Here is a 507,171-nt window from a genome sequence, read left to right on the forward strand (position 1 = left end):
CATTCAAATATATAACTTAGTGCTGTTAATTACATTCACAGTATTGTGCTAATGAAGCAGGCTAGTAAGATAGGGAATTAAAAGATGGATTTGGAACCTGGCAGAAATCCACGTGGACATCAGCAACCCTGAGATGGCTGCTGGAAGACCCTCCCCAAGATTCTGCCACTCAGAAGACTTCCTCTGGAAACAGGTTTAGCCCTGGATATTCCCCAAGGACTTTATCATTGGGCCCTCCTGGGAAATTGATGGGGGAAAGAAGCAATCAAAGTAGTGAACGCCTGGAACTCCTCCCCTGCCATTAGCAAAGGGGTGGAATAATTAGCAGTTTAAAAGGTGCAGCCGGGGCAGAGTTCTCTCCCTCATGCTCTCTTGCCTCTGGACCTGGGTTCCAGCTGCTTCTCCCCTGCTTGGTTCACCATCCAAGTAAAACCTGGGCATTTATAACCTATAATGGGGGAATTGTAGTTTGAAAATCAGCCCTCTTCATCCTTTTCACCCCCTTCCTCTCTACCTGGGCTATTATTTTCCCCCATTTCTCTTCCCTCCCTACCTGAATAAATTACTGGCCTAACTCACCTGGCATGTTCTCGAAATTCATTTCTGCAGCATAGCCAAGAACCTAGATAAAATCTTTTAACACTACCATCACCACCATCCATTACCAAAACTTTATAGTCAACCCAAATAGAAACTGTACAATTTAAGCATTTACTCCCATTCATTAACCTGATCCTGGCCTCTGGTAGCCTATATTCTAGTGTCTGTTATTTTAATTATTTCATATCAGTGATTTCATATTAGTTTTCTTTAGTTTTTGTCCAGGTTTTCCTTTAGTTCTTTGAGCATATGTAGGACCATTTTTTTAAAAAAGTCTTTGCTGGTATGTCCCAGGTTGGTCCTCATCACTTATGGTTTCTTTAATCACCTTATGGTATGCTTTAATCACCTTCCCTGGGCCACTGTTTCCTGGTTTTTTGTTTGTTTGTATGTTTTGTAATCTTTTGTTGAAACCTGATAAGCATTTTAAGCTGTCCAATCACAAGTTGTATTATACAATATAGTCTTTCAATTTAACAAATATTTACTGAGCCAGGCACAGATTGGAAAAACTGTTAAGGAAACAGAAGAATTCTGAGAATTCACTCAAAACCAAATCAAATCCCAGGCTTCGAATATGAATACTTATTTGTTGGCTAGACCTAAGACATTGCTCAGTTAGCAGCTTTTCTAATTTGAGGTACTCCCTGCCTGTACATCCCTTCACAGGTTCACAATGGACTCAGCTGATCAGTTAGAAGCATTCATGGTGTCCTTTTTAACTTACTGGCTGCTCGTTCTGCCCTAGCTAACCTAAATGGTGAAGGGTCTCAGGGCTAGATCATGGGCATTCTTCTCTCTTTAGCTACATTTTGTCTGGTGATCTCTTCTGTTCCTTCATTTTAAATACAGTGCATACATTGGTAACTCAGTAAGGTTTATCTCCAGTCCCACAGCCAGACTTCTATCTCTAAACACCTACTTAACATTTCTGTGTGGAAGTCAAATTACCAAGGCCCAAGTGAGAACTCTTGCTTTTCCAAATCTACTCTTTTCCATCAGTCTTTCTCAACTCAGCAAATTTCATTACCATTTGTATAGTTGCTAAAGTCTAAACTCCTGGAGTCATTCTTCATTCCTTTTTCCTTCATATCACCTCCACCCCAACAGCCAATCAATCCACAAGTCCCGTTGATTCTATCCACAAAATTTATCTTACTTTGTTCATTTCTTTTTGCTTCTTTTCTCTCTTTTTAGGAGGTACTAGGGATTGAATCCAGGGCCTGGTACATGCAAAGCAGACACTCAACCAGTGATCTATACCCACTCCCTTTCTTTTTGCCTCTTGTAACACTCTAGTTGCAAACCAACTCAACTCTTATCTAGGCAATTGCAGTAACTCCCTAACTGATCTTGTAATGTCCATTCATGTCCCTCTCTAATACATTCTCCCACAAGATATAAATCAAGGAATTTTACTTCTCCACTTAAAAATCCTCTAATGGCTTTCATTGAACTTAGAATGAAAATAGCCCTGTGATTACCATGGACTCCAAAGCCTCATGTATCTCACTGACTTCATCTCACACCATCTTCTTTTTGGCTTCTCTTATGCCACACTGGCCTTCTTTCTGCTCCTTTAACACCTCTTTTCTACCTCAAGCCTTTTTAATTTGCTGTTTCTTCTGTGTGAAGTTCTTCCCTCTGTTTTTTGAATGATGGTCCCTTTTCATCTGTTGAATGCCATCTCCATAAAACACCACCAAAGTAAGCAGTTGATGAAGCAAAACTGAATTTGCTCCTTATTGCATTAAGGGAGAATACTATCTTGGCAGATCTTTGCAGTATTTTGGAGAGTGGAAGGTGAGGGTGAGATATTTCAGAGATTGTTCCTGGATTTTGTGTAGGTTCTTGACTATGCTGCAGAAGTGAATTTCAAGAGCACATTGGGTTAATATAGCCTGTACGTGTATATGTGTGTACACAAACTTATCTAATTCTGTATCCAAGTTTGCCTAGTTTCTGGAGAACCAATTAAGTGATATAAACTCTATAGGCTTTACGTATTCAGGAAGGATGTAAACTGAGTGTGTATTCAAGCTTACATCCAGACGGAATGTGGGCGGTATGTTAATTCAAGCTTACGTGGTATCCAAACAAACCCCTAAACCCTATCTTTTTTGGCACCAAAATCTCTCCTGGCTCCACCCCGTGTGTCTCTTGTATGAAAATTACCTAACGGCCCTACTCTGGGCTTGGTTTTTTGGACAGAAGTCCACTGGGCCCAGCTGTTTATAATAAATTTTCCTTCTCAGAGAATTTCTGTGTTCTAGCCTTCAATACATGATAACCAACTTCTTTCTGCTGCCACTACAGGGTTAGTTAGGCCAGTAATTTATTCAGGTAGGGAGGGTCGAGAAATGGAAGAAAACAACAGATCAGGGGTTCCAGGTAGAGAGGAAGGGGCTGAAAAGTGATAAAGAGGGCTGATTTATAGGCTACAAATCCCCATAATAGGTTATAAATGCCAGGTTTTACTTGCGTGGCTACATGGCAGAGGAAAAATGGTGAAAGCGGTGTGCAGAGGGCAGGATGGGTCCAGAGGTGAAAGGAGAGAGAGAAAGAGAGAGAGAGAGAGAGAGAGCTCAGGCCTTGGCTATTTACCATTTTGATTGTAAATCAAATCTCTGTTAGGGCTTAGTGAGGCTTCCAGAAGAAGTCTTTTGAATGGCAGAATCTTGTGGGTGGGGGTCTTCCAGCATCCATCTTGGCAGTTATTAATGTCCATGTGAACTTCTTGCCAGGTTCCAGATCCATCCATTGATTCCCTATCTTACTAGCTGGCTTCAAGGTTTTGGGGTCTGGTGTAAGTTAGGTCTTTCAATGCAGGGACCTGATTGGTATTAGGCAAGTTCATTAGGATTATGGGGAGATCTTGAGTCAAAGATGACCATCAAAGAGTCTTCCTCTTCACAAAAATGGCCTACCTTAGTATTTATGCCATGCTCATCCACTAGCTGAGAACACGTTGTGGAAATCATAGTTTTGGAAATTGCTCTATAGAGTAATGTTGGTATGACCAAATCTTATTTCTTGAGAGGTCCGAACCCTTGGTTTGGGTGATACCATCCCAAAGCCACCAACAGCTGTTGGAGAGATTGCTGTGGGCAAGAGGAATTTAGAATGGCTAGTGGAAGAGGGAGAGGATAAGTACCAGTTGCAACCCTAAGATGAACTGCAGTGTCAGAAGTTCATTCTGAGTTTCCTTTCAGGAACAGAAGTCCACAGCAACCATAAAGGAGCTGCAACTTGAACTTCTTGGAAGAGGTAAATCTATTCAGGTCAAAGAGTACACTGTGGCAGCTATGAAAAAGAGCCACTCAGAGTTTTTGCTGCAGGTAGGGTAATTGTGCCAAGGTGTTTGTGCCAAACCTTTTGGTACTCCCTTGCCCCACTGTAAAAGAAAAGACAGGTTTAACAATATTGACAAAGGAGTACCAAAAGGTACCCTAATGGATTATCTGGGTTCCACATGTAGTTCTCCCTGCCCTACCTCCTCTTGCTGATCAGAGTCAGTTAGTCTTTCCAGAGCCTTTTTTTGACTGCTGGTCCCTGGACAAAAGGACTCCAAAGTGCACTGGTGGGAGCCATGGCTTGATGTTCAATAAAGACCTTGTGTTTCCTCTGGCAAGAGTAAATTCCCATTAGGATCCAGGTCCTCCAACTCTGCAAAGCCCAGAAACAAAATCTCCCAGTGTCTTTGGGAATGATAGTAAATGGGACCACTTCTGCTTCCAGCCCTTGGTTTCTAGACCCATGTATTTGTCCTGTTGAGAGTATAGCACAATAGAGAGATCTTTGATTTAATGCATATACCTCATCTTGAAGGATGGTACCCATCCTTTTGGAGTGTTGCCTCTGAGTTAATGCTTTGGTTGTACGTTTAGAAGGCCATTCCAGTATTCTGCAGATTATTATCTTAATAAAGTGGAACAATTTCTTTAAGAAACAAACCATATCAATTATCTTGCATAGATAGATATTCATTTCTTTCTGTACTTACACTGAATAGAGTCTTAATTGCTGTTTAAACAAAGTGACCAACTTTTTTTTTCCCAGAGAAAAGTAGAAGACAGAAAACTAGGAACTGTTCAGTTATTTTTCTCCATGAGCATGTCTTTCATACTACCTTTATATATTTTAAAGAGGCTATAGCAGTTTGATATGGTGAATTCCAAAAATAGATATTGGATTATGTTTGTAATCTGATCTGTATCTGGGCCTGATTGAGTTATGATTAGGGCTTTAATTGGGCCATGTTATTAGGGCATTGAGTCCCTGTCCCTTGGTGGGCAAATAAAAGGCATGGGAAAGGACAGAGTTGCTGGTTTTTGATGTTGGAGTTTGATGCTGAAGTTGGAGCCCCAGGGAGAGAAACAGAGCTGTTCGCCAGATAGTCTATAGCTGAACTTGTGGAGAGAGGCAAAGCCTAGAGAGCCTCATAGTCTACAGCTGAACTTGTGGACTAAACAGTTGCTGAGCCCAGAGGAACCCAGGAAGCCTGAACCCTCGCAGATGTCAGCGGCTTATCTTGCTCCAATATGTAAAAAAAGACTTTGGTGAGGGAAGTAACTTATGGCCTGGTATCTATAAGCTCCTACCCCAAATAAATACCCTTTATAAAAACTAACTCATTTCTGGTATTTTGCATCAGCACCCCTTTGGCTGACTAATACAGAGGCTATACATAAAAAATAAAGGCATTTTTACATCCTATAAATCTATATCTATCATCAAATATATAAAAATAATAGTAAAATAAAACTGTTTAGTGACCAACATTTTTTTTTTTTCTTTAGACTCTAAGTATTAAAGATTATTTATCAATTCAGTTTACTTTTTGCCTAAGGTCTTTAAGTTAGCTAAGGACACGGAAATTATAATTTTAATTAAAATATAAAGTTCTTAAGATATTTTTTAGTTAATTTTTAATTTTTAAAGAAGATTTAGATTACATAAATGTTATATAAAAATATATAGGGGATTCCCATATATCCCACACCCTCCCCCTCCCACACTTCCCCATTAACATCTTCCATTAGTATGGTACATATGTTACAATTGAACACATATTGAAGCATTGCTACTAACCATGGACTATAGTTTACACATTGCACTGCACAATTTTATAGGTTTTCACAAAATGTGTAATAGCCTGTATCCATCATTGCAATGTCACACAGGATAATTCCAGTGTCCTCAAAGTACCCCACGTTATACTTATTCTTCCCTCTCCCTCCCCTCAGAACCTCTGGTGGTCACTGCTTTTATATCAATGATACAAATTCTCCCATTGCTGGAATAATAAGTCTACTTAAGTCCATAGTTGCATTCCCCTTTATATTTCTTCATTCCTCAGTCTTGATGATTGGGGGATGGTGATGCCCATTCTGTTTCTGATTGAGAGGGGGCTTAGATACCATGGGGCAGATGGATAGAACTGTCTTGCTTGCAATTCTAGACACTGTTTTTTGGGATGGGCATTGTCCATCAACATCCTTTTGTTAGTTGTCCTGGGTGAGTCCAATGAACTGGAGAGTAGGTGTTACAACTCTTGCTGAGATTCAGGGCTCAACTGGCATATGAACAAACTGAAGATTTAAGTCTTTGGAACATATATTTAATGAGTCTAGTGCTGATTATAGGTTCAAATAAAAGGAACAGAAGAGTCATTGCAGAGTAATTGTAAATGAGTCTAACTATGACATTGGGGAGCATATATTCCAAAGTATGGCCCACTAACAGGGTGCCAAATTATACTGTGACATTGCAATGATGGATACAGGCCAGATTCCTGAGATTGTCTGACCTTCCTAGAATGTCACTTGAAGTCTCTAGAGCGCTCAGGCACCCTGCTGTTTGAAGCACTGTTTACTGTGGCAATGAGATTGTACTGAGATGTTGCATAAGAGTAACCTCTGGGATGACCTCCCAACTCACTTTGAAATCTCTTAGCCATAAAAACGTATTTGTATTTGATAGTTCTCCTTTTTGGTCAAGGTATTTCCCCAAATGCATCAGTAATTGGCACTTGGTGATAATCCCTCGGTGTCTGGGAGGCTCATCACCAGGAGTCAAGTCCCATGCCTGGGGGAAGGTAGTGCATTTATATGCTGAGTTTGGCTTATAGAGAGGCCACATTTGAGCAGCAAGGAGGCTTTCAGGAGGTAACTCTCAGGCAGTATATAATAATAGGCTAAGTTTCAAGGGTCTAGTGCTCCTTCACTAGGTACTGCACATATACTCAGGGGATTCTTGTTGTTCAATTAGAGAATTGTAGCAGGACTTCCCAGGATGGGAATTCAATATTTTTTTATTATTATGTGGGTTTCTGCTTACGGAGACAACACCCCATGACCACTTAAGCCTATTATATGCCATTGAGACATACCCCAGGCGCAGCCCTCCCCACACATCCTATCACACCCCACAGCAGTGATTATTCCCTGCCACATTTGTGACCTTTCTGTGATCTAAAACCTCCCCCAAAACAAAGCTAAAAAATAAAAATAATAAAATAATAAAATATAAAAATAAAAATAAAGTACAATGAAATTTTTTTGATGTTTCATCACTGTAAAATCTGTTATCATATTTGTATAGTGACAATTTCTTCCATATGTTCCTCCAGTGTCTTGTTTTTTTTGCTTTATCTTCAACGAATCTTTAGGTTATTAAGAATTTTAATATTATAGAAATATAGTATTTTTGAAGTAACTATATTACAATTTTATTTAGTTAAATATTAGCTATATTTGTAATCTTAAACAATTTGTGGAAATAATGGTAACTTTCTTGTACCATAAAGTCAGTGCAGGAAATAAAGTTTAAATTATGAGATGTTCAACCTTTTTTGTATAAACTAGAATATTGTACTGGCACTAATTTCATATATTAAAGCCAGGAAGAAGATAATCATTTTAAACCCTTTAAGCCAATACTATGAGCTTTTTCCAATTTGTCAAAAGAGTCATCTTTTCATCAGGAATATTTAATGATCACTTTCTATATAATATGTGAATTTTTAAATTCATAAACCAAATTATTGAAAAAATACCTTTTTAAATCCTGTTTAAAAAGTCTTTTATCTTGGAACCAAGGCTTTTCTTCTTTTTTGTTTTAACCACAAATATTTCTTAAAAGCTATTTAAAAAAACATACCACAAAGTAGTTTAATAGCATTTCTTTCCTTTTTAGAAATCCCTTAGGGAAGTGGATTTGGTCCAACATAGGGCATCTGCCTACTACATGGGAGGTCAAATGTTCAAACCCAGGGCCTACTGACCTGTGCAATGAGCTGGCCCACACGCAGAGCTGATGTGTGCAAGGAGTGTCCTGCCATGCAGGGGTGTCCCCCGCATAGGGGAGCCCAGAGCAAAAAAAAAAAAAAAAAAGTACAGCCTGCCCAGGAGCGGTGCCATACACACGGAGAGCTGATGCAGCAAGATGACGCAACAAAACGAGACACAGATTCTGGGTGCCGCTGACAAGAATACAAGAGGACACAGAAGAACACACAGCGAATGGACACAGAAAGCAGACAAGTTGCGGGGAGAGTGGGGAAGGGGAGAGAAATAAATAAATAAAAAGAAATTCCTCGGTAGACATTCTTAGAGGGAACATGTAATGACAGAACACCAGTTTTTATCAATTTATCTTTAAAGTTTCCCAAGAGAGGAAAAAGAGATAAAGGACAACAGAAAGAAAAATTGAGATGTAGTCAGCTTCAGTCAAATATTAATATAAAATTATCACTGTAAAATAATGGTGATCTATCTTTAATTAAGCAGAGGGAAAATTTCAGACACTGGAAAATGTGACACACACACAAGAGAGACAGAATAATTATAGTTGGTTTAAATGCTAATTCAGGCCCTTGACAATTTAATTGAGGTGCACAATTAAAAACTGGTACTTACTAATACTTGAAGTATATGTTAATGAGAGAAGAGGGTGTCTCTTTAATTAAGTAAAGTGATCTTTCTCTTTTAGACCAACAAAACAATCTCTTCATGAGGTGTTTCTGGCAGGCCAGAAGGGAAGGGAAAAAGTCAGGCGAGATGGAACAGAGGGAAATGGAAGAATAAAGAATGAGGAAGTGGATTAGAAGGATAAAGGACGTTATAGTCACATTGTGAGGGGAGCAGATGTAGCTTAAGTGGTTGAGAGCCTGCTTCTCATGTATGAGGTCCTGAGTTTGATCCCTGGAAACTTCTAAAAACAAATGAAAAAACCAACTCTCACTGGGAAGCAGATGTAGCTCAGTGGTTGAGTTTCTGCTTCCCATGTATGAGGTCCTGGGCTCCATCCTGGTACCTCCTTTAAAAAAAATTGTATACACACACACACACACATATACATGTTGTGATTTGGAAGGAAGGATCTAAAATAGATCATTTTAAATTTTAACATTTTTCTCTACCTTGGCCAAGGATCTTTTAAGGGGGCAATTTCATAACATCAATATATCTCAGAAGTTTCCTCTTGCCAAAAATGTAGATGATTAAATGTTTGGGATTTTGCTTCCTTTTTGCTCTCACATGGCTCCCAAAAGAAATGGTTTTGTTCCCCAAAGTAACTACTATTATTCTAAATCATTCTTTTTTTTAAATTAAGATTTATTTTTTATTTATTTCTCTCCCCTTCCTCCCCCAACCCCCCTGTTGTCTGTTCTCTGTGTCTATTTGCTGCATGTCCTTTTTTGTCTGCTTCTGTTGTTGTCAATGGCACGGGAATCTGCGTTTCTTTTTGTTGCATCATCTTGTGTGTCAGCTCTTCATGTGTGTGGCACCACTCCTGGGCAGGCTGAACCTTGTTTCATACTGGGCGGTTCTCCTTACGGGGCACACTCCCTGTGCATGGGGCTCCCCCATGCGGGGACACCCCTGCGTGGCAGGGCACTCCTTGCATGGATCAGCACTGCACATGGGCCAGCTCCACACAGGTTAAGGAGGCCCGGGGTTTGAACCGCGGACCTCCCATGTGGTAGACGGATGCCCCACCCACTGGACCAAGTCCGCTTCCCCCTAAATTGTTCTTATATCACTTAGAAGTTAAGAATACACATTTTGGTTCTAGTAGAAATACATATAAAATGCTCAGAGTGGGCACAGACCTAGACCAAGACAACTCCATGAATGTGGAAAAAGTCAACCAAATCTTGTGTACTTGTGTCTTGAACTCTTTTACCACCAACCAGAACCAGACTTTCATGAACACAGTAAAACAAGAATAAGAAAAGTTCTAATACGATTTTTTTACATATACAAATGCTTATGCTACATAAAAATTCTACAAAATGGGCAACTGGTTACACCAAGACTTTCGGTGAAGGGGCAGAAAAGGGGAGGGAAGTCACTGTTAAGGGCAACATGGTCGATGGTCATGGTCACTGGGCAGGAACAAAGCTGAGGGATCGTGAGCATAGACACGGCCCCCTCCCCTACTGCACACACTTGCATGCGCACTCACTGCCCGCCAAAGAGGAAGAGGGGTCTTGAGGTGGGGCACTCTTCTGGCTTGAGAAAGCAACCCCAGAACGGTGGGAAGGAGGGTGGTGCCCTTCCCTTGCTGGCTGCTGAATACTGTGTCAGATACACCTGACACCCACGAGGCACATCAATGGAATAGCAAGGGCAGGATGTGACAGCAGGCCTGAAGTGACATCTGACATATCACTGTCCCAAACTTGCCACATGTAATGGCTTGAGGACCCTGAGGCCAAGGAGTGGCCTGGCTACGGGTAGGGTAGAAGCCTGACTGGGACCTGTTCTACCTCCCTGACTCAGGAAGGTGGCTACAGCTGTACTAACCAGCCTCTTCCAGCCGGTCACCTGGGGTCAGACCTAGCCCAGATTTTCTCCTGGGGCTGCTGGAATGTGGGAAGGGAGGTTGAGGTGAGGGCCCAAGCCAAAGGAGCCAAAGATTATTGGGCTGTTTTCCTGGGCAGAGGAGGAAACTGTCTCAACACAGCCAGAAACTATGGTGCCTGAGCCACCCTGGGAGTGAGACCCAACCTTCCCCTTACCTGAAAAGCTGTGCCATGTGGCAAGCTGGTCTCCAAGCCTCATGGCTTAGGGGTAGAGCTGGAGAGGCCAGAGGACAGGGCAGTGGGCAGATCAGAAGGAATCAAGGTTGGGGTCTAGAGAGTGCCTTGATCTTGAGAGGGCAGCTCCAGGCCTGAGTGGAATTACTGACGGCAAGGGAAGGGTTGCATGTGCTCCTCTGGGCAGCCCTGCCTGGTAAGGCTGAAGTAGCCTGAGCCAGCGCCTGGGTCTGTCCCCTGCTGACTACATCCCCACCCTACCGGCTCTTTTCCAGGCTGGCTCCCCTCTGCCTCTTCTGTACAGACATACACTGTGACTAAAGATCATACACAAAGCATGGTTCAGGGCAGGGTGGGGATGGGGGGGGGGGCATATGGCAGAGACAGGAGCAGTGCCTGGTAGGAGGGAAGGTGCTCTGAGCCAGAGGCAGGCTGGGGAGAGCTGCCAGGCAGCAGCAGCCAAGGGCCTGGGGCACACCATCCATAGTGGAACTGTGGGTGGGCAGTTTCTAACCAAATAGGCCTTTCAAGGTAGAGGCAATGACAATGCCCAGGACTACATTGCAGTAAACACGATTTTCTTCTGGAGAGCCTTGCACTGGGACTTGGTGTCAGACGTGGCCCTCTCTGGGTAGTCTACCAACTGAAAAAGATTTTGATAAATAGCCTGAAACAAAGTTTGTCCAAAGGATGCCAGTCTGAAAAGAAACCTTCTGAATATCACAGCTTACACTCATTCTTATTGCTATGAACTTCCATTTTTAGATACACAATGAAAGAAATGACAAGGACAGAGACAAATAGCAGTATTGTCAGTAATAACGCAGATTTCAATCAAAAATAAAAGCTTTTGAAAGCTGATAATCATTGTATTTTTGAAAAATAAAATTTCATTGGTGTAATTCATACATGAATGTACATAAGCAATAAATGCATAGTAAAATTGTGAATTTACAAAACAAACATGTGTATCATCATAAAAGGCTTCTATACATCTCCCCAATACCAATAACTTGCATTGTTGTGAAACATTTGTTAAAAACTATGGAAGAGCATTGTCAAAATATTACTACTAACTATAGCCTGTATCTTACATTTGGTGTATTTTCCACCCAACCTGCCCAATTATTAACACCTATATTAGTATTACATATAGGTTTTTAGTATTACATATAGGTGTATTTTAATAAAATACAAAAAATTAAAATAAAAAAAATTTTTTTAAAAAGAAAATGTTCTCATTTGTCCTGTTAACCACAGTCCATCTTCTACCACTGAATTCCCTGTGTTATACAGCCCCATGCTTTGTACAATCCATTCAAAGTCTATGCTCCATGTCTCTCATTCTCATCACAGAGTTGTGCTGCTATCAACTCAGTCAATTTTAGAATGTTTTCATTACTCCAAAAGGAAAAATCCCATACTCTTTTATACCCCCCATTGTTATCCCTTAGTATTGAAATATCTTCATACCATTGCTGCAAAATATTCCATTACTGTTAGCCATCGTCCATAAGTTACATTAGTTGTAATTTTCCCATGCATGTATAATCATATTCTTAGCACATTAGTAAAAGAAGAGTATTTTTTTGTCTGTTGTAAAAGTGTTATGTTTATCTGGCATTTTAAATTTGCAAAGGATATCACCTTTTGTTCTGTTAAAAATGGCCTAGGGAAGTGGATTTGGCTCACCTGATAGGGCGTCTGTCTACCACATGGGAGGTCCGCGGTTCAAACCCTGGGCCTCCTTGACCCGTGTGCAGCTGGCCCATGCGCAGTGCTGATGCGAGCAAGGAGTGCCGTGCCACACAGGGGTGTCCCCCACGTAGGGAAGCCCCACGCACAAGGAGTGCACCCCGTAAGGAGAGCCGCCCAGTGCAAAAGAAAGTGCAGCCTGCCCAGGAGTAGCACCACACAGACGGAGAGCTGGTGTAGCAAGATGACGCAGCAAAAAAGAGATGCAGGGAAACGGACTTTGGCCCAGTGGTTAGGGCGTCCGTCTACCATATGGGAGGTCCGCGGTTCAGACCCCGGGCCTCCTTGACCCGTGTGGAGCTGGCCATGCGCAGCGCTGATGCGCGCAAGGAGTGCCCTGCCACGCAGGGGTGTCCCCCGCGTGGGGGAGTCCCCTGCGCAAGGAGTGCACCCGTAAGAAGAGCCGCCCAGCGTGAAAAGAAAGAGCAGCCTGCCCAGGAATGGCGCCGCCCACACTTCCCGTGCCGCTGACGACAACAGAAGCGGACAAAGAAACAAGACGCAGCAAATAGACACCAAGAACAGACAACCAGGGGAGGGGGGGGAATTAAATAAATAAATAAAATCTTAAAAAAAAAAAAAAAAAAAGAGATGCAGTTTCCCAGTGCCGCTGACAAGAATACAAACGGACACAGAAGAACACACAGCAAATGGATACAGAGAGCAGACAACTGGTGGGGGTGGGGAGAAGGGGAGAGAAATAAAGAAAATAAATCTTTAAAAATAAATAAATAAATAAATAAAATGGGCTAGCCTTTGCAGCATGGCTGAGGGGTTTTGGTTTTGATTTACATGCCTCAGAAGAAAGGCAAATGCTTTTTTGGGTGCTGTTGCAGGTTCCTAAGGTCCTCCATAGAGTTCTCTCCACTCAGAAAGCACCATGATACAGGACATGGAGGGGCCTCAATGATCCAGAGGATGCAGCGGGAAGTACTCAAACTGCATGTGAGCGACACCAGACCCAAACACCTATGAAACGGGTATCTACTGAGCCACTGAAGCTGCCCTACACAATACCACAATATAGACAGCCAGGGGTTCCCTGCAATACAAGAGTTTTAATTTGGAAAAGCTTACTGACAATACTAGCTAATCTTTAGTCAGTTTTTATTAGATGCCAGTTGTGTTATAAGCACAGTGAAGACGTTGTATTATAAGCACAGTGAACAGACGGAGTACCCTCATAAGTTTTTTTTTGTTTTTTAATGGCTCTTATGCGTATGGCACTTTCCTCCGTTTTTTTTTTTTTTTTAGCTATTATTTACACTCTTTAAAATTCACCTTTTTTACTGTACAGTTCTAGGAACTTTGATAAACATGTACAGTCATGTGACCACTATCACAATAAAAACATAAAACATTTCTATAACCCTCAAAATTTCCACTTTGCCTTTAGTAATCAACCCAGAAGAGTGTTCTTAAATTTATACTATAACCACAATCTTCACCACCACCGAAATCACTATGATACACATACCCTAGATTATTCTCTAGTTTCCTTTCAATTGACATTTACGTTCACAGACTACCCCTTTCAGCCACAATCACATTTATGAACCAGTAGTGTTATACTCACTATAATGTGTTACCATCAACTGTTTCCACACTTTTACAATTAGCCTTATTAATAATATTACACACACGAATCATTATTGATTCATACATTATCCTATGATTCTTCACTAATCCAGTAAGAATCCAGGGCTCTCAGGGCCCCACAGTGCCGTCCAACTTGTGCCTCAGCAAGAGACGGAAGGCTTTGAGTAAACTTCACCTGGTTAACACCGTGATGGACAGGCTTGCCACAGGTTGCTCCCTGAGAACTGGGCGTTTGCAGCCACCATGGTGCACTCGAATGCTTTAGATGACATAACCTTGCTTGGCCTTGTGTATCCCAGGCTGTGTGCTTTACCTGGCCTGGTGGGGTAGGGCGCCCTGTGAAGTGCAGAGAGTCAGTGGAACTGCCAGCAGCAGACCCTGAAAAGAAAGTGCATCCCATCGGACTGCTTTTTCCTTCATAGCTCCTGGATTTACTTGTAAGCACCCATCTTGGCTTAACCTGATGGCTGCCGGCAGACAAAGGTCTTGATCAGATTTTGATGGGACTCCCAAGATTGTCAAATGCTGGATCCTTTAAAACACCTCCAAAATAATTACTGATAAAGCAAAACTGAGTTTTTTGCTTAGGGAAGAATACTACTTTGATAGTCTTAGCAGTGTCTCAAAGGTTGGAGAAGAAACGGCACAATATGAAGTTTGGGGGATATGGTGTAAGGTGAATTTCAAAGCAGGAAATCTGATTGGGATTGGGCAAAATTTGGGACCTAATAAATTAGGATTAGACACAGGGAGGCAAGAGTTTTGGAGAGTGGGAAGTAAAGTTGTTTGATGGACCTTGTTGTGCTATTATTGTCCTGTGAAGGGGATATGAGGATTCATTAAGTAATCTGTTGTTCAGATAAATAAATTTTGGGGGTGCTTCAGAAACAAACGAAGTTAAGTGCAATTTCCTCAGGAAACCAGATTCTTACCCAAACCAGGTCTTAGAACAAATGTTACCTCGTCATAATGGATCTTCCTATCTAAAGTAGGTACCCTCATTCCATGTTCTTCCACCACCTATTCTGTTTCTTTTATAATGTATCACTATGTATAATTATGGTTTATTTGTTAGTTTATTCATTTATTTGTATATTATTTCAGCCTTCAGAATATAGGTCCCATTAGGGTATGGATCTTGCTTGTCTTGTTGAAAACTGTATGTCCAGTATCTTTTTTTTTTTTTAAGTTCTATTCATACACCATGAAATCCGTCCAAGGTATGCAATCAGTGGCTCTGAGTATGATCACTGAGTTGTGCATTCATCACCTTGCACCTCCAGTATCTATAGCAACATCTCCTACATATTGGAGCAAAGTAAGTGATGCTTAATGAATGCAAACAAGTTTCTAAAGACTGTGCTAGGTTTACTTTTTACGGTGGTTTTATTTTACAACAATTTTGTTTCTTTTGAGTATAAAAGTAACATATCTTGATGTTAGAAAATTTAGAAAATACAGAACATAAAGGAAATATTTAAGCCATTCAAAGCTTTTCCTATGCATACGTACATTTTGTCACTGAAGATGAATAATCTGTTTTCTTCACATAATATATTGTACTTTTCCACATCCTAAAAAATCATGGGACTATAATTTTTAATGTCTGCATTATATAACATCATATAGCTGCAGTATAATTTGTTTGACTAGTTTTCTATTGTCATTAATTTTCTTTCTCTTTGGTTTCTATAAATACATTTGGGACAAACAAACTTGAAAACATATAAATTTTAGGCCAAATCTTTGACTATTTTCTTAGGATAGAATTATAGGATTTACAAAAAGAATATTAGTTTTCAAGCTCTCTTTAAACATTATTTAATGTTTTTATCCAAAATGTTTGTCCTGATTATTCTCCTTCATACCCAATACATATTGAATTTACAAGCAATGGTTTGCTAAATCAACAAAGAGAAATAAGTTTCCGAGTATCTCTATCAAATATACTATTTTTAACCATTATTTTATTGTTTAAGGTCTTATAATATATTGCCTCAAATAGTTGTTAAATCAAGGATGGGATATAAATAAATGTTATAGGCTTAAATTGAATAGACATAAATCAGATGTGTGAAAAGGTGTAATTTTTTTTAATTACTGATCTTGCATCATTCTCAAACTCCCATTTCTCCTCACTGTGGAAAAATTAATGCTTTTATTAGTGAAAGGTGTCATAGTCTCTTCTGATTTAAAATACGGTTAATTTTGGCTGTTGTCTCCATTCTCCTTCCTAAGATGGCATCTAAGTATAGGAGAAAATGTTTCTGTTTTGTAAAGGTTTTAAAACATATCCACAGATTCTCTGATATTTTTCCCATCCAGAAGTGGAATCCATATCCCCTTCCCTTGAACCTGGGCCAGACTTTATGTCTGCCTGGATGAAGACAATGTGGTAAAAATGAAACTGTGGCTTCTGAAACTAGACTAGAAAAGGCAATAACAATTTCTGCCTAGTGCTCTTTCTTTCTTTCTCTCTCAGGATATGTACTTTTGGAGCTCTAAACTACCTTATAAGACATCAAAGACTGCTGATGCTGAGGAGGGCAAGTCCATGTGAAAAAGCTAAAGGGTAAAGGTTAAGTTCCTGTGTCAACCTGGCTAGGTTATGATGTACAACTGTTTCATCAAGGCAAGCACTGACTTGATTATTACTGTGAGGGTTTTGTGGATTTAAATCATTAGTTAGTTGACTACATCTATGGCTGATTACACCTACAGTCAACAAGGGAGATCAGCAATGACAGAAGTCTCATCCAATCACTTGAGGGCCTTATAGGCAGAAGTGATGATTTAGCAGTGAGAAAGAAAATTTTCTACTTCAGCCAGTCAGCTTCTCCTGGGGAATTCACCAAAAACTTCAGAGTTCCCTACTTTCAGCCTGCTCATGGAATTTGGACTTGCCAATCCCTATAGTCATGTGAGCCAATTCCTATAATGAAATTAATTATATATACATATATACACACACACACATATATATCCTGTCAATTCTGTTTCTCAGGAGAACCGTGCCTAATAAAACACCAGGAGAGAGATAGATGCCTTAACAGCCTACAATTGTTATAGTCCCCTTCTGTTCCAGCTCCGCCCATTGTATGACTACAACTGCATGCATAACACTAAGCAGAACTAGCCTGCCAAGGCCTTTCTGAATTTCTGCCCTCCAGAAAACAGAAGTGATGTTACATTTTATTTTAGGTCAACAACATTTGGGGTGATTTGATCCACAGCAACGGATAACTGAGAAACTGTCCTTGCTGGATTGCTGTGGCAAGTTTGGTCCACCTGGATTATCCTGTTGGTTATTTCCACTGAGGAGTGATAAGTGCTTTCTATTTATTTTTCTTTTAGTGCTATGTTACCACCAGCTCTTGCTCTTCTTCCAAAGTCTACTGTCAATAAATCCTGTAAATTCTACAATGTGTTCCTTCTTCCCTATCCTGCCCAGGGCACAAATTTAGTTCAGAACTTAGCTCTCTGGTATTTTCCTTACTTATTCTCTTTCCTTCAAAACATTTCCTCAATCCATCCTCCATACTTGCAATGATGTCATTATCCTAAAACAAAGTTGATCATGTTATGCCTCACTATCTACACAATGAAATATGAAGTCAAGAGGGCATAAAAGGTCTTTCATAATCTTCTGCCTTCCTAGACTAATTTTCTGCCATTCCTTCCACAATATTCTATGCTTGTAACAACCTACACTATTCATCAGCCTGTAACTTTCTCTTTGACTTAAAATGTTTTTCTTTGGTTGAATTGATAGTAGGTATCACAACATATCACATTTGGTTGACTGTATAACTGTGAGTTCCCCACAAGGCTAGGCTGGGCTAATATTTTATTAATCTTTTTATATCCAGCAGGTAACACAACATCTGGCTTTCAATAAATACTCAATCACTGTTGATCCTGACTGGAGAAAAACACATAATCATTATGACTAGTCTCATCTTCAACTTATTAAAATGAACCTCAAATGAACCCTTAATCCCATTATTACTACCCTTAATTATAGCATAGTAATAATGCTATACTTCCTTAGTCTTGTCAGTCTTTTACTCTTCTGTACTATTTCACACCTTCTCTTTTTCTCCTTAAATCCTGAACACCCTTGTTCCCCTGCCCACTATTTTTATTCTAACCTAAAGATCTTGCCTCTTATTTCACTGAGAAAATTGAAGGAATCAGAAGAGAACTTCCGTAGACTTTGACTTTTACCCACCTACTAGCATCTTTAACCACAAATCTGCCTTGTCATCTGTTACCATAGATTTTTTTTTTTCAATGCTCCTGTCTAAACCCAAGCCCTTTCCTTGGGCACTGGATCCCATCCCTTTTCTCCTACTCAAAGACATTTCTTCTGCATTCTCTCCCCTCAACAACTTTCCTCACTCTCTTTAGGTTGTTTTCTACTTATTTTTCTACAAAGATCTCTAAAATCCTAACTGGGGATGCTCAATAATGTATTAAAAATATATTCTAAGCATCTAACACTGTGATGCATCAATGAAAAAAGACAGAGGCCTCCGCCCTTTTGGAGTTTATAATTTAGAAGGGGGGGCATAGACAAACTATATTCTCAACACAATGGTTAAGACCCTACAGGATATGACTCCCTGTTTCCTCTCTGACCTCATCTCCCAGTACTCTTTCACTTGCTCCAGTCCAGCCACACTGGTCTTTTTGTTCTCAAGCATACAACCTTCCCATTCTTGCACTGTTGACTACACTGCTTTTCTCTAGGTATCTGCATGACTTATTCCTTTTAAAAATTTGCTTATTTGTACATTCTCAATAAGGCCCACTTTGATTGCTGTATTTAAAATTGGAAACCACACTCCTGTACTTCATATTTTTGTTCCACATCAGTTACCAACTGAACATACTACATAATAATTATGCTTATTGCCTGTCTCCTCCCATGGTGTTATATAATTGTCAATAGACAAGCCTTCATACCAATATGAGATTTTTCACTTAATGCTTGTATAATCTCAGACAAGTTAATTTCTGAATTTCAGTTTCTCATTTGTGGAGACATCATCAGTGGCCCACATAATATTCAATGAATTCCATCTTTCTTACTGAAAACCAATTTTGCTTGGGTGGCAATGTGCCCAGATTTTAGCAAGAATTAAATTTCCTACTATTCCTTGTAGCTATGGTAGTCATACAACAGTTATGACCAATGAGATGCAAGTGGAAGTTGCTGGTACATTTTCTGGGAAAGATCTTTAAAACGAAGGCAACTTACCTAGCACAGGCCTTTTGCCCACTCCATTCTTCCTGCCTAAATTCTGATGCCATGCTGGAAGTAGAGCAGCATCCATATGTGGATGAAAGTCACATGTTAGAGACAGTAGATGAAAGCACTAAAGGAGCGTGGGTTCCTGGCAACAACATGAAACCACTACACTAGCTCTGGTGAGAATGCCTTTGGACTTTGTTTCATAAAAAAATAAGACTTCTTGGGAATGGATGTGGCTTAAGTGGTTGAGTTCCTGCCTCCCAAGAAAAACAAAACAAAACAAGCAACAAGCAACAAGCAAAACAGATGGAAAAGCCAACTCAGGGAAGCCTATGGGGCTCTGTGGTGCTCATCAGTTGTTTTTTAGAAGTAATGTCTTCTTCTTCTGAATTCTTACATAATTTTGTCTATACACTTGCTATCAAACATATCATTTTCTATCATGTATATACTTATATATCTCATGTAATAAACATTAAGTTCCTTTAAGGTAATTTTCTATTTCATATTTATTTTGGTATCCTGTATGGTACCTAGCTCTGTCATAAGGCTGAATGCAGAGGACTAAGCCATTATGATTGGTAGATCCATAACAGGGGGAATTGGACACTATCCCATTAAATGAATTACTTAAAAAATCAGGCAGTTCTCAGGAATTACTGTGGACCAATCATATACTCTCCCTCACTGACATCATGCAACAGAGGTCAATGATCTCTTGGAGATGGAAAACAAATGAAGTTAGGTTATGATTTCCCCAGTATACTGCCTGAAGCAAGTTTCTAGACTGTGGTACAGGGAGAGGAAACCCAGCCTGACTCTAGTGGCCTCCTGGGGTAGAAGAGATGGACATAGGAATCCAGGGAGGCCAAAGCAGTCCCCAGAGTCCCAGAGAGGACAGAGCTGAACAGAAAACTCTAGAGATCTACAGAGGGAGGGACCCTCTCTGTATTTAGCAGAGTAGTTACTGATCAATGAATTAGTGTGAGATATTACAGGAGGCTGGGGAAAGAATAAAATGAAAGGAATAGAAAGAACAACCCCTGAGGCTCACATGGGGGTGGAAAGGGTACCTATTTCCACTAGCCAGAATAAAAAAATTCATAATTCAAAAGCATTGGGTACTCAGAAGACTTTTGCTTCAATAATAGTTCCACCTAACAGCATGAAAGCAAGACATGAAAGTATCAAACTGTTTCCAAGAAACCTTTGTCTTAGAAAAAAACTCAAGAATATTTATAAGAATATAAATAGATTCAGCACCAAACTAGGTAAAAGTAATAATATCTGGCATAAAATAAAAAGCTAACAGGAATGTAAAGAATCAGGAAAACAAAACCAATAATAATGAGAAGAAACAATCAATCAAAACTGCCTCAGAAAAAAGGAACAGATGACAGAATTAGTAGACAAGGATATTAAAACAGTTATTACAACTGCATTCCATGAATTTGAGAAGCTAGAGAAAATATTCAAGATGTTAAGTATATACCAGAAAGATACAAAAAAATACCTAAATTTAACTTTCAGAGATGAAAACTACAATGTCTGTGATGAGAAATACACTGAATGTATTAACAAAATCAAGTTCATCTGGGAATAACAACCAATTAGACACTGCAGAAGAAAAGATCAGTGAACTCGAAGGCAGAACAAGAGAAACAATAGTGAATGGAGATAGAAAAAAAGATGGAAAAAAATGAATAGAAGTAATAAAACTTTCCCTATTTGCAGATGACATGATTTTATATATAGAAAATCCTGAAAAATCCACAACAAAGCTCCTAGAGCTAATAAACAAATTCAGCAAAGTGGTATGGTACAAGACCAACATGCAAAAATCAGTGGTTTTGTGTATACTAGCAATAAACTATCTAAAGAGGAAATCAAGGAAAGATTCCGTTTATAATAGCAACTAAAAGAATCAAATGTCTAGGAATAAATTTAACCAAGGATGTAAAAGACTTGTACACAGAAAACTATAAACATTGCCAAAAGAAATCAAAGAAGACCTAAATAAATAAGAGGACAGTCCATATTCAAGGATTGGAAGACTTAATATTGTTAAGATGTCAATTCTACCCAAAGCTATATACAGATTCAAGGCAATCCCAATCAAATGTTCAACATCTGGGAAGCAGATGTGGCTCAAGTGATTGAGTTCCCACCTAACACAGGGAAGGTCCTGGGTTTGGTTCTGGTGCCTACTTGAGAAGAAAGACAGCAAGCTGGTGTGATGGGCAGGTGCAGCAAGCTGATGCAAAAAGATGATGCAACAAGGAAACACAAAGAGGAAAGACAATGAGAGACACAACAAGCAGAGAGCTGAGTTCACTCAAGTGATTGAGCACCTCTCTCCCACATGGGAGGTCCCAGATTTGGCTCCTGGTGCCCCCTAAGGAGAAGATGAGCAGACACAGAGAACACAACAGCGAATGGACACAGAGAAGCAGACAGTGAGCACAAACAACAAGGGCAGTAGAATAAATACATTTTTAAAATCTTTAAAAAAAGTCCAACAGCCTTTTTTCACAGAAATGGAAAAGCCAATCATCAAATTTATATGGAAGGGTGAGGGGCCCTCAATAGTTAAAAGCATCTTGAAAAGGAAGAACAAAGTTGGAGGACCGAAACTTCCTGATTTTAAAACTTATTATAGGGAGCAGGTATGGCTCAGGCAGTTGGGCACCTGCCTCCCACATGGGAAGTCCCAGGTTCAGTTCCTGGTGCCTCCTAAAAAAGACAAACAGTGAGCAGACAATGAGCAAGATAATGAGCAGACAATGAGCAAAAACATAATGAGCAGGGAATGGATGTGGCTCAAGCAGTTAGGTGCTCGCCTCCCATATGGGGGGGGGTCCCAGGTTCGGTTCTCAGTACCATCTGAAGAAGAAATGAGCAGACAACAATAAAAAACAATGAGCAAGCAGATGAGGGAGCCATCTTGGGGGAGTGGTGGTTAAAAAAGAAAACTTATAAACTACAGTAATCAAAACAGTGTGGTGCTGGCATAAGGACAGAAATATAGACCAATGGAATTGAATCGAGAGTTTAAAAAGAAACCCTTATGCCAATAGCCAATTGATTTTTTTGACAAGGTGGGTAAAGAATAGTCTCTTCAACTAATAGTGTTAGGAAAACTGGTTATCCATATGCAAAAGAATGAAGCTGGATGCCTACATCACACCATATACAAAAATTAACTCAAATGGATTGAAGACCTAAATATAAGAATAAAAACTATGAGTCCCCTAGAAGAACTCATTGGGAAGCATGTTCAGGAGCTTGTGTTAGGCAAGGTTTTATACCAAAATCATGAGCAGTTGCTACAACAAGAATAGATAAATGGGACTCCATCAAATTTAAAAAAATTTATCAAAGAACTTTAACAAGAAAGTAAAAAGATGAATGAGTGATGTTGTAAGTGTGCCTCTGACTCCTTGACCAGCAATCACCCTGGGGGTGCTGCTCGGTAGGAAGAGCACTTTTGCCTGAGTACCATGCCTTAGGGTGACACACACCCTGCCCATGAACCTCGGTTCCAGTTCAGGGGTGTAGGGCCTTTACTGGCCCAGACCCCCCTCCCTGGCCTGGGAGCCCAGGAAGGGGCTGGCCATGGGAGGAGCTGCAGAGGCACCACCTCCATCTGCTGCTTCCCCCTAGAGGGCCTGGGGGCTGCCCAGCCACCTTTGTGCCCTGCTGGGGGTTTCAGCCCATTGCTGACACTTCTCTAATCCAGAGAAACACTAAATAAAGCACAGAAAGGGAGAAAATATTTAGAAACTGTAATGCATCTGATAAGGGCTTAATATCGAGAATACATAAAAGAACTCTGACAACTCAACAACAAAGAGACAAAAATCCAATTAAAAAGTAGGAAAAGAGCTTGATTAGACATTTCTCCACCAAAGATATACAAATAGCCAATACACATGAAAAGATGCTCACATTATTAGCTATCAGAGAAACGTAAATAATCATAATGAGATCCCAATTCACACCACTAGAATGGCTGTTATTTAAAAAAAACATAAAATGACAAAGTGTTGAAGGGGATATGGAGAAATAGAAACCCTGTACATTGTTGGTAGGAAAGGAAAATGGTTTCATGCTATGGAAAACAGCTTGGCAATTCCTCAGCAAGTAAAGTAGAGAATTACAATACACCTCAGCAGTCTCACTTCTAGGTATATACCCAAAAGAAGTGAAGGCAGGGATTTGAAGACCTATTTGCATACCAATATTCATAGCAGCATTATTCACAAGTGCCAAAAGGTAGAAGGAACCCAAATGTGCATCAATTGATGAATGGGTAAAAAAAATGTGGTATATACATACCACTGAGTATTATTCAGCTATGAAAAGGAATGAAATTCTGATACATGCAACAACATGAACTTTGAAGACATCAGGTTGAGTGAAATAAGCTAGACATGAAAGGACAAATACTGTATGATCTCATTGATATAAAATAATTAGAATAAGCAAATTCAGAGTCAGAAACTAGAATACAAGTTACCAGGGGCCGGGTGGAGGTAGGGAATGGAGAGTTAATGTTTAATTGGTGCAGTTTCTGTTTGGGACGATGGAGAAATTTGGTAATGTATAGTGGTGGGGTGATCTTTCTGTAAACCTAGTTTTAAAAAATAGGTGAAAAATTCAAACAGATACTTCACCAAATAAGATAGAGATGGCAAATAAACATTTATACAGATGTACACAAGAAGAGAGGCACAGTGGCTGGCAATAGTTGTAGGAATCACACCCATATTGGTGATGGTTGGAGTAGATAAATTATCCTAGGAATAGATACGAAGTGGGGCGGGGGGGCAGAGAGAGAGACAGACAGAGAGAGAGAGACAGACAATACTTTGGACATCCCGAGTATTGAAAGATGATTATCATCACTTCTCTGTCTTCTTTCCTCCATCTTTAAGCTGTAAGCAATCTTTGTTACCTTTGTTACCAGTGTTTGGGGATGTCCTATCAAGAAGTAACACAGCTGTTGAAGTTTTGGTTTTCAGTCAGTGAAGATAATGTGATCCCATTCTACCTCCCACAGTGCTCCATAATATATAAACTACTTTCATACATGAAAACAAAAGTTTATAACACTGCTAGTCTTTAGAGAAATGGAAATTAGAACCATAATGAGAGGGAGGGTGGATGTGGCTGAAGTGGTTGAGCAACCCCTCCCACAAGGGAGGTCCTGGTTTGGTCCCAGGTGCCTCCTGAAAAAACAAACAAGTTATTATTGAATTTGGCAACATATTAGACTTCATTTTTGAAGAAGTTTTGGATCACAGAGGGGTTCAACTATGGCAGGGGAAGAGTATTGGTGTGGGGTATCATTGATGGGGGATGCATGGGTGGGAGGGAGTTTGCCAAGTCATGCAATATATACAGATATATTCGGATGTTCGTTGGGTATTGACATAGTGGGTAGAGTTTCACACAACAACTGAGGGAGTGCTGGGTTTCCATCCTGGGGAGTTCTGTTGCATTCCTCAATGGAAGAGCAACAATCCCCCAAGTGCAAGGGTAAAGACCAGTGAAGAAGGATGGTCCAATGATGGGCCCTTGATACTGATGACTATGCTTATGAGCCTGTGTGCTTGAAATTTCAGCTTGGCCTAGAGCTTCAGGTTGCCTCTTGGGAAACTCCATGTTGCTCAAATGTGGCTACTCTCTAAGCCAAATTCAGCATACAAAATGCGTTACCTTCCTCCCAGCATGGGACATGACTCCCTGGGATGAGCCTCTCTGGCACTGAGGGATTACTACCAAGCTCTGGCTGGTGATGCAACTAGAAAAAGACCTTGAATAAAAGGGGGGAGTGGTAAAGACAAATGAGTTTATATGGATTAGGGATACGAGACTTCAAAATAAGCCAGGAGGTCATTAGAGGGGTCATACTTTTGCATGTCTCAGTAGGATCTCAGAGATAGCCAAAGTAGATACAACCCCAGATAGTGGTGCTCCTGAGGGCTATGGAGACACCCAGGTCCTACAGTCATGGCAGATGGCTCTGGAGTTCAGTGCCTTGTCAATGGGCCCTACTTTGGAATTTGTGCTCCTAAGTGTGATGGAGTTGGACTCAGATGTGACTTCTCTATACATGCCTCTTCTCTCACTTTTACTGAACCTGTGGATGGTGCTGGGGTTGGGGTTTGCCCTGGAGACTTGAATCTCTGGACTGTCCATGTGCCAGCTGGGCCCTGAGCCTTAGCAGAGTTACAACACCAACACAATAGTTCATTGGACTTACCCAGGTCAGCTAACAAGGAGGTGAGGATGGTGAACCACCACACCAAGGAACCAAGAGTCTACAACTGCAAGCAGGAGAATCTCATCCATCAGCCATGTGGGATCTAAACCCCCACTTGATTTAGAGGTGGAGTGGGCATTGCCATCCTAAGGTCCCCAGGATGGAGGAATAAAGTATGGATTAGAGTGGATGTACTGGTATTCTACTATAGAATTATTGTGGAGACAGTGGGCACGGGTAAATAAAGGCAGGGAGAATGAAAAAGTGTGATATGGGGGCATTTTTTTGGATATTGCAGGGACAGGTGCAGGACACTGTCCCACTGAATGGAATGGATATATAAACTACAATCCATGTTGTGTAGCAGTGCTCCAAATATTTGTCAAATGCAATGAATATAACACACTAATGAAAAGAAGTTGTTGATGTGGGAGGAATGGGGGGTGTGGGGAGTGGGATATATGGGAACCACTTATATTTTTTAATATAACATTTCATGTGATCCATGTATCTAAAAAAAAAAAAGATAACAACAACAAACAAAAAACAAAACCACCCTGAAAAAATTGGCTCCCCACATATGAGGTCCCAGGTTCAATCCCAGTCCCCAGTACCTCAAAAAAAAAGAGAAAAAAACACAATGAGAGATACCATTACACATTTATTAGAATATCTAAAATTCAAGACTGCCCACACCAAGTATTGGCTAGGTTGTGGAGCACCTAGAACTTTCATGCACTGCTGGTGGGAATGTAAAATGGTACATTTTACTGGATGTACTGGATGTACTGGAAAAATAATTTAGCAGTTTCTTAACAAGTTAAACATATATCTATCATATGACCCAGCCATTCCACTCCTAAGTATCTACCCAAGAAAAACAAAAGCATATGTCTTACACATGAATCATCACAGCAGCTTTATTTATAATAATCAACATTTATAACAGTCCAATAACCCAAATATACATCAACAGGTAAACTGATAAATTGTGGTATATTCATACAATGGAATATATTATTCAGCCATTAAAAGGAATGAACTATTCATACAGACTATAACATAGATGAATCTCAAAGTAACTGTGCTGAGTGACCAAAGGCAGAAAAAATACTGATACTGTACGATTCTATTTATATCAAATTGTAGAAAAAGCAAACTGATCTCTAGTGACACAAAGCAGATTAGTGGTTGTCTAGAAGGAAGAAATTACAAAGGGGTACTAGGAAACTTTGTTCTTAGTATGTTCATTATCTTGTTTGTGGTATTTTTATAGTTGTATACATATATGTTAAAACATCACATTGTGTACTTTATAATTACATGCAGTTTACTGTATGTCAATTATACCTCAAAAAAAGATGTTTAAAAATAAAAAATCTCATTGTATGTAACTCCCATCCTGTCCTCCAGTTTTGGCATTCTTATACTCATGACATTCCCAAAGGTATCCCATGTTAACCATATAATTTATTCATTTATCCCACAAATCATTTCAGCATCCATTAAAAAAGTGAGGCTTTCAAAAAAAATTCTGATTTCATTCTTGAAGTTACCCATTCCTGAAGTTTTAAGAATTCAGTAGGCAATGAATGCATCTATTATTCAACAATAGGGTTCATACCTAACATATATGTGGCAAAGGTACACTAATGTTTTGTCATTACAACTAAATTAAGTAGAATTACAAATGTTTAGATATCAAAACAATATATCATTTGAAATGTTTTAAAGCCTAACCCAGTTGACAGGGAGAGCCAATGCATTCCCCATTCAGGAGAGACTTAAGATTTTTTTATGGTCCTGATAAACAGTCACAGAGTAGAAACGAAAAAAAAAAAAGAGGGTAAAAATTAATGATCCCTCCATGAAAAAAGGAAACTAAAAAGTTTAAGAAAGAAATAACACAGTATTTTTAAAATGAAAACAATGACATATTACATTATAACAAGAACACTATACATTGTTACTATATATATACACATATATATATTCATATACATATACACACACACTTTTTTTAAATCTCTTTTTAAACCTGGTACAAATTAAACATCTTTCTCATACCCACATGATTCAGTATGAATTTTGATAGCATATAAAAAAAGATAATACACAATTTGGTAGACCTCAAAATTTTGTGGCTTTTAGGAAACATTTACCTTTTATATCTTGCATAAGATATAAAAGCCTTTTCTTTTAGGTACATTAACTGATTACAAAGAAAACTGCTATTGAGGGAAAGGCCCACCATGGCTGTATTTATCTAATTCATTGTAGTATATATGTAGGTCACTTGAGGGTTGGCATATGAGAGCTATAATAAAGAAACAAGCTCAGCTCTAAATGTGAATTTCCAACTGCTTATTCTGAATGCCCAACTGACTACTACAACAGATTTTATAACTTGTCATATATGACACAAAAGAATGTATGTCAAACTTTGCTGTAGAGCTGTTAGGAGAATGCCAAATAAAGATACTGGGAATTTTATGCACTTGTATTTAATTCTGTTTAGTCAAAAAATAATTAAACATTAAAAATATGTAAACACAGTTTTTAAAAAGCAATGTTAAGCACCTTTAAACACAATACTGATACATTCTGACTGAACATGCATTTAGAGGACAAATGGATATTTTAAAACTCAGAAACCATTTTTAAAGAGCTACTTATTGAAATACTTACATGAAATATTGATAGTTCCATTTTCTACCTAAAAACCAAAAGAGTATACAATTAGGGATTTAAATCTTCCTTCATGCTCGTTTTATTCTCTTTTTTGTTTGTGGGAAGGATGTACTGTCACTTTGTCTTCATGATAAAAAAAAACAAACATTATCAGAAGAGACATTCACAAAGAACAAAGTGATAGAAATATTTTTAAAACTATATTTTGTTCTTGATCAAGTGCCAAAGTCTGAATCTTCTGATATCTTTCATAGGCATAATTGACTAGGACTTGTATCTTAAAAAGCATTTCTCCTTAGTAACATCAAAAAGAAAGGAATGTCTCCAAAAGAATGCGCTTCAACTGGTGAAAGATTTAATAGTAATCCATTACCAGTTTTGAAAGGTGTAGACCTATTATATAAAGTCTTGAAAAATGTTTCCATAAAAACTAGAAATAATACATGTAAAGAATTATTTGGACTTAATCCTTTTAAGTACACCCAGCCTAAGAGAAATTTGAGTTAGAGGTAACTAAGGTTTAATTTAGAATTACATAATCATATTTGTCAGCCTGCCTCTTTAAATGCCTACATCAAATATTTTCAATCCTTAGAAAAAGAAAACCCATTCTAATAAAAATCATTTTTGTAACTGAATATTAAATTTGTATTAAATAGGGCATAAATAATGAACTTTATAATAAATAATGTATAAATCTAAACAGCAAGGAATTTTAGAATTCTACCCACTTCTAGTATAAGAGTGCTTTATACTTAGATGTATTTCATATACCTGAAACCAAGTGAACTAAGAATTTGAAACTGGACTTACAAAAACCAAAAGTAACTTAGATTTATGTAAAGTATTAAGGTTAAATGCCATATTATGTTGTGCATGCATTGAATATTAAACACAATATTAATTTTAAATGACTTTTTTAAAAATAAAATTTTAAATACACCCAAGAATGATCTCTAGGGGAAAAAGCCTTAAGATTGTTAATTTCTTGTTTATCAACCTTCCAGAAAACAGAAGCTTATAATTAAAATAACTGACAAGTACTTATTTGGTATTTGCAGTAAATATACTCACTAACCAAACAAAACATATCAGTTTTTTAAAAAGTTTTAAATACGAGCTATTATGCTAAACTATAAATATTTTCTTGAAATATCATAAACCTAAAAATCATCAATTCAGTAAGAGCTCTGGCAAAGAAAAACAAAAATAAATATAACTCGAATTGTTTTCTAACCAGAGTTGAATCTTCAATGTAAAATAGGAAAAGAAACATCCCATGGTGTCATCAAAAAGTTCCCTAAATTATCTGTAAACACAAGGGAATTCTATTATTCTTTCTAAACTCTCTAAATTTCTACATCTTTCTGCCTTTATGTAGTGTTTTACCTACAAGATAGTGTAAATCCATGGTATATATTTTTTGTTGCTTATCTGCTTAAGCCAAGTTAAAACTGTCAAATTTAACGGTACTTTAAATTTCTTTTAGATGGCCATAAATATACTATTGATTTGTAGTTACAAGTATAAAAATTATAAGGGAAGAAGTTGAACTGTAACTACAGTAGCTACAGATATGGTTGCTGGGTTTCCTGTTATGAAGTAATCAATCACTTTATCTTTCCGAATGAGACAGACTATACATTTTCTCTCATTTATCTAATAAAAAATTGCCCCTTCCTTAAAGAAGGAATAAACTCTTTCAGAACTTAAAAAAAAAGCTCACAACAGACAGATACATACAAATATACACTCACACAGGTTTTTTTGTTGTTGCTATTGCTCTTTTTTGTGTTTGCACTGAAACTGGATATTTCCAGAGGATGAAGCAGATAACCATGTGCATTCAGACTATATCACTGTGGATAAATTCGGTCTACTTTCTGAAATACTGGCCTTATTAGACAGTTGAAATATTAAAAATATACAAAACAAGAAGAGTAAAATGTCTCTTAAGGAAGGTAAAAATATGGAATTGGCAACAAACTTATCAATTTTAAATCATAGCTGTTTATCAAACCAGTCTTCAGTTCAAGTATTACAATGCTGTGCTGAAGAATGGCAATACTTTGACAATATTCACCTTCTTTTCTAAGACATCAGAAGTTACCAGAGTTGTAAATTCTGGGAAGCTTCAAAATTTATGTAGCAGATAATTTCTTACAGTCCAAAATTTTCTTTGCTTCCACAGACAATGTTGGTTCTTTGGGTTCTTGCTTAACTTGGCTCACAGAAATGGTATCTTCTGGGTTGTCTTCAACTTGAAACCAAATATGAAAAAAAAACCCTAAAGATTAATATACTTTATAATACTATAATCTTTAGAATTATATGAATTTAGAAGCAAAATACAAAACAGTAGTTTGGAAAAAGAACCAAGTAATTTAGAAAAGCAGCTTGGTATATTTGAGAACTCAGTGCTTCTGGAATCTTAACAGTCATTCATATTAAATAACAGTCTAATTCTAGCAAAAAAAAGAAGACAAGACTGAGAAAGCTATAAAGTTATTCTGTTCTAAAGATACCAGGACAAAAGGCCACCAAGTAATTTGAAACAATTATGAGGATCATCTCATGTTTTAACTTAAACATGTTTTAAAATAGGTGTGAATAAAAATTAGGTAGCCTCCCATTATTTGAAAATGATTTGCTTTGCAAATGGCAGGCACATATACTACAAATTCATGGATGTGTTACCATACCCATATAGTACCCCTATGTGGTTATTTATCACACTTTTTAAAAAATATATTTAACATTTGTCACAAAGGGGTATTTGGTGTTTAGCCCCAACCATAGGGAACTAGTAAGTAGAGGTTAGATTTGAGAATGCATATTCAGTTGAAGTAGCCCCTCAGATTATGATCCAACTTGATAAATTATGGAAGTTTGGGTCTAAAGAGGATTATCTTTTAAAGCAATCTGGATCAGAACTCCCAGAAATACTCTGACACAACATAGAGGGAGGAAAACCTGTTAGAACAGAAAAAACCTTTTGAATCAGACAGATGTGGGCTTAAAACCCCTTCTGTTACTTATTCGACATGAGCTCTAAACAATTACTTAACCTTTCTGGTCCCTGGTTTCCTCATATGTAGAAGGGGCACACTACCAACTATCTCATGGAGTTTCTTAAGGATTAAGTCATGTACATCCCTTTTTCCTCCCTTTGACTAAATTTCCTTAGGGGCCCAAGCCTGGTAATACAACTTTCATAGCCCTTTGGATATATTTTCCTAAAAGTAATGCTTCCAATAAATTTAAAAGACACAACTCTTTTCTGGAAGGAGCTATCCCACACTTTCATTTAGTCAAAAGAACAATGACTAAGAATGAAAGGAAATATTTCCATGTTTAATGAAAATTTTCTGTAAATATTTTTGTTCTTCAAAAGCAAACTGTAAATCTTTTCCCATACAAATGCCCAATCCACAATAATTTGTATGAAAATAAGTGACATGGTTAGGTCAAGCAGGAGTTAACAGAATTTACTACTATGGTAACTGGGCTGGTTACAAAGTGAAAGTAGCAAGGTCTTAGATTAAATCAAAGTTCTCAAGCTTTACTAGTTCTCTTTTGACTTCCACGGAACTCAACACTGATGTCTCTAACTCAAAAATCTTCCTTTTAACCTTTATATCTGTCCACTTCATTCTATTTTTCTTTGTAGGTTTGTATGTATATGTGTGCATACACACACATATCAATTTTTCCATAACCTTTTTAATAAAATACTTTTCCTTTTTTAAATAATTGTTGCTATCTATTTTACATGCTATGTGCATACATTCTAAAATGACTTTCCTAATTTAACATCATCACAGATTTATAAGGGAAAACCAAGTAATTTGTGTAAAAATATTTTTGATGGGACCAAATAATTAGAAATAAAGAGAAAATAATAAAGTCTAAAAGTTATTAAACTCATGCTAATGAAAAATTTCCCCTTTCTCTTATAGTTTTACTTTATTTATGTAACATTATAAAGCTACTGGGTAGAAATGATAGGTCTTTCTCTGCTGTAATATAGTAATGATAGTCCATAAAGGTTAAAAAAAAAATAACATCATAAGTTGATTTTTAACTTACTAAGAGCTGAGTGGTTGTCTATAATCTGTATTGGAATGGTCTGCACATCTCCCAACAGAATCTGATGAATACTTCCTTCCAGATTTCCTGTATCCTCAATAGCTCCAACTTCTACCAATTGCTCCATTGCAACAAGATTTTGATCCGGTCCTGGAAGGTTACCCATGGCAGAGGCAGTACTCTTGTTTTGGGTTAGGCATGTATCTGTTTGAAGGCTATGACTTTGACCAAGCAGTAGAGAACTATTATTCATCACAGAATTTCCTACGGAATCCAGAAGTCTTGAAGGACTGGAGGAGGGGTGATTATTTACTGATATCAGAGCCAGTGATCCATCAGGAGAGGTGAATCTTGGTTGTAAGTGCAAACCCTTTAAAACAAAAAGAGTTATATTGAAATGACTGAATTTATTATATATGGTATTCTCATGATATACATACATACATACATACACACACACACACACACACACACACACACTTTTCTTTTTATTTTGGAAAGAAGAGATGTATTTACAAACCACAGAGTTCCAAACTCTGAGGAAAAGGACGGAAGGAGGTAGTGAGTACGAACAGGCCCCTTTTTTGCCCATTCTCCTCCTGGAGAGACCCTAAGTAGCAGCCCATGGGCTCATCCCCTAGAGTGGCCACTGTCTGCAGTCTTCTTGCCAGTCATCCTGTGCCCAGATAGGTAGGCATAGGTGAAAAGAACTGAAGCCTGGCCCTCATGATATTCTTTTGACACAAAATTGGAAAAAACAAAATATGAGTCTAGTTAACTATTAAATATTAAGTTAGAACATAAACAAAGAGAAAAGTAGTACAAATAAATTTTACTGCATTAATGGTCAAACTCAAAGTTTTTCAAAACGTTGTTTGAATTATAATTTTAAACGAAGACAAATCAAAACATGGAAAATAATGAAAATATCTCTGACCATTATTATAATTCTATAGCAAATCTCTGAAAATTCCTGAGAGATGAGGGGAGCATTAGGAAGTAAGAGCAGAGACTCAAATTTGGTGATATCACTGAAAACCTACCTGCAATTGTGCAAATATTTTTGGCTGAGATGAGGAAAGTGAAGAGAGTAAGTTTGTTGGCTCTGGAGACAAAGAACGCCCTGTTCGATTTGTTTCTACTTTTGTGGCCATTGATTCTCTTGGTGAATTTCCTAAGTTATATTAAAAAATAAGCTATTAAAACAATAAATTTTACTGGCTTTTGGATACTAAATTTCATTACACCCTTATTATTAGAATTAGAATACAAATTAAGGTCAAAAGTTTGCAAAGGATTTCAAGAAGTTGTTTAGTCTATTTCTAGAACAGGGTAGATCATCAGAATCCCTCAGGGAACTTTAAAAAATATATAGATTCCTAGGTTTAATGTGCATTGATTTTAATTTAGTGGATCTAGGATGGGAATATACAAAACTACACTTTTTCCTTTGAAAGACTCTTTATCTGTAACTCTGAACTAGTCCATTTCTCCATGCTCTGATGCTCAACTATATTACTCCAGATGTGTGCAACCTATTGAGATTATTAATTACAAAGACTAAACTCAGCTTTTGTAGCCCTTGTGCTTAAGACAATGCCTGGCACAGAGTAAGTTCTCAATAATAATAGTATTAAATTTCTTTCAATAACTTATTTTGGAGGAAAGTGGACTTGGACCAGTGGTTAGGGCGTCCGTCTATCACATGGGAGGGCCGCGGTTCAAACCCTGGGCCTCCTTGACCTGTGTGGAGTTGGCCCATGTGCAGTGCTGATGCGCACAAGGAGTGCCCTGCCACACACGGGTGTCCCCGCGTAGGGGAGCCCCACGCGCGAGGAGTGTGCCCTGTAAGGAGAGCCACCCAGCGTGAAAGAAAGTGCAGCCCAGGAATGGCGCCGCACACACGGAGAGCTGACATAACAAGATGATGCAACAAAAAGAAACACAGATTCCTGTGCCGCTGACAACAACAGAAGCGGACAAAGAAGAACACACAGCAAATAGACACAGAGAACAGACAACTGGGTTGGGGGCAAGGGGAGAGAAATAAATAAATAAATCTTTTAAAAAAATGTTATTATGGAATAAATGAAAAAAAGTGAAAGCTTGGGAAACGGACTTTGGCCCAGTGGTTAGGGCGTCCGTCTACCATATGGGAGGTCCGCGGTTCAAACCCCGGGCCTCCTTGACCCGTGTGGAGCGGCCATGCGCAGTGCTGATGTGCGCAAGGAGTGCCGTGCCACGCAAGGGTGTCCCCCGCGTGGGGGAGCCCCCACGCACAAGGAGTGCGCCTGTGAGGAAAGCCGCCCAGCGTGAAAAGAAAGTGCAGCCTGCCCAGGAATGGCGCCACCCACACTTCCTGTGCCGCTGACGACAACAGGAAGCGGACAAAGAAACAAAAGCAGACAAAGAAACAAGATGCAGCAAATAGACACCAAGAACAGACAACCAGGGGAGGGGGGGAAATTAAATAAATAAATAAATCTTAAAAAAAAAAAAAAGTGAAAGCTTCCATTTCTTAACATTTCAATTTTTAAAATAATTGTCCATCAGGGAATTTGAAATATTCTCATACAATTTTTATATTGTAACCTAAACATATTCATCTTGTTAAGTCAACCAAAACCAATTATTGACAAATATTTCTTGCTTTCTTACTGTGACTAAGTAACTAAAAGTGGCCCCAGGGTCAGGTAAGGATGGCTTAAGCGCTGGCCTTTCTGTGTGACCTTTAACAAGTTGTTTAATGTAGTTTCTAAATTTCAGTTTCCTCATCTATACAATCAGGATAAGAGCATCTTCCTTAAAGAACTGCTGAGTAGATTAAACAGAACTTTCAAATTTCTTGGCTTCTTCATTTTTTTTTCTTTTTAAAGATACATGCACACAAAATGTAACATTAAAAAATTTAAGAGGTTCTCATATATCCCACTCCCCACATCCCCCACTCCTTCCACATCGACAACTTCATTAGTGTGGTACATTCACTGCATTTGATGAGTACAGTTTGGAGCACTGCTACACAGCAGAGATTATAGTTTACGCTGTAGTTTACACTCTCTCTCCCAGTTCCTTCAGTGGGTTATGGCAGGATATCTGCATCTGTCCCTGCAATATCATTGAGTACAACTCCAAGTCCCGAAAATGCCCCATTTTCACACCTCTTTTTCCCTCTCCCTGCCTTCAGCAACTCCTGTGGCCACTGTCTCCACATTTCTAATGTCTTTCTACTTCACTCTGCTGCAGTTAATCCACTTCTTTGGTCATACTCTAGACCATACCTTTAACATCTCAAATTCAAACATCCCATTTTCTTATCACAATCTCTTTATTTTTCCAGGAATTTTGCTAAAGTACTCTGCTATAATTGTTCTTCAATCTCATATGAATTTACAATCCACCGATCCCTCAATTTTCTCATATCCATTGTGGTGGTGTAGAGCTGTGTATACCCCAGAAAAACATGTTCTTAAACATAATAAATTCCTATAAGAGTGAAATCATTATTAGTAGGAACTTTTGATAAGTTTACTTCAGTTAGGGTGTGGCCCACCTTAATCAGGATGGGTCTTATCTTATTACTGTAGTCCTCTGTAAGTGGAATGAAATCCTGAAAGAGAAAGCCACAGAGGGAGCACCCAGAAGCCACTATGAATCAGTTGCTTATGGTAGACAGTCAGGAGTCATCCTTGATCATTCTCATACCTATTCAATCAATACCCAAAGTTTTCAAGTCTTCTTTTTAATTAACTCTTAAGCCAGTCTAATTTTAGTATAAATGTTACCAACTATAATCTAAACCACTATGACATTTCATCTGGACAGGTAAAGAATATGCCTTCTAAACTTGTTTTGCTTATTCTGTTTTATCTCTAAGCATTTTCTTTGTTAAACCCTTCTAGCCTTCTTAAGTTTCTTGAACATGGCAAACCCTTACTTGCTTTAGAGTCTTTGTGGTTGCTATTTCTTCTCTGATCAGCAAATTCCTTTGTATTCTTCAGGTCTCAGTTTAAAAGTCACTTTCTAGAAAATGTGGCATTGGTGTGGAGAAAGTGGCCATGGTGGCTGCTGGGGGATAGGGAGTGGGAGGAAGAGTTGTGATGTGGGGGCATTTTCGGGGGTTGGAGTTGTCTTGGGTGGTGCTGCAGTGACAGTTACCGGACATTGTACGTCCTCCCATGGCCCACTGGGTGGACTGTGGGAGAGTGTGGGCTATGGTGTGGACGACTGACCATGAGGTGCAGCGGTGCTCAGAGATGTATTCACCAAGTGCAATGAATGTCTCATGATGATGGAGGAGGTTGTTGTTATGGGGGGAGGAGTGGGGTGAGGGGGGTGGGGGGTATATGGGGACCTCATATATTTTGAATGTAACATTAAAAAAATAAATAAAGACAAAAAAAAAAAGTCACTTTCTAAAGTTTACTTCCCTATTCCCTTGACTAAGTTAGAAGTCTATCACTATTCCCATACAATTTTGCACATCTCTCTCATGGTACTCTTCATAGTAGCAATCAACTGAAAATACTTGTTCAATGTCTTTTTCTCTTGCTAGACTTTAAGTTCCATGAAGCAGGAAACTTACCTATTCTTTTCTATGCCCAACATTTAGGACCGTAAGTGAAATAGGTGCGGAACAAATGAATGAATAATGCTAAAGAATTTGAAAGTTATTCTGTAGGTAAAGTGACTCTTGTAGTTAAACAAGTAGAAAAACAAAGAATTATACTATATTTTCAATATAGTCATTATTTCATTCTAAAGCATTTAAATAGGCATTATACTAAGAATATACTATGCTAATTTGAAAAAAAATACAGTCCCTGATCCTGATGAACTCAAATCATAATGAAAGATACAGATATGCAAGCAAAAGATTACCATGTTAACTGCAGAGGTAAATATAAAAGAGTGAATATCTAACTTTATACAGGGGATGAAATTAAGAAAGTAGTTTAAACCAAACAGATTACTCTTCGAGTACTAAGAGGAGTCTGAAAAGCATACTAGGAGAAAAGACATTTCTTGAAGAACACCTGCAAAAGGGTTGCAATAAGCCTGGAATATTGAGAGAACATAGGAGAAAAATACAAATCATACAAAATTGATAATTTCTGGGTAAAGGTATCTTAAAGCTGTCACTACTGGAATTAGCCTACCCTTCTAGTTCACTTTGCTAATTACCAGCCTTGACACAGCAAGATGACGCAACAAAAAGAAACACAGATTCCCATGCCCCTGACAACAACAGAAGCGGGCGAAAGGAGAACATGCAGCAAATGGACACACAGAACAGATAACTGGGGCGGGGGGTGGGGGACGGGGAGAGAAATAAATAAAATAAATCTTAAAGAAAAATTCATTCAAAAAGAAGCATAAAAGCTAATTACAGGAGGAAATTTAAATAACTGGAAATGTTTTGATAATATTTGATAACACTTCATCTCTCTGGGTCATGGTTTCCTCATCTATAAAACTGATGAGATGACACAGTAAGTTCCTTGCAGTCTTAACATTCTTTGACTTTATGTTTTAAATGTATTGCAAATAGCTTACCTTCTGCAAATGTAACTGTCACAGTCTCTCTGAGAATATTCCCACTATCTGTAGTCCACTGAAGCTGAAATGGGAACCTTTATTTCAGTAAAAATAATAAAATATTTATATTGAAAAAAAAAACACATTAAAACATATCAATGCAACTATAATTTTATTCAGTCATAGTATAATTGTGACTTATTCTGTGATTACTATCTTCAATTGTTCATATTCCCAAAGATAAATACATCTCACTAAAATACATTTGGTTTCTGAGTTCAGATAGCAAGAATATGGATAGCAGTCAAATGGTAAGGACTACTATTAATCAAAACTATTTTAGTTCCTGAATTTAGGATAGTGAATAATTAATTTGGATAGCAAGGAATAGTTGCTCTAGCAAAAAAAAAAAAAAAAAAAGCAATCTATTTAGTTACTGAGTTTGGATACTAAAATTATAGAGCAAAGGATATTGCTACTTAGATTTTAATGCCAAATCACTACCAGAATTTTAATTAGTACTTTCGGGGTAATTAGCGTTGTCTTCAATACAGGCAGAAATTTCAGAGAACTGACTAATATTCAGGAAGAAACTACAATATCTGAGTATGAGGTAAAACTGATATCCATAGGAAGCATATGGAACCAAAATTATCATTTTATATATTTGAGTCTTAACTATTCTATTTAATCGTGCCTGTTTATTTTAAAGGGGAGAGATATACATAGTATGTACTCATTAAATGCAAATGAACAATTTTTATAGAGATAAAACATGTTCACTTTAAAATGAAGATTAGTATTGTTTTAGACTCAGATTTGGAAATTAACTGATTTTTCTTATGAGAGTAATAAGATAATTTAGTCAAAGCATCATCAAGGTAAGAGATTTTACATTTCAAGAAAGACATTATCACTTTTTTCTCATATTAGAGTTACTAGATATGGGATAATATAAGCTATCACTGTTAGGACAAATATTAATAGAAGTCGAGAAAGATCCTGTAATAAAACAAACTACAGCTGTTAACATACCGTTGCTGGAATGATCTCTGAGTTATATACCATATCCCCATTTCTCAAGGACTTCTGTACCTCATGGATGTGATTTTTTATATCATTTACAGTTGGAAAAAAAGATAAATTATGTCTTTCAGGTACTTCATCAGGTTTGAACAGTTCCCTTTCCACAAATTTTCTGTAGAAAATAAAAAATAGAATAAAAATATAAATCATCTATCAATATGCTTTTATTAATATTTTTTATTGTGGTGACATATATGAGAAAATTTACCATTTTAAGTGTACAATTCAGTGGCATTAATTGCAGTTACACTGTTGTGCTACCATCACCACTTTCCATTACCAAAATTTGTTCAATACCCAAAACAGAAATTCTGTACCCATTAAACAAAAACTCCTGCCCTGGTAATATGTAATCCAGCTTCTGTCTCTAGCAATATACTTTTAGATTAAAAGAAAGATTCTCTTTTAGCATAAACCTTTGTAAACTATGGTTTACAATTCTATACGTAGTTCATATTTTTCTACTTATTAAACAATATTTTTATTTATTTAAAACCTGTATATCTTAAGAGTAAGCTCTGACATTTTTATGAATTTAATTGAAAGGAACTATTATTTTCAATTTAATTGTTTAATGCTTACTGTGTCAGGCACTGTACTGATTACTTTGCAACGATTATCTCCTCTAATCCTTACTATAATTCTGTGAGACAGGTACAATTATCATTCCCATTTTATAGATGAGGAAACTGCTGACTACAGAACCTAAATATTTGCCCAAAGTCATATAACTACCTAATAAGAGAACTTAGACGTATTAACAGATGATATGCATAAAAATCATGTTATACTGCTTCTAAAAAAGCACCAATTAATATTATATGAAATATGATATGCTTAAATTGTATAAGTAGAGAAAAGAGAAGGCAACATTGCTATGTAATTGTGTGAAAATAAAGGAAATGATAAAGTTGAACATAAATATGCTTTCTAAATTAAATCACAGGGCTTTATTATACCTCTGTTGTTAACCTTCAAGTTTTAGGGAACAGTGGATGGTTTTACTAAATTTTGGCTTAGTTCTAATAATACCCCAACAACAATAAATAAAAAATATTTAAGGAAGTTTGTAAATAGAAGAGTCATGTATTAATTAAGAAATAATTCTAGAATGTACTCATTTTGTTGTTCAGGTCAGACTACATAATAACCAGTAGGAACAAGGTCAGTTAAATACCAGAAATCATGCTGCGGAACATGGGCTATAGAGTTATAACTAGATTTCAGTTTTGCCTTTGCCTCTTAAGCCAGTTATTTAATCACTTTGAGTTTCCATATTCTCATCTGTAGAATGGGGATAAATTTACCAACTTCATAGAGCTCTTCTAGGATTAAATTAGATCATGTATATAAAGCACTTAGCACAATACCTGGTAGTAATAATTTATTACATACTGAGTAAATTAGACCAGAGCACTATAACTCAAATTTCATTAAATAAAAAACTTCCCAATTCTTTGTTGTAATAAAGTTTAATTGCATTTCAATACTTTGAAATAAGAAATCTTTCCTAGGTTCTAAAAATCTTTGATTCTACACAAAGATATTTTTCTATAAATGTATTTGTTATATAGTTCAATCATTATGTTGTTTAAATCTGCTCCAATTTACCAAACTTGAAAATGGAACATCTCAAAAGAGTAATTAAGATTACCATAAGCCATATTATACTATAGCTTGCCGAGTATCTGCTAGAAAATAGTTAACTCATAAATAGGATTATTTTTAAAAATTAATAAACTATATTCCTATCTACTTTCATAGCAGATATTCTGAAAATGTCTATAATGTTGTGTATTATTCAACCAACCAACAATTTGTTTCTACTCTACCTTAGCTGTTTCCTTACTGCATATACTTGTTCTATTCCCTGTGATACTAATTCTTGAATCTTATGCGCTACTTGAGGATGCAGACGTGAGGGTAATGCACAATTCTCATCTCTAACTTGATTCTCCTCTTCTTCAAGAGAAGACATAGGAAAAGGGGAAGGTGAAGACGGAAGGCAGGGAGTCTCCAGTTCATGATACTGATGAGCCTGCTGTGTAGGTAGCTGTACATACCACCTTATAAGAGAAAATAAAATTTTATTATTAGACAAAGGCAAGAATTGTAACTAGCTATGTTTAATCGTCATCAAGAGAAAAAAATAGTATTTTAATAAAAAATATATATGATTATATATATTTATATTCTGAAAGTTTTAAATGTTCTCTTTTTTTTAATTAAAAATTTTTTTCTTTTTTTTTGTTTTTTCTTTAACTCAGATTCTAAGATTGGTTTTATACCCAATTAAATAAAATTCTTTGTAAACCTTTACAGACTTTCATTATGGCCCTAAAATTGAAGAGGGCATGCAGGGATTTACATATATATGTATAAATGGTATTTTAAACTTATTAAGTAAATTTTACATCAAAATAAAGAGACAATATTGTAAATCTTTTGAATTGTGTATTTTCCCATTTATCTACCATTTTGTCCCAAATCACACTCCTGTGTTACCCTACCATCAATACAAACAGAGTGGAAATAATTCAGAGCCTGGCAAGACTAAGCTATGAGGGAGATTCTTTTCTCACAGCAGCTCAACAGAAAGCCACTGTGGCCACCCTGGTTGCTGTTGGCCCAATGTACAAGAGAAGTCAACTAAAAGATGAATACAGGTGCCTTGTGGATTAGTGTAAAAACAGATGCTAGAAAAATGAACTGATCTGACAGGAAACCATTTTAATTGATATTTTTGTACAAAATGTTTGCAATGATTGATACTGCATGAAATGGAGACTTACTTAAAAATTATCAAAATATTCTGCAAACTGAAGGATCCAATTATTGACTCCATTATTTTTTTAATTAGAGAAATTGTAGATTTACAGAGAAATCATGTGATAAATACAATGTTCCCATATACCTGCCTATTGTTGACAATTTACCTTAGTGTTGTATCTTTGTTACAGATGATGAAAGAATATTTAAATAATACCATTGACTATAGTCCATTAGGTGTATCTTTCCCATATACCATCTAATTAACACCTTGTTTTAGTGTCATACATTTGGTAAAATTCATGAAAGAAAATTCTTATACTATTAACCCCAGTCCACTGTCCACAACAGGGTTCACTGTATACAGTCTTATGTTTTATTTTCTAATATCATCTAGTAATATTTACAACCCAAAACTTCCCTTTTCAACCACATTCACATACATTATTCAGCACTATTAATTATACTCACAATAATGTGCAACCATCAACATCCATTTCCAAACCTTTACAATCAACTAATAGAAATTCTGTATAAATTATGGATCAGCTCCCCATTCTCTACCCCAATCTATCCCCTAGTTACCTTTATCCTAGATTCTAACTCTATGAGTTTGCTTATTATAATTAGTTCATATCAGTGAGATTATTTGTCCTTTTGTGCCTGGCTTATTTCACTTAGGACAATGTCCTCAAGGTTTATCCATGCTTTGCATGCATCAGGACTTCATTCCATTTTACAGGTGAGTATTATTCCATTGTATGTATAATATATACCACATTTTCTGTCTCCACTCATTAGCTGATGGACACTTGGGTTGCTTCCATCTACTGTCAATTGCGAATAATGCTGCTATGAACATGAGTATGCAATTACCTGTTTGAGTCCCTGCTTTCAGTTTTTCTGGGTAAATACCAAGTAGTGGGATTGCCAGTTCATATGGTAATTCTATATTTAGTTTCCTGAGAAACTGCCAAAGTGTCTTCCACAGTGGTGGCATCATTTTACTTTGCTACCAGCAATGAATGAGTGTTCCTATTTCTCCGCATCCTCTCTGACACTTGTAATTTTTTTTTTCAATAGTAGCCATTCCAGTGGATGTGAAATGCTATCTCATTGTAGTTTAGATTTGCATTTCCCTAATAGCTAGTGATGTGAGTATCTTTTCATGTGCTTTTTAGTCATTTGCATATCCCCTTTGGAGAAATGGCTATTCAAGTCTTTTGCCCATTTCTTACTTGGGTTGTTTATCATTTTGTGTTGAGTTGTAGGATTTCTTATATATTCTGGATATTAAACCCTTATCAGCTATGTGGTTTCCAAGTATTTTTCCCATTGAGTAGGTTGTCTTCTCATCTTTGTGACACGAAAGTTTTTAATTTTGAGGAAAGTTCCATTTATCTAATTTTTTTCTCACTGTTTTCGCTCAGGGTGTAAAGTTCAAGAACCACGGCCCAACACAAGATCCCAAAGAAGCTCCCCAACATGTTGTTGTAGTTTTATAGTCCCTGTATTAGTCAGCCAAAGGGGTGCTGATGCAAAATACCAGAAATCGGTTGGCTTTTATAAAGGGTATTTATTTGGGGTAGAAGCTTATGGTTACCAGGCCATAAAGTGTAAGTTACTTCCCTCACCAAAGTCTGTTGCCATATGTTAGAGCACGAGGGCTGCCAACATCTGCAAGGATTGAGGCTTCTTCTCCGTCTTAAGGCTCCGTGGTCCCAGCTTCTTTCAATATCAGCTGCAGGCTGGGATAAGTCTTGTCTCTCTCCTGGGGCTTGTTCCTCTCTGGGCTCAGCCGCTCTGTTCTCTCCACATGGTCAGCTGAGGACTATCAGGCTTGCTCTCTTCCCGGGGCCTCTGCCATGTCTATGGAGCTGTCTCTATTCTTCTGTGTTCTTCTCCTGCATGCTTACTTCCCACGGCTCCAACTCAAAACTCCAACTGTCCCCTCTGCCTTGTCATTTTCTCTTTGAGTCCCTGCCCACTGACGTCCTACTGATGTGGCCCAATCAAAGCCCTAGTCATAATTTAATCAAGAAAAAGTGAAACCTCTGAAGTCAATACAATCTAAGGGTATAACTAGCCCAAAGGAACTGACAAGTTTACAAACATAATCAGTGTAACTTTTTGGAATTCATCAATAATATAAAACTGCCATAGTCCTGGTTCTTATATTTAAGTATTTGATCCATTTTGAGTCAAAAACTTTTAGGAGGTACTGAGGATTGAACTCAATTCCTTATATATGTGAAGCAGGTACACAACCACTGAGCCACATTGCTCCCCTTTTTTTCATTTTTTTTTTTTAAGATCTATTTTTATTTCTCTCCCCTTCCCGCCCACCCCCCCAGTTGTCTGCTGTCTGTGTCCATTCGCTGTGTGTTCTTCTCTGACAGCGTCTATCCTTATCAGCGGCACCAGGAATCTGTTTCTTTTTGTTGCGTCATCTTGCTGTGTCAGCTCTCTGTGTGGGCGGCACCATTCTTGGGCAGGCTGCACTTTCTTTCACGCTGGGCGGCTCTCCTTATGGGGTGCACTCCCTGCGTGTGGGGCTCCCCTATGCGGGGACACCCCTGCGTGGCGTGGCACTCCTTGTGTGCATCAGTACTGCACGTGGGCCAGCTCCACACGGGTCAAGGAGGCCCAGGGTTTGAACCACAGACCTCCTATGTGGTAGGCGGACGCCCTATCCAATGGGCCAAGTCTGCTTTCCCCTGTTAAGTTTTAATACGGTGTGAAATAGGGGTCCTCTTTCATTCTTTTGTATATGGTATCCAATTCTACCAGCACTATTTGTTGAAGAGACTATTCACTATTCTTTCCTAATTAAGTAGACTTGGCAGCCTTGTCAAAATCAACTGGCAAAAATGTACATCAGTATTACAAGGTGGTAAAAATGTGGAGAAGCATGGGAAAAAATACAATTAATGTAACCTATGGACTATAATTAACAGCAATACTGTAATATTCTTGCATCAATGACAAAGACATACTGTGTTAAAAACAGGGGGGTATGGAAAAAATATACCAAAAGTATGCTATACACCATATTTAGAGGTACTAGTCTGATGATACTATCTCATGTAACAAATGTTCCACAACAATGTACTGTGTTGGTTGAGGGGTGTTGTAAGGGAATTCCACATGCGTGCATAACTGTTTTCTAAGTTCACAACCTAATAAAAACATATTTTTAAAAATCAATTGGCCATAGCTGTGAGGGTCTATTTCTGAATTCTTGATTCTATTTCATTGGTCAATGTCTATTCTTGTGCCAATGCCATGCTATTTTGACTACTATAGCTTTATAATATGCTTTCAATTCAGGATGAGCTCTCCAGCTTTGTTCTTCAAGATGTTTTTGGCTATTTGGGGACTCTTAACTTCTGAATAAATTTGATAATTGGCTTTTCTATTACTGTAAAGAAGGGTGTGGGAATTTTAATTGGGATTATGTTGAACATGTAAGTTGTTTTGAGTAGATTGACATCTTAATGATATTTAGTCTTCCAGTTCATGAATACAGAAGATCCTTCGATTTACTTAGGTCTTATTTGATTTCTTTTAGCAACGTTTTGAAGTTTTCTGTGTACAAGTCCTTTGTATCCCTGGTTAAATCTACTCCTAGATATTTGATTCTTTTTGTAGCTGTTGGAATTTTTTCCTTGATTTAGTCCTCAGATTGCTGATTACTAGGTATATAGAAACACTACTGATTTTTGAGTGCTGATTCTGTACCCTCCAACTTTGCTGAATTCAGTTACTAATTCTGATAGCTTTGTTGTAGATTTTTCAGGACTTTCTAAATATAGGATCATATAATCTGCAAATAGGGAAAGTTTTATTTCTGCCTTTCCAATCTGCATGTCTTTAATTTTTTTTTTTTTGCCTAAATGGTCTGGCTAGAATTTCCAGTACAATGTTGAACAGTGGTGTTGGTTGGCAAACTTGTACTGTTCCAGATCTTTGAGGGAAAGCTTTCAGTCTTTCATCAAGTGTGATGTTAGTTGTGGGTTTTTCATATATCGTGAAATGATATATTTTCCTTTACCATGTTGAGGAAGTTTCCTTCTTTTCCTATTTTTCTAATTGTTTCAAGAAAGGATGCTGAATTTTGTCAAATGCCTTTTCTGTGTCAATGGAGATGATCATGATGCCTTTCCCACATATACCGGAATGTCAATAATCATTGCAGGGACAGCAATGCCAGTGATGAAAACAATTCATACAGGAGCACTAACAAATGTTCTAAGCTGCCATATATTTTCTTTTTTTTTTTTTTTTTGAGGTACTAGGGACAGAGATTGAACCCAGGTCCTTTTATGAGGTAAGCCAGTGCTCAACCACTGAGCCGTATCAGCTCCCATGAGTTCGTTTTTTCATTTGTTTGCTTGTTGTTTGCTTTCTTTTTAGGAGGCATCAGAAACTGAACCCAGGACCTTCCATGTGGGAAGCAGGCACTCAACTGTTCGATCCACATCTGCTCCCTGCAATATTTTCTTTTCTCGGTTGCAGTATTTCTTCTCCAAAAATTACATTCTGGTGAACTTAAATAATGTAAATCAGAGATTCTTTCTTACACAATCAAAAGAACTCACAACCACAGAACTCACATGTCATGTGATTGCAGCTCCCACCATTCATGTTTATTCTATAAGCAGCACATCATGGACATGGCTTTATATCATCAATGCTACTCCAGACTCTCAATTATATATAATTGATTTAAAAAGTAGTTTTCAGGTATATACTCTGGCCTCTTGTTGGGTAGTATCATGGGTCTGGTTGGGGTGCCAAATGTATTTTTTTTTAAAGATTTATTTTATGTATTTCTCCCAACCCCCTTGTTGTTTCTCACTTGCTATGTCTGATCATCTTCCTTGTTTCTTTAGGAGGCAATGGAAGCTGAACCCGGGGACCTCTGTTGTGGGAGGGAGGTGCCCGGACACTTGAGCCATCTCCGCTTTGTTGTGTCTCTCATTCTGCTTCTCCTCCCCACATCTCTTGTTGTGTCATCTTGTTGCGTCAGCTTGCTGTCTTCTTTAGGAGGCACTGGGAACCTCCACTCCCCTCTTTAGTTGGGTCTCTCATTATGTCTTTTCTTCTTGTGCCTCTTGTGTCAGCTTGCCACACCTGCCCATTGCACCAGCTCACTATCTTCTTTAGGAGGTACCAGCAATCTCCCATATAGTAGGTAGGAGTCCAGGTGCCTGAGCCACATTTGCTTCCCCAAATGTACTTACAGTGGTAGAAAAACACTGTTCCACAGCCTTCTTGCACACAACTTAATTTTGGACAGTGGGCACATACAGATACTATCACAGCATATCCACAGTCTCGTGCTGGATACCACATACAACCAGGATCTGCAATAAGCCACCATCTAAGCGTAAATTCTCTTCATATTTTTCCATTAAGGCCTCAACACTTAATACCAAACAAATATATCATGAGGATAAAACCATTCAGGACCTTCTGGGTAACTGATATTAACTCTGCTTTCTTGAGATTTCTATCTTTAGATACTATACAAGCTCTATGATGATAAGCTATTATCTCAGGAAGTCTGTCTTTAGATTGCCACAAAAGGTATAAAGGGCAGTCTGTAAAGTCTCAATTTATCTGCTGATGGAAGCTAATCCATTGTAGAGGAGGTATTTTTAGAGAAAATGGAATTCTTATCAGTACACCTTTCACAATGCATATTTTTGATGTCACTATTGTAGGGCCATGGGAATGTGGAGAAACATGGGAGAAAAAAAAGAATATGTTTTCAATACTGGCAATTCCATCCACACCATTTAATTCCCTTGATTTACATTTGTTATCCTTTTTCCTCCAAACCAAGAGATCCTATTGAAATTTTTCTCTTTTTGAATGCTTTTTGAGTGTAGGCAAGCACTAAGATGAAGAAGATGGCTGAAAATCTCTATCTGAACCCATTTACTGATGAAAACTCATGTTTAAAATGCTCATTAGCATTGAGTCAGAATCAGTGTTTACACATAGCCCTTCATTATATTAGAGATAAAACTTATTTTTTGTACTTACATTTAGATTGTCATGATATATGAAAATTCTTGATTCCTTCAGAAAATTCTTGAAAAAGTTCAATTTACAGGAAACTGTTATCTTTATAGTGGTAGTGGGCATAGGGCTGTGGATGACCAGACCCATCTCCTACCATCTGTGGCTGTAGAAGCCTAAGTATGGAGTGGGGTGGGGTGGGGTGAGAGGAGGGCCCCAGGCAGCTGCTTTCTGGAATTTCTCCTCCACAATTTTGCCTTGATGGCTTCCTCAGGTAATTAGTGCTGCAACTACCATTTACCCTTCCCTCAGTTCCCACTCTCTCTGCCTCCTCTCTTCTGTTTTAATATAAGTGTTTAAGGCTATAAATTTTCCCCCCAACGAGCCTTTGCTGCATCCCACAAGTTTAGATATGTTGTGATCTCATTTTCGTTTGTCTCAAGTATTTACTGATTTTCCTTACAAATTTTTCTTTGACCAACTGATGGTTTGAGAGTGTTATTTAACTTCCAAATATCTGTGGACTTTCCAGGTCTCTGCCTGGTATTCATTTCCAGCTTCATTCCATTTTGGTCAGAGATGATGTTCAGTATGCTTTCAGTCTTTCTTAGTTACTTGAGACTTGTTTTGTGACCCACCATGTGGTCTGTTATGGAGAATGTTCCATATGCACATGAGGAGAGTATATATCCTACCATTTTGGATTACAATGTTCTGTACATGTCTGTTAGGTCTAGTTCACTTATTATACTATTCAAATTCTGTTTCCTTGCTGATCTTCCATCTAGACATTCTACCTATTGATGAGGGTGGTGTATTGAAATCTACAACTGTTATTGTAGAAGTGTCTATTTTCTCCTTCCATTTTGCCAGTGTTTGCCTCAGTTTTGGGCACCATGATTAGATTCATAAATATTTATGATTGTTATTTCTTCTTGGTGGATTGCCCTTATTAATATAGTATATAATGTCCTTCTATGTCTCTTATAAACAGCTTTTGACTTAAATTATATTTTGCCCAGAATGAGTACAGCTACCCCTGCTCTTTTTTTGGTTATTGTCGTGCATGGAATATCTTTTTCCAACCTTTCACTTTGAACCTTATTGCACCTTTGGGTCTAAGGTGAGTCTCTCGTAAACAACAAATAGTTGGATCAGCTTTTTTATCCATTCTGCCAATCTGTGTCTTTTGAGCGGGGGTTAAATCCATTAACATTTAGTGTTATTACTGTAAAGGTAGTAATTACATCAACCATTTTGTCCCTTGGTTTTTAAATGTCACATCCTTTTATTGTCTCTCTCTTCCTTTACTGCAAGCTCCTTTTCTGTAAAGTTAACCTTTCGTGATACGACTGAGCCTTCTCTCATTTCTGTTTCCATATATTTTTAAAATACTTTCTTTGTGGTTACTTTGGGATTTATATTACACAACCTAACATCTATAACCTACTAATTTGAAAAGATACCAACTTAGCCTCAGCAGCATACATGTTCTCTGCTGTCATATCCCTCTGTTCCCCTCTTTAGGTTCTTTTTGTCTCACTTTACCACTGTATATTTTACACATCTGTTATCATAAAATATGCCATTTCTTCTTCAACTGTATTCTGATTCTTATATGAATTAAAGAATAGAGTTGTATATTGAGGTTACAGTATTATTGGTTTTGAATTTACATGTTTAGTTACCCTTAATGATGATCTTCATTTTTTCATACTATTCCAAACCACACTCTCCTGTCTTTTCCTTTTAACCTGCAGGACTCCCTCTAGTAATTCTTGAAGGGCAGGTCTCTTGTTGACACACTCTCTCAGTTTCTGTTTATCTGTATTTTAAACTCTTCCTCATTTTTGAAGGACAGTTTTGCTGGATAAAGAATTTTTGGCTGGCAGTCTTTCTCTTTCAGTACCTTAAATATATCATAACATTGTATTCTTGTCTCCAAGGTTTCTAATGAGAAATTGGCACTTAGTCTTATTGAGGATCCCTGTATAATATGTGATGAAGTGCTTTTCACTTGCTACTTTCAGAATGCTCTCTTTATCTGTGGCATTTGTCATTCTGATTAGTTATGTGTCTCAAGGAGATCTATTAGGATTTACTCTGTTTGGAGTACAGTGAGCTTCATATATATATATTATATATACATACACACACATATATATACATATACATATGGATATGGATATATATATATGTATATGGATGTCTTTCCTAAGAATTGGGAAATTTATGGCCATTATTTCCTCATATACTTTTTCTGACCCTTTTCTTCTCTTTCTGGGACACCTATAACGTATATTTGTGCACTTGGTGCTGTCACTAAACTCCCTGAGACATTACTGATTTTTATCTATTCTTTTCTCTATTTGTTTTTTGACTGTATGATTTTGATTGTCCTGTCTTCTAGTTCGTTGATTCTTTCTTCTGCTTGTTCAAAACTGCTGTTATGTGCATCTAGGTGTTTTTAGTCTCTGTTATTGTACCTTTCATCCTCATAATTTCTGCTATGTATCTTTTTATCTTTCAAATTCTTCTTTATGCTCACATAGTATCTTCTTAATATCCGTTCTATCTTTATACATATTTTCCTGCATCTTCTTGAATTGATTTAGGAGATTTGAACATCTTTGATTAGTTGTTTCAACTTCTGAGTCTCATATGTAGTTTTGTCCCCTAAACTAAGCCATATCTTCCTATATCTTTGTATGGCTTGTAATTTTTTGCTGATGTTTAGGAATCTGATTATCTAGATAAATTAACTCTGAATGTCTGTTTACCCCCTTTTGTTTAACCTTAATGTTGACTTGCTTTGTGTTAAGGCTCTTTTTTGATGTTTAATCTAACTTATTCTAGACCTTTAGAGTAGCTTGTATTTAACTGTTTAGATTTTCTCAGCTCTTCATCTGATTGTCGTGGATGGGTGGTACAATTTTTAATTGTATTTTTTTAATTGTATTTTTTGTGGGAGCGAGCTTCCTTTCCTCTGTTCTTTCTCCAGGAATCTTGATCTATTTTGTTTGCTTTTGTGTAAAATTTTCTCCCAGCTCCTATGATTGGTTTAAATTTTTCTCTCACTCTGTGCACTGTTGTTTCCCTTAAAACTTTTCTGTTCTGGGACCTGTCCTAGCTAATAGCAGTTCTGTATAATCTCTCTCCTTTTTTTCTGTGAGACTTTTCTGCCTCTGATTTCTTCCCTCTTAGGGTATCCCACCCTTGGGAGTCAGATAGAGTCAATCCAAAAAGACAGCATTTCAGAAAAGTCTGTTTTGCTTGTAGGTGGTCCTACTGGATTGAATGAGGGCATGATATTTCTTACCAGCCTTTCTAGCTTTCTCTCTCTCTCGCTCTCTCTCCCTACCACCCTACCACCCTTCCGCCCTGCCTCCCTCCCCCTCTGCCCCTGGGGAACCTTTTGTATGCAGCACACCTCCAAGGCTTGTGATACACCCTGGGTCTCTCCGGAGTTAAGATGTCCGTGCCTAAACACGCATGGAGTTCTTGCTTATGGCTGTGAGTCTACAGTCTCCATGCATGGTGAGAGGAAGCTGGGCTGTGTCGCTCTTTGTGCATCCCTGGCTGTGCAGGACTGAGTTAGGCAGAGGGAAATAGGAGTGGACCAGTTTCAGACATGGAATTTTCCTACCTGAGATTTTTCTGATTCTTCAGTTCAGTGCTTGTCTTCTAGTCTCTACTGCCCTTCAGAGTTCTAAGCAAGTAGCATTTGTCTTTTACTTGCTAACTCTCTCGTGAGACTTTCAGAGGATGTCTTACTTTGCCATGTGAGAGGATGTCTTACATTGCCATGGTAGTGACCAACTCCGTTCACTTTTCATATACTAATAAGTGATTTTTAAAGTTCAGACAAAGCTATATTCCATACCCTTAATCCCATTATAAAGAGCAAATTCTTCTCCTGAATTGACACACAAAGGAAGTAACAAAGAAAGATAATATTCCTTCTTATTTAAAATCTGAAGCAGAAAATGTCTAAAGCAGAATGTTATTTAGGGTTTAGAATTAATTTCTGGCTGCCATAAGTAATCAATGGTGGTATAAAAATATCCATGTCAATATCTCAGTAGAGTTGCAACACTATAGCTTTCCAGTTCATTGGATTTACCCAGGACAATTAACAAAAGGATGATGATGGACATTGCCCATCCAAAAAACAAAGAGAATATCCACAACTGCAAGCATGTCAGTTCTACCATCTGCCTCTTGGGGTCTAAGCCCATCTCAATCAGAAACAGAGTGGGCATCCCATCCCCAAATCCTCAATATTGAGGAATAAACAAATATAAGGGGGAATGCAACCATGGATTACAATGGACTTATTATTATTCTTGAAATGGAATAACTTGCATAAATCATTGATACAAAGGCAGTGGCTACCAGAGGTTATGAGGGGAGTGAGAGAGAAGAATAGGTATAACATGGGGCATTTTGTGGACACTGGAATTGTCCTGCATGACACTGCAATGATGGATAAAGGCCATTATACATTTTGTCAAAATGTATAAAACTGTTCATGACAGGGTATAAACTATAATGTAAACTATAGACCATGATTAGTAGCAATGCTTCAATATGTTTTCACTGATTGTATCAAATGTACCACACTAATTTAAAGATGTTGTTAATGAGGGAAAGCGTGAGAGGCAGAAGGGATGGCGTATATGGGAATCCTTTATATTTTTGATGTACCATTTATGTAATCTAAAGCTTCTTTAAAAATTAAAATTAAAAAAAAAATCCAGGTGGCAGTAAATTCTGCTCCTAATAAGTATTGACTACAAAGTACTAAATACATATGAAATACATTGCAAATTATGTATGTCACTTTGAGGAAAAAACTTCCATATGAAATATAGAATTCTTTGGTCAGAATATCACACATTTGGCTGATAAATTCAATGGCTTATACAGTGGTAAATCATTTTAATACCTAGGAGACTAATAGTGAGCGACATCTACCCTATAACACCATTTCTTACTGAAATATTTGAAAAACATAACTGTAATTTCTCTCACAAAAAGTATTCTTGAAAATGGAGCTAATTATTTTGTAAAATTCAAGAGCTATATAAATGTCATACCTAAGAACACCACCAGCATCTACCAAGTTCTTCTTCAGCATGTTAAAGGCTTTTTCCTGCTCCATTCTGATTATTTTCTTGTCAATTTTGGGGTCTGTAGGAACACTATATTCAGGAAACTTCTGTACCTTTTTAATGTAAATCCTTTTATAAGATAAAGAAGAATTTGTTTCATTATATAATAAACTCATGAAAATCAAACTTATCAATCAAAATTATTATATTACTTTAAGCATTTAAATTTTTAAAAATTCCATCTATAATTTAGAAACTACTCAGGGAATTATGTGAAAGACATGTCATTTTCTCAGTCTACAATACTTAGGGCTGGTTTAGTGATGATGAAGTCCCTCAGCTTTTGTTTATCTTGGAATATCTTAATCCTTCCCTCATTTTTCAGAGACAATTTGGCTGGATATAGAATTCTTGATTGGCAATTTTTTGGTTTAAGTACTTTAAACATGTCATCCCACTGCCTTCTTACCTCCATGGTATCCTATGAGAAATCGATATTTAATCTCACTGAGGCTCCCTTGTACGTGACATGTTGCTTCTCTCTTGTTGATTTCAGAATTCTCTCTTTCATCTTTTGCATTCAGCAGTTTATGACATGGCATGATGCCAGTCTATTTGAGTTTATCCTGTTTGGAATTCGCTGAGCATCCTGAATGTATATATTCATATCTTTTGTTAGATTTGGGAAGTTTTCAGCCATTATTTCTATGAATATTCTCTCTGCTCCCTTACTTCTTTTCCTTCTGGGATTCCTGTAATGTGCATGTCAGTATGCTTGGTGAGGCCCCACGGGTCCTGAGTCTCTGGTCACATTTCTTCATTCTTTATTCCATATTTTCCTCAGGCTGGATGATTTTCATTGTCTGTTTTTTTTTTTTTAAATCTTTACCTCATTTCCCCCTCTGCCCCAAGATGGCGCCCTCATCTGTTTGCTTATTGTTTTTGCTTATTGTTTTCCTCATTGGCTTATTGTCTGCTCTTTGTCTGATTTTTCTTTAGGAGGCACCAGGAACAAAATCCGCGACCTCCCATATGGGAGGCGGGTGTTTAACTGCTTGAGCCACATCTGTTCCCAATTGTCTTATCGTCCATGTTCACTACTACTTTCTTCTGCCAGCTCCAATCTGTGTTGCACCCCTCTAAGGAATTTTAAATTTCCATTACTGTGGTCTTCAGCTCTGTTTGGTTTCTTTTCACAATTTCCATCTCACTATTGATATTCTCTTTGTGTTCATCTATCATTTTCCTAATTACCTTGACTTCTTTGTTCAAGTTTTCCTTTACCTCTTTGATCCTATTTAGTAACATTTTCAAAAAGTCTTTGCCTGGAATGTCCCCATTCTACTCCTCCTCAATGAAGTTTCTTAGTTTCTTTCTATTTTTTTTTTTTTGAAGGAGATACTGGGGAATGAATCTAGGACCTCATACATGGTATGCAGGTACTCAATCACTGAGCTATATCCACTCCCCAATGAGAGCTGGTTTTTTCATTTGTTTGTTTTTTAAGGGGATACCAGGGATCGAATCTGGGACCTTGTATATGGGAAGCAGGCACTCAACCATTGAGGTACATTTGCTCCTTTCAATGAGGTTTCTAATGCTTTCATCGTCTCCTCTGCCTAGGTTATTGCTTTGTGTTTCTTTGTATGTTCTGTAATTTTTGTTAAAACCTAGGCATTTTGATGTATTAATGTGTTATCACTAGAATTTAGACTCTGAGGTATCTGTTCCTTATGCCTGTATCCATCTTGTATCAAGCTTTGCTTGAAGGGGAGGGATTAACAAAATAAAAGAAGAAAGAAAAAAGAAATATACCATTTCCAGTCTTTGCAGACTGATGTGTTGTGAGTGCTCTCCTTCAGAGCTTCTCCATACAATGAATTTAGAGAATAGTTCCAGGTCGGAGCATAACAGCCATCCTGGTCCTTTCTGTACATGCATCTTGTCTTAGACATGTTCATGTGGCCCTGGGAATTCCCCTATTTACACAGTTCTGAATGTCCTCTCTTTCCCAGGAAACAACTGCTCAAGTTGAGGGCAATACAATGTATGTCCTACAGCAAGAAATCCTTGGACCAGGCAGCCACTTAATTGCTCTCTCACAGCACTGTGTAGGAGAGTTCTGTGAGCCACCCTCTATACACAGGATAATCTCTGGGATGATATATCTCTTAGATCACTATGAAACAGACTAGGCCGGACATACATGTTCTTAGTATGTGTATTAGAGTTACTATGTTCCCTCTGGTACTGGGACCAGGGATCAGCACTGGGTGCACAAATGGCTCCCTACTATGCCTGTGAGGTATGAGGGAGAGACCATCCAGAGGGCCATAAGATAATACTGCTTTTACATACTCTTTTCTTGATTTGGTACTTGCCCTCTTACCATCTTTTTTAAAAATTGTTTTCCATAGCTTGGAGAAAGATATTGCTGCCATTTCCTGCTGGTTATTCAAAGCTTCTGTTGGGGAACAGAGCCCTGAAGCTTCTCATGCTGCTATTGTGATTGGGGCAGAGCCTAGCACCTTTTCTTGATAAAAATACTAGACTACTAGGAATAGAAGGGAACATATTCAATATGATAAAGGGTATATATATGAGAAAAACACAGTTAACATCAAACTCGACAATAATATACTAACAGCTTATCCCTAAGATCAGTTATAAGACAAGCTACCTGCTTTCACCACTGCTATTCTATATTGTACTGTAAGTGCCAGCTAGAGCAATTAGCCAAGAAAAAGAAATAAAAGGCACCCAAATTGTAAAGTAGTAGTAAATCTATCTCTGTTCGCAGATATATGATCCTAAATATGCAAAATCCAGAGAAGGATAAAAGAAAGCTCCTAGATAAACTGAAGAACTTCTGGGAAGATGAAAGAATAGGGAACTTCAGGACTCAATCCTTTCACCAAGACAATTATTAAACAGGCAGGAACTGTTTGCAACAACTATTTGGAAACTCCAGAGGCCAGAAGAACACTGTAAAGCACCCAGGGATGAGTGGGAAGAAGAGGTTGATAACTACAGTAAAGAACTGTAACTTGCTCTCTCCATGATTTGTCTACAGTGCCCACCCCTCACTCTCATGGCAGTACACCATGGGATTCATTCTCTAGCTAGTTGCTGGTGACAGAAAAGGACATAAAAATCTTTCTTAAAAACAGAGGTGGGCATAGCCAGCCAATGATCATGGTTTTTGATTAGCAAATTTGGATCACCAGGTCTTGCTCTGAGGGCAGTTATTGTTTCAATCTACCTTGGACAAAGGCAGGGGCAGCCATTGTTTCAACCCTCCCTGGACAGGGATGGACTCAGTGGTGATTTAAGGGTGCAGTGCTTTCTGAAGACTGGGAGGGGGGGAGCTGTTAGCTGAAGGGCTGCAAATGCTGGGCAGGCAAGGAAAGCTAAGCCTGGGGAGACATTACAGAAGTTTTGGTGACATCACTGACCCATTCCACAGGACAGCTGGAAATGGTATGCACCCACGTCATGGGTCCCTAGCCCTGTGTTGGCTTGAAAAGACAGACACGGGAAAGTCCTCCCCAGGGTGACCCTCCTCCCAGAATTTGCCCTCTAACCAAAAGCAGTGTGAAATATGGGAAGGAATGTAAAAAACTATAGAGGACGACAGTCTGGGACAAAGGCCTGCCTTCTTCAAACATCCAGGTTTGACCCCTGGGAAACAGAGGGAACAAACAAACTCCTGTAAACAGGGAAACTCCAAAAAAACTAAACAAGCAAAAACCCAGCACAAGTCAGAGGCCCAGAAAAGACAGAGAAAACTGCATACTGCATTTGCTTTAGGAAGACCTTCCTGACAGGAGCGCTGAAACTCAAGAAAATCTGTCTTATCACCAGCTGGTTGCAAAATTAAGAAACTCACAACCCAGGGAATAAATGCCAGAGTTGACATTTTAAAATATTAAAATGGATAGCACGCAACAAAAGAGTACAATCAAAGAAACAGGAAATCATGGCCCATCAAAAGGAACAGGATAAAAATACAGTAAACAAGGACTGTTCCAAGCTGGTGGGGAGCCAGTCCACTCCAGGTGGCTTGGTGGTCACCGCCAGGGAGCAGACATGGACTTCAATGCTACCAGCACTATTTCCACAATGATGACTGCAGGTGGATTTCTACTACTCCACAGGGTCCAGCAAGGACATCTGGAAGAGATTTGAGCTGATACCATTGCTCTTCATGTCACCACCCTCTTGGGTCTCAGCACTAGGAACCTGACTCCTAGGATTGGTGCTCCAAAACTGTGGCCAGGAAGGGGCTCTTGGGACAAGGCAGAATCCTGGGGCCACTCAAAAGCCTGGGACAGAACTATACCTCCATATCATCTGCTGTGACTGCATGTGGAGTGGTTTCACTGCCCAGGAATGGCTAGAGAGAGTGGTGAGCAACTGACGCCACTGGTGCAGCACTGGCTTCCCTAGACTATGCCCCAGCCTCAAAGCTGGCAACCTGGTGCCCACCACTCCAATCCACTGGGCGAGCCCAAGACCCAAGCCTGCTTGGGGTACAAGAGACCTAATAGAGGTGCCCATCCTGGCCAGCTGCTCCAAAGCCTCCAAAGCAGGGATCCTAAGGAAAGCCCTGGAATATATGCAAGCCCTGGTGGGTACAGAGAAGAGGATGGCTATGGAGAAAAAGCAGCTCTGACGTCGGCAACAGCAACTGCAGACAAGAATCATGTACCTCAGTGGCTACTAACTGACCAAAAAGTCTAACGGCTGTGTCTTACCAAAAAACAACAAAAACACAAGTTATATTTTATCCCGTCCTCTCCCTTTAGTAATTTGCAGTTTGGTACCTGTGGGACTAGTCCGGACATTACATTGCAGAATGCACTGCAGCTGGTACTCACACAATAAAGCCTTGCATTCTTGGAAATCTTGAAACCCAGATGTCCCTCTTCCTTAATCCAGTGGATTCTCAGGCAGGCAACCTGAAGAAAAATCTAGCAGATGCTATACAACAGGTGTGGACGTTGTTGGGGAAGAAGGGAGACACCAGCCTACATGAAAGCTTACACTTTGGATGAACAATATGAGAATATGAAAGATAGAAAAAAATTTTAAAGGAAACCAAACAGAACTATTGGAGTTGAACAGCACAATAACTGAAATTAAAAATGCCCAGGAAGATTCCAAGACCAGATTGTTGCTGGCAGAAGAAAGAATCAAGTGAGCTTGAAGATGAGACACTTGAAATGAGTTAGGATGAGAAGAAGAAAGAAAAAAGAAATACTGAAAGTGAAAATAGCCCAAGACACTTCTGGAACACCACTAAGTGAACCAACGTATGTATTATAGGAGTCCTAGGAGAAGAAAGAAAGGGGCAGAAGGAATAGTCAAAGAAATAATGACAAAGAACTTCCAAACTTAGCAACATACTGAATATGCATATCTAAGAAGCTCAGAGAACACCAAACAGGATTAATATGAGAAAAATATACCTAATCATTTATTGATTACTATATCAAAAGCAAAGGACAAGGAGAGAGTTCTGAATGTTGGAAGAGAAAAGGAACGTGTTACATAACAGAGAGTCCCGATAAGATTGAGTGACAATTTCTCATCTGAAACCATGGGGGAAAGAAGGCTTTGGGTTGAAATTCTTAAAGTCCTGGAGGAAAACAAATGCCAGCCCAGAATTTTATGTCCGGTGAGACTCTCTTTCAAAAATGAGGGACAGCGTTTGATATAACATGTATAACATGATATAACATGTATAATTCTTCATCACAATTCAACAATGATTTGACCTGTTAACTCACCCTAAAGAGAGGCCCTATAAAAGTAATGAATGTGGAAAAAAAAAATTCAGAGTTCACACCTTTATAGACACCAGAGAACTCACTGGACAGAAAACTTAAGTCTGTAATCAAGTGGAAGAGCCTTCAATGAACATTCATCCTTCAAACAACATAAGCGATTTCATACCAGAGAGAAACCATATGGACATAATTGAAGCGGGAAAGCCTTTACTCATGGTTCTACTCTTAAGTGACATGAGTTAATTCACACTGTATAGAAACCCTGTGAATGGAATGAATGTGGAAGAGCCTTCAGTTTTGTTCTCCCTTAATATACATCAGAGAACTCACACTGGAAAGGAACCCAAGTCTGTAATCAATGTGTATAAACCTTCAGGGATAATTCATCCTTTAAAAGACACAAGAAATACATACTGGAGATAAACCATATGAATGCCATCAATGTGGAAAAGCCTTTACTTATTCTTCTGTCCTCAGGCAACATGAGGTATTTCATACTGGAAAGACATCTAATGAATGCACTGAATATGGAAGAGCTTTTAGCTTCAGGTCTCATCTTAATAGACACCAGCAAACTCATGATGAGGAAGATCCCTGTGTCTGCAACCAGTGTGGAAGCACCATGACAGATAATTCATCCTTTAAAAGACATGAGAAAATTCACACTAGAAACAAAGAATATAAATATCATCTATGTGGAAAAGCCTTTCTTAAAAGTTCTTACCTTAGACATACGAGATAATTCATACTGGCAAGAAACCCTATGAATACAATGAATGTGGAAGAGCCTTCAGCTTCAGCTCTCACCTTGGTGAGAAATCCTATGTCTATAATCAAAGTGGAAGTGCCTTTAGAGAGAATTCATCCTTTAAATGACATGAGAAAATTCGCACTGGAGAGAAACAATACAGATGCAATCTATGTAGGAAAGCTTTTATTCAATGTTGTAATCTTAGACAATATGAGAGGATTCCTATAAATGTAGTAAATGTGCTAGAGTTCTCAGTGAAAATTCTCATCTATAAACCCTCCAGAGAACGCACACATGGGAGAAATTCTATGTCTTCAACTAACTTTAATAGAACCTTCAGCAGAGGCTCTCAACTTTTAAAATACCAGAGAATACACAGTTTATAAATCTGGGGTCTGTAATCACTGTTAAAGAACATTCAGCCAGAACTCTCACCTTGGTGTGCTCAAGAAAACTTTGAGAGGGAAGCGGACTTGGCCCAGTGGTTAGGGCATCCATCCACCACATGGGAGGTCTGCGGTTCAAACCCAGGGCCTCCTTGACCCGTGTGGAGCTGGCCCATGCACAGTGCTGATGTGTGCAAGGAGTCCCCTGTCACGCAGGGGTGTCCCCTACGTAGGGAAGCCCCATGCGCAAGGAGTGCGCCCCATAAGGAGAGCTGCCCACCGCGAAAGCAAGTACAGCCTGCCTAAGAATGGTGCCAGCCACACAGAGAGTTGACATAACAAGATGACGCAACAAAAAGAAACAGAAATTCCCGTGCCGCTGACAACAATAGAAGCGGACAAAGAAGAAGACACAGCAAATAGATACAGAGAATAGACAACTGGGTCAGGGGGGAGGGAGGGGAGGGAGAGGGGGAGGGAGGGAGAGAGGGAGAGAGGGAGAGAGGGAGAGAGGGAGAGAGAGAGAGATCCTAAAAAAAAGAAAAAAGAAAACTTTGAGGAAAGATAAGCCCCAAGAATAGAAAGAAGGCAGAGCATGATTATAATGAGGATGAAGGCTCTTGATGAACACCAAATAAGTCCTGCTGAAGAAACAACTCAGTAAAATAAAATTGGTGAAAAGCATCTCTTACATTGTACCTAATACAGTGGAGGAATAGATACTGAAAAAATATACCAAGACCACTTTTACATACAACTGGGAAGAGAACTTAAACTTTTATATAATTGAAAAAATTTGGAATAGATATTGGTTTCTGAAGTGTTTTGTAAAATGTTGAATGCAGAATTGGGAGCAAATATTAAGAAAATAATTAAACCTTTGAAGTTGACTGGTGCCTTGAAATACATATGCAATAAAATTTGTTGCTGAAAATTCTACTACATTGCAATTTTTCTTAAAAAATATGAAAAATTATGAATCAAAGTGGACCTATTTTGCATTTAATATTCCATTTCTGTTGGTAAGTTAGAGTATTTCTGTTTTTAAACAGTTCTAAACATAATTACAAAATTGTATATTGAATGCAAAATAAATTTGAGAAATGAGGAAACACAATTATTTGTCTTTATTAATTAGTGTTAAAATAAGACTGTGTAGGAGAACAGATGTTGCTCAAATGACTAAGCGCCTGCTTCTCATGTAGGAGGTCCAGGGTTTGAGGTTATGGGTTCAATCCCTGGTACCTCCTTAAAACAAAACAAAACAAAAAACAAATGAAAAAAACAACTTCATTGGGAAGCGAATGTATCTCAGTGGTTGAGAGCCCGCTTCCCATGTTGAGGTCCTGGGCTCAATCCCCCACACCTCCTTAAAAAGCAAACAAACAAAATATATGACTGTGTAGAGAATAGATGAACAGAAAGAAATGAACAAACATATTCTAAATGAAAAATGAGGTAGAGATTAAGACATTGCCAGATAAACAAAAGCTGAGTGAGTTCATCATCACTAGACCTGTCCTATAAGCAATGCTAAAGAGAGTTCTATAGACTGAAAAGAAAGGACACTAGACAGTGGTTCAAAGTGGCATAAAGTAATAAAGATATCTGGTAAAGGTAAACATTTAGGTAAGTATAGATGTCAGTATAAAGAAGTATACTCTTTGGAATAGAACTCCACTACTACATACAGTTATTAAAATGCAAATGCATAAAAAATGGTAAGTCTAGGTTTCTGGAAATTTAACGTACAAAAATATAAGTGTAACAAGTACAAAAATGGGGAAACAGAGAGGTATAGGAAAAATATATATGCATGCTATTGAAGTAATTGGTAACAAACCATATACAATTGTTACATCTTTAGGATGTTAAATTTTAGTCCCCCCCCCCCTTCCTAGATCTGATATAAATAGACTCACACAGACAGAAAGACACAGGAAAAGAAGGCTCTGTCATTTTTGATCCTGCCAAGTGACAAGGAGGAGAAGGATCAAACAGCTGAGGTCCTAGGGAGAGATAAGCCATTTTGCTTCACAGCTTACAGCTCAAAGTGGGAAGAGCTGAGACTGATAATAGGAAGCCCGGAAAAAAACAAGCTCTATGCCAGGAGAGAGAGGACTACAGGATCACTTAAGTGTGATTCCTCAAGAGGCTGGACCCACAGAGCTCAAGAGGAAAGGATGAGCCCATAGGGAAAGGCAGAGACCAGCTAGAGATCGGCGGCCATCTTGCTTCAATATGAGGCAACTGATTTTGGTAAGAAAGGACCTCTTATGGTACCCTAAGTTGGACTTTTTACAGCCTTGGAACTGTAAGCTTTTACTCCAAATAAACTCTTTTTATAAAAGCCAACAGATTTCTGGGACTTTGCATTGGCATTCATTTGACAGACTAATACAGCACTCAGTACTGTACAATGCAAAAAGCAAATAAATTCTAAAGTAGGCTTTAATAGAGTGAGGGACAAAAAGAGATATAAAAATTACAAAGGCTAAGTAGCAAAATGGCAGAAGAAGGTCCAGTAGTAACTTTAAATGTCAATGGATTAAGTACTCCAGTCAAAAGGCAGAGATTGGCAGAATGGATAAAAAAGGATGACCCTGGGGAGCGCATATAACTCAGTCCTGAGCGCCTTTTCCCATGTTTGAGGTTCTGGGTTCTATCTCCGGTATCTCCTAGAAACAAAACAAATGAAAAAACCAACTTTCATGGGGGAGTGGATGTAGCTCAGTGGTTGAGTACCTGCTTCCCATTTATGAAGTCCTGGGTTCAATCCCTGGTACCAACTTGAAAACAAAAACAAAAACAAAACAACAGAAACATGACCCAACTATATGCTGCCTGCAAGAGACTCACCATATAGTCAGTGATACAAGTAGGTTGACAGTGAAAGGATGGAAAAAATTATATCATGCAAACAGCAACCAAGAGAGAGCTGTGGGGAACAGATGTGGCTCAAGCAATTGGGTGCCTGCCTCCTACATGGAAGGTCCTGGGTTCAGTTCCCAGAGCCTCCTAAAGAAGACAAGCAGACGATGCAACAAGCAGATGCTGAAACTGGCAAGATGCTGCAAGGAATAGATGACACAATGAGCAAACATTGCAGATGCTGCAACTAGCAGATACCGCAACCAAGCAGATGCCACAACCAAGCAGACACTGCCACAAGCAGACACTGCAACTAGCAGACCCCGCAACCAGCAGATTCCACAATTGCTGCAACAAGCAGATGCCACAATCAGAAGACAATGCAACCAGCAGACACTGCAACCAGCAGGGAGTGGAAGTGGCTCAAGCAGTTGGGCACTTGCTTCCCATATGGGAAGTCCCAGATTTGGTTCCTGATGCCTCCTAAAGAAGACAAGCAGACAAAGAGCAGAAAGACAAGGGAGCCAACTTGGTGGGATGGGGGGGGGGGGGCGATTAAAAAAAAAAAAAAGAGAGAGCTGCAGTGGCTACACTAATATTGACTATAAATAAACAATTATGAAGGAAAAAGATGGTCATTATACACTGATAGAAAGGACAATTCAACAAAAAGATGTAACAATTACAAATATATATGCACCTATAAGCAGAGCCACAAAATACATGAAGCAAATACTGAAAAAATTAAAGGGAGAAACTGGTGGTTCTATATTAACGGTAAAGAAACATTAACACTTATCTATTGGGGGGTGGGGAGTGGGTTATATGGGAACCTCTTATGTTTTTTAATGTAAAACATTCTGTGTGATCTATTAACTTTAATAAAAAAGTGTTAAAAAAAACAAAACACTTATCTAATAAAGGATAGAATATTTATTCAGAAGATTAATAAGGAAGTACAGAACTTGAAAGATCACTAAACTACCTAGACCTAACAGACATACAGAACACTGCACCCAATGAAAACAAATACATGTTCTGGAGTACACATGGAATATTCTCCAGGATATAGACCATGTGTTCAGGCACAAAACAAGTACCAATACACTAAAAAATATTGAATTATAATATGTATATTCTCTACCCATAACAGAATGAAGCTAGAAATCAATAACAGAGAGAGAAAGGAAAAATCCACAAATATGTTGAAGTTAAACAACATACCCTTAAATAACCAACTGGTTAAAGAAGAAATCACAAGCATAATTAGGAAATTTCTTGAGGCAAACAAAAAATGAAATACAACATACCAAAATTTATGGGATGCAGCAATAGTAGTGATGAGAAGGAATGTATAGCTCTAAATGATTACATAAGAAAAAAGAAGAAAAACTTCAAATCAGACACCTAAACTTAAAACCAAAAGAAATAGAAAAAGAAGAGCAAACTAAACCCAAAGCAAGCAGAAGGAAAGATATAATGATCAGAGTGAAGATAAATGAAATTAAAACAGAAAATAAAATCAACAAGCTTGAAAAACCCTTAGATATATTGATGAAAAAGAAGAGAAAGGACACAAATAATGAAATCAGAAATGAAGAGGGGGACATAACTACTGACCCTGCTGAAATAAAAAAAAGGGAGGGGGCAATACTATAAACAACTGTATGCCAACAAACTAGACAATGTAGATGAAATGGACAAATTCTTAGAAACATAAATTACCTACATTGTCTCAAGAAGTAGACTATCTCAACAAACAAAATACTAGTACAGAGATTGAATCAGTAATCAAAAACCTCCAAACAAAGAAAAGTCCAGGACCAGATGTTTCTGAAGGAAATTCTACCAAACATTCCAAGAAGACCTTACTCCAATTCTGCTCAAACACTTTAAAAAACTGAAAAGGAGGGAACACTTCCTAACTCATTCTACGAGGCCAGTATCACTCTTATACCAAAGCTGGATAAAGACACCACAAGAAAAGAAAACTACTGACCAATATCTCTTATGAATATAGATACTAAAGCCTTCAACAAAATACTAGGAAACTGAATCCAACAGCATATTAAAAGGATTATACACTATAATCAAGCAGGATTTATCCCTGGTGTGCAAGGTTGGTTCAAAATAAGAAAATTATTTAATGTAATGCAATACATTAACAGAATGAAGGAAAAAAACTACATGAGCATGTCAATTGATGCAGCAAAGGTATTTGACAAAATACAGCACCCTTTCTTTATAGTAACACTAAGAACAACAGGAATAGAAGGAAATTTCCTCAACATGATAATAGGCACATATGAAAAGCCCACAGCTAATATCCTGCTTCATTGGTAAAGACTGAAAGCTTTCCTTCCAAAATCAGAAATAAGACAAGGATGCCCACTGATACCACCGTTACTCAACACTGTACTGCAAGTTCTTGCCAAAGCAATTGAGTAAGACAAAGAAATAAAAGGTAACCAATCAGAAACGAAGGAGTAAAATTTTTTCTATTTGCAGATGATATGATCCATTAAACAGAAAATCCTGAAAAACTGACAACAATATTCCTGAAGCTAATAAATGGATTCATCAAAGCAGCAGGGCACAACATCAACACCCAAAAATCAGTAGTGTTTCTCTACACAAGCAATGAACCGTTGGACCAAGAAATCAAGGGAAAAAAATCTCATTCACAAGAGCAACTAAAGGAATATATGTATCTAGGATTAAATCCAACCAAGGATATAAAGGACTTGTAGACAGAAACCTACAAATGTTGCTAAAAGGAATTAAAGAAGACCTAAATAAATCAAAGCATGTTTCATGTTCATGGATTGGAAGACTAAATACCATTAAGATGTCCACACTATCCAAAGTAATTTATAGATTCAATGCAATCCCAATCAAAATCCTAACACCCTTATTTGCAGAAATGGAAATGCCAGCCGTCAAATTTAAATGAAAGGTTGAAGGACCCTGAATAGGTAGTTACCTTGAAAAAGAAGAATGCAGTTGTAGGACTTGCACTTCCTGATCCTAAAACCTATTTCAGAGCCACAGTAACCAAAAGAGCATGATTCTGGCTGGCACAAGAACAGACATATAGACCACTGGGACAGAACTGAGAGCTCAGAAATCAACCCTCACATTTATTGCTAGCTGATATTTGACACGGTCGCAGGGAACACTCAAATGGGAGGTAACAGTCTCTTCAACAAATAGGGCTGGTAAAACTGGCTATGGATTTGCAATGAAAGAAGGGAGGACCCTTACCTCAAACACCATATTAAAATATCAACTAAAAATGGATCAAAGATCTAAATAGAAGAGCTATAACTATAAAACTCCTAGAAGAAAATGTAGGGAAGCATCTTCAGGACCTTGTGTTAGGCCATGGCTTCTTAGACTTTATACCCAAAGCGAAAGCAACAAAAGAAAAAAATAGATAAATGGGACCTCATCTAAATAAAAAAACTTTTGTTCCTCAAAGGACTTTATCAAGGAAGTAAAAACACAACCTGAAAAATGGCAGAAAATATTTGGAAACACATATCCAGTAAAGTCTTAATATCTAATATATGTAAAGAAATCATTCAATTTAACAACAAAGAGACAAACAACCCAATTTAAAAAGTGAACAAAAGGCTTGAACAGATATTTCTCCAGAGAATATACACAAGAGCCAGAGAGCACATGTGAAGATGCTCAACATCATCAGCCATCAGGAATGCAAATCAAAACCACAAGGAGAGAGCGTTTCATACCCATTAGAATGGCTGCTATTTAAAAAATGGAAAATAATAGATGTTTGAGAAGATGTGGAGAAACAGGAACACTCATTCACTGATGCTGACAATGTAAAATGGTACAGCCACTGGAGACAACAGTTTGGTACTTCCTCAGAAAGCTAAGTACAGAATTACTATATGTCTTAGCAATCCCACAACTAGGTATATACCCAAAAGAATTAAAAGCAGGGGCTTGAACAGATATTTGCACACTGATGTTCATAGCAGCATTACTTACTATTGCCAAAGGTGGAAGCCTCACATGTGTCCATCAAATGATGATGATCCAGATAAGTAAAATGTGGTATATACATAAAATGAAATATTATTCAGCTGTAAAGATGAATGAAGTCCTATACCTGTGACAACATGGATGACCTTTTGAGGCAGGTTAGTATAGTGAAAGAGGGAAGGCAGCTGAGACCTAGCAGAGAACATGCCTGACAGACATCATGGCCAGCAGACAATATGGCCTGCAGACAGCATGGTTATGACACCCCGCACAGAGACCTCCTGAGGGGAAGGCTGCTACTAAAGAACAAAGCTGGAAAGATCCCGCTAGACACAGGCTTCCCCATTGACCCGCTTGACATTGATGACTGTACTTAGGAACCTTTCTTGTGTAATTGAAACAGTCTAGTATTACATACTGCCTAAGAGTTACCTCCTGAAAGCTTCTTTGTTGCTCAAATGTGGCCTCTTGCTACCTTCCCCTGGTGTGACTCCCAGGGATGACCCTCCCTGGCACTGAGAGATTATTACCAAGCACCAACTAGCAGTGCATCTGGAAAAAGACCTTGACCAAAAAGGGAAAATGGTAAATACAAATGAGTTTTATGGCTAAGAGATTTCAAAGTTGAGTCAGAAGGTCATTCCAGAAGTTACACTTGTGCACATCTAAGCAGGCTCTCACTGACTGCCACAGTAAACATGCCTCAAATAGAGGGGCTCCTGAGGGCTCTAGAGATATCCAGAAACTATACGCAGGGCAGACAGCTCAGGAATTTGGCACCCTGTCAGTGGACCTTACTTTGGAATTTACGCTCCTCAGTATAGAGTTAGACTCATTTATTGGTTCTCTACACCTGGCTCTTCTGCCCCTTTATTTATTTATTTATTTTTCTGCCTCTTTTATTTGAACCCATAATTAGCACTATACTTGATAAGCATATGTCCTAGAGTCTTAAATCTTTGGCCCGCCCATGTGCCAACTGAGCCCTGAATTTTAGCAGAGTTGCAATTCTTACACTCCAGTTCCCTGGATTCAACCAGGACAATTAAAAATGAGATGATAATGGACAACGCCTATCTCAAGGAATACAGAGTGTCTGCAACTGCAAGCAAGACAGCTCCATCCATCTGCCTCATGGGATCTCAGTGTTCTCTCAATTAGAAGTAGAGTGGGCATCACTATCCCAAAATCCTCAAGATTGGGAAATGAACAATAGACTAAAGTAGACTTATTATTACTCTACTATAGACTTATTATTATTCTAGAAATGGAAGAACTCTTATCATTGATGTAAAAGCAGTGGCCACCAGAGTTTCTGAGGGAATGGGAGAAGAATAGGTTTAATATGGGGGAATTTTCAGGACATTGGATTTATCCTGCATAACACTGTAGTGACTGATACAGGACACTGTATATTTTGTCATGACTTACAAAATTGTGTGGACAAAGTATAAATTATAATGTAAACTATAGTCCATGCTTAGTAGCAATGCTTCAATGTATTTATCAGTTGTAATAAATGTACCACACTAATGAAGGATGCTGTTAATGGGGGAAGTATGGAAGGGGGAGGGAGTGGGGCATATGGGAGTTCCTTATATTTTTTATGTAACATTTATATAATCTAAAGCTTCTTTAAAAATAAAAAAATTACTAAAAAAATTTTTTTTTGAAGTGGTCTATAACCATTATTGCAAGATCATGCTGAACAATTCTAACATCCTAAATATGCCCTACATTCTATCTGTGATGGTTAGCTTAATGTGTCAACTCTGCCAGGTGATTGTGCCCAACTGTTTGGTCAAGCAAACACTGGGCTAACTGTGATATAAGTGCATTTGTGGACTTTAGTCTCCAGTGATTTTACTGCACGGATAGCTGATTACATCTACATTAAGCAGGGAGACTGCCATCAGCAATGAGTGATGCTTTATCCAATTAGTTGAATGCCTTAAAAAAGGAAGTGATTTCAGCATTCAGACAATTTCCCAGCTTGTCTTTGGACAGGCAGCGTCTCCTGGAAACTCATCAAGGACCTTCATCGGACTTTCATCAGAGCCCCTGGTTTGTAGCCTGCCTGCAGAACCTGGACTTGTGCATCCCCACGGTCATGTGAGACTCTTATAAAATCACATACTATTGGGAAACGGACTTTGGCCCAGTGGTTAGGGCGTCCGTCTACCACATGGGAGGCCCGCGGTTCAAGCCCCGGGCCTCCTTGACCCATGTGGAGCTGGCCCATGCGCAGTGCTGATACGCGCAAGGAGTGCCCTGCCATGCAGGGGTGTCCCCTGCGTAGGGGAGCCCCACGCGCAAGGAGTGCACCCATAAGGAAAGCCGCCCAGCGCAAAGGAGGGAGCAGCCTGCCGAGGAATGGTGCTGCCCACACTTCCCGTGCCGCTGACGACAACAGAAGCAGACAAAGAAACAAGACGCAGCAAAAAGACACAGAAAACAGACAACCGGGGGAGGGGAGGGGAATTAAATAAATAAAAATAAAAAATAAAAAAAAAATAATAATAAAATCACATACTATTGACAAAAACCTCCTGTTGATTCTATTTCCCTAGAGAACCCTGACGAATACACCATCTAATCTATTCTTCCCTCCCCCTCTTCGGAACCTATAGTTATCACTAAGTTTCAATTTTTGAAGAATAAGATTTGAATCGATAGAAGGCAGAATTAGTGAAATAGAGGACAAAACATCTGAACTTTTAAAGCCAGAACAGAAAGTGAAGAGAATGGAAAAAAATGGAACCATGTCTTGGGGAAATGAACGACAATGCAAAATGCACAAACATGAAGTATCAGTGTCCCAGAAGGAGAAAAGAATGGAAAAGGGACAGAAAGAATATATGAGGAAATAACATCTGAAAATTTCCCAATCCTTATGAGAGACATAAATATCAATATCCAAGGAGGACAACATATCCCAAACACAATAAATCTGAAAGGCCTACTCTGAGACACCTATTATTCAGAATGACAAACATCAGCGAGATAGAGAGGATTCTGAGAGCAGCCAGAGAAAGCAATGCATCACATACAAGGGAACTTCAAGAAGACTAAGTGCTGCTCTCTCATGAGAAACCATGGAGGTGAGAAGAAAGTGGTATGATGCATTTAAGGTACTGAAAAGAGTAAAACTGCCGTCCGAGGATTCTGTATCTGGCAAAAATGTCCACCAAAAATGAGGGTGAGTTTAAAGTTTACACAGACAAACAAAAACTGAGAGAGTATGTTAATAGACCAGTTTTACAAGAGCTACTAAAGGGAGTGCTGCAGTCTGAAAGGCAAAAACCAGGGCAAAAGACGTGGAGAAGAGTGTAGAAATGAAGATTATTAGAAGGGTAAATTAAAGGGTAAAAAGACAAACAATGTTAAGATATGACACGTGAAAGCCAAAGGATAAAATAGATGAAGTAATTAATGCCTTTATAGTAATAACATTGAACATTAATAGACTGAATTCCCCAGTCAAAAGATATATACTAACAAAATGCAGAAAAAAAATATGAGGCATCTATATGCTGTCTACAAAGAGACTCACCTCAGTTGTAAGGACACAACTAGTTGAAAGTGAAAGGTTGGAAAACGTTTTTCCACACAAACAGTAATCAAAAAAGATCTGAAGTAGCGATACTATTGTAATATTGGACAAAGTAGATTTTATATGAAAAACTGTTATAAGAGATGAAGAAAGACATTATATATTAATATAGGGGCAATTCACCAAGAAGAAATAACTATAATAAATATTTATGCACCTAAAGTGGGTACCCCAAGATACATGAAGTACATACTGGCAAAACTGAAGAGAGAAATGGATGTCTCTATAATAATAGTTGGAGACTTCAATACACCATTCTCAGAATTGGATGACATCTGGACAGAGGATAAATTATAAAACAGAGAACTTGAATAATATGATAAATGAACTAGTCCTAATAGACGTTTATAGAGCATTAACCCCAAAACAGCAGGATATACATTTTTTTCAAGCACTCATGGATGCTTCTTTGGGATAGACCATATGCAATGCACAAGACAGGTCTCAATAAATTTAAAAAGTTTGAAATGATACAAAACACACTGTGATCATAACAGAAAGAGGTTGTTAATAACAGATGGAAAAAAGGAAAATTCATAAATACACGGAGATTAAATGACACACTCTTAAATAGTGGGTCAAAGAAGAAACTGAAAGAGAAATCAGTAAATATTTCAAGATAAATGAAAATGAGAACACAATATATCAATACTTATGGGATACAGGAAAGGCAGTGATGAGAGGGAAATTTATAGGCCTCAATGCTTATTTTTTTAAAAAAGAAAGAGTTAAAATGAAACTGCACATCTGGAGGAATTAGTAAAAGAACAGCAAACTAATCCCAAACCAAGTCAAAGGAAATAAAGAGTAGGGAAGGGAACTTGGCCCAATGGATAGGGCGTCTGCCTACCACACGGGAGGTCCGCAGTTCAAACTCCAGGCCTCCTTGACCCATGTGGAGCTGGCCTATGCGCAGTGCTGATGCGCGCTGGAGTGCCGTGCCACGCAGTGGTGTCCCCCGCATAGGGGAACCCTACACGCAAGGAGTGTGCCCCATAAGGAGAACTGCCCAGTGTGAGAACAAAGTGCAGCCTGCCCAGGAATGGCGCCGCACACATGGAGAGCTGACACAGCAAGATGATGCAACAAAAAGAAACAGATTCCTGGTGCCACTGATAAGGATAGAAGCAGTCACAGAAGAACACACAGTGAATGGACACAGAGAGTAGACAACTGGGTGGGGGGAAGGGGAGAGAAATTTTTTAAAAAAAGAAAGAATAAAGATCAGAGCAGAAATAAATGAAATTGAGAACAGCAACAAAAAACAGGATCAACAAAACCAAAAGTTGATTCTTTGAGAAGATCAACTAAATTGACAAGCCCTTAGCTAGACTGACAAAGAGAAAAAGAAAGAAGATGCAAATAAAATCAGAAACAAGAGCAGGGACATTAATACCGACACTGCAGAAATAAGGAAGCTCATAAGAGGATATTATCAACAACTGTATGCCAATAAACTAGACAATGTAGATAAAATGGAAAAATTCCTAGAAACACACGGACAACCTACACTGATCCTAGAAGAAACAGAAGACCTCAACAAACACTATCACAAGTAAAAGAAATTGAAACAGTTGCCAAAAACTTACCAAGGATGAAAAGCCCAGGATCAGATGGCGTCACAGGTAAATTCCACCAATCATTCAAAGATGATGTAATACCAATCTTGCTCAATCTCTTTTAAAAAACTGAACAGGAAAGAATGCTACCAACCTCATTCTATGAAGCCAACATCACCCTAACACCAAAACCAAATAAAAATACTATGAAAAAGAGAAAATTACAGACCAATATCTCTAATGAATACAGATACAAAAATCCCCAACAAAATACTTTCAAACTGAATCCAAAAGCACCTTCAAAGAATTATATACCAGAATTAAGTGGGTTTTATCCCAGGTATACAAGGGTGGCTCAGCACAAGAAAATCAATTAGTATAATACACTACATTAATAAACTGAAGAAAAATCACACGAGCCTCTTGATTGGTGCAGTAAAGACATTTGACAAAATACAACATCCTTTCTTGATAAAAAAAATTCCAAAAGATAGGAATAGAAGGAAGCTTTCTCAACATGGTAACGTGCACATATGAAAAATCCACAATTAGCATTGTACTTAAAGGTGAAAGACTGAAAGCTTTCCTACTGAGACTGGCAACGAGACAAGGATAACCATTGTCAACACTGTCATTAAATATTTGCTAGAAGTTCTAGCTAGAGCAATTGGGCAAATAAAGAAACAAAAGGTACCCAAGTAGGAAAGGAAGAAGTAATACTGTTGCAAAGTACATTATTACGGAAGTGAAAAGAAAACTAACAGAAGGAAGAAAATTTTAGAAATCATGTATCTGATCAGGGTTTAATATCTAGAATAAAAAAGTCCTACAACAACAAAGCAATAAACAACCTAATTAAAAAATGGGCTTAGGAATTAAATAGGTATTTTCCAAAGATGATACACAAACGACCAATAAGTACATAAAAAGATACTCAATATCATTTGCCATTAGGCAACTACAATTCAAAACCATACTGAGATACTACCTCATACTCACTAGAATGGAATTATTGGGAAACGGACTTTGGCCCAGTGGTTAGGGCGTCCGTCTACCATATGGGAGGTCCGCGGTTCAAACCCCGGGCCTCCTTGACCCGTGTGGAGCTGGCCATGCGCAGTGCTGATGCGCGCAAGGAGTGCCGCGCCACGCAAGGGTGTCCCCCGCGTGGGGGAGCCCCACGCGCAAGGAGTGCGCCCGTGAGGAGAGCCGCCCAGCGTGAAAAGAAAGAGCAGCCTGCCCAGGAATGGCGCCGCCCACACTTCCCGTGCCGCTGACGACAACAGAAGCGGGTGCCGCTGACGACAACAGAAGCGGACAAAGAAACAAGACGCAGCAAACAGACACCAAGAACAGACAACCAGGGGAGGGGGGGAAATTAAATAAAATAAATAAATCTTTAAAAAAAATAAAAAAGAATGGAATTATTTTTAAAAAACAAAACAGCAACAACAAAAATGGAAAATAATAAGTGCTGGGAAGGATGTGAAGAATCCGAACCTATTACAATGTTGGAGGGAATGTAAAATGGTGCAGCTGCTATGGAAAACAGTTTAGCAGTTAATAAAAAGTTAAACATATAATAACCTTTCACTTTTTAAGAATACCCCAAAGAATTGAAAGCAGATACTCACACAGAACACCTATACATCAATGTTCATAGAAGTATTATTCACAACTGCCAAAACTAGAAGTTAAGTGTCCAGCAACAGATGAATGGATAAAAAAAAGTAAGTGGCATATACATGTAATGGAATATTATTCAGCCATAGAAAGGAATGAAATTTTGATGCATGCTTCAACAAGGATGAACCTTGAAGACATGACATTGACTGAAATAAGTCAGACTCCAAGGATAGATATTGTATAAGTCTACTTCTATGAAATAGTCAAGTTACCTGGGGTGGGGGAGAGTTAATGGGTAGTTTATGTCTAATGGGCATAGGGTTTTTGTTTGGGGTGATGGAGAAGTTCTGGTAATGATGGTGGTGAGAGTAGCATAGGATTGTGAATGTGATTAATCCCACTAATTGGTATGGTTGGGATTGGTTGAGATAGAAAATCTTATGTTGTATATACGTTTATGCAATTTTAAAGAGAGAGAGAGAGAAAGAGAAGCTAAAGATACAATGACAATCCATGTGTCTACATTATTCAGGACTGAAGCTAATAATGGAGGAGAAAATGCTCAAAAGGACATTATTGGAACAATTAAAAACAATGGCATATAGACTGTATGATTTATATCACTTAAATTTCTTGAACTTAATAATCGTACATGAGATTACATAAGTGAAAATCCTTGTTCGTAGGATATACATATAAAAATATTAATTGCTCAAGAAGCATGATGTACAACTTACTCTCACATGTTTAGAAAATATAAATACATGCAAACATACAAACATCCACACAAGGAATGATGTACCAAATGTGGCAAAATGTTAAAAGTTGGTAAATGTGGATATCTGGGTAAGGAATATATTATAGTCCTCTTTATTGTTTTTGCAACTTTATTTGAAAATGAAATGTTTTTTAAAGTTACAGTAAAAGAATATAATGCTTACCGGGCCGGACAAGTGGCTTTGTAGAGCTGACAAGACTTGCTTTCCTGCTCAGTGATTTTTCTTAACTGGAAACCTTTTCTTCTTGGCCCATACTGACATTCCATTACCACGGCTCTGCTCCCTGTGGGCCAAGACCGACTATAGATATTAATTCAAATGTCTACCTGTTCTGAATACTAAACTATTTGGTGGTGGCACTGTCAAAATCTACACTTTCAATTAACTTTAAGGGGAAAAAACCATCAGTTAGCCTTACTGAGATGTTCAAAAACATAAATTTAAATGATTATCATAAGAGAAATGCAGACCACCTGACACCCACTAGAAAGACAATTATTAAAATAAATAAATAAATGGAAAATAACAAGTTGGGAAGGATGTGGAGAAATAGGAGCCCTTGTGTATGGTTAGTGGTAAATGTAAAAATGGTGCAGTCACTGTAGAAAACAGTTTGGTGGTTCCTCAAAAAGGTAAACATAAAATTGCCATATGACCCAGCTATCCTACTTTTAGGTATATCCCCAAAAGAACTGATGGCAGGAAGTCAAACAGATATCTGTACACCAATGTTCACAGCAGCATTATTCACAATAGCTAAAAGGTAGAAGCAACCCAAATGTCCATCAACAGATAAATGAAAAAAACAAAATGTGGTACAGACATACAATGGAATACTACTCAGCCAGAAAAAGGGATGAACTGACAAATGACACTATATCCATTGAACATGGAAGTTATCAGGTTGAGTGAAATAAGTCAGACACAAAGCTATAGATATTGTGTGATTCCACTTACATGTAGTAGCTTATATATGTAAACACTTAGAGACAAAGTAGACTACAGGTTACTAGGTACAGAGGGGAGAGGGAATGGGGAGTAAATACATGATACGTGCAGTGTTTTTGTTTGGGATGATAGGAAAGTTCTGGTGATGGATGGTGGTGAGGGTAGCACAATACTGTGAATGTAACTGATTGCAGTGAAAGGTAAGCTTGGGAAGTTGTGATGGGAAGGTTATAGCGTATATATGTTCGCATAATTTGAAAGAAAAAAAAAGTAACTGAAGAGATAATGACGATTAAATACAATACATGATTATGGACTGGATGTAATAACAAAGGAGAAAAGGCCCAAAAGAACATTATTAGGATTTATGAAAAAACTGAAATATAGACCGTAAACTTTATGTCAATCTTAAAGCTTCTGAACTTTATATCTGTACTTAAGGTGGTTACATAAGTGTTTACAACTGCAAACAGGACAGTTCCATCCATCTGCCCCACGGGATCTAAGGCCCTCTCAATTACAAAGAGTGGGCATCACTATCCCCAAACCCTCAGGGATGGGGAATGAACAATGGACTAAAGTAAACTTATTATTATTCTAGCAATGGAAGAACTCATCATTGATTTAAAGGCAGTAGTCATCAGAGGTTCTAAGGGGAGGAAGAGGGAAGAATAGGTGTAACATGTATTTCTGAGACATTGGAATTGTCCTGCATGATACTACAATGACAGATAAAGGCCATTATACATTTTATCAAAACCAATAAAATTGTTCAGGGCAGAGTGTAAACTATAATGTAAACTGTAGTCTATGGCTAGTAGCGATGCTTCAATAAGTATTCATCAATTGTAACAAATGTACCACATTAATGAAAGATGTTGTTAAAGTGGGAAAGTGTGAAGGGGAGAGGGTGGGGCATACATTTTTTTAATTTAAAAAATTTATTGAAGTATACCACTCATACATAAACATACATAAACAATAAGTGTATAGTAATAGTCGTGAACTTACAAAACGAACATACATAACATGGTACAGGGCTCTCATACCTCACCTCACCACCAATATCTTGCATTGTTGTGAAACATTTTTAATGAATGATGAAAGAGCATCCTCAAACTATTACTATTAATACTAACCAAAGTATCTCACATTTGGTATATTTTCCCCCCAACCCACTCTATGATGATGATGATTATTTTCATATCATTTATACATGAACATACATAAACAGTAAGTGTATAGTAACAGATGTGAACTTACAGAGCAAACATACATAACATCATACAGGTATGGCGGACTTGGCCCAGTAGTTAGGGCGTTCGTCTACCACACAGGAGGTCCGCGGTTCAAACCCAGGGCCTCCTTGTCCCATGTGGAGCTGGCCCATGCACAGTGCTGATGTGCACAAGGAGTGCCGGGTCACGCAGGGGTGTCCCCCGTGTAGGGAAGCCCCACGCACAAGGAATGCACCCCGTAAGAAGAGCCGCCCAACGCGAAAGAAAGTGCAGCCTGCCCAGGAATGGTGCCGCACACATGGAGAACTGACACAACAAGGTGACGCAACAAAGAGACCAGTTTCCCATGCTGCTGACAACAACAGAAGCAGACAAAGAAGAACACACAGCAAATGGACACAGAGAACAGACAACTAGGAGGTACGAAGGGAAGGGGAGAGAAATAAATAAAAATAAATCTTTAAAACAAAAACAAAACAACCACCAGGGTGCAGAAAATGCTTTCCAGGAGTTCGTCGAATCCCGAAGCACAGATTTTTATGCTATAGGAATAAGCAAACTTATTTCTCGTTGGCAAAAATGTGTATATTATAATGGTTCCTATTTTGATTAATAAAGATGTGTTTGAGCCTAATTTTAATGATTTAAAATACATGGTCTGAAACCGCAATTCTTTTTGCATCAACCTAATATTTCTGCTCTAGCTCACAGAGGACACTCTCGCATCTGCATCATCAACCACAATTCTCATCCACCTCTGGGTTTACTGTGTTATTCAGTCTCTAGATTATTCTCTGGCTTTCTTTCAATTGACATTTATATCCCTAGACTACCCTTTCCAGCCACTTTCCCATTTATAAACCAGCTCTTACTCACTATAATGTGTTACTTTCAACTCTATACATTTCCACACTTTTACAGTAGAGTTAATTAAAACTGCTACGTACACTAAGCATCACTAGTCAATCTCTGTCCTCCTCTTATCTCATTTAAGAATCCACCACCTACCACCAGATCTTGAAGATGTTTTCCTACATTTTCTTCTAGAAGCTTTGTGGTTCTTGCTTTTATATTTAGGTTTTGGATCCATTCGAGTTAATTTTTGTATAAAGTGTGAGATAGGGATCCTCTTTCTTTCTTTTGGCTATGGATACAGTTCTCCCAGCACCATTTGTTGAATGGACTGTTCTGCCTGTGCTGGTTGAGTCTGACAGGCTTGTTCAAAGTCACATGACCACAGATGTGAGGTTCTGTTCCTGAACCATCAATTCAGTTCCATTGGTCTATGTGTCTGTCTTTATGGCACTACTGTGCTGTTTTTTAACCACTGTAGCTATGTAATATGATTTAAAGTCCAGAAGTGAGAGTCCTCCAACTTCATTTTTCCATTTTAAGATGTTTCTGGCTATTCAGGGCCTCTTACTCCTCCAAATAAATTTGATAATTGTGTTTTCCATTTATTTTTAAAATGCTGGTGAATTTTTATCAGTGTTGCATTGAATCTGTATATCAATTACATCTTAATGATATTTAGTTTTCCAATCCATGAGCATGGAATATTTTTCCAATTATTTAAGTCTTTTTAAATTTCTTTTAACAATGCATTGCAGCCTTCTGAATATGTGTGCTTTACATCCTTAGTTAAGTTTATTCCTAAATATTTCATTCTTCTAGTCATTTTGTAAATGGAAATTTTTTCCTGACTTCATCCTCAGATTGCACATTACTTGTGTCTTTTGAAGTCTATTTCATATAAGTATACCTACTTCGGCTTTTATTTTTAATTTTTTTGTTACTGCATGCATGGAGTATCTTTTTCCAGCCTTTCACCTTCAGTCCATTGGTATCCTTGGGACTAAGGTGAGTCTCTTGCAGACAGTATATGGATGACTCATATTTTCTTATCCATTCTGCCAGTCTCTGTCTTTTGATTGGGGAATTTAATCCATTAACATTCAATGTAACTACTACAAAGGCAGTTCTTTTTTTTTTACCCATTTTGAGCTTTGCATTTTATCTGTTGTATTTCAGCACTTTTTTGAGACTTTTTGCTATTTTTACTGATACAATTTTCATTTCTAGACTCTCTTCCAAGCCTCTCTCTCCTGTCTTTACTTTTCAGACTGTAGCACACCCTTTAGTATTTCCAGGAAAGCCAGTCTCTTGGTTAAAAACTCTCTCAGTTTCTGTTTACCTGTGAATATTCTAAACTCGCCCTCATTTCTGAAAGTCAATTTTGCCAGATATAAGATTCTTGGCTCTAAGTTTTTCTCTTGCAGTATCTTAAATACATCCTAACACTGTCTTCTTGCCTCCATGGTTTCTAATGAGAAATTGGCACTTTATCTTATTGAGTATCCTTTCTACGTGATGCATTGCTTTTCTCTTGGTGCTCTCAGAATTATGCCTTTGGGATTTGACATTATGATTAGTATGTGTCTTGGAGTTGGTCTATTTGGATGGCAGTACGTTGCACTGCTTGGACACAGATATCCATGTGTTTCACTAGGGTTGGGAAATTTTCTAGCATTCTTTCTTCCAATATTCCTTCTGCCCCCTTTCCCTTGTCTTCTCCTTCTGGGACACACATGACACATATTTCCACATCTCTTGTGTTTAGTCCCTCAGACCTTGTTCAATTTTTTTCCATTCTTTTCTTCATCAGTTCTTTTGTATGTTCACTTTTGGAGGTCATTTCTTTAAGCTCACCAATCCTTTCTTCTGCCTCCTCAAATCTGCTGTTTTACGATTCCAGTGTATTTTTAATTTCACTTATTGTACCTTTCATTTCCATAAGATCTGCTATTTTTCTATGTATGCTTTCAAATTCTTCTTTCTGCTCATCCAATGTCTTCTTAATATTCTTAATCTCTTTAGCCATCTCATTGAATTTACTTAGGAGATTTTTTTTGAACATCTATGATTAGTTGTCTCAATTCCTTTATGGCATCTGGGGCCTATCTTGTCCCTTTAACTGGACTATATCTTTCTGTTTCTTGGTATGGGTAGCAGTTTGATATGATTCATGAATTCCAAAAATAGATACTGGATTATGTTCATAAACTGGTCTGTACCTGGGTGTGATTAAATTATGATTAGGTGTAAAACATTATCCATGTGATGCAGCAGTGTTCCAAAATGTATTCACCTAATGCAGTGAATGTGCCATGATGATGAAAGAGGTTGTTGATGTGGGAGAAGTGTGATGAGGGGGGTGGGGGGTATATGGGGACCTAAGTTTTTTTTAATGTAACATTTAAAAAATAATAATAGAGAAAAAATTATGATTAGGGCTTTGATTGGGCCACATCTGTAGGGTGCTGAGTCCCCAACTCTTGGTGGATGAGGACTCACAGACAAAAAGACATGGCAAAGGACAGAGCTGGAGTTTTGATGCTGGAGTCTTGGGCTGGAGCCCTGGGAAGTAAGAACACAGAGGAGCTTGGTCATAAGGAAAGAGAGAAGAACCCGGGAAGAGAAAGAAGCCATTTACCTAATAGTCTGCAGCTGGTCTTGTGGAGAAAACAGAGGAGCTGAGCCCAGCGAGAGAAATGAACCCTGAGAAAAGAGGAACCCAGGAAACCTGAACCCTGGCAGATGTCAGGAGCCATCCTGCTCCAACATGTGGCAAAAGACTTTGGTGAGAGAAGTAACTTACGCTTTATGGCCTGGTAACTGTTAACTCCTACCCCAAATAAATTTCCTTTACAAAAAACAACCAATTTCTAACATTTTGCATCAGCACCCCTTTGACTAATACAGTATGGATTGTAATTTTTTGTTGGCTTGGCATCTGGTTTATCAGATGTATTTATTCTGGGTGCAGTTCTCTCTTTAGTTTAGGGCTTTCTTGCCCTTTCTCCCTTGTTGGTTGTGTAGTAGGAGCTGAGGATGTAGTTGGTGCTATAAGCTGTGAGGCTCAAACTGCCTACATTGCCCTAGGGCCTGCTGAAGCTTCTCCTATGTTTCTGCTTTGCCAGGGGTAGGAACAGAAACACAGCCATGAATAATAATCCAAGTCATGTAAGCCTAGACTATAGTTGTCTAGAGAGATTGATGAAGCTTCAAGTCCCTTTCTCCCCTGTCTTGGGGGCGGGGGGTGCAGGTGTGGGCAGCAATCTATGCCATGCTTGTCCAAAATGACAGCAGTTGCCCTGCTAAACTTTCAACTATTCAACCTGTGCCAGCCAAATGTACCTGCAGTTACCCAGAAAGGCTGATGCAGGTCCAGCCACCTTCCTGCCTGCCAGATGTGGGGCTGAAGCCTAGGCTAGGGCTGCAGTCTGATTTGGGTGGAAAGAAACTGGTCCCTCCTGTCACTGTGATTTTCAGTCAGTCCTGCTTCCCCTCATGCTAGGGGCAGAGTCAAAATGCCCACTACCAGCCTTTTTCCCACTTGGACAGGTTCAATTTTTAGTTATCTTGGGGTTACACTTTAGCCAGCTGAATTTACTCATCAGTAGCTGAAGTCGGTAGCCAACCGTCTCTTTCTATGGTTTTTGGGAAACAGAGCTTCTAACTCTAGCCATGGAATAGCTCCTAAGGTGTCTTGCACTGCCAAAGTAGGATGATCACCAGTCTCTGCGGCATGGCCTGTATTTTCCCAGAGAGGCTGGTGCAGTTCCCCCCAGCTTCCTCCCTGCTGGAGGTAAGGCTGGGGCTTACGCTAGAGCTGCCATCTGATCTGGATGGAAAGAAGCCAGTCCCTACTAGCACTGTGATTTTCAGTCCACCCCACTTCCCCTCATGCTGGGGGCGGAGTTAAAATGGAAACTACCAGCCTCTTTCTGACTTGGACAGGTTCAAACTTAGCTGTTCTTAGGATTATACTGTAGCCCTCTGAATTTACTAATCAGTAGCTGAAGTCAGGCCCAACTCTTTCTCCCCCGTTTTTGGGAAATGGAGCTTCCAATTCCAGCCACAGAATAGCTCCCGAGGCAGCTTGCACTGTCAATGTAGGATAGGCACCAGGCTCTGCATCATGGAGTGCTCCACTTATGAATCTTCTTTGCAGATGGGCAGTGTCCTCCTTCCATCCTTTCAAAGTAGTTGCAGGATACTCTTCTGATCTCCTGGAGTCCCCAGACAGGTGCTTTAGATAGCTCTGGGTCATTACTAACTGCCCTGTAGCACGAGCTGATTCTTGGAGCTCCCTACTTTGCTGCCATATTGCTGGTTGTAGGGAATCCCCTATTATTTTTGATGTAACACATGTAATCTAAGGCTTCTTTTTTTAAAGAAAATTATTTATTTTTAAAGAAACTTTAGATTACATAAATGTTACATCAAAAATATGGGGGATTCCCATACACCCTGCCCCTCCCATACTTTCTCACATTAACAACATCCTTCATCAGTGTGGTGCAATTGTTACAATGATAAACACATATTGAAGCATTGTCACTAACCATGCATTATAGTTTACATTATAGTTTACTCTCTGTCCCACTCAATTTTGTAAGTTATGACAAAATATGTAATGGCCTGTTACCATCATTGCAGCATCATGCAGGACAATTCCAATGTCCTGAAAATGCCCCCATATTATACCTATTTTTTTCTCTCCCTCCCCTCAGAACCTCTGATGGCCACTGCCTACACATCCATTGATAAAGCTTCTTTAAAAATAAAAAACATATATTTAAAAAAGTGAATATCCTTGTTCTTAGGATATGTACACACAAGTACATCAAAAATTTTCAGAGAAGGGATTTTGAACCTGTATAATTACTGTAGAGGGCAATTTGACATTTTCTTGTTAAGTAGAAAGGGGTATACTTCACAAGCTAGCAATTACATTTTAAGATATAAACTCATAACACCTTTTCATCAGAAGTGGTCTTTGGAGATTTAACTAGAGCACAATTTATAATAGTGAAAAGCTAGAAACAACCTCAATAATCAACAATAGAATAAAAACAGTGATTTGGTCATATGCTGGAATATTAGATAATAGATAAATTGAAATATATAGATCTAAGTTTAAATATGGACAGATCTCAAAAAATAATAATGATTATAAAAATATCAGAACAATAAAATACAAATATATACATGTATGATAAATATATAAATATGTATGATAAAGTATGAAAACATAGACTGGAGAGATACATACCAAATTTATGTAGTGGTTGCCTGTGGAGAGGTAAGGAGGGGATTAGAAAAGGGAAGGGGAAAAGAGGACTTCAGGACTTCACGTTTGTTTATTCTGAGGTACTGGGACTGAGGATTGACCCAGGACCTCATATGTGGGAAGCTGGCGCTCAACCACTGAGCCACATTCGCTCCCCTGAGTTGTTTTTTTTTAATTTGTTTGCTTTTATTTTTTTTGGTTTTTCAGGAAGAACTGGGGACTGACCCGGAACCTCCTGTATGGGAAGCAGATATTCAACTCCTTGAGCCACATTTGCTCCCCTCAAGTTTATTTTTAATACTGCCTCTTTATGGAATACAGATTATATGAAATGAAATTGACAAAATGTGGTCATTTATTAATTCTAGGTAATTTCATTATGCGATATTATACACTCCTAATATTATACTTATTAGGAGTTCTTAAACTTCTCAAAAGAAGCAAATGAGACAATGTTTGTCTTCCTGGGATATTATGTTTGGGGAAAAATTGGATTAAAAATTTATCTTTTAAATATTTAAAATGTTTAAAACAAACCTTAGAATTAGGGAGTAAATTACAAAGGTAGTATAGTTTTTCTTCTGCAAGAAGAGAAATCTAAGAAGTTGCCTAATACCTGTTGGTTCCTTTTTTTTCTCCTGCCCTCTCTCTCTTTCTCTCACTCCACTTACAGTCTCATGTTCATAGTCATACTACTCTGTTTTCAGGGTATAACTCATAGTTTGAGAACCAGTGGGCTATATAATATACAAAATTCTTTCCAGCTTTAAAACTGTTTAGTTCTCATATGTTTCTTAGGAAAAAAAAAAATCTGTGTGACTGTAAGAGATAAAGGTTAAAAAAAAATTACTGTTTCCATAACGACTAGCTATTTTTTTCAAGTAGCCAAAAGCTGTTTTTTTACAACTACTTTTCCTAAAATGGAGACTTTTAAAAATAAACTTTTACTGAACTACATACAGCATTCATGCCGAGATGTATATAAGTCATACAGTAACTACAACCCAGATTAAAACAAAACAAAGTAAAAATCATATCACCAGAATCTCAGAATCTTACTTTTAATATCACCTTCCTAACCTCCTGCCCAAAGTGACTTCCTGATTTCTAATATCATTGATTAATTTTGCCTGATTTTGAATTTTAATTATTGCAGTGTGGATTCTTTTGTTACTGGCCTTACTCAGTATTGTTTGTGATACTCATCAAGACTGCTGACTGCGGGAAGTGGATGTGGCTCAAGTGATAGAGCTTCTACCTATCATATGGGAGAACCTAGGTTCAATCCCTGGGTGAAAAAGAAGAAGAGAAAGCATGCACGAGCAGCAAGCCAGTGCCTGTGTGAATGCCTGCACAAGTGCCTGTGCGAGGGCTCATGTGATGAGCCAGTGTCCAGCTCAAGTGAGTCATGCAGCAAGATGATGATGCATCAAAAGAAAGACAAGGGGAGAGTCAAGGTGAAGCTGCAGAAGAAACCTGGAACTGAGGTGGCGCAAATGACAGGGAACCGCTCTCCCCATCAGAGGTTTCCAGGATCGAATCCCGGTGAATCCTAGAGGAGAGAAAATGAGAAGAAAAGGCAACAGAGACAGCAAAAACAGCAGGGAAGAAGGAGGGGAAGGGAGGAAAATAAATAAATCAATCAATCTTAAAAAAAAAAAAGAAGATTGCTGACTGCAGTAGTTGTTAATTAATTTCCATTGCTATAGCATATCATTATCACCAACATTCACTTATCCATGAATGAGTAGAGGGAAGTTTCGGTTGTTTCCAGTAATTTATATTTTGAATAATGCTGCTGTGAACATACTGAATATTAATATTTATATGCATATATATACACATTCCTATTGCATAAGTAGGAGCAGAACTGCTGGATCATGGAGAAGGCACATGCTCACGTTTACCAGATACTGCCAAATACTTCCGCAAAATGGTTGTATCAATTTATATTCTAACCAGCAGTGTATGAGAGTAAATGGGATCTTACATTTTTTAAAAATTTTTATTTTGAATTAATTCAAAGACTTAACAAAATTTTGCAAAAGTAGTATGAAGAATTCCTTTATAACCCTCTCCCAGACTCTTCAAATGTTAACATCGTAAAACCTTAGTATTAGTTTAAAAATTAGGAATTTAACATTGATATAATGCTATTATCTAATCTATAGACTTTATTCAAATGTCACAAAATGTCCCTGTAATGCCCCTTTCATAGTCCAAGATCCAATCTAGGATAACATGTTGCACTTAAATTACCAAGTTTCTTTAGTCTACTTTAATCTGAAATAGTTCTCCAGTCATTCTTTATCTTTCTTTTCTTTATCTTTAATTACCTTGATACAGGCCTGCTATTGTATAGAATTGGGTTTGCCTGATGTTTCATCATGATAATATTCAGGTCATGCAAGTTTGGTAAGAATACCGTAGAAATGATACTATGTCTTTCTCAAATGGAGGAACAAGATGTAGATTTGTCCCATTACTGAGTCTGTTAGCTTGGATCAGTTGGTTTAGGTGGTAACTACCAGGTTTCTCTAGGGTAAGGTTGTTATTTTTCCCCTTCTGTAATTTATAATAATATTCTGTGAGGAGATATTTACTTTGAGACTACATAAATTTCTGTTTCTCATCATACTTTTGCTCACTAATTTTAGCACCCGCTGAATGATTCTTTACTGAAACAATTATAACTATAGTGTTTGCCACATTTTTAATTTCCAATATTTCTCCTACATTTATTAATTGGAATTCTACTATAAGAAAGAGCTTTCTCTTCTTCCCCAAAACATAAAACATTTGAAGGAACATGGAGGGGGTATTAAAAAATTCATTCAATTTTGTGTGATCTAAGTATCTTTAAATACTAATAATAATTTTAAAAATTAAGAATAAATAATTTATTCCTTTTGAGAAATATCTGCACATTTTAAAAATAAAACCTTAGCCCTCTGGGAGTTGTAATATATTGCAGGAGACCCTTAACTGCTTGGAGAAACAACTCATTAAATACTGGAAATATTTCTTCTCCCACCAAAGTCAAAATAACTATCATTCCTAAATGAACCCCATTTAAACAGCATTTACTAACAAATTTTCTCGCCATTTGTTAAAACAGGTAAGAATTCACAAATTATCCTACAAGGATATGAAATATGGATATGAAGTTCTTGCAGGTCTGGACTTTATTCTTACTTGGTATAAACAACAGGGTAATGTGATGTAGTTCCAATCCACAGGGAAACAGTGTAGGAATGAAGGACCCCCCCCCCCCTCAAAATACATGGTTAAGAATAGTAACAAGTATTTATTGATGCTAGAAAGCATCAACTGCCATGCTAAGTTTTTTCACTTATGTTATCTCACTTATTCTCATAACCAGATGATATTCTTTTACTTTTATAAATGAAGAGGTTAAAATAACATATACAGGGCCTCAAAGCCATTAAGTGACAAAGCCAAGTATTTGAACCTATGTTCACCTAAGATTTTACATTCACTAGCTCATACTACTAAATCATAATGACACATCAAAAGTTTATCATTTTATATCATAGTAGACGTTAGGATTTCTGAGACTGGTGAATCAATAAAATAGTATCTGGGAAATGATAAATTAATCAGTAGCTTGATCATAATGATACATAATAAATACATCATGTATTTCAATAGATCCTGAAAACTATGAATTTTAATTATAGCCCCAGCTCTCCAGGTGATACTTTCACAAAAGTATCCCATAGTCCTGAACTAAATCACTTATCTTTAGGTTCGTTGAATTCTGGCTAGTCCTAGAGTGAATCTCCAGAAATTTCTTGAAATTCTACTGCCTTAGTACTAGCCCAGTGTTTGAGAATACTACATATAACACACCTGATGCTTGAGAATTCTAACCGAAATATCAGAAATTTTTACAATAAGTACATATATAAATATAGTAACTATATAGAGTTATAAACTATTTAAATGGGCACAGATTTGTCTCAGATGGCAGATTAAGAGAGAAGGAGAGAATATCTGGATTAGAGGAAAAACACAAGAGAGCAAATATATCTATTTAAAAAATAAAATTGCTCTATTATTTATATTTTATTAAATAGGTCTTCCTGAAATGTCATTTTATTTTCTATTTATCAGAATAATATCTAAAGGAAGCATTATTCATTTATCCATTCTGATACATTAAAATATAATTTTAAAACATAAAATAATTGGTTATGTTTACTATAAAATTTTTCTTTAATTTGAATTTTCATTAACTGCCATTCAGTTGTCATCTACCAAAATGAAAAAGTATAATCTTAGTAAAACCACATTGTCACAATCAACTCTGGCTACAGCTGAATCATTGAAAATAATTCTTTAAAAAGTACCTGCATTAACAAATGGGATTCCATCATATGGGACATACTGAGATTTCCACATCAAGCGTGTAGCAGGCTTAGATGGGCTTGGAGATTGGCGGGTACCCCAAACACTCTGAGTTTGCTGCTTGTGAAATGTTAGGACACTTTCTAATTCAGTTTCACTTACACAGTATCCACGGTATGAATCTCCAATTCTCTGCATTTGGTATAAGTTAAATAACAAAATTATTAGCAAATATGACTGCTGTTGTATTGTACAATAAATTCAATAAGATACTTGTCTAAGAGGAAGACTCATCAGCTTTCACAAAAGATTATCATTCCTTTGCTCAGATCAATTGAGGCCTATTATAACCAGTGGGTCTGATCTAAATTCAATCTGCATCATCAAAAAGCACTTTTATGGTATTTGGTAGAGAATATAATGCCAAATTGACTGGGAGGATAGCTTGAAACATATATTTTCTATCCATTCTTCCTTATATTTAAAATTCTATCCCTGGATCAAATCAGATCAGCATAAAACCAGGCACAAAGTACTGTGATTCCCTGTGGTACTTCTTTTACTGAAAGTGATTTTGCTATAATGCCATGAATCTATTTGAAATTCTATGAAAATTATGATTGTATCTCCAATAAAAGTGTTGTCAGAGAAGTTGCTCATTGTATCAATATTCTCTTTTGAAAATTGTTCTCCAAGAGAAATTCCTGTCTAGCCTTAGTATCAAAAATAGTTATTGACTTGCTTTAATCTTACGTAAATTAGCACAATGTCTTTTACTTAATGGGTACAGAATTTAGTAACAAACTAGGTTTCCCCTTTTGATATGAAGCTTAATAGATTACAAACACGTATATTTATGTATACATTAAGATACGCATTTTCTTATATCTATTTAATGCTCCTATTCATGTTTTCCTTTTTTCTTTAGGCCCCATTTTTAATTTCCACCTTGCTAATGTGTTTTATGTATCTGTATAAGCTGCCTTAAATTCTTTCCAAAACAAGGCAAAGTATAAATTGATATTATCTACACACAACCATGAGTATTTGTATGCTAGAGGAGAAGCTTTTGCTATACCAAAAGAGAAAATTCCTTACCTGTGATTTCTTACAGTGAAATGCATAAAGACCTAGAATTGACTCGGTTTATTTTCCCCCTTTTGAAAGAATAAGAACAGAGATGTGGGAATAGAGACCTTGTTCATTAGACTAAATATTTCACTTTGGAACAAAAAGGATGGTATCAAAATAATGTTGTGGCTGTACTTTTGGCCATAATAAGAAGAGATAATCTGATGCCAAGCAATTCATTAGCTATAATTTCCTTTTCCCTAATAATAGTAATGGCAAAAAATAATGAAAATGTTTATATTTATAATTTTTTTTCTAGCCTATATATGTCTTAAGTAAAATATCCACTACAAATAAAAGCAGGAATATAAAGTCTAGTTGTACTACTTTTATATAAAAGAAATGACTAGGATATATGATGCTATAATAGAAAGGAAAAAAGGTATATTAAAATCAGGACTATTTCAGGAGACTGAAGTTTAACATGTATTAAAATTTTTCTAATACACTTTGGTCAAATGTGGATAATGTCTACAGAAAAATATTAAATGCAAATTCAAAAAAATAAAAAGGATTACTAAAGAATAATTTTTTTTTCCCTAAACAATATTTTAAAGCAAACAGCAGAAAAATTTTCTTCAGCCATTAACCAAAGATGTTTTCACTATTGATATAGCTTGGAAGAAGTAAGACTTCCACCGGAGGTTACTTGGTCTGTTGGATAGTTTAAACTAGTTTGTTATAAGATGTGTGACTTTAAGAAAGTCATACAATACACCATTATCTGTCAAATAAAGTGACATGGTCACATTACTGTTAATGCTTTAATGTCCACAGCATTGTTTGAAGTTTTTAATAATGATATTTAAAACCCTCATCAAATAATCATAACAGTAACTTTAGGAAGCCAATGAAAAACCATGACTATTGGAGAAAAATCTTAAAATACATACATACACACACATACATAACTTAGAAAAGTAACAAGAGTGATAGTGTCCTAATAAATGCAATACATCATACCATAAGACTCTTTATTATTATTAGAAATTTTCTCAAAATATCAAAACTGAATGTATTTCCTTCCCACATTTTAAGATTTGTTTACAAGAGTGAAACATTTTAATAACTACTCATTACTATCTATGGCTTATATACAGAGGTATGAGCCATGGTTCTCCCTTAAAAAGGGATAGTCTATTTGTTATATAATAATAAACAACTCAAGCTGGAAAGAAATTAAGAATGTTTGCTTTGTGATTTGAAGAATAGAAACAAAAGAAAAAATAACATTAGGAAATCGAAATAAAAATGAATGAAGGCAAAGCTGAAGGAAAATTCTAATGTGTCTGTAGAAAGTAGGAAGACTAGGCTAATAAGAAGGAAATATGAGTTGGAGAAAAGTAGGAAATAAAATAGGATAAGATAGGGTGGGAAGTGGACTTGGCCCAATGGATATGGCGTCTGCCTACCACATGGGAGGTCCACGGTTCAAACCCTGGACTTCCCTGACCCGTGTGGAGCTGGCCCATGTGCAGTGCTGATGTGCACAAGGAGTGCCATGCCATGCAGTGGTGTCCCCCATGTAGGGGAGCCCCATGCACAAGGAGTACGCCCTGTAAGGAGAGCTGCCCAGTGCGAAAGAAAGTGCAGCCTGCCCAAGAATGGTGCCACACACACGGAGAGCTGACACAACAAGATGATGCAACAAAAAGAAACACAGATTCCTGGTGCTGCTGATAAGGATAGAAGTGGTCACAGAAGAACACATAGCAAATGGACACAGGGAGCAAACAACTGGGGGGGTGGGTAGGCGAGAGAAATAAATAAAAAAATAAAAATAAATCTTAAAAAAAAAAAAAAAAAGATAGGGTAAGACCAGCTTATGGAAGATCTGGAAAGGTAGCTCACAGGACTAAATGACACGGTAAAAATAACAATGAACTTTCTGGGCAATGAGAAAAAACAATGAAAGTAAGGTTTAAAGGCAAAATGTTATAGAAAACTACACAGCAGAGACCAGAAATAGAAGAGTCAAAGAGATGAGGGGCAAGGCTATTACTGTAATCAAGATCAAGATAACAAGTCTGTGGAAGTAGGAGCAAAAAGAAACACTTCAAAGAAAAAACTACAAGAATCAGGTGATTACTTGAATATGAGAAAGGCAGAAATGAGCTTAAAAATTTGTGCCTGAGTGAGGTAGTTTGAGACTGTATGTACTCCAGAAAATTATGTTCTTAAAGCTAGTCCATTCCTGTGGACATAAACCTATTGTTAAGTAGGGCCTTTTGATTAGGTTACTTCAGTTAAGGACCCTTTGATTAGGTAACTTCAATTAAGGTGTGACACAGGGTGGGTCTTAATCTTCTTACTGGGTCTTTATTAACGGGATGAATACAGACAGAGAGACAGGAGAAAGCCATAGGAGAGAGAACCACAGAAGAAGGAAGCTGAAGGAAATCAAGCCAAGAGGAGGAGGGAGAGCCCAGCAGATGCTGCATGTACTCTACCATGCAGCAGAGGAGTCCAGGATTGCCAGCAGCCAGTCTTCAGGGAGAAATCATCACCTGATGATGCCCTGAATTTGGACATTTTTATAACCTCAGAACTGTAAGCTTGCAAGTAAATAAATCCCCACTGTAAAAGCCAACCCTTTTCTGATATATTGCATTTTGGAAGCCTAGCAAACTAAAACATGGGGTACCTAAGGCAGTGGTATTTGCCAACACAGAGGCAAGGAATTTAGGAAACATATAGGTAGTTGGGGTATGATAAATAATGATTTCTGTTTGGGACAGGGTGAAACTGAGGTGAAATCCAAGGACTTCTAATAAGTAACTAGAGATTTGGGATAAGACCAAGAATAGAATTAAAGAACTGGTACTATAGATTTGGGAATCATTTTTATAAAAGTTAATAGTTGAAAGCAAACAAAGTAAATAAGCTCTCTAAAGATTAAAATGTAGAGAAATAAGACAAGATCAAATAGTGAACCTTGAAGAATTTCTACTGAGAATATAAGAAGTAAATGCAAGCAAGGAAAGAGAAGGCATGGCCATGAAATAAAAAGTAGAGAAACATGATAGTGAAGATTCATGGAAGACGAGGGAAAGGGCTGAAAGGAAAGAAATGATATTGAAGTGTGTTTGTTGGGGATTTATATGATTTCTGTATTAATAGAGCAGCCTGCTATCTCTAAGGAAAAAAAAATAGAGATCAGATTTAGCATAAACACACAAAAATATTAAAGGTATAGCCAATGAAGAGTGTACTCAAAAGTGAACACTTTGGGATGAAATATGGTCATAACCAGTAAAGTGACTCTAAGTAAGGATTATTAACTCACCTCACAGCTTCTGAGACGGCAGGCCCATAAAGGTGTGTTAGAAGAAAGTGGCTGGAGAGGAGCCATAAAAGGTTCTTCAAGTATTCTGAGATAGGAGAGAAATACACATACATACACAGACATATATTACAAATACTACAAATACAGAGTAAAGCATTCAGTTGCCTTATACCTTTAGCTAGTGTCTAAGACAATATATTGTGGTAATCGTTAAGAAATTTTAACAATAAAATTACTACAGATAATTATCATTTGCTTTATCTTATCAGCAACTAAATTAAAGGCCTGACTTTGTTCTTCAAAGTATGTGCAGTTCCAACAAATTCGAGTATTTTATCTCTCTCTCAAAACTTATTCTGTATTCTTCTCATTATATGATAAAAAATGAGCTAATAATACATTTTCTGAAATAAAAGAATAAAAGGAAAAAAAGCAAAAGAAAAAACAAAAAAATTTTTAAATGAAAAAAAGAATAAAAAATAAAGAAAAGAAAAAACAAACAAACAAAAAACCATTTTCTGGTGACTGGTTAAAAGCAACATGGGGGAGCTGGTGTAGCTCAGTGGTTGAGTTCCGGCTTTCCATATATGAGGTCCTGAGTTCAATACTCAGCCCCAGTACCTAAAAAAATCAAAAACAAAAGAAAAGAAAACAAAACAAAACCTCTAATAATTAAAGTAACATGATATTATGTTCAAGTTCTGAGATCAAATGTTATGATTATCTTAATGCAAAAATATCTTCAAGGAATAATCAGAAGAAGAGAAATAGAATGTATATATTTTCCTAAATTATGATAGAGTTATTTTAAGGCAAAAATAAAAACTGAAATAAAAGTTAATAAAAACCATTTTAAGCACTTAACCACTAAAGAATTAAATGTGTAAAAATGTGATAAAATCATAAAAAATTTTAGGAAGTAGAATTGATATTTCTTTATTCTAAAAACTCAATGTCAGACATTTTTAGATTCCTTCAAAAGATAATAGGCAAGTGGCACTGAGAAAAGTAACATTTTGGACATTTATAGCTTCTAGATATAGAGCAGCCTCTTAATTGTCAGGATGCCATTAAAATAATTAAAGATATATTTGATGGAAGTTTATTCTATTTCCTGAATTTCTGGTCTTTTCTATAACCAGTCAGCTACAGATGTGATAATTTTTTAAAAAAATTGTCCAAGGTGATATCAAAAGATGAGTTCCTTTTTTCCAATGACTTACCTGGTCACTGTCTTTTTGGAAAATGTGAGGGATGCTTGTGGATGAAGGATGTAACCACTGTTATTATCTGCCAGAGCATCCATTCTTATAGCTGGTAAGTTTCCATCACTGGATTTTTCTTCTGAGACATCTTAACAACAATAACAGGAACAAAACACCACCAATATCTTGAATAACATGAGAATGTGCCTAACCAGAACTTATATATTTTTTAGTAGGAAAGGGAAGAATTGCTCTGAAGCTAAAGATAACAAAACTTATAATGCTTGTTGAAAATTTCTTAGATAAACTTCCTTACTTTTAATTATAATACGAACTAATTTTGTAATTAAGTTTTTGAAACCTAAATAAACTGCTGGGATATAAAAGTGGTAGAAGTAATTGTTAATATTAAGAGTATCAGAATAGAAGATGAAAACGTAAAATTAACTTCTTTTTATACCATGTTTATAATGTTTTCTGCAAACTAAGTTTTTGTCTTAAGTTTTAATGACTGGTAACATAGGCTAAGAATCATAATAGCACTAAGGTAAAAGTATCTACCCTAAACTACTAGTAGTCAGAGAGTAACAGTATAGAAAAGAGTTAGAAAAGAAGCTCAATTAGGTAGAAAAGGAAGGGAGGCAAAAGGAAAAGAAATATGTTATCAAAGAAGAAGAGAATATAATCAAAAGAAAGGAGGAGCACGATTCTCTTTTCTGAATCAAAAAGAGCAAAGTAAAGAGAATAAGAGTGAAAAGGAAAGAAAGGATAGTTTAAAAAAAGAGTAATGACTCACATGGCTAACAAAAATATTGCTAAAAATACAAATGTAAACTTATCCAATAGCTATTAGCTCTATATCCTTGTTATTGTTATGTTTACTGTTGTTATAATTGAGAAGAATTTATTTTATGCTCACTAGTTCTTTGGGAGGAAGCAGAAATCAACCAGCTTCACTGAATTCAAAACGAAATATCTACCTAAGGACAGGAGTTGAAAAATGAACTTGAAATTTATTTGGGTCAAGAAACTATTTCCAATTATTGAGGTTCACAATTTTACCTAAAGAGATCAATTTTAGCACTGACTTTCATGAGGTGATTTCTGAAATATATATTTCTGAAAAAAAATATATAAAGAAGAAATATATATTTCTTCTTTAAAACATTCTCAAATACCTATATCCCATTATTACTCACCCTGAGGACTATTCACATCCACAGGCCTCCCCTGAGGTATAATCACTTCAGCCATTCCTGTCTGGGTAGCTGGAATTACCTGTAGTACCTGTCCATTTTCTGATGGGCTGGTAACGATCATCTTGGAAGCATTAAAAAAAAAAAAAAATTGAACACCATCTGCCTACACTGACAACAGAATTAGTAAATAAATTATTAATCACATGCCTACCACTATAGCAGATACTATTGTTTCCCTCATTTTATAAATGGAAACATTTGAGGCACATAAAGATTTTTTCTAAAGTCTCAGAGCTAGTAAGTGTTGAAGCCAGGATTCAAACCAGGAAGTTTGACCCTACAATCTATGGCTTTAACCATCAAATACATCATTATTCATGCATGCTATCTAATTACTTAGCAATGTGAACAAAGCCTCTAACTGGACTTAATAAATTTACCTTTTGCTATTTATTGTATTATTGATACATGTTTGACCTACTGGTGTGGCAATCATTTGTCCCATTATTTTAAGTGGTTTCTGTTATTTTAAAAAACATTAGCTTGTTAGATGACTAAAAAGGATTTACTTCTGTATCTTGCATTTCTATATATCCTGTCTTGGTCCATAAGGAATACTACAGAGTGTCCAAAAAGGATGAAAACACAGGGAGAAGAGTATATTTATTATATATATATTTTTTTCAATTGAAGAACTTAACCACACTGACTTTAGAGAAATGTCAACTAAAAAGGTGACTTAAATTGAAGAAAAACAGGGAAGTGGCTGTGGCTCAACTAGGTGGGCTCTTGTCTACCATATGGGAGGCCCTGGATTTGCATCCCAGGATCTTCTTGTGAAGGCAAGCTGGCCCAAGCGCTGCAGAGAGCTGACGGCCCGTGTGCCACGGAGAGCTGATGGCCCGTGCTCTGAAGAGAGCTGGCACAGCAAGATGATGCAGCAAAGGGAGAAAAGCAGATATAGAAGAAAAACAAAAAACAAAAAAAAAACGTGCAGCAAACGGACACAGAGAAGAGACAGGAAAGAATGGAACAAGCTGCAAGGGGGGGGGGGGGAATAAATAAATCTATAAAAAAAAATTGAAGAAAAACATTTCGAATCTATCAGTTGAAAATATAACTAACATATTATTTGAAAATAAGTTTACCATATGTTTCCAGACTTTTTGGACACACTGCATAATTTATTACCTAACATAATACTCTCCAACGGATAGTTTACCCAAAGTCTGCTTTCATCAGTTCTCTTCTCACTCGTTCAAACCCACTTTTTCAAACTTCATTTGTTAGTTAAAACCTGGGAACATTACTGATGCATGATAAAAACTGCAATCCTAGTTTTAAGATCATTTATTTATTTTTATTTTATTATGTTTTGAAACAAATCGTTTTACTGATACATATTAATAAAGCACACAATTCGAAAAAAGTGTACAATCAGTGGTATGTGGCATAATCACATAGTTGTGCATCATCACTTAAATCATTATTAGCACATTTTTATTATTTCTTTTTTTTTTTTTAAAGATGTATTTATTTATTTAATTCCCCCCCCCTCCCCTGGTTGTCTGTTCTTGGTGTCTATTTTCTGCGTCTTGTTTCTTTGTCCGCTTCTGTTGTCAGCAGCACGGGAAGTGTGGGCGGCGCCATTCCTTGGCAGGCTGCTCTTTCTTTTCACGCTGGGCGGCTCTCCTCACGGGCGCACTCCTTGCACGTGGGGCTCCCCCACGCGGGGGACACCCTTGCGTGGCACGGCACTCCTTGCGCGCATGAGCGCTGCGCATGGCCAGCTCCACACGGATCAAGGAGGCCCGGGGTTTGAACCGCGGACCTCCCATATGGTAGACGGATGCCCTAACCACTGGGCCAAAGTCCGTTTCCCTATTATTTCAATAATAATAAAGAAAAACAGACAAACAAAGAAGAAAATTCTTCACCTTTCAACTCTCTATGCTTCCCTGATGGACACAGATGCTATTTCTAGTTATTCTAGCACAATTATTTATTTATTAAGCAGTTTTGTTGAGATATATTCATATACCATAGGATCTAACCAAAGTGTATAATCAATGGCTTTTAGTATGACAATTTTGTACATTCACCATAAAAAATTTTAGAACTATTTCATTATTCCAAAAACAAAAACTAAGCAGTCCTTCCCCTATCCTACATAACCACTAATTTAATTTCATCTTTATAAATTGATTTATATATTTACATTTTCTAAAAATGGAATCATACACTATGTAGTATTCTGTGTCTGGTTTATTTCATTCAGCATAATGTTTTTTTTCTCATATTAACATCTTGTACTATTAACATACACTTGTTTGGTTTCAAATAAAGAGAGTCTTATATATGCAATTTTATACATATTAATATTTCACATGCAGTTTTACTCTGCTACAGAGTCCCTATAATCGTTTTTTAGCATTCTTTTTAGTTAACATACATGACATTAGACTTTCCCTTTAAACTACTTTCATACCCACATAATGATACTGCTAGTTACAAACATTATATTGGGATAACAAAGAAAAAAACAGAGAAGAAATGAAAGGGGAGAAGTTACAACAGACCCCACAGAAATAAAAAGAATCATAAGAGGACATTATGAGAAACTGTATGCAAACAAACTAGACAACCTAGATGAAATGGACAAATTCCTAGAAATGCACAACCAACCTACACTGACACTACAAGAAATACCAGAACTTTAACAAACCAATCACATTTAAGGAGATTGAATATGTCATCAAAAATCTCCCAGCAAAGAAAAGTCCAGGAGTAGACTGGTTCACAGGTGAATTCTACCAAGCATTTAACACCAATCCTGTTTAAGCTCTACCAAAAAATAGAAGAGCAGGGAAAATTACCCAGCACATTTTATAAAGCCAACAACACCCTAATACCAAAGCCAGATAAAGACACTACAAGAAAAGAAAATTACAGACCAAACTAATGAACACAGATGCAAAAATTCTCAACAAAATACTTGCAAATTGAATCCAACAGCATATCAAAAGACTTATGCATCACTACTAAGTGGAATTTATTCCTGGTATACAAGGCTGGTTCAACATAAATCAATGAATATAACATACCACATTGACAAATTGACGGAAAAAAACCACATGATAATCTCAATTGATGTGGAAAAGACATTTGACAAAATCCAGCATCCTTTTTTGATACAAACACTTCAAAAGATAGGAATAGAAGGAAAATTTCTCAATATGATGAAAGGGATATATGAAAGACCACAGCCAACATCATACTCAATGGGGAAAGGTTGATAGCGTCCCCTCTAAGATCAGGAACAAGACAAGGATGCCCACTGTTACCACTGTTATTCAACATCGCAGTCCTAGCTAGAGCAATTAGACAAGAAAAAAAAATTAAAGGCATCCAAACAGGAAAAGAGGAAGTAAAACTTTCAGTTTGTGGATGACATGATCCCGTACTTAGAAAATCCTGAAGTATCCACAACAAAGCTACTTGAGCTAATCGTGAGTTCAATAAAGTGGTAGGATACAAGATCAACATGCAAAAATCAGTAATGTTTTTGTACACTAGTACTGTATAATCTGAGGAGGAAATCAGGGGGAAAATTCCATTTTCAATAGCAACAAAAGTCTCAAATACCTAGGAATTAATTTAACCAAAGAAATACAGGACCTATATGCAGAAAACTACAAAACAATGCTTAAAGAAATTTTAAAAGACCTAAACAAATGGAAAGACATTTTATGTTCATCAATTAGGAGAATAAATATCATGAAGATGTAAATCTTACCCAAACTGATTTACAGATTTAATGCAATACCAACCAAAATTCCAACAGCTTACTTTACAGAATTAGAAAAGGCAATTACCAAATTCGTTTGGAAGGAAAAGTGCACCCAAATAGACAAAACATTCTAAAAAAAAAAAAAGATCAACGTGGGAGGAATTTCACTGCCTGACGTTGAAACATATTACAAACCTACAGTGGTCAAAACAGCATGGTACTGGCATAAAGACAGACATACTGATCAGTGGAATAGAATTGAGAACCCAGAAATAAACCCTCACCTATACAGTCAACTGGTATTTGACAAACCTACCAAGTTACTGTTACTGGGACAAAATAATCTCTTTTCAACAAATGGTGCTGAGACAACTGTATATCTATAACCAAAACAATGAAAGAAGGCCCCTATCTCACTTCCTATACAAGAATCAACTCAAAATGGATCAAAGACCTAAATATAAAAGCCAGGACCATAAAACTACTAGAAGAAAATGTAGGGAAACATCTTCAAGACCTTGTAGTAGGTAGTGGTTTCTTGGACCTTACACTCAAAGCATGTGCGACAAAGAAAAAAATGGATAAATGTATCTCTGGGTCTAAGATGAATCTCTTGTAGGCAGCATATGTATGGCTCATTTTTATTTATCCATTCTGTCAGCATATATCTTTTGATTGGGAAGTTTAATCCATTCATATAAAATGATATTACTGTAAATGCATTATTTACTTCCATCATTTTATTCTTTGATTTTCATGTTATATCTTACTTTCTTCTTTTACTCTTTTTGTTATTCTTTCTGCTAGTCTTGTCTTCTATACTCTCTTCTAAGCCTCTCTCTCTCCTGCCTTTTTCTTTCATGCTGTTTTTCTTTATATTTTCTGCAAAGTTGGATTCTTTTTAATAAACTCTCTTCTTTTCTGTTTGTGAATATTTTATACTCACCTTCATATCTGAAGGACAATTTTGCTGGATAAAGAATTCTCAGCTGCAAGTTTTTCTCTTTCAGCATTCTAATTGTATCACACCACTGTCTTCTTGCCTCCATGGTTTCTGATGAGAAATCTGCACTAAGTCTTCCTGGGTGAAACTTGTATGTGATGGTTTGCTTCTCCCTTGCTGCTCTGAGAATTTTCTCTTAATCTTTGACATTCTGAGTAATATGTATCTTGGAGCAGGTCTATTTGCATTTATTCTGATCAGGGTACAACATACTTCTTGGATATTTAAGTTCATTTCTTTTGTGAGAGTTGGGGAATTTTCAGCTAATATTTCTTTAAATACTCTTTTCTGTACCTTTTCCTTTCTCTTCTCCTTCTGGACCTCCAATCACACATGTGTTGTTGTCCTTTGTATTATCATTTACCTATCTGAGCCCCTGCTCAAACTGTTCCATTCTTTTCTCTCTGTGTTCTTTTCTCTTTTCTATTTCAGTTGTAGTCTTCTGTACCACTTATTCCTTCTACATTTTTTGACTCTGCTGTTGTATGCCTCTAATGTGTTTTTTATTTCACCTATCATGTCTTTCATTCCCATGAGTTCTGTTACTTTTCTATTCAGGTTTCCAATTCTTCTTTGTGCTTACTCAGTGTCTTCTTGATGTCCTTTATCTCTTTAGCCACGTTATTAATACTTTCAACTCATGAATTCGATTTTGGAAATTTGTGTGCATCGCATTGATTCGTTGTCTCGAATCCTGTGTCTCATCTACAGCTGTGATATTCTTTTTTTTGGGCCATGTTTTCCATTTTCTTAGTATGATTTGTAATTTTTTTGCTGATGTCTTGGCACCTGATTAAGATAGTGAGTATGCTCAGATGCTCAATTTCTCTTTTTCATAGGGATTTAGTTTTGGGAGGCTGTGTGTTACTGCTGTTGATTATTTTTTCAACGTGCTCTGAGTCTTTAGGATTGTCCCTGTTACTCAAATCTGTTCCCTGGACCCAGTAGTGGGTTGCAGACCTGCTCTCTAGGGCCGTTGGGGAACAGGCTATAAAGGCCAAAAAAGCCTCTCTTACTTATTTACTTTAAATTTTCTCACATGCTGGTCAACCAGTAGATGGCGCTCTATGGCAGCCCTTTCAGTTCAATGCCTGGTCAGAGTATGTTGTGCAACATGGTGCAACAAAGACAAGATCAGCGTGACAGAGGATCCTGCCTGGAAGCTAAGAGCCTCACAATTCACTTTCTCAGCAGCAGTTCTCTAACCTTTGTTGGCAGCCCCCTCCCTTTTCCTGGGTAAGAAAAAATTCCACTCTCCTCTGCATCCTCAACAACTAATCCTGGGCAGTAGAGAGGAGATTGAGAGGGTCAGAACTCTTTAGTCCTGTGCCAGCTCCCAAGGCAAACAATGGTGCACCAACCCCCTCCTCAGCCTGGAAGGCTTATGGGAAACAGTAGACCAAATGTGTAGGCCAAAAGTTGAGTCAGCCTTAGGCTGTGTCCCTCTTTCTCCCCCTTCCTGGGGAGATGGTCCTAAGACATGAGAATTCAAGTGTCTAGGGAAGCGGACTTGGCCTGTGGTTAAGGCGTCCGTCTACCACATGGGAGGTCCCCGGTTCAAACCCCGGGCCTCCTTGACCCGTGTGCAGCTGGCCCACACGCAGTGCTGATGTGTGCAAGGAGTGCCCTGCCACGCAGGGGTGTCCCCGTGTAGGGGAGCCCCACGTGCAAGGAGTGCACCCCATAAAGAGAGCTGCCCAGCACGAAAGAAAGTGCAGCCTGGTCAGGAATGGCGCCGCACACACGGAGAGCTGACACAAGATGATGCAACAAAAAGAAATACAGATTCCTGTGCTGACAGAAGCGGACAAAGAAAGAACACACAGCAAACAGACACAGAGAACAGACAACTGGGGCGGGGGGGAAGGGAAGAGAAATAAATAAATCTTTAAAAACAAACAAACAAACAAAAACCAACCAAAAAAACCACAAAAGTGTCTAAACGGTGGGGGAGGATCCTGGCAGTTTTTAACTGCAGATTTTAACTCACAGTTTTGCCACCACAATGCATTTCCTTTGCCTCTCTCTCTTCTGGTTGGTGTCCAGCCTTCCCCTGGTGTCCTAAACCCTAGAAGATTTTTTTCCAGGCTGTTTCTGCCTGGCCTCTATTTTTCTGGGAGAGAAGAGAGTCCGATGCCTTTCTAGTCAGACATCTTCCCAGAAGTCTCAAGGTCATTTAAAATTTAAATTTGAAAAAACAAACAAACAAAAACAAACCCTAAACTCAACATAGAATGCTTTTAATATAGTCATAAACATTTCCCAGAAATTAATAGTGGAAATTGTTTCCTTTCCCAATATTTATTAAGTTTCTTGAGATAAAACTATCTTGCCACACCTACTCTCACTTCAGCATGACAACCATTGCAAACTCTGATTATAACAGCTACTTTTATTTGTTGAGTGCACGCTAAGTGGCAGGAATTTACTAGTGTTACCTCATTTAATCCTCATCATAATCTGAATCTTACGAAGTATGTACAGTTTAGAGACGAGGAAACTGTCACACAGTGGTTGAAAAACTCATGCAAGGTTACACAGAGCTATTTAGTGATGAGATGAAATTGAAATCCAAGTAGTCTGACTCCTTTAATCACTATTCTGCACCATCTCCCAATATTTGATCATGTTACTTAAACTAAAAAAAAAAAAAAAGGCAAAAGCAAAACAAAACAAAAAAACCCTTTGGACTTAAAGGCAACAGGAATAATACTATTTTAAGTTCTCTACCCATCATTATGAGATTAAATTCCTGTGAAAAACATTCTTTAAAAAAAGCAGTACCATGATTATTTTAAGAACTGAATTAAGGGTGTGGATGTAGCCCAGTGGTTGAGTGTCTGCCTCCAAAATACGAGGTCCCCGGTTCAATCCCCGGTACCTCCTAAAGAACAAACAAACCAAAAAAACTGAATTAAACATGTATAATACTTCTAAAATTTACTCAAGCATATAAATATTTTATAGTTAAGAATCATTTGTGTAATGCCCCCTTAATTTTGAAATAATGTTTCTCAAATATGGTAGAGAAGAGTATCCTTCATTTACTCCCTCCCTCCTTAGCTTATTCTATTTGGTACCTAAGAAACTATTTTCAGTTCATGTTATCTGGGAATGGTAATGATATTATTGTTTCCTACAATAAAGCAGTTAATTATCTTTAACCTTTGCTAGGAAAGAAAAACATAGTTTGAAAAGTCATTTTTTGTGATACTTTTTTTTGAGGCAGACCATAAAAATTAACACAAAACCTTGGCACATAAGCAATACAGTACTTAAACCTAAACTACCATCCCTATTTAATTGTGAGAACTCCTCATTAATTGCAGATTTACCCACTGCAGAATCTTTTCTAGTTTCCTGTTAGCTTCCATATAGAAAGTCATATTTCTTTCAAAGAGCAGTATTAAATTTCCCAGAATATCATCGTTTTCTGATCTTCAGTTTTTTGAAGAAAATACTTTCTTAACAATCCCTGTTTCCTAGTTATTTCCACACTTCATGCCACATGCTTCCCATTCATGACATCAAATAACCCTCTACATCATTTCCTGTCTTAAACAATGTAAAATTACTATTATAATCACTTTGTATAGAGTCTAATCCATTACAAAAAAGAGTTATTTCTAATTTTTCTGACTCCAACAAATAAACAATTTTAACATGCTTTTCAGTAATAGTACCATTTGTAAAATTCAAATCTTTTATAAACTTGTTCCTTCTATCAGAACATCTAGACCTTGTAAATCTTCCAAAAGAAACAAGAATAAATGTGAAATAACAGGGGAAATGAAAGTTTAGTTCTGGAAACAAAAAACTAAAATGTAGTTGGATCACACCTTGATTATTTATTGCCTATTAACCTGTGGTGGTAATGCAGTATGGTTATAGAATGGAACCTGTTTTAGTTTGCTAAGGCAATATATCAGAAATGTGTTGGCTTTTATACTTGGAATTTACCAGGTTGAAAGCTTATAGTTCTGAGGCTGTGAAAGTTTTCAAATCAAGACATCATGGAGGGAAGCAGTTGTGGCTCAACTGATAGAGCATCTGCCTACCATATGGAGGGTCCAGGGTCTGATACCCAGGACCTCCGGACCCATGTGGTGAGCTGGCCCATGCACAGTACTGTCACGTGCGAGGAGTGCTGTGCCACGCAAGGGTGTCCCCAGTGTAGGGGTGCCCCATGTGCAAGGAGTGTGCCCCTCAAGGAGAGCCGCCCTGCGCGAAAAAAAGCACAGCCCTGCCCAGGACTGGCGCTGTACACGCGAAAGCTGACGTAGCAAGATGACGCAACAACAACAACAAAAAAAGCAACACAATTTCCTGGTGCTACATGGCAAGAATGCAAGCGGACACAGAAGAACACACAGTGAATGGACACAGAGAGCAGACAACAAGGGTGGAAGGGGAGAAAAAGAAACAAAATAAATCTTAAAAAAAAAAAAGACATGGAGATAAACTATAATAGTAAATAATATAAAATGAAGAAAATATAAAAAATATGAAACAATAAAAGTAATAAATATTTACTTAGAAAATTTGGAAAATACTATTTACCAAAAGAGAAATATTATTTTTCTTATTATTCCTACTATAAATTCTTCTTAAATCAGAGAGCTTAGGGAATTCTTAAAAAGGTTCATCTGGCTCCCAAGTAAACTATACTCACATTGCCCCATATAGAGAACAGATTAATTTACTCTTAAAAATCTTCCCCTAGCAACTGGTGGAAAGTTTCAAATTTTCATTAGTAACATTTCTTAATATTTTATCTCTTCTATTGAAACTACAAACTTGGTAAAAAATACTTTTAGCTAACAGTTTAAAGCAGATTATTTTCATGTTTCCATCTTTATTCAGTTATTCACAACATACATATCTACCTATAAAGAGCAACAAAGATATCTTATTTCCAGTATACAAGTGGTGACTCCATTGCTTTCTTTTTTTTTTGAAGAAAGCATATCAGTACTAAGGTGGTGATGAATGCACAATTTTGTGATTATACCAAAATCCAATAAATGTACATTTTGGATGGATTGTATGGAATATTACTATATCGCAATACAATTGCTAAAAAATAAAAATAAAAAAGAAAGCATATCAGCATGTGGCAGACAAGTCAGTTAGTGAGATATTGACAAAGCAATAATCTTGAGTTCAGTCCAATGTATATATAAAAAATGTAAAGAAGAAATGTAAACTCTATGTAAACTGGCACTTTGACACTAGTTATACATTATATTTTCAACTAGTCTCAAAGTACTAATATTCTTGACATAGTAGCTAATAAGTACTGGTTGAAGTTCTGAAAAGAAACCTTTCAAAATCCTTATATAAATTAAAAAGGAAGGTCATGGCAACAGTATTCCCAATGTAATAAATTAGTAGTGTCAAAAAATAAAGATTATCTAATGAGAATAATATATTTTGCTAAAGAGCATAACATTATTATTATTAAAAATACTTACCATTTGTTCATTAGACTCCCCCAGTGACTGAAGTTGATATTGAACATGTTTCCCATTTTGTTCTACTATGTGGAAATGTTCTGCCGAAAGAGGTTGTGTCTGGGTCAGAGACCCTGGTATATTCTGTGATGAGAGTGCATTACCTGCTTCATGAATAGTGATGGGCCCAAATGTAGATAAATCATTTTGCCCAAATGAAGAATCCTTGGAGTCCATACAAGTTAAATGCTTTTGCAAAGGAAAAAAATCCTGTTAGTCTTTATAAAATACGCTGGTACAAATTTTTACAGAGAGAATTTAAAAAATAAAATTGGAAAGACATTCATTTTTCAGTTAATTGTCTATTTTACTTTTTACAAGAGTACAGTTAAATAATAGATAAAATGAGAAATTTTATGATATATAAGTTAACATAATAAAAAAGCTGTCAATTGGTAGACATAAAGTAGTCCTTAGTGAAATTATTTGGCTTTTATTACATTGTATTATCTCAATTTTATTGAGATAAAATTGTCCATTGAAATGCAATCTGAAATGATGAAATATAATTCAATGTTCAGAATTTTCTTTCTATATATAAATTTTTATGAATATATATAAGCATTACTTTAAGTAAAGCTCTCCATTATTATAAAATTAAATATATGAAAGAATGTGTGGATAATTTAATGTTAAAATTCTTGAACACATGTAAAAGAATAGCTATTCTTTAAGCATAACAAGTTGCTAAATGGAATGCTGTTTTTCCCTGGAATGGAAAAAAACTCCCTACCTCAAATACCTGAGCATCTGTTTTTGACTCTTTGGCATCTTCATGGTTGACTCTTAATGCATCACTAGACAGTTCCATCTTGATAACATATTCAATTCCATTTTCTCCTATTATTTAAAAGCTGAAAGAGTTTAAACATCTGATCAACTGAACACTTAACATTTTTACTGAATGTTGTATCTTAAATTTCTCATTTCCCCTACCCTTTACAATTTAAATCACTTCTATCTTATAGGTTAGAAAATTAACATTTTTATTAAATGACTTTCCAAAGCACCAAATACATTCAAGAAAGAGCAAAGATTAACATTATATAATTCCCTTATCCTATCCTTTTTTTTTTTTTAAGATTTTATTTATTTCTCTCCCCTTCCCCACCCCCCTCTGCCCCAGTTGTCTATTCTCTGTGTCCATTTGCTGTGTTCTTCTTTTGTCCGCTTCTGTTGTTATCAGTGGCATGGGAATCTGTGTCTCTTTTTTTTTTTAAAGTTGAGTCATCTTGCTGCATCAGCTCTCCGTGTGTGCCGTGCCATTCTTGGGCAGGCTGCACTTTCTTTCACCTGGGCAGCTCTCCTTACGAGGTGCACTCCTTGCCCGTGGGGCTCCCCTATGTGGGGGACACCCCTGAGTGGCAGGGCTCTCCTTGCACGCATCAACACTATGCATGGGCCAGCTCCACACGGGTCAAGGAGGCCCAGGGTTTGAACCGCAGACCTCCCAAGTGGTAGGTGGATGCCCTATCCACTGGGCCAACCGCTTCCCCCTTATCCTATCCTTAATTACAATAGTGTACTGACTTATTAAGTTTACTTTTAATTGGCAAGGTATAGTAATACCTCTAAAATTATTATTCTACACATATTTAATACAATAAAGGCTTTAACTTTATGGGTTGGGTATGCCCTATTGTAGCATTATATAGTTTTAGAAAAGACCTTGCTGTATATGGGGATCATTTATACACAAATCTTACCATTAATATACCATCATACCACTCAATATTAGTTTCAAAAGCTCTGAAAATGAGAAAATATTTATACCAAAATTTTTAGCCAATTAGGCCTCAGTTCTCAATTGGGGGTGATTTTGTCCCCACAGGGATATTTTATAATGTCTGGAGAAATTTTAGGTTGTCCCATCTGGAGATGAGGTGCTACTGGTCTCTAATGGTTTAGAGGTCAAGGATGCTGCTAAACATCTTACAATACACAGGACAACTCTTCACATCAAAGAATTATTCAGTCTAAAAACATCAATTTTGCCAACATTGAACAATGCTGGCCTAGTATATTATAGTGGCTACTGAAGTTCGTATTATCAAATGGACTGAAATTTTGCCACCAAAATTAAACTGGTAAATAATCACACTATTTAAACATTTAAAATAAGAAGTAAACTTTATAGAATATTTTAACAACTCACACATGCAATGGAAAGTAAATTCTTCTACAAATTCTTTAAATTCTTAAATTTAATTTTTAAAATTTACATTAAAGTAGACATTTCAGTATACTTCTATGGGTTTATACATGTAACTATCATCCCAGTGAGGATACCAAAAAATGCCATTACCTCAAATCCCAATATCGCCAACATTTAAACAAAAAGGAAAATAGTCATGGAGAAAGGAGGGGCAAAAAAAGGTAGAGACCTACAAAAAACAACTAGCAAAATGGCAGAAGAAAGTCTTGACTTATTAGTAATTACCTTATATGTAAATGGATTAAACTCTCTAATCAAAAGGAACAGACTGGTAGAATAGATAAAGAAGCAAAACCCAACTATATGCTGTTTACAAGAGATTCATGTTAGATCTAAAGACAGAAATATGTTGAATGTCAAAAAATTTAAAAAATATTCCGTGCAAATAGTAATCAAAAGAGATCTGAAATTGCTAGACTAATATGCAAAATACACTTAAATATAAAACTGTTAAAAGAGATTAAAAATGACATTATATATTGATAAAGGATCAATTCAACAAAAAGGTATAACAATTATAAACATATGTGCTTCTAAAAAACAGGGCCCCCCAAAATCTGAAGCAAACTGATAGAATTTAAGGAAGAAACAGTTCTAGAGTAATAGTTGGATAGAACATCTAAACAGAAGCTCAACAAGAAAAAAGAGGACCTGAACAACACTATAAATCAACAAGATTGAACGTATATATGGAACACTTCACCCAACAACAGCAGAATACACATTCAACTCTACTGCACATGGGTCACTCTCTAGGATAGACCATATGTTAGGTCACAAAACAGTTCTCAATACATTTTAATATACTGAAATCATACAATGTATTTTATCTGACCATAATGGAATAAAGTTAGGTATCACTAACAAAAGGAAAATCGGAAGAATCATGATTATATGGAAATTAAACAGCATACCCAAACAACAAATGAGTTAAATAAGAAATTTCAAGGGAAATCAGAAAATACATAGAAACCAATGAAATGAAGACACAATATATCAAAACTTACAGGATGCAGCACTGGCATTGCTCAGAGGGAAAAGTACAGCTACATAAACTATGCCTATAATAAAAAAGAGGAAGGAAACAGATGTGGTTCAATCAGTTGGGCTCCTCTCTACCATATAGGAGGTCCAGGGTTCGATGCCCAGGCCTCCTGGTGAGGGCAAGCAGGCCCGTGTGGCAAGTTGGCCCACGTGGAGTGCCAGCCCATGTGGGAATGCCACCCCATGTGGGAGTGCTGCCTGGCGCAGGAATGCCATCCCGTGCAGGAGTATCAGCCAATATTGAGAGCTGGTGCAACAAGATGATGTAACAAGAGACACAGAGGAGAGAAAATAAGATGACATAGTAGAACAGGGAGCTGAGGTGGCACAAGAGAGTAATCGCCTCTCTCTCACTCCAGAAGGTCCCAGGATTGGTTCCCGGAGCTGCCTAATGAGAATACAAGCAGACACAGAAGAACACACAGCAAATGGACAGAGAGCAGACAATGTGGGGGGAGGGGGGTGGGAATAAATAAATAAATAAAAAGAAGAAAGATCTCATATTAATAAATACCTTCACATCTTGAGGGATCAGAAAAATAAGAGTGAAGGAAACTTAGATTTAGCACAAAGAAAAAAAAGTGTAGATAAATGAAATAAGGAATAGAAAAACAATTGAGAGAATCAACAAAACAAAAAGTTGGTTCTTTAAAAAAATACAGTTGGCAAACATTTAGCCAGACTGATAAAGAAAAAAGATAAAAGGCTCAAACTAAAGACAGAACAAAAATGGTGATATCACAACTAACTTTACAGAAATAAAAAGGATCAGAGAATACTATGAACATGTGTATGCCAACAAATTAGTTAACCCAAATTGACTCAAGAAGAAATAAAACCTCAACACAACTATAACAAGTTACAGAGACTGAATCAATAATCAAAAAACTTTCCATCAAAGAAAAGTCCAGACCAGATTGCTTCACTGGTAAATTCTACCAAAGATTTAAAGAATTAACACCAATCATTCTCAAACTCTTCTGAAGAATTCAATGAGGGAAGCAGATTTGGCTCAATGGATAGAGCAAGCATCTGCCTACCACATGGGAGGTCCAAGGTTCAAACCCAGGGCCTCCTGACTCGTGTGGAGAAGCTGGCCCACACGCATTACTGATGCATGCAAGGAGTGCCGTGCCATACAGGGGTGTCCACGGCGTAGGGGAGTCCCACACGCAAGGAGTGTGCCCTGTAAGAAGAGCCGCCCTGCACGGAAAAACTGCAGCCTGCCAAGGAGTGGGGCTGCACACACGGATAGCTGATGCAGCAAGATGATGCAACAAAAAGAGACACAGATGCCTGGTGCTGCTGACAAGAACACAAGCAAACACAGAAGAAAACACAGCGATTGGACACAGAAAGCAGACAACTGGGGTGCGGGGGCAAGAGGAGAGAAATAAAAGGAAAAAAAAAAATTCAATGAGCCAGAATCACCTTAATATACCAAAGCTTGATGAAGACATTAAAAAAAGGGTATTACTGGGAAACGGACTTTGGCCCAGTGGTTAGGGCGTCCGTCTACCACATGGGAGGTCCGCGGTTCAAACCCTGGGCCTCCTTGACCCGTGTGGAGCTGGCCCATGCGCAGTGCTGATGCGCGCAAGGAGTGCCCTGCCACACAGGGGTGTCCCCGCGTGGGGGAGCCCCACGCGTAAGGAGTGCGCCCGTGAGGAAAGCCGCCCAGCGTGAAAAGAAAGAGCAGCCTGCCGAGGAATGGCGCTGCCCACACTTCCCGTGCCGCTGACGACAACAGAAGCGGACAAAGAAACAAGACGCAGCAAATAGACACCAAGAACAGACAATCAGGGGAGGGGGGGGAATTAAATAAATAAATAAATCTTTAAAAAAAAAAAAAAAGGGTATTACAAACCAATTTTCCTCACGAATGTAAGTGTAAAAATCCTTAACAAACTACCAGCAAACCAAATCAAACAACATATTAAAAAGATCAGGTGGGGGAGGGGAGGGGAAGTGGATGTAGCTCAAGTGATTGAGCCCCTGCTCCCCATGTATGAGGTCCTGGGTTCAATACCCCTCCCCTCAAAAAAAGATTAGGTGGGTATATGGGAACTCTGTATTTTCTTCATGATTTTTCTGAAAACCTACAACTTCTCTACTAAGAAGATATTAAAAATATTATTTACTAAGACTAAATAGGATTTATCCCAAAAATGTAGGGTGTCTCAACATATGAAAATCAATCCATGTATACACCACAGAATACAATGAAGGGAAAAAAACAACAACACAGTCTCACTAGACACAGACAGAAGATGCATTTGATGAAATCCAGCAACCTTTCTTGACTGAAAAAAAAAATGCAGAAAACTAAGAATATAAAGGAACTTTCCTAATATGATAAAGTCCATTTATGGAAAACCAACAACTAACATCATATTCAATGATGAATTCAAGGAAGAAGTAAAACTATCTCTATTGAAGATGACATGATCTTATATATAGAAAATCCAAACAAAATCAACTATAAACTTACTAGAGCTAATAAAGGAATTCAGCAAAGTGGCAGCATACAAGATCAACATGCAAAAACCAGCAGGGTTTCTATATTCTAGCAATAAGCAAACCAAAGAGGAAATTGAGAAAACAGTTACATATACAACAGCAACTAAAAGAATAAAATATTTAGGAATATATTTAATCAAGGATATAAAAGACAACGTACGCTGAAAACTACATTGACTGTTGAAATAAACTAAATAAATATCAAGACATCTCATGTTCATGGATTAGAAAACAATATTAAGATGTCAATATTACCCAAAGCAATCTACAAATTCAGTGGAATCTGTATCAGAATTCCAGCAGCCTTGTTTGCAGAAATGGAAATGTCAATCCTCAAATTCATATGGAATTGCAAGGGGCCCTAAAGAGCCAAAACAAATTTTGAAAAAGAATGAAGTTAGAGGACTCACATTTCCCAATTTCAAATTTACCACAAAACTACAATAATCAAACAGTGAAGTAATAGCATAAAGATTGACATATAAACCAATAGAACAAAACTGAAAGTCCAGAAATAGACCCACACATCTATGGCCAATTGATTTTCTACAATGAGGCTAAGTACATGCAATGGGGAAAGAATAGTCTCTTCAAAAAATGGTGTTTGCCAGGGAACTGAGAGAGTCTACAACTGCAAGCATGAGAATCCTACCCATCAGTCATGTGGGATCAAAGTCCCCTCTCGATTTAGAGGTGGAGTGGACATTGCCATCCCAAGGTCCTCAGGATGGAGATAAAATATGGATTAGAGCGGACTTACTAGTATTCCACTATAGAATTAGTGGAAGAAACTGTATCACTGATGTGGAGACAGTGGCCATGGGAGTCGCTGAGGCCAGGGAAAGGGAAGAAGAGATATGATATGGGGGCATTTTCGAGACTTGGAGTTGTCCTGAATGATATTGCAGGGACAGATGCAGGACATTATATCCATTGCCATAATCCACTGAATGGCCTGGGGGAGAGTGTAAATTACAATGTAAACTATAATCCATGCAGTTTAGCTGTGTTCCAAAATCTATTCATCAAATGCAATGAATGTGCCACACTGATGAAAGAGGCTGTTGATGTGGGAGGACTGTGGGAGAGTAAGGAGTGGGGTATATGGGAACCTCATATTTTTTAATATAACATTTTGTGTGATCTACGTATCTTTAAAAAAAAAAGACAATATAATAAAAAATATATTTTTAAAAAATGGTGTTGGGAAAACTGTATATCCACAAGCAGAAGAGGGAAGTTAGACTTCCTTACGCCATATACAAAAATTAACTTAAAATAGATCAAGGACCTCATACAAGAGCCCAAAATATAAAACTTGTAGAAAATAACACAGGGACAAATTTTAATGATCTGGGATTCAGTAATGAATTCTTAGATATGACACCAAAAGCACAAGGAACAAAAGAAACAGATAAATTCAACCTTGTCAAAATTTAAAACTTTTGTACATCAAAGGATATTTTCAAGAAAGTAGTAACAAACTGTAGAATAGAAGAAAATAGTAACAAACTGTATGTCGTATAAGGGCTTAATATTTAGAATATACAAAGAACTTTTACAATGTATCAAAAAGACAGCTCAATTAAAGGGGAAAAGATCTGAATAAACATTTTTCCAAAGAAGATATACAAATGGCCAACAAGCATATGAAAAGATGTTCAACATCATTAGCCATTAGGAAAATATAAATCAAAACCACAATGAGATATCACTTCAGACCTACAAGGATGGCCATTATTTTTAAAATGGAAAGTAAGTGTTGGAGAGGATACAGAGAAACTGGAATTGCAGTACATTTTTGATGGGAATGTAAAATAGTACAGTCACTGTGGAAAGCAATATGGTAGTTCCTCAAAAAGTTAAATATAAAATTACCATATGACCCAGCAATTCCACTTTTAGGTATATACCCAAAGAAAGTGAAAACAGGGTTTTTAAACAGATACTTCTACACCAACATTTATAGCACCATTATTCACAACACCCAAAAGGTGGAAGGAACTCATATATCCATCAACAGAAGAAAAGATAAACAAAATATGGTATAGACATACAATGGAATATAATTCAGCTGTAAAGTTAATTAAGTTCTGATACATGCTACAAAATGGATGAACCTTAAATATATCATGTCAAGTGAAATAACCCAGACACGAAGACAGATATTGTTTGATCTTACTTACATGAAATACCTAGAAAAAGCAAACTTCAGAGAGAGACAGATAAGGTTTATAGGTTACCAGAGGCCAGGGCAATGCGGATGGGTGAGAGGAGGGCAGGAATAGGTTGCTACAACTTAGGGGGTTAGTAGTTTAATTCTGAGGTGATGAAAAAATACGGGTTAATGGATATCAATGATGGTAGCACAATATTGTGAGGATAGTTAATACTGCTGAATTTTACACCTGAATGTAGTTAAAGTGGGAGAATTTGTGATGTTACTGAAACAAAATGTAAAAAAAGAATAATCCACAAAGAAAACTTACAGTTAATAAACAAAACTAGCAAAGTTTCAGTATACAAGATCAATATACTAATACTGACTGTATATCTGCATGCAAGTAATGAACATTTTGAAAAAATTCAGGAAACAATTTTATTTACAATAGCATCTAAAGGAATAAAATTTCTAGGAATAAATTTAACCAAGGAAGTACAACTGAAAACTACAAAACACTGCTGAAAGAAATTGAAGGAAACCTAAATAAATGGAAACATACTCCACGTTCATGAATTGAAAGACTTATTAATATGGTAATACTCCCCAAAGCAATGTACTGGCATTGCAATCCCTATCAAAACACCAATGGTATTTTCTGCAGAAATGAAAACACTGTTCATAAAATTCATACGGAAATGTAATCAACTCTGAATAGCCAGAACAATCCTGAAAAAGAAGAATAAAGGAGGACTAATACTTGCTTATTTAAAAACTTACTACAGGGAAGCGGACTTGGCCCAGTGGTTAAGGCGTCCGTCTTCCACATGGGAGGTCTGCGGTTCAAACCCCTGGCCTCCTTGACCCGTGTGGAGCTGGCCCATGTGCAGTGCTGATGCAAGCAAGGAGTGCCGTGCCATGCAGGGGTGTCCCCCGCGTAGGGGAGCCCCATGTGCAAGGAGTGCACCCCATAAGGAAAGCCGCCCAGTGTGAAAGAAAGTTCAGCCTGCCTAAGAATGGCGCCACCCACACGGAGAGCTGACACAAGATGATGCAACAAAAAGAAACAGAGATTCCCATGCGGCTGACAACAACAGAAGCAGACAAAGAAGATGACGCAGCAAATAGACACAGAGAACAGACAACCGGGGTGGGGGGGGAGGGAGAGAAATAAATCTTTTTTAAAAAACTTACTACAAAGCTACAGTAATCAAAACGGTGTGGTACTGACATAAGGACTGACATACTGACTAATGGGAAAGAACTTGAAAGTCTGGGAATTAATCCATATATCTTCCGGTCAACAGGTATATTTTATCTTTTTTTTTAGAATTTTATTTTGAAATACTTTCAAACTTACAGGACAATTACAAAAATAAAGTACACTGCATACATAGAATTGTAACATACTCCTTTTCCCTTCATATCCATCAATTTTAACACTTTATCACATTTGCTGTATCATTCCATCTATCTATCCATCAACGTATCAACCCATCTGTTTATCTATCATCTATCAATGTATTTTCTGAAATCTTGAGTGTAGGTGGAATACATCATATTCCTTGTATACTTAATACTGCCATGTACATTTCCTGGGAACAAGGATATTCACTTATGCATCCACCTTAAATGCAGTTATCAAGTTCAATAAATTTAACATTGATATGAGGCTTATAGTCTATATTGTTTTTCATATATCTCAATAATGTCCCTTAGAGCCTTCTCTCCTCCCTTGTTAGATCTCACCCAGGATCATGTACTGCATTTAATTGTCATTGTTTCTTTAGTTGCTATGCTTTTTTTTTTTAGTTAAAAATTTTAAAAGAAACTTTAGATTACATAAATGTTACATAAAAAATATAGGGGAAATTTAAAAAAATAAATAAAAGGCAAAATATATAGGGGATCCTTCATTAGTGTGGTACATTTGTTACAACTGATGAACATATACTGAAGCATTGCCACTAACTGTGGATTATAGTTTACATTATAGCTGTGTTTTTTAATTATGGGAACAGATATACAGCATAAACGTTCCCATCTCAATCACTCCCAAGTATATCATTCAGTGGGATCAATCACATTTACTAAGTTGCAGTGTCATTACCTTTACTAAACTTTCCCGTCTTACCATAAACCCTACACTCATTTTGTATAAGCACCCAATTGGCAACCTGTATTCTTATTTCTGTCTCTATGAGCTTGCATATTACCTGATATTTTATTTGTAGTTGGGCCTTAAATTTAACATTGTAAATCTATAAAAATTTCCTTTGCTTTGATACCAACTTTACTTCAATAGTGTAAACAATATTCTTACACCACTCTTCCCCCCCCACCTTCACGTGGTTCTTGTCACAACCCACTAATTTATCATTACATTTTTATGTATTTGCCTCTTAGATCCTGTAGGAAATAAAAAGTGGAGTTACAAACCAAAAAATACAAGAGTATTGGCATTTATAATTACCCCTGTCATTATCCTTACCAGAGATCTTTATTTCTTCAGGCAGCTTCAATCTATTGTCTATTGTCCTTTCCTTTCAACCTTCAGAACTCTCTTAAGCATCTCTTGTAGGGCTGGTTTAGTGTTGACAAACTTCCTCAACTTTTATTTATCTGGGAATGTTTTAAACTCACCCTCATTTTTGAAAGACAGTTTTGCCAGCTATAGAATTCTTGATTAGCAGTTTTTTGCTTTCAGTTCCTTAAATATGTCCTCCCACTACTTTATTGCCTCCATAGTTACTGATGGGAAATCAGCACTTATTCTCATTGAGGCTTTTTGTATGTAACATGTTGTTTCTCTCATGCAGCTTTCAAAATTCTCTATCTCTGGCATTTGACAGTTTGACTATAATATGCAGCTTGAGTCTATTTTGGTGTATCCTGTTGGAGTATACTGAATGTCTTCGATGTGTATATTCATGTCTTTCATTAAATTTGGGGAGTTTTCAGCCATTATTTCTTTGAATAGTCTCTCTGTCCCTTTTTCTTCTCTTTTGGGATTCTTAAAATGTGTATACTGGTATGCTGTAATTCTTAGGCTCTGTTTACTTTTCTTTATTCTTTGTTTCTTCTCCTCAAACTGAGAAGAAATGTCTTGTCTTCAAGTACACTGATTCTTTCAGCTCCAGTCTGTTGAATCCCTTTAGGGAATATATTACTTCTGTTATTATGGTCTTGGGCTCTGTTTGGTTCCTTTTCATAATCTCCATCTCTCTATTGATATTCTTTTTCAACTATTGTTTTCCTGATATCCTTTAGTTCTTTGTCCATGTTTTCCTTTCAGCCCTCTGAGCATATTTAAGACCATTTTTAAGAAGTCTGTCTGGTTGTTCCAGGTCTGGTCCTCCTCACTGCTGGTTCCTAATGCTTTAATTTTGTCTTGTCTGGGCCATCACTTCTTGCTTGTTCTGTAGTCTTTTTTTGAAACCTGGGTGTTTTATTAATTGAATGATATGTTGTTGCTGGACTTTAGACTATGAGGCTTCTGTTTTTTAAGTGTGTATCCTGCTAGTGTTATGAAAAAGAAAATACCTTTCCTAGACTTTGCAGATTGACCTGGGCAAGGGTTGTTCAGAACTTATCCATACAACCAGTTGAGAGACTAGTTTATAGGAGCCTTGCTGATCCTCTTTGAGCCTGCATTTTGTCTTTTTTTTTTTTTTAAGATTTACTTTATTTCTCTTCCCTTCCCCTGTTGTCTGCTCTGTGTCCATTTGCTGTGTGTTCTTCTGCGTCTCCTTGCATTGTCAGGTGGCACCGGGAAATTGCATCTCTTTTTTGTTGTATCATCTTGCTGCCTCAGCTCTCTGTATGTGTGGCGCCACTCCTGGGTGGGCTGAACTTTTTTCATGCGGGCAGCTCTTGCAGGGTGCACTCCTTGTGCATGGGGCTCCCCTATGTGGGGGTGCCCCTGCGTGGCATGGCACTCCCTGTGAGCAGCACTGTGTGTGGGCCAGCTTACCACATGGGTCAGGAGGCCCTGGGTATCGAACCCTGGACCCTCCTCCATATGGTAGGCAGACAGATGCTCTATCAGCTGAGCCACGTCTATTTTCCTGCATTTTGTCTTGGGCAGGATCATGGGGCCCTAGGATTCCCTTGTTTACATAGTTCCACATTGTCTCCTCTTTCCTAGGAAAGTTTCCTCACAGTCCCAGGCACCACTCTATGTTCTACAGTGAGCAATCCCTTGTCCCAGTTAGCATGACTTGACTGCTATCTCACAGTGTTCTGTAAGAGCACCCTGTGAACTACCTTCTATATGCAGAACAAGTTCCTCAAAGAGCACCCTGTGAACTGCCTTCTATATGCAGAACAAGTTCCTCAGGTCACCACCAGATAGGGTCAGACATACATGCTTCCAATATGTGCATGAGGTTTACTTTGCCCTTTCCAGAGGAGGACCATATATCTGCACTGGGAACATGGACCAGCTCCATGCTGAGCCAGTGAGCAGTGGGGGGAGGGGTCATCTAGGTCACCACAGCATCCTACCACTACTTTTTTTAGGGGGTACTGAGACTAGAACCCTGGACCTTATATATGGGAAGCAGGCACTCAGCCACTGCATTATTTCTGCTTCTCTTTCACCTTTTTTTTTTAAACGAGTGTATTTTATTGATACATATTAATAAAGCATACAATTCATCAAAAGTGTACAATCGATGGTATTTACTATAATCACATCATGCATTCAACACTTCAACCATTATTACTTCATGATTATTCAATCATTATCAATACTACTAATAAAAAACAGACAAGCAAACAAACAAGAAAATTCCTCACCTCTTAATCTCTTTCTGCTTCCCCCACTGTACATAGCTGCTGTTTCTGGCTATTCTATTCAAAGTGTATAATCAGTGGCTTTCAGTCTAATCAAAATGTTGTACATTGATCATCTCAAAAATTTTAGAACAATTTTATTACTCCAGAAAGAAAGACTCCACACTCCTTAGTATTCCTTCCTCAGACATACACAGCCACTAATCTCCTTTCATCTTTATAAAATGATTTATATTTACATTTTTATGTAAGTGGACTCACACAATACGTAGTACTCTGTGTCTGGTTTCCTTCACTTAGTATGTTTTTTTTGTCTGATATTAATGCTTTATACTATTAACTTATATTTGTTCAGCTTCAAAGAAAAATGGTCTTATATATGCAATCTACCCATACTCATATCTCACATAGCATATTTATATTTCATATAATATATTTTGTTCATAATAGGGCAATCATACAGTACTTGTCCTTTTGTGTCTCCCTTGCTTCATTCAACATAATGTCCTCCAGGTTCATCCACGATGTCATATGATTCATGATTTTATTTCTTCTTACCACTGCATAATATACTTCACAATTTGTTAATCCATTCATCAGCTGATGGACACATGAATTGTTTCCAACTTTCAGGTACCGTGAAGAATGCTTCTGTGAACATCGGTGTGCAGATATCTATTTTTTTTTAATTTTTTAAAAAAAGATTATTTATTTCTCTCCCCTTCCCCCACCCCCAGTTGTCTGCTCTGTGTCCATTCACTGTATGTTCTTCTGTGACCACTTCTATCCTTATCAGCAGCGCCGGGACTCTTTGTTTCTTTTTGTTGCATCATATTGATGTGTCAGTTCTCCGTGTGTGTGGTGCCATTCTTGGGCAGGCTGTACTTTCTTTAGAGCTGGGCAGCTCTCCTTACGGGGCGCACTACTTGTGCATGGGACTCCCCTACACGGGAGACACCCCTGTATGGCAGAGCACTCCTTGCGCGCATCAGCACTGCGCGTGGGCCAGCTCCACAAGAGTCAAGGAAGCCCGGGGTTTGAATCGTGGACCTCCCATGTGGTAGGCGGATGCCCTATCCGTTGGGCCAAGTCTGCTTCCCAATATCTATTTTTTAGTAGGCTTTTTCTTGATTTGAAACTCATCCCTTACTGCAGTCCTTTAATTGTTTTTTGGAATTTTGAGAAAGATATTCTGCCAGTTCTTGCAGGTTGTTCAAAGCTTCTGAAGGCAGGACAGGATCCAAAAACATCTCATTCTACCATCTTCATCAGGATAGGGCACATGGTTACAATTTGATGGTCATTATAGGTGGTAAATGGATACATGTGGTTCATTATACTATTTTCACTATTTTTATCAATGTCTGAAAGATTCCATAGTAGTAAGTAAAAAAAATTTAAGTTCTTACAGAAAAATATGCAGCAAAGAGGCTCATAAAATTATGATTTTAGGATGGTTCAAAAATTTCACAAGTAGTTCATGTTACCGTATAATATCACTGTAATGTATTAAAGAGAAAATACAGGGAAACGGACTTTGGCCCAGTGGTTAGGGCGTCCGTCTACCATATGGGAGGTCCGCGGTTCAAACCCCGGGCCTCCTTGACCCGTGTGGAGCTGGCCATGCGCAGTGCTGATGCGCGCAAGGAGTGCCGTGCCACGCAAGGGTGTCCCCCGCGTGGGGGAGTCCCACACGCAAGGAGTGTGCCCGTGAGGAAAAGCCGCCCAGCGTGAAAAGAAAGAGCAGCCTGCCCAGGAATGGCACCGCCCACACTTCCCGTGCCGCTGACGACAACAGAAGCGGACAAAGAAACAAGACGCAGCAAATAGACACCAAGAACAGACAACCAGGGGAAGGGGGGAAATTAAATAAATAAATAAATCTTTATTAAAAAAAAAAAAAAAAAAGAGAAAATACAAATAGGCGAATTCTAAATATTTATACACATCAACTAGTAGGTTCAACTTTTCAAATTCAATATATCGTTCCCAAGATAGGTTAAAAGGCAAACATTTTAAACTCATGATTTCTGAAGTATACATATATTACATTAAGGATCACCTGCAAATTTAAGAATTAACTGAAAGTAAAAGTAATCTTTTATAGTAAGTTTTCTCCTTTCTCGGAGCTTGTAATTCTTTGGATTAACTCCTTTCCCAGATATCTTTCTATGAGGTCATTATATATATACATAGAGAGAGAGAGAGAGTCAACAAATATTGAGAAATTATATTAAGTGTTAGGCTCTGTGTATATATTGATAGAAAAAAAAAAGACACAAACCTTGCCCTCAGGAAGTTTATACTTGTAAAAAGGCCATTACAATAAAATGTCCTAAGGTTCTCTCTAGGTATATGTGTAAAAACTTTCATTTTAAAGAAAACTTTGAGTTGGAGGTGGCGGCGGACTTGGCCCAGTGGTTAGGGCGTCCATCTACCACATGGGAGGTCTGCAGTTCAAACCCTGGGCCTCCTTGACCCGTGTGGAGCTGGCCCATGCACAGTGCTGATGCGTGCAAGGAGTGCCCTGCCACGCAGGGGTGTCCCCGTATAGGGGAGCCCCACGTGCAAGGAGTGCGCCCCATAAAGAGAGCTGCCCAGTGTGAAAGAAAGTGCAGCCTGCCCAGGAATGGTGCCGCACACACGGAGAACTGACACAAGATGACACAACAAAAAGAAACACAGATTCCCATGCCGCTGACATCAGAAGCGGAGAAAGAAGACGTAGCAAATAGACACAAAGAACAGACAACCGGGGTGGGAGGGTAAGGGGAGAGAAATAAATAAATCTTAAAAAAAAAAAAAAGAGTTGGAGGTCATCATGAGACAGCAGATTACATTTTATTTGAAGAAATTTCTTATGTCCTCTTTCTCAGTTCTGAATGCCTGAATTGTTATATATCAAGGAATCTGGTTCAAATGTTAAACTTCATGCTAAGAGGATAAAGAAATACTGGAACTGGTATCAGGAGCTATGGCTAAATTTCAAAGCTTGTATCCTTTAATATGAAATGTAAACCTGAGAGCGTCTTCCGATCCCAACCTAAAGTCACCTTTTTTAACATTAATAAACCACTTCTGAAACAGCCACAAAGTTCATTACCCTGCATGGTAGAAAATATCTTGTGGATAGTATCTTCATGCCCCTAAATGATTCTCTAAGTCTAGCCATTCCACATTGTATTTCTATTGGTTGGCTTCCTAAAGACCTTTCCACCAACTACAATACCTTCAGCACAGCATACATCTTCAGCACAGATTCATTCTTATTTAAAATGTTCAATTACAGTGCTCATGCTGTCATTTTTGTTAGGAAAAGAACAACAGGTATGAATGGTTCTCTCTCTGTAGTCTAAAATCAACCAAGAAGAAAGGAGACACAGATATACCAAAATATTTCATGCTTAAAAGCAAATGTATTCAATTCCTTTCCATGCAACCTATACAGTGCCTAGCCATCCAACCTTTAACAAGGTATCTCTATGCTTGTTATTTCTTTTTCCAAATCAACAGTTTGGGACAACCTTTGAGGATTCATTCATCCTCCATGGTGAGCCATCTTGTGATGTGTTCTGATACATAGTGTATGTAGGGAGGAAAGCAGCATTCTTGCTGACCTACAGTTTAGCCAAGTAGGGAATGTACGATAATGTCTATTTTCTTTTCTAACACCATCAAGCTTAATTAGGGCCGTAACAGTTAACCTGTACCAAAAGATGCCTACAGAGAACCATTCATATCTGCCACTGCAGGGAGGAAAGTATGAAAGAAGAGGAGGAGAGACTCAATGTCTTATAATGAAGTGTAGAGGCTGCTGGCTGGAAAAACACAACGGATATTTTCTAACCAGTGATGGAAGAAAAACAAAAAGACAGGAACAATGCAAATGAAATCGTCCTCCTTAGGATGGCATGCCAAGCAGAAAGCCTCCAAAAAATCCTTCAGTCACAAGAATATTCTTTTTCACAAATGATACCACCTCCTTAGCTTTGCTTTTGACTTCAGTAGGTATTTGGTTGCTCTTATGGAATTTCAGCTGCTCCCTGGCTTTTTTCCTATTCTTCTCTACTTGCTTCTAGTCAACTTTGATGTATCCAGTATGGTTTATATAAACTGAAGGAAAAATTTCCTCTCTCACAGCTGTTGCAGCCAACTTTCCAACCTTCTGGAATATGAAATCTGTTCACCATCCAGTGATACTTCCAATTAATAGCTGGGTCACCACGCTATATATTTCGGCAGAGGGTCCAGACTCCTGCCCAGCTTGTGCTACCATGGATGCAATTGGCTTTTTAGCCAATTCTGCAAGGTCCAGTGACTCAAAGTTTCCTTCTAAGTTTCCTTGACTGGATGTGGCCATTTCAGCAAGCTCATCTTGAGAGGACCAGGCTGGCCTATCTCTCTCTCCCTCTCTCTCTCAGTACTGGGGGCTGGGGATTGAACCTGAGACCTTGTATGTGGGAAGCCAGTGCTCAACCACTGAGCCATATTGGCTTCCCTGAGTTAGTTTTTTTCATTTGTCATACTTGTTTGTTTTTATTTTTTCAAAGGCACTGGGAATGGAACCCAGGACTTCCCATGTGGGAGGTAGGAGCTCAACCACTTGAGTCACATCCACTCTCCCAATATATTTTTCTTTTTTTTTTTTTAAGATTTTTTATTTACTTCTCTCCCTTTCCCCCACCCCCAGTTGTCTGCTCTCTGTGTCCATTCACTGTGTGTTCTTCTGTGTCCACTTCTATCCTTATCAGCGGCACCAAGAATCTGTGTTTCTTTTTGTTGCGTCATCTTGTTATGTCAGCTCTCTGTGTGTGCAGCACCATTCCTGGGCAGGCTGAACGTTCTTTCGCGCTGGGCAGCTCTCCTTATGGGGATTACTCCTTGTGCGTGGGGCTCCCCTACGCGGGGACACCCCTGCGTGGCACAGCACTCCTTGCGCACATCAGCACTGCGCATGGGCCAGCTCCACACGGGTCAAGGAGGCCCGGGGTTTGAACCAAAGACCTCCCATTTCCCATTTGGTAGGTGGACGCCCTATCCATTGGGCCAAGTCCGCTTCCCCCACCCCAATATATTTTTGACAAGGTTGCCAATACCATCCAATGAGGGAAAATGTCCTTTTTAACAAATGGTGCTGGGACAACTGGTAATAGCTACATGCAAAAAAAAAAAAAAGGAGTTGGATCCCTACCAAACAGCATAACAAAAATTTGCTCAAAGTGGATCAAAGACTTAAATATAGGAATTAAAACTTTAAAACTCTTAGAAGAAACTATGAAGGAAATCTTCATTATCTTGGATTTGGCAATAGTCTCTTAGATATGAAACCAAAAGCACAAGGAACAAAAGAAAAAGATAAACTCGACTTCACCAAACAAAAAAAAAAGCGAAACAAAACTTCTGTACATCAAGGAATGCTATCAAGAGAGTGAGAGGACAGTCTACAGAGTGGAAGAAATAAGTTGCACTTCAAATATCTGATGCCTACCATATATACTATATAAAGAATTCTTACAACTCAGCAATAAAAATACAATTAAAAATTTTTAAATGAGACATGGACTTGAATAGACATTTCTCTGAAGATATACAAATGGCAACAAACACATGAAAAGATGCTCAATACCATTAAACATTAGGGAAATGCAAATAAAAATCATAAGAAGATACTACTTCACTCCTAGAAAGATGGCTTTAATAAAAAAATTTTTAAAAAGGAAAATAAGTTTGACAAGGATGTGAAGAAGTTGGAACCTTCAGGCATTTCTTTTTCTTTTTAGGAGGTGCCAGGGATTGAATCCAGGCCCTCATACATAGAAACAGGCGCTTAATCATTCAGCTACATCTCCTTCCCTAGTGGGAATGTAAAATGGTTCAGCCACTGTGGGCAACAGTTTATTCCTTCCTCAACAAGTTAAACTTAGAAGTCCCATATTATTCAGCAAATCCACATCTAGAAACATATGTCCATACAAAAACTTGTATGTGAGTGTTCATAGTGGCATATTCACAATAACCAAAAGATGGAAACAACCCTAATGCCCATCAGTGGACGATGTATAAACAACATGTAATAGAGCTATACAATGGAATATTTAGTCATAAAAAGGTATATCTTCTACAATATAGATGAACATTATGCTTATGTAATGAAGAATGTCTGCCTTCTTTCACATATTCTGATTCTATTTATATAAAATATCTAAAACAGGTAAATCCATAGGAATAGAAAACAGATTGGTAGTTTCCAGGACAGGAGGAAGGAAGAATAGGAAGTAACCACTTAATCAGTACAAAGCAATTTCTTTTTAGGGTGATTAAAATATTTTGGAACTAGATAGAAGTAATGGTTGTTTAACATTGTGAATATACCAAATGCCCCTGAAATGTTTACTCTCCAATGGTTTATGTTATTTGAATTTCATCTCAATTTTAAAATATATACATGACAACCAAGAAAGTGTGAATATGGACTAGATGTTTGATAATATTAAGGAATTTTTTAGTTGTTTTTAGGTGTGTGAATGGTATTATGGTAATGTTAACATATAACTGAAATTATATAACGTTATCAGGGTCAGAGAAGCAGTATAATTAGGTAGAGATATAAAAAATTGAGATTAGTCAAATAGTGATTTGTAAAGTTGACAAATGGTAAATTGTGGTTGTTTAATTATTCAGTCCTTCTGTGTATTTTGAAATTTCCCTTAAAAGACTTTATTTATTTTTAACTAGGTCACTTTTTTTTTTTTTTACAAGGTACTGGGGATTAAACTCAGGACCTCATAAATGGGAAGCAGGCACTCAACCACTGAGTTACATCTCCTCTCCTTAAAAGACTTCTAAAAATTGATGGGGGATGGGGAATGGGGAGTTAAGGCACAATGTGTATCAGGTTTCTGTTTGGGGTAATGGGAAAGTTCTGGTAATAGATGGTGGTGAGGGTAGCAGCACAACATCGTGAATGCGCTTAATCCCACTGAATGGTATGCTTGGGAATGGTTAAGATGGGCAAGTTTATGGTGTATGTGTATGTGTGTGTGTGTGTGTATTTTCACACTTAAAAGAAAAGAGCAACTATAGACAATGACAATTAAATATAATATATGATTCTAGGTTGGATCTTAAAATGTAGGAGAAAAAGTCCATAGGACATTATTGGGATATATAAGAACACCACAGAATACAGACAAAGCCTTTATCAATGTTAAAGTTCTTGAACTTGATAACTGTGCCTAAGGTAGTTATGTATGTAAATATTCTTATTCTGGGAAATGTACATGTAAGTATTATGTGTTCAAGCAGCATGATATATAGAACCTACTCTCAAATATTTAGAAAACAGGCAGATGGACAGATGGACAGACATGGATGGAATAATAGAGCAAATACAGCAAAACTGTAAAATTGGCGCATTGCAGTATTGTGGGAGTATGCTGGACTTCTCTGTATAGGTTTTATATTATTTTTGCAACTGTCCAGTTAAGTTTGAAATTATGTCAAAATAAAAAGGTTAGGAAAAATGCAAGGTCTTCTATATATAAAGTCGTTTTTTTTTCCTCAAAATTTTCAAAAACATAGACCAACCCGATAAATACAGCTGAGCTGCTTCAGAGAAAAGCCATCAGAAGAAAATAAGAAAAATAAAAGGAGTGCTTTATTTGTATTTTCTGAACAGAAGTTTTTTCTGACAAGTAATAAATTATTTTAGTCAGTGAAAAAAGGCCAAAATGCATCTCAATGTGAAGAACAAGTTCAGACTAAAACTTTATTTGACTGAGTATGACATAATCTGCCTTAAAAGGACAATAGCTAAATATATGAAATTTGGGGGGAAAATTTTGATAAAAGATGTGTAATACCTATGCACTAAAAAGCATAAAACAATGCTAGAATAAAAGAATAACTAAAAATGTAAATATATACTCTATTTGTAGAATGGAAAACTTAATAGTTAACATGTCAAGTGCCTCCAAACTGATCTGTATATTCTGTACAATAAACCCCGTCGAAATCTAACTAGGCTTTTTTGAAATTAACAAGATGATTCTAAAATTCAATTGGAAATACAACCATCTTAGAATACCCCAAAAAAACAATAAAGTTGGGGAGCTTACACTATCTGATTTTAAGACTATTAAGCTATAATAATCAAGATAGTGTATTATTGATGTAAAGATATACAAATAGATCAATGGAACAGAATAGAGTCTAGAAATAGACCTACATATATATATTAATATTCTGTTCGCCTAAATGTCAAAACTATTGAAGGGAGTAAGGATACTCTTTCAACAAATGGTTCTAAAATAACTGAACAGACATATACAAAACAATAAACCTGACCCTGACTTCATACTATCTGCAAAAATTAATTTTAAATGGATCAAAGACTATAAAACTTTAAAACTTACATAAGAAAACTTAGGAAAAAATCTCTGTGACCTTGGGTGTGGCAATGATGCCTTAAACATGATGCAAAAAATATGAAATTAACAACATTTGATAAAGTGGACTTCATCAAAATTAAGTATTTTTGCTCATCACAGAAGGGGAGAAAATATTTACAAAACATATTCCTGACAAAGGTTCATTGACTGTACATGAAATAATTGTTATAAAAGAGAAAAGAAGTTTATTAAAGTTAAAAAAAAGAGGATAATAGTTTCATTTTTTGCCTTTTTCATTAGAAGAATCTGTTATGAAAATTTTTCAATAAATGTTTATTGTTCATGTTATTACAAAAGTAATATATGTTAATGTAGCAACATTGGAAAGTTAGTCACTTAAAATTTTATAAAAAACACATCTATCAACATTTTTGTAAACATTCTTCCAATTTTGCTTTAAGTATGTGTTTATATGTAGATATTCATTCATTGAATAAATTATTACAGATTACCTAATAGGCTCTATGTGCTAAGGCTATTATGGAAAAATAAGACACTCAAAGTCCCTGCTGCATAAAATTATATTCTACATATTTTATATCTGTATCTGAATTTTTCAAATCAGGTTTATCTCAAGATATCATTAAGGAAGTGATCAATACTTTGAAATGTACTCAGTCTTGCCAATTAGCTACCATCAATTTATGGCATGCAGAAGAAACTGACCTGAATATAGAGATTTAATTAAAGGAGATTGATGGTTGCTTAATAGAAGTTTCTTCAGACTTACTGAGGTTTTTCCATAGATCTAAGATTTTTGGAATTAAAGAACTTTAGAAAATTCAAAACAGTCTACTATCAGGTAATAAGATTGCACTTTTTTAACGATGGTATAAAACATTGGGATACAATAAACTTCAAAGCTGAATGGAATAAAACAGGAGCTTTATGGATTTGGTTCAAAGTAGACGTATTCAGACAAACTGAAAGCTGTTAGAAGGCAGCTTGGAACTGCATTATTTTAACTCATAAATCTGCTTACTATTCAAAAGAACTGCAGACATTTGAAGATTTCTGGAATGCTTTTGTAAAAATAAAGCTACACTTACAGGAGAGAGCTCTTTATTTTGATAATTGAGAATAAGTTTTTCTGACTACCTTTAGAGTATAAACTTGGTAGAATTTTCTGTATGATTAGGTGTCTGTCCTATCAGCATGAATCTTTTAAGTGTAAAAAGACAACTGAAATGACTGTAAACTGAAATCAATAAAAAACTCAAAGAGAAATACAAAATCTGAATAGGGTTACATGTGTATTAAAGAAAATAAATCAATTATTAATAATCTTCCAAAAAAGAAAGCACCAGGCCCAGATGATTTCACTATTGAACTTTACCAAACACTTATCTACAATATCCTCCAGAAAATAGAAAACGCGTTGTATGAGGCCAGCATTCCCTAATACCAAAACCAGATAAACCTATTAAAAGAAAGAAAAACTATAAACCAATATCTCTCATGAACATAGATGCAAATATCCTCAAGAAAATATTAGTAAATCGAATCCAATAATGTATAAAAAGAATTATATACCACAACCAAATGAGATTTATTATAGGTATGCAAGGCTAGTTCAACATCAGAAAATCAATTAATGTAATGCATCACATCAAGACGGTGATGAAGAAAAATCATTTGGGAAGCCGACTTGGCCTACTGGTTAGGGCGTCCGTCTACCACATGGGAGGTCCGTGGTTCAAACCCCGGGTCTCCCTGACCCATGTGGAGCTGGCCCAGGTACAGTGCTGATGCGCACAAGGAGTGCCCTGCCATGCAGGGGTATCCCCCGTGTAGGGGAGCCCCACACGCAAGGAGTGCGCCCTGTAAGGAGAGCCGCCCAGCACAAAAGAAAGTGCAGCCTGCCCAGGAATGGCGCCGCACACACGGCGAGCTGACCTAACAAGATGACGCAACAAAAAGAAACACAGATTCCCATGCCGCTGACAACAACAGAAGCGGACAAAGAACACGCAGCAATAGACACAGAGAACAGACAACTGGGATGGGGGGAAATGGAAATAAATAAATAAAATAAATAAATCTTTAAAAAAAGAAAGAGGATTTGACACAACCCAACATGATAAGAACTTTCAGCAAACTAGGAATAGTGAAGAATCCCTCAATTTGATAAAGAACATCTACAAAAAACCCTATAGTTAACAGCACACTTAATGGTGAAAAACCCGATGTTTTCCTCAAAGATTTGATACAAGGCAAGGATGTCCCCTCTCTCCACTCCTATTGAACACAGCACTGGAAGTCCTGGTTAATGCAACAAGATATGAAAAGGAAACAAAAGATATACATGTTCAATATCATGCCATAAGGGAACTTAAAATAACAATAAGATACCACTACACATCTATTATTACACCACGACTAAATCCAAAACACTGACAACACCAAATGCTTATTAGGATGTGGAACAACAGGGACGCTCATTCATTGCTGGTGGGAATGCAAAACGATATAGCCACTATGGAGGACAGTTTGGCAGTTTCTTGCGAAGCTAAACATTGTGTTATCATATGATCCAGCAATTACGCTAGTAGGTATTCACCTAACTGAGGTGAAAATTTATGTCCACAAAAAAACCTGCACATGAATGTTTACAGCAGATTTATTAAAAATTGCCCCAAACTGGAAGCACCTGCAAGAGGTGAATGGATAAACAAACTGTGATAAATCTGTACAATGGAATATTACTACAATGATAAAAAGAAATGAGCATCAAGCTACAAAAAGCCATGGAAGAATCTTAAACGCTTCTTGCTAAGTAAAAGAAATCAATCTGAAAAAGCTACACATTGCATGAATCCAATTATATAACATTCTGGATAAAGGAAAACTATAGAAACACAAAATTCAATGGTTGCCAGAGGTTGGGGGTACTGTGGGGAGGGATGTAGAGGTTAAATACAGGGGATTTTCACAATGATGAAACCATTTTTTATGATACTGTAATGGTAGATACATGACATTATACATTTATAAAAACCCATAGAACTGAACAACACAAAGAGTGAACCTTAATATATACTATCAACTTTGGCTAATAATAATGTATCAATAAAGCCCATTAATTGTAACAAATGTACTACACTAATGCAAGATGTTAAGAATAGGGGAATTGGAAGGTAGGGTAGGGAAGAAGGTACAGGGGGTCTCTGTACTCTCTGCCCAATTTTTTGGTAAATCTAAAATTGTTCTAACATATAAAGACTATGAATTCAAAAAAAGCAATTGGGTTGACTGTGAAGAAAAACAAGTAACAAATCACAATATATGAATTGCAAATTTTCTGGAAATTTTTGGTTATGTTACCACACTCTAGACAATGTTAGAGTTTGGAAGTACACAAAAGTATATATTTTTTTATTAAACTTTTTAAATAAAACCAGAAGGTTTTAACAGTAAACTATTCTAAATAGTTGAAGAGAGTATTCTGGAGTCATGTAGAATGGGTTTGAATTGCAAGCTAATGCTGCCATTGTCAAATAAGTTACTTGTCAAATTAGTTAACCAATCTGAGCTTTAGTTTTCTTATTTGCAAAATGGAAACAGTAATATATCTACCGGGATAAGATTGTTGTGAAGAGTAAATAAAACATGCAAAGGACTTGGCTCAGTTCACAATACATTGTCAGTGCTCAATAAACGTTTTTATTACTTATGATTTTGTAAAGTGAGGTAAAAATTTCTTCTATCTGGACTAAATAAACCCCTGAGTTCTTGAGGACAAGAGTTCATCTGTTAAATACGAGACATTTCATTGATGTAATCAAAACTTATCTTGCTTAGTAGCATTCTTCGAAATATACTTTTCTGTATACTGCCTTTAAATACTGAAAACAAATTTATACTTTTAGGTGAATAGGCTCTATTTCAATATTATTATTTAGTTTAAAAATATTTATACATCTCATAAACATATAAAGATGCTACAAAACATAAACGTCTTCTAAATATTCCATAAATGTAGTAACGAATATTAAGCCTGCTTAGATTTGATGAAAGATCCAAACTACCTTTTCTGAATTTCAATTTCTAGTTCTTCAAAATGAGAAGTTGCTATGCATGAGCTGTAAGATGCCATCCGATTTAAAGATTCTGTTTCTAATAGTTGAATTTCATGATGAAATTTTTTATCCATTGAACAATTATTTATCAACTTTTTTTTTTTTGGAGGCACCAGGGATTGAACCTAGAACCACATACATGGGAAACAGGTGCTCAACCACTGAGCTACACCCACTCTCCCTCTCCTTATCAACTAATTTTTAAGTCTACTTCACAGAAAACTAAAAGAACTGTATTTAAAGAGCAAACTTTTACAAAGTTGGATTTAATTGAAAATAAAGTCATACTGAGGCACTTGTTAAACTGAAAAATTTGCTGTCAAGAATACAATTTGGGAAACGCACTTGGCCCAGTGGTTAGGACATCTGTCTACCACATGGGAGGTCTGCAGTTCAAACCCCGGGCCTCCCTGACCCGTGTGCAGCTGGCCCATGCGCAGTGCTGATGCGCACAAGGAGTGCCCTGCCACGCAGGGGTGTCCCCCGCATAGGGGAGCCCCATGCGCAAGGAGTGCGCCCCGTAAGGAGAGCCGCCCAGGGCGAAAGAAAGTGCAGCATGCCCAGGAGTGGCACTACACACACAGAGAGCTGACACAAGATGACGCAACAAAAAGAGACAGAGATTCCCGCGCTGCTGACAACATAAGCGGACAAAGAAACAAGATGCAGCAAATAGACACAGAGAACAGACACGGGGGGAGTGGGATAAATAAATAAATAGATAATCTTAAAAAAAATACAATTTAACTTTTTAAAGTAAATTGAACGTATTTAAATAGTAACCGTCTAAACATGACATGTAGATTAAGAAATATTTCTGAGGGTCTTCTACTTTGATTTTTAATATAAATACTGTTATGGTAGAATAAATGAACTATGATTATGAATTGCCATAGCTATAAAATAACTTAGTGTTTACTGAATGTTGCCGCCTTTCTCCGCCCCTCCTCCCCTTCCAGCCCCTGCCTCCCTTCCCGCCAGTCCCGCCCATATTACCAACCTACAATCTGCCCTCTTCCCCAGTAACTGCTTACGGCGTATTACCAGAGGTCTGCCCCCCCAGCTTTAGCCAATCCGCAGCCACCCCTCCGCCCTGCTCTCCCCTTCATACTCCACCCCCTTCCCTGCCTATATAACCAAGTGTACTTCCGCAATAAAGCAGACCTGTTCTTGCGCTCAAGCGGTCTCCGTGGTTTTTCCTCAACCGCGCGTCCCCCACGCCTGGAGAACCAGTGTTCCCTCTTGGAGCACCCCCCGCCGGCGGTTCGGCAGGAGCAAGCCCCCCCGACTCTTGGGCCTGAGGGAGGACGAAACCCTCCCGCTCAGCCACAACTGGCGCCCAACGTGGCAGCTCCTCCCCCGGCCCCTCTCTGCTGCTGCTGCTGCTGTGATCGTCCTCCTCTCCAGGTAGGGACCCCTCGCCGTCGTCCCGTCCCTATCCCGTCATGGGCGCCTCTTTGTCATTGCGTCAAGCGCCACAAGTCAGGGCCCTTGCTGCCCTGCTAGATGCCAATGGAGTCTGTGTCTCTTTGCGGCAACTCCAAAAGTACTGGGACCTCTTACTCCCCTTTAATCCGTGGCTCGCCACCTGCCAACTCTGGAGCCCGGATACATACTTGCGACTCATAGATCGAGTCACTTCCGCCATGGAGCACGAGAAGCGCGCCTTCCCAACGGGCCTCTTACCCGTTCTCGTTGCCATTCGCGCTTGTCTCCTCGGCGACCCGACCGAGGCCGTTTATGAAGCTTCTCCCAAACGGCCTCTAGACTGGGATCCCGATGAGCCCGCCGACACTGACTCTCTGTCTGACCAACTTGCTGCTGCTCTTGAGCGCGAACCTCCCCGCCCGAGCTCCCCGCAGCAGACAGAAACCATTCCTGCCGCTCCCCAAGATGGCGGACTTCCGCCTTCTTCCCCCACTTCTGCCCAAGATGGCGCACATCCGGCTTCTTCTCCGCCGGTGTCCTCCTCCTCCCGCCTCTACCCGCCTCTTCCTGCCCAGTCAGCATCCGGTTCGGGCCCGGAAACTGCATGGTCGCCATCTTCCGCTAAACCGGAAACGCCCCTCGTGCCATTTTGTCCGCTGCCGGATGTGGCTGCTCCGCCATCTTGGCCGGCGCCCGGAAGGGTCCCGCCGCCATCTTGTTGTCGCCCGGAAGCCGCTAAGCCGCCATTTTCTCACCCGTGTTCCGCTTATCCCTTGCCGCCGCCGTACGGCAATAGTCCTTCACCTGCCTTGGCTGCTCCATCGGTCCCCGGTGCCACACCTTCTCAAACCCCTCAGCTGTATCCACTGAATCCGCAGCCTACGCCACAACGACCCCAAACTTGGCTACCCTTTACAGCGGAAGAGGTCAGAACCCTCCGCAAAGCTGTAAAGGAAGAGGGGATTGGCAGCCCTTATGTGCAGCAACTACTTGAGGAGTTGGGGACCCAACTCGTTCTCCCATATGACTGGATTGCACTAGCCCGTGCCATCTTAACGCCGGGTCAATTTATTGAATGGCGCGCCCATTACCAAGCGGCTGTTGACTGGCAAATCGTGGAGAATGCCCAAGCCGGCATCCTCGATCCCTCCGATGCATACACGGGCACCAACAATTATGCAAACCCTTGTTCTTATCTCGAAATTGACCCAGGGTTTTGGCACCGGGTAAAAGTCCTCGTCCAGCGGTCATTCTCTCTAGTTTCCACCAAGCAGCCCACCAAGCTCACGCAGCTGCTTCAGGACTCCAATGAGACCTTCCCAGCATTTGTCGCCCGCGTCCTGGAAGCTTGTCAACGGAAAATTTCCAGCGAGGATGCCCAATTTGCGTTAGCCAAAGAGTTAGTCATTGATGGGTGCCTTGCGCCATTCCGGGCCGTAGTCCTTCCCATACGCGCAAAGCTCTGCACGAATGGGTCCTTGCTTGCCGTGACGTCGACCCACAAGTCAAAACACTCACCGCTGCCTTTGCCTCTGCCATGGCTGTTTCATCCAGCCCCACTTCTGTCTGCTTTCGGTGCGGCCAGCCCGGCCACTTCATCCGCGAGTGCTCCCAACCAAACCCAGCGCCTCGCTCAGACCCGCTGTTGCAGCGGCCAAGGGGCCCTTCTACACCATGTCCGCGTTGTGGGAAAGGATATCACTGGGCCCGCGACTGCCGCTCCACCCAAAGTTCCCAGCAGCCTTTAAACTCCCAGCGGGGCAGGCCTCAGCCCCACCCCCAAGAGGCCCTCAGGAAAATTCCCAAGCCATAATGTGGACAATGCCCATCACACGCCGCCAGAAACCTTCACTGGAGCTCAAAATCAATGGGCAATGGATTGATGGACTTCTAGATTCTGGCGCTGAAGTCTCCTGTGTTCCCATCGAAGTCGCTGCGTTCAATCACTGGCCCCTAGAGACCGGCCCTCAAGTCATCGGCGCCACGGGAGCTGCTACCTCCTGGAAAACATCCCAACCTCTGCATTGGAGCGACCGAGAAGGCCACGAAGGCCAAATTCGCCCACTCGTCCTTTCGTCTGTCCAAACCATCTTATGGGGGAGAGATGTCCTCAGCCAGCTAAAGGCCCGAATCACCACAGAAGCCTTCTCAGCTGCGCTGCCCCCCCCCCTTCTAGGGGCCACTGCTCCCATCTCAAAACCTGACCCTATCCCTCTGGAATGGGACACAGAGGAGCCCATCTGGGTCGAGCAGTGGCCCTTGCCAGCTCACAAGCTGCAAGCTCTCTCTGCCCTCGTTGAAGAGCAGCTACAAGCAGGGCATATAGAGTCATCCACTAGTCCCTACAATTCACCAGTCTTTGTCGTTAACAAGAAAAACACCGGCAAGTTCCGCCTTCTCCATGACCTCCGTGAGATCAACAAGCATATTAAGCCAATGGGATCACCTCAGCCAGGATGCCCGCATCCCACCGCAGTCCCCCAACATTTTCATGCAGCAACCATCGACATCAAAGACTGCTTTTTCTCTATCCCTCTTCATCCCCGAGACTGTCCGAGGTTCGCGTTCACAGTTCCACGCATCAACAACCAGGGTGCAGCACAGCGATTTCAATGGAAAGTATTACCTCAAGGCATGCGCAACAGCCCTACTATATGCCAATTGTATGTCAACCATGCCGTTGAGCCGCTGCGCTCCAAGTTCAATCCGGAGCACACATACATCCTCCACTACATGGACGACCTCCTTTTGGCAGCGAGCTCCCACGCGCTCATCAATGACCTGCTCTCTGCAGTGATGACAAACCTTTCAAGCCTCGGACTTACCGTGCAATCAGACAAAATAAACCTCCAACCTCCTTTTCAATTTTTGGGCTTTCATTTTCATCACTTCATTCAGCCCACAAGCCCACAAATTCATGTCTCTCACAAGATGACGCTGACTGAACTCCAACAACTTTGCGGACAAATCAATTGGCTTCGCTCGGCGCTGCCCATCACAACGGCGCAGATGCAACCCCTCTTTGAGCTCTTGCAGACCAAAGACAGCCCACCAACTGCAGCCACCCGCAGCATCACCATCACTCCTGCTGCTCGAGAAGTCGTCCAGCAAGTTAGCGCCGCTCTGCAGCAATGCCGCCTGGAGCGGTTCTCCCCTAACCTTCCAGTTTTGGCTTTAGTTCTGCCAACGCCAATCACTCCCACAGGTCTCTTGTGGCAAGATGGCCCTCTCCTTTTTCTGCATACGTCAAAGAGCAAACTCCCAAAAATCTGCCCTTTTACAAAAGCCTGGATCGCATTGGCCACTGACTTAGCACTTCTCTCCATACAAACATACGGCGTCCCGCCGCACACCATTGTCTGGCCTTTAGATGCCAAAGAAGTTACCTCCCTCATCATGAACAATGCCCAAATGCAGAGCCTGGTAGAGCTCTTTCGCGGCTCCTTTGACAACCACTATCCTCATCACCGATTGCTGCAGGGAATGTCTCAATTGGCGTTTTCCAACCCGTTCCGTCCATTGCCCGCATGGAACCCGATCCCTTCAGCCATCACTGCCTTCACAGATGCCTCAAAAACGGCGTTTGCTGCCATCATATACACTCCTGGGAATCCTGAGCCACGGCAACTGCTGTTCGCAAATGACTTTTCTGTTCAAGTGGGCGAGCTTCTAGCTGTCGCTGCAGTCCTCAATCTCCACCCAGACCAGCCTCTCAACATCTTTAATGACAGCCTATACACTCTTCAGGTGTGTCGCAGCCTCCCGCTTGCTACTTTCCTACCAGGTGACTCAAACATCGATCGGATGCTCGCCTTCGTACAGTGACTGCTTGAGGCGAGGCAGCAGCCCTGGTTCATTGCTCATATCAGAAGCCATTCTGGCCTACCAGGACCACTGGCTCTAGGGAATGACCTCGCTGATGCTTCTGTGTCAAGCCGCCAGGTAAACCCAGTCCTCCTCCATGAAAGCCCTGCCGATGGGCTGCGGCTTGGGGACTTTGTCAATCAAGCTAAGCTCTTACATTCCCCATTTCATTTCTCTGCGCGGTCCATCCGAAAGCTCTTTCCAGACATACCCATTGAGACTTGCAAGCACCTTGTGCGCGCGTGCCGAACTTGCGTGCCCTTGCTGCCACTTGGACCTTTGCAGCCTCAAGGTGTTAACCCCCGCGGCCTCTGCCCGAACTCAAGGTGGCAATTAGATGTCACTCATGTCAGTGCATTCGGCCGCCTCAAATATCTTCATGTGGCAATTGACACCTTTTCGCATCTGTGCTATGCAGTCCCTCTTGCGGGAGAAAGTGCTAAACACTGCATCCAGGCGCTTCGCCAAGCTATTTTGTTCATGGGAATTCCATGGGATCTCAAAACAGACAACGGACCAGCGTATCGCAGTGCCTCTTTTGCCAGCTTCGTGCAAATGTATCACATCACGCATCATTTTGGCATTCCATACAATCCACAGGGGCAAGGAATCGTCGAGCGCACTCACCAACAGCTCAAGCTACTCATTCAAAAAGAAAGGGCCTCCTCTCCCCACAAGGCCCCCGCCGACGTCGTGACTGCCTGCCTCATTCATCACAATCTCCTAACCTTCGATAACCATGGACTCTCCCCCACCCATAAACACTGGGGACCCATGTGGCAGCCCTCGCAAGTTCCCCTCGTCCATTGGAAAGACCCTGCCACAAATCATTAGCAAGATCCAGCTCCCCTCCTAGCACAGGGGAGGGGCTTTGCTTGCGTCTTTCCAGATTCTGAGCCGCAGCCGCTCTGGGTTCCTGGGCATTGCATTCGGCCCGCCACTGACCCATTAGTTCCACCGAACGATCAGCACCCTATGCCTTCGGTGAGAGATAACATTGACAGTGGATACGGCCCAGATGTCGCCCCGTTCACCCAGATCCAGCACCAGCCATCATCAAGATGCCGCACCGTCAGATGATGCCTCTACACAGCCTCGCAGCCGTTCTCTTCGTCCTGGCTTCCCTCGCTCTCCCAGCCGCTGCCAACCCGAGTCACCAGCCCTTCAATTGGACCCTCTCCCTCTGGCAACAAAAAAGGCTCCTTGCCTCGAACGTAACCGCCTCCGCCCCCTCTTTCACTACTGATGTCGCCAACCTCACTGGACGCAAGAACCTTCCGTCTTATGAGTGGGGGGGACACAACCCCGCTGCCACAGGTTTCTACATGTGCCCATCCTCCGCCAGAGGATGCCATGACCCAACGCACTATTACTGTCCTTCCTGGGGGTGTGAAACCATCGCCCACGGATGGTCCAGCGCCCCTAACAAAGACCCATACCTCACCAAAAGCTGTTGGCTCTGCCTGTCCCCCTCTCTTCCTATATATGAACCCGTTGCCACAAACCTCACCTTCAGCGAATCCTCCGAAAATTCTCCTACCGGATGCAACTGGAACACTTCCTCTGTTCCCCTAACCTTCCAATCTGTTTCCTCCACAGGGCGCTGCGTTCATTCCCGCCAAGGTTCCCATCCCCTTATGCACGCCTGCTCTAACTACTCCTCTCCCAGCGCTTCCGCCAAATTCTTAATCCCCCATAACACCTCCCAGTGGCTTTGTACCTCCACGGGATTAACCCCCTGCCTCAACGTCGCCACCCTCAACGCCACTAATGAAACCTGTCTGCTTATTTTCCTCGCCCCACGAGTCCTTTTCCATGGAGATGATGAATTCTTTCTCTCTCTTCACACCCGCCACCTCTCTTCCCACTTTCAAAAAAGGGAGCCTGTTACTGCTGTCCTTACCATCGCCACCCTTTTAGGTCTCGCTGGAGCAGGCACAGGGATCGCCGCCCTTGCTACGCAATCCGCCTCTCTCTCCTCCCTCCAGCAGGCGGTCGATCAAGATATTACCTATCTCCAAGAAGCTGTTGAGCATCTAAAAAACTCCCTTAACTCTCTCTCTGAGGTCGTTCTCCAGAACCGTCGCGGCCTTGACTTCCTCCTGCTCAAAGAAGGGGGGCTCTGCGCCGCCCTTGGAGAAGAATGTTGTGTATAAGCCAATACCACCGGCCTCGCAGAAGATAGCCTACAAAAAGTCTGCGAAGGCCTGGAGCGACGCCAAAGAGAACGCGACAACGCGAGCTACTCCTCTACACTCTTTCACTCTCTTCTCCCGTACCTGCTCCCATTCCTAGGCCCCCTTATCATTATCCTTTTAGCCCTCACTGTGGGCCCCTGGGCCATCAGGAGAATAGTCCGCCTTGCCAAAGACCAAGCCAATGCAGTGTTCAGCTCCTTTGTACAAGTCCACTACCAATGCCTCGCCACCACTGAGTCCCCCCCCAGCCGTCCACCACGCCCCTTCCGTCCGCACCACCTACTCCAGACCGCATGCCTATAGCTTCTTGTCTTCCTCTCCTTACTTCTCCCCAACTACTCCTCCCCCTCGGGCGAGGGGTACAGGGGCATCACAGGCCCGTTTCGCTGGCAAGGCTCGGCGCGCGCCAGGCGCCGGCGTGCGCCGACCCTAATGGTGGGCACATGCATCCTGGCCAGATGCTATGTTGTCCGCTCACGACCGGCCGGTCCTCGTGGTCTCCCCCCACCCCTCGTCTTATCCCCGTGCCCGTCCCTATAACCTCCTTTTCCTCCTACTCTTCCTCCTAATCCTTGTCTTTTGTTGCTGCGCACGCCGAGCCATTCACACGCACCGTGTGCACCAAAACTTGTTGCTTCAATTTCTTTTTAAAACAAAAGGAACAATTGTTGCCGTCTTTCTCCGCCCCTCCTCCCCTTCCAGCCCCTGCCACCCTTCCCGCCAGTCCCGCCCATATTACCAACCTACAATCTGCCCTCTTCCCCAGTAACTGCTTACGGAGTATTACCAGAGGTCTGCCCCCCCAGCTTTAGCCAATCCGCAGCCACCCTGCCGCCCTGCTCTCCCCTTCATACTCCACCCCCTTCCCTGCCTATATAACCAAGTGTACTTCCGCAATAAAGCAGACCTGTTCTTGCGCTCAAGCGGTCTCCGTGGTTTTTCCTCAACCGCGCGTCCCCCATGCCTGGAGAACCGGTGTTCCCTCTTGGAGCACCTCCCGCCGGCTGTTCGGCAGGAGCAAGCCCCCCCGACTCTTGGGCCTGAGGGAGGACGAAACCCTCCCGCTCAGCCACAACTGAATGCTTACTGTGCTTAATAATTATGAGCTAGAATTAACAATCGTTCTACTATCCCATAAAGTAGAAACTACTATTAACACCATTTTACAGAAAAAGAAACTGAGGTTGATTGTCAAGATTATAAGGTTATCATCTGTTGAGTGCTTATTACGCACAAGGCACTGTGCTAAGTGTTTTATAGACCATGTGTCATTTTATTTAATCATTTCAACATCCTCATAATTTAGTTACTTGTTCTAATTACATATAAGGAAACAGAATCAGCAAGTTAAGTAATTTTCCCAAGATTACAAATATACTCAGTGGCTGAGCCAGGACCAATATGTTGATCCCAAAGCCCATATTCTTTTCTACTATCATGAACCCTTTCAAGGTTACAGTCAAAGCTCCCTTCCCCCATAGTTAAAAATCCATAACTTAGAAGAATTCTTTTTTGGGGGGAAGAATTGTAAAAAATACAAATAGTTTAGGGGAAAGAATTTTAAGAACTTTTTCCTGGTTTCCTAATAGGTACCCTGACCCTGCTGCAAGTTATCTCTATTGGCCTAAATATTTTCCCCCCATTTTATTCACTTATCGTATTGAAAATTTCTTCAATGAAATTTTCATAGGAGTTAATAAGCATTTTCTCTTAATGAGAAAAATCCTTGCGATAGTATCATTAATTTGTGTAAATGTATACAAGGAAAGCTTTCTTCCTTTAAGATGAATCAAAACAGAACTCTGAGGGAGTCAAAAGTTAAATTTGGAAGTGAGAAAGCAAGTACACTTTTGGCTCCTTATGAGTTAAAGGGATTCCGCAGGCTGCAGTGAAGAGTTCAGAGGGTACAAAGGCATATGGGAAGTACACAAACAAAGGGGCAAGTGTGAGGGTGTAGGTGGGGTTGTAATATTGAAAAAGGAAGATTGTCAAACATAAACCATCTGTCTCAGAATTTTACCGAGATTGAGATTTTGCCAAAGGAAGAAACATAACTTCTATTCCTACTGTCTTCTGGAGGCAAAAGTTTCCTTTTAGTACATAATACAGTATATCTATATTGTGGGCTAAACAAGGTTTCTGTAGTTACTTTGGGAAAAAGTAGTTAGTGGGCTTCAATACCAGACTATTGACCTAATCCACTTTTGAATTGGGGCTTAAAAGTATATTTTTAGGGAGCAGATGTGGCTCAAGAGGTTAAGTGCCTGCTTCCCACATGGGAAGTCCTGGGTGCCTCCTAAAAACAAAAAAAACAAAAAGCAAAAGAAATGAAAAAAAAAACCAAAAACAACTGAGGGAAGCCAATGTGGCTTAGTGGTTGAGTGCCAGCTTCCCACTTAAGAGGTCCTCGGTTCAATCCCTGACCCTGGTACCTATTTAAAAAAAAAAAAAAAGTCGTTTTTAAGCTGTAGATACTACTCTTTTTAAAAAATAATTTGAATGCAATGGAAAGTATTACTCCTTCTTCCCTCATTTCTTCCATCAATTTGCATTACTTGCTTCTGTCCTCTCAAATGCAGGGGGATTTAAAATACCCAATTTTGACATCTATCTTCAAAGGCAAGTATGTATTTTATATGTGCTATAAATTATCCTTATGTCAAAGCACAGATTTTAAGAATGAAGATATTAATATTAAATAACTAGGTATATGAAGTCTAACCAAAAACAGAACAAAGTATAATTAGACTTTTTCAATAACATATGATAGGACAATACTTAACTTTTATGGAGCTGATACTTTCATTAGTTAAAAAGAAAATGATTACCTTCAAGCAGGTGCTCAAGTTTAAATTCCAGGTCTCCAGCATTCTACTACCCCCAGAAATGCTCTTTTTTGTCCACTGGAGTTCTTCCTTTTGGGGGAACTAAGTCATGATAGTTGTAGCTTCGTTTATGTCAAAGCTATAATTATGTCTTCGAAGTAGCCATTTCTCTGTAATGAAAAGGTATTCAATGTAATACATTTTCCTACACATAAAGAAAATCACTAGATTTCACTATGCAGGTTTTATTGTAAAATAGCTATTACTAGCCTGGTACAGTAGAACCATCACAAGATTCAGTTGAAAAAATCTAAAGACTAGGACTGACTTTATAGATAATTCTGTGCCCTGGGTTAAATGACTTAACCTCTTTGTGCCTGTAGCCTAATCTAAAAGTAGGGATTTGGACTAGAGTTTTGTTTCAAAGCTTATATTCTCTAACGATCACTGAAACAAAGACCTCCACATCAAATTGTTTTCTCACTGTAAGTATTCACTATTAGAGCATCTTTTGGAACTAAAAGAAGCTTGAAAACAAAGACCTCCCCACCCCTCCTCCAACAAAAAACAGTCCTGGAATTGATTTGACAAGCTTATTTCTTAAGCAGGAAGTATTGGCACTGGAGAGAACAGAAAGTATTAAATCTGGAGTCTACACAGTTAATGATTTGACTGAAGAAGATACATTAAGGCATTAAATTTTGCTGGCAAATTGCTTTCTAGAATGTTTCGTATCACATCAAGAGAGTGGATTTTATCTTTTATCAAAAGCAAAGTTTCGGTAAAAACTGTAAAATTAAAACTCGGGGGAAACGGACTTTGGCCCAGTGGTTAGGGCGTCCGTCTACCATACGGTTTCAAACCCCGGGCCTCCTTGACCCGTGTGGAGCTGGCCATGCGCAGTGCTGATGCGCGCAAGGAGTGCCCTGCCACGCAGGGGTGTCCCCCGCGTGGGGGAGCCAAGCCGCCCAGCGTGAAAAGAAAGAGCAGCCTGCCCAGGAATGGCGCCGCCCACACTTCCCGTGCCGCTGACGACAACAGAAGCGGACAAAGAAACAAGACGCAGCAAATAGACACCAAGAACAGACAACCAGGGGAGGGGGGGAATTAAATAAATAAATAAAATCTTTAAAAAAAAAAACAAAAAAAAAAACTCGGTGTTATTTATATGGAGGAAGGGCTTTTTATTGTTTATATACAGTGAATATGTCAAAGAGCAAAGAGACTATTCAGGCTGACGTTACTCATATCCGTGTAAAGGATCATACTTGGACTACTGTTCTATGTTGATTTTGCTCCACAGCATTACTATTTTTTTATGCTTTAGAAAAAATATTTCAGCTGCAATTTCTAAAAAATCTATCATAATATCTGATTATGCTATTGAGTTTCCCTTATTAACTTTTGTTTTGGTTAAAATTTATCTATTGAAACAATCTGAGAATAAATCCCCAAACAGGATGTTAGCATGAAGCCCCTTTAAGTTTAGTTTTAGAATTTCTCTTAATTCCAGGTACCTTGGTTAGTGTCTCAAAATTTAAAGGATTTCTAAATCTTTTCAGTATCAGTAGCAGATCCTATTAACTAAAGTTAAAGATATTGCTTAAAAGCACTTCAGAAAATAAAAATTCCCCCATATTTTAGAGGTAGGTAAATGACATAATGTTCATATTGTTCCTGTTATGATTTGTACAAAATTATCATGAATCAGTAGAACAAAAATTTGACTAATTCACAAATATTTTGATAGGTTTTGAAAAGTTGTAGTGTGTTAAATCAATACCAAACTTTTAAAGATATATAAATATAAATAATCTATTTTAACTTTTCAGATAGCATGGAAAAATCCAAGGCTAGTGTTCACAATGTTTCTTTTCTCTCTTCTAAGGGTTGCCCTTCCTATAATCATCCCTGTAAGCTTGATTTTTACCATTTTTTAACCTGTTAAAATTATTTCATTTAATCCTCACATTGACTAAGGTAGATATCATCTCCATTTACAGATAAGAGAACTAAAGCTCTCAACTTGCTTAACATCACAGAGAGCATTTTAAAACCAAGTAGGGAAAAAAAATTAGGACTCCAAAGACCATGCATAGTACTTATACCATACCACACTATGCCATTATATATATAAAAAAATAAAGTATAATAAAGAGAAATATAGTTCATGAGCTAGACGTCTGTAGTTCTCCAGATGAAAATGTCTTCATGAGGACCACAGTAAATGAATTGTGAAGGAAATCATTAAGAACCAAAAGTTTTCAGTTACTACTCTAACTCAGCTTATAAACAAAACAAAACAATACTCAAAGTAAAAGCACTAACTATACGAAGTATTGCTTTGGAGGCAACCCTAAGTTACCTCCATTTTTTCACAAGTCACCATTGTGAAAAAATAAATAAATGACACTGGGTGTTCAGTTATTTTGGAACCCTTTTAAATATAACTTTTTCCTTTAAAAGTTTCACTCTAATGAAATACATATTTTAGTGAATTCAACATTTCTGCTTTGCAAATTAAATTTTATCATATTAAGCATATATTCAGGTTCTGTATCTTACTGATTATATTTTTCAGTTCAAATAAAGCTCAAACTCAGACTGAATGAAGTCTCACTTCAGATCCCAGTCATGTCTTAACCTTAAAAGTAAAAAGAAAAAAGGAAAAAAAAAAGATCAAATTGTATTACCTTTAAAGTATCAGATATCAGGTTTTCTTATTTTGATAAATTCCAAATTAACAAGTGAAAAACGTATTAACCGGCTAATTATACATTTTTTTCAAAATATTTTATCCAATTATATACTATTAATAATAAAAATCACCTAAAACAGTACCTAATTGAAGGTTATTTCAGGTTCTATGAATTTTAATCCAGCCAATTTTATTGCCGTTAACTAAAAAATCACCTATGATTAAAGGAGAATGATGTATAAAACTAGCAAATTTCATTCCACTTTTACCAAATTAAAAAAATAGGAACTCAATGACGGGATTTCAATAAATCAAGTGTTTCAAGCTCTGGTGCCCCAATTTATTTGACATTTAAAATCCTCACCCTTAACATAGGATTAAATGGCCACTTCTTCTATCAGCAAGCTCAGTCCTAACTAGTGATCTAGAACTTCAGCCCACAGGTTTCCTCATTTTATTCCTCCAACCGTGTTACTCTTCTTATTTAAGTTCACTTTGGCAAAGCTTCGAGTTAAACTGACATCTAAAAAATAATGGTGGTAATAATATTAACATTTACTGAGTGCTTCCTATATGGCACTTAATTCTCACAGTTGACAAAAACTGTGACACAGAGAGGACAAGTAAGTAGCTGAGGTAGAATTCGAATCCAAACATTCTGTTTCCAAGCGCCACATTCTAAAAATGTAAATTGAAAATACTCCTAGTTTCACTGTCACTGCTCTCTGACAAAGGATTATTTTTCTCTTAGAATTGTTTAAATCACTTGTCATTTTCTACAATTGATTCAAACATTAGGCGTTACTGAAGTGTGGTACATCTTTAAGAAATGTTTAAAAAAAAAAAAAAAAGGGAAGCTTTAGTTGCCTTCACCTGCACAAATACCGCTCTGCCCACAAATTTTGCAATCCAATTTCTGCCTGATACTAAACGGGCAATCTCTTGAAGCCACTCTCTTGAAACTTTTCTGGCGAACGCCTTATATAGTGACTTTGGGATCTGGACAGTATCTCTCCATCCATCCTACCTCCCTCAGAACCAACAAAATTCAATCAACAGTATTTCTCGGGACCATTGAGAACAAGGCAGAGTTAGCGTCAAATAAAAAAAATTTAAAAGCGGGGGAGAGAGTGTGAGAGGACGCCATTTCCCTTTCAAACGTAGGATATAAAGGGCTCAGAAAAAGAAAAAAAGAACCCGAGAGAGAGGCGGAATGAGGGATCTGGGTCCTTCTCCGCGGCTTCAGTTTTAGCAATCCTCTTCAAGACACCAAACATCCTTCTGCTTTAGCCTGTCTCCCAGGGGCCCTCGAGCCTCCTCACAGGCAGGGGTGAGTAAAGCCCGACTTGCAGAGTTCGGAAAAGACCCCGGGGGCAAGCGGGGAAGGTGCCGCCAGGGCCCAGCTACTGCAGCGGGGCGGGGGCAGGCGGTTGTTCAAAGCTCGGGCGAGTCGGGAGGTGACGGAAGGAGGCAGGAGGAAGAAAGGGGGGTTGGGAGGTGGCGTCAGGTCCGTAGACGCAGACAGCTCTGCCAAACCGCCCTCTCCCCCAGCCCATCAACCGCCGATAGGGCCTGCGGGGCGAAGAGGAAAGTCCACAAAGTTCAGGAGCAGAGGGGAGAAATTCAAAACGAGTTTACTCAACCTCGACTTGGCTCCGAGGCCGCGCCATGGAGACCAGAACAATGCGCAGGCGCACCCCTCCAGGAACGCGCAGCGTAGTCCCATGAGATAAGACCCCAATCGGCTACCATTGCCTGTTTTCATTCCGATTCGTTCTTTTTCCCGTATTCCCGCCCCTCACCTGGATCTAAAACCCGAAGCTAGAGGTACGAGCAACGGGAAAATTAGGAGAGAGTGAAGCTCTAATTGGGAGTATGAAGGAGAAAGGAAACCGGGCAAAGCTTTAACCAATCAAATCTGAAGGCTGTAGAATTTAATAACTATCTGGCTGGGAGTCGGGAGTAGTTAGCGCAAATAAGATAACCAGAGGCCTGCGTAGCAAAAAAGACTACAGTTCCCAGAGATCATAGTGTTTGAGAAACAGCTTTTGCGAGATTATAGTATCTAAGAGCTGTGTTTGAAGTGCCCAGAGGAGATTTTCTTGAAAATGTTAAAAACAAAACAAAAGCAGTTTTGATTGTGAGCTTTCGATATCTTCTTAATCGATCACGGGCCTACTTATATTGAAAACAATCCAAAAGCGTTGAAAAGGACACGCCGCCTTTAAGGCTAGGCTTTACTAATCAATTTCTAAATCTAGCGATAGGTAGTTGATGTTTGTGGACTGGGCTTCTGTGGAAGAGAGGCCTCATGGTGCTATTCTGTTGCGAAGACACGAGGAAAGAAAGCCGCATCCAGACTTTGATAGCAGCTTCTCTCTTACCTGTGCAGTCTAATTTTGAGCTTCCTGTTTCTCTAGTTCTCATTGACAATTACCTTCTTACGTTTCTGTGGGCAAGTCTTGTGAATACTCATCCCCGCCATGGCTCAGCTCCAGACACGCTTCTATACCGACAACAAGAAGTAAGTAAGCGTCCTCCTCTCTACTCCCCTTCCTGAGATCCTTTGAAAAGATCTTTTTGTCACGACTCCATGGCTCCCTGGTTATATTTGCTGTAAATTCGCTTTTTTTCCTGAACACCTTGCTTAAGCCCATTTTCCTCTTAAGTGGAATTGATGTCTGGTGAGGACTTCTCAGGGACAGGTCCGCAGACCCCCAGGTAATCTCCAAGCATCGCGGACTCCATAAAAAATCCGCTCCCGCCATGGCTCCCTCGTCTGTTTGCTCGCAGTTTTCTGCTTGTTCTTGCTCATTGTTGCTTTTTTTTTTTTTGCTGGTTCTTTGCTTGTTTCTTCTTAGGATTCATGGGCAGTCAAACCCGGGACCTCCCAAGTGGAAGGCTAGCGCCCAACTGCCTGAGCCACAGCTGCTCCCTTTATATAATTTAAATTGTGATTCTGGAGGAGCATAAAGGACTTCAAGTTTGTTTTCGAATCAGAGCACACTCCATAGGTAATTTAACAATGAAAAATGGCCTGAAAACTTAAAAAGTGACTGAGGGGCCATGTCCTTACAGGCTGTCTTGGAATGGTGTTTCACCGCTTCTGAAAACAATGTCATTTTCTCTTAAAGAACTAGGCTAAAAGTGGAGCTCTGAATAGATGTTGGAAGAACTCTTTTGATGAGAGTATGGAGTCAATCAGATAGACATTTGTGTATTTATATATAGTGCAAACATTTTTACCAAATTATTTGCCTTGCCCAGAATCCCCAATCCTATGAAAATTTTATGTTTTCTTTAAGATTTAGCTCAAATTCTCTCTTTACATTCTTTATCTACAGAGCCTGACAGTTTCTCAGATTTGAAGTCCTGTAGTACCTAATGTCTGTTGAGTGGCCCAAGCACCTACAACACACAGGGTGCATGTGATTCTTTTTTTTTTTTTTTAATTATCTTTTTTTTGAAGTTAATAGATCACACAAAATGTTACATTAAAAACGTAAGCATGTGATTCTTTTCATTGCAAACGTAGTTATTCAGCTAACTTCTCAGCTAATAATATTACTTATTAATGTAGTAATAAGCAGAGCTCTACAATGACTACCGAGTAAAATTCTTTTTATTATAGATGGCAATTTAAAAAATGAACCCTAGGTTTTTATAGCTGAAAGTTGCACTGGTCTGTAGCACTCATATGAAACTTAATTATATACTACCTTGTGATATATATTGCACTATTAATTAACTTTTTGAGGTCTCTTCAACTATATTGTAAATTGCTTGAGAGCAGAGACTATGTATTTAACTTCTTGGATTGACTCTGTCATTCATTCAACAAATGTTTGTCAAGTTCTTCTGATGCTAAAGATTATTAAACAGTAAATATTTGTTGTATTTTCAGGATAATGTCAGGCATAAGCAAGAAAACTCCCACCTGAATGAAGATATAGCTTTGATTTTGTGTTTGTAGCTTTATAAATTGATCTGGTAAATAATATTCACTCCTCTTGTTTTGTTGTTTACTGTGTTGTCTGGACTTCTATTGTGTTGTTAATGCACAGAAATATATATAAATATGTACCTAGTCTGCTTCTCAGAGAATGTTGATGTAATAGCCTGACCATTGTATTTTTTAGTTTAATTGGGGGAAAGGGGGGGAGAATGTAATTGGTCTTAAAGTCTGTTTATTAAGTTTCATAATCATTTTTTTTTTGTTTTCTTTTCCGTGTGCCTGATAGATCTTTTTCTTGCTTTTTACACTCATATTTACTCTGCCATTTTGTGTTTTTTTTAACAAATCAATTGTATTGATTTGTATTGATAAAGCATAAATCTATCCTAATTGTACAGTCACTGGTATTCAGGGTAATCACGTGTTTGTGCATTCATCACTTCAGTCATTATTAGAGCACTTTCATTATTCCAATAATCAAAATAATAAAGCAACAAACAAAACTCATCACTTCTCAGTCTCTATGATATACATAGCTGCTATTCTTTTTCCTTCTCTGTAGTATATTTGTATTATATTTTGTAAAAACAGTCTGTTATATGCAATATCACCCAAATTTGTGTTTTACAGGAGGCTTTACTATCTAACACATTCGTGCATTACAGTTTTTAGCTTTCCTTCTAGTAATATACATGACTGTATTAGTCAGCCAAAGGGGTGTGATGCAAAATACCAGAAATTGGTTTGTTTTTACAAAGGGTGTTTATTTGGAGTAGGAGCTTACAGATACCAGGCCATAAAGTGTAAGTTAATTCCCTCACCAAAGTCTATTTTCACATGTTGGAGCAAGATGGCTGCCAACATCTGTGAGGGTTCAGGCTTCCTGGGTTCCTTGCTCCCAGGGTCTTGCTTCTCTCTGGGTTCAGTGTTCCTCTCCTCCCAGGGCTTGCTTCTCTTTCCTCTGTGAGCTTACTTCCCAGGGACTCCAGCTTAAGGCTTCAGCATCAAACTCCAACATCAAACCCCCTCAATTCTGTCCTTTGCCATCCCTTTTATCTGTGAGTCCCCAAGGGGGTGGGGACTCAATACCCTAATGATGTGGCCCAATCAAAGCCCTAATCATAACTTAAACACCCATGTATGGACCAGATTACAAACATAATCAAATATCTCTTTTTGGAATTCAGAACCATATCAAACTGCTGCAATGACCTTAGACTTTCCCTTTCAACCACTGTCATACCATACTGCTAGTTACAAACACTGTCATGTTTTAATCATTTCTATTCATTTCCAGAGATTTACAAACAACATTTTTACAAGATCTACATAGATTAACCCTCAACTTTCTGTTCTCTACCTTCCTATTTTCTTGTGACCTTTATTCTAATATTAGCTCCATGAGTTTACATAGTATACTTAGTTCATAATAGCACAATCATACAGTATTTGTCCTTTTGTGTCTGGTTTGCTTCACTCAACATAATGTCCTCCAGGTTCATCCTGTGCTTCACAACTTGATTTCTTCTTAATGCTGCGTAATATTCCATCATGTGTATACACCACAATTTGTTTATCCGTTCAGCAGTTGATGCATACCTGATGGACATCTTTTGGCAATTGTGAATAACATAGCTATTAACATAGGTGTGCAAATGTCTGTTCATGTCACAGTTTTCAGTTCTTCTGGATATGTTCCTAGTATAGGAATTGCTGGGTCATATGGCAGTTTTGTAGCTTCCAGAGGAACCACTGCCTTTCACAGAGGCTGTACCATTTAACATTTCCATTAGCAGCAAAGGAATGTTCCTATTTCTCCACATGCTCTCCAGCACTTAATGTTTTACGTTTTTTTAGTAATGGCCCTTCTGTGCAGTGTGAAATGGTATATCTCATTGTCGTTTTGATTTGCATTTCCTTAATAGTTAGTGATTTTGAACTTTTTTTTTTCATGTGCTATTTGGCCATTTGTATTTCCTGTTTGGAAAAATGTTTGGAACAAAGGAAGGTATATCAAATGCCTCCGTATTCTTTTTACATTAATATATGTAATTTATTGAAGATTTTTTTGTCCTCTTTATTTTGCAGAATCCATGAAGGAAGAGACCATGGTTTTTGCTGGCACTTAAGTTTATTATATATGGTAGCACAGATCCTGTCAAGTATTGATGTCTAGTAGATAGTTTTTTTGCTTCCAGATCAATTTTTAAAGAAAAACAAGACACTTATGAAAAATGTGAAACATCCCAGCTTTTGACATACAAATGACTTTATCTCAGTATGGAATGAACTCCACACTGATCATCCCCCGCCATTACACACATTGTCTCTCTATGTGAAATGTCCCCACATCACGTGTGCCATCTCTCTACATGTCTCTCCACCTTTTAAAAATGTACTTAAAAACATTTTTTTATTACGGAAGTTGTGGACTTACAGAACAGTCATTCATAAAATACCAACTTCCCATATCCCACCCTGATTAATATCTTCCATTGGAGTGGTACATTTGTAACAATTGATGAAAGTATGTTTTAAAAATTGTACTATTAACTATAGCCCATGGTTTAACTTAGGGTTCACTGTGTAGTACAGTTCCATTGCTTTTTAAAATTCTAGTAACATATATCCAATCTAATATTTCCCCCCCACCACCTTTTTAAAAAAGATTTATTTTTATTTCTCTCAATTGTCTGCTCTCCGTGTCCATTTGCTGTGTGTTCTTCTGTGTCAGCCTGCATTCTTGTCACGTGGCACCAGAAATCTGTATCTCTTTTTGTTGTGTCATCTTGCTGCATCAGCTCTCTGTGTGTGTGGCACCACTCCTGGGCAGGCTGCGCTTTTTTCCCGCAGGGCAGCTCTTCTGCAGGGCGCACTCCTTGCACGTGGGGCACCCCTACACGGGGGGTACCCCTGTTTGGCACAGCTTTCCTTGTGCGCAGCAGCACTGTGCGGGGGCTAGCTCACCACATGGGCCAGGAGACCCTGGGTACCGAACCTTGGACTTCCTATATGGTAGGCAGTCGCTCTTATCAGTTGAGCCACATCCGCTTCCCCCATTCTCTCTTGAAAGAGTCTCCTAACCTGCTTCCTGTTATGTGTTCCTCTAATCCAACCTTCATGATACTGTCAGAAAATTTTAAGCAAAATTTAGGCAATGTTATTTGTTAAGTTAGACTGCTATCATGGTTCCTCATTGCCTAAGGAAAGAAATAAAATTTCTTTCATCTCTTTAGCCTTATATTTGGTCATTAACTGCAAAATCAAACTTTCTGGAATAGGTTACATGTGCAGCCTCCTTAGTTGTTGCTTGCTGCTTGAGGACATTCCCTCTTTCTCCCTCTCCTCCCACATGGCAAAAACTCACTTTATTAGATACAGCTTTGGAGTTGCCTTCTTTGTGTATCTTTTCAGATTCTGTTTTACCCAGCATCCTTTTCTCTAGTTAATATGGCCTATTGCTTCTTTGTGCCTCATTTTATATATAGCTTTTATGACATAGTTCTTACATAGCTGTAATTTCTGTAATTACCTGATGATCTCCTTCTGAAGATAAGAACTGTGTCTTAATTTTTGTTTGCCCCATGTTGCAAAATGTCTGGTATGGAGGTGGTACCCAGTAAATATTTGTTGAATGAAAAAACACATATTTGTTGAAATATCTGTATAACTGATCTTGACATCATTTCCTTTTTATAGATATGCCGTAGATGATGTTCCATTCTCAATTCCTGCAGCCTCTGAAATTGCTGACCTTAGTAACATCATCAATAAATTGCTCGAGGCCAAAAATGGTGGGTATATATGCTATTAGAAGTTAGGAGAGAGCATAATGTCACTAACTACATTGTAATGTAATATAATAAAATACATTAAGTTTTTATTTTCTGTAATAAAGTGTTTTTTAAAAACTAACGATATGGGGAGTGGGTGTAGCTCAGTGGTTGAGTGCCTGCTTCTCATGTACAAGGCCCTGGGTTCAGTCCCTGGAACTGCCTTAAAAAAAAAGAAACACCATGCTCATCCAAGAAGCTCAGAAAACACCAAACAGGATAAACATGAAGAAAAATATACCTGTGATATATTGATTCCACTATCAAATGTAAAAGACAATGGGAGAGTTCTGAAAGCTGCGAGAGAAAAGCAACATGTTACATACAAGGGAATCCCAAAAGGTTGAGCATGATTTCTTATCAGAAACCATGGAGGCAAGAAGACAGTAGGTTGAAACATTTAACATGCTGAAGTGAAAGACTGTCAGCCAAGATTTGCAGCTCTTTCAAAAATGAGGGAGATATTAAGACATTGTCAGATAAACAAGAGCTGAGGGGCAACTCAATCAACTCATACCAGCGTGCCCACACTCCTGTCTTAAGTGTGAACTTTCACTTTACTTTAAATTCTCCTGCTACTATTTAAAGAAAAGAAACATTATATAAAAGGAAATTTAACCATGAAAAATTAAGTATGAAATATTATAAAATGTGATTTTTTAAAAAAAAAGTATGGAACTGCCATTTAGAGGTAACCATACTTTTATGCAGATGTTTCCAAATGTTGAAAAGCTCTATTTACTCTATAGTGGTTGGAGGAATGGGGAGATGAGAGTTATACACTAATGCCTATTATTTCCTCCTCCAGAGTGAGTCAAATAATTCCATAATTTATTTGTTAAGTTTGAGATGATGTTTGTGAACACCTTTTTTGGGGGGAGGGCAGGGTTTGCAATTCTTTATTGCTAGCAAGCTGTAGTTCTTAATTCAGAGATACTCAGATATATTTCCTATCAATCTTTGTCTGATATATAGTGATTCTTATGTACAGGTCCTTTTATAAATTTCAGAATTCATATTTCACTTGTTGAAAAAGTTTTTTAACTGGAATAAGAATTATTCTTGCAGAAAACAGCTTTGTAATATCAGTATATAGTTGTCTATTGTTACCCAAGTAGATGAAGATTATTCTAAATTTGTAGATTGATCATTGATTTGTCTTGTACAAATTTAGTAACTCAGTCATTGCTGTGGCACTCAAGATGCAAATGATCCAGATGTCATATTTTAAAAAAAAACAACGAACAGTTGATGAGGGAACATGCTTTTGTAGAAGGATTATAGCTATTACAGGCAGAAAGAATGGTAGAATTTGACTATTACCATTTGCAATTCCAAGTGAAATAACATACATAGGCAGTAATTATCAGTAGCTTCTAAAATCACTAATTAGGTAAAAGGCTGAGAGAAATGTAATCATAGATTGAATAAGACTGACATCTGAGCCCAAAGGTGTATCTTAAGATATAAAGAGAGGGGAGCAGATGTAGCTCAAGTGGTTGAGTGCCTGCTTCCCATATATGACGTCCTGGGTTCAATCTCCAGTGCCTCCTAGAACAAACCAAGCAACAAACAAACAAATGAAAAGCTAACTCGGGGGAGCCAATATAGCTCAGTGGTTGAGCACTGCGTTCCCACATCCGAGGTCCCAGGTTCAGTTCTTTGCCCCTTAAAAGTAAAAAAATAATATGTATATATAAATAGAGACAACCAGATATTATGTGCTTCCTGATGTGATACAGTAGGAAATAGACAATACTGCCTGTGAAGTAAGTTGTTCTTACCAAGAAAGATCAAACCTGAAATCTAATCAAGCCTCTAAGTCCTATCACAAGTTTTCAGGATATATAGGTAATAGAGGAACATGTTAAAGGACACCTTGGAGATCCAGTCAACCAATCAGCCAAACCCAGAATACAGGAAATATTACAAGGTGGATGACCCAGTTTCTTCAACAAATAAATGACAAGAAAAATGGAGGGGGAAGTGTTAAATTAAAAAGAAACAAATGAATCAAATATAGTGTTTGGACTTTGTATACTGATTCTAAACACTCACTGTAAAAACATTTATGAGACAAGGAAATCTGAACATTGTCTATTTGATGTTAAAGGAAAAATTATTAAAACTTTTAACATTTTGGCCCTACTTTTTGAAGTCCTGTAATTTAGAAATACATACTTCTCTAAATATATAAATGTATTTACAGATGAAATATCACTTCTGAGATTTATTTTAAAATATACCAGCTGAAGATTGGAGAACAGAGAGTAGATAATTGTCCATGACTTGATATTTGTCAGAGTGGGTGATGGTGATGGATACATGGAGATTCATTATATTATTTCTACTTCTGTATATATTTGAAGCTTTCCATAGAATAAAAACCTTTAAAAACATCAAAATAATTACACCAACAAAAATACTACTATTTCTGTTCTTAAAAATCATGTAGTATACTGGAATACATAGTCTGATTGTTTCCATGGCAAAATTCCGGAGAAACTCAGAGGCCACTTTCAGATAATAGGTACCTATTTGTTTTGAGGTTTCTCATATACCTCTGCCAACACCACTTTAACCAGATCATAATGATCTTATCCAGATGATATCATTATGTTTTTTCTTTAGAGTTCCATAAATATGTGGAATTTGATTTCCTTATCAAGGGCCAGTTTCTACGAATGCCGTTGGTCAAACACATGGAACTTGAGAACATCTCATCAGTAAGTTCTTCTCTGTTTTATGTTAGGTGTTACCTGATAATGTAGATAAAGTCCTTTTAGAATCAATATGACTATCTTCAGCACCCAAGATTCTTTTAATTTTTCTCTAGAAATGTGAACTTCAGTTTCTGTACATTCTTTGACATCCCTCCCCCTTTTCTGAGAATGCAGATGAATAAACAGAAAGATACCTTCATATTTGTGGAAGAATTGGCAAGAAAGATGATAGCATATACATGGAAACTGCTAATTCAGGTGTACAAAGTGATTGTGCACATTTAACAAAACTTATGGGTTAGGTTTTTGTGATTTTTAGGTATTCTCTTTCTAATTTTCAGACTACTATAATGTTTTTATAATTTAAACTATAATTTATAATTTTATCATTTTATTTAACATTTTAAAAATATTCTTTTTCCCCCATTTTTAGCATAAGCTTTTTTAAGACCATTATTATTTTTTATTTTTTTAAAGATTTATTTTATTCATTTATTTATTTTTGCTCCTCCCTTGTTTTGCGCTCACTGTCTGCTCTCGGTGTGTTCTGTGTCAGCTTCTCTTCTCTTCAGGCAGCACTGGGAACTGATCCAGAGTGGGAGAGAGGCATTCAATCTCTTGCGCTACCTTAGCTCCTGGTCTGCTATGTCTCTTATTGTCTTTTCTTTGTGTCTCTTTTTGCTGCATCATCTTGCTGGGCCAGCACTCCATGTGGGCCAACTCTTTGCTCAGGCCAGTTCACCGCATGGGCCAGCTTGCCTTTCACCAGGAGGCCCCAGAAATTGAACCCTGGATCTCCTATATGGTAGACAGGAGCCCAATCGCTTGAGCCATATCCATTTCCCAAGACCATTATTCTTAATATTAGTTTTAGCATATTGTTAGATCAAATACAGTTTTTGAGAATGGTTCCAAATTTTCTGGGTTATGAAGAAGTCTAATATGAAGGAACTATATTAAACTGGGGATTCTTTGTCTTCATAATGTAGTGTCTTAAAACTGTACCACCTGATTGGCTTCTGGTTTCTCTGTGACTAGGAAGAGGTTGTGGAACTAGAATACGTGGAGAAGTACAGTGCACCTCAGCCAGAGCAATGCATATTCCACGATGACTGGATCAGTTCTGTTAAAGGAGCCGAGGAATGGTATTGCCAGCATAGCATTCTATCCGTTTTCTTATGCTCCCTCCAATTTTTTTAAGTCTACTATATGCATATTTTAGTCAGATTTTCTGTTGCTTTGTAAAAATAATTTTGTGATACAGGTGTGGGTGACCATGCCAAACAAAGATCTATGCATTCTGTGTATTTAAGAAGAAACAGTTATCTTTTTAATAAGTTTTCTGTCTTAAGATGTTTTAATAACTTCTGTCTTCTGAATTGGTAAGTGACTTGCGGCATTAATTTATTTGTTTGTGTATGAGGCTTTTAAGACTAAGAATCTAATTTGTTTCATAGAAGAGAAAAAAACATATGCACAGATCTCTTGGTCTGTTACCAGGAAGATGCAGATCATATTATTTTAAGGCTAAAAAAGGGAGACTAGAATCAAGTAAGCAGATGTGGATGGCTCAGAGCAAATCTCTACTTGCAGAAAACATCTCAAAAGTGTATTTTTCAATGAATGGCTCCTTGGGATTATTCTACAATGTAATGTTTTTACTGGTTTTACTTTAAATGGTTTTACTGTTTTGTCATGGGTTAAAACTATATAAGTAATTTATATGGCTTCTCTTAAAGTTGTGGTATTTACAAAATAATATACAATGAAATTTAGGATTTATCAGTTATATATTTATGAGGTTAGTAAAAGGCAATTGTGCTATCTTTTGATCTATTGTATTTTGAAATCTTCATAATAAAAGTATTGAAAGTATAATCCTTAGATATTTTGTCCTTGCCTTAGAAACACAGTTGATTTTCAGGGTTTGAAATGCTTATTTTTTTGTATTACATAGGACTTTTTTCTCCTTATAGGATCTTGACTGGTTCTTATGATAAGACTTCTCGAATCTGGTCCTTGGAAGGAAAGTCAATAATGACAATTGTGGGACATACAGACGTTGTAAAAGATGTGGCTTGGGTGAAAAAAGGTTAGGACTCTTTGCTTAAACTGAGAAGAATCCTGAACAGAGATTTGGAAATAAGCCATTTTCACTGCTGGGGCAGAGTGGAGAGTGGGCAGGAAATGTTTATGCCATAGTTATTGAGAGGTATTTAAAAAATACAGTGTTTTAGAAGAAAAGGCTTATATTAAATTGATAGAAATGAATCCTTCCCAAAATTACATCAGAATATAAAAGTTAATATTGACTTGGTTAAACCCATATCTTCCCTTTACACCTTTAGTTAGCTTTCTTCTTTAAAACCTGGCAGTATGAGCACTTTTATCTTTTAACATCTTTTAAAAATTCAGCTCTTTGATTTTTGAACACAACACATTTAAAACTTTTAAACTTCATTAATTTATTTCTTATGTTTATGTTCTCCTTTCTTTAGACAGTTTATCTTGCTTACTACTGAGTGCCTCCATGGATCAGACTATTCTCTTGTGGGAGTGGAATGTAGAGAGAAACAAAGTGAAAGCCCTACATTGCTGCAGAGGTCACGCTGGAAGTGTGGAATCTATAGCTGTTGATAGCACAGGAACTAAAGTAAGTAGCTGGTGTGTCAAATTAGAATTTGAGCTTCTTGAATAAAAATGTTTTTCACCCTGTTGTCATCAATTGAAAATGCCTAGTTGATCATCTAAGCCTTACATACTAGGTTAGTGTTAATAGAGTTTGTTTTATTATCAGTGCTGATCTACCCTTTATCATGACAAAATGATAAATGTTAGTTGAAACAAATCTCAGGGCAGTACTCTACTGATTTTTGAGTGGTTATGAAACTCTCTTAAAATCTGAAAGTTCCTTAAGCTACATTGAAATATGCTGGATTTAAGTGTGGTTCTTCAATATTTCTTTGCCAGTTAGGGTAACAGAGGACATTTGATGCTTTCAAAGGTAAAGATTTATGATTTTTATGATTTTTTTTTCATATTGAGCCAAAAGAAAGTTTACATGTTCAGTCAAAACTTACATGAATTAATGGCACCCTATCTTTTGACTGCAAGAGACTGAAACTCATCTTGAACTTGTTTCAGCTTAAAGGGAAATTTATTGGATTTTGAGATCCAAGTCAAGATTGAACAACTGCATTACAAGAATGGCAATGATGCAGTTGGGCATCAGGAACCAATGGAATGGAATGGTGTTATTCTCTGTCACTACAGAGTGACTTTTTCCACATGGCGATAAACCCGGCCTTTAATATTTCCTAGAGATTACATCCTGTATTTTCTGTCCCAAGAAAAAGACTATAATTTCAACTCTCTGGAGCACATGTTTTTTAAAAAGGTCCTGGATGAAGATGAGACCTTTGGTACACTGTAGGTCAGTTCTCTGCCCTAATCTAAACAAACATGGCAAGGGCACATGGCCATATAAGAATGATGGCTCCTTCAGTTGCCATGAGGATTGAGGGTTTAGCTTTCAGGAGATTAGGAAAATGGATAAATGATACTGTAGTAGGGAAGGATTTCAGAGTCCATGCCCCAGAGAGATTAGGTGAAGTAAAGTTTTAGGTTAAATAGAAACAATGAGGGAAGTAATATGATAAATTATATCACATACTCCTTTTCTTTTTATATATACTTAGTTTTGCAGTGGCTCCTGGGATAAGATGCTAAAGATCTGGTCTACAGGTAAGTTAAATATTTCTTTTGTTCTGTCTTACTAAAGATGTTTTAAGAATCTCTGTTTCCCACATTTAGCCATGAAAATTTATCAAAGCTTTTTAGGATATACATAAAAGAGCATTTCACTCTTAGAGTATGGACAAAAATTAGTGTACTTCTTTGTGTTTCAAATTTTTTTCTATCCAAACATCCCTTTAATTATTTGATAATGTCACTGAATTGCTGCAAATATCAACATATGTTTTATGATGGTACATATCTACCTTAGTTCTCAGAATTCTTTTATTCAGAACCATCCTAACAAAACAAAAATACCTTCTGAACCATTTTGATACACTTTATTTTTAGTGGAATCTCCCAGTTAAACTGGTTGACTTCCTTTTTTTTTTTTAATACAATTTTATCAAGCTTAATTCTTTTATTTCAAAAGTGTAGATTATAAGGAAAGAGACAAGGAAGTGGAGGGGACTCTTACAGGAAGGTGCCTTGATAATAGTGAGAAGACACTGATGGGAAGAAAAGAGAAAACATATACATTAAATTCTGATTTTCAATCTGAATGTGCTATCTCGTCAAATGACCTATAATAAAAAATAAAAAATCAAACAGAAAACAACTATCTGTGAAATGTTAACTGGTCAAAACGTTCCTGAAAATAATAGAAGCAATTTTGTATTGCTGTGGTAAAGTGAATATTTATAATGATGATCTTAAAGACATAAGAAAATTTCAAATTGGTTGCAGTTTAGTTTTTAACTGGCTTTCTTTTTTTTTTTGCTTTCTAAGTTTTGGAAGATTGGTAATCCAGGTATTGTTTTATATGTAATTCTCTATTAGCTAAAATAATGAGGTATATCCATTTCCTAAACAGTTGAGATAATATGAAGGAGCTATATGCCCAGAACTATAAAGAATTGAGACTGTTTACAATGAATATTAATTATAAATTAAGGAAAAAATATCTAATTCTGTCTAAAATACAGTTCCTACAAATGAAGAAGATGAAATGGAGGAATCTGCAAATCGACCAAGAAAGAAACAGAAAACAGAGCAATTGGGATTAACAAGGGTAAGTATGAGAATTGACTGTATTTGGTTTAGGTCAGTATTGACAAATATATGATAATTTAATATATTTTTTCTTATTTATGTTTCCTTTTGTCCTTCTGGCTATTTCAACCATAATTATGTTTTCCTTTGGTAGGTTTATAAAATGTTTATGTTATAAATAGTACTGTACTACATTTATTGAGTCTTTGAATATATCCAGGCAGTTTTCCAGATTGGTAGTTTGGTTATTTAGCTTTTATATTTGATAAGATGCATTCCTGAATTAGGATCTTTTGTTAAATATTACACTAAAGTTAAGTGAAGTATTTAATTACCTGTTTTGTTCCTGCATTCATTTAATATACTAAGGATACATTCCTTACTAGGAATGCTAGGTATATCTCATAGAGTCTTATCATTCAGCTATTAGATCTCATTAGATCAAACTCAGAAAGTTCATCCAGATCCTTTTTTTTTGGTTTGTTATGAACATTGTCATTTATATAGTTAAATGAGGATAATCTTGAGTGCGTTTAGGAAAACATTTTTCATTAGTTTTTTAAAAGCTGTAATTAATGTGTAGTGAATCAAATACAGATATTTACATTATTTCCTGTAGTCCTCAGGATACAAAATATCTTATATTATTGAAAATGAGGAGCAAAGCATGATCATAAAGTAGAATGCAATAAACAATAGTGCTAACTGATTCCAACTGGAAGTAGTGATTTATAACTTCTTACTACATATAAATATGAACTGCCAAATTGCAAAAGGAAAGAATCTGGCAGCTACTTAGCCTCCTTAGCAATTACTTAGAACAAATTAAAGCTGCAAATGCCTTGCCAGTTGGATATTGTGCCAATGGTAATTTATATTGATGAATATCCCTGATCCAATATCCAAAAGAATGTATCTGATTAGAATTTTTTGTTGTTGTTGTTGCATCACCTTGCTGAGTCTGCTCTCCGCAGTGTCTGCAGGCCGGGTGGTGCTCAGCAGCATGCAGGTGAGCCTGCCTTCACAAGTAAGCCCTGGGAAGCAAATCCAGGGCCTCCCATATGGTAGACGGGAGCCCAACTGATTGAGCCACAGCTGCTTCCCAAGAAATATTTTCCCGAGTTATAAAAATTCTTTACAAAGAGGGTAGTTTTTCCTCTTTCTTTTTAGTTGAAGTATGGTACACACATAGTAAAGTTCACACATCTTCAGTGAGCAGCTCGTTGAATTTTTACAAACTATACACTCAAGTAATCCCTTCCCAAATCAAGATAGAGAAAATTGCCAGCACACTCAAAGTCTTCCTTTAGCCTCCTCACCATAATAGTCCCCTCAAGATAATCACTGTTTTTAAATTTGGTATATCTGTAAGATTCATTCATGCTGGTGGGTGTAATGGTAGTTTGTTCTTTTTATTGATGTATAAGATTCTTTTGCATGGATAGACCACAATTTTTCCATTCTCATTTTTTATTTTTTTTTAGATTTTTTATTTCTCTCCCCTTCCCTGCTCACCCCCTCCCCAAGTTGTCTGCTCTCTGTGTCCATTCGCTGTGTGTTCTTCTGTGTCCGCTTGTATTCTTGTCAGTGGCACCGTGAATCTGTGTCTCTTTGTTCTATCATCTTGATGCAGTCAGCTCTCCGTGTGTGCAATGCCACTCATGAGCAGGCTGTACTTTTTACGCACAGGGTGGCTCTCCTTATGGGGCGCACTCCTCGCGCATGGGGCTGCCCTACGTGGGGGACACCTCTGCGTGGCAGGGCACTCTTGCGTGCATCAGTATTGCGTGTGGGCCAGCTCACCACACTGATCAGGAAGCCCTGGGTTTGAACCCTGGATCTCCCATGTGGTAGGCGGACACCCTTTCAGTTGAGCCAAGTCTGCTTCCCTATTTCATAAATTATTAACTGAAGTTATACTGGAAATCCTTGAAGTGTGAATTGCTACAATAGCAAATAATAGAAAAATCCAGATTTTTGAGACCAAAGGGATAAGACAGATATAAAAAACAGATGTTTATCTTCTCTCTGCATTTCCTTCCACTAACTGACTTGTATTAATTTTACTAATGCTATTGATAAGTTAATTTGCCTGTCATTACCTTTATGTATTAACATAAGGTAAGGTTTTTTTCCCTCCAGTACTATTTCAACTTTAGTAACTACTACCAAAGTCAAGATACAGAACAGTCCACCCTCCCCCAAACCATGCCCTACATGCTGCTCCTTTGCAGTCATCTCCCCAACCCATCCCCTGGCAAACACTGATCTGGTCTTTGTTCCTACAGTTTTTCTTTTTTCCAAAATGTCATATATTACCCAGTAGGTAGCCATCTGCACCTGGCTTTTCCAGTTAGTGTAATGCATTTGAAATTCATCCATGTTGTTGGGGATATCAATCGTTTGTTCCTTTATTGGATTGAATGTACTACAAGTAGTTTAATCATTCACCAGTTAATACTATTATAAATGTTTGTTTTCAGATTTTTGTGTGAACCTAAGTTTTCATTTCTCCTCAGTAAATACCTAGGAATGGGATTAGTGGTTCACATGATAAATTTATCTGTTATTTTTACCATGATGTTTTGTTGTAGAGCCTTCTGATTACATTTACACTACCTTTCCATCTGGTTTGGATCCATTTCTATTCCTCACTTCTCTATCAGTTTTCTTTAGTACTTTCAGGAAAATTTGGCCTTAGCCTGTTTTTGTACTGCAGAGAGCTAAGAATCAGGTTTAAATTTTCAGGGGGTTATAAAAAACAAAGAAGAATATAAAACAGAAACTATATGTGGCCAGCAAAGCCTAAAATATTTACTCCCTGACTTTTTACAGAAGAAATTCGTATTTTACATATTAGAGATGAGGTAATGTTATTTAAGGAGACTAAATGTAACAAAGTTACAAAGGTAGCTTGACTGTCTCCCATTTCCAGAATTCTCTCCCTCTTTCTTATAGTTAAGAGAAACATTATGCTTTATTTGGGACTTTTGAGAAAGACATTAGAGATTTTGGAGTATATATAAGCAAGCTATGGACATCATTTAAAAATTCAGTAATTGGACTTCACAAATCCTGAGGAAATGCATTGATGAGAATAAACCAAATTGGCAGCACCTTAACTTTGAATCGAAGCTTATCTGACCCCAAAACCTTTTCTACTAACTTCTGCATATAGCATATTTGTTAACTGGGAGAATTAAGTTGGTGTTACTGTTAATACTGCTCAAAATGAAAAGTAGACATAACCCTTAGTCAACAAACAGATTGGAAAGCAAAAGAATATAGCGGAAAGATTACAAACTTTAGAGTAATATTCAAACTCAGATCTGCCCCTTATAAGTTCCATGACCTTAGGTAAATTATCTTAGTTTCAGTTTATTTATCCATTAAAAAAAATATTATCTATCTTGGTGAGTTGTCATGAAGAAGAAATAAGGCAGCATATGAAAGATAAAGTATGTGGCAAAATATCTGGGTTATAGGCTTTGGAAGTAATAATTATTTTTATTACTGCAAAATGAAAATGCTTTCCTCTTTCATTTCTAGACTCCCATGCTAACCCTCTCTGGCCACAAGGAAGCAATTTCCTCGGTTTTGTGGTCAGACACTGAAGAAATCTGCACTGCATCTTGGGACCACACAATTAGAGTGTGGGATGTTGAGACTGGCAGTCTTAAGTCAACTTTGGTAAGACTTAAAAATTCATTGGTTTTCTGACTGACTTTTATATTTTCAGTGATGAACTTCTAGAGATGCTTATTCTTAGTTAACCATAATTAAATGTTTTTTTTCTACTTTTTTTCAGACAGGAAATAAAGTATTTAATTGTATCTCCTATTCTCCACTTTGTAAACGTTTAGCATCTGGGAGTACAGATAGGCATATCAGACTGTGGGATCCCCGAACTAAAGGTGAGTTGCAAAAACACTATTAGATGTGAATAACATCAATTTCTCTTTTTGCTGGAGGTATATACATAAATATAGTTATCTGGGAGTACTTTAGGTCTGCCTACTTTCCTAAAAGTCCAACAATATTTGTCTTTTTGCTTTTGTTCAGATGGTTCTTTGGTGTCAGTGTCCTTAACCTCACATACAGGATGGGTCACATCAGTAAAATGGTGTCCTACCCATGAACAGCAGCTGATCTCAGGTTCTTTAGATAACATTGTCAAGCTGTGGGATACAAGAAGGTAAATCCTATTTATGATATTCAAAAGAAATACACTACTTGTTTTATACAGAGAAAAGGGAATACTGAAATGATTATTGAAAAAACGAAAGGGTAGGATAAAGAAGTTCTCAATCATACTGATACAAATACTGATATCACAAAGAAAAACTAGAATCAAAGGAATTGTCTTCATGCTATTATGCTAGTTTTTGCATTCTGAAAGAATCTAATTCTGTGTTAGTTTCTTTTTACCATAAAAGGAAAAAAATCTGTAAGTTTAATAAAATCCATCGTTCTGTGTTAGTTTCTTTTTACCATAAAAGGAAAAAAATCTGTAAGTTTAATAAAATCCATCGTTCTGGCCTTGAAATTATTATTGCTTTAAGACAGAGAAAAACAGAGTTTAGAGAATTTATGATAAATATTCTAAAAGGAAGAAGGCCAGTGGTCACCACATAAATGGTTTTTGTGGTTATATTATAAATTATATGGCCGTTTGAAATTAAATAAAAGTACAGATTTTTAAAAGGTAACCAGATACTCAAGGTTTCTTTCTTACTTATGGACTAGTACAAGTATAACAGAATGGAAAGGCATTAACCAAATAACTGTCTGTTGTTGTTTTACCTTAAATCTGCCTCCTAACATTCTTATACTACCTTATGATACATGACAACTTTTAAAATCTACAATAGGAACTTGTATATAGTTTCAGATATGCTGTAAGTGCTATGAAGAATGTAAGGCAGGGTAAAGGGATACCTCTTTTGGGAAGGCCGTTCTGAGAAAATGGTATTTCACAGTGAACTATTTTATGTTAAGGAATGTGTCAGACAAAGGTCATGACAGAGAGAATAGCAAATAAGATGGGTAGAATCTTGGAACATTGGAAAAAGAGTAAGAAGGCCAGTGTTGATGAAATGGAATGAAGTGAGGGGGAGAGCGGGAGGACATGAAGCAGGTAGTGGTTATATATAGTAGGACTTTATAGGCCATAAGGAGTTTGGGGTTTATTATAAGTGTGTTAGGAAGGCTTTTGGAGGGTTTTGAGCAGGGGAGCAAGAATGGAAATAGGCTATTGTAATTCAGGAGAAAGATCATGGTGACTTGAACTATGATAATAGCACTTGAGGTGGTAAGTGGTTGGATTCTAGGTATATTTTGAAGATAGCTCTTTGGCATGTCTGGTTTATGGATTATATCAGAGATTATGCCTGTCCTGAGTATGTCAAAGAGCTGTGTAAAACAACAGCTTCCCGCTGAAGTGAGAATGAATGCATCAGACCAAAGAAGATTCAGACAAGTCCAGCTTGGCGAGTAATGAACATTTATTTAGGGGGCCTACATGAGGTCCTCATCCCCGGCAGTGAGAAAAGAGACAGCATTTTCCAAGCTTGATTGTCTGCGCTTACCACAAAACAAGAGGGGCCTTTTATAATGCATGTCTATGTGCATGTAAGGGACAGGAGGACTTCTAAAAATGCAGTGTTACAAGATTTACTGATCAATCACAGTTCACAACCAGTTCCCAAGGCTTGCCTTTTAACTATTTAGGAATGGAATGCTGCTGTGGTTGGAAAGAGAAAGAATTAGAAGGGTTGGGAAAGATATGCAAAGTCATTATGACACAATGACCATAATTTCTGCCTGAGCAATGGGGCTATTGGTGGTGCCATTTACTGTGATGAGGAGGAGTAGAAAAACTGGAGATTGGAAGGGAAAATCAAGACTTTCAAATTGGTTGCTTTAAATTTGTAGTGTTTATATTTGTCAGGCAAATTGTTACACGTATCAAGCTCAAGGGAGAAATTGGGTAAAGATAAAAATTTGAGTAACAGCATATAGACAAAAAAGTATATAAAGCCATGATTTGGGGGTAAAAGAAAGGTAGTCAGGGAAGTGTGAAATTAAAAAAAATAAATTTAATAAATAACATCTTTTCTGAATTTATTAAATTTGTTATAGTAACTTTTTTTAGTCTGCTAATGATATAGGAAAAACGGGTTGTATTCAAATAAATATTCAGAATTTTAATTCAGTGGTTATTAGGACAAGGATGATAAGTTTTCTGGAAAGTGTAATTATTCATATATGATTTTTGAAGTACTATGAAATACATATAACTTGTTAATTTGTATTCTTTCAGTTGTAAGGCTCCTCTTTATGATCTGGCTGCTCATGAAGACAAAGTTCTGAGTGTAGACTGGACAGACACAGGGGTAAGAATTTACTTACGTTATTTGGTAAAGAGGAAAATCTATTAGAATAAATCTCTTGTTTGTGTTTATAGTTATTAGTTTCAATATACCAGTTATTTATAACTCCTTTTTTCTATTTTCCATTACAATTATTCATAAAATCTATCATCTCATTCAAAGAAGAAATAAATTTGTCCTTTAATAATAGGAATAATAAAATTGTATTACCTGTTTACCTGCAAACAGTGAGCTATCCTTTAACTTTTAATTTTCTCAAATAGATAACTGTACCACTCCTCAAATTTGTTTACTACATTCATAGCAAATGCTTCATAGAAAGTAGTTATATCTTAACTAAAATCAAATTAAATTTTAATAGATTATATTATAATATTGTGGGAAAATTGATGTAGTGGTCCATTTAAAATACTAGCTCTTAATGCAAGTTAACTGCTTATCTATAATTCCTTCTGTAATCATTAGTATTTTGTTAGGTTTAGTTATCTCATGAAATATTTGTATTTACTTACGTATTTGTGTCTTTTTTCCCCTTTTATGCAGTTACTGCTGAGTGGAGGAGCAGACAACAAGTTGTACTCTTACAGATATTCACCTACTACCTCCCATGTAGGGGCATGAAAGTGAATGAAAATTTGACTATAGAGATTCTTTCTACAAATGAAATCAATAGATAATTCAGATTACATAGACCTACAGGTCAACTCTTTAGAAAGCTGCCTTTTAGATTAAAAGTTTATATGTTTTCAGCCTTGGAAATAGCTAACATATCAATGTATTTTTCTTTATTTTGTATTTATAATACAACATTTTGTGTTTATAAAATATAAAATGTGGCCTGCATTCTCCACTTTATGCTAATCTCTTAGCATAAGAGATTGTTGTGGGTTTTTTTTTGTTCAAAGGTGTTGGTCTGAATGAAGCTTGGCTTTTGAGATGCTGTACGAAAGATATACTAGAAATCCAGTAATTAATTGTACAAATTTTTATTTCTGATGGAAAAATTTAGGTTTTAAATTAACTCTTTTTTAAAAGTATATATTTAAAAATCTAATCAAATTTTTAAATAGTGAAAAAAATTAGAAATACAATTTACCTTTGAAAAATAAGTGATATCTAACTATAAGATAGTACGACTTTGTAGGTATTCAAAATATAGGTGTTACCAGTTCGCTAAGAATTTGTTGAAATATTTGTGAAGTACTTTTGTAAAAAGAAATATCAGTTCTTTAGAAAGTAGATACAAATTTCCTAGTAACCAGAAATCTCCTTTGTCCATAACCTGTTATCGTATGTAGATAGGAATAGATTCTTTAGATTGAGCCTTTTTGTCAGTATTAGATAATAAACATTGTACAGATTTTATGAATTACCATTAGCATTTATCTTTATGCATGTTAAATATAAAAATTTTAAAGTAAATGTCTTCTTAAAAAGTGACTTCCATCTTTAATAGATTGGTATTCCTCAAGCAGAGTATCTACAACCTTTTAGTACTATACAGGGAATTAGTTTTGCCTCCTTACTAACTAGACTCCATATTCCCATTGTGGTGGTCTAGGGAACGGCATCTATACTTTGTTACAGTGGAGAGCCAAATTAACAGTGGAGAGCTGAAGTGGCTCAAGGGATTAGGCGCCTCCCTCCCACATAAGAGGCCCCAGGTTCTGGTCCCAGTGTTTCCTAAAAAGAAGACAAGCAGCGCAAATAACGAGGGGGAGAGAAATAAAAATAAATAAATCCTGAAGACAAAAACAAAAAAACAGTGGATTAAACCAGTTAGTCATTTAGTTCTCTTGTACTGTATTAATAGAAGTTAAGAGACAGTCCAGGGTTGGCATAGTGTTTGTTCTGCATTTCTTTTAGGGGCCCGGACTCCCTTCTACCACTAAGATATACTCATTAAAATTTTTAATTTTTAAGTTATGACAATTTTGTCCAAAGTGCAAAGAAAGATGTAAATATAAGGTAGAAAGGTAGCATAGAGAACAGAGCAATTAACCTTTTGAGAAGGAGTTGGTTATCAAGAAAGGCATCATAGAAGAATGACATTTGAACCAGATTTGAACAGATGATTGGTTGGAGGATGTTGAGCAAAGTTATTCCTGGTAGAAGGAGCAGAATGGAAGTATCAGAAATGACACCTCAGAAATACTGTGAGGAAGGAAGTAGGCCTATTATTCTTATGCTAAGATTTTTTATTTTGTTTTTCTCTTTTACATAAAGCTGTCTTCCAGTCTTAGATCTAAGACATGATAAGCTTTTTATATTTGGAAAACACATAAAGAAAACCTTGCTGTGAGATTACTCAGAGATTATTAGGGTAGACACTTGAATTACTTAAAATTTGTATTCTACATACACTTTAAAAAAATCAAATATTACAATAATTTTTCTATGTGTAGATGACTGGTATTTATTATACCATATCCTTTTCCTTTGAATTTAGAATTAGCTATTGGAACTATTGTCAATAATACATAATAATATATTGGAATATTTCCTAGAGCATTTCATGGAAATAGAACAAATAAAAGTTTAAATTGATATAAAATACTCGTAATTGCATAATTGAACAAACAACCCAACATAACAAGTACAATCTGTGAATTTCTGACAATAATATTGAAATCTGTTCACATAGCCTAAATTTCTCTTAATGTGTTCTAGTTTTGAAAACTCACAGTTCCTTATATAAAGCACATATAAAAATAAATAATAATCTGTGATGGTTATTACCTTAGCTCCTATTCTTAAAGGGAAAAAATGACATTTTAAGGCTGTCCATATGTAAGGGGTATCCAATTAATATATTTTAAAAGCCAGTAATTGGATTCTGGTTTCATCAGGCAAGTGAAATCTGAACTTCACTAATGAAAAACTGCCAGGTATAAAACAACAGGAACTTTTGGTCACTTTAATTAATAACTGATATTTCTAACTGTTGAATTCAAAACATTGAATTATGTTATTCATGTCATTAAAGGAAGCTACAACCCAAAACCAGTGTGAAGGTATATGCACCTAGTTAATGATGGAGCTAGGAGACATATCTGCATAATAAAGCCTACAGAGAAATAATCTTGTTAGGTAAAATCTGATAAGAGTTTTAGAAACATATCAAACTATTCTATCTATAGATAGTAAAAGCATAAATAACATGCCTGGGACTAATTATTACCAAATTAAGTGTTTTTTTCAGGGACAGGAAATACTTTTTAAAAATGTCTATTTCACGTTAAAAAATCAACAAAGCATCTTAATACTGTCTAATTCTGACTTACCTGACCAAATGAAAATGTAGTAGGAGAAAGAAAATATTTTAGCTTGCAATATCTAAGTAATCGATGTGGTTACCTGAGAAGACACATCTCCATCTCCTCACTCACAGCTACCTGTTTCTCCTGACTTCCTTGGTAAACATCAGAAAGTGGAACAGCCTTTCTATGACCTCAGGTTCAATAGGACCCTAGTCTTTAAGAGTTAAATAATACAAAAGATAGAATTCTTAATATGTTTTATCAAGTGAGGTTTTATTTGGGAGATCAAAGCTTTGCCTGATAAGCAAATATAAAGGTAAAGATCAATTCTCTCTAAGGAAACTTAGGACTCCAGGTTTAGAACCCATATCTGGATCCCACATTCTAAGTCATCTAATGGTTGTCATTTGTTAGTGTATAGAATGGAAGTCTACAGGGGAGGAAAACACTGTTTATACTAGGATTAAGTCTGATATATGTTGATGGAAAATTAAATGTTTGTACTTCTAAATGAAATTAAATCCTCATATAAAAGTATTTTAATGGTGTTAAAATCCTTTCGTTTTCTAAAAACAACACTAAATTCTAATTGCTTCAACTGTATTATTTGTTGAGGGACCAGTACAAGCCATTTAAATCTCTTATCAATCCAACAACTAAAGAAAGATTTTTACTTCATTAACAAACATATTGTAGAATACCATGAGTAATATCTGATTCCTGCCCTGGAAGAGCATCAGTAGCTCTGCCATACTCACTGAAAACATTCCTTCACTTGCACAATTCTTAGTGACTTGTGAAGGAAACAAGATTATGTATAAATGCTACATTTTATGGTGGTTTGGACACATTTTCTCCAATTAAGTGAATTAAACCAACAGGCCTGGCCCACCGCTACTACTTTGATTTTCTGGCAAGTTCCTTGGGTGACTTTTCCCTGCTTCAGATTCAGATTTCCCTACTTCAGTTAAACTTTTTATTTTTTAAGATTTTACTTTATTCACACACAGACACACAAACATATCCCATTGTTTGCTGTCTCTGTCTGCTCTCTATTTGGTGTGAGCGTTCTGTGTCTGCTCGTCTTCTCATTTGGAGACTCAGGGACCTCCCATGTGGGAGAGAGGCAATCAATCACTTGAGCTATCACCTCTCCCTGCCTTGTTGTGTTTCATTGTATTTCCTCTTGTGTGTTTCCTTGTTGCGTCATCTTGTGTCAGCTCGCTGTCTTGCTTGTCCTCTCTAGGAGGTACTGGGAACCGAACCCAGGACCTCCCATGTGGTAAGCAGAAGGCCAATTGCTTGAGCCACATCCGCCTCCCTTCAGTTAAACTTAATCCTGTTGGAATGTCCTAAATGTCCCAGGAAACCTAATGTGGTGGATGGTGCATGCCAACATTTTGAAATTTTGCTTACTATATTATCTATTCTTGCTGGGGTGTGGTTGAGGGGGGTATTTAATTCTTTTTAGACATTTTATATTGTATCTTTCAATTGTCAGCCATCTTTGTTTCTTTTAATTCATTGATAAGAATAAATTATTTGAATAAACATTCTAGACCTAGTATGTATTATTAAGAAATGTGCTAGGAGTTAAGGCAATGGAAATGCATAGAGTCTTCACTTCGGAAGAGCTCAGCATGTAATAGGAGAGCAAGACAGGTAAATAAACATTTGTTGTGTGAGAGTAAGGTATGGCATGCCCCTTAGGAAGGATGCCAAACTATGCATGGGTCAGAAAGGGCATCCTCAAGTACATCAATCATCCACGTATGCCCAACATTAATTCTTAACCTTTTAAGGATGTTCTGGACTTGGAGAATCTGAGGAAAGCTGTGAACTCTTTCTTCAGAAAAATGACATCAAAATTTTGCATATAACTTAAAAGATTCATCTGTCACAGACTAAGAATCACTGCTCAACAGACATCTTAAAAATTTCTGTCCAGATTTACCCTCTTCGGTATAAATAGCCCATTCTTTTCGCTATTGTAGAACTACTTTGTTGAGTACATATTAGTAATATTCCAGAATCTCACCCCATCTCTGCCCATCATGCTTTCACAGATTTTAGTTACCTCAACTGTTCTTTACCTTGTTAACCTATTACAATTTTAACTAATTCATATTTTGCAAAGTTTTAGGGAAGATGGTATTTTTCAAGTCACCTTTAAAAAGAAAGCCAGCGCTTTAAAAATTAACTTCTACCGGTAATATCAGTTTTAATTTTGCCTTATTTCCAATTTTTATCTTAAGTTTTTAAGCTGAGGTTTTACCATTTATTCTTTTAAGACTCATTTATGCCAAAATTATGGTTATGTATGTGTGCATTTGAGGTCAGTTATTAACAGTTCCTAACTTAATCCGCTTTAAACTTTAAAAATGAGAGTTAACTATAGCGCGTGAACACCTACCACGTGCCAGGCACTGGTACCGAAAAGCGCCCGAGGACTCCGGAATGACCAAGATTCAGAAACTGGCCTCGTAGGGGCGGCCCCGGAGGATCTGGCAGGTGCAGTGGGGGCTCCAAGGAGGGAGGGAGGGACTCAGGCTAAGGGCGCGGGGCTCAGGAAAGAAAGCTAAGAATTCCTTCCGCTTAGCCATTCCTATCTCATAATCAATTCCTTCTATGATGCTCTGACAGGTTTAGGGTTTGTTATTTTACTTTATCAAGTACACAGGAATAAGGAAAAGGAGAAATAAAGGGTCCCTGAGTTCAGTCAAGAAGGGACCTAAAGAGACGCCTGTCCACAGCCTGACGCCCTGCCGGGTTAGTTAAAGCCAGAGAAAAACCGACACTCCAGAGCCGAGGTGAGGAGGGCGGCGCGCGCCGCCTGCCGGGTTTAAATCTCCCGCCTCCGGCGACCTCGGCCTGACACCCTCACGCACTGGTGCGGAGGGGCACAGGTTGCGTTAACTCCCCGGCGGCGTCGTGGCTTGGCGTCGACGGGGCCTGGCGCTCGGGCGGATTTCCCCGGGGCTGAGCGCGACCCGAGGCGGTGCAGACCAGGGGCGTCGGGATCCCGGCCCCGCGGTGAGCGTCTAGGCCCCCTAGCTGCCGGCCCTCTTCCTTCCAGGCGAGGCCAGGCGGAGTCTGGCTCGGAGACGGACTCGGAGGCCGAAACCTGAGTTCCCATGGCGACGCCGGGGCGGGGGTGCAGGGCGCGGCGCCCGCCACGGCGGCGCGCGGGCTCTCGCGCCCTCGAGTCCTCGCTAGCCATCCCATTCCCTCCCGGCCCGCCGGTCTCTGTCGCCTTCCTCCCAGGCGAGGCCCTGGTCCGAGTTCCTCTGGGCTGGCTCCGGACAGAAGGGGGCGAGAAGTGGCTTTAGGCGCGGTTGGGTCCTCTTGGCGGAAAGGAGCTTCCCCCGCGCTCGCTCCAGTCGCGAACGTGCGCCGGCCTGAGGCTTGTTTGGATGATTTCTCTCGAAGGGGGAGATAGGCTTCCATTAGTAGGCGAATGTGCACAGTCTTGAGGTGCTTTCCTGCTAACTTCGTTTTTACGTTGTGCTTATGCGGCAAACGCTTGATAAAAAGAAAACATAAGTAAATGTGCTGTTTGGATGAACGTGAGGGATGCACGAGCATAAATCCTGCCGCCCGAGGCTTGGAGCCCAGTGGCCCCAACGCATGCACCTGGCCTCGTGGGGGCAGGGAAAGCGGTTCATCTAGTCAGGTGCCTGCGTGATGTCAGTGGTCAGATGCTTGCTGCTCTGAGGAGAGAGGAGGAAAAAAGCCATCATGGCAGTTAGCCAAAACTGGTGATGCTGTGTGCTATGGGCTGCCAGTAGATAGTGTAGGATTATTTTTCATTATGATGTTCAGCGCTTAAGAGCTGTGAAATAGCGTATTGGGAAGATAACGTTGTTCCATGGTTTTGGGTTTTCACTGAGTATTTGTGTGTTGTTTATTTGGTTCTGACTCAGGCAATGTACTGTAAGGCGATATTACTTTAATCATCTTCACATCAGTATTTATCGAGTAGTCACAGGTGCCTCATCCTTTAGTAGCTGATTATATATTTATTGGCCAAATGAACATCTTATAGTGTGTGCTTGTTTTTATATGACAGGTTTATCGTTTTATATTAACTGTGCCAAACGTAACTAGTATTTTTGAAGTTGCTGTATTTATTTAATAGTGCAAAATGTACGTCTAACCATTGAAACACCAATTTGTGCAAAGTATTGTTCTAATTACCAGTAACTATAATTACCAGGCAAATCATTATAATTCTAGAATAGAAAGACCAGCTAGTTCCAAATGCAAAAACAACAAGCATGAGACTGGTGGAAAAAGGAGGAAGCCACTTTTTTATTATATCTATAAAAGTAAACACAATTTATACCAGTGACTTAACTAGGACCAAATATCAAAATATTGACAGGTCAGATCTAAAACAGATAGTTTATTGTTTGATGTACTCTGCTGCCAAACTTTGCAATTTCATTGTGATACATCTTTTATTTGTTTTTTCCCCTTTTATGGTTTTCCTTTTTCAGTTTGTCATTGTGCTTCCTTTAAGAATTGATTCTGTTTATATTCTTTAACAACAGATGGAGTGTGGGGAAAACTTTTAAATTTGTAACAGGAAAGGTTTCCTCATGTTAATTGGCTTTTTAAAAATAAAATTTTATTGAAGTATTTCAATTCCTACATGAACATACATAAATAATAAATGTATAATAAAATCTGTGAATTTACAAAACAAACATGCCTATCATCTCTACAAGGCTCCCATACACCTCCCCACCACCACCAACTTGCATTGTTGTGGAACATTTGTTATAAACTATGAAAGAGTGTGGTCAAAATATTACTACTAACTATAGCCTGTATCTTACATTTGATGTGTTTTTCCCCCAACCCACCCTATTATTGTTACCTATATTAGTATTTTACATTTGTTAATGTTCAGGAGAAAATGCCCTTGTGTTTGTCCTGTTAACCACAGTCCATCTATCCACCACTGGATTCTCTGTTATACAGACCCATGCTTTGTACAATCCATTCAAAGTGTACACTCAGTGGCTCTCATTGTCATCACAGAGTTGTGCTCTCATGACATCAGTCACTTTTAGAATGTTTTCATTACTCCAAAAGGAAGAATCTCATACCCTCTTATACCCCTGTATTTTTGTCCCTTAGTATTAAAAAAATTTCTTGCCTTTGCTGAAGATATTACAATATTACTGTTAACTATAGTCTATAAGTTACATTTGTTGTAATTTCCACCTGTATCACCATCTTCTTAACACTTTGTAAAAGAAGAACATTTCCCCCCCAGATGGCTCCCTTGGCTGTTTGATTGTTGTCTTTGCTCTTTGTTTGTACTCATCTGCTCGTTTGTTTTTTTTCTTTTAGGAGGGCACCAAGAACCGAACTCGGTACCTCTCGTGTGGGAGGTGGGCACTCAACTGCTTGAGCCACATCTACTTCCTGCTTTTTTGTTTTTGCTTGTTGTCTGCTTGCTGTGTTTGCTCGTTATCTGCCTGTTGTTTGTTTGTCTTTAGGAGGCACTGGGAACTGAACCTGGACTTCCTATGTGAGAAGTGGTTGCTCAACTGCTTGAGCCATATCCTCTCCTAGAACAGCATTCTTACATTTACAGTATTAACCACAGTCTTCGTCCATCACCAGAATCACTATGTTAAACATTCCCTAGATTATTCTCTAGTTTCCTTTCAATTGACATTCACTTCCACAGACTACACCTTTTCAGCATATATATACAGCATATAAATACAGCAGTGTTAGTTATACTAACTGGCTTTTGTTACTTAATAATATCCTTATTTTCTTTTTCCATTTTATCCTTTTCATTTACTTTTGAAATTTGGCCTTTTTCCTGAAGTCACACTTTCAAACTTCTGCTTGCATCCAGTATTCATCCTTAAAAGTTAGTCACCCTCTATGTATGTAATTATTATTTTGCCATTGTTGACTCATTTGCAGATAACACTTTAGGGTTTTTTTGTTGTTGTTAATTTAGTTGATATAGATAAAAAGTAAAAAAAAAAAAAAAAAGGAAATAACACAATATCTGTATTTACACAGCCAACATTAGCAAATAACATTTTGTCATTTTTCTCTCTAGTGTTTTTTAAATAAAGAAAACTTTTCCAATAAATCTAAAGTTCCTATTCTACTATACCCATTCCCTTCCTGCCCACCCTTCCTAATCAGGTAATAACCATTATGAATTAATGTCCATATATTTTTAAAGGCATACCTATGTTTATGTATTAGCATAGGTTTTTTTAAAAAAGATTTATTTATTTATTTCTCTCCCCTCCCCCCCACCCCGGTTGTCTGTTCTCTGTGTCTATTTGCTGCGTCTTCTATGTCCGCTTCTGTTGTCGTCAGCGGCACGGGAATCTGTGTTTCTTTTTGTTGCGTCATCTTGTTTTGTCAGCTCTCCATGTGTGCGGCGCCATTCCTGGGCAGGCTGCACTTTCTTTTGCGCTGGGCGGCTCTCCTTATGGGGCGCACTCCTTGTGGGTGGGGCTCCTCTACATGGGGGACACCCCTGCGTGGCAGGGCACTCCTTGCGCGCATCAGCACTGCGCATGGGCCAGCTCCACACGGGTCAAGGAGGGCCGGGGTTTGAACCACGGACCTCCCATGTGGCAGACGGACACCCTAACCACTGGGCCAAGTCTGCTGCCCTTTGGGAAGTTTTTGATGACTGATTCTATCTTGTTGCTTATGATTGGTCTGTTGAGTTAATCAATTTCTTTTTTTGTCAATGTAGGCTGCTTGTGTGTTTCTAGGAATTTGTCCATTTCCTCTAAACTATCCATCTTATTGACATATAAGTTTTCAAAGTATCCTCTTATGATACTCTTTATTTCTATGCCGTCAGTGATATCCCCTTTCTCATTTCTTATTTTGTGTATTTGCATCTTCTCTCTTTTTTTCTTTGTTAGTCAATTTTATTGATCTTGAAGAACCAGCTTTTGGTTTTGTTCATTTTTTCTAGTGTTTTCTGTATGTATCTAAAGGAGCTGACAGGAAGGAAGAAGTCTGTTCTCCTCTCAGTCAGATACAATTCTTCAGGAGTTTAACCCTCACTCAGTATCTCAGGGGTGGGGGATGGAAGCCCTTCCCGTGGCCCAGAGGATCATTAACTCAGTGCTTGCTGTTTCAGCCTCTTCCTCTCTGTCTTTGATTCTCCTGGGAGTTGTGGAGCAGTTTTGCTGTACCCAAAAGCAGGTCAATAAGGCAGCCCCTGGCTCCTTCTCAGTTGTTTTAGTGAGAGCCTTGCTTTATCTGTCTACCCCATCGGCCATGTTCCCACAATTCCCAATATGCATTTTAGACTAAATCTCTTATAATATGGAGATGTGTGTCCTTCAGTTACAGGAAAATTTCTTGAATCGTTTTTTCCCTTAGCAAACTTTAAGGTTTTTTACTCACTTAATGGACTTCCTGGACCGAGTCTCTAATTTTCTTATGTTTGTTCTAAGATATTTCTTCAATCCTTTTGTTTATTTTTTTAAAAATTTCATCCTATATTTTCCAGGCATTCTTTCTTATTCTTATGTTAATGATATTATGTTCTTTTTTCATGGAAGCACTTCATGTCTCTCAGAATATTAGTGGGTTGTGTTTTTCTTTTTTAAAATATTTTCTTTTGTTTTCTTCCCTATATACTTTATTTTCTATCAACAGTTTTCTGATATTTGTTGGTTTTATTCAGAGGTCTAAGTTCTTGTTGGAGACATTCCCAGATATCTAGTGATCATTGGCTTTCCATTTATACTTAAATGCTTCTAGCAAAGCTGATTGAGATTTTGTTTTCATGGATGAGCTTGTCAGAAGTGCATTTTGCTCTAGGGTGAATCTGCTGGAATCCACCCATTTGGAATGTCCAGATAACTTCCTCCTTTTCTCTGGATCTTTTCATTTTTTTGCAGAGAATATAATCTTCCATTTTTCTCTGAGGAATGGAGAGGGGTTGGGGTCAGGGGATTTGAGTGTGAATGCTTAACTAGTGAGCAAGGAAGGGGAAAAGAGTTTGATATTCAGTGCTTCAATATTTAGACTTTCACTTAAATTTTTGTTTTTAGGCCCAGTCCTTTCCTGTGTCTGCACACCCAAGTCCAGGGTTTTCCAAGTTGGATTTCTTCAACTTCCTTTGAGTGACACCAATTAGGGAGGGGTGTCAGGGTCCAACCACTTTGAATAAATCCTCCTTCCAACTCCAAATGGTGAGTCTCTCAGAAGTTTTGCTGGATAATTGGCTCACTCATTAGCATTCCTCCATTCATTACTTAGGTTACTACTTTCTTTGTCTTCCAAAATTTCACTGAAATCTCTCATCTGTTTTGTCTCCTCTCATACTTTCTCTGTATTTATGAGTTAATAGATTACTTTTTTGTCTGTTTCCTTTACTGTTATTTTAGTGGAATTTGGTAAGGGAAAGCAGATTAATGTATGTGGTCTATCTGAATTTTTAACTGGATGCCCTTCTAATTTATTTTAATATCTAGAAGGTCAAGTCCTCTCCCTTTTCTAGGTTATTCTCAATATGAGCTTTAAAATCACTTTGTCAGTTAAATAAAAAGAGTAATCCTACACATTTTTGTATATAGGCTGCAAATAATAATATAATAATAATGCCTTATACTTGTTTACAACTTTACATTTTTCAAAGCAATTTTGCATGTGTTTATATTTGATCCTTATTACATGAGTAGCTCTGCACCAGGCATAGCAGAGGGCTGGGGGAAGTGATGACCTGAAATTTGTGGTAAAGTTGGAAATACAATTCTAAAGCTTAATAGAGGATTACCTTTGATACTGTTTTGATGTAAGAATTTAGTGTTTGATACATTAAACTGTCAAGAACATTTGAAACATAAATTTTTTAAGCCATTCCTTCACTTTCTCTCCCATTCTAATATATTGTCTATATTTTGATTGATCATACATTGACATTTACATCAACATTTTCAAATCTTATTTTCTAATAATCAATTTTATATGCTATTCATATGTTCTTTATGAAATGATATTACTAAAGTGCTGTAAATAAGTTAATTATATTTCTGTAGTAAATTATTGATCTGTCAGAGAGTCTGAAAAATAGATTATAATCCTGAACCATATCCTTTGTGGAATAAAATAATTCCTGATTTGTTTCCTTATGTGCCCTTTTTCTTACAGATTAAAATTATGCTGAAGGAAGATTACTTCTATAGAAGTAATGTTATTGTAACCAGAAATTCAAATGTAGTTTGTGATATAGACTTGTGGATTTTGTTAATGACCTGTCTCTCTCCTTCTCTTTTTTTCATTCTTATAAGCAACGTCCCTTTTTCTGAACCTAACAAATCTTTTGGAAACTGTAGATTGTTAGAAGTGGATTACCTGAAAATTAGGCAACTAATATTATATATTGCAGTTAATTCACTATAATATTAGAAATAAAAAACTTAAATCACACTTTGCTACATTCAAAATGGAAAATAACACTGCTTTTGGAATCAAAATACCTGGATGTTTGTCAGATATCAAGATGTTTTTAATGCATATGTATACTTGAGAAAGTATCCTTTATTTCTCAGAGCCTCCTGTATAAAACTGGAATAATAAAGTATTCCATTTATAGTTTCCAAGGGGATGTTGGGATCAAAGGAGAGAAAATGTGTGGAAATGTCTTAAAAATCATCAAGGGTTCTACAAGTATGATTACTTTTAAAATATTTTTTAAAAAGAAGCTTTAGATTACATAAAAATGTTACATCAAAAATATAGAGGATTCCCATATGCCTTACCCCCCCCCCACTTTCCCACATTAACAGTATCTGTCAATAGTATGGTACGTTTGTTACAGTTAATGAACACATATTGAGGCATTACTATTAACCATGGAATATAGTTTACACTCTGCCCCCCAAAATTTTAAGTTTTGACAAAATGTATAATGGCCTGTATCCATCTTGCAGTGTCATGCAGGACAATTCTAATGTCCCAGAAATGCCCCCATGTTACACTTATTCTTATATCTCCCTTCCCTCAGAACCTCTGGTGGCTACTGCCTTTATATCAATGATATAAGTTCTTCCATTACTAGAATAATAATAAGTCTATAATAGAATAATAGTAAGTCTACTTTAGTCCATTGTTTATTCTCCAATCATGAGGGATTGGGGATGGTGATGTCCATTCTGTTTCTAAATGAGAGGGGGCTTAGATCATATGGGGCAGATGGATGGAACCGTCTAGTTTGCAGTTGGAGACATTCTCTGTGATGATTATGATTTGAATAGATAGTAGTACTGAGATTATCAAGACCTTTTAAATATCTTATGCACCCTCTAAGGAAAGTACCCCTTCTATAAATTTGAGTTGTTTTTGAAAGGAGAGTTAGCTTTAGTCCTTGTATAGGAATATTTGGTCAAGGTTAACTTCTCTGTGGGACTGGAGGAGTGTGATTGAATGTATTATTTGCGCTATGCTTTCCTCCCTAGATAAACACCAGCCTCCATTTAATTTATTTGGATTTTTTCCATATCAAAGACTTATTGGTGTTATGATTGCAGTTAAAGTATAGTACCCAGAACAGACCTAGCATGTAATGTGTGCGTGAACCTGACTTGCTTATTGGGACTATTTGGTAATTTCAATTACTTTAGTTCTATACTAATACTGCTATCTTAGTGTAATTAAGAATTTCAACTACTCTAGTTCTGTAATAGTTCCAGTATTTCAGTCATCAGTCCATGTTTGACTGAACCATAATTAAGGTCAGCTATCCAAAAGGATTCATGTTTATAACTTGTATGCAATTGTAATCTAATTTTAAAGCTGGTTACTTTATAAAATGTCATTAGTGGTGTTCTCAGTCTGTGACTTGATGGTTTGTCTTTCATATCAGTAACGCTTAGTAATTGTAATAGGCTTCAGTTTATCTTAATTTCTGAAGGGAGAGGAGCAAGAGTCTATAACCTAATCTACTTAATTTGCCAGTGCCAAAAACTATTGACTGATTTAATGGACATTCAGGCAGTGTCTTTAAAATACTGTGTGTGTGTACATATATATGTCTATGTCTATGTATGTATGTAATATACATAAATAAAAATATAGACATTGTCTTACTGCAAGCAGTAAAGTTTAAGAAGATTTATTGTTGAACGAGGGGCTCGTTGGGGTGAGGACAACAGAGATAGACTCACTCCGGAGATGGGTTCATGACACATGTCTGCTTTATTGAGGAAGTTGCAGCGTTTATATAGCGATTTGGCTTAAGGGGCATAGCTGATAGGTGGAGGGCTCACGGAAGGAGGGTGAGGTAGGGGCTGGAGACATTTGGCTCAGTGCCAGTGCGCCATCTTTTGGGTGTGCCCAAAAGCGTGTGGACTAGAGTGTGCTCATCTAGTCGCTCGCAACACAGCCAGGCTGAATGTCTCTGCCGCTGTACCTACAATTTATGACTCTTCAGACTATACTTTGGGAGCCATGGCCTGGATCAGGGGTCTGCATGCTTTTTCTGTAAAAGGCCAAATTGGGGTAGAAGCGAGGGGGAGGGGTGCGGAATATACAGGAACTAGGTACTTTCTGCACGATTTTTCTTCTGTAAACCTTCAACTGACCTTTTAGGGAAAAAAATCAACATCCTCCCCCACCCCCCAAAAAAGGCCAGATAGTAAATATTTTTTACTTTGTTGGTCACACAATATCTGTTGGAACTACTCAATTCTGTCATTGAAGTGAGAAAGCAGGAATAGGCTATATAGAGGAATGAACCTAGATCCCAGAATTGACAATCATCTGACTTGGTATGTGTTCTTGGTTAAGCAAATCATTTGTCTATGAGTCACTGTATCCTGAGGTGAGTTAGATCACATTAGTAAACTTGTTGAAGTTCTTTCTATTAGGTTGAACCATATGAAATTGCTGTTTTTATTGGTCAAAAATGATGTAATATTGGCAGTTTCATATGGTTCAGTCAAAAATTTTTTAAAAAGATGTTTGACTTATGAAAACTATTTTGTACACATAATCCATATGCCAATGCCTGTGAATGAATGATTTTGTGAAAAATTTATACTCTAAAAATTTTGTGACAAATGATACTCAAGTCCCTTGAGCATAATTGTTGAAATTAATATAACCTTTTCAGGCTAACTTTCCAAATAGGTTTTCTCTTTGTAATGTTCCATATCCTGTCAGTCATGATCTTTCAAGATTTAAGATTTTTAAAAATCTTTGATTGACCTGTCATTTTATGGAAATCTCCATCCCTTTGGACCCAAATAGAAAGTTGAACTCCAAATTTCATTTTAATTTCTATCAATTATGTGATCCAGTATTTATCTACTATATAGAGAACATATTTACTTTTAACCTATCATTCATTTCAGTCCATAGCACAGTAATACCAAGAACCTAGTCCAAATTTGGTCCACCTTCCTCAAACCTCCTCTTAATTTTACTACCCTTTCTGTTTTCTTCCTCAGAGGTCTCTTCTGGTTTCACTTCTTTAACTGTCTTTGTGTAGCCTACTCCCAAATCACCATTTTCAGGAGCTCTGATAAAAATAAAAAGGAAAAAATATAAAATAGTAATATACCAATAATATTATTATTGGCATATTATTGGCATAACCAATTTCTGTTTTAAACTCTTGCTTTATTATTCTTATTTTATTGATGAGGAAATGAAAGTTCAGGGAGATTATGTAATTTGCACTAGGTCCCAAAGCTAGTAAGTGGCAGTTAAGTTTCATAGCTAGGAAGTCTGACTACAGAACTCAAGCTTGAAATAATGTTAAGTGCTACAAGTTAAACTGCCTGTTAGATATTCTGTAATCTTAGCTATCCCTTATCATCTCAGACTCAAATTGCCACAAATCAAATGCATAATTTTCCTACTTAGGTAGCTTTTCCTCCTTATTGCCCTTATTTTTCAGGGACAAAACCACTATGTCCTTTTTTACCAAGTTCTGTAGAGTTTTCCTTCATATCCTTTCTTATGCTGATGCCTTTGATCCAGGCTTTTGTTTGATTATGTATGGAACATGGAAGAGTGTTCTGAACTCTCTGTATTTTGACTCTGCTGTTAAAAATCCTTCACTGAGACTCCTAATTACAATCTGCATCAACACCCTACTTTTTTCTTCGTTTGGAACAACATTTTCTAGCATCGTTCTGTTATAATCTATTTTTCTTCAATATACAGTTTAAAGAAAATTTCATGCATAGTACCCAGCATACCTGAATTTGAATCCTGATAATTACGTGTGAGAGTGAATGTGGGAGAGGGGCAATGAGGGATGGGAGTTCACTTACAAATAACTAACATATCATTTAATACATATTCTTTGCAATAGCTATTTTAAATTCTCAGATATTTTTGTATGTACTTCCTGATTCTTAGTCATATTTTAAACAGGTAAAATTGCTACATTACAGTATAGACACTTAGTTTGTATATTTAACAGTGACTGAATGAATGACTCACCTTTGAATAAGGGTTTGCTAGTGTTGTATAGTAATAGTAAATAAAATATACTATATAGGTGGGCTTTATAATGAGATGAACATTTTTGACAATAATAAAAACCATACAGAAACTAGTATACATGCTGTAATAAATTTGGAAACTACAGAAAACTGTCACCCATGGTTCCTGTGATGGTTAATTTCAGGTATCAACTTGGCTAGGTTATTACATCCAGTTATTTGGTCAAGCAAGCTCTGGCCTGATTGTTATTGTGAGGGTATTTCAATTAATTCGGTCACATTGCAAAGAAAACTTATGTTGGTATTTTGGAGTTTCCTACCAAGTTGAATCATTTATAAGCTATCATTTATAAACTCTGAGCAGATGCTGACTGTATTTGTAAGAAATACAGAATATGTAGGATCCAGGGTCATCAGGAATATTATAGCAATAATAAAGAGCAAACTTGTCTAGTGTATTTTCTTAATCATATCAAGCAGTAATTCTATATTTATTCAAAGCCTTCACAGATTAGTTTTCTCAAGGAAATTCCAGTACTTCAGTTTTCACATTAACATTAGTCTGTTTTGATTTTGAGTAATGTTACAATAATGAGATGTTATAAGTAAAGTGAGTATAAACTGCCTTTAAAGAGAAGAGTGTTTTGTTTTGCTTTAAGATTTATACTCCAGGGAGTAGATGTGGCTCAAACAGTTGAGCACCTTCTTCTCACATGGGAGGTCCTGGGTTCAGTTCCCAGTGCATCCTGAAAGAAAAAAACAAACAAGGAAAACAAATGAAAAAAACCAACTCAGGAAAGTTAATGTGTCTCAATGGTTGAGTGCTGGCCTCTCCCATACGAGGCCCCAGGTTCAATCACCGGCCCCAGTATCTCAAAAAAAAGAAAAAAAGTGTTCTATTTAATATGCATCTGAGGTGATTGTACTAAAAAAAAATTTTTTTTGTATTCTTACTAGAAATAAATGAAGGAGACTTCTATTTAAGATAGCACTGTAAGCTTTGCTCTGTACTCCTAGTAATTGTAAAAAAAAAAAAAAACAAAGAAACAAACCCAAAAAGATATAGCTGGACTAGATAGTAAGGTAAACATGAGCCAGAAACAATATGGAAACACAAAGTGGTGAGTGGGGCTAACATATGGATGTGCTGAGCTCTCAATATAGGAACAGGCTCTGGCCTCAGGGAGATCTGTTTTTTCAGTTTAACAGAAATTAAAGTGTCTCCCTGCAATGACCCTTCAACTCACTGATTAGATCAACAATATTTTATCACTAAATCAGGAGCCTGAAATATTATTTTAAGTGGAAATGAAGTGGAAACAACTTTATGATGACTAGACAGGGAGGAATAATGTAAACATAGAAGGAAAGAGGGAAGAATTAAAGATTCTCCCATTCACAATAAGCCTACAAAATTTAACCAGAAATTTAGCATTTGGAAAATGAATTCACTCTACATGAAAATAATTTTATGGAAAAATCGAACAAAGTATTACAAATGTTTAAGGATGCCAGAATGAGAGACATTATGGAATGGCATCCATTAAAAAAGACATGATATTTTGAAATAAAAATAGGAAGATATGAAGAAGAACCAATTATTAATAGAAATCTTGGAAATTAGAAAGTCACTGGAGGGAGTGGATGTGACTCAAGCAGTTGAGTGCCTACCTCCCATGTGGGAGGTCCTGGGTTTGGTTCTTGGTGCCACCTGAAAAAACAAACAACAAGCAAATCAAACGGGGAAAAAACCCAGCTGAGAGAAGCAGATGTGGCTCAGTGGTTGAGTGCCAGCTTCCCATATACAATGTTCCGGGTTCAATACCCATCCCCCGGTAGCTAAAAAACAAAACAAAAAAACCTCAATAGCCGGGATGAATTCTAGAATGGGCACAGTTAAAAAGAGAATTCATAAATCACAAGATTATATTGAGGAATTGAGTCAAAACACACAGCACAGAAAGATGAAAATGAGCTGTTAGGGCATACTAAGAATAATGCCCAAGAGGATAATTAGACAAAAAGAAGAAATTATGGGTGAAGAGAAATATTGTAAGGGATAGTGGCTTAGAGTTTTCTACTAATGGAGGAAGACATGAATCTCCAGAAAGAAAATGCGCTCCACCTAAACACATCTTAGAGAACTTGAGGACATCAAGGATAAAGAGAAAAATCTTTAAAAGATTTCAGAGAAGAAAGAGGAAATTTACTGATAAAGGAGTGACAATTTAATCCCAAACTTCTCATGGGCAACAATAAGTACCATAAGATATGAGGATTCTACCTTCAAAGAGTCACAGAACACTAAGGAATGCAATGTAACAGAATGAACAAAACATATACATACAGAAGAATGTATAGATTAAAAAAAAAGGGCCAGATGAATAAAGCAAATATCAGACTAAATCTAGCACAGTATCATTTATGTAGATTAAAATATATATAAGGCTATACATTTCACAAGAACATATTTATAAACAAATAAAAAGATACACATCAAACATGAGAATGATTGCTTCTGGGGAATGATGAGAATGGGGAATGGTGTTAAAAGGGAATGAATGAACAAGTGAATGAACAAAGAAGATGAGTCTTGGATGAGCTGATAACAATTGTTAAAAAAATCAGTCAATATGGAATTTTATATTTAATTAGGCCATCATTTATTAAAGATGGCAAGATAAGGAAAGTTCAATATATACGAAGACTAAGAGAATTTACTACCACAGATCATCAAAAGAACTATTAAAGAATGGACTTTCTATGTAACATTTATGTAATCTAAATATCTTTTTTAAAAATATAAAAAATAATAAAAAAAGAATGGACTTTAACAAGCCCAAGTAAGGAAAGTATATAATACAAGAAATATTGGGTCTTAAGGGAAGATGGCAGACTAGAAAAACAAAAGAATTTCTTCTCCTCCAGAAAAATAGCTTTAGGATAGGCTGAAACAGCCTGGAAAAAGATCTTCTATGATTTAGGACACCAGGCAAAGGCTGGACACTGCCTAGAGGAAAAAGGGGAAAAGAAGGGGAATCATGACGATAGAACTGTGGATTGAAACAAGTGGCTGCCGCTGCCAGCACCCTCCTACACACTAAGACACTTTAGAACTCTTAAACCTCTGGGCCTGCCTCTACAGACAAAGAGGACTCCCAGGAACCACCACCACAGGAAAGGCTGACTCAGATTTTGACTCACAAATTTGGTCTGCTGTGTACCAGGAGCCCTTTCAGGCTGGTTCAGGCCTAGCCTTTTTTTGCCTTGGAAGCCAGTGAGGGACTAAAGATACACAACCCTCCCAGTCTCCTCCTCTACTAACCTGGACTGGGGAAGCGGACTTGGATAGGGCGTCTGTCTACCACATAGGAGGTCCACGGTTCAAACCCTGGGCCTCCTTGACCCATGTGGAGCTGGCCCATGCGCAGTGCTGATGCGTGCAGGGAGTGCCGTGCCACACAGGGGTGTCCCCTGTGTAGGGAAGCCCCACGCGCAAGGAGTGAGCCCCATAAGGAAAGCTGCCCAGAGTGAAAGAAAGTTCAGTCTGCCCAGGAATGGTGCCGCACACACGGAGAGCTGATGCAGCAAGATGACGCAACAACAATGAAAGAAACACAAATCCCCATGCTACTGACAACAATAGAAGCAGACAAAAAGAAGAACATGCAGCAAATGGACACAGAGAACAGACAACTGGGGCGGGGGCAGGGGGGAAGGGTAGAGAAATAAATAAATCTTAAAAAAAAAAAAATACTAACCTGGACTGATTGTTGAGGACTCAGAGGGGAGTGGAAATATTTCCTAGCCAGGAAAAGGGAGGGGCTGCCAGAGAAGGCTGGAGAACTGTCTCAGAGAGTTTGAATTATAAGGCTCTTAGCCTCCAGACAGGAAGCTCTATCACTTTGATTCAGTCTGTGTTGCAACAAAATACACTCCGACTAGGTATTGAACTGAGAGCTCCATCTGCAGGCAGACAAAGGAAGTGCAAGTGAACAAATTAAAAATTAGGAGAGGCTTTTTCCTGCCTCTGTAGCCTCCCTCCACAAGGCCCTATGAAGTGAATCTACAACCAATTACTGGGTCCAGTGCCCAGTTTTGAGCAACAAGCAGGGACAATCCTAACAATCCAGGTTGAACTAAGAATCAAAGAGCAGCAGTAACATACAGACTTTTGCCACTAAATCCCTACAAAAGAGAAAGAAATTGAGTATCTGAGTAAACTACATCTGGATCAGATGGACAGACATGAACAAAAAATTATAAGCCATACTAAGAAAATAGAAGACATGACCCAAGGAAAGGAAAATATCAAAGCCCCAAAGGAGACACAGGATTTGAGAGAACTATTTTGTGAGATGTGTACAAATTTCCAAAATCAAATTGAGTTGAAAGACAGTATGGTTAAAGAGATAATGACATTACGAAGACATTGAGGGAGCGGACTTGGCCCAGTGGTTAGGGCGTCTGTCTACCACATGGGAGGTCCTCTGTTCAAACCCCGGGCCTCCTTGACCCATGTGGAGCTGGCCCATGCACAGTGCTGATGCGTGCAAAGGAGTGCCGTGCCACACAGGTGTCCCCTGTGTAGGGGAGCCCCATGCGCAAGTAGTGTGCCCCATAAGGAGAGCCACCCAGTGCAAAAGAAAGTGCAGCCTGCCCAGGAATGGTGCAACCCACACGGAGAGCTGACACAACAAGAAGACGCAACAAAAAGAAACACAGACTCCCGTGCCGCTGACAACAACAGAAGCAGACAAAGAAGATACAGCAAATAGCACAGAGAACAGACAACCAGGGCAGGGCAGGGGGAGGAGAAATAAATAAATAAATCTTTAAAAAAAAAAAAAAGAAAGCATTGAGTGAGCGCAAAGAAAAAATTGAAATCCTGAACAGAAAAGTAACAGAGTTCATGGGAATGAAAGACACAGTAGGTGAGATAAAAAACACATTAGAGGGAAGTGGATATGGCTCAACTGATAGAGCATCTGCCTACCATACAGGAGGTCCAGAGTTCGAACCCAGGGCCTACTGGCCCATGTGATGAACTGGCCCATGCGCAGTGCTGCCATGTGCAAGGTGTGCCATGCCACACAGGGGTGCCCCCTGCATAGGAGAGCCCCACATGCAAGGAGTGTGCCCTGCAAGGAGAGCCACCCCATGCAAAAAAAGTGTCGCCTGCCCAGGAATGGCGCTGCACACACGGAGAGCTGATGCAGCAAGATGATGCAACAAAAAGAGACAGATTCCCAGTGTTGCCAAGAATGCAAGCAGACACAGAAGAACACACAGCGAATGGACACAGGAGAGCAGACAACAGGGGTGGGAGGGGGAGGGAAGAGATAAATAACATAAATCTTTTTAAAAAGTGGTTAAGCTCTTATTAAAAAAAAACAACACATTAGAGACAGGAAGTGGATGTGGCTCAAGAGAAAAGGCCCCCGCCTACCATATGGAAGGACCCAGGCTCAATCCCTGGGACCTCCTGTTGAAAAAAAAGAAGAAAAAGCATGCCTGTGTGATAAGCTGAGTGCCTACATGGTGAGCCAAGTGCCCACATGAGTGCCCATGTGGTGAGCCAGTACCCATGCGGTGAGCCATTGCCTATGCAAGTGAGTCACACAAGATGATGATGCAACAAAAGAGAGATGAATGGGAGAGTCAAAGCAAAGTGCAGTAAAGACCAGAAACTAAGGTGGTGCAGTTGGCAGGGAACCTCTCTCCACATCAGAGGTCCCCAGGATGGAATCTCTCTGAATCCTAGAAGAGAAAGATGAGAAGACAAAAGGAAATAGATACAGAGGATCACAGAGTGAATGGACACAGCGAAAGCAGCAGGGCAGAGGTAGGAGAGGGGGTGGGGAAGGGGGAAATCTTTTAAAGAAACACATTAGGGGCATGCAACTGCAGACTCGAAATGATAGAAGAAAGAATAAGTGATACAGAAGACAGAACAGCTGAAATAGAAAACAATGGAAAAAATAGACCAGGGGCTCAGAGAGTTGAATGAGAACATGAAACACAATGACATATGTGTCATGGGAGTTCCAGAAAGATAAGGGAAAAGGGGCAGAAAGAGTATTTGAGGAAATAATAGTGGAAAATTTCCCAAATGTCAAGAAAGAAATGATCTTACATGTTCAAGAAGCACACCTTACCCCAATCAGAGTAAATTTAAATAGACCTACTTCAAGACACATACTACTCAGAATGTCAAATGTCAAAGATAAAGAGAAAATTCTCAGAGCAGCAAGGGAGAAGCAAACCATCACTTACAAGGGACCATTAAGACTTAGTGCACATTTCTCTTCAGAAACCATGGTGACAAGAAGACAGTAGTATGATACAATTAGGATACTGAAAGAGGAAAAACTGCTAGCCAATAATTCTTTATCTAGCAAAACTGTCATTCAAATATGAAAGTGAGTATAAAATATCCACAAACAAACAAAGAGCATTCATAAGAAACAATTCACCTTTGCATGAAATATTAAAGGAAGCCTTAAAACCTGAAATAAAAAGACAGGAGAGAGAGGCTTGGAGGAGAGTACAGAAGAAAGAACAGAGAAAGGATAACTAAAAGAGTAAGAAGACAAAAATATGATATGACATATGAAAACCAAAGAATATAATGGTGGAAGTAAATACTGCATTTGCTGTACTATCATTGAATGTGAATGGATTAAACTCCTCAATCAAAAGATATAGGCTGACAGAATGGATTAAAAAAACATGAGCCATCTATATACTGCTTACCAGAAACTCACCTTAGACCCAGGGATGCAAACTGGCTGAAAGTGAAAGGTGGGAAAAGATATTCCATGCAAACGGTAACCAAAAAAGAGCAGAGTAGCTATAGAAATATTAGACAAAACAAACTTAAAATGCAAAAAAATTATGAGATACAGAATGTTATTATATATTAATAGAAGGGACAGTCCACCAGAAAGTTATAACAGTCATAAATACCTATGCACTTAACCAGGATGCCCCAAAATATATGAGAGAAACTCTGGGAAACTGAAGGGAGAAATAGACACCTTTAAAATAATCATTGGAGACTTCAACACCTCACTCACATCATAAGATAAGGCAACTAGACAGAATATCAACAAGGAAACAGAGAATTTGAACAATATGATAAACAAGTTAGACCTAACAGACATAGAACACTGCATCCAAATTCAACAGATTCTACATTCTTCTCAAGTGCCTGGGTGTCTTTCTCCAGGATAGACCACGTGTTAGGACACAGTGTAGCTCTCAATAAAATAAAAAGACTGAAAGTATACAAAGCACCTTCTGAGATCATAATGGAATGAAATTGGAAATCAATAATAGAAAGGAAAAAAAGTAAACTCATAAATGTGTGGAGGCTGAACATCACACATAAATAATCAGTAGGTCAAAGAAGAAATTGTAAGAGAAGTCAATAAAAATATGAGACAATTAAAAACACAACTTTTCAAAATTTTTGGGATACAGAGAAGGCATTCTTGAGAGGGAAATTTTTAGTCCTAAATGTCCATTTTTAAAAAGAAAAAAGACCTAAGCTCAAAGATTTGACTGAAAACTAGAGAAACTAGGAAAAGAACAGCAAACCAATCCCAAAGGAGACAGAAGGAAAGAAATAATAAAGATTAGAGCAGAAATAAATGTAATTGAGAAAAACAAACAAACAAAAAAACCCCAAAAAAACAGAAAATGAACAAAACCAAAAGCTGGTTCTTTGAGAAGATCAATAAAATTGACAAACCCCTAGCTAAACTAACAGATAAAAAGAGAGATGTAAATAAATACAATCAGAAATGAAAGGGGGGAAGTTACAACTGACCCCATAGAAATAAAAAGGATCATAAGATGATATGTGAAATTGTATGCCAACAAACTAGACAACTTAGGTGAAATGGACAAATTCTTAGAAACACACAAACGACTGATATTGATGCCACAAGAAATAAAAGACTTAACTAACTAATCACATTTAAAGAGATGGATTCCGTCATCAAAATTCTCCTAGCAAAGAAAATCCAGGACCAGGTGGCCTCACAGGTCAATTCTACCAAGCATTTCAAAAAGAATTAACACCAGTCCTTTATAAGCTCTTCCAAAAAAATTGAAGAGGAGGGAAGATTACCCAACACATTTTATAAAACCAAAATCACCCTATTACCAAAACCAGATAAAAATACTACAAGAAAAAAAATCACAGATGAATCTCTCTAATGAATATAGATGCAAAAATTCTCAACAAAATGTTTGTAAGTTGAATCCGACAGCATATCAAAAGACTTATACATCATGACCAAGTGGGATTTATTCCTGGTATGCAAGACTGGTTCAACATAAGAAAATCAATCAACGTAATATACCACAGTAACAAATTGAAGGGAAAAAAACACGTGATGTTCCCAATCAACACAGAAAAGGCATTCAACAAAATCCAGCATCCTTTTTTGATAAAAACACTTCAAAAGATAGGAACAGAAGGAAAATTCCCCAATCTGATAAAAGATGTATACAAAAACCCACAGCCAACATCGTACTCAGTGGGGAAAGGGTGAAGGCATTCTCTCTAAAAACCAGAACAAGGCAAGGATGCCTACTGTCACCATTGTTACGCAATATTTTACTAGAGGTTCTAGCTAGGGCATTTAGACAAGAAAAATAATTTAAAGGCATCCAAATAGGAAAAGAGGAAGTAGAACTCTCAATGTTTGTGGATGACATAATCTTGAACTTAGAAAATTCTAAAGCATCTTCAGTAAAGCTACTGGAGCTAATAAATGAGTTCAGCAAAATGACAGGATACATGATCAACATGCAAAAATATAGTAATGTTTTTGAACACTAGTACTGAACAATCTGAGGAGGAAATCAGGGAAGATTTGACTTACAATAGCAACGAAATGACTCAGATACCTAGGAATTAGTTTAACCAATGAAGTACAGGACCTATCTGCAAAAAACTACAAAACAATGCTAAAAGAAATTTTAAAAGACCTAAACAAATGGAAAGACATTCCATGTTCATGGATTGGAAGAATATGTGTCATGAAGATGTGAGTCTTACCCAAACTGATTTATAGATTCAATGCAATACCAATAAAAATTCCAACAGTCTACTTTACAGAAACAGAAAAGGCAATTGCCAAATTCCTTTGGAAGCGAAAGTGCACCTGAATTGCCAAAAGCATTCTGAAAAAGAAAAGAAAAGCGACATGGGACAAATTTCACTGCCTGACCATGAAACATATTACAAAGCTACAGTGGTCAAAGCAGCATGGGTACTGGTATAAAGATAGACACATTAATCACTGGAATAGAATTGAGAATCCAGAAATAAACCCTCACCTATGTGGTCAACTGGTTTTTTAATAACATACCAAGTTCATGTTAATAGGACAAAAGAGTCTCTTCAACAAATGGTGCTGGGACAATTGAATATCTATAACCAAAAGGATGGAAGACGGCCCTATCTCACTTGCTATACAAGGATCAACTCAAAATGGATCAAAGACCTAAATATAAAAGCCAGGAACATAAAACTACTAAAAGACAATGTAAGGAAACATCTAAAGACCTTGTAGTAAATGGTTGTTTCTTGGACCTTTAACCTAAAGTACACGCAAGAAAAGAAAAATTAGATAAATGGAACCTCCACAAAATTAAACACTTTTGCACCTCACAGGACTTTGTCAAAGGGTGAAAAGGCAGTTGACTCAATGGGAGAAAATATTTGGAAATCATATGTCAGATCAGGGTTTAATATCCAGAATCTATTAAGATATGTTACAACTCAACAATAAAAAGACAAACATCCCAAATAAAAAATGGGCAAAAGACTTGAATAGACATTTCTCCAAAGAAGAAATACAAATGGCAAAAGAACACATGAAAAAATACTCAGCATCACTAATTATTATGGAAGTGCCAATCAAAACTACAGTGAGATATCATTTCACACCTATCAGAATGGCTAGGATTAAAAAGACATAGAACTGCAAGTGTTGGAGAGGATGTAGAGAGATAGGAACACTTATTCACTGTTGGTGGGAATGCAGAATGGTATAGACACTCTGGAGGACTGTTTGACAGTTCCTAAAGAAGTTGAATATAGACTTGCTATGAGACCCTGCAATACCACTCCTGGATATATACACAGAAAAACTGAGAGCAGTGACACAAACAGACATCTGCACACCTATGTTCACAGCAGCATTATTCACAACTGCCAAAAGTTGGAAACAACCCAGGTGTCCATCAACTGATGAATGAATAAACAAACTGGTGTGTCCACATAATGGAATATTATGCAGCTGTAAGAAGAAATGAAGTTGTAAAGCGTATGACAACATGTATGTACCTGGAGGACATTATGTGGGAGGCTCTTCCCTCCCAGGTTGGGGGTTCTGGAGTTAGTTCCTGGTGCCTCCTAAAGAAACAAGGGGACAGACACAGCAAGTGTAAACAATGAGGGGTTGGGGAGAAATAAATAAATCTTTTTAAAAATAATCATTCTCATTTCAGATTTCTCCTAGCCTTCCAGTGTAATCTAGGTCCTCCTGTAAATCTAGTGGCTTGAAAGAGGACATGTAGAGGACACTGTCTTACACAGGTCTTCCTAACTCTTTCCTGTACTTTCCCCAGTGTTGTGGTTAAGTAGAAGGGTTAGAATGTATGGTAACCAGCCAACAAGGTGACCCCCAATGATCCCCACCTGTTAGTATTCACACCCTTTTGTAATCCCTTCTCCTTGAATCTGGGTTGAATTTAGTGACTTCTAATGAATAGAAGAAGTTGAAACTGATGGTATATAGCTCAGAGACTAGACAGTGTGCCATCTTTCTTGGATCTCTCAGTTCAGGAGAAGCCACATGCCATATTGTGAGCAGCCCTATGAAAAGACCACATGACAAGTTACTGAAGCCTTTTGCCAACCACATGAAGGAAAACAGAAGAGGCTAGATCAAGGATTTCTAATACATGAACAATATTAATTCCAGAAAGCGAAAAGAGAGCAGAGAAAGGAGAAGCAATCACCAAAGCAGGGGAAAAAATCTTGTTTTAAAGATGGCAGAATGAACACACACATTTTTCTTCTTCTTGAGAGCCCATTGAAATCATACTAAAACAAACAAATAAAACAACAGAAAAGCAACATATAAACTTTGATTGTTGTATGAAACAAAGAAAAACAAAATTCAGATTATGAACAAAATGCCAGAAGGAACTTTTGAGTATATAAGAGATTTCAGCATTTTTGGAAGATAGAAAGTGGGCAGAAGAGTTTTGACTGAGGGAGCAGAATAGAGAACAGTCCAGCATATGCATATAGAAGATGCTATAGGTGAAGTAGCCATTCTCTCTTGCAAGTCCAAGGACTGAGAACAGAGCCAATTAAATAGGTATCCATTGAACAGCCCCTCTAACCGAGACCCGGGCCAGAAGAATCTAGATTTTTCCCCTCAGCAACCCCCTCACCCCCACTATCATTCTCTAAATAAATTGAATGAAGCATCTGAAGAGAAATGGGCAACTGGTTTAGAGAGTGGAGGTTCAGAGTAAAGCCTTCCTGAATTCTCGCATTTGGGAATGGCTGTGTTTCTACTATTCATTCACCCAAATGCAAAGCCTTCCTGTCAACAAGTCAATTCACATACATAGAACTCCCACTTAGTCTTCATCATTTGAGATGGTTTGTTACAGAGCAATATATAACCAAAACAACTAGGCAAATCTCTGAAATTCCCAGCCTCCAAGAATAAAGAGCAGATCCTAAAAGGTCCAGAATATCTTCAAGGAAATAAGAATCAGGCTAGCATAGAATTTCTAATCATTAAAACAATGGCAAAAGATACTGCTAGCAGACAATCTTTCTCCTATTCTCAATTGTGAGGTAAGAATAAAGGTATTTTTCAGACATGCAAGGACTTGGAAAGTTTACCTTTCAGATATCCTTTCTGAGGATATTACTTGAGCATATCCTCTTGTCAAACAAGGGTGAAAACTGATAGAGAATTTAATAGACAGAATAATAGCCTTCCAAAGATGTCTGTCGTAATCACCAAAACCTGCGAGTGTGTTATCTTACCTGGCAAACATTCAGATATGATTGAGTTAAGGATCTTGAGATGAGGAGATTATGCTGGGCTATCTGGGTGGGCCCACAGTAATCACAAGGATCCTTACAGGAAGATGAAAGGGTCAGAGGAAGAGAAGGTAATGTGACAATGGAAGCAGAGTCAGAGATTGCAAGACTTTGTGCTGTTGGGATAAGATGAAAGATGGGGTTATAAATCAAGGAATGCAGGCAGTCTCTAGAAGCTAGAAAAGGTAAGGAAACAGATTCCCCCTGAACATCCAGAAGAACATCCCTGCATATACCTTGCTTTTAGGACTTCTGACCCCTAGAACTAGAAAATAAAATTTATGTTGTTTTAAGCTGCTAAAATTTTGATAATTTGTTATAGCAGAATAGGATGTTAATACAGAAGGGAACACATCTTCCTCATTCTTAAATTTCCTTCCATGTTAAAGAGTCCCAATTAGTATAACTAATTAGTATAACTAAGTGAGCTCTACTCCTAGTCTTTTTCCACCCCCTCATTTACTTCTTTCTAGAAAAGTAATGGCTTGTTTCATAGGTAAATTTGGGAATTATAAATTATCTCAATGACATCCTTCCTCTTCTATTGAGAAGCCTACCCAGATCCAGCTATCTCTGACTCAGTTGGTGCATTTGGTTTAATCCTGATGTACAGTTAGGAGGTCTATTTGGCTCTCACACTGAGCTACACCTATAAACTTTGCTATTATCATTAACAAAAGTGGTATTTTTGTCTTTGACTCCTACACCTTATATTACTTATTTCTTTGTTTGTTTAGACCTATGCAGGGAGAAGTGGTGCCGTTTATTGGGCTCCTCAGAGACTTCAACATTTGGGAATATTAAGAAATTAAGCCAAAGTGAGGAATTTGATGTACTGAAATATACAGTTGGAGAGGTTTTTGGTGAGAACAGAAAGTATGCTATTTATGGAAGTGTATTAGTCAGCCAAAGGGGTGCTGATACAAAATACCAATAACTGTTTTTTTTTAATAAAGGGTATTTATTTGGATAGGAGCTTACAGATACCAGGCCATAAATCATAAGTTACTTCCCTTACCAAAGTCTATTTTCATGTGTTGGATCAAGATGGCTGCCGACATCTGCAAGGATTCAGGCTTCCTAGGTTCCTCCCTTCCAGGATCTTGCTTCTCTCTGGGTTCAGGGTTCCTCTCCTCCCAGGGCTTGCTTCTTCCTGGGCTCAAAGGTCTTCTCTTCCTGGGGCTTGCTTCTCTCTCTTCTGTGAGCTTCCCGGGGCTCCAGCTTAAGGCTTCAGCATCAAACTCCAACATCAAAAACCCTCAACTCTGTCCTTTGCCATGTCTTTTATCTGTGAGTCCCCTCCCACCAAGTTGTGGGGACTCAATGCCCTAATGACATGGCCCAATCAACGCCCCAATCATAACTCAATTATGCCCAGGTACAGACAAGATTACAAACATAATCCAGTATCTATTTTTGGAATTCATAACCATATCAAACTGCTACAGGTAGTGTTACCATAAGGATGGCTATTTCTTTTTATATATATACATATATTTTTTTATTTTTAAAAGCTACATAGATCACACAAAATGTTACATTAAAAAATATAGGAGGTCCCCATATGCCCCACTTCCCACACCTCCCACTTTTCCACATCAACAACTTCTTTCATTAGTGAGGTACATTCATTGCAATTGATGAATACATTTTGGAGCACTGCTACATAGCCTGGATTATAGTTTACACTCTCTCCCAGTCCATTCAGTAGGTTATGGCAGGATATATCATCCAGGACAACTCTGAGTCCTGAAAATTCCCCAATATCACACCATTTTCCTCTTCCTGCCTTCAGCAACTCCCGTGGCCACTATCTTCACATCAATGATATAATTTCTTCCATTGCTAGAGTCACAATAATTCTATATAGACTACTAGTATGTCTACTCTAATCCATATTTTATTCCTCCATCCTGAGGACCCTGGGGTGGTGATGCTAACTTGACCTCCTAATTGAGAGGGGGCTTTGATCCCACATGGCTGGTGGATGGGACTCTCATGCCCGCTGCTGTAGACTCTCTTGGTTCCTTGGTATGGTGGTTGTCCATCCTCACCTCCCTGTCATCTGACCTGGGTAAGTCCAACAAACTGGAGAGTAGGTGCTGCAACTATGCTGAGTCTCAGGGCCCACCTGACACATGGATAGCCCAGAGATTCAAAGTCCCCTGGGCATACACAAACCCCAGCATCAACCACAGTTTCAATAAAAGGGACAGAAGAGTCATGTGTAGAGAAGTTTACACCTGAGTCCAACTCCATCACATTCAGGAGCACGAATTCCAAAGTAGGGCCCCCTGCCAAGGCACTGAACTCTCGAGCCATCTGCCATGACTGTAGGACCTGTGTGTCTCCTTAGCCCTCATTAACATCACTACCTGGAGTTGTATCTACTTTGGTGTCTCTGAGATCCTGCTGAGATGTGCATAATTGTGGGCCCTCTGATGACCTCCTGACTCATTTTGAAGCCTCTTGGCCATATAAACTCATTTGTCTTTACCATTTCCCCCTTTTATTCAAGGTCTTTTTCTAGTTGCATCACCAGCTGGTGCTTGGTAATCCCTCTGCACCAGGGAGGCTCATCTCCAGGAATCATGTTCAATGCTGGGGGAAATGTAATGCATTTGTATGCTGAGTTTGGCTTAGAGAGTGGCCACCTTTGATCAACATGGAGGCTCGCAGGAGGTAACTCTTAGGCACCCTGCAACAGTAGGCCAAGTTGAAATTTCAGGTGCAACAGTCTTAAAAGCATAGTCATCGTTATCAAGGGCCCATCATTGGACCATCCTTCTTCACTGGTCATTGCCCTTGCGCTTGGGGGATTGTTGCTATTCCATTGCGGAATGTGGCAGAGCTCCTCAGGATGGGAACTCAGCATTCTCTCAGTTGTCATGTGAATGTCTACCCAAGGACAGCTATTTCTAACAGACTGGCCTGTCTGATCCCGCACTACAAAGAACTAAAGCGTCTCTTAGTGAGAAGGTGATTTATTGTGATTGCATAAGGAAGGAACTGGGGGAATCTTCCCAAAACTAGTTTAAAGTGAAAATGGGAGCCAAGGTTTTTGTTGGGAGAATAAGAAAGGAGGGGGTAGTTGAGAAGAAAAACAAGTTTAAAAAAAAGTGATGTGAGAGGAGGGTATGTGCAATTTCTCAGTCCTGTGTTTCTTAAGCACATCCAACTTGTCCTTGATTTCAGCGACTATTAAACCATAGTTTAGACATAATTGTGCAGGTGCGAGGTCTGCATGGCTCCTTTCTCAGATAACTGCTCAAGGTTATCAAACTTTTTGTCTCTGGGAAAAGTTACAGATTTATACTCTTCTGCACAGTTTTGCTTTGAGGCATTATCTTATTTCTGTAAGCAAAACTGAGAAGATCTGGTTAATATTCTTCAGGGGGCTAAGTGCAAAGAATAAACTTCTAAAATCAAGTCAAAAGAAAACGAGTTCAATTAGTTTTAGTATTTTTAAAGTTGCTGAAGTGGAGAAATTTTTATAAGCACATTTTCTAGCTATCAGTGAAATTTTTAAAACCCATAAAATACCTAGAAATACATTTAACAAAAGATGTTATCTCCAGAACACTGCTGAGAGATTTTAAAGGAGACCTCAATTAATGGATAAATATACTTTGTTCATGGATTGAAAAACTAAGTATGTTAAAATGCCAATCCTCCTCTAATTGATCCACATATTTAATATTACGCCAATCAAAATCCCAGAACCCTACAACCCAATAATAAAAAAGCAAGCAACTCGTTTTAAAAATAGACAAAGGACTAACAGACACTTTGCAGTAGAGGATATACAAATGGACAATCAGCACATGAAAGAGTGTTCATCATCATCAGCCATCCGGGAAATTAAAACCACACAGAGATACCACTACAGAACCACTAGAATTGATAAAATTAAAAAGACTGCCAACAATTAAATATTGGTAAAAAGGTGGAACAATTGGAACTCATACTTTGCTAAAGGGGACATAAAATGGCAGTTTTTTTCTACAGTTTACCAAAAACTAATCCTTTGTCCTAGCAACTCCATTAGGTATTTATCCAAAAGAAATGAAAACAAAAAGTTTTATATAGGAAAATTCATAAGCTTTATTATAACAGCCCAAAGCTATAAACATTCTTTGTAATCATACAATGGAATGGTACTCAGCAATAAAAAGTAATAAACTAACTAGAGCTGGAAAAATTAAGGGAGAAAAATAAAAAGAATAATTACTTCTGGTGGGGTTAGGATAGTATCTTCTGGGAAGCAATACAATGAAATTTTCTGGGAAGTTGGAAATGTTCTATACCATAGTATCAGTTTGTTTAAAGTGTATAGTTAAGAGCTATACTTTTTTGGGTGTATGTAAATTTTACTCAGAATAACATAGTGATGCTTGTATTGATGGTAATGCTGATGCTGATGCTGATGGAGTAGAGTGGTAGGGAATGGGTGAAGGTATAAATGATACAAAAATGGCAGAATATTGATAATTGTGCTATTGTTTTATTTTTGTCATATATATCTACATATGCTAATCAGTCATATCACTTTTGAAGAAATTAAGAAACAATAGTCTTTTATATTTACCCAGGCATTTAGGATCTCCATTCCTTCTGATAGATTCAAATTACTATGTAGTGTCATTTCCTTTCAGCCTGAAGAATTCCTGCTAGCATTTCTGAAAGTCTCTCTTCTTTACCTGAAAATGTCATTTTGCTTTCAAATTTTAAAGGACATTTTCAATAGATATAGTATTATGAGTTTACAGATTTTTTTTCAACACCTTAAATAACCTCCCATTGTAGTCTGGCTTTTGTTGTTTTTGATAAGAACTCAACTGTCGTTTGTATTTTTGTTCCCTTGTTTGTAATGTGTCATTTTTCTCTACTTTCAAGATTTTCTCTTTATCTTTGGATTTAAGCATTTTTCTGTCTTAATGCCTATCTATGATTTCTTTGTGTTTAAACCTGCTTGGAGTTTGTTGAGCTTATTGAACCTGTAAGAAGTTAGTGTCATGCACAAAACTTGGGGTGTTTTATTTTTTCAAGTATTTGCTCTGCCCCATTCTACCTCTCCACTCCTCTGGGTCTCTTTTGTCTCTCTGTGCTTCAGACTGGGTAATTTTTATGGATTCATCTTTAGCTTCACTTTTTACTTCTACCATCTTCATTCTGCTTTTAAGCCAATCCAGACAATTTTTAAGTGCAGTTATTGAACTTTGCAACTGAAGACTTCCATTTGTTTTCTCTTAATATTTAGTATCTGTTCAGTTATTATGCACATAGCCTACTTTAAGTCTTTGTATGTGCTGGTAATACTTACTTTAAAGTACGTTTTCCATGATAATTGTAATATCTAGGAAATCTTTGGGGTTTGTTTTTATTGATTGCTTTTTTCCAGGTATATGGGTCACAATTTTCCTATTTCTTAATATGCCTGGTAGTTTTTCATTGGATACTTGGCAGTTTAAATGATGCATTTGGAAGACTGTAGATTCTGTTTTGCTTCTCTTAAGAATAACTTCTGGAGGAGCAGATGTAGCTCAGTGGTTGAGTGCCTGCTTTTCATGTACAAGGTCCCAGGTTCAATCCCAGGTATTCCTTAAGAAAAACAAATCCCTAATGTCTGGAAAAACTGTACAGCATACTATAATAAAACCTTTTGAGTTAAAGCTAAAATCTTAAAAAAAAAAAAAAAAGAGAAGAGAAAAAACAACAGTTAACTTGCCTGGACTCAAACTCCAAACTGTTTCCTCTGCAGGGGTAGCAGCTGAAACCTTCATTTAATTATTTCAGCTACTGCTTTTCTGCCAGCATCCTTGGAATCCCCTCCCTCACCTCATAATTAGTTTAGTTATCAGCCCAGGACTTGGGAGGACTTTATGTTTTCTTGGCAAATTGACCCCTTTAACATTATCCAACTGCTCTTTATCCTGATAGTTTTCCTCTACTTTTTTGAAATTAATATAGCTATTCCAATTTTCTTGCAATTAATGTTAGCATGGTGTATCTTTCTCGATCCCTTACTTTTAATCTGTGTCTATATTTTAAGTGAGATTCTTGAAGACAACAAATAATTGTGCCTTGCTTTTTATCCACTTTGACAGTCTCTGTCTTTTAAGACAGAGTCTTTTAAGACATTCATTTAACTCCTTCACATGTAAGGTGATTGTTGACATAGTTGGGTTAATATCTAACAAGTTTGTAAATGTTTTGTATTCATTGCACTAGTTCTTTTTAAAAATCATCCCCTTTTTTTCTGCCTTTAGTTTTTTTTTATTGTAGTAAGACATATATAAAATTTGCCATTTCATCCATTTTTCAGTGTACAATTCAGTGGCATTAATTACATTCACAGTGTTGTGATCTGTATTACTATTCCCAAAACTTTTTCCATCACCCCAAACAGAAATCCTATATCCATTAAGTAAGAACTCCCCATTCACACACATCCCCATCCCTGCCCCAGCCCTGGTAAACTCTAATCTACTCCCCTGTCTCTGTGAATTTGCCTATTCTAGATATTTCATACCACAAGATGCATACAATATTTGTCTTTTTGTGTCTGGCTTAGCATAATGTTTTCAAGGTTCATTCATTTTGTAGAATGTATCAGAACTTCATTGTTTTTGTTTTGTTTTGTTTTTGAGTGAGGTATTTTCATCTACTTTTTAAATTAGAGCTTTTTTCAGTCCTATTCATGGATGAATAATATTCCATTGTATGACTATATAGACTACATTTTATTTGTTCATTCATCACAGGACACTTGGGTAATTTCCACCTTTTAGCTATCTTCTTTTTTTTTTTTTTTTTTTTTTTTGCTTAAAACAGATTTTATTGTTTCACAGTTTTGGAGGTTAGAAGTAAAAAATCAGTGTTTCATTAGGGCCATGCTTCCTCTGATGTCTATAGGGTTCTGGCAGTGGTTTGCTGACAGGCCTTGGAATTCTTTGGTTGATAACTAACCTAATCTCTGCCTCCATTAATTGGTTCTCTTCTCTCATTGTGTCCAAATTTCTTCTCCTTATAAGGATGCCAGTCAGACTGGAATAGGGTTTACCCCAATCTAGCCTGGCTTTCATTTCAACTAATAATATCTTCAAAGATCCTATTTCAAAATAGGATCACATTCATAAGCTTGAGGCTTAGGACTATATCTATTTAGGAGACACGAATCCAATACCTAAAAGTGGAATTTCTGGGCTATGTGGTAGTTGTATATTTAATTTCATAGCAGTCTTTTTTGTAATTGCAAAAAAATTCGGAAACAGTATAAAATGTCCATCAGTTATACCTTTAAATGGAATGTTTCCTTCATAAAAAATGAGTGCATGAAGATAGATTCATGAAGGTGGATGGGTCTAGAATATTTTGCATGAAGTCATAAAAGAATATGTATACTTTGGTTCTGTTTATACAAAATTTGAAAGATGGAGAAGCTACTTTGTTTAGGGATAAATACATAGATGGTAAACTATATAGAAAAGCAAGAAAAAGAATAACAGAAAATTCGAAAAAATGGTTGTGGCTTGGTTGGTGAAAGAGGAATGGTTGAGCAGGGGTACAAAGACTTTCTAACACACTGTTAATATACTTTTTCTTATCCTGGGTAATGTGCACATGTGTATACAGTTTGATATCATTGTTAAATATTTTATAATAACTTTTTAAAAATAATTTTATTTATACATATCAATAAAGCGTACAGTTCATTCAAAGTGTACAGTCAGTGGTATTTGATATAATCACATAGTTGTACATTTATCACTTCAATCGTTATTAGAGCATTTTCATTATTTCAATAATAATAAACAAAAAACAGACAAAAAAGAAAAAAAAATTCTTCCCCTTTCAGTCTCTCTATACTTCCTCTGCTGTACATAGCTGCTATTTCTGGCTATTCTTGCACAATTATTTATTTATTTATTAAGCTGTTTTGTTGAGATATATTTATATACCATACAATCTATTCAAAATGTATAATCAGTGGCTTTAGTAAAATCTCAATGTTGTGTATTTATCACCACAAAATATTTTTAGAACAGTTTCATTACTCCAAAAAGAGAAAATACACACCCCTTAGCAGTCCTTTCCCGGCCCTACATAACCACTAATCTAATTTCATCTTTATAAATTATTTACATTTACATTTTATATAAATGGAGTCATACACTATGTGCTACTTTGTGTCTGGTTGCTTTCACTTAGCATGGCTTTTTGTGTCTGATATGAACATCTTGGCAGTATTAACGTCCTTTGTTTAGTTTCAAAGAAAGATGGTTTTACCCATATTCATGTTTCACACACACTTTTGCTATGTTATACAGTCCCATATTACATCTTTTAGCAACACACATGACTTCAGACTTTCCCTTTAAACCAATTTCATACCCACATAATAGTACTGCTATTTATAAACATAACGTTGGGCTTTCATTTTTTCTATTCATTTCCAAAGATTAACACACATCTTTTTACCAATTCTGCACAAGTTAACCCCCAGCTTCCCATTTTCTAACCTCACACTCTTATTCTGGTGACACATATTCAAGTTAGTAACTCCATGAGTTTACACAATATATTTAGTTCATAGTAGCACAATCACAGAGTGATTGTCCTTTTGTGTCTGGCTTGCTTCACTCAATATAACATCCTCCAGGTTCATCCATGTTGTTGTATGCTTTACAACTTCATTTCTTCTTATAGCTGCATAAAATTCCATTGTGTGTATACACCATAATTTGTTTATCCATTCATGGGTTGATGGACACCTGCATTGTTTCCAATTTTTGGCAATCATGAATAACACTGCTATGAACATTGGCATGCAGATGTCTGTTCGTGTCACTGCTCTTAGTTCTTCTGGGTATATACCTAGTAGTGGTATTGCCGGGTCACATGGCAAGTCTATATTCAACTTCTTTAGGAACTGCCAGTCTTCCACAGTTCCCACCAACAGTGAATAAGTGTTCCTATCTCTCCACATCCTCTCTAACACTTGTAGTTCACTATCTTGTTAATGGTGGCTATTCTAATAGGTGTGAAATGATAACTCATTGTAGCTTTGATTTGCATTTCCCTAATCACTAGTGAAGTTGAACATTTTTTCATGTTTTGTTTTTTCATTTGTATTTCTTTTTTGGACAAATGTCTGTTCATCTATTTTGCCCATTTTTAATTGGGTTGTTGGTCTTTTTATTGTTGAGTCACACATCTCTTTATATATCATGGGTATTAAACCCTTATCGGATACATGATTTCCAAATATTTTCTTCCATTGAGACAGCTGCCTTGTCACCCTTTTGACAAAGTTCTTTGAGTTGCAAAAGTGTTTAACTTTGAAGAATTCCCATTTTCTGTTTTTTTTTCCTTTTGTTTTGTGTGCTTTGGATGTAAAGTCCAAGAAAACACCACCTACCACAAGGTCTTTAAGATGTTTCCTTACATTTTCTTTTAGTAGTTTTATGATCCTAGCTTTTATATTTAGGCCTTTGATCTATTTTGAGTTGATTCTTGTATAGATAGTGAGATGGGGTCCTCTTTCATTCTTTTAGTTATGCATGTCAGTTCTCCTCACATCATTTGTTGAAGAGACTCTTTTTTGTTCCATTAGTGTCGCTTTGGTAGGTTTGTTGAAAACCAGTTGTCTGTAGAGGTGAAAGTTGACTTCTAATTCTCAATTCTGTTATATTGATCGAAGTGTCTATCTTTATGCCAATACCATGCTGTTTAGACCACTGTAGCTTTGTAATATGTTTCAAGGTCAGACTGTAAAATTCCTCCTACATCACTCTTCCTTTAGAAAGCTTTTGGCTATTTGGGTGTACTTTCCCTTCCAAATGAATTTGGTAATTGCCTTTTCTACTACTGTAAAATAGGCTGTTGGAATTTTGATAGGTATTGCATTGAATCTATAAATCAGTTTGGATAGGATTGACATCTTCCCATCTGTGACCATGAATGTCTTTCCATTAGTTTAGGTCTTCATTGATTTCTTTTAGCAGTGTTTTGTAGTTTTCTGCATATAGGTCCTGTATTTCTTTGGTTAAATTGAATTCTAGTATTTGATTCTTTTTGTTGCAATCATAAGTGGAATTTCCTCCCCTAAATTCATCTTCAGATTGTTCAATACTAGTGTAGAGAAACATTATTGATTTTTGCATGTTGATATTGTATCCTGCCACTTTGCTGAACTAGTTTATTAGTTAAAATAGCTTTGTCATAAACATTCCAGAATTTTCTAAATATAGGATCATGTCAACTGCAAATAGTGAATTTTACTTCTCTTTTCCTATTTGGATGCCTTTTTTTCCCCTTTTCTAATTGCTTTAGGTAGAACAAAACATTGAATAACAATGGTGACACTGGGCGTCCTTGTCTTGTTCCTGATCTTAGAGGGAAAGCTTTCAACCTCTCCCAATTGAGTATGATGTTGACTGTGGGGTTTTTCATATATGCTTTTATCATATTGAGGAATTTCCTTCTATTCCTATCTTTTGAAGTGTTTTTATCAAGAAAGGATGCTTGATTTTGTCAAATGCCTTTCTGCATCAATTGAGATCATCAACATCATGTGTTTTTTTTTCCCCTTCAATTTGTTAATGTGGTGTTTTACTTTAATGAACTTTCTTATTTTGAACCACCCTTGCATACCAAGAATAAATCCCATGTGATTGTGATGTATAAATCTTTTGATATGCTATTGGATTTGATTTGCAAGTATTTTGTTGTGAGTTTTTGCATCTATATTCATTAAGAGATTGGTCTATGATTTTCTTTTCTTGTAGTGTCTTTATATGTATTGGGTGAAACTGGCTTCATAAAGTGTGGTAATTTTCCCTCTGCTTCTATTTTTTTGGAAGAGTTTAAACATGATTGGTATTAATTCATCTTGAAATGCTTGGTAGAAATCACTTGTGAAGGCATCTGGTCCCAGATTTTATTGGGAAATTTTTGATGACTGATTCAGTCTCTTTAAATGTGATTAGTTTATTAAATTCCCATATTTCTTGAAGTATCAGTGTAGGTTGTACATTTCTAGGAATTTATCCATTTCATCTAGGTTGTCTAATTTGTGGGCTCATAGTTTCTCATAATATCCTCTTATGATTCCTTTTCATTTCTGTGTTGTCAGTCGTAACTCCGCCTCTTTCATTTCTGATTTTATTTATTTGCATCTTCTCTCTTTTTTCCTTTATTATACTAGCTAGGGTCTTGTCAACTTTATTGGTCTTCTCAAAGAACCAGGTTTTGGTTTTGTTAATTTTCTCTATTTTTTTGTTCTCAATTTCATTTATTTTTGCTCTAGTCTTTTAAAAATTTTTTATTTTTTTTAAAGATTTATTTCTCATTCCCCCTTCATTGTTTTTGCACTCACTGTCTACTCTGTTAGTCTTTTTTTTTTTTTTTTCATTAGGACGCACCGAGAACTGAACCCAAGACCTCCCACATGGGAGGGAGGCACCCAATCACTTGATCCACCTCTGCTCCCTGCTTGTTGGTGTCTCTCATGTTTCCTCACTGTATATCTTCATTGCATCATCTCGCCGTGTCATCTTGTTGCATCAGCTTGCCATGCAAGCTTGCTGTCTGCTCTTTATTAATCCTTCTTTTAGGAGGCACAGGATCCAAAACTGGTACCTCCCATTTGGTAGGTGGGCACCCAACTACTTGAGCCACATCCGCTTCCCTCTACTCTTTATTGTTTCTTTCCTTCTGCTTGCTTTGGGAATGGTTTGATATTCCTTTTCCAGTTTCTCCACTTGTTCAGTTAAATCTTTGATTTTAATTCTTTCTTCTTTTTTAATATATAAGCATTTAGCACTATAAATTTCCCACTCCAGACTGCCTTTGCTGTATCCCATACATTTTGTCATTTGTTTATTTGTTTGTTTCTTTCTAGGAGGTACCGGGGATTGAACCTGGGACCTTGTACATGGGAAGTAAGCACTCAACCGCTTAAGCTGCATCTGCTCCTCTGTATCCCATATGTTTTGATAAGTGGTGTTCTCATTTTTATTCATCTCAATATAATTTCTAATTTCTCTTACACTTTCTTCTTTGACCCACTCATTTAGGAGTATATTAGTCAAGCTCCACAAATTTGCAAATTTACCTCTTTCCCATCTAGTACTGATTTCCAGTTTCATTCTATTGTGATCTAGAAGGTGCTTTGTATAATTTCAATCTTTTTATATTTTTTGAGACCTGCATTGTGACCTAACGTGGTCTATCCTGGAGACAGATCCATGAGCACTTGAGAAGACTGTATAACCCACAGAGTTTGGGTACAACATTCTGTATCTTGTCTGTTAGGTGTAATTTGTTTATCTTATTTTTCAAGTTCTCTACTTCCTTGTTGATCTTCTGTCTAGTTCTTTCTAATGATGTGAGTGATGTGCTAATATCTCCAACTATTATTGTAGACATGTCTGTTTTTCCTTCAGTTTTGCCAGAGTTTGCCTTATGTATTTTGGGGCATTCTGGTTAGGTGCATAGATATTTATGACTTATTTCTTCCTGGTGGATTGTCCCTTTTATTAATATATAATGGTCTTCTGTATCTCTTATAGCTTTTTTGAATTTAAAGTCCATTTTGTCCAGTGTTGGTATACTATCCCTGCTCCTATTTGGTTACTTTTTGCATGGAGTATCTTCTTCCACCCTTTTGCTTTCAGCTGGTTTGTATCCCTGGTTCTAAGGTGAGTCTCTTGTAGGCAGCATTTAGATGGCTCATTTTTTTAATCCATTCTGTCAGACTATATCTTTTGATTGAGGAGTTTAATTCATTCACATTCAATGATATTATAAATGCATTATTTACTCCATCGTTTTATTCTTTGTTTTTCATATGTCATATCTAATTTTCATCTGTCTTTTTACTCTTTTGGTTATCCTTACAGCTATTCTTTCTCTTTACTCTCCTTCAAGCCTCTCTTTCCTGAGTTTTCTTTCAGTCTCTAAGGCATCCTTTAATATTTCCTGCAAATGAGGATTATTTTTTTTATGACCTCGCTTGATTTCTGTTTGTTTTTGAATATTTTAAACTCGCTTTCATATTTGAAGGACAATTTTGCTGGATAAAGAATTCTCGGCTAGCACATTTTCTCTTTCAGTATCCTAATTATATCATTCCAATCTCTTGCCTCCATGATTTGTGATAGAAATCTGTACTAAGTCTTACTAGGTGTCCCTTGTATGTGATGGTTTGCTTCTCCCTTGCTGCTCTCAGAATTTTCTCTTTTCTCTTTGACATTTGACATTCTGAGTAGTATGAGTCTTGGAATAGGTCTGTTTGCATTTATTCTGGTTAGGGTGTGCTGAGCTTCTTGGAAAGATAAGTTTATTTTTTTTGTGAGAGTTGGGAATTTTTCAGCTATTATTTCTTCAAATACTCTTTCTGCCTCTTTTCCCTTTTCTTTTCCTTCTGGACCTCCATGACACATATGTTGTTGTGTTTCATGCTATCATTCAACTTCCTGAGCCCCTGCTCAATTTTTTTCCCTCTTCAATTTCAGATCTTCTGTCTTCTGTATCACTTATTCTTTCTTTTGTTATTTTGAGTCTTTTGTTCTGTGTGTCTCTAATGTGTGTTTTTAAAATCTCACCTATTATGTCTTTCATTCCCATGAACTCTGTTATTTTTCTTTTCAAATTCTTCTTTGTGCTTGCTCAGATTCTTATTGATATCTTTTATTTCTTTAGCCATATTGTCTCTCAACTAATTAGTTTGATTTTGGAAATTTGTGTGCATCTCATTGATTAGTTGTCCCAAACCTTTCTTCTGGGGCTTTGATATATTCCTTTTCTTGGGCCTCATCTTCCATTTTCTTAGTATGACTTGTAGGTTTTTGCTGATATCTAGGCATTTGTTTAGGATTATGAGATCACTCAGATGCTCAGTTTCTCTCTCTTTCATAGGTATTTAGGGCATAAGACTGTGTATTACTGCTGTTCCTTGATTCTTAGTTCAACCTGTTCTGGATCTTTAGGATTATCCCTGTCAGTTGCTCAAATCTGTGCCTTAGACCCAGTAATGGGTTGCACACCTGCTTTCTAAGGCCTTGGGGAGGGAGGCTGTAAAGACTGGAAAAAGCATCTATTTACTTTTAATTTCCTCATGTGTACTTCCTTGTTCCACCAGATGGTGCTCTTTGGAAACCCTCTCAGCTCAATGCCTGGTGGGAGTATGTGTGCTGCAACATGGACAAGATCAGTGTGATAGCGGATCCTGCCTGGAGGCTAAGACGCTTGCAATTCAAACTTTCTCAGAGGCTATTCTCCAACCTTGCTAGTATCCCTGCTAGTATCCAGGTCTGTAGAGAGGGATTGAGGGGTCACATATCTTTAGTCCCTTGCTAGCTCTCAAGGTAAACAAAGGCTTGGCCCCACCCAGCCTGGAAGGGCTCTGGGACATAGCAGATTAAATTTGTGGGTCAAAAGCTGAGTCACCCTTAGGCTGTGTCCCTCTTTCTCTCCTTTCCTTGGGAAGTGGATCCCTGGGGCCCCTTTGTCTGTAGCCATTGGCCCTGAGACCTGAGAATTCAAAAGTGTCTATAGGGTGGGGAGAATGCCGGCAATTACAGCTGTAGCTTTTAACTCACAGTTTTACCTTTTTGAGTCTTTTCCTTTGCCCCTTCTATTTCTGCTAGTCCTTTAGCTATTTTTCTGAGAGAAATGAGATTCCCGTGTCTTTCTAGTCTGTCATCTTCCTGGAAGTCCCTTCTCTGGTTTTAATTGAACATTTTATAAGATTCTATTTTCTCTCTTCTCTTACTATATCAATTATACTTCTTTAAAAAATTAGTGATTACCCTAGAGTTTCCAGTATACATTTAAAACTAATCTGAACCCACTTTCATATAACACTATACTACTTCATGGGTAGTGAAGGTACTGTTACCGGATTTTATTTAGGTTCTTTGACTATGCTGCAGAAATCAATTTCAAGAGCACATTGGGTAAGTTAGGCCAGTAATTTATTCAGGTATGAAGGGAAGACAAATGGGAGAAAATAACAGATCAGGGGTCCCAGGTAGAGAGGAAGGAGGTGAAAAGTGATTAAGAGGGCTGATTTACAGGCTACAATGTCTCATTATAGGTTATAAATCCCCAGGTTTACTTGTATGGTGATCCAAGTGGGGGAGAGGGCAACCAGAGTCAGGGTCCAGAGGCAAGAGAGCATGAGAGAGAGCTCTCGTTCAGGCCTCCCAGTGGCTTTTTGAACTGTTAATTATTCCACTCCTTTGCTAATGGCAGGGGAGGAGTTCCAGCTGTGTGTGTTTGGATTGATTACCCCACCCATCAACCCCTTGTGAAGGCCCAATGATAAAGTCCTTGGGGAATATCTGGGGCTTCTCCTGGCTTCCAGAGGAAGTCTTGTTCTGGATAATGGACCCTTGGAGAGGGTCCTCCAGCAGCTGTCTTGGAGTTATTGATGTCCACGTGGGCTTCTTGCCAGGTTCCAGATCCATCTATTGATTCCCTATCTTACTAGCCAGCTTCAGTACCTTGCAACAGAGTATTCCAAATTCCTTCCTCCTATCCTTTATAACATTGCACCATGCATTTCTCTTATCCACATTCTATAATCAACCAATATACTATTGCTTATTTCTTTGAACAAGCAGTTATCCCATACTATAGGAATAAGAAAAAGTAAAGCTTTTATTTTACCTTCATTTATTCCTTTTATGGCCCTCTCCTTTTTTATATAGATCTGAGTTTCCTTATCTCTGAAGAAATTCTTTTAACATTTCTTGCTAGGCAGAATCACTCTTTCTGTGGCTCCAGGATATGTCTCCGAAATTTGTGTTAGTTCTGCCAGCCTTGGCCACTGTCATCTGACAACCTCAAGCAAGTAAGACTTGACTTTCTGTCCCCCGCCCCCAGAGGCAAGTACATTTAACAGTGCCTTCAGTCAAAAACCACAAACTTGTAAATCTCACCTTTTGCAGATTTACCTGTCTATCCATTCCTATCCCCTTGGGAGGGAATGTGTGCTTACTGCAGGCAGAATGCCTTCCAGGGAGAAAAGTGAGAGCGTAGGTTTAAGAATGCCAGATTTATTGCTCTCAAATTTTCAGTCACGTAAATTGTCTTTCTCCCCCATGAAGAAGAAAGTGGGAGAGTAGAGAGGGGCCAAGATTATACTCTTTTTCCTGTGTCAACTTGGAAGTCAATGTAGGAAAGAGTTGTTCCTTCCTGGTACTCCTAAGTATTTTATTCTCTTAACTGATTAGGCCTATGCCTAAGGTCACCTTTATTGGAAGAGATCAACAGTTTTCACACAATTGAACTGACCTTTATGCCAATAACAATTAGAAAATCAGGCGGGGTGGGGGCGGAGAAACTAATTGAAAGCAGTGGAGAGAACCCCAAAGCAGATAAAAACCGGAGGAGATAGACAAAATACAAGTTTTCCCTCAAAGCTCTTTATGTGTCATAATGGTAAATACTTAAAACCAAGATTAAATTCTTTTCTATTTTATATATCAAATTATATCCAATCTAGTTATCAGACTAGTGTATGAGAGGTTCTGCAATTATTTGGTGACTTAATCTGTATTGCTCAGGAATCCAGGAAGATTTCCCAAAGAGATTATCCAGAGGATATCTGGAGGAGTGACCACCTTGTGGACTTTACATTTTATCTTTGTTATATTTCATGCTTTTTGTTTAAACCTACTTTGATACTTTTTAAACAAATTCATTTTAATGTTACATATTAATAAAACATACAAGCTACCTACTTTGATATTAATGCAGCTATCTATGCTTTCATTTCATTTGTATTGACTTGGTATACCTTAACCCATCCCTTTATTTTTATTCATTCTGTCTCTTTTTGTTTTAGGTGGATCTCAAATAGCATATAGTTGGATTTAGTTATTTGCTATGTTGTTGTTTTATTATTTGAGATTCTTTGCATTTAAGAGGGAGTTTTCATTTAACATACTAAATATATATGTTCCTGTTTCATCATCCTATATTATACTGTTATGTTGCTTTACTCTTTATGTTTTTCCCACCCTGTCTTTTGCTATTTTGTTCAAATATTTCTTGCTTTCTTGTTTTGTCACTAGTAATTTGGAGATTAAATATCCATTTTTTAAAAATTAGTAGTTACTTTTAATTAAAAAGAAAGCAGTAAACCTCTATTTCTTTACCACCCTTAAGAATGCAATAGTATCTGTTGATTCCCCTGGAAATGATGAATGAGTCACATCTTTAGTACTTCCCTTTTGTTCCTACCTCCCACATTTTGGGGGGATAATTTGGGCTTTGCAAGTCAAGCTATTTTTTTTTAATCTTCTTAAGAAATGCTTTTCACAACTGCATTTCCTTTTATAGCTGTGTTAAAGCATCTTGAACAATTATTTAGACATTAATTTTTAAGTTTACCAAGTTACAGTATTCATCTCTATTTCTTTTATAACATGTCCCCTTTAATTTTAGTCATTTTCTGGGTCCTAAAGCATTTCTTAGAGTAATTCTTTTGAGGGTCAAAAAAACAATTGCAGGGGAAGCAGATGGATAGGCCCAATGGATAGGGTGTCCGCCTTCCACATGGGAGGTCCACAGTTCAAACCCCGTGCCTCCTTGACCTGTGTGGAGCTGGCCCACGCGCAGTGCTGATGCGCTCAAGGAGTGCCCTGCCACACAGGGGTGTCCCCCGCGTAGGGGAACCCCACGTGCAAGGAGTGCGCCCCGTAAGGAGAGCCACCCAGTGCGAAAGAAAGTGCAGCCTGGCTAGGAATGGTGCCGCGCACACGGAGAGCTGACATAAGATGACGCAACAAAGAGTAACACAGATTTCCGGTTCCGTTGATAGATAGAAGTGGTCACAGAAAAACACACAGCGAATGGACACAGAGAGCAGACAACTGGGGGTGGGGGGAAGGGGAGAGAAATAAATAAATAATAAATCTTAAAAAAAAAAAAGGTAAAAATGCAGTTGTTTTTGGTTCTTAGAATCATTTAGAAATGTAATATTATGAACCTAGCAGGCGAATTTGCCTATAGCCAATCCAGCCACAATAGCTGAACATTAAAAACAAAATCCCTTACAACAGACACTTTATATATTTATAAATAATAAATAACATAACATGGCAATGGAGTACATCATGTTTCCAAAACAGCTCAGTCATGATTTTGCTGTCTTTAAAATAAAATAACTTATGGTTCCTCAAACTTACTACCATGTACACTGTTCAGAGCTCAGACTGCCTTTTGAAAGCAAAATGCACAGTCGTGTTGAATTGTTCATCTCTGAAGAGATGCATCATAGATATTAAGCCTTTCTCACTATATGGTGCACTGTATCAGTTTTCTAGGGCAGTAGTAACAAAATACTATAAATTAGGTGGCTTAAAAAAACAAAAAAATTATCTTTCATAGTTCTGGAAGCCAGAAATCCGAAATAAAGATCTCTTCATGGCCCTGCTCCCTCTGCAACTTGAGAGGCAGGATCTTTTCTTGTCTCTTCCTGCTCCTGGTGTTTGCCAGCAATCCTTGGCATTCTTTGACTTGTAGATGCATCATTCCAGTCTCTGCCTCTGCCTTCCCGTGGCCTTCTCCATTTTGTGTATGTGTCTCTTCTTATAAGGATACCAGTCGTATTGTATTAAGGGCTCACTCTACTTCACCATGACCTCACCTTAACTAATTACATCTGCAGGGACCATATTTCCAAATATGGTCACATTCTGAAGTCCTGGGGGTTAGGATTTCAGCATATCTTTTTGGGGGACACAGTTCAACATATTGCAGGTATGTATCTGAATCTCTGCATATCTATCTAAGAGTAATTACTAAATATGTTTTATTCTGACATAAAAATTATAACTATAGGAAAATTTTCTAAGGAAATGGTAGTAGTATGCGAAGATCTGTGTACCAGTTTTTCATTTTGCAGTATTATTAGAACAGCAAAAATTATAAACTAACAAATGTCTACAAATAAAGAGTGATCAAATAGAATTATTCTGGCCGTTATTTGCAAAATTATAAGTTTTATTTGTCACTTCCTAACCAAAATTAATATATTTATCTTTTTGCTTGTTTCTTGTACAATTTGTAATTATAACATAATTAGACCACAGAAAGCAAGTATTAACATGTTTGGCTATTGACATGAATATTCTATTTAATATCCTTTTCTGTTTTTCAATTAGATTAAATTTTGGCTACCTAGGTATTTATTATTGAAAATATTTTTTAAGAAGTATAATTTTAGTCTGTTCCTTATAGTCACTCCATGGATTCCTTTGCGCAGTCCAGACCAGAAGATAACCAGTCAGTAGTGAGCAGAATGCAAAAGAAATACTGGAAAACTAAACAGGTCTTTATCAAAGCAACAGGGAAAAAAGAGGATGAGCATGTGGTGGCATCTGATGCGGAACTTGATGCTAAACTTGAGGTAAATTTGTGAATTCTGCCTATTATATAAAACTGGTTATCTACATGGGGGACTATGACAAGGGGAACTTGTGAAAGTTTTCACAATGGAGAACTTATGAGAATAAATGCAAGTTTGTTAATAGAAGGTTAGTCGTATCCAACTTTTATTAATCACGTCTTCTGGATAGATTGTTCCCAGAACTGGTATTCACTAATTAGATAAATCATGAACTAAGTAATTTGCCACATCTATTATAGTTGATGAATTCATTGTATTCCCAATTGGGATCATACATTCATTTTTATTATGGCCTAATACTTTGTATTGCTTTATGTAAAGTTTTATGGGACCATGTATTCACTATATATCATGTCATAACATTTTTTAAACTTTAATAATAATAATAAGCCTACTTTGGTCCATAGTTGCATTCCCCCTTTATGTTTGTTCATTCCTCAGTCTTGAGGATGTGGGCATGGTGGTGCCCACTTTGCCTCCATTTGAGAGAGGGCATAGATCTCATGGGGCTGATGGGTGGAACTGCTTGCGGTTGTAGATCCTCTGTTTTTTGGAATGAGTGTTGTCCATCCTCATCCTTTTGTTAGTTGTCCTGAGTGAGTCTGATGAACTGAAGGGTAGGTGTTGGCTGCAACTCTCCTGAGATTCAGGGTTCAACCAGCATATGAACAGATCGAAGATTTAGGTCTCTGGGACATATATTTAAGAGGTATGTAGTGCTAATTATAGGATTAAATAAAAGGGGCAGAAGAACCATGTGTAGAAAAATTATAAATGAGTGTAACTGTTACAATGGGGAGATAGGTTATCATATAATCCAAGGTAAGGCCCACCAACAGGGTGCTGATTTTCTGGGGTTTTGTGCCCTGGCTGTAGTGTCCAAATGTCACTAGAATCCTCAGGAGCCCCCCTGCTTGAGGCATTGTTTACTGTGGCAGTCAGGGAGATCCTCCTGAAATGTGCATTATGGTGACCTCTCCAATGACCTTCTGACTCACTTTGAAATCTCTTAGCCATAAAAACTCATCTGTATTTTATACTTCCTCCTTTTGTTCAAGGCCTTTTTCCAAATGCATCGCTAGTTGGTACTTGGTAACAGTCTAATCCCTTGGTGCTAGGGAGATCCATCCCTGGGAGTCATGTACCATATGTAGGGGTTGGGGGAGGCAGTGAGTTTATATGCTGAGTTTGGCTTAGAGAGAGGCCATACTTGAGTAACAAGGAGGTTTTCAGGAGCTAACTCTTATGCAATATATATTACTAGGCTAAGTTTCAATTTTACAAGAATGAGGTTCATAAGTACAAGTATTAATATCAGGGGCCTGACATATTGGTCTATCCTCTTTCGCTAAGCACTACTTATGTACTTGAGAGATTCTTGCCACTGTACTAGAGAATGTAGCAGGACTCCCCAGAATAGGAATTTAATATTTTGTTGGTTATTGTGTAAGTCTCCACCCAGTGAGATAATACCCCATGAACATGTGAACATTTTCATATTCCATAAAGGCATGCCCCAGGTATGTCCTTCCCTACACATCCCACCACCACTGACACCCTGCACCAGTGATCCTCCTCTGCCATAGTTGTAACTTTTCTGTATTCCAAACCCTTCCCAAAAACAAAGCCAATTTTTTTTTCCTATTGTGCCTTTCATTGCCATAAGATCTTTTATCTTTTATGTATGTTGATGATTTCTTCTGTATATTCCCCCAGTGTCGTCTTTTTGTGTGTTTTTTCTTCCCAATTTATTTTCAAAGAAGCTTTAGGTTACAGAAAGTCACATTGAAAATATAGGGGATTCCCACATATACCACTTTCTCCCCCTCTGACATTTTCCCCTATTAATAACATCTTACATGAGTATACTACATTCATTACAATTGATAAACCTGTATTGAAGCATGACTGCTAACCATGGTCAGTGGTTTACACTTTGCACTATACACTTTTATAGGATTTGACAAAATGTATAATGGCCTGCATCTGACATTGCAAAATCATGCAGAACAATTCCAATGCCCTAAGAATGTTCAGTTTTCCACCTATTCTTCCCTGCCCCTTGCCTCAGAACCTAGGATAACGACTAAGTTTCAATTTTTCAAGAATAAGGTTCATAATTACATGCAATAATATGGAGGGCTTGGCATATTGGTCTGCTTTCTTTTATTAGGCACTGCCTATATACTCAAGAGATTCTTGCCCCTCTATTTGAGAACGTAGCAGAACTCCCCAGGAAGGGAGTTTAATGTTTTCTTGTTTTTTGTGTGGATCACCACCCACTGAGATAATACCCTATGACAAGATCATGTCATAATATTTTGTATTGCTTTAATGTGAAATCTTAAAGCTCTTTGAAACCAATGAATTGAAATCAAATAGAACATGAGGATTTTGTTTGTTATTGAGAGTTATTGAAGTGTTTCATGCCTCTTTTTGGCTCTGTTTTTCATTTTGAATAAAAGCAGTAGTGACCATGAAACAACTTTAAACGTATAAATGTTTCATACTTTTAAGTAATGAAACTAATTAGATGGATATCTTATGTAAAATAATGAAAATCTAGATTTTTTTAAATGCAATTTTACTAATTTTATATACATACACTAATTTCAGTTAACTGTTAGAAATATTTCCAGATAGGGGTTCTGTTATGTTTGGAATGTAACCATTATATTGTGATTCTTAAAAATATAAGTCTAATTCAATAGGTCTTGATCTACTATGATTTTTCTTCACTTGGCAAAAAGCAAACTCAGTTAAGGCCATAACAGATATGGAAATAGATGACAAATTAACAAGTTTTACTATTTGTGTTTAAAAGTATTCCTCTTAGGATACAGCGACAAATGTGGAAAACTGAAGGTACTTTATTATAAGTAGTTAATATCTATTATCAATTCTCTTGAAGTCTGATCATACTCCAAAATAACAGCAAAATCGCTCAAGAGATAAAAGATTTGGGCTTCATAATGATAAATTAGGAATTTATTTAATAGTTATAAAGGGTCAGGGCCTAATATTACTCCACAGTGTCAAGATCTTTTTGAACAAAGTCTCATAAAAATTCGGCAGCATAAGACTTTGTGAGAAGGAGGTTGCACCTTAAAACCTATGCTGGCTTCTTTAGCCAGAAAAACCTAATATTTATAGAACTATGTGAACAGTTACATCATGTGTATAATTATCATAATCTCAAACTTTCAAATGCTTAATTTGAAAGGAGAGTCTATTGGATATTTTATTTCCTTTCTGTTAGATGTTAGCAATAGTGGTAAAGAAGGGATTAATACCGTAGAAAATTCCAAAGAAAAACAACCCAAAACTAATTTATATTTGATGTTGTAATACATTACATAGTTTTATAGTACATTCATTGATCTGTACTGTTCAGATAAATGTTTGAGAAAAGCCAGACTCAGATATAGCTATTTAGGTACTTTGGAGTTGAGGGGTGGACATACTCCACAGTTATAATTTTTTATTAGCTCCCATGTATTTATCACCTTTTTTGTCTATCCCTCAGGGAGAGAATCTAAATGTACTATCTGCATCAGAAGTAAAAACAGAACTGAAGTACTTTGTAGCCAAAAAAAAAAGATATGCTGTTTTAAAAATAGATACAATACTTAGAAGAAAATATTTTGCTTTTGAAGCTCTTATAACATATTTTATACTTGTTTAAGGTTCTTTAAATTGTCCTAATAAATTTTATATTTCAAGGTTTTCCACTCCATTCAAGAGACATGCTCTGGCCTTCTGAAGATAATTGAGAAATATCAGCAAAGACTCAATGGTATGGAATCATAGATATCTATCTGATGATATCCTTTGAAATAAATATTAAGTTGTATTTTTTTAAACTGGAGATTTAATGTAAAAGTAATAGTTTATTGAATTATTTTATAAGTAGTTTCTTGTGGCATAATATGAATATTTAGAGTAATCTGTTTTCAAAGCCCCCAGCATCCATCTCTTCCGTCCTTAGTTCATCCAGTCTAGTGACTCAGGCTCATTTTGTTGTTGAAGTTCAGTTCTCCTTCCAGAGTCTTAAGTGGACTAGCTTCCATCATCTAAAGAATCTCTCTCTTGAACCCCATTTGCACTTACAGTCACTATTCCATTCTTCTGCTCCTCTTCACAGATAATTTTGAAATAATTATCTGTACACAAGGTCTCCATTCCTCTCCTTCCACTTTCTCTTATGCTTATTCCAATAAGGTTTTCACTCCCAGCACTCCAAGAAGAGCCAAGAAGAACTAAATCCTTTTCTCATTTGACTTATCACATTATTTAACACAGTTGATTATTCCCTCCTCCTTGATATACTTTCTTCTTTGGCTTCCAGAGCAACAAGCTTGGTTTTCTTCCTACTGGTCATTCCTTTTCAGTTTTCTGCGTTTACTGAATCCTGCTCTATCCTAGACCTCTTAAGGATGGAACTAGATCTTTAGATCTCTTCTCCTACTTTAATTACAGAAGCTGCCTGGTCCTACTGGGCCTGGCCACTTCTCTGATCCTAGTAAAGCTCTAGGATCTCATCTCCTTAAACTTTCGCCACTTCAGCCACATTGTTCTCCTTCAAGCAGGCAAGCTTCCACCTCCAGATATCTGCATACTGAGTCCCTAATTGCTTTTGGTTTTTTGTGTTTTTTTGGTCAAATGTCATCTTTTTAATGAAGTCTTCCCTCACTTTCATATCTAAAATGCCTCATAAAGCCCTGTCTACTTAATAATAGCACTTAACAGTTTTTAACATTTTATGTATTTTATTTATTCTCTTCCCTCCACTAGAATATGCTCTCTTTAAGGACAGGAATTTGCCTGTTTTATTTTTGTGTCCCTAAAACCTAGAAACAATGTCTAGCACATACTTGGTATTCAATAATATTTGTTCAATGAATTAATGAATGAATATCTTGTGTGGATATATAAATTAATCTCATTACTTTATCATCAGAGCTCCCATTATTGTCCCATTATTAAAGCAAGAAATCCTGCCATGTGCAAGGCTCTGCTTTTCCTGAGGAAGTAGTTGAGAAAATAACTTTTTATAACAATATAGGAGATGATAGAAAATAGTATGTAATTGAGTTTAGAATAGTGATACAGACATAACTTTGAATTCCCTAGGGGTGAAAATAACTATGGATTGTAATAATTGGTAAAGGCAACTCCAAAGATGAGAATTGAGTTTTTAAAAAAATTAAAGGATTTATAGAAATTGTATATGTAGAGAAAGGAAGACATCTGGGGTCAAGGGAATAAGCTTAAGGAATAATAACAGATTGTGTGGGCAGAAAAGTGGTTTTTTGTTTATTTGTTTTTTTGGCAGGGCCGGGAGTTGAACCTAGGACCTTGTATGTGGGAGGCCAGTGCTCAACAACTGAGCTGCACTGGCTCCCATAAAAGTTTTTGATTGGGAATAGGTTTAAGGGGGAAAGAAAGGTTGGGAACAGATTATTAAGGACCTTAAATAATACCAAGGGGGGGAAGCGGACTTGGCCCAGTGGTTAGGGCGTCTGTCTACCACATAGGAGGTCCGCGGTTCAAACCCCCGGCCTCCTTGATCCATGTGGAGCTGGCCCATGTGCAGTGCTGATGCATGAAAGGAGTGCCCTGCCACGCAGGGGTGTCCCTGCATAGGGGAGCCCCACGTGCAAGGAGTGCGCCCCATAAGGAGAGCCACCCAATACAAAAGTGCAGCCTGCCCAGGAATGGCGCCACACACACGGAGAGCTGACAACAACAAGATGATGCAACAAAAAGAAACAGATTCCCGTGCCGCTGACAACAACAGAAGCAGACTAAGAAAAACACTCAGCAAATAGACACAGAGAACAGACAACTGGGGCGGGTGGGGGGCGGGGAAGAGAAATAAATAAATAAATAAATAAATCTTTAAAAAAAAAATACCAAGCAGGAAAAAGCCATCACAATCATTGAGCCAACAGTCCTATAATAGAAATAGAAGTGTGAAGAAAAATTGAAAAATTGGCAAGTTTGTGTGTCTTCTATTTTGTCCTGAAATCACTAGATCTTTTAGCGCTCTGGTTTCATTTCATTTCATTTCAGAACAAGTAAGCAATACACATATATAGATTTCATTGTGTATATTCTCTTTGAAATTCTGTATATGATTCTTTGAAGCTTATTTTGTTAATACCTCTTCTGTTGGGAATAACATCAGACAAATGACATTAGTTAGTCCACCGGTATACACCCTTCTGGGAATCACCTTGTGGGGTGAAAAACATGTGGAAATGAGATCACTATAGTTTTTGAAAGGTAGATCTTAACAGATCATCAGTGTGGATTCAGCTTATCTCCTACCCTATCCACATTGCTTGGGATAAAGTTCAGTGATGATTCCTGTTCAGGTTATTTTGTCATCATAAAGTATCCCAAAATTTTAGAATGCTTTCTGAGTCATCATATACACATTAAAAATTTTCCAGTAATTTTCACTGAGGTATATTTTATGAAGACCTAATTAAAATGAAATGTGTAATCTGTGCTTCTCTCCAATAACCAGAATATTAAATTAGTGAGACTCTGAAATCCCATCCACTTTGGATCCAGTTAGTTCATAATACGGTATATGGTTTTATTAAAGAAGATACCACAGAATGTATGAACACCCTCCCCCATGATGCTGCCCTGCTCTCCTAGGGCACCCTTGTAGCCAGGATAGGGAGAGCAACAGGAGTGGAGAGCCATGAGGACACCTGAGTTCTGTTGCAGCCCAGAGATACCTAGGGACTTTTCTTTCTGTTTTTAACTTCAAAGTTTCTACCAGTAAGTAAGCAAAAGAAGGCTATTTGTTGTAATTTTTTTTTCATTTTAAGTTTACATTTTTAAAAAGATTTATTTATTTATTCTTTCCCTCCAGCCCCCCACCCCCCCACCCCCATTTTCTGTGCTCACTGTCTGCTCTCTGTGACTATTCATTGTATGCTGTGTGTGCTTTTAGTAGTCACCAGTAACCGAACCTGGGACCTGCCATGTGAAGAGAGGTGCTCAATCACTTGAGCCACCTCTGCTCCCTGATTTGTTGTGTCTCTTATTGGGCTTCCTCTTTGTGTCTCCTTGTTGCATCATCTTGTTGCATCAGCCCATTGTGCCTTGCTCGTCTTTTCTACAGGGCACCAGGAACTGAACCTGGGACCTTCCATGTGGTAGGCAGAAGCCCAATTGCTTGAGCCACATTTGCTTCCCTAAGCTTACATTTTGAACACTTATGTACCCTGCTCCCTTTGTTACTTCTATTGTGATTAGTGCTCTTTAAACTATCTGTAGTGAAGGAACCATTTTTTTTTGTTTGATTTTTATTTTCAATCCATTGTAAACTGACACTTTAGAATATAAAAATGAACTGCTAGAAAAATGAAATAAAGACATGCAAAATATAAGCTCACTTTTTTTTTTTTTTTTTAAAGATTTATTTATTTTATTTAATTTCCCCCCCTTCCCGGTTGTCTGTTCTTGGTGTCTATTTGCTGCGTCTTGTTTCTTTGTCCGCTTCTGTTGTCGTCAGCGGCACCGGAAGTGTGGGCGGCGCCATTCCTGGGCAGGCTGCACTTTCTTTTCACGCTGGGCGGCTTTCCTCACGGGCGCACTCCTTACGCGTGGGGCTCCCCCACGCGGGGGACACCCTTGCGTGGCAAGGCACTCCTTGCGCGCATCAGCACTGCGCATGGCCAGCTCCACACGGGTCAAGGAGGCCCGGGGTTTGAACCGCGGACCTCCCATATGGTAGACGGACGCCCTAACCACTGGGCCAAAGTCCGTTTCCCGTCACTTTTTAATTATTAGTTTCAAAAGATATAAAATAGTCAAATTGGTAAAAGTTTCTAAACAATTCTCTTTTTCTGTACTTAATCTCATTGCAGGTAGTTAGAAAACAACTCTGGAATGGCACTGGTCTGTGGGCCAGTGAGAAGCAGTGTACTAGATGGTACCTTTGAGAAGCAGTACACTAGATGGTACCTTTTAGGGTTTTAGTAGCAGAATTTTGAACATCTATGGGTCTGGGATACTGAACATAGGAAACTGAAGCCAAGATGGGAATCAAGAATAAGTTAACAAGTTTAAATAAGAAATGAATACTTTGTAAGAGGCAATGATCCTAAAATGCATCTTTATATATTTGAAAGTGCATCATTTGTAGTTTCATTTTGTCATTTTGAGGCCTTTTTTGTTGTTGTTGTTGTTCACTAAAGATCAGTTTTTCCCAAAATGAGGTCCATGGATTCACTGCATCAAAATCATCTGGAATCCTTGTGAAAAAGCAGATCCCCTCACTCCATCCCAGACCATAATCTCTAGAATCTCTGAAAACTCTGGAAATCAGAATCTTTGGAGATGAAGCCCAGGAATTTACTTTTTATTTTTTTAAGATTTATTTATTTTTATTTATTACTCTCCCTCCCCCCCAGTTGTCTGCCGTCTGTATCCATTCACTGTGTGTTCTTCTGTGACTGCTTCTGCCCTTATCCTAGTGGCACTGGGAATCTGTGTTTCTTTTTTGTTGCGTCATCTTGTTGTGTCAGCTCTCTGTGTGCGGCGCCATTCTTGGGCAGGCTGCACTTTCTTTCGCGCTGGGTGACTCTCCTTACAGGGCGCAATCCTTGCGCGTGGGGCTCCCCTATGCAGAGGACACTCCTGCATGGCACGGCACTCCCTGCGCACATCAGCACTGCACATAGGCCAGATCCACATGAGTCACAGAGGCCCGGGGTTTGAACCGCAGGCCTCCCATGTGGTAGGCAGACGCCCTATCCATTGGGCCAAGACCGCTTCCCAGGAATTTACATTTTTAATATAAGCTTCTCCTTCTCTCCCCTCAAGTAATTCTTACATATACAGAATTACTTCTGGGAGAATTTTAGTTGTGTGTGTATGTGTGTATTTTAAACAAATGATGAAATTTAAAAATTAACTATGCTGTAATTTTTTTCCTAGTTATATCAGAGGAAGAAAATGAGCTAGGACTCTTTTTAAAGTTTCAAGCAGAACAGGATGTAACTCAAGCAGGCAAAATGATGGATGCCACTGGCAAGGCACTGTGTTCTTCAGCCAAGCAAAGGTTTAACATGATTTTGCGTCATCCTTAAAGCTGTAGTCAATATGACAGTTTTGCATATTTGTAAAGGTCACTGTCACTCCAGTAGAGGGTTAAAGAAGACAAAAATATATTACATTGTTTTGATGCCTAACTGCTAATTACTAATCTTGTATTTTAAATAATTGTTTTTAAAAATTAAAGTTCTTGGTTGCTTCTGCCTAGAAATAGACTTTAGGCTTGTAATTAAATTTCTAGTGGTTTTATATAATAATCACAGAGCTGCTAATGTTTTAAATATGTGTATTTTCATTTTTTTCTTTTTTCCTTGTTACTATACTACCATGGGTAGTACAGGACTTTCCTTCCTTTTAAAGGGAAGAAAATTTATTTTTTCTTAGTTTCATACTTTCCATTTATTACTTCACAATATTTATAATAAAGATAGCTGCTGCAAATAAACTCTGGTAATTTCTAAATTACCAAATTATTTGCATTTCCAGACAAAAGGATTTCTCTTCATGGGATTATGTTTTATGAATGCAGGCACTTGATAACCTATGAAATTCTATTCTAAATGGCATATTTATTTAACAGGTTATTTATGTATGGATTGACATACAAAGTGTTGCAAAAACAATGTACTTCTTAAAATAAGAAAAAGTGTAGGTATAGGCAAATCTTATATTAATAGTTCAAAGTTGGCCATATGATCCTTATTTACTTATTAAATCTCCTTAGGTATCTTAATAATTTCGTATTTGTAGGCTTATCTTGATAGTAAATATACTTTATGGTTGGTTTACACCTTTGTTTTTGTTTTGCTTATGGGATGTATATCCCTTTTTTACCTCCCTTCTGTTAGATTAGCCTTGTGTACTCCCCTATCTCGTCTTAAGCAAGAAGTAGGAACATTCAGTCAAAGAGCAGTATCTGATACCTTGATGACAATTAATCGGATGGAACAGGCACGCACAGAATATAGAGGAGCTCTGCTGTGGATGAAAGATGTATCCCAAGAACTGGACCCAGACACCTTAAAACAAATGGAAAAGTTCAGAAAAGTATGAAAACCTACCTTTTTACTTTACTTAATACATTAAAATACTGGAGCTGCTATAGAATAACTGAGATCATAAAATACAGACTGTTTTTGAAAATATTTATTGTAGATTTTTGGTTGCTTTGAGATGTTTGGTTGAAGGACAAAAATGTCAAACTCTGTTTACATCCCCATTCCATCAATGCATTTTTGCATCCCCATTCCATCAATCTTTTTTACACATCTTTTTTTTTACTTAAACAATGGGAATTTATTGGCTCATAGTTTTGAAGTCCAAAACTGAGGCATCAGCAAGGCAATGATTTCTCCCCAAAGACCAGGGCATTCTGAGACTGATTGCAGTCAATCCTTGGTCCTTGGCTTTTCTATCACATGGAGTGCACATGGCAATGTCTTCTCCTTTCTTCTCTAGGTTTTGGTTTCTTGCTCTTCCCATGGCTACTTTTTCTGTACCAAATTTCTTTCGTTAAAAGGAGTTCAGCTATATTGGATAAATGCCCAACCCTCCTTTAGTTTGTGCACACCTTAATAACATCTTTTAAGTCCTAGTTACAAATGGGGTTCACACTTGTAGGACCAGGGGTTGATACTTGTCCATGCCTTTTGTGGGAAATATGATTTTAATCCTCAACAATATCCATTTTGCCACTGGATACTGGGGGCAGCAGAGCTGGCTATTTTTCCTCCTCATTTTTGCTTCCAGACAATTCTCCCTACTTACCAAAAATGCCCACTCTTAAGACATCAAATACCAGTACCTAATTCTGCTTCTTACTGCATTTCCCAGATTCCTTGAAGATTTTAGCTTCTGGATCACTGTTACTCTCTTTAAGACTAATTGTCTTTTTTTTTTAAAGAGATATTTTTTTCCTTCCCCTCTCTCGCCCCCACCCCTGCTGTTTTTGCTGTCTGTGTCAATTTGCTGCATGGTCTTCTCTATCTGTTTCTCTTTTTGTCTTCTCTTCTTGTCTTTCTCCTCTAGGATTCACTGGGATTCGATCCTGGGGACCTCTGATATGGAGAAAGTTTCCCTGTTAATTGTGCCACTTCAGTTCCTGGTCTCTGCTGTGCTTCACCTTATGACAGAAGTTGTAAACTTATAAAACAATCATGCACATGTACAGAATTCCCAAACAACATCCTTCTATCAACACACCACAGTGTAGTGGAATATTTGTTACAGATAAGATAATATCATCTGATTATTACCATGTCCATAGTGTATATTTGGCACACATTTTCCATACTGCCCCATTATCAACACAGTATACATATTTAGCATAGATGCAGGAATATTATATTATTATTACTAACCACAGACCATAGGTCACTCCAGTTTTATTTTTCCCATGCTTCTCCAGATTCTCACCACCCTGCAGGAGTGATGTACATTTGTTCTAGCTCACAAAGGACATGCTTGCATCTGTACCATCAACCACAATTCTCACCCACCTCTTGGTTTACTGTGCTATTTAGTTCCTACATTATTCTCTAGCATTCTGTCAATGGGCATTTACATACCTAGACTACCATTTTCAGCCACATCCCCATTTATAAACTAGCTTTTACTATTCGTTACCATCCACTCTATACATTTCTTCACTTTTACTTTTTACGATTCTTGCTTTTATTTTTAGGTTTTTGATCCATTTTGAGCTAATTTTTGGATAAGGTGTGAGATAGGGGTCTTCTTTCCTTTTCATTATGGACATCCAGTTCTTTCAGCACCATTTGTTGTATGGACTGTTCTGCCCTAGCTGTGTGGGTTTGACAGGCTAGTCAAAAATCACTTGACCACACATGGGAGGGTCTGTTTCTGAACCATCAGTTTGGTTTCATTGGTCTATGTGTCTGTCTTTATGCCAGCTGTTTTTACCACTATGTCTAGGTAATATGATTTAAAATCTGGAGATGAGGGTTCTTTTAAAAAGTTTCTGGCTATTCAGGACCCCTTATCCTTCCAAATAAATTTGATAATTGTGTTTTCTAATTTTTTTTTTAATGATGATGGAAATTTTATCGGGATTGCATTGCATCTGTATACCAACTTGAGTAGAACTGATATCTTAATGATACTTAGTCTTCCAATCTCAGAGCATAGAATATTCATCCAGTTATTTAGGCCTTTTTTGATTTCTTTTAACATTGAGTTGCAGTTTTCTGAATACAAATGCTTGACATCATTGGTTAAGTTTATTCCTATTTGAATTTTATCTGTCATATTTTAATTTTACCACTCGTTTGACACTTTTAGTTACTTTTATTGATATAGTCTTCATTTCTATGCTGTCTTCTAGGCCTCTCTCTCCTGTCTTTTCTTTTCATGCTCTAGCACACCGTTTCCTGAAAATCTGGCCTCTTGCTTAGAAATTCTCTCAGTTTCTGTTTATCTGTGAATATTCTAATCTCGTCCTCATTTTTGAAAGACAGTTTTGCTGGATATAAGATTCTTGGCTGGAAGTTTTTCTCTTGTAGTATCTTAAATATAGCAGATAACTCTCTTTTTTTTTTATAGTTTTATTTTATTTTATTTTTAAGATTTATTTATTTATTTCTCTCCCCTTCTCCCTCTACCCCCACCCCGGTTGTCTGTTTTCTGTGTCTATTTGCTGTGTCTTCTTTGCCGCTTCTGTTGTTGTCAGCGGCACAGGAATCTGTGTTTCTTTTTTTTTGTTGTGTCAGCTCTCTGTGTTTGTGGCGTCATTCCTGGGTAGGCTGTACTTTCTTTCGCACTGGGCGGCTCTCTTTACAGGGCGCACTCCTTGCGCATGGGGCTCCTCTGTGCGGGGACACCCCTGCGTGGCACAGCACTCCTTGTGCACATCAGCACTGCACATGGGGCAGTTGCACATGGGTCAAGGAGGCTGGGGGTTTGAACTGCGGACCTCCCATGTGGTAGATGGAGGCCCTAACTACTGGGCCAAGTCTGTCACCAGACGACTGTCTTCTTGCCTCCATGGTTTCTGATGAGAAATCAGCACTCAATCTTATTGGGTATCCCTTATATGTTATGCATTGCTTTTCTCTTGTTGTTCTCAGAATTCTCTCTTTGTCTTCAGCATTGGACATTCTGATGAGTATGTGTCTCAGAGTTGGTCTATTTGGATTTTTTCAGATGAGAGTACGTTGTGTTTCTTGGACAAGGATATCTATATCCTTCAATAGGGTTGGGAAATTTCCTACCATTATTTCTTCATATGTTCGTTATGCCCCTTTTCTCTTCCCTTCTCCTTCTGGGACACCCATGACATGTATGTTTGTATGCCTTTTGGTGCCATTTAGTTCCCTGAGACTTTGTTCAATTTTTTCCATTCTTCATCTGTTCTTTTGTATGTTTACTTTCAGAGGCCATTTCTTCCAGCTCAGCAGTCCTTTCTTCTGCCTCCTCAAATCTGCTTTTATATGATTCCAATGTTTTTAAAATTTCATTTATTGTGCCTTTCATTCCCATAAAATGTGCTATTTTTCTATGTATGCTTTCAGATTCTTCTTTGTGCTCATCCAATGTCTTCTTAATATCCTTAATCTCTTTAGCTATCTCATTGAGTTTATTAAGGAGATTTGTTCGAGCATGTATGATTAGTTGTCTCAACTCCTTTATGTCATCTGGAGGCTTATCTTGTTCCTTTAACTGGGCAATATCTTCCTGTTTCCTGGTGTGGATTGTAATTTTTTATTGGTGTCTTGGCATCTGGCTTACTAGAATATTTATTCTGGGTGCAGTTTTTCTCTTTAGTTTAGCTTCCTGCCCTTTCTGCCTTGCTGGTTGTGCAGTAGGAGCCAAGGATGTAGTTGGTACTGTAAGTTGTGGAGGCTTAAGTTACCCACATTGCCCCAGGGACCAATGAAGCTTCTCACAACTTTCTCCTTTGCCAGGGGTAGAGACAGAGTCACAGCTCTGTGGGATAATCTAAGTCCTGCAGACCTAGACTGTAGTTGCCCAGAGAGACTGATGAAGCTTCACACTCCTTTCTCCCCTCCTGGGGTTAGGATAGGGCAGCAGGTGGGGGCAGCAATCTATGCAGTGCAGGTCCAAGATGACCACAGTTGCCCTAGTAGACTTCTGACTATTCAGTCTGTGTCAGTCAAAGGTACCTGCAGTTACCTGGATAGGCTGGTGTCAGGATCTCCAGCTTTCTCTCTGCCAGAGGTGGAGCTAAGTCTATCCTAGGGCTGCAGGCCAATCTGGGTCAAAGAAACCAGTTCCTACCATCACTATGATTTTCCGTCAATTGCGCTTCTCCTCATGCTGGAATCAGAGTCAAAATGGCAGCCACCAGCCTCTTTATGACTTGGACAGGTTCAAACTTTAGCTGTTTCTAGGGTTATACCTTAGCCATCCAAGTCTACTAACCAGTAGCTGAAATCGGTGGCCAATCTTCTCCTCCTCCCCTGTTTTTGGGAAATGGAGCTTCCAGTCTTAGCCACAGCATAGCTCCTGGGACAGTTTGCACTGCCAAAGCAGGATAATCACTGGCCTCCATGGCTTGGCCGGTAATTTCCCGGAGAGGTTGGTGCAGGTCCTCCCCAGCTTCCTCCCTGCCGGAGGTGGGGCTGGGGCTAAGGCTAAAGCTGCAATCTGACCTGGATGGAAAGAAGGTGGTCCCTACCAGCACTGTGGTTAACAGTCCGCCCACTTCCCCTTGTGCCAGGTGTGGAGTTAAGATGGTGGCTTCTGGCCTCTTTCTGACTTGAACAGGTTCAAATTTTAGCTGTTCTTAGGATTATACTTTAGCCTGCTGAATAACTCATCAGTAGCTGAAGTTGCTCCCCAACTGTCCCTTCCTCCCCTTTTTTTTGGGAGGTGGAGCTTTCAATTCCAGCCATGGAACAGCTCCTGAGGTGGCTCCAGTGGAGGATGGGCACTGACCTCCATGGCGTGGAGTGCTTTGCTTATGAATCTTCTCTGCAAATGGGCAGTCTCCTCCTTCCATTCCTTCAAGGATGTCACAGGATGATCTTCTGGTCTCCTGGAGCCCCCAAACAGGTGCTTCAGCTAGCTCTAGATAGCTCTGGGTGTTTACTAACTACCCTGAAGCAGGAGCTGACTCTACTTAACTGCCATCTTGCTGGTTGTCCAGAACTGATTTATTTTTTAAAGCATTTCCCACATTGCTTACATGCAAAAGGTTTTTCTGCAGTATGAGTTCTTTGATATCTGATAAGCCTTGACATCTGAATTAAAGCCTTTCCACAATCATTACATTCCTGTGGTTTTTCACCTATATGATTTCTCGTATGGAAAATAAATGCTGTGTACCGAGAGAATGCTTTTTCACATGTATTCTAGGGTTTTCCCTGTATGCCTTCTTATGTACATAGTAAGACTTGAAATTTGAGAGGAGGCTTTATCACATTTATTACAGTTCATGTGGTTTCTTCCTGTATGAATTTTCAGATGCACGTTGAGGCTTTTCTCATATCTGAATACATTTTCACAATTAGGGTACACGTAAGATTTCTCTCTAGGATGAATGTTCTCATGCTCAATGAGATTTGGTTTGCTGTGGAAGGCTTTCCCAAATTCCTTACATGCACAGAGTTTTTCCCCGCTGTGAGTTCCGTGGTGTCTAATGAGGTTTTTCTTTTGAACAAAAACTCTTCCACATTCATTACATCATAAAGCTTCTTTCCTGTATGAATTTCCTGATGTGAATTACTTCTGGATAAAGGCTTTTCACCATTCATAATATTCATAAGGTTTCTTTGAAGTATGAAATCTCAAATGTCTGATGAGGTCCAACTCCTGAATGAAGTCTTTTCTACACTTAAAGGGGACTACTACAATAGAGGACTAGGGTAACATTTCCCAAACTTTTTTGGGGGAGGAGGTACCGGGGATTGAACCCAGGATCTTGTGCATGGGAATAGGCACTCAACCACTGAGTTACATCCACTCCACTCCCAGACTTATTATATTCATGATCTTTCTTCACCTGCTCCCTGTCATGATTAAGTAGGTCTAAATTATGTTTCATACTTTTTCCAAAAGAGTCACATTAATAGAGGCCTTTCCTTGTAAGATTAGTGTCTGAGTTCAGGAAAGATTTTTTTTCTAATGTTTTAAAATTCACTGATTTTTTTCCTCAGTCAAGGTTTTCTTAAGAATGGTTGTAATTCTTTCCTCAAATCCTTGCTGTTCTCTCTCCATCAGTTAACCAACTTCCCAGTCTTTTTCTGAATGTCATATAAGTATTTCTTCTTTGGAAATGCATGGCTCTTCTTCCTGCTCCCACTTGAAAATGACACCTGAATTGATGAGTATATAGCCCATTGTTAATATGTTGTTATAATTCTCCAGCATCACATCCCTGTACAGATTCCTCTGAACGGGTTTCAGTTGTTGCCATTCCTCCTCAGTGAAGTCAGTAGCTACATCCTTACATGCTATTGTTTCCTCTAAATTTTGTGCTCTTGACCTCTACACCAACAGAAATAGGTGCGACTTGGTCATTTCATTTCTTCTTCCTGATAGAGTCCTGATATTGCAGCAAAGCCAGGAGTTCTGAATGGCAGAGAAACCCAGATGGCATTCGGAGAGGCGGAAGAACAGATTTATTATGCGTGGGCCCAGAGGAGAGTCAGTCTCCAAATTCTGAACCCTGTTTTTCAGTTTCATAGGCTTATATAGGATTTTATATGGGACCAGCATGACTTTTGCTCATTGGTTAACGTATTGCTAGGCAAAATTTTGCAAGTGGGGTTACAGAAGCAGAAGGCAGGTACAAGGTTGTGCTTTTGTAGGCTGATTTACAGAAGCAGGGAGCAGGAATGGTTTGTTAGATTACAGAAGTGGGAGGTGGGAGTCAATTGTTTGATATTGTCCTGCAAGGCCATATTCTCATAGGCCGATTTACAGAAGTAGGGGCAGGAGTGGCTTTGTTAGATATTTTTGCAAGATTATGCCTTTTATTTGTCAACACTGAGATGGTCAACCTCTTGCTACCTCAGGGTCCAACCATCGGCACAGTGCACGCGTGACATTTCTATTCATCTCTTTTTATACTCCTCATAACAGAATGAACTCCTTTTTATTTTATTTTATTTTTTTAAAGATTTATTTAATTTCTCTCTGCTTCCCCCCTCCCCTGCCCCGCCCCACCCCAGTTGTCTGTTCTCTGTGTCTATCTGCTGTGTGTTCTTCTTTGTCTGCTTCTGTTGTTGTCAGCAGCACGGGAATCTGTGTTTCTTTTTTGTTGCATCATCTTGTTGTGTCAACTCTCTTTGTGTGCGGCACCATTTCTGGGCAGGCTGCACTTTCTTTCGCGCTGGGTGGCTCTCCTTACGGGGCGCACTTCTTGCGCATGGGGCTCCCCTACGCGGGGGACACCCCTGTGTGGGGGCACTCCTTGCGCGCATCAGCACTGTGCATGGGCCAGCTGCACACTGGTCAAGGAGGCCCCGGGGTTTGAACCACGGACCTCCCATGTGGTAGACGGACGCCCTAACCACTGGGCCAAGTCCGTTTCCCCATTTCACACTTTTGTAGCATAAAGATATCTGCTGGAGAAAGAAATAAAACAAAAGAAAAAAAATTTTTTAAAGATATTTACTGGAATGTCTTTATGCTTTACAATTACTAAAAATGGCCAAAAACTACCATTAATCCTGAAATATTAATCAAACAGGGAAAAGGAATCTGTCTCCTTTATTACAGTTTTATACATCTGAAAATATTCTATGAACCTAAATCTATATCTGTATTATTGATAATAATAATTAACATTTTTGTGGTTACAGGTACAGATCCAAGTGAAAAATAGCAAAGCTTCTTTTGACAAGTTAAAGATGGATGTTTGTCAGAAAGTGGATTTACTTGGAGCTAGTCGCTGCAATATGTTATCTCATTCACTCACTATCTACCAGGTACCCAACTCCATGGTCAGCATGTCCTTGCAGTAAAAGATGAGTGGTGAGATTCCTTTTTAAAAGTTGTCTAAAGGGTGCAAAAATTATATAATTGATCAGGTTCAGATTCCTTTGACTGCTGTAATTGACTTATTGAGCTTATGACAGTCAGAGATACATAGAGTTCTAGACAGAAAAATACTAAAGATAGCCTGCTCCTGTAGCTTTACAGTGTACTCCTTGGTGTCCCAGGACTTCATTGAAGGAGGCTCAGGGACAAAATGGGTTTAAGGAGGAGAATGTCAAAGATGTAGAATTCAAGGCCCATTAGCCCTTGTTCACCCAGAGCTGCTCCACTTCTCTTTTTGAATTTATACATACAATTCCATATGAAGCAAAGATGCAGTAGCCCAAAAAAGTTTGAGAACTTTTCTTTTTCTCCACCAACATTTTATGGAGAAGGAAAGTGAAACAAACCTAAGAGAATTAATATAAATGGCAATGTTGAACTTAAAAACAGTTTTTTAATTCTAGGTCATGTGTTCTTTTCATTCTGCCAAATTGCCATTCTCATACCACTTTAACCTCAGAAATCTTGCTTGTCCTTATACAGCCAGATTACACAAAAGAAGCAGACAATAAATTAGATATTAATAAGTGGCAATTTAAAAATTTTAACATATGTTTGCAAGCAGCAAAATAGAACAAGTTGTATTTATATAATAGAATAATAAAAAAGAAAAAGGACATTCAGTGCTGCTTTTAGAAATCTAATAATTCAGTTCAGTACTGTGGAATTCAGGAATCAAGAAAGAATACACTCTTTAAAAAAATGATGCTATAGTCCATAGCATGTCTGAAACACAACAGCTGTTTGAAACACAATAGCTGTTTGTTCCATTCTTTGTTTTATCCACTAGCTCCCCTCACTTTGAATGGGAACCTTGAAGCAACGAGGAAAAGGTCTAATGACTTGAGTTAGCTTGAGAACACATTTTTGGCATGCGTTTCTTGAACACTTGATGAAAGACCAAATTTAAGTATAAATATTATTTTTCTTGAATTAATGTTTATACTTACCAACATAAAAATTACACATATGATCCTCCTTTTATAGAAATTGCTATTTTCCATGCTTTTAACAATTCTCTTTTGGATTTCTCAGGCGTTTTAATCCATCAGCTTTCATTGTCTTGGCTACAGTCACTCTCCGGGTGGCTCAGGTATACATTCCAGTGCTTTACACAGATAGGCACACATACATGCAGACATAGATGCCACTTCATATTCAGAATTGCCATTTATAGCACTTTCTGGTTCCCTAGACTTTGAAAATTGAATTTAGTTTCTACTTCTTAGTTTGGCAACTATTGGTCTACTATACCATAAGTGAAAACAGCACTGAAAATGTCATGGAGGGGAAGCAGAAATGTAATCACCTTTTCTTTTTCCACAGAGAACACTGCTTGAGTTCTGGGAAAAAACAGCTCGAATGATGTCCCAAATCCATGGGGGAGGTATTAGCTTCAGTTCATATGATTTTGTATCTCTCAAGGTACATTTCTTTCCATTTACTTTTGTTGAATGATTTGGGTGGTGACATTAAAACTGTTTTTCTTACATGCTAATTTTCTTTTTAACTGATGTATTTTCTTATTTATATCCATGCTACAACATGGATGAACTTTGAAAACATCATGTTGAGTGAAACAACCTTGACACAAAAGGACAAACACCTTTTATTTCTTACAACCATATATTCCTGGAGTTTGGTCTGGATTTCTAAGTCAAATATTGTATGACCTCACTTATATGAAATAATTGGAATAAGCAATTTCATAGATTTAATAACTAGAATCCAGGTTATCAGGGGTCAGGGTCGGGTAGGGAGTAGAGGGTTACTACTTAATTGGTACAGAATTTCTGACTGGGGTGTTGGAAAAGTTTTGGTAATGGGTGGTGGTGAATTGTATAAATGAAAGTGGTCAAAATGGAAAATTCGGGTTTGTATATATATTATCAGAATATAACAAGGGAAGTGGATTTGGATCAACTGATAGAGCTTCTACCTACCATATGGGAGGTCCAGGGTTCAAATCCAGGGGCTCCTGACCTGTGTGGTGAGGTGGCCCATGCGCAGTGCTGATGTGTGCAAGGAGTGCCGTGCCACACAGGGGTGTCCATCATGTAGGGGAACCCTATGTGCAAGGAGTGTGCCCTGCATAGAGAGCTGCCTTGTGTGAAAATTAGTGCAGCCTGCCCAGGAGTGGCACCACACACATGGAGAGCTGACACAGCAAGATGACGCAACAAAAAGCAACACAGATTCCCGGGGCCGCTGACAAAAATGCATACGGACACAGAATAACACAGAAAACAGACAACAGGGGCAGGGGGGTGGAGAGAAATTTAAAAAAAGAATATAACAAAACCCATAGAACTGTACAACAAAAATCATGAAACTTAATGTAAACTATGGGCTATATAGGTAATAATATTATAATTTTTTTAATCAGTTTTAGTAAAGATACTATGCAAATGCAAAGTGTTCATAGGGAAAACTGTGTTGCAGAGGGGGATATACAGGAATTCTGTACTTTTTGCATGATTTTTCTGTAAACCTGCAACTTCTCAAGTTAAAAAAAGTACCAAAAAACCCCCACTATTTTTCTGTTATATGTAATTTCAAATTTACAAAATGTTGGGAAGCATTTTTCATTTCAGCCAATGATCAGCACTTCCCTGATTCCAAATTCCTTCAGCAGCACTAAGTAAATATCTATGAATACTGTCGACAGGTTCCAGGAGGAATGGAAGAAAAGAGGATAAAGGAAAAAAGAAAATTAAAATGCAAAAAAGATAGGAAATGGTTATAGAAAGGAAAGTTGGGAGAACAAGAGATGGAAAGTGGTCATGTGTTCCCAAAGTGACCAGATTACCTACTTGACAATTTTAGAAGTTAAAAAAAAAAGTCTTATTTTCACACTGATGTCACAAATGTGTTTCACAATACAAAATTTTTGTCATTTGTGGTCATTATATATGTGTGATGGAAGCTGAAGAGACTTTAACATATTAGCAGTTCTTTCTGTAATACATACGTAAAAGCTGCTCACTGGCTATGATTATAACTTTTTTAACATTTGCATGTCTTTCTGTCATCCTTCTTTGTATATGATATATCCAGCAGAGATGCATTTCTTCAGTTCTGAGAGGCTAGGTTTTGGTAGCTTGTAATAAGTTTTGCCGTATTTTCAAAATAAACCCTGAGAGTGTTGCTTATGGGTTTGCTCAAGCTGGGTGCGGTGCCTGTGATGGGACTGTATCTTATCACAATCCTGTATATATTCCTGGAGTTTGGTCTGGATTTTTAAGTCATTTTTTGACTTGGCATTTTCTTGTCCAAAATTTTCCCTTGAATTAAGTTTTGTTTTGTTGTCTTACTTCTATAATACATGCTTCACTGGAGAGCATACTCTTTTTCTAGGCAAAATTGATACCCGGTTTCTGCTTAGAATTGAAGTTGAAAATCTTTAGCTGTATTTGGAGCATTACAACACAGGCTAGCAATACAGCATTGTCTTCTTTAGGCATGTAGTCAAGGTCTTCACCCTCTGGCTGGCCCACATCACTGTGTGTGTAGTTGCCACAGACAGCTAGGATAAACAAGTATGTGGGCTCATTTCCAATCACATTAGCATGCATAACCATGTCTATCACTCTAGTTCCATAACTGTTCCTCTTTCATATTGTTCTTTAGAATTTTTATTCTCCTTTTGTTTCCAGAGAACCAGATTCTTTCCATCTATTTAACATTGAATTTCTCATCCTTAGCAACTAAAAGATACTCCAAGCAAGCTTACTGAAGATCGTAAAGAGGAACAAACAGAAAATACCTCTGTTACTGAAAATCTCAATAAGTAAGCAGGCAAAAGTTATATATAGTGTTATATAGTGTTATATATAGTGTTATGAAAGTCTTGGATACCATTGTATGATATATTTAGAAAGAGTTGTTTCTTTTCTGACTTACTGAATACTCAATTCTATGTCATTTTCCCAGTCAACACTAAACATTTGTTTTAAAGCCCTTATTTTTTTCTAGTTTTAATGCAGCAGGTAGAACAAATTGGGGCGGTAACTCCAGACTCTAGTTTGGGAGACTAAGTCTTGTAAGAGCAACGAGTACCTCTACCTAGTGACTCCCAAAAGGGGCACTGGAGAGAAAAAAAGGATCGGTGCTGGCAACTGTGACAGCAGCCCAGAAGACTCTATTAAAAATCTGTCTTGGGAAGCAGATGTGGCTAAAGTGATAAGTCCTCCTCCTATCATATGGGATGACCCAGGTTTGATCCCTGGGACCTCCTGGTGAAAAAGCAGAAGAGAAAGCATGCCTGTGCGGTGACCCAGTGCCCACCCAGTGAGCTGAGTGCCCACGAGAGTGCAGTGCGAGCCAGTGCCTGCACAGTGAGCCAGTGCCCACCCAAGAGTCACGCAGCAAGATGATAACACAACAAAAAGAGAGATGAAGGGGGGAGTCAAAGTGAAACACAGCAGAGACCAGGAACTAAGGTGGCACAATTGTCAGGGAACCAATCTCTACATCAGAGGTCCCCAGGATCGAATCCCTCTGAATCTGAGAGGAGAAAGGTGAGAGGAGAAGACGAAGAAGAGAATTAAATATAGAAGATCACAGCAAATGGACACAGACATCAAAAACAGCAGGATTTGGGGGGGGGGAGGAGGGGAGAGGAAAAAAATCTTAAAAAATAAAAACCTATCTCCAAAATAATACAGATGGAACTGAGACAGGTTACCTGAAAATGGGCTCATTACATGTACATCTTTCATGTTGCCTGTTTGCCTTTTATTATATTTTCCCTTTGTTTTATTTGAGAGCTGCCTCTTAATACTGCTTTTTATACCCAGGCTGCACTGGGTATAAAAATGTGTCTAGAAATAAAGCCTAGACAGTGACAAACCATGTATTTTCCTGAGTTAAAGGGATCCTAAATGTAAGGCATTTCCCTATTTTCTCTATGGGAAAGTCTAGAACAATATTGTGGTTAACTTGAATATATGAAAGTTTTAGGATATAGATTAAATAAGCGACTATCTAGTTAGAAACTAAACTTATTAATTTAGTTAAACATTGATATTAAAAATCATATGGGGAAGCGGACTTGGCCCAATGGATAGGGCGTCCACCTGCCACATGGGAGGTCCACGGTTCAAACCCTGGGCCTCCTTGACCAGTGTGGAGCTGGCCCATGTGCAGTGCTGATGCACGCAAGGAGTGCCGTGCCATGCAGGGGTGTCCTCTGCGTAGGGGAGCCCCACGTGCAAGGAGTGTGCTCTGTAAGGAGAGCCACCCAGCGCGAAAGAAAGTGCAGCCTGCCCAAGAATGGCACCGCACACACGGAGAGCTGACACAAAATGATGCAACAAAAAGAAACACAGATTCCAGGTGCTGCTGATACAGATAGAAGTGGTCACAGAACACCCAGTGAATGGACACAGAGAGCAGACAACTGGGGGGGGAGGGGAAGGGGAGAGAAATAAATAAAAAATAAATCTTTAAAAAACAAACAAACATATGTTAATGAAATATATTAAAATACTACATTGTATCCACTCTCACATTCCCAAAAGTTTTATTCAAAATCTTTTCATGCATCAAAAAATATCATGGAGAGCTACTTTCTGAGTTAACTAACAAATTCCTAAGCACGTTACATTTTTATCCAACTTGTTTAAAACCATATATGCTTATCATCCTTGGAAATTCCATTCCAAGTCACAGTGCGGATTTGCTCTGTATATTTAGTTTCATGACATTTGCCAGATAAATAACTTTTTTGAGTGTCTTTAAAAGCTCTTTAAAAACAAGCTCTAATAATAGCTATTGTGAGGTCATGCCCCGGAATAATGGCTAAATGTGTTAAATTTGTCTTAATTTGCGGCGGCTTGCTCAGTCGGTGGCGGTGGGGGTGCTCTGCCCCACGTTGGGCGCCAGCTGCGGCGGCTTGCTCAGTCGGTGGCGGTGGGGGTGCTCTGCCCCACGTTGGGCGCCAGCTGCGGCGGCTTGCTCAGTCGGTGGCGGTGGGGGTGCTCTGCCCCACGTTGGGCGCCAGCTGCGGCGGCTTGCTCGGTCGGTGGCGGTGGGGGTGCTCTGCCCCACGTTGGGCGCCAGCTGCGGCGGCTTGCTCGGTCGGTAGAGGTGGGGTCTGGCTGCGGACGAGGGGTCGGTCCAGCTCTGGACGAGGGGTCGGTCCCGCTTGGGACGAGGGGTCGGTCCCACTTGGGACGAGGGGTCGGTCCGGCAGCAGACGAGGGATCGGTCTCACAAGGGGTTGCGCGGTTCGGCTGACGGGGTCGCCCGGACAAGCAGGCGATGAACTGGGGACAAGGGAGGCCAGGCCCTTGTCGGGGGCTCTCAGGACTGGAGGGCGCACGGCAGAAGAACTACCGCGGAGACAAGGTAAACACGCAAGTCCACTTTACTGAGGGAGAGGCAACAGTTTTATAGGGGCTGGGGAAGGCTGATTGGTCGAAGCCACGCCCTGTTCTGATTGGTTGCTGGCGAAAGGTCAGTGGGCGGTACTGGACGGGGGAGGGGTGGTGGTTAGGGATTGGCTGTCGCTGTTGCTGGGGGAAGGGGCAGGGTTTAGGGATTGGTGGCTGCTGTTGCTGGGGTGGAGGGCAGACTTGAGTTTCCCGCCCATGCCTGGCTGTTGCTGCTGTCGGGGGAAGGGAAAAGGGCGGGCTGGATTTTTCCGCCCACACCTGGCTGTTGCTGCTGTTGGGGGAGGGGAAAAGGGCGGGCTGGATTTTTCCACCCACATCTGGCTGTTGCTGCTGTCGGGGGAGGGGAAAAGGGCAGACTGGAATTTTCCGCCCTGCGCCTGCGCAGGGAGAAAGAAGAAGAAGGGTGCTGCCCCACAGGCATCGGGTGGCGCCATCCGGGAGGAGGGGCGGCCGCGGAAGCATGGCTGCCGAGAAGGGGAGACCCGAGGGCACTCTGCGCCCATGCCGAGCTCCCTTCAGGGGTGGCGGTGAGTCCGACCAGCCACCCTATTATGGGGGCAGCGGCTTGGCCTACCGCGGCTGCTCCTCCGCCAGGCCAGCAAACCACACTTCAGCCCGACTGGTGACCGCATTAATTCTTGATTATTCCATCAATTGGATGCTGTAAATATCCAAAATTGGCATTATTGAGAATATTTTAAGCTAATGTATCTTCTTTTGCAAACATCACTTTGCTGTTCAAAATGGAGTAGTGCATTTTTTTCCTCGAGTTGTTCATTCTGTTTCTTTAATTTTTGAGTGTTCTTGAGCAAAACTCTTCAGTGCTTGAAAAGTAAACCTCAAACTCTATGGCTTCCTATTAAGCCTGTCAAACTGATGAATGTCCTCTGTGATATAGTACTTAGCACAGTGGCTACAGTGCTGAACATGATGCCTGGTGCTTTTTTGGTACTCAGTAAATGTTTATTGAAAGGATGAGGGGGTGAAAGGTTAATTTCATAGTCTGTATAGATAAATAGAAAATCTAGGAAATTCTCAGAGAGAGAGATTTTAGAAAATCTACTGGACAACTATTTTAGCTGTCATTTTTCAATTAAAAAAGAAACAAAGTTGTAGGGAAACAGATGTGGCTCATGTGATTGAGCTTCTGCCTACCATATGGGAGGTCTGTGATTCAGATCCTGGTGCCTCCTAAAGAAGACAGCGAGCTGGCAGGACAGGCAGGCATGGCAAGCTGACACAAGATGATGCAACAAGAGACACAAGAAGAAAAACATGATGAGATACAACAAAGCAGGGAGTAGAGGTTCCCTACTAAAGAAGACAAGCAGTATGGCGAGCTGGCATGACAGGGAGGCGTGGCAAGCTAACACAACAAGATGATGCAACAAGAGACATGAGTAAAAACATAATGAAAGACACAACAAAGTAGGGAACAGAGGTGGCTTAAGTGATTAGGTGCCTCCCTCCCACATTGGATGTCCTGGGTTCAGTTCCTAGTGCCTCCTAAAGAAACAAAGAAAAACAGACACAGCAAGTGCAAAACAATGAGGGGATGGGGAGAGATAAATAAAATAAAGCTTAAAAAAAAAAGCCGTTTGTAACATGAGTCTCAAATGTGTTTTAACCATATCTTTGTACTTTTGTTTTTGTTTTTTACTTCAGGTTAATTCTGGTAGGTGAGAAAGCAAGTTTGGGGATTGATTCAGGTAAGATGGTGAATTCATTATTTTAAAAGGATCACATTTTAAATATCAAAGTGGTTTCTTAAAATCTTTTAAAAGAAATTGTCTTAAAATTTATTCAGTTATAAAAGGCATGTTAAGTAACATGCCTTCTGTCTATGATCCCTTCTGTATAAACACTTTTGAGTTACCCTTCTAAAGGTGCTCAGTTAAGGACCTAATGGGTTTCTTTAGGGAATTCTGGTCTCTCACAGATAGACGCTTCTAAATGTAGAAAATCCAATGTACAGATTATAGGGTAGAATGATTAAGTTTTGAGTTTTTCCTCATACTTTAATTCATGTTCTTTTATATATATGTGTATATATATATATATATATATATATATATATATATATATATATATATATATATATATATAGTCAACATATATTTGAATCACTGTAGTAGAAAAGACTACAGACTTCGGAGCCAGAAAAACCTGGGTTAGAAGGCTAACTTTAAATCAAGTTATTTATACCTCTATCAGTTTTCTGACCTAACGTATGTCATATATACCTACCTTTCAGAGACATGGGTGGTAAAGATAATATTTATAAATACATAGCACATAATAGGTGCCCAATAAGGATGAGAGCTATTTTTAAGTATATACACATAAAGATCATACTGATAAAAGAAACAATTTAAGAATCCATAATAATGACTTATATATGTAACACAGCTTCAAAATATATGTACAAAAGGTGAGTTACTTGTGTGTGTAATGCTGCATCTCACAGAGAACATATTTTTAAAGTCACAAAGGAAATACAATGGAAAATTATTGTAAGTTCCACTATAAAGTCATACTACTATTTTAGCTTTTAAATCCTCCTGTGTTAGTAGTTATTTCTCTTTACATTCCAGATATTTATATGTACCTTCTCTGCTTTTTTGTGGTTAATCTTGCTAATGACTTATTTTATTATTCTTTCAACAAAGTAACTTTTGGCTTATTAATCCTCTCTATTGTATGGTTGTTTTTTAAATTTATTTCAGTTCCTATCTTTATTATTGTCTTCCTCCTTCATTGTTTTTTTGTTTTTTTGTTTTCTGTGTTTAAGGCTCTAATTTCCCTTAAAATTTTACTTTCTTGTATCCCTTGGTTTTTTTTAACAGCTGTGTTGAGGAATATTTTAAATCTCAAATATTTCACTTATTTCAACTGTACATTTCATTGATTTCAGTAAATCATTACCATAAATCAGTTTTAGAACATTTTTTATCCCCTTAAAAGATCTCTCATGCCCTTTTACAGAAATCCCTATTCCAACTCTCATCCCCAGGCAAACACTAATCTACTTTCAATCTCTATAAATTTACTTTTTATGGGTATTTCATAGAAGTGGAATTGTATAATATGTGGTCTTCTTGTGTCTGACTTCTCCCATTTTGTGTTATTGTGTTTTGTTGTTGTTTCTCTTTGAGGGACTGGGAATTGAACCTGGGATCTTGTATGTGGGAAGCTGGCACTCAACCCCTGAACCATCTCCCCTGAGTTTTTTCCATTTGTTTTACTTATTGTGGTGTTTGTTTGTTTGTTTGTTTTTTAGGAGGTACTGGGAAATGAACCCGGGACCTCCCATGTGGGAAGCAGATGCTCAACTGCTTGAGCCACATCCGCTCTCCATGTATTACTGTTTTTGAGCATCATCCATGATATAGCATATATCAATAGTTCCTTTCTTTTTCTTGCTGAATCCATTGGATGGATATCCACAAATGTATTTTTTTTGTTTTTGTTTTTTAAAGGTTGCTCCAGGGCATACTCACCTTTTCCACATACATGGGTGGGTCTTCTCTCTTGGCCTGAGAAGATGTCTACAGTCCATTCCTCAGCTTCCACGCTTGTACCTTTGAGGTCATTTTTCCTTCAGTCTGACCCTTTTCTTTCCTTTTGTCCAGGCTGGCAGTGGGCCTGTTCATCCAGATATCGCAAAAACTTGTCAGTTTCACATGTAGCACACAGGGGTCCAAACCATCAGAGAGTAGGCCTTTAGACAGATCCTTCCTGGATAATTGTACCTCCAATCCTGACTTGCATTTAAATGACTGACTGATTCCATGTTCAGTTAAATCCTCATATGGAGCACTATTCTCTGGGAACTCACTTTCCAGAATCTCAGAATTTCTGTACCATCAATTTCTGGTTTCTTTGTGCCCAGAAATTTAGTTCTCAGCTTATCCCTTTTTTGCATTTTACTGTAAACTGCAAGGAGAAGCCAGGCTACCCTTTCTTCATTTCGTTTGGACATCTCCTCAGCTAAATATCCAAGCTCATCACTTTCAAATTCTATTTTCCATCCAACATCAGTTCTAGATTTTGACATACTTAGTTAATAAGCCTTTTCCACATTTTTGGTGTTTGCAGCGCTCCACTCATACCAAAATCTGTTCTAGTTTGCTAGGCTGCGAAAAACAATATGCCAGAAATGTGTTGACTTTTAACAGTGGGATGTATTAGTTTACAAACTTAACAGTTCTGAGGTCATGAAAATGTCCAAACCAAGGCATCATCAAGATGATACATTCTTCCTGAAGACTGGCTGCCAGTGGTCCTGGACTCCATCACATGGCAAAGCACATGGTGATATCTACTGGTCTCTCTCTTCTCTACAGTGTTTGTTGCTTCCAGCTTCTTGTTTCTGTGGCTTTCTCCCTCTTTGTCTGAATTTCATTCTCTTATAAAGGACTCCATTAAGAGGATTAAGATACACCCTGAATGAGGTGGGTCACATCTTAAGAACCTGCTCACCAAAAGATCTTCCTTACAAATGGGTACAGACTCACAGAAATGTATTAACTTTAAAAACATACCATTCTGGGGTAGATACAGCTTCAAACCACTACATATCTTAACAATACTTAGCTTTCCAACCCATGAACAAGAACGTCCTTCCATTTATTTAGGTCTTCTTTGATTTCTTTGATTTCTTTTAGCAATGTTTTGTAGTTTTCTGTGTTTAAGTCCTTTATGTCCCTTGGTTAGATTTATTCCTAGATATTTGATTATTTTAGTTTCTATTGTGAGTAGACTTCTTCTCTTGATTTCTTGTTCCAGTTGTTCATTGCTTATGTATAGAAACACCATTGATTTTTGGGTGTTACTTTTGTATCCTGCCACTTTGCTGAATTCATTTATCAGTTTTAGGAGCTTAGTTGTGAATTTTTCAAGATTTTCTGTATCTAGGATGATATCATCTGCAAATAGGGCAAGTTTTACTTGTTCCTTTCCAGTTTGAATGACTTTTATTTCTTTTTTTCCTTAATTGCTTTTGCAATAATTTCCAGTAAAATGTTGCATAAGAATGGTGACAGTGGGCATCTTAGTCTTGTTCTGATTTAGAGAGAAAGGGTTCAGTCTTTCACCATTAAGTAGGATGTTAGCAGTGGGTTTTCACATATATTCTTTTTTTTTTTTTAAGATTTATTTCTTTCTCTCCCCTCCCCGCCCCCCCCCCCCCCCGTTGTCTGTTCTCTGTGTCTATTTTGCTATGTGTTCTTCTTTGTCCGCTTCTGTTGTTGTCAGCGGCACGGGAATCTGTGTTTCTTTTTGTTGTGTCATCTTGCTGCGTCAGCTCTCCGTGTGTGCGGCGCCATTCCTGGGCAGGCTGTACTGTCTTTCGCGCTGGGCGGCTTTCCTTACAGGGTGCACTCCTTGTGCATGGGGCTCCCCTACACGGGGGACACCCCTGTGTGGCACCGCACTCCTTGCGCGCATCAGCACTGCGCATGGGCCAGCTCCACACGGGTCAAGGAGGCCCGGGATTTGAACTGCGGACCTCCCATGTGATAGGCGGATGCCTATCATGGTGAGGATGTTTCTTTATTCTTTATCATGGTGAGGATGTTTCCTTCAGTTCCTAGTTTTTTAAGTGTTTTTATCAAAAAGAGGTAGTGGCCTTTGTCAAATGGCCTTTCTGCATCAATTGAGATGATCATGTGGTTTTTTTCCCTCCATTCTGTTAATATGGAATATTGAATTAATTGATATGCTTATGCTGAACCACTGTTGCATACCAGGGATAAATGCCACTTGATCATGGTGTGTAAATCTTTTAATATGCTGCTGTTGTATTCCGTTTGCTAGTATTTTGTTGAGAATTTTTGCATCTATATCCATAGGAGAATATTGGTCTATAGTTTTCTTGTGGTATCTTTATCTTGCTTTTGTATGAGGGTGATGTTGGTTTTGTTGAATGAATTAGAGAATTTTCCCTCCTCTTCAATGGTTTGGAAGAGTTTGAGTGGGATTGGTGTTAATTCCTTGGAATGTTAGGTAAATTTTCCTGTGAAACCATCTGGTCCTGGGCTTTTCTTTGGGGAGGTTTATTTATTTTAAATATGTTTTTATTATAGAAGTTGTGAACTTAGAAAACAATCGTGCAAATGTGCAGAATTCCCATGCAACACATCTCCACCAACACATTACATTGTTGTAGAACATTTGTTACGGATTATGAGATAATATCATCAGACTATTACCACTAATTATGGTCTATAGTGTACATTGGTATATTTTTTCCATACTGTTGGGATTTTTTAAATTACTGATTCAATCTCTTTACTAGTTAAGAGATCTTCTTGAGTCAGTGTAGGTAGTTTTTGTGTAGGAATTTGTCCAATTTATTTAGGTCACCTCAATTTTTATACATGTGTTCATAGTATCGTCCTATAGTCCCCTTTTTATGGGGCTGGTAATAATGTCTCCGTTTTCATTTCTGATTTCTTTTTTTCTTCACCAGTATAGCTAATGTGTTATCAATTTTATTTATCTTTTCAAAGAACCAGCTTTTGGTTTTGTTGATTTTCTCAATTTTTAAAAATTCTCTATTTCATTTATCTCCACCCTAATCTTTGTTATTTCCTTCCTTCTGCTTGTTTGGGTTTAGTTGGCTCTTTTTATTTTAGATTTTCTAATTTTGATGTTATATCTGTGATTTGAAATCCTTCTTCTTTTTTGATGTAAACATTTAGAGCTATAAATTTACCCTTTCAACACTACCTTTTCTCCTTCTAATTCCACTTATTATTTCCTCATTAACCCTCTGTTATTGATTTTGAGCTTTATTCCATTGTGGTTAGAGAAGTTATATTTATGATTTCAGTATTTTTGAATGTAGTGAGGCTTGTTTCGTGACCTAACATATGGTCTATTCTGGAGAATGATCTATGTACACTCAAGAAGAAAGTTGCTGGGTGATGTATTGTACATTTGTGTTAGTTCATGAAAGAACATTCTCATTTTTGTACTGGTAAGCACAGTCGGTCATCCACCACAGGGTTCTCTGTTATACAGTCCTATGCCTTGCACAATCCATCCAAAGTGTACACACAGTGATTCTCAGTATCATCAGAGTTGTGCTGTCATCACCACAATCAATTTTAAAACATTTTCATTACTCTAAAAAGAAAAATTCCATGCTCCCTTATATGTTATATTGTAACAGTGCAAAAATGTTACATTATTGCTGTTAACCATAGTCTGCAAGTTACATTAGTTGTATTTTTCCCATATATCACCATATTCTTAATGCCTCATAATAGTGGCATACATTTGTTCTATTTCATATAAAAACATTCTTGTATTTGTACTATTAACCACAATTCTCATCCATCACCAAAATCACTATATTATATAGTCCCAAGATTATCCTCTAGCTTTCTATTGACATTTATGATCCTAGTTTACCCCCTTCATGCCCAATCACATTTGTATATCATTAATGTTAGGTATGCTCATTATATTGTTACCATTAGCTTTATCCATTTCCAAACATTTCATATCAACTTAATTAAAAATTATACAGACATTAATATTGGCTTCCCCTTCTCAACCCTCATTCTATCTCCTAGTAACCTATACTCTAAATTTTAATTCTGTGACTTGACTTATTTTATTTAGTTCATATTAATGAGACTATGCAGTATTTGTCCTTTTGTGTCTGGCTTATTTCACTTAACATAATGTCTTCAAGGTTCATCATTTTGTCATATGCATTTACCACATTTCATATATTCGGTCATTTGGGTCATGCTTTTTCTTTATCTGCCAATATCTGCCTTTAATTCATTTATATTAAAAGTCACAACTGATAATGCAGGACTTTATTCTGCCATTCTACTAGTTAGTCTTTTTAATTCTTATACCTTTTTTGCCCCTTGATTCTTCTAGTAATGCCTACTCTCATATTTATTTGATTTTTTTGTGCTTACTATATTGAGTCCATTCTCATTTCTATCTGGATGTATTTTTAATATATTTTCCTTGCGGTTACCTTGGGATAAAAAGTTAATATCCTAAATGTCTAACAATCATATTTCATTTGATACTAACTTTACTCCAAAAGCATACACATACACTATACCCCTTCATGCACCAACCTTTTCTTGTCCCTGTTACAAGTTATTTCTTCATACATTGTGTGCCCCAAACCATAGATTTATTGTAACTTTTTATGCATTTCCATTGTATGAATGCAAATCTGTATGAAGTAGTGGAGCTACATACTAAAAAATACAATACAATAGAACTGGGATTTATATTTACCCAAATGGTTATTTTTGCTAGAGATCTTTATTCCTTTATGCTGCTTCGAACCACTGTCTAGCATCCTTACTTTTCAGTTTAAGAACTTCCTTTAGCATTGCTTGTTGGGTCTAGTGGTGATGAACTCCCTCAACTTTTATTTATTTGGAAATTTCTTCATCTCTCCCTCATATTTTTTTTAAAAAGATTTATTTATTTATTTCTCTCCCCTCCCCCCCCACCCCAGTTGTCTGTTCTCTGTGTCTATTTGCTGCGTGTTCTTTGTCCGCTTCTGTTGTTGTCAGCGGCATGGGAATCTGTGTTTCTTTTTGTTGCATCATCTTGTGTCAGCTCTCCGTGTGGGTGGCGCCATTCCTGGGTAGGCTGAACTTTCTTTTGCACTGGGCGGCTCTCCTTATGGGGCGCACTCCTTGCGCGTGGGGCTCCCCTGCACAGGGACACCCCTGCGTGGCACGGCACTCCTTGCGTGCATTAGCACTGCATGTGGGCCAGCTGCACACGGGTCAAGGAGACCTGGGGTTTGAACTGCGGACCTCCCATGTGGTAGACGGACGCCCTGACCACTGGGCCAAGTCTGCTTCCCTCTCCTTCATTTTAGAAAGAAATCTCACTGGATATAAGATTCTTGGTTGGCATTTATTTTCTCACTGGATATAAGATTCTTGATTAGCAATTATTTCAGCACTTTATGTATTTCATATGAATTTATGTATTTCAGCACTTTATGTATTTCAACCTACTGCCTTCTTGACTCCATGATTCTGATGATAAATTGGCACTCAGTCTAACTGGGACCGCCTTGTATATAATACATTGCTTTTTCTCTTGCAGGTTTCAGAACTCACTCCTTGTCCTTTGCATTTGACAGTTTGATCAGTATGTAATGGGATATTTTTCTTATCGTGTTTGGTGTCCTTTGGCTTTACTGGTTGTGCATATTCACATCTTTTACTAAGTTTGGAAGTTCTCTGTCATTATTTCTTTGACTATTCCTTCTGCCCTGTTCTTTCTTCTTCTGGGACTTCCCATAATGTGTATATGGTTATGCCTGATGGCATCCCAGAATTCGCTAGGCAATTTTCACTTTTTATAACTTTTTTTACTTTCTGGTCCTGAGCCTGACTCATTTCAATTGTTTTGGCTTCTGGGAAGCAGACATGGCTCAACTGATAGAGCATCCTTCTACCATATGGAAGGCTCAGGGTTCAATCCCCAGGACCTCCTGACCCATGGGGTAAGCTGGCCCATGCTCAGTGCTCCCGTGCGCAAGGAGTGCCATACCATGCAGGGGCGCCTCCACATAGGGATGTCCCATGTGCAAGGAGTGCACCCCACAAGAAGAGCCGCCCCGTGTGAAAAAAAGCACAGCCCACCCAGGAGTGGTGCTGTACACACAGAGAACTGATGCAGCAAGATGACACAACATAAAAAAGGGGCACTGTTTCCCAGTGCCGCTGGATAATGCAAGCAGACAAAAAACACACAGTGAATGGACACAGAGAGCAGACAATGGGGGGGAAGGGGAGAGAAATAAATTTTTTAAAAAAATTGTTTTGGCTTCAAAGTCACTGATTCTTTCTTCTGCCAGATCCATCTTGCTTGTGAAATACTCTTGGGGACTTTTCATTTAAATTATTGTGGTCTTCAACACCAACAGTTCTGTTTGATTCATTTTATTTTATTTTATTTTATTTTTTAAGAATTTATTTATTTAATTCCCCCCCCCCTCCCCTGGTTGTCTGTTCTCTGTGTCTATTTGCTGCGTCTTGTTTCTTTGTCCGCTTCTGTTGTCGTCAGCAGCACGGGAAGTGTGGGCGGTGCCATTCCTGGGCAGGCTGCACTTTCCTTCACACTGGGCAGCTCTCCCTACGGGTGCACTCCTTGCGCGTGGGGCTCCCCTACACGGGGGACACCCCTGCGCAGCACGGCACTCCCTGCGCACATCAGCACTGCGCATGGGCCAGCCCCACACGGGTCAAGGAGGCCCGGGGTTTGAACCGCAGACCCCCCATGTGGTAGACGGACGCCCTAACCACTGGGCCAAGTCCGTTTCCCTGTTTGGTTCATTTTAAAAATTTCTTTTTATTGACTTTCTCATATTGGTCATTCATTGTTTTTCTAATATTCTTTAGTTCTCTTCTGTATTTTCCTTCATTTCTTAGAGTAAATTGAAGATTTTTTATTTTTTAAGTCTTTGTTCGATATGTTCAGAGTCTGGTCTTTTTTTCTTTTTTTAACTTTATTTTGTACATTTCATAATTGAAAATATAAACCATTAAAAACTAAAAAGAAAACACAGTTGAATAAAAACTTAAACATTTCTCAATTAAGTGTACTAGATACCTCTAAATTTTTTTTGAATCATACAATATGCTGCACAATATATTTGGTTCATAGTAATGCAGTCCTACAATATTTGTCCTTTTGTGTCTGGCTTGCTTCACTCAACATAATGTCCTCCAGGTTCATCCATATTGTCACATGCTTTACAACTTCACTTCTTACAGCTGTATAATATTCCATCATGTGACTAGACCACCATTTGTTCATCCATTCATCTTTTGATGGATACCTGGGTTGTTTCCAACTTTTGGCAATTGTGAGTAATGTCTCTGTGAACATTGGTGTGCAGATGTCTGTTCATATCACTCCTCTCAGTTCTTCTGGGTATATACCCAGTAGTGGTATTACAGGGTCATGTGGCAATTCTATTTTCAACTTCTTTAAGAACTGCCAAACAGTCCTCCACAGTGGCTGTACCATTCTGCATTCCCACTTGTTGGAATAAGTGTTTCTATCTCCACATCCTCTCTGTCTGTAGTTCTCTGTCTTCTTAATTGCGGCCATTCTGAGAGGTGTGAAATGGTATCTCATTATAGTTTTGATTTGCATTTCCCTAATCATTAATGATGTTGAACATTTCTTCATGTGTTTTTTTGCCATTTGTATTTCTTCTTTGGAGAAATGTCTATTCAAGTCTTTTACCCAATTTTTAATTGGGTCATTTGTCTTTTTATTGTTGAGTTGTAACATTTCTTTATGTATCCTGGATATTAATCACATTATCAGACATGTGATTTCCAAATATTTGCTCCCATTGAGCTGGCTGCCTTTTCACCCTTTTGACAAAGTCCTGTGAGGTGCAAAAATGTTTAATTTTGAGGGGGTCCCATTTATCTATTCTTTCTTTTGTTCTACATGCTTTGGGTGTTAGGTCCAAGAAACCACCACCTACTACAAGGTCTTGAAGATGTTTCCCTACATTTTCTTCTAGTGGCTTTATGGTCCTGGCTTTTATATTTAGGTCTTTGATTTATTTTGAGTTGATTCTTTTATAGGGAGTGAGATAGGGGTCCTCTTTCATTCTTTTGGTTATAGATATCCAGTTGTCCCAGTACCATTTGTTGAAGAGACTTTTTTCCCATTAACATTGACTTGGTAGGTTTGTCAAAAACCAGTTCACTGTATACGTGAGGGTTTATTTCTGGATTATCAATTCTATTCCACTGATCAATGTGTCTATCTTTATGCCAGTACCATGCTGTTTTGACCACTGTAGCTTTGTAATATGTTTCAAGGTCAGGCAGTGAAATTTCTCCCACGTCACTCTTCTTTTTAGAATGCTTTTAGCTATTCAGATGTACTTTCCCTTAGTCTGGTCTTTTTCTTTGATGTTTTCTGGACTTTTCTCTTGTTCCTTTGGATGGGCCATTATTTCCTGTTTGTTTGTCTTGTAATTTTTTGTTGCACACTGTACATTTTAATATTTTAAAATGTTAACTCTGGGATTTATTCCCTCAGATGTCAGTTTCTTGAGTTTGTAACCAGCTGGTGACATGATATTTTCTTGAGTGTCAGTCCTCCTATCAGGAAGGGCCACCCAAGGCAAATTCAAAGTGCAGGGTCTTTCTTGTCCTGGGCTTGTGCTTGATAGTGGCCTTAAGAGTTTTGTTTGCAGGAGTTTGAATGCCCTCTTTACTTCCCACAATACAGACTGCAGTCTCACTATCCCACGTGTTCCACTTATGGAGTTAAAGCAGGTGAGCCTTAGCCCCAGGCTGTCAGCGTCAATCATTTCTTACAATGCTTTCATTATCTCAAGCTGCTTTTGCTTGGGGGGCATAATCTGGGAGAGGGGAACACATCAGAAATGAGGGAGGGACTAGGAAGGGTACCAGGAGCTCCTGCCACAGCTTCCCAAAGACCTACCCAGTAAATGGCAGCCCTTCAGCTGTCCTCTCCAGTTCTGAGGTAGCCTACCATTTTAATATCTCTTCCACAATCTTTTTTTAGGGCAAGTTGGAACAAAGGCCACCCTAAGAACTGGCCCCAGGAATCTGAATTAAAGACTGTTTTCAGCCATTTGACCCATGCCCACCCCAGATTTTGGGGAAGTGGACTTTTATGTCCCTTCTTGCCATCTGCAAGCAATGCCAGAGACCTTACGTTAGTGCTGTGTGCTGCTAGAGTGGGGGCTGGGCAATGGCAACCTCTTTTCAGGAAGAGAAATTTACTGATATTTACCATAATTTACCAACCTCTTCCTTATTCTTCTCTGGATGCTGTACAGTGTTCTCCCGGACTATGGAGTTTTCCAGGTAGTTGATTCAGACTGTTCCTGCCTTTTTACTAGTTTTGTGAAAGTAGCGATTCCTAGAGCTTGCTATTCTGCCATCTTCCCACCTATTTCTCCCTCATTTTTGAAAGTGTTTTGCTAAGTAAACAATTTTAGATTAGTGGGTGTTTTCTTTCTGCACTTCCATGGTTGTTGTTGAAAAATCTTCTGGTTGTGTAATTATTGTTCCTTTATTGTAAATTTGTCTTTTCTTTCTGGCTGCTTTTAGCTGTACTCTTGTTTTTAGCATCCTGCTGTTTTGGTAGACAGTGTGTCTGGATGTGGAATTTGTTATTGTTTTTTAATCTTTCATGTTATATGTTGCATTTCCTTTATCTTTAGTTGGTATCTTTTACCAGTTCTGGAAAATGCTCAAGCATTATCTTTTAAAATGTTGCCTCTTCTTCATTTTCTTTATTCCAACAAGCATATATTAGACCTTTCATTCATCCGTCATATTTTTAACCTTCCATATTTTCTTTCTCCTTTTCCCTTTATGCTCCATTTTGAGTAAGCTTTTCAGATCTTTCTTTCATAATTTTCTGTTCTTGCACCCAATCTACTCTTTAATCTTTGTACTGAATTTAAAGATTTTCAACAGCTATTCCTTTTATTTCTAAAAGTTCTATTTGGTTCTTTCAAACCTGCCTAGTCAGTTTTTTGTTTTGTTTTGTTTTAATACAAAGAAAATATTTTTATTTGTATATCAAAGACTCTAAGAAAAGAGGACGTAAGATTTAAGAGACTTGATGCCACGACAAGTAAGTTGTCTTATTTAGGATTGAAAGCTACAGATGATCCTGACTGAATCTTAAGCATGATGTGTTCAGTTTAGTTTGAATTATGGTTTCCTTCCATAGTCTTCAGTATCTTTCTTTTTTGTCGTTTTTTTTTTTTCTGGGCTAAAAACTGCTGTGCTGGTGCATGGTTCTTCCTCAGAAAGTGGTTCTTCCTTAATGTGTTTCTTTTTATCTTTTTTCTCCTTCTTCATGGTAGTCTCTTCCACCACCAGTATTTCTTCTTCCTCTTCTACTTACTCTTCAACTTTGATTTTAATCTTGGCTTTTTTGGCTTTCTTTTCAGTAGTTTCCTCCTCTTTATCTACCTGGTCTATCTTGCGTTTTTAGAAATTGTTGGCAGTGTAGAGTCACCAGAAAGGTCATAAGTCTTCACTTCACTTGTATGTTCATATTTTTCTGTTTTTTGCTAATGCCTTTCTTGTTCCACTTATTTTTCTTATCCCTCTGTCTTCCAAGGTCCTCAGCCTGGCCTCTAATTTGGATCACTTCTCAACTCCCACTGCAGAACTAGAATCCTCATCAAAAGCATCATAATGGTTGACCAAAACAGTTTTGGCTGCCAGCATTCGAGAAATCTTTCCTTTGTGTTTGGGACTTGTCTGTCCTACAAGTGAAATATGATAAATGAGACCATCCTTACAGGTATCCCGTCTTGACTTGAGGGCTCTGAAGAGTGCCTTTTCTGCTCCAAGAATCTGAACTGTAGACACGGCATGCTTGGCCAAATTAAAAAGAGAACTTGCATGAGCAATAAGCCATGCTCCAACTAATTCCCCAACCATGACTGTAACATTAGGTGCAATGGCCATCATTCAATTTTGTAGATATTCATAGAGCTGGGTTCTATATTCTGAGATTTCAGTCACCTGGGTACAGAGATGTAGAATATTGCAAATATCTTCTTCTGAAACTTCTGTTCCCATAGATATCTCTGCAGCTGCTTTCACTTCTGCTTCAATATCTTCTGGCAGTAATTCAGAAAGTTTGGCAGAGGCATAGTTCTTCCTGTCGCCAACTTTCTGTAAACACTTGCAGTATGTCAAATTATCTGAAATAATTTTTCCTAGTTCAGGGAAATGCCAGCCATACCATTCTCTACACTACATAATGTATGTTATTTAGTTCTTTATCAAAGTTGTCTAACAAGGAAATTGCTTGAACAATTATTGTGTCTACTTTATTAGCGCTAAATTTCAACCCATATTGAGAAAGATAGATGTTAGTAGCATGCTGAGTTGTGACAACCAAAAATGTCCCTAGTCAATTTTGATAGTATCATGTTATTTTCACTTTCTAATTGCTATTGTATCTAAAAATGCAAATATCTGAAGTTCTCAGGGTCTAATACTATTGTTTGTTGATTTCTTCTGACTTTCTTGTCATTGCTTGTTTATGGTTTCTGGTTGAGATATTTGTTTGCTCTTAATTTGTGTGAGCTCTAGAGGCCTTAAGAATTTTTCTCTAGAGAAAAACTGAATTTTCCTTTTTAGAGTCAGGTAACACTACCAGCCTGAGGATCACTTTAACCCCTTAAGGGCCTTCAACTTAATGTAGGAATATTGGGTTTTGTCTCTAGAGAGCAGTGTTGATATGGGCATTTGCCCTAGGGTGTCTGCCTTTCCCCTTTGCTCTTTGCTCATCTCCCAGTACTATTTTCAGCTTACCATTTTTATTTCTAACAAGTCCAGCAATGCATTAAAAGCATATTTTTAAACTTCTAGGCAGATTTTTAAAATTTTTATTTTTTTGCTGGAGGGAAAGGGAGCTTCTGAGTATCTGGTCTACTGTATTTCCAGAAGCTGAAGTTACAAAGTAACATTTTCCATTGGTCATAGTAATAAGGACATTTGGAAAAATAGTCAGTATTCCTGGGACCAACATAACACCAGCACTCCTAATAGGAGTGTAAATTGGAATGCCTTTCTGAAAAACAGATTTTAGTTGAGTAATTTTACTTCTAGAACTATCTTTGGGAAGTGATTTGAAATGCCTTCAAGCATTTGTACTCTGAGATATTCATTCTAGTGATATTTCACATAATAGAATAAAACCAGACTTTTTGCTCTATCCTTTGTTCTCATATATGCCTATCTCGATCCCAATTTCATGTATCTGTAGCTTTAAAATAAAATAAAAGAACATAAAATAAAATCTGTTCTGCTACATTCTACAACATAGATGAACCTTAAAGACATGTTGAACAAAATAAGCCAGGCACAAAAAGATATTGTATGATCTCACTTATATGAAATAGCTAGAACAAGCAAATTCTTAGAGACAGATAGCAGGTCACAGATTACCAGGATCCAGGTCATTAGGGAAAGGGACAGTTATTGCTTAATGGGTGCAGAGTTTCTGTTTGAGGTGATGAAAAGTTGGGGTAATGGATGTTGGTGATGATAGCTCAATATTGTGGATATAGTCAATACCACTGAACTGTACACTTGAAAGTGGTTAAAATGGGAAATTTTGAAGTGTATATATGTTACTGCAACAAAAAGACTTGAACACACATACTCACGAATCATACCAAATGCACTCTATTTGGTGGATCATCAGTGAAGATTTCCTTAACACAGAAAACTTCCTTAAACACATTTCTTCATCTGCCATACTCCATTTCTTTTTTTTTTTTAATTTTATGGTACATATTAATAAAGCATACAGTTCATCCAAAGTATATAATCAGTGGTATTTGGCATAATCACATAGTTGTGCATTCAACTCTTCAATCATTATCAGAGCATTTTCATTATTTCAATAGTAATAAACAAAAAACAACAAGATTCTTCATCTCTTAGTCTCTCTATGTACAGCAGGGGAAACACACTCCATTTCTGTAGCTTCCCAAAACTCTCCCTGGTAGGACTGTCCTGCTCTCTACCATCCATTCCTACTTTCCCTTTCCCCAGCCCTCACTCTCCTCTTACTTCCTTCTGCAATCATCTCTGGAATGTCTTTCTTGTTCCCTAATTTTTTTCCCCTGCACATCACTCTTCCATCTTTTTTTCTCAAAGTAATCTTGTTCCTTTTTGCTTTCTATTTCCTCATTTCTACCTATTAGCTCCTCCCATCAATTATGTTTTTAGGGAAAAAACTAAAACTCAGAAGTGGAGGTAAGGGTTCTGTTCTTTTTACACAGTGCTTCATGATGAGAATATTCCACATCTTATCTCCCTTATTGTGAAGGTTTTTCTGTGTTCAACTAAAAACTTTATTCATTAAATCCATTTTTTTATCTTCTATATTTTTCCAGCACATTTTTACTAACTCTTTTCGAACTTAGGACCTAATTCCTACTTCAGCTTTTTTATGATCCTTTTGAATGGTTTCCTTTTGATCACTTTTATTATTTCAATCTTTACTATTTTCTCTGTATTCTTTTATATCCCAAACAGCACAGAATTTTAGTAATTGTGTAGTAGGGCTATTACTTCCTTGTCCTTAGATGTATTGCGCCTTCTAAACTCTCCATATACAATAAGTCTATCCATTTTTGTATTATGAAGAAATTTTCATTTCATTTATCTTTTTTAAAAATGGCCATAATAATAGCTGATGTCAAAATCTTGGAGCTTTTTTGTCTGGATGCGTGCCTATATTGGGTAAGCAATGACGTTAAAAACATTGAAAAGGGAAACGGACTTGGCCAGTGGTTAGGGCGTCCGTCTACCACATGGGAGGTCCGCGGTTCAAACCCCTCCTTGACTCGTGTCGAGCTGGCCCATGCGCAGTGCTGATGTGTGCAAGGAGTGCTGAGCCACGCAGGGGTGTCCCCCGCGTAGGGGAGCCCCATGTGCAAGGAGTGCCCCGTAAGGAGAGCCGCCCAGTGCAAAAGAAAGTGCAGCCTGCCCAGGAATGGTGCCGCACACACAGAGAGCTGACACAGCAAGATGATGCAACAAAAAGAAACACAGATTCCCATGCTGCTGACAACAACAGAAGCGGACAAAGAAACAAGGCGCAGCAAATAGACACTGAGAACAGACAACCGGGGTGGGGGGGGGAGAGAAATAAATAAATACATCTTTTTAAAAAAAACATTGAAAAACACATGAGAATACGGTTTCTATTTGATCAGAAGACAGTGTGCTGTTCTTGAGCATATGTGTTTGATCTTTCCCTTCACTATTGCTCTAGCTCTGGTTTGTGTGAAATGCTGAGATCCTGCTTATTCCTATGCACTGCTTTTATAAGAATAAAGTGGCCTTTGAATTAAAAGTAGACTATATCCATTCACACAACATTAAATTGAAAATCCATGGAGATCAGGCAGAGTAATATAAAATGGCCTTTCTGAGAATATAGATTAAGAACATGTCCATCAGGATAGGTATAGGCTTTGGAATGTGAAAACTTTTAACTTTCAAAGAGACATAGATATAACAAGACCTGAATTGGGTATTCCATAGTATTATAATGTTTATATAAAATGTGATTTTTATGGATAAGATTCTTCAAAATTTTACATCTTTTTATATATATTATAATCTGATTTATTAACTAAACTTTGCCTAATTATTATAGATTATTATAGTAAATAAGCATAATAAATTTTTTTCCCTCATCTTATCTTCTATCTGCTTTTGTTTCAGCAACCAAAGATCACAAGGAGAAACATTTTCAAATGAGAGAATTTGGAGCACATCAGTTTTCTAGCTCTGAAAATGGTAAGAAATTTTTATTTCAATATATATGGATAATTAGTTATTTAAAATTCTTCTATTTTTATTACATCCATTTCTTTATCATCAGAAACTGTATTGGTCCGTAGAGAACAATGCAATGCAAATCTGTTCTTGGATTTTGTAATATATCATGATGGTAATTAAATAATTCTTGTTTTTGTTTGTTCGGGTCCTGTTATTCTGTAGCTATACAACTTTGAGGATAGCAAGGACTGTGTCTATCTTACTCTGCCATGTACCACCATCATCTAGCAGTGTAGTCACTCATTGTTGAACAAATGGATACAATTTATACATCCAATGTCTTCAAATGCTAGCAAAATACTAAATGTTCCACATTAAAGAAATCGTTATTTAATAAATAAAAGAATTCCCAACATTCTGGTTTCCTTGTCTGTAAAATGAGGTAACAAATAATTAATCAACTTTAGGATATTTTCTGGTATTAAAAAATTACCTTGAATTTATTATTCTTAGCAATTATGTTGTAAACATTTTCTTTCAACTTATCATTTTTTCTTTGTGCATATAGTTGTTTCTTGCCATGTAAAGTTTTTTTTTAAATTTATCTAATTAATTAATGTAAATTTTTCATTGGATCTGAATTTTTATCATAGAAAGCTTTTCCTAAACTGTCATTTCAGAGAAATTTACCCATGTTTTCTTCTGGTACTTGTTTAGTTTTCTTTTTTATATATAGATCTCCAATTGGTTTGGAGTTTATCCACGTGTAATGATGTTAGGAATGGATTAAATATCATGTTTGTGCAAATGGCTATTCATTATATGATTTAAATGCCATCTTTGCCTCATTTAGGTATTATCATGTATTAGATTTCAGTATGTTACTCAGGCCTATTACTGGATTTTCCTTATATTCCAGTAGTGTGCTCTTGCACCAGTACCACACAGTTTTAATTATAGAAACTTTCTAGTGTGTTTTAGTATCTTGTATGGGTAGTCACTCTCCCTCCTTTTCATTGTTTTCTTAGCTATTCTCATTCATTTTTCCATGTAAACTTTCTATCAAGTTGTATAGCTCCATAAAAAAGATCAATACTTTTATTGTAATCACACTAAATGTTAAAACTGACGGCTTGATATTGAGACATCCTAACCAAAAACAAAGCACAGCTTTCCATTTTTAAAATATTGCTTATTTATCTCTCTGGAATGTTTTATAGTTTCCTTCATATAGGATTTGAACATTTCTTGTTAAGTTTATTTCTAAGTATTTGATCTTCTTTGTTGCCATTGTGAACAAGGTTTTCTTTTCCACATATCTTTTAAATGGTTATTTTGTGTATATAAATGCTGTTGGTATTTGCATGTTACTTTTTTTTAAGATTTATTTTATTTATTTATATCTTCCCACCCTCTCATTATCTGCACTTACCATCTGTTCGACTTTCTTTCAAGAGGCACTGGGAACCAAACCTGGGAACCTCTCATGTGGTAGGCAGGAGCCCAGTCACTTGAGCCATATCCATTTTCCTGCATGTTACTTTTATATTCTGATACCTTGCTGAATTCTTTAATCATTTGATTTAATCATTGGTTCATTAGGGTTTTCCAGGTATATTATCATGTCATCTGCAAAATAGAGATAGTCCTGTTTTATGTTTTTTGTTTTTACTAATTCTTCTGCCTATAATCAATTTTTCTTGTTTAATTGCATTGACTGCTACCTTCAGGTGATTTTCATGCTTCTCCTATGATTTCTAAATATTTCCTTTATATAAGAGGTTGGCAAACTACTTTTGTAAATAAAGGTTAGTGGAACATAGCCACACCTATTCATTTATGTATCATCTGTGGCTGCTTTAATGCTAAAATGGCCTAGCTGAGTAGTTGTAACAGGGACTGCATGGCACTCAAAGTCTAAAATATTTAGTATCTGGTTCTTTACAGAAAGAGTTGGCTGACCTCTGTACTATATCAACAGCTTGTCATTTATTTGATATGTTTATGCACTCTCCCTTTTCCTTGATGAAATTAGGTAATAATTTATCTATTGTATTGATTTTTTAGTTTTTAAAAATTTTAGCAAATTAATTTTATTGATATATATTAATAAAGTATAAATCTATCCAAAGTGTATAATCAGTGGTATCTGGTATAATCACATAGTTGTGCATTCATCACTTCAATTATTAGAGCATTTTCATTATTCCACTAGTAATAATAAAACAAAAAACTCAATCACCTCTTACTCTCTGCTTTTTCTGCCATACCCAGCTGCTACTCTGTTTCTGTCTCTCTAGTCTATTTGTATATATTGTAAAAAGTCTTATATATGCAATATTACCCATATTAGTATTTCACATGAGGTTTCACTCTGTTGATTTTTAATCTAAAGAATGACCAGTTATTTATTTTTAATTTGGATACTGTTTTTCTGATCGCTACCTCATAATTTTTCCTTTTCATTTTATTTTATTCCTTATACTTTTTTTACAGCTTTATTGAGGTATAATTTACATAAAACCCACCCATTGTAAACATACAGCTCATGATTTTAATAAATGTAGAATTGTACAACCATCATTGTGACCCAATTTTACAGTATTTCCAACTTTCCACACCCCCAATCCCTTGAGCTCATTTGCTGTCAGTCCTCATGTGCTTGGTTTATTTGTTGTACTTTCTCTGGCTTTTTGTTGTTAAAAAAAATTTAACGGACATAGAACATAACATTTCCTATTTAACCACTTTCAGTTATACAGTTCTCTGCCTTTTTGAGTTGGGTTTTATTTTTATTCTTCCATTTTTGTTTTTTTTTTAACAGCTTCATTGAGATATAACAACATACCATACAATTCACCTATTTAAAGAGTACAATTTGCTGGTGTGCAAACATTGCCACAGTCAATTTTAGAATATTTTTATCATCTCAAAAAGAAACTGTTACCCTTTAACTATCACCTTCTTAACTATTCTCACTCCCACCCCCACCCCTATGCAACCAATAATCAACCTTCTGTCTCTTAGATTTGCTTGTTCTAGACCTTCCATATGTATGGACTTTATATGGAATATATGGAATATATATATGTGTTATGTTTTGTTCCTGAACTCTCAAAGCCAGACACAACATAATTCTGTTGTGTCTGGCCACTTTCGTTCAATATATTATTTTTATAATTCATCCATGTGGTTGTGTGTATCAGTAATGGATTCCTTTTTATTGTTAAGTAACATTCTATGAATGTACTGCAATTTGCCCACAATTAACCTCAGCAGCAGTAGTCTGGGGCAGGAGATAAAATGCTGGGTAGATGGCCCTCCACTTGGAAGCTGGGGGAGGGAGTTCTCACTATTGTTAGCTGCACCAGTCTGGGGAAGTTTCTTCTAGCTGAGTTGGTAGAGGGAAGGGAAAGAAGTGGGTCTCGTTTCAAATACCACAGATTTTGCGGTTCTTACTGAATTTAAGTAGATTTTCTTGAGTAAATGTTTCGTTTGCTCTTACAACCATTTCTAAATACTCTTTAAAAATACTCTAAATGGTTGCTTTTACATAATTTTTACCAGTTCCACTGGGGTACAGAGTTCTTTACATGTCATGTCTGAAGTTGTTCTCTTTAATTTTTGTTGATAAGGGTGTTTAGGGCTATCATTTCTGTTCTCTTCATTGTTATTTAAGTATCCCATGGATGTATCCTTATTTTTCAGAAATTTTATTCCTTTTTTACCCAAGAGGTGTTTAATAGAAGGTTTTAACATTTCCAGGTGGAAAAAGCTTTTTTGTTTCATTTTTATATAGCAGTTTTATTGCATGGTAGTCAGAATATTGTTTGTCATATTTTTGCTTTAAGATATTTTTGAGTCTTAGTATAATCAATACTTATGAATTTTCAATGTACGCTTGAGAAGATTTTTCTATTATGGTTTGATATTCAAAATAACTATTATTGATTATGCTGCTTAGGTGTTTTATATCTTTACTTACCTTTTGCCATCTTGGCATGTGTTTTACTAAGTGGCGTATTAGTCTTCTTTTATTAGTTTCTATCTATTTTTCCTTGCAGCTCCTATAGTTTTACGTCAGTGGTTGGTTGTTTCACACATAGATATTCATAACTGGTATAGCTTCATTGTGAAATGTGGCCATTTCAATAGTTGTCCTACTCAATTAGAAATAATTTTCACATAAGACCCCAGTTTAGTGCATTAAAAATTGTTAATAAAGTATGAGAACAATAAAACAAATTGTATTTGCCCTACCTGCATTTCCCACAAAAAGGAAAAACCCTTTTTGCTTTATTTTCACTTAATAGCTGCCAAAGATCTACTTGTGGATTCAATGGAAGGAGAGGATTTTGAGAAAGAATTCTCATTTCTCAACAACCTCCTAAGTCCTGGTTCTTCAAGTACTAGTGAGTTTACCCAAGAATGCCAGACTGCATTTGGGAGCTCCAGTGGCAGTCTCACATCCCAGGAACCTTTTGTGGGGTCCAAGCCTCTTGCTCATTCTGGATTCCTTCCTTCCCAACTCTTTGACCTTGGCTTTCATGCTGCTGGACCTTTCAACAGTTAAGTGTCTACTAATCACTTGGACATGTGTGCCTTATTTTATCTTTGTGAAACAAAAGTATTTGCTGACTGATCCTAGAATCAATGAGATAAATTTTAACTTCAGTCAAATTGGGTAAAATTTGCAATCATAGCAATCATCTGGGAAAATAAATATAATCGCCACAAGAATCTCAACAAGAGTGAAAGAAAGGCCGCTTTCCTCCATTGACTTTCTCTGGCATCTTTCCTATCTAGAAAATTAACATCTTGTTTAAAATACCTGACCTGCTAAATTACTCCTGCTTCATCAGGTGATACTCTTTCATCCACCAATGGGAGCCATTATGGAAAACAAAGGAAGTGCAAAACTTGGTATGCTCTGGTTCCTATGGGTTCAGAGATCACAGGAGAAAAAGGAACCACTCTGGAGGCTGCTTCCAAAGCCTGGGAGTTGAGAACTGTGGTAGAAAGCTTGGGGCAGGGTGTTTTCCTGAGGAAAGGGTCTCCTACCTCTACTCATCTGTTGGTCCACCATCATCTGCACCTTGGGAGTCATTTTGTACTGCTCACTCCCCACATCCATATTAGTTACCAAGTCTAGTCAATTGTATTTCTAAAACATTTGCAGTTGTTTGGGGAAATAAAAAACAACTTGGATATTTATTTCAAACCCAGTTTGAAAAATATGTCTAATCTAACCCCAGCTGGGAAAAAACTTGGATGATTTGGTTAAAATATATAATTTTATGTAGATAAATTTTAAGTGTTTTATACCTCTTGTATTATAGACTCTTACCCTGGTAGCCAAAACTGGGGTACATTAAATATTTTTGCCCTTTCTTGTTTTTTTGATACTACTACTACTTCTTTAACAATAGATAATTCACTGCTTTCCTCCCCCTAGGCTGGGTCTCCCAGGGGGGATCTGAACTTCCTCATTCACACATTGATAACCAGCCAGTGCCTTCACCAAGTCCAAAGAAATTAACAAAATGTAAGTTATTATTTTAATAATTTTGCCACATTAGGAATCAGATGAATTCAGATAAATTTATTTTTAAAGATTTATTATTTATTTCTCTCCCTTCTCCCCACCCCCATCTGCTCTGTGTGTCCATTCGCTGCATATTCTTCTGTGTCTGCTTGCATTCTTGTCAGTGGAGCTGGGAACCTGTGTCTCTTTTTTTGTTGCATCATCTGGCTGCGTTAGCTCTCTGTGTGTGCCACTCCTGGGCAGGCTGCACTTTTTTTTTTTCTGCACGGGGTGGCTCTCCTTGTGGAACACACTCCTTGCATGGGGCTCCCCTGTGTGGCACCGCCTCCTTGCGCACGTCAGCACTGCACATGGGCCAGCTTACCACATGGGTTAGGAGGCCCTCGGTATTGAACCCTGGACCTCCCATATGTTAGGCAGATGCTCTACCAGTTGAGCCCAAATCTGCTTCTCCAGATAAATTTAGAAAGGATCACTTTATAGTCTTCACTTCATATTGTCCAGAAAAATATTTTACTAATAATGAGCTATTTTTAAAATGAAAGCTATTCCTGGCTACCTTTTACTGTGGAAAGCATTCAATAGAAATTATGAGCTTGTCATAGTATACTAAATTCCGTTCTGTAATCTTTTATATTTTGTGTTAAGGTTTATTGATAATGAATGCCATTAGAGAAAGAAAATGCTTTTTGATTACAGGATGCCTGTTGACAAAGAATTCAGTTCAGAACTTAGCACAGGTCCTGGCATATAGTAATTGCTACAATTATATTGAGTACTTTCCATTACTGTCTGCAGAACTGTGGTCCATGTAGTAAAAGGTAAACATAGAAAATAGATATGCTCTCTGGCTTGCAGCATTTTAGATTTATATTAATCTTATGCACTGATGTTGATTTTAAAAAATATTTTATTCGGAAAGAATTTCAAATGTACAGTAAGCATAAGTAAAAGTAGCGCAAAGAATACCTGTATACCCTTTACTGAGATCCACCTGTTATTAATATTTTACTCCACTTGTTTTGAGCAGGTTCCTCTCTTTCTTTCTCTTTCACACACACACAAAATATTTTCAAGAATATCTGTGGGAGAAAACTTTTTTTTCAAAGGTTTCCAGTCATTACTGTATGTAATAATTTTGGTGCTCAAATTGCCTTATGTTGGCCAGTGGGAGCCCTTTCAGGGCCTGCCCTTGTGTGATATTTCAATACTTTTAAATTTTAAATAATTTCAGACTTAGAGCAAAGTTGCAAAAATAAGTATTCCCATATATTCTTCACCCAGATTCCCCAAATGTTAACATTTTTACCATGTTTGCCTTACTTTCTCTCTTCATGTATATATTTGTTTTTTCTTCTGAATCTTTTGAAACTAAGTAGCAAACATAATGAATCTGAAACAGTTCTGCATTCTTGGTCTTTCCTGATCTTGACATTTTTGAAGTGTACAGTTAATTTACTTTGTAGAATATCATTTGAGTTGGTTTTATCTGATGTTTCCTGATAATCAGATTCAGATTATGCATTTTGGCAGGACTAGCAGCAGGTGAGTGCTGTTGTGCCTTATCAGTGAATTTTATCAAGAGGGACATGGTATCCATTTTATCCCATTGTTGATGATGTTAATTTTGATCACTTAGTTAAGGTGATATCTGCCAGGTTTCTCCACTATAAAATTAATACTGAATTTTTCCCTTTGTAATTAAAAAGGTATCTTGTAGGAAAATATTTGAGACTGTTTCTCATAATAGCATGTTTCTATCAAAGTTTTACCCACTGATTTGACATTCATTGATAATTTTTGCCTGAAATATTTATTATAGTGAATATTGCCAAGTGGTGATTTTTTAATTTCTTATTCCCTCATTTATTAATTGGCATACTATTTTGTGGAAAAGCTTTCCCTTATTCCCCTTATTTACTTATGTATCAGCGTAGACTCTTGGAATCCTGTTTTATGCTTTTCAATACTTTGGGGTAAGTCAGTTGGGGAATCCACAACCCCAAGCAGATCATGGATACACAGCCATGCCTCAGGGATTCAGATTATTTATGGTTATATATATATATATTTTAAATATATATATTTTTATTCCTCATTCCTCCCCCTTCATTGTTTGTGGTCACTGTGTGCTGTCTATGTCTGCTTGTTCTCTCTTTAGGAGTCACTGGAAACTGAACCCGGAACCTCCTATGTGGAAGAGAGGAGCTCAATCACCTGAGCCACCTCAGCTTCCTGGTTTGTTGTGTCTCTCATTGTCTTTCCTTTGTGTGTCTCTTTTATTGCGTCAGCTTGTTCCATCAGCTCTCTGTGCCTTCCCCGCCGTACCAGCTCATGTTCTCTAGCAGGCCTCGGGAACTGAACCTGGGACATCCTGAGTGGTAGGCAGAAGCCCAAATGCTTAAGCCATATCCACTTCCCTATGGTTATATTTAAACCAACTATAAAACTGAGTTTGTACTTTTTCATTTAAATTAGAAGAATATAAAGTAGTATATTTTAGAAATGAACATGAAAAGCAGTCTATTAGATAAGGTGCTATTTGCTTATAATTCTTGATGCTTATTTTGGGGAAAAAATCAGGATGAAAAGAAAGCTCTCTACAAAAAGATACAATAAAACTAAGCTGGCAAATTTTAATAGGAATTGACATTCTTAACATCTTTAAAATTCATTCATAGGTGCTCCCACTCAGCCATTAAGGAAATGAAAATTAAAACCAAAATATGATAATACTTACATACCAGAATAGCTAAATGAAAAAAATTCCATGTATTGTCAAGGAAGTAGAAACTGAAATTATCATACACTGCCTATGGAAGGTAAATTGGTACTACCATTTGGAAACTGTTTGGCAGTTTCTACTATACCTCGTGTTATGTACCAGACCTGTTTGGTCACAATAGAAATGCATCCATATCTTGACCAAGAATGTTTATTACCACAGCACTGTTGCAAATAGCCCCAGTGTTCCCTGAGTGGGGCACATGAACAGTAACTGGAGGGATATCACAAGGGGAACTTCTAGGGAGTTAAGTTCTGTTTCTTGGCATTTACCTTATGAAAATTAAAGTAACTTGGGCTCTTATCTCTATATGTATAATTCCACAAAATTAATTCCCTTTCTATTTGCTGTGGAGACAAGAACAGTGTACACAAGGAGACCCCCATAAAAAATGTCACTAAAACCTTAATTTCCCATTGTGACTAATGAATATAAAAACATTTCACATTTGTATTAAGCAGTACCATTTTCTGGTACTCATCAGAAACCAACAACTGCACAAGGGAGGTCAGGTATACTATGGAATGACCACATGTACTGGTTGACACCTTTTCTTCCAGCATCATTATTAATCGTCCCCCTGATGACTCTCAAGTGTCCTATCTAATGCTAAATTATATGGTTATTACTTTACAGATGAGGAAACAAGAGCCCCTGTCCAGCCACCCCCCAACATTAAGTGATTTGCCCAGTATTTCTCATTAGTAGGTAGTGTACCCAGTACTCAAAGTCAGAACATGTTTGGGTGTCACTGACACAACTTTGGGGTACCCAGAAACAGAACTGAACGCAGAGTGGTCTTCACTCTGTTCTGATCCTCGAGGCTTCAGCAGCCCAAACCCTAGCCCTCGTCTGTGCGAAGTGCTAACCGTGATTATATCAATAAATGGGGCTGCGAGAAACTGCCTTCCACCCTCTGCCCACAGTGACTGTGGTCTCATAATCCAGTTCTTTAGGTGGTCTCCTGGGTCTCACTTTCTCATGAAGCTAGCCTTCTAAGGAAGCTGATCTGACCCAGTCTCTGTGCCACTGTGCAGTCCCAGTCCTTAGCCAAAACATGCTTCCTTGAATTGATGCCACAGTGCAAATTGAAGACTATTAATAATAAGAAAAAGAGATTTTCCAGTCTCCACAGGGAGAGAAGAGGGAGCTGGTTACCAAGAAGTTGTATCGGAGATACAGTCCTCTCTATAGAATTTTTTCCCTCTCTCTCACACGGCAGGATAAAAAAGCAGCAGGATCTATAGAATATTGTACATATCAAATTTTTAAAAGATGCACATGAAAAAAAAAAAAAACCTGTAAACTGAACGACAGGTTTTGGTTGTGTTAATGTGGTGGGAATAGGGACACTTATGGCTAATTTTTTTGGTAATATTTCTTTTATAATATAGATTTTAAGGACAGAATTTATAAATGTAAAGCTTCTACTTAATAGGAACAAAGGTTACTTTTAAACTTTATCTGAGAGCCTTCTCTAAGTTACCTTAGGGTTTCTAAGAAGACTATACTACTACTTACCTTTTCACTTCTTTTTTCCAGTTTTTTTAAATTATTTTTTAAATTTATTTCTCTCCCCTCCCCCCAGTTGTCTGCTCTGTGTGTCCATTCGCTGTGTGTTCTTCTGTGACAACTTCTATCCTGATCAGTGGCACCGGGAATCTGTGTTTATTTTTGTTACGTCAGCTCTCCGTGTGTGTGGCGCCATTCTTCAGCAGGCTGCGTTTTCTTTCACGCTGGGTGGCTCTCCTTATGGGACACACTCCTTGCACGTGGGGCTCCCCTACACGGGGACACCCCTGCGTGGCAGAGCACTCCTTGTGCGCATCAGCACTGCGCATGGGCGAGCTCCACACGGGTCAAGGAGGCCCGGGGTTTGAACCACAGACCTCCCATGTGGTAAGCAGACGCCTTACCCATTGGGCCAAGTCTGCTTCCCTACCTTTCCACTTTTAACTCAAGTTCTCAAAGCACCTTGCAATTACTTAAATATCATGACCCTGGGCAAAGCTCAGGTATCTGCATTAGCTTTTCAAAATTATCAAGAAAGGATATAATAGTTTATTCTTGTCAGTTGTCTTCAATTTCCTTGATTCAAAAGAATCATCCACTTTAAAATCATAAAAGTAATTTTTAAAAAGTTATTTCAAAAAGCTACAACTCTTTAATGTGTTTCTTTTTTTCTAGCCCCCAACAATGCTACCCAAGACATGTCAGCCTGGTTCAATCTATTTGCAGACTTGGATCCACTTTCAAACCCAGATGCCATTGGACACTCAGATGATGAACTTCTTAATGCTTGACTGAAGTTACAATGTCATTTCAGTGGCTGTGAGATATCATTTTTGCAACATATTTCTTTTGTGGAATTTTCTATTGTAATCCACACACAATGCATGGTGTTTACAAGTGTTAACATGTCAGCCAACTTTAGACAGATGGTAAGGATCACATTTGCATCTATTGAGTACACCTTTAATATCCTGAATTTGTGACTTTGATATGTGGAAAACATTAGAAATTACAAAAGAGTTAAGATACCAAAATTAATTTTTTAAAAATAACTAGAAATAATTGTTAGTGAGGAGTTGGACTTATTTCTTTGGAAAGCCTTTAATGTATAAGTTGCCCCGCTGGCTATGAGAATTCTACCTGTAGATAAAAGACATGTGGTTTGGGGTTAGTTTTTAAATAAAATAGTGGCAGGGGATGCTATCTGTTATGGAAATAAGTGCTAGAACCAGATCAGCTTTGTCATTAATTAGAAAAGTCAAGTAAGATATAAGAACTCAATTTTTAAAATGAAATCAAAGAGAAACTTGGTGCTTGTTTTTATCTATTTGGAGGCTAAAATTTAATGTTACCTAGTTTTTTATTCATAAAAAATCACAGACACCCCCTCCCCCAATTCCATTATTCAGTTTTCATGGGGAGTGTACCAGGATGTTTAATTTACTAAACCCATCCTCATGGAAATGAAAACTCTCTCTTCCCAGCTCATAAACCACAAGCATGTTCAGTAATATTCAAAACATTATACAGGTGTCAGGCCTGGTTTTGTACACACTGATGTAAAGTACGTAGTATTCATGTTCTTCCAGAAAAGAAAACAAGGGTAGGATACTCCCTAAGTGACTGCCAATAGCCCTCCTGAAAATACCCAGGAACTTCTACCTGAGAGAGAGAAAATTTTAAACACCCTATCCTTAAAAATATTTGTCTACTCATCCCATATTTCTTGACATGATTTAACCTGGAATGCTTGCTGGCAGAAATATAGAAAGCTCTGCACAATCAGTAAAGGAATGACTCATTTTTCCACTTCTTTCTGTGGTTAACATCACTCCTATCCACAGCAGTCTGGCCTAACTTGGCTCGTAATAGCCCACAAGCTCTCTAAAAATCACTACTGGTCAAGTACTGCATAGGCTGGAAAGACAACATCTGAGAGTCAGAAACAAGGACTTGGGAAAAGAACATTAAGAGTCTTTCTTCAAGATCTTTTCACATGCTTATTTCTGTTTCTTTATTTGATAGTAACAAGCTGTTATTTATCCCTTCAGAAGTATTTTTTCTCTATTTGTGAAATTTCCCAGAATGCAATATTGTCTTTGTTCTGCCAAGGTGCAATTACTAAGGATTATGACTACAAATCACAATCTAAATTCTATAACCATGGTAACTGTGGTGCTTTGTTTAGATTGAGGGCCCCAAACTAATGCTAACCGTTTATCTTCAGTTTGTGTCATTTTTCTTTGCAATGGTAGCTTTACTTATGTCTTAGTTCAAAGATCTCTATATAGCTCCCTCACATGGATGCAGAGCAGTTCTTACTATCTGGGATAAATGAAGACACCTCAATGTGAAAGAAAACCAGTAGCCTCTCCAAGCCAGAAGCCTGAATCCCAGATATGAATGTGAAGAGATAGTGTCCTAAGTTTTCTAAGTGTAAAGGTTCTTAAAAAGTAGAAACATACAAGAGATTTTTGTTATTCAGTTCTTAGTTTCTCTAACTTCTCTTTCAGCAAAGAATATATATGTAGTAGTTACCCATTTAACACAGAAGCCACATTACTGCTTTAGCAAGTACTTAAAATTTCAACAAGGTCTAACTACTCCTTTTTAATACCACACTGAAAACATTATTAAAATGGAGGTAACCATAATTTCTCAGAATTAGCTATTTCAATTCAACCATTAATTTCAGGATTATAAAGAATGAATTTTGCTGTATTAAACCTTGATTGCTAATATAGGAAATCAACTACATATCCAGTAAGGATAGGAAGGTCAAGCTAAGTATAACAGATGGTATTTGTTTCAATCTAGATCATCTAATAAGTAAATTAACCTTAACCAAGGGTAGGTTGATAGCTCTGTTTTTAAAATTAATACTTTTTATATTAAATGGGGGGAAAACACCTGTATTTTTATTCTTTTAATACCAGATTAGAATGCATTTAACCGTAGAAAAGTCCCAGAAAAATTAAAATTTGCCTACTCTTTTTACACAACCACTTTACAGGACAGCCAGGAATACCAGGGCATTTTAAGACAAGAACAGTGTTTATTTTTTTTGGAAATCTTTAATTGTAGAACATAGCTCTGATATGATCAGAAACAAACTATCTCACAAAATAGGTTTTTGTACTTGCACAATGAAAAAAAGTATTTGTATTTTAACTATGGATATTTCCTATAACTTACCTTTATAGATCCATCTAGAACTGTAGGCCTTACAGCATTAGAACAGAAAGTTTTGAGTGTGCTCTATTTTTCTGATTCTCTTTTAATAAACACTACAAACGGCATAAAACAAAAAAAGTTTGTTTCTTAAAGTGTTCAATACAAATCCAATTATTGGTTTGTTTCCCCTATTCACAAACTGGGTTTTACTTTCCTACCCAAGTAGATTAAATTGATAAAGATACCTCAGAATGAAAATAAAACAAGTAATTTATATCCTTGTGAGGCTGTTTCTAATTTACTTCATACAGAAGGGGAATACAGAAGATATGAGAACTAACAGACTGTTTTTTGTGTAAATACTCTCAGTAACAAAATACAAATGATCAATATTCAAATTTTGACTCTAAAAACACTAACTAATGAAATATAAGCCATAGTATTTAACCTGATTTACTGAAGGCAGGAATAAAAAAAGAAAGCCAACATTGATCCCATTTATTTCTATATTCCATAGAGTTAGCGGGCCCAGGATTTCTTTACTTGAGCAATGAAGCACCAGAATCTAAGATGTAGAAATTAAACAAGGAAGGAAACACAAACTTTAAAATATTAACTAATTCAGCAGTACTCCATTTGAAACATACAAGTAAGGCATTTAAAATCTACCACAGTAAAGTGTTTAAATACTGCAAAGGAAACCTGAGGAACAGGATGGGTAGAAAAATGTTGGTTTGTTAGGATGGGTTACATCCATAAGCCCAATATAAAATATCTTCTATCTTTTGTGTATAATGTAAAAGAAGATTAGAGTTCAGTAAAAAATAGTTCTTGCCATTCAAAGTCAAGACATGGTTCTTCACTCAGCAGTGCAAATAAACCAATGCAACTGCCAGCAAGTTGTAAATACAAAAATGGTAAAGATCTGGTTGGTGTTAACAGGTAAGACAGAAGCATGCATTTCAAAGTAATACCCTCTCACTTTAAAGTCTGGAACAGCAAAAACTAGAAATCACCCACAGCCCTACCAGCCAGAGATAACTCACTTTATACTGTGTATTTGTTTACTTTTTGTAGTGCCTTTAGGCACACATATGAATTAAATTGTGATCCAGGTGATTTCATTTCCTTGTCCTCACTCTGAAATGGGCATGCCAAGTTATTGAGATGAAGAAATGAACTTTATAAATCTTTTCTTCAAAAAGTCAGGTTTAGGGAAGCAGATGTGGCTCAAGCAATTGAGCTCCTGCCTACCACATAGGAGGTCCCGGGTTCAGTTCCCAATGCCTCCTGGAGAAGACAAGCAAGACAGCAAGCTGGTGCAATGGGCTGGCATGGTGAGCTGATGCAACAAGGAGACACAAAAAGGAAACAATGAGATATACAACAAAGCAGGGAGCAGAGGTGGCTCTAGCAACTGAGCACCTCTCTCCCACATGGGAAGTCCCAAGATTCCACTCCCAGTGACTCCTAAAGAGAAGACAAGCAGGCATAGAGAGCACACAGGAAATGAACACAGAGACAGTGCAAATAAGGCAGGGGGAAAGGGAAATAATTATTTTTAGAAAAGGTTTAAAGAGTACACCAAAAATATGACTTAAGTTGATTTCTACCTCTCTAAAAGAAGTGTTCCCAAATTAAAGATTTCTCTGAATTTCTGCAGCTACAGCAACATTTAAAACCAGAGAGCAGGAGGATTTGTATTACTAACTTCCTTGGCAGTATGACCATGGATAAGTTACTTAACCTAATTCCAATTTTTTCATCTATTAGACAGTAAAAATAGTATCTACTTTAACAGGGTTATTGTAAAGATAATTATTGGCAGTAACAGAGCCTGGCATTTGGCAAGCTATAAGTAAATGTTAACCTGTTTTTATTGTGATTTCAACTCAACATCCTAAGATAAAAGGAATTTTACAGTACCACTCTCCATGATCAAACACCCTTGAAATAAACTTAACCTAGCAAAATATAAAGGAGATAATATTTGTTTTAGAAGTTATGCTATTTTATATTCACTAGCCAATTTAATTGACAGCATTGTCAGCATTTCCTTAATCTCATAAGCAAACATTAAAAAAGGCGACTTCCTTGCCCAAGATTGCATGACCATTAAGCAGCTGAGTCACAATATCCAAACTGTACCCCTACATCTACCACTCTCTGGTTTTCCTCTCAGTCATCCTAATGATCTCAAACATTATTGCTAAAGACATGCGGCTGAGACAAATAATAATATTTATGGTTTTTAACCATTAGAGTTTCAATGATAGTCTTCTATAAAACACAATGATTTGCTAATGACTCAGCAGGACTAATAATCCATGCTCGTATATAAAGCCAAGCAAAGTTATAATATATGGGGATAAATTTGCAGTTTGAAGAGGATGCAAGTGTTTGAAAGTTATTAAATAAAAAGTGAATAAAAGGGAAGCAGAACCAATGTCTTAAAGATTCCAGTCTCATCTGTGCATTAAGATGCTGGACCAACCCAAAGACATGCATCGACATCAAAAGTAATGTTTTCAAATTGCTTTGATTATAACTCACGGAAATACATTTTACAATACCACCTATTATGTATCTATCCATGTGTATATCTTTTTTTTTTTTTAAAGATTTATTTATTCTCTCCCCTTCCCCCCCACCCTGGTTGTCCGTTCTCTGTGTCTATTTGCTGCGTTGTTGTCAGCGGCACACGAATCTGTGTTTCTTTTTGTTGCATCATCTTGTTGTGTCAGCTCTCCGTGTGTGTGGCACCACTCCTGGGCAGGCTGTACTTTCTTTTGCACTGGGCAGCTCTCCTTACGGGGCAAACTCCTTGTGCGTGGGGCTCCCCTACATGGGGGACACCCCTGCGTGGCACAGCACTCCTTACGCGCATCAGCACTGCGCATGGGCCAGCTCCACACAGTTCAAGGAGGCCGGGGGTTTGAACTGCAGACCTCCCATGTGGTAGACAGACGCCCTAACCACTGGGCAAAGTCCACTGCTGATGTGTGTATCTTTAACAAACGTTGTACCCACAAAAAATATTCTCATTGTCAATATATTCTTATGTTTTTCATTCTCTTTCTCTTGAACATTGAACCAGAGATATGAAAGCTATCTGTATTATCTTACTATGTTTTAGTAGAGGCTTAACAAGTATTTATAAAGTAGGTCTAATCTTAGAAAAGAAGAACTGCTATTTGATAAGACACTGGCAGGGAATTGCTATTAAGAGAATATTTCACACACTACTAAAAAGTAAACAATGGGAAAGAATCACTATTGGCCTAAAAACTTTTTTGTGTGTGTGGTAAATTTAATACTACTGAACCAAAGCAAAAAAATTAAATCAATCAAATGGGGGGATAAAAATCTACACAATTTGAGAGGTAAAAATGAAGAGATTACACTTTAGCTAATCCTCTGTTGTACTAAATATGCTCTTCTCAATTTCTTTAAGGATGGAGGGAGAAGACTGAAGGAAAGGAGAAAACTTTGTGTGCCATTTTGAGAGATGCTCTTTGCATCTGACATTGTGAAATGATAATGTGGCTATTACACACACACACACACACACGTAATCCCCAAACCCTGCTTTTTTCCCCCTAGCTGTGTTGTATGGATACACATTAAACCACTCAGCCTAAACTGTCTTGCATAAATAAACCATCACCATAAAGGGGGATATGGTTGGTTTAGCAAGAATGAATTAACAAAGCAAAACAAACCTCTTCTATACTTCAAAATGAAATTAAGCAACCACCCCTGCTAAAATCTCTCAAACTCTGAGATAAATATATTTCTTACACACATATGTATCTTTTCAGTGTGCTTGCTTATATTTGTAATGTCTGCTTAGCACTTACCAAAAAATCAGGTACATTCAAGTTCCAGATCAACTGAGAAGGTTAGCAAAGAGGTAACAATTGACATTTATTATGCTACTTAATACACACCCATTTTTATATCAATTTGTGAAAGAGAACCCATACTTATAAGTTGTTTTAGGCTACAAATGTCTGGAAAGAAAGATAATTTGAATTTTCAAGGCAATATTTATATAGTACACAGGAAAAAACTCAAGAACAGACACTATTGAAGATAAAAGTTATATTTTCTTGTGAGGCAGCAACCAAGCATTCAGGTACAGGGAATACATAAGTACATAGTAACAATATTTATCACCATTGGAAATGCTGATTTTTAGGAGAATTTTTTAGAAAAACAAATTTTTAAAAAATTGTTTTTAAAAAAGATTTATACAACTTCAACAAACGAAAGATGCAGAGTTTTAAAAAACAAATTATATTCTTCAACAGGATTGTATAAACAAAACATTGTTCAGGGCTGCTCTGCTTATCCTTAACTTAGGTAGAGTAAAACTTAAACCTTAAAGTGCAGAATTAAGTATTCTCAGCTTTATTATGTACTTCCTTCGGTCTGGTTTTGGACATTAAAATTCCAAGCATTAAGGAAAGAATCTTAAGTTTAGAACAGTAATGGCAATTTTTCTTTCATTTCCTTTAACAAAAAGAAAATCTTGACAAGTCCTAATATTGGACATACAGAAGGTTTTACATTATGTCATTTTTTAATACCTTCTTCCAGTAAAAGCCAACCACAAAAAATTTAAAAAACGCCTTTCATGTTGCCCACAGTTAGCAATAGCACCTTCTATAAGGCTGATTTGGCTTGTGGTCATAAATACAAGAAGAATTCTGAACAAAATGAAGACACTAGTTAAAAAATAATTTTGGCTTCCATGCTTAACAACTTAAGAAATAAAACCACTATCTTTTAAAACATAATTGCTCACAAAACCCATTACAATAGACTCAGTCATGATTAGAAACAGTAAATTTCTATAAATTTTATCATCAAAAGGAAGAAATTTGCTTAAGGGTAAAAATAACTGAGATTGAAAACATGAACAATAACCAGAGAATAGAGCCTTTTCCTTAAAGTTACATGCCATGCACGTCTTTATTACAATGGAAGTAAAATTTTAAAAATTTATATTTCCATTGAGGCTATTTTAATTTATTTATGTTTTGTCCAGTTTTCTACAAGATAACATGATAACAAGGAACGGAACTGTAGAAAACAATATTATGCATTCTATTGTGAACAGACCCCTTTACGACTGTGAACTAATAAGGGTTAAAAAAAAAATAGCTGAATCAATCTATAATTTTTTTTCAAGACTGCAATAAAGCATATATGCTTAAAAATTAGCCCTTTGGCACTGGCAGTTAGGGTTGTTTGTACCTTGTACCTTTCTTATCAAATCTCAGGCTCTCTTCCTCCCAAACCTAAGCGGACTTGTTTGGTTGTCATACAATTCATTTACCTGCACATTCATTCTCCTTAGAACCTAACATTAGACTTGAAGTTCTGCTTACAAGTGATTTTGTAAACAATGAATCTTAAACTTGTTTTTCCATTCCAATTTTAAATTAAGATTAAGGATATCTGGAACTCTACAAAAAAGTGTGAATTAAACATGCACAACAGGGGAAAATGTTTACAAAGTGGCATGTTAAAAACCCTGGTGACTGGTAGGGATGAAGAGAGAAGAGGAAAGCAAGAATAAAGCAAGGAGAAGAGTATAGTTTTAAGATAATTCAGGTAATCCAAGAACTTTTTTTTTAAACCTTGTATTTCATTTCCTCTTCCACCATCCACACAAATTCACCAGATTTTAGTTTTACTGTTTCTGCATTTCTGAAAAAGCAGATATTCTGCGGTAGAATGGCAAAGTCAAAAGGCATAAGGGAGAACGAGGTTCTCAAAAAACGAATCAACTAGAAAATTTGTATCGGGAATAACTGAGCTTTTACTGCTTTAGAAGGCATAATGTACTAGTCCCAAGTAAATTGGTTTTGCATGGAAAAGTGCCAAAGTCCACTGGTCCAACCACCTAAAACCTGACAGGTTTATTCAAGTGTTAGAATTTATCTGATTTATCTAATAATATCTCCACTTTGAACTTACAACACATATTTTTAAATTATTTAGCTGTTTTAAAGGTACACAAGTATAAGTAGTCTTTTTAGAAGATTTATTGCTACCACTAGGTTTTCCTTGATGGGGTAATGTCTGGACAAACTGACATATTGACTGTGAAGGAACAGTATCTCTTTTACAAGTATTTAAAATTTTATTCTGCCTATAATATGTATAGGAACATCCAATTTTAGCATCATAGGGTAGTATATAAATATCTTAGAGGGATGCCTTTTATCAAAACTGTCACTGAAACTCATTTTTAAAAAGAGCTGCTCCTTATTTTTACTACCACATACCCAGAACTGAAATACCTATTATCATGTTATTCATATTAGGATGAGCCCAAATCCCAAATCACACAGATTTTTCAGAGATGCTTGTTGTTTATGTTCATTGTTTATGTTCTAAAGCTCTCCTTGTCTGTTTTCCTCATTGTGTGGAATGTCAGAGGGAAAACTAGCAAATCTATAGGCAACATATGTCAGTGCTAGCCACCATAAAGAAAACGTCAGTCACAAGATTCTGTGGCTGTGGATTACTACTCAATGGATTACACTTATGGCAAACTATTAATCCTGACCAAATCCACAAGACAACAGCATCACAAAAAGCAAAGGAGGGAATCCATGCACAGCCATTTTAGGATCTTTTGGGGCTATGATACAGTGATGATTACCTGTGGTAAAGGAGGAGATCATGTAGTATATATTTTCCAGAAAAGCAAAGGGGATCCTTACTTCTAGCTAGCAATCGACACTGGGTAGTTTCCTTTTGGCTTGCTGATTTTTAAACCAAGTTCCAATGATGGGAGAGACCATGTTAAAGCGCCTGTCTCCAGACTATAACTTTTCTGACCATATGGTGAAATATGTACAGGAGTAGTGACGAAAACAGCAGTTTTACAAATATTTCACCCAAAGCACAAAGTTCTGACATCAAAAAACATAAATCACATAATATAGTGATATTGCTTTTTATCTCTTTTCATATATACTTGGTTCAATGTATTTACCTATCAAATCTTGTTTGGAAGAAGAACATATTCATGAGATTAAGATTGCTGGGAAAATGTCAACAGTCCCTTTGGTCCCAAAGCTGGAAACAGTTGAGAAAAGCACATATCTAGAAAGGGAAACAAGAAACAGAGGCCACCAAATAATCTTTTGAACATCCTGTTTGCTATGTTTCAGAAAATGTAACATTGGTATTATAAAATAGTCATTTTCATATAAAAGATGGTTCTTGCAGCATCATTCACGTCTCCCCTCAGGAATCATGTTTGCAGGGATCAGGGATTTTTTTTTTTTTTTTTAAGAAGTCTAATTTGAAAATGAAAAGCAATGTACAGTTGGCCATCCAAAAGTAAAGAATAAGACCTTTTTAAAATTTCAATTAATGCTTTAAAAAAAGCAGGCTAAGAACTGAAGGTTGGACTTCAAGAGTGGGGCAGAGCCATCAGAGGGGCTGCTTTCTTCCAGAAGCTTCACTGTCACATGTCAACAGCAGGAAGCTGGACCACATCACAGCCAACTGCAAGCGCAAGATGCTGTCATAGTCAAGTGATCTGAGGAGGTTCTCAGTTTTCCAGAACAATGGACACGCAGCACTGGGACCTATCCTTCTGCTTCCTCAATTGGTTCTGGTGGTGGGTGCAGAGAGGCCGATGGTATGACTGTACTCGTTCCTCGAGAGACTCGGTCTTGCTCTGTGTTTGTAGACAGGGAGGCTACAGCAATAGGCTGCAGCAGGGTGGTCGTCATGCCCGTGGTGACGGTCAAGCTGTGGCCAGAGCCCTTGAGGGTAAGATCTGGTGTGGGAAGGAGTGGCTTGAGGATACTGACAAGGCAGAAAGCAGAGCCACTTTTAGGAATGAAATTCACCTTGTTCTTGTCAGGACAGTAAAAGGCTGGGATTTCATGAAGTTGTTTTGGCCTAGACATAAAACAGACAACCCAATATGTTTAAGTCATGCTAGAAGGAGTTCTTTTACTTTTTAAAAAGCAGATAACAGATATATAAAAGGAATGCAAAGCTGGAACTACTTGTCAAAAGCTTCAAATGCCAAGAACCAAAGCAATATTAGACATATGATTCAAAACATGTATCTCAGAATGCCAAAGGCAAACATTCATCATTCCTGCTTTCAGTTCCCTGGTTAAGTCTGTCATAACCACACAGGTGGCTCAGAATAGTGACCACTGCAATTTCAGTCCAGATATAAGATAGGTAATATGAATAATGAATTATCTAAAGCGAAAGAAAATCTAGATGTTTAAAGACAAAAATAAGTTGTGCACTATCATAATTTTTCTAAGGTTTGCACTGTTTTGAAAGGAGAAGGCATGGAAATTGATAATCTACAAAGTCAATCACTGTTAAGTTCTACCACTGCATGATTAAATTTGGTAAGGATAGGTTTTTAAGTTTTCTTAAAAAATATGACAAACAACTCTGAGTTAACCATGCTAGGTTTTCTGATCAAGATAATGCAAATGTTTTTGTAACCAAAATAAAGCAAATGGTAGTCATTTGCTTTGGACATTTTGATTGAAGCCAAATTCTTCCCTGTCCCCAGGTGCTGCTGAAAATAACCCAAAGAGTTGAAAAGGATACTGGTGTTAAATTTTTCATGTTTTTTTCATGAAACACTATTAAGTTGTTAAAATAACATATTAGTGCCACCCAAGTAAAAAGAAATTAAGGTGGTATGGAGGCTTACAGCTATGCACCCAAAAAAACCCAAACACGTTCTTAAACTTAATCCATTTCTGTGGGTCTGAACCCATTATAAGTAGGACCTTTTGATGTGGTTACTTCAGTTAAGGGGTGTCCCAACTCAATCAGGATGGGTCTTAATCCTACTATTGGAGTCCTTCATAAGCAAAATGAAATTCAGACAGAAAGCCACAAAGGGAGAAGAACCTGGAGAAGGCACCATCTACATTGGGACCAGGGATAACTGGTGGCCAGTTCCAGATTGCCAGTCTTTAGGAAGAAAGCATCACCGTGATTAGACTCCTTATAGCCTCAAAACTGTGAGGCAATAAATATCCACTGTTTAAGCCAACCCACTGCATGGTATTTGCTTTGGAAGCCAGAAAAATAAAACAGTGGGAGAACCTAAATAAATCAAGACTCAGGTGGAAAGTTCGATCATATGACCAAGTAAGGTTATTATCTCCCCATAGGACAATTCAGTTCAATAAAAATCCTACTGTGCCAAGTCTGCACTGGATACTGAAGACACAAAGATGAAACATGAACCCTGCCCGAAAGCTCACACTCTACATGGGGAAAATGGATTAAAATTGTAGTTCTTGGTAGAGGGGGATGCTGGAGACAGAACTGTATTTAAAAATAATTAGTGTTTATAGTTTTGTGTATTTTATTTTATGCATTTCTAAACATTATCCTGAGAAGGAACCCATAAAGCTTCACCAAACTATCAAAGGGAAAGGGGTCCATAGCACAAAGAAGTTTAAGGACTTCTGGAAGAGGATCTGATGGATATGATAAGATGGTTTGTAAAAGGGAGTGGACAACCTGAGAGTTTCATAGGAAAGAAAGCTTTCCAAAGGAAGTAAGATCTGAACTGGGATTTGAACAATTGAGAAAACAAGAGACCTAGGGAGTGGGTGGAAATGTATGTTCAAATAAGACAGTGTTGGCGGCGGACTTGGCCCAGTGGTTAGGGCGTCCGTCTACCACATGGGAGGTCCGCGGTTCAAACCCTGGGCCTCCTTGACCCGTGTGGAGCTGGCCCATGCGCAGTGCTGATGTGCGCAAAGAGTGTCGTGCCACGCAGGGGTGTCCTACGCGGAGCCCCACGCACAAGGAGTGCGCCCGTAAGGAGAACCGCCCAGTGCGAAAGAAAGTGCAGCCTGCCCAGGAACGGTGCCGCCCACACAGAGAGCTGACACAACAAGATGATGCAACAAAAAGAAACACAGATTCCCATGCCGCTGACAACAAGAGAAGCGGACAAAGAAGATGCAGCAAATAGACACAGAGAACAGACAACCGGGGTGGAGGAAGAAGGAGAAATAAAGAAATAAATCTTAAAAAAAAAAAAAAAAGACTGTTTGGGAAAGGCAGATTTTACTGATAGTCAATACTAGAGAGAGGCTTTGATCAAGATGGTGGAGTGAGATGCTGCAGGACTCAGTCCCCCACAGAAGTTTCAAACAACTAGCAAGAACTGGCAGAAACATCCTTTTCAAAGTTCAGAAAACATTTAAAGGACTGCAGTAATAGGGCATGCATCAAGCCAAGAAAAAGGTTACTTAAAAGCAGCAGGATCCCATGGTGTCCTGGCTGGACCCTCCCCCACCCCGCCCTCCCTGGCTTGGTGTGGAACCAGCCTATGCTCCCAGCATGGATCCCTTGCCCCAGGTTTCCAAAGGAGCACGGTAACCCTTCATACAGACTGGGAGCATGTGTGTCTGGCCCAATCTGCCTGGTGGAACAAGGATATTTGTTCCATTCCAGAACTTTTCCTACATGTGCTAGGATGCTCACTGAACTCTCTAACAGAAAGCTGAGGGAAAAGAGCGAGCCGGGCTGCCTGGAGAAAGAGATTGCTAGCTGTAGGACATAGAATACAGTGCCCGGAACTGTGGGGAAATAGTTTTTAGGGAAGAGGAGACATTTGGAACCATGTAAATGGGGGAATTCCCAGGGCCACATGTACATGCCTAAGACAAGACTGCAGAAATGGTTGGGGAGCCCTACACTCGGGCCTGGAGCTAGTCTCTAAACTCACTGTATGGAGAAGCACTGAAGGAGAACACTGGTACAGGTCAATCTGCAAAGATTAGGAAAGGTGTTATTTATTTTTTGTTGTTTGTTCCTGGCATTCAAGGAAAGCTCTGTCATATCTGGATACAAGCTTAAAGAACAGAAGCCTCAGAGATTAAATTCCAGCAGTAGCACATTAAAATATAAGTAAGCCCAGCTTTCAACAAAAGGTTACAAAATATACAAGGAAACAGGGAGCCATGGCCCAGGCAATGGAGAAGATTAAAGCATCAAGAAACCACCAATGCAGAGGACCAATCCTGGGACATATAAGACAAAGACTTCTAAAAAATGTTCCTAAATATGCTCACTAAACTAAAAGACAACATGGACAAAGTACTAAAGGAAATCAGAGAATGACAGATGAACACAAAGAGACTACCAACAGAGAAACAGAAATTACGAAAAGGAACCATACAGAGCTGAAGGCCATAGTTAACCCAAGAAGGTTTCAGTAAGCAGATTGGAGAAGACAGAAGAAAGAATAGAGAACCTGAAGAAAGGACAATTGAAGTCATTGTCTGAGGAGCACAAAGAACAAATGAAGAAAAGTGAACAGAGCCTGAGGAACCTGTGAGATACCATGAAGCATATCAATATATGAATTATGGGAGTCCCAGAAGGAGAAAGGCAGAGAGAATTCAAAGAATAGCTGAAAACTTCCCAGATTTAATGATAGATGTGAATATATACAAGTAAGCCTTTAAATGACCTTCAGACTGGCTAAACCCAAGTACCCATGCTCAGCATATTATAATCAAAATGGTGAATGCAAAAGTTAAACAGTGGTTATGCATTTAATGAATGATTTTGCTGTAAACCTACTTCTATTTTTTTTTTAACACTACCTTTGGGGTGAGAAAAAGAATTCTAAAAGCTGCAAGAGGGAAGTAACATGTCATGTACAAGGGATCCTCAATAAGATTAGATGCAAGAAGGCAGTGAGAAGGCATATTTAAAATGCTGAAAACAAAAAGGTGCCAACTAAGAATTCTATTTCCAGCAAAACTGTCTTTCACAAATGAGGGAGTTCTCCACTACTAAACTGACTCTATTAGGGATGCTAGAGGTTGAAAGGGAAGGACAATGGACAACCGATCAAAGCCCCATGAAGAAATAAAAATCTCCAGTATGGATAACAACACTGGAAAATAGAAATGCCAGTACTATTTTTACTTCCCATAGGATTTACATGGCAAATACATAAAATGTAATAATAAAACAGGGGTTTGTGACTCAAAATACATAAATGTGCACTTTGTGACAAGATCTACATAAAGGTGAGGGGGAATAAAGTAATAGTTTGTATATACTTTTGAAGGTAAGCTCATATCAAAGCAAATGAGATTGTTATAGATTTAGGATGTTAAATTTAAGCACCGTGGTAACTACAAAGAAAATATTAGGGAATATTCCAGCTCATAGAGACAGAAACTAAAATACAGGTTGCCAAAAGTGGTGGCAGGGGCAAGGCGGCGCTATTGCCTTCTTGGTGTTGGGTGTGTGTTTGAGGAGATGGGAAAGTTTTGCAATAGAAGGTGGTTAGAGTACCCCAATATTGTGAATGTGATTAACCTCAATGAATGGTAAGCTGAAGAGTAGTTGAGTTGGGAAAGTCTGTACTGTTTATATGTTCCTGCAATTAAAATATAAAAAAGAAAGAGCATTCAATGTCACAGTAACAATTAAATGTAATATATGAACCAAGATGGGATCTATCAAGAATGAAAAAAAGGCTCAGAAAAATTGGAATAAAGCTGTAAGTTTTACATGAATGTTAAATTTCTTGAACTTAATAACTGTACTTAAGGTGGTTAAATAAGTAAATACCCTTGTTCTCAAGAAATGTACATGTTCAAGGAGCATGATGCATACAACCTATAATCAAGTGTTCAGAAAATGGACTGATAAATAGTCATTGCAAAAAGGACATAGGGATATAGATAGAATGATATGGCAAAGGTGGTGAATGTTAAAATTGGTGGATCTGGGTATCAGGGGGGCAAATAGTGAGTACCACCCATGGATACACTAGCTCTGACAAATACAACACAGAAAATTATTTAAAAACAAAGCAAAGGGAAGCAGACTTGGCCAGTGGATAGGGCGTCAGTCTACCACATGAGCGGTATGCGGTTCAAACCCCGGGCCGCCTTGACCTGAGTGGAGCTGGCCTATGCGCAGTGCTGATGTGCACAAGGAGTGCCCTGCCACACAGGGGTGTCCCCCGAGTAGGGGTGTCCCCCATGTAGAGGAGCCCCACAAGCAAGGACTGCGCCCCATAGGGAGAGCCGCCCAGCACGAAAGAGTGTAGCCTGCCCAGGAGTGGCGCCGCACACATGGAGAGCTGACGCAGCAAGATGACGCAACAAAAAGAAACACAGATTCCTGGTGCCGCTGATAAGGATAGAAACGGTCATAGAGGAACATACAGCAAATGGAAACAGAGGGAAACAGAGAGCAGACAATGGGGGGTGGGGGAAAGGGAAGAGAAATAAATAAAATCTTTAAAAAAAAAGAAAATGAAAACTAATCAATTTTTACACACACATCCCTCCCCAAATGAGGCCTAGGTTTTTAATTTATGTTTGGTTGAGGCTATCTCATTAAACCTGACTGAAGACACGTGGCTGATAATGGATCTTGTGGATGAACCTTCTCATTTCTGAAATACAAAGAAATGACCTGACATTGGTGAAGCTCTTAGTCTGGGAAACATTTTTTTTTAAAGAGAGGAATCTGAAAACAGTTTAACTTCCCTACTGCTTTCATGAAAACAGATTTATAGCACATGTCAAGAAAATAATATAAATAATAATAACCTGCCCAACTAGCATCTAGATCAAGAACAGAAAGGAGCCCCAAGAAGTTCTTCTTGTACCCTCTTCCAGTCACTGCTCCAATCCACCAAGAATGATCTTATCCTGACCTCTAACATTTTAACATCTAGCAGCACATTATCCAATGTTAACACACTGCACCATGGGGTTTGTGAACTACACTTACACTAACAGAAGCTGTGCATACTACTATTACTTCAAAGCATTCTTCAGTTTAAGAACCATGTGTACAAAAAAATATATCTCAGAACTGTTTTTAACATTTTATTTTTCCCTAAGCAGTTACCTTGTAGGATAGTGTCTCAAAGAGGAAATAACTCTTTGTTAGCTGACTTTTGAAAGAAAATACAGCCTGGATAATTATAGGTGTTTTCATATTGATGCAAGGAATCCTTTGGTATTTTTAAAGACCTGCTTAAAATTTTCTTTTTCAATTCAGACATAAGTTATTTGCAGAGAAAATTATAGTTCCAAGATATAATAGTTAGAAGGGAAGAAATAAACAAGAGGGAAGTCATGTTACATTGAAAACAAAAAACAAACAAACCAAAAACTCTTTATTGTGAAGAGGCCATAATTCTAGGACTCTAAGGTAACTGAAGTACAAGGTGTTCATTAGTTGCGGAAGGAAACAGGGTATTTGACTTCATTAGACGCAGCAAGATGACGCAACAAAAAGAGACACAGATTCTCGGTGCTGCTGACAAGAATATACGTGGACACGGAAGAACACACAGCAAATGGACAGAGAGAGCAGACAATGGGGTGGGGAAGGGGAGAGAAATAAATTTAAAAAATAAATCTTTAAAATTAGAACCAATAATCTACCTTTATTTTAATGATACTATGTCCAATGGATTTTGCTTTAATTTTGACATAGCTAGGGCAAAAAGAGGTTGAATTTTTTTACACTTTGAGTAACAGGTTTATTGACAGAAGATTAAAATTACTTCAAAGAAATTCACTCAAGTTAATTTATTTAAGCTGGTGTTCATTTGTTTTTGGAACTTAAAACTTTTAAAAACGAATAGGTTCTGATGTGCTATACATCCTTTTTATCAGTAAAACTTGTAATAAACTATGTACATATAAAAATAAGTTTTGAACCAGCAAGATGGTGGCAGAGTAAGGACCTTCTAGAGTCAGCTCATGCTACCGGGCAATTAGTAATCACCCAGAGCCACCTAAAGTACCACTTTGGGGGCTCCAGGAGACAAGAGGTACATCCTGCAATATCCTTGAAAGAATCAACGGAGGAGACTGCCCATCTGCAGAGAAGATTCCTAAGTAGAACGCTCCACGCCACTGAGGCCAGTGTCCATCCACCACTGGCAGTACAAGCCACCTCGGAAGCTATTTTGTTGCAGGAATTGAACGCTCCACTTCCCGAAAAGAGGGAGGAAGAGACGGTTGGGCGCTAACTTCAGCTAATGATTAGTAAACTTGGCTGGCTAAAGTATAATCCTAAAATAAGCTAAAGTTTGAAACTGTCCAAGTCAGAAAGAGCCCAATACCTGCCATTTTAACTCCAACTCCTGCATGAGGGGAAGCAGGGCTGACTTAAAATCACAGTGCTGGTAGGGACCAGGTTATTTCCATCCAGATTAGATTGCAGCTCTAGCCTAAGCCCCAACCCCACCTCCAACAGGGAGGAACCTGAGGGGAACCTGTGCCAGCCTCTCCATGAAAATATAGGCAAAGCCACAAAGGCTGGTGATCATCCTACCTTGGCAGCACAAGATGCCTCGGGAGCTGTTCTGTGGCTGGAGATGGAAGCTCCATTCCCCAAAACCATGGGAGAGAGAGATAACTTAAACTACTATTAATAAATTCAGCTGGCTAAAGTATAACCCCAAGAACAGCTAAAGTTTGAACCTGTCCAGGTGGGAAGAAGGCTGGCAGCTGCCATTTTGACTCTGCCCTCGGCATGTGGGGAAGCCTGGCTGATTGAAAAGCACAGTGACAGGGAACAGCTTCTTTCACCCAAATTGGACTGCACCCCTAGCCTAGGCTTCAGCCCCAATTCTAGCAGGGAGGAGGCTGTTAGGCCCTGCTCCAGCCCCTGGGGTAACTGCAGGTACATTCAACTGGCACAGACTGAATAGTTGGAAGTCTACCAGGGTGCACTTTGGACCCAATGGCATAGAAAGGTGCCCACACCTGAAGCCCATCCCTGCCCCATGCAGGGTAGGAAGGGGTATGAAGTTTCATCAGTCTCTCTAGGCAATTAGTGTTTAGGTATCCATGACTTGGATTATTACACATAGCTGTGGTTCTGTCCCTATCCCTGGCAAAGAAGAAAGTTTGGAGAAGCTTCATCTGTCCCTTGGGCAATGCAGGCAGCTTGAGCCTCCACAGCTTATAGCATTAACTACATCCTAGGCTCTTACTACACAGCCAGCAATGGAGAAAGGGCAAGAAAGCCCTAAACTAAAGAAAGAAACCGCACCCAGAATAAATAACATCTAGTAAGTCAGATGCCAAGACACCAACAAAAAATTACAACCCACACCAAGAAACAGGAAGATATGGCCAAGTTAAAGGAACAAGACAAGCCTCCAGATGACATAAAGGAGTAGAGACAATTAATCATAGATATTCAAACAAATCTTAATAAATTCAATGAGATGACTAAAGAGATTAAGGATATTAAGAAGACATTGGACAAGCACATAGAAGAATTTGAAAGCATACATAGAAGCTCTTAAAGGAATGAAAGATGCAATTAGTGAAATTAAAAATAAAATGGAGTCATATAATAGAGATTTGATGAGGCAGAGGAAGGATTGGTAAGCTTGAAGAAATGGCCTTGGAAAGCAACATACAAAAGAACTGATAAAGAAAAAAATGGAAAGAATTGAAGGGGGTCTCAGGGAACTAAATGACAGCAAGAGACATGCAAACGTATGTGTCATGGGTGCCCCAGAAGAAGCAGAGAAGGGAAAAGGGGCAGAAGGAATATTTGAAGAAATAATGGTAGAAAATTTCCCAACACTATTCAAAGACATGGCTATCCATGTCCAAGAAGCACAATGTACTCCCATCTGAATTAAGTCAAATAGACCAACTCCAAGACACATACTCATCAGAATGTCAAATGCCAAAAACAAAGGGAGAATGAGAGCAGCAAGAGAAAAATAATGCAGAACATATAGAGGATAGCCAGTAAGAGTAAGTGCTGTGTTCTTATCAGAAACCATGGAGGCAAGAAGACAGTGGTATGATATATTTAAGATACTGCAAGAGAAAAACTTCTAGCCAAGAATCTTATATCCAGCAAGATTGTTTTTCAAAAATGAGGGTGAGTTTAGAATATTCACAGATAAACAGAAACTGTGAGTATTTATAACCAAGAGACCACTTTGTAGGAAATACTAAAGGGTGTGCTACAGTCTAAAATGAAAAGAGGATTGGAAGAGTCTAGAAATAAAAATTATACCAGAAAAAGTAAATAGAAGTCTCAAAAGAGTGGTAAAAATAAAATATGACAGATAAAACTCAAAGGACAAAATGTGTGAAATAAGAACTGCCTTTACAGTAATAACATTGAGTGTTAATGTATTAAATTCCCCAATCAAAAGACACACATTGGCAGAATGGATAAGAAAATATGAACCACCTATATGCCGTCTGCAAGAGACTCACCTTAGACACAAGAATACCAATAGATTGAACATGAAAGGCTGGAAAAAAATATCCCAACCATACAGTAAGGAAAAAAAAAAAAGGCTGGAGTACCTATACTTAGAGTAGATGAAATAGACTTTTAAAAGACACTAGTAATGTGCAATCTGAGGAGGAAGACAGGGAAAAAAAATTCCATTTACAAAAGCGACTAAAAGAATAAAATATTTAGGATAAACTTAACCAATAATGTAAAGCATACGTATTCAGAAAACTATAACTCATTGTTAAAAGAAGTAAAAAAAAGACCTAAATAATTGGAAGAACATTCCATGCTCATGGACTGGAAGACTAAATATCATTAAGATGTCAATTCTACCCACACTGATATACAGACTTAATGCAATCCCAATTAAAATTCCACCAGCATTTTTTAAATAAATGGAAAACATGACTAACATGTTATTTGGAAGGGTAAGGGGTCCCGAATAGGCAGAAACATCTTAAAAAGGAAAAATGAAGTTGGAGGACTCTTACTTCCAGACTTTAAATCATATTACCTCACTAGAGTGGTTAAAAAACACCAGCATGGTACTGGCATAAAGACAGACACAGAAACCAATGGAAGTAAAGTGATGGTTAAGAAACAGACCCTCACATCTGTGGTCAAATGATATTTGACAAGCCTGTCAAACCCACCCAGCCTGGACAGAACAGTCCATTCAACAAATGGTCCTGAGAGAACTGGATATCCATACCCAAAAGAAGGAAATAAGATCCCTATCTCACACCTTATACAAAAATTAACTCAAAATGGACCCGAGACCTAAATATAAAAGCAAGAACCATAAAGCTCCTAGAAGAAAATGTAGGAAAATATCTTCAAGACCTGGTGGTAGGTGGTGGATTCTTAAAGGAGATAAAGAGGAGGACTGAGACAGACTAGTGATGTTTAATGTATGTAGAAGTTTTAATTAACTTTACTGTAAAAGTGTGGAAATGTACTAAGTTGATGGTAAAACATTATAATGAGTAACAGCTGGTTTATAAATCAGAATGTGGCTGAAAAGAGTAGTCTAGGGATATAAGCGCCAATTGAAAGAAAGCTAGAGAATAATCTAGGGACTGAATAACACAGTAAACGAAGAGGTAGATAACAATTGTTGTTTCCAGTACAGATGCAAGAGTGTCCGTTGTGAGCTAGAGCAGGTGAATATCACTACTGCACAGTGGTGGGATGTGGAGAAGCATGGGAAAAATACAACTGGAGTGACCTTTGGTCTGTGATTAACAGTAATAATGTAATATTCATGTATCTACGCCAAAGATGTACTGTGTTGATAAAGGGAGAACACGGAAAAAGTGTGCCAAAAGTATGCTATGGACTTGGTAATAGTCTGATGATATCTGATATTATCTCATAATCTGTAACAAATGTTCCACCACAGCATGGTACATTGATAGAGGAGTGTTGCATGTGCAACACTTGCACATGTGTAGGATTGTTTTGTAAGTTTACAACTTCTGTCATAAAAATAAAATAATAATAGGGTGGGTTGGGGGAAAATATACCAAATGTAAGGTAAGGACTATAGTTAGTAGTGAGATTTTGAAAATATTCTTTCATCATTTGTAACAAATGTCTCACAACAATGCAAGGTGTTAGTGGTGGGTTGATGTATGGGGCGGGCCCCTGAATGATGTTATGCACACTTGCTTTGTAAGTTCATAACTATTATTATACACTTATTATTTATGTATGTTCACATATAAATGATATAAAAATAATAGAGTGGGTTGGGGGAATAATATACCAAATGTAAGATACTTTGGTTGGTAGTAATATCTTGAGGATGCTCTTTAATCATTAGTTTAAAATGTTTCACAACAATTCAAAGTATTGTTAGTAGAATGAGGTATGATGTCCCTATATGATGTTACATGTTTGTTTTATAAGTTCATAACTATTACTATATACCTATTGTTTATGTATGTGTGATATACTTCAATAAATTTTTTAAAAATTAAACAAAATTTGCCTTCTAATATAATAGATGTGTCAAAAAACATGTAATGTAGGGTTTACCCTTGTTTCATTATCTATCTAGCTATCAATTGATCTATCTATACACACATACATACCCATACGCATGTATCCATTCTTCCCTCTATTTTTTTTAAAGATTTATTTTATTTATTTCTCTCCCCTTCCGCCCCATTATCTGCTCTCTGTGTCCATTCTCTGTGTGTTCTTCTGTGTCTGTTTTCATTCTTGTCATGTGGCACTGGGGAACTGTGTCACTTTTTTCGTTGCATCATCTTGCTGTGTCAGCTCTCCATGTGCATGGCACCACTCCTGGGCGGGCTGCACTTTTTTCACGTGGGGCAGCTCTCCTTGTGGGGCAGGGCGCACTCCTTGCACGTGGGGGACCCCTACGTGGGGACACCCCTGCATGGCATGGCACTCCTTGCATGGCAGCAGCACTGTGCGTGGGCCAGCTCACCACACGAGTCAGGAGGCCCTGGGTATTGAACCCTGGACCTTCCATATGGTAGGCAGATGCTCTATCAGTTGAGCTATAACCAAGCCATCCCTTCCCTCTCTTTAAATGCAAATAATATAGTAGCATATAGCTGAGCTACTGAGTCCTGAGAAATATAATCATCTGAGGCAGATACCACAGCACACCAATCTATATAAATAAATACTCATTCAAAGTCATTTTTAAAAATTCAATTTGCTTTTGAGTCAATCAGTCATTTATCTACACTTAGGCAAATCCTACCCACCAATAAGTAAGTCAATGAGTCAACTCCAAAAAAGGTTTATTTGGGCCAACTGACTTTTACTTAGTAGAATGACCCCATTTCTTAAGAATAGTTCATGAAAAGTCTAAGCCAACATTTTCAAATTGAGCACAAAAATCACATGAAGCATACATTAAAGATGCAGAATCCAGGTTCTACCACCAAATATATCAATTCATTAGGTTTGAGGTGGGGCCTGGAAATGATACAAGGAGTCCATGGTACAAATCTGGAGAAATACTGGCATAAACACTCGGCTATAGCACCATTCAAAACTTATAGACTGACAGGGTGAAACAAACTAAAATTACCAATTGCTAAAATAGTTTTCAGTTACTGTCACACAAGAAGATAGGAGACTGACAGCTGGTGTTTCCTAGCAGAGAAGTTGAAGGGATTAAAAAAAAATATTCTTTGTATGGCAAGATTATTGAGAAGCAGTGGAAGGAGGTCTACATAAGAACAAAGCATTGCCATATTTCAAACTATTCAAAGATGTTCCTGAGAGAGAAAAGGACAAGTTGTGTGAACTGAAAGAGGCTGAACAATCTCCTTATTGTCTTTCAAGTTTTACAGTAAGAAAAGGCCAGAAGGGTAGTTCCTGGACTTGCAGCCATAGTGAGAATGGAGGGTGAAAGCTAAATACTATCATCATAACCCCAAATGTTCATCACCTAATTATCTCAGTCTCATACCTGCCTGAAACCCTGTAAGCCATCACTTAGGAGGAGTTACAGCTAATAAAAACACAAGGCTGCACACTTTCTGGGTTAATTATAAGTGTAAATACAAGTCTGATTAGACCACCAGCCAACAAATTAGTGAGTATAGGATACGTATACCAAGGGCATCAATTTAAAATTCTGCTTTTTATATTATCTTCATCACAGTAATATGATTATAAAAAAATAATAGAATTATGGTTATGGACAGACAAAATATTTTTAAAAATTGTTTAAAAGAACTAGAAAGAGGGAAGCGGCTGTGGTTCAATCAGCTGGGCTCCCGTCTACCATATGGGAGGCCCTGGGTTTGTGTCCCGGGGCCTCCTTGTGAAGGCAGGTTCACCCGCACACTGTGGAGAGCCGCCGGCCCGCAAGCGCCACAGAGACCTGACTCAGCAAGGTGATGCAACAAAAAGGGAGACAAGCAAAAATGCAGAAGAACACACAGTGAACAGACACAGAGAGCAGACAGGAAGCAAGCTGCAGGTGGGGGGAAATAAATAAATAAAAATAAATACAGACACAGAAGAACACACAGCGAATGGACATAGAAAGCAGACAGCAAGCAAAAAAGCCACAAGGGGATAAAACAAACAAACAAAAACAAGCTAGACATTATGAAAGTTGATTAGTTCTCTATGTTAGCTGCCCACTGAGTAGGTGTTTGTTTGCAGATAGCAAGCAAAAAGCTGCAAAGGGGGGTAGGGATTAAAAAAAAAAAAGAACTAGAGAGGCACCAAACATAAAACAAAAGCTGAAGGGGATTTGAACATTGAAAGAAGAGAAACAAACTGGGTAAGATCCATGGTCTACCATGATTAAATATACTACTAAACTCAATGTGTAGATCTGACTTGATTAAGGTTTTATAAAACAGCAATGAAACAGCCATAGAAATCACTTTAAAGACAAATGAGGAAACTTAAATATCAACTGGATATTAGTTGATATTAGATATTACTGTTGTTTTTTTAGGTGCAATTATGGTATTGTGGTTTATATAGGAGGACTTCTATGAAACACACATTAAAATGTATTTAGGAGGGAAGCAGATGTGGCTCAACTGATAGAGTGTCCGCCTACCATATAGGAGGGCCAGGGTTCAATACTCAGGGCCTCCTGGCCCATGTGGAAAGCTGGCCCACATGCAGTGCTGCCACACGCAAGGAGTGCCATGCCATGCATGGGTTCTCCCCACACAGGGGTGCCCCACACACAAGGAGTGCACCCCACAAGGAGAACTGTCCTGCATGAAAAAAGTGCAGCCCACCCAGGAGTGGCACTGCACACATGGAGAGCTGATGCAGCAAGATGATGCATTAAAAAGAGACACAGATTCCCAGTGCCACTGACAAGAATGCAAGTGGACACAGAAGAACACACAATGAATGGACACAGAGAGAAGACAATGGGGGGGGGGGAAGGGGAGAGAAATAAACAAATAAATCCTTAAAAAAAATGTATGTATTTAGGAGAGAGTTGCAAGAATGGTGTCGGAGTAGGCAGGCAGGGATCAACTCTCTCACAAAAACAATGGAGAAAGGGCCAAAAGCTGTCCAGGAGACCTGCTTTGGGGGTCAGCAGTACAGGACAGTGCTATGTAATCCCCAGGAGGGCAAAGGCGAGAGAGATGACGAACCCAAAATGACAACCTGACTTACTGCAAATTCCCATGGCAGCCAAAAAGGGCAGCCATCTCCCGCCCTCAAGGGTACAGCCTAGACAAAACCCCTGGCCCACTGCAGCCGACTGAGAGGGGAATGGATGCCTTTCTCCCTGAGTGGGAGAGTGCCGCAGAGGGTGGATAGTGGTTCCTCTTCAGTGAGTTTGACCAGCAGAGTCCGCTTTGAATCTCAGCTCTGGCCAGACCAGAAACACAGGCAAGTAGAGGTTGAAAGAAACACCTCCGAAGAAAGATTTGCTGACAAGCACCATCTTCTGGTTTCTCTCATCAGAAACCCTGGCGACAAGAAGAAAGTAGTATGATTTTGAAAGAGAAAAACACCAGCTGAGACCTATATATCTTGCAAAACTGTCCTTCAAAAATGAAGGTGAGTTTAAAGTCTTCACAGAAAAACAAAAACTGAGAGAGTATGTTATCAAAAAAGATATACTAAAGCGAGTGCTGCAGTGTGAAAGGAAAAAGCAAGGGTAAGACACTTGAGAAGAGTGTAGAAATGAAGATTATTAGGAAGGATAAATTAAAGGGTAGACAGACAATAATAAGATATGACAAAAGAAAGTCAAAGGATAAAATGAAGTAAATAATGCTTTTACAGTAACAACGCTAAGTATTAATGGCTTTAACTCCCCAATCAAAAGACAACTGATAGAATGGATAAACAAATGGATAAAAAATATATGAGATGTCTATATGCTGTCTACAAGAGACTCATCACAGATATAAGGAAACAACAAGGTTGAAAGTGAAAGGTTGGAAAAAGATTCCACACAAATAGTAACCAAGAAAAGAGCTGGGATAGCAATACTAATATCGGACAAAATAGATTTTAAATGCAAAACTGTGATAAGGGATGAAGATGGTCATTATATATTAATAAAAGAGGCAATCCACAAAAAAGAAGTAACTATAATAAAGCCTCAGCGGAGTTGCAGCAGCTACTCTCCAGTTCATTGGACTTACCCAGGTCAGCTGACAGGGAGGTGAGGATGGACAACCACCACACCAAGGAACTGAGAGAGTCTACAGCTGTGGGTAGGAGAGTCCCATCCATCAACCATGTGGGATCAAAGCCCCCTCTCAACTGAGAGGTGGAGTGGGTACTGCCATCCCCAGGGTCCTCAGGACTGGGGAATAAAATATGGACTAAAGTGGACTTACTGGTATTCTACTACAGAATTATTCTGACTCTAGCATGGAAGAAATTATATTATTGATGCGGAGACAGTGGCCTCTGGAGTTGCTGAAGGCAAGAAGAGGGAAAAGGAGGTGTGATATGGCGGCATTTTCATGACTTAAAGTTGTCCTGAATTATATTGCAGGGACAGATGAAAGACATTATATATCCTGCCATAACCCACTGAATGGATTGGGAGAGAATGTAAACTATAATCCATGCTGTGTAGTAGTGCTCCAAAATGTATTCATCAAATGCAATAAATGTACTACACTAATGAAAGATGTTGTTGATGTGGGGAAAGTGGAGGATGTGGGGAGTGCGGCATATGGGAATCTCCTATATTTTTTAATGTAACATTTTGTGTGATCTATATATCTTTTACAAATAAATAAAAATACATATTTTAAAAAATAAAATAATTGTTGGAGAATTCAATACATCACTCTGAACACTGAATAGAACATCTGGACAGAGGATAAATAAAGAGAAAGCTTGAATAATATGATAAATGAACTAGACCTAACATTTATAGAGCATTACACCCCAAAACAGAAGAATATACACTTTTTTTTAAGTGCTCATGGATCCTTCTCTAGGATAGACCATATGTTGGGTCAAAAGGCAGGTCCGGTAATTGTAGAAAGATTGAGATTATACAAAACACTTTTTCTGATCATAATGGAATGAAGCTAGAAATCAATAATCAGTGGGTCAAAGAAGAAATTTCAAGAGAAAGCAGTATGATCCAGCAATTCCATTACTAGGAATATATTTTAGAAGAAATGAAAGCAAGCACGCAAACTGACATTTGCACACTGATATTCAGAGCAGCATTACTCTCAACTGGTAAAATATGGAACCAGTCCAACTATCCATCAACCAGTGAATGGATAAACAAAATAAGGTATATACATACAACAGAATACTATTCAGCTGTAAGAAGAAATGAAATCAGAATGCATATGAAAACATGGATGAATCTAAATGATACTAGGTTGAGTCAAAGAAGTCAGACACAGAAGGACAAATACTGCACTAATATCAGCTAAATACACTGAGTAAATTCATGGAGATAAATTCTACAATAGAAGTTACTAGGTGGGTTGAGATGGGAACTGATGCTTAATGTATGCAGCATTATTAATAAGATTAATTCTGGAAGTGTGGAAATGAATAGAATTATAATGAGTATAACACTGCTGATTTATAAATGTGATTGTGGCTGAAAGGGTGTAGTCTGTGGAAGTAAACGTCAATTGAAAAAGAAACTAGAGAATAATCTAGGGAACATACAGGGATTTTGGTGGTGGATGAAGATTGTAGTTAACAGCATAAATATAAGAATGCTGGGAGTGGATGTAGCTCAAGCAGTTGAGTGCCTGCCTCCCTGGTGTCTTCTGAAAAAACAAAAATGCACAACAAGCAAAACAAACGAAAAAACCACCTCTGGGAAGCCAATGTGGCTCAGCAGTTGAGTGCCAGATTCCCACATACGAGGTCCAGGTTCAGTGCCCAGTCCCTGGTACCTCAAAAATTAAAAAAAATTAGTTGTTCATATTTATGGGGAGTGGATTGTGGCTCAAGCAGCTGAGTGCCTGCTTCCCACATGGGAAGTCCTGGGTTCAATTCCCAGTGTCTCCTAAAAATAAAAAACAATAGGCAAAACAGATGAAAAGGCCAATTCAGGGAAGTCAGTGTAGCTGAGTGCCAGCTTCCCACAAATGAGGTCCTGGGTTCGATACCCTGCACCTCAAAAAAAAAAAAAAAAAGCTCTTCTTTTGCAAAGTACGAAGAATATCATGATAAACAGGAAAAATTACAAATAATGTAACATACAGGAATATTGTAATATTTTACAGCAATGGCAAGAAGATATTTTTTGTCAACACCAAGGGACAATAGGGGATTATATAAGGAGGTATGGGATTTTTCCTTTTGGAGTAATGAAAACATTCTAAAAGTGACTGAGGTGATGAGAGCACAACTCTGATGAAAATGAGAGCCACTGAAAGTGCACTCTGAATGGACTGTACAAAGCATGAGACTGTTTAACACAGGGAAACCATGGTAGATGATGGACTGTGGTTAACAGAACAAATAAGAGAACATTTTTTCCTGAACAATAATAAATGTATAATACTAATACAGGGTGTTGATAATTGGGTGTGTTGGAGGGAAAAGACACCAAATTTAGTAGAAATATTTTGACAACACTCTTTCATAGACTGTAACAAATGTTTCACATCAGTGCAAGGTGTTGGTGGTAGGGAGGTATATGGGAGCCTTGTATGATGATATACCTGTTTGTTTTGTAAATTCACAAATTTTACTATTTCATTTATTGTTTATGTACGTTCATGCGTGAATGATATAATTTTATTTAAAAATGTATTTTGGGTTTAAGAGTCATGATGTCTGCAGCTTTCAAACGGTTCAGCAAATCAAACACGACATTACAGATAGAGCAAACATGGCAAAACAGTAACAACTGTAGAATCTATGTGGTAGATATATGGTTGATCACTGTATTATTCTTTCAACTTATTTGAAAATTCTGGTAATGAAAGTTGGGGGGAGGGGCACGACACTTACGAGCATTCCTCAAAGACTTTGACTCTTTCACAGCCCTCGGGAGGTTCCCTTTTGAACATATAACTGTTGTTAGGTTTTGGTGAGGTTGCGTATTTGGGCAAAGGAGAATTGTTCCCATTCTCTGCAAGAAACGACACATTAGATGATTAAGAAATACTACTACATAATGCACAGTCATACTGTGTTGTAATTGTTTCTGGCCTCCTCTGTCTCCCCCAACCATAAACTATTTGAGAGGAAGAAGAGTGTTTTATTCATCTCCATCACCACAATATCTAACACAATTTTAGTAAGGAGGAGATAATTAGTATTTGTTAAATAAATGCTTAATAAAAGGTATTTATTTTTCACTTACAATCACCTAGGCCTGCATCCTATAAACCGTCAATACTGAACAACGACCTGGTTTGCTGCCTTATTTCTATTCTGTCACAGCAAAATACCCAAATATCACTTCCATTTTCCTGAGTAAAAGTTTCTGAAACAGTTCTTCATTGGCTGCTTTTCATGAACTCTTGGACTGTCCTTCAAAATTTGTCAATTTGATTTCTCTGTTCCTCTTAATACAATCTCTGTTCCAGATAGCTATGGCCATATATACACTGTATCCTGAAGGCTTCCTTTTACCGATGACATTCCCTTTTTCCATAAAGGCCTTCTCTATTTATTTTCCAAAACTTCCTCCAAAGTTTGTTCAGTATTTTTGATATCTTTCCAAATTAACCCTACCAGTGGGAACATTTCTTCATTCCTATGCTCCTGTTTAGTCTGATGTCCTCAGTATATACTATATTAACTTAAACTTCTTGATAGGTTACATATGTCTAAATTTTCCAGTCTAATTATATCTGCTAAGCTATAAATTGCTTGCTGATAGTGGCATTGGGATCGTTTCTTCATAGAAGTCAACCAATCACTAGACTCCTGAAATTCAATGCAGCAAAACACAAAATCTATGGAGTGTTTACAAATTACTGATGTACAAGTAGAAATTATGAGAAATAAAGGAGTAAATTTTAACAGCCATATTTTATGTGACCTAGAAATTAGCAAAAAAAAAAAAAGGCCCAAATAACAGTTTACAAGTGTCCACAGTTTGAAGTGACTTCTTCAGCTAATCTTATGCCCTCTGCATTTGCTATATTCTTATTGGTTTAAGTGATGAGTAGTTATGGGCAGTCATAACACTGGATCATTTTTGGACATTCAACACACTATATGTAACAGCTGTAAATAACTGTTGTTAGCCTAGGATTAGGCTAACAAAAATACTGCCTTGATATAGGCAGACCCAAAAGTTCACTTTGTTTTTAAAGGTAAGAAAAAATGTAATTAGTATACACACTTCTATGTCTCCACTTTATTTTTCAAGTGCATAAGTAGTTTAATAGTATAAATAGCCTTCTCCCAACTTTTTGTTCTAGACTTGCCTTGAACACTCATTTTGCATCAAGATAAATCAGCTCAATCCTTGTTAGAAATATGACAAATACAGATCCTAAAAAGCACTAATTTGAAGGATTCACACTTAATTAAAAAGTATTAAGATATTAACAACTAATGACTAGTAAAGCGAAAAAGAACAAAGTGCTTTCAGGAAAAATGTTCACTTCATTTATACCAAAAACAATGTGTTTATCACTAATAAGCAACTTATTTTAACAATGCTAAAAGAAAATACAAACAAAAGCCTGAAAACCCACCCAACCAGATCACTGCCTGAGCACCATAGTAAAACCTTTTATTCTTACTTCAATTTTTAAAATTTGTGTTTTGTACACATCTCAAAGCAAATGCCTTAGTAGCTTTAAGTGTGTGCATTCTGCTAGAAAATGAATAGAATGAATAATAGAACAGGTGGTATTTGTTTATCATCTAGTAACAAATTTCTCCAGTGTTGTACCTTTATCCCTAGGATCGGTAAGTAGGTCATCGGCTGAACAAGGGCTCTCCTCACTCCCTTCATTGGAGATGGTGAAGAATGAGGTGGGGGACACAGACTGAGAGCGACTGCTGTTGTTGCTTCCCCTGTCTGCTCCTCCGGGTGTCTGTGTGTCAATGCTGCGTGTGCTGCTACTTCTTTGTACAAGGGGAGGAGGTGCGCGATGGCCATCTGGAATATCCTGTGGCTATTATAAATTTTTTAAAAATACAAGTATTATTGATTTTTAAATACACCAAGGTCAACCTTCCTTTGTAGCCCCAGACTCACAAATAAGAAATCCGCCATAAACATGTAAACAAGAAAGAAGCCTTTGAGCTACTCCATTAGTGACACCCTGGTCTAATATGACTCCCCCACTGGACACTGAGCAGCCTAGTGAAAGACCATTCTCAGGACCCGGCAAACGGTAGGGAGTCAATGTTTGCTGAATTGCACTGAATTACTTACCACGTGCTAAAGGTTATTTTAAAATTATAAGGAAGGGTTATAGTAAAGACTTTGAGAAAACTAGGTATAACACTAGGTTTTATATTAGAGGAAAAGGTATCCATTGTGTGAGATAGGGAAACCTGACATAATAACACGTCCTAGCTACTACCTTTCTCCACCTGCCTACTCCCTCTGAAAGACTTTTTCAAAGAAACCTTTTTCTTTACCTCTAATGAAGTTTTCATTATCTCTCAATGAGAAGGAAGTAAATATGGAAATAAAAATTACATACTTATTAATAGTTGAGAGTACAAGTATAAACATTATTATAACATACAAGATCACTTACTATAAGTTGCTCTTCCTTTTCTCCCGTCTCTTTAATTATTATTTCAATTTCCTGATTCAATCCTTCCACACTATTTCGGAAACGGGAGCCTGTTGATTTGGTGACGGGAATTGCTGGAATGAGTGCACTCTTCGGAACAGGAGCCTTTAGAAAAAGGGTGGGAGTAGAGAAGAAAGGTTTCCCACATTAACTTTTAAGTTGTTGTTCTTGGCATTATTATTTTTTAGCCTTTTATTTTTAAATACTTTCAAATTTTAAAAAACTTTTACAAAAACAATACAAACCCCATACAGAGAACTCCAATATTATATACTACATCTTCCCCTGCATATACTCAGACCACTAAATTTAACATTTTACTACATTTGTCATGTCATTTTATCTGTCTCTGCATCTTTGTATACATTCTATCCATTTATCAATTTTCTGAACACTTGAGTGTAGTTTGTATACAACATGCCTCTTAAACACTTATTACTGCCATGTACATTTTCTGAGAACAAAGATATTCATTTATGTAACCTCCTTAAGTACAGTTATCAAGTTCAAAAAATTTAGCATTTGTATAAAGTTTATAGTCCATATTCCAATTTTTTCATATATTACCGTGCAATGGGAATAATCACATTCAAAATATTGAGGTACTCTACCTACCTTCTATTACAAAATTTCTCCATCTTCCCAAACATATACCCTATACCCATTATGCATTAGCACCCCACTATCCCTCATCACCACTTGCTTGGCAACTTGGATTCTATTTTTGTCTCTATGAGAGCTTGTATATTCTCTAATACTTTCTTTGTAGTTACCATGGTGCTTAAATTTAACAGCCTAAATCTTTAATAATCTCTTTTGCTTTGGTACTGACTCAGCTTCAACAACATATACAAACTATGTTCCTCTACCCCTCCCCCGATTATGTAGTTCTTCTAAAAAATTACACATTTATGGATTATAAGTCATAAACCACTGATATATCATTACATTTTATGCATTTGCCACTTAAATCCTATAGGAAATAAGAAGTGGAGGGAAGTGGACTTGGCCCAGTGGTTAGGGCATCCGTCTACCACATGGGAGGTCCACAGTTCAAACCCCGGGCCTCCTTGACCTGTGTGGAGCTGGCCCATGTGCTGTGCTGATGCACACAAGGAGTGCCCTGCCACAGTGGGGTGTCCCCCTCATAGGGGAGCCCCACGCGCAAGGAGTGCACCCCATAAGGAAAGCCGTCCAGCGTGAAAGAAAGTTCAGCCTGCTTAAGAATGGCGCCACCCGCACAGAGAGCTGACACAACAAAAAGTAACAAAGATTCCCGTGCTGCTAACAACAACAGAAGCAGACAAAGAAGACGCAGCAAATAGAGAGAACAGACAACTGGGGCGGGGAGGGGGGAGGGGAATAAATAAATAAAATTTTAAAATTAAAAAATTAAAAAGAAGTGGAGTTACAAACCATAACAATAGTAGTGACATTTACATTTTTCAATGTTATTATCCTTACCAGACAGACATCTTTATATCTTCATGTGGCTTCAATCTGTCTATTGTCCTTTCATTTGAACCTACACCATCACCACTAGTGCTGGTCTAGTGTTGATAAATGCAAGCATCTTGGATGTATTTCTTTGAATATTCTCTCTGCCCTTCCCCCTTCTTCCTTCTGGGACTCCCACAAGGCATATATTGGCATGCTTAATGGTATCTCAGGTTCCTCAGAACCACTTTTCTTCAGTCTTTCTTCTTTCTACTACTCGGACAGAATGATTTCAATTGTCAGCTTCAAGATCATTCTTTTTTTTTTCCAAAAAGATTCTTTTTTATTTACTGCCCCCCCCCCCACATCTGCTCTCCGTGTCCATTCGCTGTATGTTCTTCTGTGTCTGCTTGCATTCTTGTCAGCGGCACTGGGAATGTACCTCTCTTTTTGTTGCATCATCATGCTGCATCAGCTCTGTGTGTGTGCAGCGCCACTCCTGGGCAGGATGCACTTTTTTTGCACAGGGTGGCTCTCCTTGCAGGATGCACTCCTTGTGTGTAGGGCTCCCCTACGTGGGGGACACCCCTGCATGGCACAGTACTCCTTGCTACAGCAGCACTGCATCAGGAGGCCCTGGGTTTGAACCCTGGACCTCCTATATGGCAGGTGGACACTCTATCAGTTGAGCCAAATCCGTTTCCCAACATCACTGATTCTTTCTTCTGTCTGCTCCAATCTGCTACTGAAACCCTGAGGAATTTTTAGTATCTGTTAATTCTGGTTTTCAGCACTGTTTGGTTCTTCTATAAAATTTCTACCTCTCTATTGTTTTCCTGATTTCTTTTACTTTTTTGTGTATATTTTCCTTTAGTTCTTGGAGCATATTTAGGAAAATGTTTAAAAAGTCTTTGTGTAATTTGTTCCAAGTATGCTACTCTGAATTGATGATTTCTGATGCTTTAATCTTCTCCTGGGTCATTACTTTCTGTTTCTTCAAATATTTTATAACTTTTTGTTAAAAGCTGGATATTTTTATATTTTAATGTGTGAATGCTGGAATTTAGTCCCTCAGGTTCTGTTCCTTGAGCTTATAACCAGCTATAACAGAGCTTTCCTTAAATGCCAGTGTGGCAGCTTGATATAATTTATGAATTCCAAAAAGAAATATAGATGAGATATACTGGTCTGTTCCTCTGGGATCTCTTTGATTGTAAATTCAGAGGTTTGACTTTTACTTTATTAAATCAAGATTAGGGCTTTGGGTTTGACCATGTCATTAAGGTATACAGGGTTGAGTCCCTGCCCCCTTGAAGAGAAGTGTGATGGTTAGGCTAATATGTCAACTCAGTCAGGTAACTGTGCCCAGTTGTTTCATCAAGCAAGCAACGGGCTAATTGTAATAGTCACCACTGACTTTACTGCAGTGGTAAATCAGATAGCTGATGACAATTACATCAATCAGGGATTTTGCCATCAGCAATGAGTGACGCTTTATCCAATGCCTTACAAGAAGAAGTGATGCCAGCATTGAGTGAAAATTTCCCAGCTTGTTCTTTGGACAGCCAATGTCCCCCAGAACTCATCAAGGACCTTCACTGAATTTTCATTAGAGCCCCTGGTTACAGCCTGCCTGAGGAACCTGGACTTGTGCATCTCCACAGTCGTGTGAAAGACTCTGATAAAATCTCTTACTATTGACAGTGCAGCAGTTTGATATAATTGATGATTTCCAAAAATAGATATTGGCTTATGTTTGTAATCTGGTGTATTACTGGGCATGACTGAGTTATGACTAGGGCTTTGACAGGGCCACGTCATTAGGGCAATAAAAGGCAGGGCAAAGGATGGAGTTGAAGCTTTTGATGCAAGGATTTCTGATGTTAGAGTTTGATGCTGAAGACCCGGGAAGTCAGCACCCAGAGGAAAGAGAAGCCAGCCCCAGGAAGGAAGGAACCTTGAACCCAGAGAAAAGCAAGCCCCAGGAACGTAGGAATTCAGGAAGCCTGAACTCTCGCAGACGTCAGCAGCCACCTTGCTCCAAAACAGACTTTGGTGAGGGAAGTAACTTATGCTTTATGGCCTGGTATCTCTAAGTTCCTACCCCAAATAAACACCCCTTATAAAAATCAACCAATTTCTGGTATTTTGCATCAGCACCCCTTTGGCAGACTAATACAGGCAGATAAAAGAGGCTCTTACATGGAAGTAGATACACACAAAAAGACATGGAAGAGGAGAGAACTTGGTTTTGATGCAGGAGCCCTGAGAAGAGATAAGCCGTTGCCTGATAGTTTACAGCTGACCTTGTGAAGATGAGAGCAACTTAGCTGGAAAGAATCAAGCCGCGGGAAGAGAAACAAGCCTTAGTCCAGCCTACAGCTGCAATCAGAAGAGGCTGGAGGCATTGAGCTTTAAGAGAGAAGAGGAAGGCTGAACCCTCGCAGACGTCACCTGCCATTTTGTGTCAACACGCAGCAACAGACTTTGAGTAAGAAAGTACCTCTTATGGAACCTTGAGTTGGACTGTAAGCCCCTACCCCAAATAAATACCCTTTATAAAAGTCAAGAGATTTCTGGTACTTTGCATTAGTAAAGTTCCTAACTTTTGTTCCTAATACAGCCATGAACAAAAAAAAAAAAAAAAAAAAGGAAGGAAGGAAGAAAACATCTTTCCTAGTCTTTGCAGATTTATTTGTACCAGTGCTCTCCTTCAGTGCTTCTCCACATAATGAGTTTAGAGAAAAGACCCAGGCCAAACCATAAGAGCCTTCTGGGTCTTACCTAGGACACGCATGTATGGGCCTAGGATTCCCCTGTTTACATGGATACAAATGTCTCTTTCTAGCTCAAGTTTTTCTCACAGTCATGGAGACTGTACTATATATCCTACAGTCAGCAATCCCTTGTCCCAGACAGCACACTGATTATTCTCCCATAGTACTTTGTAGTAGAGACGCTTTATAAATGCAGGGCAAGTTCTGAGGTGGTGAATCCCCCAGGCCACACCAGACAGACTGAGCATGGCATACATGTTTTAAGTATACAAGGGTTACTCTGCTCCCTCCAATACAGAGACCAGGGTTCTGCACTGGAGCACAAGCCAACACCATGCCAAGCAGGTGAGGGTTGGGAGATGGGCCAGCCAGGTCATCACAAGATCCTACTGCTTTTTTTTTTTTAAGAAAATATATTTTTTGATTAGAGAAATTGCAGGTTTACAAAAAACATCATGCAGAAAATACAGTGTTTCTCTATAATCCCAAACCCTATTATTAACATTTTGCATTAGTGTGGTAATTTTGTTAACAACTGATGAAAGATTATGACAACTGTACTATTACAGTTCATATTTTACATTAGGTTCACTGGTTGTGTTGCACAGTCCTATATGGCCTTTAAAAAATTTTTTATTCATATATACAACCTAAAATTTCCCTTTATAACCACAGTAATTAATATATAAATTCAATGGAATTAATTACAATCACAATGTTGTGTTACAATCACCCAAATCTACCACGAAAACTTAAACATTGTCCCAAATGGGATTCTGTACCAATTAAGCATCAACTCCCATCCCCTATCCTCACCCTAGCTTCTGGGAACTTTTACTCTAGCTTCTGACTATATGAATTTGTTTATTGTAATTATTTCACATCAGTGAGATCATACAATTATTGTCCTTTTGTGTCTGTCTGTCTTATTTCATTCCACATGATGTTTCCAAGGTTCATCCATGTTGTCGCATGTATCAGGACTTTGTTGCATTTAATGGTTCAATAATATTCCATTGTATGAATATACTACATTTTTTTATCCATTGTTCTGTTGACGGATACTTGTGATGCATCTGTCTTTTAGCAATTGTGAATAATGCAATTATGAACAACTATGTGCAAATATCTGTTCAAGTCCCAGCTTTCAATTATTTTGAGTATAAATCTCAAAGTTGAACTAATGGGTCATATAGTAATTCTATATTCACTTTTATGAGGAACCAGCAAATTATTTTCCATATCAGCTGTACCGTTTTCTCACCAATGAACTAATTTTCATATTTATCCAGTTTCTCCAATATTTTTCCATTTTTTAAACAGTACATTCTAGAGGGTGTGAAATGGTTATCTTTTTTTTTTTTTTTAAAGATTTATTTCTCTCCCCTTCCCCGCTGCCCCAGTTGTCTGTTCTCTGTGTCTATTTGCTGCGTCTTCTTCTTTGTCCGCTTCTGTTGTCAGCGGTAGGGGAATCTGTGTTTCTTTTCGTTGCATCATCTTGATGTGTCAGCTCTCCGAGTATACGGCACCATTCTTGGGCAGGCTGCACTTTCTTTCGTGCTGGGAGGCTCTCTTTATGGGGCACATTCCTTGCATGTGGGGCTCCCCTACGCGGGGGACACCCCTGCGTGGCACGGCACTCCTTGCGCGCATCAGCACTGCACAAGGGCCAGCTCCCCACGGGTCAAGGAGGCCTGGGGTTTGAACCGCGGGCCTCCCATGTGGTAGACAGACGCCTAACCATTGGGCCAAGTCCACTTCCCTGAAACAGTTATCCTGTTGTAGTTTTGATTTGCATTTCCTTCAAGACAATGACCATCTTTTCATGTCCTTTTTGTCCATTTGTATAACTTTCAGGATAAATGTCTATTCAAGTCTTTTGCCCATTTTTCAATTGGGTTGTCTTTTAGTTGTTGATTTGTAGGATGTTTTTACATATTTTGGGTTGAACACTTGTTGGATATGTGGTTTCCAAATATTTTCTCCCATTGTGTAGGTTTTCTTTTTACTTTCATAATGAAGTCCTTTGATGCACAAAAATGTTTAATGTTAATGATGTGATGATGTATCTTTCATCTGGTTTTTTTTTTTCCCTCATATTTTGGTGTAAACTCTAAGAAACAAGTGCTTCCCTAAGATTTCTTCATGGAAGTTTACAGTTGTTTTTTGTTTTTTAAACATTTGTTTTATTATTATTTTTCTCCCCCTCCCCTCCCCCACCATGCTGTTTTTGCTGTCTGTGTCCATTTGCTGTGTGATCTTCTGTATTTATTTCTCTTTTTGACTTCTCTTCTTGTCTTTCTCCTCTATGATTGACCGGGATTCAATCCTGGGGACCTCTGATGTGGAGAGAGGTTCCCTATCAATTGCGCCACCTCAGTTCCTGGTCTCTGTTATGCTTTACCTTGACTCTCGACACTTTTGATTATTATAGTTATGTCTTTATTCCACTTTGAGTTACTTTTTATATATGGTGTCAAATAGGTGTCTGCCTTCATTCTTTTGCATACAGATATCCAGTTTCCTCAGCACTATTTGTTAAAGAAGCTATTCTTTTCCCATTGAGTGGATGTTTTATTCTTGTCAAAAATCAATTCATGGAGGATTGTGGGAAGATGGTGATGGACTAACAGGCAGATCTGACTGCTCTCACAAAAACAACAGACAGAGAGCCAAAGTTGTATGAGGGACCTGCTTTGGGAGTCAGCAAACCAGGACAGTGCTACACAACTCCCATGAGGGTGAAGGACAGAGAGATGAAGAAGCTGAAACAGCAAACTTGGGTTATTAAGCCCCTGTGACAGCCAAGGAGGCTCCCCATCCCCACCCCCAAGTGATTAAACTGGGGTAAAACTCCTAGCTCGCTGCAGCCAACTGAGGGAAACAGACATTGTCCTTCCTGTCAGCTGTTTCAAGGGAAAAGAGAGGGTAGGTCAGGGTGATTTTCTTAAGTGAATTCAGCCAGCAGAACCTGCTTTGATTCTCTGCTCTGGAGATTCAACATGGGAACAAAGGAACACCTCAGTGAAAAGGTGTGCTAATTCGAGCCATCTGCTGGCAGGTCTGGAAATTGAATGGACAAAACTGGTTCACACACACTGCATGCAATCCCTAGGAGAAAATCTATGTCCCACTAGTGAGTCCCTGGCCCAATTCTGAAAACTTAAGGTGGGCAATTTTAAAGAGTATGAATAAGTTGAACCAAATATCAAAGAAAAGCTGTGAAAAAAAATAGGCAAGAGAGAGAAATTGGCCATGAGAGTAAATTCACCAACTAGATGCCTAGATATTAACAAAAAATTACAAGCCATACTAGGAAACGGGAGAGATGGCCCAGCTCAAAGAACAAACCGAATATCCTGAAGAGATATAGGATTTAAGACAATTAATAAGGAATAATCACACGACCCTCTTAAATCACTTTGAAGAGTTTATAGAAAATATGACTAAAGAAGTAAAGGATATTAAGAAGACACTGGGAAAGCATAAAGAACAATTTGAAAGTCTGCAAAGAAAAGTAACAGACCTTATGGGAATGAAAGACACAATGGATGAGATTAAAAATACATTACAGGCACATAGGAGCAGGTTTGAATTGCTTGAAGACAGAATTAGTGACTTCAAAGGCAGAACAACTGAACTGGAAAAGACAGGAAAACAGAAAGAGAAGAAAACAGAAAAATGGAAGTCTCAGGGAATTGAGTGACTATGCAAAATGCACAAACATTTGCTTTATTGGTGTCGCAGAAGGAGAAGAGAATGGAAAGAGGGCATAAAGTATATTTGAGGAAATAGTGACCAAAAACTTCCTAACTCTTATGAAGGACATAAATATTATTATCCAAGAAGGACAACACACCCCAAACAGAATAAATCAGAACAGACCTACCCTGAGATATCTATTCAGAATGACAAATATCAGAGATAATGATTCTGAAAGCAGCAAGAGAAAAGCAAAGCATCACATAGAAGGGAAACTTGATAAGAGTAAGTGCAGAACTCTCATCAGAAACCATGGAGAAGAGAAGGAGATGGTATGATACATTGAAGGGACTGAAAGAGAAAAACTGCCAGCCAAGAATTCTTTATCTGGCAAAGCTGTCCTTCAAAAATGAGGGTGAGCAAGAACCAGCAGGATGTTGGTGGAGTAAGTAGCTCCTAGAGTCAGCTCCTGGTAGAGGACAGTTAGCAAACACCCAGAGCTCTCTGGAGGTAGCTGAAGCACCTGTTTGGGGGCTCCAGGAGACCAGAAGAGTATCCTGCAATGTCCTTGGGAGAGTGGAAGAAGACTGCACATCTGCAGAGAAGACTCGTAAGTAGAGAGCTCCACACCATGGAGGCACAAGCCGCCTCGGGAACTGTTCTGCGGCTGGAATTGAAAGCGCCACTTTCCCAAAATGGGGGAGAAGAGACGGTTGGCACCAATTTCAGCTACTGATGAGTAAATTCAGTGGGCTACAGTATAATCCTGAGAACAGCTAAATTTTGAGCCTGTCTAAGTCAGAAAGAGGCTGGGAGCTGCCATCTTAACTCCTAGTCTGGCATAAGGGGAAGCGGGACGGACTGAAAATCCCAGTGCTGGTGGGAACCAGATTCTTTCCATCCAGATCATACTGCAGGTCTAGCTCCAGCAGGGAGGAAGCTGCAGGGACCTGTGCCAGCCTCTCCGGGAAATTACCAGCCAGGCCGTGGAGGCCGGTGACTATCCTACTCTGGCAGCACAAGCTGCCCCAAGAGCTATTCTGTGGCTGGAATTGGGAGCTCCATTTCCCAGAAACAGGGGAGGAGGAGACGGTTGGCTGCTGATTTAAAGTCTACTGATTGGCAGACTTGGCTGGCAAAGATATAACCCTGGGAACAGCTGGGGTGTGAACCAGCCCAAGTCAGAAAGAGGCCACCCCCAGCCTGAGGGGAAGCCGGGCTGACTGAAACTCTGTAGGCAGGAACTAGTTTCTTTCATGTAGATCAGCCTGCAGTCCTAGCCTAGGCCTTAGCCCTGCCTCTGGTGGGGAGGAGGCTGAGGAGCCCTGCACCAGCCTATACAGGTAACTGCAGCTAAATCTGGCTGGAATAGATTGAAAATCAGATGTCTACCAGAGCAACTGCGGTCATCTTGGACCCACACTGCATAGATTGCTGCCCACACCTGCAGCTCCATCCCCACCCCAGGCAGGGGAAAAAGGGATGTGAAGCTTCATCTCTGGGCAACTACAGTCTAGGCCTGCAATTGGATTATTCCACATAGCTGTGACTCTGTCCCTACCCCTGGCAAAGGAGAAAGTTGGAAGAAGCATCACTGGTCTCTGATGCAATGAGGGCGGCTTGAGCCTCCACAGCTTATAGTACCAACTACATGCTTGGCTCCTACTGCACAACCAGCAAGGGAGAAAGGGCAGGAATCCCTAAACTAAAGAGAAAAACTGCACCCAGAATAAATACTCTAGTAAGCCAGATGCCAAGACACCAATAAAAAATTACAATCCACACCAAGAAACAGGAAGATATTGCCCAGTTAAAGGAACAAGACAAGCCTCCAGATGACATAAAGGAGTTGAGATAACTAATCATACATGCTCGAACAAATCTCCTTAATAAACTCAATGAGATAGCTAAAGAGATTAAGGATATTAAGAAGACATTGGATAAACACAAAGAAGAATTTGAAAGCATACATAGAAAAATAGCACATCTTATGGGAATGAAAGCCCCAATAAACGAAATTTTTAAAAACACTGGAATCATATAATAGCAGATTTGAGGAGGCAGAAGAAAGAATTGGTGAGCTTGAAGAAATGGCCTTTGAAAGTAAACATACCAAAGAACAGATGACAAAAAGAATGGAAAAAAGTGAACAAGGTCTCAGGGAACTACATGAGAGCAAAAGGCATGCAAACATATGTGTCATGGGTGTCCCAGAAGGAGAAAAGAAGAGAAAGGGGGCAGAAGGAATATTTAAAGAAATAACGGTAGAAAATTTCCCAACCCTATTGAAGGACATAGATATCCCTCTCTAAGAAGCACAACGTACTCCCATCTGAAAAAAATCCAAATAGACCAACTCCAAGATACATACTCATCAGAATGTCAAAGGCCAAAGCAAAGAGAGAATTCTGAGAGAAAGAGAAAAGAAATGCATAATATATAAGGGATACCCAATAAGATTAAGTGCTGTTTTCTCACCAGAAACCATGGAGACAAGAAGACAGTGGTCTGATATATTTAAGATACTACAAGAGAAAAACTTCCAGCCAAGAATCTTATATCCAGCAAGACTGTCTTTCAAAAATGAGAGTTCACAGATAAACAGAAACTCAGAGAATTTCTAAGCAAGAGATCAGATTTTCAGGAAATACTAAAGGGTGTGCTAGAGCCTGAAAAGAAAAGACAGGAGAGAGGGGCCTGGAAGAGAGTCTAGTAATGAAGAGTATATCAATAAAAGTAACCAGAAGTGTCAAAAGAGTGGTGAAAATAAAATAAGACAGATAAAACTCAAATAGTCAGGAATAAACTTAACCAATGATGTAAAGCACTTATATTCAGAAAACTGCAACTCAATGTTAAAACAAATTAAAAAAAACCTAAATAACTGGAAGAACATTCCAAGCTCATGGATTAGAAGACTAAATATCATCAAGATGTCAATTCTACTCAAATTGATATATAGATTTAATGCAATCCTGATAAAAATTCCACCAGCATTAAAGAAAAACTTGAAAATATGATTATTAAATTTATTTGGAAGGGTAAGGTGTCCTGAATAGCCAGAAACATCATAAAAAGGAAAAGTGAACCCTTATCTCCAGAATTTAAATCATAATACCTACCTAGAGTGGTAAAAACAGCACGGTACCAGCCTAAAGATAGACACAATAGACCAATGGAACCAAATTTATGGTTCAGAAACAGACCCTCACAGGTATGGTCGAGTGATTTTTGACTAGCCTGTCAAACTCACACAGCTTGGGCAGAACAATCCATTCAACAAAAGATGCTGAAAGAATTGGACATCCATAGCTGAAAGAAGGAAAGAGGACCCCTATCTCACACCTTATCTAAAAACTAACTCAAAATGGATCAAAAAAAAAACAAAAAATGAAAGAACCATAAAACTTCTGGAAGAAACTGTAGGAAAATATTTTCAAGACCTGGTGGTAGGTGGTGGATTCTTAAAGGACATAAGAGAAAGACTGAGTGGACTACTGATGTTTAATGTATGTAGAAGTTTTAATTAGCTTTACTGTAAAGGTATGGAAATGTACAGAGTAGATGGCAACACACAGTGAGTAACAGCTAGTTTATAAATGGGGATATGACTGAAAATGGTAGTCTAGTTATATAAATGCCAATTGACAGAATGCTAGAGAATCAGTAACCAAGAGGTGGATGAGAATTGTGGTTGATGGTATAGATGCAAGAGTGTCCTTTATTAGCTAGAAGAAATGTATACCACAAGTGCAGGGTGTTGGGAATGTGGAGAAGCATGGGAAAAATACAGCTGGAGTGACCTATGGACTGTGGTTAGTAGTAATATAATATTTTTGCATCTATGCGAAAGATGTACTATGTTGATACTGAGGCAGTATGGAAAATGTGAGCCAAATGTACACTGTGGACATGGTAACAATCAGATGATATTATTTTATCTGTAGCCAAAGACACACCACATTGTGGTGTGTTGATGGAGGGGTGTTATTTGGGAATTCTGCACATGTGAATGACTGTTTTCTAAGTTTACAACTTCTGTCATAAAAAAATATATTTAAAAAATAATAGGGTGGGCTGGGGGAAAAACACACCAAATGTAAGATTAGAAGTAAGATTTTGACAATATTCTTTCATAATTTGTAACAAACATCTCATGACAATGCAAGGTGTTGGTGGAGGGTTGATGTATGGGACCTCTATATGTTATGCATGTTTGCTTTTTAAGTTCATAACTTTTACTATACTTGTGTATGTATGTTCATACTAAATGATATAAATAGGATTGGTTAGAGGAAAAATATTTTGTTTAGTAGTAATATTTTGACAATGCTTTTTAATTATTAGTTAAAAATGTTTAAAAACCATGCAAGTTATTGGTGGTAGGGTGAGATGTTATATATATTTGTTGGATGTTATATATGTTTGTTTTGTTAAGTTCACAACTATTATACACTTATGTATGTTTATGTATGAGTGATATATTTCAATAAATTTTTAAAAATGAGGGTGAGTTCAAAGTCTTCACAAACAAAATCTGATGGAATATGTCACCAAAAGACCAAATTTACAAGAGATACCAAAGGGGATGCTGCACCCTAAAGGGAAAAAACAAGGGCAAGAGATTTGAAGATGAGTTTAGAAATGAAGATTATAAGGAAGGGTAAATAAAGGATAAGAAGATAAATAGAACAGTATGGCAGAGAACCCAAGGACAAAATGGATGAAATAATGCCTTTATAGTAATAACAATGAATGTTAATGGATTGAACTCCCCAGTCAAAAGACATAGACTGATAGAATGGATAAAAAAATATGAGCCATCTATATGTTGTCTACAAGAGACCAACCTCAGATGTCAGGTCACAAACAGGTTAAATGTGAGAGGCTGGAAAAAGGTATTCTATGCAAATAGTAACCAAAAAAATGGCTAGAGTAGACCAGATAAATATAAAAAAATATATTATAGTATACGAACAATAATTACTCAGTGCAACTAGCAAATTGTTCCTGTAATCAGTATTCTGTAAGTTTCTTCATACAAAATAAACATTTGCTTTTAATTGGGAAAAAAAAAAAGATTCTATTGGCAGAGCTGGGTGTACTCGGCCAGAGCTGCAGTCATGGTCTAGGGACAGTCTCTGAGGTGCAAAGGCCAGAGAGGGAGTTGCCAGCAGTAAAGAGACCAAAGCCAGAGGTACTACCAGAGGGGCTACAGACCCAAGGGATAGCCGGAGGGCCCAATAAATGAGGCTTCCCCGACCCAAATGGCTCCCAGCAGTACGGGACCCAGAAAAGGCCTCAGAAAAATGCGGGAACCCTGAGGTACTTCAGGACCCACAGGCATGAGGGGTCTGCCTTACTGGGAAGATTGTGGACAGACATGGGGCTCTGATCTACAGTAGTCCCTAGTCACCGCTGCAACTCATCCCCAAGCCACCACAGGCAGGGGGCTGTGGACGGCACGTGGGCAGGGCCAAACAGGACCTGCATGCAAAAGACCCAGCCTGAATGCATATGTGCAAAAGGGATGACAGGCAGGGGGTGCTTGCCAGCACCAAAGGCAGCAGGAATGCAGGAGACAGACAATGGCAGGGACTGTGAGTCCCAGCTTCCCTTCTGTGGGCACCTGGCACTGGCTGACATGTTCTGAGCCCCTAGTATGTGCCTGACACTGCTAGAAACTATACACACTGCTTCTCACGTCCTCCTCACCTCCCCTATAAAGAATTACTATACACTCATGAAAAACAAAGGGAAAACAATCAGTGACCTTCCAGGGAAGATGGCAACGTAGGGAGCTCCAGACTCAGTCCTTCCACCGAAACAACGTATTAAACAGGCAGGAACTACCTGAAACAACTATTTTGAAATTCTAGAGGCCAGAAGAACACAATTTGATATTATTTATTAATTCCAAAAAAGATATTATGTTTGTAGGGTGGTCTGTTCTTCTGGCCATGATACCCTTTGATTGTATTAGATTCAGTTGGAGTGTCTTTGATTAACTTATGTTAAGATTAGGGCCTTGATTCAACCATGTCATTAGGGCACGCAGGGTTGACTACTGACCCTCCTGGTGGGCTGTAAAATAGATTCTCACACAGAAGCAGACACAGAGGAAAAAAAAAGAAAAGGCACTGCAGAGGAGACAACTTAGTTTTGATGCTGTAGCCCCTGGAAGAGAGATGTACCTGATAGTTTACAGCCGACCTTGTGAAGAGAAAAGAGCAGTCGGCCCAGAAAGAAATGAGCCCTGGGAAAAGAGGCCAGCCTTATGCCAGCCTACAGCTGAGATCTGAAGAAGCAGGAACCGTGGAGCCTTAAGAGAAAAGAGGAAGGCTGAACCCTCACAGATGTCCCTGCCATGTTGTGTCAACAAATGGCAACAAACTTTGGGTGAGAAAGTACCTCTTACAATACCTTGAGTTGGACTCTTTAGGACCTTGTAACTGTCACCTTCTACCCCAAATGAATTTCCTTCATAAAAGCCAAAAGATTTCTGGTACTTTGCATCAACACCCCTTTGGGTGACTAATACAAGCATCCAGGAAAGGGCAGGAAGAAAAGGCTGATAAACTGCAATAAAGAACTGTACTCACATTACAGTTAAAGAGTCCCATTTGTTGGGTGCCAAAAAAGCACAAATTGGGAAGATGTCAGATAGGTTTTTGCGTTGTTCCTGACCCCTCCGGAGTACTTCTGGAGCCAGTCTGTGTCCCCTTCGCTGGTCCCTGGACCTATTTACACTGGGACACACTAAATCAGTAAAGTCCTACTTGAGGTGAACCTTTTCCCAGAATTTGCCCTCCAGGCGAAAGGAGGGTGAGACAATGAAAGGAGTATAAAAGACAATGAAGACAGTCTAGGACAAAGGTTTATTGGCTTCAGACACCCAGGAGAGAGAGGTCTGTCCCCTAGGAAAGAGAAGCGATAATCTAACTCCTGTAAAAAAGGGAATTCCAAGTCACCTAACAAGCAAAAAACCAGGCCAAGACCGAGGTTCAGTAAGACACAGAAAAATCTGCACATTATATTAGTCTTGGGCAGACATTCCTGATGGGATGTTGGAAGCTCAAGAAAATCTGTCTTATCACCAGCTGGTTACAAAAATCAGGAAACAGATATCCCAGGGAATAAATCCCAGAGTTAACACTCTAAAATATTAATATGTACAGTGTGCAACAAAAGTACAAGACAAAAGAATCATCAGGAAATGATGGCTTAATAAAAGAAAGGATAAAAATACAGAAAACACCAACAAAGAAGACAAGAATGTGGATATACCAAAGCCTTTTTTCAAAATGACCTTAAAAATGCCTAAGAAGATGCAAAAAAGTACAGAGAAAGAACTACAGAATATTAGGAAAACAATGCATGAATGATATGAGAGTCTAAAAGAAATAAATTTTTAAAAGGAACCAAACAGAATTACACTAGTTGAAGACAATAAATGAACTGAAAACTACCCAGGAGGGGTCCAGGAGAAGAATAGAGCAGGTAGAAGAAAGCATCAGTGAACCTGAAGACAACAAACTTGAAATGAGTCAGATTGAGGACCAGAAAGAAAAAAGAAATATTATAAGTGAAAATTGCTAAGACACCTCTGGGACACCATGAAGTACACTAATATATGCATTATGAGAATCCCAGAAGGAGAAGAAAGAGAGAAAGGGGCAAAAGGAATATTCAAAGACATATATATACACACATATATATATATATTTTTTAAAAGATTTCTCTCCCCTTCCTCCCTACCCCCCCCCCACATTGTCTGTTCTCTGTGTCCATTTGCTGTGTTCTGCTGTGTCTGCTTGCATTCTTGTCAGCGGCACTGGGAATCTGTGTCTCTTTTCATTGTGCCATCTTGCTGAGTCAGCTCTCCATGTGTGCAGCGCCACTCCTTGAAGGCTGCGCTTTTTTTCACACAGGGCATCTCTCCTTGCAGGGCGCACTCCTTGCACGTGGGGCTCTTCTATGTGGGGGGACACCCCTGAGTGGCAGGGCACTCCTTGAGCACGGCAGCACTGCGCAGGGGCCAGCTCACCACACTGGTCACGAGGCCCTCGGCTTGAACCCTGGACCTCCTACATGGTAGATGGACGCTCCATCAGTTGAGCCACATTTGCTTCCCTATTCAAAGACATAATGACAGAGAACTTCCCAAACTTAGCAAAGACATGAATATGCACATTCAGGAAATTCAGAGAACACCAAACAGGATAAGTATAAAGAAAAATACACCCCATCATATACTGATTACACTATCAAATGCAAAAGATAAGGAGAGAGTTCTGAAACCTGCAAGAGGAAAGCAGCATGTTACATACAAGGGAATCCCAATAAGACTGAGGGCCAATTTCTCATCAGAAACCATGGACACAAGAAGACAGTGAATTGAAATACTTAAAGTGCTGAATGAAAACAATTGCCAGCCAAGAATTTTATATCCAGTGAGACATTCTCTCAAAAATGAGGGAGAGATTAACACATTCTCATATAAACACAGTCTGAGGGAGTACATCACCATTAGACCTTGCCCTACAACCAATGCTAAAGGGAATTCTTCAGACTGAAACAAAAGGATACTAGACAGTGCTTCAAAGCAGCATAAAGAAATAAAGATTGGCAGTAAAGGTAACCATTTGGGTAATTATAAATGCCAGTATTATTGTAATGTATTGTGTGTTATATAACTCTACTTACTTTCTACCAGTGCAAAAATGCAAATGCATGAAAAGTAATGATAAATCTAGATTTTTAGACAAACAATGTACAAAGATATAAGTGAGAACAAGTTTAAAAAATGGTGGGGGGACAGAGGTTATAGGAAAACTATATATGCATGTAATTAAAGTTAAGTTGATATAAAACCAAATATAATTGTTATATATTTAGAATGTTAAACTTTAATGCTATGGTAACCACAAGGAAAATAAGATGAAAAATATAACCAGATAGAAATGAGAAGGTACTCAATATGGTACAATACAAGAAAGCAAATAAACATAAAAGAAGGTTGAGGGACAAGAAAGATTTATGACTTAAAAGGCTAAATAGCAAAATGGCAAAAGAGAGAACTATAATATCAACAGGGACTTCAAATACAAATGGATGAAACTCTCCACTCAAAAGGCAGAGATTGGCAGGAGGGATAAAAAAGCATGAGCCAAGGGGAAGTGGACTTGGCCCAGTAGTTAGGGCATACGTCGATCACATGGGAGGTCCGTGGTTCAAACCCCAGGCCTCCTTGACTCGTGTGGAGCTGGCCCATGCACAGTGCTGATGCACGCAAGGAGTGCCATGCCACTCAGGGGTGTCCCCGCGTAGGGGAGCCCCATGTGCAAGGAGTGCACCCCATAAGGAGAGCCGACCAGTGCGAAAAAGTGCAGCCTGCCCAGGAATGGCGCCGCACACACAAAGAGCTGACATAACAAGATGACGCAACAAAAAGAAACAGAGATGCCCATGCCACTGACAACAACAGAAGCAGATGAAGAAGAACACGCAGCAAACAGACACGGAGAACAGACAACTGGGAAAGGGGAGAGAAATAAATAAAATAAATAAATCTTAAAAAAAAAAAAGCATGAGCAAAGTATATGCTCACTGCAAGAGACCACCTTAAAGTCAAAGATACGAGTAGGTTGATAGTGAAAGGATGGGAAAGAACATATCATGCAAGTAGTACCAAGGGAGAGCGAGTGTGGTTATACTAATATTGGATAAAACAGACTTTAAGTCAAAAACGGTTACAAGGGATGAAAATGGTCATTATACACTGATAAAGGGGTAAATTCAGCAGGAATATGTAACAATTTTAAATATATATGTACCTAATAGCAGAGCCCCAAAATATACAAAGCAAATATTGATAGATTTGAAGCAAGAAATGGACAGTTCCACATTAACAGTGGGAGACTTTAACACGTCACTCCCAGTAATGGATAGAAGTCAGAAGACTGAGTCAGAAGACCAATAAGTTAGTACAGGACTTGAATGATTAACCAACTAAATTAAACAGACATGTACAGAGCACTTCCCCCAACAAAAACAGAATACACATTCTTCTAGAGTACAGTAATTATTCTCCAGTATATGTTGGGTAACAAAATAATTGTGTCAATAAATTAAAAAATATTGAAAGCATATAATATATATTCTTGAACCACAACAGAATGAACTTAGAAATCAGTTAATAGAGGGAAAAAAGAAGAATATGTGGAAACTAAACATTATAGTTTTAAACAACCAATGGATTAATGAGGAACTCAGAAGTGAAATTAGGAAATATCTTGAGAAAAATGAAAATGAAAATGAAAATACAACGCACCAAAACATATGGGATGCAGTGAAGGGAGTGACAAGAGGGAAATTAATAGCTCTAAATGCTTATATTAAAAAGAAGAAAGACTTCAAAGACCTAACCTAAAAACTGGAGAAACTAGGAAAAGAGCAAATTAAACCCAAAGCAAACAAAAGAATGGACATAACAAAGATTAGAGGGGAGACAAATGAAACAGGAAAAAAAAAACAATCAACAAAACCAAAAGTTCTCTGAAAAGATCAGCAAACTTGACAAACCTTTATCTAGACTGACAAAGAAAAAAAGATTTCTAACTAATATCAGAAATGAAAAAGAGGGTATTACTACTAATCCTGCTGAAATAAAAAGAACTATATGGGGAGTGGATGTAGCTCAGTGGTTGAGCACATGCTTCCCATGTTCAATCCCCAATGTCTCCTTATAAAAAAACAATCACTTGGGAAGCGGACTTGGCCCAGTGGTTAGGGAGCCCGTCTAACACATGGGAGGTCAGTGGTTCAAACCCTGGGCCTCCCTGACCCGTGAGGAGCTGGCCCATGCACAGCGCTGATGCGCGCAAGGAGTGCCCTGCCATGCAGGGGTGTCCCCGCATAGGGGAGCCCCATGCGCAAGGAGTGCACCCCGTAAGGAGAGCCGCCCAGCGCGAAAGAAAATTCAGCCTGCCCAAGAACGGCGCCGCACACACGGAGAGCTGACACAAGATGATGCATCAAAAAGAAACACAGATTCCCGTGCCACTGACAACAGAAGCGGACAAAGAAGAACACGCAGCGAATAGACACAGAGAACAGACAACTGGGGCAGGGGGGAAGGGGAAAGAAATAAATAAATCTTTAAAAAAAAAAACAAAAAAAAAATTACTTGACAATAAATTAGATAACCTAGATAAAATGGGCAAATTCTTGGAAACACACAAACTACCTACATTAACTCAAGAAGAAATAGAAAATCTCAAACAATTACTAGTAAAAGGATTAAATCAGTAATCACAAACTTCCCAACAAAGAAAAGCACAGGACAAGATAGCTTCATAAAGCAATTCTACCAGATATTCCAAGAAGAATTAACTCTACTTCTGCTCAAACTCTTCAAAAACCTAACGAGGAAGGAAAATTCCCTAACTCATTCTACGAGGCCAATATCACCCTCATACCAAAGCCAGATAAGGATACAAGAAAGAAAAACATGGACCAATATGTCTTATGAATATAGTTCCCAAAATCCTCAACAAAATAGTAGCAAACCAAATCCTGCAGTTTATTAAAAGTAATACACACCATGATCAAATAGGATTTTTCCCTGATATGCAATGGTAGTTCAATGAGAATATCAATTAGTGTAATACAACACATTAACAGAATGAAGAGAAAAACACATGGTCATCTCAATTAAGGCAAAAAAGGCAGAACACAAAATAATATAACACCCTTTCTTGTTAGAAACTCTTCGAATAGTAGGAATAGAAGGAAACTTCCTTAACATGGTAAAAAGCATATATGAAAAGCCCACAGCTGACATCGTACTTAATGGTGAAAGTCGGAAAGTTTTCCCTCTAAGATCAGGAACAAGACAATGATGGCCATTAGAACAATTAGGCAAAAAAAAAGAAATAAAGGGCAACCTAACTGAGACAGGAGAAGTATAACTTTCCCTTATTTGCAGATGATCTAATCCTTTATACAGAAAATTGTTAAAAATACACAACAAGGCTCCTAGAGATAATAAATGAATTCATCAAAATGCTGGAGTACAAGATCACCATTCAAAAATCACTAGTGTTTCTACACACAAGGAATGAACAATCAGAACAAGAAATTAAGAGAAGTCCAACTTTTGGAAAGATGACAGACAAGAAAGAAATGGGACTCTCTTCTCTTCCAGAAAAATAGCTAGAGAAAAGGCAGAAATGGCCTGGAAAAAGAACTTCTAGGGTTTAGGACACCAGGCGAAGGCTGGAAAAGAGAGGGTCAAAGAAGGGTAACCACAATGGCAAAACTGTTAGTTGAAACCAATGGCCGCTTTTGCTGGCAACCTCTCCGACACGAAAAACACACGAGAATTCTCAGACTTCTGAGTCAGCTACATACAACAGGGGTTCCAGGGATTCACTGCCCCAGGAAAGGCGAGAGAGAGTGACACAGCCTAAGGCTGACTCAGCTTCTGACCTATAAATTTGGTCTGCTGTGTTCCACCAGCTCTTCCAAGCCGGGTGGGGTCGTACCATCACTTCCCCTGGAGATGGCTTGGGACTGGAGAGATCCAACCCACTCAATCTCCCTCTCTTCTAACCAAGATTAATAACGGAGGACGCAACTTCCCAGGTAAGGGGAGAGAGAAGGACACTGCTGAAGGTTGACTCAGCTTTTGGCCCATACATTTGGTTTGCTGTGTCCCATGAGCCCTTCCAGGCTGGGTGGGGTCATGCCATTGTTTGCCTTGGGAGCCAATAGGGGACTAAAGAAATCTGACCCTTCCAATCTCCTTCTCTTCCAGGACTGATGGTTGAGGACCCAGAGGGTACCCCAATGAGAATAAATCCAAATGGACCTACTACAGGACTCATACTACTCAGAATGTCAAATGTCCAAGATAAACAGAAAATTCTCAGAGCAGCAAGGGAGAAACAAACCATCACAAACAAGGGCATCCAGTTAAGACTTAGGGTGGATTTCTCATCAGAAGTCATGGAGGCAGGAGGACAGTGGTATAATACAATTAGAATACTGAGAGAGAAAAACTGCCAGCTGAGAATTCTTTATCCAGCAAAACTGTCCTTCAGATATAAGAGTGAGTATAAAATATTCACAAACAAATGGAAACTAAGAGAGTTCATTAAAAAAGAATCCACCTTTGCAGGAAATATTAAAGGGAGCCTTAGTGCTTGAAAGGAAAAAGGAGAGAAGGCTTGGAGGAGAGTACAGAAAAAAGAATAGGGGAAGTGGACTTGGTTCAATGGATACAGTGTCCGCCTACCACATGAGAGGTCCGCGGTTCAAACCCAGGACCTCCTTACCCATGTGGAGCTGGCCCACGCGCATTGCTGATGTGCACAAGGAGTGCAGTGCCAAGCAGGGGTGTCCCCCACGTAGGGGAGCCCCACGTGCAAGGAGTGCACCCTGTAAGGAGAGCCACTTAGCGCAAAAGTCCAGCCTGCCCAGGAGTGGCACTGCACACACAGAGAGCTGACACAGCAAGATGACACAACAAAAAGAGACACATATCTCCATGCCGCTGACAAGAATAGAAGTGGACACACACACACACAAGAAACAGACACAGAAGAACACACAGCAAATGGACACAGAGAGCAGACAACTGGGGTAGGGGGGGAAAGGGAGAGAAATAAATACAAAATAAATAAGTCTTAAAAAAAAAAAAAGAATAGCAGAAAGGAGAACCAAAAGAATAAAAAAAGACAAAAATAAGATAAGACATATGAAAACCAAAGAATAAAATGGTAGAAGTAAAAAATTCATTTAAAATAATATCACTGAACATAAATGGATTAAAGTCCCCAGTCAAAATATACAGACTGAAAGAATGGATAAAAAAACCAGAGCCACCCATCCATATGCAGCTCATAAGAGACTCATCTTAGACCCAGGGATACGAACTGGCTGAAAAGTAAAAGGTTAGAAAAAGATACTCCATGCAAACAGTAACCAAAAAAGAGCAGGGCTAGCTATATTAATATCAGACAAAACCAACTTTAAATGCAAAAAAAAACTTACAAGAGATACAGAAGGTCATTATACACTAATAAAAGGGACAATCCAGCAGGAAGATATAACAGTCATAAATATCTGTGCACCAACCAGGGTGCCCCAAAATACAATGCAAACTCAGGCAAAACTGAATGGAGAAATAGAATCTCTATAATAATCATTGGAGACCTCAACATACCACTCACATCATTAGATACAACTAGACAGAAGATCAACAAGGAAACAGAAACTTGAACAATGTTAAATGAATTAGACCTAACAGACATACAGAATGTTGCATCCAAATTCAGCAGGTTATACATTTTTTTCAAGTGCCATGGATCTTTCTCTAGGACAGACAACATGTTAAGGCACAAAGCAGCTCTCAATAAAAACATAAAAAGAATTAAATTATACAAAGCACCTTCTCAGACCATAATGGAATAAAAATGGAAATAAATAATAGGAAAGAGGTAAATTTGCAAAAGTGTGGAGGATGAACAACATACTCCTAAATAATTAGTGGGTCAAAGAAGAAATTGCAAGTGATACAAAGGACTTAAACACAGAAAACTAGGAAACATTACTAAAGAAATTAAAGAAGACCTAAATAAATGGAAGGATATTCCATATTAATGGATTGGAAGACTAAATACCATGAAGACATTGATATAACCCAAAGCAATTTATAGATCAAAATCCCAACAACCTTCTTTGCAGAAATGAAAAATCCAATCATCAAATTTATATGCAAGGTAAAGGGCAATTCCCAAAGAAGCTGAATATAGATTTGCCATGTGGACCCTGCAATATCCCTACTGGGTATATACCAAAGAACTGAAAGCAGGGACATGAAGAGACATCTCTATACCAATGTTCATAGAGGTTTATTCACGACTGCCAAAATTCGGAAACAGCTCAGGTGTCCATCAACCAATGAATGGATAACAAACTGTGGTGTATTCACACGATGGAATATTATGCAGCTGTAGGAAGAAATGAAGTCGTAAAACATATGACAACATCAATGAACCTGGAGGACATTATGTAGAGTGAAACAAGCCAGAAAGAAAAGGACAAATACTGTATGATTGCATTACTATGAATATATTGTGTAAAAATTGCATGATTCCATTTATGTAAAATGTAAATATAAATCAATTTATAAAGATGAGATTTGATTAGTGGTTATGCAGGGCTAGGAAAGCATGCTAAGGGTTATGGAGTTTTTCTTTTAGGAGTAATGAAATGATTCTAAAATTTTTTATGATGATGAATGCACAACATTGTGAATATACAAAAAGCCACTGAATATACACTTTAGATAGATCATATGGTATCTGAATATATCTCAATAAAACTGTTCAATAAATAAATAATTATGCAAGAATAGCCAGAAATAGCAGCTATGTACAGCAGGGGAAACAAAGACAGGTTGAACTTTCTTGTTCATCTGTTTTTTGTTTATTATTACTGAAATGATGAAAATGCTCTAACAATGACTGAAGTGGTGAATGCACAATTATATGATTATACCAAATACCAATGATTGTATACTTTGAATGAATTGTATGCTTTTTAAAAATGTATCAATAAAATTGATTTCTTAAAAAAGAGAAGTCCATTCACAATAGCACGCTAAAAGAATTAAATATCCAGAAATAAATCTAAACAAGGATGCAAAGGACTAATACACAGAAAACCGTACTAAAACACTGCTAAAAGAAATTAAAGAAGACCTAAATAAATGGAAGGATATCCCATGTTAATGGATTGGAAGACTAAATATCATTAAGACATCAATACAACCCGAAGCAATTTATAGATTCAAAGCAATGCCAATCAAAATTCCAACAACCTTCTTTGAAGAAATGAAAAATCCAATCATCAAATTTATATGGAAGGGTAAGGGCCCCAAAGAGCTAAGCCATCTTGAAAAAGGAGACTGAAGTTGGAGGACTAACACTTCCCCTTCTTAGAATTTATGACAAAGCCACAGAAATAAAAACAGCATGGTACTGGCACAAGAAGAGATGTACAGAGCAACAGAATAGAATGAGAGCTCAGAAATCAACCCTTACACTTATGGCTAACTATTTTTGACCAGGTGGTAAAGACTACTCAATTGGGAAAGAATAGTCTCTTCAACAAATAGTGTTGGGAAAACTGGTTCTCTGTTTGAAAAAAAAAAAAACAGAACGAAGACCCCCACCTCATACAATATACAAAACTACTTAACTCAAAACAGATCAAAGACCTAAGTATATGAGCTAGAACTATCAAAAGCCTAGAAAAAAACCATAGGGAAGCATCTTCAGGACCTTGTATTAGGCAATGGTTTCTTAGACATAACACCCAAAGCACAAACAACAAAAGTAAAATAGATAAATGGGACCTGATCAAAATAAAAAACTTCTGTTCCTCACAGGACTTTTATTGTTAAAGTAAAAACACATCCTATACAATTGGAGCAAATACTTGGAAATCACAAATCCAATAAAGGATTAATATCCAATATATAAAGAAATCCTTCAACTTAACAAGAAAAAGACAAACAACTCTATTAAAAAACTGAACTAAAGACTTGAACAGATATCGCTTCAAAGAAGATATATAAATGGCCAGAAAGCACATGAAAAGATGCTTACCATCACTAGCCGTCAGGGAAATGCAAATCAATACCACAATGAGATACCATTTCACACCCATGAGAATGGATGCCATTAACAAAATGAAAAAAACAAGTGTTAGAGAGAACAGGGAAGAATAGGCACTCTCATTGATTTCTGGTAGCAATAAAAAACGGTGCAGCCACTGTGAAAAACAATTTGGCACTTCCTCAGAAAGCTAAGTATAGAATTAATATAACCCAGCAATCCCACTACTAGGTATATACCTAAAAGAATTGAAAGTAGAGGCTAAAACAGGTATTTGCACTCCAGTGTTCAGAGTAGCACTAATCACAATTGCCAAAAGTTGGAAAAACCCAAGTATCCATAAGATAAGGAATCAATAGATGGATCCAGAACCTGGCAAGAAGTCCACGTGGACATCAATCACCCCAAGATGGCTACTGGAGGACCCTGCTACCCAAGATTTTGCCATTCAGAACAAGATTTCCTCCAGAAGCCAGGAGAAGCCCCAGATATTCCCCAAGGACTTTATCATTGGGCCTTCCTAGGGGATTGATGGTTGGGGTAATCAATCAAAGCAGTAAACAGCTGGGACTCCTCCTATACCATTAGCAAAGGGGTGGAATAATTAATGGCTCAAAAAGCAGGCCCAAGGCCTGAACTCACTCTCTCTCTCGCCTCTGGGCACCTTACCCCCCTCTCCTGCATGGATCAACATGCAAGTAAAACCTGGGAGTTTATAATCTAGAAAGGTAAACTGTAGTCTGTACATCAGCCCATTTTATCACTTTTTAGCCCCTTCCTCTTCACCTGGGACCCATGGTCTGTTACTTTCTCCCATTTCTCCACCCTCCCTAACTGAATAAATTACTGGCCTAACTCACCTGATGTGCTCTTGAAATTCATTTCTGCAGCACAGTCAAGAAACTAGACAAAATCTTGTAACACATCAACAAACGAATGGTTACACAAAATGTTATATATGTATATATATACACACACACAATGGAATACTGTTGAGACATAAAAAGGAATAAAGTTCTGATACATTTGACAACATGGATGAACCATGAAGTTATCATGTTGAGTGAAATAAGCCAGAACACAAGAACAAATAGTGCATGATTTCACTAATCTGAAACAATTAGAACAAGCAAACTCATAGAGTAAGAATCTAGAATACAGGTTACCAAGGGACAAGGTGGGGATAGGGAATGGGAAGTTAAAGCTTAAAATGTAAGGGGTTCCTATTTGGAATGACGGAAATGTTTTGGTAATGGACGGTGGTGATGGTAGCACAAAATTGTGACCGCAATTAACAGCAACGAAACACATATCTGAATGTGACTTAAAAGGGAAATGTCAGATTGTACATATGGTAACAATAAAATTTTTTCAAAAATCCATGGACCTATAGTACACAAATAATGAAACCCAAGTTAAACTCTGGAGGTTGCTTAATAGTACAATTATAAAAATGTGCTATCATCAATTGTATAATATGTTCTACACCAATGCAAAGTGTTACTAATAAGGTGGTGAAGCAGGCTAGTAAAATAGGGAATCAATAGATGGATCTGGAACCTGGGGAAAAGTCCACACAGACATTGATACCCCCAAGATGGCTGCTGGAGGACCCTCATGAGATCCTGCCATTTGGAACGAGATTTCCTCTGAAAGCCAGGAGAAGCCCTGGATATTCTCCAGGGGCCTTATCATTGGGCCCTCTAGGGGAAATGATGGGTGGGCTAATCAATTAAAACAGCAAACAGCTGGGACTCCTCCCATGCCATCAGCAAAGGCGGGGAATAATTAATGACTTTAAAACTAAGCACAAAGGCCTTTTGCTCTCTCTTGCTTTTGCCCTATTCTGTTTATTGTTGGTGCCTTATTCTGGCTTCTTCACCCCTACCTGGATCAATATGCAAGTAAACCTGGGGATTTACAATCTATGATGGGAAACTGTATTCTACAAATCAGTCCTCTGTATCACTCTTGAGCCCCTTCCTCTCCATTGGGGTCAATGATCTGTTATTTTCTCCCAGTTCTTTTCCCTCCCAACCTTAATAAATTACAGGCTTAACTTACCTGGTGTGCTCTTGAAATTCATTTTTTGTAGCATAGCCAAGAACTTAGACAAAATCCGGCAACAGTGGTATATGGAAATCCTGTACTTTATGCATGATTGTTATTGTTCTATAAACCCACAACTTCTCTAATAAATTAGGGGGGGGGAGGGAATCAATTGCCAAAAATATGAGGATTTATTTCTGAACTCTCAATTTGATTCTACTGGTTAACATGCATGTCCCTCTAACTACCATTTTGTTTTGATTTGATTATGGTAGTTTTGTACTAAGATTTAAATTTTGGAATTCTAAGCCCTCCAACTTAGTACTTTTTCAAGATGGTTTTGGCTCTTCAGGGCTTTTTAACTTCTATATAAATTTGATGATTGGCTTTTCCATTCCTGCAATGGCAATGTTGGAATTTTGTTTGGGACTGCGTTGAATCTTAAATAAAGCTTTGGGTAGAATTAACATTTTAACAACATTTAATCTTCCAATACATGAAAAAGGAATGTCCTTCATTTAACTAAGACTTCTTTCATTTCTTTTAACAATGTTTTGTAGTTTTCTGTGTATAAGTCCTTTACATCCTTGATTAAATTTAGCCATAGATATTTTTTCTTTAGTTTGTAAATGGAATTTTTCTTGATTTCCTTAGATTGTTTATTACTAAGTGTATAGAAATGCTACTGATTTTTGCATGTTGATTATGCACAACATTTTCTTGAATTCATTAGCTCTACTAGATTTCTTGTGGATTTTTTAGTATTTCTATATATAGGATGTCATCTGCAAATAGGGAAAGTTTGACATCTTCCATTCCAATTTAGATGTATTGTCTTTTACTTGCCTAACTGGTCTGGTTAAAACTTCCAGTACAATGCTGAATAACAATGGTGACAGCAGGCATCCTTGTCTTATTCCTGATCTTAGGGGGAAAGCTTTTAGTCTTGCACCATTGAGTAAGATGTTAGCTGTGAGTTTTTTCCATGTACCCTTTTTCATATTGAGGAAGTTTCCTTCAAGTCCTATTTTTCTAAGTGTTTGTATTAAGAAAGGGTGCTGGATTTTGTCAATACTTTTTCTCCAACATTTGAGATGAGCATGTGTTTTTTATTTTCCCCTTCATTCTATTAATGCGGATTATTACACTGTTGATTTTCTTCTGTTCAATCATGCACATCTGGGATAAATCCCACTTGATGATGGTATATGATTCTTTTAATATGCTGTGGGGTTTGGTTTGCTAGTGTTTTATTGAGGATTTTTACACCTATATTCGTAACAGATACTGCTCTGCAATTTCCTTTTCTTGTGGTATCTTTATCCGGCTTTGGTATAAGAGTGATTGTGGTGGTTTGAAACTGAATGTACCCCAGAAAAGCATGTTCTTACAGCTAATCCATTCCTATGGTTGTAAACCTATTTTAAGTATGACTTTTTGATGAAATTACTTCAGTTAAGGAATGGCCCATGGTGGATTTAAATGTTCTAATTGTTGTCCTAAAAGGTAGAATACAGAGAGAGAGAAAAGCCATGGAAAAAAGAAGCTGAGAGCATCAAAACCAGAGAAGGGAGATACTGGCAGACACCACTATGTGCTTTGCCATGTGGCAGAGGAGCCCAGGATTGCTGGCAGCCAGTCTTTGGGAAGAAAGCAGCATCTTGATGCCTTGATTTGGACATTTTTCTCAGCCTCAAAACTGAAAGCTTGTAAGCTAATAAATCCCTGTTGTAAAAGCCAACCCATTTTATGGTATGTGCTTTGAGAAACTTAGCAAACTAAAACAGAGATGTTGACCTTGGAGAATGAATTAGGGAGTGTTTCGTCCTCTTCAATTTCTTGGAAGAGTTTGAGGAGGACTGGTGTTAATTCTTCTTGGAATCCCTGAAGCATTTTACATTGCTATCTTGTTTAAATGGAAGCCAAGATCCTACTGCCTTTACGTAGCCTTTTTCTTGATTCAGTGACTGGCCTGTTACTGCAATTCTTTTCTAGTGCTTTGAGAATGGTATTTGTCAGTTCTTGCTGGTTGCTCAAAACTGTGGGGAGACTCTGGATTGAAGCATGCTTCCAGTAGACATGAGAAACTCATAAATAACCCCAGACAATCATGGTAGGATTTCAAACAGTTATTTGTATCTGTGAGGGACTGGAAAGAGAACAGGAATAAAAGGAAATACTAAAAGAATGTAAAAACAGATATTCTTTTATCACTGTAACAGAGTTCAGATTTCAGAATGTTACTTTAGAATCACCTAGTATTAAAATTATCTTTTCCAGGAAGGTAATGAAAAAGTAATTAATCCAAAAAGAAAAGAGGGAGTGGATGTGGCTCAGGCAGTTGGGCACCCACCTTCCACATAGGAGGTCCCAGGTTCAGTTCCCAGGGTTTCCTAAAGAAACAAGCAGGCAACAAGCAAACAACAATGAGCAAACAGATGAGGAAGACATCTCAGGGGGGCCGGAGGGTATTTTGGTTAGTAAAACAAAATCACTTCCAAAATCCATATATAGCATTGTGACTTTAGAAATGAAAATAACTTCCCTACAGAATTTTAATTGTTTAGTTGTTACAGTTTTAATGTTTAAAACAGTAAGTGATACAATTCATTTTTCTTCCCTTTTCAAAGCCTATTTTCAATTTTTAAATACTGGCACAGAATATACTTTAAAAGAGAAATAACTGATCATATAATTACAGTCTATTACTTGGTTTTCTGAGAAAATGTGTACAATAAAATATGAAAGAAGCATCACAGAGAAATCTTTCAGCGTTAGTAGCAACAGTATGAGATCATTTTGTACATCTTCCTGCTCTCTGTTAGAGATCTGTAATTAACCCATTTGTCATTTGGGGAGGTGTCTTTACCAATCTCTCTTTCAGGAGAAGGTGGGGAAGGGAATAAAGATAACGGTACCTCTAAGCCTAGTTTCACACAATGGATAACCTTGTCTTTTAATGCAGAAGTTAATGTTAAGCCTGTATGTCTCCTGCTTAACTCTTGCTCACCTTTATAATAAGAATATGATAATAATTGTAATAATAATAGAATACAATAACAATTTTTAAAAAGGTAAGAAATTTGTGCAAAAACCAACAGAGAGGAAATTTTTTTTTATTGATTTTGTAAAAATATTACATTAAAAAAATATGAGGTCCCATTCGACCCCACCACCCCCACCACACCCCTCCCCCCCCCCCCCCCCAGCAACACTCACTCCCATCATCATGACACATCCATTGCATTTGGTAAGTACATCTCTGGATATCTCTGCACCTCATGGTCATTGGTCCACATCATGGCCCACACTCTCCCCCATTCCATCCAGTGAGCCCTGGGAGGATTTACAAAGTCGGGTGATTGCCCCTGAAGCACCATCCAGGGCAACTCCAAGTCCCAAAGGCGCCTCCACATCTCATCTCTTCCTGCCATTCCCCATACCCATCAGCCACCATGTCCACTTTTCCCACTCCATTGCCACCTTTTCTCTGAGGTCCTTGGATTGGTTGTGTCCGTTGCACCTCTATGTCAAGAGGAGGCTCAGATTCCACATGGTTACTGGATGCAATCCTCCTGCTTTCAGTTGTAGGCACTCTAGGTTCCATGGTGTGGTGGTTGCCCTTCTTCAACTCCATCTTAGCTGAGTGAGGTGAGTCCAATAATTCAGATTGTAGGAGCTGGAGTCTGTTGAGGCTCAGGGCCTGGCTATCATACTGTCAGTAAAAAGATTCAATCCCCTAAATATATCTTAAACCCCAATACCAACTACAATTCCAGTAAAGTAGCATGATAGTCTTATGAAAAGAGATCCCCTCTGGGTCCAGTTTCATCACGCAGAAACACCAGCTCCATAGAAGGGCCATCTGACATGGCAGTGAACCCTATCTGCCATGACCGTAGAACCCGTGGATCCCTTTAGCCCTCAAAGGAACCAATACCTGGGGATTGTATCTACTTTATCTGTCTCTTAGACTCTGCTCAGTTGTGCATAAGGGAAATCCTTCTGACAGCCTCCAGACTCTTTTTTTTTTAGAGACTCATAGCCATATAAACTCATTTCTCCTTTCTATTTCCCCCTTACATTAGATCAAACAGCATTTTAAAGTCATATTATTCTATGTAGACAGGGATATTCTACTGATCCGCATCAAACCTTCAATTCAAGGTCATTTTCCAGTTGCATTATCAGTTGTTAGTTGATAGTGATCCCTCGGTGCCAGGGAGGCTCATCCCGGGTGTCATGTCCCACGCTGGGGGGAAGGCATTGCATTTAGATGCTGAGTTAGGCTTCGAGACTGGCCACATTTGAGTAACATGAAGGCTGTCAGGAGGAAATTCCCAGGCACAGTGCTGCTCTAGGCCTTGTTCTTATTTCAGGCCTATAGGCTCACAAGCATAGTCATTAGTATCAGGGGCTTACTGTTGGACCTTCATTCCTTCTCAGACCTTGCCGCTGCACTTGGGGGACTGCCGCTGCTCCCCTAGGGACCACGGCACAGCACCCCCGGCCAGGGACCCAGTACCCCCCCAGCTTTAGTTTTTAATTGTTGCCACTATGAGTATATCCAAACATTATCATGCACCCTGGACATATGCCCTGTATAGCTCCCTGTCAGCCATATATCCCCTGTCAATAGTATCCCATACCAGTATTTCTCCGCTGCCATTGTTGGACCACTCTGGGATCCAGAACGTCCTGAATATTGAAGCCCCAATATCATGTCAGGATCTCTTACTAGCAAAATGGAATATAGCGATGGGTTTAAAGGTTAGATATAGAATACGTGTTGACTTGGAAAAATTCTACATCCTATCTTTTTCTTTTCCTTTTTTTTTTTTCCCCTAATTATTGAACTTCTCTTCACAAGAGCCCTAGACCACAGCAATTCATGTATAGGAAATTTTGATTTACAGTGCTAAGATAGCACTTTTTCATGACTTACTTAATAGTTGGGCCTCTAAGCCTTAAGTTTCCTCATACAATATGGGTACAGAACAATATAACCACAGAGTAGTTTTGAGAATGAAATGAGAGTGTATCTGGTACAGTGCTTGGTACATAGTGAATGAATGTTCAGAAAACAGTAGCTTCAGTTTTTTGTTGTTTGTTGTTGTTTTTTTAAAGATTTATTTCTTTCTCTCCCCTCCCCCCTCCGTTGTCTGTTCTCTGTGTCTATTTGCTGCGTGTTCTTCTCTGTCCGCTTCTGTTGTTGTCAGTGGCACTGGAATCTGTGTTTCTTTTTGTTGCGTCATCTTGTTGTGTCATCTCTGTGTGGGTAGCACCATTCCTGGTCAGGCTGCACTTTCTTTCGCGCTGGGCAGCTCTCCTTATGGGGCACACTCCTTGTGTGTGGGGCTCCCCTATGCAGGGGTGGCACGGTACTCCTTGCACGCATGAGCACTGTACATGGGCCAGCTCCACAGGGGTCAAGGAGGTCCGGGGTTCGAACCGCGAACTTCCCATGTGGTAGACGGATGCCCTGACCACTGCGCCAAGTCCATTTTCCGCTTCAGTTTTTATTATATTTATTCCCTGTTTATTTTTTCTTAAAAATTTATTCCTTGTCTTCTCATAATTTCCTTCTAATTCTCATATTCTCTTCTATATATGGTCTTTCCTAGTTTTTCCCTTTTTTAATCCTTTATTTCCCCCTCCCTTTAAATGTCTCATTATTTATTCCCTTTTTGCTTCCATCTCTTCTTCCTATTCCCTCTGCCATTCCTGGCATCCCCTATCAAAGAAAGGGATACAAAAAATATTAAGTTTAGGTAGTCAATAAATGCTTTATTTTAGTATATGTGCTGCCGAAGCGAGCACAAAATGCTTTATTTTAAAAATGAATATATTGAGAAGCAGATGTGGCTCAAGCAGTTGGGTGTCTGCCTACCACATGGGAGGTCCCGGGTTCGATTCCCAGTGCCTCCTCCAAAAGACAAGCAAGACAGAAAGCTGGCATGGCAAGATGATGAAATGAGATGACACAATGAGACACACAACAAGCAGGGAGTGGATATAGCTTGAGCAATTAGGTGCCTCTTTCCCACATGGGAGGTCCTGGGTTCAGTTCCCCATGCCTCCTAAAAAAAACCCAGAAAACGAACAGACACAGAGAGCAGACAGCAAGCACAAACAATGGGGGAGAGGGGGGTAGATACAAATAAAAGAAATCTTTTTTAAAAGTGTATATAATTTTTTTAAAATTTCCATTTGTAAATCTTTGAACCATACTTCTATGATGATAAATCATTTCTAAAACTGTTTTGTGAAGAAAAACTTGGTCACAAACTTAGATTTTATATCTCCATCCACCTCATTCTGTTAATTGCCCCGGTTGGGCCCCTTCAGCTTTTGTATGTGGAAATAACTCTATATCCAACTTGGCTGGTGGCTAAAGCATAATCAGTGTCAATGATTAACTACTAGTGAGAAAATTAACTCACTGACACTCCATATTTACCAAAATTAAAATTTCTGGTATGAGCTTGTGTCAGCTAACCTATAAATTTCAAGAAATACAGTAGCCTGTAAGGTAAGAATGATGGATCTTTAGAAGCTGAATGATAGAATTATTTTGCAGTTTTACAGACAGAGAATTAAGGGACAAAAAATTGACCTATATGTCTTCAAACATTCAGCCCTCATATTTCTTTTGGTCTCCTTCTCCCTCAAATTAGAACATAAATTAGAAAAAGAAAACACAAACCACCTATTTTTTCAGCATGTTTCATCATGTTCTACATATTGGAACAAAGACTTACCTGCACCCAGATACTCCACAAAAGCACAAAGCTAAAAAGCACACTTCCTTTAGCTCCTAAAGTTTATCTGACCAAAAGCCAACATATACATACACCACACACACATATATTTATATTTCACATAGAAACTAAAAAGACTATTCCGCAAAAAAATATTAGGAGTAGGGGAATTACAAATTATATTTTTTCTTTTGGATTATGTTTTTCCTACAATCAAGCTAAGGAATTTTTTTTAAAGATTTTATTTATTTCTCTCCCCTTCCCCCTGTTGTCTGCTCTTGTGTCCATTTACTGTGTGTTCTGTGTCCACTTGCATTCTTATCAGTGGCACCAGGAATCTGTGTCTCTTTTTGCTGCATCATCTTGCTGTATCAGCTGTGTGTGTGCAGCCCCACTCCTGGGCAGGCTGCAATTTTTTCATGCGGGGCGGCTCTCCTTATGGGGCGCACTCCTTATGCATGGGGCACCCTATGCAGGGGACACCCCTGTGTGGCACGGCACTCCTTGCACACTGGCAGCACTGCCTCTGAGCCAGCACACCACATGGGTCAGGAGGCCCTGGGTATTGAACCCTGGATCCTGCATATGGTAGGCAGATGCTCTATCAGTTGAGCCGTGTCTGCTTCCTGGGAACTATTTCTTATTTATCTCCTTTTGCCATTGCCTAGCACAGAGCCTAGAACATGATGCTTGCTTGACAAGGCTGGCAATGACCTTGGAGGGCAGCTCTCCCACCTAATATTTTTGTGAATACAGGCAAATTACTTGACCATGAGCCTCAGTTTCCTTACCTATAAAATGCAACAAATTCTATTTCAAAAAGTTGAGAATTAAATGAATATTTATAAAGTTCCTTATCCAGTATTGAGCACACACTGAGTGTTTTAAAAAGCTAATTCATTATGGAGTAAAAGCAAATAATAATCAAGAACTATTAATGTTACATTTCCTGAAGCTGGAAACTTGCTGTGGCTATATAGAAAAAAAATTCCTATGCTCCGGAAATAAAGACAAAAGTATTTAGGGGTAAAGGACTATGTAGCTTACCTCTAAACAGCTTAGAAAACAATTTAGGTGTATACACTCACAAAGGCGGGAGTCAGGAAAGAGGGAAGGGCAGGGGAAGTAGAGAGAGAGGGGCAGGGGAAGGAGGGAGGATGAGCATGACAAGGCAAATGGGATGAAATGTTACATGGGTGCTCTTTGTATTATCTTTATTCTTGCAACTTTGTTGTTAAGTTTGAAATTATTTACAAATAAAAAATCTGAAAGACAAAAAAATAAATCCTCTATAAAAATAAACAATTACATGCCTAGATCAAATATTAATTCAACTAATGCCATTTTTCCCTGACTTAAAAAGCTATGGGTTATTAGAAATATATATAACCCAATGCTTATGGGTTATAAGAAATATCAAACAATATTTTCTGTGTGAAGGAAAAAAATCACATGAGAATATATAGCTGGCTACTCATACTTAGAATCTAAATATTTCAATAGAAAATGCTTCAAATAAACTAAATAAAAAGTTTGCTTTGCTATATTAGATCCACTCACTCACCCTTAGTTTTTTCATTTTTTACCGTTTTCAATAGTCCAAAAAACCTACTTAAATATAACCCAGAGATACAGTGATTTGGAGAACTTGAATATGGTCATAAAAATTTTACCTTGAAGACTAATTTTTCACAACTCCCCTTGTTTCCTTTTACTGCAAAAGTAATAAATGTCCCCTGAAGAAAAATTTAATGAAATTCAACCACAAGAGATAAAAACTGTCAATAATTTGGTAAATACCCTTCCAGTCCTTTTCCTCTATCCATCTACACTTTTAAGTCACAAAGATATTGCACCAAGTGTTCTGTAATTTATATACCCATTTAATATTGGATTGCTAACATCTATTGATGCTTTAACATTTTTTATTTACCAAATCATTCTTACTGCTGCATGATCTGTATAAACATTGTATGAGAGCACACATTAAGAAATCAATCCACTGTTGTAAGACAAATGAATTGTTTCCAGGTTTCCACTATTTTAAAAAAATGCTGAAATGAACTTCCTTGTAAGTATTTACAGCCACCTTATAAATATTTGTAAAACTCTCAACACCACATTTTTTTAGGCTTTGTTTCAACAGACTAAAAATGGTCTCATTCCTTTCAGTTATATTTTGTTATGCACAAATGAAATTGAATTTTTTTAAATGATTGCCTGTCAAGTCATTCATCTTTCTTTTATTAATTGCCATTACACAACATTTGTCCATTTTGCGGGTTTTATCTGATTTTCTCTTAATTAACTTGGAATTTACATATAAACTCTTTCTTTATCCTATATATTGGAAATAGTTTCTCTGGTTTATTTGCCTTTTATTTATGCTTATGACATTTGGATGTATCAAAATTTTAAAACTTACCTTAAGTCAGAGAGATAGATCTATTTTCCCTTTGTGGTTTTTGCCCTTTCCACCATTACTTCTACATTAATTATCAATTAGAATGCTATACTAAGGAAGAGTTGTATCTTCTCCCCCATTTGAAAATTTACTCATTTAATTATTTTTATGAGCAGGGAATCATGGATATTTATTTTACACTATGGTTTACAATAGACTAAACCATCGTTTATTTTGTTTCGAAAATGTCTCAGCTTTGTCTTCTGGGGGCTCCTTCATGTTGGCTCCTGTGTCCTTCAGCATGTTCCCATTATTTCTGAACACATTTTCACTTCTGGCATCACAAAATACTTCAGGCTCATCTTACATATTCCTTTTCCCAGACTTAGAATTAACAATTTCTCCACAGATCCCAGGTTCGTTTTCTTTCTTTAGTAACAGTTTTATGGAGATATAATTCACGTACCATAGAATTCACTTATTTGAAGTGCATAATTAGTTTTTAGTCTACTTACAGTGTTGTGCAAACATCACCACAATCAAGTATAGAACCATTTCACCACCTCCTGTGGTGTTTTGGAGGTAAGTACGCCTGAAAAACATGCTCTTAATCTTAATATTTCTTGTGGGTGTGAACCCATCATAAAATAGGACCTTTTGATGAGGTTACTTCAATTAAGGGGTGGCCTGACTCAATCTGGGTGGGTCTTAATCCTATTTATTTTTTTAAAGATTTATTTTTTATTTATTTCTCTCCCCTTCCCCCCCCACCAACGCCTCCATTGTCTGCTCTCTGTGTCCATCTGCTGCGTGTTCTTTTTTGTCCACTTCTGTTGTTGTCAGTGGCATGGGAATCTGTGTTTCTTTTTGTTGCGTCATCTTGTTGTGTCAGCTCTCCGTGTGTGCGGCGCCATTCCTGGGCAGGCTGAACTTTCTTTCGCGCTGGGCAGCTCTTCTTACGGGGCACACTCCTTGCGCGTGGGGCTCCCCCACACAGGGACACCCCTGTGTGGCAGGGCACTCCTTGCGTGCATCAGCACTGCGCATGAACCAGCTCCACACAGGTCAAGGAGACCCAGGGTTTGAACCACAAACCTCCCATGTGGTAGACAGTTGCCCTATCCACTGGGCCAAGTCCACTTCCCTTAATCCTATTTAGAGTCATTTCTAAGCAAAATGAAATTCAGACAGAAAAGCCAAAGGAAGAAGCTAGAAGTCAATGGAACCCAGAGAAGTCAGGAGAGGATACCACATGAACTGCCATGTGACAGAATGCCAAAGACCAAGGACTGCCAGCAGCTAGTCCCAGAATGCCCAGTCTTCCGAAAGAAAGCACCACCTTGATGATGCCTTGATTTTAGATTTCCCTTAGCCTCAAAACCATGAGTCTATAAACTCAACTGTTGAAGCCAACCCATTGTATCATATTTGCTTTAGCAGCCAAGAAACTATAACACCTCTTCCCAAAAAATTCTATACCAATTAGCAGTCACTCCTCTCCCCACTCCCATCCCCACAGTGCTAAGCAACCACTAATCTAACTTTTTTACTCCATAGATTTACCTATTCTAAACATTTTATATAAAATAATTGTTCAATTATTTCTATCCCCTTCCCCGCCTGCGGTCATTTTTGACTCGTTTCTTTCACTTACTATAGTGTTTTCAAGGGTCATCCATGTTTTAACATGTATCCGTACTTCATTCCTTTTTATAAGTGAATAATTTTCTATGTATTGACACACCACATTTTTATCATTACAATAGTTGCTGGACATTTGGATTATTCCCACTTTTGGCAATAATGAATGCTGGTGCTATAAACTTTAGCATACATGTTTCTGTTAAACACACGTTTTCACTTCTCTTTGGTAAATACCAAAGGGAAACTGCTGGTCATAAGACAGCTCAATGTTTAATCTTTTAAGTAACTGCCAGATTGTTTTCCAACGTGGCTGTGTCTTTTTTTTCCCCTTCATAATTGAGATTTTATTGGTTGTTTTGAAGATTGGCACAGATGTTATCAACAATTTGTACACAATTCTTAATGTACGTACCGAAGACCTAAAAAGTCATATAGTTGTTTTTCTAAAGTTATTCCAATGACTTTCCAGCTTAAAATTCGGAGGCAAGTTTTCCTTAAACACAACCAATCCAGTGTCCACATAGAAGAGGTGGCATTGGATTGGGAAAAGTGGACATAATGGACAAAGGGTATGGGGAAAGGCAGGAAGAGATGAGAGGTGGAGGCGTCTTCGGGACATGGAGCTGCCCTGGATGGTGCTTCAGAGGTAATCACCGGACATTGTAAATCCTCACAGGGCCTACATGATGGAATAGAGGAGAGTATGGGCCATGATGTGAACCAATGTATATGAGGTGCAGAGGTGCCCAAAGATGTACTTACCAAATCCAATGGATGTGTCATGATGATGGGAACGAGTGTTGTTGGGGGGGCGGAGAGGGGGGGTGGGGGGGTGGGGTTGAATGGGACCTCACATATATATTTTTAATGTAATATTATTACAAAGTCAATAAAAAATAAAAAAATTAATAAAAAAAAAAAAAGTTTTCCTTAAGAGCTTATCAAGTACCAATATCTTCAAATGTTTATAAGCTGTTAAAATCTTTCAAGTCCCATTAATTCACCATTTAATACCATACACATTACATACTCACAATTTCAATCTTTTACAGCACATAACAAAGTTATTAGAAAAAATGGATGACCACAAGCAAGGAGTTAATACAGAGTTCTGACAGGAGAGCCAAGAACAGGGAATGGTTTTAAGAAACACATCTACTAAAAAGCATGGGAATAGAAGTAATTAAAAATGTTCAATACATATTAAATGCATGACTGTGATTCCAAATCACCATGTAGCATGTGTTGTAGTATAGGTATAAAACTACCAGCCCACCCAGTGGAATGTTAAGTTGACAAGCAAGACAGTCAAAGCCTCCCATGATTCAACATCCCACCATTTTCTGACTGTACCAAAAAATAAACCAGCAAATGATTTTCCCTCTTTAAAAAATGCGTTTATACTTTTAAAAATGGGATAAGGTAGGATTCTAATCTCTTTCTTTAAAATGTTTCTTCTAGAGCTACTAAAAAACTTTAATTTACAAAATAGCTGATAAATATATTCCTCTGGATTGTAAAGAAGGGAGAAACAGGGACCACTCATAAGACGTAGTATATAATATTAACCAGACTTGGCTTCTTTCTCTCCTGCTTCATCAGAGGCTGGACTCCTCATTTTTAGTTTCTTTGTTTTCTGCAGGTAAATCTTTAGTTTCTTGGTTAGTCACTTCAGCTTGTCATCCCTCTGCTTCCCTTATTCCTTTTGATTATACTTTTTTGTCTGAAGGATTATCCTTCCCAGCTGCCTTTTTTGGCTTTGCTTCCACTTTTGCAGGAGCGGGTTAAGCAGATAGCCTCACCTACCTCCTTTTGGGCTCCTCCTTCCCCTTCACTTCTGCTAGTTGACCTTCCTCCTAGGCATCTTGGTGGTGCTGGGGTACGCGCAAAGAGCCTTCTTGAACCTGGGCTGCTGGCCGCTGCCACTGCTCCTGCTGCCCTAGCTGCTGGGACCAGCAGCAGTGTGGCTGGCTGCATCATTTTACATTTCCACTAGCAATGTATAAGAGGTCCAGTTTCTTCACATCTTCGGTAACACTCATTATTACCTATCTTTTTAATTATAGCCATCCTAGTGAGTATGAATTGTATCTCACTGGGGTTTTGATTTGCATTTCCCTATTTACTAATGGTATTGAGCACCTTTTCACGAGCTTATTGACTACGTATCTTAAGAGAACTCTTTATTCAAATCCTTTGTCCATTTTTAAATTGAGTTGTCTTTTTATTATTGAGTTGTAAGGAGTTTACATACTCTAGACATGAGTCCCTTATGAGATATATGATTTGAAAATATTTTTTCCCATTCTGTGGGTTTGCTTTTCACTTTTGTGATGGTGTCCTTAGCAGTAAAAAGGTTTTTTTAATTTTGTTGAAGTCCAATTTATCTTTTTTGTTTTTTGTGATCTTGTTGTCATAGCTAAGAAGACACTACCTAGCCCAAAGTTACCTGATTCCTTTAATGAAGAATGGCATTTAAAACCAAGATCTGGACACCAGGTGTGCCCACTGCTACTAGGACATCATTGTTTTTAAGCCCTTCCAGAGAATATAGCTATGAGATAAATGTATGTTTATTAACATACGAGTATATAACAGATTTCTATTTATTTCTATATTACCCATCTGCATTTATATTAAAAACCGCATGTTATGCAGATACTTCTGATTCCAATTCAAGCCTTCTACCTTTTTTTTTTCCAATATTTATTTTTAGTTATTTTTCTCTCCTTTCCCCCTGTTGTCTGCTTTGTGTCCATTTGCTGTGTGTTCTTTTGCATCCGCTTGCATTGTTAGGCAGCACTGGTAAACTGCGTCTCTTGCTGCGTCAGCTCTGTGTGTGTGTGGCACCACTCCTGGGCAGGCTGTGCTTTTATTCACACAGGGCGGCTCTCCTTGCAGGACACACTCCTTGTGCATGGGGCACTCCTATGCAGGGGCACCCGTGGGGCATGGCACTCCTTGCGCACGTCAGTACTGCGCGTGCGCCAGCTCCAAACAGGTCAGGAGGCCCTGGGTATTAAAACCTGGTCTCTCCATATGTTAGGTAGATGCTCAATCAGTTGAGCCACGTCCCCTTCCCAAGTTTCCTTTTTTATAACTGCTCTGCCAGTTTTTGCCTGTAGGCTTAAGATAAACAAAGTTTTGTTTTTAGCCTTAAGATAAACAAATTACTGTCAAGTTATATAAGATAGTTAAACCCCTCCCCCCTTCAGTATGGTTGTTATTCATTTGTAATACAATGAGGTTTGTTAGTGTTTGGTTTCATTTTGGGTTTCTGGCCTCACACACACCCATCCTGGTTGGTTTTAATTACTTAATTTATTTTGGGTATGTGAAACATTACTATGATTCTAAGAATCAAAACAATACAAAAAGGTATACTCATCAGAGAAGTGCTACTCTCCCTTCATCTCTACTACCCTCATTCCTTTCTTCACCATTCTTTCCACCTAAATCCCCCTTTAAGTAAACATCTCATTAACTTCTGGTTTATCCTTCCTGTATTTCTTTTGCACAGATTAACAGAGACGTATATTTTCTTATATCCTCTTCTGTCTTACATGAAGAGTAGTATACGATGGATACTCTTTTGCACTTTATTTTTTCAGTTTAACAATGTTTCCTGAAAATTATTCCCCATTAGTTCATAGAAATTATCCTCATTCCTTTTAACAGCTTTATAGTATACAATGTATGAATGCATCGTTCTACCATTCTGCAGAATACAGGTAATTTAGGTTGTTTCTAGTAGTTTACAGTTATGAACAATGCTGCGATAAATAACCTTATACATATATATTTTCATTTTTGGTTGTATAACTACTGCATAATTCCTAGACATAGGATTGTTGTTTTGACAGGTAAGCCTGTAATGTACCTTTTTAGGTGGTGTCAACTTCCCTTCCAAAAGACTTAAACCAGTTTGCTTTTCTACCAGCAGTGAAGGAGAGGGCTTGTTAACTTACAACCTCCACAACAGAATGTGTGGTTACACTTTCCAATACTCACCAGTCCAACTGACAGATGAGAAACAATATATTAGGGTGTTGTTAAAATTTTCATTTTTCTTATTAGGAGTAATCTGGACATTTTTTTCATATTTTTAAAGGTCATTTCTAATATCTTTTTATTTTTCTTAAGATTTATTTTTTTATTTATTTCTCTCCCTTTCCCTCTCCCCCACCCCGCCCACCCCAGTTGTCTGCTCTCTGTGTCCATTCACTGTGTGTTCTTCTGTGTCTGCTTCTATTCTTGTCAGCAGCCCAAGAATCTGTCTCTTTTTGTTGCATGTGTGCGGTGCCACTCCTGGTGGGCTGGACTTTCACGCTGGGCAGCTCTCCTTACAGGGCGCATTCCTTGCACATGGGGCTCCCCTACGCAGGGGACACCCCTGCATGGCACAGCACTTCTTGTGCGCATCAGCACTGCACATGCGCCAGCTCCACATGGGTCAAGAAAGTCCTGGGTTTGAACCACGGACCTCCCATATGGTAGGCGGACGCTCTATTCATAGAGCCAAGTCCGCTTCCCTCTAATATCTTCTTTTTTTTTTGGTGAAGCATCTGTTTGTGCTTTTCTTAGGTTTTTGGTCCTTTGTCACTCTATTTTTTAAGAGTTCTTTGTATTGGGAAACGGACTTTGGCCCAGTGGTTAGGGCGTCCGTCTACCATATGGGAGGTCCGCGGTTCAAACCCTGGGCCTCCTTGACCCGTGTGGAGCTGGCCATGCGCAGCGCTGATGCGCGCAAGGAGTGCCATGCCATGCAAGGGTGTCCCTCGCTTGGGGGAGCCCCATGCGCAAGGAGTGCACCCATGAGGAGAGCCGCCCAGCGTGAAAAGAAAGAGCAGCCTGCCCAGGAATGGCGCCGCCCACACTTCCCGTGCCGCTGATGACAACAGAAGCGGACAAAGAAACAAGACGCAGCAAATAGACACCAAGAACAGACAACCAGGGGAGGGGGGGAAATTAATTAAATAAATAAATCTTTAAAAAAAAAAAAAGTTCTTTGTATTAAGGTTATGAGCCCTTCATCTGTGATATATGTGGTGAATATTTTCTTTCAGCTTTTTTACTTTGTTTATGGTGTTTTCTGCCAGTGTAAAGTTTTTATTTTTACATGATCAAAATTATTACTATTTTTTAGTAGTTCTGCATTCTGAGTCATAAAAATCCTTTCCCTATGCTGAAATTACAGAAGAATTCACTAATGTTACTTTCTAATGCTTACACGGTTTCATTGTTTACATACAGATCTGTGATCCATTTAGAGCTTATTCTTGTTATGGTATGGCTATAATTTTATCTTTTTCCAAATAACTACCAACTGTCCCAGCAATAGCTATTAAAAATTCCATCTTTGACCAGTGATTTGAGTAGCCACCTTTAACCATATGGTAAATTCCCATATGTACTTGAGTCAATTTTTGAGTTTGATGTCATTTTCTTCAAGAATTAGCTCATCTTTCGGGCTTGAGATACTGAATAAGCAACACCTGACCTCTTCTGAACCCTGTGGATATATTTTTCACCCAAGAAATTTTGGATTTTAACAAGAGACCCACCCTCCTGATTAACAACGTTGATGGGGAAGTGAACACACACAGACCTTATAACAGGAAGTTCGGTAACACCCCTGATCATGTTCTGTACGTAACTACTGATAGTGTGAGCTGTAGCCAGTTCTCTTCTATTTCCCCACCATTTGTCAGCCCGAAACCTCTTCTAATTATATCCAAGGTTCGACACTGATGTGACTGAAGTACCTCCTTAGGGTTCTTCTGGGGCACTTCACAGTAACTGTACCCCTACAATGTGATGGCGACATTTTCTGGAATGTCAAAGGTTTGGCTGCTAAGAATGGTTTCATTCTCTCAGGAGATGTAAAAAAGGGAGCTTATAAGGTTTTTGAAAGCTTGAACAACCTAGTTTATTCCTTCAAGGAGGGATTAAAAACAGGCAGTTTTTCATTGTTTTCCACCTATTTCTTTGGGACAGGAAAAAAAGAAAAGAAAAAAGGCAAAAACAGAAAATCTTATTAGATAAGCTAACTATAACAAGAGCAAAGTTCTTAGATTCTGTAGCTTCCTTTCCTAAACCTTTTACTAGGAAATATTATTAATCGAAACCATTTTGAAAGGTTTTTCCTATAAGTTGACAATTTGGAGTAAATATAATCATGAACAATGAAAACCAAATCATCTTTGACTTATTTTTAAAAAACTAGGCAAAAGAGACACTTCACGAAAGAAGATATGCAGAGAGCAAATAAACACAGGAAAAGATGTTCACTAGGACAACACAAAATCAAGATGAAGTACCACTACACATCTATTAGAATGGCTAAAATGAAAAATACTGACACACTGACAGCAAGAAGCCATGGTGTAGATGCAGAGAAACAGAAACTCTCATTTGTTGCTGGTGGGAGTGCTATAGTCACTCTGGAAAACTGGAAGTTTCTTATAAATTAAACCTACATACCATAAGCCAGCAATACCACTTTACCTTAGAGAAATGAAAATTATGTTCACACAAAACCCTGTAAAGGAATGTTTATAACAGTTTTATACACAATATCCCAAAAACTGGGAAAATAATACAATGAATGAATAAACTGAGAAACGTCCATGCAATGGAAGACTATTCAGCTATAAAAGAAACAAACTACTGAGTCATACAACTTGGATGAATAGCAAAGGTATTACAATGAGTGAAAGAAGGCAAGTCTCAAAAGGATATGTACTATATGATCCCATTTAAATTACAGTCTCGGAAAAAAAAAAAAAGACCAGCATAAAGGAAAGCAGGTGGTTGCAAAGGGTCAAAGGTGGAGAGAAGAGTAGCATGAGAGTGTTTTTGGGGGTGATAGAACAGTTCTGTGTTCTGACTGGGGTGGTGGTTATACCATCCTATACGTGTGTTAAAATTCATAGAACTGAACACCAACAAAAAAAGTCAATTTGACTATATGATAGGAAAAGAAAAAGAAAAAAAATTACTAGCCCACAGGATCATATTAGATTGTAACACCCTTACATCTCCTTAGGTTTTGCCTAGAGATAGGCATATCCTGAGGTAAATACCTCAGGTAGGTTAAAGTGGAAGAAAAAAATTTTTAAAGCAGCCCACTACCACTAATGATTTAATTTCCCCTCAAAAGTTTGGTTTATCCATTACAGACAAGGTAAGCTGAGTATCAACCAGCCCTGTCAGCTGTCTGTACTTTAGATTTCCTTCTTGACAATCCTTTTGTTTTACTGCAACAAAGTCAATAACTTCCCACAAACCCCTCAGCAAAACAGCACTGGTTCATCCTGTGGCACAACTGGTGATAAAAGATGAGTCAAGGAAAGGAAAGAAAACACTGTCCCATTCTTCTCTTCATATATGCATTATCTATCTCCCACTCCCATCCTAGATCCTCACTTTCCTACTTTTAACTCCAGTGAAGAAATGCCCTACAAAATCACTTGAAACTGGCTATTCTTTACCAGTCTTTTATAGCCCTAGGACCTGTCTTTCAACAAAAGAATACTTTTGCACCTATTCTCACCACCTTGTTTCCTTTGCAACAGAAGTAGAATTACAATGTCTAATTTCACAAAAGTTTTTAAAACTCTCAGATTAGATATATGTTTGCTTCAGGGAAAGGAGAAAAGATAGACATTGGGAGAGTGAAGCTAAGTCTACATTTTGGTCCCTGATGGGTCAAGAAAGAAAAGAAACCTTTCTCAAGGCACTAGCAATGGAAAGTAAAGAAGGAAATAATAAGGTGACAGGAAACTGATCCAAACTAAATAAGTTAGGGGTTAAGAGAAACTTACAGCTGACTAGTCTGGAGTTTGAGAACATATTAGAACATTTCTGTCATGAGGTCAACCAGCCTGTGTCAGGGCTCATTCCTGTGTAAGGAAATAATAGGTGACAGGGAACTGGTACAGACCAAGAAAGATCTTAAGAGTTAGTATTAATAGTACATGTATGACAAACAGAAGTTTTTAAAAATGAGTGAAAGGTACTCAGTTCTAAACTTAATTTCTTGTAACTGTCAGAAAACAAGGTAATTAATAACTTGTGCTTGATGCTTCTTTTCAAGTTGCTTTCAGCCATGCATGTGTTTTATACCTGGTAAGTTATAAGAATGAAGAAGGAGACCATAAAGTGAAGATACTTTGTCAATGTTTCTACATTGACCATCTTGGATTTTAGAATGATAAGATCTATTAGTAATCTTGAAGTGCATAGACAGCTCAGGTTTTCTGACAGTCAAGCTGAGAAATGCATATACAAAGGAATCTGCCAGGGTAGAAACTAACTCTGTACCTCTGGTTTACTGATGCTTTCTGTTGCATTTCAAGGTAATTAAGGAAGTCACATCCTAAACACGTGGTAAGAACTTTTTCTCATATCTATATTTTACCTCATATCTCATATCTACATAGCAGCAAGTGTTTATCAATTGTTTATTCTGTATAAAACAAAAAAACAAAGAAAATAGCCATTTCTCTAAGGCCAATGTATAATTTTAAATAAATGAAGCAAAATTTCAACTATCATTAAGTTAACTAGCAAAATTATATGGTTAAAAGAAAAATAATCGATGCAGGTTGAGAAAGATTTTCTTTAATAAACACACTGTTATTGTTCCAGAAATAGTATTTGATTTTATTCCTTACATAAATGACACTCTAAACTATCTCCCAAGGTATTTAAAAAATAACAGAATGTCTGTTCTTAAACTGTTATCCTTCATTTTAAGGGCTCTTAGGGAATTTAACAGAGAGATAATGAAAAAAGAAGTGTATATATACACTTAAGTATATAAAATTAATTTTTCCTGTATCTGATATACAGGCCCCAAACCCCTTTTCTAAAAGATTTGTATTTCTAAATATAACTAGGTATATACAGATATAAATAAGTTAGATTAATTCAGAGACCCAGATCTAGACAGCTCTAAAAGATATAAATTCTTCCTTGTATTAAGGTAAAATCTACCTCTCAAAAGATCTGCCCTTTGGAAACAAAGCAAAAAAATACTTCCTGTTCTCTCAGCTTTTGGTTCACATTCTGATTAAAACAGAATGCTTCAGTAAATTCCAGTCACTTAAGGTTTTTAATTAGGTAGGTCTTTATTTTAAGGTTTTATTTTCTATTTACATTCTCTATATATCTGTTAGCCAACGAAGTAAGGATACCAAGAGTAGGTCTGGCTAACATTTAATCTTTGAAGATCAGTATACACTATAACTTAAATGTCTGCTTCAGAGTGTGGGGATAAGACCATGGTCTGGCATACAAAGTCAAGAAAGATGAGATAATATCTGCTAATACAACTGAAAAGGGGAGAGAAATACAGAGTTAAATTTTCAAGAAGAAAAATTTGCCTTAATGATAGGCAAGTAGGAAGAAAGAAGGTCTGTTCAGCAATTCAGCAGAGATCTGAGAGAAATATGAATTAGAAACCCCTAATATAATAAAAGGGAGGTGGAAAACTGATGTTTAGAGTAGGAAAAAAAAAAAGAAAAAGCACCTAAAAAAAAGGGCTTTCCTATCTTAAGGACATTAGATTTGGGGCCTCCATATGGCCATGATTCTTCCTATTCTATCGTCATTACTTTATTTCTGTCCTCCAAAGATTGCTGTCCTCTTAGGTGGTATCTATCTCCTTGGCTGTTCTAAGCTGTAGGCCACAGTAGAAGTAGCTTCTTTTTAAAAAATTACTAAAAGAAAATTTTTTAAACAATTCAATAACAGCAGTCATGTCCAGGAGTGGCCAACAGACTCCAGGGCAAACAGCAATTTTCATTTTTGAAAGTACAATGCCCCTCTCATCCCTCAGATGAAAATAAGATTTTCTTCTTCTCTATTTCACTGTTCCTTTGTTCTCAAACCCTCGTAGGTAACAACTGTAATGTTCACAGCCCACATGAAGAAATAAGAAAATCCAACAGGAGTGCTTTCTTGCTTAAGAATATATTTAAAAAACAGCCAAATAACACCTACACAATTTTCTAATGCTTACCTCAAAATTTAGTTCTTGTGGCAGTGGAGATGCTAGCATCTAAAACTCTTCTGACTCTAATCCTCAAACAATTCTGAAAAGTCTTCGCTTTGTTTTCTAATGAGAATATTTTATAATACCCTTAAAGAGTACGACATTTTAAGCATCTGAGGGCTATGTCATTTTGAAAAACATTAACATGCAAAATATTCTCTACTATAAGAATTGGCAGTATTTATTCTTCCTAATCAGTGCTTCCCCTGAATTTCCAGAAGAACCATTTTTTTTTAAAAGTACACAATAAATCCACTGTAAGCCCAAGGAAAAGTTCTTTTGTTGACTAGTGGTTGCAGACTATACCACTATCAAAAGAGCAATGCTATCCCTCTTACTATTAAGAAAATCCAACAAACAACTCTTCAACAAATTTGAAAGCCTACTAAAAAAAAAAAGAATCAAAGAACTCTCAAAATATTTAAACTTCTTAAGCAAATAATGGATACATCTACCCCTAGAAAATTATAAATACAGAAAAAATTTTAAGCACAGAGAAACTGAACCCAACTAAATGACCAAAACTAGGGAAATGTTCTACATAATACAAAACCACCAAGTTGGGAAGTCATCAGAGGGGTGATACTTAAGCACACCTCAGCAGGGTACCAGAGACAGCCAAGGTAGATGGAAACCCGGGTGTTGGTTCTCCTGAGGGCTGCAGATACCCACAGGTTCTATGGTCATAGCAGATGGCTCTGGAGTTCAGGATTATGTCAGTTGGCCCTACTTTGGAGTTTGTGTTCCTGAGTGTGATGGAGTTGGATTCAGATATAACCTTTCTATACATGCCTCTTCTGTTACTTTTACCAGACCTGTGGTTGGCATTTGGGTTGGTGTATACTCAGGAAACCTGAATCTCTGGACTGTCCATGCGACGGCCAGGCCCTGGGCCACAGCAGACTTGCAGCTTGTACCCTCTGGTTTGTTGGACTAACCTTGGCCAGCTGACAGGGAGGTGAAGAGGATCACCCACCATATCAGGGAGCCAAGAGTGCCTACAGCTGCAAGGAGGGAAATTGCATCCATCATCCATGTGGAATCTAAGGCCCCTCTTGATGTAGAGGGGGACTGGACATAACCATCCCAGGGTCACAGGCTGGAAGAATAGAGTTTGGATTAGAATGGACTGGTGTTTGCTGGGGAACTATGGTGATTAGTAAGGGAAAAAATTATAATAGTGATGTGGAGAGGGTGGCCACGGTGGCTGCTGATGGTAGGAAGACGCAAAAAGAGATGTGATGTGGGGGAATTTTCAGGATTTGGAGTTGTCCTGGGTGGTGCTGCAGGGACGGATGCTGGATGTTGTGTGTCCTGCTGTGGTCCAATGCATGGACGCGGGGACTGTCCATGTGGTATAGCGGTACTCCAGAACGTATTCACCAGGTGCAGTGGATGTGCCACGATGATGGAAGAGGTTGTTGATGTGGAAGGGGTGGGGGTATATGGGGACCTCATATTTTTTTAATGTAACATTTATAAAAGAAAAATAAAGAAAAAAAATAAGTAAAAGAGTAAATAAAATAAAAAATAAAATAAAATAAAATGTTCTAAAAGCATCTGTAATGACAACATAAACATTTTTCAATGTCAAATAAAAATAGGTACAATATAAAATCTAATATATGATATAAGCTCAACAAGGAATTCAAACCAAAAACTACGCTTAAAATATCTTTAGAGGGTGAAACTTTATATTTTTCTGTGAGATTTTTTATAACACCTTTGAAACAAATTTTCTACCTGATTTTTCTTCAGCTTCTAAAATCTCCATAGTGAGCATATAAATACATTTATAATAATATATCCTTTAAAAAGAAATTTAATAAGAAGTTGGCAGAAAAGCCTGGGGAGAAAAACCAACTGACCTGTGTACTTTTTTTACTTTTAAGATCTATATACACCTTAACTGGCCTAAAATTTACTAAGCAATTACTATGTGCCCAAGAACTATATTGTTTTATAACATTTTATGTCATTACCAGGATAACACAATATACAGTTAATACTACTATGCAGAGAATTTGAGGAACTTCATAAAACTAACATGGGATAGGACCCAGATTTTAAGTTAGAGATTCTGATCTCAGAGTTAGTGTGCTCAACTTCTCCACTGTTATTTACATGACCTCCCACATTACTTTTTGGTTCTTTTACCATCTAACCTAATTTACTATTGTGAGATAACTTTATTTGTATTTTACGTGCATAGATATTTTTAATACAAGTTTTGTGAAGTATAATTCATAACACCATACAATTTACTCATTTAAAGTGTACAACTTCTTGGTTTTTTTTTTTAATAGTTTTGAACATTTAGGATACCATCATATAGGATACCATCATAACATATTACATCAGAAAGAAATCCCCTACCCATTAGCAGTCAGTCCCCATTTCCCCCTGACCCTCCCAGCCATCAATCTACTTTCTGTCTCTATGGATTCACCTGTTCTGGACATTTCATATATTAATAACTGGAATCATATAACATAAGGATTTTTATGACTAGATTGTTTCACTTAGCATAATGTTTTCAAGGTTAATCCATGTACATCAGTACTTTATCCTTTTTATGATGGAATAATAAGTCCACTGTATAGATATACTACATTTTATTTATCCATTAATCCATTAATGGACTTTCGGGTTGTCTCCATTATGGGCTATTATCAATAAGATGGCTATACACATTTCTGTACAAATTTCTATGTGGACGTGTTTTAAATTCTCTTGGGTACATACCTAGGGGAGAAATTGCTGGGCCACATGGCAACAGAATGATCAGCCTTTTGAGGAGGTGCCAAATTGTTTTCCAAAGTGGCTGGAACATTTTTCTTTCAACTGGCTGTGTATGAGGATTCCAATTTCTCTGCATGCTCACAAACACTTATCATGTCTTTCTTTCTTTTTTTTTTTTTAAAGATTTATTTATTTATTTAATTTCCCCCCCTCCCCTGGTTGTCTGTTCTTGGTGTCTATTTGCTGAAACTTCTGTTGTCGTCAGCTGCACGGGAAGTGTGGGCGGCGCCATTCCTGGGCCTGCTGCTCTTTCTTTTCATGCTGGGCGGCTTTCCTCACGGGCGCACTCCTTGCGCATGGGGCTCCCTCACGCGGGGGACACCCCTGCGTGGCATGGCACTCCTTGCGCGCATCAGCACTGCGCATGTCCAGCTCCACACGGGTCAAGGAGGCCCAGGGTTGAACCGCAGACTTCCCATATGGTAGACGGATGCCCTAACCACTGGGCCAAAGTCTGTTTCCCATCATGTCTTTCTTTTTTTAAAGATTTATTTTTATTTATTTCTCTCCCCTTCCCCCACCCCCAGTTGTCTGTTCTCTGTATCCATTTGCTGCGTGTTCTTTGTCCGCTTCTGTTGTCGTCAGCGGCACGGGAATCTGTGTTTCTTTTTTTTGTTGCATCATCTTGCTGCGTCAGCTCTCTGGGTGTGTGGGGCCATTCTTGGGCAGGCTGCACTTTCTTTCGCACTGGGTGGCTCTCCTTACAGGGTGCACTCCTTGCACATGGGGCTCCCCTACGCAGGGGCACCCCTGCGTGGCAGGGCACTCCTTGCGCGCATCAGCACTGCACATGGGCAAGCTCCACACGGGTCAAGGAGGCCTGGGGTTTGAACCGTGGACCTCCCATGTGGTAGACAGACGCCCTAACCACTGGGCCAAGTCTGCTACCCTATCATGTCTTTTTAATTATAGCCATCCTAGTAGCATTTTGATTTGCATTTCCCTATTTACTAATGACATCAAGCATTTTTTCATGTGCTTATTGGCTATGTGCGATCTTCTTTGGAGAACTGTCTATTCAGATTCTTTGCCCATTTTTAATTGCATTATTTGTTCCTTTTATTATTAAGTTGCAAGAGTTCTTTATATATATTCTACATGCAAGTCCCTTATCAGCTATATGATCTGGAAATATTTTTTCCACTATGGGTTGTCTTTTCATTTTGATGGCATCTTTTGCAGCATAAAATTTTCAATTTTGATTAAGACCAATTTATCTACTTTTTCTTAAGTTGCTTATGCTTTTCATGTCCTATCTAAGAAATCATTGTCTAATCTCAGGTCATGAAGATTTACACCTATGTTTCCTTCTAAGAATATTTATTTTAGCTCTTATATTTAAGTCTTGATCCACTGTGAATTACTTTTGTATATGGTATGAAATAGTTGGGGTTTTTTTTACTTTTTATTGTAGTAACAAACATACAACTCAACATTTCCCATTTGAATTGCCTTCAAATATACAATTCAGTGGTATTAGTTATATTCACAATATTGTGCTACCATCACCAACATCCATTACCACAACTTTTTCATCACTGCAAACAGAAACTCTATACCCATTAAGCCATAACTCCCCATGCCTATAACCTATATGGTATATATTTTTAAATCATATTTTAAAGGTATGAAAGTCAGCCTTATGTGCCACTGGGCTAGGCTATAGTATTCAATTATTCAATAAAATACTGATTGAGGTGGTGCTGTGAAGGTATTTCGTGGATATACTTAACATTTATAATGAGTTCACTCTAAGTAAAGGATATCATCCTTGATAATGTGGGTGGGCTTCACGCAATAGTTGAAAGGTCTTAAGAGCAAAACTGAGGTTTTCCTAAGTAAAAAGAAATAAACCCACAAGACTGCAGCATTTGCTTCAGTTTGCAGTCTGCTGGCCTACCCTATAAATTTCAAACTAGCCAGCCCTCACAATCATGTAAGTCAATTTCTTAAAATAAATTTCTTAATGCACACATACATACACACAAACACACACATACACATACATATACATACATATACATCTTACTTATAATGTTTCTCTGGAGAGCCCTGACAGATTCAAATTTTGGTAGAGAATGGTTCTAGAGGAAGAGAAACTTAAGGATGAGTTCTCTTTCTTTCGATTTGGTTCTTGGTTTTCTGGAATTGGTTCTCCAATCTGATTAAAGGCATTAATGACAATTTTCAGTGATAAAGCAGACATTGATAGTCCATGGTGTGATATGGCCACAAGCAAAATATTACCAGTGGATATTCCTAACCAAATAATTTAAAATTCCAGTGTTCTGGGTAACCATGTATTTGATGCCTTAAAACATCTTAATTAAGCTAACAAATAAATACACTGAGATTAACTGGTTGATCTTAACTGCACTGCAGAAAGTGGTGAAAGAAAAGGATAAGCTCAGAACTTCAAATTCCCAGCTCAAGCTCCATACCTAGAAGTTTCTTTTTCTGTCCTGAAAGAAACTCTTATCTCCTTTAGCTGAATTGTTGATATTTCTGGAAACCAAATCCAGGGTCTAACCTTGCAAGTGGACAAATTACAATGCAAATTGAATTCCCAACCTCACCAGGTCTCAAAGGTTAAGGTACACAGTGTGAACACACCAAAAACTGCATGATTTTTCTAATTTATACTGACAGAAATCTGGGAGATATGAGTGGGAAAGTATGTAAGGATATGGGATAGTGGTGGAAGGAACACAGGGTTAGATCTGGCCAAATTTATTGTTATGGTCCCACTAAGAAGATTCTGGTTTCAATGTTGAGGGGTAAGAAAGGACACAACAGTTTGGTTTGTTGGCTGAAACATGGACCAAAACGTGGTGTACACTAAATGAAGCTGAATAGCCAGAACTGCCTTGATATACTGTAGAGGAAGTCATCCAAAGTTTGAGGGATACAGGAATATTAAAATTATCATGTAAGACTTGCTCACATGCCCTGTGTCTAGAAAATAAGCCTTTCACCATGACTGTGAGAAATAAATTTGTGAAGGAAGCCCCACACATCCCTGAAGAGCTCTGTAGTTGATCTATTCTGTGAGTAAGAAATTCCACTGGGAATTCTGCCACTTAACTAAGATACTTAAATGTGATGGGGATAATTGGACCCTGGAGTGGCAGGGGCCAAATGGTAGCACTTAATCTCCAAAGACAAGGTGGACATGATTACTATATAATGGACAGCAGAGTCAAAGCAGGAATCAGAATAGTTCCATGGCACTGGCTAGTTGGTAACGACATCTCTCGCAGAGAAACAGATGGGCAGCCTACTAAATTCTTACTTGATCTGTATAAGCAAAAAAGGTCTAGGCTGAGTGAGAAGTTTAAACTGAATCACCAAAACAGAGAGATACAGCCCCTCAATTCTCAGACACGAGCCAGTTTACAGACCCAGAACTCTTTGAATGAAGGCAAGGCCGAGTCCTCCTAAGGAAGGACCCTACTACGCTGCAAAAAAAATTTACACAATTAACCTCCCTCTCAGTTTTCCTCAAAAGGACCTACAGCCTTTTATCAGGGGAAAAGGAAATAATGAGACTTCTCAGGGATTACTATGCAATCAGAGCCGCCCATCATGAACTAGGTGTGGTTTGGCCTACCAAGCCATAAAGCTGGGTAAGCACAGCAGCATTCAATCATCAAATGAAGTGGTATAAATGCAAGTGGGCTCAAGCAGGCCCTGAAAGCAAAAGTAAGTTACATAAGGAAGTGGCTCGAATGTTATCCCACCTTCTGCCATATTACCTTCTCTTTCCCAGCTCATACCTATGGTCTCATAGAGTTTCCTATGTTCAGCTGACTAAGGAAGAGAAAACCTGGCCCTGATTTACAGATCATTCTGCACAATGTGCAGGCACTACCTAAAAGTGGACAGCTGCAGGCCTACTGCTGCTTTGTGGAACACCCCCGAAGGGCAGTGATGAAGGGAAATCTTCTCAGTGGGCAGAACTCTGAGCAGTGTTCTGGGTTGCTCATTCTGCCTAGAAGGAGAAATGGCCAGAGATACAGAGATATGCATCTGTATCTATTCATGGGCTATGGCCAATGGTTTGGCTTGATGGCCAGAGACTTGAAAGAAACATGATTAGAAAACTGATGATAATGAGTTCTGGGAAAGACGTATGCGGATAAATCTCTCTGAATGGGCAAAAAATCATGAAGATATTTGTGCCACCAAGGGAAAGCTCAGTCGAGGAGGAATTTAATAAATAGATAGGGTGACCCATTCTCTGGAGAAACTAACTTCGTAATATACACACATCTGAATTTGCATCAATCTCTTACATTTTAAAAAGCAGCTCTTGGATGCCCCTAAGACAAGGTCCAAACTTCTTAATAATCAAGACATGGAAACCTTCAGATTTGGCTACTATTTATCTCTCCAGCCTAATTTCTTACTACACTCCTACCTTGGGCTGTAACTTCTTCCACCTATAGTTCTTCCCCTATGTTCTCCCTTCTACCTAGAAGACTAATTCCTACTTACCTTTCAGTTATACCCTTAGACACCACTTTCTCTGAAGAGCCTTTTTAGGTACTTCCTTTCCCAGACGAAAGGGAGCACTCAAAACTTGCCCTCTCAACAAACGCATTACACTGTATAATTGTTTACTTATATCTAGCCAATATAAGAGTTGGTGAGCTAAGTGCCAATAAAGCATTCACCACTGCATTCCCTAGTGAATACTACAATAATAGGCATATGGAAGACAAAGTCTCAAAAACACACATATCTCAACATGGTACTTTTCTCCACTAAAAAGTAACTCCAACTAAACAAACCCATATACCCATGACATAACAGATAATATTTCCATGCTTACAGATTGATAATTTCAATTGGATGGCATATGTGCCTGACTGGTGGTTGGATATTAACACTCAACAAAATAAGTAGTCAAGATGTCTGGCATGTCAAGTGTACAAAACTCCTCAAGCTATGTGAATTTATTTTCAAGCTAATATGTTTACGAGTCCTTACCTTCTCTGCAAAGGGATTTTCTAGAATTAAAACAACATGAATTGCAACCTCCAATTATCTTAATTAAGCAAATTCAAATTGGAAGGGGAAAAAAAATAAATTTAGGAAAATTTAACTACTTTTCAACTGCTAATTTTTACACAACATAATATAATCACTTCACAAACTTATAAACATCTAAATTCTATAACTTAATTCAATAAAATTCAATCTTAACCATTATTCTACTTGGAGTAAAAATATGGATTGGGTGGGGTGGGAGGAGAAGAAAGACCTAATCTCTTAGACATAAATATATATTATTTATGGTTGAAGAGGAAGAAGTGAAAGATTCACCAATTCTCCTGTGAAAACCATCTGGGTCTGCAGGCTTTTTGAGGGAGAAGAGGTATGGCTTGTTTTTGTTTTGGGTTTTTTTGGTGTTTTGTTTTGTTTGAGGTACTGGGGGCTTAACCTGGGACTTTGTATGTGGGAGGCTAGCAGGACCTTCTAAGTGGGAAGCTGGCACTCAAACATTGAGACACATGGGCTCCCCTGAGTTGGTTTTTTCATTTGGCTTTTTGTTTTATTTTGTTTTTAGGAGGCACTGGAACCAAATCCAGGACCTCCTATGTAGGAAACAAGTGCTCAAATGCTTCAGCCACATCCACTCCCTGGGTTTTAATTAATTTCCAATTTTGATAATTATTAGTCTATTCAAATTTTTCTTTCTTATTTTTCAATTTTACATTTTCTATTTCCTCAGAAATAAATCCAATAAGTTTAGGTTTTTAAATGTATTAGTGCATGCTTCTACTTTTATTAAAATACTTTGTATATGGAAAAAAGTACAAATTTATGAAATCGAATTTACTCATGTATCAATGATTTAGAATAAAATCAGTTTGAAAAAATAAATATACTTTCTCTTTAAAATAATTCACATATACTCACCAACCAACAGAAGCTATCATTCTATAAAAGAGGTTGGCCAAAAAGTGAAAAATGTATGCTTTGCAGGCTAGGTAGTATTTATTACAACCACTCAAATCTACTGTTGCAGCACAAAAGCAGCCACAGACAATACACAAACAAATGACAGTGGTTGCTTTCCAATAAAATTTACAAAAACAGGTGAAGGGCTAGAATAAGCCTGCAGGAGATAGCCTGCCAAATCCCTTAAGATACCTCGAAGTTACGGGCTTTCTAGTTTTACTCTACCTCCCCAGTCCTACTGCCTTACTCTTGAGACAGAAAATTGAATCTAGGCTAGCCCATTCTGAAAGCTTCACTCAAGGGACTTGAAAGAGTCAATCATGAGATGTACAATGAACTTGCTCTCTCCTTGCCAAAAGACTGCAGCCAATTTTAATTCAGTCAAAGGGAGATGCTCCATAAATGAGCCATCAAGAGCAGCTCACAGAGCTTATTAAAGAACCAAGGCAGCTAAAGGCTCTTCCTTACCAAAAGACCTAATGAGACAGGTATTACTATTAGCCCCAGAGGAAACTGACTCTAAGAAAGGGTAAGTTATGTGGCCAGAGTCTGGTTCTGTAACCAATACGTGTATCTCTATATTATTCTGCCTACAATATACAGAACTGATAAAGACAAAAAAAATGGTCAGCCAAAATAAATACGTAATTAGCTGTCTCTTAAAAGTCTTAGATCACTAAAAGAAAATATTTTTGCAACGTATTATTCTGTTTTCATATAAAGATTCTGATTCAGTATTTAGCCAGATTCAAGTATATTTTGGACATTTTGGTCCTAAACAGTTATCTATAAAATAATTCATCACCACACCATTACTCCCTTGTCTGTATTTCATGGTATCAATGCTCCTACCTGACACTGGTTAATAGCTGCATGGTTGCCATGGAACGGAGACTGTCTTTCTTTATCTCGATGATGCCGACTGCTGTGTTTACTTCTCTGCAACTGCTGGCGTAATTTTGCAATCTGAAAAGGGGAAAATAACAAGTGCACCAGAGTATTTTCTAACACATATAAAACCATATCCTTACTTAATAAAACTCAGCCTTAGTAATTCTTATCGTTTTTAAAAAATACAAAATCTGATTTAATATAAAAAGTCATATATAAAGGAGAAACAGAATTTTGTTTCAACATTGTTCTGAGCCTTCTCAGAGCTAAACAAATTAAGTATCCACACTTAGAATAAATTACCTTACTACTTTCATAAAGAATTTGAAACATTATTCTCTCATTGCACTTACAATAAATCAACTTTAATTTAGATTTGTACAAACACCTAACTTTCAACACCTCCAAATTATTAAATTCAAGTTCCAAGTTATTAAATTCAAGGGTGTATCTGCATTCACAGATATACCCTTTAACTAACAAATGCAATTTCACTGAGTAGTCTTTATCATTCTGACTGAATTTTTGTTTCATTTCTACACTACATGCTAAATGCAAATGTTATAATTACAGGCATGTAAAACGGTAATCACTTATAGCACAGAGCTAAAATCAACTTTGTCAGAGGGTTACTGAATTTCAGAAACACTACCATACATGGAAATATTAAATGTGAATTTGTTGTATCACTACAGTTTTATACATCTGATATTTATATTATATCAACTGGTATGAACTCTCCTTAAAAGAAAAAAAGGCCAAGAAAAACACATAATCAGGTAAGTAATGTGTACATTCTCCTATGCAAATCATTATCAAATTAACACAATTGCTTTTCTGTTCTCTCTCAAGTAAAAACAAAAACAAACAACTGAAACTGTACAAATCATCACTGCCCACAACTTTAAGGAACTAGCCAACCAACAGATCATATTTCCAAATACACTTCCCTGAAACCATTTTCCTGACCTCCTTAAGTTGATCTGTACTGCCCCAGGATGCTGAACGTTTGTGAGACCCTTTCTTCTTTTCAGAGTATTCTTCAGCCCATGCACTCTCCGTCTGTAAGAGAAAAAAAGAGAGGAAGAGTATTTTAATTGTAAATAGTTTATCATTTAACAATAACAAATACTGTATTTTACCATTATAAATTATATCCCCAATTCAAAAAAATTAGATTACAAAGTATTTAAAATACAGATTACCAGTATGCCTCCAAATACCAGTTACTTAATTACAATGAACACTTTAGCATATTTCCTTCATTTATTATTAATAAAAAATTAGTAGTATCTTCACATAATAGAAATCATACTGTAAGTTTAGCATTTATTGAACAAAGTATATAGACGCATACTTTGTTCAATAAATGATAACATAGTTTTACATAGATGCTAACATTCTGTGCTCTTATTATGTTTTAGGCACTATAATTTCATATGCACTAATTTAATACAGACAAAAGTTCTACAACTTTTGCACAGACAAGGAAACTGTGACAAGGAGAGGTCAGATATGTTGCCTAAGGGCTCTAAGCTAAAAGTGGAATGCAAGTTAAAAACTAGACTCGAGTTTATAATCTTACTATACTGTGTCTTGTCTTGCTTTAAGTATCTGCAGAAAATAGTCTCAAAAATGTTAACTCTTTAGGGGTTATTCCAGACCCAGACTTTAAAAATACTGTTCCAGAAAAGAAAATATAAATAGTTCTTGGCATATGAAAACATGTTCAACCTCATCCACAATGAGAGAAATCCAAGTTAAAACTTTACCAAGACTGGGAGATTTTATAACACATTTTCCAACATTGCTGGTGAGAGTGTAAATTAATACAATGAAGGGAATTCAGCAATCACCGTCAAAGTTACAAAAGCACATATACTCTGACATAACAATCCCTCTTCTAGTAATTTATCCTGCAGATGTGTACAAAATGGCATTTTTATATTATTTCCTGTAGCACTGTTTTTACAAGTAAAAGACTGGAACAATATAAACAGGGGATTGGCTAAATAAATGATGGTAAAGCTTTACAACATAATACTATGCAGCTACAAAAATAAATATAAGAAAATAACAGAGGACTGATATGAAATAATCTTCATGATTACTGTTTGTGAGAAACTCAAGGCTCACTACAGTGTGTAGAGCAACTACCTTTAGAACTGACAGAATATGCATATATATGAAGTATGTCTGTAAGGATATACATGATGACCAAAAAAAACTGATATACTTCGTTGATGGATGGGAGGAAGACTTCACTGTACACAATTTTGTACCTCTTGAATTTTATACCACATGGATAAATGTATAGCTTATTAAAAGCAATTGAAATTACAAAAAAAAACACACCAAAAAAACCACTATGGGCTGTTTGAGTATCTTTTGTGCTCTTAACCTACCAATTACTAATTATAAAATAGTTTAGTTTCAAAAGGGAAAGAGGAGGAAAGGTTTTACAAAATAAAGATACTATTATTCTAATTAGTCATTGCTCCAGGCTTGGATCTCCTCCTTATTGCTAAGAGGGCCCTCTTCTGACAATGGGTCTTAAAACACTAAATCAGAAAGAAGTGTTGTAATTAGGTCAATTCCTACCACCCCATTTCCTATTCCCCTCTAAATCCTACTCTCACATTAGGCCCACCAGTTAATATAGTAAGTCCTAGAAGTGGACCCTATTATGTTTAGAATTTATAAAATTAGGGTCCATAATACCTCAGTTGTCAAAACACGGGTCACAAAGACAAACCTATAAATAGCACCACAGGTATAAAATACAAAAAAATATAACTAATGATTCTAATACTAAAAAATTTAAAATCTTGACACACACATTCTTTTTAATATTCAGCACAATATCGTGGTTCAGATCACGTATGGTGGCATTAAAGACATGTTTAAGTCCCTGCTCAGTTACATCTTTGTCACCTACGACAAGTGACTTAGTCTAGATGAATTTAATTTCATCTGTGAAACAGGAATAATGTTACTATTTACTAAAACTTTAAGGTGAATTGATTAAAGGAGTTAAAGAAAGTGTTTAATTTTAAGCACAATGCCAAGAACAAAATAATCACTCAATAAATAATTATTTTTATCTTATTATCTTATCTTATATCATAATTTAAAAAAAGATAATATCTTATCTTATTATCATAATTTATTTTATCTCTATGACCAAGAAGATAGACAGAACAATAGTATTCTTTTATTTTTCAAAAATTGGTTGAGTCAGACTGTCATACATAGTTTGGATAGAAACGGAATGAGTTTTGTTTTATAAAAATATTTTTACCAAGTTTCGTAACAATAAAGTGGTCTCAGCACTCGACAATAACCAAATGTAAATGAAAACAGCATTTTGTAGAACATTATATTATACCGTAAATGGGGAGAGAATAAAGCCCAGTTCCTGAGTAGAAGTTTATAGGTCTTCTGGGAAACTTACAGACACATGCTAAGCAGTCATATCCCAGATCTTGCCGACCCTCCACCTTCTCTTCTCTTGTGCTGTTTTCATCACCACAATCTGGGGAGATATTAAGTCTAATAAAAAAAGCCTGACCAGACCCTATATCCAGAAACATGGAACAAGCAGCCCTAGATGCTTATCAGGACAGGAATTCTCAGTGGCAAGGCCTTCTCTCCCCAGGGTTGATAAATATCACAAACAGTATACATTCATCACTCGTCTACAATGCAAAGTAGGGCATGCAGAGCCTATCAACTATGGACCCCAACCAGAGCGGTTTTGGTCACTCGGGGAAATGAGCTATGATGGGATTTCTTCCCTGCTCTTTTGGACCCTTTTTTGCTGAATGTTTTCATTGTGCCCTAAATCTATATTCCCACTCCATCATGTAGCAACTCAATCCACAAGGCCACTAGGTCTCTGAGCGAGAGAGCTAAAACAAGGAGGGTAAAAGAAAGAACATTTTCTACATGTGTAAATGTCTATGGATGCTACTATTTTTACACCTTAAAGCCAAATACAAAACAAATATCGAACTCTATTTCATATAATACTGTTCATCATAGAAAAAACATGGGTTGTTTTTGTCAATGCAACTCTAAATTCAAGAATTGTCTTTTTAAAATTTTATACTTAACTCTTGTACTTTATTTAGGTATTTGACTCAAATCCTTCTCTCTGAGATTCTCAAATATGGTTTGGAAAAAAATTTGTTTATACCTCTCTCTATATATTAGGGGGAAAAACCTTTAAAGATAAGGGGGATCTCTCTCTATAGATAAAGTGATCTTCTGAATATATTAAGTGAAAAGCAAGGTTGTAAAAGAATGTAGAGGATATGCTATCTTATGTTTAATAATATATATATTTTTTTAAGATTTATTTTTATTTATTTCTCTTCCTTCCCTCCCCCCCCGCCCCTCCCCCCCCACCCCCGCAGTTGTCTGCTCTCATGTCCATCCGGTGTGTGTTCTTCTTGTCTGCTTGTATTCGCGGAAGAACCGTGTGTGCTGCACCACTCGTGGGTGGCTTTGCTTTTTTCACGTGAAGTAGCTCACCTTGTGGGGCGCACCCCTTGTACATGGGGCTCCCCTACATAGGGGACACCTCTGCGTAGCAGGGCACTCCTTGTGTGCGGCACCATTGCAGGTGGGCCAGATTACCACATGGGTCAGGAGGCCCTGGGTTTGAACTCCGGACTTCCTATACGATGGGCAGATGTTCTATCAATTGAGCCACGTCTGCTTCCCTGTATATTTTTAAAATCACCATTTTGCAAGGTCCAGGGAAATAACTAATTTAGGCAAGGATCATCAATGAATGCTAAAACCAATGGGTAGAAGTTTCTTGAGGAATAGGATATTTACAGTTTCAAATACTTCCCTGCAGATTATTTATTAGTTATAAAGGAATAAGGCAGATACTACCTTATCCAAGTGATCAAACGTAACATCACTGACCTCATGTGTCTCCCAATGTGAGACAAAGAGAGGAACACAGTATCACAAATAGCATTACTGCCAAAATATACTAACTTGAATCTAATTGTAAAGAAGCAGATAAACCCAAATTGAGGAAGTTCAACAAAAACACTAGCCTGTGTACTCTTCTAAAATATCAATATCAGGGAGACAAATGTTGAGGAACTGTTCCAGCTAAAAGGATGCTAAAGAGACACGATATCTAAATGCAATGTATGCTCCTTTAACTAGACCTGGATTACAGGGGAAATTGCAAAGAACATTATGGGGCAAGTGAAAAAAAAAATCTGAATATGTAACATTGCTGGAGATTGAATCATGTCCCTCACAAAAGCCATGTTCAGGTCCTGAGGGTGTAAACCCATCTGTAAATTGGACCTTTGAAAATGTCATTAGTTAAGGAGTGCCCAAACTGAATGACAGCAGGCCTTAATCACATATGGCCCAAATCTTTATAGGTAAAGAAAAATGGACACAGGAAAAGAAGCCAGAGGGAGCAGTCAACAGAACCCAGAAGAAAAAGGAGAAGATGGTGCCATGTGCATTGTCATGTGACAGTAAAGCCCAAGGACCAAGGATTGCCAACAGCCAGTCCCAGACTTCAGGGAAAAAGCATCGTCTTACGAAACCTCAGTTTTGGACTTCTCCTAGTCTCAAATCTGTGAACCAATAAATTCCTGTGATTAAGCCAATCCATTGTATTTCAACCATATATGAAATAATAGTATTGTATCAATGTTAAATCTCCCGAATTTGGTAATTATATTGGTAATAATTTCTAAAAATTCTTGTTTATAAACATGCTGAAGTATTTAGGGAAGAGTCCAGATGTCTGCAAATTACTCTCTAATAATTAGCAAATAATAACTAGCAATAACAATAATGTAATTTTTTTTTTAAGATTTATTTTTTATTTCTCTCCCCATTCCCCCTCCCCACCAGTTGTCTGCTCTCTGTGTCTATTTGCTGTGTGTTCTTCTGTGACCGCTTCTATCCTTATCAGTGGCACCGGGAATCTGTGTTTCTTTTTGTTGCGTCATCTTGTGTCAGTTCTCCGTGCGTGTGGTGCCATTCTTGGACAGACTGCACTTTCTTTGCACAGGGCGGCTCTCCTTACGGGGCACACTCCTTGTGCGTGGGGTTCCCCCACGTGGAAGACTTCTTTAAGAGGCAGTGCCTTGATTTTAGGACACACTTAGTTATTAATAAAAAGTAAACCTGAGTTTTAAGTATGTTTCACTTTTGTTAGGTCTTGTATACAGGAAAGCTATTAAGCATCCATTAATGTGTTAAGCACTGGGCTATGGACTGAAGTTAGAGAAGAAACACAATTCTTATTCTTAAAGAACCTTTTCTAGGGGGAGAAAAAAACAGCCAGTTATGATACCATGGAATAATGGTGGTCATATAAAAAGGCTCCCACTCAGAACTGGAAAAACAGGGAAAGTAAGAAATGAAAGTATTCTGGAATGGTGGAGAGGCCACTATTGAGTGACAGAGTACAGGTTATCTAGGCATATGGTGGGAATAGCATTCCAAACAAAGCAGAGTAGATGGGAAGAATGAGTGTTGAGTACTCAGGGCACAGCGAGCAGTTCATTACTAAATAAATAATACACACACACACACACACACACACATATATATATTCAAAATCATTTTTAATGGGAAAAAACATCAATTATACAATCAAGAAATATTATTTGTTTCAAAGAATTCCATGATGAACCCTACATTCGCTATACTACAGCCCAGTCTGTTCAAAAAAACAATATATAGTGCTTGCTTCAGCACATATACTAAAACTGGAATGAAACAGACAAGATTAGTATGGCCCCCTGTGCAAGGATGACACTAAAATTTGTGAAGCATTCCATATTTACTATACGAAATATAAGCTATGGACCATAGTTAACAGTAATATTTTGATGATATAATCTTTCATAATCTTGTAACAAACATTCCATAACAACACAAGGTGTCAGCGGAGGGGAGATATATGGGAATTCTGCACATTACACATGATTGTTTCATAAGTTCACAACTTCTCTAATTAAGAAGTACAGTCATTGGGCTAGAGAAATCTGATCTAATGTGAAAAAAGAAAGTGAACACTAGTCACAGGCTGAGGTCGGAGAATAAGTAAAAGTTTTCAGGATTACTGCACCAGTCTATTTCTTACATCTAGCTCCCAAAACATTATGGCCACTCTCCAACAGATGACTAAAGGATGCTTCCTTGGAGAAAATACTGACACATTGGGATTTATGCAATGAAAATGTCAGACATCACCTGATCACTTTAGCATCAGGAACATACAGTCACATCATTCCCCCAAGTGGGCAAAGACTTGAATTTGTGAAGACACATTATGAAGTAACAGAATCACAGAATTGGTTGGTATTCCTCAGGTGTAATTACGAAAAACCTAAGTAGTTTCCGATTTTTGTAACACAAACTGCTACATTAATGGTAAAGTAGTTACATCTCCAACAAGAACAAAAGGATTTCAGTCAGATGAAAGATTTCAGTCAGTTCATGCCACATCAAACTAATGAGGCATCCCTTCCTTTTTCTACTTCTCAATACCAACAGCTGATGAGAAACAACAGGCAATTAAGAATAACTTACAGAGGTACAATCTAACTAGAATAAGTCTAAGCCTAAGAACCTGTTGCTGCGGCTTTGGAATCCAGAAACACGTTCTGTGTAACCCAACAAACCACATGCCAGTGGGTGCCTAATGAGGAACAACTAGGATCCTAGGTGCCTAATGACGGACAACCAGAAAGTAAGAAGTGAGAATACCAGCTAAATGCACCCTGACTGAATGAAGAAACTCTGGTCTGAAACTTTGCTTCTACCCAGAACCAGGACAATACCACAGTTGCCATTTCAGATGATTTTCAAATTTTTAGTTACAAAATGAAATAAAATTGTTGAAGATACTTAACACACCTAAATTAAGTTATATCCTTTAAATGAATATTTAAGATTAGTTATCTGTTAGCATGGGATAACTTTAAACACGGTAATAAAACATTTATTTGATCTTAAATTACTCAATTCTTATCATGAACAAAAAAATTATAAGTAATGACAAATGGCCCCACCCAATCAAGATGGTCGAGTAAAACAAACCAGGGCTCTGTGACCCCATAAAAGCTTTGAACAATCAGCAAGAACTGGCAGAAACTATTTTCTCAATGCTCTAGAAAACAAAGGATTGCAGTAACAGAGGGATTGCAAAATCAAGAAAAACACATCTTAAAAATGGTAGGGGCACCAGGTGTGCCTCTGCGGTTTGAGCACCTGCTTCCCAGGTAACAGGTTCAATCCCCAGTACATCCTAAAATAAATGGTAGGATCTCCTGGCACCCTTGCTGACCCCTCTCCCATCCCCTTACTGGCTCAGTATGGAGACCACCCGACCCCCAGTGTAGGTCTCTGATCCTGCTTTCAGAGGGAGAAGAGAAACCCAAGTGCACATACTTAGGAGGATGTATAGCTGGGAAATCTGTCTGGTGGTGGCCTGAAGAACTGAACCTCGAGGCTCACATCCCAGAATTTGCCCTGCATGTGGAAGGCAGCTAGCTCACAGAGCTCTACTGGAGAATCCTGGGAGAGAGCAATCAAGCCACGGCTGCCTGGAGCAAGGGACCTGTAGCTATGCGAGATACAATACAGTGTCTGAGACCATGAGGAAAGGTTATTTCACAGGGAAGAGGGGGCATCTGTATGGATACAAAAGAGAATGCCTAGGGCTATGTATACGTGCCCAAGAAAAGACACATGCACAAAAAGAAGCAGGTAGAGATACGCTTTTGCCTAGAGCTAGTCTCCAAATTCATTCAGCCCTGATGGAAAGCACTGAAACAAGCCAATCTGCAAAACTTGAAGGGTGTTCTCTCTTTTTCCTTTATTTAATTAATTTTTTGTTACCTCCTGGCTTAAGGAGCTCTCTGTCATAACACCAGATGGATACAAGCTTCAGGAACAGACGGCCCAGAGTCTAAATTACAGGAATAGCACTTAAAATTCTAAAATATCCAGGTTTCAACAAAGATTACAAAGCCTACAAAGAAACAGGGAACAATGGCTGATGCAAATGAGAATATTAAAGCATTAGACATCATCAGTGAGGAGCATCAGAACTGTGATATAGCAGACAAAAAAAAATGTTAAATGGTCCTAAATATGATCAAAAAGTTCATGGAAAACGAACAAAGAACTAAAGGACATTAGGAAAATAAGAGAGGAACACAAAGAGAATTTCAATTAAGAGACGGAAATTTTAAAAATTATGCAAACAGAGCTGAAGACCACTGTAGTAGAAATTAAAAATTTCCTAAAGGAGTTCAACTGCAGACTGGAGTTGGCAGATAAATCAGTGAACGTGAAGATAAGCCCACAGAAATCACTCAACCTGAGAAGCAGGAAGAAAAAAGAATGAAGAAAAGTGAATAGACTCTGAGGAGCCTGTGGAATCCCATCAAGCATACCAATGTATGCACTGTATGAGTCCCAGACGAAAAAGAGAGAAAAGGCCAGTGAGAATATTCAAATTTAGAAATAATGGCGGAAAACTTCCCTAATTTAATGGAAGACACTAAATACACATCTAAAATACCAAACTCCAAACAAGATAAACCCAAATAGGCCCACACCACACCTTGTGATAAACTGTCAAATGCTAAAGGTAAGGAAAGAATTCTGAAAGTTGCAAGAGAAAAGCAACATGTCACATAAAAGGGAGGCTTGGTGGGATTAAGTGCCAATCTCTCATCAAAAACCATGGAGGCAAGAAGGCAGTAGGACAATATATTAAAGTATTAAAAGGAAAAAACTGTTGACAAGAATTCTATAAAGCTGTCCTTCAAAAATGAGGGAGATATTAAGACAATTCCAAATAAACAAAAGCTGAGAGAATGTGTCACCACTATACCGCCCTAAAAGAAATTCTAAAAGGAAGATTTGCAGGTTGAAAGGAAAGTGCACTAGACAACTGACAACATGAAGAAATAAAGATATATGGCAGAGATAACAACATGGATAAAAATAAATACCAGTACTATTGTAATTTTGGCCTGTAACTTCCTTTCTACTTCCTATAGGATCTAACTGTCAAGTGCATAAAAAGTAATGATAAATCAATGGTTTAGGCTCATAATGTATAAATATGTAATCTGTGACAAGAACTACATAAAGGTAGGGGGAGAGAAGGGTATAGGAACATAGCTTGTATATGTTATTGAAAGTAAGCTAGTATCAAATCAAACAATAGTTATAGATTAAAGATGTTAAATTTAAGTCCCATAGTAACCACAAAGAAAATATCAAAGAATGTGCAAACACAGACAGAAATTAGAGTTTACCTGGGGGGGTGTGGACAGAGACAATGTGAGTAAACACATAATGGGTGTAGGGTTTCTGTTTGGGGTGAAGGGAAACATTTATCAATGGATAGTGGTATGGGTATTGTGAATGTGGTTAATCCCACTACTAAATGGCACGCTGGGAAATGAATGTGGCCCAACCAACTGTCTACCATATAGGAGGTCCAGGGTTCAATGCTTAGGGCCTCCTGGTGAGGGAAAGCTGGCCCACGTGGAGTACTGGCCCATGCTGGAATGTCACCCTGCACAGAGGTGCCAGCCGACACAGAGAGCTGGCACAGCAAGATGATGCAACAAGAGACACAGAGGAGAGAAAATAAGACATAGCAGAATAGGGAGTTGAGGTGGAGCAAGACAGTAATCACTTCTCTCCCACTCTGGAAGTTCTCAGGATCAGTTCCCAGAGCCTCCTAATGAGAATACAAGTAGACACAGAAGAACACACTGCAAATGGACAGAGAGAGCAGACAACGGGGGGAATAAGAGAGGGATAAACAAATAAAATAAATCTCAAAAAAAAATAAAAAAGGCATGCTTAGAAGAGGTTGGTATGGGAAGGCTGATGATGTATATGTTTCCAAAAATTAAAAAAAAGTAAAGAAAAAACTAAAGAGATAATGACAATTAAATTCAATGCATGATACTGATGGGACCTAAGAATGGAGGAGTAAAGGCTCAAGGGACATTATTGAGACATAGAAGAAGAAACACATGCGGCTCAACCAACTGGTCTCCTGTCTACCATACAGGAGGGTCCAGGGTTTGATGCTCAGGGTCTCCTAGTGAGGACAAGCTGCTGGCCCACGTAGTGAGCTGGCCCATGCATAGTGCCAGTCCACTCAGGAATGCCACCCCGCACAGGAGTGCTGCCCTGCATGGGAATGCCGCAGCAGGAGTGCCGGCCTACATGGAGAACTGGCACAGCAAGATGATGCAACAAGAGACAAAGAGGAGAGAAAATAAGAAGACGTAGCAGAACAGGGAATTGAGGTGGTGGAAGAGAGTAATTGCCTCTCTCCCATTCCGAAACATCCCAGAATTGGTTCCTGGAGCCGCCTAGAGAGAATACAAGCAGACACAGAAGAATACTCAGCGAATGGACACAGAGAGCAGATAACCTGGAGGGGATGGGGGGAGTGGAGAAATAAATTTAGAAAATAAAATCTTAAAAAAAAAAAAAAGGAATATAGAATGTAAGCTTGTATCAATGTTAAATTTCTTGAACTTGTTAACTGCAGCTAAGTTGATTATATAAGTGATACCCTTGTTCATAGGAAATGTACATTGAAGTATTATGTGATAAAGAATTATAATGTGTTCAGTAGATATATACTTGAAGGAAGGCGAGAGGAAGGGATGGAAGGAGGGAAGGCAAAGGTGGCAAAATGTTAAAATTGGTAGATATGGGTATCTGAGGAGGTGGAAATATATTGGAGTTCTCTGTATGAGGTTTATATTATTTTTGCAACTGTCCTGTAAGTTTTAAGTTAGTCCAAAATCGAAAGTTAAAGTAAGAAATAAAAACAAAGGGCATGTTCATGAAACTGCCTTCATTCCAGCTGCTTTTCAAAGAGTTAACACAGTAAACAAAAGATCACACTAGAAAAATGTTTTCTATCTTTTAATCATTATACTAAGAATTCTAGAATCATCTATACCATCAATGACTTCATTTTTGCCCTTATTCTTCAAAAGGCATTGCAAATAACCAAGTTTGGTTTAGAGAGAGGCCACATTTAAGCAACAAAGTGGCTCTCAAGAGGTAACTCCTAGGCACTCCATACGACTAGGCTAAGTTTCAATTTCAAAAGTAAAGGTTCAAAAGCACAGTCATCAATATCAAGCATCCATCAATGGTCCATTCTCCTTCATTACTCACTGCCCCTGTGCTCGGAGGATTCTTACTGTCCCATTAGAGAATGTGGCAGAGCTCCCAGTATGGGAATTTGATATTCTTTCAGTTACTGTGTGAATCTCCACTCACCATGACAATGCCCCATGAACACTTGAACACATTCATATGCCTTACAGGTACGCCCCAGGTGAACCTCCTCCCATGCATCCCCCATCACTGACACTCTGCACCAATGATCCTTCCCGGCCCACTGTTGTAACCTGTGATCCAAAATTTCTTAAAAATAAAGCCAACAAAATAACCAAATACAATTTATTAAAAAATGAAATAATGATCATTTTAAAAATATTTTTTTAAAATTTGGAATAAAAAATAATAAAAGAATACAAATTTTTTTTTAACCTAAATTTTTTTTACTTTATGTCTTTCTCCCCTCAGTTTTGCAAGAATTTGCCTCATGCATTTTAGGGCACGAAGAGTAGGTGCATGGATATTTATGATTGTTATTTCTTCCTGGTAGACTGCCCCTTTTATTAATATATTAGGGCCTCAACATCTCTTATAACCTTTTTACATTTATACCAGGGGTTCTTAACAAGGGGTCCATGGACACTTTGGGGTTTCAGGGGGTCTGTGAGATTTAAATGAAAAAAAAATCAACTTCTTTTATTTTCTCTGACCTCTAATTGAAATCTAGCATTTCCTTCCCTTATGAATGTACGCCATAAATTATAGTAGTAATCATTTCATATCACGTTGCAGTTGCTGCTTATCTCGAAAAATCACTTACACTCATCCATACTTGGAAATTACAGTAGTTCTTAGATCCCAACGCTGGTTGAGTGTCATAAAACTATCTGCCGCTACATTCTGAGAAGGGGTCCAGGGTTTTACCTGACTGGCAAAGAGGTCTGTGGAACCAAAAAGGTTAAAAATCCCTGATTTAGTTATTTAGATATTTGTTTTATCCAATATTAGTATAGCTAGCCCTGCCCTTTTTCAGTTACTGTTTGTGTGAAATATCTTTTTCCAACCTTTCGCTTTCAGCCTCTTTGTGTCCATGGGTCTAAGATGAATCTCTTGTAGATATATATATGGGTGGCTCATACTTTTCTATCCATTTTGTCAGCCTATATTTTCATTAGGGAGTTTAATTCATTAGCATTCAATGTTATGACTGTATAGGCATTACTTACTTCAACTATTTTATCCTTTAGCTTTCATGTCATATCTTATTTTTGTCTGTCTTTTTACCCTTTCTGATAATCTGTGCTTCTGCATTCTCCTCCAAGCCTCTCTTCTGTCTTTTCAAGTGGCAGAATGCTGTTGTGGATTTCTTTTAAAGCTGGTCTGTAAGAAACTCTCAAATCAACATCAATCTCAATGAGGAAAGGCTGAAAGCCTTCCAAGATCAGGAAAAGTGGTCAAGAATGCCCACCGTCACCACTGTTATTCAACATTTGTTAGAAGTTCTATCTAGAGGAATTAGAAAAAGAAATAAAAGATATCCAAATTAGAAAAAATATAAAACTCTCACTATTTGCAGATGACATGATTCAATATTTAGAAAACTCTGAAATATCTACAACAAAGCTCCTAGAGCTAATAAACAAGTTCAGCGAAGTGGCATGACAGAAGATCAACATGCAGAAAATAAGTAGTGTTTCTATACACTAGTAATGAACAATCTGAAGAGGAAATCAAGGAAAAAATTCCATTTCCAAAAGCAACAAAAAGAATCAACTATCTAGGAATTAGTTTATCTAGGTATGTAAAAGAAAACTACAAGACAGTGTTAAAGAAATTGAAGATGATCTAAACAAGGGAAGGACATTCCATGTTCATGGACTGGAACTGAACACTGTTAAAATGTCAGTTCTATGCAAACTGATTTACAGACTGAATGTCATCCCAAACAAAATTCTTTAAGAAAAAGTCAATTACCAAATTTATTTGGAGGGAAAGAGGCCTAAAATAGTTAAAAACACCCTTAAAAGAAGGGTAAAGGTGGAAGATTCATGCTTCCTGACCTTAAACCATATTACAAAGTGATAGTGGTCAAAACAGCATGTATTGGCATAAAGACAGACACATTATTCAGTGGAATAGAATTCAGAGCCCAGAAATAAAGTCTCACCTTTAAGGTTAACTGATCTTTGACAAGCCTACCAAGTCTACTTCACTGGGACAGAACAGTCTATTCAACAAATAGTGCTACAAGAACTGGATATCCATAACCAAAAGAATGAAAGAGGTCCCCTATATCTCACTTCCTTAAAGGATTCAACTCAAAACGGATCAAAGACCTAAACATAAAAGTCAGGACCGTGAAACTCCTAGAAGATAATGTTAGAAAGAATTGTTGAGATTTGGTGGTATAAGGTGGATTTTTAAACCTCAAACCTAACACAAGAACAATGAAAGAAAAAATAGATAAATGGGACTTCCTCAAAATTAAACCTTTTACCTTTAAAGACTTTGTTAAGAGGGTGAAAAGGCAACCTGCTCAATGGGAGAAAATATTTGGAAATCACATATCTGATAATAGTTGAAAATCCAGGATATATAAAGAGATCCTAAAACAAAAGAAAAGAAAAAAGAAATCCTACAACTTAATGATAAATGACAAAGGATCCAATTAAAAGATGGGTAAAAAACCTGAACACACATTTCTCCAAAGAAGAAATACAAATGATGGGAAAAAACATATGAATCAATGTTCAACATCACTAGCTATTAGGGAAATACTGAGGGGAGGGGCAAGATGGTGGCAGAGTAGGGAGCTCTATAAGACAGCTCACCCTACAGTGCAATTACTAATCAGCCAGAGCTATCTAAATTACCTGTTTAGGGACCCCAAGAGACTAGTAGAGCATCTGCAACATCCCTGGAAGAACGAAAGGAAGTGACCATCCATCTACAGGGAAGATTCATGAGTCGAGGATCCCATGCTGCAGAGGCTGGTGCCCATCCACCACTAGAAGCACCTGACACCACAGAAGCTGTTAATATTTCCTGGCTCAAGGTGGAAGCTCCATTGGATCCTAAAAATGGGGGACGAAGAGACGGTTGGGTACCAACTTTAGCTGCTGATTAGTAAATTCAGCTGGCTGAAGTCCAATCCTAAGAACAGTTAAGGTCCGAACCAGTCCAAGTCAGGAAGAGGCTAGGAGCCTCATTTTCATTCCACCCAGACTTAATGAAGACTGAAAATCACAGTGATGATAGGAACTGGCCTCTTTCTACCCAAGATGGGTTACTGCCCTAGCCTCGGCTCCAGTGCTGCCTCCAGCACGGAGGAAGTTGAGGGGACTTGCTCTAGCCTCTCCAGGCACCTGTACTTGCTTTCAGTCCACAAACACTAGATTGTTGGGCACCCATGTGGCCACAACCCCATCCCCCAGAGGATGGTGGGGGTGCGGTATTTCCTCAGCCTCTCTGGGCAACTGCAGTAGCTTTCATCCTGCACAAACTAGATTAGTAGGCATACCAGTGGCTTCATCCCTGCCAGTGACAGAGAAGGAGGAGGAACAGTCCTCCCTCAGCCTCTCCAGACAACTTCATCTGCTTTGGCCCAAACAGGTTACATCGTTGGACATATCTGTGGCTATATCCATGCCACTGACAGGGCAGGAAGTGACACAGTGCCCCTCACCCTTTCCAGGCAACTGTAGTCACTTTTGGCTTACATGAACTAGATTGTTGGACATACTTGTAGCTACATCCTTGCCCCGACAGGGAGGAAGAGGGATAGGGCTCCCTTAGTCTTCCTGGGCAACTGCAATCACTTCCTACCTGAACAGAAAAGACTGCTGTGCACACCTGTGGCTCCATACCCAACCTTGGCAAAGAAGGAGGGGAGCCTGTGCTTCATCAGTCTATCTGGGCAATTTCAGTCAGTTTTGGCCCACATGGCTCAGTCTACACCTGTGGCTCCATCCTACCATGGACTGGGAAGGGTCATGTACATCATCAGTCGCTCCGGCAACTACAGACAGTCTTGGCCTTCATGGCTTAGATTACTGCACACAGCTGTGGTTTCATCCTACCCATGGCAGGGGAAAAATTGGGAGAAGCTTCACTGGTACTGTAGCAATGCAGGCAGCTGCAATCTCAATGCCTTTCAGTACCAACTGCATTCTGGCTCCTACTCCACAATCAGCAGGAGAGAAAGGCCAAGAAATATAAAAAGAGCTGAAAAACTTCAGCTTAGCTAAACATGGGCCACTATAAAGTTTGAAATTAAGTTGAATCAAGTATCTAAGAGCTGCAGCACAAAACACCTCAAATAGGAAACCCTAAAGAGAGAAAGAGCTCATAAAAAATTCAAGTAAATAAGATGCTGAGACAGCAACAAATAATTATAATACACATTAAAAAACAGGAAGATATGGCTTAATCAAAGGACAAACTAAGCCTCCAGATGACATAAGGGAGTTGAGACAACTAATCATAGATGTTCAAACAAATCTCCTTAATAAACTTAATGAGATGGCTAAAGAGATTAAGGATATTAAGAAGACAGTGGGTGAGCACAAAGAAGAATTTAAAAGCATACATTGAGGGAGCAGATGTGACTCAAGTGGTTGAGCACCTGCTTCTCACATGGGTAGTCCTGGGTTCAGTCCCAGGGTTCCTCCTATAAACCCAAAAAAAAAAAAAAAAAACCCAAACAAGCAAAACAAATAAAAGAACAAATTCAGGAGAACCTATGTGACATAGTGGTTGAGCACAAGTTTCCCATATACAAGGTCCCAGACTCACAACCCAGCCCCGGTACCATTAAAAAATAAAAATAAATATAAAAATAAAAAAATTTTTTTAAAGCATACATTGAAAAATAGCAGATCTTATGGGAATGAAAGGCACAATAAATGAAACCAAAAATAAACTGGAGGCAAATAAAAGCAGATTTGAAGAGGGAGAAGAAAGGATCAATGAGCTTGAAGACATGGCCTCTGAAAGCAAACATATGAAAAAACAGATAAGAAAAAGTATGGAAAAATTGAACAGAGCCCCAGGTAACTAAATGATAGCAAGACGTATGTGTCATGGGTGTCCCAGAAGGAGTATAGAAAGAAAAAAGGGCAGAAGGAACATTTGAGGCAATAATGGTAAAAAAATTTCCCAACCCATTGAAAGACATCGATATCTGTGTCCAAGAAGCACAATGTACTCCCATCTGAATAAATCTGAAGAGACCTTCTCCAAGACACATACTAATCAGAATGTCAAGTGCCAAGGAGAAAAAGAGAATCCTGAGGAGCAAGAGAAAAAAGATTCATTACAAAAAGGGATGCCCAAAAAGATTAAATGCTGATTTCTCACAAGAAACCATAGAGGCAAGAAGGCATTGGTATGATATATTTAAGATAGTCAAAGAGAAAAATTGCCAGCCAAGAATTTTATGTCCTGCAAGACTTTCTTTCAAAAATGAGAGTAAGTTTAGAATATCCACAGATAAAAAGAAAGTGAGACAGTTCTTAACAAAGAGACAGGCTTTGCAGGAAATACTAAACAGAGTGCTACCAACTGAAAAGACAGGAGACAGGCTTGGAAGAGAGTCTAGGAATGAAGATTATCATCAGTAAAAGTAACTAAAACTCTCAAGAGTGGTGAAAACAAGATATGACAGCTAACACCCAAAGGTCAAAATGGGTGAATTAAGAATTGACTTTAAAATAAAAGCTTTAAATGACAATGGATTAAACTCCTCAAATGACAAACACTGGCAGAATGATTAAGAAAACAGAAGCCATCTCTATGCTGTCTACAACTGACTCACCTTAGACCCACAGATACCAACAGACTGAAAGTGAAAGGCTGGAAAAATACGTTCCATGCATGCAGTACCCAAAAATCAGCTGGAGAAGCTATACTTATATCAGATTAAATGGACTTTAAAAGAAAAGTTGTTATTAGAGGGAAGGAAGGACATTATATATTAATAAAATGGGCAATTACCTGGAGGAAATAACAGGCATAAATGTATATATACTGTAGTAGTTTAATATTATTGATATATTCCAAAAAGAAATATTGGATTATGCTTGTAATATGATCTGTACCTGGGCATGACTGAGTTATGATTAGGGCATGGCAAAGAACAGAGTTGAGGAGTTTCTGATGTTGGAGTCTGATGCTGAAGTCTTAAGCTGGAGTCCTGGGGAAAGAAACAGGAGCCATTCGCCTGACAGTCTACAGCTGATCTTGTGGAGGAAACAGAGGAGCTGAGCCCAGAGGAACCATCTTGCTCTAACATGTGGACTTTGGTGAGGGAAGTAACTTATACTTCCTGGCCTGGTAACTGTAAGTTCCTACCCCAAATAAACACCCTTTATAAAAACCAACCAATTACTGGTATTTTGCATCAGCACACCTTTGGCTGACTAATACATGTACTTAACCAGGATGCCAATAATTACATGAGTCAAACACTGGCAAAACTGAAGGGAGAAAATGATTTCTCTACAATAATAGTTGGAAACTTCAATACACCACTCTTCATCATTTCACAGAACACATGGGAAAAGGACCAATAAAGAAAGAGAGAGCTTGAATAATATAAATGAACTAAGCCTATAGACATACACAGAACATTACAACCCAAAATATCAAGATATACATTCTTCTCAAGTGCTCACAGATCTTACACCAGGATAAACCAAATTTTGAGTCAGAAAGAGTATTTTAATAAATTTAAAAGTATTGAAATTATACAAAACCTTTCCTCTGTTCATAATATTAATAGAATAAAACTAGAAATCAACAACAGGCAGAAAAAGGGAAAATTCACACATATATGGGGCTTAAACAACACACTGAAATAATCAGTGGGTCAAAGAAGAAATTGCAAGAGAAACAGTAACTATCTTGAGATGAATGAAAATGAGAACACAACATATCAAAACCTATGGGATACCACAAAGGCAATGCTTAGAGGAAAATTTATAGCCATCGATACTTACATTAAACTAGAAAAAAGAGCTAAAATCAATGACCTAACTATAATGCTGAAGGAACTAGAAAAAGAACAGCAAACTATTCCCAAAGTAGGCAGAGGAATGAAATAACAAAGATTAGAGAAGAAATAAATGAAATTGAGAACAGCAAAAAAATAGAACAAAACTAAAAGTTGGTTCTTCAAAAAGATCAACAAAATTGACAAACCTTTAGCTAAAATGACAAAGAAAAAGAGAAAAATGTAAACAAAATCAGAAATGGAAATGGTGACATTACTATTTACTCCACAGAAACAAAAAGATCATAAGAGAATATTATGGAGAAGCAGATTTGGCTCAATGGATAAAGTGTCCGCCTACCACATGGGAGGTCCAGAGCTCAAACCCAGAGCCTCCTGACCCATGTGATGAGCTGGCCCACGCGCAGTGCTAATGTGCACAAGGAGTGCTGTGCCATGCTGGGGTATCCCCCGCATAGGGGAGCCCCCTGCGCAAGGAGTGCGCCCTGTAAGGAGAGCCACCCAGTGCAAAAGAAAGTCCAGTCTGCCCAGGAGCGGCGCCGTACACACAGAGAGCTGATGCAGCAAGGTGACGCAACAAAAAGAGACACAGATTCCTGGTGCCACTGACAAGAATGCAAGTGGACACAGAAGAACACACAGTGAATGGACACAGAGAGCAGACTATGGGGGAGGAGGGCAGGAAAGGTGAGAGAAATAAATTTTTAAAAAATTTTTAATAAAAAAATAAAATGGGTAAATTAAAAAAAGAGAATTTTTTTGTCTTTTATTTTTTTAATGTTACATTCGAAGAATATGAGGTCCCCATATACCCCTCACACCCCTCACCCTACTCCTCCCACCATAAAACACCTCCTCAATCATCATGAGACATTCATTGCATTTGGTGAATACATCTCTGAGCACCGCTGCACCTCATGGTCAATGGTCGACATCATAGCCCACACTCTTGGCTCCCTGGTGTGGTGGTTGACCTTCTTCACCTCCCCGTTAAATGGCTGGGGTAAGTCCAATAAACCAGAGTGTAGGAGTTGCAAGTCTGTTGCGGCCCAGGGCCTGGCTATCACATGGTCAGTCCAGAGATTCAGGTCCCCTGGGTATACCCTAAACCCCAGCAACAACTATAGTTCCGGTAAAAGTAACAGGAGAGACTTGTGGACAAAGATCACATCTAAGTCCAGCTCCATCACACAGAAACACAACTCCAAAGTAGGGCCAACTGAGATAGCACTGAACTCCATCTGCCATGACCATAGAACCTGTGGGTCTCTGTAGCCCTCAGAAGAACCAATAACTGGGGTTGTATCTACTTTATCTGTAAAAGAGAGAATATTATAAACAGCTGTACACCAAAAAACTAGACAATAAAGGTGAAATGGACAAATCCTAGGAACATACAAACAACCTACACCAACCGTAGAAGAAATAGATGGCTTAAACAAACCAATCACAAGTAAAGAGATTGAAACCATCATCAAACAATTCTTCAAAATGAAAAGTCCTGGACCAGATGGCTTCAGAAGCAACTTCTATGAAGCATTCAAAGATCTAATACCACTCTTACTCAAACTTTTCTAAAAACCTGAACAGGAAGGAATGCTACCAAACTCATTCTAGGAAGCCAATAATACCTGAACACCAAAGTCAGACGAAGATTTTATGAAAGAAAAAAATTAATCTCATTTTCCTAATGAATATAGATGCACAAATCCTCAACAAAACATTCACTAAACAAACCCAACAACAGAGTTCAAGAATTATCCATCATGACACCAGACATGCAGGTGATTCAACACAAGAAAATCAATCATTGTACATCACATTAATAAAATCAAAGAAGAAAAATCACTATCATCTCAATTGATACAGAAAAGGCATTTGACAAAATCCAGCATACTTTCTTGATAAGAATACTCCAAAAAATAGGAGTGAAGAAAACTTTCTCAACATTATAAAGGACACATGTGAAAAACCCACAGCTAACATTGTATTCAACAGTGCAAAACTAAAAGCTTTCCTGTTGAGATTGGGCACAAGACAAGGGTTCAGTATAGTGCTGGAGGTTCTAGATAGAGCAATCAGGCAAGAAAAAGAAATAAAAGGTGACAAATTGGAAGAAAAGAAGTAAATTTTTTCGCTATTAGTAGATGATATGATCCTATACCTAAAAAGTCACAAAAAAATCTATAAAAGAGCTACTAGAGCTAATACACAAGTTTAGCAGAGTGCAGATACAAAAATAACATACAAAACTCAGTAATGCTTCTATACACTAGTAATGTGCAAACTGAGGAGGACGTCAGGAAAAAATTTACTTACAATAGCAACTGAAAGAATCAATATTTAGGAATAAACTTAATCAAGGACGTAAAGCACTTGCATTCAGAATACAATAATGTATTGCTAAAAGATATCAAAGAAAACATAAATAAATGGAAGAACATTCCATGTTCATGGATGGGGAGACTAAATATTGTTAAGATGTCAATTCTACCTAAACTCATACAAATTCAATGGAATCTCAATAAAAATTTCAACAACCTTTTTAAAAGAGATTTAAAACCCAATTAGCAAATTTATTTGGAAGGATAAGAAGCCCCAATTAGACAGAAATACCTTAAAATGAACAAAAGTACAGAATTCTCACTTCTGTATTTGAAATCATACTACCTAGCTACATTAGTAAAAACGGGATAGTACTGGCATAATGACAGATATATAGACCAATGGAACTGAATTTATGATTAAAAAACAGACTCTCATACATCTATACTCAAGTAATTATTGACAAGGCTGTCAAGCCCACCCAGATGGGGCAGAACAACCCATTCAACAAATGATTCTGGGAGAACAGCATATCTATATCCAAAAGAAAGAGGACACCCTATCTAACACCTTATAGAAAAATTAGCTCAAAATTGATTTTTTAAAAACCTAAATATATTAATATAAGCTAGAACTATAAAATTCCTAGAACAAAATGTAAGGAAACATCTTCAAGATCTGGCGGTAGATGGTGGTTTCTTAAATCTTATACTGAAAGCTCAAGAAACAAAAGAAAAAATAGATAAATGATTAAACACTTTTGTGCTTTCAAGGACTTAGTCAAGAAGTTGAAAAGGTGCGCCCACTTCCTCTCTCTAAGCCAAACTCAGCATATAAATGTGCTACCTCTCCCCACCCCCCAACCCCACCACCACCAGTGTGGGACATGACTCCCAGGGATGACCTCCCTGGCACCAATGGATTATTACCAAGCACTGACTAGTGATGCATCTGGAAAAAGATCTTGACCAAAGGGGGAAATATTAAATACAAGTCAGTTTTTATGGCTAAGAGATTTCAAAGTGAGACAGAAGGACATTCCAGAGGTTACTCCTATGCACATCTCAGCATGATCTCATTGACTGCCACAGTAAAGAGTGCCTCAAAAGCAGGGTTTCTGAGGGCTCTAGAGACATCTAAACACTATAGGCAGGGCAGATAATCTCAGGAATTCAGTACCCTGTCAACGGGCCTTACTTTGGAATATATGCTCCCCAATGTAACAGAGTTAAGACTCATTTACAATTTCCCTACACATGGCTCTTCTGTCTCTTTCATCTGAGGCTATAATTAGCATTATACTTGTTAAATATATGTCCTAGAGACAAATGCCAGTTGAGCCCTTAATCTCAGCAGAGTTGCAACACCTAATCTCCAATTCATTGAACTTGCCCAGGACAACTAACAAAAGGATGACAATGGACAATGCCTACCCCAAAAATCAGAGAGTATCTATAACTGCAAGCAAAACACTAGCATCCATCTGCCCCATGGGATCTAAGCCCCCTCTAAATCACAAACAGAGTGGGCATCACCATCCCAAAATCCTCAAGACTGAGGAATGAACAAATATAATAAGGAGTGAATGCAACTATTGACTAAAGTAGACTTATTCTAGCAATGGAAGAACTTGTATTATTACTATACAGCAGTGGCTACCAGAGGTTCTGAGGGAGGGAAAGGGAAGAATAAGTATAACATGGGGGCATTTTGAGGACATTGAAATTGTCTTGCATGACATTGCAATGATGGATACAGGCCATTATACATTTGTCAAAATCTATAAAATTGTGTGGGGCAAAGCGTAAACTACAAACTGTAGATCACAGTTAGTGGCAATGCTTAGTATGTGTTTATCAATTGTAACAAATGACCACACTACTAAAAGATGTTGTGAATATAGGAAAGTGTGGGAAGGGCAGTGAATAGGGTATGTGGGAATCCCCTATTTTTCTGTATAATATTTATATAATCTAAAGCTTCTTTAAAAACAAAAAAAGATAAAAAATAAAAAGTTTTTGTTTTTTTTAAAGTACTACTTCATGTGGGGAATGGGTAGGGTAGATGGTACCACATTACAGTGAGTATAGCTAACACAGCTAGTTTATAAATGGGATTATGGCTGAAAGGAGCAGTCTAGGGATATAAATGTCAATTGAAAGAAAGAGCATAATCTAAGGACTGAATAACATAGTGAACTCAGAGGTAAATGATGACTGTGGTTAAAAGTACAAATACAAGAGTGTTCTTCTATGAATTACAAAAATACCATCACTATTACAAGGTGGTAAGAACATAGAGATATACGAGGAAAACATAATTAATGTAACTTATGTAGTACACTTAATAGCAGTATTGTAATACTCTTGCATTAATGTCAAAGAAGGTACTGTGTGAACAATGGGGGGAGTTTGGAAAAAATACACCAAATGTATACTGCAGACCATAGTTAATGGTGATAGTCTGATGATGTTCTTTCGTAATCTGTAAAAAATGTCCCATAACAAAAGCAAGGTATTTGTGGAATGATGATTATGGGAATTCTGCACATTATGCATGATTGTTTCGTAAGCTCACAACTTTTCTAATAAAAAATATATTTAAAAAATTACAATGAAATACCATTTCACACCTCTTAGAATGGCCCCTATTTATTTAAAAAAAAAAACAACAAAACAGAAAAGTACAAGTGTTGGAGAGGATATGGAGAAATAGGAACACTTATCCACTGTTGGTGGGAATGCAGAATGTACAGCCACTGTGGAAGTCTGTTGGGCAGTTCCTAAGGAAGGTAAATATAGATCTGCCATGTGATCCAGCAATATCACTACTAGAGGTATACCCAAAAGAACTGAGAGTAGGGACACTAACAGACGTCTACACACCAATGTTCACAGAGTCATTATTAATGATTGCCAAAAAGTGGAAACAACCCAGAAGTCCATCAACTGACAAATGCATAAGCAAATTGTCATTTATATATATGATTATTCAGCTGTAAGAAGAAATGAAGTTATGAAGCATATGAAAACATGGATGAACTTTAAGGAAATTATGTTGAGTGAGGCAAGCCAGACACAAAAGACAAATACTGTATGATTTCACTATTATGAACTAAATATAATGTGCAAACTAATGGAGTTAATAGCTAGACTAGTGGTCATGAAAAGATAGAATGAGCGTAGAGAATAGGGAGCTGATGTTTAATTTCTGCAGAATTTGTAATAATTTATAATAAAGTTGATTGCAAATTTTAGAAACATGTAGAGGTGGTGGTAGCACATTATAGTTAACTATAATTAACAGTGCTGATATTTAAGTGTGATTGTGGTTGAAAGAGGAACTTTAGGGTCGTGTATGTCATTAAAAGGAATGCTAGTTGATGAAACATGGGACTTTATAGTATAGTGAACCCTTGGGTGGACGATGAGTTTGATCAATAGTACAAATACAAGATGGTTCTTCCATGAATTAGAACAAATGTACATTAATATTACAGGATGTTAATAATACGGTGGTATATATGAGCAAAAATATACAGTGCAAATGATGGACTGTAGTAAAGTTATATATGGCTATTTCTCCATCAACTGTAAAATTTAAAAATTATGCTAAGTTAAAGAAACCAGGCAGAAAGTACTAGATAAAATGTAAGTATCAATAAATTCAGAGAAACAGAATTGATTTGTGGTTATATATAGCTGGGGAATGATGGAGGGATTGAGAAATGACTGTTAAGGGGTAGGGCGCTTTTATTTTTGGAGTAATGACATTGCTCTAAAATTGACTGTAGTGATGAATGCATAACTCTTACTATACCAAAAGCAAGTTAATGTGTACTTTAGACAGATTGTATGATATGAGAATATATCTCAAAAAAATTGCTTTAAAAGTAAAAAAAAAAAAAGATGTCAGAAAAATACATTTAGATACCTCTGCAGTAATGAGAGGAAAAAAATTGAAAAGTAGGGGCAAGGCTCTTTAAAAAAAGAAAGCAAGCCAATAGAACCTCTCTACACACAAAAAGAGAAAATAAGGGATTTCCATCAGTTGGAAACATTTCAAAACAGAACCTTTTCAAACTGATAGACTATGTTGCATATATATTATAATGGGGTTCAACAAAATCATATGAACATGAATGGAATAGGATCAAATTTGAGATTTCATGTTACTGCAAAATGAGTAAGAAAAAAAGATGCAAAATTTTATAGAGGGCAAGAGCTTGTAAAATTGTGAATACAAATAAAATACTAATTGCTAAAATACACCAGATATTCTTAACATTTTTTAAAAATTGAGATGTAATTCATATAACATGAAATTCACCCCTGTGGCAGGTTGAGATTATTTATGAATTCCAAAAAGAAATACTAATTATGTTTGTAGACTGCTCTGATTCTCTGGGCCTGATAACCCTTTGACTGTATCAGATTCGGTTGAGATGCCTTTGATTAAATTATGTTAAGATTAGGGCTTTGATTCAACCACATCATTAGGGCATGCAGGGTTGTTTCCCCACCTCTCCCTTGGTGGGCTATATATAGGGATAATCAATTAAGAAGGCAAGAGAAGTAGATACACAGAGAAGATACACAGAGGATCCTGTGGCCCAGGAAGGGAGAAAAGCCTCATAGTTTACAGCTGACCTTGTGAAGAGAACAGAGCAGCTAAGCCCAGAAGGAAACAAACCCCAGGGAGAGAGACTAACTTATGCCAGCCTGCAGGTGAGGTGTGAAGAAGCTGGGAGTACAGAGCCTTAAGAATAAAGAGTGGGAATTGGATGTGGCTCATGATGGGGCCTCTCCCTACATATGGTGGGACCCGAGTTTGATCCCTGGGGCTTCCTGGGGAAAAAAAAAAAGAAGAAGAGAAAGTGTTCCTGTGTGGCAAGCTGAGTGCCCACATGAGTGCCTGCATGGTGAGTGGAGTGCCTGCATGGTGAGGCAAGTGCCCGCACAGTGAGCCAATGCCCATGCAAGTGAGTCATGCAGCAAGATGATGATGCAACAGAAAGAGATATGAAGGGGAGAGTCAAGGTGAAGCACAGCAGAGACCAGAAAATGAGGTGATGAAATTGACAGGGAATCTCCACATCAGAGGTCTCCAGGATTGAATTCTGGTGAATCCTAGATGAAAAAGACAAGAAGAGAAGGCCAAAAAAAAAGAAATACAGAAGATCACACAGCAAATGGACACAGACAGCAAAAACAGTAGGGTAGGGGCGGGGGAGGGGGAGGGGAAGAGGGGAAAAAAGAAGAAAGAGTAAGACTGAACCTTCGCAGACATCACCCACCATCTTGCGTCAACATGTGGCAACAGACTTTGGATAAGAAGTAACCTTGAGTTGGACTCTTTAGGGCCTTGTGACTGTAAACTTCTACCCCAAATAAATACCCTTTATAAAAGCCAACAGAGTTCTGGTATTTTGCATCAGCACCCCCCTTGGCTCATTAATACAACCCCTTTTTGTGCAATTCAGTCATTTTTAGTATATTCATAAGATTATGCTACCATCACTATTATCCAATTCCAAAACATTTTTATCACCACAAAAAGAAATCCCATAACCATGAACAGTCACTTCATACTACCCCCTCCTCCCAGCTATCCCCTTACAACAAACCACCTCGGTTGCTATAGATTTGCCCATTCTTGAGCATTGTATATAAATGGGATCATTTAATAGCTGGCATTTTGTTACTGGTTTCTTTCACTTAGCATAATGTTTTCAAAATTCACCCATGTTCTAGGATGTAACAGTACTTCATTCCTTTTTTATGGCCAAATAATATTTGGCAAATTAGGGCTCTGGTTCAAAGAAACAGAACTAACAATGTATGAGTATATGTCTCTATGTGTGCATGCAATATTAAGAAATTTATTATAAGAATTGGTTCACACACTGTGGAGATTGCCAAGTCCAAATTTTTAGAGCACACTGAAAGTTGGAAACTCCAAAGAAGGTGAAGTTGAATTCCCTGGAAGAAGCCACAAGTTGGAAACTCTGATGAAGGTAAAGTTGAATTCTCCAAAGAAGCTGGCAGCCAAAGTAGAGCCAGAAATTCTTCTTCCTGTCTTATAAATTCCTAAGTTCTGACTTTAAAACCTCCAACTGGTTGGGGCAAGAAGATTCCCCTCATTGATGAGGGCAACCTCCTTTGTTGTTTGTAGATGCAGATTCAAATGCATCTACAAAATACCTTCATAGTAACAATCAGGTCAGAGCTTGCTTAACCAAACAATTGGACAAAATAACCTAGCCAACTTGAAATTAACCATCACACATGGCCAATTAGATTTACCTGCCATGGACTTTGAGCAGGTACTCTAGACCACACTGTAATTCTGTGAGCTATCCAGTATCATTTCAATAATTTGTTTTAATCAGCCAAGAGTCAGTTTCTGATACAGTTCTGGTACCTGATAATACCACCTAGCATTTATGGATATGTTCTACATATCCTCTCTTATTTTCTATCGCTTTTAAATGTAAAACTGAACATTCCAAGATGTTTTAAAGATGGGAAAACTGCAATTTTGAGATGGTTAAGTAAACTTGGCCAACTCAGAAAATGGTATAGCCAAGATTTAAAGTTACATCTTTTTTACTTGAAAGTATATATGCTTTTGTCCCACTCTGTCTCAGGGAATTAAAAGTCTCTCTTAATAATACTGTATATAAGGAAGAGGAAATTGGGCTTCAGGTAGACCTATAATTGATTGAACACCATATATGAGCACTTTTTAACTATTAAAAATGCTCCAATAACACAAAGTCATCAAACAAAAATAAAATCTTCTTTATTACTCTCCTTTACCATTCAAACAGGGAGAAATCACATGTTAACATTTTTCTATGTATCCTCCTAGAGTACTTTGTGACTTCCCACCAATATATATCATAGACATAACTTGTTTAAAACAAAAACTGAGAACATACTATGCACATGGCATGTCATTTTTTTCACTTATCCTAACCTCAGGTCATATATATCATAGACATAACTTGTTTAAAATAAAAACTGAAAACATACTATGCACATGGCATGTCATTTTTTTCACTTATCCTAACCTCAGGTCCCTTCAGTTCATATTGACTTAACTGATTATTTTTACTTGTATTTTCCTGTATGGGTCTATCATAATATAGTAGTCCATTTCCCCACTGTTGGATTCCTAAGTTATTTACAATTTCAGGTTGAAGTAAATCCTTGTGTAAATAATTTACCCATCTTTATTTGCATTTTTGTAGGACAAATTCATAGAAGTGGTATTACTGGCTCATATAATGTAGAGTTAATTCGAGATTGATGGTGAGTGGATGTAGTGCAAGTGGTTGAGCACCTGCTTCCCGTGTATAAGGTCCCAGGTTCAATCCCCAATACCTCCTAAAAAGCAAAACAAACATAAAAAACCAACTCTCACTGGAGATCATATATAGCTCAATGGTAGAGTGCCTGCTTCCCAAATACGAGGTCCTGGGTTCAATCCCGGTACCTCCTAAAAAAAAAAAAAATACTGATGCTTACTAGAAAGAAGTTTCCAGTAGCAGGCACTGAGTATCCTACTTGGCTCTATTATCCTATTTAATGGTTTAACCAGACTTGGGATAAAGATGAAAGAAAGAAACAAATATACAAGCTACAAAAGAGACCAAAATACTAGCTCACACAACCAAACTGGAAAAATGAATCAAAACTTACAAATTTCAATTTAATAAGAATATATCTAAAGTCTAAACTATTGGAATTAACTACATTAACACTAGAAGACATAAATAATAACAATTCAGGGGTTTTAGTTGGGTTCAATATATACAGATGGTATAGTATAATTTTAGGCTGAAAAAAATAAGAATACAATATCAGAACAAGGAATAGTCTAATAATTTTACTGGGCCCTTTACCAGTTGAACTTCCTATTAAGAAGAGTTTTACATTCCAGGTACCATATTTGAAAATACAGCAATAACTTTAATATGCATCTAACAAAGAGGTGAACAAAATGGTAACACATTTAGAAATTAGCTCATGTGGAAGGAGATCTGTACTATACATACTGAGAGGAGAATATTAGATCCAAAGGATGGAAGTTATGGGCAGGCAGATTCCTATGCACCATAAGAACTCTTTTCAACTGGCAATTTTCTTGGTACATATATTTTAAGATTTTTTGTAGAGCTGGGCTTCATAATCATCCATGATGTCTTTATTCAAGAACACTCTCAGGAGGACTGTGGGCAAATGGGTGGGGCAGAAAGCTACAGGAATCAGTCCCTCCACCCAAACAACTATTAAACTGACAGAAACTCATCTGAAAATAAAACTATTTTTAAACTCCAAAGTTTAGGAGAACACTGTGCCACAGCCAGAGAGGAACAGGAGGAAGAGGCTGGTAAATTGCCATTAAAAAAACATCAAATTTTACCATCCTGCTTGGCTACCAACACCCTTCCTGGAGACTCATGGTGGGCAGCAGCAGGGACTGGAGATGGGGCTCCTTGTGCAGCTCCACCCAGGCTCACATAAGACAAAGAGGACCCTGCCCTTCCCATTTGCCTGGGGCTGATCTTCTTGATAGGCATGTTAAGCTCTAAAGGACACTACCAGTCAAAGCGGAGCCAATTTGCAAAGACTGAAAGGTACTTTTTCTTTGGTTTCTTTGACTCCCTAGCATTCAACAAAATCTCTGTCACATCACCAGCTCAATACAAACTTAAGGGACAGACAGCTCAGGAACTAAATCCCAGAGTTAACACTTAAAAATATTAAAATGTACAGTGTGCAACAAGCAATTATAAGATAGGAAATGATGGCCAATCTGAAGGAACAAGATAAAATTCCAGAAACCACCAATGAAGAGGACCAGACTTTGAATTTATCAGATATTGACTTTTATCTCCCTCACCAATGTCTATTTTCACATGTTGGAGCAAGACGGCTGCTGATGTCTATGAGGGTTCAGGCTTCCTGGGTTCTTCCCTTCCTGGGGCTTGCTTCTCTTTCCTCTGTATGCTGACTTCCTGGGGCTCCAGCTTAAGGCTTCAGCATCAAGCTCCAACATCAAAAACCCTTAACTTTGTCCTTTGCTATGCCTTTTATCTGTGAGTCTCCACCCAACAAAGGGTGGGGACTCAATGCCCTACTGGCACAAGAGGTTTACGTAAGTACTTAATCAAGTAAACCTATGAATTCAATATAATCTATTATGCCAAAAGGAAATGATCAGTTTACAAACATCCAATATTTCTTTTGGGAATTCATCAATAACATCAAACTGCTACAGATGGTTTCAACAGCAAATTGAAGGTGAGAGAAGAAAGAATCAGTGATCATCATGAAGAGAATACAACTGAAATGAATCAGGCTTAGAAAAAGAAAATATAAAAGCAATGACAGAGATTAAGAGACCTGTAGGATACAAATATACAAATGATGGGATCACAGAAAGAGAAGAAAAGGGCAGAAGATATATTTAAATAAATAATGGCAGACAACTTCCCAAATGTAATAAATGGCTTGAATATGCACATTGAAGAAGTCCAATGAACTCCACACAGGATAAACTGACACTGTCTAACCAAGAACAAGGAGACAGCTCTGAATATGGGGACCTCATATTTTTTTAATGTAATATTAAAAAAATAAAGACCAAAAAAAAAAAAAAGGGAGACAGCTCTGAAAGCTGCAAGAGAAAGGTAACGAGTTATGTACAAGGGAATACCAATATGAGCCATTTATTCATCAGAAACCATGGAAGCAAGAAAGGATTGGGGTGAAATATTTAAAGTGCTGAAACAAAACAAGTGCCAACCAAAATTTTTATATACTGCAAGAGTGTCTTTCAAAAATGAGGGAGAGGAAAGTGGACTTAGCCCAACGGATAGGGCATCCGCCTACCACATGGGAGGTCCGCGGTTCAAACCCCGGGCCTCCTTGACCCGTGTGGAGCTGGCCCATGCGTAGTACTGATGCATGCAAGGAGTGCCCTGCCACACAGGGGTGTCCCCCGCATAGGGGAGCCCCACACACAAGGAGTGCACCCTGTAAGGAGAGCCACCCAGTGCGAAAGAAAGTGCAGCCTGCCCAAGAACGGCGCCGCACACACAGAGAGCTGACACAACAAAAAGAAACACAGATTCCCAGTGCCGCTGATAAGGATAGAAGCGGTCACAGAAGAACACACAGCGAATGGACACAAAGAGCAGACAACTGGGGGAGGAGAGGGGGAAGGGGAGAAAAATAAAAAATAAAAAGTAAAATGAGGGAGAGATTAAGACATTCCCAGATAAACAAAAGCCTACAGAGTACATTACCATCATACATGCCCCACAAGAAATGCAAAAGGAGTTATTTAGAGTAAAAGGAAAGACCACTAAGCAGTAGAGCAAAGAAGCGTAAAACAAAGACCTCAAATAAAAGTGCTAAAATGCAAATGTATAAAAAGTAATGATAAATCAATGGGTTTGGACATATAATGTACAAAAATATAATTTGTAAGAGGTACAAAAAAGTTGGGGGTGGAGGAGTATAACAACGGGGTATGTTTATGTTACTGAGGTTAGGTTGGAATCAAGTGAAATATGATTGCTACAGATTTAAGATGTTAAGCTTTAACCCATGGTAACCACAAAGAAAATACATGAAAAATATATGCAGAAAGAAATGAAAAAGGACTAACATGTCACAAAAAAAGAAAAAAGGGAAAAAAAACCATGGAAGTAGGCATTAACAGAAGAATTGATGGGTCAAAAAAGCATAACATTTACAGAGGCAAAAAAGCAAAACAGCAGAAGAAAATAATGCACTATCAGCAATTAAATGTAAATGGATTAAACTCTCCAGTCAAAAGGCAGAGATTGGCAGAATGAAGGAAAAAAGCATGACCCAAGTATATGTTGTCTGCAAGAGACTCATCTGAAATTCAAAGATACAAGTAGACTGAAAGTGAAACAATGAAAAAATATATATATACCACACAATTAGCAACCAAAAGAGAGCTGGGTTAACTATACTAACAACAGATTATTATAGACTTTTAAGTCAAAAACTTACAAGGGATAAAGAAGGTTATTATATACTGATAAAAGGACCAATTCAACAAGAAGACATAACAGTTATAAATACATATGCACCTAACAGCAGAGCCCCAAAACATGTGAAGCAAATATTGACAGATTTGAAGGAAGAAACAGTTATATATTAAGAGCCTTTAATACATCACTTTTGATAATGGATAGAACACCTAGACAGAAAATTAGTAAGGAAATAGAATCCTTGGACAATATTCTAAACCAGCTAAATGTGACAGTCATATAGACTGTCATAGCAACGGCAGAATACACATTCTTTAAATGGACATGGATCATTCTTCAGGATAGATCATATGGTAGATGACAAAACAAGACCAATAAACTAAAAAATATTGCAATGTACTCTTAAGGACAATAGGTCAAAGAAGAAATCAGAAGGGAATTTGGGAAATATCTTCAGGCAAATTAAAATGAAAACACAACGTAACGAAACTTACAGACTGTGACAAAGGCAGTGCAGAGAGGGAACTTTATAGCTCTAAGTTGTTCTTATAGTAAAAAAGAAGAAAGATAATAAATCAGAGACCTACCTTCAAAACTGGAGGATCTAGAAAAAGAAAAAACTACACCTAAGTGAGCAGACGGAAGGAAGTAAAAAAGATTAGAGCAGGCATAAATGAAATAGAGAATTTGAAAACAATAGAATCAATAAAACCAAAAGTTGGTTCCTTGAAAAGATTGATAAAATTAACAAGTCTTTAGCTAGACTGACAAAGCAAAAGAAGGTGAAAACACAAAAAATGCAAATCTGAAACTAAAAGGGGGACATTACAACTGACCCCACAGAAATAAAAAGGACTCTATGTGACTACTATGAACTGTACATCAACAAATTAAATAACCCAGATGAAGTGGACAAATTCCTAGAAACACACAAAATAACTACACTCACTCAAGAAGAAAGAGAAGCGCTCAACAAAACAGTAATTAGTAAAGAGATTGAATTGCCAACCAAAAGCCTCCCAACAAAGGAAAGACCAGGACAAGATGGTTTAAGGTGAATTTTACCCAACATTCCAAGAAGAATTAACACCAGTCCTGTTCAAAGTCTTTCAAAAAACTGAAGTGGAGGGAATAATCCTTAACTCATTCTACAAGGCCAAGAACATCTTCATACAAATACACAAGAAAATTACAGATCAATATATCTTACAAATATAGATTCAAATATCCTCAACAATTCCAGTAAACCAAATCCAACAGTACATCAAAAAAATGATCCACTATGATACAGTGGGATACCCAGGTATGCAAGTGTAGTTCAACATAAGAAAACTGATTAATGTAATACACCACATTAACAGAACAAAGAAAACTACCACATGATCATCTCAATTGATGCAGAAAAGGCATCTGACAAAATCTTGCACTCCTTCTCGATAAAAATACGTAAAGCTATATGAATAGAAGGAAACTCCCTGAACATAAAAAAGGGTATCTCTAAAAACCCAGAGCTAAAATAATACTTAATGGTGAAACATAGAAAAATTTCAAAGATCAGGAACAAGACAAGTATGTCCACTGTCACCACTGTTATCCAACATTCTGTTGGAAGTTCTATATAGAGGATTCAGGCAAGAGAAAGAAACAAAAGGCATCCAAATTGTAAAGGAAGAAGTGAAACTTTCTCTATTTTCAGATGACATGATCCTATTATAAAAACTCCTGGAAAAAATCACAACAAAGCTACTGACCAAAAAAACTAATTCAGCAAAGTGGCAGGGTACAAGATTTATATGAAAACATCAGTATTGTTTCTATACACTAGTTATAAGGAATCTGAAGAAATTTTTTTAAATTCCATTTATAATACCAATAAAAGAATCAAGTGGAGATAAGAATAAATCTAACCAAGGATGTAAATAAATGACTTGTACACAGAAAACTACAGAACATTGCTAAGAGAAATCAGACAACCAAAATACAGGAAGGACATACCATGTCCATAGATTGGAATAATAAACACTATTAAAATGTCAGGTCTACCCAAAGTGATTTACAGATTCAATCCAATCTCAACCAAAATTCCAAGAGCCTTGCTTGCAGAAATGGAAAAGCCCATCATCAAATTTATATGGAAGGGTAAGGGCCCTGAATAGCCAAAGTCATCTTGAAAAAGAAGAATGAAGTCAGAGGACTCACATTTCCTAATATTCAAACTTAATACAAAGTCACAGTAATCAAAGCATTATGGTACTTACAGAAGGACATACACACAGACCAATGGAATAGAAATGAGAGTTCAGAAATCCTCACATTTATGGACAACTGATTTTTTACAAGGGTGCGAAATCTACTTAATTTAACTATTCTTTAAAAGTTTCTTCAACAAATGGTGCTGAGAAAACTGGATGACCATGTACAAAAGAATGGAAGTGGACCCCTATGTTATATCATATACAAAAATCAAATCAAAATGGTTCAAAGACCTAAATACAAGAACCAGAACTATAAAACTCCTAGAGTAAAACACAGGGAAGCATCTTCAGGGCCTTGCGTAGGCAATGATTTCTTAGACTTCACTTCCAAAGCCAACAAAAGAAAAAAAAAGTTAAAAGCTTTTGCATATGAAAGGACTTTTTCATGTAAGTAAAAAGACAACCTACACAATCGGAGAAAATATTTGGAAAACCTATATTTGATAAGGGTTTAATATCCAAAATATATAAACAAACCTACAACTCAACAACAAAAAGATAACCCAATTAAAAACTAGGCAAAAGATTTTAACAGACATTTTTCCAATGAAGATAGACAAATATGCCAAAGAAACACTAAAAGATACTCATCATAAGCCATTAAGGAAATGTAAATCAAAACCACAAGATACCATTTCACACCCACTAGAAAGGCTACTACATATTTTAAAAAGAAAAAAAGCATAGCAACAAGTGTGAGAAAATGGAGAACAGGACAATAATTTTATGATCTCACACATATGAAATAATTAGAATAAGAAAACTCACGAAGTGAGAAACTAGAATATAGGTTACCAGGGGCCAGGGTGGAGGTAGGGAATGCTATAGAGTTTTCAATTTGCATTGATGGAAAAGTTTTGGTATTAGATGGTGATGGTAACATAACGTTTTGAATGTAATTAACAACACTGAGTTATATATTTAAATGTGGTTAAAAGGGGAAATTTTAGGTTGCATATATATTACTAGAATAAAAATTTTAAGAAAACTCAGTTCTGTATAACACAAACAATGAACTCTAATGTAAACCATGGACTACAGCTAATTGTACAACTATATAAATGGGCTTTCATCAACTGTAACAAATGTACCACACTAATGCAATGTTTTAATAACAGGGTAGTATACTGGAACTCTAAAAAATATATACATATTTATTTGGGAAAAAAGAGAAGTCTTTCATAATTCTCAGCTTACGCAAGAAAGGTAAAGCTATGGAGAAGCAACTAGAGAGTTTTAACTGAGATCACTGGATTTGGAACTGAAAAAAATAATTTGTTTTTTAATTTTTCTTTCCTCCAAATACTACATTCCAATTTCAACCAGTGGACCAAGGTTTTACTCAAAATATTGTTATTTAAAAAGTAATAATAATAAAAAAGAAAGTTGATCCACCTTTTTAGGACTTCCATAACATTAAGACAATTTTTTAGTATAACCTGCACCTATCAAAGATAAAAAAGAGCTACTTATTTTTGTTGCTACAGATTCCAGATTATTCTTCCCACAAAAGGAAACAACCTCTAAACAAATTTGTAGACTTAGAAACAGCTACTTTAAGTATTTTAAAATTTAATTTAAGCATTATTTTAGTCTGTAGTTTACCAAGTACTTTATTTTATTAGGTTTTAATCACCAGCTATCTTCTGAATCCAAATCACAATTCCAAGCCAACCTGTACCTTGGAAAAATGAAACAATTTCATGAAATACTCATGAAAATGAATCTCTGAGGGAAAAAAAATACTCTGAAATGTAAGGAATGTTCCAAGAGAAAAGAATATAACAAGATTTTTAAAAGCTAAAGATGACTGGTTTATGCAATACAGAAAGCAAACTAGGAAAAGAAATGAGGAAAACTAAACACTATTACCATGAATCAAAAACTCAAAACTAAGCCACCTCTAAGGCAAAGAAGCCTAGAAGGCAAAGTAAGTTTTTTTTCAAGAATACCTTTTGTGTCAGAAGAATCCCAAATAAGCCAACCACATACCCACATCACTTTTTCATCCCCAAAACTGGAATAGCCAAGCAACACAAGAGGTACCCTCTGGAAATTAGGTAGTTTAATAAAATACGTAGATAAAGCTTAGAATATGAATTAGTGTAACCTTTTTGGAGGTCAAACTGGCAAACTGTTAAGACTAGAATCTGTAAAAGAACATTGAGGGGGTAGGGGAAGTGGGCAAAGCAAAAATTTCTAGCTATGTTGCATTAAGCTGTATATCTGGAGAAGAAGAGTAAGACGAGCTGGTGCGAAGGGCTAGCGTGGCAAGATAATGCAACAAGGAGACACAAAGAGGAAACACAATGAGAGAGACAGTAAAGCAGGGAGCGGAGTTTGCTCAAGTGACTGACTGCCACTCTATCACATGGGAGGTCCTGGGTTCAGTTCCCAGAGTCTCCTAAAGAGAAGACGAGCAGACACAGAGAACAGACAGCAAGCGCAAACAATGTAGGGTGTGACAAATAAATAAATCATTTTTTTTTTTTAAAGATTTATTTATTTTATTTAATTTCCCCCCCTCCCCTGGTTGTCTGTTCTTGGTGTCTATTTGCTGCGTCTTGTTTCTTTGTCCACTTCTGTTGTCGTCAGCGGCACGGGAAGTGTGGGCGGCGCCATTCCTGGGCAGGCTGCTCTTTCTTTTCACGCTGGGCGGCTTTCCTCACGGGCGCACTCCTTGCGCGTGGGGCTCCCCCACGCGGGGGACACCCTTGCGTGGCACGGCTCTCCTTGCGTGCATCAGCACTGCGCATGGCCAGCTCCACACGGGTCAAGGAGGCCCGGGGTTTGAACCGCGGACCTCCCATATGGTAGACGGACACCCTAACCACTGGGCCAAAGTCCGTTTCCCAATAAATCATTTTTTAAAAAGCTGTATACCAGATTAAACAGAAATGGCAAATCAGTCTTGTAGGCAATTAGTCTTGCAGACCAGCCCTGGCCCACTGGCAATGGCATGCTGGAGCACTGGATTAGGAGTTTCAGGCTACTGGAGCTCACAGGGAATGAGTAATATCTACCAAAGATTTAGGGGGGAAAAAAAAAAAAGAATGATGCCACATTTTTGTCACCATTGTGTCAAGTAATTAATTAACATGGTACAATAAATTCTTAACCATTCATTCTCATGATAAATGTAAATGGGGGTGGGGGAGTATGGGTGGAATAAGAGATAGAGGGGGAAGATTAAATTTTTTAAAACTTGTTTCCATATTACTACTTTAATGCTGCCTTTCTCTATATTTTCTAGAACCTCCCTCTCCTATCCCCACCCTCTCAGGAGCTGGAAAGGACCTAAGAGTCATACATAATTATTTCACAAATAAAGAAACCAGGGCCCAGGGGACATGATATGACTCATCAATGTCTACAACAACTTTCTGAAGAAACCATCTATTAGATAAATTATTTCAATCATATTGTCTGCTAGAATACTAGGCAATATGAGATTCTGGATTGGTAGTGGTATATACCTGAGACAAGTACTCCCAAACACCCACCAGAAACAGAAATTGCTAATAGTCACAGAAATCTACAGCATGAATCTTTTTCAACATAATGCTCCAGAAAGCTAATAGCAATTGATTAAATTGGTATAGGAGATGAAACCTACGTGCAGTCCTTGTTCTAATCTGACAATAATCAGAGGTAATAATTTAAATAACATTTATTGAATGCTATGTGCCAGACACTGTTCTAAGTGTTTCACATATGCTTCCTTGTTTACTCATCATAATATAATACTATTTTCCCCATTTTACAAAGGGGAAACAGAAGCACCAAGATGTTAAAGTAAGTACCTGAAGAAACACCTCTAGTCTAGTGGGTGACAAAGCAAGGACCAAAATCCAAGGAGTTTTGTTCCAGAATTTGAGCTCTTAATCATTTAATTAAGTAGTAATAATCATAAGTAGGGGAAAGAAGAAAACTAAGGAAGGAGGAAAAAAAGGACTTTATAAAGTTGCTTCTCCAAGGCGGAAGTCATCTGAAACAAATACCAAGAGAGAAATAATCGAGAGTTGATATAAGAAGAACCACAATAACCAGAAGTGCAACTTCAACTATTTAATCACTATCACATTAAAACATACATAACAGCTAAAATAAGACAGCATCTCAATTCTTGTGTTCAGCTATGCTGCCAGTCGTTAGCACTGAAATGTTACCCAATTTAGACAGTACCTGACAACAAGATCCATAAGTAACAAACCTTCCCCAATTTAAGATTAAACTCTATTGTAAATGATACTCAGTATCTCAGTAACATAAAGTCAAAAGCCACTTTTCAAAGGGGAAAGAATTTGTTTTAAATGGAGGTTTGGGGTCTTAAACACACACACAGAGAAATCTTTCTTTTAAAAAAAATTAAAATGGTCATCAAAATATGAAGATTTTCAACCTCTCTCTAAAAAAACAAAAAGAGCTGATGAAAATTAAACAATTCTTCACCCATCAGATTAAAAAAGATTTCTCCAATCTTAACATGAAATAGTACAGGGCATTAATTTGTGTCCCATGAGCCAAATGTTCCCCACATGTCCCTGGGTGGGGCCCAATAGAGACATCTGACAAAAATAAGTTGACCTAATTAATTAACTCAACATTTGCCAATAAAGAATTTGAGAGTTTTTAATTATTCATTTTAATAATTCATGTGCCAAAGATGGGAGAGCCACAGTGAAAGCATAAGATTGTTGTGCGCAGCTACCACTATATTTTTCCTTAGTATTAATAAATTCTGCACGTGAGGTATATAACCCAGATTAATAGTATGGTAATTATAAGTTTTCTCTGTATTTGTACCCTTACCGTTCCTAAATTGGGAGACATTTAGAAGAAGGTGAAGCAGCATATATTCTAACTTTAATTCAATGTAAAGAAAGCTAGATCAAACCAACATGCTGAAAAGACTTTATTAAATTGCTTGCACAGATAAAGGGCTCCTCCCAATGGCTTGTAAAAACTGTATATTCTTAATGAAATGAAAAAAAGTATCTGAACCCACCAAAATATAAAATATCTGAAGCTGCAAAGGAAATAAAGAACACTGAAGAAATGTTTAAGGAATATAACCATTCAAATCTTCAAAGGCACATGGACTAAGTAGAGAGCAAGCAGATACTGTACTCATTTTTAATTCCTACAGTGCACTACAATTAGCAAAGTTACAAATTTTGAATAACTGCAGAGCTCTGCAGAACTCTGGATTAAAAAGTTACAATTACTGTAAAGACTGATTACTTGTGATAAGGACAGACTATATGTTTAAGTTTCTATAGTTACTATTTGAATAAAAAAAACAAGGTAATCTCAAATCCCAAGTATCGCCCATTAGAGGGGCTCAGTTTCAAGAGTGTCATAACAAAAAACAAAATACCCACAGAGAACACCTGGAATTCTAGAAACCAACATGCAAATCTCAAAATCATCCCAAAGGGAATTTGCTTGGTTCTGTAAAAGTACCTTCACTCATAAAATGCTGGATCAAGCAACCCTCAGTGATAAAAATCTGCAGTACCTTAGATGTACCCAAGATGTACCTTAGCTGATTTTCAACAATCAGGAAGAAGAAGAATCTTTTAAATCTTTAAATGAATTTTCATTCTTTACTAGCAGTAAGACTGTAACTGTTCTGTTCTTTTTTTTTTTTTTTTTGCAAACATTCCTTGACTACTTATTCTATGTCAATCACAGTACTAAATTCTAGGGAATGAAATATAGCATTGGACAAGTCAGACACAGCCTCTGCCCTCCTGGAGCTCACAGGCTAGTAAGTATGACAAACACTAAACAAATGGTAACCAAAATATTTATTTAACTATAATTGTTGTAAGTACTATGAAGGAAAGTACAATAAACTAAGATGCAATCACCAATTATCTGTATGATCTTAGACCTCAGTTTCCTCATCTATAAAATGAGGGGGTAGACCTAAATGATTCCTTAAATGCTTTATTTAAAAATATATATATATGAATCTGAAAGCATAAAACTTTGCTTCCAGAGTCCTTTTGTCAGGAAATTTACGTTTATAGAAGCTATCAGAAATGCAATATAATTCACACTTTTACAGGTCTTCCAACACATGAAGATTTCTGATGCAAAAATATAAGGATATATGGTTAAGTAATCTTATTGTTATAAAATGTTAAGTCCAGATTCCACATATTAAATAGAGTAGTTATAGCTTAACTAACTCTAAGGCCAAGTGAGAGAAAAGTGTGTCCATAAATTAGCTGTATTTAACAGAATTCCTTCTTTGTGGACTGATTTAAAAATGCACCTTCCCAGGTCTACTACAGAATATCTAAGAGGTCAGGCCTGGGATTGCGCACTTTAATAAGCTTTTCAGGTAATTTTAAAATACAATTAAGTTTTCAGAAACTGAACACAGAATAGAACAAATTATGAGAAACAGCATCAGACTAAAGCACTTGAGGATAAGAACTGTAATAAACCTACCTGTGTAGCTTTGTCCCTCATGCTAGGTGCAGCTTGCCCATGACTGTCACGAGGCCAGTGTCCTGCAAGGTAGGGAGCAGCAAGTGTATCCAGGGAGGATGTGCGGCGGATAATACTGGAAGGACTTGAGGAAGGTGGTCGTGTTTTGTCACCTAGATTTAAGACAAAAATATTTATTTTAAAATAAGGATTAGGAGGAATACAAAGCAGAAACTACATTTTAAATTATGTGTAAATTCTCTATGTTAAACGTAGAAAATAAGCAATAAAAAGGAACAAGCCTAATGATACGCACAATTTAGATGCATCTCCAGGGAATTAGACGGACTGAAAACAGCAACTCCCAAAAGGTTACATACTGTATGATTTCATTTATATAACATTTTTGGAAATGAAAACATTTCAGAAATTGGAGGAAAGATTAGTGATTGCCAGATTTAGGTACAGGGGAGGAAGCAAAGTGGGGCAAGAAGAGGCAGCTTTTATAAAAAGGCATCATAAAAGAGACCCTTGTGGTAGTTGAACTATTCAGTATCTTGCCTGTGGTGATTAATTTACAAACAAAAACAGGAGTTTAAATCATATAAAATTTAGTACACACACATCTACACACAAATAAGTACAAGTGCAACTGAGTAAGATCAGTAGGTTATATTATTATCAATACCCTGGTTGTGGTATTACACTACTGTTTTGCAACATGTTACATTATGGGAAACTGGGCAAAGTATATGAAAGATCTCTCTGTATTATTTCTGACAGCTGCATATAAATCTACAATGATCTCTATACAAAGAGAAAAATAAGACAAACCATTTTTAAAATGTTCATCTTAGTTTGAAGATTAAATAGGTATAATAGGCAAAAAGACTCATTTATCATTATATCCAAACCTATAAAAAGGGATATAAATTTATAGGTAAAATTCCACTTTAAACAGCTCCATAAGATATGTATCTTAGTGAGATTTCACATAATAAGGAGATTCTAAGAAACCATATTATTCAGGCTATAGAAACCCACATATTCAAACCTCTCTCCCATCTTGGCTGCAGGAGATGAACTTTGATGTTAGCCAAAAACCAAAACTAAAAACACTAGAGATAACTCAAAGTTAGAAGTGATAAACAAGAAACAGGGAGAGTTTTTAATTATTCAAACAATTGGACTCCCATCTACCATATAGGAGGTCCAGGGTTTGATGCCCAGGGCTTCCTGGTGAGGGCAAGCTGGCCCATGCAGTGAGCTGGCCCTCGTGGAGTGCTGGCCCATGCGAGAATGCGGCCCCATGCAGGAGAGCTGCCCTGTGTAGGAATGCCGCCTTGCACAGGGAAAAAGCCACCCTGAGCAGGAGTGTCAGCTGACACAGAGAGCTAGCGCAGCAAGATGACACAACAAGAGACACAGAGGAGAGAATATAAGAAGATGTAACAGAGCAGGGGAGCTGAGGTGGCACAAGCAATAATCGCCTCTCTCCCACTCTGGAAGGTCCCAGGATTGGTTCCGGAGCCACCTAATGAGGATACAAGCAGACACAGAAGAACACACAGCTAATGGGCAGAGAGAGCAAACAACGGGGGGAGGGGGAGGGGAGATAAATAAAAAATAAATAAATCTTCTAAAAAAATAATAATAAAGTGAAACCTTTACACAAAGGATCAGATATGTGAATATGCTTAATTTCCTTACTAATAAAAAAGAAGAAGAAGAAACAGAAAGCAGATGTAGCTCAAGCAGCTGGGCTCCCACCTACCATATAGAAGGTGTTTGATTCCTGGGTTTGATTCCTCGTGCCTCCTTGAGGCAAGATAGTGAGCTGGCATGAGGGCTGGCACAGTGAGCTGACACAACAAGAATGACACAGTGAGATGATGTAACCAAGAGACACAGTGAGGAAACACAATGAGAGACACAACAAAACAGGGAGCAAAGGTGGCTCAAATGATTAGGTGCCTCCGTCCCACATGGGAGGCCCCAAGTTCAGTTCCTAGTGCTTCCTAAAAAGAAGATGAGCAGACAGTGAGCACAAACAATGAGGGGCAGAGAGGTGGGTAGGAATAAACAAATCTTTAAGGAAAAAAAAAGAAGACACAATGAGCTTTATTGAATAACTACAGCCTTATTGAATAACTACAGTTAAAAAAATAAATGGACTCGATAAGAATAATTAAACAGTGTAAGTCAAGGACTAGATGCAACTATTCCACCTGCTAAAAATCCATTAGACAAAAGGCTGGGAAGCATTACTTAAAAGCTGCAATATTTAATTGTTGGTACATTTTTAAAAGTGCTACTCCTGCTAAACAATTTTGAGAAAATATTAAAAGCCCAAATCCTCAGCAATATTTCTTTACCCAAAAATCAATTTAGACATATAGTAATAATCTTTTTTTTTTTTTTTTCCATTCACTCTCTGAATTTCTCTACTCTTGCTGTTCTTCTTTTCTGGTTGGCTCTTCTCCCCCTCAATGTCTTGGAATGGCAACAGGTTACATTTTCTCCCCTTCCTGAATCCTGAATCTTATCTTTTTAGCACTTTTAATACATGGTTTCTTTTAGCATTTAAAAAAAAAATCTGCTTTATGGAAGCATAATTTGTTGTAATGTAGTCATTTTTTAAAAAAAGAACCCATTTTAAATGTGTTTGATGTATTTTGACAAATGTTTACTTCCTTATAACCACCACCACAAAGTATAGACTATTTACATCATCCCTAAAAGCTCCCTCAAGCCCTTACCGCTAACTTCCCAACCACACCATCTCTTCGGACTCCAGGCCGCTACTCATCTGCTTTCTGTCACTAGAGATTAATTTCGTCTGATTTTGAGTTTCATATAAATGGGATCATACAGTACATATTCTTCGGTGTCAAACTTATTTGGCTCAATTAAATGTTCATGTGATTTATTCATGCTGTTGTGAGTATCAGTATTTTGTTTCTTTTGCTTGCTGCATTGTATCCTGTTGTACTAGTAAACTAATATACCATAATTAATGATCTACCTGTTGTTGGAGATTTGGGCTGTTTCCAGCCATTTTTCTTCTAGTAATAAAACTAATATGAGGAAAAAGGATGTGGCTCAACCAATTGAACTCCCATCTACATATAGAAGGTCCAGGGTTCGATGCCCAAGGCTTCCTGGTGAGGGTAAGCTGGACCATGCAGCGAACTGGCCCACACGGAGTGCCAGCCCATGCGGGAATGCTGCACAGTGCGGGAGTGCTGCCCTGCATGGGAATGCCACCCAGCATGGGAAAGCCACCCCGCGCAGGAATGCCAGCCGACGTGGAGAGCGGGCACAGCAAGATGATGCAACAAGAGACACAGAAGAGAAAATAAGAAGACATAGCAAAACAGGGAGTTGAGGTGGTGCAAGACAGTAATCACCTCTCCCCACTCTGGAAGGTCCCAAGATCAGTTCCCAGAGCCACCCAACGAGAATACAAGCAGACACAGAAGAACACACAGCAAATGGACTCAGAGAGCAGACAATGGGGGGAACAGGGGGAACAGAGGGGGGAGAAATACGTAAAATAAATCTTAAAAAAAAAAAACTAATAAGAACATTTGTGCGGAAAAAAATGGGAAAAAAGGCATATTTCATTTCTGATTTCCCCTTTTCCACCTATTACCTCTATCTATTCATCAACTTAAAAATCAGTTATTTCAAGTCCATTTATAAATATTAAAGACTAGCTATGTACAAAGCTCCACAGCAGGGGTTCTTAACAAGGGGTCCATGAGCTTGAATTGCAATTTAAAAAAACCATTATTCTTGTGGGGATATGTTGGTGTGGGTTCGATATATTTATTAAATAATACACAGTATAATGTGGACTTAGTAAGGGGTCTGTGATTTTTACGTGACTGACAAAGGGGTCCATGGAACAAAAAAGGTTAAGAACCCACCTCTACAGGGATCACAAAAAAGAGATGCTACCCCCAAACAACCAATAAGTCATTGGGGGAGATAAGGCAAAACAAAGTTCTGATTCAAAGCAGAATATGATGCCCAGTGACTTCTTGTTGACCAGATGCTGGCTTGAAATGATCCAGAGTTCCAGTCACACAAAATTTTTGAATAAATAACAATCTTACTCAGAGCTCCAGAAAACAGTAACTGGCACTGAATCAAGAAAAACACAAATTAAAAACAGTGGGAAAAGCTCACTGTGTCTCTGACTCCTTGTGGAGCAAGGATAGGACCACAGTGTGGGTGTTCACCACACTGTACACAAGAACCCCAAGTAATCAAAAAGCCATCTTGAAAATGAAAAAGTTGGAGGACTCGTACCCCCTGATTTCAAAATATATTACAAAGGTACAGTAGTCAGTGTGGTACTGGCACAAGGACAAACATATAACCAATGCAATAGAGTTGACAGTTCAGAAATAAGTTTCACATCTATAGCCAATTATATTTTAAAAAATATATTTTTATTACAGAAGTTATGATACAAAACAATCATGCACATGTGCTAAATTCCTATACAACAACCCTTCACCAAAGCACCATACTGCTATGGAACATTTGTTACAGATTATGAAATAAGGTCATCAGACTATTACCACCTACTATGGTCCATAGGGTACATTTAGCATATTTTTTCCATACTCCCTATTATTAACACAGTACATCTTTGGGCCAATTAATTCTTGACAAAGGTGCCAAGTCCACTCAATGGGGAAAGAACAGCTAACTTCAACAAACAGTACTAGGAAAACTGGATATCTATATGCAAGAGAATGAAAATGTACCCCTATTTCAAACCACATACAAAAAATAATTCAAAATATGGATCAAAGACCTAAATAAAAGAACTAAAACTTCTAGAAGAAAATGCAGGCAAATATCTTTAGAACTTTACATTACCGAATGGTTTCTTAGAATTTTATACCAAAAGGAAGAGCAACAAATGAAAAAAAAAGAAAACAGATAAATAAGATTTCATCAAAATAAAAATGCCTGCCTGTGCATCAGAGGGCCCACCACAATCTAGATAGCAGAGCAAGACATTCCAGGGCTTTCTTGCACCAAAGAATCCTCAATCAATCAAAAGAACTAGCAGAAACATATTCCTCAAAGTTCCAGAAAACAGTTCAAGAACTGCAGTAATAGAGCAAGCACTGAATCAAGAAAAAGGCATCTTAAAAGTAGTTAGCATCTCCTGGAGCCCTTCTTGGTCACTCATCTACTCACCAGCTCAGCATGGAGCCCCATCCCATTCCCAATGTGGGTCACTTGACCTGGTTCCAGAGAAAGTAGTATAACCTTTGTGTACATACTGGGAGGATATATGTGTGCCCCAATCTGTCTAGTGGCAGCGTGAAGGACGGAACTAAGACATTCCTCGCAGTCTCGCATCCCAGAACTTGCCCTTTGTGTATAAGACTGCTTGGGGCAAGGGACTGTTGGCTGTGGGACATACACTGCAGTAATTGGGACTGTGAGGAAGCACTGTTTCAAAGGAATGGGGGGACAACAATATTTATGTAAATGGGGGAATTCCTAGGGCTCAAGAAAAGCTGTATATGCCAAAGGATCAGGGAAGACCCTACGCTTTTGTCAAGAGCTATTCTCCAAATTCCATCCTTGGCTAAAACTCTGAAAGAGAACACTCACACAGACCAATCTGAAAAGACTACAAAGGTGTTTTCTTTTTTCCTTTTTTTTTTTTTTTTTTTTGCTATGTTGTCTTATTTGCTCCTGGCTTAACTAATTCTCTGTTAGAATCACTAGCTGGATACAAGCTTAAGGAACAGATGCCACAAAGTCTAAATTCCAACGGCAGGACATTAAATATCAGAATGTCTGGGCTGCAAGAAAAGATTACAAAACACACAAAGACAAAGAAGCAACAGCCCATGTAAAACAGAGGTTTAAACCATTAGAAACCATCAACAAGAAGGACCAAACCTGAAACATCCCGAAGACTTTTAAACAACAGTCCTAAATATGCTCAAAGAGCTAAAGGAAAACATGGAAAGAAACTAAAGACTTTAGGAAAACAAGAGAGGAACACAAAAAGAATATCAATACAAACAAAACTGAAATCCACATATCAGAAATTTTTTTAAAAATTCCCTAAAAGGATCCAACAGCAGAATGGAGTTGACAGAAGAAACAGTGAACCTGAAGATAAGACCACTGGAATCATTCACCCTGAGGAACAGCAAGAAAAAAGAATGAAGAAACGAACAGAGCCCGAGGAACCTATGGGACATCATCAAGTTTAGCAATATATGCATTGTGAGAGGCCATGAGGAGAAAAAAAAAAGTTGGCAGAGAGAATAATCATAGAAATAATGGCTAAAAACGTCCCAAATTTAATAAAGGACATGAATATCTACATCCAAAATGCTCAACAAACTCCAAACAGAATAACCCCAAATAGACCCAACACCACACCATGTGATATTCAAACTGTCAAATGTCAAAGGTAAAGAGAGAATTCTGGACTCTGCAAGAGAAAATCAACATGTCACATAAAAGAGAGCCTCAATAATATTAATATGCCAATCTCTCATCAGAAACACCAGAGGAAAGAAGGTAGTGGAGTGACAAAATGCTAAATTGAAAAACTCGCCAAATAAGGATTCTATATCCAGCAAAACTGTCCTTCAAAAAACAAGGAAGAGATCAGAAGATGGTGGATTAGAGAGCAGCAGGGTACACCCATCCTCCAGAAGCAGCGTGAAGACAAGCAGGCTTGCCAGGCTTAGAGGAAGTGGAGGGGAGGCAGGGTGAGAAGCACAGGCAGACTGTGAGGGAGGCATGGGTTTTTTTGTTTGTTTCCCCTTTCTTTTTTTCGCTCCTCCTCTCTTTTCTTTACTTTTCCTCCTTTTTCTTACTTTTTTTCGATTTTCCTCTTTTTTTTTTAATCAGGTAAACACGAGCAATTCTAAAGATTTAGAATAAGCTGTACGACCTGTCAAAGGACAGCTTTAACATAAAGCCAAACTACAATAAAACCCTAGTCAGGAAAGAGAAACTAACAAAGTAAACCTATCAAGATAAACAGATTCCTATACACCAAAAAATATATAACCTATACTAAGAAGCAAGAAGATATGGCCCAGTCAAAGGAACAAATTAAAAATCTGGAGGAGATGCAGAATTTGAAACAACTAATCAAAGAAGTCCACATAAATCCCCTAAATCAACTGACAGAGAGGAAGAGATAAAGGATATCAAAAAGACACTGGATAAGCATAAAGAAAATTTAAAAAACATATATAAAAAAATAACAGATCTTATGGCAATGAAAGGAACAATAGAAGAAATTAAAATACACTACAATCAAACAACAGCAGACAGGCAGAGGAAAGAAATGCAACTTAGAAGATACGATATGAAATCACACAGATGGAATAACAGATAAAGAAAAATATGGGAAAAAACAAGCAGGGTCTGGGAACTGAATGACAACACAAAACACACAAGCATATGGATTATTGGTGTCCCAGAGGGAGAAGAGAAGGGAAAGGGGCAGAAGGAATATTTAAGGAAATAATGACCAAAAATTTCCCAACTCTTATGAGAGCTATGGATATACATGTCCAGGAACTGCAGAGTACTCCTACCAAATAAATCCTAACAGAACTATTCTGAGACAAATACCAATCAGATTCTCAAATACCAAAGATAAAGAGAATCCTGAAAGCAACAAGAGAAAAGAGATCCATCACATACAAGAGGTGCTCAATAAGATTAAATGCTGATTTCTCAACTGAAACCATGGTGATAAGAAGGCAGTGGTATGACATATTAAAGGACCTGAAAGAAAAAAATGCCAAGAATTCCATATCCAGCAAAACTGTCCTTCAAAAATGATGGTGAGATTAAAATATTCACAGGTAACAGAAATCAAGAGACTTTGTCAATAAGAGTACAAAATATACTAAAGGGACTTCTGCAGGCTGAAAGGAAAAGACAGGAGACAGAGGTCTGGAGGAAAGTACAGAAAAGAAGATTATTTGTAAAGGTAACTAAAAGAGTAAAAAGAGAAACAAAAATAAGATATGACATATAAAAGCCTAAATATAAAAATGACTGAAGTATGACCTGTACAGTAATACTTCTGAATGTTAGTGATTTAAATCCCCCAATTAAGAGATGAAGATCAGCAGAATGAATTTTTTAAAACATGATGCATCTATATGCTATCAACAAGAGACTCACCTTAGACCCAAGGACACAAATGGTTGCAAGTCAAAGCCTGGAAACTATTTCCACATAAATAGCCAAAAACAAGCTGGGCTAGCTATACTAGTATCAGACAAAAATGGACCTTAAATGCAAAACTGTTATAAGAGACAAAGAAGGACACTATGTATTAATAAAAGAGGCACTCTACCAAGAAGAAAGAACAATCATAAGTATTTAGGCACCTAATCACAATGACCCAAAATACATGAGGCAAACACTGGCAAAACTGGGGGGAGAAATTAATGTCTCCAGAATAAAGTGGGGGAATTCAACACAACAGTCTCAGCAATTGATAGAATATCTAAACAGAGGACCAATAGAGAACCTTGGGGGGAAAAAAAGATAACAGAACCAGACCTAACAGACATATACAGAACACTGCACACCAAAACAGCAGGATATACATTCTTCTCAAGTGCTCATGGATCATTCCCCAGAAAAGACCACATGTTAGATCATAAAACAAGTCTCAATTACTTTAGAAAGCTTGAAACTATATAAAGCACCTCCCCTGACCACAACAGAATGAAGCTGGAAATGGAAAATTCACAAATATACGAAAGTTAAACAACACACTCTGAAGCCTTCAGTCAAAGAGGGAATTGTAAGAGAAATTAATAAATATCTCAAGTCAAATGGAAATGAGAACAAAATATATCAAAACTTATGGGATGTACTGAAGGCAGTGCTGAGAGGGTAAGGTAAAGCCCTAAATGGCAATAATTAAAAAAAAGAAATTGCTGAAGTCAAAGACCTAACTGCACACCTGGAGAATTTAGAAAAGAACAGCAAACTAATAACAAAACAAGTAGAAGAAAAGAAAGATTAGAGCAGAATTAAGTGAAATTGAGAACAAAAAAACATGGGAGAGAATTTAAAAAGGCAAAAGCTGATGATTTATTTTGCAGAAGATTAAGGAAATTGGCAAACTGTTAGCTAGACAAAGAAAACAGAGAAGTGATGCAAATACATAAAATCAGAAACAAAAACACAAAACATCACCACTGAAACCACAGAAATAAAAAGGATCATAGGATGATACTATGAACAACTGTATGTCAACAAGTTGGATAACTTAATGAATGGACAAAGTCCTAGAAACACACCAATAGCCTACACCAACTAAAGAAGAAATAAATAAAAGACCTCAACAGACCAATCTCAAGTAAATGAGACTGAATCAGGCTCAAAAACCTCCCAACCAAAAAAGAAAAGCCCGGGACCAGACAGCTTCACAGGTGAATTCTACTGATCAATCTAAAAAGAACTAATACCAATCCTGCTCAAACTCTTCCAAAAAACTGAAGAGGAGGTGACATTACCTAACTCATTGTATGGAGCCAACATCACCTTAACACCAGGGCCAAATAAAGATGCCACAAAAAAAGAAAATTACTAATGAACCTAGATGTAGAAATCCTCAACAAAATACTTACAAATTGAATCCAACTACACATTAAACTAAATATACACCATGATTTATGTGAGTTTTATCCCAGGTATGCAAGGATGGTTTAACACAAGATAATGAAGCAATGTAACACACCACAATAACAGATTGAAGGAGAAAAAATTACATGATCATCTCTATTGATGCAGAAAAGGCATTCAACATAACACAGCATCCTTTAATGATAAAAACACTTCAAAAGATCAGAATAGAAAGTAAGTTCTTCAACATGATGAACAGCATATAAATAAAACCCACAGCTAACATCATACTCAATGGTGAAAAACTAAAAGCTTTCCCTCTAAGATTCAGAACAAAACAAGGATACCCATTGTCACCACACGTATTCAATACTGTGTTAGAAGTTCTTGCTAGAGCAGTGAGGCAAGAAAAACAAATAAAAGGCATCCAAATGAAGGAAGAAGTAAAACTTTCACCACTTGCAGATGACATGATCCTATATATATAAAGTTCCCAAAAATCTACAACAAAGCTACCAGAGCTCATAAAAACTTCAGTATAGTGACAGGATATAAGATCAACAGGCAAAAATCAGCAATGTTTCTATACACTAGAAATGAGCAATCTGAGGAGGAATTTTTTTAAAAATCCATTTACAACAGCATATAAAAGAATCAAATATCTAGGAATAAATTTAATTAAGGATGTAAAGGACTTATACTCAGAAAACTATGCTACGCTGCTCAAAGAAACCAAAGAAGACCTAAATAAATGGAAGGACATTCCATGCTCATGGATTGGAAGACTAAATATAATTAGTATGTCAATTCTACCCAAATTGATTTACAGATTCTTCACAAACAGATTAAAACTTCCAACCGCCTTTTTTGCAGAAATGGAAGAGCCAATTATCAAAATTTCTTGGAGGAGTGAAAGATCCCTAAATAGCCAAAATCATCTTGTAAAATAACAAAGAGGACTCACACCACCTGACTTTAAAGCATAATACAAGCTGCAGGGTTCAAAATTGCATGGTATTGGCACAAGGATAGACATACTGACCAGTGGAACAGAACTGAGAATCTGAAATAGACCCACACATCTACAGCTAACTGATATTTGATAAGGCTGCCAAGTCCAGGCAACTGGGACAGGACAGTTTGCTTTAACAAATATTTGGCGCTGGGAAACTGGATATCCATATTTAAAAGAATGAAAGAGGGTCCCTATCTCAGATCTTTTACATAAATTAACTTGAGATGAATCAAAGACCTAAATATAAGATCCAGGGCCATAAAACTCCAAGAAGAAAATGTAGGGAAGCATCTACACAATCTTTGGTAGGCAGTGGTTTTTCAAACATTACACCCAAAGTGTCAGCAACAAAAGAAAAAAATAAATAGAACCTCCTCAAAATCAAAAACTTCTATGCTTTGAAGGTGTTTGTTAAGAAAGTGAAAAGGTAGTCTACTCAATGGGAGAAAATAGTTGGAAACCACATATCCAATAAGGGTCTAATATTCAGTATATATAAGGAAATCCTACCACACAACAATAGAAAAGGTAAACAACCCAATTTAAAAATGGGTAAAAAAGACTTGATCAAAGTTTTTTCCAAAGAGGAAATACAGATGGCTAAAAAGCACAGGAAAAAGAAGTTCAACATCACTAGCTATTAGGGAAATGCAAACTAAAACTAAAATGAGGTATCACTTCACACCTACTAGGCTGCCATTATTTAAAAAAAAAAAAAACAGCAAACTACAAGTATGGAGAGAATGTGAAGAAACAGGAACACTCATTCACTTCTGGTAGAAATGTGGACTGGTACGGGCACTGTGGAAGACCCTTTGGCAGTTCCTCAGAAAGCTAAGTTTAGAATTGCCTTATAACCCTGCAATCCTGCTACTAGGAAGATAACCAGAAAAACTGAAAGCAGGGACACAAACAGATAAATGCACACCAATGTTCACAGCAACATTATTCGCAATTGCTAAAAGATGGAAGCAACCCAAGTGTCCATCAACAGAAGAATGGATAAACAAAATGTGGTATATACATATGCAGAATATTATTCAGCTGTAAGAAGGAACGAAGTATGACACATGCAACAACATGGATGAACCTCAAGATCTTATACAGAATGAAATAAACCAGACACAAAAGAACAAATATTGTATGACCTCAATCATATGAACTAAGTATAGTGAGCAGACTCATGGAGGTGGAATCTGGAAGATAGGTTACCAGGAGATAGGTGAGAGTACAGTGTGGAAGCTGATGCTTAATCTGTGCAGAATTTATAATTAGGTTGATCGCAATGGTTTGGAAATGGGCAGAAGCATGATGGTGCAGCGATGTGAGTGCAATTAACAGCAATGATGTGTATGTGTGTGAACATGTTTGAAAGGGGAGTTTTGGTTCATATACATTACTAGAAGATAACACAGTGAACTCTATGGTGGCCAAGGATTGTGGTAATAAAACAAATTTAAGACCATTCTTTCAGGACCTATAACCAAGGTATGTCACTAGTACAGGGTGGTGACAGCAGATGGTATGGGGGAGAAATGCACCTGAAGGATACTTCTTTGGGATATAAATGTATCCTTGTTGGCATAGGTATATTTTCTGGATAGATAGAGGCCCACATAGTAGTTAACAAAATATTAAACTTCTCTCCCAGGAATGTCAGCAACTTTCTCAAATAAGATGGAAAAAAATTCTGGAATATATAAGTCTTGCCTAATAAATGAAAACAGGCCAATAAGCTAAGTCCTCAATCTTAATGCTTGCGCTTATGAACCTTATTCCTATAATAATGAAATTAGCCTATTTATAATTCATGCCTAAGAGTTACCTCCTGAAAACTTCCTTGTTACTCAAATAAGCTCAATACCTTCCCCCCAATGTGGGACATGACTCTCAGGATAAGCCTCCCTGGCACTGAGGGATTATTACCGAGCATTAATGAGCAATGCATTTGGAGAAAGACCTTAACCACAAAGAGGAAATATTTAATTAAAAAGAGTTTTTCTGGCTAAGAAATTTCAAAGTGAGTGGGGAGGTCATTCCGGAGGTTACACTTATGCAGGTCTCAGCATTACACAGATTACCACAGTAAACAAAACCTCAAACTAAAGTGCTCCTGAGGGCGTTAGGAATGTCCAGACATCAAAAGCAAGCCATACAACCTTATGAAATCAACATCCACTTGGCAGGCTCTACCTGGGAATACATGAAAATCTATTTTCCCAAGATAACATAGTTATATTCATTTATAATTCCCCTAATTATGATTTTTCTACTCCTTTTATTTGAACGTATAGTTTTCAATGTACCTGTTAAATATGTTTCTTAGAGACGTAAATCTTCAGATTGTTCATATGCCAGTCAAGCCCTGAAACCCCGCAGAGTTGCAGCCAACTCCTACTCTCCAGTTCTTTGGGCTTGCCCTGGACAACTAACAAAATGATTATGATGGACCATTCCCATTCCCCAAATAAGGAGTATCTTCAACTGCAAGCAAAACAATTCCTTTCCTCTGCCTCTTAATATCTCCACCCTTCTCAGACTGAAGCAGTCAAAATGGATATCACCCCAAATCCCTCAAGATTGAGGAATCAAACGAGGCGTGTAACAACAGGACCAAAGCAAATTCATAGATATTGTAGCTATCACCTTGCGTTAGCGGAGTAACTTGTAACACTGATTTTTTTAAAATGAGGGACAGATTAAGACATAACCAAATAAACAAAAGCTGAGGGAGTTCATCACCAGTAAACTGGCTGGGGCAGAATATAAACCATAATGTAAACTATAATCCATGTGGTGTAGCAGTGCTCCAAAACGTATTCACCAAATGCAATGAATGTGCCATAACGAAGAAAGAGGTGTTGATGTGGGAGGAGTGGGAGGGTGGGGAGTGGGGTATATGGGAACCTCTTATATTCTTTAATGTAACATTTTTTGTGATCTGTGTATCTATTAAAATAAGACAAATATTTAAAATTTAAAAAAAATAAGCTAAGGCAAGTTTGGCAGGTTGAAAGGACAGTACATAGTCATGTACATGAAGCCACATGAAGAAATAAAGATAACATGGGTAAATGCAAATACCAGTAGTACTGTAATTTTGGTTTGTAACTTCACTTTCTACTTTCTACAGGAAAATGCATAAAACGTAATGACAGATCAATGGTTTTGGACTCATAATGTATAAATATACAATTTGTGACACAAACTCCATAAAAGTAGGGGGACAGAGGAATAGAAACATAGTTTGTGTATGCTATTGTAGTTAAGTTGGTATCAAATCAAATGAAATTGCATTATACCACAGTATTCAATTTCCTGTAGAAAATGCTATAGAGACCTTTTGAGGCCCTCTCATTGCTTTGCGCTACTGGGGAGCACACTACAAATGAAAATGACGTCTCTCTAAGTCAAACTCAGCATGTAAATGCGTTACCTTCCCCCCAATGTAGGACATGACTCCTGGGTATGAGCCTCCCTGGCACTGAGGGATTACTACCAAGCACCAGCTGATAATGTAACTAGAAAAAGATCTTGAATAAAAGGGTCAACTCAGACCAGCAGAATACCTCAGCCTACATGTAACATCAGGTGTTAAAAATTGCTTTTTGACCTTGAATAAAAGGGGGAAATGGAAAGGACAAATGAGTTTATATGCTATGAGTCTCCAAAAAAGAGCCAGGAGGTCATCAGAGGGGTCACGCTTATGCACACCTCAGCAGGGTCCCAGAGACAGCCAAAGTAGATACAACCCAAGGTACTGGTTCTCCTGAGGGATACAGAGACCCACAGATTCTATGGTCATGGCAGATGGCTCTGGAGTTCAGTGCCATGTCAGTTGGCCCTACTTTGGAGTTTGTGTTCCTGAGTGTAACGGAACTGGACTCAGACATGACCTTTCTACACATGCCTCTTCTGTCACTTTTACTGAACTTGTGGTTGGCACTGGAGTTGGTGTATACTCAGGGGACCTGAATCTCTGGACTGTCCATGTGACAGCCAGGCCCTGAGCCTCAGCAGACTTGCAGCTCCTACCATCTGATTTATGGGACTTAACCCGGACAACTAATAGGGAGGTGAAGATCAAACACCACACACCTAGAAGCCAAGAGTGCTGACAACTGCAAGCAGGAGAACTGCATCCATCATCCATGTGAAATCTAAGCACACTCTACATATAGAGGTGGAGTGGACATAACCATCCCAGGGTCCACAGAATGGAGGAATAGAGTATAGATTAGAGTGGACTTACTGATATTCTACTATGGAACTATTGTGATTAGTAATGGAAGAAATTATAGCATTGATGTGGAGACAGTGGCCACAGTAGCCACTGAGGGTAGGGAGAGGGAAGAAGAGATATGATGTGGGGGCATTTTCAGGACTTGGAATTGTCCTAGGTGGTACTGCAGGGTCAGATGCTGGACACTGTATGCCCTCCCATGGCCCACTGGGTGGACTGGGGGAGAGTGTAAACTACACTCACCATGTGGTGCAGCATTGCTCCAAAATGTATTCGCCAAATACAATGAATGTGCCATGATGATGAAAGAGGTTGTTGGTGTGGGAAGAGTGGTGTGAGGGGGGTGGGGGATATATGGGGACCTTTTATACATATATTTTTTTATTTCTCTCCCCTTCTGCCCACCCCCCCCCCCCAGTTGTCTGCTCTCTGTGTCCATTTGCTGTGCGTTTTTCTGTGGGAATCTGTGTCTTTTTGTTGCATAATCTTGCTACATCAGCTCTGTGTTTGTGCGTGGCGCCATTCCTGGGCAGGCTGCACTTTTTTCGTGCTGGGTGGCTCTCCTTATGGGACGCGCTCCTTACGTGTGGGGCTCCCCTACATGGGGGACACCCCTGCATAGCACAGCACTCCTTGCACACATCAGCACTGCACATGGGCCAGCTCATTACACGGGTCAGGAGGTCCTGGGTTTGAACCCTGGACCTCCCATGTGGTAGCAGATGCTGTATCCTTTGGACCAAATCCACTTCCCTATTTTTTTAATGTAACATTTTAAAAAATAGAGAAAAAAAAAGACAAAAAAAAGAAAAATAGGGTGGGTTTGGCAGAAAATGCATCAAATGTAGCATATGGGCTATAGTTAGTAATATTTAGATGATGCTCTTGCATTGTTTGAAACAAATGTTTCACAGCAATACAAGGTGTTGGAGGGGTGATGTATGGGATGCCTGTATGGTGTTACGCATGTTTATTTTGTAACTTCACAAATTTTACTAGAAGCTTACTCATTACGTATGTTCAAATATGAATGATACACTTCAATAAAGTATTTAAAAGAGAAAAAAAGTGATGTGGTAATGTCATACATATTACTTGTGTGAAAAGAAATTTTTAAAAATGATACATGAAATCTTATTACAGATCAGTATTAATAGATGAACATTTACAATTGATTTGATGATAGGGAGCACTAAACTTCAACAATTAAGCAAAATGATAGCCCCTAAAAAGAATTCCCTCTTCTCACTGGAACTGTATTACAAGAAAATGTACAGAAGCATATTTCAAAATTTAATCGATAAAAAATTTGTGGAAAATTGTTTTCTCTCGTTATCTAGGTACCTACATAATATCTTTGATTTTGTTCCTTGGTCCACAAAGGTTAAAATATTTACTGCCTGGCCCATTACAAAAAACTTCTGCTGACCTCTGGGTATGTTGCATGCCTCTATGTCTTGGTTTCTGAGCCAGAATATCCTCACATCTACTTTTTCAGCGGGGAGGAGAAATGGGTTTTGCTAATTTATGCTTAACATTCATAGGGACTTTAAAAATATTAAACATAATATATGCAAATGTAGGATTATATTACATCTCTATCATTCTAGTTTTCTATGATGGTAAACAACTTGTTTTTCTTAAGGCCATATATGAAAACATTTTTGATGCCTCTACTCTACTTATATTACCTTAAGTCTTAATAAGGGGTGTGCATAGACAAAAGTATAAAAGTTCAACTGCTCACTATGTGGCCCACATAATGGGAGATTCAGTTCCACTATGATAACAGTACAGCTGTGTTGCTGATAGTCAAATGCTGCTTCACAGATATGCCTCAGACACATAATTTGCTTTTGAAATGGCACAAATATTTAACTAAAACAATGTCTAATTCTTGCAAATGTTAACCATCTCTTCATGTATGGTTTCCTTTCTTAGTATATTTTGATTAAACAGAACAGAAAATAAATGCAGTAATATCTATAAGTTTAAGAAAACACATATCCATATTAATTGTGACTAGGGAAAAGCAATAAATATACATGCTCACAATTGTTCTGCTAACTGAAATATAAATTTCTAATGGGAAGTCACATGAGGATCATTCTCAGCAAGGAAAAAAAAAGTACAAGCTACGCAAAATGGTATATATTCATATCAAATTTCCAAAAAACATCCAGTACAAATCAAACAGACCTTAATAATCAGTCTAATTTCATTTTAAAGATTTTAATTATCAAAGAGTTGACTTTTCAGCTTGGTCTCCCATAAGGGTTTGGAGCTATGTACCCAGAAAAACATGTTCTTAAACTTAATCCATTCCTGTGGGTATGAACCCACTTTAAGTAGAACCTGTTGATAAGGTCACTCTAGTTAAGGTTTGGAGCAATTCAATCAGGATGTGTCTTAATCCTATTTCTGGAGTCCTTTATAAACAGAATGAAACTCAAGACACAGAGAAAAAGCCCCAGAGGGAGCAGCCAAAAGTTGAACATCAATGAAACCCAGAAGAGAAGGGAGAGGCTGCCATGTACACTGCCATGTGACAGAGAAGCTAAGAACCAAGGATCTCCAGTAGCCAGCCTCAGAATGCCACCGTCTCCTGGGCGAAGCATTGCCTTGATGATGCCTTGATTTGGACTTCCCTTAGCCTCAAAACCGTGAGCTAATAAATTCCATTGTTAAAGTTGTAAATATCACTGCATATTTGCTTGAGCAGCAAATAAAAACTAAAACACCTCCCAAAATTATTAAATTTCCACAATGAAATGAGGAATAGAAAAGAATACTGAACATTTTCTGTTTTGAACTCCCTTCCTATAATCCATTTATTTAAATACTTCCTGGGAAGTGGACGTGGCTCAACTGACAGAGCGTCTGCCTACCATATAGGAGATCCAGGGCTCGAATCCGGGTCCTCCTGGCCTGTGTGGTGTGCTAGCCCACATGCAGTGCTGACGCACACAAGGAGTGCCATGCCATGCAGGGGTGACCCCGCAAAGGGGAGCCCCACGCGCAAAGAGTGCGCCCTGCAAGGAGAGCCGCCCCGCGAGAAAAAAACACAGCCCGCCCAGGAGTGACGTCGCGTACATGGGAGTGCTGATGCAGCAAGATGTCACAACAAAAAAGAGACACAAATTCCCAGTGCCACCAAGAATGTAAGCGGACACAGAACAGAACAACACACAGCAAATGGACACAAGAGAGCAGACAAGGGCGGCAGGGAGAGAAAGAAATAAAAAAGAAATCTTAAAAAAAATAAACACTTACTAAGGGAACCTGAGCCAGCGCTAGGCCCTAGAAATGAAAAAAAGAAACTTATAGCAAGTGCCAAAAAAAAAACACTGCTTAAAGTCTTTTTCTCTCCAAGAGCCCAAAATTCACAAAACCTGGTGTCTAATTTTGAGGGAATTTAAGAGAGGGGAAGGAACCTAGACAAAGATGACTCAAAGATTCCCAGGTTAAGTGCACAAAGGTTATTTTTAAGGAAGTACAGAAAGGAAGATAATCTGGCAGCTGACAATATTCTTAATGATCTGGCCTTTCCAGCCTCAGTTCTTACTTGTACTGCCACAAACCCTACAGTACTGCCATGATGAACAAATCTGGAGCTCCCAACATGTGCTATGCCTTCCATGTCTTCAGTGCTTTGTCTCCCTCTGTAACACCTCAGATCCCTTTCTTCGGTTTGCCTAATCCTTGCTTAACCTTTCAAAATTCTACTCAGGTGTCACTTCCTCTGGAAAATCTTCCTTGAACAGTCACCCAACCCCAAGAAATACATTAACATATAGATCAAAAATGTTGTGTACTGCCATAGCACAGTTCACTGAAACAGTTCTTGACTGTTCCCATGCCCCACTGGACAGTGAGCTTTTGGAAGGCAGTAACTGTATTTCCTCCACACCCCACTGATTAAGATAGTACCTAACACATAGAAGATTACCCTAAAGGGCTAATGATAATTTGAAAAAAAATAATGTTCTTGGTTAACGAAGAACAAAGAACATTTACTCTAAATGAGAACTTGAGAGAAGATGCAGAGAAGAGAATAACTTCTAATGTTACTATCTTCTATCAACAAGGGTAGGTATATACGATAAACTCAGATATCTTTTATTAATACAAAGTAAATCAAACTATGAAAACATAGTTTCAAAACTTGACTTTATTCTTTTTTTTTTTTTTTTTAAGATTTATTTATTTATTTATTTCTCTCCACTTCCCCCACCCCAGTTGTCTGCTCTCTGTGTCCATTCGCCACGTGTTCTTCTATGACTGCTTCTATCCTTATCAGCGGCACCGGGAATCTTTGTTTCTTTGTGTTGCGTCATCTTGTGTCAGCTCTCCGTGTGTGGCGCACCATTCCTGGGCAGGCTGCACTTTCTTTTGTGCTGGGCAGCTCTCCTTACGGGGCGCACTCCTTGCACGTGGGGCTCCCCTACGTGGGAGACACCCCTGTGTGGCACAGCACTCCTTGCGCACATCAGCACTGCACGGGGGCCAGCTCCACACGGGTCAAGGAGGCCCAGGGTTTGAACCGCGGACCTCCCATGTGGTAGGTGGACCTATCCATTGGGTCAAGTCCGCTTCCCGACTTTATTCTTTAAAAATTAAATCTTCATAGAGATTAACTGCAGCAAGGTCTAGTGTTGAAAACGTCAATGCCTTGGACTCTGGAGGTCAGAGTTTACCAACTATAAATAGCAATTCAACTGGTTCCTATGTAATTTCAATGGCACTAACAGAATATCCCAAACCATGGTCCCTCAGTATTGCATTACGTAAGTTCTACAGACTTTGCTATATAAGAGTTAGGTTTAAGTATTTGTAGAACTTGATCAGATACAGGCTTAAAGGCTGTAATTCCTGTTATTCACAAAAACATTCAACAAACAGAAGGATAAAATTAGGCATATCATTTGTTTGAAAAGAGGAAAAATACTTTCTTTTTCTCATGTATAAAATTGATAAATGTTCATTATAAAGAAATCTAAGAGTACCATTAGAAAAAAGAAAACAGTAGGCTACCATCCAAAGATAAACATTTTAAAGAGTATGCTTCCAAAAATCTGTCTAGACACACACACACGTATATACACACATGCACACACTTAAAAGGAAGGAAATACAAAAAACTGGCAGTACTGGCTGCCTTCAGGAACGGGATGTCTGGCAGTTACTAATGCAAGAGAGACATTTCACTGAATTCCAAATTGTACCTTTGGAATTTGACATGTGATTCTATCACCTATATTCTTGAAATTCATATTCTTTGATTCACTGTTACTCTAGGCAAATACACAGCAGACTAATGAAATGCAAAAAAAAGACTATCTATAAAGATATTCATGACATTTACAACAGTAAAAATTAGAAATAATATGTCCAAAACTTGGAGAACAAGGAAACCAATGGGAAATATATGAAAGAATGTTAAAGATATTAAAAATTATGTTTTTGAAAGGACAAAGCTACATGAAATTTTGTTTATAATCTGTAAAAGGAAAATTTTAAAATAAGAATTATACAAATAATAAAACATCACAACTATGAAAAATATATACACACAAACACAGAAACACATAGAAAGAAATCATAAGGAAAATACACCAAAATATTAATTGTGCTGTCTTCTGGGAGTCAGGATTTGGAAAAAGACAATCTTAATTTAAAAGTTAGAACAGCACAGATGTTTTCTATAACTTATTTCTACTTTCACATATCTTCAGTTATTTCCATTTTCTTCTTCAGTTAATTGATCCACTTGCCTGTAAATGAAACATTAACAGAGCTCTACTCATAAAGAGCATAACTAAAATTTGATACAGACACAACAGTAACGAAAGAATAATTAATCCCAGTACGGACTAAATAATTTAACCAAACTGACTTTCTGCACACATGGTATCACAAAAAGCAAAAGACTCAGGAGAGGCAAGATGGTGGCAGGATAAGGAGCTCTAGAGTCAGCTCGTCCTATAGTACAGTTAGTAATCACCCAGAGCTATCAAAATCACCTGTTTGGGAAGTTCAAGAGCCCAGAGGAGCATCCTGCAACATCCTTGAGAGAATGGAAGGAGGAGAATGCCCATCTACAGTGAAGATTCATGAGACAGGCACTCCATTCCCAGGAAGCCAGTGCCCACTCTGCACTGGCAAGGCAAGGCACCTCAAGAGCTATTCCCTAGGCTTGAGTAGGAAGCTCCAGTTCCCAAAAACACGGAGGAAGAGATGGTCAGGCATTGACTTCATGTCCTGATTAATAAATTCAGCTGGCAAAAGTCCAATCCTAAGAACAGCCTAAGAGTGAACCAGTCCAATTCAGAAAGAGGCTGGTGGCCTCTATTTTAACTCCACCCCTCGCACAAGGAAATGTGGGGCTGATTGAAAATCACAGCAATGATAGCTTTCCACCCAGGTCAGACTGCAACCCTAACCTAAGCTCTAGCCCACCTCTGGCAGGAAAGAAACTGAGGGGGCCTGCACAAGCCTCTCAGGTCAACCGCAGGTACTGCCAGCCACACAGACTAGATTCTTGGGCACATGTAGCTCCATCCTCGCCCCACAAAAGGATAGGAGTGGGGACAGTGTTTACCCTGCCTCTCTGGGCAACTTCAGTCAATTTCTGCCCTGCAAGGAATAGACTGTTGGGCAAACCTGTGGCTAAATCTCTGCCCCAAGAGGACAGGATGGGGGAGTGGGTTGTGGTACCTCAGGCTCTCCGGGCTACTGGAGCCACTTTAAAACTTCACAGATTAGATTTCTGGATACTCCTTAGGCTTCATCTCCACCCAACCGGTCAAGAGTTCCCTCAGCCTCTCCAGGCAAATGCAGCCACTTTCAGCCCACAAGGACTAGACTGCTGGACACATCAAGTCCATCTCCGGCCCTGACCAGGCAAAAAGAGGGTCAGTGCTCCCTCAGCCTCTTCTGACAACCCTCATGTGCAGCCCTCATGCAAAAGACTGTAGTACACCCCTGTGGCTCCACCCCTGTCCCTGGAGCAGAGAAGTAGGGCTGGTGCTTTGTCAGTCTACCTGGGCAACTGCAGTTAATTTTGACCTGCATGGCTAAGTTTCCTGCCCACACTGATGGCCCCATCCCCACCCCAGGCAGAGGAGGAAGAGGCATGGAGCTTCATCCGTTTTCATCAGGCAACTACAGACAGTCTTGGCCTGCACAGCTTAGAAAACTGCACATGGCTGGGCTCAGTCCTTACCCCTGGCAGAGGAGAAAGGTGGAAGAAGCTTTGTCAGTTCCTGGAGCAACACAGGAAGCTTAGGCCTCCACAGCTTAAAGTATCAGTCACATCCTTGGCTCCTATTCACAACCAGCAATGGAGAAAGGGCAAGAAACAGATAAAAAAGAACTGAAAAATCTCAGCTTGGCTACACACAAGTGTGATGGTTAGGCAAATGTGCCAACTCAGTCAGGTAACTGTGCCCAGTTGTTTGGTCAAGCAAGAACATGGCTAACTGTAATACAATGTAATACAAGGGCATTTATGGAGTTTAGTCACCACTGACAGTACTGCAGTGGTAAATCATAGATAGCTGATTACATCAATCAGGGAGATTGCCATCAACAATGAGTGATGTTTTATCCAATCAGTTGAATGCCTTAAAAGGGGAAGTGATTCCAGCATTGAGTGAGAATTTCCCAGCTCATCTTTAGACAGCCAATGTCTCCCAGAACTCATCAAGAACCTTCATTAGATTTTCACTGGAGCCCCTTGTTGCAGCCTGCTGTGGAACCTGGACTTGTCCATCCCATGGCTGCATGAGAGACTAATAAAATCACATACTATCGACAGGTATCTCTCGTTGATTCTGTTTCCCTAGAGAACCCTGACTAATACAACAAGCTACTATAAAGTTCAAACTTAAGTAGAAACAAGTAAAGATAAATTAAAGATAAAAAAGGGAGTAAAAATAAATATATGTGGAAAATCAGATGCTGAGACACCAACAAAAAATTACAATCCATACCAAAAAAAACCAGGAAGATATGGCCCAATCAAAGGGACAAACTAATTCTCCAGATGACATAAAGGAATTGAGACAACTAATCATAGACGTTCAAACAAATTTCCTTAATAAATTCAATGAGATGGCTAAAGAGATTAATGATATTAAGAAGATACTGGGTGAGCACAAAAAAGAATTTCAAAGCATACATAGGAAAATAGTAGATCTTATAGGAATGAAAAGCACAATAAATGAAATTAAATATACACTGGAGGCATAAAACAGCAGATTTGAAGAGCAGAAGAAAAAATCAGTGAGCATTAAGACATAGCCTGCAGTAGTGAACATACAAAAAACAGGTAACATGGAAAAATCTGAACAGGGTCCCAGGGAATTAAATTACAGCAAGAGATGTCCAAACATATGTGTTATGGGTGTCCCAGAAATAGAAGAGAAAGGAGAAGGGGAAGAAGGAACTTTTGAGAAAATGGAAGAAAATTTCTCAACTCCATTGAAAGACACAGAAATCCATGACCAAGAAGTACAGCGTACTCTTACCTAAATAAATCCAAACAAACCTACTCCATGACACATACTAATCAGAATGGCAAAGTGCAAAGAAAAAGAGAGATTCTTGAAAAGCAAGAAAAAAGAGACTGATCACACATAAGGGATTCCCAATATAATTAAGTGCTGATTTCTCATGAAAAACATGGAGGTAAGAAGGCAATGGTATGATATATTTAAGATATTATGAAAGAAAATTGCTGGCCAAGAATCTTTTATTTGACAAGGCTGTCTTTCAAAAATTCAGGCAAGATTAGAATATTCAGATAAAGACAATTGAGAGAGTTTATAACAAAGAGACCAGCTTTGCAGGAAATACTAAAGGAAGTGCTACAGCCTGTAAAGAAAACACAGGAGACATAGGATTGGAGGATAGTCTAGAAATGAAGATTGTATCAGTAGAAGTAACTAAAAGTTTAAAAAGAATAATGAAAACATGATTTGACAGATGAAACACAAAGGTCAAAATGAATGAAGAACTTCCTTTACAATAATAATATTGAATGTTAATGGATTAAACTCCCTAATCAAGAGACACAGTCCAGTGGAATGGATAAGAAAATAGAAGCCATCTATATGCTGTCTACAAGTGATTCACCTTACAGCCAAGGATACAAACAGATTGAAAATGAAAAGCTGGAAAAATATATTCCACACAGGCAGTAACAACAACAACAACAACAAAAAGCTAGGGTACCTGTAATTATGCTGGATGAAATAGAGTTTAAAAGCAAAACTGCTGGGAAGCAGATTTGGCCCAATGGATAGGGCATCCACCTGCCACATGGGAGGTCTGCAGTTCAAACCCCGGGCCACCTTGACCTGTGTAGAGCTGGCCCATGCGCAGTGCTGATGCACACAAGGAATGCCATGCTACGCAGGGGTGTCCCCTGCACAGGGGAGCCCCACACGCAAGGAGTGCGCCCCATAAGGAGAGCCGCCCAGCGCAAAAGAAAGTGCAGCCTGTCCAGGAATGGTGCCGCACACACGGAGAGCTGACACAACAAGATGATGCAACAAAGGGGAAACACAGATTCCTGGTGCCACTGATAAGGATGGGAGCGGTCACAGAAGAACACACAGTGAATGGACACAGAGAGCAGACAACTGGCGGAATGGGGAAAGGGGAGAGAAATAAATAAATAAATAATAAATCTTTAAAAAAAAAAAAAAGCAAAACTGTTACCAGAGACAATGAAGGTGATTATATACTAATAAAGGGGACTGTATTACTCAGCCAAAGGGGTGCTGATACAAAATACCAGAAATTGGTTGGTTTTGGAAAAGGGTATTTATTTGGGGTAGGAGCGTACAGATACCAGACTATAAAGAATAAATTACTTCCCTCACCAAAGTTTATTTTCACATGTTGGAGCAAGATGGCTGCAGATGTCTGCGAGGTTCAGGCTTCCTGGGTTCCTCCCTTCCAGGGGCTCCACCTTAAGGCTTCAGCATCAAACTCCATCATTAACACTCCACCATCAAAAACTCTCAACTCTGCCCTTTGCCATGCCTTTTATCAGTGAGTCCCCACCCCTCAACACCCTAATGACATGGCCCAGTTAAAGCTCTAATCATAACTCAATCACGCCCAGGTACAGACCAGACCACAAACATAATCCAATATCTATATTTGGAATTCATAACTATGTCAAACTCCTACAGGGGCTAGTTCCAGGAGGAAATAACATTCATAAATGTATATGTACCTAATCAGGATGCCCCAAATTACATGAGGCAAACAATGGTAAAACTAAAAGGAGAAATAGATGTCTCTACAAAAATAGTTGGAGATTTTAATACCACTCTCATCATTATAGATCATCTGGGCAGCATCAATAAAGAAACAGAGGCCTTGAAAAATATGATCAATAAACTAAACCTAACAGACATACACAGAACACTGCACCCCAAAACTGTGGGATATACATTCTTTTCAAGTGCCCATGGATCTTCCTCCAGAGTATATGGTATGTTGGATCACAAAGCAGATCTTAAAAAATTTAAAAAGATCAAAATTATACCAAAGCACTTTCTATGATCAAATGGGATAAAGCTTGAAATCAAGAAGAGGCATAAAAAGGAAAAATTCACAAACATATGGAAATTAACACATGCTTAAATAATCAGCGCATCAAAGAAGAAATTGCAAGAGAAACCAACAACTATCTCTAGATGAATACAAACAAGAAATCAACATATCAAAAACCTGTGTGATGCAGCAAAAGCAGTGCAAAGAGGGAAATTCATAGCCTTCAAAGCCTACATTAAAAAGGAAGGAAAAAAAAAGACCACAACAGAAAAGGAGCTAAAATCAATGACCTAACTACACAGTTGGAGGAACTAGAACAAGAACAGCAAACTATGCCCAAAGAAAGCAAAAAGAATGAACCACAACAAAGCAGAAATAAATGAAATAGAGAAAAAAAAACAACAGAAATAACAAAACCAAAGTTTGGTTCTTTGACAAGATCAACAAAAACTGACAAATCCTTACCTAGAATGACAAAGAAAAAAGAAAGACTATGCAAATAAGTAAAACCAGAAATGAAAATAGGGACATTACTGACCCCACAGAAAGACAGATCATAAAAGGATACTATGAATAACTGTACATCAACAAATTAGACAATGTAGATGAAAATGAAAAATTCCTAGAAACATATGAACAAACTATACTGACCCTAGAATAAATAAAAGAGCTCAACAAACCAACCACAAGTGAAGAGACTGAAACAGTCAACCACTTTCCATAAGTGAAAATCCTAGGAAGAATGGCTTCACAGGCAAATTCTACAAAGATTTAATGCAATCTTAATCAAAATTTTCCAAAAAACTGAAGGAAAGGTACCAAGTTGATTTTATGAGCTCAGTATCACCCTAATACCAAAGCCAGATAAAAAAATACTACAAAAAAAAGAAAATTACAGACATTTCCATAATGAATAAAATCCTCAATAAATCCTCAATAAAGTAAAAATCCTCAATAAAATATTCACTAATTGAATCCCACAACACATTAAAAGAATTATTCATTCTGACCAAGTGGGTATTATCCCAGGCATGCAAGGGTGGTTCAACACAAGGAAATCAACCAGTGTTAACACATCACATTAAATAAACCCAAGAAGAAAAATCACATGAGCATCTCTATTAATGCAGCAAAGGCATCTGACAAAATATATTGCATTACATCTTGATAAAACACTCCACAAGGTAAGAATCAAAGGAAACTTCCTCAGCATGGTAAAGGGCATATATGAAAACCCCACAATTAACATTGTACTCAATAATGAAATGAAAGATTTCCTGTGGAAACTGGAACAAGACAAGGATGCCCACTGTCACCACTGTTGTTCAATATAGTGCTAGAGGTACTAGCTAGATCAGGCAACATAAAAAAATGAAAGCCATCCAAATGGAAAGGAAGAAGTAAAACTTTCACTATTCGCAGAATATATGACCCTATACCTAGAAAATCCCAAAAAATCTACAGCAAAGCTACTAGAGCTGATAATGAATTCAACAGAGTGGCAGGATACAAGATTAATAAGCAAAAATCAGTAGTGTTTCTACACACTACTATCAATCAATCTGAGAAGAAAGTCAGGAAAAAAATTCCACTTACAATAGCAACTAAAACAATCAAGTGTTTAGGAATAAACCTAACCAAGGACAGAAAACACTTGTATTCAGAAAACGATGAAAACGATAGTACATTGCTAAAAGAAATTAAAGAAGATCAAAATAAATGGAAGAGCATTCTGTGTTATGGATGGGAAGTCTAAATATCACTAAGATGTCAATTCTACCCAAACTGATAGACAAATTCAATGCAATCCCAATAAAAATTCCAACAGCCTTTTTTAAAGAAATGGAAAACCCAATTATCACATGTATATTGGAAGTGTAAGGAGCCCCAAATAACCAGAAACATCTTTAAAAAGGAAGAACAAAGTTGGAGGACTCTCACTTCTGGACTTTAAGTCATATTACCTAGCTACAGTGGTAAAAATAGAATAGTACTGCCATAAAGGTAGACATATAGACCAATGGAACTGAACTGATGGTTCAGAAACAGATCCTCACATCTATGGTTAAGAGATTTTTGACAACGCCGTCAAGCCCATCCAGCTGGGGCAGAACAGTCTATTCAACAAATGATGTTGGGAGAACTAGACATTCATATCCAAAAGAAAGAAAGAGGACTCCTATCTCACACCTTATTAAAAAATTAACTCAAAATGGATCAAAGACCTAAATATAAAAGTGAGAACCATAAAACTCCTAGAAAAAAATATATAGAAACATCTTTAAGACATGGTGGGAGATGGTGGTTTCTTGAACTTATACCCAAAGTACAAGCAATAAGAAAAGACGCCAATAAATGGGTCCTCAACTTAAACACTTTTTGCTTAGATTAATTTTGTCAAGAAGGTGAAAAGGCAACCCACTCAATGAGAGAAAATACTTGGAAACCACATAATAAAGGTTTGATTTCAATGCTATATAAAGATATCATATAGCTCAACAATAAAAGAGCAAGCAATATAATTTTTTTTTTAAATGGGCAAAAGACTTAAATAGACATTTCTCTCAAAAGGAAACACAAATGGCAAAAAAAAAAAAAAAAGCACATGAAAACATATTCCAGTGTGGAAACAGAGCTAATGGCAACACACTGTAGTGAGTAGCCAATGGTTTATAAATGGGATTGTGGTTGAAAAGGATAGTCTAGGGATATAAGCTAGAGAATAATCTAGGGACTAAATAACACAGTGAACCCAGAGATGGATGGGAATTGTGGTTTATGGTACAGATGAAAGAGTGTACTTCTGTGAGCTAGTGCAGATATATTATCACTACTGCAGGGAGGTGGGAATGTGGAGAAGAATGGGAAAAATACAATTGGTGTGACCTACAGACTGTGGTTAACAGCAATACTATAATATTCTTGCATCAATGCCAAAGATGTACTGTGTTGATACTAGGGGGGGTAATGGAAAAATTTTGTCAAATGTATGCTATAGAACATGGTTAGTGGTAATACTCTGATAATATTATCTGATAATCTGTAAAAAATATTCCACAACGGTGTGGTGTGTTGTATGGAAATTCTAGACAGGTGCATGACTCTTTCGTAAGTGTACAGCCTCTGTAATAAAAGTATATTTAAAAAATAATAGGGTGGGTTGGGAGGAAAATACACCAAATGTAAGATAGGGACTATAGTTGGTAATAATATTTTGATGATGTTCTTGCACAGTTTGTAACAAATGTTTCACAACAATACAAGATATTGGTGGTGGGGTGATGTGTGGGACGCCTGTATGACGTTACGCATGCTTATTTGGAAGTTCACAACTTTTACTGTATACTTATTATGTAAAAAAAAAAATGTGGTATATACATAGGATGGAATACTATGCTGCTATAAGAAGAAATGAAATTGGGACATGTATGAGAAAATTAATGACCCTGAGGACATTATGACCAGTGAAATGAGTCAGGCACAAAGGAACAAATATTGTATTGTCTCACTAATATAAACACAAAGAATAAATACATGGAACTAAAACCTAGATTATAGATTGGTAGGAGATAGGATGAGGACTGAGAAGGAGTACTGATGCTTAATATTACATAGAATTTCCAATTAGCTTGACTGTAAAAATAGAAATGGACAGTTAATGGTAACACATTACAGTGAGTATAACTAACACAGCTGGTTTATAAATGGGAACGTGGCTGAAAAGGAAAGTCTAGGGATGTAAATGTCAACTGAAAGAAAGCTAGAAAATAATCTAGGGACTGAATAACAAGTGACCCCAAAGGTGGATGAAGATTGTGGTTAATAGTACAAATACAAGAATGTTCTTCCATGAATTAGCACAAAATACATCACTATTACCAAGTAGTAAGAATATGGTGGTGCACAGGAAAAATGTAACTTATGGACTAGAATTAACAGCAATATTATAATATTCTTGCAGCAATGTCAAAGAAGGTACTATATCGACACAAAGCCCAATAATATGGGAGTAAGGAATTTTTTCCTTTGGACTAAGGAAATGTTCAAATGATTATTGGAGGGAAGTGGATTTGGCTCAACTGATAGGGCGTCGACCTACCACATGGGAATTCCAGGATTCAAACCCAGGGCCTCCTGACCTGTGTGGTGAAGCTGACCCACACACATAGTGCTGATGCATGCAAGGAGTGCTGTGCCACACAGGGGTGCCCCCCATTTAGGGGCGCCCCCCACACAAGAAGTGCGCCCTGCAAGGAGGGCCGCCCCATGTTAAAAAAAAGGGCAGGAGTGGCAATGCACACATGGAGAGCTGACGCAGCAAGACTATGCAACAAAAAGAGGCACATATTCCCAGTGCTGCTAACAAGAATGCAGGCGGACACAGAGAGGAGACAACGGGCAGGTCGGGGGGCTGGGGGGCAGGAAGGGAAGAGAAATTTTTTAAAAAGGGTTAAATAAGCTAATTCATGTCAAGATCTTATAGCATAGTAAACACTTAATAAATGGTAACTATTACTAAAAAAAAAAATTCCGTTCAATGGAATCGTTGTGTTCCCTGGTGGCAGCACTCCTCCTTTTGGAACCAAGACCTGTAGACCAGCAGAGCTTACAGTTACAGGGACAGGAAGCAAAAATTTTCCTAGTGGATCACTAGGGGTAATATTGAGTGGTGCCACTCAAACAGTACATAAAGTGGACGCTGATTTAGAGCATACACAGCCTCCTGGAGAACACTGCCCCAGCCCCGCAAGGGAATGCCACCTAGTTGGCACTGTAATTGAGTCTTCAAAAGGCCATTTCACCATTCTATCAATCCAGCTACTTCAGGATGATGGGGAACATGTAAGACCAGTGAATTCCATGGGTACAGGCCCATTCCTGCACACCATTTGCTGTGAAATGGGCTCCTTGACCAGAAGCAACGCTGTGTGGAATGCCATGGTAGTAGGTAAGACATGTGGTAAGTCACAGATGGTAGTTTTGGAAGCAGCATTGTGTGCTAGAAATACAAACCCATATCCAGAGTATGTGTTTATTCCAGTTAAAACAAATCACTGGGCTTTTGGGAAGAGGCAGACTAGAAAAACATGGGACTCTCTTCTCCTTCAGAAAAAGAGCTAGAGAACAGGCTGAAACAGCCTAGAAAAAGATCTTCTAGGGTTTAGGATACCAGGCAAAGGATGAACACTGCCCAGAGGCAAGAGAGACAAAGGAGAGAAATCATAATGACAGAACTGTGAGTTGAAACCAGTGGCTGCTGCTGCCGGCACCATCTCCAACACTGAAGACACTTTAGAACTGTAGGGCCTCTGGACCTGAGGCTACAGACTAAGAGGGTTCCAGGGATTTACCACCCTAGGACAGGGGAGAGAGAGACACACAGCCTAAGGCTGACTCTGCTTCTGACCCACAAATTTGGTCTGCTGTGTCCCAGGAACCCTTCCACACTGGGTGGAACAGTGCCATTGTTTGACTTGAAGCCCGCAAGGGGATAAAGATAAATGACCCTCCCAATCTCCTCCTCAACTAACGGGGACTGATTGTTGAGGACTCAGAGGGGAGTGGAAATATTTCTGACCAGGGAAAAGGGAAAGCGCTGCCAAAGAAAGCTGAAGAACTGTCTCGGAGAAAGTTTTAATTACAAGGCTCAGCACCTCCACATGGGAAGTTCTATCTCATTGATCCTGTCTGTGCTGCAACAAATACACTCCAACCAGGCATTGAACTGAGAACTGCCAAAGAGTGCCATCCACTGAAATACCAAAGAAGTGCACTCAAGATAATTAAAAATAAGTAGGAGAGGCTCTTTCTGGCCTCTATAGTGTCCTTCCCCAAGGCCCTAGGAATCGAGTCTAAAACCAGTTACTGGGTTTGGGGCCCAGTTTTGGGCAACCAGCAGGGACAATCCTAACAATCCAGGTCAAGCCAAGAATCAAAAAGCACTGGTAACACACATATTCCTGTCACTAAATCCCTACAAAAGAGAAAGAAATCAGTATCTGAGTAAACTACATCCTAATCATATGCCTAGATATCATCAAAAAATCACAAGCATACTTAGAAAATAGAAGACATAGCCTAAGAAAAGGAATATATCAAAGCCCCAAAAAAGAGGCAGAATTTGAGAGAACTAATCAGCGATATGTGTACAAATTTCCAAAATCAAATTAATGACCTGAAAGACAATATGGTTAAAGAGAAAAATGACATCAAGAAGATACTGAGCAAGCACAAAGAGGAATTTGAAATCTTGAACACAAAAGTAACAGAGCTAATGGGCATGAAAGACACAACAGTCAAGATCAAAAACACACTTGAGGCATACAAGAACAGACTCAAAATGGTAAAAGAAAGGATAAGAGATATCAAAGACAGAACAGCTGAAATTAAAAAGAAGAGAGAGAAAAGAATGGAAAAAATTGAGCAGGGGCTCAGAGAGTTGAATGACAACACAAAACATAACAACATAGGTGTCATGGGAGTTCCAGAAGGAGAAGAGAAGGGAAAAAGGGCAGAAAGAATATTTGAGGAAGTAATAGCGGAAAATCTCCCAACTCTCACAAAGGAAATGAACTCACATGTCCAAGAAGCACACCATACCCCAATCAGAATAAATCCAAATAGATCTACTCTAAGACACATACTACTCAGACTGTAAAGTACCAAAGATAATGAGAAAATTCTCACAGCACAAAGGGAAAACCAAACCATCATGTACAAGGAATGTCCAATAAGACTTGGCACAAATTCCTCTTCAGAAACCATGGAGGAAAGAAGACAGTGGTATGATACAATTAGGATACTGAAAGAGAAAAACTGCCAGCCAAGAATTCTTTATCCAGCAAAATTGTCCTTCAAATATGAAGGTGAGTATAAAATATTCACAGGCGGTGGACTTGGCCCAGTGGATAGGGCGTCCATCTACCACATGGGAGGTCCGCGGTTCAAACCCCAGGCCTCCTTGACCCGGCTCTCCTTATGGGGCACACTCCTTGTGCATGGGGCTCCCCTATGTGGGGGACACCCGTGCGTGGCACAGCACTTCTTGCACGCATTAGCACTTCACATGGGCCAGCTCCACATGGGTCAAGGAGGCCCGGGGTTTGAATCGCGGACCTCCCATGTGGTAGGTGGACACCCTATCCATTGGGCCAAGTCCGCTTCCCGCCAAGGATGGCTTTTATCACTTAGGTTTGTTTGACTCAGTTATCAAAGAACTTACAAAAAAATATTCTGGAGAAATTTGGAGAAAAACATCTTCTTATTCACATCCCAAAAGTAAGAAAACTTTATCCTCTCTTCATTATTTATTTTACAAAACTGATTTTTTTATTGCACTTTGGACAATAAAAACAGATTAACCTACAACTTTCCACATTATGTGAGACTCTGGCAAGTAAGCAGACCCATCCATATTGATGTCCATGATTGATATAATAAATGTGTTTTTTTTTAAAGATTAATTTTTTTCTCTTAGAACCACCACTTTGATCTATTACTGAAATCACATTTGTTCTGAAATTTCTAAATTAACAGCATATTTGCATTTATCAAACCACAATGTGAGTTTTAAAAGGCTGAAAAGCATTTCTACCCAAAATGTCATGTTTTTTTCAAACAGTTCTACCAACCTTTCCAAATCTATCTATCTATTAATTCATCAGTGTATTTCTTCTCTAACCTTCCTTTAAGACAAAAATAGGCAGGGTACAGGGGCTACAAAACATTCCCCCAACCAGACACTCTGACGGGCAAGAAGGAATAAACTACTGGTATACATTATACCTTATTTTTTTATTCTTTCAAACCATCCAGCTTATTAGCACAATACCTATTTATAATAGATATACAATGTTGACAAAATTACATAACAAGATACAGTGACATGATTTAAAGAACACAGGCCTCCAAATAAACAGACATGAGTTGAAATTCCACATTTAATAACTCTGAAATACTAAGTTGCTTGACTCTCTGGGCACTGAGTATCCTCATTTATAAAACAGAAATAAATGCAACCTAATTTGAAGGCATACATCCTTCATAGGACAGGCACCAAATATTAATTCCTTTCCTTTTTCTTAGTTGACAAAGAAACTAAGAAAACTGGACCCAAAATCTAATGCTCAATTCTACACGCACTTCAGAAAACATTCTTTTAAATAAACCCTTTTGTCATAAGAGAATTACTATTACTAATCTCAAAGAGAACACAATTTTTTTTTAAGATTTATTTTTTATTTATTTCTATCCCCTTCCCCTCTGGTTGTCTGCTCTCTTTGTCCATTAAGCTGTGTGTTCTTCTATGACTGCTTCTATCCTTATCAGTGGCACTGGGAATCTGTGTTTCTTTTTGTTGCATCATCTTGTGTCAGCTTTCCACGTGTGTGGCACAATTCTTGAGCAGGATGCACTTTCTTTCACACTGGGCGGCTCTCCTTATGGGGCGCACTCCTTGTGCATGGGGCTCCCCTACATGGGGGACACCCCTGCGTGGACAGCACTCCCTGCACTGCACATGGGTCAGCTCCACACCGGTGAAGGAGGCCGGGGGTTTGAACCGTGGACCTCCCATGTCGTAGGCAGACGCCCTATCCATTGGGCCAAGTCCATTTCCAAGAACACAATTTTTAAAATGTCCTTCTAAATGTTTAGATTCATAAAGTTTACAGACATAGAGTAATTCTGCCTTACTATGTGACAAGAGCTTCTCAATAAAATATTTAGAACCTAATTTTTTTGACCAAGCATCTGAATGCCATTATTTAGTGAATTTACAGCTAATACTTATCTAAACTACCTTCCCTATTATTGTTCTGTAACTACTCTTTTCTTGCCAAGCCAGATGTCCACTCTACCTCATATCGATTATCTCCTTACTGGTTAGTAGCCTGCCACAAAAGACTAGCTAAGGTTCATCTTGTGTTGGTCTATAACATAATACAAGAAGTAACCATTCAAGAATACCATCACACAGCTGTTCCTCTAGAGATAATGATTGTCTTCACCATAACTGAACTGAAACCAAAAACAGAATAACATCATTATTAATATAAAGAGAACACAAACACAGCTCTTTCTGAACCACCTATAAAAGAAAATTTATTAAAACTGGCCAAATATGATCTATGTATCTTTTTTTAGTTAAAAAAACTTTTGAAGATAACATAGATCACACCATATGTTACATTAAAAAATATGAGGTTCCCATATACCCCACTCCCCACTCCTCCCACATCAACAACCTCTTTCATCAGTATGACATAATTTTTGCATTTGATGAATACATTTTGGAGCACTGCTACACTGCATGGACTATAGTTTACATTGTAGTTTACACTCTCTCCCAGTTCATTCAGTGAGTTATGGAAGGATATATTATGTCCTGCATCTGTCCCTGCAATATCATTCACAACAACTCCAAGTGCCAAAAATGCCCCATATCACACCTCTTCTTCCCTCTCCCTACCCTTAGCAACTCCCGTGGCCACTGTTTCCACATCAATGATACAATTCCTTCCATTGCTGGAGTCACAATAATTCTATAGCAGAATACCGGTAAATCCACTCTAATCCGTATTTTATTCCTCCATCATGAGGACCCTGAGATGGCGACGTCCACTCCACCTTTGAATTGAGAGGGAGCTTAGATCCCACATGGCTGATGGATGGGATACTCCTGCTCGAAGTTGTAGACACTCTCAGTTCCCTGTTGTGGTGACTGACCATCCGCACCTTTCTGTTAGCTGACCTGGGTAAGTCCAATGAACTGGAGAGTAGGTGTTGCAACTCTGCTGAGGCTCAGGGCCCAGCTGGTACATGGACAGTTCAGAGATTCAAGTCTCTTGAGCATACACCAACCCCAGTGCCAAGCACAGGTTCAGTAAAAGTGACAGAAGAGGCATATGGAGAAAGGTCACATCTGAGTCCAACTCCATCACAATCAGGAGCACAAATTCCAAAGTAGGACCCACTGGCAAGGCACTGAACTCCAGAGCCATCTGCCATGACTGTAGGACCTGGGTGTCTCCAAAGCCCTCAGGAGCACCACTACCTGGGGTTGTATCTACTCTCGCTGTCTCTGGGATCCTGCTGAGACGTGCGTAAGTGTGACCCCTCTGATGACCTCCCAATTCATTTTGAAGTCTCTTAGCCATAAAAACTCATTTGTCTTTACCATTTTCCCCTTTTATTCAAGGTCTTTTTCTAGTTGCATCACCAGCTGGTGCTTGGTAGTAATCCCTCGGAACTTAAGAAAAAAGAGATAAATTGGACTTTTATCAAAATTGAAGACTTTTGTGCATCAAAGGACATTAGCAAGAAAATGAAATGACAGCCTACAGAATGGCAGAAAATATTTGGATAACATATCTGATAAAGGCTTACTATCCAAAATATATAAATAACTTCTACAACTGAACAACAAAAAGACACGCAAACCAGTTAAATAATGGGCCACAGATTTAAACAGACATTCCTCCTGAGTTGATATATAAATGGCCAGTAAGTATATGAAGAGATATTCAATATCATTAGCCACTAGAGAAATGCAATTTAAAATTACAAAGAGATATCATTTCACACCCACTAGAATGGGCTATCATTAAGAAAACTGAAAATACGTTTTGGCAAGAATGTGGAGAAATAGGAACACTCATACATTACTGATGGGAATGTAAAATGGTGCAGCCACCGTGGAAAAAGAGTTGTTAGTTCCTCAGAAAATTGAACAGAATTATATTTGATCAGCAGTCCCACTCTAGATATATACCCAAAAGAACTGAAAACAGGGTAACGGACTTTCGCCCAGTGGTTAGGGTGTCCGTCTACCACATGGGAGGTCCGCGGTTCAAACCCCGGGCCTCCGTGACCCGTGTGGAGCTGGCCCATGCGCAGTGCTGATGCACACAAGGAGTGCCATACCACACAGGGTTGTCCCCCGTGTAGGGGAGCCCCACACACAAGGAGTGCACCCTGTGAGGGGAGCCGCCCAGCGCGAAAGAAAGTGCAGCCTGCCCAGGAATGGTGCCGCCCACACTTCCCGTGCCACTGACGACAACAGAAGCGGACAAAGAAACAAGATGCAGCAAAAAGACACAGAAAACAGACAACTTTAAAAATAAAAAAAAAGAATTGAAAACAGGAACAATAGCTAAAAGGTGGAAGCAACCCAAGTGTCCCTTGGTATCAGGGAGGCTCATCCCCAGAAGTCATGTCCCACACTGAGGGGAAGGTCATGCATTTACATGCTGAGTTTGGCTTAGGGAGTTAGCCATGTTTTCTTTTGTTGCTCATGCTTTCGGTGTAAGGTTTAGAAATGCGCCACCTACCACCAGGTCTTGAAGGTATTTTCCTACATTTTCTTCTAGAAGTTTTATGGGTCTTGCTTTTATATTCAAGTCTTCAATCCATTTTGAATTAATCTATGTATAAGGTGTGAGTCAGGGGTCCTCTTTCCTTCTTCCGGCTATGGATACCCAGTTCTCCCAGCACAATTGGTAGAAGAGACTGTTCTACCCCAGCTGGGTGGGTCTGAAAGGCTTGTCACAGTAAAATCATAATATAGATTATATATAGATTATATCAAACCCTTTTCCCCCTTCCCCAGCAATGATCTTTTTACATGTGGATGTTACATTTGCTACAACTGATGTACGGATATTGAAACATAGCTACTAATCTTGGTTCCTTTATGGTTTACGTTATGGTTTATATTTCAGACTAACTCATTTTATGAGGTAGGTGTTACCCACGTTAAAGAAGGGGAAAAAAACTCCACATGATGATTTAAATTAATACAGAGAAGGAATTTGACAAAACCCAACATCCTTTAATGATAAAGGCACTGAGAAAACTAGGAATAGAAGGGAATTTTTTTAACATGGTAAAAAGCATTTATGGAAAACCCACAGCAAATGTCGTACTTCAGTAGTGAAAAGACTGAAAGCTTTCCTCCCAAGATCAGGAACAAGAAAAGGATGCCTGCAGTCATCACTGTTATTTAACACTGTACTAGAATCAAATTATCGCTGTTTGCAATGATCATATATCTAGAAAATCCCAAAGAATCTACAGGAAAGCTATTAGAAATAAAAGCAAATTCAGCAAAATTGCTAGTAAACATGCAGAAGTCACTTGGGAAACCCAAGTGAATATAAATGCAGAAATCCTCAACAAAGTGCTGGCAAACCAAATCCAACAGTATATTAAAAGGAAATCAAGAAAATGGTTCCATTCACAGTGATATCTAAAAGATACTGGCATAAGGATAGGTATGTAGACCAATGGAATATATTTGGAAGTCCAGAGTTAAATCCACACATATATGGCCACTTGACTTTCGATAAGGGTGCCAAGTCCATTAATGAGGAAAAAATAGTCTCTTCAACAAATGGTGCTCGGAAAACTGGAAATCCACATGCAAAGAACGTGTACTCCTACTTCTTGCCATTTATAAAAATTCAGAAAGGATCAAAGACCTAAATAGACGAGTTAATACTAAAAAATAGTTCAAGGAAACATAAGGAAATACATTCATAACCTTGTGGTAGTAGATAGTGTATTTTTTAAATTTTACACCAAAAGTATGAGGAACATCACTACTGAAGGTGGTAGAAATGGGGAGAAGCTTGGGAAAAATACAACTGGAGTAACCTATGGACTGTGGTTAACAGCAATACCATAATATTCATGCACCTACGCCAAAGATGTACTGTGTTGATAATGGGGGTGTATGGAAAAAATGTGTCAGATGTATGCTATGGACCATGGTTAGTGGTAACAGTCTCATGAGATTATCTCATAACCTCTAACAGATGTTCCACCACAGTGTGATGTATTGACAGAGAAGTGCTGTATGGGAAAATTCTGCACATGCACATGATTGTTTTGTAAGTTCACAACTTCTGTAATAAATTTTAAAAAATAATAATAGGGTTGGTTGGGGAAAAATACACCAAATGTAAAATATGAACTGTAGTTAGTAGTAAGATTTTGACAATACTCTTTTATAATTTGTAATAAATGTCTCACAACAAAGCAAGGTATTAGTGGTAGACTGATGTATAGGACCTGTGTATGATGTTATACATGTCTGCTGTGTAAGTTCACAACTTTTACTATACACTTATTGCTTATGTATGTTCATGTGTAAATGACACAGTAATAACAACGAATAAGGTGGGCTGGTGGGAGATAAACCAAATATAAGATAACTTTGGTTAGCAATACTTTGAGGATGCTCTTTCATCATTTGTTAAAAGTGTTTTGCAACAATGTAAGGTATTGGTGGTAAGGTGAGATATGAGAGCCCTGTATGATATTATGTACATTTGTTTTGTAAGTTCACAACTGTTACTATACACTTATTGTTTATGTATGTTTATGTATGAGTGGTACACGTCAACAAATTTTTTTTTAAGTTGTTTATTGAAGATTCCAACTACTGCTGTAGAACTATTTCTCCATATGAGTCAGTCCATTTTTACTTCATATATTTTGGGTCTCTGTTACGAGGCAAACATGTTTATTGTGATCATATCTTCTTGCTAGAATGAACCTCTTATCAATATATAATACCTTTAATTGTCTCTTACAATCTTTTTTTACTCACAGTCTATTTTGTCTGAGAAGAATATAAAATAGCCACTATAACTCTCTCTTGATTACTGCTTGCATGGAATATCCTTTTCCACTCTTTTACTTTCAACTTCTTTGTGTCTTTTTACCTAGAGTGAATCTCTTTAGATAGCATATAAATCAGGGGTTCTTAACCTTTTTTTTGTTCCATGGCCCTCTTTGCTGCTCAGGTGAAAACCACGGACCCCTTACTAAGCCCTCACTATACTCTGTATTATTTTAAAATAATTATCACACCTGCACCAACACATCCCCACAAGCATGGTTTTTTTTAAATTTCAATTCAAGCTCACAGACCCCTTGATAAGAACTCCTGATAGAGATGGAACATGCTTTTTCATCCAGTCTGCCAATCTCTGCTTTTAATATGGGAATTTAGTCCCCTGACATTTAAGGTAATAACTGAAAACAAAGAATTTACTTCTGTCATTTGTTTTCTGTATTTCATGTTATTGTTTGCTTTTGTTGTTGTTGTTGCTTTGGTCCTCAATTACTCTACTAACCTTTTTGCATTTACTGTTTTTGTAGTACAGTACACTTTGATTCTCATCTTTATTTTTTTTTTATTTTTTAGTTATTTTCTTAGTGGTTATCTTTGTAAATACAATAAACATCTCACTTCAGTAGTATACAAACTCTCTACTCCTATAAATCTCTGGCCCTGCCCCTTTATGTTGTTGTTGTCTAAGATTATATCTTTATTGTATGCCCACTAACATAGAATCCTAAATGCTATTTTACACCTTTGCCTGTTAAGTCAAAAAAGGGGGAAAAAGCAGTTACAAACCTAAGGTACAATATAGGATTTTATACTTAGCTAAGTAGTCAACTTTGCCATTTTTCTTTATTTCTTTATATGGCCTTGAGTTACTGCCTAGTGTCCTTTTATATCAGCCTGAAGGACTCCTGTTACCATAATGTAGTGCAGATCTTGTAGTAATAAACTCTTTCACAGCTTTTAATTTATTTGTAAATGTCTTATTTTCTCCTTAATTTTTTTAGGAGGTACCAGGGATTGAACCCAGGACCTCAAACATGGGAAGCAGGCGCTCGATCACTGAGCTACATCTGCTTCTCCTTCATTTTTGAAATATAATTTGCTGGATATAGAATTCTTGGTTGACTTTTTTTCTCTCAGGGTTTTAAATATGCCATCCCACTGTCTTCCAGCCCCCATGGTTTTTTGTTTTGTTTCTTCTTTTTTTTTTTTAATGAGAAATTCAAATCTTACTGGGATCCCTTGTATGGGACAAGTAGATCCTCTTGCTGCTTTTAAAATCTTCTGAGTTTGGGTTTTGCCAGTTTTGCACTAATATGTCTGGGTGTAGTTTGGTAAAGATCCCCTAATATCTACCATGCTTAGAGTGTATTGAGATTTCTGGATCTGTATATTCATGTTTTTCATCAGGTTTGGGAAGTTTTTGGACATTATTTCTTCAAATTCTTTCTCTGCCCCTCTCTCTCATGTCCTTCTGAGACTCCAATGATATGTATGTTGATGATATACTTGAACCCTGAGGCACAGTTCATTTTTCTTCATTATATTTTCTTTCTGTTCTTCATAATGGGTAGTTTCTATTGTTTTATCTTCAACTTTGCTGATCATTTCTTTTGCCTATTCAAATCTGCTGTTAAGTCCATCCAATGAGCTTTTTTAAAACAAATTATTTTATTTACATATTAATGAAACATACAATTCATCCAAAGTGTACAAGCAAGGTATTTGGTATAACATCCAAAGAGTTTTTCCTTTCAACTACTGTACTTTGCAGCCCCAAAATCTGTTTTATTCCTTTTAATAACTTCTCTTTAATTTTAGACATTTTCCTGATTTTTCTTAAGTTATTTGTATATGGAGTCCTTTAGCTCATCAAACATACTTAGGATGGTTTATTTAAAGTCTTTGACTAATAGAGCCAATGTATGAGCATCATCAGGATGGTTTCTGGCAAATTCTTTTCTTTTCCCTGTTAATGGGCCATATTTCCTGTTTCTTCATGTGTATTTTTTTTGCTGAGAAATGGACATTGAGTGGACATTTTGGTTTAACTCTGGAAATCTAATTCTCCCACTCCTTTGAGACTACAAGCATTGTTTTTATTGTTGAGGCCTGGACCTACCAATTTATGAATTTTCCTATTTTTGCTCCTTAACAAGGAATGGAAAGCATCAAAAGGAGAAAAAAATAGGTACTACCTCATTAGGAATCCTCTGACACTTTCTCCTGAAGGGGGTTTGAACAATGGTTGTCCTCAGAGCTAGACTCCAAATGATAAGTAGCTAATCCAAAGCAGTGATCAGCGAAGAGAGCACACTCCCCTGAATCATGGAGGACATATCCTTACAGCCCACCCTAACACCAGCAAGCAGGAACAGAAGCCCAGACTATAGTCCTCACTGCTGCTTGGCATATTGGTGGTGGGTGGAGACTGGCAGCCACAGCACAGAGGATGAAAATCACCAATATTAAACTGCAGTTTACAAGTCCCTACCTCCTGCTGTTCACTGGACTCCAGAGTTCCAGAATAATTGATTCAGACATTTCCTGCCAGCTCAATACTTGTTTTAGAGGAGTGAATAATTCCTGGAGATTCCTATACCACCACCTTCCCACAATCCTCTCCTGTTTCAATTGTTTGTAAAGTTCACAATAATGAGCCAATACATTTCTTACTCTATTAAATTTTATCAGTCTCTATCACTGAGAATTTTCCTTTGTAATAATTATTACTATCATATCCAATTTTATCAGAGCAAACTGTGCACATCTAAATTTTATGAAAAATAATTCGTTTTTATCAGTTTTTAGTCAATAACAAATGTTGCCATATGTGTTTTTTAAGACACTTCTTTTTACCTGTAGTATTTGTGTCAATAATGGTCTTTACAAGTGGGTAAGACTGACAGTTTTCTATGTCCCAGACTGTGGAAAGCAAAAAGCTAAAATAGTTCCCCAAGTGCTCACTTCAGCAGCACACATACTAAAATAGTTCCCCAAGATTTCCCGCCCTAGTCACTAAAACTGTGAATATGATGAGCTATTACATCCATGATTATACTGCCTCATATATGAAAGGAATTTTTCACATGTATTTAAGGTTACAAATCAGTTAACATTGAGTAAATCAAAAGGGAGAATACACAGGTGGGCCTAATCTAATCACATGAGCCCTATAAAAGAGAAATTTCTCTGGTTGACTGCAGAACAGGAAGTCAAAAAAGATGTGATACGAGAGAGAGTCCATTGCTGGCTTTGAAGATCAAGGGAGCCAAATGGAAAAGACTTGAGAGCATCTTCTGAGAGCTAAGCATTAACCCCAGCTAACAGGAAAATAGGGAAGTTAGTCCTATAGCCACAAAGAACTGGGTTCTGTCAACAAACTGAATGAGCTTGGAAACACATTCTTCCTCAGACCCTACAAATAAGGGCCCAATATAGCCAAAGTCTTGATTCTGAACTGTAAGCCCTTCAGAAAAAAACAAAGGCAAGCTGTCCTAGACTGCTGACCTACAGAACTACGAAATAATTAAATGGGTATTGTTTTAAGTCACTAAGTTTGTGGTAATTTATTACACAGCAATAGAAAATACACTGACCAACAAATAAACCCATAAGCAAGTCTCACAGATTGATCTATTATATAAAGCTGGTTCAAGACTATAAGAGTGAGGCAAGTGAGGTGAATCAAAACTCACCTTTCAAAATAAGCTTAAATAAAGAAAAATAAAATAACAAAATAAAAAACTCACCTTTCTTGTCTCACCCCTCATCTTGGCCCTGTCAAATCTTATCATTTTAAATTTTGTTCATCATGAGATTTTTTGCATTAACCTTTATTTTTTTAGACTGTTACATTAAAATATTAATTCAATTACTGAGTTTTTCAGCATCCCCTTAAATTTTACATCCAGTGTTAGTGCCTCACATGCCTCTGCCTAGTTCTGACCCTGACTCTGAGGCTAATCTCAGTTCCCCACATAGTTCTCCTCATATCTTCCAGAATACTCAACTATGTCACCAAGCCAGTCCTTTCAAGTATTTTTATTGTTTTTCCCAACACGTACAATAACAATGACAGTACAAAGAACAGAGGCAAAACTTTGGGGTCAAAACATTCTTTGGGTTAAATACACAACTTCCAGAAAAGATGTCTAATTATCTGTACTCAAATTATCAGACGCTAATGACATGTACCTTTGATTTAAAAACTCAAAGAATAATTAGTTATTTGTCCAATGTATATGAGGTGCAGAGGTGCCCAAAGATGTACTTACCAAATCCAATGGATGTGTCATGATGATGGGAACGAGTGTTGTTGGGGGGGGGAGGGGGGGGTAGGGGGGTGGGGTTGAATGGGACCTCACATATATATTTTTAATGTAATATTATTACAAAGTCAATAAAAAATAAAAAAATTTAAAAAAAATAAATAAATTCATGAAGGTCCACTCTAAAAAAATAAATAAATAAAATAATTAGTTATTTGTCAAAATGAACAGACAAGGTATATAAGTGAACAAGACAACCTATGGAATAGGAGAAAGTAGTCACAAGTCATATGTCTGATAAGAGTTTAATATCCAGAAATATAAAGAAATCCTACAACTCAACAACAAAAAGGCAACCGAATTTAACAGTGGGCAAAGGAATTGAATATAGACATTTCAGGAGATGTAAAAAGAGCCAATAAGCATATGAAAAGATGTTCAATATCATTAATGATTAGGGAAATGCAAACCAAAAGCACAAGGGGATACCACCTCACATTCACTAGGATGGCTCTTAAAAACAAAACAGAAAACAAATGTTGGCAAGGGCGTGGGGAAATTGGAACCTTCACACAATATTAGTGATAAAATGGTGTAGTTGCCATGGAAAACAGTTTGGAGGTACCTCAAAAAGTTAAACACAGATTACCATAGGACCTGGAACTCCCATTTCAAGGTATATGCTCAAAAAAAGTTGAAAGCAGGAACTAAAACAGTACACATACACCAATGTTAATAGCAACCTTATTCACAATAGCCAAGAAATGGAAACAACCCAATTGTCCATCAGAAGAATGGTCAAATAAAATGTGCTATATACATACAATGGAATAGTATTCAGCCATTAAAAAACAATGAAGTTCTGAAAAATGCTACAACACTGAAGAAACCTGAAAGCATTATGTGACTGAATAAGCCAAGTACAAAAGGACAAACATTGTATGATTCCACATATACGAACTATCTAGAATAAGCACTCATAGAAACAGAAAGCAGAGCGCGGGAGGGGAAATGGGGTAGATATTGCTTAACAGGTACAGAGTTTCATTTTGTGGTGAGGAAAAAGTTTTGATAATGGACAGTGGTCATGGTAATACAATATTAATGTAACCAATAACACTGTATTATACATTTAAAAATGGTTAAAATGGTAAATTTTATGTTTTATATATATTATTAACACAATAAGAAAAAAATTTTTTAAGTCAAAGATAAATACTTCTTAAAGGAGCCAGGGGAAAATGGCTCATTATATATAAGGGACCAATGATTTGAACGCAGATATCTCATTGGAAACCATCAAGACCAGTGAAACAATGAAACTACATGTTTAAAGTACTAAAAGAACGAATAATCAACCATATTCCTCGAATTCATGAGTCCCTGGCCCTCTTTTGCCTGGAAAATGCTGACTTGGGAAAGTCCTCTCTGGGGTGACCCTCCTCCCAGAATTTGTCCTCCATGCAAAAGCAACTAGGGGCAATGAAAGGAGTGCACAAGAAACTACAGAGGCAAAATAAAAACAAACAGAACAGACCAAGATTCCCAGAAAAGGACCAGAGGAAAGGAAGTGTTTTCCTGGGGGTTAAACAATTGTACAAATAGTGCAATCTTAAGAACTGTACCACATATCCATGGCAAGAATCAGATGAAGAGCTGGAAAAATCTGTTCAGTTAGACAGGCAATTCTAAAGATCTAGAGTAAGTTGAATGAAGTGTCAAGGAGGAGCCGTGAACACAAAACCAATCAACAATAAAACCCTAACCAAGACAGAGAAACTGACCTGCAGAGTACATTCATCAAGATAATCAAATGACGAGGCATCAGCAAAAGATTACAGCCATATTAAGAAATAAGAAGATATGGCTCAATCAAAGGAATGAATTAAAACTTTGGAGAAGACACAGAATTTGAAACAACTAATCAATGATGTTGAAAGAAGTCTTCTAAATCTATTCAAGGAGATGAAGGAAAATACAGTTAAGGAGATAAAGAATATTAAGAAGAAAACAGGTGAGCATAAAGAAGAATATGAGAGTATAAAAAGAAACATAGCATGGGAGCCGATGCAGCTCAAGTGATTAAGTGCCTGCCTCCCATGTATGAAGTCCTGGTACCTCCTGAAAAGAAAAAAAAAAGAAGCATAACAGAAATTATGGGAATGAAAGCCAAAACAGAAGAGATTAAAAATTTGCTAGAAGCATACAAGAGGATCCTTTAAAAAGGGGAGGAGGGGTTATTAGGGTTATTAGAGAAGTTGTGGGTTAACAGATCATGCATAAAATATGAATTCCCAAACACCACCTTACATCAACACCTTACATCTGTGCAGAACATTTGCTACACTGATGGCACTTTTTAATAACTGTACTATTTTTAACAACAGTAGCCAATATTGAGAGATTCTATGTTCTAGACAATGTGTGAAGCAATTGATATGGATCCCATTTAAAACACCCAATACACAGGCCTATGAAGCATGTTCTATTTTTTTTTAGTTTTTTAAGAGGAATCATGTTAAAAAAAAGATAACATTCCCATATACCCCTTCCCTATTGTTGACACTTAGTACTAGTGTGGTACCTTTGTTAAAACTGATGAAAGGATATTAAAATAGTACTATAAACTATGGTCCATGGTTTACATTAGGTGTAACTCGATCCTGAGAGGAAGACAACTAGATAACTTCTATCCCTTTCCAACAGTTTGAATCTCTCTTTTTGGGGTACTCTTTCTTTTATGAATGATTCCATTGGAACCCAACAGCTCCACCTGGACCCTCCCCAAGAAAGCACCCAGGCACAGAGAAACAAGAACAAAAAACGTTAAAAGAAGGGGAAAAAAACGTTTAAGTCCCTGAAATGACAACACGAGGGAGACAAACTCTAACAATTTTGTGTATTTTTAAAATATAAATCCGGATAAATGGTTTTAAATCCCGAACACATAAAAATCAATATGTCAAAAATATTCCCAGGCCTTTAAACAAAAAGTCCACAAACCTTCAAAAGGAATGTTGCTTAACTTCCTTCTCACTACTTGCCACCCATTTATTAAGTCTTAGGAAATGCTTAAACGTTCTCTCACCTCAGTTCAATGCTCCAAAATCTACCATGCTAATCCATTCCGTCCTCCAGATCTGAAACCGTTTTGTGGAAAATACAAAGCAGCAGCCGGTGGTTTACTAACATTAACCCATCTCAGTAAAACAAAATGACAAACTACTCCTAACCCGGCCCCAATTTGTCAGAGAGAAAAAGAAAGGGAGAGTAAGCAGCAACCGAGGGCGTAAAGGGCAGAAAGAACCTCATGTTTATAATTAACCCACAGCCGCCCAAGCGCAAGGTAAGCAGCAGCACCTCCACGGTCAGGAGCCGTCAGAGAGATAAGCGAGGCCGGCGGGCGCTGTAGCGGGGCGAGGGGCGGACCCCGAGGGAGGCGGGGCCGCAAAACCCCGCAGCACGTCCCGCCCCCGGCCCCGCCCCCGGCCGTCCGGGCTCCGCTACCGCTCCGCAGTCCCAGCGCGGAAGCCCGGGGCAACCCCGACCCTTTTCCGCCGACCTCTCCCCTCGCCCCGCAGTCCCGGACACGTACCTGCTTTGCAAACCGGGGCGCTCGGGCTCCTCCTCTCTGGGGAGCTTCGGCTCTGCTCGGGAGACCTCCTCCGGTGGCGGACGCGGGCTGGGGGTGGGGCCACGCTCACCTCGCCAGTCCACAGGTGGGTGGGCGACGAGGAAGGCGACGAAACGGTGCCCAGCAGCGGCGGCGGAGGCTGAGGCCGGGGCGGGCTCCCACGAGCCCCCGGCGCTGTGCTTCGCGTGGGGCTGGTGCCCCGTGTGGACGTCGCGGACGCGCCCGTCTGCGTAGCCACCGTGGGGCTGGTGCGCGCCGCTGCGCTCGCGCCGCCGCGCGTGGGGCTGGTGCTGCGCGAAGCGGTGCGCGGGCCCCCGCTGCCGCCTGAAGGGCCTGAGGCGCCACCGCAGCAGCCGCCGTTGTTGTTGCCGCCGCCGCCGCCGTTGCTCCGCGTGGGGCTGCCATGTTGCTGCTGCTGCTGCTTCAACTGGAACGGAACCGTGGCCCTCATGGGCTGCAGGCGGCTCCCGGCTCCCCCGGCCGTGGCGCCCGCGCCGCTCCCGAAGGAGCTGGCTGGCGTGGGGGACCCATTGCGCCTCACCCGCTGGGACATGGTACCCCTCCCTGGTGACTGAGCGAGACGGGGGGTTTTGTTGTGGTGGCGTTGCAGGGGAAGAATTCTCGAGGCCGAGGGCTGGAGGGAAGGCCCCCACGACGGGGTGACGAAGCCGGAATCCGGGGTGCGGGGGGGCGCTGGAGCCGCGGCCAGCAGAGGCGAGGTGGTGCAGCAGCAGCAGCCGCCACCGCCGCTCCTCCTCATCAACAATAGTGTCTCCTCCGCTGCCCCCGCCCCCGGTAGCCTCCCATTGGCGCAGCGTCAGCTGCTCTCGAGCCGCTCAACCGCGTCTATTGGCTGCGAACGGCACGGGTCCCAGGCCCCCGGGGCCTTAGAGAGCCCGGGTTTGCGCGGAGACGATCTGCTCTTTAAAGAGAAAGAGACCCGCCCCCCGGGGGGAGGGGGAGCGGAGAGCGCAAGCTGTGTGTATGTGTAGTGTACACGTGGGTGTACACGTACGCGCGCACCTGGCCACACACATCTTTCCCGTCCCACACTCGTCTTTCCCTTCACACTGGGGGGAGCTCTGGGGACTCAGACTCTGAATATCATCAAAGGGAATGTCCAGAACCTGAGTGGTCCCCAGGAATAGTCTCAAGTCTTTTCTCCATAATTCATTCTCTTACCACAGCATTAATTGGCCGGGGCCGCGTTCTCGCGTCTCTGGCCTTTTTTCTTGGTCTTTTTGTTCTTTCCTAATTCCATCAATGTATGGGCAGGGCTCTAAAGGAGATGATATTTAATTTATCTTATTGACATTTTGCACACACCTTTAATTTTTTTGCTCTGTCAAGAGCCAAATCTCATATTAAAATTACTAGTTAGAATGCGGTTTGAGACTATCTGTGGAGTCCAGTTACCAAGTGCAATTTCTACCATCTTGTATCTCAAGTAAACAATAATTTATTTTAATCAGGTGTTTCACAGTTTCCTGCTACCTTGGAATGATGTCTGCTACCTTTGTGAAGTGTTATAGTTTACAAGGGGTCTTATTGGATCCTTACAATGATGATTTGAGATAGACCCGGGCCATCCACCCATATTTTTGTCTAGTGGAGAAAAGGGTCTTTGTGGTTTGGGCAAGCACTCAGAAAGACAGGCAGTGACACTAGTTCTAAAATGACCTAAAGGACTTCTCATCAAAACAACAAGAATGGTGGGACTGCACCTCACATACTCATTCTCTGACTATAAATTGCCTGTCCATGGCCTCTTCTCCCTTTACTGTTTTATTAGATGAACATTCTAGACAGATTCACCTTGTAAAAATATGGGTGTGACTCACTCTGGACCTGAAATCCTTCTGGATCTCTATGCACTGTGGTGGAAAGCCTTTGGAAGCCCTAGAAAAGAAATGTAGACCCCAGATCCACTACTTACTCTGTGACCTTGAGGAGATTGCTAACCAGGTTCCTTATCTGTAAGATGCAGATAAACAATATCATCTCCTTCTTTAATTGTGATGATTAATCAATGATTTAAATGAAAATGTGGTGTATAGATGGTGTGCAACACTGCCAGAGTCTCCTGTGATTCAGGGGCCCACATACCCCCTTACCACCCATTCTCTTTTCTCCTCCCTGCCCCCCCCCCAACACAGGGAGTGGCCCCAAGCCTTAGACGAGGAATCTCCCTTAAGTGGCTAGTGCCCTGAGTAGACCTGACTTCACTACCCATTCTCCCCAACCTAGAATGAAGGCCAAAACAGCTCCTCACTAGATAAGAACACACAAAATCCATACATGCATAGAGCTAAGTCTGGTTTTAAAACAATGGATAAGAGAAAAGATATGTCTTTAAATAAAGGTACTATGAAAACTATATCTGACACTTTGCCCTGCAACAAAGTAGGATCTAGATACATATTTACTGAATTGAACTGAAGGAAGTCTCACAGTCCTAGTGTCCTAGCCTCCTTAACTAATTGTTTTTGATGTTGCTAAACTGAAGACCTGTTTGTTGATAGCAAGAGATTTTTAGTTCTTCTGAGCTAAAGAACTGATTTCATGCACATAAAGCATACTTCTGTGGGAAATGAATGTATTCGTGCTGTCAAAGGTATGTTTTCTAGATGCAAGCCCACACAAGAGAAAACAGAACGTTAAATTCCCATCCTGGGGAGTGCTGACTTTCTCAAATAAAATGGCAAAAATCTCTGGAACATACAGGCAATGCCTAAAAAAAAAGAAAACAGGACAATGTTGCCAAGCCCTCAATCTTAATGCCTATACTTAGGAACCTTATTCCTGTAAAAATGAAACTAAGCCTAATTATAATAAATGCCTAAGAGTTACCTACTGAGAACCTCCTTGTTACTAAAACACGGCCTCTCTCTAAGCCAAACTCAGTAAATAAATTCACTACCTACCCCCAGAAGTGGTAATCCTCCCTTGCACGAAGGGATTATTACCAAGCGTCAACCACTGATGCATATGGAAATGGCCTTGACAAAAATGGGGAAGCATTAAATAAAAAAGTTTTTATGGTTAAGAAATTTCAAAATGAGTCAGGAGGTCATTCGGAGCTTACCCCTATGCAGTTCTCAGGAAGATTTCATAAACTTCCACAATAATCAAAACCTCAAATAAAGTGCTCCCAAGGACTCTAGAGACATCCGGACATTATAGGCAAGGCACACAATTACATGAAACCCACACCCCTACAGCAGACCCTATTTGGGAATATATGATCCTCTATTCCCCCAATAAAATAGAGATAGACTCATTTATAAACTCCCTATTTCTTATTCTTCTACCTCTTTTATATGAACCTATAATTATCACTATACCTTTTAAATATATATCTCAGAGACTTAAATATTTGGACTGTTTATATGCCAGTTGAGCCCCAGCAGAGTTGTGGCCAAAATCTACTCTCTAGTTCTTCAGATTTGTCCAGGACAGCAAAAAAAAAAAAAAAAAAAGAGGATGATGGACACACTTCATCCCCCCAAAACAGGGAGAATCTAAAACTACAAGCAAAACATTTCCTTTTATCTGCACATTAATATCTAAGTCCCGTCTCAATGCAGTCCAGTGCCTCAAGATTAAGGAACGAACAAACATAAGGGGGAGAGGGCGATGCCCATGGACCAATGTAGTTTTTTTTTTAAAGATTTATTTTCTTTCTTTCCCCTCCCTGCACTGTCTGCTCTCAGTGTCCATTCACTGTGTGTTCTTCCGCTTGCGTTAGTCAGCGACACTGGGAAACTGTGTCTCTTTTTTGTTTTGTCATCTTGCTGCATCAGCTATCCATGTGTGCGGCACCACTCTTGGGTGGGCTGTGCTTTTTTTCACACAGGGCGACTCTCCTTGCAGGGTGCTCTCCTTGCACGTGGGGCACCGCTATGCGGAGGCGCCCCTGCATGGCACAGCACTCCTGGCGCGCATCAGCACTGCGCCTGGGCCAACTTACCACATGGTCACGAGGCCCTGGGGAGTGAACCCTGGACCGTCCATATGGTAGACTGACGCTCTATCAGTTGAGCCATGTCTGCTTCCCTAGATTTATTTTTATTGTAGTTATCATATGGTAATGGAAGAACGTGCAACATTGGTATAAAGATAGTTGTTACCAGAGGTTCAGAGGAGAGGGGAGAAGGATGAATAGGTGGAACACAGGACATTTTTAGGGCATTGGAATTGTTCTGTACGTTACTGCAATTGACGGATACATGACATGTGTTTGTCAAAGCCTACAAAACTGTTCAGTGCAATGTAAACCATAAGCTAGAGACTTTGATTAGTAGCAGTGCTTCAATTTGGTTCATTAATTATAATAAGTGTACCTCACTAATATAAGATATGAATAATAAGGGAAAATGTGTATGTGTGTGGATGGGGGTAATATGGAAATCCCTATACTTTTGATTTAACTTTTCTGTAATCTAAAACTTCTCCAAAAATAAAGTTTATAATGATGGAAAAAAATAGATTTCAGTAGAAAAAGTTCATTAAATTAAATAGTTAAATGTCATTGGCTCAATCCTGGGTTCTTGTGGAACCAGTTCACCTTTTACTTCTAATCATGTTTCCTGCAGAAACTCAAACTGTACAGCTCCAGAAAATACCTCTTTTTCATCTCATTTGACTACTTACCTCATTAGTCAGTTAGGGCTTAACTTTAAACAAATGAGAGCATTGCAAATGAAGCATATATCAACCATCTCAGCTCCCTTTTTACTAAAATATATTCACAAATAAAGCTTTGAAGTGGGGAGCAGGTATATCTCGGTTGGTTGAGTGCCTGCTTCCTATGTATGAGGTCCTGGGTTCAATCCCCCACACCAAAAATTCTGAAATCATCAACAAATGGTAAAAATGAAGGGGAAAAAAAGCTATTTGCATATCTTAGAACTCTTTGTTCTCTTTTGAAAATCCAATGCTGATGTATAAAAACATAATTTACTATTCGCCCTTGACTTCATCTGTTGTTAAATATTCAAAGCAAGCAATGTACATTAAAGTGATATATTTGTCTTTAGTTTGTTAGGTAATCTATGAAGAGAGTCCTTGTATTTCAAGGATCAACAAAATAAACATGTCTCCCTCTCTGTTCTCAACTTCCCTACTGTCTCCCTCTAGTTTAATTCTGCTTCTCTAAGGATATAGTTCAAATTTTCCATTTTCTTTCCAAGGGTGAAATGTGACCTATTATGTTGTAGACCAGAAGCAATGTATTGGAATTGGTTTGTCTATTTTTAAACTCCAAAAGATAAAGGTATTTGTAGATTCATTTGCTCCTGTGCTTCTTTAACTCTTTAAAATGATCTTGTTGTGTTAAAGGAGGATGCATTTTGCAAAAAAGTTTATCCTCCTGTCGTGTTAATAGAATCAGCCACATCCTTTTATAAACCTCTAACATATTTCATATGGAACGTTGTATCACTGCTAAAGTGATAATTATAAAATCATAAATTACTTTCACTTTAAAACAAGAAAAATAAAAACTATGCCTCTATTGTTCACCATGCAAAAATATTCATATACTATAGACAATTATTGGAAGGTAAAATACTGAAATGAAATTAAACTATTCATTTTAAAGTGGGATTTTGGGAGTTTCTTTTCCAAGAAATACTGATATGTGATTTCCTAATAAAAGGGAAGAATTATCAGAATTTAAATTTTTCTCTGCTTAAAATTTTACCACTTCACAGAGACTTTCATGTTAGATCATTTCATCAAAACCCTTCATAGCACCACACATTCTCACAGTCCCTCTTGCCTCTCTGACTACTCCTCCATCACTTTGCTGACCCATAAATGGTGAGAGGACTCCAACCCAAGTCTGTCTCACTCCACTCACTCCCTAGACTCATAGCTTCATGTGTGTATGCTGAATTCTACTATCACACTGCCATCTATACAACTGTCTTCTTGCCATCTCCTGTGTATCTCTCTAGTGCCTCAACCCTGTCCACAAGTGAATTCTTTATCTTCTCACCACTCACCCACCACCACCATCTGGCTCCTCTTTCAGTGTTCCTTTATCTCGGTAAATGGCACCACCATCTAGCCAGTGGTCTATATCAAAACCCTGAATGTCTGGCTCTCCCCTACTCCTCATGGCAAGTCCAATGAATTAACATAACTTATCTACTGTAGTTTCTAAATCTTTTGTGAATCCACCACTACTCTGCAGACCTACCATCTCCTCTAGCCAAGCTGCTATCATCCCCACCCACCCTCCCTAAGCTCCCCACTCCACATCTGTAATCCATTCCCCAAACATCTTTAGTGGTCTTTTAAAAACACAAATTTGATCACTTCACTCGACCACCGAAAACTTCCCATTCCTCTTAGGATGAAGCCCCAAATCATGTGACTTATCACACCTGCCAGGGACCCACCCTGCCCACCTCTTCCTCTCTAGGTTCCAGCCATTCTGGTCTTCTTTTACTTCCCCAAATACCCCACACTCTCATACTGAGGCATTCACACTGGCTCTTTCTTCTGACTGGAACACTCCTTATTCATCACTTGGCCAATTCCTGATCAGGTTTTAGGTCTCAGGCAGGCCTGGATTGTCTCATTCCCCACTTGAGTTAATTCCCAGGTTTACAGTAACACCATACTTCCCTGTGGTACCCATCACAACATGAATACTTGTTCAATATCTGTATTTTCTGCTCAGCTTTAAGGTCCACAAGAGCTTATCTGTTCATTCAACAAATATTCATTGACAGCCTTCTATGCACAGAGCACTCTGAGAGGCACTGGCTTTAAAGTGATGAACAAATTCATAGTTCCTTGTCCTTGTGGACTTACATCTGCTCAAGATAGACAATGAGCAAGAAAACAAAATGTGTGTGTCTACATACATAAGCATGCACGTGTAAATTGCCAATTGCAAAGTTCTGTAAAGGAAACCATAGAATATCATAAAAGAGAACAACAGTGGAAATCTAGCTAAATTAGGTGGTGGGAAGGCCTTTCTGAAGAGGTGACATTTAAGATGAGACATATAAGATAAGAATGAGCCATCCAGGGAAAGAACATTCCAAGCAGAAGGAATAGCTGTATAGAGCCTAAAAAAGAGTTCTGTGTGACTCAAGAGGAGTCATCCGAAAAGCCTTTTCAAGTTGACAGAAGTAAGATAAGGAGATACATATTTGGGAGTTTTCAGCAAGTAAATATTTGCAGCTGTGAGCAAATGAGACCACCTAGGGATTTATTGCTACTTCTCTGCCTTAGCACAGTGCCCTGGCACATACTAAGTGCTCAAAAAGATAACTTAAGCTCATGTCTGTCTTGTTCACCTTGTGTTCTCATCTTTGGCACAGTGTCTGGTACATGTCAGACACTCAGTATTTTCCAGTGAATGAATGAATCATTTAACAACTATACCATTAACAGCAAAAGAACGCAGTGATTTCAGGCCCATGTCTTTTAGGCTCCAGAGCCAATCTGCTTCCACCATAGGATGGTACTCCATTTCAAATACCCGGTGAGAGACACAAGTATATGTTATGCCATTTTATAAATGAGGAAACTAAAGCAGAAAGAGATTAAATGACTTCTCTAAAACTAGAAGTTAGGCCTTTTGACCCCTTCCCCAGCGTTCTTTTCACCATAGTATGATGAATTTCTAGAGACCAGCAGTTGCTCTAGATATTTTGCGTCTACCTATTAACATATGCTATGAATAAAGAAAAAGAAAAGAAATTAGGTTTGGAATTCGTTAGTATTACCACCATTTACACATGCTGCTTAAAATAATTTTCTACTTTTCTGCCACACAAGCTCCCATTAAGATTCAGCTTAAAACTCATTTTCTTCCATGTGTTTTTTTCTAGTTCTTGAAAGCAAAGTATTGTCTCCTTCCTCCCTTTGTTCATTCACATGATGCTGTCAGAGATATGGTACCCACTATACCGGCAGATTTTGTATCTTTTCAGAAACTCTTACATCTACCTATTTAAAGATATATTCATAATCGAAAAATACATGATATAGAACAATCTGCACGACCAATAGTGCTTTTCTTTTTAAGGAATATACTTCTGTATATGCTTGTATGTGCCTGTATAGAATATCTCTGGAAGTTCTCCCAGGAAACTAGTCTCTGAAAAGGGAAACTGGGAGGGGCAGGGGTGAGAGAAAGATGTTCTTTTTTAAAAGCGTGTTCTTTGTACTTTCTGAATTTTTAAAGCGTGTTCATGTATTAGTTTTAGCAAAAAAAAAAAGTTAATGTAAGAAGTTAATCTCAGAAAACAATAAGGTTACTTTGTTAAATGCTAAAATTTGAAATTAAGGTGTATAGAATATTTATGTATTTTGTTTAGGCTGTATCATATTGAGAAAATGCTGACATATATTAGTAGTTGCAAAAAACAGCTTTTAATTGCCTTTCAATTAGGATGATTCAGAAACTTGAAATGGGACTAGTAGAAAATGTTTTATAGAAAAAATAATAGTCAAATAGAGAATATATATAATATAAGAATGGAAGAATGTTGATAATTGTTGAAGGTGAGTGACAACTATAGGGAGTTCATTATTCTATTATTTATTGTGTATGTATTGCAAAATTTCCATGATAAAATGTTTTTAAAATGGACTGCGAATAATAGCTAACAGCCACTCAACAATTCTCTACATTAAAATAATATAAAGTCAGACAGGTTCTGAAAATTTATAAAACTCTGAATTTAAGGATCTGCAAAGCCCCACCTACCCTACCTGTCAAGTTAAACAGTTACTGGTTATTGCATATGAGAATGTATACCAAGCAAGTGAGCTTGAACTTTGCTCTATGTTTAATTATGCTCAGCATACAGATGCTTTAGTCACAGTTACTTGTAGACTTTTCTATAAGCAGACATATGCAGGCTTTTAAAAAGACTAAGTGCAAAACTACAACTTTTCTAAGTAATTACATGTTTACAATAAATTCAAACATATACCCAGAAATGCCAGGAAAAATCTAATACTCATATCCACACACAAAAAAGAAGCTAGTTTACTTCACAGCAGACATTAACTGATGGTCCAATGTATTAAAATTTACTATATTAAACTAAATTTTATTAAAGTTTTAAAATTTTTAAAATATGTTTTGAAAATGAAATTCAGATCAAACATTTATCCTACTCCTGCAGCATAGGGCAAATTAAAAACTATCTAATGGGGAGCAGATGTAGCTTAAGCATTTGAGCACCTGCTTCTCACATGGGGGGGGGGGTCCCAGTTCATTCCCCAGTGCCTCCTAAAATATAAACAAAAACAAACAATAAGGAAACAAGTGAAAATGAACCAACTTAGGGGAGACCATGTGGCTCAGTGGTTGAGTTCAGGCTTCTTGAATACAAGATCCCAGGTTTGGGGAAGCAGATGTGGCTGATAGAGCCCACCTACCATATAGGAGGTCCAGGGTTCAAATCCAGGTCCTCCTGGCCCGTGTGGTAAGCTGGCCCACGTGCAGTGCTGATGCGTGCAAGGAGCGCCATGCCATGCAGAGGGTGTCCCCCATGTAGGGGAGCCCCATGTGCAAGGAGTGTGCCCCACAAGGAGAGCTACCCCATGCAAAAAGTGCAGCCTGCCCAGGTGTGGCGCCGCACACACAGAGAGCTGATGCAGCAAGATGATGCAACAAAAAAAAAGAGACACAGATTCCTGGTGCCACCAAGAATGCAAGCAGACACAGAAGAACACACAGCAAATAGACACAAGAGAGCAGACAATGGAGAGAGGGGGTGAAGGGGAGAGAAAAATAAATCTTAAAAAAAAAAAAAATCCCAGGTTTGGTGACTGGCCTGGTACATCAAAACAAAACAAACAAACAAACAAAATACCAATGTCACTAGACTATGAGCAAATTAAAGGCAGGACATATATTTTATTCATCTCTGTCTCTTCAATATACACCACGATAGTTTGAAGAATAAATATTGTTAATTGAAGCTATGGAAAAGTTTATTTCTAAGGCCCAAAGTAATCTTATTAAAAATTCATCTGTGTTGATTTTTCTTAGTAGGCAGAGTCCATTCTCATTATAAACTATTTAATTTAAAAATTTGTAAAGTTAAAAATAAAAATTCACAGTTCCCCATCTTTCATTTTTTCTACACATATAGTAACATATTTATAAGAATTTTTTACCCTAAAATTCATATTATTGATATGAATTTGAAACCTGGTTTTTTTACCCTTAACAATGTAGCTAGGACATCTCTTGAATCAGTATACATCTTGATTCTATCTCTTTCCTTTTAAAGGATGCGTAGTATTCTATCATTTGGCAATACCATAATTTAACTAATCTCTACTAATGGACATGTAGATTGTTTTCAACTTTTTTATGTTATATGTAATGGTATAATGATGTCATTGCACACTTGTGAAAGTACTTTAAATTGAATGTTGTATAAAAGCAATATTTGTACAAAGTTTTCAAAAACTCAAAGAAAATTATAAGACTGACTTTTAAAAAAGTAATTTGAGATAGATTTTAATCCTCTACTGGGGTCCTTTATAAATGGAATGAATACAAAAAAGAGAAAGCCATGGAAGCAGAAAGTTGAAATCAATTAAACCTGAAAACCTGAAAGAGAAGGGAGAGACCAGGAGACACTGCCATATGCCTTGCCATACGGCAGAGGAACCAAGGACTACCAGCAGGAAGAAAGCATTGCCTTTTTTTTTAAAGATTAATTTATTTTTATTTATTTCTCTGCCCTTCCCGCCTCTTGCCCCAGTTGTCTGTTCTCTGTGTCTGTTTGCTGTGTGTTCTTTTTTGTCTGCTTCTGTTGTTTTCAGCGGCATGGGAATCTGTGTTTCTTTTTGTTGCATCACCTTGCTGTCAGCTCTCCATGTGTGCGGTGCCATTCCTGGGCAGGCTGCACTTTCTTTCCCGCTGGGCAGCTCTCTTTGTGGGGTGCACTCCTTGCGCGTGGGGCTCCCCTACGCGGGGACACCCCTGCATAGCATGGCACTCCTTGTATGCTTCAGCACTGTGCATGGGCCAGCTCCACATGGGTCAAGGAGGCCCAGGGTTTGAACCACGGACCTCCCATGTGGTAGACGGACGCCCTAACCTCTGGGCCAAGTCCGCTTCCCAAGCATTGGCTTGATGATGCCTTGACTTGTACATTTTCTCAGCCTTAAAATGTAAGCTAATAAATTTTCATTGTTTAAGTCAACTAATTTCGTTTTATCTGCTTTAAGCAGCATAGGAAACTAAACAACTTCCTTCTAATATTGTTCATTACTAGTATATAGAAACGTCACTGATTTTTGCATGCTTATCTTTATCACAGCACTTTGCTGAACTTGTTTATTAGCTCTAGTAGCTTTGTTGTGGATTTTTCAGGATTATCTTGATATAGGATCATGTTATCTGCAGTTTGAATGCCTTTTGCTTCTTTTTCTTGACAAATTGCTCTGGCTAGAACTTCCACTACAATGTTGGATAACAGTGGTGAGAGAGGACATCATTGTCTTCTTCCTGAACTTAGAGGAAGAGCTTTCAGTCTTTCACTCTTGAGTATGATGGCACCTGTGGGATTGTCAGATATGCCTTTTAACATGTTGAGGAAGTCCCCTTCTATTCCTAGTGTTCTAAGTGGTTTTTCCAAGAAATGGTGCTGGATTTTTTCAAATGCCTTTTCTGCATTAATTGAAATCATCATGTGGTTTTTTCTCCTTTCATTCTATTAATGTGGTGTAACTGATTTTTTTAAAATGTAGAATCACTTTGCATGTGGGATAAATTCCATTTGATCATGTATATAATTCTTTTTATGTGCTATTGGATTTGGTTTGCTAGTATTTTACTGAGGATTTTTACATCTATATTCATAAGCAATATTAGTATGTAATTTTCTTTCCTTGTTGTATCTTCATTTGAATTTGGTATTAGGTGGTGCTAGCATCATAGAATGAGATACAGATTGTTCCCCCCCTCTTCAACTTGTTAGAAGAGTTTGAGCAGGATTAATATTAATTCTTCTTGGAATATTTGGTAAAATTCACCACTGAAACCATTTAGTTCTCTGGTTTTCTTTGTTGGAAGTTTTTTGATTACTGATTCAATCCCTTCTATTGTTATTGGTCTGTTGAGGTATTCTATTTCTTCTTGATTCAGTGTTTCTAGGAATATGTACATTTCATCTAGGTTATCTAATTTGTTGGCATGCAATTGTTCATAGTATTCTCTTGAAATCCTTTTTATTTCTTTGGGGTCAGTAGCTACATATCCCTTTTCATTCCTGATTTTAGTTACCTGTTTCCTCTTTTCTTTTTTCAGTGTAGCTAAAGGTTTGTCAATTTTATTGACCTTTTCAAAGAACCAACTTTTGATTGCATTAATTTTTCTCTTGTTTTTCTATTCTCTACTTCATTTGTCTCCACTCTAATCTTTATTATTCCCTTCATTCTGCTCACTTTGTGTTTAGTTTGCTTTTCTTTTTCTAGTTCCTCCAGGTATGAAGTTAGGTCACTTATTTAAGATCTTTCATCTTTTTTAATGTATGCATTTAGAGCTATAAATTTCGCTCTCACTGCTGCCTTTGCTGCATCCAGTAAGTTTTGGTACGTTATGTTTTCATTTTCATTTGCTTCAAGATAGTCCCTAATTTCACTTGAGATTTTTTTCCTTCATCCATTGATTGTTTGAGTGCATTATTTAATTTCCACATATTTGAATTTTCCAGGTCTTCCTTTGTTAATGATTTATAGCTTCATTTCATTGGGTTTGGAGGATACACACCATATAGTTTCAATCCTTTTAAATACATTGAGACTTCCTTTGTGACCCAACATATGGTCTATTCTGGAGAATGATCCATGTGCACCAGAGAAGAATGTTCATTCTGCTTTGTTGATTATTACAGTTTTCTATATATGCCCTTCAAGTCTTCTATTGCCTTATTGATTCCTTGTCTAGTTGTTTTTTCCACTATTAAAAGTGGTATATTAGAGAAGCAGATGTGGCTCACCAGTTTGGTGACCCCCTATCACATGGGAGGCCCTGGGTTTGGTTCGTAGTGCCTCCTAAAGAAGGCAAGCAGACACTGCCCCACCACAATGAGTTAGACACCTGCAGCTGCTGCAACAAGCTAGATGCTGCACCCACCACAAAGAGCAGACATGTAAATGAGCAGATGCTGCAAGGGAGCAGACACTGCAGCCCACAGGGAATGGATGTGGCGCAGGCCATTCGGCACTTACCTCCCATGTGGGAGGTCTCAGTTTCAGTGCCTCCTGGAGATGGCAAGCAAACAATGAGCAGACAGACAAGAGAAACCTCTAGGGGAAGGGGGGAATACATTTAAAAATAAATAAATAAATCTTTTTTAAAAAGTGGTATATTGAAGTCTCCTAATATTAATGTAGAACCCTCTTTTTCTCCCTTCAAATTTATCAATATTTGCTTCATATTTTGTGGCCGTGCTGTAAGGTGCATATATATTATGTCCTTCTTTGTCCCTTGTAACACTTTTTGACTTAAAATCTATTTTATCTGATATTAGTATAGCTGTCCCATTAATATAATAACCCCATTAGTATAATTCCTCCATCAGCATAGAATATTTTTCTATCCTTTCACTTTCAACCTACTTGTGTCTTTGAAATTAAGTTGAGTCTCTTGTAATAGTTGGGTCATGCTCTTTTATCCAGTTTGCCTGCCAATCCCTGCCTTTTAATGGGAATTTAATCCATTTACAATTAAACCAAATACTGATAATGCAGGACTTTCTTCTGCCATTATACTATTTGATTTTTGTAATCTTATACTTTTTTTGCCCTCAATTCTTCCATTACTGCCTACTTTCATATTTATTTGATCTTTGTAGGGGACCATTTTGAGTCACATCTAATTTCTTTCATGTTTATTTTTCAGACATTTTCTTCAGGACTTAAATTTAATATCCTAAATTTAAAACAATCTCATCTGATTTTATATCAACTTAACTTAAATAGCACATATTAATACAAACTTTGAACCTACACTCTTCTATCCCCCCACCTTATGTTTTTCTTGTCACAAATTATATTTTTATATGTTGTGTGTCCCAAACCATAGATTTATCATTTAATTTTATACATTTGCATGTTAGATCATATAAGAAGTAAAAAGTGGATTTACATAATGTAGCAGTATAATATAATTGATGAATTCCAAAAAGAAATATTGGATTATGCTTATAATCTGATCTGTACCTGGGCATGATTGAGTTATGATGAGGGTGGGTGGGGACTCACAGATAAAAGGCATAGCAAAGAAGAGAGTTGAGGGTTTCTAATGTTGGAGTTTTGATATTAGAGTTTGATGCTGAATACTTAAGCTAGAGCCCTGGGAAGTAAGCTCATAGAGGAAAGAGAAGCCAGCCCCAGGAAGAAAGGAACCTTGAACCCAGAGAAAAGCAAGCCCCAGGAATGTAGGAACCCAGGAAGCCTGAACCCTCACAGACGTTGGTAGTCATTGTGCTCCAAATAGACTTTGGTGAGGGAAGTAACTTGTGCTTTATGGCCTGGTATCTGTAAGCTCCTACCCCAAATAAATATCCTTTATAAAAGCCAACCAATTTCTGGTATTTTGCATCAGCACCACTTTGGCTAATACACATACCAAAAACAAATACAATAGTACTAACGTTTATAATTACCTGTGTAGTTTCCCTTAACAGAAACCATTCCTTTATTTCTTTTTTTTTTTTTCTTTAGGGCTTTTTTTTTTTAAGATTTATTTTTTATTTATTTCTCTCTCCTTCCCCCTCCCCCACCCCAGTTGTCTGCTCTCTGTGCCCATTTGCTGTGTGTTCTTCTGTGACCACTTCTATCCTTATCAGCGGCACTGGGAATCTGTGTTTCTTTTTGTTGTGTCATCTTGTTGTGTCAGTTCTCCATGTGTACGGCACCATTCTTGGGCAGGCTGCACTTTCTTTCACACTGGGAGGTTCTCCATATGGGGTACACTCCTTGTGTGGGGCTCACCTACACAGGGGACACCTCTACGCAGGGGACACCCCTGCGTGGCATGGCACTCCTTGTGCACATCGGCACTGCGCATGGGCCAGCTCCACATGGGTCAAAGAGGCCTGAGATTTGAACCGCAGACCTCCCATATGGTAGGCGGACACCCTATCCATTGGGCCAACTCTGCTTCCCTCCTTCCTTTATTTCTTTATGCTGCTTTGAGCTACTGTCTAGTATCCTTTCTTTTCCATCTGAAGAACTCCCATTAACTTGCTTGTAGGGCAGGTCTAGTGGTGACAAAATCCTTTGTTTATCCAGGAATATCTCCCTCATTTTTGAAATACTATTTTACTTGGTTGGCAATTATTTTCTTGTAGCACTTTAAATAGATCATTCCACTGCATTCTTGCCTCCATGGTTTCAGATGGGAATTCAGCATTTAATGATTATTGGTGCTCCTTTGTACATGACATGAGGCTTTCCTCTTGTATCTTCCCATATTCTCTCTTTGTCTGACATTCAACAGTGTAACTCTAATGTGTCTGGGTATGGATCTCTTTGAGTTTATAGTGTTCGGGGTTTGTTTTGGATTTTCAGTTGTGTATATTCATGTCTTTCATTAAATTTGAGATTATTTTTGCCATCATTTCTTTAAATATTACTTCTGCCCCTCTCACTTTCTTCTCCCCATAATACGTATATAGGTACTCTTGATGATGCCATGCAGGTCTTTTAGGCACTGTTCATTTTTCCTTTTGTTCTGCAGTCCAAAAAATGCCAAAAGTTTTATCTTTGAGTTCACTTATTCTTTTTCTGCCAGCTCCAATCTGCTGTTGAACCTCTCTATGGAATTTTTTCTTTCATTTATTGTGGCTATCAACTCCATTATTTCTATTTGATTCTTTTTTTATGATTTCTATCTTTTATGGAAATTCTCACTTGGTTCATATATCATTTTCCTGATATCTTTCAGCAGTTTTGCTGCATTTTCCTTTAGCTTTTTGAGCATATTTAAGATAATTTTTTAAAGACTTTGGTATATCCAATGTCAGGTCTACTTCTTTTATGATTTTTATTATTTTTTTACTAGTTGCTTAAGATGGACCATTTCTTGTTTCTTTGTTTATTTGTAATCTTTTATTGCACACTGTACATTTTAATATTTTACTGTGTTAATTCTGGAATTTAGTTCCTGAGCGCCTATTCCTAAAGTTTGTACCCAACTAGTGATATGATGAGAGATTTCCTTGAAATTCAGTAGCTAACAACAACAACCAAAAAAAAGCAAAAACAACCTCTTACAATCTTTGCAAATAGGCTCTGTGTTGGGTTAGCTCTCCTACCAAGGAACCCAAAGAACAACCTGAGACTAAAAAGCCAGGTCCTCTCTAGATTTTTCTGAGCATATATATATTGTCCTGGTCATGTACTCATGGACTTAGGAATTCCCTGTTTTCAGGGATCTGAATACCCCCTCTTCTTCCTATAAAATTATCTTTCCCCAGTACAGGGTGCTCTATTTTATGTCTTAAATCCAGCAATCCTTTCTCCAAGTCCACTGTGATTTCAATGTTTCTCATGCTGATTTAGTTGTCTGCAAGCTGCTTCTACCTGCAGGGCAAGTCCTGGGATGGCAAGCCAGAGATGAATGTTCCGATTCAGTCCTTAAGGTTGCCAACAGGTAAACTGGCACAGATATACATACACCCTTGTATGCTCATAAGGGTTACTCTGTTCCTTCCAGAATAGGATGAGGAACTTGCACTGAGAGTTTGAGAGGGGTGTGGGGAGCAACCAGCAAGGTGGTCAGGTACTTTTCCTACCATTTTTAAGTTACCTTTTTCTTGATTCAGCATTCACCCAGTTACTGCAACCCTTTAACTATTTTCTAGAACTCTGAGAATGATGTTATTTGACAGTTTTTGCTAGTTGTTAAAAGCTTCTGTCAGGCAATGGAACATTGGAGCACCTAATGCCACCATCTTTGTTGATTAGAAGTTTCCTCTTTTTTTTCTTTCTATTTCTCTATCTCTGTGTCATCTCTTGGATCTGCCTTCTAGGAGATTTATTTGTCTTCATCTGTCAACCCTTCTATGAATTTTTAACTTCCAAGGGCTCTTTTTTTTTCTGATTAGTTCTTTTTATTATAGCATTGAATTATTGTTTATAATTGTTTCATGGATGTCTCTTCCTGCATTGTCTGTTTTCCAAAAATTCCCTTGTTTTGATGTCTGCCTCTCATGATGGAAGATTTCCTCAAATGGCAGGTGATTTTCTCGTAACACCTGATTGTTACCTAAGCGAATTCAAAAAGGAATGGAACTTCTTCCCTGGTGAGCTTAACTTGGGGTCATCTAGCAGGGATCCATCTGCTTCATTGTAGACTACGTAAATGTCTTTTCTCTTGGTCTAGTCTCCAGAAGTGAAGCCACCAACCTTGCCTGGGATTCTTGGAGTCATGTGTAGGAAATAAACTGAGTAGCCTTAAGTTCAGAATGGACTTTCACTTAATAGGACTATTTTTCTGGAAGAAATTCCTTAAAATGAAGTTATGGTTATCCAAGGTTATACGTTTTTTAATTTGGTAGATTCCAATGAAATTTAGGAGCCATCCAAATAAAAAAAAAAAGTTTAATGTGATTAAAGAAACAAAGCAAAAGCATTTTACAAGCTTTAAATGTCAGCAGAATGTAATGAGGTGTTTTCTTTAGGAAATTAATGTTCCAAGAAGTTAAATATACTGAAATAATTTCTGATTTTCTATGGGTTCTACTTAGCTTTAAAATTTGTGCTAATATAGACTATTTTGAAAGACTAAATTTCTCATCTCTCTAGAATACAAAACTAGGTTCTCCAAGGAGGCCATTTGATCCATTGTGCAATAGACATTCTGTAAAGAGGTGCTTAGTCTGATTTACCTATAAGAACCTAAGGAAGTAGCAGCTAAAAACTTACTTAAAACAGATGATCTTTTGTAATTGATATTTGAGTTTATGACTTACTGTTTGTGGGAGATCTAATCTCAGGGTGGTGGTTGCCCTGTAGCTTATGAGAATGGATGGGCCAGAAACTATTCAATCATACTCCAGAGAGAGGCAGGCCAAAGAACATGAGTATAAGTAATTTCTATAGTATCTAGAATTTATCCAGGTCTTAAAGACCTGTGGGATTAGCCTCTAAGGAGATTTTTCCTCTTTTAAAATTGCTGATCTTATTACCCCATAGGGTCACTCCATGTTTTGCCCTAAATTCCTCATTACATAGCAAACAACCAGAAACTCTTTATAAACTCTTTTCCAAAGAAGCCAAGACCCTGACAGAAATGGACATATCCCTTCCAAAGTGATTGTAATGAAGTCTTTAAGTTTTCCATCTCTATGGTAACAGCTTGATGGAGGTAGTTGAGAACTGGTATATGAACTATGCTTTGTCCTTCCAAATTCTGTAACAACCATGCAATATGAGTTCACAGACACCAATTATTACTGTATAATAGCGATCACATTGCCATTGTTGAACTGGAGCTGGGATTTCTTAACAGTGAGAAGAAGAAGAGGGAAAACACATCCAATCTACATTATGCTTTCTCATTCCTTCTTGACTCTATTTACCCCATAGATATAGTTTAATTTTGTTAAAGAAATGCAGTTAAATGCTGCATATTGGCAAATGTACAGTTCTAGTACTAATTCACAGTCAACAAAATTCGAGCTTCTCCTATATACTAGATACTGTGTTATACAGATGTTCCACCAATGTCAATAAATATCTGTGAATAAATGATTTTAAGAGCATTGATGGGGAAGAGGAATTGGCCCAGTGGTTAGGGTGTCTGTCTATCACATGGGAGGTCCACGGTTCAAACCCTGGCCCTCCTTGACCTGTGTGGAGCTGGTCCATGCGTAGTGCTGATGCACGCAAGGAGTGCCGTGCCACGCAGGGGTGTCCCCTGCATAGGGGAGCCCCACGTGCAAGGAGTGCGCCCCATAAGGAGAGCTGCCCAGCGGGAAAGAAAGTGCAGCCTGCCTAAGAATGGTACCGCCCACACGGAGAGTTGACACAAGATGACACAACAAAAAAGAAACACAGATTCCTGTGCCACTGACAACAACAGAAGCAGACAAAGAAGAAGATGCAGCAAATAGACACAGAACAGACAACCGGGGCGGGGGAAGGGGAGAGAAAGAAAGAAAGAAAGAAATCTTAAAAAAAAAAAAAAAAGAGCATTGATGTCACCAATGATTACTGCTATTTTTCTCAATGTTACTGAGCAATGCCAGAATAAAAAAGGACTTCAAAGGGCAGAGTGCCAAATCACTATTTCCTGTTTTATTTGTGCTTTCCCTGGTCAGTTGGGAGAATTAATTGAGCCATGGTACCCCTGCTTACTCCTCCAATGTAGTGAAAAAGCAGAACTGATTTCTTCAATGTAGTGAAAGCAGAGACCTGCCCTGACTCAGTATAAAATAAAACTCCTTGTTTGACTCAGTTTCTAAGTAGTTATTACAAATGGGACACAAACCAGACCTCTTCTTGAAGGTCTTCTATGGAGAAAAGAACTTCTGAGAACCAGTAGCTCTCTGATCTATGAATGATGAAAGTTGCCTATCATGTGGTTGTTTTGTGTGTGTGTGTGTGGGGGGGGGTTTGTATTTTCTTAATGCAATGTCCTCTGTGTGTGAATAGATATTTTCTTTTTTTTTTTCTTTTTTCTTTTTCTTTTTTGACCAAAGGATGGGATAAATATGACAGAGAGAAGAGCACAACAAAGATTCAGAGAGTGAATCAGGTTATGCAGGAGACCAGAAGATGGCAACTGGTAAAGCTATGTCCTTTTAAAATCTTCTCTACTAACTCCATTTTAAGTACTTACAATTCTGAGGGAGAGTTGCAACAATAGATTGTGTCTCAATATGTGTACAGTCTATTAATAGTAAAGATTAAAAAGAGGAAACCAAAAGGGAAGTTAAACTTATACTCAATATATTAGTTACTAATCAAATGGCAATCCTACTCATCCCTGCTCACAACCCAAGAGGGCCTACACTGACCAAAGTCTTAGCTTCCTGACATTTTTCATTAATTCATCTCTTAAGAACTTCCCCCAGTTTCTCATCACTTCTCTCCATGTGATTCTACTGATCTCTAAATCTTCTTTAATTCAAGAAAAGAGGACCTTAAAGCAATAAATAACCTTAACCCAAACTTACTAATTTTCTTATTCTAGCAATTATAGTACCACCCTGCTAGGACTCTAGGTTCTAACATTGGATGATGTGATGGTGAGGCTAATTGTCAACTTAGTGAGGTAATTGTACCCAGTCGTTTGGTCAAGCAAGTCCTGGACTAATTGTAATACAAGGACATTTATGGACTTCAGTCGTCAGTGAGTTTACTGCATAGATAGCTAATTAGATCTACATCAACCAGAGAGATTGCCATCAACAATGAGTGACATTTTATCCAATCAGTTGAATGCATTAAAAGGGGAAGTGATTTCAGCATTCAGAGAGAATCCCCCAACTCATCTATGGACAGACAACATCTCCCAGAAACTCATCAAGGACCTTCACTGGACTTTCATTGGAGCCACTGGTTTGCAGCCTGTCTGCAGAACCTTGCCTTGTGCATCTCCATGGTCATGTGAAAGACTCTTATAAAATCTCATACTACTTACAGATATCTTCTGTGACTCTAATTCCCTAGAGAACCCTGACTAATACAGATGATAATATCAATTTTATTGATAGCTAATATTTATTGAGCATTCAGTATGTATCAGGCACTGGATTGGGCACTGTAGATGCTCTACCACATTTATACCTTATAGCAATCCTATACACAGATACTATTATTCTTCCCACTTTTATGGATAAGGAAAAGGAGGGTTAGAATTTTAAATAGACTGTCCAGGAACGCATAGCTAGTAAGTGCCAGAGGTGGTATAAAATCCCCAGGGCCTGAATCTGAAAGCTATACTCTCAACCACTGCACTAAGATAATTTTCTGGTCTTGATTTGGAGAAGTAGTATAGTAGTTACATGGCTTTGGACGAGAGTATCTGGGTTCAAATTCTAGTTCCTCACTTAACAACTACAGTCTGGAGCAAGTTGTTTAACTTCCCTTCATTTGGTTCTGGGGAGATTTGAACTCCTTAATTCAGGTAGCAAACTCTTGGTCCAAGGACTAGAATGTTGGCTCTTACTATTGTCCAAGGCTTGGTAAAGCCCTGCTAACTGGTTCTGTTTCAGTCGTCTCCAATTTATTTCCACAGTTGTAGCTCTAACCTGGACCCTGCCACTAAATTTTCCATATGAATTTACACATAGAGAAATCCTCCAAAGAGTCTCACACACCAGTTTCATGCTCAAGAGTCTTCAGTGGTTCACCATACCAAATTTTATCAGATCCAAATTCTTCAGCTTCGCCTTCAGGTGCATTTTTACAAATTCCTTTGCTTAGCTTCCTCATTCCCTGCTTACCCGAGCACTTTTTTATTACTTATTACACAATTTACCATGTGATCTTTTAAGTTGACATCGTTTTGTGTTTCTAGAATATGACTCTGTGGGGTTTTCTTCAATGATTTACAAATTCAATCCTTTGTAAAATTGTCCCTAGGTTCTATAGGTAAGTATATTAATGTATTGAATTAAATTTGCAATGACTACTCTTCTAAGAAGACTACTCTGATTAACTCCACCCAAGCTTGATCGTGCCAATTAACTCCTAAACATGAATGGAAATAGTCTGTATTGTGTTCACCTATACTTATTGGTGTAGTACACAATGATTCTGTGCATTTTCCAAGTCTTCTTTCAGCAATTTTTTAATCACTCAAGACCAGAGGTCAAGTTTCTCTTCATTTTCAACCTTTCCTTCATGCTTGAGGCCAGTGTTTTCATAAATGCAGTTGAGTGACTGATGGTGTGAAAGAGTTGATGCAAAAGAGAGAGGTCTATTAGAGGCAAACAAAGTAAGGTGACATTGGGCCTTTTGTTCACATTAGTCCAGGTAACAAATAACTATGCACTCCACTCTTTTGCACATTAGGGCAGTTTTCAGAATAAGACAAGTCTGCCTCTGACACACAGCACACCCTTTCAATGACAGCCAGGAAAACTGATCTCTAGATTCCCTCTTCTTGGATGTGTCGGCATTCATGGCAGCAAGGTATAGGCTGCCATGACATGTCTAGGGAAGTTTACTCAGACAACACAGTAGGGAGAGGAGTCAGGTTGCAACTAACTCCTGGTCATCTACTACAGTAGAGTCAGCAACCTGGCGGCTTTCCCTCCTACTACTTAGAGACAATATTCTCCTGAGGAGATCCTGCAGCTGCTCTTCCAATTCCAAGAAGCAAAACAGTATAGGATCTAAAAGAAGATAGGATCACTCTGGCCAAGTGATAGAGGGGAGGAGGTCTGGAGATTTGCAAAGTATTGCTTTAAAAGGGACCCAAAGGAACTGAGTCATAGATCATGTTTAAGCACTGTGCCAATTACTTCTTTGGTAGAATGACAATTGGGAAACAATCATTGAAACCACTGAAATGAAAATGAAGTCACTCCAGGTATACCAAATAGAGCAGAGAAAGCCTGTCAACATTCCAGCATTCACACAAAAAAGTAAGGTTGATCATATTCCACAGGGTTTAGGTGTGGCTATTATTTACAGTAGAAAAAAATTTAAATCCTTCATAATTCAAAAGTAGAGGCAGGTAGAATCATAGGATTTTATGTTATTTATTTATTTTTAAAGATTTATTTTTTATTTATTTCTCTCCCCACCCCCATTGTCTGCTCTCTGTGTCTATTCACTGTGTATTCTTCTTTGTCCACTTGTATTCTTGTCAGCAGCATCAGGAATCTGTGTCTCTTTTTGTTGTGTCATCTTGCTGCGTCAGCTCTCCATGTGTGCGGCGGCACTCCTGGGCAGGCTGCGCTTTTTTCATGCAAGGTGGCTCTCCTTGAGGGGCACACTCCTTGCACATGAGGCTCCCCAATGCAGGGGACACCCCTGCGTGGCACAGCACTGCTTGAGCACATCGGCACCCCTCATGGGCCAGCTCCACATGGGTCAGGAGGCCCTGGGTTTGAACCCTGGACCTCCTATGTGGTAGGTGGATGCTCTATCAGTTGAGCCAAATCTGCTTCCCTGAATCATAAGACTTTAGAATGAAAAACATTTTGGAGCTCACTTAGCCATGTTCTGTAGTTTAGAGATGAGGAAACTGAGGCCCACAGAGGAAAAGCATTAATAACTTCCCCAAGGCTGCAGTAGTGGTACCAAAGCCAAGATGAGAGCCCAGGTCTTCTGACTTTCTGTTGCAAGGGGCATCCAGTAAGACCTGCACTTGGGCAAGGCTCTCACATTCAGGGAAGGCTGAAGGACATAAGTAAGCATAATATTTTTCCAGAAAAATAAGGTTCTCATGTGCCCATCCCCATCATGCTGGGGCAAAACACAACTGTCTTTTTTTTCTAAAGAGTTCCAGGTTCTCTGATTTGCATGTTGCTATTATGTCCAAGTGGAAAAAACAAATAAACAAACACATGAAGAGAAGGAGAAAGAGGGAAAAGACAGTATAACTGAAAGCAGAAGAAGCCTTTTAGTGGCTTATGAATGTTTAATAGAAAAGTGGGGGTCAGGAGAATCTGGAATCTCCAGGCTCTGGTTTGGCCTACCTTTGAAAAGTCATCTCACCTCTCTGGGTCTCAGTTTTGCTATCTGTAAAATTACGGCACTCTATTAAACGATCTCCAAGGTCTCTTTCATCTCTAATATTTTAGAATAATATTAGAGCAGTATTCAAACCTCCTGACACTATTAGAATTTCATCATATCCCAGTTTAGCAACAGAAAGACATATAATGTGAGGATGGTGAGCAAGTTGGTGGTTGATTTCAAATTGCATTCAACAAATATGTATTGCGTGCCTGCTTTATGCCAGACCAGGACTCTCAAGACAAAGAAGACATGGTCCATGATGTCAAGTGGCTGTCAACCTAGAAGAAAGAACTTTTAGACTCTGAATTCACAGATAATCTCTTATTTAAGTACTACCTATGTCTGACCAAAATCTGTTCAAGAGGGTTTTGCCAGTGGCACCTTGATTTCTTTTCCCTTCTACTCCTCCAACAAGCAGTAAGGGCCAGTTGGTCACTGTAAGAATTCCTCAAAAGAATTCTTGCTTACTGGCCATAATTGTGGCAAGTCAGACCTGCAATATTAAAGCTATTTACTGAGAATATTGTAAAAAAAAAAAAATGTAAATAGTCATTAACTCAAATTTTTTTCTGGACCAAAGCAAAATACTAGGAGTTCCAAATACATGTCCATTGTTCTGTTCTGAAATGAAGAAATCAGTGTGTCTGTACATTTGGGAACTTGAGGACAAGAAATGGTGTATGAAGTATGTGCTATAAAATATGAAAAAAAAAATAAAAGGAAAATGAAAGAATGGAATTCCAGTATATTTTTATGAGAATCAATGGGAAAAAATTTAATCTGAACGCTTAATACTGAAAGTTAATTTTGTTCTACTATATCCCACTCTCATCCTTCCCCTTCATGTCACTAACAAACTTCTTGACGTTCTTTAACTCACCATGTAAACTTATAGTTTGACTTTTCTACTCACTTCCTAAGCAACAAAGTTTTTTATAAGATTTCCTAAAGCCCAATGACGTGTTCTTTCTACCTCTTTGAGACATCTAATGCTGTTGTCCATCAATTCTTTCTTGAAATTCTGTCTTTATCACTTGCTGGTCATTTCCAGAACTCTCCTAGTTTTCCTCATGCCTTTCTCTCCATTCCTACTCTGTCTTCTTTGCTGGCTTTCCATCCCTAAAGATCAATTTTGTCCTTGAACTTTTTCTCAACCCTCACCATGCTCAGTACTCTGTCCTGGGAATCTCATTCATTCACAGAGCTTAAACTCTTTCACCTCTGCAAAGGAGTCTCAATTCTACAGGTTTTCTTAGCACTCGTTAGGGTTGAAATAAGGTGCTCAATAGAGGATTCCCCCTCTATTGAAAGACTAGATTTTCAAGTTCTGCTGTTGTTGTATACTGCCTCCTTATACAGGTATCATGGCATTAATCTCTCACCACTCCATGTAACAACCAGGAGAGTAACTGCAGTTCTGTTCACCAAACAACAGTTTCAATGCCCATGTGGATCTATTGTGCAAAGTCAAAGCTTACATGTGGAGTCATGCACACAGGTAACCACAGGTTACTTTATTATGTCTCAACTTAGGTGTTGTCCTTTTATTCAAACAGTACCTATTTTGTGCATAAATCACCCAAGCTACAGAAGCAGGGTGAAAGGAAGGAGGAGCTGGCCTAGAAGAAAATAGCTGTGGTGGTAGTCCTCTGGGGAAATAACAAGCTTTGGGAGAAAAATGCCTGAAGTCAGTATTCCCATGAATTAGACATGAACAGGCAACCTCTACTTCTGCAGAGATCAAGACTCTGAATATAATCACTTTTCCTCTCTTCTAGGGAACCACTCCATTTTAAAATTTTCTCCCCAAGTTTGAAAATAGAGTTCAGGACCTTTCTGAACATAAGCCTTAAACTAAGATGAATCATTCAGTCATAATGCCACTGGCTTCAGCAATGGGTCTTATGATTAAGCAAAAACCTTTCCAAACAGCCGCCAAAAAGGAGTGAAAGTACACTGAACACTTCATTGCACATTAAATGAGCAAACCATTACTATATAGGGTCAAACAGAAACAGTAAAGAACCTTGAGTAAGCTTTCATATCCCAATAAGACTCACCTAAAGAACCAGAAAGCAGAAATGGCTAAGGGAAAACTACATGACTAAGGAACCTCTAAAATACACTTTAGGCATGGGGTAAAATGTTTCCCCTCTTCTTTTTTTGATGTGTGTGTGTGTGTGCATGTTTTGGCAGGTAGTGATGGGGGGTAGGGCAGTTTAAAATATTACACAGACTTGTTGTGGAAAAAAATAAAATATACAGTCAAGTAATAAATATCATCCTTCAAATGTAATTGTCATTACCTTTTCCAGACATTTTTCTGTGCTTCTACATGTATTTCAAACTCAGAAATTTTTAAAAGTTCATACTGTACATATTGTCCTGTAGACTGTTCTTTTTACTTAGCAACATAAATTATGAAATTCCATGTCATATATATCTCTAGGGTCATTTTTAATGGCAGTTTTAAAAATTCATGCCTGAATAAAATGTATGGATGAACCATGGTGTGACTGCATCATAATTTACTTAACTAATTCCCAATTCCTGGATTAGGTTGTTTCCAAGTTTTTCAAATTATAAACATCCTTGTATTTAACTCTCTGGGCACATGTCCAACTATTTCGTTGGAATATATTTCTAAACAAGGGTAGTTGGGTCAAAGGGTATGTATCTTTTGCAGGCTTCTGCTATGTATGTCAAATTGTCCAGGCAAGGATATGTTTTGCAGATTCTCCCAAGGCCACCCGTCTTCTAGGTGCCAGAGATTTTTGGAGGTTTTCCCTTTTTATTCCTAATTTTTGCATTTTTCAAATTTTCAATTAGGAATACATGGTTTTTGTTTGTTTTTTCTGAGGTGAACGTTGTTTTTCTTATAATAAAAATATATTCATTTTTTAAAAGGAAATTTAAAAAGCCTTATAAACTATAAAAGCTGTCCACATTTGATTGAGTTAAAATGAAACTGTCTTGCATGAAACAGTGGTTTGAAAGGGCAAAACTGAAAGCTCAGGGAGAGATGTGCATTAGATCAAGTCATCATTAGGAGACTTGTCCCCCACCAAGATTCCCATTTAAGTAAATGTCACCACCATTCTCCCAGTTACACAAGCCAGAAACCTAGATGTTCTTGATGCCCTCTTTTACCTTATCCCTTACATGTGTGTAAGTAAATAAATAAATAAATTATACATGTCCTTTTAATTGAAGAATCACTTCCTGTTCTATAAAGCCAGGTTTTCAGGTAGCAGATTTGCTTATCACTTTCAAGCATTCTTATTCCAAAGCATATTTAATTTTCTCTCTATCACTTTCACCACCTTTTGAGGCCAAGCCACCATTATCTTTCCTCGAGACTAGAAAAAAATCCAACAGGTTTCCTTGCTCTATATTTTGCCAGATTTCAATCCATTTTCCACATAACAGCCAGAGAAATCTTTTGGAAATATAATTGTATGTCATTCCACTGTTTAAAACTTGGAATGAACTTTTCCTGCACTTTGCATAAAAGTCAAACTCTTCAAGTCTAATCAGAGTTACAACCTCAACCCACATCACTCTCCCTATTGCTCCTCAAGTAACAAGAACATGAGCCTTTCTTAACCACTTTGCCTAAAAGACTTCTTCCTGTTACTTTCTATCCCTGGATCTAGTTTATTTTCTTTATAGCTCTTTAAATTTTGTAAATTCTTATTTGTTTACTTATTCCCTAGGGAATCTCCTCCACTAACCAGAAAACACCATGAGGACTTCATCCACTAAACAATGGTATGCTGGACAAAGCTGGACTTGGCACATGGTAGGCAGTGATGGACCATGGGTGGGGCAGTGGGAGCAGTCTGCCCCTGGTATAGGCAATAAGGAGATACATTTGAAAACAATGATAAAAATCAGCTACAAGTTGGTCTGCATTTTATTTTCACCATGAGTTGTTAATTCTAAACAATATCAATGATAAAATACTCCTCCCCTGGAAAATCTTTTGTTGAGCTATATTCTGTAATAATTGTTGCCTCTAATGTTAAGTTTCACTATCATAAGTTTCAAATTAGCACATTTATATTACTTATACTTCCACAAACATTTTATTTTACATAATAGTTAATTCAGAGGATTCCCACTTATACAATAGCCTCCCAATACATTCACTCAGCTACATGCATTCATTTCAAGAGTAAGCTCCTAAATTTAGAATTGTTTTAACTCACTAGGAGCAGTTCATGTCCCCTAAAACTGTGGTACCACTTATTCTTGAATTTAGACAGTTGATTAAAAATAAACAAATATCAGATGATTATAAGATTAAAAAACAGTGATATTTATTCTGTCACTCTGTGATCATTTACAGTTACATCTGTGTTTCAAGTTTAAAGCTGTGAAATGGAGTGCAAACTGCAAGATGTAACAGTTTTGTCTAATAAGTACAAATATTAATACACACATGAAACATTTTACAGGACTTGAATAATATCTTTAAAATGGAAATGTATTCTTTTAAAATTGTTACTCTTCTTAATAAATTAAAATATTTTTCATCACTGCAACAGGCCAATATATAAGTATAAGCTTTTTCCTATTTTAAAAAAATGTATGTTAATATAGCTAAGAAGTATCAATTACTCTTTTTCTTTTTGGTACTGATATTTTATTATTTATTTATTACTGTCATGATTCCATACAAAGTTCAATTAAAGCAAAATGGAATTTTCACTCATGTTCTTTTCTAGCCACTATTAGTATTCATCTTATTTCAAGATTATTATTTTTTAGGAGGTACCAGGGATTGAACCTGGGATATTGTACAAGAGAAGCAGGCACTCAACCACTGAACTACACCTGCTTGGCTCATTTTAAGATTCTTACTAAAAATATATTAGATATACAGAGGAGGAGAGCTGAAAAATGACCTGCCCTATGTCTCATATATGTTAGGTATGACAGTGATAATAAGTGCTCAAAAAATAGTTGTTGGAAGTATGAATTAGTCAACTCAAAAAGTCACTATTACAGAAGGAATTGATTTCTTTCTAAAATAATCAACCTATATACTAACTGAAGTGGCTGATAATTTTATTTCCACCTGGTAAAGCCTATCTACTTAGAGAAGAAGCAAAGCCAGACAAATCAAATATTTTTTTCAAGAGGTAAAACATAACTACCCAGAATGTGGCAATAAAATCAAGGTTTGACCTAGAATGTAGTCAGAAGGCAACAATTTTTAAATGATCCATAAATTTGGTGAATTAAGTCACCATTTTAGAACTCCAGACTTCTAATAAAGGCACCAGAAGAAGGTCTAGAACTGGTGAGTAGTAGAGAAAGGAGCACGGAATCTCCCACCGTTAGTTTCCTGGGAAACAGTGGGCAGGTCGTCTCCCCGGTCCAGATGCGCTCTTCCACCCCATCCCAACCCCAGCAAAAAAAAGGGTGGGCAGCCTACTCAAACGGCCATTCCCTTTACCCTGGTGACAATAGCCTGCTATGTTTCTAGGACAATAACTTCCCTATGTTTGCCACTTCTAACTTCTGGATAACAATGTAAGTGAAATAGATTTTCCACTGCTTTAGGGATCAAAGGGGTTCTGGGCTTTGAGCTTTATGAATTCCAGTCACGGTTCCTGATTTCTCAGTTTTAGTTTGTCTATCTGTCTCTCTCTCTCTCTCTCTCTCTCTCTCTCTCTCTCTCTCTCTCACACACACACACACACACACACACACACACACACACATATGCCACACACAGACAGAGGCCAGGAAATAATATTCCCTAATCCCAGCTAAAAAGAGGCTTGGAAGTTCTCACACTTTTGACGTGTCAGCATTACCAAGGGTGGAGCTTATCTGAAAAATTCAAGGAAATGTTTGGATTATAAGGGAAGTTACTGCTTTGCCTGGTTTTAGTTAAAGTGTAATCTTAAAAATAGAGAGCAAAGTCCAAATCAATTTAATTATTTTGAAACATACAAAGGACCAAATATTAATAAGTGTATTTATTTTTACTTTTTAAATTGAGTTAATTTCTTTTCTATTTCCCCACTTTCTGTTTGGGAAGGAGTACATGATATACTTAGGCTAAAGGAGAATTGAAATGAAGCCCTTTAAGTTTGCTTTTAAATGGCGACTTACTTTAAAAACAGTGTGGAATTATATTACACAAGAACATATTTATTGTTACTTTCTATAAGACTGGCAGCACTTGTATTGCTTCAATTTGCGGTTTTCCTTTCACCCTTTCAAATTATACAAGTGCATGTTGATTGCATGATAACTGTGTTACTGAAAAGACTACTTGTATGAGAGGAGAGCCTATTTAAAATTACATATGTGTGTGGATGTATGTGTGAATCCTTTTAAATGGAGAATCCCTTCCTGTTCTATAAAGCCAGGTTTTCAGGTAGCAGATTTACTTAAACACAGGCACACCTGTATGCTGTAAAATGAAACCTACCTCTTTGGAAAACGGAATTTCACCCAAGTTTTGGCCTAGGAAAAAAAAAATCAATATGTGTGTAAATTGTCCATTGTATATTAAAGTTGAAGGTACTAAAGGCCTAATTTGGGCCCCCGTAATTAGGTGAGAACAAACTCAGAAAAAGGTAAGCAATAGCAAGGAGAGCATTTCAAAATAACACATATGAGAAAGAGGCTAAAGGGAAGGGGATTTTACAGCTTGGAAAAGAAAAAATAACTGTAAGGGAAACTTTATGTTAATGTTTCAATAGATGAAAGCATATCACTGCTGTTTTCTTTGACATGAGCAACTAAAAGAATAAATATCCCAGAATTACAACAAGAAAAAATTTAGGTGAGAAAATGAACGGCACAAGTTTAAGTTTCTAAGAAGGTTAGTGACACACAGATCCTTACCTGACTCAGTTTGGCTTAAAACGAGGGGCTTAACTTAGAGGAAATGATTTCTGAATACTTCTCTCTAGTTCTGTCATTCCTCCTCTGTCTTATTTTTTCTTTCTCAAGAGTGGCCTTCCTTTTCTACTTTTTTTGGGCTTCTCTTCTACCAAGTTAAAAAGAAAGGGTTTAATGGGAAGCAGCTGTGGCTCAATCAGTTGGGCTCCCGTCTACCATATGGGAGGCCCTGGGTTCAAGTCCCGGGGTTTCCTTGTGAAGGGAAGCTCGCCTGCACGCTGCAGAGTGCCACCTGGTCCGCAAGCGCCACAGAGAGCCAACTCAGCAAGTTGATGCAACGAAACAAGGGAGACAAGTGAAAACACAGAAGAGCACGCAGGGAATGGACACAGAGACAAAAAAAAAATCACCACCACCACAACAAACAAGCTGCAAGGGGGGGATAAATAAAAATAAATACAGACGCACAGTGAATGGACACAGAGAGCAGACAACAAGCAAGGGGGGGGGGGAGAATTAAAAAAAAGAAATGGATTGAGGTGTCTGACTCACATTGTACACTGATAATGGGATTGTAAATGTGTATGAAATTTTGGAAAGTAATTTGGCAATATGTATTAAGAGCCTAAATTTTTTCATCCTTTTAATCTATAACTAGGAATCTATTCTGGAGAGATAGCCCAAAATTCAGGTAAAACACTATGCGTGCTATTTTTCATTGAGGTACTGAAAAAAAAAAAAAGAGACTCCATATAATAGCTATGGATAGGAAAATGGTTGTGTAACTTGTTGAATATGTATTGGAACATTATATAGCCATTAAAAACTATTTTTACAAATACTTTTAAAATCCGGGAAATTATTTTGGCATAAATCTGAGTTAAGAATCAAGATACAAAATTGGAAATATAATAAGAAATCATTTGAAAAAAATACACAGCCTTATTATATAGATTTCAAAACAGATTTCTTTCACATCTGAAATGGGATGTTTCTCATTCTCACTGATGAGAAAGAAGCATTTGTTGAGTGTAATTTTATATTCATAGTGGCACAAAGTAATAGTGTACTCTCAAAAGTTGGTGTCCTAGTTTAATGAAACATTGTGCATGAAGAGAAGACTAAAAGTAATTGTGAGGATCCAGGACCGGGCTCCCCCTAAGCCCTCAGCACATAGCTGCCTGCATGACCTAGACATAAGTCAGAGGTTATCAATGCTCCCGAGAGGGGAAAGGCTGTATAGATAAACTGGAAACCATGATGTCCTCAGGGTGGTAAAACTTCATTCCTGTGATAACATCACTAGGTTCCATATGTGCACATCACGGGACCCTAGCAGAAACTCTGTTCTCATACCCTGTGGAATGTCTTTTTCTGAAACCCTTTTATATCACCCCTAATTTTCCTGTCTCTTTGAGAAGGCTTCCTTCTTTCTCTGGACCACCGCCACCTGAAAGTCTTTTCCGTCTGTAAGTCCAAATGCAGCTTATGTCTGACTCAGTGCCAGGTACATTCTTTGATCTCACAAAGTTAAAGTTAGAAAGGGATAAGTGCCTATTACAGGCAGAAATGAAAGATGCCTTAACCAATCGCCTGCAATGAGTTGATGATCAGTTAGGAACCCTGGCTTGTAGATATGCTCAAGTTAGGGGCTGCAGGCTGCCTTGAGTTCGGGTCCAGAGGCTATTAACCACCCCTAGGTAGGACACTGAGGCATGGGATCCTATGGGCTCCTCCTCAGATGAGGAGAAAGAGGTGGAGTGGGAAGTGAAAGAAGATGAGGAGTCCGCAAAGGTACATCCTATAATACAACAGAAGTGGAAGGCGTTACAAGACCAATCCCCTGGGGTCCAAAATTTCCAACCCCCTGAGCAGAAGTTAATATAACCAAAAGAGACTATACCTTTTAGTATAGTCTGAGTTGGGCGATTTGGGGAAAAGTTACAGACAGAGATCTAGAGAGTCTTGCCTAACTAGCTTCTAAGATTATGGGACACTGGAGCAGAAGGACTTCTACTCTCTGGGGTGGAAATGAGTACATTGGTATCCATTACCACTCACCCTTCTCTATGTCAGTGTTTACATACTGTCTCTAGTGAAACAAAAACAGCATCGCTATTGGTATGGCTGATGATGGATGCAAGCCTGCATGGCCTAAGGAAGAGGATATACCTCGTGCCACCCCCCACTGGCAATCTTTGGAAGAGTTACAGGATGTTTTATCGGGATTGGGGATGAAACATGCTATTTTTGCTGCCAATTTTGTGGTGCCTGACTGGTAGCTTTTACTGCAGGAATGAATGCTACAGAATCTGCTCCCAACCATTATTATGAACCTCTGGTGTCAATCATGAGCCCCCTAGTGGGGCAAGCTGTGTTGCAAGTTGCACAGGCTATAGCAGACTAAGGTGAATCAGAAAGGCTGCAGAGAAAGGGGACTGGGGTCCGGGCAGCAGGGAAAGCACCTTGAGGACATGATGGTCCTAACTGTGTGCCGAGCAAGCAAATGTGGGTAGGTCTTGTTGCCATGGGCACTGAGCTAGAAACAATACATTGGCAGCCCAACACAGTTTTAGTGAGACTTTGGAGCAAGCTCCCTAAGGACAAGAGATTTACAAAACCATCTCCTCAGAATGCTGAGAGAGAAGGGAAAATAGGAAAAAAGCTGCCACCCCAACCCCAGATGCCTTCCATTCTCCTGGGGGAACGTGGCAAACACCCTTGCCCTTACCACGGAGGATGGGTCAAGATCCTCAAGCGAGAGCAATTAAAGCGGGACCCCAGGGATTGTAGGCCACATGTAGAGTTAACTATTTATTGGTCCCCTACTAATGAACAAAGAGTATTAGCTGTAGTAGACACAGGAGCTGAATATATTTTAATTCCTGCAATGTAGCTTGATTCCATGGGCCTGTGCTGGCTATAGATGGCTATGGGGGAAAAACAGTTTATGCTGGCAACAAAATTTAGTTTTACAAATTGAACAATTACCTCCCCAAAGGTATACGATGTTTATTTATCCTGTACCTAAATTTATTTTAGGAGGTGATATTCTCTAGAATGCTACATTTCAGACTCCCATAGGAGAATTTGATCTCTGATGCAGACTAATAAAGGCGGGGCTAGGAGGGCACACTAAATGGTCCCTGGTGAAGGTGCCTTTACCCCAAAGAATTGTGGCAACTAAACAGTACACACTCCTGGGAGGGCACCAAGAAATTACTGGAATAACGACCCACAGTCTTTTCAATAGACCTGTATGGCCAGAACAAAAGCCTGATGGAACATGGTGCACGACAGTAGGTAAAGTAACACCAATTCTGTATGCAGCGGTCCCAAACATTGCTGGCTTATTGCAAGAAATTAGTACCCAGTTATGTCACTATCACTTTGTTTTAGCTCTTGCCAGAGCTTTCTTTAGTATCTCTTTGGACAAGTCAAGCAAGCCTGCATTTGCCTTCACGTGGGAAGGCCCGCAGTGGACTTTTACAGTGCTTCCCCAAGGCTATATGCCAAGCCCCACCACCTGTCATGGCCTCATGGCAAAGTGTCTGGCCATGTGGAAGAAACCTGTAGCTATAACCCTATTTCATTATATTGATGATATTATATTAACCAGTAATTCTCCTTCAGAATTATAAAGAAGCATCAGAGACATTAGAATCTCATCCTGAAAACCAAGGTTGGACAATCAAACAGGACAAGTTTCAAGGCCCTGGCTATTCTGTCAAATTCTTGGGTGTTGTTTGGTCAGGTAAGACAAAAGCTATACTCTCTGCTGTAGTCAATAAAGTGCAATGTTTTCCCACACCACAAACTCAAAAACAATTAATGGCCTTTCTGTGGTTGTTGGGGTACTGGAGGACATTCAACCCCCATTTAGCTCAAACATCAAAACCATCGTGTATTCTGATCAGAAAAGATCATGCATGGGAACGGGAGGACCCCCAGCAGGCTGCTTTTGAAGAAGCCAAGAGTGCAGCAGCATAGGCTTAAGCACTAAAAGGGGCAGACACTGACTTTCCCTGTGAATTGGATGTGGCCGGCACTGATACCATCTTTGGGTGTGGTTTGTGGTAAAGGCAGCATTCTAAATGAGTACCCTTTGGGTTTTGGTCATAATTATGGAAAGGAGCTGAATTACAATATAGCCAGGGAGAAAAGCAACTATGTGCAGCATACAATGTCTTGTTGCAAGTGGAAGGTTTAACTCAAAAGTGTCCAGTCATTCTGAAGACTGCCATCCTTATCCAGGGGTGGATCACAAATACTGAGAAAAATCGTCACTCTGGCAGTGTGTAATTAAGTACCTTAACAAAGTGGAAAGCTTACCTATTGCAGTGCAGTTTCTTCGACACTAGCCTTTGAGTACTGAAATTCATGAGATCCTAGGCCCAGTGTCTTATGTGGAAAATTCTTCGGCCCAAACTACAGCCACCAAAGCGGTTGTTGAAGTTCCCACTAAAGAAGGCATATGAACAGTTTCATAGAACATATGGTATATGGATAGTACAGCTGGTGACCAGCCTCCTGCATGGACAGCTGTGGCTGTGTAGCCCAGCACTGAAACTGATGGTGGGAAATGGGCACCCTGCAGAGCAGTCAATAGACTGAATTAAGAGTCATGTGGATAGTTATAGCACATGAGCCTGGGAACACATTCACAATCTGTACTGACAGTTGGGCATTACACAAAGGCCTTACCACCTGGATAGCAACTTAGAAACAGGAACAATGAACTGTTGCAGACCTCTGTGGGGGAGAGAGCTATGGAAGGACACCTGAGACTCTTGCCAGAGGCGTCAGTTAACTGTCTATCACATTCCTGCCCACTCCTCTAACAAACCCCCTCAGGAATGTTGAGGCAAATGCCCTTGCGGAGGTCTGAAACCATGTCACTGAGACCCAAGAAGCAGTGGAATGGCCCCACATAAAAAAGTGAACATCAGGTGGACCAGACCCTGTGGTGCTTAGACCAGCAGGTCCAGCTGCCTGTCACCCACCAGCAGCTCATGGGCATCAACCACAAGTGTCCCTCCTGCTCACTCTGCAACCATGGCAATTACCTCACCAGATGGGACATATTGGCTGAGCACAGACCCCAGTAACACAATGGCAAATGGGTTACATCATTTCTCTCCTACTCTCTGAAGGGATAAGAAATGGTATTACTGTGCAGACACTGCCATGGGACTCCTGTTGGCCTTCCCAGTAGGAAAGGCCAACTAGTGGGCTCCTATTCACTGCTTAGAAAAAGTAAGTGCCCTAAATGGGGTGCCAAATCGACAGTGACCAGGGAACTCCATCTACTGGTCACATCACATAATTTTGGGTGATTGACCAAGATATTGCTTGAACTTTCCATTTACCTTATAACCCACAAGTGTAGACTTTATAGAAAGGATGAATGGCCTTTTAAAGGAACAAATAAAAGATACGGGACTTTTACAACAATGGACAAAGAGGTTGTATCCAGCCTTACCCCACTTAAATTAGCACCGTGGGCTGCAGCCCCAACTCCAGTTGAAAGGCCAATAGCAGGACCAAGGCAGGTGTTGAGAATGCAAGTTAAAGGGCCAGCCACCAGACAGCCCAAAGGGGAAGTAATAATAATCTGTTGTTGACTATGCCTTCAAGCTGTGCAAACTAGGGAAAATGAGGTCCTTTGGCCATGGTACTGGCCTATGCAGCCTCACTGGTTGGGATTCTTAAACCTATGGGGAATACGAGTCACCCAAAACATTGCTATAAGACCACAATTTATATAAAAAAAAGTCAGTAAAAATCTTTATTAATAGTCTGGGGTCTCCTATTCCTGCTGGGGCCCTATATATGTGTCTATGTGGACTCTCATGTCTAAACTAGATTTTATGTCACCATATAAAACTCAGAGAATTTAGAAGGGGAAAATATATGGTATTGTTGGCCTCCCCATAGAACTCCCCTCCATGGTATTTTGTTATGTACTAATGGAAATGTTGCTTGTATACTGTTAGACCAGCATGATCTGCCCTTATTGTTCCCCATAAACAGCTTTCTTTTCACACGTAGCGCCAAAGCCAATACCTTTCTACAGTGGGCCCACGATTGAATCCAATGTTGGGTTTGAACAGACTTACCATCCTTGGGTGCTACCAGCCTCCCTTGGACAGTAATTCCTGCAAATTGGACAATGTGGAACACCTTGTTGCCATGCAGAATACAACCCATGGACAAGTTTGGAGTAAGACCTTCTCATTTAAGACTGAAATCCAGCTGCCATCTTTCAATGAGACTCTTAATAATATTTTTCCCTTATAAGGGAACAAGTAAATAAGCCCAAGCCTTTATTAAGATATGCTGCATATGATGGTTAGGATGTTTAACGGCTAAAGCTGTTACCCTAGGTCATGTTGCCCCTGTCTGCACGGAATGGCAAGAGAGAATCTGTGATATGGGTTGGTTACCCCCTGAGTTGTGTAATTTTACCATCAAACTAGAAAATAATAGTACTTTGCAATGGCAGACCTCTTGCCACTCATTCGTTGGGACTTACTTATCTCCTAAAGGATGGCTATGGACTTGTGGGCAAAATGGGTGGCTACTTGCTTGGTCCTATAACTAGGACCAGATGATGCACATGGGGTAAGCCATATGTCTCCGCCACCCTATATGACTCATTACCCCGTACTCCTGGTAATTGGGAATTGATCAAGGCTACATATAGAGTAAAGTGTGTCCCCCCTGGTGGTTTTACCCAGTGGCCATTTTTGTGCCAGATGGTGCTGCAATTGTCACTGAAAAACACATAACTACTTTAGTCAATCTTACTGCTCAAGTCCTAAATGACTCCAAATTATCAATTTCCTTACTACATGAAGAAATGCACCTGTATTAGTCAGCTAAAGGGGTGCTGATGCAAAGTACCAGAAATCTTTTGGCTTTTATAAAGGGTATTTATTTTGGATAGACGCTTACAGTCACAAGGCCCTAAAGAGTCCAATTCAAGTTTACTTCCTTACCAAACTCTGTTGCCATGTGTTGAAGCAAGATGGTAGGCGACATCTGCAAGGTTTCAGCTTCCTTCTTCCTTTAAGGCTCCATGGTCCCAGCTTCTTCTGATCTCAGGTGTAGGCTGGCATGGCTCATCTCTCCTTGGGACTTGTTTCTTTCTGGGCTCAGCTGCTCTGGTCTCTTCACAAGGTCAGCTGTAGACTATCAGGCTCCCTCCCCTTCCTGGAGCCTCTACCATGTCTATTGAGCTGTCTCTATTCCTCTGTGTTCTTCTTCTGTGTATCTACTTCCAAGTGACAGTCTGTTTTATCAGCCTACCAAGGGGGCTGGAACTCTAATGACATTGTTGAATTAAAGCCCTAATCTTAACATAAATTAATCAGATGTTTCAGCTGAATTGAATATAATCAAAGGGTTATCCATGCAGAGGAACAGACCAGTTTACAAACATAATCTATATCTTTTTTGAAATTCATAAGTAATAACAAACTGCCACACTACCCAACTATGAAAGGTAGTTTTACAAAATAGAATGGCTTTAGCTATTCTACTGTAGCACAAAGTGGGACCTGTGCCGTCATTAATGTTCAATGTTGTGTATATATTCCTGATCTCTCCCATAATATTTCACAAGCTCTGAATAATGTGCAAGAGCACATATAGCACATTGATAAATTAGCTATTGGCCCTCTATCTGATTGGTTTAATTCCTTTTCTTGGTCCTGGCATCATGCTTTTATAGATCTACTGGCTTTGGGTGGTATACTCCTATTATTCTGTTGTCTTTTATACTGTTGCTGTAAGTGTGGATGCAATGCTTGTCCTATGGGTAACAGGCTGCTGCATGGGGGTGGATGTGGGAATCCAGCATCCAGGCTCCCACTAAGCCCTTAGCACATAGCTGCCTGCATGACCTAGACATAAGTTAAAGGTTATCACCATTCTCTGGAGGGGAAATGATGTATAAATGGTATCAGAAACCATAATCTCAGAGTGGTAAACATCACCAGATCCAACATGTGCATGCCATGGGACCCTAGCAGAAACTATTCTCATACTCTATGGAATATCTTTATTCTGAAACCCCTTATATCACCCCGCATTTTCCTGTCTCTTTGCAGAGCGCTACCCTCATTCTCCTGATCACCGCCACCGGAGACTCTCTCCTGTCTGTAAGTCCAAATAAAGCTTATGTTTAACTCAACGCCAGGTGCATTCTTTGGTCTCACAGAGGCCCCAACCTGTGCCCTTCAGGAGTTGGGTTGGAACAATAATATTCTAAAATGTAAACAATTAAGAGAAAGAAAGAGAAGCCTCTATAAAACCCATGAGTTTGAGTATAGGGTAATTTCTGAGTTACCCAAATGCTTGGTGATGCTTATGTAATGAACATTCGGTTTTAGTTTAAAGCAATTCCTGTAGGTATTGGATAACACTGCTTTTTGAAAAATTACATTTTTCTATGAATGAGTTTTGGACCCTTATTCATGTGTAGGTTTCAATGAGGGGTGGGGGAAGAATGAAGAAATATGATAGTGGATTTCTGATGGAAGAAGTAAACTGGTTACCACTGGAGAGAGCAAACAAACTCCCCCCTGCTTCAAAGTTTTAGCCAGGGCTGGCAGTCTCCTCAACTTTTTTCCAGTATGCCAAGCATTACCTTTAGGCCTTTGTACTTGTGTTATGCCTAGGATGGAAGTTCCTGGAGCAGGAGACACAAACCCAAAAGCTTACAGAGAAAAGGAAGGTAATATAAATGGGTAAATCTTGCCTGATAGTAGACAATTGGGAGTTGCAGGGTCTTAGGAGAGTCCAGCCTCTCCTAAAAGGCATTCAAATAAAAACAAAATTTAAATATTACTCAGGCCAAACAAAACATAGCTGGCTAGCTGAGTTGAGTCCTAGGTTCATCACGTTTTTACTTTTTTCCTGGAGTCAAGATAGTCAAGTATTCTTCTCTTATAGGCCAGGTTTATAAATGATAAAAGAAAATAAAAAGTAATTGAGAGTCAGGTCTGAATAGAAATGATTTATTGAGATGCAACATACCATAGAAAAGGCTGCTCTCCAGAATTTTCATCAAAATGTGAATTGAAGCAATTCTAGTTCTTTGTTCCTTTTTAAATTTTCAAATCAGCTTTGGGCTGGGAAATATAAAATATTTCTGAGTAAATCTCTTTGAAAGGATGGAGAATCTTCCAGTAGGTCAAAAGTCAATTACTGCCATTTTGGATCTTGCCTACACAGTCTATGTGAGATATCATTTTTTTAAAAAAGATTTATTTTTAGTTTTTTCTCTCCCCTTTCCCCGCCCCCCCACCCCTCATTGCCTGCTCCCTGTGTCCATTCACTGTGTGTTCTTCTGTGTCCACTTATATTCTTGTCAGCGGCACCAGGAATCTGTGTTTCTTTTTGTTGCATCATCTTGCTGCGTCAGCTTTCCATGTGTGCAGTGCCATTCTTGGGCAGGCTGCACTTTCTTTCACTCTGGGCGGCTCTCCTTACGGGGTGCACTCCTTGTGCGTGGGGACTCCCCCTTGTGTGTAGGGGCCCCCCCTACCCGGGGGACACCCATGCGTGACAGGGCACTCCTTGTGCCCATCAGTACTGCGTGTAGGCCAGTTCACCACATGGGTCAGGAAGGCTCTGAGTTTGAACCATGGACCTCCCATGTGGTGGCTGGATGCTCTATCTGTTGAGCCAAATCCGCTTCCTGAGATATCATTCTTGATGTACTAAAACTTTTTATGTCAAAAGAGGTCCTATATGAAAATACATGGAAGTCTTAAATTATGTGCTACAATAGAAACAGCTTTCAAATCCAAAAGGATTATTGTTTGGAAGGTAGAAAAAATTATTTTTTCAGAACATGAGAAAACAGTGGGTCAGATTTAGGTAAAAAACAAAAAAACATTGAAAATCATACAGCATTTCTGGAATAGTTAACTTGGAGAATGCTAGGAAGTCATGGATGAGTCAGCTATGATTTATGATAGCTCAACCCTAAGTCATCATATGGGGTATTTCGGTTTATCAGAATAGATGTAGTGATGCCTCATTCTTCCCTCATTATTTCATTTTCATCTTTAATAAAGGGGCTATCAGTAACTGCATTTACCATCTAGAACCTCCAAATAAGTTCTTAGAATTGGGGAACTTCTTGTCAGTTTGTAAGGCTAGAAGCATCTCAATGAAAGCTTAAAGTAAGAATTTTCAGATTTCTAAAGACATAAAAGCTTATAGTATGAAAAAAGGGGGTACCTTTCTGTCTTTATTATGGTAATATTTAGAATAATAGTACTAAAGACTGTTCAAAGATTCTGAATGTTGATAAGAATGGAATTTTAAGGTAGAAAGTAATCAGAGAAAAGAAAGTAAGGGAGAAAGTAATAAAAAATCATATCATCAAAAAAATAAAATATCAAGAAAGCCAAAGCCAACAGTGGCTTAAAAAAAATCTAAAACCTAACTTTGCTTATAAAATACCTGCATGGAACTCTCCTAAACTCTGATGGAATTCTGGCAAATGCAAGGATTTCATGAAAATGTTTGAATAACTATGAAATAGATATCTCTATTATAAATTATAAATTATATTTCCTTGCAGGGCTAAGGTGAAATCATAGGGGAAAATATCATGTTCGTTAAAGGCTGGTTTTGCTATTTGTGTTGTCTTGGAGTGGAGTAACCTGCAGGCTTTCTGCTGGCCCAAACCTTCTTGGCCAATGGAAAGTACTGGATTCTTTGTTTTATTTTATTTTATTTTTAAAGATTTTATTTATTTATTTCTCTCCCTTTCCCCCCCACCCCAGTTGTCTGTTCTCTGTGTCTATTTGCTGTGTCTTCTTTGTCCGCTTTTGTTGTTGTCAGCGGCACGGGAATCTGTGTTTCTTTTTGCTGCGTCATCTTGTGCCATTTCTCCATGTGGGTGGTGCCATTCTTAGGCAGGCTGCACTTTCTTTCGCGCTGGGTGGCTCTCCTTACGGAGCGCACTCCTTATGCATGGGGCTCCTTTACATGGGGGGCACCCCTGCATGGCAGGGCACTCCTTGCGCCCATCAGCACTGCGTGTGGGCCAGCTCCACACAGGTCAAGGAGGCCCGGGGTTTGAACCGTGGACCTCCCATGTGGTAGACGGACTCCCTAACCGCTGGGCCAAGTCTGCTTCCCTGGATTCTTTATTTTTAATTTCTTTTTTTTTTTTCCACTTTAAAACTATTTTATTGAGATATATTCATATACCATACAATCCATCCAAAGTGTACATTCAGTGGGTTTTGGTATAATCACAGAGTTGTAAATTCATCACTATAATCAGTATTAGAGCATTTTCATTACTCCAAAAAGATAAAACTCTCACACTTAAGCAGTTACCTCTCAATCCTTCTTTCCATCCCCTTGGCTTTTTTGTTTGCTTCGTTTTGTTTAATTTTTTATTTTTTAAAAGATATTTAGATTACATAAATGTTACATAAAAAATATAGGGGATTCCCATAGGCCCCGCTCCCCACACTGCCCACATTTACCCACATTAACTACATCCTTCATTAGTGTGGTACATTCATTGCAGTTGATGAACACATTTTGGAGTATTGCTACTAAGCATGGATTATAGATTACATTGTAGTTTGTACTCTTTCCCACACGGTTCTGTAGGTTAGCAAGATATATAATGGTCTGTATCTGTCATTGCAATGTCATTCAGGACAATTACTAAGTCCCGAAAATGCCCCAGTACAACACCTATTTTCCTTCTCCCCGATCTCAGAACCTCCAGCAGCCACTGCCTTCACATCAGTGATATAAGTTCTTCCATTGTTAGAATCAGAATAAGTCTATAGTAGAATACCACTAAGTCCACTCCAGTCCATATTTCATTCACCAATCCTGAGGATTCTGGGTTGGTGATGCCCACTCCACCTCTAATTGAGAGGTTTAGGACATGAGAGGAAGACTGGGAACATCCCAGAAGAGAAAGGGGCAAAGGAAAAAAATCTCAATGGCAAACCTGTGAGTTAAAGCTGCAGCTAGAGCTGCCAGTGCCCTCCCCTCCCCTACAGACAATTTTGAATTCTCAAGGCTTGGGGTCTGCTGCTGTAGACAAAGGAGACCTGCAGATATCCACCTACCCATGAAACTGGAGAGAAGGACATAGCCGAAGGTTGACTTCACATTTGACCAACACATTTGGTCTACTATGTCACACAAGCCCTTCCAGGCTGGGAGGGACCACGCCATTGTTTCTCTTGGCAGCCTGCACAGATCTAAAGATATTCCACCCTCTCAAATACCCTCCCTACTGACTGGGACTGGTTGTTGAGGACACAGAAGGGAATGGAAATATTTCCAACCCAGGAAAAGAGGGGCTGCCAGCAAAGGTTGGAAAAGAATTTCTGAGAAAGTTTCAATTAAGAGGCTCTTTGCCTCCAGGCAGGATTCTCTATCACATTGATCCAGTCAGTGTTGCAGAAAACTCATTCTGACTAGGCTTTGAACTGAGAGGGTTGCTGAAGACCACTATACCATCTGTTGGCTAACCAAGTGCACATGAGGTAATTAAAAGCAAACAAGTAAAAAAGATTTATTGCAGCCTGTACAGCCTCCCTCCCCGAGACCTTTGGAAGTGGGTCTGCAACCCATTACTGGGTCCAGGGCACAGATCTGAGCAACTAACAGGGACAATCCTAAAGACCCAGAAAATGTTGAACTAAGAATCAAAGAATAGTAGTTAGCCCAATAAACTTTCTGCCTGTGATCATCAGTCTCCATAGCCCAGTGAGCAACATTTTTCTCTAACATTTGGTGCCAAAAGTCTGGGACTGGGGTTGCATTGAGACTGATTGGTCAGTCTCCACCCTGCCACTGCCAAGAACTCATCAAACACTGGACACTGAATAACAGCTGGGACGAGCTGAGTGGTGATGGAATCCAGCCGGAGTGGGCTGTTTCGGGAACCTACAAAGCAGGAGGTGTCTGGATGTTGATCTGGAGAGACTGCAACAAAATTAGTGTTTGCTCAAGGTAAAACTGGGAGTTTCTAACACTGAACTCAGAGACCATGGGAAGTTAATCCCTTCCCCCTAGGGCTAAGGCCAGCAGCACTCCCTGAGAACTGGCCCTCTGGTCTCAGACTAACTATGGGAGTGGGAGGTGAAGTGGGGCCCAAGGAGGGCAGGTTCAATTTTCTGTTCCCCTCCTTTTATTGAGTTTGGAGGAGCATATCAGCTGACTTGGGGAGAGCCATGGAGGAGAAGAGAGGCAAATCTGCTGAGAGAGCCCAAATTACCTAAATGCCCTGGGATAGGTAACTTGGTCTGGGAGAAGGGGGAGTCTGAAAATTAACCAGCCCCCTTGTAGCACACCTAAGGGAGAGGGGAGAGGGACAGTAGGATGTGCTTTGCAGGTTTCCAATAGCATATTTAGGGTTCCTGGCAAGGGGTGGGTACTCTCTCTCAAGAAATTAAGAGACATTATTTTCTGAGGTGAGTTGGTTCACCAGGGACCCATTTGATTCTCCTACAGGAGCCCTCACGCAGCCTTCCTACTGCCCTGGGAGAGAGGGAAGTGAGGAAGGGAGAAAGGGGTAGGGTAGACTCCTATGCAGTTTATTCAATTGCAAAGAGGAATCCTTACCTGAGGCCTTGTCTGGTCTTTTTTGTTGGTTTGTTTTCTTGTTTTTCCTTCCTCTTTATTACCATATGGCCCTTTCTTTCCTTTTCTTTTCTTTTTTTTTTTTTTTAAAGATTTATTTATTTATTTAATTTCCCCCCCTCCCCTGGTTGTCTGTTCTTGGTGTCCATTTGCTGCGTCTTGTTTCTTTGTCCGCTTCTATTGTCGTCAGCGGCAGGGGAAGTGTGGGCGGCGCCATTCCTGGGCAGGCTGCTCTTTCTTTTCACGCTGGGCGGCTCTCCTCACGGGCGCACTCCTTGCACGTGGGGCTCCCCCACGCGGGGGACACCCTTGCGTGGCGCGGCACTCCTTGCGCGCATCAGCGCTGCGCATGGCCAGCTCCACACGGGTCAAGGAGGTCCGGGGTTTGAACCGCGGACCTCCCATGTGGTAGACGGACGCCCTAACCACTGGGCCAAAGTCCGTTTCCCCTTCTTTTCTTTTCTTTTCTTTTCTTTTCTTTTCTTTTCTTTTCTTTTCTTTTCTGTTTTCCTTTCTCTTTTTCTTGCTTGCTTTTTTCCTTTCTCTTTTTCTCTCTTTTTCCTTTTTTCCTTTTTTTATATTAGTTGCTGCAGGCAATGTTTTTTATTTGCTGTGCTTCCTCATCCTCAATTTCCTCTTTTCTGTGTTTTCTGATTTTGCTACCAATGCTATCTGCTTTCCTTTACATCTTTCTATCCTCCATCATTTATTGTTTCTCTTACATTCCACCTCTCTTTGTTTAGCCCCCAATATTTCTGACTTTTTATCTCTAATACCTCTATTCTGTTTTCTCTTTTATTCACTCTTTATATTATTGTCCTTTTTTTTCCTCTTTCCCTCTCTTCTGACAAAACTGGCCTTTTAAATCATACTATATTCCTCCCCATATTCAGTATACTATCTCATTATAGGTTCTCCACTTTTTTACTGTTATAACTCTACACAGCTTACATGAGTTTAACATCCATTCTCCTAGATCGCACATGGTTCTTCTGCTAACATTCGCTATCAATACTACGAGTATATTTTTCTTTTCTTACCCCTTTAGCTTTCTCTGACCCTAATATTTTCCTTAAAGGGAACTTAGCTAACAACAAGGAAATAGAATAAGAAGAACAAAGTGACAAAGAGAAGACTTAACATGCACACAAAAAACAAGTAATTAAACCTGGAGACAAAGAAGCTAATCAACTGAATAAACCCAACAAGATAAAATGATGACCAGACAGCAACAAAAAACTACAGACCATATCAATAATCAGGAAAACATGGCGCAATCCAATGAATAAACTAAAAACCAGAAAGAGGAGTGGAACATCGAACAACAAATCAAAGCCCTCAAAGCATGTATCATGGACCATTTTAATGAAGTGAAAGAAGAGATTAAGCATATTATGAAAACACTTGAAGAGCATACAGAAGAAACTATAACCACATGCAAAAAGGTAACAGATATGATGAGGATCAGCAGCAGAATCCAAGAAATAAAAAATAGACTCTCAGCAAACAACAGATTTGAAGAGGCAGAGGAAAGAATTAGTGATGTGGAGGACAGTACATCTGAAATCAAACAGATAGTAGAATTGATCAATAAAAAGATAGAAAAACCCAGCAGGGATTGAGGGACATGAATGACAATGCAAAATGCACAAACATTTGCATTATAGGCATCCCAGAAGGAGAAGAGAAGGGAAAGGAGACAGAAGGTGTGTTGGAGGAAATAATGGCTGAAAACTTCCCAATTCTATTGAGGGAGATGCATGTACATGTCCAGGAAGCACAATGCACCCCAAACAGCATAAATCCAAACAGGCCAAGACATATACTTGTCAAATTATCCAATGCTCAAGACAAAGAAAATACTAAAAGCAGCAAGAGAAAAGAGAACCATCACATACAAGGGAGGCTCCATAAGATTAAGTGCTGATTTCTCATCTGAAACCATGGAGGCAAGAAGACAGTGGTATGACAAAGTCAAGATACTAAAAGAAAAGAATTTCCAACCAAAAACACTCTATCCAGCAAAGGTAGCATTCAAAAATGATGGAGAGTTCAAAATATTCACAGATAGGGAAACGGACTTGGCCCAGTGGTTAAGGCATCCGTCTACAACATGGGAGGTCCGCGGTTCAAACCCAGGGCCTCCTTGACCCATGTGGAGCTGGCCCATGCGCAGTGCTGATGCGCACAAGGAGTGTCGCGCCACGCAGGGGTGTCCCCCACATAGGGGAGCCCCACATGCAAGGAGTGCACCCGTAAGGAGAGCCACCCAGCGCGAAAGGAAGTGCAGCCTGCCCAGGAATCGCGCCGCCCATACTTCCCGTGCCACTGACGACAACAGAAACGGACAAAGAAACAAGACGCAGCAAACAGACACAGAGAACAGACAACCGGGGGGGGGGGGGGGGAATTAAATAAATAAATAAATCATCTTTTAAAAAAAAAATTCACAGATAAACAGAAACTAAGAGAGTATGCCAACAAGAAACCTGCCCTTCAAGAAATACTAAAGAGAATTATGCAGGAGGAAAGAAAAAAAAAACAGTTGAAGGAGAGTGTAAGCACAACTAAAATGAAGAAAAGAGGAAAAAATCAAACTACATATAACAAACACAAATCTAAAGAAAATCTACCTAATATAAGTAATTCCTTGAAAGTAATAACACCAAATGTTAGTGGGTTAAACTCACCTGTTAAGAGATACAGATTGGAAGATTGAATAAGGAAATATGACCCATCTATATGCTGTCCACAAGAAACACATCTTAGACCCAAGGATTCAAGGAGATTGAAAGTGAATGGCTGGAAAACAATTTACAGGCAAACAATAACCAAAAAAGGGCAGGTGTAGCTATATTCATATTGGACAAAAGAGACTTTAAATGCAAAACTATTGAGAGAGACAAAGATGGACACTATATATTAGTGAAAGGGATAATCTTTCAAGAAGAAAGAACAATCATAAACATTTATGCCCCTAACAAGGGCACCTCCGAATATGTGAGGCAAACACTGGGGAAACTAAGGGAAGGAATAGATGCCTCTACAATTATAGTGCGGGACTTTCACACACCACTATCACCATTGGACAGAACATCTCAAAAGAGAATTAATAAAGAAACAAAGACTTTGAACAATTTATTAGAGGATCTGGATCTAACAGACATATACAGAACATTACACCCAAATACAGCAGGATATACATTTTTCTCAAGTGCACATGGATCATTCTCCAAGAGAGAATATATGCTAGGCCATAAAGAAAGTCTCAACGAATTCAGAAAGATTGAAATCATACAAAACAATTTCTCTGACCACAGTGGAATGCAGCTGATAATCTGCAAGGGCCAGAGACCCAGATTTGACACCAAGATAAGGAAGTTAAGCAACATACTCTTAGAAAAACAGTGGGTCAAGGAGGAAATCTCAGCAGAGATCAATAACTACCTTGAAACTAATGAAAATGATAAACAATATATCAAAACTTATGGGATGCAACAAAAGCTGTATTGAGAAGGAAATTCATAGCCATAAATTCATACATCAAAAAAGAAGAAAGAGCTAAAATTGAAGAACTAGCCACACAATTGAAGGAATTAGTAAGAAACAACAAACTAACCCCAAAGAAAGAAGAAAGGAATAACAAAGATAAGAGCAGAACTAAATGAAATAGAAAATAAGAAAGCATTTGAAAAAATAAATAAAACAAAAATCTGGTTCTTTGAGAAGATCAATAAAATTGACAAACCCTTAGCTAGACTAACAAAGAAAAAAAGAGAGAAGATGCAAACACACAAAATAAGGAATGAGAAAGGGCATATCACCACTGATCCCACTGAAGTAAAGACTATCATAAGAGGACACTTTGAAAAACTATATTCCAACAAGAAAGAAAATTTAGAGGAAGTGGACAAATTCCTACAAACACATAAATTCCTACATTGACAAAAGAAGAAATTGATGATCTCAACAAACCAATCACAAGCAAAGAGATAGAATCAGTCGTTAAAATCCTCCCAACTAAGAAGAGCCCTGGGCCAAATGGCTTCACAAGTGAATTCTACCAAACATTCTGGAAAGAACTAACACCAATCTTGCTTAAACTCTTCCAAAAAATCAAAATAGAAGGAATATTGCCTAACTCATTTTATGATGCCAACATTACCCTAATACTAAAGCCAAACAAAAACACCACAAGAAAGGAAAATTACAGCCCAGTCTCTCTAATGAAACTAGGTGTGAAAATCCTCAACAAAATATTTGCTAATCTTACTCAACAACACATTAAACGTATTATACAACACAACCAAGTGGGTTTCATTTCTGGTATGCAAGGATGGTTCAACATAAGAAAATCAATAATGTAATACACCACATAAACAGATTGAAGGGGAAAAAATCACATAATCATATCTATAGATGCAGAAAAAGCATTTGACAAAATACAGCACCCTTTCTTGATAAAAACACTGCAAAAGGTAGGAATAGAAGGAAATTTTCTGAACACGATAAAGGGTATATATGAAAAACCCACAGCTAATATCATTTACAATGTTGAAATCCTAGAATCTTTCCCTCTAAGCTCAGGATTGAGACAAGGATGCCCACTATCTCCCCTTCTATTTAACATTGTCTTAGAAGTACTTGCTTGAGCACTAAGGCATGTACCAGATATAAAAGGGATCCAAATAGGAAAGGAAGAAGTCAAAATCTCACTATTTGCAGATGACATGATCTTATACATAGAAAGCCCTGAGAAGTCTACAAGAAAGCTTCTAGAACATATAAATGAGTTCAGTGAAGTTTCAGGTTATAAGATCAACACACAAAAATCAGCAGCATTTCTGTACAACGATGATGAGCAATCTGAGGAGGAAATCAAGAAACAAATACCATTTACAATAATAAATTAAAAAATCAAATACCTAGGAATAAACTTAACTAAAGATGTATAAGACTTATACACAGGAAACTACACAACGCAGTTCAAGGAAATCAAAGTAGACCTAAATAAATGGAAGAATATTCCTTGTTCATGGATAGGAAGACTAACTATTATGAAGATGTTTATCCTTCCAAAACTGATGTATAGATTCAATGCAATTCCAATAAAAATCAACATAGCATTTTATAATGAACTAGAAAAAGTAACTATGATATTTATTTGGAAAGGAAAGAGGCCCAAATAGCCAAATACATATTGAAAAAGAAAAATGAAATTGGAAGAATCACACTACCTGACTTCAAAACATACTACAAAGCTACAGTAGTGAAAACGGCATAGTATTGGCACAAGGATAGACACACCAACCAATGGGACCAGATTGAGAGTTCTGATATAGATCCTCATATATACACTCATCTGATATTCGACGAGGCCACCAAGTCCACTCAAATGGGAGAGAATGGCCTTTTCAACAAATGGTGCCTAGAGAATTGGCTATCCATATGCAAAAGAAGGTATGAGGATTATCATCTCACATCTTATACAAAAATCAACTCAAGATGGATTAAAGACCTAAATGTAAGAGCCAAGACCATAAAGACCTTGGAAAACAATGTAGGGAAACACCTACAGGACCTTGTAATAGGAAATGGCTTCATGAACTTCACACCCAAAGCACGAACACCAAAAGAACAAATAGATAAATGGAACTTCCTCAAAATTAAAACCTTTTACACCTCAAAGGATTTTGTCAAGAAATGAAAAGAGAGCCTACCCAATGGGAGAAAATATTTGGTAACCATATATCTGATAGGAGACTTATATCCCACATATATAAAGAACTCCTATATCTCAAAAAGAAAAAGACAAACTTTCCACTTAAAAAATGGGGAAAAGATTTGAACAGACGCTTCTCCAAAGAAGAAATACAAGTGGCTAAAAAGCACATGAAAAAAATGCTCAAAATCACTAGCTATTAGGGAAATGCAAATCAAAACTACAATGAGATACCATGTTACTCCTATAAGACTGGCAGCTATCAAAAAGACAGAAGACTACATGTGCTGGAGAGGATGTGGAGGAATGGAAACACTCATCCACTGCTGGTAGGAATGCAGAAGGATCCAGCCATTCTGGAGGACAGTTTGGCGATTTCTCAAAAATTTAGCTATGATTTGCCATATGACCTAGCAATTCCACTGCTGGTTATATACCCAGAAGAAATGAAAATAAGGACACAAACCAATGTACACACACCAATGTTCATAGCAGCATTATTCACTATTGACTAAAGTTGGAATCAACCCAACTGCCCATCAACAGATGAATGGATAAATAAAATGTAGTATATACATTCAATGGAATACTACTCAAGTGTAAGAAGGAATACAGTACAAACACATGTGATAACATGGATGAATTTTGAGGACCTTATGTTGAGTGAAACAAGCCAGACATTGAAGGACAAGCACTACATGACACCTCTGATATGAAACAAGCGAACTAAGCTGTCTCAGAGAACTAGAGACTGGAAGATAGGCTTAAAGGAATTTGGGGGGAAGAGGAAGGTCGTGAGCTGATGCCTACATGGGTGAAGTCTTTGATAAGCTGGAGGTAAGTATTTATACATCACACAGATCAGGAGGCCCTGGATTTGAACCTTGGACCTCCCATGTGGTAGGTGGATGCCCTATCAGTTGAGCCAAATCCACTTCCCAATAGCTGTGTTTCAAAATTTGTACATCAGCTGCAGCAAATATAACATGAACATGTAAAAAGATCATTGCCAGGGAAAGGGGAAAAGGGTTTGATGTTGGATATATGGGAGTTCCCTATATTGTATATGTGAATTACTATGATCTAAAACTTTTTGGAAGAAAAAGTTAAAAATTAGAAAAAAAAGAATGGATGTAGACACTGAGGAAAAAATGAAAGAAAGTGCCTTGCCACTGTACATATAGGGCAACACCTATTGCCGTGCTGAAAGGCAAAACATTAAAAACAAAGCTTTATAATATTTTTCATTTTTTTAATACACAATTTATTTTTACTTTATTTTAGTATTTCTAAATTAGTATGTATTCTATTTCTAAACTTTAAACCCATTACTATATTTCAATTTCCTATTAATTGAATTTGGCAATACATTAGGTTCATTGTTGAAGAAGTTTTGGACCCCAGAGAAGTTCAACTGTGACAGGGAAGGAACACTGGTGTGGGGTGTTATTGATGGGGGGCACATGGGTGGGAGGGAGTTCTCCTGGGCATGTATATTGGGGACATAAAAATGTTCTGATATAGATTGGGTATTTTCATAGTAGTTACAGTTACAAACATCAACTGAGAGAGTGCTGAGTTCCTACCCAGTGGAACATCCCCAATGGAACATCAATAATCATCCAAGTGCAATGGCAAAGACCCTAGAAAAAAACAAAATAGATACAGCCCTAGGTACTGGTTCTCCTGAAGGCTACAGAGACCCACAGGGTATATGGTCATGGCAGATGGATTTGGGATTCTATGCCATGTCAGAGGGCCCTACTTTGGAATTTGTGCTCCTGAGTGTGATGGAGCTGGACTCAGATGTGATCTTTCTACACATGCCTCTTCTATCACTTTTACTGAACCTGTGGTTGGTTCTAGGGATGGTGTATACTCAGGGGACTTGAATCTCTGGACTGCCGATGTGCCAGCTGGGCCCTGAGCCTCAGCAGAGTTGCCACTCCAACTCTCTGGTTTACTAGACTTACCCAGGTCAGCTGACAGGGAGGTAAAGATGGTCAATCACCACACCAAGGAATCAAGAGTGCCTACAACTGCAAACAGAAGAATTGCATCCACCATCCATGTGGAATCTAAGCCCCCATTGATACAGAAGTGGAGTAGACATCACCATCCCAAGGTTCATGAAATGCAGGAATAAAATATGGATTAGAGTGGACTTACTGATATTCTACAATAAAACTATTTTGACTAGTAATAGAAGAAATTGTAACATTGAGGTGGAGAAAGTGACCACAGTAGTTGCTGAAGGCGGGGAGAGGGAAGAAGAGATGCAATGTGGGGGCATTTTTTGGACTTTGAGTTGTCCTAAATGATATTGCAAGTCAGACGCTGGACTTTATATATCCTGCCATAACCCACTGAATGTACTGAGGGACAGTGTGAACTACAGGGTAAACTATTATCCATGTGGGGCAACAGTGCTCCAAAATGTGTTCACTGAGTGCGATGAGTGTGCCACAATGATGGCAGAGGCTGTTGGTGTGGGAGGAGTGGGGTGGGGGGTATATGGGAACACCTTATGTTTTTTCAATGTAATATTTTTTGTGAAGTTTGTATCTTCAAAAAAATACAATTTACAAAAATGATGGAGGTGGGGAGGTGGGGAGTGGGTTATATGGGAACCTCTTATGTTTGTTTGTTTTTTTTTAAACAAGCTTTATTAAAGAAAATTTTTACATGATTTACTTTTCACAGTCTGTTCTGGCATGCTTCTAATGATACCAGAATCACCTGGATCAATGATAGCTAGTGTACATACTCCGTAGTATTTTCTGCATGCTGTCCCCAATTCAATATTATTGCCACTGTAGTGATGAACACCAGTTTTGGCCAACATGGCATAGTACTCTATTTCAGATTTCCTCAAAGCTGGGCAGTTGTTGGCGAGGATCACTAGTTTCGCTTTGCCTCACCTGATCATCTTCAGAGTCTGCTTGTGTCCCGTACTTTCCACTTTTCATAACAAGTTGGAGCCTAGAGTTGATCGACTCCAGAGACTTTTTCGTCTTCTTTGCAGCCACCATCTTCCTGCCTTAGGTGCAGGACAGCCCCAACCAAGAGCAGCCACCAAGATGGCTGGGGAAGGAGAAAGGAAAAAAAGCTCTTACGTTTTTTAATGCAACGTTCTTTGTGATCTATTAACTTTAATTTTTAAAAGTGTAAAAAAAGAAGAACAGCAGTTACAGACAGCCACCTGCCACTAAATTCCTACAAAGAGAAATTGAGCATCTGAGTAATCTCACCATCCTAATCAGATGCCTAGACATCAGCAAAAATTACAAGTCATACAAAAAAGTGGAAGTAATGGCCCAAGAAAAGGAATATATCAAAACCCCAGAAGAGACACAGGATTTGAGACAACTAATCAACAAGATGCCACACAAATTTCCAAAATCAAATTAATGAGTTGAAAGACAATAAGGCTAAAGAGATAAAGGACATCAAGAAGACACTGAGCAAGCACAAAGAAAAATTTGAAAACCTGAAAAGGAAAAGTAACAGAGTACATGGGAATGAAAGACACAGTAGGTGAGATAAAAAACACAATTAGAAGGGAACAGAGGTGGCTCAAGCAGCTGAGAGCCTCTCTCCCATAGGAGAGGTCCCAGGTTTGATTCCCGGTGCCTCCTAAAGAGAAGATGAGCAGACACAGAGAGCAGACAGCAAATGGATATAGAGAGCAGACAGCAAGTGCAAACAACTAGGAGGGAGGGAATAAACAAATAAAATAAATCTTTAGAGGGGAGCTCAGTGGTTGAGTGCACACTTCCCACATATAAGATCCTGGCTTCAATCCCCAGCAAGTACCTCAAAAAAAAAAAAAAAAAAAAAAAATTAGAGGCATACAACAGCAGACTCTAAATGATACAAGAAAGAATAAGTAATACAGAAGAAAGAAGAGCTGAAATTGAAGAGAGGAAAGAAGAGAGAGAAAAGAATGGAAAAAATTCACTCAGGGAGTTGAATGATAAGACTAAATGGAACAACATATGTGTCACGGGAGTTCCAGAAGGAAAAGAGAAAGAAAAGGGGAAGAAGGAGTTGTTGAGGAAATAATGGCTGAAAATGCCCCAACTCTCATGAAAGAAATGAATTTACATGTTCAAGAAGTGCAGCATATCCCAATTAGAATAAATCCGAATAGACCTACTCAAAGAAACATATTACTCAGAATGTCAAACTTTGAAGATAAAGAAAAAATTCTGAATGCAGCAAGGGAGAAGCAAACCATCACATACAAGGGACACCTATTAAGACTTAGTATGGATTTCTCATCAGAAACCATGGAGGTGAGATGTGGTATGATACATTAGGATACTGAAAGAGAAAAATTGCCAGCCAAAAATTCTTTATCCGGTAAAATTGTTCTTCAAATATGAAGGTGAATTTAAAATATTCACAAACAAATAGAAACTAAAAATGTTCATAAAAAAGAACCCATCATTGCAGGAAATATTAAAGAAAACCTTACAGCCCAAAAGAAAAACACGGAATAGGGAGACTTGGAGGAGAGTGTAAAAGGCAAGAATATAAGAAAGGATAACCAAAAGAGTAAAAAGACATTAAAATAAGGTATGACAAGTAAAAACCAAAAGATAAAATGGTGAAGTAAATAATGCATTTATAGTATATATCATTGAACGTGAATGGATTTAACTCTCCAGTTAAAAAATAGACTGACAGAATGCATTAAAAAAACATGAGCCATCCAATGCTGACTACAAGAAATTCACCTTAGATCCAGAGATACAAACCGGTTAAAAGTGAAAGGTTGGAAAAACATATGCTATGCAAACAGTAACCAAAAAAAAGGGCAGGGGTAGCATATTAATATTGGGCAAAATTGACTTTAAATGCAAAAAATTTATGAGATAAAGAAGGCCATTATAGATTAATAAAAAGGACAATGCGCCAGGAAGAAATAAGTCATAAAGACCTATGCACTTAACCAGGGTGCCCCAAAATATGTGAGGCAAACTCAGGAAAAACTGAATGGAGAAATAAACTTCTCTAAATAATAGTTGGAAATTTCAATACACCACTCACATCATTAGCTAGAACAACTAGAAAGAAGATCAATAAGGAAACAGAGAACTTGAACAATATGATAAATGAGCTAGACCTAACAGAAATATACAGAATGTTGCATCCCAAATCAGAGGGTTATACATTCTTTTCAAGTGCTTATGGATCCTTCTCCAGGATACACCACATGTTAAGTTATAAAGGCTTACATTCCATTCTTCACAAATGATGTGCAGGCTGAACAACACACTCCCAAACAATCAGTGGGTCAAAAGAGAAATTGTAAGTGAAATTAGTAAATATATTGAGACTATAGTCCTACATGCTATGTTAAAAAAAGAAGAAATTGGTTGAGCAGGTGTAGCTCAGTGGTTGAGCGCCTGCTTTGCATGTATGAGACCCTGGGTTCAATCTCTGCTACCTCCGGGGGTGAGGAGAAGGAGAAAAAGGAGAAGAAAGATCTAAAATCAGAGATTTAACTGAACGACTGGAGAAACTAGAAAAAGAACAGCAAGCCATTCACAAAGCAACCAGAAAGAAAGAAATACTAAAGATTACAGCAGAAATAAATGAAATTGAGAAAAAAAAGAGAAAATCAACAAAACCAAAAGCTGGTTGTTTGAGAAAATCGATAAAATTGATAAATCCTTAGCTAAACTAACAAAGCAAAGAGAGAGAAGATGCAAATCAGTAAAATCAGAAATGAAAGAGAGGAAGTTAAAACTTACCCCACAGAAATAAAAAGGATCATTAAGAGGATATTATGAGAAACTGTATGCTAAAAACCTAGACAATCGAGATGAAATGGACAAATTCCTAGAAATGCACAAACAACCTACATTGACTCCACAAGAAATACAAGAACTTAAACCAATTACATTTAAAGAGGTTGAATCAGTCATCAAAAATTTCCCTAAAATAAGAACATGTTTTTAAAAGAAGCAGGAAGGGAAATGGACTTGGCCCAGTGTTTAGGGCGTCCATCTACCACATGGGAGGTCCGCGGTTCAAACCCCGGGCCTCTTTGACCTGTGTGGAGCTGGCCCATGCGCAGTGCTGATGCGCGCAAGGAGTGCCGAGCCCCACGCGCAAGGAGTGCACCCGTAAGGAGAGCCGCCCAGCGCGAAAGAAAGTGCAGCCTGCCCAGGAATGGCGCCGCCCACACTTCCCGTGCCGCTGACGACAACAGAAGCGGACAAAGAAACAAGACGCAGCAAATAGACACAGAGAACAGACAACCGGGGGAGAGGGGGAAATAAAATAAATAAATAAATCTTTAAAAAATAAATAAATAAATAAAAAATAAAAGAAGCAGGAAAAGACCTTAGAGAAAACTGAATGTTGTTTCTGAGGGGTCCTGAAAGCCTCTTCCCCACACTCAAACCATTATAGAATTCTACAGTGGTAGAAGTCACCCTGCTGGGGTGCTAGGAGACGCCATTGGGGTCCAGAGTCCAGGCCTGAACCTTCTGCCTGGTGCATGATTCACTTGGCAACGGTAGTTCTCTATACCTCATATTTGCTTTAAACTACGAGCTGCCTCCATGGCACTACTGTCGGGTAGCACATGCTCAATCATATTGATTTATTTGTCTGGCAGCATTACCAATTTACATGTGACAGAAATTTCAGTTGAGTTATTGAATTTGAAATCCTAAGAGAAAACATGTTATTGTTTCCACAGACAAAAAAAGGTGAAGAAGTGTGCAAACTTTAAAAAAGTTTTTAGAGATTTTGAAATAAAGATAGAAAAAAAAATTTTAAAGACAAAAAAAAAATCTCCCAAAAAAGAAGTCTAGGACCAGAGGGCCTCACAAGTGAATTCTACCTAGCATTTCAAGAAAAATTAACCCCAATCCTGTTTAAATTCTTTCAAAAAATTAAAGAGGAGAGAAAATTACTCAATATATTTTATGAAGCCAGCATCACCCTAATACCAAACCAGATGAAGATACTATAAGAAAAGAAAAGTACAAACCAATCTCTCTAATGAATATAAATGCAAAAATTCTCAGCAAAATACTTGCAAATATAATCCAACAGCATATCAAAAAACTTATACACTATGACCAAGTGGGATTTATTTCTGGTATGCAATGGTGGTTCATCCTAAGAAACTCAATTAACATAAAACACCACATTAACAATATGAAGGGAAAAAAAACACATGGTCATCTCGATTGATGCAGAAAAGGCATTTGACAAGATCAAGCACCCTTTCTTGATAAAAACTTCAAAAGATAGGAATAGAAGGAAAATTCCTCAATATGATAAAGGCATATATGAAAACCCCACTGCCAACATCTTATTCATTGGGGAAAGGTTGAAAGCGTTCCCTCTAAGATCAGGAACAAGACAAGGATGCTCGCTGTCACCACTGTTATTCAATATTGTGCTAGAAGTTCTAGCAAGAGCAATTAGACAAGGAAAAAGAAAAGGTATCCAAATTGGAAAAGAGGAAGCAAAACTCTCATTTTTCATGGATGGCATGATCCTATATTTAGAAAATTCTGAAATGCTAGGACAAAGCTACTTGAACTAATAAATGAATTCAGCAAAGTGGCAGGATACAAGATCAAAAAGCAAAAATCAGGGAAGCGGACTTGGCCCAGTGGACAGAGCATCCACCTACCACATGGGAGGCCTGCGGTTCAAACCGCGGGTCTCCTTGACGTGTGTGGAGCTGGCCCACGCGTAGTGCTGATGTGCACAAGGAGTGCCGTGCCACGCAGGGGTGATCCCCGCGTAGGGGAGTCCCACGCGCAAGAAGGGCACCCATAAGGAGAGCCACCCAGCGCGAAAGAAAGTGCAGCCTGCCCAGGAATGGCACCACACACACGGGAGAGCTGATGCAGCAAGATGATGCAACAACAACAACAAAAATGAGAAACAGATTCCTGGTGCCGCTGATAAGGATAGAAACGGTCACAGAAGAACACAGCGAAAGGACACAGAGAGCAGACAACCTGGGGGGGGGGGGGGCGGGGGGAGAGGAGAGAGAGAAAAAAAGCAAAAATCAATGATGTTTCTGTACACTAATATTGAACAATCTGAGGAGGAAATCGGGGAAAATTCCATTTACAATAGCAACGAAAAGACTCAAATACCTAGAAATAAATTTAACCAAAGAAGTGTAGAACATATATTTAGAAAACAACAAAAACAATGCTAAAAGAAAACAATGAAGACCTAACAAATTGATACATATTCCATGTTCATGAATTGGAAGACTAAATATCGGGGAGTTGTCAATCCTACCCAAACTAATTTATAGATTCAATGCAATACCAATCAAAATTTCAAGGACCTACTTTACAAAAACAGAAAAGGCAATAACCATGTTCATTTGAATGGGAAAGTGCACCCAAATAGCCAAAAGTATTCTAAAAAAGAAGAGCAATGTGGGAGGATGTTCACTGCCTGACATTGAAATGTATTACAAAGTAACAGTGGCAGAACAGCACAGAATTGGCATAAAGACAGATACATCAATCAGTGGAATAGAATTGACAGTCCAGAAATAAACCCTCACCTCTATGGCCAACTGGTTTTCAACAAAACCACCAAATCCAAGTTAACGCGAGAAAACAATCTCTTCTACAAATGGTGCTGGGAGAATTGAATATCCATAACCAAAAGAATGAAAGAGGACCGCTATCTCACTCCCTATATGAGTCAAATCAAAATGGATCAAAGATCTAAGTATAAAATCCAGGACCATAAAACTACTAGAAGAAAATGTAGGGAAACATCTTAAAGACCTGATGGTAGGTGGTGGTTTCTTGGACCTTACTTGCGATGTATGAGCAACAAAAGAAAAAATGAATAAAGGAGACCCCCTCAATTTAAACTCTCTTGTGCTTAAAAGGGCTTTGTCAAAAGGGTGGAAAGGCAGCCAAATCAAGGGGAGAAAATATTTGGAAATCACATACCCGATAAGGGTTTAATATTCATGATATATAAAGAGATGCTGCAACTCAACTATAAAAAGACAAATGACCCAATTAAAAATGGACAAAAGACTTGAATAGGCATTTATCCAAAGAAGAAATACAAATGGCAAAAAAAAACCACACACATAGAAAAATGTTCAACATCACTAACAATTAGGGAAATATAAATCAAAGCTCCAATGAGATATCATTTCACACCTTTTCAAATGGCCGTTATTAAAAAAAAACAGGGAACTACAAGTGTTAGGATGTGGAGAGACAGGAATACTTATTCGTTTGTGGGAATATAGACTGGTACAGCCACTATGGAAGACTGTTTGGTAGTTCCTAAATTGAATAGATTTGCTACATGACCTGGCAATACCACTATTAACCCAGCAGAATTGAGAACAGTGACACGAACAGACATTGCACACCAATGTTCATAGTGGCATTATTCACGATTGCCAACAGATGGAAACAACCCATGTGTCAATCAACTGAAGAATGGATAAACAAATTGTGGTGTATACACATGATAGAATATTATGAAGCTATAAGAAGAAATGAAGTCGTGAAGCATAGGACAGTATGGGTAAACCTAGAGGGCATATGTTGGGTATAGCAAGCCAGACACAAAAGGACAAATACGGTGTGACTGCACTATTATGAACAAAATATATTGTGTACTCTCATGGAGTTAATAACTTGAATATGGATCACCAGAAAATAGAATGAGGTTAAAGAATGGAAAGCTGAGGGTTAACTTGTGCAGGTTAACTGAATTGGTGAAAAAATGAATAAAGGTGAAAGCACAACAAAATGTTTGTAACTATTAGTGCTATTATATGGGTATGACAGTGATTGAAAGGAAAGTCTAAGGTCATGTATATTATTAAAAGGAAAGCTAAAACATGTAACATGGGACTGTATAGCATAGTAAAACCTGAAGTGAAATTTGAATACGGGTAATATTGCATATATAAGCCTGTTTTTCTTTGAAACTAAACTAATGTATATTAATGTTACAAGATGTTAATATCAGACAAAAAAACCCCACATTATGCTAAATGAAAGAAACCAGACACAAAGTACTACATATTGTATGATACCATTTGCATAAAATGTAAATATAAATCAATTTATAAACGGGAAATTAGATTAGTGGTTATGTAGGGCTGGGAGAGGATAGAGGGATTGAGAGACAACGGCTAAGTGTTGTGGAGTTTTTTTTTTTTTTTTGGAGCAATGAAATAGTTCTAAATTTTTGGAGGTTGTTGAATGTACAACATTGTGATTATATACTAAAAGCCATTGATTATATACTTTGGATAGATTGTATGGTATGTGAATACATCTCAATAAAACTGCAAGAAAGAAAAGAAAAAGAAAGAAGGAAGGAAAGGAGGGAGGAAGGGATGAAGGAAGGAAGGGAGGAAGGAAGGGAGGAAGGGAGGGAGGAAGGGAGGAAGGGAGTGAGGGAGGGAGGAAGGGAGGGAGGAAGGGAGGGAGGAAGGGAGGGAGGAAGGGAGGGAGGAAGGAAGGAAGAGTTTTAACCAAATTCCATAACAGAGACTTACAGTCTTTGAAAATAAAGGAGATACCTCCTAGTTCATAGAACATGAAATGAGAGCCGCCTGGCGGTCAGAGAAGTGCACAGGCTTGCTGCTGGGCACCTGAGGTGCTATTTTAATGTTTTATTGACATTACTGGAAAAGTATGGAACAGAAATGGTGTAGTAAAAAGCAAAATAATGAAAGCATCTAGTTGAAAGACCCACTTTCCAAACCTGCTTGCTCTAAATCACTTTTTCAAAAACTTTGCTGAATGTCATTTGTGGATAAAACTGGTACTCATTTAAATTCTCTGTGTTCATATGTATAGCATATCCACATATTCCCTCAGTGCTTACTATTTTGGTAAATCTTAACCCCAAATATATGCTACAAATCTCACAGAATAATTTACTGAATGACCTACAGTTAAGTTACTTTCAAGTACATGGAGTAACTGAGATGGTCTAAGGAAGCCTGATTAATACAGCTTCAATGAGATTTACTTTAAAAAAAAAAAAAAGACCACTTTAGTATCAGCATATCAATCAATTTAAATTGGTACTTCAGGGGCAGAAAAAAATAATTATAGTTACTTATCTCCTTTCTAAGGAGGGAGTCTTACCTGTTTTATGTTTGTTTGGTTGTAGGGCAGAGATGGTGGGAGATAAGGCTGGAAAGGTTGCTGCATGTTAGACAACATGGAAGCTGAGGAACTTCAACCGCTGGAAGTTTCTGAGCAGGCCAGTGACTTGGCAAGAGCCATCATTGAACAAGATCAAAGATGACTGAGAGCAGAGTATACAATTTTTGGCATATGGAGAAACTAAATAAAGAAGACTGAGTGCCTATTACAACAGTTCACAAGGGTTTTGAAACTTGGCTAAAAAAGGAGCAAGTGGGAGTTAAGAGGAGGAGATAAATGTAAGAGTTTTTACTTTTTCTTATTTTTTTTAATTTAAAAATCCCAGGAAGTTCTGAGTTCTTTATGATATTTAAAGAGAATAATTTGTTTCCTTAAATATCTTTTTCTTAAGAATTTAACCATATTTTCTATGATATTACATAAATGATAGATTGGTTCAATGTATAGAAAAGTTGCTAAGCAAAGGAAAACTTCTCTTTTATCTATTCAATTTATTACAATGTCAAAACAAAAAGAAACAAATAAGGAATGCTTATTTCCTTGAACTGGCAAGAGTTCTGAATTTTGCCATCTTCCTTCTAATTAAGTAGAGAGGAAAGGAAGAGCTCCAGTGTTGGGAAGCTAAGCTGGTTGGGGACTTGGTGGCGAGAGGGATGTACTGGGCAAAAAAGTACTTCTTCTTAGAAGATCACATACATTTTTAACCGACAGTCTCCTCACCGTCTTTTCTGTACCCACTATATTTGGACATATTTTGTGATTATTGTTTCTTTTAAAGCTGCTCTTGATATTCATTTTAATAGGGCAGGAATAGGACAACTCCAAAATGTCCTAGCACAATACTATGTGCATCAAGACACTCATTGAAAAAGCTCAAATTGACTTTCTGTGTGACTTACCCAGGGAAGACTCTGTTCTTGAAGCATTTCTATCAGGTAATAGGTGAACAGTGTCTGCATATATTTTTGGAACAAAATTCTTAACACACAAGTTAATAAGTCAGAAAAGATCAGAACTTTTCTATTTTTAAAACCTATAAAGGCAGTCCCCTCCATCAGCTGCACACTCACTGAGGTTTTTTTTACTAATCTGAGGGATGAACACGACCTTACCAAGAGAAAACCTTGAAGTTAATCTTTACTTGTCCTATACTCCTGCAGTTAATAATTTATTAGATCCCACTGATTTTTTCTTTAATACTGATCCAATCTGCTTCCCCTTCCCCACCATCACTGACTAACCTTTGGTCTATGCTTTTGTTATCTCTTGCTAGTGCCATACCAGTCTCCTAACTTGTAACAGTTTGATATATTTGTGATTCCCCCCAAGAAAGAAAGATTATGTTTGTAAACAAATATATTCTTCTGAGTGTGATACCCTTTGATTGCATTAGATTCAGCTGAGATGCCTTGATCAAACTACCAGTTAAGATTAGGGCTTTGATTCTACCACATCAGTAGGGTGTGACTCAGGTTGAATCCCCACTCCCTTGGTGGGCTGATATAAACACTTCCTCTGGGAAGCGGACTTGGCCCAGTGGTTAGGGCGTCCGTCTACCACATGGGAGGTCCATGGTTCAAACCCTGGGCCTCCTTGACCCGTGTGTGGAGCTGGCCCATGCGCAGTGCTGATGCGCGCAAGGAGTGCTGAGCCACGCAGGGGTGCCCCTGCGTAGGGGAGCCCCATGCGCAAGGAGTGCGTCTAGTAAGGAGAAAGAAAGTGCAGCCTGCCCAAGAATGATGCTGCACACATGGAGAGCTGACACAACGAGATGACGCAACAAAAACAAACACAGATTCCTGGTGCTGCTGGTAAGGATAGAAGCGCTTACAGAAGAATACACAGCGAATGGACACAGAGAGCAGACAATTGGGGGGAGGAAGAAGGGGAGAGGAAAAAAGTCTTAAAAAGAAAATTCACTCAAGAAGAGAGAGAGCATCATAGATGCCAGAGGAGAGAACTTTGTCATGTGACAGAAAGAAGGTTCAAACAACTAAAACCCTGGGGAGAGATGTGCTATTTGCCTGATAGCCTACAGAGGAATGACCAGGCAGAGATCAGCAACCATCTTGCTTTAACACTTGGCAACTGATTTTGGTGAGAAAGCAACCTTGAGTTGGATTCTTTAGGGCCTTGTACTGTAAGTTTTTACCCTAAATAAATACCCTTTATAAAAACCAACAGATTTCTGGTACTTTGAATCAGCACCGCCTTGGCAGACTAATAAACTGATCTCCATATGTCTAAACTCAAATCCTTTCTTCCCAATCTATTCTTTTTTTAAAAGAGATTTATTTTTATTTATTTATCTCCCCTTCCCCCTCCCCCCCCCCCAGTTGTCTGCTCTCTGTGTCCATTTGCTGTGTGCTCTTCCGTGTCTGCTTCTATTCTTGTCAGCGGCAACAGGAATCTGTGTCTCTTTTTGTTGTGTCATCTTGCTGCGTCAGCTTTCTGTGCGTGCAGCGCCACTCCTGGGCAGGCTGCACTTTCTTTCATGCTGGCGGCTCTCCTTACGGGGTGCCCTCCTTGCGCGCGGGGCTCTCCTACGTGGGGGACACCCCCGCGTGGCAGGGCACTCCTTGCGTGCATCAGCACTGCGCTTGGGCTGGCTCCACACACGGGTCAAGGAGGCCCGGGGTTTGAACCGGGGACCTCCCATGTGGTAGGTGGACGCCCTAACCACTGGGCCAAGCCCACTTCCCCCAATCTATTCTTTATACTACCAGCTGAGTTAACCTGGCTTTAAAACTCCCCTGCTTAACTTCTTCCACTGACGTCCAAAATAAATTCAAACTCTTAGCACAGCATGCTAGCCCTTCTGTGATATGGTCCCATCTGAGTCATCTGGGTTCCTCTGGGTTATTTCTCTCCATCCTTCCATTTTGTACCCCAAACTCTTCTCTGAGCGACATTTCCCATACCCCTAAAAAATCCCCATTCTCGCAGGTCACCAGAGCTTTGTGGTGTTAAAACTTCTACTCAGAGGGTCATTGTGCATCTCTTAACTGACTCCTATTTATATTTTCAAGACATTCAGAAAAGTTACCTCAAAAAGTGAAATAGCGTCTGACTCAGTAAAACTGGATTAAGTATACTCCCATAATACCCTGGGCCTCCACTCTTTCACAACACTTATAATAATCTGTACTATAATTTCTGCAAATCTGTGAAAAATTTGAGAACACAGCTGTGTACTTTATCTCCTACTACAGTACTTGCCACACATTAGGTACTAAAGTCTTTTGATATTCTCTGAAATAGGAACATACTGGCCACAATGAAATTTCATTTTATTTGCAATTTTCCCCATCTCTGTAGTCCAATCACTTCCCTTTCTAATTATCCTGTTCCCTTGATAGTACAAGCTTCTTCAAATTGCTTCTGTCGAGATCCT

The 507,171-nt window shown here is 38.2% G+C and overlaps 4 protein-coding genes, 1 non-coding gene and 2 pseudogenes across 37 annotated transcripts; 3 read left to right on the forward strand and 4 right to left on the reverse strand.

Annotated features, from left to right (window-relative positions):
* Window positions 1-26,419: 26,419 nt before the first annotated feature.
* CARF (calcium responsive transcription factor) lies at window positions 26,420-144,052 on the reverse strand. Of its 24 annotated transcripts, XM_058300349.2 has the most exons (19): window positions 142,693-142,851; window positions 142,196-142,274; window positions 139,634-139,800; window positions 104,783-104,903; window positions 104,011-104,238; window positions 93,744-93,864; window positions 92,563-92,692; window positions 91,340-91,424; window positions 86,925-87,114; window positions 74,392-74,512; window positions 52,827-52,970; window positions 40,761-40,994; window positions 38,878-39,040; window positions 37,861-37,924; window positions 33,348-33,478; window positions 32,305-32,674; window positions 30,380-30,475; window positions 28,213-28,240; window positions 26,420-27,327 (listed from the first exon to the last, which is right to left on the reverse strand). In XM_058300349.2, the coding sequence occupies exons 4-19, from the start codon at window positions 104,858-104,860 to the stop codon at window positions 27,309-27,311; spliced, it is 2,202 nt and encodes a 733-aa protein (XP_058156332.1). In that variant the 5' UTR covers window positions 104,861-104,903; window positions 139,634-139,800; window positions 142,196-142,274; window positions 142,693-142,851; the 3' UTR covers window positions 26,420-27,308. The 24 variants fall into 24 exon arrangements, 8 of the variants coding, with proteins under 8 accessions (XP_058156332.1, XP_071072273.1, XP_071072272.1 ...); XR_011649219.1 differs by lacking the exons at window positions 142,196-142,274; window positions 142,693-142,851 and adding an exon at window positions 143,972-144,052 and having other exon boundaries at window positions 29,973-30,475; window positions 104,792-104,903; XR_011649227.1 differs by lacking the exons at window positions 142,196-142,274; window positions 142,693-142,851 and adding an exon at window positions 143,972-144,052 and having other exon boundaries at window positions 29,973-30,475; window positions 104,154-104,238.
* LOC101417558 (FUN14 domain-containing protein 2 pseudogene) lies at window positions 120,219-130,963 on the reverse strand (annotated as a pseudogene).
* On the forward strand, window positions 143,402-167,816 carry WDR12 (WD repeat domain 12). Of its 2 annotated transcripts, none has more exons than XM_004458867.5 (14): window positions 143,402-143,658; window positions 144,749-144,852; window positions 149,983-150,077; window positions 152,748-152,842; window positions 153,878-153,984; window positions 154,816-154,931; window positions 155,338-155,492; window positions 156,538-156,583; window positions 157,561-157,646; window positions 161,177-161,317; window positions 161,436-161,541; window positions 161,690-161,822; window positions 163,950-164,022; window positions 164,563-167,816. In XM_004458867.5, the coding sequence occupies exons 2-14, from the start codon at window positions 144,812-144,814 to the stop codon at window positions 164,638-164,640; spliced, it is 1,272 nt and encodes a 423-aa protein (XP_004458924.1). In that variant the 5' UTR covers window positions 143,402-143,658; window positions 144,749-144,811; the 3' UTR covers window positions 164,641-167,816. The 2 variants fall into 2 exon arrangements, with proteins under 2 accessions (XP_004458924.1, XP_004458923.1); XM_004458866.5 differs by lacking the exon at window positions 143,402-143,658 and adding an exon at window positions 143,813-144,155.
* A 2,322-nt stretch (window positions 167,817-170,138) lies between these two features.
* ICA1L (islet cell autoantigen 1 like) lies at window positions 170,139-268,329 on the forward strand. Of its 9 annotated transcripts, XM_071216178.1 has the most exons (16): window positions 170,189-170,312; window positions 175,349-175,489; window positions 207,049-207,198; window positions 211,588-211,679; window positions 212,160-212,328; window positions 216,052-216,124; window positions 221,293-221,416; window positions 222,258-222,456; window positions 230,196-230,321; window positions 231,760-231,858; window positions 234,138-234,223; window positions 238,497-238,540; window positions 255,119-255,193; window positions 259,489-259,743; window positions 260,631-260,720; window positions 265,693-268,329. In XM_071216178.1, exons 5-16 carry the CDS (start codon window positions 212,167-212,169, stop codon window positions 265,806-265,808), a joined length of 1,449 nt encoding a protein of 482 aa, XP_071072279.1. In that variant the 5' UTR covers window positions 170,189-170,312; window positions 175,349-175,489; window positions 207,049-207,198; window positions 211,588-211,679; window positions 212,160-212,166; the 3' UTR covers window positions 265,809-268,329. The 9 variants fall into 9 exon arrangements, with proteins under 9 accessions (XP_058156342.1, XP_071072280.1, XP_071072278.1 ...); XM_058300353.2 differs by lacking the exon at window positions 207,049-207,198 and having other exon boundaries at window positions 170,225-170,312; XM_058300359.2 differs by lacking the exons at window positions 175,349-175,489; window positions 207,049-207,198 and having other exon boundaries at window positions 170,139-170,312.
* On the reverse strand, window positions 250,478-253,469 carry LOC139439343 (nucleolar protein 58-like; annotated as a pseudogene).
* Window positions 268,330-272,280: 3,951 nt separating the features above from the next.
* FAM117B (family with sequence similarity 117 member B) lies at window positions 272,281-443,454 on the reverse strand. The gene is made up of 8 exons (XM_004458869.5): window positions 442,635-443,454; window positions 395,661-395,812; window positions 355,355-355,447; window positions 354,347-354,460; window positions 297,165-297,308; window positions 296,345-296,570; window positions 294,442-294,562; window positions 272,281-276,126 (listed from the first exon to the last, which is right to left on the reverse strand). Exons 1-8 carry the CDS (start codon window positions 443,431-443,433, stop codon window positions 275,808-275,810), a joined length of 1,968 nt encoding a protein of 655 aa, XP_004458926.2. The 5' UTR covers window positions 443,434-443,454; the 3' UTR covers window positions 272,281-275,807.
* On the forward strand, window positions 361,123-361,227 carry LOC111764265 (U6 spliceosomal RNA). The gene has a single exon (XR_002796918.1). It is a non-coding gene; the product is annotated as a U6 spliceosomal RNA (small nuclear RNA).
* Window positions 443,455-507,171: the final 63,717 nt, after the last annotated feature.

This window comes from Dasypus novemcinctus, chromosome 7, assembly GCF_030445035.2.
Source record: "Dasypus novemcinctus isolate mDasNov1 chromosome 7, mDasNov1.1.hap2, whole genome shotgun sequence".
NCBI lineage: Eukaryota > Metazoa > Chordata > Mammalia > Cingulata > Dasypodidae > Dasypus > Dasypus novemcinctus.

Excerpts from the sequence above, each read along its gene's own strand:
- CARF (XM_071216171.1), bottom strand. The coding sequence starts at position 104,860 with ATGGAACTGTCTAGTGATGCATTAAGAGTCAACCATGAAGATGCCAAA. Across the intron at positions 92,693-93,743 it reads GGATGTGAATAGTCCTCAGG|ATGTCTCAGAAGAAAAATCC; the intron begins GTGAGTAATAAT and ends ATTGTTGTTAAG. Across the intron at positions 40,995-52,826 it reads GATGCTGGTGGTGTTCTTAG|GTGGTATGTACAGCTACCTA; the intron begins GTATGACATTTA and ends TTCTCTTATAAG.
- WDR12 (XM_004458867.5), top strand. The coding sequence starts at position 144,812 with ATGGCTCAGCTCCAGACACGCTTCTATACCGACAACAAGAA. Across the intron at positions 161,542-161,689 it reads GTGGGATCCCCGAACTAAAG|ATGGTTCTTTGGTGTCAGTG; the intron begins GTGAGTTGCAAA and ends GCTTTTGTTCAG. Across the intron at positions 161,823-163,949 it reads AAGCTGTGGGATACAAGAAG|TTGTAAGGCTCCTCTTTATG; the intron begins GTAAATCCTATT and ends GTATTCTTTCAG.
- ICA1L (XM_058300353.2), top strand. Across the intron at positions 212,329-216,051 it reads AACTTGATGCTAAACTTGAG|GTTTTCCACTCCATTCAAGA; the intron begins GTAAATTTGTGA and ends TTATATTTCAAG. Across the intron at positions 259,744-260,630 it reads TGCTGCTGGACCTTTCAACA|GCTGGGTCTCCCAGGGGGGA; the intron begins GTTAAGTGTCTA and ends TCCTCCCCCTAG.
- FAM117B (XM_004458869.5), bottom strand. The coding sequence starts at position 443,433 with ATGAGGAGGAGCGGCGGTGGCGGCTGCTGCTGCTGCACCACCTCGCCT. Across the intron at positions 355,448-395,660 it reads TGAGGGACAAAGCTACACAG|ACGGAGAGTGCATGGGCTGA; the intron begins GTAGGTTTATTA and ends TTTCTCTTACAG. Across the intron at positions 276,127-294,441 it reads AAAGTCTTTGAGGAATGCTC|GCCAAAACAACTTCATGAAA; the intron begins GTAAGTGTCGTG and ends TTTTATGTCTAG.